Here is a 572,123-nt window from a genome sequence, read left to right as displayed (position 1 = left end):
GGTATGTGAATTAAGAGTAAGTGGGCCTGAGCAAGAAGGACTTATGAGTAAAACAAATGAACTTGAAGGTAGGCTATCTGCGGCAGCTGCTTCCTCACTCCTGACCTTGGTTATGAACCCAAGAGACATGGGGCCAGAGCCTGTGGTCTTCACCACGTCCTCGAGAGCTCATGTGGTCATACCATCTGCTCCATCCCCCGACCCCAGCCTCCCCTTGCAGAATGCCTGGTGCTCTGAGCAGCCCCCTGGCTGGACATCCCACTTACCCATGGTCCCTGACCAGTCCACCCCCCAATACACCTCCAGCCAGTTTCCAGAGGACAAATCTGATCACCTGCCTTCACTCCTTGAAACCTTTAGCTGTCTCTGCAGAGTTTAGATTAAAGCCCAACACGCTAGCTTAATACAGTAAGTCCCCTACATACAAACGAGTTCCATTCGGAGAGCACCTTCCTAAGTTCAATTTATTTAAGTCCAGCAAAGTTATCCTAGGTGCCCTACTAACACAATTGGTTATATGTCGTTGCTTTTATGCTTGCTTCTGTATATCCTGGGCTTGAAATAAAGATACTACACTGCTGCGCTCTATACCGTCCGGCACAGCAAAGCACACAAAAGCGCAACCACTGGTAGAAGACGCACTAACTAATGAGTTAGACGAACTAACTCAAGTGACTGAGCATGCAGACACACGCCCACATCTTTGAAAGCTCGCAACTCGAAGGCTCATAAGCAGGGCACTTGCTGTACAACACTCCCCGAGGTCCCATCTTTTGGGACCCGTCCAACCTCTCCTTCCAACACTTTCCTGCTCTCACCCCCCTTTGCTGTAGCCACAAGGAACCAGCGCAGGATGCCATGTTTCTCTGGCTTCATACGTGTTATTCCCTCTGCTGTTTCCTCACTTCCCCTCAGCTGGGAAAATTCAGCCCAGGTGTCATCTCATCCAGAGATTCTTCACTGCCTCCTTCTAAGCTTAACCAAATTCTCCCGCCTGCCACTACCTCATAGACTGTGGTAGTTAGTGGTTTAAATCACAGATTCTGGAGCCCGACCCCCTGGGTGCAAATCCCAGCTCTGCCTCTTCATCACCTTATCACCTTAGACAAGTCCCCTTACCTGGTTCCCCACCTGTACAGTGGGACTAGGAACAGTACTTGGCTCATTCCCATCACTATGTATCAAGCTCCTGGTGCCATGCCTAGCATATCGTAAGTACTCAGTGTGAGCTGTTTGTAAGCATATTGCTTATCTGTCTTATAATCACTGGTTTCCAGTCTCCGCCACTAGCCCCAAGCTTTTCAAGGACAAGCACCGTCTTTATTCATTTGTAATCTTCCTCCTCGGTATCTGGTGCCGAACCAGGCACACAGCAGCTGTTCAATAACAGCCAAATGCATGAATGGAAGTTAAGTGCAACATTGGCTGGGAGGGTCCTTTTGTAGCATGAGTGAACACCCAGCACCGTGTGAATGGGTTTTCCCTGATGTAAGTCTTCTCCCTGGAACCAGATGGCAGGCTTCCATGGATGTGGGAGCAAGACCGTCCCTTCCGTCGGCCATGGTGCCAGTCACCGTGCCTGGCACTCTAGGCCTGGTGGGTATGTGAAGGCGGATCTGGGGTGCTGTCCATGGTGCTGAAGAGAACTGCCAAATGACTAATTCCTCTGCCTGAGATGGATGTTGGGAAGTGGAGGGACTTGCTTCAGGGAAGCCAGGAATGGATTTCTCATCTCCAGATCTCAGCCAGCACATTTTGTTCTGACATTTCCTTGGCACCTTTGCAAATGACGTGACGTTGCCTATGCAGCTTTCCCCCGTTTTCAGAATTCCTTGGGGAACTGTCATATCTGTCCCTTGCCCATCCCCTACCACCACTGCAGGCACCTCCAAACTTGGATGTATCACCCAGAGACCTGGACTAATAAAGAAGCTGGGATTCAAGCTGTGGGCCCACTTGCCAGCCAGTCAGCTCCATATTCTTTGCAAACTTCTTGTCTTGTCTACGGGTCATCCCAAGCCCTGGCAAACTCCTGACAGCCCTGTCCTCAAAAGCAAAGAAAGCAGGAAAGCCCTGGTCATGAAATGGGGGGTGAAAATAAAATTCAAATCTTGTGCACACAGTGGAGCAAAATGGTTCAAACTTTCAGACAAACACCTGAGTTAGAGTCCCACCAACCCTTGTGGGATCTTGGGTGATTTCTCTCTTTCTTGAGCCTCAGTTTCCTCAGCTGATAAATGGGAATAATAATAATACCTTCCTCAAGGGTTATTGTGAAGACAAAATTAGACAATATAAGTAAAAGGGCTGACAGTTTTCCCTGGCAAATGATAAATGTTCACTAAATGATAGCTATTATCACTCACACTTTTCTTTGATAAAGAAGCCTTAGAATTTTAGAGCTAGAATGGATTCTAGTCCAACCCCTTCAGTTTACATACAAGGAAACTGAGGCTCAGCTAGGGGAAGGGAGTTATTCAAGGCTATGTAACCAGGAAGGGAGAGGACTCAGGATAGAAGGGGATATTTAAACTTGTGAGCTGTTGATGTGCTATAATGTCAAGAAGGCATAGTCAGGGATATGGGGGTTGCCCACAGGTTGGAGGTCAGATGTTTTTATTTAGATGCAGGAAAGGTCCTTGATTTAAACCTTAAAACCAAACCCCCTTGCCCTACCATCATCCCATTTACTCCTCAACCACACTGCTAGATGGGTATCAACATTATCCCCATTTTCCAGATGAGAAAACTGAGGCTTAAAGGGCAGAGGAGATGAGAGCAAGGCCACACAGCTGCCTCTGTGCCAGGGTTGGCAATGAGGATGAGACAGGAGTTCCTGAAGCAGGGCTGGGAGGCAGTGTGCTTTTTTCCCTCTTGAAGGAACCAGTCCTCATCTTTCAGAGTGGAAAGAAGCATCTCTGTGGAATCCAGTGCCTCGGTGATGCCGCAGGCTTAGAGCACAGTCTCCTCGGAAGATAACAGAAAAGATGCTGGAAATCAGAGCCAGTGAAGCGGCTGCCTAGGAGGTGAAGGGGAGATACTTAGCAAGTGGGGCGAGAGGATGGGGTGGGGTGGGGACATTAGGGACCTCTGAGGATCCTGTGCATCCCAGAGCATGTGGCCAGGCCAGAATCATGAAACCCTACTGAGCTCTAGATCCAGGGAACCTGGGCTCAAACCCCAGCACTTGTGTGGAGTTCTGGGACCTGAGAGTGAATCACCGTCATCTCAGAACCTCAGTTTGCAGATCTGAAAAGTGGGGCTAATGAGCAAGTCCTACCTGAGAGTGTTAAAGAATGAGATGATTCACAGGAAGCATCCAGCACAGCGCCTGGCCCATAGCAGGGTCTTGATAAATGCCAGTTCCCTTCTTGGCCTTCCAAGCTTACCTACATGTAGCCTTTGAGTTCTCACTGAGCACTTAATGTATGCAAGACCCTATTTGAGGTCCTGATGATCTAGCAGTTAGCGCGGTGGGCGCTTGCTCTCATGAGTTCACATTTTGCTAAGAAAGTCAGAAACAAGAAGCAAATAATGAACAAGAACATTTCAGGCATCAGTCAGTCCTATAAAGACTTTAAACTTTGCTGTCCTAGGGAGGGAAACATGGCATCGTTAGGTGGGGGAATTGGGATGGACCTTTCTGAGCAGAAGATAATGAGCAGAGGTCTGAATAAAGATCTGGAGGGGAGAACATTCTAGACAGAGGGGACAGCATGTGCAAAGGTCCTGAGGTGCAGGCAAGCTGGGTGCCCTGGAAAGGAGGCCAGTGTAGCTGGGTAGGAGGCAGTATGAGAGGGGATCACAGGGGATGAGGAGGGAGGGGTGGGCAGGGCCCGATTAGCTAAGGCCTGGAGGCCCTAGTGAAGCACTTCCTTGCTTTACCCTCTCAAGTCCTGATGGACCTTCAGCTCTTGGTGACTTTTCTATTTTCTAGAATCTCCTGGTAGCCTGTAACATTAGTTCTTTATAGTGCAAGACTCTCGTTATTCAAATAAGTCAACTGAGACCCAGAGGCAGAAAGTGACTTGCCCAGTGTCATATCACAAGTTAGGAAAAAAGTGAAAGTGATAGTCGCTCAGTCATGTCCAACTCTTTGTGACTCCATGGACTGTAGCCCGCCAGGCTCCTCTATCCATGGGATTTTCCAGGCAAGAATACTGGAATGGGTAGCTGTTTTCTTCCCCAGGGGATCGAACCCAGGTGTCCTTCATTGCAGGCAGACTCTTTACCATCTGACCCACCATGATAGTACATGGCCAGCCACAAATTAAAGGTGGCAATTCGTCAGAAGAAGGGGCGGACAGATAGTGAGGGACAGCTGGCCATCTCTGCCATAATGACAAAGACCAGAGCAGACATGTCCTGACACCCTAGCGCTGTCTGCATGACTCTTCCCCTACCTGCCCCCTCTCTCATTTTGAGCAAACAGGAGCCCAATGTAGGGAACCCTCTGGGAAGAGAGGCCTGGCGGACTTACAGGGTTGGGGAGGGGCATCAAGAGGGAGGAGCCAAGACTGAGGGCAGCCCAGCTGCTGGGCCCTCCCCCACTGGGCTGGCAGCTGGCCCTGAGGCCCAGGACAGGGAGACACTGCCATCATCTCCTCTGGGGGAGGCAGCTGATGACACAGCTCCTGACAGCTCGCTATTGTTCCCAGCGGACAAAATGGTAGGTTGAGAGGATCCCCCTGTGGCAGCAGGTGGAGGGGCGGGGGTTGTTAAGCAGGGGGTCAGGCCAGCCTGCCCAGCCCCACCTCCAGCTTCCCCCTCCCCTCCCTCATGCCCAGGCTGGTGGCTGGACTGGGCAGCCTTTCTCCTCCTGACACTGAGCATCAGGTGCCTCCTGCTCATTCTCCTCCCTCCCTTCCCCCATTTCTCCCGCCTCTCTCCCTCCCCTTCTCCCTTCTCTGACATCTTCTCCACTTCTTTTCTTCTTCCCCTTCACTCCCCTTCCCCTCCCTTCTTCCTGCATTTTCTTTCTTCCTGCCTCTTTCCTTCCTCCCCTTCCAGGGCTCCTCCCCTCTCCTGGCCTCCCCACCCTCTCACTGCCCTCCTCCCTGAGGGTCCTCCCTGACACTGGGCACAGGACAAGATCAGAAGACGCTGAGACGCAGCCTGACTGGGGGCGGGGGCGCATCCGCTGGGCTTTCCTGGAGCCTCCTGTTCCCTGTCCAGCATCAGGAGTCAGGAGAGAGTGTGGCAACTTGTCACAGCTGGGCACAAGGGACTCAAGTTCATTGAGTTCCAACTACATGCTAGCCACTTGCCTGGCACTTGATCCTCACCATAGTCCACTGAGGCTGGTTACTCTTATTCCCATTTTAGAGATAAGAAAACTGAGGTTCACCAAGACAGAGTTGTTAGAAGCCACACAGTAAACTTCTGGGAGCCAGAGTGTGGTGGATTAGAGCCTCACTGTTGGCCTCTTGTCAGTCCCAGCCCTGGTCTGACTCTCAGTCCACACGCCTGTTTGGCAGGCCAGCCCCTCACCTTTACTGAGATTGAAAAATGAAGACAGGAACACAGTTTCTGCTTAGTGAGGAGGATCCCATTCTTTATAGTCAGCTTCTTGACTGTCAGGGCTGCTCAGCCTCAAACTCTTTAAATAGCCTCCCCCACCCCACCCACAACAACCATTCCATCATACACACAGACGCACCCCACACACACATGAAACCTCCAGAACAGATGTGACATCCCACTCAGGCTGCCCGTGTAGATGGGAGGGCTTTTACACAGTGATAGTGATGGGGATGGAGGTGGTGTTTGAGGTGGGGATGGAGGTGGGAATGATGGTGGGGATGGAGGTGGTGATGATGGTGGGGATGGAGGTGGTGATGATGGTGGGGATGGAGGTGGGAATGATGATGGTGATGGAGGTGGTGATGATGGTGGGGATGGAGGTGGTGATGATGGTGATAGAGGTGGTGATGATGGTGGGGATGGAGGTGGTGATGATGGTGATAGAGGTAGTGATGATGGTGGGGATGGAGGTGGTGATGATGGTGATGATGATGGTGATGATGATGGTGATGGTGATGGTGGCGATGATGGTGATGGAGGTGGTGATGATGGTGGGGATGGAGGTGGTGATGATGGTGATAGAGGTGGTGATGATGGTGGGGATGGAGGTGGTGATGATGGTGATGGAGGTGGTGATGATGGTGGGGATGGAGGTGGTGATGATGGTGATGGAGGTGGTGATGATGGTGGGGATGGAGGTGGTGATGATGGTGATGGAGGTGGTGATGATGGTGGGGATGGAGGTGGTGATGATGGTGGGGATGGAGGTGGTGATGATGGTGATGATGCTGGTGATGATGCTGGTGACAGAGGTGGTGACGATAGTAGTGATGAAGGTGGTGATGGAGGTGATGATGGAAGTGGCGATGATGGTGGTGATGATGGTGGTGATGATGGTGGCGATGATGGTGATGGAGGTGGTGATGATGCTGGTGATGATGCTGGTGACGGAGGTGGTGATGATAGTAGTGATGAAGGTGGTAATGGAGGTGATGATAGAGGTGGCGATGATGGTGGTGACAGAGGTGGTGATGGAGGTGGTGATGAAGGTGGTGATGGAGGTGGTGATGGAGGTGGTGATGATGGTGGGGATGATGGTGGTGATGATGGCGGTGATGGAGGTGGTGATGATGGTGGTGATAATGGTGGTGCTGGAGGTGGTGATGGAGGTGAGGATAGAGGTGGCGATGATGGTGGTGACAGAGGTGGTGATGGAGGTGGTGATGGAGGTGGCGATGATGGTGGTGATGGTGGTGATAGAGGTGGTGATGATAGTGGTGACAGAGGTGGTGATGGAGGTGGTGATGATGGTGATGATGGAGGTGGCGATGATGGTGGTGATGATGGCGGTGATGGAGGTGGTGATGGAGGTGGTGATGATGGCGGTGATGGAGGTGGTGATGGAGGTGGCAATGATGGTGATGACAGAGGTGGTTTTGGAGGTGGTGATAGAGGTGGTTTTGGAGGTGGTGATAGAGGTGGTTTTGGAGGTGGTGATAGAGGCGGTTTTGGAGGTGGCAATGATGGTGGTGATGGAGGTGGTGATGATGGTGGTGATGGAGGTGGTGATGATGGTGGTGATAGAGGTGGTGATGGAGGTGGTGATGATGGTGGTGATGATGGTGGTGATGGAGGTGGCGATGATGGTGATGACAGAGGTGGTTTTGGAGGTGGTGATAGAGGTGGTTTTGGAGGTGGCAATGATGGTGGTGATGGAGGTGGTGATGATGGTGGTGATGGAGGTGGTGATGATGGTGGTGATGATGGTGGTGATGGAGGTGGCGGTGATGGTGGTGATGGAGGAGATGATGGCAGTGATGGAGGTGGTTTTGAAGGTGCTGATGATGGTGGTGATGATGTTGCGATGATGGTGGTGACAGAAGTGGGGATGATGGTGGTGATGGAGGTGGTGATGATGTTGGTGCTGGTCATGGTGATTCTTGCGATAAACATCTTGTTTACCCATACACAAAACATAATATACGTATTATACCTTCATGTTACAAGGAAAAGAAAGGACATAATTACCACTAATTGATGAGAAACTCTGCTGACAAATGGATGGCGTTTTTAAGAAACCATAAGCTGCACTCAGGATAAATGTGACAGGGCCACCCACAACCCCACAAATGACACGGTGCTCTCCTCTCCACCACCTTTCTGAGCAAGGGCAGCTCCCTCACCAGTGGCAATCTGGCCCTGCTTTCATCCTCCAGCCTCCTAGATCAGGATGATCAGATGCCAAGTTTTGGAGACTACTCAGTATCCAGACTGGACCAGCTTTCACAGTCCTCTTTGGGACCATCCAATGCCAGGCCAGACCATGAAGAGGCTTTTCCAAACCCCCCTCATCAAGACACTCCTGAGCTCTCCCTAGACTGTGCTCCCTTGCAGCTACAGGCTTAAAGAAACTTAACATTTTCCTACCACAAGTGTGTTCCTGGGTCTTTGGCTGGCTGGCTTCAATAGCACAGCCTTCAGCCCACTGGTAACTAGGGCAAATGAGGTAGGGAGTGGGGGGTGTGCACAGGGGCAGGGAACATGGGGCATTCAGAAGACCTTGGCAATGCCGCCGAGGCTCGTGGTGAATATCAGGCCTCCATTTGTTTATTATTTTATAAGTAAATATATTATTCTCTAAAACAAGCAATGTGTTCACTCTTGCACATGCAAGCACTGCCCAGGAGTGCACCCCCGGGCTCCCCTCCCTCTTTCTGGAGCTGAGAGCTGCTTGACACCAAGTGCAAGGGCCCCCCCTCAAGATGGGCTGGGAGTGGGGAGTGGTGCCGCAGAAGCAGCAGGAACGTACGATTAAAAAAATAATCTGTATGTTATATAAATTATATGTATGTAATGTTTTACAATAAAAAGTACAAATAAAGTTAGTATAAAAGGAAAACAGAAGCCATGCCCCTGTTGAAGGCCCAGAGGATAAACAGACTTATTCAAGGCACTGCTTGGCCTGAGACCAGCAGAACATTCTCAAAGCTGGTTCTCAGGGCCTGAGGGCAAGATACTCTGGAGTGAGGGAGTCTGGACGAGAGCGAACTGCCCGCCCCCTCTCCCCTCATTCAGGACTCTCCCCACCCACTCAGGTCCCTGACCCGGGCCCTGGTGCTACCTCCCTTGGGGAGAAGAAATCTTTGGATGTCTGTTTAAAGACCTGATGTCCTTAAATGGCTGGGTTTGTTTTTATTTTATTTTGTTTTTTAAATCTATGTGTCTGAAGCTAATTTCATCTCCCCAAAGCCAGGGCATCAGCAGCCAGAGGGCAGGCTGGAGAGGAGGTGGGGGTGGTGGGAAGGACGGCAGGGCCCAAACAGGAGGATGCAGCTCCTGGACAGACTTGGGACCCCCATTCCCCGACTTAGGAAGGAAGAGACACTGCCCAGAGAGATGGGAGGGGAGCTTGGGGAGCACAGGAAGGGAAGGCGTTCCCCCCGCCCCCACAGGTCAGTGACATCCTGGAGATTCCAGGCAGCTTATCCGCTCCGTTGTTGCTGTTGTTCAGTCGCTAAGTCGTGTGTGACTCTTTGCGACCCCATGGACTGCAGCATGCCGAACTCCCTGTCCCTCACCATCTCCTGGAGTTTGCCCAAGTTCATGTCCATTGATTCGGTGATGCCATCCAACCATCACATCCTCTGTCGCCCTCTTCTCCTTTTGTCTTCAATCTTTCCCAGCATTGGGGTCTTTTCCAGTGAGTCAACGCTTTGCATCAGGTCTCCTTTAAATCTTTTCCTGCCCCGGGGCCTTGGCACCTGCTATTCCTCCTGCCTGGGCCATCCCTTCTTTGGCACTTCTAATGACAAGCCTCTTTTCCTTCTTCAGGTCTAAAAATGACCTTCTGAACACAGCTTTCCTTACCCATGGTGTCTAAAGGAGGCACCATCCTACACGCCTGGTCCTGGGTGACCACGCTGTCCTGAGTGAGTGGAGTGTGCTGACTACAGGTTAGATGGGTGTTAAGTTTCCTATCGACAGCCACCTACTATATTTTTACACAGTGATTTCTTTTCTGTTTTCTGTTTACCTTTGCAGCTACATCTGAAAATCAACTGCTACTTTTACCATTGTATTTCCCTAAGCTATTTGAAGCAGTCATTTATTTGGATGTGAACTATAGACACACCTCTCAACAGGTTAATCACAGCTATCGTGAACATTTCAGAACGAATAGTTCCTGAAATGAATCCAAGCCAGAAAATGTATTATTTAGCCAAAAGAATGCACTTTGGCATTCCGGTTATTTTTCTTCAATGAAGCTTGATGTTATTTTAACAGACATAAGCTTTAATTTCTGAACTTTTAACCTTTTGGGTTAGAAATATGAAATGAAGTCATTTTTAGATAGAACTTAAATAGAGCAACTGAAGCTTGGTCAATGAGAAATTTCAAATTTGGGGGTAGGAGGTGAATTCTGTTTTTGTTTTCTTGGTTTTCTCATTGCCAAGAAAAGCAGTACAAGATTTCCTGTTTTTTAATTTCCCAGATGATTTATCGATTTAGCGCAATGTTATTTACGAGAAGACATCAGAAGAACATAATCTTTCTGTATCAACAGAAGGAATTTCGAGAGACATTATTCAATTCATAGTCTTCCTGTATCCCTGGTCAGATCTTTCCCTGCTTGGAACTTTTCGGAGGATCCCCCACTCTTAAGACAGATACTGCACTCCTTCGGAATTCGCAGCCCTTCTTTGCTCCTCTGCTGCCCCAGTGCCTGTGCCTCAGTCTGATTGACGTGCTCTAGTTTCCCAAATGAAATCTGCCCTGTACTCTTTCCTTCTGGCCCTTTATACATACTGCTCCCTCTGCAGGCTCGCTTACCCTCCTTACCCACCATTCATCCGTCTTTCCTTGCACAGCTTAGATGTCACTTCTTCCAGGAAGCCTGCCCTGATACTGCTGAATGAGTGAGTGATGCATGCCTCTTCTCTTCGCTTGGACAGCCTCCCACACATTCTCTGCTGCTGCTGCTAAGTCACGTCAGTTGTGTCCGACTCTGTGTGACCCCATAGACGGCAGCCCACCAGGCTCCCCCGTCCCTGGGATTCTCCAGGCAAGAACACTGGAGTGGGTTGCCATTTCCTTCTCCAATGCATGAAAGTGAAAAGTGAAAGTGGAGTCGCTGAGGGTCGGACACGACTGAGCTCAGTCGTGTCCGACCCTCAGCGACTCCATGGACTGCAGCCTTCCAGGCTCCTCCATCCATGGGATTTTCCAGGCAAGAGTGCTGGAGTGGGGTGCCATCGCCTTCTCCGCCCACGCATTCTCTATCATAATGCTTATCCTGCCATGTCCTCTTGGCAATTTCTCTGTCTCCTTTGCTAGACTATCAGCTCTGTGGGGTTAGGCACCATGTTTATTTGACCTCTAGGGTCTCCCATGATCATCGTAGGTGTCTAGTTAGTGCCAGCTGAATAATGTCTAAATGGCTGGAATTTAATCGGTATCCCCCAAATGCTGGTATCACGTCACTTGTAGTTTATCATTCTTAAATGCTTTCTCCTTGGTCATCAATTTGGTTATTCCCTCCATCCAATCATCTGTACATCCATCCAGCCATATATTTCTGTGACTAGGCAGAAACAAGGAGGTTGGAGTTGTAGTAAGTCTTAGAAAAAAAAAGAAAATCAGGATCTCTGATGTTAACATCAGAATATAGGTCAGAGTCAGGAAGTTAGAACCTAGGCTGGGAATGCAAGGCACAGCAGAGAAATGGATCACCCACCAAAAGCTAAAGCAATTCAAGCCTCACACATATGGTGACCCAGTAAATGCCGACTCTCCCCTCCCCTCCCTTATTCCCTCCCTTCCTCCTCCCTTCCTTCATTAAACTTTCACGGAGACCTCTCTCTGGTCCAGGGCCAGTTCTGAGAACTGTTGAATCAGACCCGGACTTCAGTTCTGCTGATGCTCTGAGTTCACAGAGTAGGCGTGTGTGCGCGCGCACACACACACACACACACACACACACACTACAGGATTACAAAGTGGCCTGTGCTGTAAGAGTGGCCTAGATAATGTTTCCTGAGGAGGGAAGGCTGCTTGGAGTAGGAGTCATTTGAACTGAATCTTGATGGATGGACAGGATTTGATTTGTGAGGATGACGGAAGAGCATTCCAGAAGGAAGTAATCAAATGAGCAGAGGTACAGAGCTGGAATAAATCCAGCCAAGTCTAGGGAATCTGATCGGCGGGGTGTGTGTGTGTGCAGGCACTGGGAAGAAGAGGAGAAGCAAGGAGACAGTTAGCGAGGGGTCTTGGGGCCAGACCACAGCCTCAGCCTTGGAGGTCGGCCAAGGAACGAGTGATTCGAGGAACTCACTCACCCAACAAGTTCGCTTAAGCATTTGCAATGCCTGAGGGGCCTGCTGCCCCTCCCGGGGGGTCTGCAGTGCACCCGGCCTGCTCCACTGCCTCCAGCCTCATCCACCTTACTCGCCAGGCAGGCACACGCCACGGTGCCCTTCTCCTGCCTAGAGCCGGTCACAAGTTCGAAGCTCCTTTTCCTGGACTCCAAGCAGCCCCACACCCCATGCCCCGCAGACAGCCTTCCTCCCCCCAGTCTTCTTGGCCTCATGGGGTTTCCTACGTTTCCTGTGATGGTCCTGGGGTTTTCATCTGTCTGAGACGGTCCTCAGCCCCCACCGCCCTCCCTGGGCTGGGCAGATAAGGATTCCTTGGGGACCTCACCGCACTGCCTTGATTGAGTTTATAGAGGAGGCGAGCATACACACACACACACACACACACACACACACACACACACACGCCCACTCCTACATGACCGCACGTGTCATTTGCTGCCTGTTTACCCGGCTCCCCCGCTGACCTGTGAGCCCCTGAGACGACAGACTGTGGTCGTCATTCTACACCCGCTCCGACCCCGGCTTGGCAGCCCCGGGCAGAGCAGGTCCTGCTTTTCCTGGGGATGGAGGGCAGGAGACAGGCCTTAGCCGGGCCTCCGCCTCCCGCCTCCCAGCTCCCGGCATCCCCGAAGGAAGGCCGCGCGGCTGCCACCACCGGGAGGTGTGAAGTGGGACAGTCGCACTTGAGAGGAGGCCCTGGGAGTCTGCCTCCCGGCGGGAGGAAGGTTCCAGCAGCGCTGGAGAAGGAGGCCGGGATGCCAGGCAGGCGGCAGCCTCAGCCCAACCTGCACCCCGGGTTTGGGTGGGAAGCGGCCGCCCCCTCCCACCTCCAGTCTAGCCAAGAATCCTGGGGACTCTGCCTTCATTCTGCCCTTTCTCCCTCTTTCTCTGTTTATCTTTCCAGCTCGGCCCGCCTGGGGCTATTTTTGCTTCCTCCTGGTTCTGCTGCCTGAGCAGCCTTGTGGCTTTAATTGGCCCATTTTCTGCTCGCTGGGAAGACAGCGTCCTCCTGGTCTTGCTGCCCCCCCTTTCCCCCCATGGGGCTTGCGAGTAAAAGCTGGGAGCGAGGCTAATTATGGAGAGAAAGGCAGACAAGACAGGCAGCCTAGGAGAAAGGAAAAGGGAGAGACCCAGAGATAGAGACGGGGTGGGGGGAGGGGAGCAACACAGAAGGGTGGGTGCCTGGAGAAATAAAAGGGGGACGGAAGTCACTGGGGTAAGAGAGAAAGAAACACAGAAAGGCGAAGAGAGATACAGCCTCGGCTGGGCTGATGTTCACACTGAACAAAACACAGGGATGGGCAGCCACCTCAAGGAGGGGGATGGGGCGAGCGGTGGGTCCAGGGAGGTTGGGGGGGGTGGGGGGGTCTCCAGCCAGTGTCTGGGGCCTAATTGTGACGCAGGGAATACAGATGACAGATTCGCGCTATCTGCAGGGGTGCTGGCGAGGATGTCGAAGTGTTTTGTAATGAGGAAGGAAAGGAACGGGCCGAGCTGACTCCATCTTGAAAAAGAAGGAAACTCCATCTTGCACGTTCAGTGAGCTTTGGACTATGTGCCTGGTAGCCATGGGGATAATGTACCTACTGCCGAACTGGCCTCCTGGACTGATAAACACCAGATTCCATACCAAGATTTCCCGTCACCAAAAAGAATGTACTAACGCCCTATGAGGTCAGTCACCTCTGTAATCTGTCTGGTGCCCGTTGGTGTAGACTATAGTGTACACTCAGCTGACCCTTCTGATTATGGATCATGGGTGTAACCTGACTGCATCTCCCTTCAACACTTTTCAGGCTAGGTTTAAGGAATCTGGGGATGCGGGCTTGAGCAGTACACTTAAGGTATATACTGCTACTGCTAAGTCACTTCAGTCGTGTCCAACTCTGTGCGACCCCATAGACGGCAGCCCACGAGGCTCCCCCGTCCCTGGGATTCTCCAGGCAAGAACACCGGAGTGGGTTGCCATTTCCTTCTCCAGTACACGAGAGTGAAAAGTGAAAGTGACGTCCCTCAGCCGTGTCCGACTCTGTGCGGCCCCATGGACTGCAGCCCACCAGGCTCATCCATCCACGGGGTTTTCCAGGCAAGAGTACTGGAGTGGGATGCCATCGCCTTCTCCGTAAGGTACATAAAGCTTCCACAAAAGTCGGTCATGGTCCTTGGCCAAGAGGAGACTCTGCCTTGGGCCCGCCAGTGTAATAAACTGCACTCCACTATCTGCATTGTCCTTCTGAGTGAGTTTCCCAGAACGTGTGGCTACAACAGTAATGAATAGTGAAGTGAAGTGAAGTGAAAGTTGCTCAGTCATGTCCGACTCTTTGTGACCCCATGGACTGTGTAGTCCATGGAATTTTCCAGGCCAGAATGGGTAATTCTGGAGTGGGTAGCTGTTCCCTTCTCCAGGGGGTCTTCCCAACCCAGGGATCGAATCCAGGTCTCCCTCATTGCAGGCGAATTCTTTACAGCTGAGCCACAACGGAAGCCCAAGAATACTGGAGAGGGCAGACTATGCCTTTCCCAGTGGATCTTCCCGAACCGGGGTCTCCTGCATTGCAGGCAGATTCTTTACCAACTGAGCTATTAGGGAAGAGGTCTTTACAAATGAGGGGCGGGAGGGGCTCTTTATTTTGAGATGGGGGCTTTACGAGTGTTTATCTTCATGCCTCTTGCCTTTTATACAAGTTAGGGTTGGGGATGGCAGAGCTGACCACACTGATTTGTTGTTTGTTCCTGAAACAAACACTAGCTGATCACCTTCTGCCCGCTTCCAGCCTCCTTTCTGAGCCTGGGAGATACAGAAAGGGCAGGGCTGCTATCCTCCTGCTGCAGGTGGGGCTGCATTAGTTGATGGGTAGATGTTTACTATTTATTGAAAACAATGTAATAAGTAGGGGCTAATACTAATACTCTCCCCTGGCCTTTGCTCTAAATGAGGGAATGTCTGGAGAGAGCAGTCCCTACCTCCCCCTGAGTGCAGTCAGAACAGCTTCCCAGAGGAGGCAACATGGGAGAAGGCTTTCCCGCATGACAACAAGTGATGAAGGCAGGGAAGGAGTTCCGGGTAGAAAGATCAGACTATGCAAAGTACAGGGATCTGGATGTACGTGGAGGAGGGCACCTAGGCAGTGGAGAGTGAGGGCGGAGGGCAGGGTGATGAGGCTGGGAAGGTAGGCGGGGCTGGATTGTGTGGGCCTGGAATGCCAGGCAAAGAGTTGGGGTGAATTGATGGTGATGTCCAGAAAAAAAAAACAAAAACCAGATGGTCAAGTCTAAGTTTTTCCCAAGCAATGCCACTGACACAAGCCGGGATAGAAGCAGGGTGGTCTCAGGCTGGGAGAGCAGAGTGTGAAGAAGCTAGGGCAGAGATCCGGGACAGAGGAGGAGGGTCTGGATGGGGAAGCAGGGCCCACGGGTGAGCATCCTGCCCTGGATGGCTGGCTGGAAATATTGGGCCTCCCGCACCAGCCCGGGTGTCTCTCCCTGGCCTGCCCCATGAACCCACGGCCACAGAAACCCAGAGAGGGGCTTCAGGACAGCTCTGAGACTGGCTAATCCTGGTGCTCCAACTCGGGTGACTTCGGAGGCCATGGAAGGTGCCCGGGAGTGAGACAAGAAGAGACGGTGGGGCCACCGGCCCCGGCCATCCCCGGAGCGTGGCCCACGACCCGGCCCTGCTGCCACGGCCGGCGAGCCGTCCACCCGTCTTCCGCCGTACACCCTTGAGGTGCAACTTTTGGAAAACGAAGTGTTGGTTAAAAGAAACAGCTGGTCGACTTGGTTCCTGAGGCATCCCTCATTTTCCATCTCTGACTTCACCCCTCCCCCATATTTCATAAGTTGGGGGATACCGAGGCACGGAGTGGGCGAGAGACTTGTCCAAGCGTGAGCCCCTTGTACTTCGTCACCCAGGTAGATGGACACCCCCATTTACAGAGGAGGAGACTGAGTCTCAGAGAGGTCTAGTGGCTTAGCTGAGATCACCCAGCTCTAGGGGGGTGGGGTGGGGTAGGCGTGGCCCACATCCTCAGGCAACATTCATATCAGAAAATGACTCAGCCCCTTCTACCAGCGCAGACTGAGGGGAGGAGAAACCTCAGGGATGCAGGGAACTGCTAATCGCCCCATGAGAAAGAACTAGTGGTGGGAGGGGGTGGTCGGCTTAATGAGAGGGCTGCTGGGGTGGGCACATCCCAGTACAAACCGACACAGGTGTGGGGGGAAAATGAGGGTCCCCGAGCGGGGCGGGGCAGTTTCCGACTCCTGGATGCAGCTGACCGTGGACCAAGGAGGCCCACAGCCGCTAACCAGCTGCCGGGCAGGGGGCTGGGCCCGAGCTGAGGGCAGCTTAGCCTCAAAGGCCCAAATAGCCTCAGGCTGGAGCCTGCTGGGCTGCTAATTATTTGAGGCAGAAACCCTGCCAAGCTGGACTTTAGAGAATAATCATCACAACCAATAATAAAGCCTCCCACCTGCTCTGAGCTTTTAACTTGTGCAGCTACCAGCAAGAACAAGCAGCCTGTCTCATCTGGAGAGAATGGGCAGCGGCTATGGAAGCAGTCCCTAGGGGCAGGAAAGAGTCTAACAGGGGTCCTTGAGCCTTGGCTTCCTCAGCTGTAAAATGGGGATGCTGGTCTTTGTCTCTGTGTATCTTTTCAGTCTCATCTTTTACCTTAGACCTCCCCAATCCCTCTCACCCCATTCTCAAACACACACACTCCTCATTACCATCCAGACCCACAGAGCCGTTGATCGACTCCTCTGAGGTCTCTGCTTTGTTCTGCATCGAATGCCAACCTGCTCCAGGATCATTACAGTGAACTCTTCTTCATCCTACAAAGCCCAGTGCCACCTCCTCTGTGAAGCCCTCCCTGATTCTCTTTCAACAGACGAGTTAATCTCTTCCTTCTGGGCTGCCACTGTTCTGTGTACTTTATAGTGAGATATTATACCTATATCTTTGACCATCTCTTTCTCCTCCAGTCTGGAACTTCCTTTTTTTTTTTTTTAATTTATTTTATTTTTGACCACACCGAATGGTATGTGGGATCTTAGTCTCCCAACCCGGGATGAAACACACACCCCTTGTATTGAAACTGCAGAATCTTAACCACTTGGCCTCCAAGGAAGTCCCTGGAACTTCCTTGTGAGTACTCAAGCAATAGTTCCTGAATCAAATGATCACACCAGTTTGTGCTTGCCTCTGTGTCTGTTTCCTCCACTAGACTGGGAGCCTCCTGAAGGCAGGTCTGAGCCCTGTTCATCTTTACATATAGTACCTGGCACACAACAGGTTCTCAGTAAATGTTGGCAGGTGGCTGAACAAAGGAAAGTACTTTGTTCATTGTAAAGCAAGATCTGTGGGAAAGGAAAGGCAAAGATATCCTTAGATGGAAGAGAAGCTGAGCACATAATTCAGAGCGTGTGTCCTTAAGGGGGTGGGTGTATCAGCATGTCCATGAATACATCTGCATTTTTGTGTTGGGTGTTATTTGCAGGGTATGTGTGCAGACATGTAAGAATGTCGGTGTTGTTTGCTGTGTGCACGTGTGTGTGTTGTGTGTGATGTATGGGTATTATCGAATTACTGTGAGCAAGTATTCTTTGACTACAGCCTATGGATAAGTCTATGTGATACATGTACGTATCTGTGGTTGGTGTGGAGGTGTGTGCCTGTGTGCGTGTGTAGATACACCGTTGCATTAGTTTGAAAGATGAAGTAGGAGGGAGAGGAATAGGCAGAACTTGTGAATGTCAGATGTCAAGTGCAAACAGCAAGAACACAGGGGTGTTCCCAGCAGAGACCCACATGCCCTGTAAGGTCCATCCCCAGGGTCTACTCCAGTCATTCATTCCTTCACTCACGGATGCTAACTCTGCTGGGCCCTTTTGGCTGCCCAGGATCTGACAAGTCTCCTCCCTCCGGGAGTGCCTGACTTTCTCAGGGAAGCTCTGCAATAAAGAGTCCAGGAAGTGTGCAATCAACACCATGACAGAGGGACCCAGCGGATGCGGGAGCGTGAAGGCGGGGAGGCCCTGATGCAGTTGAGGGTCAGAGCAGGCTTCCCAGAGGAGGTGCCACCCCGGCTGAGCCTGGCAACAAGTGTCTTTCCTGGAGGGACTTTCCTGGGCAGCCAAGGTCCTGCGGGCCTCTGCCTGGGGCTCCCTGCCTGGTGGGCCCCACCTCTCCTCCAGGTGCAGCCTGGTTTGCAGGAATCCCCAACTTTGCTGCCTCCTGCCCCCTCCCTCTGTCCACTCTCCCAGCAAGGCCCTGTGGACAAGAGGACTATTTTAACGAGGGAAGAGTGCTAGGAAAATCAGCCATGAGGAAAGGGAGAAGGCTCCTGGCACTTCCTTCCACAGGGGCCCTGGCCACGTGCCCCTCCACCCTCCTGTTGATGGACATGGATTTTGTGTGCCCAGCCTGACTGTTTAGCCTGGCAGTTCCTGGAGGGCAGTGGAGCATTTTCCATAGTCTCTTCCTCACCCCTCACCCAGGGCCAGGGGGGCAGGAAGTTCAGACCTGTATGGCTGCACTGACCTGCCAGTTTTACGGCTGAATGTGGACCAAAAAACCCAAACTAGCTGACAAAAGAAGCCGGTCCACGGACAGACTCTGGGAGAGAAAAGATCAGGTTCTTGTGATTAATGTGACTGTAAATCCTTATTCATGGACAGGCCTAGAATTTTTTTTTTTCTTTTCTATTTAAGAAAAGAGCTTGAGAGAATGAGATGGCAAGCATGCCAGAATTCTGAAGGCTACAGTTCCATTTAGTGTCTCTGTCTCTTATTGAGCATCTATTATGCAGCAGGGATCACGCTGCCAGAGCAGAGCCTGGAAGCAATGGCCCAGGGTGAGTGAGGAGACGGGGTATGACTTAGGTCCCCACCTGGGTCTGCAGACCAAGGGTAGCTTCTTTTTTGATTGGAGGTGAATCTCAAAGAGCTTCAGGGGATAAGGTGATATTTGAGACATGCTCCAAAGAAGGAAAGATGTTTTCGAGGAAGAGCTCAGCATGTGCAACGGCCCAGAGGTGGGAATGGCAAGTAATTTTTCAAAAGATGGCAGCACCCTTTGACTTAGACTTCCCTGGTGGCTCAGATGGTAAAGAATCTGCCTGTAATGCAGGAGACCCGGCTTCGACCCTTGGGTCAGGATGATCCCCTGGAGAAGAGCAATGGCTATCCACCCCAGTATTCTTGCCTGTGAAATCTCATGGACAGAGGAGTCTGGCAGGCTATAGTCCATGGGGTCACAAAGAGTTGAGTGAGTGACTAACATGTTCACACTTTGACTTTGAACCCAAATGCTGGTCGATCTCGGAAGGCGTGGAGAGGTGCAGTGAGCTCAAACGGGAGGACCTGGTGATGGCCCTGGGCCCCAGTTCTCCATGGCCTGCTGTGTGGCGCTGTTTCATTTGCTTCCTGTCTGTGTGTGCTTTTATGGATGACAGACCACAGACAGGAAGTGTGTCTGTAACACCATGCGCTGGTTCTCGCACCCCTGCCGTGCCCAAGGCAGACACCGCCTCCGCCTCCGTGTGTTGTGTTTGAGGAAGCACAGTATGGTACAAAAGGGTAGGAGCTCTAGGATCAGATGACATAGGGTCAAATCCCAGCTCCCAGAAGCTCAGTGAGTCCTGGGCAAGCCCCTAACCTTTCTGTGCCTCAGTTTCCTCATCCGTAAAGTGGGGACAGGAAGGAAACCTCGTTTGTAGTGGCATTGTAGGGGAGTGAGCAAATGGACGCAAAATGCTGAGGACAGTGCCAGGCACACACTCTGGAAGGGTGCGACTGTCTCCCCTCGGCCCCCACACATCCCAGGGTTTCTACAGACCATACTCCAGGCAGCCACTGTCAATCGGTGGTTCCTTTACCTGATTTAACTCAATCTCCTCACTGTCAATGGGAAAAACTGAGTTCAGGTCACGGGAAGTCCCTGCCTGGGGTCTCAGTGACAGACAGCTGGAGTTCATTGTTTCCTAATCTGAGACCAGAACTGGTTGCATCACAATGAGTTATAGGAATGGGCTCGCAGACAGAATCCTGTAAGTGCTCAAGATGGAAACTTCTGGAACCTTAGTTTCCATCTGTGAAGTGGCTAGCTGATCTCCAGGCCCTCCTAGCCCTACTGGCTGTGACCATCACCCCAGGGGAGCAGCACTGGGGCTGGGGGCCGGCCAGTACCCCCTCCTCTCCTGCGCGGTGGCCCCTCTCCATCTGATCGCAGCTCACATCTCAGCACACTCTCCTGGCCCCATTATTGGGACCCTTCTCAGAAGCTCCAGCTCCAGCCAGGGGTCTGGGACTTCTCAGGGAAGAATGTGTGTCCCCTCAGCTGGCCCTTGAGGAGGGGGCCAGGCCCCCATCCGAGGACTCAGAGGGGTCCACTCCAGTGGCTGGCCCCAGCCTTCAGAGACACTCTGGAACCGGGTGACCTGGGCAAGTGAATGGAGCCTCTCACGGTCAGAACCTCTTCTAGATAAGCACAGGGGCTTCCAGCTTTTAGGAAGAAACCCAAAGAAGTGCTTCTCAGGTGGAGTTCAAAGAGCAGTGCACCAGAGTCACCGGGATGGTGGGAGTAAAGGAGGTTCATTGGAAACACTAATCCCTGGACCTCCCCCCAAGACCTTCTCCACCAGATTCTGAGGGCTGGTGCCCAGGAAACTGCCTGTGAACCCGTTCCCCACGTGATCGTGCACACCCAGGCTGGAGAGCCTCGGGCTCCAGGGACAGCAGAGGCGGGGAGCCTCGGTACCGGGGATCCTTGGTACCATCCGTGCCCTATCACCTCCCTCCCCCGGGGGGAAGCCAGGGGCTCCTCTGGTCCCGATGAGCAAGCCTGAGCCTTCTCTCCTTTTTCCCCAGCTGCCCACACTGCTCACACGTTCCCCGCAATTTCTAAATTCAAAGTGGGGCAGTTTTAGCTGTGTATCAACTCCCCTCCCCTGGGCAGCCTGCCTCAGGAGCCGCCCGCTGGGGAGGGGTCTGTGTGCCTCTTCTTCTGGGGCTTGCGGGCAGGGGACGTGGATGGCACCCGAGGGCCCTGCTGCAGGTCAGAGCTGGGGGCGGGGGCGGGGGTGGGCGAGGCTCGAGGCTGTGGGGGTTTCCTGACCCAGAGCATCCTCGGACTTTCTGGACACACTGAAACCCCACCCACCGCCCCTTCCCTCTAGAAGTCTCAGTCTTTCCATGCATCCCCTTGGCAGCTTGGGACCCAAGAGGCTCACCTGCGGAGGGACGCCCAGGCTGGGTGCTGGAGCTGGCGCTGGGTTGGGGCGGGGAGCCCAACACCCACTCTGGCCCCTGCAGATGGTCCGATGTCTCATTCCCTCGGCAAGCGTTCGTGGAACACCTGCTGAGTGTAGCTAGCTGTGCCGGGTGCTGGAGGGCGGGAGGGTGGGGGAAGGGAGACCATTTGGGGGTGTAGAAAGAAATAGAAGACTGGGGGAGTGGAGAAACCCACACACGGCTTTAGAACAATCACCAAGCGGCACGCCCGGCAGAGCGAGACGCGCTCGTCTAAATCCAGGCGGCACACGCTCGGCTCAGCCGGCCCCGGGCTAAACTGTCTCAGAGTGTGGCGTGGGCGCTGGGGTGGAGGGGTCAGGAGGGAGGCAGGGACTCACACAGGACTTGAATTCTAGACCTGAGGCCACTGAGGACGTGCTGTGTGGCCTTGGGTAAGTCGACCCCCCTCTCTGAGCCAGTCTTCCTCCCTGCCCCCAGTTGAGGCTCTCTCCCATAGACACTACCTGGAAAACGGCAGACCCCAGCCAAGTTTGCCTGACACCGAGGAAACACTCTGGCTTCTTGGTCATCTGAATAGATACTCAGCTGGAGGTCTGACATCATCCCAACAGGCAATATCGGATAATGGTTAGAAGCCCTGTGGTTTGGGTCTCAAACTTCCAGGGAAAGACAGCTGCATTACTTTCGTGTTAATGTCCTCATCTACAGAATGGGCAGATCTCAGGCATCACTGGGAGGAAGACTGGGTGCAGTAATCCTGACTCAGGGGAGGGGATGTCCGGGTGGGCACTCAAGGATGGGGTGGGCGATGTGCAGTTCATAAACAGAGCCCTGGTTTTCTCCTTTGCTTTTATTCCTTGTTAAATACAATATTTGCTTTTTGAGGGATTGCATAGAGTACAAAAGCAGAGAGAAGCTTACTTCTATCAAAGATTGCATGCATGAGGTGGAGGAATCCCAGGGATGAAGGGGCCAGTCCAGTGCCCAGAACGTAGGACGCTCCTGTGGCCTTCCCAGGAGCCTCCTGGCTCCTCCCCAGCTCCTCTCCTTAACGTTCCCCTCTGATTCTTTTCACCCTTTTCACTCTCGGCCATATCTACTCCCTGAAGACAGTTGGGGCAGGGAAACTCCATTTTGTTCAGTAGCTAGCTGGCTTCTCCCCCCAAGCAACTTGGTCCTGGTCTAAGCCTGGTCCCTCCCTTAACTGGGCAGCATATAGTTTAAGGGTTCTGTGGTTATGTGTGCAGTGTTTGAAAGTAGAGACCCATGTTCCAATTCTGGTTTGCCATTCGCTGACTGTGTGAACTGTGACAAATCACTTAGCCTCTCTGTGCTTTAGCTCCCTCCTCCATAAAAAGGACTAATGAACTGACTCCATAGGGCTCTTGTGAGGATAGCTGGGGAGTTAGGGATGGACATGTGCACAGTTCAGTTCAGTTCAGTTCAGTCGCTCAGTTGTGTCCGACTCTTTGCGACCCCATGAATCGCAGCACGCCAGGCCTCCCTGTCCATCACCATCTCCGGGAGTTCACTCAGACTCACGTCCATTGAGTCAGTGATGCCATCCAGCCATCTCATCCTCTGTCGTCCCCTTCTCCTCCTGCCCCTAATCCCTCCCAGCATCAGAGTCTTTTCCAATGAGTCAACTCTTCACATGAGGTGGCCAAAGTACTGGAGTTTCAGCTTTAACATCATTCCTTCCAAAGAAATCCCAGGGCTGATCTCCTTCAGAATGGACTGGTTGGATGTCCTTGCAGTCCAAGGGACTCTCAAGAGTCTTCTCCAACACCACAGTTCAAAAGCCTCACTTCTTCAGCACTCAGCCTTCTTCACAGTCCAACTCTCACATCCGTACATGACCACTGGAAAAACCATAGCCTTGACTAGACGGACCTTAGTCGGCAAAGTAATGTCTCTGCTTTTCAACATGCTATCTAGGTTGGTCTTTTCTTCCAAGGAGTAAGCGTCTTTTAATTTCATGGCTGCAGTCACCATCTGCAGTGATTTTGGAGCCCCCCAAAAATAAAGTCTGACACTCTTTCCACTGTTTCCCCATCTATTTCCCATGTGATGGGACTGGATGCCATGATCTTCGTTTTCTGAATGTTGAGCTTTAAGCCAACTTTTTCACTCTCCTCTTTCTCTTTCATCAAGAGGCTTTTCAGCTCCTCTTCACTTTCTGCCATAAGGGTGGTGTCATCTGCATATCTGAGGTTACTGATATTTCTCCCAGCAATCTTGATTCCAGCTTGTGTTTCTTCCAGTCCAGCGTTTCTCATGATGTGCAAGCTACTATGTTAAAATGGATAGCTGACAGGAACCTGCTGTAGAGAACAGGGAGCTCTGCTCAACATTGTATGGGGGCCTGGATGGGAGGGGAGTTTGGGGGAGATTGGGTACATGTGTATTCATAGCTGGGTCCCTTCCCTATTGACCTCAAACTGTCGCAACATTGTTTGTTAATCAGCTATGCGCCAACACAAAATTTAAAAAAGAGAGAGAGAGAGAAAATGAGCAAGTTTATGTAGCACAGCGCTTACTAAACACTCATCAGCCTGTTGGCTGTTCTTCAGACTGAAGCCGCACAGGCTATTGGCTGCCTTCTGTTTGCTTAACTTTAACAGAGCTGTCTCTCTGCCTGTCTTGCTGGAAACTGGAGGAGTGAATAAGGAGAAGGAGCCTTGTGAGCATGTGGTCAAGTCGAAGTTTCCCTGGAAAGGCGAGAGGGGAGGCGTCCAGGGAGAGCCTGTCTGGATGTCTTCAGCTGCCGTGGACCTGCAGGTTCTCATGGAATGAGCAGCCCACTGACGCTTGCTGGGAAATTTGCAGTGTACACGGATCCGGGGCCGCGGGGGCCTGTCTGGTGAGCCTGCCAGGAGCTGGATTCCAGAGGGAAGTTTCCTCTGAGCAGGGCTGGAGCAAGGAAGAGCAGCTCAAGATGGATTCTAGCCAGCAGAGAGGAGGAGCAGAAGCTGTGTGATGGCTGGAGCAGACTGATCTGAGCTGTGGGGCGTTAGGATCCTCCCCCCTCCCCTACTTCCCTCTCCTCTCTCCACCACCCTCAGAAAAGTGATTTTCTCATGCCCAAGCAGAAGAGAAAATTCAATCCAATAGCATTTTATGTAAATATTTGAAGAGTTGTGGCATCCTAAGAAAAAGCAGAAAGAAAGAAAGTGTTCTTGTCTGACTCTTTGCAACTCCATAGACAATAGCCCACCAGGCTCCTGTGTCTATGGGGTTTCCAAGGCAAGAATACTAGAGTGGGTTGCCATTTCCTCCTCCAGTGGATCTTCCTGACCTAGGGATCAAACTCAGGTCTCTTGTATCGCAGGAGGATTCATTACTGTCTGAGCCACCAGGAATGCCTAAGATGGGCAAAAGAAAGAAGATTCCATCCACTTCAGAAATCTTGGTTTAAAAGTGTAAATACATGAATGAATGAATGAAGTTTGCTCAGTCGTGTCAGACTCTTTTTGGCCCTGTAGACTACACAGGCCATGGAATTCTCCAGGCCAGGATACTGGAGTGAGTAGACTTTCCCTTCTCCAGGGGATCTTCCCAACCCAGGGATCAAACCCAGGTCTCCAACATTGCAGGCAGATTCTTTACTGAGCTGAGCCACAAGGGAAGCCCATGTAAATACATGAAGATATAATCAAATCTGTGAAGCCATCAAGCTCCTGTAGGCACAGATAGGTGAATTAAGGAGTGTGGATATTGCCAGAATCTGGAGATTCCGCCAGGGACCTGCAAAGATAACCCTTGGTTTTTTGTATTCTTGAAATCCGTGACAGAGAACTTGGAGACCAGGTTCGGAGAGGCCTTGAGGCAACAAGAACTCAACCAACATTTCAGGAGAAATGTGCTGTCCTAAGCAACCTCAGTTAGCTGGCTCATAACCGCCTGCTTTGGAGTAGACAGTTTCAGTCACTTAGTCGTGTCCGACTCTTTGTGACCCCATGAATCGCAGCACGCCAGGCCTCCCTGTCCATCACCAACTCCCGGTGTTCACTCAGACTCACATCCGTAGAGTCAGTGATGCCATCCAGCCATCTCATCCTCTGTCGTCCCCTTCTCCTCCTGACCCCAATCCCTCCCAGCATCAGAGTCTTTCCCAGTGAGTCAAATCTTCGCATGAGGTGGCCAAAGTACTGGAGTTTCAGCTTTAACATCATTCCTTCCAAAGAAATCCCAGGGCCGATCTCCTTCAGAATGGACTGGTTGGATCTCCTTGCAGTCCAAGGGACTCTCAAGAGTCTTCTCCAACACCACAGTTCAAAAGTAACAATTCTTCGGTGCTCAGCCTTCTTCACAGTCCAGCTCTCACATCCATACATGACCACAGGAAAAATCATAGCCTTGACTAGACAGACCTTAGTCAGCAAAGTAATGTCTCTGCTTTTGAATATGCTATCTAGGTTGGTCATAACTTTTCTTCCAAGGAGTAAGCGTCTTTTAATTTCATGGCTGCAATCACCATCTGCAGTGATTTTGGAGCCCCCCCAAATAAAATCTGACACTGTTTCCCCATCTATTTCCCATGAAGTGATGGGACCAGATGCCATGATCTTCGTTTCCTGAATGTTGAGCTTTAAGCCAACTTTTTCACTCTCCACTTTCACTTTCATCAAGAGGCTTTTGAGTTCCTCTTCACTTTCTGCCATAAGGGTGGTGTCATCTGCATGTCTGAGGTTATTGATATTTCTCCCGGCAATCTTGATTCCAGCTTGTGCTTCTTCCAGCCCAGCATTTCTCATGATGTACTCTGCATAGAAGTTAAAGAAGCAGGGTGACAATATACAGCCTTGACGTACTCCTTTTCCTATTTGGAACCAGTCTGTTGTTCCATGTCCAGTTCTAACTGTTGCTTCCTGACCTGCATACAGATTTCTCAGGAGGCAGGTCAGGTGGTTTGGTATTCCCATCTCTTTCAGAATTTTCCACAGTTTATTGTGATCCACACAGTCAAAGGCTTCAGCATAATCAATAAAGCAGAAATAGATGTTTTTCTGGAACTCTCTTGCTTTTTCCATGACCCAGTAGATGCTGGCAATTTGATCTCTGGTTCCTCTGCATTTTCTAAAACCAGCTTGAACATCTGGAAGTTCACAGTTCATGTATTGCTGAAGCCTGGCTTGGAGAATTTTGAGCATTACTTTACTAGCATGTGAGATGAGTGCAATTGTGCGGTAGTCTGATCATTCTTTGGCATTGCCTTTCTTTGGGATTGGAATGAAAACGGACCTTTTCCAGTCCTGTGGCCACTGCTGAGTTTTCCAAATTTGCTGGCATATTGAGTGCAGCACTTTCACAGCATCATCTTTCAGGATTTGAAATCTCAATAGGAATTCCATCACCTCCACTAGCTTTGTTCGTAGTGATGCTTTCTAAGGCCCACTTGACTTCACATTCCAGAATGTCTAGCTCTAGATGAGTGATCACCCCATCGTGATTATCTGGGTCATGAAGATCTTTTTTGTACAGTTCTTCCGTGTATTCTTGCCACCTCTTCTTAATATCTTCTGCTTCTGTTAGGTCCATACTATTTCTGTCCTTTATCGAGCCCATCTTTGCATGAAATGTTCCCTTGGTATCTCTAATTTTCTTGAAGAGATGTCTAGTCTTTCCCATTCTGTTGTTTTCCTCTATTTCTTTGCATTGATCGCTGAAGAAGGCTTTCTTATCTCTTCTTGCTATTCTTTGGAACTCTGCATTTAGATGCTTACATCTTTCCTTTTCCCCTTTGCTTTTCACCTCTCTTCTTTTCACAGCTATTTGTAAGGCCTCCCCAGACAGCCATTTTGCTTTTTTGCATTTCTTTTCCCTGGTGATGGTCTCGATCCTTGTCTCCTGTACAATGCCACGAACCTTATTCCATAGTTCATCAGGCACTCTATCTATCAGATCTAGGCCCTTAAATCTATTTCTCACTTCCACCGTATAATCATAAGGCATTTGATTTAGGTCATACCTGAATGGTCTAGTGGTTTTCCCTACTTTCTTCAGTTTAAGTCTGAATTTGGCAATAAGGAGTTCATGATCTGAGCCACAGTCAGCTCCTGGTCTTGTTTTTGTTGACTGTATAGAGCTTCTCCATCTTTGGCTGCAAAGAATATAATCAATCTGATTTCAGTGTTGACCATCTGGTGATGTCCATGTGTAGAGTCTTCTCTTGTGTTGTTGGAAGAGGGTGTTTGCTATGACCAGTGCATTTTCTTGGCAAAACTCTATTATCCTTTGCCCTGCTTCATTCCACATTCCAAGGCCAAATTTGCCTGTTACTCCAAGTGTTTCTTGACTTCCTACTTTTGCATTCCAGTCCCCTATAATGAAAAGGACATCTTTTTTGGGTGTTAGTTCTAAAAGGTCTTGTAGGTCTTCATAGACCATTCAACTTCAGCTTCTTCAGCATTACTGGTTGGGACATAGACTTGGATTACTGTGATACTGAATGGTTTGCCTTGGAAATGAACAGAGATCATTCTGTTGTTTTTGAGATTGCATCCAAGTACTGCATTTCGGACTCTTTTGTTGACCATGATGGCTACTCCATTTCTTCTGAGGGATTCCTGCCCGCAGTGGTAGATATAATGGTCATCTGAGTTAAATTCACCCATTCCAGTCCATTTTAGTTCGCGGATTCCTAGAATGTCAACGTTCACTCTTGCCATCTCTTGTTTGACCACTTTCAATTTTCCTTGATTCATGGACCTGACATTCCAGGTTCCTATGCAATATTGCTCTTAACAGCATCAGACCTTGCTTTTATCACCAGTCACATCCACAGCTGGGTATTGTTTTTGCTTTGGCTCCATCCCTTCATTCTTTTTGGAGTTATTTCTCCACTGATCTCCAGTAGCGTGTTGGGCACCTACTGACCTGGGGAGTTCCTCTTTCAGTATCCTATCATTTTGCCTTTCCATACTGTTCATGGGGTTCTCAAGGCAAGAATACTGAAGTGGTGCCATTTCCTTCTCCAGTGGACCACATTCTGTCAGACCTCTCCACCATGACCCACCCGTCTTGGGTTGCCCCGCGGGCATGGCTTAGTTTCATTGTGTTAGACAAGGCTGTGGTCCTAGTGTGATTAGATTGACTAGTTTTCTGTGAGTATGATTTCAGTGTGTCTGCCCTCTGATGCCCTCTTGCAACACCTACCATCTTACTTGGGTTTCTCTTACCTTGGGCGTGGAGTAGGCAACCCCAGTTAACTGGGATAGTGGTTTTTTTTTTTTTTTTCGTGGCTGGACATTTTTGAACTCCAGAAGAATTAGAGTTACATTTAGACAGGCTTATGGGAATCAAAACCATAGTATTTTATTTTTCTGTTATTTGCTTACTACTTGTAATGGAGGAGAAGGGGACGACAGAGGATGAGATGGCTGGATGGCATCACTAACTCGATGGACGTGAGTCTGAGTGAACTCTGGGAGTTGGTGATGGACAGGGAGGCCTGGTGTGCTGTGATTCATGGGGTCGCAAAGAGTCAGACACGACTGAGCGACTGGACTGAACTGAACTAGACTGGACTGGACTGAAATGCTAAGATAAGGAAGGCCTGGGACTTCCCTTGTGGTCCAGTGGCTGAGACTATGTCTTCCAATGCAGAAGGTATGGGTTCAGTCCCTGCTCCAGGAGCTAATATTCCTACATGCCTCATGGCCAAAATACAACAACAACAACAAAAAACCCCAAACATAAAATACAGAAGCAATATTGTAACAAATTCAGTAAAGACTTAAGAAAAGGTCCACACCAATAAAATCTCTGAAAGAAAACAATTTGGCCCATTAAAGCGAGAGTCTAATCATTCCAATTTAAAAATGTAATTGAATAATTAACTTTGATGTGTGAATTTAGGTTGAAATCTTACTAAGCTTAAGCTTAGAAATAAGAGTATTTAAGAGAATTGTAGGTTCACCACACATACACATTTAATTGACTAGCTGTAAATGAATTAATTAGTTGAGTACCTAGGGAGATTTTGCTAAAAACAGACAAATGAATTAAAAAAGAAATCTAACAGATGACTGTAAGAACTCAAAATTTTGAGATAAAGCATACATTCAGAAAAGTCCCTAGATCATAAAGTGAGCCTCAATCAAGTCAAGAAATCTAGCTTTGCTAGAACCCCAGAAGGTCCCCAACCCACCATCCCATATCTCCTTCAGTCACTACCCCCTCCAAGGGAAGCTACTCGCACCAAGTACCCCATTTATAAATACAGTATGAATTGTTTGAGACATGTCTAATTAATTACTTCCATTTATAAACAGGACCAAATATCATTCGAAGACTTCTTAGAAGCGGTCACTAAAATCTGCTCAGTATAAACAAAGCAAGGTTTGTAAGCAGATTTAAAAGCTTAAGACAGAACTGGGGTTAAGAACTTGTCAGTTTAATAAATTGAGCCATAGTTATTTAAACTCAAAGTAAACTTCTCAGGATCTTTTTTGGGCACAACAGCCACTTGTGAAATCGCCACAAAAATTAAATGAACATTCATCAAGCCTGGTTCAGAGTCACAGGCTGAAGGCTTAAAGGAATCTTCTTTAAATTGCACACTGTGCCTCTGTGCCTGCCTTAGGGGAAGGGCACATCCCCTATTCCCAAGGCTTGCTTCCAAAGCCACATCTTTGTAGCCCTCACTTTCCTTTAAATGGCATTTAAGTTGCCTGTAATTTACTTCAAATTGCTTCAGATAGACATTGGGACATATCTTTTAGGCTACTTTTAATCTACACTCAAGGATAGTCAGCTGAAGCAAATAGGAGTACAAGCTCCCAGGGTGAGTGGTTAGTATTTGAAAGACCAGGAGTCCATGATTCACAGGGGCAACTATTACACAAGCATTTCAGTTATCTTTACCGCCAGTCAGCACTAGGGGCTTGCTCATTTGCATAATGGGCATAGAATGACTTTTCATTGGTGAATGCAGTGTGTAAGCAGTGTATTGATTGGCTGGGGATACGATCCAGGCACTGTCACTCTTGTAGAACAAGGACTTAGAATCCAGTGGGTCCTACAGTCTACAGGATGTGCTCTGAAAGAGAAGTGAAGTCGTTCAGTCGTGTCTGATTCTTTGCAACCCCATGGACTGTAGCCCACCAGGCTCCTCTGTTCATGGGATTTTCCAGGCAAGAGTACTGGAGTGGGTTGCCATTTCCTAATCTTCCCGGCCGAGGGATCAAACCCAGGTCTCCTGCATTGCAGGCAGACACTTTTACCATCTGAGCCATCAGGGATGTGCTCTAGGTTCAGAATTTCCATCTGCTCTTGTGCATGACCTGTCCCTAGAATCTCAGCTGAATTCAGCACTAATACTATCACATCTGCCTAGGGTAGATCTTTCATTCAAGAAAGATCTAGCAGGACGAGAGCTAAGACTTTACAGAGTTCTAAAGCAGAAGTTTTGGGGCCCACTTGGTAATATATAATTATGCTTGCTAATAAATGAGTGCCTGCGTGCCAAATTTGGTGTGAGGCTTGCTTTCATTGTAACTGACTGCCTGGTAACCAGGTTGTGGAGGAGAAGAAAGTGAGCCCTCCCCTCCCTCCACCTGTCAAAAACTAATGATGTTTACTGCAGGGAGTCCAATATTTGTGGATGACCCAACTGGTTTAGTAGAGAAGCCTGGCTGTGGGGCTTGGGTGGAAGGGTGGGAGTTGGGACCCCACGGAGCAGGTTGGGGGACTGTCTTTGGGTGAGGTTGTTCCTGGCCTTTCCACTCCCTGGCTGCTCCAGCTCTGGGTAGGGGTATCCGGGGCTCACCTCCCTCAGACTCTGTGAAAGCCTGCCCAGCAAGTCTTGGCCTCCCCTCTTACCAATCCCACGCCAGGACATGGAAGTTCGGGGTTGGGGTGGGTTTACTCAGACTGGAGCCTGGGGTTCTGGTGGGATGCTTTTTCCGCTCTGACACTTGACGGCTAAGTGCCTGCTATGATGACATCGTGCAGCCTTGAAGGGTCCGTGACCTCTCTTGGAAGTGCTCCTTGGAGGTCGTCTGGAAATGGTTCTCTGGAAAAGGAGACCGAAGGTACTTAGCAGATGCCTCCCTGCCCCACTCCGCTTCCTTTCTTCCTTCCTTCTCCCTCCCTCCGTGCCTTTCTTTCATCCTGAGAGTGGCACTCCCTAAGCCCAAGTTCGGCACAAGTCAATCAAGCATACGTTTCATAACTCAGTTCTCTGGGACCCACGTTCAGCCTTAAAGGACACGGATGACTTTTTCCCCCACTTCCTGTTTCCTTCTCAGCTTCTCCCAACAGCAGAGAAGCTCAAACTGGGGCCCTGATTGTTTAAACTCTCAAAGTCACTCCAGGCAATCCCCTGACCACTCCAACAGTAAACACCACCCCCCCCCCCCCGCCCCCGCCCCACCACCACTCCTACCAAAACCTCCAGGCACACAGGGCTCAAGCAGCTTCCAGAACACTCCAGCCTTTCCCAGGGTACCCCTGCCCCCAGGGCTGCCTCCACTCTGACACCATAGGTGTCCTAAAGGTGTCACCCCAGCTGAGCCCTGGTCCCCAGCGGACCGGGAAGCTGTATATTGTCTTCACATCGTCCACCGCTCCCCTTGTCCTCCCAGCTGGCCAATCAAGGTCACAGCCCTAGCCGTGGCTACCTGGAGGAAAATGAGCGGGCACCCCCTCACCCCGTCTGTCATCCAACTCCCATTCTCTTCTCCCACCCAAGGTCCCAGCCACAGCTCACAGGATATGGGGAAGGGTGGGGAGGGAGAAAGAGAACCTAGAGCGGGTGATGTTTGGGGAACAATTTTTAAAGGTAATATGTAAATATGCCCATTGTTAGGGTCCTTGTGGGAAAACACAGAAGGGAATGGTGTCAGATGGCCCTGGTATCAAATGTCTCTGTCGACAACTCTACCTGAGCCAAACAGGGAAGGGGTTAAAAGACAGTTTATTTTGTACTCAAGGCCCTTCCAGCAGAAAAAGCAGGCTCCCCTCTCACCCCACCTGTCGTGTTTCCCATCTCCGCTCCCAGCCATGCTTTCCTCTGTCGGGGACCCTGGCTCTGCCTCTGGGAGGTGACACTGGGCGGCCCCTGCCTTCAGTCTCTTGTGCGTGCAGCCTGGTGTAGAGACAGCCCATCCTGGCAGGCAGTTTCCAACAGCAGAAGTCGCTTTGCCCACAACATCCACACCGTCTGGAGTCTGACTAGGAACTGGGCCGTGTTAACCCATCCAGATGGGGATCAGTGTTCTGCACTTTGACATCCGTTCACGTCAGGCACTATAAGAACTCCTTAACCCAAAACCTTTTTTTTTTTTTTTTTAGAATCCTGGATCTTGAAAAGAACATGGCCAGGACAGCTAATGGCAGCTGGTTCAGAAGGCTGACAGCCTCAGCTTAGAAAGACCTGGGTCTGAAGCTGATCCCTTGAACTCACTAGCTGGGCAACTTTGGGCGAGTCGTGTAACCTCTCTGAGCCTCCATTTCCTCATCTGAAACATGGGGATTTGCAGAGCTGTGCCCTGGCTTAGCATCAATTTCTTGGTCAATTTCTGATCTCTTCCTCCGGCTGCCTGGGTGTAGAGGGGTAGAGAGGCCCCAGGGCTCATGGTGAGTCAGCCCGGCTGGCTGGCTCTGAGGCATGGGCCGCAGGGTGGAGCACAGCTGAGGGTGGACTCTGCCAACCACGCTTCAGGCTGTGTTTCCACAGCTGGAGAGGCCCCAGTCCCAGAGTGCAAAGAGGTCTCCAAGTCTCCACCCCACAGTGGGGAGCAGCCCAACCCAGGGAGCCTTGGGGTGGAAGTGGGGGTAGGGGTGAGCATTGCCGTTGAGCCTGCCACCCTCCTGAACCAGCTGTCATTAGTTGTTCTGGCCCATAATTGGGCTGAATCCACCCTTTGGGACCATGATTATCTGTGATTAGCCTCTTCGTGCCTGGGAATTGCTGATCCTACACTATCCGCTCCTCTGCCTCCCCAGCCCTTCTGGAGGGCTTTGCCAGAAATAATCAGACAAGAGCCTCTTGCTCAGAGAGACCCGTGCAGCTAGCTCCTTGCTGCACTTTGCAATGCCCATGCCAGTCTCACACCAGGAAATAGTCTATACTGAATTGCTCTGTTTCTGAGTAGCGGGTGCCAGCTTCCTTCCTCTTCAGCTAGTGGGGGACGCAGGCTTATAAAAATATCAAATCCAGCCCAGGGCAGCGTGGCCTGATGGTGTAGGGTGCAGAGTGAAGCTAGATGAACCCAGGATCCCACACCTGCTCTCCCACTTATGAACTCTTTGGGCCAGTTAGGAAGCCCTCTGGGACTTTTCTCACCTGTTCAGTGGGGGTGCCTGCCTCTTGAGGCTGCAGCGAGGATTGTGTAGACTGACAGGGCAGTTATTCAGCTGGCCAGCTAGGCACAGCGTGCTTTTCAGTGAGCACCTGTAATGTGTAGGGCATGTACCTGCAGGTACGGGTGAGTGGGACAAAGACCTCAGGCTCAGAACGGTGCATCCTGGGCAGAGAGAACAGACGGGCACGTTAATGAGTCAGTTTCAGGTTTGAATGGTAACCCCAGGGCCCAGCAGGTGTCGCAGCAGATGTGAGTGGGAGGTGCTATCCTCGTAGCAGAGGCAGGTAAGTGTTCTTAGAGGCGGCAGCCTTTGATGGGACCTAAGGCACGAGCAGAGTCCAGCCAGGCAATGGAGGGGCGGCCTGGACAGAGTCCTGAGAGGTGAACCAATTTTGCTTCCCTGAGGTCAGAGGGGCCCTGGACTGTCTGTGTCCTGGCAGAGGGGGCAGGCGACCTCGGATGGGACCTTGCTGGCCCCCGTGGGGCATGTGGATTTCATTCTGATCACAGTGCAGTGGGATGTGGTTGCTCTGGAGGGCTTTCTGCAGGCGTGTCCGATCCGTGTTCGGCTTTATAAGTAGTACTGTGGTGGTCTTTGGGGGGTGAATTCCAGGGGCGCTGGGTGGAGGCAGGGAAGCCAGCTGGAGGGCTGCTGCAGCAATACGGGCCTGAGAGGGTGGGAGCTTAAGCCACGGTGTCCAGTGCGACTGGCAAGGAAAGGTAGGCTTTGAGATTTATTCAGCCAGCAGGACTAGCCTTGTGATTGGATGTTGACACGGAGAAAAAGAGAGAGCTTCTGTTTTAACTTGAGAGCTGGATGGGTGGTGCCATCTTCCACAAAGATGGAAAAGGCCTGGGGGCTGGTAGAGGGTTTTGAGAGAGCTAAGAGTGAGATGCCCATTAGACGTCGACGCAGAGATGCCGAATCCACAGCTTGAGGCATCAGATGAGAAGTCAGGGACGGGGAGGCATGTGCTGAGTTGCCTGCACATAGGAGGCGTGGAAAGACATGTCCAGGTCGAGGTCATCATGGCAGTGAGTGCAGAGGGCTGGACCCAGGGGGCTGGGATGTCCCACAGCCCGCTTTCAGGAGAGGATGGGGAGACTACAGAGCAGAGAAGACTGAGAAGGAGCGGTAGGAGAGCCAGAGAAGGGCCAGGTGAAGGCGGGGCCAGGGAAGGTGGCGGAGGAGGTCAAGCTGACCAATGTGAAGGGGAGAGGACATGCTGGCGTGCAGCCGCTGCACCAGAAATAACAGCTGTCCTTATCATTGATAGCAACCGGTGATTTAATCAGGTTTCTTCCACTGAATTTTGGGGAACACAGGAGAAAGCAGTCTATCAGTGCAGTCAAGGAAGGCTTCTTGAAGGAGGTGGCATTTAACCTAGATTTTGAGGAATGAGTAGACATTTGTCAAAAAAAAGGAAGCGATTTCTTTCCTTCCTCCCTCCATCCCTTCCTCTCTACCTTCCTTCCTTCCTTTTTTCCTACCTTCCTCCAACAAGTACTCCTGAGACCCACTGGGTATAGTAGAGGCCCTGTTTCAGGTTCTGGGGAAACGTCCATGAAGGAATGCGGTTTCCTGGCATCTTGAAGGGTGCGTCTTAGTAGAGGCCAGACAATAAGCAAATGAACGTGTTGTGTCTGGTAGTGAAAGATCCTCACCGGGAAAGTATAGCTGGTGAAAGTGCAAGAGAGCCAGGAAGGGGCTGTATGGACGGGAAAGGCCTCTCTGAGTGGCTGACACTTGAGCAAAGACCTGCATAAAGTGAGGGAGATCAGCCTGTGGTGGTCTTGGGAAAGTATGTTCCAGGCAGAGGGAACAGCGTGGCTTGGGAATGTGTGTGCTGCGAAGGAAGAGGGGAGAAAGTGCATGGTCAGAGAGTCATGGGGCTCTGGCAGGCCAACAAAGGGTGTGCAGTTACTCTTAATGCTGGGAGCCGCAGAAGGGCTGCAGGCATCCATGAAGGAGAGCGCAGCTGAGAGCGCTTGCCTGTGTGCTGGAGCTGGGCGGTGGGAACAGGTCTTTTAAACCTTGCTCCTCTGACCAAAGCTGGTGCTTTCTCAGTGAGAGCCAAGGCTCATAAAGCTCTGAACCCTGGAAGGCTTCGGGTGCCCGGGGAGGGAGCTGGCACTGCCCAGGTCCAAGTGCAGCTGGGCCCAATGCCAATGCCCCCGCTGCCTCCCTGCCCTTCCTCCCCCCTGCTGAGCCATCTTCTGTGGTTTCCCACCTGCAGTGTCTGAAAGCAAGATACTTGATACTTGCCCTTGACCTGGGCTGCCCAGGCTTTGCTCAGAGCATCTGCTGATTTGCTGGCTGAGGAGCTTGGAGGTTGGAGACGTTAGAATGATACTCGAACCTCAGTTCTGGAAAACCACCTAGGCCAACCACTCACCTGATGCTTTATCCCCTCTTCAGCATCTCTGCTAGCATACCTGCAGAGATGGAGAACTCACCACCTTTCAGGGCAGCACATCCCCTAGTCTTTTTATAGTGAATTTTGCCTCCCACTAACTCACACAGAGAACAGTCTAAGCCTTCCCAGCCTTTCAGAGATGCAGAGCGCTCAGCACCTGCTCGGCCTCAGGCTCCCACCATGGAACCCACTAGCAGGTGACTTCACTTCTGCTTCTGGCCACTGTGCTGAGGAGAGCTCCTGACTCCAGAGGAAACATCTGACCGCCACCCCCTCTTCTGAGATCTCGGGGCGCCCATCAACGTCTCTGTTCTGAGCCTCTCTCCCCAGCTCCTCTGAGAGGGCTGAGGACCACTGGACAGAGCTTGGCGACCTCTGAACCCACTGCCTCTGTGGCTGACCTGGGCAACGTGTGTCCACTTTGAGCATCAGCCACTCCTCATCGTCCCCTTCTGCTTCCTCTCTGCACAGCCTTCCTGGAGACTCCAGGACAGTGCTTTCTCAGGAAGCTGCAGGAGTAAGCGTTATTGAGGAGTCAGCCTCAGGGCGGTCTGGGGCCCTGGGGAAGAGAAGGACCAGAGAGTATTTTCTATCACCCTCTTCTCTGCCTGTAGTGGGTGCTTCCCAGGAAGTGAGAGCTCACTTTTATGGAGCGGTGATCTTTTCTCAGGCACTGTGCTAAGCAAGGCTGCCAAGCACAACTGTGGAATTGTACACGGCTCCACTCCCTACGTTTGCGCAGTGCCCAACTTGAACGCCCATACGTGGTGGTCCTAGAAGCACTTTGCCCACTCTTTGTTCCTCACAATAGCGCTACTGAGAGCAGTGTTATTAGGATTCTATCCTATAGATGAGCCAGGTCAGAAATGTGTGGTAAATCCAATGTCAAAACAGGGAGGTAGTGACCGGTTAAAACCCTCAACTCCAAAGTCAAGGGCTTCACTGATGTGCTCTCATTGCAAGGAGTCACATGGCAGAGTGTTCATGGGTACAGACTATTGAACTGACCTTGCTTCAGAGCCTTGCTTCATCATTCCCACCTGCTCTGTCTGACTTTGGGAAAGTTAGTCTGAACTTCTGTCTCCTTTTTTATAAAAGGGAGAAGTGAGCTCCACAGAGCCATCAACCAGTCTCAAAAATACAGTACAAACCAGAGCTGTTGGCACAGCCCAGGACCTTGTAAGAGGGAAATAAATTGGAGAAGGCAATGGCACCCCACTCCAGTACTCTTGCCTGGAAAATCCCATGGAAGGAGGGAAATGAATGGTGGCCTAAAAAAAAATCATACTGTCCAGGGGTCCATGGCAGGGCTGGGGGATACCCAGGAGTGGCACCAGACTCCTCCTACCCACCAGCCTGGGGGATCAAAGCAGCCAGCCTGGCTCTACCCTCTGCAGCTCTGCTCGACTTCCCAGGTCCACCCTCACCAGGGGTCATGAGTGGGTTTATTTTGGAAGTGGCTGGTTTCAGGCCAGCAGCAGGGCACTGCAATCTTCTGTGCAGCAAGTGGCCTCTTGCACAGCGAGATCAAGCCTCTTCCAAGGAAAGATGTTATCATCAGCTGTGTTTAGCACCTGCATTGTGAGAAGAGAAGAGCTCAATCTGCTCCTTGAGGGGCTTGGGAGCTGCGGATACAGTGATGGGTAGCAGGCTGCTGGTTGAGGTTTTTCTGTCACTTTGGAATTGCCACTCAAGGGATGAGGCTGAAAACAATGGGTGCTGTGTGGTCCCACGTTCAGAAGAGCGAGCTATAGGCTGACTGAGAGCAAGCTAGACTGCCCCCCTAATGTGCCTACCCAAATATATGGACCCCACAAAGCATTGGGATTCGGGGAGAACTCAGAAATGAATCACCAGCCAATGGGGGACATGATATGCTGTTTCCATCTCTTTCCACGTGTGGTCCTTCCAGGAAACCAAGTGAGATGGGTCCAGGTGGACATCACAGAAAACAGGGGTGCCTGGAAAAGGCCATTAGCATCTTGACCCCCTCTGGGTGTCTGCGGTGCCTATTACACTCTGGGGAAGGCCAGGAGCCAACAGCTGGAGAAATAACAGGGACAGAGAGGTGTCGTCAGGGGATGGCAGGTGAGGACTGCATTCTGGCCCATAACCTGGTATGGCAAGGATGCAGATGTTTGGGGTGAGCCCTTGGCGTGAGCTATCCTGCTGAACTGTCTGCAAAAGGGCTGATCCCCAGTGAAAGGGTCCCTGAAGCAAGAGGTACCCCAGAGGAGAGGTGAATGGGGTGTCTTGCTTCCACACCAACCCCTCAGGAAAATGGGAAGAGGGAAGAGCTGACCTTGCTATCTCCCTACACACCTCCTCCTGGGGCAGGCCAAGGAGAACTGTTCTTGGGCCAAGCCCAAACTGGACTGTTCTTTAGGAAGACATTGAAGTTCAAACCTGTATCACTCTGGATTGGGTCTTTTTCTTTAAAAAAAATTTTTTTTTGTATTGGAGGGGCCAATTAATAATGCTGTGATAGTTTCAGGTGGACAGCAAATGGACTCAGCCATAAATATACATGAATCCATTTTCCCCCAAACTCCCCTCCCATCCAGGCTGCCATAAAACATTAAGCAGGGTTCCTGGAAGATGTCTCATATCTTCACAAAGTGCCTGGGAGCCTATGAGAGCTGCCCGGATGCCATGAAAACATCAGATGAAGAGTGGGCAGAGCAGGGCTGGGGCAGGGATGGGAGGAAAATGAAATGAGGTCCTGGCTTCACGTACTCGGTTCCGACGCTTCCATCGAGGAAGCTGTGTTTGACTTTTTTTGGTCTGTCTTCTTTAAAAGAGGCCACATGTAAATATATATGAGTTTGTATGTGTGTGAGAGAGACAGAGAACTCGGACCCTAATTCTCCCCGAGGGAATTATAGCCGCTCCGTCCCTTCGTCACCCCCTGCCCCCACCCCACCACATGGGTCATGGAACAGGACTGTGGAAGAAGCTGATTGAGCAAATGTAGGATCCGGTATGATGGGCTGGAGGCCAAATCTGAAAAACGCAGGTGAAAAAAGGAAGAGGGAGGTTGGTTGAGTGCTTCACAACATAGATTTGGGGCTCATGCTCTGCCACCAGCAGGCCGTGTGGCCTTGGCAAGTCACTTAACCTCCTGGGTTACCTGGAGGCCTGCTTTGCAAAAATGTGGGGAAAAAAAGCTTATTCTCTAGAAAAATCACTGTAAGGGTTATAAAATTATCTATGAAAGCCTTTAGCTCAGTGCCCAAACAAGAAAACACAAAGGAGACAAAAATGAAGTAGTGATGAAAGCACTTTATAAAAGTATATATTTAAGAAAAGCCACGCCCACTCTCACAGCCCCTTCTTGGTATATATTCCTCTCGTGCATTTGAAGTCAGGTCGTTCTAAATTTAACTTACAAGCTCCTTTTCAGGAATAACAGAAATAGCGAGCGTGGATTAAACTCTGGTGGAGTGCCAGATGCTGTTTTAAGTGTCCCATTTGTATGAACTCAACAGCCATTGCTGAATGTGAGGGCTACGTGGGTGGCAGAGGTTTCACTCTCCAAGCTGGACCCCTGGCTACCGCCTCATCTGGACCCGAACGCTCCAAGGGTCATAGGGAATGCTGGTGAGCTTGCCAGGTGCCAGGGATATGGGTGCCTGAGCGGCAATGAGGGTGTGCAAGCATGTGGGCACCAACACAGAGGCCACCACCGTGAGAGCAAAGGCGTTTATTACGGCTCCAGGCCCTCTTCCCAGAGCACTGAATTATCCATTGCTCAGGGACCTTGGGTCCTCTGTCTAATGTGGTCAGACCCTAAGGTGACCTCTGTTATTGCCCTGTCTCCTGGCATCCACAGCTTCGTGTGATTCCCCTCTCCCTGGGTGCGGGCAGGACTTACGACTTGCTTCTCACCAACAGAACATGGCAAAGGTGATTGGATGTTGTGTGTGTGTGTATGTGGGTGTGTGTGTGCTCAGTCACTCAGTTGTGTCCAACTCTTTGCGACCCCATGGACTGTACCCCGCCAGGCTCCTCTGTCCGTGGAATTTCCCAGGCAAGAATGCTGGACTGGGTTACCATTTCCCCTTTCCAGGGAATCTTCCTGACCCAGGGATTGAATCTGAGTCTCCTGTGTCTCCTGCATTGGCAGGTGGATTCTTTATCACTGAGCCACCTGGAAGCTCGATTGGATGTTACTCCTGTGATTATATCTTACTGTACGAAACTCTCTTAGCTGGTTGAAGACAGTCAGGAAGAGACTCTTGTTGGCTTTTCAGAAGTAATCTGCCACGTCGTGAGAGGGCTTAAGGAAAGGGCAATATGGCAGAAAATGCTGGTTGGGCTCTAGAGACTGAAGTGGCACCCGGCGGGTAGCCAGTGAGGAAGCGGCACTCTCAGCCTTGGAGCTCCAAAAGAGGTGAACTCCGCCAGCAGACGGAATGAGTGTGAAGCAGGTCCTTCCCCAGCTGAGCCTCTGATGAGACTGCAGCGCCGGCCGACAGCTGGATTGCAGCTAAGCTGTGTCTAGACTTCTGAGCTATAGAAACTGTGAGATAAGAAGTGTGTGTGTCGAGTCTCTCTTTTGGTGGTAACTTGTCATGAAGCAATAGAACATACGGTCTGTGTAAGTTCCACTTTTGGTGAAGTGGGGAAGACTAAGAAACTTGGCTTCTTTCTTTTATGACACCTGCCCACTGGTCTCACAGGACACAATGAGGTGATTTGGATAAACAGCTGTAAATTGTTCTAATATCCTGCAGAAAAGCACTAATACAGAATGTAGTGATTATATCATCAAAGAGCCTTTTAAATTCATCCAAAGAGCAATTCTAATGAATTGTATGACTAGCGATTTGGGGGAGGTTTGCAAAAATAAAGTAAATGGTAAATGCTAGAAATTAGGAAGGCTTCTATTAGAGGTGCACAGTTCTTATGATGGGTAATTATGGAGGCAGAACAGGATCTGCAAAGCAGCCCTTCCTGGGTCTAACAGCAGGCAAAGAAGAATGAGGTTAATAATCCTTAATGAAGAAGACAGCTGACATTGGTGTCTCAAAGAGTAATTGTTATCCCTATGGACAGTGGTGCCTCTTTGCTAATCTTGCCTACTGGGGCCAAAAGTTCAGATGGTGTACCTTTTGAAGGTGGCACAGCATGGGGTAGCCATTCTTATTGCTTGTGGGGAAACCACATCATTAGGCTGGGGTTTTTTCCACTTCACCTCAGAGCTCTGGGTGTGAGCAGAATTTAAATATAATCAGTACAGTGTGGTAGTTAAAAGGTCTTGGGCTTTGGAATCAGGTCTGACAGAATTCAAATCTCATGTGTATCTGTAACACTGTATCAGTTAGCTCTTGCTGCATAACAAATAAGCAGACATTTAATAACTTAAAGCAACAAACTTTTAGTTAGCTCACAAGTCTTCAGATTGCTTGGGAAGTGATACTGTTCTGGACTCAGCTTGGCTGATTTTTGATGGGCTTGCTCATGAGCCTGCCATCAGTGGTTCAGCAGAGGTATCACTGTTCTTGAATGGCTTCTACCCCTCTTGGTCTATCAGCCTCCAATAGGCTAGCTGGGGCTTATCAACAAGGCAGCTGGCAGAGCTCAAGGGAAAAAGCAGAAGCTTGCAAAGCCCCTTGAGGACTAGTTTTAGACTATACATGATTTCCTTTCTATTGCATTATATTGGTTAAAGCAAGTCATAAAGATAACTCAGATTCAAGGGCTGGAGAAATCAACTTCATATTTTGATGAGAGGAGCTTCAAAATCAGATGCATGTGGTGTAGATACAGGGAGCCTACTAGTTGGGGTCCTCAATGCTTTTCCTCAAGGCAGCACTATTCCAAAAGCAGCAAAAATGAGCATGCCTCTGCTTGAGTCATGTTTGTTAAAGTCCCATTGGCCAAAGCAAGGTGCATGGCCAACCAGATCACGGAGTGTAGAAATAAACTCCACTTCTCAATGGGAGGGAAAAAATTTGTGATCATTTTTGCCATTCTAAGGGTTATTTGGGAAAACCTCAACCATCACTAAATAAATGGATCCCCAGATGAGACAAATGTGGCAGAACCTTGATACGTGCTAAACCTGGGAAGGCAGCAGTCAACAAGCTGGTGAACATGGAGTCCAGCATTATCCTAGGTGTCTCTGGACCACATGTCTTCACCCCACCACCTGAGTCTTCTCCAGCTCCTGCACAGGCAAGGCTCCTGCCCTCTGTCCCACACTTTAGGTCAACACCATGCAGTAGAAATCAAGTACAAACCATGTTGTCATTGCTGAGTTGCTCAGTCATGTCTGACTCTTTGCGACCCCATGGACTGCAGCACGCAAGGCCTCCCTGTCCTTCACTATCTCCCGGAGTTGGCCCAAGTTTGTGTCCATTGAGTCAGTGATGCCATCCAACTGTCTCATCCTCTGCCACCCTCTTCTCCTTTTGCCTTCAATCTTTCCCAGCATCAGGCTCTTTTCCAGTGAGTTGGCTGTTGGCATCAGATGGCCAAAATATTGGAGCTTCAGCTTCTGCATGTATGAACCATGTATGTTGTTTTAAATTTTTTAGTGGTCGTGTTAAAAAAAAAGTAAAAGGAGACAGGTGAAATTCATTTTTAAAATAGATTTGATTTAACTTATATCTAAAATATTGCCATTTTAGCAAGTAGTCAATGTAAAAGTGATTATATCTTTTTTCCCCTGCTAAGGCTTCAAAGTCAGGTATATTTCTTGCCCTTACAGCCCATCTTGATTTGGACCAGTCACATCTGAAGGACTCAACGGCCACATGTGGTGTGTGGCTACTGAATTGGACAGTGCAGTGTTTGAGGGTCCTGCTCTGGCTCTGCTCCAGTTGTGTCCCTCTCATGGAGTGAGGAGTCCAGGGGACCAAAAGCACATGCCCCCTTGGAGCTCATACCCCCCGTTTCTAGATCAGACTCCAGGTACACAGGACCCCAGAATACCCTGAACATCAGCCCTAAGCTGATGCTTCTAGGGCTTCTTCTGCAGGTGTGCCCTCCAGGTAGATGTTCTGGTGCTTACCCTTTGGCTCGAGTGGCCACAGGATGACTGTGGCTGGAGGGATGCCTTGGCCGTTGCTTGGACGTTCCTGGGTATGAACCCCTTGCTGTGGGGGATGGAGGCGGAGGTGGGAAGATAACAGGCTGGGAGGCCTTGATGCAGGCCCCCAGAGGTCGGTGGGCTGTCACTGCCTGGAGGGAGGGACAGGAAGACAGGAGTCCCCTCTTCTTCTTCCTTCTCCCTTCACACCTAATTCAGTGGGCAAGTCTTATTGATTCCACCCTCAAATACAATTGTTGCTCATTATTCACAGCAACTGTGTCCTGTGAAGTGAAGTGAAGTGAAAGTCGCTCAGTTGTGTCCAACTCTTTGCAACACCATGGACTATACAGTCCATGGCATTCTCCAGGCCAGAATACTGGGGTGGGCAGCCTTTCCCTTCTCCAGGGGATCTTCCCAACCCAGGGATCAAACCCAGGTCTCCCATATGGCAGGTGGATTCTTTACCAGCTGAGCCACCAGGGAAGCCCAGCTAGGTTGTGTTCTATAAAGGTGGGCAAGTGATGGATGAGGGAATATGGGGCCATTGCTCCTAGGAGAAATATAGGGTTAGGTTCCTGTGAGTCTCTGGCTGCAACATTTTCACCAGCTTCTCATACATAACCTTGTGTTGTGTGTGTTTCTCTTGAAAGACTTCCCGTTTAATATACACTGCTTCATTAACACTGAACTCAAGGCCAACAGCACGATGTCTGAACAAAGCTTATCTAACACAAATATTTTCTCCATAAAGCACATTACAGCCTTCTTGTGCTTAGGAACAGTAGACAGCACCTCCGCACTATAATTGGAGATGGCTTTAAAGAGCAAAATCACCCAAAAAAGCACAAATGTGAAAAAAAAATGCAGTGCTAAATAGCCTGCATAAAAGACGGTTGCTTATAGTAAGAGCTGAAATGGAGAGGCAGACCATTGTTCTGGTCGACCTCTGAGGGGATCAAGCACGTGGGCAACTCAAGCGTTCTGCCGCCCTGTGCGTGTCCGAGGACGATCACAACAACATCAGGAGTATTGATTTGAAGTTATAAAGAAAATTTTAGCAGGAAGGTGAGTTCGCAAGTACAGAGCCTGGGAACAGTGAGGACCGGCCATATATCCTCACTCTGCCAGGGCGACTGCGTCTCTCTCCCAGAGGAAGCCGGGGCCTCCTGGCCTGTCTTCCTGTGTCTACGATTAACCTAACACCTCCATTACACACTTTCCACTTAGCTGCCAGAGTCATCTTTCTGAAGATGTCCTTGTGCTCGCTTTCTGTTGTAGCCACGCGTTCCGGAAAACAAACTCACCCAGAAGGACAATGCGGAGAGTGGAGTGCACTTGATCACAGCGGCGGGCCCACAGCAGAGTCTCCTCTTAGCCAAGGACCCCGACCAGTTTTTGTGAAAACTTTATATACCCTAAGTGTACGCGCCCAAACCCACCTCCCAAATTCCCTGAAACTAGTCTGAACAAAGGAAAAGATAGATACAATCAAAGCTAACCCGTGATTCATATGCCTTAAGCCTAGGTAGCTAACAGTGGACGATTATCAATAGGCCTGTGGTCATACCCCAATAAACATAATAGAACGTATGGTTATATCTGGTTACACAGGTAGTTAGGGCATCATTTCAGGCAATGGGGAGTCTAGGTGTGAGCCCTGGGGCTCTTCCTTCTGGGGGCCTGGTTTTCCAGTTGGTATGTCGTTTCCATAGATACTGGGCGTAGAGCTCAAAGTCCACAATCCGGCCCAAGATGGAGTCCGGCTCTCAAGACGGAGCCTGTTCTGTGTTTTCTCCTTCATTTCCTGTTCACTCAGGACTGAGTCGGAACGCCTCACTGTGGCCTGTGAGGAGTCCTCAGGTGTAGTCTGTCTCCATCCATATTGGTCCCCTAGTTCCTCCAACTCTCCGACCTTTCCCCGGAAGGTCACTGCACTTGCATCTTCTCCTTCAGGCCCCAGTTTAAAAGTCTGCCTCCTGGGAGAGGCCACCCCTGACCACCCTGCTATTATAAGGATACCACCCCTCCATCGGTCCTCCAGCAGGGCCTGTGAGTATCCTTCCTAGTGATCAAGGTTTGCAAGGCAACAATAACTTATTGCGTTACTTGGTAGATGCTGCCTTTAATGCATCCACTGTGGTCTCTTCCAAGGCAAAGCCAGAATGGTTTTATTCATCATGGACCATGAGGTCTGGGACAGTGACACGTGGTACTAGCTCACTGAGTAGGCGTGTGAGCCCCACAGCCGAGTGGCCTGCTAGACTTAACTCCCCCAACTCACTGGAAAGAAAAGTCTGGGTGAACGGTGCAGGTAGAGGGCCAAAGTTCACCCTTGTCCACGTGGCTGCCTGTGTCTCCTCCAGGCCCTGGGAGGCAAGTTTCTGATCAGGATCACTTGACATCCGATATCCAAGGCCTTTGCAGCTGTGGGCTCTCGTGGCCTCGCCTGAGAAGCCGACCTCTCCCTGAGGGAAAACCCACATTCCTAAATTTGGAAACCACAGGGTTTTGTGATCTCAAATAGAACATCCTTTAGAGTTTCACAAATCTCAGCATCTCACGGCCTCCACCCAAGAAACCAATCATGCTCTTGTCTTCCCAAACCATATTTTTATAATTATGACGCAGCAGGATCTCATGGTCCACCCAAGGGTCTGACCACATTTCTAGGACCCAGATTTGAGTAAACAACAGATCCTCATGTTTCTGAGGCCACAGATCCTCAACGACCCCACCTGTGAAGACAGCCTCCTTGTTTTCCTGAGCCGCCCTTTGGATAAACACCACAGGATGGATGGACCCCATGGGGCAGCATAAAGAGATGTTTTTGGCCTTATGCACAATTTGAGATAAAAACACAAAGGAAAATAGAATATCCCCATGGCATAGGCTCTGTGCCAGGAAGACTTGGCCTGTGCTTGGCCAAATATGCAGAAATGAAAACCATCTCAGTGTCAGGACAGGGGATGTTTCATTCTCTCCTTCCTAAATTTTCGGCAATACTGCTGCTTTTATGATAAAAGAGACCAAAAGGGGAAATGCTTTGTCCTCCCCATGGGGTGATGAGGATAATTTATCAGAGTTTAACAGCAGAGTTACCCCTCTGCCTCCAGGCTTCCTGACCTTTGGGAAAATCACTAAGATTTATCATTATCACCAAAATTGATGCCTTGGGTCTGTATGTGGTACATGTTTGTTCTGCACAGTAAATGGATGAGGGTGTCCGGGTGAGGCAGCGCATCTATCTTATCAGGGCACATCACAACCAGACAGATTATGGTCCATCTCCTAGTGGGGACCAGCTCCTCCAGGATGAGGGCTCAGCCTGTCACTGACTGGAAGTGGGGAGGGGGCTGCCCCCTGGGGGTGGATGAACATGCAGATCAGGGGTAGAGGACCCAGGAGGTCTGCATCTGGGCCCCGGGGGAGGAAGGCCCCATTGCAGGGCTCCTCAGCTGGGGGTAATTTTGCCCCCCCAGGGAATATTTAGTTATGGCTAGAGACGCGTTGGGCTTCCCAGGTGGCACAGTGGTAAAGAATCTGCCTACCAACTCAAGAGCCTCAGGTTTAATCCCTGGGTGGGAAAGATCCCTTGGAGAAGGGAATGGCAGCCCACTCCAGTATTCTTGCCTGGAGAATCCCATGGACGGAGGAGTCTGGCGGTCTACAGGCAGAGAGTCGCAAAGAGTCGGACGTGACTGAGCAGCTGAATGAACAATGGATTCAACAGAGACACACTGTGGTTGTCACAACTGGTGAAGGATGCTACCGGCATCGAGGGAGCAGAGACCAGGGATGCTGCTAAACCTCCCAAGTGCACAGGACAGTCCTTCCACAGCCAAGGATTATCCTGCCCTAATGTCAGTAGTGCTGAGGTTGGGAAACCCTGCCCTGAAGTAGAAGAAGGCCTTGTCTCAATGGGACAGGGGCCTCGGGCATCATCAAGGTCCTGATAAGGATGCAGGCCTGGCACTAACAGAGGCGCTGTCAGCGCTTGCTGACGCGGGGCATAGAGAGCACCGGGAAGGCATCTTCTAAGCTGGTTCTATTTAAAGCTTCAGGGGCCAAGTCTTATTAGCATCTCCTAGTTGTTGTTTTTTAAATTTTTATTGAAGTATAGTTGATTTACAATGTTGTGTTAATTTCTGCTGTACAGTAAAGTGATTCAGTTATTATACACAGATGTATTTTTTTTTCTTTTTCATATTCTTTCGAATTTAAATTCTTTCATATTCTTTCCCATTATGATTTATCACAGGATATTGAATGTAGCTCTCTGTGCTATCCAGCAGGACCTTGTTGTTTATCCATGAGATATATAATAGTTCGCATCTGCTAATCCCAAACTCCCAATCCTTCCCTCCCCCAACGCCCCTCCCCCTTGACAATCACAAGTCTCTTCTCTGAATCTGTGCGCCTGTCTCTTTTTCATAGATATGCTCATTTGTGCCATAGTTTAGATTCCACCTGAGGGGCATCCTATGATATTTGTGTTTCCTTTTCTGACTGCTTAGTATGACAGTCTCTAGGCTCATCCATGTTGCTGCAGCTAGCATTCTTTCTTTTTTTATGGCTCAGTGCTGTTCCACTGTATATATTGTATATGCACCATATCTTTATCCACTGATTTGTCAATGGAAGTTTAGTTTGTTTCCGTTTTGGCTATCGTGAACAATGCTGCTATGAACATAGAGAAGTGAACGCAAGTGTCAGTCGCTCAGTCACGTCCAACTCTTTGTGACCCCATGGACTGTAGCTTGCCAGGCTCTTCTGTCCGTGGAATTCTCTGGGCAAGAATACTGGAGTGGGGTATTATTCTCCAGGGGATCTTCCTGACTCAGGGATCGAACCCAGGTCCCCTGCGCTGCAGGCAGATTCTTTACTGTCTGAGCCACCAGGGGAGCGCCTCCTAGTTCTGAGTGACTCCCTTACCCCATCCTGCCCACCACCCCCCACAAGAGAGACCAGGTGGTGCCCTCCAAGCATAGTCTATGCTGGGGTCCTCTGTGCCCTTCCCATGCTGCACCTCTGCTTCTGCCTTCCCTCAAGTGCACCTGATTTAATCAGACCCATCTTTCAAGGCTTAAATGCCACTTCCTTGTAAAGCCCGCTCTGATGATTTCCTCCCCCTATGTCAACATCCGTGACTGCCTTTCCTTCAAGGGGTTGAGAAGGGAATCACCTCCAGACTGGAGGAGGGATGTATAGTAAGGTCCCATGGTTAAATCAGATTTTGGTTTTTCAGCAATTGGGCTGACATCCTGTTTTTGCTGTTTATTCCTTAGTAGGTGTTAGACAAGTCACTTTAACCTTCTGAATTCTTTCACATACCTGAAATGGGGCTCAATCAAGGGCTCTGGGGAAGATGCAGTGCTTTAAATGTTTCTGCAAAGCTGCTACACAGTGGGAGAAGCAGGAAGGGTAACACCTCAGAGCTGACCTTCACCATCATTGCCCCCACTTTCCAGGGAGAAACTGAGGCCCAGAGAGGGTGGGCAGCCTGCCTAGGTCACAGCCAGGAAGCAGGGCTACAGTCCACCCAGGGATGCCAGACCTCCCTGACGTGTGCGGGAATCAGATGTGAGCGCTTCCCTTTGTTGGGCGATTGCAGGCTCAGACTCTTGGCTGAACCAACCTGCTATTTTCTAAATGCGTGGCACCATCTCTCAGCGAGGCTGCCAGGTCCGTGTTCCATTCTGCCATTCCATTCTCCCAACAGGTCTTTTAAGTTGGTGCCACCATCCAGCCATTTTGCAGACGAAAAATGGGAACATCAGGAGGCTACCGGGCACACTCAAGGCAGCAGAGCCCCTAAGAGGTAAGGCCAAGTTCAAACCCAGGTCTGCTGATTACAAAGCTGACGATGCAATGTTTTGATGATAACAACTTAATAACCATCACGAGTGGGTAAACATAGCTCACCTCAGACCACACCGCGTTCCAGGTACTGTGCTCAGTTCTCTGCAAATATAACTTACACCGTAAGTCTTGCAAGTTCCTATTGTCACCAACATACGAGTCAGGACAGGACTTTCAGGGAAAATGGAAAGACTCCCAGCCACGGTGCCTCTTACACTTTCATGCCATGAAAGTGTAAGCTCTCGGTCCTGTCTCAAGAACTCCGTTCACACAGCCAGGACCCCGCCCCAGAGCCCTTCGTGGACAGCTCTGGCCATACCAGGCAGCCCCGCTGGCCTGGTCTTGCCCTTGGAGCCTGGGCTCAGCTGCTCGCTAATGAACGTCTCTGGGGACAAAGGCAGCTGGAGCTCCTCGTGCAGGGCCCTGTTGTGGAGACAAAGGCAGGAATTGATGTGTTCTCTGTTCTTTTGTACTAAAAAAAAATTGGCTTCAATTAAGTGGGCTGGATGGAGTGAGGCACTTGGAGGATCGAGAACGTGAAACGTTTGAAAATGGAGGTGTGGGGTCAGGGGGAGCTGGAGGAGGGGGCTCTGAGCCCTGGCCAGGGAGAAAGTGGAGGAGAACCAGGGGAAGGACTCTGTAGAGGGGAGAGAGGAAGAGAGGACCTCTGGCTGAGCAGGGAGGGGTTTAAATTGCACTTGGCAAAGGCCTGGGGGCTCCACAGAGGTCTGGGGGTGGGCAAGACTCCAGACAGAACCCTCTGAAATTCAGTTAGGACAGTGCCTTCCCTCTGTGCCTGTTTCATATACTGGGCTGTTTCCATCTGCTTTAGTTTGAGCAAAAGACCCCTGGAAAGAAAGAAAAAAAGAGAGAGAGAGGGAAGAAAGAAAGAGAGAAAGGGAGAAAGATGGAGGGAGGGAGAAAGGGAGAAAGGAGTCTGAAATCACCAGACAGAGGATTTTTAGGTCCACCCGAGCCCTCTGTGCGTGCGTGCTAAGTCACTCAGTCATGTCTGACTCTGTGACCCCATGGACTGTAGCCCACCAGGCTTCTCTGTCCGTGGGATTCTCCAGGCAAGGATACTGGAGTGGGTTGCCATGCCCTCCTCCAGGGAGCTTCACCACCCAGGAACCGAGCCTGGGTCTCCTCTATTGGCAGGAGGATTTGTTACCACTGAGCCACCGAGGAAGCACCCACTCCAGCTCTTGAGCTTCCCAAATAGCTCCTTGAGGTCTGGGAATCTTAAAGCATAGGACTGGCACATCTGTCATCAAGGAGGTTTGGTCCAAGTGGTCTGATCTGCGACCTTGAACTGGCCTGACCTCTCTGAGCCCTGCTTTCTGCACTTGAGAGAGAGAAATTAACGGTGATGATAACAAGAGCAGCGACAAGACAGTGCCTGCTCACCTTTCCATGTGAGCCCACGTGCCCACAGGCTGAGCACCAACCAGCAGTCTCACTGAGCCCAAACCCCAGTGAGGCAGGTGCCAAGAGCCCTCATTCACCCACTGGCTCATTAATACGTGTTTATCGAGCGCCAACGACATTCTAGGTGACATGAAAAAAACACCACAATCCCTACGTCATGGCACTTACATTCTAAGGTGGAGACGAACAACAAAATCATTGATAAGTAAAACAGAAGATCAGGCTGAGACAGGGGATGGGGTGGTGGGTTGGGTGAGAGGTTGTAATTTCAAGTCAGGTTCCAGGTGGCTCAGATGGTAAAGAATCTACCTGCAATGCAGGAGACCCGGCTTCAATCCTTGGGTTGGGAAGATGCCCTGGAGAAGGGAATGGCTACCCACTCTAACACTCTTGCCTGGAGAATCCCATGGACAGAGGAGCCTGGCAGCTACAGTCCGTGGGGTTGCAAAGAGTCAGACACAACTGCGCAACTAACACTTCCACTTCCAATCAGGAAAGGCCTCCGGAGAAGGTGGGGTCTGATCACAGAGCTGAAGGAGCCATGCGGGCGTCAGAACGAGGTGCTCCAGACAGAGGGACCAGCCGTCGTGAAGGCTTTAAAGGAGCGGGATTCTCCTTAAGGAGTGTTTGGGGAGCAACTGAGGGTCTGTGACTATAGCTGAGTGAAGAGGAAGGGGAGGAGGGAGGAGAGGAATCTCTGTCTGGGATTTTCACACTGCCCTTGGTAGAGACTTGGAGACACGTGGACATCTGGGACCGGCACACCTAAGGCCTGTGGTCCCGGGCAGGGACCAGGGCTTTTACCTTGAGTGAGACGGAGCATCTTGGAGGGGGTAGTATTTGGGGTGGAGAAGTGACGTGCAGGGACCACGCTGCAAGAAGGAGGGGAGGAAGAGCGACGTGGCCAGGTTAGACATGCATCCCGAGTGTGTAATGGACAGGAAGTGCTGACGGGTGGGAACGGAGATCAGAGGGAAAATGCTGTCCAGGTGTCTGGATGAGTGACTGGAAGGGGGAGACTCCATTTACTGAGATGGGGAAACAGGGAGATTCCGGCTGAGAGCTAGGCAGATGTTAGATGCCTATTGGCCTTGGGGGTGGGGGCGTCCACCAAGCAGATGGGTCAGGGCTCAAGTCTGGGCTGGAAGTTGTTGCTGTGTAAATGGTATTTGGGTCTGTGATCCCCGAGGAAGTGGGTGTAGACGGAAGAGAGAAGCCCATCACGTCCCCGGCCCTGGGTGTTAGTGGAGAATAAGGACACAGGCAGCCAGGAGCCGAGTCCCCAGGAAGAGGGCGCCATCACCGTGTGATGGGAGGTCAGTAAGAGGAGGCCCAAGAAACGGCCTTGGATTTAGGGACACGGAGGCCTCTGGTGACCCTGGCAAAGGTGGTTCTGGTGGAACAGCGGCAACAAAAACCTGTCAGAGATAGGTCCAAGGGAGAACAGAGGAGGAAACGGAGAGGGTCTCTCTCACAGAGGCGGCCTGGCCAGCTCCTCCAGGGGCCCCAGGGGTCATGCGGGGGATAGGACGTGGACAGAGGTTTTACAGTTGCTGGTTTGTTTGAAGATGGGAGAAATCTGAGCATTTGTCTGCTGCTGAGAATGACCCAGGGAAGGAGAAAGCTGATGGCGCAGGAGAGCGACAGGGAGGAAGTGACGGAACCTCACCTGAAGTCGGCTGAAAGGGGCTGGCGGCTAAGGCGTAGGTGGAGGGTCGGTCTTAAGCAGCCTCAAAGACAGAAGCTGAAGCCCGGAAAAGGAGAGTGACTAGTCCAAGGACATACAGCTAAGCAGGGGATTAGCTTGGGATTGAACCCAAACTGTCTGATGCCAGAGCCCCGTCCCGCTACCTCCATGTGCTAAGCAAAACCTTGTCTCCCTAGCTCAGGGATGTCAGTGAAGCCCATGGGGGTCCCCGTGCCCATGGTGGGCTGTGGCTCAGAGGCAGGGCCGCAGTGCCTGTGGCAGCTGGACTGGGGCCCGGGTCTCCCACACCTGGTGTGGCCATGCTTCCTACTGAGCCGGCTTAATCCGCCTGCTAATAGCCTGCTGACATCAGTGTGGGCTAAGAGAATCCCAGAATTCCAGGGCTGGTGGGGCCCCAGTAATCCCCATTGCCCGGAGGAAAAGCACCCAACGGCATGTTGGATCATCAATGTGCTGAGCTCCAGCTGGACATTTGATTGAGCTGGTGTGTTTTGCTCTGAGCTGATTATGTTGTGACTGAGAGGGGAGGACATACCACCCTCACTTTCCCCCAGGTTCCTGCTGGAAGAAAGGTGGGCGCAGGCTCCCAGACTCGGGTGATAATTAAGGTCCAGCGAGGGCTGCAAACACAGCCTGATGACACACTGCCCTGGATCCCCGTCTCCAGCCACGAGGGAGAATGTGTACATGAATTTCAGCTTGTGTTTGTGACATGTATGCGATGCACAATACCCAGGGACGTGGCTGGGCTTGCCTTTGTGTCGTTTGGATACATGTATGTGTATCACTGCGTTTGTCAGCCAAGGCTATGATAATGCCAAAGAACAAACAGCGGCATCTCAATGGCCTGCAGGGACTAGTGTTTCTTTTTCTCCCTTCTGGGTCTGGAGTCGGCTGGGGTTCAGCTGATCTCTGCTGGGTTTGGTCAAAGTAACAGAAGATGGGACCAAATTACATAAGACACTGAAAACCTCACAGGAGGTCCACTCACATTCCATTGACCCAAGAGGGTCACGTGACCAGGTTCTACCTGGATGGCATTGAGAAGTCTATTTTCCCTATAGGAAGGGTCCTGTTGAGTCACATGGCAAAGGGCGTGGGTGTAGATTACAGGGGTGGGATGTTCATTTCTATGAGGAGGGTGGAGAGCATTTGTCAGCAGCTTCCTAACCCAATCTTTGTCCTCACTTACAGCAAGAAAGGCTCATCTTCTAACCCCAGAGAGGCCCCGGAGCCACTAGCCCCACACTAGCTCCATCTCGTAACTGGGCTTGTGTGTGTATGTGTGTGTGTGTGTGTGTGTGTGTGTGTGTGTGTGTCTGTGTCTGTGTCTGTGTCTGTGTGTGTCTGTGTGTCTGTGTGTGACTCTTTTGTGACCCCATGGATTGTAGCCCACCAGGTTCCTCTGTCCCTGGCATTTCCCGGACAAGAATACTGGAGAGTAGGTTGTCATTTCCTCCTCCAGGGGATCTTCCTGACCCAGGGGTTGAATCTGCGTCTCTTGCATCCTCTGCACTGGCAGGCAGATTCGTTACCACGGCACCACCTGGGAAGGCTAGGGAGGTGATCAATTCTAATTTTTAGAGTTTCTGAAGGAGGGAATGTTCTGGATGATCCCGGGTGTGGCAGAATCTCACAGTGTCCAGTTTGCAACCCCTGGTAAACCCGAGCACTGCCAACAGGCTGTGGGTGATTCGTAGGCTGTCCCCTGCCCTCCCTGCCCTGCCCTCCAAGGGCCCAGTCCCTGCACCTGGCTCAGCCTATGCAACTGCCCTGGAGGGTCTGGAAGCCAGAGAGGCCACACTGTCCCAAAGGAATCCTTCTGGGAAGCCTGTCTTTGGGCCCAAAGCACCCACTAGCGATGCCCCTTCCCCCCAGGGTTTCTGCTGGCAGCTCCCCTAAACTGACACTAAGTGTTTAATTTCCTTTCTCCGCAGTCCTGAGCCTTGCCTGATCCCTAGGGGGCGTGGCAACATCACCTTTGCACTGGGGACTTGGCCAAGAGTTTCTGGATTGGCACTTTTCTCTCCCGGTTTCCTGCTCTGCCACCCAAGGATGGACATTTCCTTGGGATGAGAGCTGGCGAGCAGGAGCAATGCCACAGCTCCTGGTTTGGAGTGGGTATCCCCCAGACAGGAGAGGAATTGGAGTCAAGAACCCTCTCTCCCTGCAGAGACACACCAAGTCTTCCCTCTCTTTTCCTCCACGGTGGATACGTATTTCAGAGGGACAGCGGTGCCTGTGGCAACCCTCAGCATGGACCTATCTCCTTGTCTGTGGGAGTCCCCCAACCATCCTGAAATGTCCCCCACTTTCCCTACCCGGCCTGGGCCATGAGGGCAACGGGCAGCCAAGATGCCTATACTAATGGCTGGTGCTCTTGGCAGCAGTAGATTCTAGCCTTGGTTTAAAGATAAGGTAGAATCCCAGGGATGGGGGAGCCTGGTGGGCTGCCGTCTCTAGGGTCACACAGAGTCGGGCACGACCGAAGTGACTTAGCAGCAGCAGCAGCAGACTCCATAGAATGGAATATTAATCAACATTTTTAAAAAAGAAGGAAATTCTGACACATGGTACAACAGGCTGGACTTTGAGGGCACTGTGTTAAGTGAAAAAAGCCAGTCACAAAAGGACAAATACTCTACGATTCCACTTATATGAAGTACCTAGAGTTGTTAAGTTCATCCACACAGGAAACAGGATGATAATTGCCAGGAGCTGAGGGGCAGGAGAGAATGGAGAATTAGTGTTTAAAAGGTGCTAAGAATTTTACAAGATGAAAAGAGGTCTGGAGAGAGATGGTGGTGATGGTTGCCCAAAAATGTTGAGTGTATTAAAATACCTGTACATTTGAAAATGGTTAATTGGTACATTTCCTAATAGGTATATTTTTACTATAATAATGAAAAAAGATAAGTTGAAACCCAGCAGAGTGATTTGCCCAAGGTAAAGCAGCCACTAGGAAAATGAAAGTGAAAGTCGATCAGTTGTGTTCAACTCTTTGCAACCCCATGGACTATACAGTCCATGGAATTCTCCAGGCCAGAATACTAGAGAGGGTAGCTGTTTCCTTCTCCAGGGGTCTTCCCAACCCAGAGATCGAGCCCAGATCTCCCTCATTGCAGGTGGATTATTTACCAGCTGAGCCACAAGCGAAGCCCAAGAACACTGGAGTGGTTAGCCTATCCCTTCTCCAGCGGATCTTCCCGACCCAGGAATTGAACCACTAAAAGGTGGAGCTTGAATCTGAGCCCCTAAGAGGCAAGGCTGGGCTGTTCCTCAAAGGAAAACCAGAGTGATGCTTCCAGGAGGAGGAAAAAATGAATGCTAAGCAAGTTAAAATACCAGATGGCCTCTACAGGTAGCAAGAGCTAAGGTTGTGAAGAGAAGCTCTCCTTTAATTCACACCACTGCGCCCTCCCCCAACTTTCTCAGTGGCCCCCTCCCCCTCCAGTCTCCCCATCCTGTTCCGACAAGATGGACTCATTCGCACCTCCTTGGTTTCTCTCTCCCAGCCTCCTTGGATGCTGGGCGTAATCTGGTCCCCATCAGAGGTGCCAGCAACACCTTCTGGCAACATAGCATCTGCCAGCTGCCAGCCCCACCCTCACCCCAGCTGTGGCGACTTTATTTGCGTTAATGGGGGCCGGGGGCGCGAGTGTCTCAGGCTGACCTCCACCTCGTGTCGGTGAGATCCTCGACCATCCAGGGGTGCACGCGACTGTCTGGCCCAAGCCGACCCTAATCAGATATTTGAGCACGATCCCAGAAGTCTCTTGCTGGCTCTGCTTCTATGCCAGCACCAAATATAGAACAGGCCCAGCCACCCCACCCCTTAATTCTGTAATTTGCTCGAAATCAGAAGATAACGCCAGTCTGGGGAGATTTAATTTGTGATAACTGAGCCCCGCCCCCTGGGTTTGGACCAAGAGGAAGCCCATGTGGAGAAGCACGCCTGTGGTTTCGGCCCCCTTCCCTACATCATCTTCCCTTTTTAGCCCCTGATTCCTGGTTCTGAAAGCTGTCTACTGTGCAGCCTCTCTCCCCTCCACCCAAGTCCCTGGAACGCTCATTCAGTGTGGAGGAAATGGGCCGTTTACTTGCTCATTCACCCTTCAGATGATTCTCTGGGCTCGTACTATGTGTACAGACACGGTAAGGTCCTGGGGACAGACAGGACGGTATCATAGACAGGCCCTGGTGGCCCAGGTCTGCTCAGAGGTTTTAGCCCGGTAAGGGAGGGGAGGCAGTGCCCCGCTCTTGGGAGGATATGGGGTCTTCAGTGACAAGCCTCGCAGTGAAGCAGAGCTGAGAAGGGTGCTGTCGTTATTCGGGAAGCAGCAGAGACTTGGGGAGAAGTAGAGGGTTGCCCGATGTGAGCAGCTGGACGTGCAGGGCTGGAACTCCAGCCCTCAGCCTCCCCCAAGAGCTCGGGCCCCTTGACCATGGCCACGGGCCCCTGTCCTGTCCAGAAAGCTGGGTTTGGATTGGGTTTTTCTCTCAGGGGAGATGTGAATACATGAGTACCTCAGACCTTCCTTATCTGCCTCCTCCCCACTTCCTGGAATAGCTGTTATTCCGTCACACAGTGAAAATGCAGCAACACCTGTTAACACAGGACAAGGCCAGACGCTGGGGGACAGCGGTGAGCCAAAGTGACCGGGCAGAGAGAACCTCCAGGGCTTCTCAGCGAATGTCAGACGATCCCTGCCCACACTGGAGGAAAAGTTCAAGGGCTGTGAGAAGCGGTAACAGAGCAAGCTGACTCCTGTGGGAGGCCAGGGTGAGGACTGAAGTGAGCCCTTGCAGTTTGAATTACTTTGGGGAGGGCGGGGAGCAGGGGTGGGAATGATCTCCCTGCTGGCCAGGGCCCTGCAAGGGTGAGGTCTGGAGGCCTGAGAGTGGGGTCGGAGGAAGAAGGGCCAGTGAGATTGAATGAAGCTGGGAGGTTGATGTGTCTGGCCCTTGGCCCTTGGACTTCACTGGGGAGCAACGGAAGCCCCTTCGAATGGGCAGTTCCTGGGCAGGGGGTCTTGGGCTGCCCTGCCAATCCAGCTCCTCACCTGCACTCAGGAGACCCAATTATACTTGGGTGTTAAGCAAACAAAGAGTAATTTTTTAGGATAAGTAAGTCCTGGCTTCTCCATACTTACTATAAAAAAATGATTTGCAGTTTATCTGAAATTTCAATTTAACTGAGTATCCCATTGGGTGTTTTGTTTCTTTGCTAAACCTAACAGCCCCCAGTGCGAAGATGGAGAAGATTTCTGCTCCTCCTCGGGGCCACACTGTCACCTCTCAAATGGGTGAGCTAGACCTCAGCCCGCCTGAGACCCTCACCTGCCCCTTTGGCTCGGTCTCCCCTACCTTCATCCTGCTTCCGGGGGTTCCCACTGGAGGAGCCCTGGGAAAGGGGAGGAGGCGGGACAGACGGACGGTCTCCTGAGGTCACAGTCAGGAGCAGGGAGAGAGCTAGGACCTGCCGGTTTGTGCCCTGCGGGCCAGTCTCACCTCTGAGCTTTTGCACCTGCTGTTCCCTCTGCCTGGCACACCATCCTCGCCTCCCCTGCTGCCTGAGGTCCAGCCTGTCACCAGCTCAGAAGGATCTTTTCTGACCGCCCCGTCTGTCCTGGCACAGGAGGCTCTGCTGACAACGGTAAGGTCAGTTACCCCTTGCCCAGCACTGACCATTCTCCTGTGTCCTGGGGGGCATGCTCCTCCCACCTTACTACACAGATGAGAAAGCTGAGGCTCAGAGAAGTGAGATGACAAGAGGCAAACCTGAGCTGTGAGGTCTGGGGACCCCTCCTCACTCCCAGGGAACAAGGACACCACGAACTTCAGTAGCAGGGGCTGTTTAGGACAGCGGCATTTTCTGGCCACGGAGACCCCTGGTTGCCCTCCCCACCTTTCTCTTTCCAATTATAAACCTGCTTCCTGCTCAAACCAGCAGGAAGCCAGGTTTCCTGTTTCCTTTTTAAAACCCAGCTAGATTTTTCTTTGACCCCTGATTCCTGAAGCTGGATGAGCAGAAATCCATGAAGAATTCTTGACTGAACAAAACAGCAAGTCTGCCGTCTCCAGAGCCTTCGTCTTTCTTCTGTTGTCATAGAGAGCGATTTCATGATGCTTAGCCTGTGACTCACACGCCTGGCATGGTGAGTGGGGTGCGGGGAGATCTTAGCCCGCCCTCCCCAGCCCATGGCAGCAGCCTAGGGGGTCTCTGCCTTAGCTCACACACTGTCTTGGCCTCTGCTAAATGCCACCTAGAGCGGAACCTCTCGAATTCTCTGGGATTAATCAGGCTGATTAGTTTTTAATCAGTTCCCTGTTGCCAACAATCCACCAGGGAGCAGAGTGGGGTTGGGCTGGGGAAGGAAGTCTGCTTCAGGGACAGGGGCTTGCTGTGTGTGACCTGTGAAATGCCTGCCCCCTCTGAGCCTCATTCATGTAAACTGGAGAGAGAGCATATAGTTCTATGGTAATAGAGGAACTCATTGATGAGGTGTTTCTATGCATATCCCACATGGGCTAGAAAATGTTTTAGGCCCTGGGATCTATCTACAGATGAAAGGGACGAGCCTTCCCCTCACCCCCAAGGACTTGTATTCTTCAGGGGGAGACAGAGATTATACCGGCACTGCCCACTGTGGAGCCACTAGCACGTGTGGCTGTTTAAATGCAGAATAATTAGAATAAAAGAAAATGGCCAATTCCATTCCTGTGTCATCACGATCACATTTCTAGTGCTCAGTTGCCATAGGTGGCCCGTGGCTATGTAATGAGCAGTGCGGATTATAGCACATGTCTACCCAGCAGGAAGTCACTGGGCAACACTTCTAGAGACTAACAGACCACATGGCCTCAGAGAGAGTGATGGCAAGTGAAGCAGAGGAAGAGGGGGGACATGGACAAAGTGATGCTTTGTTTTAGAAAGAAGGAAATATTTGAGCAACTATGAGAGCTGTGAGGGAATGCTCCCTGTAGAAATCTGGAGGACGACTGTTCATGGTAGAGGACACAGCAAGTGCAAAGGCCCTGAGGTAGGGGCACAGTTGGGGCCTTGAGGGAAAGGGAGGCCAGCATGGCTACAGTGGACGAACCTGTCAGCTCCTCCAGCAGTGAGCAGGGCGTGCACGCTGGGTGCTCAGTCGCTTCAGTCGTGTCCGACTCTTTGTGACCCTATGGACTGTAGCCCACCAGGCTCCCCTGTCCACGGGATTCTCTAGGCAAGAATACTGGAGTGGGTTGCCGTGCCCTCCTCCAGGGGCTCTTCCCAACCCAGGGATCGAACCTGAATCTCCTGCGTCTCCTGCCTTGCAGGTGAATTCTTCACCCACTGAGCCACCTGGGAAGCCCAGTGAGCCAGGGCAGCATTGCAATTCCAGGTCAGCCCTGTTGCTCCAGGAAACATCTCTTTCCCGAGACAGTCCTTTTTCTCCTTCCTCTCTGAGTCTGGGAGTGTTGACAACTCTGTTCCCTCTCCCTGTTCTGAATCTGGAGACTCACAGGACCTCAGAGCAGAAAAGGCCTGCAAGATGATTGTTCGGAGCAATCCACTCCCTCACTTGAGGATGGGAAGACTAAGGCCAGAAAGGTGAGTCTGGAATAGAACGCGGCCTCCAGCGGCCTCTTCTGAATCACATGGTCTGGAAGTTGTTCTCTTTCACCATCTCAGAACTGACACTGTGCAGCTCAGCGTTTCCCCAGGGCAGCAGCCTCAGAACCACTCAAGCATGGCAGGAACATGGTCCCTGGGCCTGGGGCCCGGCAATCTGCGCTCCACCAAGCCCGCCAAGTGATTCTGGGGCTGCCAAAGTTTGACATCCAGAAACTCTGGGCTGGCCTTCTTTGTGCGTTCTTCCCTCCAAATCAGCTGAATTGTTCTAAAATACACAATCCACCTACAATCACTACACTTTGCTGCCCCAGATATTCAATAGCGTCTGGAAGCAGATAACTTTGGGCATCCCTTCAAATCCTTTTGGTCTTGTCGCTCACTCCAGCTAGCTACAGCTGTGATGCTCTGCTCCATGCAGATTTTGTTTCTTTGGTTTTCATACAGGTTTTTACCCACTTTGTGCAGGAGCAGTCTGCCTCTCCTCAATCTTACCTGCCTCCTTCTGATCCTTCCTGGGGCCTGGGCCACTGTGACCCCAACAGCCCATAAGTGGGAGTGATTCTGGCCTGTGGGGGACAGAGCCTGAGAATGAATGCATTCTACATTCTTCCTGGGCTGAGAGCTCCTGGAAGCCCCATGGGGCCCAGCAGCTCGGCTTGGGGCCCCTATCCCAGCACCCTGGCCAAGTCCTGGATCACACTTTCTAAGTAATCACACTTAATAAGACTTTGTCGTGGGCTCTGCTTTCTGGAGACTCCAGACTAAGACATGTCCTTTATCTACCCACATTCAGCCAGGAGATGTTCACGTCCTACAAGGCTAGACTCTAGGGTGGAGGTTACACCCTGAATAAGACAACCCCTGCCCTCCAAGGCCCCTAATAACCAGTGTATCATGGGACTGGGGAGGTAGGGCACCTCCAGGAGGCCTCCTTCCTTGCCTTAGAAGTGAAATTACAGTGATACGAAATCACACTCACGCTTTCTGGGAAAGGAGAGTTCCCCTCCTGTGTTCATCTTAGACTTGTTCATTCTTCCTGCTTTAGATGGGCCCCTCCCAGTCCCATCCCACCCCCCAAAACCAGCGATCTCTAGATCCCCCAGAACTTCTGTGTCCTGACACAAATTGTTACCAGCTACTGAGCCTTTCCTTCAGCTGGCCTCTGTGAGTAATGGTTGACAGAGTGGATTTGGGAACAAGACTCCCTGGGTTTGCGTCCTGGCCCCACCACCTATATCACCTATGCAGCTCTGGGCAATCTGTGACCCAGCATCCTTATTTGGAAAGTGAGGGCAAGAGCATCTCCCCATAGAACTGTTACGAAAGCAGCATTACTATCTGAATACACACATATATGCCGAGAGCCACACAGGCGCTCCGGCTGGCTATTATAACTGTTAAGTCTTTACTCTCATCACAACCCTACGATCTAAACATTATCACCTAATTGTTTAGATGGAAAGCTGGAGTTCAGAGAGGTTAAGTGACACTGACGTGCCCACGGTTACACAGCTGCTCAGAGGTGGAGCTGGCAACTTGAACACTGTCTGTCCAAGTCCAGAGTCCTTGGCACCCAGGGGCTGTTTCCTGGTGCTCTGGGGCTGAGCTGCAGCGTTAAACCTTTCTTCCACCTTGAGGGGAGGACTGCCTCCTGCTTGAGCCCCCAACCTGTGGGTGAGCTTTGATTATTTAATGGAGAGAGACCATCCAGGGGGAATAAAGTGTTTCCAGAGGCCCTGGGGGTACCAACCATCCCCTACACCTCGAACCCTTGTTCCCTTTTCTCCTGATTCAATCTTTGTCCCCCAGTATCAGCTGTAACTGTGTGGTGGCTGCTGGGATAAGAGAAAGGATTTTGTTCATAATAGTATTTCCAAGATTGCCTTCCAAGGAAAACTTACGCCTTTGGAGGCCCAGTGGAGTTAAACCAAGAACAGCTCTGGGGTTTAAAACATCTAGAAAATGTTGGATTAAATAAAGTCAAAGATCTTCCAGCCCCTTTCCCACCCCAGATGTCCGAGGACCTTTGACATGTCAGCGTGGGCTAGGACTCTGCAAAGGGGACTGCAGCCTACGTGTTTCCCAGACAGTTACCCGAGGAACCCTCTTTCCTGAAGACAACCTTTCAGATTTGCTAAACTAGCTTTGGGCACAGCTGCTGTAGAGTTTGGCACACTCTACCCTCTTCCAGAAGGACAGATTACCGCAGCCAGATGGGGGCTTCCCTGATCCGGCTGCTCCTGCCTGGGGAGTCTGTTCCCTACTCTTGGGAGAAGGTGTGAGTCACCCATCCTGGGCTTTGGGTGCCAGTGCTGGGGTGCAGGAAGGGCGTGCTCAGCAGGAAGGCAAGGGCTTTCTGTCTCCTAGAAAGTGCATACTGCCTCCAAGGCCAGGCCCAATGGTGGCTACTGTTCTACCATGATGCCTTGTTTCTTACAGCTGTGCTGGTTACTAAAGCGGAAATTCCTCCATGCCTATTAGTTAAAAGCTGCTGCTCTGAGCCCTCGAGTTCCCTCACCCCCACTGCTGTTCCAGCCACTGCAGCCTCTCTTGAGGGACCCTCTGCACCTTCCCATGATCTGGCAGCCAAGGGGTTAATGCTTGGTGCAGCCTGAGGCCCCTTGGGACCCTCCCAGCCTCCAGCAGGCCTGGGTCTACTCCAGCTGGTCACAGCTCTGCCAGAGGTTTGCTCTATTTGTTTGTCCAGTTGCTCAGTCGTGTCCTACTCTTTGTGACCCCATGGACTGCAGCACGCCAGGCTTCCCTGTCCTTCACTATCTCCTGGAGCTTGCTCAAACCCATGTCCATTGAGTCGGTGGTGCCATCCAACCATCTCATCCTCTGTCATCCCTTTCTCCTCCTGCCTTCTATCCTTCCCAGCATCAGGGTCCATACCGGTTGCTATAGCTATAATATCATCCTTGGTGTCAACTGTTAGCACCCATCAGATGCTCTAGTGTCAGAAGACAGGAGCAGATGAAGAACACAAGAGCAATGGTATGCTAGAGGAGAGAGAGCACAGACTTCGGACTGATCCGTCAGCCTCTCTCTCTGCCATCCCCAGCTGTGTACCCTGGGGAGGTTCTTCTCTCTCCCCGATACTGTGTTCTCATCTGCGCGCCAGGTGTTACCAGGGTGAAGGAGACCCGTGGCCGGCACAGAGCCTGGGCCACAAAGGATGTTAGTGGCTTCTTCCTTCCCCATTGCGCCCGGTGCAAGATGCTGGCGGGTGGCGGGTGCCTGGAGTGATGATCCTCCCAAGTGCCTCCTGGAGTGATGATCCTCCCAAGTGCCTCTTGCCCAGAGCACCCTCCTTATTAAGGGAGCTGTTCCATAGTCACATCTAATTACCCTCTAACTGCCTGCTCCCCACTGGGCCCTGCCTGGGCAGGAGCTGGTGTCTAATTGGAGCCACTCCACCATCCTGGCAGGACTCCATTCCTGCTAGGGGAGGCAGTCTAGGTGGGAGGCTGGCTCTGCCTGGATCCTGCAGGCCGCTTCCAGCTGAGGGGTAGGGACAGCAAAGGTGAGTATGGTTTCCCCTGAGTTACTGCTCCCGGTAAGAGCAGGACTCAGGACAGGGAAGACTGTTGGCTGAGCTCACGGTGCTGGAGGCTCTGTGTAGTTTATTTCTCCGTTAAAGCCGCCTGAATAATGTCTAGGGGCGCTTGCTTGGAGCCCAACAGACTTGGGTTGAATCCTTGCTCTCTGTTTACCAGCTTTGACTTTAAAATCTTCATCTGATCCTCAGTTTTGCCATCTGAAGAATGGGAATGTAGGGAGGAAAGCATAGAAGGACATAAAGGCTTCACACTGAGCCCAGGGCATGCATGCTTTTGTTGAGGCTATTGGTACAGCTTCACACTTCTGACTCCATCCCACTCACCAGGACCAAAGGCCTCAGGCTGGACGCTCTCACATCTCACATCTCACTGAATGCTCACAACTCAGTGGGAATAATTTGATTTTTTTCATCGAAAGGGAGACTGAGATTCAGAAAGTTAAAGTGACTTACTCAAGATCACCAAGCTGGTAAGCTGAAGAAGTCTAATTTCAATGTTCTTTCTGCATCCACTCCTGACGTTCATCCATAAATAAACATTTATTGGGTGCTTATTAGATCCAGCAAGGATTGGCCTCCAGACTTTGGGTCACATCCAGAGACCTTCATATCTGTAGCTTCATTCCCTACCCCCTTCTTCCTGCGTGCCTCTACTATAGAGTTGAGATTCAATTTCCCAGTCTCTTTTGCAGCTAGCAATGGCTCATATATGTATCTGACAATCTGGCAGGGGGAGTTAGGGCCAATGTTAGTGGGAGGTGGATTGATCTTTCAAGGAATCCTGGTAAAGATTTCAAAAAGCTTTGAAATCCTGGTGAAAAATTAAAGATACATTAGTACATAAGTTAACTTCTACTCTCTTTCTGCCTTAAATACAGACATGACTTCTGGAGTTGCAGCAGCCATCTTGTGACCATGAGACTTTAAACATAAGAATGAAAACCAATAAGCTAAGAATATTCAAGAAGAAGGATGATAATTCTGGGTTCCTGATAGCATTGCTGAGACCTGAACTACCACTCCAATCACCTACTAAAAGGTGAAAAGAACAAGGCCCTATTTGTTTAGGGGCTCAACTTTAGGCCAGTTGTTCTCAAGGTGTGGTACTTGCTTGAACAGCAGCATGGGCATTACATAAGAACTTATTAGAAAACCAAAATTTTGCCGTCCTTCCATGATTTGGACCTGCTAAAGCGGAAACTGAGCAAACTGAATTTTTACAAGCCCTTTGAGTGATTCTGATGCATACTGAAGTTTAGGAACCATTGACCTAAGCACCTCATGGGTCTGGTACTTGTTACTTGTATCTGAAAGTAAATCTCACTGACACTGTCTCTCTGAGTTTTTGCTCAAAGACTTTTCCCTGCCTAGAATGCCCAATTTGCCCTTCTCTTCTAGGATTTTTCATTAAATGAGTTAATTTTGATAAGAGAAACCCAGAAAGGCAGAAAATTCATTTGTGCAACTTGGCAAGGTGCACGATTATTTTCTGGATTTGGTCTCAGCCGTCTCAGAGGGCTGGATATAAGCACAAAGCTATAAAATTGTGCCATTTAAGAAAATGTCTGGTTCCAGCTGGAAAACCTAGAATTGGAGTTTGTCTCTCTTCCTTTTACATGAGACCAGAAGGAGTGATCAGCATGCTCCAATATCCTTCCTTTCAGCTGCCACAAGTTCCCCCAGGCCTCCTCTCAGTGAGGCCTTGATCTGAGCCCACATGGTCCATGGTGGGCAGCTCAGATGATGGCCTGATGGTCCAAGAAGGCAAAGGCAGAAGCTGAAAGACCTTTTGAGACCTAGGCTCCAAAACTCACACAAACTCACTCTGGCCAGATTCTACACTCGCAGGCCAGGCTGTATTCAAAGGGATGGAGAAACAGGCTTTACATCTGGCCGGGACATTCAGTGCCTCACGTTGCAAAGGGGCCAGTGTCCTGGGATGGGAGGAAGGTAGGGCCATTAAACCACTCACCACAGGCTCTTCCTTGTCTCTCACTCTGCTTTAATCTTACAGACAGCTTCACGTTTCCTCTGAGACATTATTGCAAATCCGTTCTTGGTTCCAATTTTTCTGCGAGTCAGAGATTCTTTAGTTGCAAGGAATAGAAACGACTCAAAATAGCCCAAGGAAGCTGGGAAGAGTACAGATATCGTGGAAATGAAATGGATTTGGACCTGGCAGAACCCGGAGCTGGAAGGAACCAAGAAAGTACCTTTTTCTCAATTACTTTGCTTCCTCTCTTCTTTATCTATGTGGTCTTGCCCTTTTCTGTCTACATACCCTGCATCCTTGTGGCTTCTTTCCTTCCCTGTCATTTTGGTCTCAGCTATGCAAGCTAGAGTCTGCTGGTCTGTGAAGGCAGGAATGCAAAAGGCAGCTGGCAAGTTTGTGGTGTCCAGACTGGCCCCAATTCCACAGTCTGTTATAGACCCAGAACCCCAGTTAACTAGAGGCTTCTTGTCTCTGAGCTCACATTTTTATGGAAAAAGGGCTCCCTGGCCCTGCAGTGGGCTGGCACCCTGGGATGAGTTTCTTACTCCTTGTCCCATCAGGCTGCAACCATCAAGGATGGTGTGACATGAAACGGCTTCCCAGGTACAGCCCTGCCCAGGTGCAGGCTGTGAGTGTGCTGTTCTTGGGGATGGCAAGCTGTCAGAATTTAACTGTGATTTCCGTGGGGTGCTGGGGGCCAGGGAGAACCCTCAGTGTGTCTCTCAGGACCGCAGTAAAAGGCAGCTTTGCTGGCAGCCCTCCCCATGAGGACCTTGTCTTCCAGGCCCTCCCATGGATTGCTCTTTTGCTCCCAGAAGGGTGAGCCCTTACCTGTTTGTGCTGTGGAGGTGCCCGAGGTCCAGCAGGAACCACGGGCTTGCTGGTCCTGCACTGTATGAATTGTGTAACCATCGGTCCATCTTCCCGGGCTTCCGTTTCTCCATCTGCAGGACAGATGTGGGGTCCCTACCTCCCACTTGGAAAGGCCAAAGGTAGCAAATGTTAAGTGTCTACTATATAGACAGTCCCTCTATCTCAGGGAGTGTGGTTCTACCTATGGTTTTTCAACTTTATGACAGTATGAAAGCAATAGCATTCAGTAGAAGCCATACCTCAAATTTTTAATTTTGATCTTTTCCCAGGCTGGTAATACGTGGCACACAATCTCGTGATGCTGGGCAGCCACAGCCACAGCTCCCAATCAGCCACATGGTCAGGAGGGCGAATAATCGATATGGTTACAGCCGTTCTGCACCCAGACAACCATTCTGGTTTTCACTTTCAATACAGCGTTCAATCAATTACATGAGAGAGGCAACACTTCATTATAAAACAGGCTTTGTGTTGGATGATTGTGTCCAACTGTAAGTGTTCTGAGCATGCCTAAGGTAGATTGGGCTAAGCCACGATCTTTGGTAGGTTATCTATAAAACTGCATCTTTGATTTATGACATTCTCAATTTACACTGGGTTTATTGAGATATAATCCAGTTGTAAGATGAGGAAGATATGTAGTGGATGGTATTGGAGATACTAAAAAGTGATGGCTGAGTAACAGTAATGGTACTGATAATAATGAACATACCTTACTAAGAAATGAACTACCTTGGCCTGTTTTTTTAAAGATTTATTCATTTATTGGCTGTGGTTGGTCTTCGTTGCTGCGCACAGGTTTTCTCTAGTTGCAGCGAATGGGGGCCACTCTTCAGCTGTGGCGGCTTCTCTCGTTGGGGAGCACGGCATCTAGGCGTGCGGGCTCGGTAGTTGCAACCCATGGGCTCTAGAGCACAAGCTGTGGCGCAGGCCTTAGTTGCTCCTTGGCATATGGGATCTTCCCGGACCAGAGATCGAGCCAGTGTCCCCTGCATTGGCAGGCAGATTCCTAACCACTGGACCACCGGGGAAGCCCTAGCATGTGAGTTTTAAGGGGATGACTCTCTTACCGCTTGCAGAAGAGTAGGACCGCGTTGGCCCTAGGGACATAATCACTGGGTATGGTACGACTCAGTTAAGCGACACCTTGGGTCTCCTTGATGCCTGGAGCAGGTGTGTGTGTGCGTATGTGTGGATGTGTAGGCGTGTGTGTGTGGACAGTGGGCCTCTGACGACCCGCAGCTCCCAACTTCCCGGCTCTTAAACCTACACAGCTAGGGGTGCGAGCATCTCTGCAGCAGGTTACTGCAGTGTCTCTAAAGCTGGGCTCCTTCAGGGCCTTTCTACTTCCTCCCGAGGTCACTTAGGTCGCTGCGAGATCCAGGGCCCTGCAGCAGGGGCCAAGTCCTGGGACATGCAGGGTGGATTCTGGGACAGGTTGATGAATGTTGCAGACCCTTTTTTCTTATTTTTTCGACCTTCTTCCTGTGGTCACAGCCTGCTTGGAGCACCCCTGTGAGGACATGGGGTCTAGGTCAGGTAAAATTCAGATTTAAGAAATCAGTTCCCAGGCAGCACACAGGGACTGAAGACCCAGGTTGGCTGTTGGCAGGTAGGGGCAGGAAGTAGAGCCCCTCTCGTGCTGGCTTTAGAGTTCAGGTGACTCAGACAACAGCTATTGGCCAGCTTGCCTCTGAAGTCTTCCTGAGATTATCTTTAAGCCCTTTGTCCCAAGACCTAATGAAGTTCAAAGCCTTCTCCACTTCTGCTAATTCCCAGAAATGACTAAGGACAGCAGAAAGGGGAGGGGTTCACCTGTCCTGGATATTCTTCCTTCTGGGCCCATGCTCCCCAGACGTGCTGCCTCTGAACCGTGCCTCACTGATCCTGATGTGAAATTGGCTTAATTTCCAGAAGAGAAGCACCAACTATTTACATAAAATATTCATGAATGCAATATCTTCTACTGGAAAACCTGAGGCAGGGGGGTGGGCCTTATCACAAAATGCACATCCTCATAACTTCAGCTGCTGCTTCTCTTGCCTGCTGCGTCGTACAGTGATTACCAGCTAGGGGGTTGGAGCCAGACTGTCTGGGTCCAAAACCCAGCCTCACTGCTGTTTATTAGCTGTGCCACCCCAGGCACCTTCCCTCCCTCTCTGTGCCTCTGTAAAATCTTTCTGTGAAAGTGAAGTTGCTCAGTCATGTCAGCCTCTTTGTGACCCTGTGAACTGTAGCCCCCCAGGGTCCACCGTCCATGGGGTTTTCCAGGCAAGAATAGTGGAGTGGATGGCCATTTCCTTCTCCAGGGGATCTTCCCGACCCAGGGGTCAAACTTGGGTCTCCTGCATTGCAGGCAGACTCTTTACCGTCTGAGCCACCAGGGAATCCCCTCTATAAAATGGGGATGCTAATAGGATCTGTCCTAAAAGGTTGTTCTGAGGCTCAGGCAAATTACTGTGTGTTAGTCGCTCAGTCATATCCGACTCTGCAGTCCCATGAACTGCAGCCCGCCAGGCTCCTCTGTCTATGGCATTCTCCAGGCAATACTGGAGTGGGTTGCCATTTCCTTCTCCAAGGGAGCTTCCCAACCCAGGGATCGAACCCAGGTCTCCCTCATTGCAGGCAGATTTTTTATTGTCTGAGCTACCAGGGAAGCAGGCAAATTAATGAGTTCATAATTGTAAACTGCTTAGAGAAATGCCTAACTCAGGAGGTGCTCTAGAAGCAACTAGTAAATTTAACCCCTTTCACTTGAAAACTGGGACTTATCATAGTGGTTATGAGGAAGAAATGACATTAAAAGAATTGTGGACTTCTTTTTTTGTTTTTTTTTGTTTTTTTTTTTTGCTCTTTGGTGGGGCCCGTGCAACCAGGAGTCCAACTCCCAGCTTATTTGGGCGAGAATTCTCAGTCCCTGAGGTGTGGGTGGACCTGGAGACCCTCCCCTTCCACCAAAGCTCTTGGCAGCTGAAGTTCAGACCTGTGACCTTGCCTCTGTTGTCTGAACCCCTCCCCTCTGGAATCTGATGCCAAGTTGCAGGAACAGATGGTACGTCCTTCCCAGCGGCAGCACTGGCTACATGCCCCAGCCGGCTTGTCTATTAACATGACTGTGGTTGTGGGTCCTACCCCGTGGCCTCCCTTGGTTCCTACCAGTTTTCTGAGCCTGATTCACCCAATTTTGTAAGCTCCCCAAGCTCTATCTGTGGCAGACTTCTGCCCTACCCCTCAGGAGCATCTCCCCCACTCACATAGGTAACAGACTATTTAACTGGGCTGATGGCTGCTAGGCACACACCTAGACTCCCCTGCCTCCCTCGCCACAGGTGCGGCTGTTGAACAGGCTCCAGCTGATGGTGTGGGGTGAGCAGCAGTAAGGGTACACCCTCCAGGGAGACCTTGCAGGGAGAGACCGTCCCCTCCCCTCCTTATTCCCCTTCCTGCTAGCAAGCAGTGAACCTTCCTGGAGCATATGCTGAAGGCCTGAAAAATTCATGGAGCAGAACCACCATTACATTTCGGCTACTTCCTGAAAAAGAAAGAAATTTCTCTCATTTAAGCCATGTTATTCCAGGCCTCCTTTCTCTGGAGCTCCCTGCCTTTATAGGTAGCTAGTTCAGTTCAGATCAGTCAATCAGTCGTGTCTGACTCTTTGCAGCCCCATGGACTGCAGCATGCCAGGCCTCCCTGTTCATCGCCAACTCCTGGAGTTGACTCAGACTCACGTCCATTGAGTCGGAGATGCCATCCAACCATCTCCAACATGCCTTCTAATAGATTTCCTCCATGGCTTCAGCTACTGGAGGTGGTTCCTTTATCTTTTTCGTTCTTTTCTGCTCTGTGCTTGTCTTTTTCTCTTTCTTCCTCTTTCTTTCCTTTCTGCTCTTCTCCTGTGATTGAGCACCTTGGTTCCTGCAGTGGACAGAGCGTGGAGTGCATGCGTCCCTGAGTGCATTTCCGGGTATGGATGAATGCTAGCGATTGTTTGCACTGTTCCTCGCCCCCGCCATCCTGGATGCCCTGGGAGCTTGCGAAGCCTCCCTTCTCGCAGGGCAGCCTCCTCCCTCACTCTGAGGCTTGGGCACCAGGCCCAAAGTTCTTACCTCTCTCCCCAACACTTGTCAAAATATTTTTTCCAAACAATGTTACATATCTTCCTATGAGGAGCTCTGGCGCCAGCTGTTAAGTTAATAAAATCCCTCCCTTCGGATGGGCTTTTTTTGGTTTTGTTTTGCCCGTGAGCCTGTCTATTGCTTTGATCTCTAAATGGAAAACAAAATTCAAGGAACCTGAGCCCATGGCCCATGGAGAGAGACCTGGAGGGTAGAGATCAACAGGGCCTGAGCCAAAATGCAGCGTCAGGCGGCAACTCAGAGAAGGCCAGACCCGGAAGAGCCTCGAGAGGCCAGATGGGAAAGTGATCACTGGATGTCAACGGTGAGCCAGAGGCCTCAGCTGGACTCCTGCTCCCTCAGTTTACTTATCTGTAAAATGGGTATATTAGTATCTTTCTCACCTGTTGCTGAGGAGAAGTAACACAGGTAAAGTGCCTGGCACATGTTTCCCCGGATGGTATTTGTATTGTTTGTTCTGAATTATTATTTTTTTAATTGGAGGATAATTGCTTGACAGCATTGTGTTGTTTCTGCCGTATATTAACATGAATCAGCCACAGGTATACGTATGTCCTCTGTTGTGAGTTAGGTGTTCCCATACTTGCCTTATCTTCCTACCATACTGGTTCTCAAAGTTAAGCACACATCAGAGTCACCTAGAAGTCTTGTTGAAAAGGGGCACACCCCCAGAGCTGCTGATTCAGTAGGTCTGTAGCGGGACCAGGAACCGGCACTTCCAACAAGGTGCCAGAGGGTGCTGATGCTGCTGGTTCGGGGACCACACTTGAAGAACCCCTGTTCTGCTGCACTAGCGGCCTAATGACGGACCTGAAGTTGATCTGGGAAAGCGAACGCAAAAGAAGAGAGCTGGAAGAGCTCTAGCGAAGCTTCTTACGGGACAACTCAGACCTGGGGGAGAAGTGCCTTTGCACGGGTGGAAGAGAAATTAGGGAAGGTGTCACAAAAGAAGTAATACTTGAGTGGAACTTGAAGAGCCAGGAGAAATTTGCCAGGCTGGCTAGATAAGGAGCATCCCCAGCAGAGGGAAGAGCAGGTGCAGAGGTAAGAAGGCAGGAGAAAATACATCACACCTGAGGCACAGCGCTCCTCTTTCCTAACTCCCGAGGCATCTTTGGAGGGCACAATGGAGCTGACGGGACACACTTAGCAGCCTGTGTGCGCATTTGAAGACACCTAGGAAGGTATGTGCAGAGAAGGCAATGGCACCCCACTCCAGTACTCTTGCCTGGAAAATCCCATGGATGGAGGAGCCTGGTAGGCTGCAGTCCATGGGATCAGGAAGAGTCGGACACGACTGAGCAACTTCACTTTGACTTTTCACTTTCATGCATTGGAGAAGGAAATGGCACCCCACTCCAGTGTTCTTGCCTGGAGAGTCCCAGGGACGGGGGAGCCTGGTGGGCTGCCGTCTATGGGGTCGCACAGAGTCGGACACAACTGAGGCGACTTAGCAGCAGCAGCAGCAGCAGGAAAGTGTGTGAGGATCCATTCCCGGGATGGGCAGTTGAAGCCCTGAAATTGAAAGGCTTGCCTTCACACCCACCAGACACGTCATCTTTGACGATGCTTGTGGACTTCAGTGATACCACGCACAGATAATTCAAAAAGCTTTAATCCCAGTACTGCCCACTGGATGGATATATTTCCATACCTTTATGGGAGATGGAGCATAGAAGCACAAATGCTGGATTTCCAGATGTGTTTGGTGGGAGCAGCAGGACAGATTGTATAAAACGAAGTTTGGATTCAAAAACCCAGGTTGCAAATTCACCCAAGGACCCAGCTTTCCTCCCTGAAGGCTCCTCTCCCCCTGGTCCCCCAGCTTTTTCTCTCTTCCTGTCTCCATCACGCCTGTTGCTCGGCTGTTTCCTGCTCTGCTTGTAAATCTCACCCCAGAGAACACAGCTACTTGCCTGCAACAGCAATTACACATTATTGGAGGGTCAGCGATGATGCACGCAGGCAGCTTCTAGGCATTTGCAGGTGTCCATGGGAAGCTCAGGGTCCCAGGGACCTACTGGGCCCATGCACCCCTCTGGGGGATCAGCAGGCTGGAGACCTCAAATGTCACCACCTGCGTCCACATCCCACATTAGCTCAGCCCTTCCTGTGTGTGAAAGTCAAATCGAGTTGCTGAAGAATGCTTGTGGCTCCGTCGGCTCTGCGCAGTGACCTCTCCTATCAAAGGCCTACTACGCACAGGCCCTGTGCGAGGGCCTGTCCATACGTTTGTGCTCTTGTTTCACCTTCTACTTTTCCAAAAGAGGTAGGCACTAACATGCACCTTTCATAGAGGAGAAAAGTGAATTTCAAGCAGCTTAAGTAACCACAGGAGCTGAGAGGCAGTATGGTGCAGGAGTTAAGAGCAGAGACCCTAAAACCAGCCTACCTGAGTTCAAGTCTCAGCTTAGCATCAATCCGCTATGTGACCTTGGGCAGGTTATTTAACCCCTGTGCACCTGCTTCTTCCTCTGTAAAATGAGGGTCCCTTTGATGGTGATGTAAGTCAATGTATCTTGAACAGTAGCTGCCATATATATGTCAGTTATGCCTATCATTGATTCATGGAACTCAAGTGGGCTGACCCATGCTGGTTCCAATCTCCCCTCTGCCCTGCTGCCACTAAGGCTGGTTTCTAGGAGGAGGGAAGATAAAGACATGAGGAACCATGAAGGTGCCTGCACTCTCTACTATACAGAGTCAGACTGACATGGTTTGAATCCTCAAGTCTCTTGACTCTCTGAGCCAGAGTTTCTACATCTTTACAATGTTGTATCTTCACAGTTAAGAACCAGGTGCTTAGGTTACATCCTCAGTTCCGCCATTTTTCCAGCTGCAGGACTTTGGGTGAAAGGCTTTCTCTCTTTGGGCCTCAGTTTTCTCATCTGTAAAATGGGGATGATATGAGTTCCCACATTGTAGGGCTGATAAGGGGATGACATGAGCTGTCCCATGCAGGGTCCTCTGAGCTGTCCTGGATGCACAGGAAGTGCTACCCAAGTGTGTGCTGAGATCCTAATGTACATAGTACAACACAGGCCTGCCGCAGAGCAGGTGCCCGGTAAGCAACAGCAATGATGAGGCGGCGGCAAGGAGGCTGCAAAGTTCCATCTTTCTTCTCACTAACTGAAAAGCCTCTGGGCCAAGAATTCTCAATCCTGACTGCACACTAGAACTACATGGGGATTTTTTTTTTTTTTTAATGCCAGGACCCAGAGATTCTTACTTAGTTAAGCCTACACAGGGCCTAGCCTCAAATGATTTTTCAAACCCACCCCAGGAGATTCTAACAAGCAGCCAGGATTGAGAACCACTGAATTGGGAAATAATTGAGGGGCCCACTTAGAGGAGATATATTAACTAGGGCAAGGCAGGCCTCTTGGAGGAGGGGGCATTTGACCTGAGATCGGAAAGGTGAGAAGGAGACAGAAGACCTGGATTCGGGTGGGGGTGGGGTTTCATACAATGAATGGAGCAGGTGCAAAGGTCCTGAGGCAAGTGTGAACCTCAGGTGTGTTAGAAAAAGAGCAAAAAGCCCAGGATGGCAGAGACGCCCATGTGAGAGGCAGCAGCTGAGGATCTGAGTCCAGGATGATAAATAAGGGAAATTGAGTCCCCCTCTGTCCAGAGGGACAGGGGTTAGCATTTGAGCTAGGCAGAGAGCAGCTGAGGGCACCCAGCTCTCATGTCTACAGCTGATTTAAGTCCCTCAAGTATCCTCAAGTTCTTGGGAATCTGTTGACCCGGGTCTCAACCTCCCTGGGTCAGTTCTGTCCAGCACCCTCACTGGTAGGCCATCAGCCCCAGAAGGATCCTTTGGGACAGGAAAGTTGGGGGCTATTCCAGTGACCAGAGAGGGAGAAGGGGGACAGAGGCTAGGTCGACTGCCCCCTGGGGCCCATCACAAAGGCCACTTGGGCTGGTGGCTGCTCTGGCAGCGAGGGGCCGCAGGGCTGCCAGGAAAATGCCAGCCTCCTGTGAAGGCTTAATTAGTCTACTGCCACTGCCGGGGGACGGCTCGGTGGGGAGCAGGTGTTTCTATTTTCCGGCACAATTATCTGGGAGGTGAGGTCAGGGGCATCAGGGGATGTGTCTGCGGCTTTGCGTGTGTGCGGAGGAGTGCCTGTGTGGAGGTGTGTGTGTGTCTGCCTTGTGTGGCATTGTGTGACTGTGTGCCACGTTCTCATAGGAGAGTGCCCCGCCGAACGGTGTGCGTCTGTGTGTGCTGCTCACGTCTGCTGTGTGTCGCTGTGTCTTTGTGTTTCCTGTCTTACTATAACAGAGCCTGTTACGTCTGGATCTATCTTCACCACATGCAATTGTGTGTGCGTCTCTGTGTGTGATCTAGACACGTATGCCTCATCGGAGGGTGCAGTCTGGCATGGGAAGCACGTCCCCCCCAGGGCAGCCTGGGCCCACCTCGGAGCCCCGTTTCCTGGGCTGTCCAGCAGGCCCAGTGCTCTCCATCCCCCGGGGCCACAAGAGCACTTGTGCTGATGGTCCGCCCTGGCTGCCGAGTCTAGCCTTGCGAGGAAGGGGTCTGCGTCCAGCTCCTTTGTCTGGGCAGTGGGTGGCCACTCCGCAGGCCTCGCCGGCATGCGCATTTCCTGCTGGAGGCTCCGGTGGGGCCCAGCTGCATCCGGGCTGGGCCTCTGACGCTGGCTTAGATGGCGGCGGGGGCCTGGCCTGGGGCCGCCTGGGCCCCACGTGCTGTCTGTGCGTGCAGGTCGCCTTCCAGAGGAAAAGCCCTCCTGCCCCCAGTCTGCAGCCTCCTTAACAGCTGGGGCCCAGAGAGACGCAGAGGAAGGGGAAGTGACCCCCCCTCCCCAAGAGCTCAGGAAGTGTTATCAGCTCAGGGCCAGCCAGGGCCAGGGGATATGAGACCTTGGGGAGCCTCTGGAGTCATGAGCCGGGAGCGTGATGGGTTTCCATGGAAATACTCCCCAGCGTATGCCTGGACCGTTCCCTCAGCACCGCTCGTCCAGCTTGACTGAGCCTTTGCTCTGCGTCCGGCCCTGAACCCGGGCTGACGTCAACACCAACAACAACAATAACAAAGTGGCCCCGTCTGCTTCTCCCATTAGCACGGGCTCCTCCACTTGGCTCCTCCCAGCACTTTGCGGACCCCCCTCTCCTCCTTGCAAACCCTCTGGATTCCTGGCTCTCACCCACCTCTGTCTCTCCTCAGGGCCTTTGCATATCCTGTTCCTTCTTGTTAGAACACCCCTCAGGACTTGACAGGGAATAATTTATGAGATAAAGACTGTAGGTGGGGGTGGGGTGGGGGGGGAAGCAAGTGCAAAAGGCCCTGAGGTTGTGGAATGGGCTTGACATAGTCAAGACACAGCCCAGCAGCCAGTGTGACTGTGTAGGCCATGGGGAAGAAGGTGGACTTTATCCTAGCGACAGTGGCAAGCTTTTAAGTGTGGGAGAGGTAGGATAGGTCTGTGTTTTTAAGAGTTCACTCTCCAGGCATTGTGAAGAACACATTGGAAGAAGGTAGGAAGTGAAGTCGGGTCGACTGAGAGCAGCTGCTACTTACTGAACACGTGTGTGCGGATGAATCTGATGTATTATCTCATTGAATTGTTCCAACCAGCCTGTGAAGGAGATGCCGTCAGCCTCGCTTTACAAACTTAGCAGGGCTCAGAGAGGTTGAGTGAGTGGCACAAAGTCACTCAGCTATTTTCTTGGAGTCCATGGTCTAAACAGTGAAGAGATGCACTGTCCCTCCCTCCCCACCCCCACCCACAGCCCACACACACACCTTGAATTTCACTGAGCTGGGAGACATTCTGAGAGGGCGACTCTTTCGGCCCCTGCTTCTGGTCTGGGGGCCTGGGTTGCAGGTACCGTGTTGTCTGCTGACCCATAGAGGTCCTTATGGACCCTGTCTCCCAGGCCTTCCTCCTTGGGTCTATTCACTATCCATCTGCTATAACCTACCGTCCCCTAGCCTCACCAATAAGAAAACTCACCTTACTATGCCCCCTCCCCTCTTCCTTCACAGCCATATCCAACTGGTCGTTCGGTCATTGTCGGCTTAACCCGTGTCCCTCCATATGTTCAGAGAAGTGAGGATCCATATCTGTGGCTCAGCCATATCTCAGCACAGAGACATAGCAAAGCTTCCCCTGATTGCTGAATAAATGGATGTTTTCCCAAAATCTTGAGAGCTTAAAGAGTGGCAGCTTAGACCTCATGCAGTCCAACCTCCAAACTGTCCAGGTGAGGAGCTTAAGGCACAGAGAGGGCTGGGAGCTCATCTGAGGTCATACAGCAGGTGGGCAGCAGAATGGGGGCCAGACTCCTGGTCCAGTGACTCCCACTAGGCCGCAAATCAGAGAGTGGAGAGAGGGGTAGCCATCCATGGCACATCAGGAGCTGTGCCCTGTAATCCAAGTGGGGGTCTGGAGAGAAGGGGGCGTTAGTCTCGTGACCACTGTAGCTGTCTTAGTCCATTCAGGCTGCTGGAACAAATTATCACAGTCTGAGGGGCTTGTAAATGATGGAAATTCATTCCTCACAGTTCTGGAGGCTGGAGTCCAAGACAGGCGTGTGGGTATGGTCAGGCTCTGGTGAGATTCCCCTTCTGGATTGCAGACCGCTGACTTCTTGCTGTATCCTCACGTGGGGGAAGGGCAGGGAATCCCTCTGGGGCCCGTTTAATGAGGGCACTAATTCCACTCACGGGGGCACCAACCTCATGACCTAAGGATCTCCCAAAGGCCCTACCTCCTAATACCATCTACTTAGGTTTTCGGTGTTGCAAAGTTTAGGCGGACACAAATACCCAAGCTATAGCAGTAGCCTCCAGCTTACTCATCCTTGAGCTAATCCCCAAGGCTGTGGCCTTGCTGCTCAGTCCTTCCGGGGGGCAGGATGCTAGAATCCAAACCCCACTGTCCCCCAACCCCAGGATCCTCTCCCCTGTCGAGAAACTTGCTCAGGTTCCTGACTGGAGTGTGATGGAACCTCCCTCTGGCAGCAGAGGCTCACAAAGGTCTCTTCATGCCTGTCAGCTGGCTGGCTTATCTCATGTCTGACACCTCCCGCCCTCCTGAGGGTATGGACTGATTTCATTCACAGCAGCACCTTCAGCTCTTAGAATGCTGCCTGGCATGTAGGAGGTGCTCAGTCAGGATCTGGGGATACCCGATTGCACGCCACAGTACCGTGGCAAAGACTGCAAAGGGTTTGCTTTCTGGTGGAGCCATACTTTAAACCCACACCAACAGGGCGCCCTTCCTGGCTGGGCCCCTTCTCTGCTGTGTGATCTTAGGCAAACAGCTTAACATCTCTGGGCCACAGTTCATCAAACGTAAAGAGGCGAAGTGCCGGGGCCCTGTGCCTGGGGACTGGCGGACATTGATTTCCAGCCTTCGAACTGGACATTCATAGTCAGGTGAAGAAGACAATGATCAGAAAGTACAAGGCTCTTGCCCAAGGATTTTAGGCTATAGATAGATACCCATGATCCGGCTGTCCTCATATGTAAACTCAGATCTGTCTAACTCCAAATTCAGTTCTTCCTGCCTCCCTTACCCTATTTGTTCATCTGTCCCATGAAGATTGGACAAGAGAATTTGGCAGGTAGACACCACTCAGCTCCTTGACCCTGGAGTACCCCAGCTCTCTCACTGCCTGCAGCCACAGAGCTGCAACCCAGGGAGAGAGTCAACTGAATGAACCGCCGTTCTTTGCAGACGCTGCCTGGCTGCGTAATGAATCCTCATTTTCCTTCCTCTGCAAAGATTGACTTTGGAGACAGCATAGTCTCCTATTGAAACTGAGGTTGGTTGTTGTTTATGTAACTAATTCGAAACCCTTTGACACACAGAAGTTGCAGAGATATCTCAGGGTTCCCACATACCCTTCACCTGGCTTCCCCTCATGATAACGTCTCAAGTAACTAGTGGTACTAGTGGTAAAGAACCTGTCTGCCAATGCAGGAGACTCAAGAGATGCAGGTTCCATCCCTGGGTCAGGAAGATCCCTTGGAGGAGGGCGTGGCAACCCACTCCAGTATTCTTGCCTGGAGAATCCCCATGGACAGAGGAGCCTGATGGGCTACAGTCCCTGGGGTCACAGAGAGTCAGACACGACTGAGCGACTTAGCACACACATGCAGGCAACCGAAGTGCGGCATCAAAGTCGGGGGACGGGTGTTGGCACAGCATCAGCATCGTCAAAGTTGGGGGACGGGTGTTGGCACAGCATCAGTAGCCCGGATACAGACTTTACTCAGGTTTCACCGTTTCGCATGCACGCCCATGGCATTGTTTTTAATTTCCAGTTTTCGTCAGTTACCAGGCTCCTAGTTAAGAGAATGAAGCTGGCTTAGGAAGTTAGTTAAGACAAGTGGTCATTTCCAGCCCTTCTCCCCTCCCCTCCTTCTTCTCTAGAAATGGCCATGTCACTTCCTTCAGCTGATCCTTCTGTGTTTAGCTCCTGATGTCCCCATGACAAATGTGCATCGCTGTGTGTATTTTTCAGTGTCAGACGTCCTCCACTGCTTCCCTGCCCTGGCACATGCAATGCCCATTCAGGCTCTGTCCTCTGTGCCCTATGCCACTCTTTCCCTCCTCCTATCCTCCCTGGATAGCTGTGCCATCGCTTTGATGACCCTGGCATTCAACGTTACAGCTGTTAGGAGTTCCTCTTTTGCTTAGCTTTCTGCGCCCCGTCACTAATTTCTCCAGCTTCTTTGCCAGCTGTCTGAAGCTTTCTTAGTACTTTGATTCACATCTAACTTTTTATCCATTTCATCATCAAGAGAGAAGTCTCTCCTGGAACTTTCTGGCATTTCTAAACTGGACATGTTGCTCTCTGCCGCTAGCACTCTGGGATTCCCGCCCCCCGTCTCCACGGCCCAGCCCCCCCATGAGTGTGAGGACACCTCCTCCTCTCTCCCGAGCTGGATTTCCTGCTTCCCAGATTCCATGTCTTCCTGTTTCTTGCTTCCCTCCGGCTGTCTGTCGGTGGAGAGCTTCCTCTCTCAGCTTCCGGAGGTGGAGCTGTTGGGAGACACCTTTCTCCTTGTTTGTCTAAGACTGTCTTTACATTTTTGGTGTGACCTAGAATTTTAGGCGGCAGATACTTTTCTTTCAGAATGTAAAGGCTTCATTTCTTTCTTTTTATTTTATTTTATTTTTATTTTTTAGTTTTTTATTTTTTAAATTTTAAAATCTCTAATTCTTACATGCGTTCCCAAACATGAACCCCCCTCCCACCTCCCTCCCCATAACATCTCTCTGGGATCATCTCCCTTCCAGAGTTTCTCACGAGAAGCTTTAAGTGATTGTGACTCCATTTTCACTCTCTGGAAGTCAGTCAGCTCGTCCCTGAGATTTCCTCCTGACCTTCCTTGATGGAAGTCTGGCCTGTGCTCAGCACGTGTGGGGTCTCTCTCATCTTGGGGTTCACACCCTCCACTTGGGGGAGATGTTCCGAAAAGGATTTTATTGATATTTCCTTCCCATCATTTTCCTTCTCTTTCTGGATCTTCTATGATCTGAATATTACAGTCTTTGTCTCAGTCCTCTTATTGTCTCCTGTCTTCAATGACTGATTCTGCTACATGTTCTTGAGAAATTCCCTCCGCTTTGTCTCCCAAAGCTTTAACTGCGAGCTTTATGTTTCTGCTGTCGAATCTTTTCCCAAGAGCTCTTCTTTTCCCCTGAGGTTCTTTTCTATGGTATCATGTTCTTTTTTTCCTGGATGCATTATTGTCTATCTTTCGATCTAGAGATTTTTTATTTTATTATGATTATATTGTCTATGATTTCCTCCGTGCTTCCTGTCTTTCCTGCTCTGGTTCCTGTAGTCTGTGTGTCTGTTTAGGTCTTCCAGTTCACATTAGCGGCTTTCAGCCACGCCCAGTGAGCCTTCGCTGTCTGCTCTTGGTAAAGACCAAATGCAGTAGAGGGTGGGCGTGTTGAGCATCTGTAGGGGATGTCGGGGTCCTTAGATCTTTCCTCCTGATCTGTCAGCTCCACAAAGAAGACCCTTCCATTCTCCCAGCTAGATATTAGAGGTCTGGCTGCCAGTCTTCTTTATGATACATTCACTTAACCCTCTTGGGTCCCTTGTTTTTGCTGTTGTTGTTGTGGCTGCGCCACACAGCATGCAGAGCTTCCCTGGCCAGAAATCGAACCCACGCCTCCTGCAGGGGAAGTGCGGAGTCCTAGCCACTGAACGACAGGGAAGTCCCTCCCCTGTGTTTATAATGTACCCCCAGTCCCTTGTGCCTGGAGCTCTCCAGAACAGATGCCTGCTTCATAATCATCAGAGGATAAACTTGGAGTCCTCTGTCGGGTGGGGAGGGGCAGTCACCCTGCAGCAGGAAACTGGGGAGAGGATCTGGGAGTGTCCTCCTGCTTCTTCAGCAGCTTCCCTGATGGCCTTTCCTCTCCCAGGACACCCCACTGGCTCCTGGTCTCCTCTCCCCCCAGGAGCCCAAGCGGATGTGAGCATTTCCTCTTTTACTAGGTCCCCAGGCCTGGCCTGGGTTGGGTCCCCAAGTAAAATAAAAGTGGCTTTTTAGAATGAATCAGTCCAGAGAGGGAGCTCCAATGTCAATCGGGACAGGGCTCCTTGAGCCCCATCCATGGGTCCCCAAGTCTCAGGGCACTGCAAGATCAGCAAGCACAGGACTTCATGTTACTTTTCCGAGTTTCTGTTCCCCTGTTTGGCCAACAGGAATTACAGTGTCTCCTCTCATTCAATGGGAATCTTAAAGTCCAGATTGAAATCAAAGCTCAAAGAACCCTTCAACACTTCCCACTCCTACTCACCCTGTCTATCCTACAGGGGGGTCTGCAGCACCCTAAGTGGGGTCCTATCTGTCCCGAAAACTCAACACTGGGGAAACAACAGGGCTGATGACCCTGGTTGTTCTGAGAAATAGAGCTGATGACCCTAGGTGCACGGAGGCGGGGGGGGGGGGGGGGCGGGGGGGGGCGCAATAGGGCTGATGACCCTAATTGCTCGGGGAATCTACCTTCGAATAGCCTGTTCTGGGCGCCACTTGCTGGGGTCCAGCCCCGGTGGATCCAGGGTAATTCGAAGGGGAGACGGAATTGGCGTCCTAGGAAAAAACTTATTTAATTACAGATATAAAGAGAGATTAGAAAAGAATAGTGTAGTAGGAAATATTAGTGGAGAAAAAGAGGCTGAATAACTTGGTTTACGTGGGATACCAATAAAATTCCAAGACAAGGAATTTGCACCATCTACGTTGGGCCACTGGCGCCACTGGAATATCAGAAGGTGCCCCTCCTTGGGCTCCTTCTCACGTGGAACTTAAAAGCCCGAGCGAGTAAGTAGACGTGGTGAGCAACCACACTCCAGATGGGAATTCAGCCAGAAAGGGAAAGAAAGAACGACATGGGGGAATCAGTCTTTCCAGAAAGAAAGACTTTCCATTTCTTTACTTTTCAGGTTTGCTTATATACTTTTTGTCATACATAGGGATGAATACAGAGTCACGCGGGGGTCAGCAGACCTGACCCTTGTCACAGTCAGGTGCTTCATATAAAATTATACAAAGGCCTTAGGGGTTTTACATCATCTTCTGGCCATGAGGACTGCTGACATTTTATGGCCCTTTCTGATAACGGTCAGTCAACCAGAAAACTTATTTTTTTCGGGGGTGATTTTTTTCTTAAACCAGGCGCCACCCTCCAAATAAAGTTGCATTCTTATAGGGTGAGGGTGTAGTGGGTTACAATCAAGAAAGGAATTTACTTAGCCTAAGGTTTAACATGATTAATCTTAAAGGTTAATACTTATTTCTCCTATATGCTAGTTATATTCATTATAAGGGCAGGGAATATGGAGATTTAGCAGCAAATATTGGCTCAACAAATGAAAAACCCTTCACCAATATAATTTCTAATCAATCTACCATACTATACTAATAATTTTCTGACTTCTCAAAAGAGCCTGTATATAGAAAGTTTAAAGCATCTCGTGCCTCTCACAGTTGGGAGGCTGTAAACAGTCACATGTGACCGGACGAACCCGCTCAGGCAGGCTAGAGAAACTTCAGAGGAATTTGTAAGTTGAAACACTCTTGTCACACCCAGGAATTTTTATTAACTGGAGTTGCAAGTTAACTCCTTCTCCGAGAGAAATGGTGATGGGGGAGAGCCCCCCGTAAAGTCAGAGGTGTAGGTGAGAGCATAAAACAGACTCTGGTTTTGGGGGTAGATGCTCGGGAACAGGGGGTTTCCTGAGGCTCGATCCCGCCTTTGCGTATGCCGAAGCCTCCTTCCTCATGGCCTTTGCCATGGGCGGAGTTCCTCACGCTGGTTCCCGGCAGAGACCCCACGTGCTCTCACTACCCTCCTCCCACCACTGTGCCAGTCATGGTGATCACTCACGACACTCTTTCCCACTGCACCTAGAGAAAAATTTCTCCCCTTGGCATTACTGCCATTTGGGCTCAATAATTCTTGGTTGTGGGTGGCTGTCCAATGCATTGCAGGAATTCAGCAGCACCCTGGGTTTTACCCATTAACTGTCATTGTCCTATCCACCCCAGGTGTGAAAACTTAAAATGTCTCCAGAAAGTATCAGATATCCCTTAGGGGACAAAATTGCCCCTGGTTGAAAACCAACCCTGAATATTCATTGGAAGGACTAATGCTGAAGTTCCTGTATTTTGGCCACCTGATGCGAAGAGCTGACTCATTGGAAAAGACCCTGATGCTGGGAAAGATTGAGGGTAGGAGGAGAAGCGGGTGATGGAGGATGAGATGGTTGGATGGAATGGACATGAGTTTGAGCAAACTCCAGAAGATGGTGAAGGACAGGGAAGCCTGGCGTGCTGCAGTCCATGGGGTCACAAAGAGTCAGACGCAACTGAGTGACTGAATGACAAGAGCCGCTACTCAGGCTCAGCCCCAGCACCCTTGTGGACACAGCACTCCAAGCAGCCACTGTCAACCTGAGTTGGCCCATGGAATAAAACCTGTTTGACCAGCAGAGCCACCACCTCACATAGGTTAGGAGCCTGGTAGGTTAGCAGCTTAATTTGGCAATTCTGTGAGCCAACTTAAGAGCCTTCTATTTGAGGGTGAGAGCAGCCCCACCTGCCACTTCCTGAGCATAGAAAGAGGGAGGGGCTGGACTTGAGGGTCCCAGTCCTGCTGTGTTAAGTCTCATGCTGACAGTTATGGAATTGATCCCCCAGGACTCCCAGTTCAGTTCAGTTCAGTCACTCAGTCGTGTCCGACTCTGCGACACCATGAATTGCAGCACACCAGGCCTCCCTGTCCATCACCATCTCCCAGAGTTCACTCAGACTCACATCCATCGAGTCAGTGATGCCATCCAGCCATCTCATCCTCGACCATCCCCTTCTCCTTCCGCCCCCAATCCCTCCCAGCATCAGAGTCTTTTCCAATGAGTCAACTCTTCACATGAGGTGGCCAAAGTACTGGAGTTTCAGCTTTAGCATCATTCCTTCCAAAGAAATCCCAGGGTTGATCTCCTTCAGAATGGACTGGTTGGATCTCCTTGCAGTCCAAGGGACTCTCAAGAGTCTTCTCCAACACCACAGTTCAAAAGCATCAGTTCTTCAGTGCTCAGCTTTCTTCACAGTCCGACTCTCACATTCATACATGACTACTGGAAAGACCATAGCCTTGACTAGACAGACCTTAGTCGACAAAGTAATGTCTCTGCTTTTGAACATGCTATCTAGGTTGATCATAACTTTTCTTCCAAGGAGTAAGCGTCTTTTAATTTCATGGCTGCAGTCACCATCTGCAGTGATTTTGGAGCCCCCCCAAAATAAAGTCTGACACTGTTTCTACTGTTTCCCCATCCATTTCCCATGAAGTGATGGGACCAGATGCCATGATATTTGTTTTCTGAATGTTGAGCTTTAGGCCAACTTTTTCACTCTCCACTTTCACTTTCATCAAGAGGCTTTTCAGCTCCTCTTCACTTTCTGCCATAAGGGTGGTATCATCTGCATATCTGAGGTTACTGATATTTCTCCCGGCAATCTTGATTCCAGCTTGTGTTTCTTCCAGTCCAGCGTTTCTCATGATGTACTCTGCATAGAAGTTAAAGAAGCAGGGTGACAATATACAGCCTTGACGTACTCCTTTTCCTATTTGGAACCAGTCTGTTGTTCCATGTCCAGTTCTAACTATTGCTTCCTGACCTGCATACAGATTTCTCAAGAGGCACGTCAGGTGGTCTGGTAGTCCCATCTCTTTCAGAATTTTCCACAGTTTATTGTGATCCATACAGTCAAAGGCATAGTCAAGAAAGCAGAAATAGATGTTTTTCTGGAACTCTCTTGCTCTTTCCATGATCCAGCGGATTGTGGCAATTTGATCTCTGGTTCCTCTGCCTTTTCTGAAACCAGCTTGAACATCAGGGAGTTCACGGTTCATGTATTGCTGAAGCCTGGGTTGGAGAATTTTGAGCATTACTTTACTAGCATGTGAGATGAGTACAATTGTGCGGTAGTTTGAGCATTCTTTTGCATTGCCTTTCTTTGGACTCCCAGAACCAGCCAAATGTACCCATGATGCAGACTAAGGTATTCTTTGTCTGCAGAGCCTGGAAAGAAGATGTGCTGGTGACCAGATGTTATATGGGTCCTCCTCCAGACCCCTGTCTCTGCACAGTGCCTGGCTCCAAGCAGGGAGGTGAAGTAGATCTTTGAGGTATGACTCCAGATCTGTATCCAGATCACCTCAGGTGCTTGTCAACATGTGAGTTCCTGGGCCCTACCTCAGTTCTTCTGAATCAACATATAGAGGATAGGGTCTTGAATCTGCCCTGTTAACCAGCTCTCCGGGTGAAAACTAGTACAATGGGTAACACACACAGACATTGACCTTGATTCAAATCCTGGTCCTGCTTTTCGGTAATATGCAATCCAAATAGTGGATATAACTGCTGCTGCTAAGTTGCTTCAGTTGTGTCTGACTCTGTGCAACCCCATAGATGGCAGCCCACCAGGCTCCTCTGTCCCTGGGATTCTCCAAGCAAGAATACTGGAGTGGGTTGCCATTTCCTTCTCCAATGCATGAAAGTGAAAAATGAAAGTGAAGTCACTCAGTCGTGTCCAACTCTTTGTGACCCCATGGACTGCAGCCTACCAGGCTCCTCCATCCATGGGATTTTCCAGGCAAGAGTACTGGAGTGGGTTGCCATTTCCTTCTCCAAGCTGATATAACTAAGAATGGTTAGTATTTATAGAATATTTATCATGAACCAAGCAAACCTGACTGTGCATTGGGCCAGTTGATCAATCACTCTATATAGTGATTGATCTATACTTAATCAATCACTATTTTTAACCCCCATAGTTTAATGGGAAACTAAGATTCAGGGAGGTTAATTATGTTGCTCAAGTTTGCACACTTGGGTGTAAGTAAAGCTGGGAGTTGAACTGGGTGTTCCTATGCAGCAAACTTTGCAATTATACTCGAATCTAAAATCTGAGTACGGGTTCTAGCAGTGGTAGCTGCTCAACACACAGAGCTGTTCCTTGTTCCCACCCAGAGATGACTTGGCTGGGGCCATTGCCCCCTGGGGTTTAGTAACAGCCTCAGGGTGGGTGGGCCTCGGGTAAGATACCGACCCTTGAAGTCTCCAGTCCTAGTGAAGATGCCACGGGGTCACTTTGGAGCCAGGAACCTAGTAAGCTCCAGGGACAATAGCTGAGAATATGAGACCATTCAGAAACTGAGATTTGTCCTCTCTGTCCCCTTGCTTAATTCCCCAGAGTCTCTGGCTGTCAGAAAAGAAGGAGGAGGCAGCTCAAAAGAGATATGAAAATAGACTTAGTGTTTATGAAAGAACATTCTCAGATCCTTTGAGGCATGAGGCTCTTCTAGGTCAAGAGAGGGTGTGTGTGTGTGTGTGTGTGTGTGTGTGTGTGTACATGCGTATGTGTGCTATAGTGGAGATTTATTCACTCATTCAATAAATATTTGTTGAGAGGACTCTCTGTGCTGTGTCTACAGCCCCTGATTTAGTTAGAGTCAGGCGTTTTACATTCTGCCAGTCACTGAGTATTTACTAATTTACTTCAAGTAAATTAAATGTAAATCCTCATTTTACAGCAGAATGGGTAAAAATGTGGATTCTGGAATTGGATGACTTGACTTTAAATCCTGTTGCTATTCTCCGCCAGAGATAAGACCTTGTGCAAAATACTCAGTTTCTCTTTACCTCATCTGTAAATGGGCATCTTGCCAGAAAATACTCTCACAGAACCATGCCCTCCTGCATCATAGCGCTAATCTTCATTGCAATTATATTCTTTTTTTTGTGTGCTTATTTTAGTCATGATTGTGTCCACTAGTAATAATAACACACAGATTTCCTATTTCCAATAAGGATATAGACCTGCAAAGACCTAAAGACCTTTGTTCCTGTGGTAGCAACAAGAAAAACCCGGAAAAAATAAAAACTAAAGCTTTCTGTGGTTCTAGGGAAGAATAATAGAATCAAAGAACTGAATCCCAGGAGGAAACAAGCTCTTCGTGGGAGAGCAACAGTTGCGACAGCTTCCATACCTGGAGGAGGTTCCGGTCTGTGTATAGATGGAGAGAGGATCATCAGCCATAGATGGAGAAACCTTACAGGGATGAAGAAAAACCATTCCAGACTTGGACCAGAGTATGGGGCGGCAGGTCAGGTTGGGGTCTGCGTGCATCCTGAATGAAATGAGACATCACTCATACCATCAAGGTGGACCAGGCACCTTCTCAAAGAAAGAAAAGATCGTTTGGTCCCACAATTCATCTTCCCCGCCTGTCCTGCCTAATCTTTCCTGAAAGGCAGTGGTGGAGGAAAGGTATGTAAGGAGAGAAAAATGACATAGCCTTGTGCATTCCCAAAGTGACTGGAATGCAGGGAAACCAAAAGTATCTGAGACTGCGGCCAACCCCCTCCTAGCTCAAATCCTGACAAGATGAAAAAGGCAGAGGGTGTTGGTGGTTGGGCTAATTACAGGTAACTAAGAATAACTGAAGCTATTTCTCAGTCCCAGCTCAATTATACTCCAAGAAAAATCTGGATGAGCAGCCTCTTAATCCAGCCATTAGACATAAAAAAAGGTTTAGACTTTCTAGGAAATAAATAAACATAAAATCAAACTTCAATCTCAATTGTCCTTTTATACACACTTTCAAGAATATAATAAAATTGAACTCTAGACAACTAAACACTAGACAAGAGAATAAATAGGAAATTATAACCCATAATTAAGAGAAAGCAGAAGTAGTAGAACCAGACGTGTTATTAGAATTGACAACAAAAAGACCTTAAAAACAAATATAGACATATGAAGAAACTTATAGGGAAAAATAGGATGGATGATGAGATGGGATTTTTCAGGATATCAATGGAAATTCTAAAAAATAACCAGATGGCCATTCTGGAAACAAAAGTTAAAGTATCAGAACTGCAGAACATTGTATAGACAGTGGATCTGACACAGCAGAAGAAAGAAGCAGTAAACCTGAAAAGTGGTCAAAATAAATTCAAACTGACGCATAGAGGGAAAAAATACTGAAAAATGATGAATGGAGCATCAGTAACCTATAGTATAGTATCAACCAGTCTGCAGACGTATAGTTGGAATCCCAGACGGAAAGATGAGTGCTGCAAAAACACAAAGAAAACCACAACTAGACATATTATAATGTTGATAGAAGCCAGTGATAAAGAGAAATATCTCAAGAGCATCCAAAAAAAAAAAAAAAAACAAGAAAGATGCCTGACTTGGAGAGACATGATAATAAGATTGATGGCTGACTTTTTACTGGAAAGACTGCAAGTTGGCAAACAATGGAAAGCATCTTTAAAGTGCTGGTAAAAGTGGTCAATGAAATTATCCTTCAAAAATAAAAGTAAGATAAAAATTTCTTCAGATAAAAAGAAACCGAGAGAACTCATCGCCAGCAAACCCACACTATAAGACGCACTTAGAGAAGATGTTCAGACTGAAGAGAAATGATAATAAATAGAAACTCAAATCTATAGGAAGAAATAAGGAGCACCATAAAAGCTAAATGAGTGAATAAACAGAAAGGAATTTTTCTCTCTTTGCTTCTTTAAAAAGCAATTGATTGCATATTGCAGGCTAAATATACAATATTCCAGCCACTTTGTAATAACAGTTTGGCAGCCTTTAAAAGTTAAACATAAACTTACTATATAACCCAGCAGTTCCACTCCTGAGATATTATCTAGGAGAAATGAAAGCAATTACCCATGCAGAAGCTTTTACAGAAATGTTCATAGCAGCAGTATTCATTATGTCCCCAAAGTGGAAACAATCCAAAATACCCATCCACTGATAACGGCATAAACAAAAAATGTGATATGGTCACACATTGGAATATAATTTAGTGATAAAGAGGAACAAACTAATGGTAAAGGCTACAGCATGGATGAACCTCAAAAATATGATGTTGCGTAAAAGAAATCAGCTTGGAAAGACCACATATTCTATGATTCCATTTACACAAAATGTCCAGAAAGGGCAAAACTATAGCACATTAAGTATATTGGTGGTTGCCTAAGGCTGAAGAGGGGAGGCCAATGGTGACCCACTAAAATGGGCTCAACGGATCTTTTGAAGTGGGGATGGAAATTGTCTGTAATTGCATTGTGGCAATGGTTGCACAACTCTGTAGATCTAATTTTAAAAAAAAAACATTCAGTTGTACACTTAGAATAGCTGCATTTTATGCTATTAACATGTAAAGCAAACCTCTATTGAGCTGATAAAAACTGACTCTGAGGAGCAAAAATAATAGCTATGTAGGTTTTCACATCACATATGGAAGTGAAACACTTGATCAGAGCACAGTAGGTTGAAAGAGGTTAAGACAGAAGCATAATGTTTCAAAATCTTCCATGACACAAGAAAGTGTGCAAAAGTAATTCAAAGTAGAATGTGATAGCTGAGGATGCATATTTTAACCCCTGGAGATGCCCCTCAAAATAAATAAATGAAACAAAAATATATACCTTAAGGGTCAATATAAGAGATAAAATGGAATACTAAAAATTTAATGATACTTGAGTAATTTAAAAGAAGACAAGGAAAGGCAAAACTAAGGGACAAAGAACAGATGATTACAAACAGAAGATAAACAACAGAATGGTAGGCTCAAACTCAATGCATCAAACTTTACAATTATATTAAATAAATGGGCTCAACACTCCAATTAAAGGCAGAGGTTTTTCAAAATGTATTTTTAGCATTTGATTTACCTATTTCGTTTTTGGCTGCACCATGCTTGTGGCTTACAGGATTTTAGTTCCTGACCAGGGATCGGCAATGAAAGCACCGATTCCAAACCACAGGACCACCAGGGAATTCCCTTTAAAATGTATTAAAAAAGCAAAACCCACTCTATGCCATCCACAAGAAACCAATTTTACATACAAATACACTTTCTTTTCCAATAAAAGGCTGAGGAATGATGACCCATGCAAACACAAAGCATAAGAAAGATGACTTGGCCGTATTAAGACCCGACAAAGCAGAATGTTAAGATGAGAAATATTATCAGAGACTTCTTAAGGGTAAAGTGGCCAATTATCAAAACAAAAGCCAATAACTTGAAATGTCTGTGTACCTAGTAACAGGGCTACAAAACATGTGAGGCTGAAACTGACAGCCTCAGTTTCAGAGGAAGAAATAGAAAAACAATTATAATGATCATTGGGAATTTACCAGTCTTCTCTGAGTGATTGAGAAGCAAAGCATCAGTAAGATTAAGAAGATGTAAGCCAGTTGACATTTGTAGAAATTATACTCAAAAACTGCAGAATATACATTTTTTTCCAAGTGCGTGTGGAAATGTACAGATGATACGCTAGGCCAAAAAAGAGCTCTCAAAAAATGTAAAAAAAAAAAAAAGAAACGTCAAATGACTGAAATCATTTCTTATAAACTTAAACATCCACTTATCTTATGACCCAGCAGTTGTTTTTCTAGGTATCCAAGAAAAATGAAAACATGTCCACAAAGAGTAGGATATAAGAACGTTCACTGCAGTTTTATTCCCGTTACCCTCAAGCGTGAACAAACCAACTATTAATCCACAGAAAAATGGATAAACAAAATGTGGCATATTTACATGATGGACTGCTTTTTAACAATAACAAAGAGAAACCACTGGTACACACAACAAAAATGGATAAACCTTAAAAACATTAGGCTGAGCACAGGAAAGCAGATCCAGAAGAGTCCGTTCTGTGTGAGTCCATTCATACGAATTCAGAAGCCCTTTCGAGTGATGGTTGCTGTTCCAGTGTCTGTTATTACAGATTTAGCAGTCTCGGGGAATGGAGATCCTCCGGAATTAACTGGGAAAGGGCACAAAGATCTGTCTGAATGGTGAGAATGTTCCATACCTTGATTTGGGTGTGGTTACGTGGATGGGTTGGGAAGATCCCCTGGAGAAGGAAAGGACTACCCACTCCAGTATTCTTGCCATCCTCCATGGACAGAGGAGCCTGGCGGACTATAGTCCATGGGGCTTCAGGCAGTGGGACACAGCTGAGCGACTAACACCACGTGGGTGGAGATGGTGTCTCTAATCTGTCAAAACTCTTCTCGCTATACTTTTAAGATATGTGCAAATCACATACCTTGATTTTTAGAGTACAAATAAAAATAAAACTTTTGAATATTATAAATGCCAGGCACAGATCCAAATAGTTGGTATGCGTTAACTCACAGAAGCTCTACAAATCTTACAAATGGGGAGACACCTACAAGTAGTGTCACTTGCTCAAGGTCACACAACTCATAGCACCACCCAATGGCAAGGTTTGTGCTTGGCGTGCCCACCATTGTACTGCAATGCTCAAACAATAAAGGTAACTTTTGTTACTTAACAGGGCTTCCCTGGTGGCTCAGATGGTGTAAAGAATATGCCTGCAGTGCAAGAGAAGCAGGTTCGATCCCTGGGTCAGGAAAATCACCTGGAGAAGGGAATGGCAACCCACTCCAGTATTCTTGCCTGGAGAATTTCATGGGTGCAGGAGCCTGGTGGGCTACAGTCCATGGGGTCTCAAAGAGTTGGACACGACTGAGCGATGAACACTGTTATTAACAACCTTTTGAGGTAAGAATCATTAGCTGTGTTGTCTGAAAGCAATTGATCCTCAGAGAGGCTACGTGACTTCTAGAAGGTGGGTTTGAAGTCAGGTCTGCGTGACTTCCAAGCCAGGCTCTCAAGCTTTCTGGGTTGAGCCAGTCCCCTGACCACTTTCAGGGGGCAGGTATGACCCACACACAGCTCTTCGTATACAGCCAGGTGAGTTGACTTTTACACCTCCCCTTTGGGACATAGTTTCATGCTCCATGCAGGAATTAGCCCTGTGTCATTTCTACTGTGACTCAGAAGGCCTCAGACACTCTGCGGTATGGGAGTGGATTTTCAGTGAATATGGTGAACTTTAGGGAACCGGAGTTAAGATTTTCTCGATTTCTCAATACACCCATTCAACAAATTTGGTTACCACGTGACATCACTGGGGATCCAACAAGAAACAAAATAATGGAGCTTTTAACTACTAGTATGAAATAGACAAGCCAGGGCACAAAGCATACATTATACAACTTCTGATGGTGTGATAAAAAAGAAATTAGGGGAAGGAGAGAGAGAGAGTGGGCAGAATGGGGTCAGGACTCCTTCTCACAGGGGAAGTCAATTGAAGGGGTGACCTTTAGGAAGCCAGGGAGTGGGCTTTGTGTCTCTGCAGGTGAGGGACAGACCTCAGGACTGCAGGGGAGAAAGTGTGTGAGAGAGGGTGCAGGGTGGCGGGGTGAATATATGCCATCCCTGTGGAAATGGTCCAGGCCAAATTCACTGGATCCTCCAAGACAATGAGGGGAAAGGGAAGTCACCAGGTCTGGCCAGACCAAAATTAGGTGACAGCTGAGGAGGGACTAGAGCCAAGTTTTCTGCAAGAGGAGCAGAGAGACTTCCTTTCTTGGTGGCTTTGAGCACTTTTGCATGACCGCAGGTCCAGGGGCCCCCTGCTTGCTCCTACTCACGGAGCATTTAGAGGATGTTCTGCCATCAAGCAGGTATTGAAGATCTGCCATGTTGTAGGAACTTCATCAGGGGCTGTACACACTGCCTCCTTAAGTCCCCGTAGCAATCCAGAGGAAGGAAGTGGTGACTACATTTTAGAAATAAGGCAAATGACAGTAAGCTCATGGCTGAAAGGTGGCAGAAGAGGGGCTTGAGCACAAATATGTGCAGAATCTGGGTTCTTTCTATTCCGTGGTGCAAAGAAGACCAAGAGCTTTAGAAGCGATGACCCAGGCTGCAAGGTGAGGTCAGAAGGTCCTAAGCCTTCAGTTCCTGTTGACTGGATAGATGCGTGATGGATGAAGAGATTAAGGGACAGCTGCATGGATGGATGATGACACAGACCCAAATAGGCAGTCAGACCTTTATCTATAACTTACATGCATACGTTTTAAAATACATGTATAACTTCCCTTTCTAACTTTTAGGGTCTCCATCTAGAAAACTAGGTGGCTGGACTTGGCCCAGTTGTTTTCAAGCTTTTGTTTTAGTGGTGAGATTCTGTCTTCAGAGGCTACCTAATGGGCAATGTTGGGCATGATGAGAGAGGAAAGGAGGAGGGGGAGAGAGGTAGAGAGAGCACCAGAATCTCTGCCTCTGGACCTCACCGCTGCTCTCCGGAGAAGCATCAGAGTCAACTTTGCAAAGCCAAGGAAGGCCTTGAACAAAGGCAATCCAGGACATTCTGATTTCAGAAACTAGGTCAGACACTGGGGTAGGGTAGCAGAGGGATGGGAGATCCTAGCCAAACTCGTGGCCTTTCCTCAATTATCACTGCCTGTTGGGTCAGCAAGGGCCCACCTACCTAAGGGTAGCCCAGGGGAACACAGTGATGTCTGCTCCTGGCTCTCTGAGGATTACAAATAGGGGAGCTAGGTGTCATCTGAAACTCTGCCAAGTCATTCACTCAACCCAGGAAGCCACAGAGGAGTCAGTGTGAGCAACCTCTGCCACCTACTGTGTCCTGTTTGAGGATCTGATAGCACAGTGGGAGCTGGTCGACGTGACCAGCCTCACACATTGGGTGATGGGCTTCTTTGGGCTGCCCCCAGAATGTGGGCCTAGCTGGACCAGGCAGGATGCTCACTCATTTTGACCTGGCCCCAGCACAGGACTTGAGACGCAGCTGTAGCTGGGTGGAGGTGATCATTCTGTGTGCTGGCCTGGGCCGGGGGCAGGAGACAACACTCTAGCTGGGTGAGGTCTGGGCCCAGAAAACTGGAGAAGGGATACACATAGGCAGAATTCTCACAGAGTTCTCAGGATGTGATGTCCTGGTTTCTCTGCTGTACAACTTTCTGTTGAAAGCACAGTGCTGAGTGCTTCAGCGCATGGAGGCGACAAGACCTGGGCTGGATTTCAGGGCTGCCATCTACTGTTCAGATGCCCTTCAGGAAGTTACCCATCTTCTCTGAGCCTGAGGGCCGAGAGGGGCAGGCCTAGGGCCACTTGGCCTGGCTACACTCTGCTAACTTAGGGTGAAGTCCTAACTTCTTAGCAAGGCTGACCTGGCCTCAGTCTACCTTCCAGTCTTCCCTGGCAACACTCTTCTCTCCCTCTCTCTCTCTTGATCCCCAGGGCTATAAAAGCTCAAGGTTTCCTCTAAACCAGTCTTCTCCCTTTCCTCCCCATCTCTCTTCATGGGGTGTATTCTTTATTCCCATTAAAGAACATCAGCTACTATAATAAGTGAATTTCAAACATCCACGGCTGAAGGTAACAGGAATACAAGTGAGCGATCCTGCCCATGGGCAGCTCTCCTCCTTGCGGACTTGGGGACCCAGCCTCATTCTGTTTGTAGTTCTGCCATGCCATCAGCATCTGCGTCCAGTTTGGGGAAGGAGATACCAGATAAGACACACCTGCTTCTTAAAAGCTTTAGCCTAGGACTTCCCTGGTGGTGCAGGGCAAAGAATCTGCCTGCCAACGTGGGAGACACGGGTTGGATCCCTGATCTGAGATGATCCCTCTTGGCGCCACCGAGCAACTAAGCCTGTGCGCCGCAACAACTGAGTCTGTGCTCTAGAGCCCAGGGACCACAACTGCTGAGCCAGTGTGCGGCCACTGCTGAAGCCTGTGGGCCCGAGCGCCCGCGCTCCACAACAGGAAGCCTGAGCACCGCAACTAGAGTAGCTCCCGCTCTCCACAGCTAGAGGAAAGCCCATGCCGAAACAGAGACCCGGTGCAACCCAAAATAAATAAATTTTAAAAATTAGTTTTTTAAAAAGGCCTTAGCCCAGCGATGACACAAGTAACTTTCACTCATGTTCCACCAGTGACATCTCATCACCGGCCCCACCAGCAAGGAGCAGGAGAAGACATACCCTTTGCAGTGACAACCCTACACCTTGGAAGGGGAGCCTGAGCTTTAGGAGACAGCCATGGTTGGTTGTCTCCACCGCATCTGGCTAGCTTCCCCGCATCCTCTGGGTGCCAAGTTTGAAGATGCTTCCTCCAGGAAGCCCGCCCTGAGTCTCCAGGCACGGCAGTCAGGTGTTTCTCCTTTGTTAATCCACCACGCTGTCCTTCCCTGAGTTACATTGTACTGTTCTCTTGTTTGCATCTAGAAAGATAATATAAACACTTTAAGGTTAAATTCTGCGTTTCACATGCAACCCTGGGATACAGCCTGATGCCTGGCCCATACTGGGTACAATACATTATTGGATGGATGGATGGGTAGAGAGAAAAAGGAAGGACAGACGTGTCTTCCTCACACAAGCCTTCAAGCTTGCCCATGCCTCAGCTGTTTCTTGCCTCTCTGAAAGCTGGCAGTGGACTGGAGGACTCATGGCTATGTATTCTCATAATAGCGCCATGAAAAAGCTAAAACGGGAGGGTCTTCCTTTATCTTTTTAATTGAAGAGCTCCACAAAGCCCCACCAAGTCCCTCCTTGTTCCTTCATCCCCTGGACAGCTTCTGTGTTCCCTCCTGGCCCACTCATACCGCTCCAGCGCTGTCACAGACTCATTCTAGACAGAAATGGCATCACTTCTTTGTAATAGTGCTCTGTACACGGACCCTGTTGGGGGACTAAAGCCCCACAGCAGGTAGCGGGGCAGGACTCTACCTGATGGGTGAGGTCATTCCTGGGGGCAGTGACCAGTGCAAACACATGGCTCTCCGACCAGGAACCAAGAGGAGGGGACATCAGTGGAGAGCGGAGGGCTTGAGAGCTCTCTTATCTAGTCCAAGATGGTGAACTATCTAGACGGTGGGTGCAAAGATGGCATCCTGCTTATAGGGGATCATCCTCCTTACAGGCTAGGGAGCAGAGAGTCTAAGAGTGGGCGTGCAGGGTGAGACAGGTGGAGCTCGGGCAGAGCTCACTCGGTAAGGTCCAGACCACCCCGGGGAGGTCACATGGAGTTTATTTCCTTCCCTGTCATCTTCCTGGATTGCATGGTCTTTGTGAACATCCAGTGAGTCTCAGATATGCTGCAGGAAGTCTGTGTCCAACCTGGTGCCAGCGTGCTTAAGGGGGGCAGACAGCAGCTGGAAGCCACAGGAACCAAAGAGAGGAGGAGAAGAGCCACAACCGTCATAGCAGCTAAGATTTACCGAGCACGTACTGTGCGTCAGCTCTTCAGTGGATTAACTCAATTCTCAGGCAGGCACTACTGCAACCCACATCTTACAGCTGAGGAAACAGACAGTAAAAGCTGACAACTTGTCCAAAGGCACGCAACTAGTAAACAGCAGGGCTAGGACTTTACCCTGGAGAATCCCATCACCAAGGGCCAGTGAAACTCACACCTTAATATCTGGCTGTACATCCCCTCCCCCACCAGGAGGAATTCCTTCCAGTGAGAGTGTTGGAAACTTCCAGTAATGTTGTATTAACACAAGTGTTTTCTTTTTAGAGTTTTGCTCCATATCCTTTTTAAAATAGAGGTATGATTTATATGTAATAAAATGCTCAAATCTTAAAGTACAGGTCAACAACTTCTAACAAATGTACGCACTGGTGTAAGTATTACTGTAATCAAGATAGTGCAATATTTTAAATCACCTTCTAATCAATCTCCCACCACTAGAAGCTACCACTATTTCTTGTTATTGCTCCTGGAACTGGATGTAAATGAAATTGTACTATGTACCTACCTTCCTCTTTTGCCCTTCCCCTCCCTGGTGGCTCAGATGGTAAAGAATCTGCCTGCAATGTGGGAGACCTGGGTTTGGTCCCTGGGTTGGGAAGATTCCCTGGAGGAAGGGAACCCCACTCTGGTGTTCCTGCCTAGAAAATTCCAAGGACAGGGGAGCCTGGTGGGCTACAGTCCATGGGGTCACAAGCAGTTGGACACAACTGAACGTACACACACACACACACACACACACACACCCTCCCTCTCTCAGGTCAGTGTCTTCCCATTCTTGGGGCCTCGGTTCATTCTGACCAGTCATAAATTGGGCACAGAGACAGCCATGAACCTGGTCCACGCTCACACATGCCATTCCCAGAGACAACACCAGACATCACAAATCAGTTAATACACTCGTTCCCACCAAGCCCAGATACAGCCACGGAATCCTTCATATTGTGGGTTCTGATCCCAGAACACCTATCAACTGGTTGCACAAGAGTTGAAATTCGTTTACCCACTCAGGATTACAGTTGATCCCTATCTCTTGGAGGCTGCAGCATTTAAAACAAAATAAAACAAAGCAAAAAAAAAAACACCCCAAAACCCAAAACCCTGCTTTATTTTGAAATATGGGAAGCTTTGCAAGGAGTTGTAAAGTTGTTACAGAGAGTTCCCATATAGTCTTCTTCCAGCTTCTCACTGATAACATCTTACATAGCCAGAAGTGATTATCAGAATCAGGAAACTAACTTTGGTAAAACGCTGTTAACTAAAGTGCAGACCTCATTTGGACTTCACCAGTGCTGTGCGTGTTCCTTTGGAGAGGAGGTATAAAACAGTATCAAATGGTGTCACACCTGTGGATAGAGAAGTTGCCCTGTACTCACCCTGCGTAGTCACACCGCCTCTCCCAGCCCCAGAAACGCACCTTCCGTTCGTGTCTGGGTCTCTCCCTCTGCCAGGATCTTGATTGCTGTCTTGATTGCTATAGCAGCAGAGTAAAAGAACTGCCTTTTAATAGGAATTCAGAACTTAGGCCATAAGTAAGAAGCTCTGACAGTGAAATGTTGTGAAATCTGGATTCTAGGCTTAACTCTGTCTGATTTGGGACAAGTCACTTCACAATTCTGGGTATTTTTTTCTTTATGAGTAAAGTAGGGATAATAACAATAGCCTTCGCATTGCAGAGCTGAAATGAGGAATCCAGGGAGTTATAAGTAGCCTTTGACCTCTGAAGTGCTAGCAAAGTGCTGTTGCCCAGTCACTAAGTCGTGTCTGACTCTCTTCGATACCACAGACTGCAGCTTCCCTGTCCTTCACTGTCTCCTGGAGTTTGCTCAAGTTCATGTCCATTGAGTCTATCATGCCATCCAACCATCTCATCCACTGTCACTCCCTTCTCCTCCTGTCCTCAATCTTTCCCAGCATCAGGGTCTTTTCCAGTGAGCTGGCTTTTTGCATCAGGTGGCCAAAGTATTGGAGCTTCAGCATCAGTCCTCCCAATAAATATTCAGTATTGATTTCCTTTAGGGCTGACTGGTTTGATCTCCTTTATGTCCAAAGGACTCTCAAGAGTCTTCTCTAGCACCACAGTTCTAAAACCTCAGTTCTCCGGTGCTCAGCCTTGTCTATGGTCCAATCAAGGTGTTAGTGTTGATGTTTTTGAGGGGGACTGATAATTGCCTCTGCTCATCCCTCAGTTCTGAACCAACTGAGAAATAGGAAAATATCAGCGTTATTACTGATGAAGCTGATCCTGGAAATTGGAGCCTATCACCCTGGAGAAATGAGCTGCCTAACTCTGAATGCTGGAATCGGGCAGCACTACTCCCACCCCAGCCTCCACCAAGGAGTTCTATGTACCATTCATCCGCCCTGGGGTGCCTTGGGCTGCGGCATCAGTGCCGAGATGGAGAGAAGTGGGTGATTCTGAGATCTCACATGGAGGCGGAGCTGCTGACACGGTTCGCTGATGGATTAGAGGTGGGTGGTGTGGGAAAGGAGGGAAACCAGGATGGCTCTTCTGTTCATAGCCTGGGGAATTGTGGGGAGGTGGTGCCATTTACAGAGATGGGGAAAAATGGGGATTAGGACAGGTTACCTGGAAGGGAGGGGACCAATTCAGCCACAGACTGTGTGACGGGCCACAGTTGAGCCCTGACCCCTATTAGATTGACCCTTAACCCTGGCCACTCTCTAGGTCCTTTCCCTACTGACGTCCCCAAACTTGTGCCTTTGGTGTCCAAGTGGCACTCATTTGTAGACAAGTGTCAGCTAGAGAGGGCAGGACCTGGGAGCACTGTTCAGTGCCCTTCTAAAAGGTCAGCTATCCCTGGGCATTCCTCTGCCCAAGCCCACGTGGCCCTCACATTCTCAATGCAATGAGCAGGCTGTGGGAACTCCAGATAGATAGGACACTGGTCTTGTTCTGCAGGAGGGCATAGCATGGTGGGAGAGGCATGCTGCAGTTATATCCTCTTATAAGAGGCTGAGTGGTCTAAACTCAGGCCTCATGACCCCTGACCAGCGCTCCTCCTCCTCCATCAGCCTCCCACTCAGAACGATCCTCTCTCTTCCCAGGACACCATCCTCCAGGGACTCCCCTCACCTCCAACAGAGGGGACAGGCGTAATGACAGTTCCTGGGCACCTTTGTGGGTTTCCCTGGTGACTCAAATGGTAAAGAATCTGCCTGCAATGTGGGAGACCTGTGAAGATGCCCTGGAGGAGGGCATGGCAACCTACCCCAGTATTCTTGCCTGGAGAACCCCATGGCCAGAGGAGCCAGGTGGGCTACAGTCCATGGGGTCACAAAGCATCAGACACGACTGGGCACCTAAGCACGCACAGCACAGGGCACCTGTGTGACGCGGCTGGGCTCACAGGACACTGAGGATTTCAGTGTGCTCTCTGCCTCATTCATTCCTCGCAAACATCCCAAGGTCACCCCAGGGAGGGTCACTCCAGGTCACCTACAGACGGTGTTCAGGAAAATATTGTCCCCTCCCTGTAGAGAGCCCAGGAGTATTGAAAGTGGTGGTGGGTGGGGGAGGCGTGGAAAGGGGCCCCCCACTCCGTGCTGCCTGAATTCAGTCCTGCAGGGAGGGGTGCATCTCGGGCACTAACAGCCAAGAGCAGAGGCCCTGCCCCCACAGGGGGAAGTCTGGGAGGCCTTGGCTCCCTGATCTCGGCTTCTGCCAGTCTGACCTGCGAAGGTGACAGAGGATGGCTCTGTGATTCACTATCGGAAAAAAAACCACCGCAAGGAAACCAGAGAAGCACCCGGAAGGCGAGCTGAGGGCAGAGGGGAACAAATCTCAGTTCAATACTACTCAGAGGGGCCCACCTCCCAGCTGCTCAGAACTTGCCCAGCACAGGTTCAAATACGGAAACTGAACCAAGATCCCAGCAAGGACTAAAAAATGCAACCGACTCTTGCTCCGCCCGTAAGATAGATAATGATGTACTTATTCAGTATTATTTTTAGTGAATAAAATAATGTCATCTATTGAGAGTTTACTCCAGGCACCAGTCTAAATCCACTTATGCTTCAGCTTATTGGATTCCCTCATCAACTCCGGGGCCATTATTATCCTTATATTACTGAAATGAACTAGAGAAGATAAGTACACAGCTAGGAAGGGGGAGGTGAGAATTCAACCTGGTTTTCCCATGCAAAACTCACACTGGTTTAATTATTGTCAATTTATACTATATTTTGGTACCAATAAAGTAAAATCTCCTTGTCATCTTTTCATCGCCATTTGTCCATAATTTTTTTGGCTGTTTGCAAGCAATTAGTTTTCCAAATGAAGTTTACATTCCCACTACTCTTTTCCTTGGAATTACCTTATGTTTATTAATTATAGGAGAGACAATCGAGATCTTTACATTTAAGACTTTCTTTCTAGAAATATGATTATGTCTCTACTTATTCAGATATTCTTTCTTTTTCCCTGTTATGAAGTATTAATAGATTTCTTTCTACAGGTCTTGCAATGTTTCTTGTGAAGCAAATTCTTAATGGGTTTTCAGCTTCCTATTATAAGCAAAATCCTTTTTCAAATAACTCTTTGAAATGAAACAACGAAAACAATTTTTACCTAATTTTCATATCTACATCTTTTAACAAACATTTTTTACCAGCATCGCTCATTGCTATCCAGGCACACTTGTTTGGATTTTTCAACTTAGAAAAATCACATCATCAGCAAATTGTTACCATTTTTGCCTTCCTTTCCAATGTTTTTCATCTCTATTTGTGTTTTCTTGTCTTTGGGACCACCTGGAGCAATCCTCTCATGCGCTGAGACTGGAACCAAGTCCTGGCGAGTTAAGAGCCTAAACGCCCTTGTTCATATTCTTTACGTTTCATATTTTGCGAGCGCCGTCACAAACACTAACTCATTTGATATTCACAACAATCATTTTGTCAATGAAAAGCTGTGTGCCAAGCACCTCCTCCGTGCCAGGTGACCCAAGACATGTGTTTCTTGTCTCCATGGGGTGCACAGCATGAACCCAGGAAGTAAACAAGTACACACATTAGTTAAACAATCACAAGTAAAGAAAACACAGGCCAGAGAAAGCAGAAAGCATCATCACCTCCAATTTACAGGTGAGGAATCAAGGCCCAGAATGGGGCTGTGACTTGCACAAGGTCACGTGGCAAATTGGTGGCCTGGCTGAGATGCAAAGGCTTTTTTGCCCCTTGAGGCTAGGGCCAACCTCCCAGCTTTCTCGGCCTGTGCTGGTGGCCCTTCCTGGGCCCAGAGGGCCAGCGGTCCTCCAGGCAGCGCCAGTGTCCAGCTGAGGGCCGAGGAGAGAGCTCTCTGCTTTCTTTGCCAGCCAGCCAGGGAGGTGAGCACTGCCGTTGGGAGAGCTTCCATGGAAAACCTTGAGCCCCACAGCTGTTGCTACTCTCTGGGCACCTCCTGCCCTCAGAGTTTGCCCTGCTGGGGAGTCCCGCTTCCCTTCCTAGAAGGCTCTGCCCTGGGAAATGAGGTCTGGCTGTAGATTGTGACCTGGCTCCAGGACATGTGGCTTCAGGCCCGGCTGAGAACTGAGGACAATGCCAGGTCTTGTAAAGTGGGAATGAGTGTGGCCATTGGCAAGGAGGCTACACTCATCTGCAGGTTTCCAGGGACTCCACAGTGGCTCAGACAGGGCGGATGGAATAGAACCTTCTATGACTCCACCTCCAAGACCAATCCTAAAGCTCCCGCCTTTGACCCTCCTGCATCTGGCCCGGCCACACTTCACCCTTCCTGGCCTTCACGTCCAAGGCCAAAAGGCGCTATTGCGAGTTCTCCATTTGCCCTCCTAGCTCACACCCTCTGTGCGTTTGCTCACTCTCCTGCCTCCGGTACTAACTTTGTCCCCCTCTCGCCCTGCCCCAGCCCTTTGTCCACATGATCAGATCCTCTCCATCCCACGCACCCCAGCCCCGATGTCTCCTCCATCAAGCCTCCTGCACCCACCCACTGCCCTGTTGGAAGTGAACTTGCTTCCTCTGAACGCCCGGTCAGACAACTAGGTATTCTGATCAACGGAGTTGGTAGACCTCTCAGGGCCTCAGCTTCTCTCTCTACAGAACTGGGATGCTAGTCCAGTTACCTGGGAGAATCACAGGCTCAGAGGATACAGTGGAGAGTCACGCAGTGCTTGCTACCTGCCAAGCACCACGAGAGGTGCTTTGCAAAGGTGGCGCTTTTCTTGTTCCTGGCCTACGGAGAGAGAATCAAGGCCCAGGGAAGTGAAGGGACAAGCCCAAGGCCTAATCAGCAGCCAGGGTGAGACTATGCAAGGGTAGTCTGGCTCCAGCTCCCTGCTCTGAATCAGAGTGGGGTAAGCAATTAGCGTGTGTGTGTGTGGGTGTGGGTGTGTGTGTGTATGTGTATATATGTGTGCCTGTGGGTACCATTTACTTTCACTGCTCCTCTCTGCCCCTCTGACTCGGCCCCTCCTACTTTGTTTATATAATTCTTGTGCTCACGGCTTATCTTCTTACCTAACTGTGAGCTCCTGAGTGGGGGGGTAGAAGCTGGCTCTCCCCCAAGTCTGAATCTCCAGGCCCACCCCCAGGAGCCCTGACCACCTCCCCTTGCTTAGATTTTCCTTTCCATCTTCCTGAGATGATCCCATGATATCTATATTTGTCTGTTTCTCTGTCCCTCCCATTGGCATCTAAGCTCTGTGAGTAAAGTGTTCCTGTCCACGGAGGGGTTCAGCGCAGAGCTTTTTACCAACCACGTGCTCCCCAATCACCTGGGGATCTTGCTATAAAGCAGATTCCGATGGAGTAAGACCAGGGCTGGGCCTGAGAATCTGAGTTTCTAACAAGCTCAGGTGATGCTGGCATGACCAATCCCCAAGCCCTGAGCAGCCAGGTCGTAGCACTGTGGTTGTCAGCCATATGGAATCAGAAGCTCTGGGGTGGGGCCCAGTGGCATGCGTATTAATGGGTGATTCGGAGACATGCTCGACTGTGTGAACCTCTGCTCCAGAGCTGTGTTAAGGGAGCCAGCCCTGGAGCCAGGGCTGCCTCGATTCAAACGCTAGGGCAACTCTACTTCCCTGCACCTTTGTTTGTCTTGCTGTGTAACGGGGATGATGGGGCTTCCCTGGTGGCTCAGTGGTACAGAATTCACCTGCCAGTGCAGGAGATGCAGGAGATATGGGCTTGATCCTTGGGTCAGGGAGATCCTCTGGAGAAGGAAATGGCAACCCACTCCAGTATTTTTGCCTAGAGAATCCCATGGACAGAGGAGCCTGGTGGGGCTACAGTCCATGGGGTCATAAAGAGTCAGACACAACTGAGCAACTGAACAACGCAACAATGGGGATGATAACAGTCTCTTTCTCATGGGACTGACTGAAGATGGAGTGAGTTAGCACATGCTTGCTGTCACCACTCTGGTGATTTGTCCAATGAGTGACTGGGTGTCAGCCAGAAGCTGTCAACAGGAGGTGATGGAAGTCGCAGCTGAAGGTCGTGCCAGGCTGGGCATGACTTTCCGGGCCAGCTGTCTCGCTGGCTGACAAGGATTCCTGTTGCACTGACTCCCAGTCTCCAGCAAGATTACAGGGTTGACCTAAGCACCAAGCCACACCGGCTCCATGGCATTTGCTGAAGCGTTGGCCACACAGGAAAGGAGAGGTCCTGGGTTGCCAGGAGTGATCCCTCACCTGGCCTTGTTCCAGGGGTGCTGGCTTGGGGGTTGCCTGGGTACCATGGAGGAGAAGAGGTGGCTCTGTCACCAGCCCAGACGAAAGGCTTGACACCGACACATTTCCCAGGAGACCTCATTAGAGTGTGTCAGTCTGTAAAATGGGCGTTATCCCCATTTTACAGACAAGGAAACCGAGGCTCAGGGGAGCACCTGGAAGGATCCACAAACAAAGCTGCCCCTGATAGGGAAGCTAGAAGGGCTGGTCCTGATCCAGAGGAAGGTAGGTCCAGGACCCCTGCCCTAGGCATCCCCATCCTTCATCCACCAATCCCTAGAGACTAAGGGCAGCACCTCCAAACAAACTCAGGGTCCCAACCTGCCTTGTAACTTAACATACAGCCACAAGCCTGGCCCCTGATGACTGACTGAGGGCCAATAAGAACCAGACAGTGATATGCCTGCTGGGGCAGAAGGTGAGCCAGGCTCTGAGAAGAGGGCACATCCTTGTCTCTGCCATGCACCTTGCTAGCCGCCTGACCTACAGACACTTTCCCAGAGAAATTTTGTATTAATTCATAAAACAAAGTATACATAATTATATAGGAAACCAGTTATGTTAAAATTTGTAAAGCAAACAAAAAATTGCAATACAGTAATATAGAGGCTTTGTTGTTGATTCATTAGATAGCAAGGTCCAGCGGCAGTTCTAATATACTGGTGTGATTTCAAAGCAGTGATGAAAAATGATGAGCACAAATGAGATTTCGAGACGCCTGCCACACCTAGTATGCATTGATAATGTGGAAATACCTGTCATTTCTTGTGGCAACAAAGTCACAGGGGCTGCTCATCACTGTGGTTTGTTGCTTACACACTCTCGAAGGAAGTGGTAAATTTCAAAGAAGAAAGATGGAAGTGTTTTTCTCCATTCAGATCTGCGGATCTCAGTCAGAGCTCTTTAAAAGAGGCTGGAGCCCAGGGGTAGAGCCTGGAGGGGTGATGCCTAAGAGAGCTGCGACTATGGTTGGAGGGAGACAGAACCTCACCAGGGCCCTTTGGCTTTGCCGGTCCACTCTCTGCACCACCCAGTCTGACCATCGGTGCTCCCGTCCCCTGTTTCACCCCACTTCCTCCACTGACTTCTCAACATGATCTGAGCTCCCATTGGGAAGGTCTCTTTGGGGAGAATGGGCTCATGGAGAATGTCCTCTCCCAGAGTCTGTATCCCCTGGGTTTGTACCACTTGCCTCCCCCCAGTGTCAAAGCCAGCAGCACCTGGAGGGAGGTGTGGATAGGTCAGGGAGGGCCTCCCAGAGCTGAGATCCAAAGGATGAACAGGAGGCAACAAGATGGGAGAGGATCAACTGGGGGCGGGGAGCAGCTGTGCAGAGAAGGGGTGAGCTATGCGGGCTCCTGTGGTCATGTATGGATGTGAGTTGGACTGTGACGAAGGCTGAGCACCAAAGAACTGATGCTTTTGAACTGTGGTGTTGGAGAAGACTCTTGAGAGTCCCTTGGACTGCAAGGACATCCAACCAGTCCATTCTGAAGGAGATAAGCCCTGGGATTTCTTTGGAAGGAATGTTGCTGAAGCTGAAACTCCAGTACTTTGGCCACCTCGTGAGAAGGGTTGACTCATTGGAAAACACTCTGATGCTGGGAGAGACTGGGGGCAGGAGGAGAAGGGGACGACAGAGGATGAGATGGCTGGATGGCATCACAGACTCGATGAACGTGAATCTGAGTGAACTCCGGGAGATGGTGATGGACAGGGAGGCCTGGCGTGCTGCGATTCGTGGGGTCACAAAGAGTCGGACACGACTGAGTGACTGAACTGAAGTGAACTGATGTGGGTTCCGGGATCAGGCTGGTTTCAGATCGTGGGGTGTCTCACTGACTAGTTGTACAAGTACGATAAGCCCCTCACACTTTGAGCCTCGATTTCCTGAAAATCAGGGTAATAAACATACCTACTTCACAGGAGTGTCATGAAGATTTAATGGAGTGAAAGGAATAAAACTCAGCATGATGCCTGGCCCCTAGTAAAGGCTCTGCACCCCACTCCAGTACTCTTGCCTGGAAAATCCCATGGGCAGAGGAGCCTGGTAGGCTGCAGTCCATGAGGTCGCTAAAAGTTGAATGTGACTGAGTGACTTCACTTTCACTTTTCACTTTCATGCATTGGAGAAGGAAATGGCAACCCACTCCAGTGTTCTTGCCTGGAGAATCCCAGGGATGGGGGAGCCTGGTGGGCTGCCGTCTGTGGGGTCACACAGAGTCGGACACAACTGAAGCAACTTAGCAGCAGCAGCAGCAGTCGAGGCTCTGATTCAGCCCTTTAGCTTTTTTTTTTTCTTATTTTGGCTGCCCCTTGACCATGCATGGTCTTAGTGCCTCAGCCAGGGATTGAACACACGCCTCCTGCATTGGGAGCACAGAGTCTTAACCACTGAACCACCAGGGAAGTCCCCAGCCCTTCAGCTTTGAGTAAGTGTAGACACAAATAAACACATCCATAAAAGCAGTTCACGAGAAGGTCTGGCCACAGCATAAACTGAAGGGGTGTGTGGAAATTTCTACTGGATCGCCCAGCAGTGGTTCAACCTCAGCCACATATTAGAATCATCCAGGTGCCCGGGGCATACCACATATCCGTTAAGTAACCAGGTTCTCTGAAGGTCCATCACAGCACCCATAGCATTTAAATCTCCCTACTTTATCCCAGTATCCAGACAGGACCCAGAGCTACTGTTTTGGAGGGAGGCTTCTTTACTGTCTGCCGTGGCTGGAGAAGGCTTCTAGAGCTGTTGGTGATTGAAGGTACCCTCCAGGAACAGATCAAAAAACTAAAATCACGGCATCTGGTCCCATCACTTCATGGTGAATAGGTGGGGAAATAATGGAAACAGTGACAGGTTGTTTTTTGGGGGCTCCAAAATCACTGTGGACTATGACTGCAGCCATGAAATTAAAAGAGGCTTGCTCCTTGGAAGAAAAGTTATGACCAATCTAGACGGCATATTAAAAAACAGACACATCACTTTGAGGGTAGAGTCAAAGCTATGATTTTCCCAGTAGCCAGGTAGGGATGTGAGAGTTGGGCCATAAAGAAAGCTGAGCACCGAAGAACTGATGCTTTCAAACTGTGGTATTGGAGAAGACTCTTGAGAGTCCCTTGGACTGTAAGGAGATCCAACCAGTCCACCCTAAAGGAAATCAGTCCTGAATATTCACTGGAGGGACTGATGCTGAAGCTGAAACTCCAATAATTTGGCTACCTGATGTGAAGAACTGACTCTTTGGAAAAGACCCTGATTCTGGGAAAGATTCTGGGGAAGACTGAAGGCAGGAGGAGGAGGAGATGAGAGGGTTGGATGGCATCACCGACTCAATGGACATGAGTTTGAGCAAGTTCTAGGAGTTGGTGAGGGACAGGGAAGCCTGGTGTGCTGCAGTCCATGGGGCTGCAAAGAGTCAGACATGACTGAGCGACTGAGCTACAATAGCAACCAGGAACAGAGAAGCTTTAAATGCACAGAAAAGACCAGGGAAGGAATTCCGGACTTTGGGAAGAGGCTGAGAAAAATCTCAGAGATAGGGGTGTGGGATGGCATTTGGAAAGTAAGCTATTTCCTTCTTTCTTTGGCTGCACTCTGTGGTCGGTCAGGGATGAAGCCGGTGTCCCCTGTCGTGGAAGCACAGAATCCTAACCACCAGACTGCCAGGCAAGACCAGGGAAAATGAGGTAAGTGAAGGAGACTGGACTGGCTGGGGGAGAAGCTCACACAGCTAGGGGGCTGAACACAAAACTGGTATCAATTGCTGAGGAGGCCTGAGGACAGAGACAGGCCTTGGTCTGAGTAGACTGAAAATATTGTTGCAAGTGGATGGATTTGGAAAAACTCATCTGACCTGGGGCTGCCTCATTGGGAAGAACAGAAATTAAAAGGAGTATCACCTTAACATGCCAACTTCTGCTGATTGGAGTAGCTGTTGAGAACACTGTGTTGAGAAGGATTCAGAGCCTGCATCTGAGTGTGGCAATTGATCAGCAATGGTGAGCAAGCATGTGGTGCCCATCACGGGAGCACAGATGCCAGGCACTTCCTAGCCTGGCTGGGTGGGGCTGCGGGCGCAGCAAGGGCAGACAGTAGGGGTTGGTTTCTATTTTCCTTCTGTGGTACCTCCGCTGAAGTTGCTTCAAGAAGAGGACCTTCCTGACATGGTGGAAATTAAGGAGCCAGCCAGGGGAAGGGAGGTGGGTCTGAACTGGGTAAATTACAAAACAGGAAGAGGTAAGGTCAGGAAAAATGGAGGGGTGGGCTTAGAGATTCCTAAGATTGTCCTTCTAGTTCTGATATTCAGTAGAGAAAAATTTCCCAAAATGCCTTTGAGAGATTGTGAGATTTCCGTCACTGGAGGCATTCAAGGAAAAAAAAGCTAGAAGACCAGTGGACTGTACTGCAGAGAGAGCCACATTTCAAACAAGGGCTGGCTGAGAGGACCTCTTAGGGGGTCCCAACGCGGCGGTTCGGCAATACAGCCAACAGCTGACCAGGAGCCTGGAAACTGGCCTGTTCCTGGAGGCAACAGCAAGGATTTCAGAGGACTAGATCTGTGCCTCAGAGTCCCAGGGAGCAGAGATTGGGACCCAGAGGGAGAGGAGTGGGCAAGGAGGGGGCTCAAGGAGCCCAGAGCCTAAAATAAAGAACGCTGACCAAACATTGGGTTCACCTAGCTGCCCCAGGCATGGGACCCAACCGTGAGCCAGTGGCCTTCCTGAGTTTCTTTCCTCTGAGCCAGCCTTGGCCTTGGAGCACTTTGGGACCCGGGCTAGTCTCCCTGGAGTCTCTCTTCTGAACAAGAGGCTTGTAGACTTGTCCCCTCTCCTCTGCTGTTCCGACAGACACCGCCTGGAACAGCCAGCTCTGCTGCGACCAGCCCTGTTTGCAGGGGGCTGGACAGGAGAGGAAGTGCTGTCTTTGGGCCTGGAAGGTCACCATGCCCATCCATTCTGCTGCGGACTTGGAGAGGCCAAGGCGATGACCTAGCATCACCATGTGCTGCTGCGTGCACTTTGAGCCATGGGCTCAGGATGCATCCCCAGGGAGTGGCCTTGCTCTGATTCCCCTGGGACGGTACAGGGCAGCCACTAAGAGCCAGCGTGGATACAGAGCTGTCTCAAGACAGACAAGGCTGCACACGACCAATTCTCCTCCCGTTTGTGGGAAACATGAATCTGAAATACACACATGTGGGTTCAGTGTTGATCTTGATTTCACAAAGCAGCTTGCACTTTCAGTATTTTCTAAAATAAGGTACAGCGTAAGCCACTGCAGTGCATCCGTAACACGGGTAAATGTTCTGATTAAAAAAATAAAATACATGTATATTTATGCACAGATGATCTCTGAAAGGGTGTTTAAATTTCCTCACGCAAATACGCATGGTGGATATTTCTTAGGAGGGGAATCGGGTGGCTGAAGGACAGGGTGAGAAGAGAGACTGGTCTCTCATCAAATAACTTACATAACTTTTTGAGTCTTGGACCATGGGCATGAATGGCTGTTCAAAATTAAATCAAGCATAGGGCACTGTTCTTCGGTCAGACTCTCTGGGGTGAAGACGGAAGCCTTGAGCACATTACTTAGCCTCTGTCTGTGCCTCAGGGTCCTCTTCTGTGAAGAGGAGATGTTGACAGCACCTGGCCAAGAGCAGGTTGTGAGAACTCAGGAGAAAGCGCGGTCAGGGATGCCCCGCAGACAGGACGTCTGCGAAGACGCTGCGCTGTGATCACCATTGGTTAGTGGAACCATTCCCATCCGGGGAAGTTTCTAACAAGGAGACTGAGTCTCAGAAAGGCTAAGTGACCCAGCTGAAGTCCCCGTGTCAGGAGCCCGTTCTGGATGTGAGATCCAATGAGACGCTGTCCCTTCCCGCAGTGGAGGGTGCAGTGGGGACAGCTGTACCCACGGCAGGACATAGGAGGACCGATAACCCCACAAAGGGCTGTGCAAATGCAGAGAGGGGGCCGTGCAGGCATGTGGGAAGATGGGGGCGGGGGTTGCTGAGGGCTGGGTGCATGGATAGGCATGCCAGGTGGAGGGCACAGCATGCACGAAGGCTCAGAGGCGCTGATCAGCAGCAGGTGAAGGAAAGTGGAGAACTTGAGTGTGAAAGAAAACAGTGGGGGGAAAAGAGAGATGACTGGGGAGACGGCAAATTAGCGCAAAGAAGTAGGACAGGAGGAAGCAAACAGGAGTGGGATACTAGCGTGAAGCCAACGGGAGGGGAGGCTGAGCCAGGGCGGAAAGAGAAGATTTTCTCTCATCTCCAATCTTCTCTGCCTTCACCTTCCATCCATGTGATAAGGAGTAGGCGTTTCCTGTTACAGACACACGCAGACATGCCCCCCCACACACACACACACACTCATACATGCACAGAAGCACACTTAGTCTTCATGCTTCCCTTGTCTGGGGTGCAGGAGACCGTCACAATTGGGCACCGATTTTATTGAAGCAAATGTGAGAACATCAACACATGGACGGGTGAAGCAAGATGAAGCTCAGAAACCAACGTCTTCTCGTCTGTGGGGCCGTGTGGACCACCTTGTGTCAACCACAGTACCCCTCTTCCACGGCCCCTTCCTCTTCCATGTCGATCATCTTCTGGCCTTCTGGTAATTTACGTAGTTGTTTCTCATCTGTCTGCACCAAAATGAACACTCCGTGAGGGTGGGGGTTTGTTTTGTACTCCAGTTCCTCCCCAAGACCTGGAACCGCGCCTCGGACACAGTAGATGTTCAGATAGCAACATTTATCATGGTTGGGCAATTACCTGCTTGTCAATTCTCACGCATACTTTATTTTACTAATTGTCTCAATCCCACCCTTTGAGGTGGGGATTTTGATTTCCATTTTATGGAAGAGGAAGTTTAAGAGGGATCCAGTAAGTTACCAAGATTTGAATCCAGCTCCTCGGGTTCCGTCAAACCTTGAAAAACCTCTGAGTGCCTTTTGAGCCCCTCTGAAGCAGGGAGGGGACAGCCAGGCTTCCACCACCCCACCCAAGTTGGGCGCAGAAGCCTGCAACTGGCTGGCCTATGGGCCTGCGGAGCTTAGCCACTTCCACCAGGGACCCCTTCCTTTGGCACCAGCACCCTCTTTCATAGTGGAGGCAGCAGCCCACCAGATTATCACACGGGCTTTGGACCCAGAGTATGGAATGCTACTTCTAACTGTTGGCTGTGTGACCGAAGCCCCGCTCTCCCCTAAAGGGGGAAACAGGTCATTAGGTATAAATAAAATAACTGAGCACAGTGTCTGACACATGTTGGTAGCTGCATTAGTCAGGATCCCACAGGAAGCAGAGGCACAATCAAGGATTTAACTGAAGAGAATTGAAGAGGCTCTTTACAGAAGGGTCACTGCTGCTGTAACAAATTACTGCGTATGCTTATCCCTTAAAGCAATACACAGCTTCCCTGCTGGCTCGGTGGTACAGAATCCACCTGCCAATGCAGAGGACATGGGCTCCATCCCCAATCCAGAAAGATCCCGCATGCCACGGAGCAGCTAAGCCCACATGCCGCAACTACTGATTTTGTGCTCTAGAACCTGGGAGCTGCAACGGCTGAGCCCACTCGCTGCCACAACAGGTGGCCCCGAGTCCTTGAGCCTGTGCTATATTCCAAGAGAAGCTGCCACAGTGAGAAGCCAGCATCCAGAGCTAGAGTGTATCCCCAGCTCGCTGCAACTAGAGCAAAGCCTGTGCAGCCGTGAAGACCCAGCACAGCCAAAGATAACTAATTAACAAACTAAAAGATACATTTTATAAAGTACAAATTTACTCTCCGGTCCTGGTGATTAGGAGTCCAAAATGCTGGTTCCTTCTGGAGGCCCTGCAGAGGTTCAGTTTCTTGTCTCTCCCAGCTTCTAGAGGCTGAGGGCATTTTCCCAGCTCCTGGCCACATCATTCTGATCTCTACTCCCATCATCAAATCACCTTGCCCCTCAGCCTTCTTCTTATGAGAACCCTAATGATGACATCATTGCACCTGCCCGATAACCCAGTAATAATCTCCCCATCTCAAGACCCCTGATTTAATCACACCTGCAAAGTCCTTTTTGCCATAAAAGGTAATATATTCACAGGGTCTGGGGATTAAGGCATGGACATCTTGGGGACCGTGATTCAGCCCATCACATGTAGAAGTGGATGGAGAGGCAGCCAGGGATTAGCATCTATGGGGAGCTCTTACCATCCCTAGGCCGGAAGCAGGGGAGGGAGAAATGAAAACTGACCTTTTCTCCTGCCAGTGCCTCCTGTTGGCTGAAGCCCAGCCAGAGGCAGAGGCGCAGGGCAGGGCAGGGCAGGGCAGGGAAGAGATGGGGGTGAAGAGATGGAAAACCAGCAGCAAAACGTACTGGAGTTGTCTGAGATATGCCTGGTGTTCTGAAGAGGGGCCCAAGGTCTAGGTTGCCTGCCTCTGTGCTCACCTCCCCCTCCAGGAAAAGCAGAGCCTCCCACACCATCCCAGCACCCTGGGTGGAAAGTCTATTCTCCCCAAGCCACACTGTTAGGATTTGGGGCAAAAAAGCTGCTGGGGAAATTCAAAGCAAAACAGCCGGCAAACTCTTCAAAGCCCATCCCTGCAACAAAAGACCGAGGGAAGAAAAAGGCGCAGGCCAGCAGGCGGCCAGTTAAGCAGACACCACGGCTGCCTGAGAAGCAATTAGAGCCTCACAGCCTCTCTGATCTTGCACAGAACCCCTCACAGGCCCTTAAACAAATCCCTCTGGCGAGCTGGAGGCTGAGCAGTGAGGGACGGGGACCCCAGAGCCAGGAATCTGGAGACTATGCTCTTGACTCATTATTTGACCTTGAACATGTGCTCATTATCCTCCGTGCACCTTGGTTTCCTCATCTGTACAATGGGGGAAAGGGACTCAGTAACTCCTGACAGATTCTCTAGAAGCAGAGACTGAGATGAGGATTCTTGTGCAAGTGGTGTACAGGGGGAAACCTGGAGGGGAGTAAAGGAAACAGGACGGGCTGGAGAAGAAGCTAAGCGAAGCCGTGGGTTCAGCTGAAGTCTGGATTTAGTCTGATACCAGAGACGTCTCAAGAACACTACAGGCTTGTTCCCCTTGAGACAGAGGTAGGGCCCTTGTATCCATGTTGGGGGAGGCGCGTGCCTCCATCCTTCCCCTAAAAGAGTAGACTGAACAGTAACCCCAGGGCATGTCCACGTTCTCGTTGTCACAACCTTCTAGGTTGAAAAAAGTAGAGGGGGAAGACTTTGCAATTAAGGACGTTGAGACAGGGAGATTATTCTTGGTTAACTGAGTGGCCCAGTGTTATCACATGGGTCCTTATAAGGGGCCTAAGAGGGTCAGAGTCGGTAGCGGGAGAGGTGACGTTAGGTGTGAGAGATGGCAATGACGTGTGGAAGGGGCCACAAGCCAAGGAACGCAGGCAGCCTCTGGATGCTGCCAGAGGCAAGGAACAGTCTCCTCCAAGGCGGCTGGGGGGAGCTCAGCTCTGATGCCACCTTGATTTTCGACTTCTAACCTCCAAAATGGTATGGTTTCAAGCCGCTTTGGAACAACAGCAGCAGGAAGCGCACACGCCTGCCGTGGCACGGCGGCCACACAGCTTGTCCGGGGCCCAGGGGTCCTGGTCCCAGCCCCGTGCACGGGCTGCCCCTGCCTGCGCTTAATGAGTGGGTGACACGAGAGATCCCCTGGGGTCCTCTTGCCAGGTCCAAGTGCCCCACCTCCCACCCCCAGCCTCTGTGAGCGTTGGCTTCTAGCAGTCCTCAGGCCTGGAGCCCCTTTGACCTCGGTTGCAGAGCGCGGGTTGCTGGGGTGACCCTCAGCCTTGCCTCAAGTCTGACCAGCTCAGAGGCATGATGTACACTGGGCAGCGCCTCAGCGCTGCGCCTTGGCTCCCCTCCCCAACACCGCCCTGCCCACCCTTCCCCTGGTTCACTGGAGCCCGACCCTGATGGACTCATTGCACAGAAGCTCTCCTCTCAGGCTCTGCTTTGGAAGGCCCAGCCCAAGGGGCCCTGTGCCAACAGCTTGCTCTGTCTGGTGGTCCCCATTATACCCCAAGATGGGGAGGATGACGATTCTCATTTTACAAAGAAACTGAGGCTCTGACCGCTCCTGACCACAGAGGTTATTAAGCCAGAATCAGAATCCACACACAGGAGATAATGCTTTCATCCACGGGCCCTACCACTTTGAAAAGGTACCCTTCCCCCTGGGGTCCGTGGGGAGCTCCTCTAGCCCTTGGGAATAATCGTCTGCATTTCCTGGGGGCAGGAGTGAGTGGGAGCAGAACAGCTGGACTCTGTTGGTATCTTACCCTTCTGGCCCCAGCCTGGGTCCCCACAGTGGGACAGTGTGAAAGGAGAAGGTCTAGACCCTGAAACTGGGGTTTCAAAGCCATGGCTGTATGACGCCATGGATTGCTGAAACTCACACAGTCTTCAAATAGATCCTCGGACCAAATCCTAGCAAAGGATTTATCCCTGGCAGATAATTTATCTCCCCTTCCTTTTTCCTCAGTGCAAGAGGCTCACAGTCCTGTGACTTTCATCCTAGTTCAGGATGAAAGAAGTAACAGACGGGAAGTGGCTAGGACAGAGACTGGCATGGTGTTGGGTCGGGGGGGCGAGGGGGCTCCTTCCCTGCTGAGCTAATCTTGCTGAGCCTCAGCTTCTTCACTCGTAAAATGGGGATAACAGCATCTGCAGTGCAGCTGCAGTGGAGAGAGACTCACCATACGGAGAAGTTGCTGTGGGGCTTCAGGAGTATGGCTGCCGGAGCCCCAGTGCTGGGTGACCAGGGACTAGTCACTTCTCTCTCTGTCTCTGCTTATCCTCTGGTTAGTGAGAACCATGTGAGTACGCAGATATGCAGAAGGGCACCCAGCACACAGTAAGTGCCTTTGTAGTTGCCTATATGAAGGGCTCAGCTGGCACCTAGTACGTGATAAGTACTCAGTCTTATTATCAGTGCTGCCTGGCTCCTGGGGTGAATGTCACCTCCCTACACTTCCAACAGCTCTCTGGCTTCAGCCTCCGAGGCCCAGGACCCCAGCAGACTGGTCAGGTCAGTTAGATGGAGATGATTTTGAGAGACCATCAGTACCGTCCACGTCACTGGAACTCCACCAACCAGCCATGCAGGAATCCTCTGCGGGTGGAATTGGAGGGGTTTTGTTTTTCCACTCTGCTAGTGGACACTCCTTGTCCCCTCCACCTTCTCAGGGCCTTTTCGTGCCTCCAGCTATCACCCCAAACACATCCCCTCCACCTTTTTCCCCAACCCAAGGGCTCATCCTTCGCCCTCCGGCTCCCCACCCACCACCAGCTAGTCCACGCTGAGTCACAGCGGAGCTGGGCCGATGCTGTGATGCTGGCGTAGGTGTGCTAGCCTTCCAGAGTCTCTCGCCTTCTCAGAGCTCCTGCGGCATGGGACGAGCCTCCCCTGCAAGTCTGCCCCCCACCCCGGGGCTCTCAGGGGTGCTGCGCTTTCTCCCCAGAGAACCCTCTAACGTGGCAGCGGAGTCCAGGAGGTCCCAGTGAGGTCGGGCGGACACCCCTGCTGCTCCCACAGCGTTTGCACTGGTGCATTCCTGCCTGAATAGGAGAAAAGCAGCTTCGGTATCTATCTGACACCTCTGGTATGGAAAACAAAGCTTCGGGGCTTTTGCTTTTCTTTTTCTGGATGAACAGGCCTGGATTGCAGGACCCACCTTTCTCCCTTCTTGGGGCTCAAAAGCCCAGGACAGACAGGGCAGCCCAGAGAAGGGATCCCCTTTGGCCCTCCGCCTTTTCAGCAGCATGCGGCCTCCCATCAGGAGCTCTAGAAGATTCTAGACCAGAATCCCTGCATCGCCTCCCATCACACCCAGGAACTCAGCTGGGGACTGGGCCAGTCTGAGGGCGCTAGGCCAATCCATGTTCTAGGCAAAACCGAAATAGGGCAGGGGAGGATCTGAGTCTGAACCTGAACTACTTCCCTTGTTAAATGAAACGAACCTAGAAAACGAGCAGAGTGGAAAAACAAAACCCGTCCAATTCCACCCGCAGAGGATTCCTGCATGGCTGGTTGGTGGAGTTCCAGTGACGTAGACGGTACTGATGGTCTTGGCTCCGGCGGTACCTGGGCTCGGGGATGAAGCCACACATTCCCACCCCTGGAACTGTCACAGCCTGGTGGGAAGGAGAGACTGAAGGGGTGCGGTAGAGGCCAAACAACGCCCAGGGTACAAAGAACGCGCTGAGGTCTGGCTGAAGAGGTCAGGGCCTCTGCTCGGAGCAGCGCCCCAACACAGCAACCTGTCCCCACGGGCCTCTCCGCCACTGGGGCCTCTGCTGGCTCTTCTGACGACAGGCAGGGCCTTCTTATCCTTCCCTCTTCTGCCCCCAGAAGCAGCTCCAGCATCACTGGCTTCAGTCTCCCCTCTCCTAGACCCTGCTTCCCCCATCAGGCACCCCCCGCTTCCCTCCTCACACACTCCACATCCCCCCTGGTATCACCTTCTCTTGCTTAAGTGTCCCCTCTGGTCCCCACACTGTCCCACCATCCTCCTCCCCCCGTCCCCTCACCAGCCAAGAGAATCCCTGAAAGGAATGCCGATGACTTAGGGAAAGGCTACCCACTCCAGTATTCTGGCCTGGAGAATTCCATGGACCGTATAGTCCATGGGGTTGCAAAGAGTCAGACACGACTGAGCGGTTTTCACTCACATAGATATCTTAGCCTGATTTCAAATCGGAAGAAGCTTGGCTTTATTAAGGGTTAAACGGCTCAGGAGTTTTTAAGCTCAAACACAAGACTTCAAAGGCATTCCCTGCTAATGGGATTAAATGAGATAATGTGTGGCGCTCAGAGCTCTGAGTGGACAGAGGCTGCTTTGGATAAAGTCCTCGGACCACGACCAACCGACCAACTGAGGTCCTGGCTCTCCTCTGTTGTCAGGGCACTTGGGACGGGGTGTATGATGCTGGGGAACACAGCAGACACGGGAGCCCAGTCGTCCGGCACCTTCAGGCACAAGTGTGTACAGAGGGACGTGCGTGCGTCCGACGGAGAGGTGAGGGAAACAGGGAGGCTGATGTGAGAGCCATCTGACCACGTCCTGCTGAGTCTCATGTCTCCCTTGGCGTCTCACTTAGCTGCTGTCTTGCTGCCACAGTCATTCTGGACGTAGGAGGTCACTGTGGTCAGCAAGGTTCCCTCTGGCTTGGCCAGAGCCCTTTTCCCTTAGACCTGCTGTCATTTCCAAAATGATTTTGTAGGAAGAACAAGGTGAAAGCTGATTATGTCTGTATGCTTGATAGTTATTCCTTAAGGCCAGCTTTCTGGTTCCAAGAGACCCCCAAGGAATCAGCAAAGACACCTTTGAACCTCCAATGCTCCCACTAAGATAACCACAAAGGCACATTTTGGGCACACAAGCATTCTTCTGGACATTGTCTACTAAGAAGAGTCAGCCATAGTCCACGGGCAGCAAGCAGGGGACAGGCACTTCCAAACACTCAGTTCGCACGCTGCCCAGGGCACTGTGCTAGGAGCTCCGGTTCATGAACTCACTCATTCCCCGTAACAACGTCACCACGCAAGGTCCAGCTACACAAGGCCCTGGCCTAAGGGCACGGAGCTGGAAAGAATGACTCCAGCTGTGGAATGTCTTCTGGGTTGAAAGCCAATCCATATTGTATATGTGGTTTGGACCCTCTCAAACCAGCGGTAACAGATTAGGTACTTTCATTGTCCCCATTGAAGCTCAGGGAGGGGAAGGGATCCAGCTAAGATCCCCCAGATGGCCCGAGTCAGCATTCTGGGACTGGAGAAGCTGCTTCCCTTTATCCTCCCGGGCTTCTTGAGGAGGAAATGGGCAAATTTGGCAGCTCCTAACTTTGTGAGAGCTTTGCGTGACTATCGTCACTTCAAAGATTTACAAGAGCTCAAGAAAGAAGCAGGGGGCTTTGTCCGGTGGCCCAGAGCCCAGCTTGGCCAGTGGCCCAGTTGAGTCACGAGTCCTTCCCTTGGACTCAGCTGGAGCAGGGACGTTGGATGCCGAGGTCCTGTAAACCTCTGCAGGTCTCCCTCCCCCGCTTCCCCTCCTCAGCTTCCTGTCTGACCTGGGCCACCCCTGGGTCTTGGGCAGCTCTCCCTGCAGGCTGGCAGGCTCTCTGCTGTCCTCCCAGCAGGGTATCCAGGCAAAATAGGGCCAACACAGCTTCTGGCCCCAGGACCAGAAGCTGATTTTAATCCCAAGTCTACTGCATACAGCCTGTGTGACCTCAGATATGCTAACTCACCTCTCTGAGACCATTTACCCCCACGCGGTGATTAACAGTAGTACTCTACTCCAAAAGATGATGTAAAACTTTCATCACTTCCACCTCTTCTATTTTTTTTTCTCCCATTTTCAGGGAACAGTATTTATATAGCACTTACTTTGTGCCAGGCACTGTTGTAAGTACTTGTATTCCTAATTTAAACCTCATCAAAACCCCGTAAGGAAGTCACTGTTACTATCTTACTTTACAGATGAGGCTTCTGAGGCACAGAGAGGTTAAGAAACTTGGCAAAGGTCACACAGCCTTTGTTGAGGAAATATAACTGACATCTAACATTACATACAGCTTTTAAGAGGCAGAGACGGGACTCAAACCACAGAGTTCACGGTTTTAACTTCCTACTCTATACTGGGGCTTCCCAGGTGGCGCAGCAGGTAAAGAATCTGCCTCTGGCAGAGGCTGACTCCAGCCAGCTGGGGCATCTTAGACGGATCACTTCCCCTCCCTGAGGGGGCAGGGCCCAGCTAGAGTGTGGGTGGGGATTCCCTCCTGACTTCCAGAGAAGGGCAGGGCGTGCTCACTTGCTTCTGCCCACCCAAGCCCCCAGCAGACTTCCCCCAAGTGCCTCTCCTGCGCAATGCGGGAGACACAGAAAACTCAGGTTCGGTCCCAGGTCAGGAAGATCCCCTGGAGGAGGGCTCAACAACCCACCTCAGAATTCTTGCCTGAGAAATCCCATGGACAGAGGAGCCTGGTGGGCTATAAATCCGTGGGGTCAGAAAGAGCTGGACGTGACTGAGTGACTAGCCCAGCACGCCTTTGTGGTTTCTCTCCCGCCGTCGGCAGGGTGAAGAGTCCCACCTGGGTCAAGGTCCAGGCCAGCAGGCCCTGTTTCCTCCGAGGGTCCATCACAAAAAACGGCGAGAGCTCCTTCTGGAGAAGTGTCCTAAACAGGCAGGGGCTGCAGCGGGGCCCTGGGGGGCTGGTGAGGAAGAGGGCTCCAGCTAGGAAGGGGCACGCAGGTGGGGTGAGCAAGCAGCAGGAGGATGCGGGCCGGGGAGGGGGCAGGGCCTGGCTGGAGCCCCCCAGCCGGGGGGGATTCCCTCCTGACTTCCAGAGAAGGGCAGGAGGCTTCTCGCTCGCTTCTGCCCACCCAAGCCCCCCAACAGACTTCTCGTAAGGACATCTCAGAGTTATGGCTATCCGAGCAGCCTCAGCCAGCGGGTGATGGGAGCCCTTTCCGAGGAAGCTGTCTGTTGTCCTCAGAGGCGGGAAAGCCACTTCCTGTGGCCCCAGCTGTATCCTGTAAGAAACCAATCCCTGGCCCAACAGCCTCCCTCCTAACTGTAAACCGGAGGCGGCCTGGGGCGGATTCACCCAGAGCTCTTGCCTCGAGGAGGGTGAATTCCTGTCTTCGCAGCTTTTCCGTTTCCCCCAGTGGCGATGACAGCCCAGTGGCCCCAGAGTAAAGTCACCACGCCAGTCTGACCTCAGTGTTGCCATGGGAACGCTAGGGATGCCACTGCTACCTGCGAGCGGTGGCAGGGAGGGCAAGTGGGAGGGGACAGCGGCTGATGATGCTCCTGGCTGCTGGGGTTGTTTGCTGCCAAACGAATGTTGTCATATCTCAACCAAGCGGGTTGGGCAGTGGACACTGGGCGGGTAGGGGGGCTGCTGCTGGCTCCATGGTGTGTGTCTGCGTGTTCAGGACATGGGAGAGAGGTGTTTATGAGACCTCCCGGGGTGCTTCACTTTCCTCTCCCCCTGGACCCAGCTGACTCCTGTGCTTTTCATGGACCCAGACTTGACCTTCACAGACCTGGTCTCCATGGCAACCAGCTGTGACATCACAAGGAACCTACAGACCCCCCCCCCCCCCCCGTAGCAAGAGCGAGGAAAGCATGAATGCATGTTCAGGGCAAGAAAGAGTGCCTGCTTTCCCTCCTGCAGCCCCTCACAAGATAGGGGAAGTGGGCGGGATAGGGAAAGGGCAAGAGATTCTGGTTAGGAAACCGTTTTCCTGTGAGTTGCAAACCGACACCCCTTTGGAGGTTTGAATGGAGTCTCTACAAAGTGGCTCCCTCCCTCTCATTCTCCTCTCTCGGCATCCCTTAGAAATTACATCTCATTTCCCTCAACTTTAAAATGAGGATAATAATATCGTTCTTTATTAAAGACTTGCTATGTGCTTCTCACTTGTCACCGTTTTTAAGCACCTCTTGTGAATTTCCTCCTTAACCTCATCACGACGCAGTCTGTTAAATAGTATTTCCCTCTTAGTATTCCTCCCTTATGAGCAGAGGAAAATGAAGCACAGCAAAAGAAATTGAATGCAGTCTGGTTGGAGAGCCCGTATTCACAGCCTCCCAGGCGCTCAGCGGCACCTCTATTTTCAGCCACGCTGTGGCAAACAGTTTCATGCAGGCTTCGATTCACTTTGCACTGACAGCATCTCGCCTCATGTGAGCACCAGGCATTTTTCTGTCTCTGCCCTAGAGCTTGTGCAGTGCCCAACACGGGCTGCTGGCCCAGGAGTACGCTCAGCATGAGGATGTGTGGAAGGAAGCTGTCTTTCTCTGGGCCAGCTTCAACCAACGAGGCCCGGAGTTGATGGATGGCTGCTCCTGCCAGCTCGCCATCTGGCTGACAAGCTGGAGGGCCCTTCAATATGCTGCTTTTGGAAGGTCCCAGCAGCGCTGAGCCCCAGTCACCCCCAGCAGTGACCTGGTGATGCTCCCTTACTTTGGACTTTCTGCTTTTCTTTTTTCAGTCGAATTGGTCCCTCATTTCTGCTCCCTGGGATCACCTCCAAAGTAAAGTCTTTGGACACATATCCATTCATTGGGTTCTGTTTTGAGGGGACTCTAGGCTAAGACAGTTGGCCCTGTGGCATGTTGGACTGGATTACTTGGTGAGACGCAGTGAGGATTCCACTGCAGTGGGACTGGGCGGGGGTGGGTATGACAAGCTGCCATACTGAGCATCACAGACTTTAAGACAGTGTGGGGCTGGCTGGCTACTGTTAACTGTGTTGGAAGCCTTAAAATAAGAAAATAACAGGCTCAGGTCAATCAAGTATCAACTCATGGCATATAGCAAACACCCAAAGCTTCAATGGTACTGTTTAAAGACTCTCTCTTTCTGCAGCCAAAGGGAGCCCTGTACTGATGATCAGGCTCAGGGGGGGTTTGGAGAGGAGCAGGGCAGCAAGGGAAACTAGTGCATGGTCTAGACAGGTCTCCAAAGCAAAGCCAGAGCCCTACCCAGGAGAGAGGGTACCCTGACACCTGAAATGGGGACCCTTGGGTGGGTGATTCTGAGAACCTTAGAGGCCCAGACTCCTCTGAAACTTTGAGCACTGAATCCCTACAACTCAGCAAAGCACTTCTTGGCCCGCTGAGGCAGAGGGGCAGGGTTGGGCTGCCTCTGTGAAAGATTGCCATGTCTCCCCACCCTGTCCCCTCTTCTGAGTCAGGCTTGATGGAGAAAGCTCAGTCAGGGACAGGTCATGCATGTTCCCAAACAGAACACCAGGCCCCAAAGCTCGTCTCATTTCAAATGAGCTTGGGATTCAGATTCATCCAGTCTTGAGTGGATACACAACCTGGCAAGGTGGGGACCACACCTGGGCTTGAGCTCAGCTGGGCCTGGGCTCTGTCCCACTTGGGGCCCAGGCAGCACACTGCCTGGTCAATCCCATTGGTGGTTGGGACTCAGGGAATCTTGTGGATCCAAAACCCATTACTGCTGACCGGGCAGGTATTTACGGTATGCCAGGCTCTGTGAAATGGGAGGCTGCAGCCATAAATAGCTCCTGTCTTTTCAAAGCACTTACAATCCAGTGGGGAACACAGACACATATAAACTAACAGTAAAAAAAATGGACTTTTTTGAAATTTCACTAAACACCAGGCTTTGTACTGAGCTCTTCAGGTGTGTGGTATTATAAGATTCTTTAAAGAACTCAGTGGGGGGAGTTTCACCCCAGTTCACAAATGGGAATGAGTGGTAAGGCTCAGAAGCATGTGCTCTGCCTCTGTCCACAGTTTGCTTGCATTCAGGGGTGTGACAGCCACAGCTGATGGATGTCCAAGATAAAAGGGTGGTCTTTCTGACCACGTTGGTCTGATGGGAAGGTCCAGGAACGTCTCCCAGAGGATGAGAAGACAACCCACACACTTAAAGGGCAGAATAAGTGGGAACCATGGTTAGGTTTTTATTCACCATCTGTAGTGGGGGCTCTATCTCAGGATCAAGTTTTCAGAAATAGCTCAATGCCACACAGATCAAAGCAAGAAGGAGTTCGTGCCCCACACATGAATGGTGAGAGGGCAGCCCCTGGCCTTGGCAGCTGCCTGGGTTATTGTTCTTCAGTTGTTAAGTTGTCTTACTCTTTGTGACCCCAGGGACTGCAACACACCAGGCTTCCCTCTCCTCCACTATGTCCCGGAGTTTGCTCAAACTCATGCTCATCGAATTAGTGATGTCATCCAACCATCTCATCCTCTGTCATCCCCTTCTCCTCCTGCCCTCAATTTTTCCCAGCATCAGGGTCTTTTCAAATGAGTCGGCTTTTCGCATCAGGTAGCCAAAGAATTGGAGCTTCAGCGTCAGCATCAGTCCTTTCAGTGAGTGTTCAAGGTTGAATTTCTTTAGGATGGACTGGTTGGATCTCCTTGCAGTCCAAGGAACTCTCAAGAGTCTTCTCCAACACCACAATTCGAAAGTATCACTTCTTTGGCGCTCAGCTTTCTTAATGGTCCAACTCTCAAATCCTTACATGACTACTGGAAAAACCATAGCTTTGACTACACTGACCTTTGTCAGCAAATTGATGTCTTTGCTTTTTAATATGCTATCTGGGTTTGTCATAGCTTTCCTTCCAAGAAGCAAGAGTCTTAATTTCACGGCTGCAGTCAATGTCCACAATGATTTTGGAGCCCAAGAAAATAAAACCTATCACTGCTTCCATTTTTTCCCCTTCTATTTGCCATGAAGTGATGGGACTGGATGCCATGATCTCAGTTTTTTGAATGTTGAATTTTAAGCCAGCTTTTTCACTCTCATCTTTCACTCTCATCAAGAGGCTCTTCAGTTCCTCTTCACTTTCTGCCATAAGGGTGGTGTCATCTGCATATCTGAGGCTGTTGATATTTCTCCTGGCAATCTTGATTCCAGCTTGTGATTCATCCAGCCCAGCATTTTGCATGATGTACTCTGCATATAAGTTAAATAAGCAGGGTGACAATATATAGCCTTGACATACTCCTTTCCCAATTTTGAAGCAGTCTGTTGTTCCATGTAAGGTCTTAACTGTTGCCTCTTGACCTGCATACAGGTTTCTCAGGAGAGAGATAAAGTGATCTAGTATTCCCATCTCTTTAAGAATTTTCCACAGTTTGTTGTGATCCACACAGTCAAAGGCTTTAGCACAGACAATGAAGCAGATGTTTTTCTGGAATTCCCTTGCTTTCTCTATGATCCAATGGATGTTGGCAATTTGATCTCTGGTTCCTCTGCCTTTTCTAAACCCAGCTTTTATATCTGGAAGTTCTCAGTTCACATACTGCTGAAGTCTAGCTTGAAGGATTGTGTGCATAACCTTACTAGTATGTGAAATGAGCACAATTGTTCAGTAGTTTGAATATTCTTTGGGATTGGAATGAAAACTGACCTTTTCCAGCCCTGTGACCACTGCTGAGTTTTCAGAATTTGCTGACATATTGTGTGCAGCACTTTAACAGCATCATCTTTCAGGATTTTAAATAGATCAGATGAAATTCCATCACCTCCACTAGCTTTATTTGTAATAGCGGTTCCTAAGGCCCACTGCCTGGGTTACAGAGTCCCACTTCTGCCCCCAGAGGAGACCAAACACTTCCGTTCCCGTTCTCTTCCAGGTTTTCTGATGAATGAATCCTGGAGATGGGGGCTCCTGGCTTGGGTGTTTTCTGGCCTGGATGGAGGCAAGGACATAGTGGTTGGGCTCCAGAGTTTTGAGATCAAGAAACCAGTTCACGCTGGGTTCAGTGACAAGGGGGACATCTTTATGAAATCCTAATGGTGTTTTCCAGATTGCCCATGCAGGACTGGGTCTGTCTGGGGAGATGAGAGCTGGGCTCAGAACTATGAGGAATATTTCTCCCTCCGCATCTGGGTGCCCCCTGCCAGCTGGCCTTGTTCCTCTCCCTCTTGGCCAAGAGCAGTTTTCATTCCTCAGAGGCCACGGCTGCCTGGAGCAACTGGGGCCCCTCTTCTGGCTCCATCCTAGCCCCCCAGAGAGACCAAACTGCTGTGTCCCTCCCTCTCCTGCCTGTCCCAAATCCCAGTGTTCAAGAGCGGTAACGACTGGCCCAAATGGGGTCACAGGTCCATCTTGAGTCTAATTACCCCCAGCTGGGGTGGAGTCACACAGTACCATCCCGCACCCTCCCTCGGGGAGGTGGACAAAGGAGTTGCTATAGAAAGGAGGGGTTTTCTCCTCCTAGGCTCTGCAGACCTTCCCAGAAGTGGCTGAGGCCAGGGACCTACCTCTGCATCCACCTCCTACCTGCTCCCCTTTCCCCACCACCACCCTGGTCAAATGTCCATAAAGACCCTTTTAAAAAAATATTTCACCAGCTCTAGATCTCAGGCAATGTGTAATTCATCAGCTAAAGCCCTAGCCCATCAATGGAATTAATACTTTCACCCTTCTCTTTATCATTGTTACTGTCTAGCATTATTGAAGTCTTCCTATATTTCAGGCACTGGGTGTAGCCCTTTACACAAATTGCTTCTTTTAACCTTCACAGCAACACCGTGAAGCAGATACCATAATTATCCTTACTTTATGGAATTAGAAGCTGAGGCCCAGAAAGGTGAAGCAACCCGCTGACCATCCCTGTGGGTTGGCAGGGCTGGCATTGAAGCCCTCTGAACCAGCGGGCTCAGCTCTGTGCTGGAGGCTGCCGGGCACAGAGCTGTGGGGTTCTGCTTAGTTGGCGAGGCTTTTCCGGACACAACAAAGTCACGGACAGGACTGACTGACTGCACAGCTGCGGGCTGGCCGGAAGAGATCACAAGTGGAGCTCAGAGAGGTCCTGATCAATGAGGAAAGGTTTCCTGGAAGGTGGAACGTGAGCTTCAGAGGACAACTGAGACTAGGGCAGTGGAACAGAGGCATTTGAGAGAGAGACCTGCATCGGGTGGGCCCGTGTGAGGACGGCTGGGAGGCGGCCAGGCTGGCCGCAGAGCAGCCTCAAGGACAGACACTGGGGCAGGTGGGCAGGCTCCGGGCTCCAGCCAGCTCTGCTTCCAGATGCGCCCCTGCAGCCCAGTGCAGCTAAGCATGCATGGCTGCGACTAGCATTTGTTGAACAGTAAGTAAAGGCAACCCAGAGTGAGAGGAAGGTGGTACAAGCTACGGCTGAGGGAGACCAAGTCCTCTTGCAGGTCCTTTATTTGGGTCATGTACCTGCAGTGTCTCTCCAAGTAGGTCCTCCCAAGTCAGTAATGTCGGCAAGGATTGCTCCTCCTCTTTCCCAGATGATGAAGCCAAAGTGCAGAGAGTGAAGCAAGTTGTCACAGAGCATGTGGGGGCCCAAACTCCGTGCCCTTTATTACACATCCAGGCTTCCAACTAGGAGGATATGGCATCCGGTCCCATCTCTTCATGGCAAATAGATGGGGAGACAAATGACAGACTGTATTTTCTTGGGCTCCAAAATCACTGCAGATGGTGACTGCAGCCATGAAATTAAAAGACGCTTGCTCCTTGGAAGAAAAGCTATGACAAACCTAGACAGTGTACTAAAAAGCAGAGATATTACTTTGCCAGCAAAGGTCCATGTAGTCAAAGCCATGGTTTTTGCATGTATGGATGTGAGAGTTGGACCATGAAGAAGGCTGAGCACTGAAGAATTGATGCTTTTGAACGGTGGTGTTGGAGAAGACTCTTGAGAGTCCCTGGGACTGCAAGGAGATCCAACCAGTCCATTCTAAAGGAGATCAGTCCTGAATATTCATTGGAAGGACTGATGCTGAAGCTGACACTCCAGTACTTTGGCCACCTGATGTGAAGAGCTGACTCAATGGAAAAGACCCTGTTGCTGGGAAAGATTGAGGGCAGGAGAAGGGAATAAGAGGGGGATTAATAATTAATAATTATTAATAATAAGGGATTGAGGGCAGGAGACAGAGAATAAGATGGTTGGATGGCATCATAGACTCAATGAACATGAGTTTGGGCAAACTCCAGGAGATGGTGAAGGACAGGGAAGCCTGGTCTACTGCAGTCCATAGGGTTGCAGAGAGTCGGACAGGACTGAGTGACTCAACAACAGCAACAACAATCAGGAGGGGGTTTGAGAAAACCTGGGGACAGTTTCCCAGTGTCTGCACAAATCATGAAATGCTAAACCACTGGCATTTAGAGACAGGGGGAAGTGTTCTGGACCCGCAGCAAGCAGGGGTTGATGTTAGCTTTGTCACTTCCTAGGTGACCCTGGGCTAGTCGCTATCTTCCCTGTGAGGACAACGGCTGGGCCTCCAAGGGCCCTTGTGAGAATTAAGGGAGTCGATCCATACACACAACGCAGTCAATAACTGTAAACTATTATTTATGACCATCACAAGTTGCTTAAGCTTTGAGCCTTGGTTTTCTCAGCCATGAGATGGGGGTAAACGTTCCAAAGGGATCCTAAACACAACAGGTGGGCAGACAAATGAGACAGCACACCCAGGTCCCATCCCAGCGTCTGGCTGGACGCACATTTCTTCCATCCGCCTGCACCCCTCCGCTGTGTCAGACTTTCTCTTCTAGCATACATGACACGCCACGCGAAGAAAAGCACCGCTTGAGAACTTGAACGTACAAGCCTGAGCTCAGGAGGCTTAACGCATGTTCCCACCCCGACCTGGTGAGAAAGCCTGTGCGGACGTCAGGGTGAAATGGCCTGAGTGGGTGCACGGGTACCAGAGGGATCATGCTGGATTCAGCTTCCAAGATTCCCCTCGGGGCCTGGGACTGGGGCAGAGGTGCCAGGTCTGCCTGCGAATTTGGGTGGTTGGGGTGCTTCTGCCCAGAGAGCTTTTTGGTTGGGGGTGGGTTGACCAGGGGTAGGGCAGAAAATTCTGGGTGTAAGGCAAAGACAATGTCCTCTCCCCAAGACTGAGCCACAGATCTGAGTTCCCTTTTTCTTTTCCTTTTAAATAAACTACCAGTTTACTAAGTTTCAGGCACTGTACCACGCAGTTTACCTGAATCACAGCCACAGCTCTCTGTGCAGCCTTGGGCAGATCTCTTAACCTCTCTGAGCTTCGGTCTCATCTGCTGCTGCCGCTGCTGTTTAGTCACTCAGTCGTGTCCTACTCTCTGCGACCCCATGGACTGCAGCCTGCCAGGCTCCTCTGTCCGTGGCATTTTCCAGGCAAGAATACTCGAGGGCGTTGTCATTTTCTTCCCCAGAGGACCTTCCCAATGCAGCGATCGAACTCACGTCTCCTGGATTGGCAGGCAGGTTTTTTACTTCTGAGCCACCAGGAGAGCCCTCCTCATCCGTGAAATGGGCTTAATATGATGTCTGCCTCCTAGGGTTGTGATGAGGGTTAAATGAGTTATACATATGGTCTTAGTGATTAGATTTTGGTGTTTTTAAGTACATTCCTCAATTTAATCTTCATAATGATCTTGAAAGAGTAAAACAATTGTCTTCTTTCTCACCTTACCCCAGTTTTTTTAATTTGATGTGTTTTGTTTTGTTGGGGAGAGAGAAATGAAAATTGAGAGGTTCAATTTGTGGTTCCTGAGTGTTGACCGGACTGCGGACCAGCACATGGCAGACGTGTGGTAAACAAAGCTCCCCGGGGAGTCCAGGATGGGCCCGAGGACACGAGATGTGTTTGCAGTTGGGTGCAGCATCCCAGGTGGTCTGAAAGTGAGAAGCTGGGCTAGATGATCTGGCAAAGGCCCCACAAGGGAAGGATTTGACTGTTGGCATCATTTTCACAAAGAGCACTTCCACTGGTGGGTGGATTCTAACCCACTCTCCAAGGCTCCTTGGGGCTTGGGAGGGGTGGGGAGTGGGGGTGTGGTTCTAGCCTGGCCCTCTCTCTGAGGAGGAGGGCTGCAAGGGACTGTTTGGAGCAAGATCTTCTAAGCAGCCTTTTGCAGGCCACCCTGCCCCCATCATGGCTTCCTTTCCCAAAGCCACCCAAGCTATTTCATCAGCTCTTGTGCACTCTGGAAGGTCTCACCAAGGATCAGGGACATGGCCCCCTTTGGCTCCACAAAGACTTCCTTTCCAGGACCCTGTCTCTGCCCTCTGCTGCCACTGGGCATTTGGAGAGCCTTGGGCAAACTTCAGGAGCTGCCGAAGCATTGGTTCTTTTGCTCATTTTATTAATAAATGTGCACTGATGCCAACAGCATGGAGACGGATGCCTGGGAACAGGAATGCGAGCTTGCTCTGGGGAGCTTTCTGGCTGGATCACGGTGGCAAGAGTGACAGACAGGGATTGGGGCGGGGTGGGGAGGGGGGAGGCAGGCAGCCTGATAGCCCAATTTAGGGCAACTGGGGGCATCCAAGGACTGCTGGAGTTTGTGAAGACCTTTTTGGGAAAAGGAGAGCTTGGAGGGACCTGATGGGAAGGAGCCTGGTGCCCTGACCCTCCAGCCAGAGGACCTGGAGCTGCTTGGGGCTGGAAGCCTGGCTTAGCCCAGCTGCAGGCAGCTGGACTCATTTTCCCCTGTGTCTGCTGGACTCTGGGTGTGTAATGAGGGGCAGGGGAGATGGCAGCAGTGCTGTACCTGTGGAGGAGCTTAAGCCCCGAAGGCACGAGAAAGGCAGGGAGGCAAATTTCCCAGAGGGGCTACTGGACTGATGCTGGACTCCAAGGGCAGGAGGAAGGGATGTGGAACGAAGGGCGTGGGGCCTGACACACAGCAGACCCTCTGTACTCACAGCGCAGCATCACCAGCACCTTTCCAGGATGCTATAAACAGTCAGCCCTGGCGTGGCTGATAAGGTCAGGCCAGAGAAGTGGGTCTTGGTATAGAGGTAGCCAGCAGGCAAACCTCACAGGGGCAAGCTCCCAGTCTCCAGGGCTCCAGCCCCATGTACAACCATCAGAAGCACCCTCTCCTTCAGCCAGGATATGTGTTCACTTCTATTACTGGCCAGTGAATAAATAAGCAGAAAGACTTGCCAGGATCTGCCGTTTACCCTTTAAGGGAATGAACTTCTATTTCATTTAGGGAGTTAAAAAAAAAATCCCTTCCAGATGAAATCCTCACATCACAGTCCAGGCGTGTCCATCAAGCTTGCTCATGCCCCTGACACAGCAAAAAGTTTTGATCACACCTACTGAATATCTCTCTTCATTTATAAGTAACAATCATGTATTACTATACTCATGTAGGCTGAATGTTATTGAACAGGCACAAAAATATAAATTGAAAGTGCAATTCAATTAAATCAGATTACAATAATATTTTTAATGTTTTAATAAGTGTGACTGGTTTTACGCCACCATTCGCTAAGATCACAAACCAAAAATCGACATTTAAAGTTGGAATCCATGGCTCAGTGGGTAAAGACCCATCCTGCAATGCAGGAGATGAGGAGACGCAGGTTTGATCCCTGGGTGGGGAAGATCCCCTGGAGAAGGAAATGGTAACCCACTCCAGTATTCTTGCCTGGAAAACCCCATGGACAGAGGAGCCTGGCAGGCTGCAGTCCACGGGATTGGACACAACAAAGCCCACAGGCGCAGTCATAGTGCTGGATATAAATTCTTACTGCAAATTGTCTCCCCACTCATATCTGGACTTTGGGGACCACTCTCTTATTAGACCCAGCTGGATCATCACGATGCTTGCTCCTCCGTGCCTGTCAGAGTGGATGCTGGGAGGCAAAGGGCCCACACCAGGCCTCATTCTGGATTCGAGCGCTTGCATTCTATTCAAGGTTTCTTTCATTTTTTGTTCTTCCTTTATGCTTTCAAGTTCTCCTTCCACTTGGTGAAAAATCAGTCGGAGAGTATTCTAATCTAGCGATTTGTTGAACCGGTCTCCAATGAAGAGAAAATTCTTCAAAATGCAGACAGCAAAGAAAAAGGCCGGGCTGCCAGCCCAATCTTTTCTGCAGTAACATTTGACATAGAGACCAAATATGGACATCACCGTGAATCCATAAATACTGGTAAAACGAAATTCTCCTCCCGCCCCTTTTTGGATTAAATGGAAATAGAAATATCAGTTTTGAATATCCCTTTCTCCTCAGTGAACTCCCTTGCACATCTCCCTGGGGTGTTTGCACCCCACTTTGGAGACCTCTGTGTCAGATTCCTAGCCGTCACAAACAGGAGCCGGCGGGAGCTCAGGAATATGCGGGAAATGTGGGTTTGGTCAAGTCACTGCCCTTCCTTGCTTCTCACGGCTTCCCAGGGGTCTTGCGGAGAAAGTAAAACTTAACTGGGTCTGGCTGCTTTTCCCACCTCACCCACAGCCCCACTTCCGGATTCTGCCTCACTTTGCCTCCATCGTGAGGGCCTCCTGGAGTCCCTTCACCCCGTCACCTGCCTCCGCGGAAGACAACAGGTGGCTGGCTCCCTCTCACCCTCAGGTCTCAGTTCTAAGATCACACCTTTAAGAGGCCAGGGTCAGCCCCTCACCTAGAGATTATTAACCATCCCTCCCCTCTGCAAGTATCCTCTGTCTCCACACTCCTTCACAACCTCCAGAGCACCCATCACATTTTGTCACTATGCAAATCCGTTTGCAGACTTTGCTGTCTCTTCTACCAGAGGATAAACTTAGGGGACCACGGGGGAGCCCCCAGGTTTGCCTTTTTCACTGCTGTGTGCTTGGAGCCCACCACGGTCCCTGCCACACTGTAGGGGCTCACTAAGTGAATGAATAATGAAATGAATGAATCTGGTCTGGGTGGATCTACAAAGGTTATCTGGATCAGGCTCGTCTCTTGGCCGCCAGAAGCTCCACAATATGGGAACCAGCTCCCCATCTCTGGCCTCAGGCTTCTCCAGCCTTGCTTATATCAGGGAGGCCAGATGTCCGCGGACCTGTCCATGGGGCTCAGAGAAAGCTTGGAGCGGCTCTCCAGGGCCGGCAGAGGCTTTGAAGAGCGAGATGTCAGCTGCCCTCCTTCGAGGGCCAAGAAACCAGAGTATCAGAGAAGGGGCAGGGTTGTAGCTAAAGACACACAGCAATGTCGGGATGGGGAGCACTTCCAGGTGAAGAGATAGTTGGTGTTTCCTTGGCTCGAAGGACTGTGGCACTCGGGAAGTGTATGGTCACGGAGGACAGTGGCGTCATCGCCTGGGCGGGGCCCTACAAGGGACAGGGTTTGAGGCCTGACATCGCCCTCCCTGGGGACTGGTGTCTGTGCTCACATGACTCTCCTGGGACCCTTGTGGGATATCCCTACCGCCTGGTCAGGGAGGCAGAGAAGAGGTGCAGAGGGGGGTCTAGGCTCACGCAGGCTGTCAACAGTAGAGCCAAGACCACAGCTGGGCTTCTCCGCAGGTGCAAGGTGACGGCCCTTCCCCTCCCCACCTCCAACTCCTCTTTCTGAGCCAGCGCTGTGAGTTGCATTGCCCTGGAGCCTGCTTTTCCTCCGCACACAGGGGAGGGACAGTCGCCAGCCTCATCTGCTTCTCCTACTCACCGCTTGCCTCTGAAAAAGAAGGAAATTTGACCCTCTAGGAAACTTTGGAGAGAAAACAGAAAATTTCTCTTTTCAAGAAAGAGACCCAAAAAGACCCTGTTTCACCAGATTCCTTGTTAGCATCTGGGATAGAGAAGCTCGCATATATTTTAAAGAAAACTTGAAGCCCACAAGGTAGAACCTGGTGGGAACCATTTGTAAACATCGTTCCCTCTTTGGGTATCAATTACTCCTTTACCATGAAGGGAAATGGCCTTTATCACCCAAAGCTAACAGCACAGGCCTCCATGTCAGATATCTAGGCTCCAAGGAACGTTCCTCAAAAGTGGAAGCTGGATTTGCGTCTGGAAAGACCTGCAGGAGGAAAAGTTTGAGCAAACACACAGATGGGCAGGTCAGGGCCAGGTCTGGAGAGGCAGCCAGGGCCTGATCACAGGGTAGGGAGGAGGGCAGAGGGAGGGGGATGAGGAGGCCGTCGGAAGGGAAGAGGGCGGTGTAACAGGAAGAGTCTCAAATCTTGACCCTGGGTTCCACTCCAGGCTCTGCCACTGACTTGCTGGGGGAGGTGGGGTGGGGTCTCTGCCCTTTTCCAGGCCTCAGTTTCCCAACTGGCAAAACCGGTTGGGACAGGTTTAGACTTGTTGTTCAGTTGCCAAGTCCTGTTGGACTCTTCGAGACCCTGTGGACTGCAGCACATCAGGCGTCCCTGTCCTTCACCATCTCCTGGAGTTTGCCCAAATTCATGTCCATTGCATCAGTGATGCCATCCAACCATCTCATCCTCTGTTGCCCCCTTCTCCTTCTGCCCTCAATCTTTCCCAGCATCGGGGTCTTTTCCAGTGAGTTGGCTGGTTGTATCAGGTGGCCAAAGTGTTGGAGCTTCAGCTTCAGCATCAGTCCTTCCAGTGAGCACGCAGGGGGATTTCCTTTAAGATGGACTGGTTGGATCTCACTGAGACGAAGTGAGCCCTAAGCTGCCTGGGCCAGAGGTGGCTCTGACAGCCCCTCCCCTCCCCTCCCGCTCCGTCCTGGCTCCAGCTGAAGCTGCCCACATCACAGGACTTCTCAGGCCCCTCCCAGCAGCAGCTTGCGGTGGCCCCCGCTCATCTCTTTGAACCCACATCTTCCTGGCTGCGGTCGCCATGAATGGCCTGTGGGAGCCTCCTCTCCCTGGAAGAGAGGACTTTGTGACTTGGCAGGAGCGAGGGGGGCAGGTCGGGCCTCTGCCCGCCCCCTCCCCCGCCAGCGGCCCCCTGGCCATCTGTTCTTCAGGCTGGGTCCCAGCAGAAAGGCCATTCAGCGCTCCCTGCCTCCCCCGCCCCGGCCCAGGCCTCAGCAGATGGTCGGCTGTCACCCCTCTCTGGAGGCTGGGGAAGCCTTGAGGCCCAGCTGGAAGCTGGGGGTTGGTGGGATCTGCCCTCTCTTTTAGAAGTGGTCAGGGCCTGCCAGGTCCTGGGCCCCAAACTCACTGGGCCTCTGTGCCAGACTCACGCCCTTTTCACCTCCCACTGCCCAGGCAGCCCCACCTCTGAGCACCCAGAGAGGCACCGTGAGGGTGTGAACACCCTTCAGACACGCCCAGCCCCGGGCCAATCCCCTAGGCTTGCACCACAGACGCCAGCCACCCGCTGAGGCCACACAGTTCCTCAGAATTACAGAACTTGAATCTCTGGCTCCTGGTGAGCGCTCACCGCCTCCCGGCTGTGGTCCTCAGTCTGCGGTCCTCAGTCTGCCTGGGCCTCAGGGTGACTTGGGGTGGGGAGGGGTGGCTGGATTCTGACCCGGAAGGTCCAGGGAGGGCCCTGTGAATCTGCATTCTTTTCATCGGGGGTGCTGGGTCTTCATTGCTGTGTGTGGCCTTTCTCTGGCTGAGGCAAGTGGGGGCTGCTGTGCCTCCGTTAGTTGCAGAGGACAGGCTCTAGGGTGTGAGAGCCTCACTGGTTGTGGTGCACAGGTTTAGCTGCCCTGAAGCACGTGGGAGCTTCCTGGACCAGGGATCGAACCTGTGTCCCCTGCATCGAATTCTTAACCACTGGGCCACCGGGGAGTCCGGAATCTGCACTCTTGGTAAACCTTCCAGGTGATTCCCTGCAGGCCTCACAGGCCTCCTTGCTGCCCTCTCTGTTTATTTTTAGCCTGAATGGCAGTTAAAGTTTTGTGACACAGGCAAGTCACCATTCCCAATTCACAGCGAAAGAAACCTCGGCCCCCAAAGACAGGGGATTTCACAAAGTAAACCTCACACAGGAAGGTCCTGCCAGAGGCTGGTCTGGTACCGACACTGCTGGCTTCTTAGTTAGTGGCTCTTGGACCACAGTCCCCTGCCATCTCCCCAGCAGGGATGGCCCTGAGACCCTCCTGCCACTTCTCCCCTCCCCACACTTAAAACACTTAAAGCAAGTCCTGAAAAGATGATAGCATCTCCCTCTATCCCCAGGGAAACTCTAAATAAAACATGAAACTCTAAAGTAATTGTAAGGAAATCCCATGATGACAATAGTACCTTGCATTTAAAAAAATATTATTAAATCCTCTAAAAACACCTCCCCTCATTTTATGGCCCTCCTTCTATGGTGCCCAGAGCAATATCTCCACTTCTAAGAGATAACTCATTGTCCCAGGGGCCCTTTCCAACCTGGGGGTCTGAGCGAGGGGCCAGCTTGCCACTGAGAGCCGCCCTCTCTTCACTGAGCCTCATCCTCCCCTTTTCTCCTCCAGTTCCACCCAATTTCCTCCCCACAAAGCTGGAATCCACTCGACATCGATATCAGATGGGCCCTGGCAGGGCAGACTCTCATTGGTGGGTTCTTGAAATATCTGCCTCTCATCTCCCTTCATCAGCCTTCTCTTTCTGCGGGGCCTTGAGGGAAGGTCCAGGCTCCCTCCTCACCCCTTTGGAGAAGCAGTTCCTCCTTAATCATCTTCAGAGAGGAGAGAGAGGGCAGCCCTCCCAGGGATGGGAGCCCCTGACACTGCCCTCTTTCGGGACCACTGGTGTTAGCTGGTTGGAGAATGGAGAAACTGAGAGGGACTTTGGGGGGCTAAGAAAGCCATGCTGTGTGCCCTTGAATAGGCTCTCTGAACCTTACTAACCTAGAATAGGAACTATAATCTAATCCTACCTTACACAGTTATCCAAAGGTGGAAGGAGATAGTACACAAAGACACACACACACACACACACACACACACACACACGGCATTGAGCACAGAGCCTGACTCACATTCAGCGTTCAACACACTGTCCTTATCATTGCTGTGAGCTAGAGTGACATCAGAAGGAAGAGCACTGCAGGAGTCAGGCACCTGCATTCTAGCCTGGGCTCCGCCACGAATGGGTAAGCCGTTTTGAGCAATTCCCACAGCCTTCCTGGGCCTCAGTTTGCCCACCTGTAAAATGAGAGAGTGGGGCCAAAGAGGTGTCCAGCCTCTTCCAGGGCTGGCTCTCCATCACTGCACCGCTTTCCATAGCTCCCATTCGCCCTTCCCTGCTCAGTTAAATGTCACCGTTTCTAGGTAGCCTTTCCAAAGTCCTAACTCACAAGCCTTTCCGGCAGCCCCGACCCCAGCACCGCATTCCTCCCGCTGGCCCCGGGTAAGCGGATCACATCCCCTGACCAGTTCCATACCCGGCTATGTGCGCCACCTTGACCTCTGACCTTCAGCCTCAGGGAGAGTCATGAGATGGAGCAACCCCTTGTCCCTTCCTCTGGGCCGGTATTCCCTCCGCTCCACAGACGCAGACACAGAGGTTGGGGTATTAAACAGCCCAAGTGGCACGACTCAGGGAGCCTGGGAGACCCAGCGCCTCCCCCTGATGTGCTGTAGTGACTCAGGGCTCTGGCAATCATTACAGGAGCGATTACTCCTCAAATTGGGTATTTTTCACTGTTGACGCCACCGCTGTCGATTGGGATTTCTTTTTTTTTCTTTTCAGTTTGCATTCTCCAGGGCGGGGGAGGGACTGAGTGTGAAGCAAGGCAGAAGGAAAAGAAAGAGAAAGCTGGACTGAGCAGAGAGGTCAGGGTGGCTGAGGGCTGCCCTGGTCCCTGGTGGGGGGAGGGGGAGAGGAGGGGGAGGGGGAGGGGAGGGCAGGTTGGGGGGAGTCGTTCAAAAGCTCGCTGCACCCACTGGCGGTCAGGCTCCTTGGACTCCAAGGGTTATGCTCTGGGCCAGGGAGCTGGATGTGTATTGGAGGGGGGCTGCCAAGACCAAGACCACCCCTGCTCTCACAGACATCCCCCCGCCCCCGACACATACTCCCTACACTCCTCAGACACCCACTACGTGCCGACCCTGGGCTAGGCACACAGATACGCCAGTCAACTGGACACAGCCCTACCCGGAATTAGCCCTCAGCTGGCCCTGGACACTCCGAACCTAACTCTCAAGTCCACCAGGGTGTCTGGAGAAAGTTGCTGGGGTCACCTGCATTCTAACCTGGGCTCTGCCACTAATGGGTAAGCCGTTTTGAGCAATTCCCACAGCCTTCCTGGGCCTCAGTTTGCCCACCTGTAAAATGAGAGCGTGGGGCCAGAAGAGGTCTCCAGCCCCTTCCTGGGTTGGCTCTCCATCACTGCACCACTTTCCATAGCTCCCATTCGTCCTTCCGGGCTCAGTTAAATGTCACTGGGAAGGCTTCTGGGAAGCGTTTCCCAAGAGCCCTAACTCACGAGCCTTTCCAGCAGCCCCAACCCTGCTTTGGGGAGGGTCATTGGGAGCCCAACCTGGGACTAGAGTATGGGAGATGCAGGTGAGTGGCCAGGAAAGAATTCCAAGAGGAAATGAGCTGAGCTAAGAGCGGCTAAGTGAAGACTGGGCGTGGTGGCGGAAGAGCATTCCCGCGGAGGAACACACACAGGATGGAGCCAGACCGCAGGACCCGGAAGAGGGCAACCGGGAGAAGCATCTGCTCGGATGTCTGTCTCCCCCATCGGATCACAAGCTTCTCTGTGGCAAAAATCACTTGTTTCATGTATGTATATTCTCATATTCTTTTTAGCTCAAACATTAGAAGTTCATCTAACAATCTCGCAAAATGAAGTGACAGGTCTATGACGGCCTTTACCCTCGGGCTGTTGGGTAGTGCTGCATATAGGCTGTGCAACGCAACATTCCCGGCGCAATAGGATAGGATTAATATCTGGCGCTTCTGCTCTACACTATTATTTATTAGTAATTATTCTCAATCCCTCTATCAATCTCCCCACCCCCCTCTCTCTCTCTTATGTAATATGTACAGAATAAGGTGCTAGGAATGCAATGGTGAGTTAAACAAATCAAGTTTCTATTGGCAAGGAGGGTATATTTATTGGAGGCAAATGAAACAGATACATTTAAAAATGGAAAGGTAATCTTAGATGGTGACACCTGCTGTAAGGGTAGAGAACAGATGGACCAGTTGGGTGATAGGGGTCAACTGTGGTATGGTGACTGAGTAGGCTCTCTGAGATGACCTTTCAGTTGACGCCAGGGTTGAAAGAGAGAGAGCGAGGCTGCCATGGGAAGGCCTTATGGGAACAGCATTCCAGGTAGAGGGAACAGCATGTACCAAGGGCCCAAAGTAGAAATAAGTTCAGTGGATACAAGAACTGGGAAGGTGGTTGGGGAATTCCCTGGTGGTCCAGTGGTTAGGACTTTGGCACTTTCACTGCTGAGGGCCCGAGTTCAATCCCTGGTCAGGGAGCTAAGATCTTGCAAGCTGCACTGTATCGCCAAAAAGAAAGACAGAACTGGGAAGGTGAACACCGTGTGGCTGGTGCAAGGGAATGAGAGGAGGAGGGCAGAGGACGGAGGGCCAAGATGCTACAGGGACGAGTCCTGATTTTACCCAAAGCAGCAGGGGGGGCCATGTCTCATCTTCTCCAATCAACTTTTTCAAAGCTCTCCTGGACTGCTGAGTGGATGGCAAGTTGGAGAAGGCAAAGCCACGCGCTGGAGGAGGACAGACAGCAACTGAGGAGAGAGATGACAGTGACTTGGGTTACAGCTGGGGAGACGGGTAGGCGCTGGAGCTGCAGTGAGGCGACATAGAGACAGGCACTCTTTGAGTAATTAACACCACCAGCCACAATAAGGTGGCTCATGAGCACAAAGCACTTTCCCGGCGCCCCTTTTCTCACCTTGGCAGGGACAAGGCCCTCACAATAGGCCCGTTTTCAGCTGTGTAGACTTGAGGCTCAGAGAAATGAAAAGTCCTGCTCTTCAAATCCTCATGGCCTGGAGGGGACCCCCAGGAACTCTCTCCCTGCCCCAGGACCCCACTGATGCCTCCTCTCCCATAGCCCTACCTGGGGCCAGTGTCCTTCCCCACCTCTGGAGTGCAGCAGCAGCCAGGCAGAGTGGGCTACTGTTTACTGCCTTGGGCTGAAAATATATTTTAGCAATTGGCAAAACACAAGGCGCAGCAGCTCAACACGCTTAGATTGGCAAATGCACACTGTGCCCTTCTCTTAATACAAGGATATAAAACAATAATTTATTCTTACTCAGAAACCAGAACACTTCCTTCTGCCAAAGTCTTCCTGCAGCCCCTTCCTTCAGCCACACCCCAACAGAGGGGCTCCCAGAATGCCCCTGGGGTTGGGGGAGTGGGCAAATCTTGGGAGCTAGAGTGGAGGGGCACACATATTATTGAGCACCTGCTGTATGCTGGGCCTTCAGTATTTCTCATCTAATTGCCAAAATAATCCTGTAAAAGGGAGGCTAAGGTTCGAAGCCAGGCTGTGTCCCTTACCAGCTGGTGATTTGGGGGAGTTGACTTATCTGTATGCGCTTCCCAGGTGGCGCTAATAGTAAAGAACCCACCTGCCAATGCAGGAGACGCTGTTCGATTCCTGGGTCAGGAAGATCCCCTGGAGGAGGGCTTGACAGCCCAGTGCAGTATTCTTACCTGAAAAATCCCATGGACAGAGGAGGCTGGCAGGCAGGTGCAGTTACCAGGTGCTGCCAGGGCTGGAAGAGGCAGCCTTGAAGGCTTCCTGGTACGTGTGATGGAGGGAGCACGGGGGAGGTGCTGGGAAGGAACCCTCAGGAATGAGACTGCCAGTTGGGTGGAAGAAGGGTGCTCCTGGAGGAAAGCCCAGCTAGGAGGGCTGGAGGGCTGAAGCACTGGAGTGTTTGGGGGTCTGGCAGGGTGACTTCTCAGGATCTGGGCTGGTGGGGAGTGTGGGGGCTGGGCAGGTGTGCTGATCCCCACTCACCCAACCAGGCAACAGCGCAGCCTTGGCACCATCTGCTCGGTGAACACCAGCGCTTCCCAAGCCAGACCCCTTCCCCAGACCCGAACGGGGAGATCCACACTGTCTCCAGCATCCTGGTGCTCGGACCCTAAATGAGGAAACAGAGGTAACAACTGATCCACGGTGGTTATAAAGACCTCTTGCAGGGTACCAGGGGAAAACCGTGGGTTTGGGAGTTGACAGATCGGCGGGCTGGAATTTCTGGGGCGCGAAGCCGGCCCTCTCTGGGACTGATTCCCATCTGTAAAACGGGCCATGTCACAGACGGTTGATAGGTAAGGCACGGGTTTTGCACCCACAGGTTGCCCAGCGTGTCATCTTTTCTCTCTCTACCTGACTCCAGTGAGGACTGGACAAAGACAGCAGCAGCGGCAGTGAGTGGGGGGACGGGAGACCGTGGTTCAGCCTGCCGGGGTGGGGCGGGGGGCAGGGAGACTGGGGATCTGCTTCTGGGGGCCCCCACCCCAGGAGCGGCAGGCTGCACCCAGCCACGCAGGGGTTAACCCGCCTCGTGGGTGGGCTAATCCGCCTCGTGGCTCGGGCGTGGGAGGAGGAGCGCGTGGGGTGAGGACTCCTCGGCAGGTGCTCCCTCCACCCGCTCGCCGCCGGCCCGGGGTCCCCGCGCCCCTGAGCGGAGCCTCCCAGTCGACCGAGTCCCCCGTCCCCCAAGTACCGGCGGCGGCCGCGGGTGCCCAGAGCCTCGGGCACGCCCAGCCCTGCGCTCCTCCTCCGAGCAATTACATAATGGTGCCTCCGGCGCGGTGCGCGGCGGCTAGGCCGCCTTTGTTATTGCGACCCGCCTCGGCAGCGCCCTGCGAGTATTAATAAACCGATCCCGCAACACGCCAGGCTGGGCTGTATTTATGTGAATTTGGGCGGGAGCACCTCCGAAAGAATAATAAACACGGCCCGCCCCCTCCCCTGGGAAGGAGGGCAGCTGGCTTCCCCGCTCCCACCCCCAGTCCCTCGGCTCTGAGCCCCTCTGCCTCCTCGCCTTGGCCAGCAGTCTATACCCAAGAAAGGAAAGGGAAAAAAAAAAAAAAGCACACACACAGGACCGAAGACTATGGGTCTCAGGCCCATCTTTTCCACTTGCCTGGTGGGTGATAATCTGGCAAGGGGGACTCATTACTCTTACCTGTAGAATGGGCCGAATAATAGCCAAGTGTCCGTTTAAATGAGAGCGTCTAGGAACTTACTCTGCTTTGTAAACTCTGAAGCCAAGTTCTTCAACTTTAGCTTCATCAGAATTGCAGGGAGGACTGGTTGAAATGCAGATTGCTGGCCCAGCAACTCTTGTCTCTTCAGAGTTTCCATTCTGTGTAATCTGAGGTGAGACCAAGACTTTGCATTTCTAACCCGTTTCCTGTAACCATGCTTTGAGAACCACTTCTCAAAAGCCATTTATGAATTACTGTTATAAATGTAAACGTATGCCCTTACTCCAGACTCGCATGACTGCACTGGAGATGTCTGCACCCGTGCTAAGTTGCTTCAGTTGTGTCCAACTCTTCGCAACCCCATGGATGTAGCCCACCAGACCCCTGTGTCCATGGGATTCTCCAAGCAAGAACACTGGAGTGGGCTGCCATTTCCTCCTCCAGGGATTTTCCCCACCCAGGGATCAAACCCTTGTCTCTTATATCTACCTTCATTGGCTGGTTGCTTCTTTACTAGGGCCACCTGGGAAGCCCAACACTGGGGATAGCGCGGGGCCAAGGGTCTGCTCAGCCTTGCAGGAGACTCAACCATCTGTGCCCTGGTCAGCCTCACAGCCAGAGCCATCTGCAGCACTCGGCCTGGGGTTCCAATCCTGACCTCATTGCTTCCTGGGGTGCGGCCTTGGGCAAGTTATGTAACTCAACGGGCCTCAGTTTCCACATCTATAGAATGGGGCTAATACTGGGTACCAACCTCATAACATTTGTTAAGATGTGTGTGTGTGTTAGTTGCTCAGTCATGTCCGACTCTTTGCGATCCCATGGGCTCTAGCCCGCTGGGCTCCTCTGTCCATGGGATTCTCCAGGTAAGAATACTGAAGTGGGTTGCCATTCCCTTCTCTCCAGAGAATCTTCCCAACCCAGGGATCAAACCAGTCTCCCGCATTGCAGGCAGATTCTTTGCCATCTGAGCCACCAGTGATCCTTTGTTATGATGAATACCTGTAAATCACCTAGATAGGCGTCTGAAAGCTATCTACTGAGATGCAGATAGAGCCCTCTGGGGTGTGGTACCCAAGTGGTCTCACAACCTCCTGGGCAGGAGGCAGGTGAGGTGCTGCTCATGGTCCTAGTTGGCTACCCAGGGACCAAGGTCCTGATCTCACAGCCCAGAGTGGCTGCTGTATGCTATCACTGTGAAGGGGTGCTGGGCGTCTCCCAAGCTGAAGATCCACTATCTGCTGTCCTTGACCCCATAGCAATTCTTTTTTCAGTCAGGCAGGGTTCAGAGCTTTCAGAGAGTCTGCACCCATCCTGAGGCTCTAATTTGATTTGCAGAAATATCAGCTGTACCCACAAGGAGTAGTCCTTGCTCCATTCTGTCTGAGTTTTGGAAGCTGCCTTCTTCACACCAGCACAGAAAAACAGGTGTCCTGGGCCCCATACAGCACCCACCCACCCTCTCCAGAAAGGGCTGGCTGGGGCTGGCCAGTCCCAAGGCTGAGCTGTTACCTCCTTCCTTTAGAAGGGCTGAGCCTGCCTGCTCCCACCCCCATCGTAAAGGGCTGCCTCTCCCCTAGGTGAGGAGCTGCTTGACTTTCTGTGGTCCTGGAGCAGCAACCGCAGCGGTGGGGATGATTCATAGGAGGGAGGGCAGCCGTGGAGGAAAGGAGCCTGGGCAGCTCTCTCTGAGCTGGAGGCAGGGGCCAGGCAGTGTGAGGGAGGCCAGTCCCAGGGTCCCTGAGTTCCCAGCGGCTCCTCCCAGTCCCCAAGGCTGCATTCAGCCTGGGCCTGCTGGGACTGGAGAGGAGAGACTCAGAGATCTTCTTACCAGACAGGCTCACAGGGAAGGAAGCAGCTCTGGAGGAAGTGAAGCAAACCAGGGAGGGAAAGCGGCAGGAGTTATGAGAGCCCATCCGGCCTGCTTTATGAAAGCCCTGGGTCCTGGGACAGCAGACTTTCACCTGGGCCAACGTGGTGCTCGTTGTGGCAGTTTCCACCACCCCCTGGCTTGACAGGATTCACCCCAGAGCTAATTTTCCAGTTTCCAAAGCACCAGCCCCTCAGAGGCCCTCTCCCTCCCTCCTCTTATGGCCTTCAAACGAATAACATCAGCCACAACAGTTTGCTATGTGCCTTCTCTTTCTAAGGGCTTACCAAGCATCCTCTCTCTTACATTTCCAATAACCTCTAAGAGACAGGCTCCACTATTACTCCCATTTTACAGATCAGGAAACTGAGATTTAGAGAAATGAAATCACTGGCCCAAACCAAAGATTTGAACCCAGGTCAGTCAGTTCTTGCAAGGAGATCAAAGTAGTCAGTCTAAAAGAAATCAACCCTGAATATTCATTGGAAGGACTGATGCCGAAACTGAAGCTCCAATACTTTTGGCCACCTGATGCGAAGGACTGACTCATTGGAAAAGACCCTGATTCTGGGAAAGAGTGAAGGCAGAAGGAGAAGGGGACGACAGAGGATGAGATGGTTGGATGGCATCACCAACTCAATGGACATGAGTTTGAGTAAAGTCTGGAAGCTGGGGATGGACAGGGAGGCCTGGCATGCTGCAGTCCATGGGGTCACAAAGAGTCAGACACGACTGAGTGAATGAACAACAGTCTGTTCCCAAACCCCTGGGCTCAAGCACCACAGGCCTCTGACATCTTCTTCCTCTACATGTCCTGTCCCCCGCCCCCCTCGCATCCCCGAAGAGGGGATCCTGGTGAGACCTATCCCCAGTCCCTAACACCAAAGACTAGATCAACCCACACCCCCGAAGAGGGGACCCTGGTGAGACCTATCCCCAGTCCCTAACACCAAAGACTAGACCAACCCACACCCCCGAAGCGGGGACCCTGGTGAGACCTATCCCCAGTCCCTAACACCAAAGACTAGACCAACCCACACTCCCCCCAGCCTCTCTCCTCCTCTCTTGGGTGCCAACACTGGTCCCACTGCTGGAATTTTTGAAATCTAATTGCATCTGCATTCTCCCTCAGGGATTCACAATCCACAAGTGATTTCTAACCACAGACACTGGCATTCCCTGTGCCCACGCCACCTTCCAACACCCACCTGCGCGTGCCACACAGACACACGGGCACAAAGGAGGTGCTACCGCCCCGCTGCCGGCTGGGCCCGGGGCAGATGGAGCCCCAGCTGTTTCCAGGCTCCGGTGGGAGGCGGGAGGGAAGTGACTCCAGCCGCTCCACCTGCACCCCACCCCCACCCCCCTGGGGCTTTGAGGGATTCATTTCACAATAATGAGAATCACAGTATGAATGGTAATAATAGGAATCCGCATTTCCAGTTTGCAAACCGTTTGCATCTCATCACCTCTCGTGACTCTCACAAGCACAAGGGGCAGGTGCTTTTCTATTTCCATTTTTCAGGAGCTGTAGAGGGCCTCACGGCTGATTAGAAGCAGAAGCCGGGTCCCAACCCCTTTCTCTCTCCCTGTCAGTTAACGTTCCCTGTCCTGCACTGTAAATCATCATGACATCTCAGGGCTACCATGTGTCAAGCATCTATTCTTGCCTAGATTTGGGCAGCACTTTAAAGTGCTGGTTTTGGGGGTTCGCTGGCAGTCCAGTGCTTAGGACTTTACACTTCTGCTGCAGGGGTGACAAGTTCAAACCATGGTCCAGGATCTAAGATGCCTGAAGCTGTGTGGCATGGCCAAAACAAATAAATAAAATCAATATGTCAGTTTCTATACTCTTTACATTATGTTCATTGTAAAAATGAGGTGCCTCAGAAATGTTAAGGGTAGAATGGCAGTCTAAAGAATGTTCCCGCAATAGAAGCACATCACTCTAGAAAATTGTATAGGAAGGAAAAGAACAGAGCTTCTAATGGGCTCTTTAGGGAAAGTGGACACCAAGGATAATGCAGAATGCCTTTTCCTTCTCCTCTGCATCCCCCCACCACCCCTCAAGCACTTTGACTGTTACTGTCAGCTGTTTCTACTGTTGCTGTTGACTATATGTGAGTATATCTGTCTTCCAGGAGCTGTGAGTTCTTCAAGGACAGGGACTGGGACCTTTGCAGCCAGCACCTTGCCTGGCACACCAGAAGGGCCCAGTCAACAATGCCTCCTTCACAAAGGATGAAGGAGCTTGTGCTCACCCCTCCCATCTGATGGAAACAAGAACACAGAATCGAGTCACCCAGGGCTCAAGGTTTATCCACATCAAACACCACTAAGGCGTGAACCCCTCTGTTAGCACCCTCATCAACTCTTCCCTGGCTTCTGCTTGTATGCCTCTAGTGACAGGGTGCTCGCCTCTATATTGGAGGTCTTGGAGCCATCCCTATAACTTCCTTCTACTGATATAAGGCAGGCCCTTGGGTATATGCAGGAGTCACACCTAGTGGGACACTAGAAGTGTCCCCAAGCCAGTGGAGGCAATCAGGGGTGCCACTGCATACCAGTGAGGCTGGCGCCTGCCCTCGGGCATGCTGCTTGGAGGGCAGGAGGAACTCACCATTCCTGCTTGAGCCAGTTCTGTTTAAGGCAGTGAGCTGAGACTCTTAAGTGGTCACAAAGGCTACTACCAAGCCCTGAGACTCCAGTCAGGTGGATTTTGGATCTGTGCTTCACACAGCACACCTGGGAACAGTCCTGATCTGTATTCATACATTTATTCACTCATTATTGGCTATCACTGGCCAGGCACTTGGTTGGCAGCAGGGATGGTGACGCTGTGGGCCACCGCACTGCCTCAGGATCAGAGTTGTTACCTTGCTAATTAGACAGCTAACCGTCGCTGAGTGCTTCCTGTGAGACAGGCACTTCCTGTTTACTTCCGTGTAAAGGGCATAGCATTTCCCACCCAGTCCTAACTCTCAGGAGGGTGATGCGAGTCTGCTGGGTACCCCAGCTCTGAGCACCTGATACAGTCAGTGCCCAGTAAGTGTGAGTTGCTGCCATTTAAATCTCCACAACAACCACAGCGGCTCCTAGTTTTGGTTGCCCCATTTTGTGCACTGAGAAATTCACACCGCTAGAAGACGGGTAACTCGTCTGGGGCCACACAGTTCCCAAAAGGCTGAGTCAGGATTTGGATCTGGGCCGTCCAAGATCCCGAAACCTGATTAAGGAATGGGTGCAGAAAAAAAGGAAAAAAAAAAAAATCAGAGCTGGAGTCAAAATGCCCACCTAGCTAGAAGCCTGGGGGAACCACTCACCTTTCTCTGCCCCCTTTGTTTATCTTGTGAAGAAGAGGGAGTTTGTCAGCACCTCCTCCCTCACTGAGACCATCAGCCAAGATAGAGAGGGAGGTGTTTTTTCTAGGGAGGAGGTTGGTGGGAGGTGGGGTAGGGAAACACATTACTGGTAACAAAGGATTGAAACGAACCCAGAATCTTGGTGTGTGTCTAGGAAGTTGTTGCTGTAGGAATCTAGTTTTAGGCTGAAAGGGTCCCAGAAAGCCTGAGATCCCCAAACTCCATTCTCACCCCTCTTCCCCACCACAGGATGTGTGGATATAAAAAGACTCACCACAGTGCCCCGCCCTCCCCCCACGGTGCCAACGAGCCCCAGATAAGATCCTTGTCCCCCGGCAGTGCAATTTGCTATTAGGCTGGAGAATGGAGATGTGTGAGTATCCGGGGGGTGGGGTAGGTGGGGGGGTGGGGTAGGTGGGGGGAGGGGGATGGCGGCGGGGGAGGGCGGGTTGGAGGGGTTGATGGTGTCAGGTTATTTGACAAAGTCACACCAAATAAGGGGCGACCAGAAGGGTGAGCCTAGGCTGGAAGCCAGAAGGCTAAATGAAATCAAACATTAATCCCTGCCGTCTATAAAATGGGATCCATCATCCCGGCCCCATAGGTGGTTGTGAGAATTACATGAGTTAATACTTGTTAATTCCTGCAGCACGCGGTGCCTGGCACAGAGCGGGCGTTCAGCAAGACGGGGACCATTGTTGTACAACTGTGTTCTTACACAGTCAAAGCAGAGTCCTTTTCGTTTTAGATACTGGCCTAGGCCCCAGGGGATACCCCAAGGATATTTAAGACAAGGTGGCTTGCCAACCTATGGGGGTGTTGATAGTCTCACCAAAGGAGAACTTGCCACGAAAGTCTTCCCTGGGAGGCGCGGGCCCTCGGTTAGGATTCCCGACTGCCTTCCCCCCGGAGCGTGAGCGCGCCCCCCGCAGGCCATCTCCAGGAACGCCTCTGCTGGGGAGCCCGGGGGGCCCAGTCCCCCCAACCCCTCTCTCCCGCCCTCCCCGGCGGCCACCCTCGGGGGCGAGGCAGCCCGGCGCGTGGGAGGGGACGGCGCGCCATTGGCTTGTGCGCGGAACTGAGAGGAGGGACCAGCTCGGGCCGCCAGACTCGGGCAAACCCCGGCCGCACAGGGCGCCGCGCGCAGTCCAGCCGGCCCTGCCCTGCTCTGCCCCGCGCGGGCGGCGCGATGTGAGGCGCCCGAGGGCCCGAGTCCCCCAGCTCCGCGCAGCGCCGGCGCCAGCAGGCGCTACGAACGTAAGTTCTGCTCCCCGCCGCCGCTTCGGAGCCTCGCACTTTCCCTTCCCGCCGCCAGCCGGCCGGGTGCCTGCGCAGCACAGCCCAGCGGGGCTCTCGCGGCCGCAGGGACCGCCGGGGACAGTGAGGACCCAGTGCGCGCGAGCCGGGCGCCCCAGCGCCTCTCGGCGCCGGCAGGTTCTGCCGGGACCCCGGGGATCTCCGGCCCCACCCCCATCCTCGGCTCTCCCGGGCGCCGTCCCGCAGCCCCTTCTGGTCCTCTCGTTGGCGCTCTCCGCTCGCTGCCCTGTCCTCTGACTCGGTTTCCCTTTCTCCTCCGGCTTCCTCCCTCCTCCGTCTCCTCCCCCCTGGACTGTTGATTCCGCCCTCCGCCTGCCCGTCTCGGGCTCGGGCTCTCTGCTTCGGAGCGAGGGAGAAGCCGAGCGGAAAGCAGTTTCTCCCACTCTGGGGTCTGACTCGGTCCCCGCGCTCGGTTCTCTGTCCCCTCCCCCGCTCCATCCCCGTCCCCATCCTCCTCCTCCCTCCATTGTTCCCAGGTCCGGGGTGCGCGCGGCACAAACTTGCGAGACCCTTTCCTCGCCCCCGCTGGGTCGAGGCTGGAGGTGGCGGAGTTCCCGCTGCCCACAAGTCTGGCCGGATCTTCTGGTTCGGGCGGCCGGGGGCGGGGAGCACCGCGGGCGCCCAACAGCCCAGATCTACCGCCTGGAGCCCCCCGGCTCGCAGGCTCGAGCCTCAGAAAGTGGGTGGGTGTCTGGAGCTGGGAGATAAAGGACCCATGGGAGGGGGGAGGAGCCAGACCGAGAGACCCCAGTCTCCCGGGTTGGGAGCAGCAGAGGCGGCAGCCGCGCCTAAGCCCCAGTTGTTGGGAGGGGGTTAGGGACGCACAGGTGGAAACCGGCGCTCCCCACTCTCCCGAGCCGCGCGCTTAGCGGGACGGGGGCAGAGCGGGGCCATTGTCCTGGCGCTCGGCGGACGGGGGCTGCCAACCCTGGGCCGTGAACTCGCACCCACCCTGGGGGTCCGCAGGGGAGCCGGCAGAACGCCGCGCCCACTCCCCGGCGCCCCCAGCGCGGTGGGGATCTCGCTCGGCGTCCTGTCGCCCCGCCCTCCCCCGCCCGGTCCTGGACTCCCGCCGCCCCCGCGAGGCCCCGGGGGAAGCGGGTTTCTACCCGGGAGCGAAGGGGGCGGGGGCGGGAGCCCGGTAGAGGGTGGAGGCCGAGAGCCCCGAGGCTTCTCCCCGGCTCAGAGCCCAGCGCCGACGCCCAAGGCCGCCTCGCCGCCCCACGGGCCCCGCACTTCCTGCTTGATTTCCTTCGGACAAACTTTTCCTGGTGGGGCCGTCCTGCGGGGAGGGCACCGGGGATGGGGATGCCCGCCCCCACTGAGCAGCCTCTTGGACCTCCAGCCCTGGTGGCCTGTGGGGAGGGGGCTGATAACCTCTTCCTCCAGCCCGCAGATACCAGGGACTCCGTCCTCCGGGCAGGTCCATGGCTCTGAGTTGCCACCTGGAAGGAGGTGGTGAGAGGGTTGTTGCAGAGCCAGGAGGGGGCAAAGTCCATTTTTCAGCCTCGTTCCGTTTAGCCCAGGGGGAAAGACGATTTTTCTTGTTGGGTTGTTAGTCTAATAAATAAGACCAAGTATTCTCCAGGCCTCTGTTCCCCCATCTGTAAAATGGGCCCTCTGGCTTCCAAGGTCCCCTCCAGGCCCCATTGTCTTGGGAACCTGCGGCTCTGACTCCTTTTCTGCCCGCTTGCTGTCAGCTTAATACATCCTTCTAAATTTGGAGTGGAGGGCTGAGGCCCAAAGCCCTCCACCCATGCTTGGCTGGTTAGCACCTGCTGGATCCTCAGCTCAGGCCTGTTCTCTGCAGCTCTGTCAATCCCACCCCCACCCCAGGGCCTGCAGCCCCACTCTCCACTGCCTCCCCTCCGGCAGGATCTGATGGTACTCTCTCCTCTGTCTACTGGAGGAAGGGCTTCCTGGTGCTTGTTGGTCCTAAGGTTGGCATGGGAGGGACAGTGGAGTTAGCAGTGACCTGTGATATTCACACAGCCCAGAACTGTCCTTTCCTTTCCTTCATTTACTGAACAAAACTGTTAGTGAGGGCTAGGCCAATGTGATTGAATGACCAAACTGCCAGATATAGTTCTGGGCACTAAGAGACAGCTGTGAACAAAATTGAAAGATTCTTGCCCTTCTGGAGCTGACATGGAGTAGGGGAGGGACAAACAACTGATAAAGTAAATAAGCAAATTATATAGTATATTGAGAGGTGAGGCAGGGGGAAGTTGAGTGTTGAGGCCAAGAGTGGGGTCACCATTTCAAATAGGGTGGTCAGGGTGGTCTCCCTGAGGAGGTGACTTTTCAGCTAAGGTTTTGAGGGAGAGTGAGCTTTGCGGAGAGTTTCAGGGACTAAAGATCTGACAGAGAACAGCCTGTGCAAAGGCCCTGAGGCTGGAATATGCCTGCTTTTTTTGAGGAACTGTAAGGAGCCAGCGGCTTCTCTGGTGGCTCAGTGGTAAAGAATCTGCCTGCCATTGCAGGAGACCTAAGAACTGTGGGTTCGATCCCTAAGTCAGAAAGATCCCCAGGAGGAGGAAATGGCAACCCACTCCAGTATTCTCGCCTGGGAATCCCAAGGACAGAGGAGTCTGGCGGGCTACTGTCCATGGGGTTGCAAAGAGTCAGACAGGACAGAGTGACTGACCATGCAGTCAGGAGCCAGTGCAGCTAGGGTAGAGTGAGAGGGTGGGGAAGAGGCAGGAGATGAGGCAGGCTGAGAGGGGATACGCTCTCCCATTTCACAGATGAAGGAAGTGATGCTCAGAAGTGACATGTGAGTAACCCCAGGGCCTCAGGAGAGGCAGCTGCAGGGGGGGCTGCCCAGTGTTCTAACTCCAAGCTCATAATATTTTCCTTTCACCCTGCATTGCAACCATTTATTCACAACAGTGGTTGCGCCTCTCGCAGGGCCAGGCCTGGCCAAATGCTGGGGACACGGAGGGGAGCCACCCAGGCTCAGTCCTGGCCCTCCCCAGGTGCTCCCTCCCCACCTGTGGTCAGTACACTCAGGCTGGCATCTTCCTCCTGAGCCAGAGTGACCCGAGTTCCCTCTTGCCACTTCCTTCCTATGGCCCCTCTCCTATAAGCACCCCTGACTCCGTAGCCACATGTGGCCGCTCCAGGGAGGCCTGTTCTGAAGCTGATATGGCCAGGGGAGAAACTGAGCAGGGAAGTTGAATTTCCTTGTCTGAAAATAATAGCAACGTGATTTTTGAGCATTCACCAGAGATCAGCACTGTTTTAGGTGTTTCTGTGCCGCTTCTCATCGGTGGGAGGTGCGTGTCATTATGACAGAGGAGGAAACTGAGGCCGAGATGGTGTCACAGGCCCAAGGCCATGCAACTAGCAAGAGATGGAGCCAGATGTCAGCACAGGTCTTTTGAGTCATGCCAGAGCCCCACATCCTGGGGAAGGTGGTCGGTTCTGGTCTGTGGTTATGGCCCATCCAGGCCCCTGGAGAAGTACCGGGACCTTTCTGCTTCCCTCTCCCAACCCACCCAAAGGGCAAATAGCTTCTTGCTTATGAAAAAGTTGGCTCAAAATAGTGGAGCATTTCTTCAGGGAAACTCCCTTTCTCCTCCCCTCCAAGTTTCTGAGCACCTTCAGGGGCACGGGAGATGGGAGGAGTCGGAGGGGCAAAGGATATGTCCACTACCTTCTCATAAGAACTCGTGGGATCTGGAAGCCAGATTGTCCTGATGACTGGCCCCACAGGGCCTGGAAGCACCAGCTGCCTTTGAGGGCCCTGACGTGGTCACTGGGCCAAGGGGGAGGTTGGCCCATTCCTGGGTTGAAAAGGATGGAAATTCTCCGTGTGTTCTGCCCTTTATGAGGGTAGGGACAGGGATGCCCCTCGCAGTGACTCCTGAGTGGCGCTGGATGGTCATCAAAGGGCTGCCCCCCCCACTGCGGCCCCCGCCTCCCATGTCCCCTCCTTCTTGCCCCTTGCCTGCCCTGCCCTCTCACCCTCTCCACCACAGCAGGGGATGTTTGTTTTTTTTCTGTCCCTAAGGCCTTAGAGATGTTCGTGATGAAAATGTGGGCTTTCCTCTGTCCTGGAAATTCTGTAGCTTCAAAAGAAAGAGAACTAGTGGAAAGGCAGCAAGGATGTGTGTTTCCAGAGCCAATGAGCGAGGTGCTGGTGGGACTTGGGGGCGGGACAACCTGTGCTGGATTCTTTGCTGGAACTGGAGTGTGGCTGGTGACTGACAGGGTCTAGAAACCAAGTCAGGAATATCACAGCCAGGAGGGGCCCTGGAAACCACACTTTCATTTTTGAGATGGAGGAAATCGAGTCCCAAGATCAGGCCCCGGCTTACCCTCTCCCACGGGGGCAGAGTCTGTTGTTGACCTCACTTGTCCTGTCTCCCAGCCCAGTGACTCAGGACTCAGCCTTCCAGCTTCTGTCAAAGCCTCTGCTGCCAGCTCCTGTGTTCCTGGAGGTTCTTGGAAATGGGTCGTGGAATCCCTTTCTTGACTACCGAGCCTTGTCATGGGGGCAGGTTTATGTCCCTGCGGGATTCGAATCGTGTTTTTTCCTCTCCTTGGCCGGTTCTACTCTGTCGTCGTCGCCCTTGACGCATCCTTAGCCCCGATGGTGAAGCTGGTACCTGAGAGGTGGATGAGGCGGCCCCGCCCTCCCCTGACTCACCGGCTACTTGTGAGACGAGGCGGGCTGGCCTTTAGAATAACTGTGCTCTGCTCTCGAGGGACATGCTGCAAGGAAGTCCTGCCGCGGGGTACCCTCACCTCGGCTTCTGCCCTTAGCCTGTGTGCACTGAGAAAACCCCCTACCCCGGTGCAAACCTGCACCCCAGAGGCCACCGTGATCGTGGCCGTGATGCACAGGGTGACCCTGCTGGCAGCCCAGTAAGTCAGGCGTTGCCACCGTGTTAACAGTCAAGGGACAGAGGCTCCAGGAGGTCAATCTGCCCAAAGGCACAGGACTCGTGGGGCAGAGCCCAGAGACTTGGACCCTTGAGACTGGAGACTCACTCTGCCTGAGGGCCTAACCAAGCGGAGGGTTCAGGGCTGGGGGTCTTTAGACCCCCCTCTTGCCCAAGGGGCTGATGGGGTGCCCTAGATGCTTCTTGATGGACTGCAAGAAGGATGATGCTGACTCTGGACCTCCTGGCCCCCGAGGTGCCCTTGCTGGGGCTCTCCCCGCCTCCTTTCCCTCTGCCCAGAGCCGGGAGACTCCGGCTCTCACTTCCCCCGCTCCTCCGCTGCAGGTTCCAGTCCCCATTTCCAGCTATTTTGTACCAACGTGATAACAGAACAATGGGTCTCCCTGCAGCCCTCCCCAGGTCCTGCCAGAGTCACAGGCCTTCATCCAAGGGAGGCTGGACCCCAGGGCGGGGTTCAGATGCTGGCAACCCGCCAGGGACTTTCAAGGGGAGATGTGATGGGGAAGAAAGCTTAGAGCTCGGTTCTTGTTGGATGTCATGTTCACCACACCACACCCCCAGCCCACACACGGGCACGTGCACACACACACACACATGAGCTCCTGTCTGAATATCCATTAGGCACCATTAACTTGGTTGGAATTTCAGCTTTGTCACTTAGCCAGAGACACACATGTGCGTAAGTCAGTTGGGCCTTAGTTTCTTTATATGTAATACAGCCATTCTCATCGGGCTCTGGGGGTGAGCGCGGAGTTCCTGGTCTGGAAGTCCTTGTCCACTGCCTCCTTTCCTGGGGTGGATGATCGGGGGGGCGTTTCTCCTTACAGGTGCGCTGGCCCTCCTGCAGAGGGTCATGTTTGCAAAGGAAGCAGCTCTTGGCTCTGATGCTCAGCAGCAGTGACTCCCCACTGAATCACCAGAGGCTTGGCAGCTGGTGGGTGTTTTGGGCCCCCTCCCCTGCCAGTTAGGTTCCTAAGCCAGCCCTCTTGGGGGCACAGTCTCCACGAAGGGGACTGCTCTGCAGTCCATCTGTTTCTATGGAAACCAGGCTTCCCGGGAAGGCTCTGGGGGGGTGTTGGAAGAGAGGTCCTGCAAGACTGGCACGGGAGTGATGCCCCAGCCCCACGGATCTGCTGTGGGGGCAGGGCCTGGACAGCTGCCCCGTTAGTGTTGTTCATTGCTGTCCTTTGTGGAGCACCAGGGGCCAGGCCCCTCCACTGCCTTTTCTCAGTCTGTCTAATCAAAACCCGGTGAGCTAAGAATTCGTCCTGTGGTTTCACAAATGAGGAGGCTCGGAGAGGTTAGGCAACTTTCCTGACATCACAGAACAATTGAGAGAAAGGGTTGGGGGTTTGAACACACGTTTGCCCAATCATTAAGTATACACCCACCCTCCCATCCCCACCCCCGATCCTTGTAACACCCCCCCCCGCCCCCCGCCCCACAACACTCCCCGCCCCAGTGAGCCCTTCTCTCTTGGCGCAGTCTCTGGGGCATTGCTCAGCCTCTGTCCCATCACAGCCCCTTCCGTCTTTCAGGCTCTGGGAGCTCTTTCGGATAAGGAAGGTGGAAGGGCCTACAGGGGGTCTGATCTTGGCCAGCAGGGGGCCTCAAAACCCTTCCCCGCAACTTTTGTCACAAATTTTTGTTGAGCTCCTCCCACACCCCTGAGCTGTCCAGGCCCCGTGAGCAAAAAACCGTTAGTAAGCTCTGCCCTGTGGCATTCCCCTCCAGATGGCTGCAGCTTTCTGAGGTCCAGGGAGTGGGGTCTCATCCCACGCTCTCATCCAATCTCCACCCATTTCCTGGGCACCCCAGATGCCAGGGAAAACCCTTGCCACTCTCGGGGAGTCTTCAGCACCCCTGACCTGCTTGCCCAAGGCTGCCTGGCCGGAGGAGGTGCCAGATTGAAACCCAGCTCTGCCTGACCACAGAGTCCCTTCCCTGCCCTTTCTGTGTCACCAGCTCAGGCATGGCCCGGGGCAGCGCTTGCCCGCCCTGGGCCTCAGCTCTCTGTCTTGTCCTGCCAGTGTTTGGATCAGAGCCTCCCCTCGGGCCCTGCCAGCTCAGAGAGTGATCCTGAGTCTTCTGGGTGGGGTGAGGGAGGCCTGCTTGCCTTGGCCCCACTGTCTGGTCTTCGTCTGTGCCGTTGAGTATCTCTGTGTCCGGGGGCCCGTGGTTCTCAGGTGGGGAGATTACCAGCTCTACCTTCAGATCGCTGGGTCCTGGGGAGGCCAACTGGCCCTGAAACGCTGAAGGATGGGCCGGAAGTGGCCTGTGGCCACCACTGAGGGTTCAGAGCGGCGAGGGCACTGTGCCCTAAGCAGGTGCCCTGGAGGAGGGGTGCTGCAAAGCCCTGGAGGAGCCGGGGACCTCGGGGTGGGAGGAGCAGAGGGCAGTGGTTCAGAAAGGGGAACAACTGTTGAGGCCCGTGATTTGCTGGTTTATTGGGAATTGAGCTCAGAGAAGCTGGCTGGGGGCAGCATGCAAAAGGTCATGAACGTTGGGTCTGGGGGCTGCAAGCTGAATTTCCCCTTCTCCTCTCCTGGCTGGTGGAGAGGCAGCCCTCCTCCTGCCCCTCTCTCACTTGCCTTGGGCAGCCTGGCACCCCCCGGCGGAGCCCTAGGGGCCCTTCAGGAGGCAGCAGGGCCTGGGAACAGAAGCTTGACAGCTGTGACAGGCAGGCTTTTTCCACTTGCACGGCTGGGTGAGGAAAGAGGAGGTGGAGGAGCTCAGCCTGGCTTGGCCCTGGGCAGGGAGGAAGGGCGCTTTGCTGTTGGCACCTGCCCGTACACACTCCCTCCCTCCCCCGCACTTCGGCAGAGTGCCCCTTCTCATTAGCACAGGGGCAGAAACTGGGAGAGCTGCAGCGCCTTACAGAAGCAGGATTCGAACCCAGGTCTGGCTGTCCCAAAGCCAGTATCCAGCTGGGGTGCAGCGAGGGAGCGGGGGACACTCCCTCCATCCTCTTAGGTTAAAGTCTCCTAAAAAAGACACCTGGAGAGGCCTTGAAAGGGAGGACAGTTCCCGAGCAGATGGGGGTGTGTGGGGTCGTCTCCGGATTGGATGCTTAAGGATTGGTGAGAGCTGCCCACCTGCCCTCCCTGGGGGACAGGGCCTGGTCCTGGGGTCAAAGGGCCCCAGGACTCAGTGCTCAGAGCAGTTAGCTCCATAGGGCCGGCTGGCTGCTGGGGACCCTGCTCCCTGGAGATAAAGTTCAGGATCTCACTTTCCCTGGGAGGCTGCAGGGCCCGTTGTCGGTGGTGAGCTCACTGCCGGGGCTGGGCCCTGGGCTCCAGGGGTGGCGACAGTGGGTCCCCCCTGCCCAGTTGCCTGACAGCAGTGTCTGTGGATAAGGCTTATCCCACCTCAGCGATGCTGGACTTCTGATAGTGCCCAGGACGCTGTGACCACCCCCCCACCCCGCCGTCCATACCAGCCCTGGGCCTGTGGTGCCAAGGGAAGCACTGTGCTGTGTTGATGGGGAGGGCACAGGGGATCAGAGGAAGGCAGCCAACCCTGCCAGCAGGGGTCGCTGACCTGGCCTGGAGCGGCAGCCTTAGGTGATGGGATTGAGCTCTTGGGGCTTTGTCCAGCGGGTGGAGATGTTAGGAAATGCTAGTTCGGCCATTCTCCTGATCCTCCCTGGTCTCCATCTGAGCCCCTGCTGCATAGGGGGGCATGGGGAGGAGGGGGTGTCTGTGTATCAGTGCCCATCTCAGCCGAGCGCTTGGCGTGGACCCGGCACTGCCCTACGCTCTCCCCATGCGTGTTTTCTCACAGCATTCCGGTGAGGGAAGACCTTTGGCTTTCACAGCTGCAGATGGGGCCACTGAGGCCCAGAAAGGTTAAGTGACTTGCCCACAGGCACACAGCTAAGAAGTGGTAGACCTGGGCTTTGAACTCCGGAGAGTATGGCTTTGGCAGCTAAGCTCTTCCGGCTTTAGCAGTTAGCTGACCCTTTACAAATTACTTTCTGGCCATTATTTTGCCTCCTTTGACTAGCCCTAGGGAAGATGTAAGGATTCTTGTTTCCATTTCACAGATGAGAACACTGGGGCTCAGAGAAGCAACTTGCTCTGATTGGTGGCTGACAGATCAGCTTCCCCACCCCCACCCAGGCTGTAAGCTACTTAAGGGCAGAGGCCGGGTGCCACCACCCCGTGCCCGGCTCACAGCTAAACCTCACTAAACGCACTTCTTTCATGTAAACATGCAAGTGGTCTGCTGTGTGCTGGGACCAAGCTTCCCTTTTTGCCCCTGGATCTCTAGGAGCTGAGAATTACAGCTCCATTTCACAGATGGGGAAAACCGAGGCTCAGAGCTACGTGACTTGTCCACACAGCTAGTAACAGGCACAGCAGGACTGAGTCAGGCAGCCTGGCCGGTCTGGGTGAGAAGGGTTAAAATGCCAGGGAGACCTATATGAAGGGCCAAAGTCAAGTTTGAGAACAGCTGATGCTGGGGAGAACGTGAAGGAACAGGAATACGCATGCATTGTGGGGAAACGTAAACGGTTCGCTGCTTTGGAACGCAGTCTGGCACTTTCTCCTAGAGTTGACTGTAGATTTACTGTATGTTGTCATTCAATATAATCCCACGCCCAAGCATTTACCTTAGAGAAATGAAAACTCATGGTCACCCCCGAACCTGCACACGAATGTTTATGGCAGTTCTGTTTCACTCTGGAACAACTCAGGTGTCCGTCAGTGAGTGAGTGACGGGGGAAACGAACTGGTATGTTGGCATCTGGGAATACCACTCTCCTTCCAAGGGGAAGGGACCGTCCATACGCACAGCGTGGATGGGTCTCAAAGGCACGATGCTGGATGAGAGAAGGAAGCGGGTCTCCGAGGTTATATACTGTATGATTCCATTTAGGTAACACGTGTGCACAAACAGAACTATGGCGACAGATGCCAGATAACAGATGGGTGGTTGCCAGGGGTTAGGGCGAGGGGAGGGTCCTGATGTGGACGGGGTGGTTACCTGTCCTCGCGCTACGATTCTTAGCACTACAGACCACAGAGAAGGTCCATTTTGCTGTATGCAAATAAACAAAAGACCAAAGGGGAGGCTGGAAGCGGAAGGGTGGCTGCCAGGTGCTTCCTTGGTGGAGGGCCGGGTGGGGGCCAGGCCTGGGCTGTTCCTCGCAGTGGCTCACTGACTCCTGTGGGCAGCCTCCAGCGGTCCATCTGGCATCAGGAGGGATGCAAGTCTAATTATACCTTCTACCTGGATCTCCAAGAAGGTGGTGGGAAGTGACTGGGCTGTGACAGTGCCTGGGCCGCCTCCCCCCGCCGTCCCGCCCCGACGAGCCCAGTTACACCCTGGCTCCCCAGGCTGGGGTTGGCGGCCACCTCCCCTCTGACTGGCACTGGGCATTGGGCTGCCTTCCAGGTCACCGCCAGTTGCCACCATCCATTCCCCGAGCACATGTATACACGGGAGGGCAGAGCATAGCTACCTTCTTCTTACAGATGAGGCGCTAGGCTGCTGGGCTTAGGAGGGCTGCTGGGTCTGGACATCACTCACAAAAGACTTCTAGTCAAAAGCAGACACATTACTTTGTCAACAAAGGTCCATCTAGTCAAGGCTATGGTTTTTCCAGGGGTCATGTATGGATGTGAGAGTTGGACTGTGAAGAAAGCTGAGCACCAAAGAATTGATGCTTTTGAACTGTGGTGTTGGAGAAGACTCTTGGGAGTCCCTTGGACTGCGGGGAGATACAACCAGTCCATTCTAAAGGAAATCAGTCCTGGGTGTTCATTGGAAGGGCTGATGCTGAAGCTGAAACTCCAATACTTTGGCCACCTAATGAGGAGAGCTGACTCATTGGAAAAGACCCTCATGCTGGGAGGGATTGAGGGCAGGAGGAGAAGGGGATGGCAGAGGATGAGATGGCTGGATGGCATCACCGACTCAATGAACATGGATTTGGGTGGACTCCGGGAGTTGGTGATGGACAGGGAGGTCTGGTGGGCTGCGGTTCATGGGGTCGCAAGAGTCGGAAACGACTGAGCAACTGAACTGAAACTGGATGACCATTATCTCCAGACTCGGGGCTGGTGTGCGCCGTGCCCAGTTCATCCGGTCTAAAGCCACAGTATCTGAATATCCCGCCGTTTGAGTCTTTGTTCCGAGGTTTGTTTTCTGGGTGCTTTATTTTGTTTTGAGACACCGGGAGGCTGGAGGACTGGAGGTGACCTGGGGATATGTCTGTGTCCTCCCACTGGAAGCCCTGGCTGCGGCTTGGAGGCTGAGACGTTTGCTGGGGCCGCACGACAGGAAGACCTGTGTCTGAGGCCTGGTCAAGGGCGACTGGCAAGCCCACCTCGGGTCCCTGGCGGAGACACAGGCAACTTCTGAGCCTTGTCGGTTTTCGGGGGGTGGTTCTCCTGCCCTGCTGGAGTTACTGTGGGTGGGAATGAGGTGCAGGAATGTGGGAGGCACCTGGCATGGGTGGGGCACCTACTCGGGTGGGGGCTGCTTCCATTTTTTTAACCTGGTCTCTGTTGAACTTCATTGAACTTGGCTTCCTCATCTGTAGAATGGGTACAAGTGGTACCCATCTAGCAGGATGGCTGTGGTCACAGGAGGCCAACTTCTGGACACCTTGACCTCATTGTGGCTTACACTGTTGTCTCCGCATAGATTTTGTGCTGACTGAAGGTGAGGACGGCCACTCAACCCATCTCAGTGTCTCCATCGCCCGGCACACAGTAGGTGCTCAAGATCCGGCCGGAGGTGGAGCTGGGGGAGGCTGGCGACTGGGGGCCTTCGCAGCTTATGGGCGGTGGGTGGGGACAGCAGGGAGAGGCAAGGCCGGACTGCTGCCCCTGAGCCCGGCCAGCCCTCCTGGCCAGCCCTCCTCTGGCTTGGCTGGGTCCTGGGGTCCCCCCTCCCCTTCTTTCCAGTGCTGGCAGGCTGAGTGGAGGTTGTCTGGGAGTGTGGGTGGGTGGGTGGGAGGGCTTGCTGGGCAGTAGGAATTGTCTGGGCAAAAATTCAGTGGGGGCCTGGACCCCAGCACTCAGGACCCCTACCCAGGCTTGGGCAGACCCTTCCCTTTTTTGGCAAGGCTGACCCAGGCCCCAGTTAACTCCCTGCATCCAAGAATCTTTGGGTCTGGTCTCCATCTAGGCCTGAATGCCTAGTCCTAGGCCTGCACTTCCCCTAGGACTGTCTGTAAGTCTCCCTCCAGCCTGGTCACTGGGGGTAGGCCACATCCATTTAGGCCAGATGGGCTGATAGAGCTGGAAGGCCTTAAGACCATCTGCTCTAACCCATTTTACAGATGAGGAAGTTGAGGCCAGGACAGGGCAGTGAGTTGCCCGTTTCATCCCACAGCTGGGTGATTAGGGAGCCCAGAACTAAGCCCAGGCCCTCCGAGTCCTCCTCTGGTGACCACCTGCTGCCCCAGGCTGACGGGGAGGCCTCCCCCAGGCCCCAGGCTGGGTCTGGCCGCCTTCTGAGATCTGGATGCTGGTCAAGGTCGGTGGCTGAGACTGGTGTCTCCCTGCAGCTCTGCTGCAGAGGCCGGGCTCCAGGACAAGATGGCAGCCAAGCAGCCCCCGCCTCTCATGAAGAAGCACAGCCAGACGGACCTCGTGAGCCGCCTGAAGACCCGCAAGATCCTCGGCGTGGGTGGGGAGGACGACGATGGGGAGGTCCACCGCTCCAAGGTGGGCTGGGGTCGGAGGAGGGGCCCTGAACCAACCACACATAGGGGTCTGCCTCTGAGCACCAATTGGAGGAGGCGGGTCTGGCCCACTGTTTGGGGAGAAGAGTAGCTGAGACCCATATAGCTGCAGGGGGCCCCCAGATTCAGCTCATACTTTCTGGAAATGTAATGGATATGTCAGAGGAATAGCAGCAATAATGAAAACGGATGGTTGGAATTAGTTGAGTGCTGATTATTTGCTTGTTATGGCACCAGCTGCTCTGTAAGCATTATTTAATCTTCCTGTTAGCCCTCGGAGATGTAGGTTCAGTTATTAACCCATTTTATGGATGAGGAAAACTGAGGCTCAGAGAGATTAAAGACTTGCCCAGGACCACACCAATAAGTGGTAGAGCCAGGCTTCAAGTCCACAGCGGGCAGATGCCTGAACTCACATTTCTCAGCCCCCATATTTTCAGCTTCCACTGGGCCCTGGTATCGAGAGGAGGTAGAGAGTGGCCTCAGTGTGGACCCTCCCAGCCTAGGTGACTCTGGCTAAGCAGAGGCACCCAGGTGGGTTCCTGGGCATCTGGCAGGCTCTGGGAGGTAGGGAGTGAACTGGGCAGACAGTGCTGCCTTCTGACCCCTCTCTGTCCACAGATCAGCCAGGTCTTAGGCAATGAGATCAAGTTTGCTGTTCGAGAGCCTTTGGGGCTCAGGTGAGCATTGACTTGTGAGTGTTGGTTGGGGGCAAGGCTGTGGGGAGGGGCCCTGTGTAGTCTTGTCCTTGGTTCCCTCCTCCAGACCGGTATCTTGCCTGGAGAGGGGAGGGTCTGGGCTGGGGCCTGGGGGTGGCAGCGAGGGCTCTGCCTCTGACCTTCCTCTCCGCGTCTCCCCAGAGTCTGGCAGTTTGTCTCTGCTGTGCTTTTCTCCGGCATTGCCATCATGGTGAGTGGGACCCGGTGCCCTCCCCTGCCCCGGGACCCCCTGCTGCCGCTCCCCACAGGGCCACTGGGCCATCATGCTGGCGCCTCTGCTGTCCAGGCCCTCTGGCCGCCTCCCTGACCTGTGCGGATGCTCATCCCCCTGTGCCCTGCCCTAGAGCATCCGAGGTCCCCTGGTCCATGGTCCCGACTCTGTCCTTGGAACCTGAGATCTCTGCTGCCATGGACGGGGTGGGGGCAGTCAGGGTCCTGGCCCTGGGCTGCTGCTAGGGAAAGAAGGGAGATGACCAAGGGGAAGGTTCCACAGGGAGCCCCTCACCCGGAGCCTCCCGCCCGCTGTCCGCAGGCCCTTGCCTTTCCCGACCAGCTCTACGATGCGGTCTTCGACGGAGCGCAGGTGACCAGCAAGACCCCCATCCGCCTCTATGGCGGTGCCCTCCTCAGTGAGTATTGCTGGGCGGACGCTGGGAAGGTGATGAGCAACTGGGGCGGGGCGTGGAGGGCGAGGGAAACCTGGGGGGCCTTTCTTTTCTTTGTGCTGGCGCTCGCTTCCCTTCAGCTGCCGGGTCTGTCTCTGCTGGGTGTGTGCTGCCATCTTGCGGCCACTGGTGGAACATCGCCCGTGGTTCGGGGCTGTTCTTAACCATCATCTGAGACAAAGCACTTACTGAGCGCTTGCTGTGTGCAGTGCTCCACCAGGGCACTGGGATCGAGAGATGAAGGCAGCCCAAGCTCCGCCCTCCAGGGTCTCACAGCCTAGAAGAGGAGGCGAAATCAGCACAGCGTCTGTAAAACCCTCGCCACTTCTAGCAGTGCCTGTTAGGAAACTGAACGACGTTTAAAACCCAGCGCCTGTGGTGTCCCTCCGCGTCGCCAAAACTTTCTATGGCTCCCTATTACCTGCAGGCTAAAGTCCCAGTCTGATGTTCAGGGTCATCTGTGGGGTGCAATCCAGCCTCCCTTCTAAAATCTCCCTGCCTGTGAGCGGGGGCAGGGGATGCCTGGGGTCCTGGCACCCTGCCTGTGAGCGGGGGCAGGGGATGCCTGGGGTTCTGGCTACTTTGCCGAAGGGAAAAGGAGCAGACCTCTTGCCCCCATCTCAAGGGGCGGGGATCAGGCCGCCCCGCGCCCAGTCCCCTCGTCCTTACCCCCAGGCATCTCCCTGATCATGTGGAATGCTCTCTACACGGCCGAGAAGGTCATCATCCGATGGACTCTGCTCACTGAAGCCTGCTACTTCTCTGTCCAGTTCTTGGGTGAGTCCTGAGCTGGACAGCTGCGGGGTTTGGGGGGGGGGGTGATGGCGGGTTGCTGATGGGATGCCGGTAGCTTGGTCCCTGACCTCCCAGCTCTTGCCACTTGATTTCTGGGAAGTGATGAAAACCTGTGTGAGGGGGAGGGACTAATGTGGCCGCGTTTACCTGTGTGCCCGCACACCTGTGCCCGCACGGCTGACGTGTGCCTGTACCCTCCTGAATGCATGTCCGTGCACCCACCACCCTCTGCTCCCTTGTGTCCCCAGCACAGGGGGGGACAACACACGCCCAGCTGTGCCCACATGCTCGCCCCCGTCCCTGCCACGTGGGGGACTCACAGCAGACGTACCTGCGGGGTTGGGTGGCTGGCCGGACGCCCCAGCTCAGGACGAGGATGAGGTCAGCCAGGCAGCTGCCCCGGGGCCCCTGGCATCCCGTGCTGGGGGGTGAGGAACAGCGCTCCTGACCCCTGTGCCCTCCCGCCTCTCTCCCAGTGGTCACTGCCACGCTAGCCGAGACGGGGCTCGTGTCTGAGGGGATCCTGCTGCTGCTGGCCAGCCGCCTCCTTTTCGTCGCCATCAGCGTTTACTACTATTACCAAGTCGGCCGAAAACCCAAGAAGGTGTAGCCACCCGCCGGGCCAGGGGCCCCTCTGGGGCAGGGAGGCCCTGGGACCGCCCTCGGGTCCCCTTTGGTTCTGGAAGGCAGTAAGCACCCTGCCCTGGGCAGGCAGGGCGGGTGCCTTCCCCTTCCTCCCTGGATGCTGTGATCTCTCGGGCCCTCAGGGCTGGGGAGGGAATGGGGTCCCTCTACCCCGTCCTGCCCCCCGCACGGTGACGCCTCCTTCTTATGGGTCTCCCGGCCTCTGGATCCCCCTGGACAGAAGCTCACGGGAAAGCTTGAGTCACGGGCCTCCGGCCGGGCCAGGCCCCTTCTTCCCCTATCATGAGACCCTTCAAAAAAGACAGGCTGTGGACCGCCTCCCTGTCCGTCCCTCGCACCCCCTGGCCAACGATGCCCAAGCAGCCAGACTTGACTCCCGCCCCTGCTTGGAAAACCCGAGACCTCGACCCTGGGCCCCTTTCCTTCCATGCAGGCCCTCTCCACACACAGGGGCCCCTGTGTCCCCTAAACACCCAGCACAGCTGTGGGCTGGCAGGGAGCCCTGTGGGGGGCTGCCTTTGATCCAGCACCTCCCTTTCTGCCCCCTGGGGGTAGCGGGGCCCTGTTCTCAGCCCCGGCCTCACTCTTGGCTTCTCTGCCTTGGCCCCAGCTCGTGGAGGCCCCTTCCCTGCCCCGGGCCCAGGCCAGCCCTGACAGACGGGCACCCAGGTAACCCCAGATGCAGGCCACCTGTCAGCGATGGGGCTTGGGGATCAGGCAGAGAGAAAAGCATTTCCTCCTCGCTTGGGCATGTCCTTTGGGGTCTGCGGCACGCCTGACTCAGCCCCCTCGTCCACCTTCCCCCCTTCCCCAGCGTGCTGCCCTTTGGCCTTCTGTCCTGGGTTTGCCACCGAGGGCCGGCTGTGTGTGTGACTGGGTAACCTTCAAAGCTCAGCAAGGCAAAAAGAAGCAGTTCAGCAGGCCGCCTCCACTCACACCCATCTCCCCCAGTGCCCCAGGGGGCTGAGCCCCCTGCAGGCCCAGCACCGTTGTGCCCACCGCCCACCACGTGTCCCTCACCTGACGCCTTCCATCGCTCCATCACACGGGGATTGGTGGCCCCGTGTCCTGGGGACGCATGTGCAGGGAAGCAGGCTGGGCCCCAGACTTGCCTCCTGTCTCAGCACTGTGTTGAAGGGGCAGAGCGGTTGGTCCTGAGGTGTAGCCCAGCTCCGCTGCTGCCACACAGGGGGCCCCCCACCCCTGACCCTGGGCCTCACTGCCCTCCCCCACGCCCACAGCTGTCCCAGTGGCCACCCTCATGGCCTTTGCCCAGTGGTGCCATCGCTGTTAACTGAGGCCCGCCCGGCAGGTCAGGAGTCCAAGGCTGCTGACTGCGGCTGAGGGCAGGGGAAGCGGGACCCTGAGGATGGGCCGGTCCCGCTTGGCCTCCGTCTCTTGGGCTGAGGTTCTAGTCTCTCTATAGAATCCTGTCCACCCGCCCCCACCCCTCCACCGAGTCCCAGGCAGACCCAGAGCCAGTGCAGCCTGTGGGAGGAGGTGGTCCCCTGGCCTCACTGTGTCGAAGCTGACCCATGCTTTTTGAGGCCCGGCTAATGCTCCAGCAAGTGATGGACGGTTTGTCCTAAGAACCAGCTGCTGAGCAGGGGAGGGAGGCTGGCATGGAAGGGGGAAGTGTGGGTGCCGGAGCAGGGCCAGGCCGGGCCAGCCAAGCTGGGGTGGGTGGCACGGCCTTGGCTCCAGAGAGGGTGGACGAGGACCCGCAGGGACGGCGCTGTCCGTCCTAAAAGTTCGGAAAGATCAACCAAGATGGCCCTACTCGGTTCACTCCCGCCAAGCTCCTGCCCCGGCCCTGGCCTCCTCCATCCCCACCTCCAATCAAGACCACCGTTCCTCACGGTCACTATTTATTCTTCGTTCCTTTTCCTTTTTGTAAGAAGCAGTCACAAAAACCAGTGCAGAACCATCAGTGTGGGCGTCCTGTTTTATATTACAAAAACTCCGCTTGATGGATAGTATAAAAAAGGGAGGCTCAGGGGGGATAAACATGATAAATTAGCTCTGCTACCTACGGCACGGAACATGGACAGTTTCCAAAATAGACTTATAGGACCCACCAGGGGAGGGACGAGGGTCTTCTAGGGAGGTGGGGGGCTGGGCCCTCAGCTGGCTTGGAGGATCCTGCCTGGGCTTCTTAGGCGTGGAGAGGAGAGGAGGGGCATGGGATGCTGGGCAGGGTCCCAGCACCCGGCCCCTGAGCAGGAAGGTGGCCTCAGTACTGGGCAAGGTATGTGACCAACTGCACAGTCTCCCTGGTTCCTGGTCTATTTTCAGGCTCCGGAAGTCTCAACAAAGAAACTCCATGCCCCGCCCCGCCCCGCCCGGCCCCACGCTAAGTTGCTTCAGTCATGTCCTGATTTTATGACCCTACAGACTGTAGCCATCCAGGCTCCTCTGTCCATGGGATTCTCCAGACAAGAATGCTGGAGTGGGTTGCCATGCCCTCCTCCAGGGAATCTTAACCCAGGGATCAAGCCCGCATCTCATCCCCTGGATTGGCTGGCAGCTGCTTTACCATTAGTGCCACCTAGGGAGCCCCACCCCCACCCCAGCAGCCCCCAAATTGCCATTTGTACCCATTGAGGGCTGTTGGGGCTGGGCTTTGCCTTCTCAGGCCTGTTCAGAATGGTCACAGACAGCCTTGCAAATAGCTGCCGGCCTGCGTTAATGCTGCAGAGCAGAGGCCTGTTTCCCCTTTTCAGCCCTGGAATGTAGTTGGTGGGGGCAGATCCGGGCTCCTTGACCCTTTATGGAAAGCGCTTGGTGAGACTCTCACATCCACCCTCAAACCCATCTTCTCCCCCAGGTGTTCCTCCATGACCAGCCTTTTTATCTCAGGGACCTGAGGGTGGGGGGTGGTGCCTGATGCCTGGTTCTTCTTACCTTGAAGGCCCCAAATTCTCCTGGGCAGTGGGGACTGGATGGGGCCATTATGCCTAGGGCACCCCTAAACTGAAGCCACATAGTTGCCCAAATTGACTAACCCCAGCCTTTTTTTATTTTTTGGCCCACCTCATATCAGCCCTTTGCCTCTGCCAGGAAGTTGGAGCCAAGTGGGTCTAGAGACCTGGCTGGGGTGCCGGCTGCATGGCCTCCGGGGTCCTGGGGATGCAGGGTCTTTAGGGAGTTTATAACATCATTTATGGAGGTGCCAGGGCAGCCAGGTACAGGAGCACTATGGAAAGATTCAGACCAGAGAGGACGGCGGGGAGGGTGCAAGGCGGGAAGGTGGCAATAAGAGGAGGGTCAAACCAAGTCTTTACAGCAGGCACCGAGCTCTGGTGGTATCAGGTGGCAGAGCAGGGGGGCATGAACTGTAGGCCGCTGCTCCGTCTCCTGGAGGCTGGAAGGCTGGAGGGGAGGCTGGAAGCTAGCATAGGGCCTGTGAGACAGAAAGGGTCCTTCCCAGACCCCAAGGAGGGACAATGATAGGAGGAGAGCAAGGCAACATACTGCCCCTTCCACGCCCATGCCTGTGGCAGACATCACCAATCCAGCCCGAGTTGCTTGGCAGACATCACTAATCAAGATCACGCTGTCCTTGCCCACTGAGCCCAGACCAGAGCTCAGATCCACTGCACAGCTGCCACTCCTGACTGGTCAGAGTTGAGACATCTTGCAATGCAGTTGTCAACACTGCTCTAGAATTTGAGACCTGCATAGATAAGGGGCTGATCTGTGGGTGCTGTGTAGGTGTGGGTGAGTCTGTGAGGAAACCTCTGCCTGCCAGATCCTTGAGGAAACACTCAGAAGTGTGTGCTACAGATGGTGAAAGGACCGGAAAACTGCGTCAGAGCAAAACTGACGAGGTGGCCTGGGGTTCTTCAGCCTGAGGGTAAAGGGGCTCGGGGGGGGACCATGTGTGGCCTTCACACTTTGGGACAGAAGGAGAGAGCGAGTGGCATGACATGGACAAAACCACAGAAAAACAGAAACCTCTTGCGTGTATTGAGCTGATGCTAAAGTCAGAGCAGTCCAAAGAGAAGCCTGTCTTGGGAGGTAGTGAGCTCCCTGTCCTTGGAGGTCTGCAAGAAGAAGATGGAGAAGTCTTGGCAGGGGTCTTGTGGAAGGCATCCAAGTGGCAATTCTGAGTGAGGAGAGGCGAGCCAGATGATCCTGGGGGTTCCTTTCAGCCCTCGGAGCCAGGAAGTTGGTGGAGCCCAAGGAGGGCCTTGTGGGGAAAGGTGGGCAGTGTGGAAAAGGGGCTGTGGTGCGTGTGTGCATGTGTGTGTGCGTGTTCCTGGGACTTCGAGAAGAGTGTGGGGAGGTGGGGGTGTGGAGAGCAGGGAGGGTAGAGTCCAGAATGTTCTTAGCTGTGGAGCTGGGAGGAGGCAACTCCTGAGCAGCGTGCCCTTTCTCTTCTGGGGAAACCAGGATGCGGAGGCCAGGGAGCTGGGAGAGCAGATCTGCTGGGACCAGCAGACCCTTGGGAGGGGCGACAGGCAGCCTCGGGGAGACGGGGCTCTTGTTTGGAACGGCCATGCGTGTGCTGTGTGACTGCGGATGAGAAACTGCCCCTCTCTGGGCTTTCCAGATTATTTGGTCCGACACATGGGGAAGTGTGGACCCGACCAGCCGGGACATTCTTCAGTCCAGCGTCTGGATCCTAATGTTGGCCCCAGCCTGAGGCAGGACAACTCCATCTTCGGGGGACCAGGGATTCCGAGGAGGTTTCAAGTCCTCGAGGATGTGGTGACCAGGTCTCCTGGGGGCCCCTGGGCTCCGCCAGCCTTCCTCCACCATCTCCTTTTGCTTCCTTCTTGCCGACATCCTCACTGTTCTTGGCACCCAGTCCTGAAGCCCAGGTCCCAGGCTGCTGGATCTGGTTGGGCCGAGGAGGGGGCCTGGCCCTGCTGTTGCTTTGGTCTCCAGTGCAGACTGCCTCCTGGGTGTGCACGGGTCCACGCAGAGAACCTGCGGCGCCCACTCTGAGTTCAGACGGGCTGTATCAGTCCATAGTTTTGTCTTGTTTTTGTTTTGTTAAAAAAATAGCTATTTTCCTCTGCCCCTTTTCCTGGCCACTCATGATGGCCTCACCTCCTCCCCCGGGGCCAAGAGGGCAGGGGTGCGGGGGAGGGGGTGGCGTTGGGTGCTGGGCAGTGGTGGGCGGGGTGTGTCTTCAAGCTTCAGGCCACACCATCTACTGGATGCCCCGGAAGAGGCACATGGCAAAGATCATGGCAAATAGCTGCAAAGAAAGTAGGATTTGGCTTGTCAGTCTGGGTTCATAACCCTCCAGGGGGCTATCCCACCCCGAGGATACGGGGCTGCCTGCCCTGGCACAGGAAGGGGGCTCACCCATCACTCTTGGGACGCTCTGCTGCAGGCACTCCTGACCCTGCCCTGGGGGGGGGGTGGTGGTAAGCCCCTCTTGCCAGCCACTGTCCCCTCATGTGGTGTGGTCATGAAAAGAAGGGGGTTTTGGCCATAGGTTCAAATCCAGCTCCCTTATTTGCCATCAGCAAACATGGGCCAAACACTTCCCTTCTCTGGGCCTGAGTATATATCTGCTGGGCACAGTTCTAAATGCTTTCTCAGAAGTATTTTCACAGATCAGGAAGTGAGACCCAAGAGGTCAAGGAACCCACCTAAGATCACACAGCGACAATAAGGAATCCAGGGTTGGAGTCCAGGCATTCTGAGCCCAGAGGCCAGTCTCAGAGCCCCTGCACTCCCCTTCTTCTAGCTCACAGGAGGGGGGTGAGGTGGGAAGTCTAAGGTGATTAGAACTTAATGAGGCCTGTTATATAGTAGATGTTAAATTAAAACTTTCTAGGAATGTCATTGACAGGCAAGGAAGATGTAGCCCTTCCCCAAACTAGGAGCACAGCCCACTGAACACCAATCTAAGGGCACTGGGAGGGTGGGATATGCAGAGACCCTGACTCAGCGATGCCTGTTTATTCATGCTGGCTTGTACCCCGATGCCAGAGCTCCTGCAAGTAGCAGAAAGCACAGTCCCCCGACCACAGGCTCCTGACCGAACCTCCGGGAGGGGCTCTGGGTGGGGGAAGCGAGGCATATGGGGACTGTCCCTGCTGAGGTTCTGCCCTCCACCCAACAGAGGCCGCAGCTGGGCTTGTGGGCTGGGCATGAAGGCAGCACAGACACTGGGAGCACAGACACTGGTTAATGAGCCCCTGTCTCAGGGTCCCCCCACCTCTGACGTCCACAGTGCTGTAGGAGCCCGCTTTTAGCATCATTTTGCAAATGAGGAAACTGGCTCGGGCATCTTGTGCGCAGAGAGAGGCAGAGCTGGGAGCCGAACTCCGGAAGCCCATGTTCTTCCGGCAGGGTAGCACGTCTGCGATTTCTCAGGGGGCCTGGTACTGATCTATATTTCTTGATCATGGCTTCCTCCCAGGAGAGGAGTTGTTCACCTAGAACAGTGTTGGGGCACAGCTGGGGCTCAATCTATGCTTGATGAGTGAATAAACGGGTGAATGAATAAATCCATCTCCCCATCCTCGAAAGTCTCCACAAAACTGCTCTAGGACTGCAGGACACAGTACTCAATGGACAGGAGTCTGAGCAAGCTTCGGGAGACGGTGAAGGACAGGGAAGCCTGGCGGGCTGCAGTCCATGGGGTCCCAGAGTCGGACACGACTGAGCGAGTGAACACAGCAAAGGACACAGTAAGGAGCTAAGCAAGTCCAGGTTTATGGTGCTAGGTGGGAGGAGGAGGCTGAGGATTGCGTTCCCTGGTTTCATTTCCCCGCTGGCCAGGGACTGGCCTCCCGTTTCTTCAGATCAACTGGCGTGGGCAAAACTGTGCAACTTTCCAGGACAGGGGATTTGAGATCCCAGACAGGGGTGAATAGAAGGAAGCGGGCAGCTCCACCGTTTGGCCACAGCGCCACCTAGTGGCGGCTCTAAGCGTCTGCAGAGGCCTTCCTTTTCAGGGGGCTCAGCGCCCTTCTGATCTTCACTGCTGGGACTCCATCTGCAACTTATGAGGTTAACAAGGCCCCAGGGCCCTGAACATCCCACAGAGAAAAGGCCTGATCCAGAAGCAAAGGCTGCGGAGAAGGCAATGGCAACCCACTCCAGTACTCTTGCCTGGAGAATCCCATGGACGGAGGAGCCTGGTAGGCTACAGTCCATGGGGTCGCTAAGGGTAAGACACGACTGAGCGACTTCACTTTCACTTTTCACTTTCATGCATTGGAGAAGGAAATGGCAACCCACTCCAGTGTTCTTGCCTGGAGAATCCCAGGGACAGAGGAGCCTGTTGGCCTGCTGTCTATGGGGTCACACAGAGTCGGACACAACTGAAGCAACTTAGCAGCAGCAGCAGCAGCAGCAAAGGCTGTAGCCCCTCCCTCAGATCAGCTGCACTGATCCTTCAGAGTTCACTCTGGACCTTGGGTTGGGGGCGAGTGACTCTCAGGGCCTGGCTATCCCCATTGCCCGGAGACTTGCTCAGATGTGTCCAGAGCCCCATAACAACTCAGGGAGCAGACAGGCACGGCTGGGCTTATCACCCCATAGTTCCTGAAGTGGGGTCCCATTGGGTCCTGAGCTAGGGATCTGGAGGTGGAGGTAGGCTGGGGGTGCAGGCTGTAGGGGAGTGTCTGCCCCAGACCCTGTGAGGGTGTCTTTCTTCTGGGGAACTGCAGGAGTGGGGGCCTTCACTTACCTCGATGGCCAGCACGCCTATCGCCAGGGCTCCGGCAAGGTAGACGTAAGTCTCGAAGGCGTTGAGGATCACCGTGTAACAGCCCTGGGGGGGGGGGGGGGGGAGCGGAGAAGGACCAGAGGTGAGGCCAAAGCCAGGAGGGACAGGGGTCGGGGGCCAGCCTCCCGACTGGGGAGTGAAGCCCAGGCACTGGCATGTGGCCCCAGAGCTCAGGCAGCAGCTGGCCTACCCTGTCCCACTGCTGGTGGGAGAGTTTAGCAGGAAGGGGCTGGGAGGGAGGAAGCCCATAAACCCAGCAATTTGGAAGCAACGCACCAGAGACCTACCTGGCCCTCCAGCCCCTAAGGCAAGGTTGCAAATGGCCAGCTTGACTGCTATTCAATCAGACACAGACCTTTTTTTCTCTTTTGATGGGAATATTGGAAAATTTCCAGTAACTGTCTAGACTCCCGTCTGCTCTCAAAAAGATCAGAAGATCCAGTAAGGTAGGCCATCATTTCTAAGTGGCTCTGCCTGGGGACAGGTGCTCCCTGGGGATTCGCAGTCCCCACCATCTTCTATCATCCCACACCCACCCTTTCTACTCCTCCCCATTACCAGCCCGGCAGCAGGATTTTGGTTTGCAACCTCCACCCTAAGGAAAGCCAGCCCATTCTTCAAGACCTAGCACATACCTCACCACCTCCAGGCAGCCGTCCAGGACCAGCTCAGCTCTCACAGTGCCCCTTCTAAATGGATTGAATCCCTGCGCTACTACTGCTTTCTCAAGCAGTCCTCAGGATATACAGACTGGGACAGAGATGGAGCCAGTGAGAGATGAGCCAGAAAGAGAGGGCCAGCATACCAGCATGTGACGCCACCCCATCTGACCCTGAGTGTCTCACGTCTTGGGTCGTCTTTGTGCCCACGCGCCCTCTCTCTGCACCAGGCTGACCAGAGACTGATGCGTGGTATTTGCTTTGAAAGGAATGTATTTTTAAAGAGAGAGAATTTTCTTTCTTTTAGGAGAATCCACATGTTCCTCGGGCCCAGCCAGAGGACCTGCAAGGGAAGGAGTCGCCAGGGTGGGGGTTAGGGAATCACGCCTGGTCCCTGGGTGACAGTGGCTGTGTCTGGGTCCTGTTGATATTTGGGGGTGCTTCTTAGGTGATTCTTGGGGGCTCACACGCATTGTCAGTCACCCAGCTCTGCCTCATTGGCTGGAAGTGGAAATGATACACCGTGAGGCTGTACTCAGGCAGGCGGACAGCAGGACCTGACCTGGGCAGAGTGGCCAGGCGGATGGCATGGGCCCTCCTGCTGGAGGCTGGTGGGGGCTGGGCAGGGAAGGCCCCCACAGGCCCCTGTCTGAGCACCCCGCAAACATACGGGATGCACCCAGATGAACAGACCCCCCAGCATGGTGAGCTGGATCCACAGTGTTCTTGGGGCTGAAGGTATGTCAGAAACACCTGGGAAGTAGTTAACAATACACACACCAAGGCCGCACCCCCAGGACTCTGGATCGGGGGGATCTGGTGCGGAGCCTAGGAACCTATGTGGCGAGCAGATGCCCCAGGCGATTTCTAAGGCCTGTGCCATGGTCAGGCTGAGACACCCCAGGCCTGGCAAGGACGACAAGGAAAGAAGGCCTTAGCTGACTGGGAGCCCAGCCAAGCGCTGTGTGGTTGAAGTCCTAAGGGCGCCCTCCCACAGGCCAGCTGGTCTGGAACCCAGCGTGGCTGGAGGTGGCTTCAGAGCTGGCAGGGAAGCCCCATGCAGCTGGCCAGGCCTGGGGCCATCCTGGATCTGCCTGCAGACCCGTGTTGGAGCGGAACTCAAATCGCCAACCCCCTTGCTCTGTTTGCCTGTGTTTGTGTTAAGTCAGTTCAGTCAGGTCTGACTCTGCCAGGCTCATCTGTCCATGGGGATTCTCCAGGCAAGAATACTGGAGTGGGTTGCCATGCCCTCCTCCAAGGGATCTTCCTGACCCAGGGATCGAACCTGTATCACTTCGAGTTCAGTTCAATCACTCAGTTGTGTCCAACTCTTTGCGACCCCATGGACTGCAGCATGCCAGGCTTTCCTGTTGATTGCCAACTCCCAGAGTTTACTCAAGCTCATGTCCATCAAATCGGTGATGCCATTCAACCATCTCATCCTCTTTCATCCCCTTCTCCTCCCACCTTCAATTCCTTCCAGCATCAGGGTCTTTTCAAATGAGTCAGTTCTTCACATCAGGTGACCAAAGTATTGGGGTTTCAGCTTCAGCATCTGTCCTTCCAATGAATATTCAGGACTGATCTCCTTTAGGATGGACTGGTTGAATCTCCTTGCAGCCTAAGGGACTCTCAAGAGTCTTCTCCAGCATCACATTCAAAAGCATCAATTCTTTGGTGCTCAGCTTTCTTTATAGTCTAACTCTCACATCCATACATGACCACTGGAAAAACCATAGCTTTGACCAGACAGACCTTTGTTGGCACAGTAAAGTCTCTGTTTTTTAATATGCTGTCTAGGTTGTTCATAACTTTTCTTCCAAGGAGTAAGCGTCTTTTAATTTCATGGCTGCAGTCACCATCTGTAGAGGTTTTGGAGCCCCCCAAAATAAAGTCTCTCACTGTTTCCATTGTTTCCCCATCTATTTGCCATGAAATGATGGGACCAGATGCCATGACCTTAGTTTTCTGAATGTTGAGCTTTAAGCCAACCTTTTCACTCTCCTCTTTCACTTTCATCAAGAGGCTTTTGAGTTCTTCATTTTCTGCCATAAGGGTGGTGTCATTTGCATATCTGAGGTGATTAATATTTCTCCCAGCAATCTTCATTGTGCTTCCTCCAGCCCGTCATTTCATATAATGTACTCTGCATATAAGTTAAATAAGCAGGGTGACAAGATACAGCCTTGACGCACTCCTTTCCTGACTTGAAACCAGTCTGTTGTTCCATGTCCAGTTCTAACTGTTGCTTCCTGACCTGCATACAGATTTCTCAGGAGGCAGGTCAGGTAGTCTGGTATCCCCATCTCTTTAAGAATTTTCCACAGTTTGTTGTGATCCACACAGTCAAAGGCTTTGGTGTAGTCAATACAGTAGAAGTAGATGTTTTTCTGGAACTCTCTTGCTTTTTCCATGATCCAGCGGATGTTGACAATCTCTGTTGATCTCTGGTTCCTCTGCCTTTTCTAAATCCAGCTTGAACATCTGGAAGTTCATGGTTCACATATTGCTGAAGCCTGGCTTGGAGAATTTTGAGCATTACTTTGCTAGCATGTGAGATGATTGCAATTGTGTGATAGTTTGAGCATTCTTTGGCATTGCCTTTCTTTGGGATTGGAATGAAAACTGATCTTTTCCAGTCCTGTGGCTATTGCTGAGTTTTCCAGATTTGCTGGCATATTGAGTGCAACACTTTCATAGCATCATCTTTTAGGATTTGAAATAGCTCAACTGGAATTCCATTACGCCACTAGCTTTGTTTGTAGTGATGCTTCCTAAGGCCCACTTGACTTCACATTCCAAGATGTCTGGGTCTAGGTGAGTGATCACACCATCGTGATTATTTGGGTCATGAAGACTTTTTTGTATAGTTCTTCTGTGTGTTCGTGCCACCTCTTCTTAATATCTTCTGCTTCTGTTAGGCCCATGCCATTTCTGTCCTTGATTGTGCCCATCTTTGCATGAACTATTCCCTTCGTATCTCGAATTTTCTTGAAGAGATCTCTCGTCTTTCCCATTCTATTGTTTTCCTCTATCTCTTTGCATTGATCACTGAAGAAGGCTTTTTTACCTGTCCTTTAGGAGAAGGAAATAGCAACCCACTCCAGTATTCATGCCTGGAAAAATCCCATGGACCGAGGAGCATGCGGGGCTACAGTCCATGGGGTCAACAAAGAGTCGGACACAACTGAGCGACTTCACTTTCACTTTGCTATTCTTTGGAACTCTGCATTCAAATGGGTATATCTTTCCTTTTCTCCTTTGCCTTTCGCTTATCTTCTTTTCTCAGCTCTTTGTATCACCCTTTGTCTCCTGTATTGGCAGGTGAGTTCTTTACCACTAGCGCCACCTGGGGAACCCTTGCTCTGTTTATCTCTTTTTAAAGCGTCAGAACCCCGACATATAGAACAGCAGCAGCAAGCGGGCCTGCTCCAGAGGGAAGGGAAGGAGACTGGGAGAGGCCTGGGAGAGGTGCTCCCAGCCTCCCATCATTCCTTGAGGCTGCCACTCATCTCCTCCCCCCACCCCCGAGTCCACCTCCTGCCACCAATACCCCACCCCCCCACTCCCTCTACCCAACACAGCCTGGACTTATGGTGCTTTGAGGGGCCACCCAGACAAGAAGCACCAGTAACCTGGGGAGAAGTGGTTACGCAGGTAACACCGGCCACTTGCTTACTGGGTGAACTTACAGGCACGTTTCGTCTTATTGCACTTCACGGATATTGTATGTTTTTAGAAATTGGCGGTTTCTGGCAACCCTGCATTGAGCAAGGCTACTGGTGCCATTTTTCCAATAGTGGTTGCTCACTTCACGCCTCTGTGTCTCATCTTGGTAATTCTCACCGTATTTCCAGCATTTTCATTCTTATCAGATGTAACACAGGGGACTGTGATCAGCGATCTTTGATGTGACTGCTACCTCTTGCTTCCCAGGTGGGACTAGGGGAAGCAAGTATCCTGTGTAGGCTAACTACTTCCTAGGACTGGTGTGAGGATAAGATGAGATGCTACGGATAAAGCACTCACCTGTCAACGCAGGAGATGTAAGAGATGTGGGTTAGATCTCTGGGTCGGGAAGATCCCCTGGAGGAGGGCATGGCAACCCACTCCAGTACTCTTGCCTGGCGAATCCCATGGACAGAGGAGTCTGCTGCTGCTGCTGCTGCTAAGTCGCTTCAGTCGTGTCCGACTCTGTGCGACCCCAGAGATGGCAGCCCACCAGGCTCCTCTGTCCATGGGATTTTCCAGGCAAGAAAATGGCACTGGAGTGGGGTGCCATTGCCTTCTCCACAGAGGAGTCTGGTGGGCTGCAATCCATGGGGTTGCAAAGAGTCGGACATGACTGAGCAACTTAGCACACACTGCCTCTTGCTGATGGCTCAGATGACAGTAAGCATTTTTTAGCAATACAACATTTTAAAATTGTGGCATGCATACTGATTTTTTTTCTTTTGATGTAAAGTGATTGCACACATAACAAACTGAGGTGTAGTGTAAAAACCATTTTTTTAAAAAACATTTGCTTATTTCTTTGGCTGTGCGAGGCCTTAGTTGTGGCATGTAGGATCTAGTTCCCCAGTCAGGGATTAAACCTGGGCCCCTGCACTGGGAGGCCAGAGTCTTAGCCACTGGACCTCCAGGGAAATCCGTGAACATAATTTTTATAGACGCTAGGAAACCACAAATTTCCTGTCCCTCGCTCCATTGCAATGGTCTGGAACCGAACCCTCAGTCTCTCCAAGGTGTGCCCGTACTTACTTTTTCTCGGCCTCCTTTGCCCCATCCAAAGACTGGGGCCTGTGTAGGCTAACTACTTCCTAGGACTGGTGTGACGCTAAGATGAGATGCTACGGATAAAGCACGAACAGTGCTGGCAGGGACCCACCCCTCAGTCCCGTTAGGACCATGCGCTTTCTCTCTGGGCCCCTCAGAGCACAGCCTGGGGGTGGGAGATGTCTGAGTGCAGAACTGGGTTTGCCCTCTACAACCGGGGAGCAGCGGGCCCCACGCCACACGCATGCATGCAGCCCTGTGCCATAAGGGGATGGGAGAAGCGTAACCCCCTTCTGAACTTGATGTTGACTTTCACATGCCTCACCTGGGCCTGGAGGGCCTTCTTAGGCCTGGAAGGGGCCTTATTTGGCAGAGGGAAGTTGTCCCTCCACCCTTTGCCTGCTGCAGGTGGGGCACCCGGGGCCTTAACTGCTCATCTGCCCTCTGTCGGGCTCTGACACCAAAGGTTCACCCTGGGCTGAACCAAGCAGATGGCTTGGCTGACGGAGGCCCTGCTACTGAGAAGCCCTCAGGGAGAGCAGCCAGGGCAGAGGGCAGATGGAAGATGCCGCCAGGACTCAGTGAGTGTCCCCTCTGGCCAGGCTCTGCTGGGGCCTCATGTGCTTCTTCTGACTTGGACCCCATTCCAGCCCCTCGAGGAAGAGGAATGGAAGGAGGGCGCAGACGACCACTGGCTCAGGGTCACCGCCAAGGAGACAGGGAAACAGGTTGGTCTTAAGGGGAGTGCAAGCTTCTTCTCTGCTCTATTCTAAAGGGAAGCAGTTGCATCAGGAAGCCTTGATTCCTGCTCATCCGGGCGGGGTCCCTGGCTCAGGGCCCAAACTCCAGCCGGTACCCCTGGGTATCACCTCTTCCTCCCCCGTAGCATGGATGCCACCCCGACCCCTCCCCTGCCCAGTGAGACACCACGGGGACCATCTTCCCCACCCTGCCACCAGACTGTGCGTCCCTGAGCTGTGCTGCTGTTGGCAGCCCCTCCCCTCCATCTCTGCAGGGAGGGAACAGGCCCCCACCCTGACTCCCGGCTGCAGACACCCGCCCCCCGCAACCTCATCTGACAGAGGCCAGAGGGGCCATCACGAAGACGGCCACATTTCTACGTCCAGCACAGACCTTCCCCCGAGCCCTGCAAGTCCAGCTGCCTACTGCCTGCAGGCCCCAAAGGCAGCTGACAGTCCACTCGCCCCAGGGCAGATCCGAGGTCCCCCCCAACCAGAACCTACGGAGTCACTCCCAGCACAGCCTCATCCTCCCTTCCCCAGAGTCAATCTGCCGCCGTTTCACCTCCTGATTCCTTTCTCAGACCCATACACTTCTCTGTGTCTCTTCTGCCGTCATCCTGGTCTAACCCATCCTCATTTCTCACTGGGACCAGTGTTCTAATCCCTCCTGTCTACTCAGGCCCATCTCTAAGCCCTGGCCAGTAGCAGCCAGAGAGCCTACAGGGCCACAACCCCGCGTAGAACTTGGGCTTCTTTGCTTGTCTGGCATCTTTGCCCTGGGCCCACAGGCACTGTATGGTCTGGCCCTGCTGATAGCCTCGCCTGGAGCTAGTCTTGGCGTATTCACTGTCCTCCAGCCATACTGGCCTTCCCTTGGTGCTGGGACACACCACGCTCCCTCCTACCCCAGGGCCTTTGCACAGGCTGATCTCACTGTCTGGCTGGAGCGCCTTTCCCTTGTCAAGAAGATAAGAGTGTGGAAGTTTATGTTTATGAGAGTCACAGCATCGCCCGTACTCACGACCACCCAGGAAGCAGGTGCGGAGCCATGAGGATAAAGCAGAGAATCAGTGATGCTCTGGGGCGAGAAGACTTGAGACCACCCTGACAAGCGGGGGAAATAGATGGTTTCCTCTTGGGTCAGGGTCTAGCTAGGTCACCATCTCCTGGGACAACCCCTGACTTTTTTTTTCCAGCAGGGAGATACATTCTTGACTTGCCCATACGACTATCTTAACCCAGGGAAGGCCAAGGAATGAGCAGGAGAATCTGCCATGGTGGGGTCAGCTGATACCAGTGGAGGAGCCTGATTTTTCATCTTGGATCATGTTCTTTGGGGACGTCCTCATTTCTCTTCATTGGCATTCAGTGATGAACAGGGCTGGTGGACTAACTCAGTACCCATGGACGAGTGCCCTCTGCCTCAGCTCCTGCCAGCCATGTGACAGTCCTGGCCGATGAGAGCTAAGCAGATGTCTTAGGGAGGTTTCTGGGAAAGAAGCTGGCACTGCCTTTTCAGTTTCTTCCCGTCTTCAACAAGTGGAATGTCTGGAGCTATGGCAGCCATTTTGCCACCGTGAGGTACTAAGCACAAGGAAAGGCTGCAAGGATTACAGAGACTAGGCCTTGGCTGACATGATGGAGCCACTGATAAATAAAGAAGCCACCATCTTCCAGAATTCTTACCGTGTGTGAAACACAGAGGCATTTGCCTTAAGTGTAGATTTTCAGTTTCAAATATTTTGCTACTGACTCAACATTGTGAAGAGGAAGCAAGGCAAAGTCAGAAAAGCATCCCGGGCTTCAGGGAGCTCGGCTTTGGAGAAGAAACAGAGTGAGCCCCTCAGCAGAAGCTTTTAAAAGGAAGAGTGCTCGGGGGGATGCCTGTGCCTCAGAAAAGGAATCCCAGAAGTCAGTCTCAGGCAGTCCTGATGAGGAGCAGGGGAAGAGTCACGGAACTAATGCACCTGCCCAGGGATCTCTCTGATAAGCTTCGATTTCAAAGCCACGCCTGGGAGAAGGAGGGAGGCAGTGTAGTGGAGGACGAAGCCAGAAAAGAACAGGGCCCATGAGAAACTTCCCTAAACAATTCTCAAGTGGCTTTAGGAAAGAGCTTTGGCTGCAGGCAGCAAGCAGTCCTATTGGTAGAAGTTTGTTTGTCTTTATCAAACCCTGTATTCATCAAAACCATAGTCAAAGCTACGGTTTTTCCAGTAGTCATGTATGGATGTGAGAGTTGGACTACAAAGAAAGCTGAGCACCAAGGAATTGATTCTTTTGAACTGTGGTGCTGGAGAAGACTCTTGAGGGTCCCTTGGACTGCAAGGAGATCCAACCTGTCAATCCTAAAGGAAATCAGTCCTGAATATTCATTGGAAGGACTGATGTTGAAGCTGAAACTCCAATACTTTGGCCACCTGATGCAAAGAACTGACTCATTGGAAAAGACCCTGTTGCTGGGAAAGATTGAAGGCAGGAGGAGAAGGGGACGACAGAGGATGAGATGGCTGGATGGCATCACCAACTCGATGGACATGAGTTTGAGTAAACTCTGGGAGTTGGTGATGGACAGGGAGGCCTGGCGTGCTGCAGTCCATGGGGTTGCAAAGAGTCAGACATGACTGAGTGACCGAACTGACTGATCAACCCCTGAGTTGCTGGCTGCTCTGCTCCATGTGGTTGTCGGTGGCCCAAGCGCCTTCTCTCTTGATGCTTGGATATTCTAGGGGATCACCCTCCCCTGCAAGGTCTGAGATGGCTTCAACCATGAGCTGGGGGCGGGGGTGGTGAGAGGGAGAAGGGGTGGGCCCAGCACTTTCTCTTCAGGACATGGCTCAGGCGCACAGATCACCTCTACTTTCCTCCCTTTGGCTAGAACGTGCCACGTGGCCTAGCTGCACGGGAGGCTGGAAGAGCGGGTCAACCTGGTGGTCACTGGGTCTATAAACCTCCTCTTTCCAAGGAGGAAGCCGCAACTGAACACGAGGGCAGCCAGCTGTCTCTGCCACTACATGGGGAATCTGAGGTCCAGAGAGTGAGTTTTGGCCAAGGTGACATGGCTGCCGACAGCCCAGGTCTGCCTGCCATCAAAGCCTGAAACTGCCCCCCTCCCCGTGCTCGGCAGCCTCTCCTCAGGGCTGAGACCTAACTCCTGGGGTGGCTGTCCCTGCCCCCAGCTCACAGCAGCTTCATCCCAGGACCTTTGTTTCTGTACTTCAGTCTTTTTCACTCAACGCAGGGACACAGGACCATAAGGGATGGAGGAACGTGACTCTCTGGGCCTGGGAATCCTTTGACATGACGTGGGCAGGTGCAGGAGAAGAGGGTGCTGAGTTTATGAGGCAAAGCTGAAGCTGGAAAGAGTCTCATCAGATGGCCGGGTCAGGCCTCAGCCCAACTCTCCCCTTCCCCAGGGGGATTCCCCTTGCCTTAAGCCCTACCCCCGTCCCACCTTAGTCCCTTCTAGCCCATCATCCGGTTTTATTTTCTTTACAGTGAGATGATTACTTCCTGTGAGATTATGACTTCTTATGTGCTTGCTGCTTGCTTATCATCTGCTTCCTCTAGCCAGACTGTAGGCCCTGCAGGAATAGGGGCTTTGCCTCCTGTCCTCTGCTGCGGTTCCCAGCACCTGGAGCTCTCCCATGGGAGCCTCATCAAAGGCCAAATCAAGCACGGGGTGTGGGGCTCGGTTCACCCTCATTCTCCCTGCACTGCCCCGCCCTCCCCCAGCCTGGCCTCACACATCCCCCTGAGGAGTGTGGGGACTGGTAAGTAGGAAGGGGGATCAAGGTCAAGGGCACTGTGTGTCTCACTGAGGGGACATAGCAGGATGGGAAAGGGCTTCTTCTGAGACTTAGATGAAGTCCTTGGGTTGCAAGAGAAGCCAAGAAGTCTAGGAGCTTCCCTGACTTTGGAGGCTAAGGTCAAGGAAATCTTATTCTCTTGGGGCCTGGGGGTGCTTCCACATGACAAATGAGGGTTCTCCCCAGATAAAGTGCACAGCTGAGGAGGGGCCCTGCTGTGTAACTCTGGTTTTCCTTCTTGAGACCTGCAGTACCAGAAGCTCAGGGAGTGTTCTACTTGGAACACCGGAAAACTCCTAGTTACCCTTGAACCCCAGTCAAAATGCCCACTCCTCTGGTCTGTGCCACTGATGGACTGTCTGCCATTCTCATGCTTTAACTCCTTTGGCTGGATCTCAGGGGCATGAGTGGAGCCTTCCTTAGCCCCCGTTCAGGAGTCCCACACCACAGCCAATGTTTCCACGGGATTCCCTGAGTGCCTTCAGATCTTCTGGGCTCACACTGCCACCCACCCAGCTTGGCCAGCTGCCATTCCTGATGGACAGGTCTCCCCTGCCAGGGGAAGCAGGGCCTGGTACCTGCTTGTTCAGGAACAGGTCCCTTCCCAGGAGGCATTCCTCTCTGCTCAGCAGGACCCCGTCCCGACTCTGGGGTTCTCTCCGGCAGCAGGCCTCCGGCACCTCATCACTGTCCAAAGTCAGGAGTCGGAAAACTGATGCATACTTAAAATCTTCGGGCCCGTTGACCCCACAGCAACCAAACTAGACAGAGCAAAGAGAAGGGCGGGTAGGAGCTGGAGCCGGGCATGAGAGTGAGGAGGCAAATGCAAAGCTTATCCACAGGCCACTGCGAGGCAGCGCGGGTGGGGGGGCAGTCATGATCCGAGTGGGAGCTGGCTCCACCTGCTCCTGTGCAACCCCGGGAAAGCCACTCAGCCTCTCTGAGCCTCCATCGGTAAAATCAGAGAGGTGGTAACAATTCCTACTTCACCGGCGCTGAGCACTGAATAAGTAGTTGCTATGGTTACTATCACTGATGACAGTTAAAACTGCTTGAGGACTCAAGACAGGGAGGGCAAACAGGTTTCACCCTGAGTTCGGACTGTGGCTGATGGGCAACGGCTGCCCAAGATGCTGTGCGGATGGATGCCGGTTCTGAGGCTGGGCCTGGGCCGGGCGGATCAGTGCCTGATTGATCACTGATATCTGCACAGGCGCAGATAGCAAGGCTCTGGAGGCCAGATAATGGCTCCCCTGGGCATCAGGGCTCTGAGGGCTCAGAGCATCCCTGGGGCCACTCACCGTGATCATGACAGAGTTCCAGGTGGCGGAGAAGACGTCCGTGTCGTTGTTGCCCTGGTAGTGCTTGGTGAGCTCCTTGGTGAAGAATTCACGGGTGAGCTGGAGGCAGAGGGAGGGGCTGGACTGAGAGCCATGGCAGCTAGATACGGGCTTCTCCACTGATCTGCTCTGGGGGAGGGTGGGGGAAGGCCTCTGAGCCCTAGTGCCAGGGACCCTCCTCGGGAGCAGCTGACTTGGGGCGGGCCCTTGGAGTCCACCCCCCACCTCTAAGCACTTGTGGCCTCCCTGCATCGTCAGATCCCCAGCATGAACACACAGACTACCCACACAGCCCTCAGCAACCACTGGTGAACCTCCAGCGGTACTGCAGCTCTTTCCAGAGGGTGGCTGGTCCACACTGGGGGCTCACCCCTCCTGCCACTCCCTAACCCTGAGCTGTTCCTCAGACAGAGCCGAGCGGATGCGCTGTGTCCTGGGCCCTGAAGAAGCCGCTGTGTGTGCAGCAAGACATCTCTGCAGAGCCGCAGTTTCCAGAGGCCCTTGGAAGTCATTGCTACCTTCAAAATACTCCCCGGAGGCCTGATCACCCTGCTCCCCTCTGCAGGGAAGGGTGGGGCCCTCGGTGGTTGGAGCCTCTGGGATAAGATGGTCTCTGGAGGTAAGTGGCCCAAAATGCATACTTGCCAGGGCCTCATCCAGGAGGGCTCTGCCCTGTTCTCCTGCTTGGTGCAGATTCTGCGTGGGGGCTGGGGGTCGGTTGGGGGGTGGGAAGCCTCTCTGACTATCCTTGGACTATGAAACGACCGCTGCTGGGCCAGTGCTGGGCAAGGCATAGAATGGAAGATTCTAGAGTTAGGGATGGGGTTGCACAGACGCTTGGAAAGAGCGGAGACCCTTAAGGGCCCTCTGACTCTGACCTTCTGGGAAAGCCCTTGCAGGGACAGGCTCGCAGGTTTCTTTTTGGGCTGTGGGGCTTCACTGGGTGAGGTGGTGGATTGTGATTGGAGCTGGAAACACTGGAGGGGAGGACGCTGACTCTGTGAGACCCTCTGGGGACGGAGGGGCTGGCCACGAATGGGCCAGGGCACACGAGGCCAGGTACGTACATTCCCCCTGAAGATGAAGGCCAGGATGGCTGCTGAGAGCTCTGCCAAGAAGATGATCAGGATGAACAAGAAGAACTGTAGAGAGAAGGGGGCAGCCTTGTGAGTCCCGAGGGCAGGTAGGAAGCGGACAGCTGACCGCTCTCTGAGGCACCCTTCCATCTGTCACACGATGGGGCAATGTACCCATTTCATAAGACTGAGGAACTTACCCGCCATAAACCAGACATTTTTCATAAAAGTCCATCTTTGGAGCCAACAAGATTGTAATACAAATATGGAACAAATAAACATACACATACGTCTTCTGTGCAAATGGCACTCTTTAGAGGGCCCTTGTGCAGTGGGCGTTCTGACCAACCGTACTTGGCAGCCCTTGAAGAAGATCGATGTTGAAACTTGTTTGGACCTCCCCCAGGTGGACTGTCCAAGTAGTGGGAATCCTGAAGTCCCTGGGGATCCCTGGCTGGCTGTCCCCACCCTATCAGGCCCAGGCCACCTCTCCCTGCCTGGCTGCCCCTCATTCCCATGGGTAGTGGGGGAAGTGACTTTACTTTTCAGCTGCAGTAAAGGAGCATGATTGGAGGGAAGGTGGTATGTCTATTAAAATCTGAAAACCCAGGGGCTGGGAGTCTGGAATCTAACAGAGTACCCCACCCCCACCCCCTGCTACTCTCTGCATATCTCCATGTTGCCCAAACTCGCCACGACACCTCTTGCCTCGGGCACCTCACATGCTGAGCTCCCTGGAAGGCCCTGCCCTTGCTTGCCCACCAGCACCCTGCTTTCCAGACTCGGTTCCTGGCTCCCCCACATCCCAGGGCCCTGCGGAAGTGTGTACCACAGCCGCTGCGCCCCGCCGGATCACCACCATCAGCTGGGATCCAGCGGGCAGTGTTCTTGATGCCCGGACAGCACCGGTGCTGGTATACGGCTCTCCGATGAGTAAATGAATCCATGAGTGACCAGCTCACCGTAATGACCTTGCTATCTGCTATCTCCAGGCCCGGGCCATCATGGGCACTGTTGTGGGTGGATGGTTGTGTCCTCATCACTCAGCATTGTCCGCTTGCACTGGGACCATCCTGGAGCTGTCACCCCACGTAGAGACCACCAGCAGGGCCCTGAAGCCCCAGCCGCACACGCGCATGGCGGCCCCAGGACCTGCTCCCTTGCTCAGGCCAAAGTCCTCCGAACTTCCAGTGTGCACCGTGTGTGCCCAGGCTGGAAGGAAGTGAAGGGTCCTGAGCTTGTCCTCAGCACTTCAGCACCCCCTGCCTCGCTTTGAAAGTCTTAAGGCCTGGAGGCTTTCCTGGGCTCCAGGATAACATGGTGTTAGGATCGTGTTCTAGAATCGGAGGTCCCCTGTTTCTTTCCACTGTGCCGCTTGCCAGCTGGGCTGGCTCCGTCAGGTTCTACCATGTCTGGGTTCCGGTTTCTCCATCAATAGAACAAGGGTGTTGATGGTCAGCAGCTGCTTTGCCAGGCTGCCCAGATGATTCAGTGAAATGGCTCATATACGATCCATGCCCAGGTGTTAAGCGCTGGATGCGGAGGGAGTGCGTGAGTGCTAAGTCGCTCCAGTTGTGTCCAACTCTTTGGGACCCTGTGAACTGTAGCCCATCAGGCTCCTCTGTCCATGGGATTGTCTCCAGGCAAGAATACTGGACTGGGTTGTCACACCCTCCTCCAGGGGATCTTCCTGACCCAGGGGTTGAACCTGCATGTCTTGAGTCTCCTGAGTTGGCAAGTGGGTTCTTTAACAGTAGTGCCACCCAGGAAGCGCCAAGCGCTGGACAGGTGATAGTTATCATGCATTTTCCAGAGACCACCCATGCCAGTGCTTGTCTCCAGGAAGGCCATGCTCGCGCTTGGTTCTGAGCCACCACTGAGCCATTCTCACGCTGTGCACGGCGCTCCACTGCATTATCTCACTGATGTGGTGCTAAATCCCCTGGAAAGTGCACGCACACTCCCAGAGTGATGAGCACGCGGAGTTCACGAGCTCCGTCTCATCCATAGTTTATAACTGTCTAAGCTGAGATCGATAGGCAGAGACAGCTCCGTCACATCACTGGGGTGGAAACCATTTCCGAGGCTGCTCTTTATGCCAGCCTGAGGACTGCCAGCAACTGCACTGAGAGGGCAGAGGGCAGGGCGGGGCTCCATGGAGGCCTTGTGAAACAGAATCGGATGACCATCTGTCACCAGCCAAATGGAGGTGCCAGGAGCCCTGCCAGGGCCCTTCATCACTGTCAGAGGGAGGAGAGGCTGCAGAGGCGGGGAACATACCTCTTAACCCAAGGACCAGCTCGTGGAAGTGGAGGGGGATGGGCACTGTGGCCTGGGGCAGGCTGCCCAGGGTACAGGAGGCCTTCTGTCACTCTCCTTTCCGGCTGGGGAGCTCTACCTCCCAACTTCAGTCCTAGGTCAGCCCACACAGCTGACTGCAGTGAGGCTTACTGCAGGTCTGCTTCCTGACCTGTCAGAACCAGAGCCCCACGTTTTAAGACTCAGCTGGCCTGCAGGGTCTCTTGTGGATCAACACCAATCCTTTCGTTTTCAATTTATCAAATGCTTATATGTGCCAGGAACAGAGTTAAGCAAGATATACATTTTCTTATTGAATGCTGATCACAGTATTATGGCGGGTAAGGTGGTATTATCATCTTCAGCTTACATATGAGGAATCTGAAGTTCAGAGAGCTTAAGTGACTGACCCCAGGTCACACAGCCAGGAAGTGGCACGGCAGGGATAAGAACCAGGCTTTTCTGACTGCAGAGGCCATGCTCTGGCCCAGGCCCCCTCTCTACCCCTTCAGTCCAGGCCTGTTTACTGAGCACATGCTCTGTGCCAGGTACTGTGTTAGGTCGTTGTGGTTTAGTTGCTAAGTCGTGTCCAGCTCTTCTGCGATCCCATGGACTGTAGCCTGCCAGGCTCCTCTCTCCCTGGGACTACCCAGGCAAGAATACTGGAGTGAGTTGCCATTTCCTTCTCCAGGGCATCTTCCTGATCCGGGGATCAAACCCTCATCTGCTGCCTTGACAGGTGGATTCCTCATCATTCTGAGCCACCTGGGAAGCCCACTGTGCTAGGTACTGATAAACAAATACACGCAAGGGCGATGTGATCCCCACTCTGATGGAGTTTCCACTGAGCCAAGATTCATGATCCATGAAATGAAATCCACGAGATGAAAAGCATAAGTCATGAGATGAGATGAAAGAATAAACCCGTAACTCATTGATGGGGAAAGCAGGTCTCCCCAGAGGAGGAGGGTCTGCGGATCTCCTGGCCACTGTTCCTGCCTGAAGCAGGGCCCCCCAAAAGCCTGGGCACGGAGCGGGTGACATGAGTGTGTAAGTCACCTGGAGGAAAGTGCAGGGCTGTGGGGCCAACAAGATCACTTCTGCCAGCATCTCCAGCGTGAAACAATTGCCTCCTGCTTGACGAGATTAAGGGGCATCCCGCCTGGACCCAGCCATAGGGCTGATGCTTTCTGGGGCTCCCCCGAACCAGGGCCTTTCCCAGAGTGTGTTTCTCTTGAGTTATCTGACCTCATCCCATTTGTCTGAGGGCACACTTGCCAGTAATTCCTCAACATCAAATTTACAACGCTTTGCATAGGATCAGGCGATTAATAAAAGGGTAAAAGCTGCTATTTTGCCTACTTGTGAGCATTTCCAGACTTTTCTAACCCATCTGCCTACAATACATCTGCTTTTCGCTCTCATTTCTAATAATATTTACCAAATTTACATACTTGTTGTACAATTCAGCTCATTTTATCGCTTTTAAATTATACTCTTCCCTTTTTGCTATTCTCTTTTCCAATTTAGCATGCCTTGGTTATCAAATATTTTGAAAATGTGAGGCTTTCAATAAATGGGTTAGAAACATTCCTTGAACTGTTTATAGGTGAGCAGCTAGGCAAAAAGGGATGCCACGAAATGTCACTAATAGGCTGAAGTTGTCTTGTGGTCCATGAAAATGCTCTAGAATTGATCAACAGGACTGTTTGGAAAAATGTTTTAGAAAAGTAGGTCATTAGGTGACATCAGGACCATTGTTCCTGGGCTAAGGGTCACTGGGACCCCTTAGGGCTTAGCCTCCAAGCAGGGGCAGGGGTCCCCCAGGTGACCTCCATCTCCAGGCCTCCTCTCTCTGTGGGCCTTTGAGCCCCAGTTCCAGAGGGGACTGAAGTCACTCTCTTGGCTTCTCCCAAGACTAGTCTTTGCTTCTTCCCGAAAGGGTGACGAGGCGGCTCAGGTTTCTTTAACAAACAAGGAGGGGTGAGACTCGGTGCTGGAACCACCCTGCATGGCTGAGTCCAGGTTGGGAAAAAAAAGTGTTTCTTCTTACTTTTCAGATTATGAATCAATCTGAAAACCTTCCAGAAGCTGTGGGAGTCCCAGAAACACACAAGCATGCACACCACACACATACAGAACACACATGTATAGCCACACACACAGAGGCCCAGACATAATATTTTGCATATAATTTTGGCTGAGTTTTGAACCGCTTGAGTGCATTCCAGGGGAGGAGCCTCTGGACCAGTCCCTCTGAGACAGCAGACCTGGGTCCAAGCGTCCCCTGCACTGTGACCTCGGGTTGTGTGCCTTAGGCTTGTGACAGAGAGGATAGTGGAGTGGACTGGGCAAGAGGGAAGGGGAGGAGGAGAGGGGAGGCAGGGGAAGTCAAGGAAGTGCGGGGAAGGGAGAGAGGGGCAGACAAGGGGGCGTCCAGGAGAAGGAGAAGGAAGCGCAGCAGGAACAGAAACCAAGGGATCAGGAGGAAGGCAGAGAGAGACAGGGAGACAGAGGCAGAGGAAGAGCGAGAAAAGAAGGGGAGAAGCAGAGGCTGGAGGGAGACCGCAGAGGAGGAGGCGGAGAGAGGGGAGACTCTAAGGTTTGGGGGCAGACCAGCCACAGCCAGGACTTAAGCCTCTCTCCGGGGAGAGCTGCAGCCAGCCCCCTCCTGGGTCTCAGCCTTTTTTCTTAGGCACTGGGGAGAGCGATGCCTCGTCCAGCTGGCAGGCTCTGAAGGAGCCACTTAGCTGGAGAGGGCTTGCGAGGCCCCCAGCTTGCTCCTGGCTCAGAGCGCCAGCGTGGTTTTTGTCTTGGCTTCAGAGATGAGCCCGTTCATGCTGGATGAGCCTGTTCAAGCACCGAGGCGCAGGGTGGGCGGGGGAGGATGGGTTTGGTGTGTCCTGGGACCCCCGTACTCAGATCCTTTCAGAGTCCCAGGCTCCCCAAGCCCAGACCGCCGGCACCATTGGACACTGCACAGAGCTGTCCACCAGGGGGCGCTAGACGCCTTGCGAGGACGCATCGCTGACCGGCCCCCGCCTCCCTATCGCTTAACTCCTGACCCACCCGCCGGCTCGCTCGTGAGGCGAGTCTGCAAGTTGGCCCAGCTGCACAGCCAAGGTGGGCTGTTTTTAACTTTCCTTCCGGCAAGATTGCGCTCAACCCAGTTTTCCTAACCCTGAAGGCACAGGACCTGGGAGGGGAGGAAGCCAGACAAGTGAGGAGAGAAAGGGCCACAGTCCATGTGAATACAGAGGACCCGAGGAACGGGACATCCGCTGCTGGTCTCGTTTGACTCCTGTCTACAGCCGAGCGAGTTAGCCTCTGGCTTCACCAGCAGATGCTAAGGCTCAGAGAGGTTAAGAAACTAAACCAGAGTCACACTGTTTGTTATGAGACACAGCAGGTCACACACACAAACCCAGCTCATCCTCCTGGGCTTGCCTGCCCCCCCAACCCCCCACACGACTATGGATGGTCACTCAGCCCTCGATGCACCTATAGCACCAGCGAATCACGTGGCCTGTGACAGCAGGTCAAAGACCATTCAGCTAATGAATAAAGGACCTACCGAGATCATATCACTTCCATTTTAGAAGGGGAAATGTGAAAGAGCTTCGGTCTTTTATTTGAGTTCTCGGAAGCATGCAAGTCGAAAAGCATCACGACTCAGTGCTCTCAGCTGACCCTGCGGTGGGGAAGCCTGGCCGTTCGGACCTGGAGGCCGAGGCCACTGCGCGCCTGGGGGCGGCTCACCCAGGCGGCAGGCACCAGGCCAGCATGGATGCATATGGCAAGGGTTGGTGGCTCTCCCGCTCCTGGAGGCCAGCCTACCTGGCTCAGACCCCAGTGTGAGTCCCCCTTAGTGTGGGTACAGGGCTCTATCCACCCCCCTCCCCAGGGCACCCATGGGATACTCACGAACAGCAGCAGACACTTGTTCTCCCGGACGGCCCCGCAGCAGCCCAGGAAGCCGAGCAGAAAAAGCAGGCCCCCCATGGCCAGGAGGATGTAGGCGCCCGTGATGAGCAGGGGGTTGGCGGCCACGATCTCCCGGAAGCCGGTGGGGTCCACCATGACCCAGATGCCGATGCCCAGCAAGCAGGCCCCGCCCAGCTGCTCCCCAAGGCCAGGCAGGAGCACGGAGAAGACATGGGGAGACACGGCGGTTAGACACCCCCCCACACACACACCAGCTCCCTGCTCGAGGCCCTGGCGCGGAGGTGCCGAGTGAGCTGGGCAGAAACTGCCTCTGTGTCTTCCTCTGCTTTGAACGTCCCTCCTTAATTCTGACCTAGGGTGCATCACGCATCCTCCAGAGCCCGTCTCTGACCAACACTCTACTTTGGGCCGCCAGGAACCATGTCCTGCAGAGTCTATCTGCCACGTTCCTAGTCTCCTTAAGTGTTAGAGCTGCTGGGCACTGAGGTCGTTCAGTCCAACCCTCTGATTCGATGCTGAGCCCCAAAGGGGGCCAACAAGTTGCCAAAGGTCACACAGTAGGTTCATATCAGAGCCAGGGCTGAGCCCCAGGTCCCCCTGACTCCAGCCCCAAGATGCTCCCCAAGTTCGTGAACGTGCTCTGACGCCTACGCTGGGAAACACAGACCAAAGCCATCCTCGTTGTCCTCACAGGAGCTCTCAGTTGGGGCAGGCTCCCCACTCTCAAATCCGCGCCTAGAAAGCCTTCTTGTTCATGACTTCCTCTCCACGGTCCGCTCTCCAGGCCTTACTTATCTCTGGAAAGAGGCAGCTTAGTCCAGAGAAAGGGCTGTGCCACGCGTGCGCTGTGAGACCTTGGTCAAGTGCCTTAACCTCTCTGAGCCCTAGCTTCCTCGTAGTTAAACGAAGATACTGTTTCCCACCTCCCAAGGACTTGAAGGTGCCTAGCAGGGTTCAATAGACATCCGTTCCATTGGTCTTGGGCACAGACCAGTCTATTGGAAACGGATCTGTTGCAGGAGAACTCATTTGGCATCATGGATTTTAAAGACTGGGAAGGGCTTAAAATCCCCGTGTGGCAGGAAGACCAGAGAAATGACGTAAAACTGCCGGCTGATGGGGTCTGTGAGTGGAGGAAGAGCTGGACAGTTTGGGGCAAAAGATGGTCCTTTCAGGTGCGGTGGGGGGAGGGGTGGGGCGCAGAGGCCTGGGGACCCAGGCGCAGCCAACAGAAGCAACATTTTGCCATCTGCTGAGCCCTGCCTTTCCCCCTGGTTCCCCACAAAACTTCCAGGAAAACCCATGTCCCCTCCTCACAGCTGCTGGAGGTTTGGGAGTTTAACAATTGCGTGCTGAGTTCTGCTTCAAGGGGGGCTCAGGCACAAACTGAGTGGCCCAGGGTCACCCCGCTTGGAAGTCAGGTCTAGAATTCAAGTCTGTGGAGTTGCCTGCTCTTCAAAATTAGGGGCAGGGGAAGGAAATCCAGGAAAGCTGCTGAAGTGTACACAGAATAGATGGAGACAGACAGATGGAGTCAGTCTTGACCGGAAGGGGCCTCTCCTTCCTAGTGACCCTGCCCTGGGGGACTTCAGTGGGTCTTTACTCATCCAGGTCTTGGCTGCACTAAGGTCAAAGGTTGATGTGGGGTCACTTGATGAGTGTGGCTCTGCTCCCAGGAGAGGCCATAGGTCTGAGCAGAGCAGGTGGGCTGTGGCAGGGTGCAGGGCTGGACCCCTGAGCCCTTGGGGATGCTGTCCTTTCATGTATAGAATCCATAAGTTGGATGGGGATGGAGCCGATACATTCCAGGCACATCCTTATCTTGCTTCATTTTCAAAGAATCTGTTGAGGTAGAAGATTAAGGGATGACAATGCCGAGGTTCAGGGAGGCGGTGTGTGCTTTAGATGACACAGCGGGTGAGGTGCAGAGTTGGGCTGTGAACCCAGGTGCCTCAGACCCAGAGAGGTTTCAGACTGCATCAGGTGACTGCGTTGGCTCTGCTCCGGTGTCCACAGCTGCTCAGGGAGTCCCGGCTTGGTGGCAGCCCCTGCTACCCTCTGATCATCTCCACCTTCCCTTTCACCTCAACTCCCTAAGAGGGGTCAGATCCCAGGATAGTAGCTGGGGCTAAAGCCTCTGCCCCCTTTTCTTTTAGAACAGCTGAACTATCCCTGGGCTGTGCAAAACGTCTCTCCTGTGATGGCAGGCTCTCCAAGTGGGGTGGGCACTATTCGGGGTCTCCCCACCACGAACCCCCAGCCAGGCAGGCTGGGCAGCTTCTAGCACTGGCCCCTAGACCTCAGCCCAACATGATTCTTTCCAAGCATCAGTCAGTTCCCCCCACCCCGCAGAGGCCTGGGGGAGAACCCCAGACACGTTCCAGGAATACTCACAAATATGAAGAAATTGAACACAAACATCAGATACTTCATGCAGCTCAGACAGTCGCCTTCCATGGTGATCCCCCTGCAAAACAGCAAGGCCCCTTCAGTCCTCTCGCTGGGGGACTCCATCCAGAAGGAACCCTTGCCCGTCCTCCGTCTCCTCCCCCTTGAGGTGTCCCAGGGGCCAGTCTGCCTCTGGAGCTGATAGGGGGAGAGAACAGTTGGTCACAGTGTCCTCATCACAGAGCTTTGCCCTGGGGGGCTGGAGTTGGGAGCGAGGACTTGTGAGCCAGCCAGCCTGGGTTCTCTACCATTCATGCGCTGCATGGTCTCAGGCAAACGGGGGCTTCCCAGGTGGCACTAGTGGTAGATAACCCACCTGCCAATGCAGGAGACATAAGAGATGCGGGTTCAGTCCCTGGGTCGGGAAGATCCCCTGGAGGAGGGCAGGGCAACCCACTCCAGTGTTCTTGCCTGGAGAGTCCCATGGACAGGGGAGCCTGGCAGACTATGGTGCATAGGGTCGCAAAGAGTCAGACACGCTGGAGCGACTTAGCACGCATGCATGCACTCAGGCAGATGACGCCACCTCTCTCAGTCCTGCTCACTCCAAGCTGAAAAGGGAGATTAAAAACAGAAGCTTCTTCCCCAGCGGTGTTGGGAGGATTAACTGGAATAATGCATAAACATGCTTAGCACCACGGGGCGGACTCTCAGAGGCATGACGTCATGATATTACTTGATTGCAGGCGTGAGCCTTCCGTTTGATAGATGAGAAACTAAGGCTCAGAGCCGAGAAGGACTTGCGGAGGTCACGGAGTAGGAGCGGGACCCAGGCCTGACAAACCTCCTACCACCCCACATGCCCTCTGACCAGAAGGACCTGCCCCCGGGGGAAGCGGTGTTACAGGGAAAGAGCTGCTGGCGCCTCCTGGGGCCTCAAGCCCCCAGACACTCCCCCGACCCTGACCACCTCCATCATGAGATCTATAGCATCCCACCTCCCCCTGGAGCCTCCCTGGTCCCTATGGACTCTTAAGCACATCCATGGCAGCCGGACAGACTGAATACAATTCTATTCTGCCAGCATTTACTCTGCAATGACTTGATGCCAGGCACTGCAGCTTGAAAACCAGGCTTTCCCTGTGCCCGGGGGAAGCAGATGGCATCTGCTGTTACAAGTCAGCCTTCAAGGTGCTCATAAGTCGTGGGCATGTTCAGTACACCATATTCAGTATTCCCAGGCTTTCTTTCTGACAGCCCTGGGGAGAGGATGGCAGGCCCAGGAGGATCCTTGTTCCAGGCCCTGTCCTCCCAGCAGCCAGCAGAAGGCTGAGATGCAGTGGGGACCTGTGGGTATGGCAGGCCTGTGTAGCCAGCATCTCTTGGTCCACGCCATGCCCATCAGTTGTTAAACCATCATCCCTGGCAATTGATCATCCTTGTCTCTTGCATCATCTCCAAGCCCAGGCTCTCTACCTCCAGAGCAGGTCCCCAGACCAAGCCAGTCACCCTCCTCCAACTCCTCCATCTCTGACCTTCTAGAAGCAGCATCTAACCTGCATCGGAACACGACAGCTCCAAGCAGGGTCTCTGAAGCCAGACACACCTGGGCTCCGATCCCGGCTCTTCACACCTCTCTACCTCTGTGTCCGGTAAATGATGTAACCTCTAGAGACTCAGTTTCTTCATCCATGAAAGTGGGTATTTAGGACCTACGTCGTGGCATGTTGTAAGAGTTAAATGAGACATCCTGCATCAGGGCTCCCCACAGAACCTGCTTCAGCGAGGGGCGGACAGCTCTTACTAGGAACACACCTAACTTGATAGTCACAGGTGACTCCCTGGGCTGTTGCGGCCCATGAGATCAGGACCCCAGGATAATGACCTGCACCCCAGGCACTGCATGCTGACCCCTCTCCCTTGGGCACTTGGCTGATGCAGCTCCACACATCTGCTGAGACCCCATGCTCCTTGGACAGGGGGAAGAAGACAGGAAAGAGCAGGCACCGAGGACGGATTCCTTGCCAGCCACACGCCAGCTCCAGGAAGTGACTTCCCTGAATTTTTCAACAGTGTCATAGGCAGGAAGCACCGTGTTCATTTCAGAGGTGAGGACACTGAGGCTCAGGGTGATGAGGTGGACTTAACCTCCTGGAGCTTGTGCATGGGCCCCTCTGCCCACTCCACATCCTGCACTCTCCCTGTCCCAGGGGCTGGTGATCAGGCAGACAGAAGGGCAGAAGGACCCCTGGACTGGGAGCCGGGAGCCCTAAGCTCCAGCTCTGCAAGTCACTTCTGTCCAGCCTCAAGCGTCTCCATCTGCAAAATGATGGAGAGGGATTTAACGGCCTGTGAGCTCCTGCTATCGGGTTCTGACTTGGACGGGCCTTTGGAGGGCAGGAGGGACCGCCCCTGTGAGATGCTGAGAGAGTCTGCAGGAGGCAGGCTCTGGGGCCCCGTCCTCTGCCCACCCAGGCAAAGCCTAGTCCTCAGGGTCGGATCTGGCTTCAGCTGGCTCTGACTGTTTGGCAGTTAAGGGGCATAATAAACATAGCAGCTCATAAACGGGCTACCTGTATTTATTATGTATCACGTTCATTAGAGATTACATCTAATGGGCAGCTTGTGGAGTGCTGGGCTCCCAGACGAATGCAATAAAAGAAGACGTGTCTCGTGGGAAGAGCCTCTGACCAAGGTGAGGAAGGCAGAGGGAGAGACGATGTGAGCTGGAGGGTGGATGGAGGCAGGGGGGCCTGGGCCCAGCTCCAGGGCCGGGAACCGAGTGGACAGAGGGCTTGGGAGCCTGATGGAGGACCACGCCCCAGCTCGGCCAGGCCCAGCTGGTGGCCTCGAGTGAGTTCTTGTTCTGCGAGCGTCTACGTTTCCTCGTCTTTACAATTAGCATAAAAATAATGCCTTCCTCATAATGCATGGAAAATACAGAGCACAGAGCTTGGTGCAAGGTAGACTGTAACAGCGCAGTGAGCAACATCTGGCTCCCCTGGAGCCTTACTGTGTGTCAAGAAACATGCACAGCCTCATTTAGTCTCCCTAAAGCTCCTGGAGGTAGGTAATGTCATTGCCCTTGTTTCAGGTGAGGGAATTAAGCCTCGGAGGAGGCTTGTCTAAGATCATGCAGCATGGAAATGCCTGAACCAGGATTTGAACCAGGTCTGTCTTAATCTAGAGCCTCAACTCTTTTTTTAAATTTAAAGTTAATTTTTATTTATCTGGCTGTGCCAGGTTCTAGTTGCAGCGTGTGGCATCTTTTAGCCTTGGCATGCAGACTCTCAGTTGTGGTGTGTGAGATCCAGTTCCCTGACTTGGGATTGAACCCGGGCCCCCTGCATTGGGAACGTGAAGTCCCAGTTACTGGAAGACCAGGAAAGTCCCTGGAAGCACAGCTCTTAATCCTCATTTTCAGTGAATGCTAATCCCCTTGCCACATTCATCCATTTTTCTCCCAAATTCAGGCCTGTCTTCACACCTCTGCCCAAGGACTCAGTCATGTCCAACTCTTTTGTGACCCCATGGACTTTGGCCTGCCAGGATCCTCCGTCCATGAGATTTCCCAGGCAAAAATACTGGAGCGGGTTGTCATTTTATATGCCAGGCAATCTTCCTGACCCAGGGATCGAACCTGTGTCCCTTGTGGTTCTCACACTGGATTCCTCTAGGCTAGCAATCTCCTAGAGCCATTTTCAGGATTTTAGGTAACGTCTCAGAAATCATCCCCTCAGCACCGGCTAACTCATGGGGCAAGTGTCTTTGGTTTTGGAGCAATTCAACCACCCAGGTTGGGAACCTTATTTCTCAGGTTGGTCAGAAGTCCTATGTACCAGGTACATATGAGGCCTCAGTAAGAAGAAACATACTTGGTAAAGGCAGTGCTGTTTGGCCAAAAAAGTCCTTTAAATCTTGGGGCCCAGAAAGATGAAATGCAAGAGTCAGTATCACAGGCAAACTTCACCTTGTGTGTGCGTGGTCAGTTCGGTGGTATCCAACTCTTCACGACCCCATGGACTGTAGCCCACCAGGCTCCTCCGTCCATGGGATTCTCCAGGCAAGAACACTGGAGTGGGTTGCTACTTCCTTCTCCAGGGCATCTTCCTGACCCAGGGATCCAGCCTGCCTCTCTCACGCCTCCCTCACTGTGTGCTTAGTCGCGCAGTCGTGTCTGACCCTTTGCCACCCCAGGGACTGTAGCCCACCAGGCTCCTCTGTCCGTGGGATTCCCCAGGCAAGAAGCCTGGAGTGGGTTGCCGCTTCCTACTCCAGCCTCCTGCATTGGTCTCCTACGTTGGCAGGCGGATTCTTTACTGCTGCACCATTCATGAGCTCAAATCTCACAGGTGCTGGGAAGGCAGCTGAGGCGCTGTGGACCTGGCTGCCCTTCCACGAGGTGCCTGCCCCAGGGTGAGCCTGAGAGGGGGCTCTGCACTTGCTGCCTCGAGTCTCATGGTCTCAAGTCTCTTGTCCCTGTCACAGCGCCCCCTGCTCCTGGACGCTGAGGCTTCCCGGCTCACGGATGGGTGTTTTATGATTCAATGTGACCCTGGATGCAACTGGCTGTTTCATGTATAACAAAGCCAGAGGTGTTTATGGGCTTTAAGGGGAACTATAATGCGACACTTCTGTCTGTGTAATAACTGATTTAGAGTCCAGCCCTTGCATAACTTACGTCACCAGGGAAATGGGAAAACAGACTGCAAGAGGGAAAGGAGGTGTAGCCAGGTTACAAAACCAATTAGCGAGGGGTCTGGGCCTGGAGACCCGTTTCTTAAAGCCTAGGCCAGTGCCTGTGGCTGTTCTCCAAGTTTCACTTCTTTCTTTCGGCAGCACACACCTTCCTGTTAGAATGTGTGCTGAGAAAGACATGGGCTTATTTTGCTCACTGCCATGTTCCCAGCATCCAGAGCAGTGTCTGGCACGTGTAGGTCCTCAATTTCTCTGTCTGGATGAAGGAATGAATGGAGAGTGGGAAAAGAGAAAGCAGACACCGAGAACAATAGAGACTCAGTAAATCAGAGAGATCAGCAAAGTCGGAAAGAGAGGGGAAGATGGAGAAAGACAAGGTGAGGTACGGGGAAAAAGACGGCAGGAAGGGATCCGGGAAAGGACAGACTGAGAGCTCATGGGAAGACGGGGTGGAGTCAGGGATACGGCTGGTGCAGAGAGGGGGCATGGGGAGCAATTACTGACTTGTCACCTGGACAGTTCTTCCGACGTCAGCAGGACAGTGTCCCCAGGTCAGTCTCCCTTATTGGCCCAGCTTGTCCTATAAGAGAAAATACTCAATTACTCTAGAAATAAGGAGCAGCCACTTTCGGGAAGCGCACATGAACACCTGCCCGCCCTTCGGACACACACGTTCAGGGCAAGTGCCTTGCTGATCTGGGCCCATTAGCGCTGATGAAAAGTGCTCAGCACCTGGGGCACTCCAGCTGGGTGGCCCACACGCCGCGCCCGCCTTCTGCCCGCATGGCAGCTGCCGGGTGCCCTCGTTGGGGCTGCGAGGGGAACCTCATCTCCAAGAGACTCGCGGTTGCTGGCATAGGCTTCATCCCTGCTGACACCCTGCTGCATGCGGCGGGTGAACCAGGAGGAGGGCTGGGGGGCCCATGCCCTGGGATGCCACCTGGCTGCTCCCTGGGCGTCTGCAGTGATGCCCCAGCAGAGAGAGAGAGAGCCAGCGGGGCCCTGGAAATCAAACACCCTCCCCAGAAACCCTGACTCCCAGGGGGCAGAGAAATTTGATGCTGGAAAGGGTTCCTTAGCTTTGCCTAAGAATTTGCCAGAAGGCTCCTTTTGCTTGCCAGCTCCCAGCAGTGGAAATGAGGGTGTGGTTTCAGCAGTCGCAGGGGCCCATCCATACGGAGAAGCCTGGCCAATCACACGTGTGGGGAATTCCACAGCTGCTCCTGCTCAAACACTGGGCTGGAGGACACTGCCAGGAAACCTCGAGGCCTGGGGTGCTTGGGCTTCACAGGCATCCCCGTGGGCAGGAAGCGGGGATTTCTGGGCCTCGGGTACTGTTCAGATTCCTTTCCAGGCTTATCAGTGGTGGCGGGGGTTGGGCTGTAGATGAAAGATTCCTCCCTGTTCATCCATCCATATACTAGGTTGGCCATAAGATGTTATGGAAAAACCTGGATGAACTTTTTTGGGAACACAACACATCCCTTACTCTCTCCTTCCATTTATCCCTCCCTCCTTCCACCTACCCATCTACTCTGCGCTGGGTGCTGTGTTAGGGAACAGAGGTGCAGGTAAGCATGAACTCACAGTTGGGTGGTGGTCGGGGTAGGAGATTGGAAGAGGCAGGGGAAGGGATGACGATAGGGCTGGGGCCACAGGAAGGGGGACAAACTCTCCCCCGGGGTAACTCCACTGGGGGCAGTTGGGGAGCTTTCAGTTGGGAAGGGGATGGTGCAGGGGAGTAGGTTGGGAGGGAGTGTAGAGGTGGGGATGGGCAGATGGGAAGGAAGGCAGGAAAAGGGGCCTCCCTCCTGCGAGCTCTCGGAGGCCCTGGGAGCTGGTACTCTGCCCTAAACATAAACACGTAGGAAGTTCTTCAGCCGCCTTCCTCGGTATCTGCTGTGTGGCTTTGGGCTACACACTTACATGCATGAGCTCATTAGATGCCAAGAACAAGCCTAGGAAGTAGATATCATACCATCACCCTCACTTTACAATGGAAACTGAGACCTGGAGAAGAAAGAGACTTGTCCGGCATCACACAGCTAGCAAGTTACGGACCGGGGATCCACACCCAGGAGTCAGAATCAAAACCGGCCTTCGTGGGCAGGGCTGTGCACCCACCCACGTGATGACGGTGAGTCCTCATGACGGCCTTGGGAGGTGGACTATTGCCCTATTTTATAGAAGGAAGTTGAGCCTTAGAAATTTAAGTGGCAAAGCTGAGCATCCTCCTGAGATTTCTAAGCTCTTTCTCCTAGAAACTCCAGGCAAGATGTTAGAAAAGCTGTGTTGGGGGCAGAAGTGGGGAAGAGGGCAGAAGTCCAGCCCCATCTGAGCAGTGAGGGATCCCCTGAAATTGGCCCTGGGGGGTGTGGGGAAGGGAAGACATTGTCACTACCAGATAGGACCCTGCTACCCAGGTGGACATCTGCGGTGAGAAACCCACGGGTCTAGGCAGGGGCCAAGGACATTTGGGCTGGAACCCTGTCCAAGGGTGGCTTACTGGGTAAGATGAAGCCAACTTCAGTTCCCCTTAAAACTCAGGTATCTGTAGCCTTAGGAAGGGGAGCTCTAAAGTCTAGTTCAGGGGCTGCATCCCATGCCTGACCTCAGGGCTCAGGGAAGCAGGAGGGGGTCATAGTTTTCTCTTATCCCTGTCCTTCCCCTGGCCCATCCCAGCTTGTGCGCCAATATCACCATTTTCTGCCCAGCATCTCAGGCTAGTGGTTGTCCTGGATGTGATGTGACCCACCTTCCTCTGGACACTGAGGCTGGGATGAAGGCCTGGGTGATGCAGAAGGCACCCCTCACCCCAGGGGCATGAATCTCTGATATCTCCTGAACTCCGCATGAATCTCTGATATCTCCTGCCCTCCTCTTTGCCAGGATGCCCCCTCCCCAGCTGTTTTCTGACACAGCAGATATCTGCACTAAGGGGAAAGGATGGCCTGGGAGAGGCCCGGCCCGCTCAGCCATCACCGCTGCCTTGCACAGCCTGGGACGGCCCCTGACTCGGCCAGCTCCCTGGAGGCCTTCGGAAAGTCACTGTTCTCCCTGAGATGCTCGGTTCTCCTCTGAAAACTGTGATTCTCAACGTTGAAGCCGGAGGTGGTTGTACGAATTTGTGCAGTGAGGCACATGAAATGAAGCGATATGATGTGAAAACACTTGGAAAACTGCAAAGCACTGCTCCCAGGAGGAGGTATTATTATCAGCATCCTCAGATACTGAAAATAGGTGGATGCCCAGACCATGTTCACCAGTTATCCATGGAGGTGGGTGTGGGGCAGACCGTGGACATCTGGCTTGGTCAGGAGGGATAGAGATATATATATCTGTCTTTCCTCTTAGTGGCCCCAAAGTCAAATTTGTTGCTCCAATTTTGTGATAACTGAATCTTATTATAACTGGTAGTACTGAGCATTTACCATGTATCAGATTCTGCTAAGCATTTCTCCCACATTCTTTTATTCAGTCTTCATATAGGAGGTGGGTATCATTGTCAACCCATTTTACAGATGAGGAAACTGAGGCTCAGAGAATATAATTAACTGGCCTGGATTTTAATCACATGTTTAGTAAGACTTGGCCATGAATCAAGCCTAAGTCTGCTAGACTCCAAACCAGAGCTTCCGGTAAGGTCCATGGACACAGCTTGCCAGAAAGGAGTGCGATGCCTCGGTCTCCAAAGCTTCTAACCCAGTGCTGTCAGCCCAGAGTCAGGAAACCAGGCGAGTGCGCCCCAGGGACCAGCTAGCATCCTCCCCCGTGCCAGCTGCAGGCCTCTGGGTGATGACCCCGTCCTGCCATCCCGTGACAGATGGGAGCCCCGAGGCCCAGGGAGGGGCAGACGTGGGGCGAGGTCAAGCAGTGCTGCTGCGATCTCCTCTGTAGGCGCCGGCCTGGGCCAGACAGCTTTGTTCATCTCCCCTCTCCCACTGCCCCCAGACGACCGCTCAGTTCCATCTGCACGGAGCAGGCCCAGCAGCGGTTCTGTGATGAAGAAGAACAGCTCAGTTCATAAATCACTCCTTTTACTTTCACCGCCTCTAGCTCCCACCGGGCGTGCTTTCTGGAGAGAGAGAAAAGAAAGCACGTGGACAGACAGGGCAAAATGCCCATCGGAGGAAGCAAAGGTAGGTCTGCTTTGGGCTGGTGGGAGCTAAGAAGCGTCTTGTATTCGCTCCTGCCAGGTGAGGGCCCTGTGGTGCAGGATGGAGCCTCTGGGAGTCCCAGGGGACCAGCCTCACCTGGGTCTCAACCAGCACCCTTGCCTCCAGCAAGCTGGGAGGCCTGGGCCAGCCTCCGCATCACCCGGGCCTCCACGGATGGCTCCACCTCTGAGACGGGCATTCTCACATCTAACTTCCAGGGTCAGCACGTGGATTCAGAGATAGTGTCGGCGAAAGCACTTTAGCGTTGCTTCCTTCCTGTGTGTTTATGCCGGCACTGGGCTGCGTCCAAGGCACGGAGGCCAGCAGCTTCCCTCCCTCAAGGACTCGAGTCTCCTGAGAATTAATAACCTGCTACTCAGAACTGTTAACAGCCGCATGGACCACCTTCCCAACCGCAGGAAGGGAAACTGGCGCTGACTGCCTTAGAGGGTGACGGGGGGGTGGGGGGGGTGGGGGGGAGTGTGGCAGGGGCAGCCTGGAAGCCTGGGGGGCCTGTGTGTGGGGAGCACACACATTTTTGTTGGCAGGGACCAACACTTTTGAGCCTCAGTGATGCTGCAGGGCATTGTGTCCTGGGCATTTACCTATAATGAATGACCTTACTGATCCTCCAAAGAGATCTGCAAATTAGATGAATTGCCATTGTTCCCTTTTACTGAAGAGAAAACTAAGGCCCCAAGGGGCTTGAAAACCCTTAGAGCCAGAGCTGACTCAAGTCGGCCTGACTCTAAGACCCCTGTGCTCCTTCTTCAGGACATGGGACTGAGGCTTAGAGAAAAAAAAAAAAAGCAAGGCAGTATTTCCCTGGCAGTCCAATGGTTAAGACTCTGCCCTTCGGGCCACGGGTTCGATCCCTGGTTTGGGAACGAGAGCCCATATGCTGAGCGGTCTGGCCAAAAAAGGAAAAAAAAAAAAAAGTAAGGACTTGGGGCTGAGACTTGCTGGAATAAGGATGATGCTTCTCACCAGGTTCCAAGCCGAGGGGGAGGATCTTATTTGCTCACTGGTGGTGCTTGCTGTGCTTCATCTCAAGACAGACGGTCTCATAAACAAGCAATTGGCCCCAAATCCTGGCGCACCTGGTGAATGGCACAGACATGGGGACATGGGCACAGCTGATGGGGGAAACATCTAACTTGGCTCCTGGGGGCAGAGCCTGTGGTGGATGTAGCAGATCCCAAGCGACAGCCTTCGCCGGCCCTGCTCTCACCGAATCTTGAATGTCGCGAAGGTAGAGTGGCTGCAGCGTCTTGGAGAGCACAGTCTCTGATCTGGGAGCTGAACCAGCTCTGGGCACTGTGTGCTCCTGCCATGAGCCCTCTCCTCTGCCTTCAGAGGATCTTCAGAGAAGGAAGCCTTAGTGAGGCCTGACTCCAATTCTCTCTTCACACCGGGGGCATGTTGAGGCCCAGAGAGGGGCAGAGTCTGGTCCAAAGTCACACAGCAGGGCCAGAATTAGGAACTCCTGATTTTAAGCCCCCTGCTCTGCCCACCTGGTGCTTCCCAGGTGGCGCTAGTGGTAAAGAAGCCGCCTGCTGATGCAAGAAATGTAAGAGACGCGGGTTTGATCCCTGGGTTGGGAAGATCCCCTGGAGAAGGAAATGGCTACCCACTCCAGTATTCTTGCCTGGAGAATCCCATGGACAGAGGAGCCTGGTGGGCTGCAGTCCATGGGGTTGCAAAGAGTCGGACACCACTGAAGAGGCTTAGCATGCACACACACCCTTCCCATCACTCAGGGCAGCCTCCTGAGACTAACATCTCAATTTATTTTGACTCCAGAGAGCATTTTACACACACAGTTTCTCAATCACCCTGGAGATAGGCACTCCTGCTTTATAGAAGAGGAAGCTGAGGCCCAGAGAGATGAAACCCCTGGCCTGAGGTTGGGGAAATTTCTGGGGCAACAAAGCAGGATCCGCATCCTTCTGCCTGGTCATCCTTCACAGGCGTGGCCCAGGGACTTTGGGCAGTCAGTCCCCAGAGTGGCCCTTGCTACAATCCTTATCCCCTGCCCCACGGACCTGAACTGGACTCAGAACCACAGATGGCGCTCATCTCTGACAGTTCCTGGGACGGGGCCATGGCTGCATCTTCCTGCCTTTGCACTTGGGATGACCCATGTGCAAAGGCCTCTGGGAAGGCTGTGCACCCTCCACCAAAGGCTGGTAGTCAGCCTGGCTGCTTCCATGGAATTCAGACAGCATCTACCCCAGGGCCCGCCTGGGTGGGCAAAGAACAACCTCCCTCCCAGACAAACATTATTCTTGTGGTAATTTACATCAGAAAGCATTTCATTCATGTAGACTTTCATTCATACTCCCTTTAGTGAGCACTGCAGGTCTTTGGAGTGACCCCCAACCCTGTGGGATGAAGTGCTGGGAAGTGTCACAGTGTCCCCAGACTCGGGCAACCATCTTCCCCACGTGGGTTCTCCCTGCCCAGCCTGGCTCAACTGTGGCTTCTGGTAACACCTCTGCTTCTCCTAGTTGAGTCTCCTTATTCTCCAGGGCACCTCCTGGAAGCTTGTGTTAAACTTCATGCTACCCAGAGTTAACTCTTACTGTATATCTGGCCTTGAACTAACAGCATACAGATCCTCACAAGAGTCCTAGGAAGTGTGTCTGCTCCCCCAATGACCTGTGATTGAACCGGGCTCAGAGACAGTGAGCAGCCTGCCTTTTAGGGATTCCCCTGGCCTGATCCTAAAGTTAAGCTCTTTTCCCCCCACCCCTACATAAAATAAGATACACAGGATTAAACCAATTATATTAAATAATGTTATCAAAATATTTTCAAAATGTTTGTTATATGCAAATACTTCTTCATTAACTCATTAAGTTCAAGAACTAGTGATAGATTTGACAGCTATCGTAATTTTGAAAGATCTGCAACAGTTTGGGGGCGGCGTGAAAATATCTGCTTCCACCTACTGATGGCAATATTACGAGTACAGCTAATAATACTACAGCTTGTTGCCTGAGCTCACCGAGGGTGAGATGGTCAGATGGCGTCACTGACTCAATGGACCTGAGTTTGGGCAAACTCCGGGAGATGGTGAAGGACAGGGAAGCCTGGTGTGCTACAGTGCATGGGGTCGGGAAGAGCTGGACACAACTGAGTGTCTGAACAGCAATAACAGTATAAGAGGATATGCTCAATGTCAGTTAATGTTAGTGAAAGTAAAGAGATAATTTTTTCCCCCAAACTCGCCAGTTTCTCGAGTTCCATGTGATCCGTGGACCCTGGGACGGGAACTCCTGCCTTAGACGTAGATCATCCCCGACGGTGACGCCCTCCCCGTCTGTAGCTCATTAACCCAGTTTGTTACTTCTGATCTCCATCTCCCTCACGCCCCTCCTCCCCCCAGACAGAGGCTGCCCTCTCCCCTCAGCCCCTGCCCCCAGCAGAGGGGCAGCGAGTTTACAGCAGGAGCAGATGGGGCTGCAGGGGCAGGGGAGAGGTTGGGGGTGGGATGGAAGGATCAGAATCCTAAACTGACCGTAGCTGAATGTGGCTGCCTTCCCCCTGGGAGCAGACCCCGCCAGCTGGGATGGAAGGGGCGGCCAGGGAGCCAGCCTGTCTGCGAAGCCCCTGGGGAATTTGTTAATAAGCCCTCAAACTTCCAGGCTCCAGCCCTGAGATTTGGATTCTGCTGGATCCAGGAGGGGTCTACCCGTAGGCCTTTCCTTTGGATCCATCCCTGGGGGCATCTACACTGTCAGGTTCAAAGACCTCAAGGTGAGATTCCCTCCTCCCCTCTAGGTCTATCCAGGAGGCTGGGGCCCCCGGCCAGCTGAAAATCATGCTCCTCAAATCTAGAAGGGTATCGGTGCAACCAGCCAATGGCCGTCTGCCGGTTCCATGCCCAGCATTCCTCCTCCATCACCGTGGGCAGCCGCAGCCCAGGTTCCCTGACATAGCCCAGCTTCCAGCACGTGGCTCCTGGCCTCCTCTGGGCCTCCCACTCGGCCCCTCCCCTTCACGGAGAAGCGGACAATGATTCCACACCACTGGCCTCTGACCGGGACGAGCCAGCACGTGTCTGGAGCGTCTGGAGCGGAGATGTTAGTTCTCTGGAAATCCTCCTGCCTTTGGAGGGACCTGGGGCTGGGGTGGGAGGCAGCAGTGGGGTTTCAGAGGGGAGAAAATACAAGGAAGGAGGCACTTTGAGGGCTAGAGAGCAGAGCCCACGTGGAGGTCGCAAGGAGCTTGCAGGGCTGGCCTCATCCTCTCGGGCTCACTTCCTAAAGGGGCATCACAGGATGCGGGGGTGGGGAACGCGCCATCTCTATGGGTGGCTGGTGCCTCCATGCCAGCTGGAGGGGGGGCTGCCGCGGAAAGTGACTCAGAGTCACCCCCATCCCACAGCCGAGGAGACTGGCATCGGAAGCCAAGGGACTGGCCCAAGGCCACACAGCAGAGTCACGGCTGGACGGCACAGCGCAAGCTCCCAGCCTGGGTGCTCCCTGCCGTGTGCTGGGGGCCCGGCTCAAAACGCACGCCAGGCATCTCCCAGGTAGGCTCACACTGGGATTGGAGGGGACAGGGAACACTGGACACGACCTCAGAATTTGCCATCGCTGGCAGACCTTCCCGTCAGATATAACCCTTTGGTGGCCGGGGCTGTGTCTCCCACTTCCTTGGAGTCCCCTTAGCGCAAACAGGGGTGGCTGGTGTTCAGTCGCTAAGTTGTATCCGATTCTTTGCGACCCCATGGACCGTACCTTGCCAGGCCCCTCTGTCCATAAGATTTCCTAGGCAAGAATGCTGGAGTGGGTTGCCATTTCCTCCTCCAGAGGATCTTCCCGACCCGGGGATTGAACCCGCTTCTCCTGCACTGGCAGGCAGATCTTTACTGCTGAGCCACAGGGAAGCCCCGGCATGCAATATCATCAATATAATAACTGCTCCTGCTTCACGTGGGCCAGGAGCCGTGCTGAACAATGTTCCAACATCATCTGAAGTGAGTGAATTATCCCCAGGGGTACATGGAGACCCAGAGAAGGTAAGCTTCCCACGGCGGTCTAGCTGGAGAGGGCAGAACTGGTGTGCAGACCCCAATCCAGACAACACGCCCACAAGGTGGAGACAAGTAAAGAGAACAAGCTGGCAGGCGTGAGGCCTGGATTCAAGTCCAGACTCTGGAAAACCGGGGAGAATCCTGCCCTGTCTCTGACCCTCCAGTCCTCTGGCTGATTCCCACGATGACGGTCTCTGTAAGTCTCAGTGGGGCTCCGAAGCCCCCAGCCCTCCCACCCTCCCTCCAACAGTTCTCTCTTCCCACATTTCATCCCCCTTCGGGCCAGAGCAGCAGGAGACCCTTTGAAAGACTTGGTAATCCATCCCAAAATATGCAGAACTGTTGCTGGGGCAACCTGGCTGCCACATAGCCCAGATTTAAATATTTAATGGCTTCTTGGGTATTAAGGGGTCCTGGGAACTGGGTGGGAAAGGGCACAGGTCTGAGCTGGGGTAAGGGGGTGGGGGAGCCCTGGAAGCTCCTGCCAGAACAGCACCCCCACCACAGGGGGCTTTGAAAAGCCCCTGATGCTGGGAAAGATTGAAGGCGGGAGGAGAAGGGGACGACAGAGGATGAGATGGCTGGATGGCATCACTGATTCGATGGACATGAGTCTGAGTAAACTCCGGGAGTTGGTGATGGACAGGGAGGCCTGGTGTGCTGCAGTCCATGGGGTCAGAGAGAGTCAGACACGACTGAGCGACTGAACTGAACTGAAGTGTCTGATGGGATAAGACAGAAACCCAGACACATAATTCTGCTGCAAGCAGGTGGAGGGGAGCGGGTAACGGAAGGGGAGGGACTCCGAGGGGACGCTCTCTGTCACACGTGGATTTTTTTTTCATAAGTACTGCAGCGCAGCAGATGCTGTGCTGGTCTTACACTCTCCCCTTTGAGGTCACTATAATCCTATGAGACAGGCATGTTATTGGTCCCAACTTACAAGTGAGAACAGGGATCAGAGAGGTGAAGTGACTCCCCCAAGGCCACACAGCTGCCGAGAGGCACACTGGAGCCCAAGGCCAGGTGGCTCCACGGCCAGTGCGCTTTCTGCTGCATCTATCGGGAGCCAGGCTGGAAATCCTGCTGAAAGTTAATGCCTGTAACAGAGGGGGCGGTGCATAAAGCCCTTTCTACAGGCCGGGCACTGTGCTAAGGGCTTTACAGGTTCTAATGCGCTCAACTCGTCATGACAGCCCTGTGAGGGAGGTGTTATTGCCCCCATTGTACAGATGTGGAAACTGAGGGCTTGAGAGGGGAGGTCAGACCCCAAGATCACAGGGACGTGGGGAAGCCTCTATTCCTGCCTCAGCAGGACACTCCTGAGCTGGTGCCCTTCAAAGTCCTTAGCCCAAATTTAGAATGCTGTATAACAGAAACAACAACAAATAAATAAAAATCAAATTCAAAATGCCTTTTCACGCTGGTGCTTTGTCCATGTCCTCCCAAGATGGATAGGATGGCAAGAGGGAATTCTCCCAACCGCTCAGTAATGAAGATGGGTCACCTTGGGGTTTTTTGGCTTCAGTCACTTACTCTACACATAAAACATGGGCACGTAGACAACAGTGTAGACATAGCCTCGGAGACACACAGACGCACGCTAGGTCAACATTACGAGACACAGACCCATAGGCAAATGTGGGTGCACACGCTGGTGCAAACACCGGCGCGCACACACACACAGATGGACTCTGATCACTTTCCTCCTGAGTGAACTAACTAGAGTGTCAGGAAAGGAGAAAGACATCCGAAATCATTTGGCCAGTGCCTCTGCCAACCTCAAGGCTATTTTAAATAGCCAAACTGATCTGATCTTATTTTTAAAGCTCTTCAGGAAGGAGGACAAATCCCATAACCTCATTCTGATGTCTCCTCCTTAAGTAGGGAAGTTCTCCTGACATCTAACCAAATTCCTGCTTTAGATGGTAAAGAATCTGCCTGCGAATGCAAGAGACCCAGGTTTGATCCCTGGGGAAGATCCTCTGGAGGAGGAAATGGCAACCCACTCCAGTGTTCTTGCCTGGAGAATTCCATAGACAGAGGTGCCTGGCAGGCTACAGTCCATGGGGTTGCAGAGTCGGACACGACTGAGCGACTAACACTTCCACTTTTCACTTTTACATTAATCACAATGCAACTTTTACCATCAATACCCTGCTTTACAGCTCCCAAAGCCCTCCTGTATTGTGTTCTTATTTAACCCTCACAGCCATCCAGCGAGGCAAGCAGAGCAGAGATGATTATAGTATTTTATGGCGAGTGTGGTCCAGAGAAGTTAAGGAGCTTGCCTGAGATGACACAGTCCCTGTTGAAGCTGGGCTGCAACCCAGATGCAGGCTGTTGATTTCACGGCTCCTCGAACTATGCCAGGCGCTGTCAGCATCCTACCATTTTCGCTTTGTCTTCCCTCTCAGCCTCTGAGCTTCCTTGGACCTCAGCCTGTCAGTGAGGGGACCAGAGACCACACCGTGCCTGGCTCGCCTCCCTCTTGCCTGAGTGATGCCCGCATGCAGCGTAGGGGTGGGGGGCTCTCAAAGCTGGGTGATCCCAACAAGCTCCTCCAGCCAGAGGCAAACGGCACACTCCCTCCAGAGACAGTGATCTTCCTGTGCTGAAAGCAGGCTGGTGAGGCTGCCTGCTCCTCCTCTGAGCATCCTTCATCCCATGGAAGGCTCCTCCAACTCCCCAGGGACCAGGACTTGTCACCAGAGACAGAGCCAAGCCCCACCCAAGCCTCACATCCACCGGGCACACGGCCGCACTTACATTCACTCGGCAGTAAATACTAGAGACACCCAGTCTTCCTGGGGCAACTGCAATGCTTCTAGTCATCTGGCCTGATTTAGGGAGGGCCACAACCCCTCCCCATCAGAGGAATGGCTACAGGTACTTGGAGCTGAAGTTATGGAGGGAAAGCAACGGAGAAGTAGAGGGCTCATGGCAGAGTCCTGGCTGGCTTGAGAAGATCCTGAGAGGAAATGAATCCAGGGAAGATCGGGGCTGGGGCCCGAGAAGAGGAGGAGGCAGGAGGCAGAGAGATTCTTTCCTCCCCTTAAAAAATCATCCCAGCTGTGCCTAGGAGCCCTTTAGGAAGATGCGGGCGGGATGGGGCAGGGCCTAGATGGACACAGGCGCGGCTTGGGCAAATCCACAGCTCCAGCGGATATAAGGATCAAAAGTCTAGGGTTCTGATATCAAGTCCCGTTTGGGATTTTATGGCCACCAGCTAGCTCTGTGGCTGGACCAGTCCCCTCTCACCCTGTCTTAGGTTCTGTGTACCAGGCTTCCCTCTGTCTCTCCATCTCGAGTCTCATTTCTCTGCTCTGTCTGCGCTCTCTCCCCTCTCTGAATGCACGAGAGCACGCGCATACTCACACACACACACACACACAGACACTGTGACCCCTTCCTGCAGGGGTGGAAGGCTGCCTGCTGATGGTGGCTAGAACCCTTTCCTCTTAAAGCCCACCTCCTCGGGGGCCTGGACAGAAATCCCCTAGCCCTGCCCTGGGACTGTGACCCCCAGCGGGTGGCAGCCACATTTAATTTAGAGGCTCTGCATGTGTGAGCCGTTGCGCGCAAGCCTGCTTGCCCAAAACAGCCTGAGGACTGCCGGGGCCCTGCTGGGAGCGGGGAGCCTGGGGACCCTCCTTGCTGGGAAAAGGAAGAACGTGGCAGGTGTTTCATTTCCCCCCAGCTGCCTGCTAATTAAGAAAGAGGAAGACTCAGCGAGTTCAGGGGGCAAGCTGGGGTTTCCCAGAGACCCTGTGGGGGTGAGGAGGGGGCGGGGGTACAGAACAGGCTTTAGGACAAGGCCGTCCTGGGCTACCCTCTAAGCCTACCCCTAGGTGCTCATGTGACCTTGAACAGGCACCTCTGAGCCCCTGGAAGCTGACTCCAGAGCCCCGAGGGCCCTGACCACTTGTGCAGACATGGGTCACCTCCAGGCAGACGTCAGCGGCAGGGCTCTGCCGGGAGCTAAGGGGCATGTTGGCGAGAAGGGTCTGCATTTTGTCTCAGGCCATTACTCCACCAATTGCCCCCTCCTGGGTGTAATTCTGAACAGGAAATGTTACTAGAGGAGAAACCCTGTGGGGAAGTGGATCTTCTGTGCGCGAGTGCCCAGCCGCTTTAGTCGTATCTGACCCTTCTGTGGCTCATGGACCGTAGCCCACTAGGCTCCTCTGTCCATGGAATTTCCAGGCGAGAATACTGGAGCGGGCTGCCATGCCCTCCTCCAGGGGATCTTCCCAACCAGGGATCAGACTTGAGTCTCTTACATCTCCCGTGTTGGCAGGCGGGTTCTTCTGTAGAAGCCTCATATTGAACTTTCCAAGGTCAGTGTTCCAGTAGGAAGCAAGGAAAACCTGGATCCATAAACCAGGTCAAGCAACAGGGAGGGGATAAACCACCTCCAAGCTCCACCCTGGGGCAACCAAGCACCTCCCGGTGAATTGGGATGAAGGAAATACGGAGGTGCTTAGAATGGGGCCTGGCACAGAGTGGGGCCTCAGGGAAGGCCCACACGCATCGCCTGGCACTGGGTGGAGAATAGATGTTCACAAACATCCCACTGAAGCTTTCTGATGCCTTGCGACTACCCTTAGTTCATGGAGGAGGAAACTAGGATGAAGACCCTGAAGGATTAGAGAGCAGAGAAGAGAGAGGGTTAGGGCTGAACTGCGTGAGTTCTAAAGCCCCGACCTGCGGCTTTCTCTCTGCTGCTTTTCAATCACTTCACACCCTGTTAAGTCATGCGTCCCTCCAAAATATGGATTTGGGGGTCCTTTGTTCAACTTCATCAGTGGTGCCCAAAGAGATCCTTTCTTCCCAGGTTATCTTGTCGCCATGAGGTTACATCTGCCCAGCTGCTCCCGGAAGGGACTGGCCCTCAGGCAGAGGTCCAGAGGGTGGCAAGGGTCTGAGAGGCCAGGGTCTGGGGAGGAGTGTCCCTGCCCTCAGCGGTGGAACCAGTTCACCAGGAGAGAAAGAATAACAAGAACGTGTTGCTCTTCCACAAAGCTGCGTGGGCCAGACGCGGTTCTCATTGGCTTCCGCGGTCCCATGTAGATGCTCTTATTATCCCCAGTTTTCAGCTGGGACAACCGAGGTTCAGAGAGGTTAAGCCACTTGCTCGAGGATGCACAGCGAGAAAGCAGCAGGGCTGACTCCAGAGTCTGGGCCTGTAACAAAGGCCTGACACTGCCATTCTCCCATCTGTGATAGCAGGGGCCCCAGGCCTGCTGCACAAAGGCTGATGGCCAGAGCCTTCAGCCTGCAGGCCCGTCCCTGAAGGGCCCCTGGGCAAATGTGGGACCTGCCGTCTGCTGCCCTCACACGGGGAGGAATGGTGTCCTGGTGGATGGGGTCTCATGGAGGACTCCATCACTTTCCCATCTTAGAGAAGGCCAAGCCTTGAGGGGGCCCCCGAGGTTCTAGAGTCCGTCCTTTTCATCATACAGATGACGGCTCTGTGGACCTGCCCCTGGTCACACAGCATGTCCCGAAGAGCATCAGCATTACTGGTTGGTCTTCAGCTTGTTTCACCCTCTGCCGTTGGCTTCCCAGGTCGCCTGTGGCTGGCTGCTGAGTCTCAGAGGGGACACTCAGGCTGACACCCCACTCCCAAAGGGTCTCGGGGAATGACTACTTCCCATGTTCCATGCGCTTCGATTGCCCTCTCATTTGATCCTCACATCACTATTAGTATCCTCATTTACAGATGAGGAGATGGGATCCCTTCCCCAGGGTCACAGAGCTTGGAGGAAGAGACGCTGTGGGCCTCTGCCCTGGGGCCACTGGCAGGGAGGAAGGGTCTCTGATTACCCACATGCTCGGCACAGAACAGCTTCCAGAGCTCTGCCCACGGGACCTGGAACCTGAGGCTGCTGAGCTGCCACTCTCCCTGGCGTTCACGCCATCCATCTCAGAGTTCATTTGGAGGAAGGGGACAAGGCTTATGAAGCTGCACCACGATGGCTGCCTTGGGGGCACTTCTGGCACATACAGCATCAGGGTGCCTTGGGTTGGCCTGGTTATTTTTTGGGGGGGCATGTTGGCCTTTTGATTGCACAGAGATGGAGCCTCAGAGGCCTGGGGAGGAGGCAGAGATCTAAGGCAGGAGTCATCACCTCTCACCAAACCAGAGGGCCTGCCATGCATCCCTGCCCAGGGACAATGTGTCCCCGAATTTCCAGAGGACAAAGGGACACCTTCATCCTTCCCCCTGCCATTCTGGCCTCCAAGTACTAACTGCAGGGGATGAGGAGCAACCAGCACTGGTGCAGGAATCCTCTACCCCCGGGTAATTTATTGGGTTAGTCAAAAAGTGTGTTCAAGTTTTTTTTAAACATTACACAAATCACTTGAATGAAATTTTGGGCAGCCCCATACTTGGCAAAGAGTCGGACACGACCAAGCGACTGAGCTGAGCTGAATACTTAGCCCCATGACATCCTCACAACAGCTGACAAGGCCCCCCTCCCAGCAGCTCATCTTAGGCTACGTCCTCCCCCCTCCCCCGACTCCAGTCAGCTGCAGTCACCCCGTCTCTTCCACACGGTAAGCACACAGCTGCCTCAGGGCCTTTGCACCTGCTGGTCCTTCTGCCTGGGACTCCTGCCGATACTCTACACATTGTATTCCTTTGCTTCATTCAGGCCTCTGATCAAATTCTGCAAGGAGATCTTCCCTGACCACTCCCAGCCCTGCTCCCCAGCAACCTAAAATAGCACCTCTCCCCAGTCACCATCACCGACTCAGTGGACATGATAAGCAAACTCCGGGAGACGGTGAAGGACACGGGAGCCTGGCGTGCTACAGGCCATGGAGTCACGAAGAGTCAGACGTGACTGAGTGACCGAACAAGAACAACCAGTCACCATCTATCTCCTTGCTGACGCTCATCTCCAACAAAGTTCTCGTGCGGTTATTTGTCTTCTGTCCCTTTCCCTTGAATGCAGGAAGGCAGCAACCTTGTTCGTCGGCTTCATGGCTGAATCCCAGCCTCTGACAGAGTACCTGCCACAGAAGCAGGGCTCATGGACATTTCAAGAAGAAAGGAAAAAAGGGAGAGAGGCAAGCAGGAATAAATCTCTTTCACACGACTCTGATTTGACTCTTGCTAAAACAGTATCGGAAGACGCAGGACCAGTTACGTAATTTGTGAGGCCCAGTGAAAGTGAGGGTGTCTCATTCAAAAGTTGTTATGACTTACAAGATGGCAACAGCGTAGCCTGAAACCAAGTGCGGGGCGCTGGGCCACTGCCCAGGCTGCATACCTTTGAAGCTGGCCCTGAGGTGGTGTTATTACCGGTTCCCTAGTGCTGCTCAGAGATGGGAGGATTAGAGAGGTATAGTGGCTTGTCCAACATCACAGAGCATTGTGCTATGGCTTAGAAACTCGCAAACTCTCCCCTCCTCAGTTCTTTCAGTGGCTATGGAAGGAATCCTGTTATCCCCACACACCTCGAAATCAGGGAACCCAGCCCAGAGAAGAAAGTAGGAGAGCAACATTGCCTGTAAATCTATTTCACCTCACATATTCATGTCATATATATATATATTTTTTTCATTCGACTGCAAAGTATGTCCACAGTTGTTTTAATAAAAAGACACGGTATTATCTTCCAAATCTTTGAGTGCATTGATGTTCCACTAGGACACACAGAGCTAGTCCTGAGATTCTGTGCAAACCCTGGCTTGGGGAGGAATACCCCAAGGGCTGTGGGTACCCATACCTCAGCTGAAAAAGCACCTCCGTAGAAGATGCTCGCACAGGTTCAACAGAGCACTCTGCACAATACATGTTATTTCAGCCCCTCACGCACTGTCTCTCTCCTGCCTGGTCCAGGGAAAACCTCCTCCAGGATGGCCCCAGACCCAGATGGCAAGGAGTCTCACACAGATCTCCTTTTCACAACAGAGAATGGGGGATGGGGGATGGGGGCAATCCTCCCTCCTGGGGAAATACGCCTCAGCCTGTTAACAGAGAGGAGAGCGTTATTACCCTGCTCAGCCAGCCAGCTTCACTCGCCATGCTAATTGGGATGTGTAATGGTTTGTTAATACGGTCTAATCTGGGGAGCCCGGCTCAGAGGGGTCTCTGGGGTGGGGGTTTGGCGCGGGGGTGGGGGCTTCTGAGGGTACTGCCAAGAAGGGCTGGGAGTGTGGCTTTGGTGCCTGCTTTGCAAAATGATGTCTTAATCCGGCATCCAAATCCAGCAGCACAGCTTGGGATCTTGGGCTGCTGCAGCTGTGTGCGTGTGTACCTGTGTGCGTGTGTACCTGTGTGCGTGTGTACCTGTGTGCACCGTGAATACGACGGCTGGCGGGTGAGCACGCTCTGTGTACATTCACGGCGCCGGGTACAGGACTAAGAGGCGGGGGGAGAGAAGAGAACGTAGCCGAATCACATCTAAAGGCAGGACACAGCCCTCTAGTTTCGACAACGCAAACAAAGACATCTATTTTCCCATGACTAGCTCACCCAGCCCCTATTAACACTAATTAGGAGGACTGGGAATTCCCCATAACTTCATAATTACTGTTAACAGATTTCACAGGAGCCGTGAAGGAAATGGAACACTCCATCCTAGACTCATAGCCAAGGTGACGACGGTTCAGGTGGTCACTGCGTCCCCCTGCTCCAGCCTCAAGGCTGCGCGACTCCCCCCAGGGATCCCAGGTGCCCAGACTGCCCGATATGATAGGATACTGGAGGTGGGGGTGGGACCAACATCTCCGTCATGAACTGTTTCAGTCGTGCCAAGTAGATAAGGTGCCTTGGATGAGGCCTCTGGGGAAAATTCTCTGGTGTTGGGTGCTGGGAGAAATGAGGCAGGAGTCCAGGGAAGATGGATGGTACTCGGGAAGAGACTTCAAGTTTGGCCTTGGACCTGGACGTCGAGGAATGAACAGACCAGCCAGCGCTGATGTTGACCCACCACTGCCAGCTCAGGCCACCTGTCCTGAGTACACATCCCCCGCTGCTGCCCCTCTAGGGGCTCCAAGTCCATTAAGATGAACCATATTTTAAAGGTGGCACTGAAGAGTTGGCAAGATCACAGCAGTGACATTACAGTGTCATTAGGCCCCCTCCGCAGGCTGCAGCCAGACAGCTTAGGAAACCACACCTGAGCCATGCCGGGGACCTCTCAGCTGCTTAGCAGTGGGAGGGCCACTTCTGCCAGCCGACAGAGGCAGGGGCATCCCAGGAACAGCAGTTCTGGTCCTCGCCACGAGCCCCATCTGTGCTCACGAGACCCTCGCCTGGCCTCCCCACCTCGGCCCCGGTGGTCCCGCTGCAGGCCCTGCACCACGCGGGGTCGTGGGGGCAGGCACCAGCGCTGTCCCCCTAACCCGAGTGTCTGCCTGGGCGTCCGCCCCCCCCCCCCCCCCAGGCTGTGACCTTCCCAGCCCCCACGCCCAGGAAACGCTGTCCCTCCTTGCAGGGCTCGGGTTCTTGCTCCAGTTCCAGACGACAGGTCTTTGTTCTTTCCCTGTCTGCCCAGACTCTGAGATTCTCCATTTATTAGTGAGTTTAAAGTCCCCTTACTTAACCATATTAAAAAGCGCTGAAACAGTATCGAACATTAACTGCCTCTTAGTGACTTTTTCTTTTATTCTTTATATTCAGTGACTTTTTTTTTTTCTTACTAGGAGCATGTATTATTCATCTAATTAAAACAAATCATTGCAAAGGGGCAATTTCCTCCACACTCTGAAGCTGCTGGGTCTTTGTAAGTATTGCAACCTGGGCCTGGAATAGCTTTTCTTTCCTTGTCTGCCTAGAAAACGTCTTCTCACCCTTCAGTGTCCTGCTTGATGGCTCCTCAGCCATGAAGCCTTCCTTGATTTCTCCAGCATTGGCAGTTTTTTTTTTAAGTTTTAAAAAATTTTTAAGTTTTACATTTTCTTTAAATTTTATTGAAGTATAGTTAATTTACAATGTTGTGTTAATTTCTGCTTTACAGCAAAGTCATCCAGTTATGCATACATATTTGTTGTTCGGCCGCCCAGGTTTATCACAGGACATTGAACGTAGTTCCCTGTGTCAAACAGTAGGGCCTTGCTGTTGGCCCATTCCGTAGACATTAGTTTGGCTTTGCTGGTCGCTCAGCTGGCATAGAATCCGCCTGCAGTGTGGGAGACCTGGGTTTGATCCCTTGGCTAGGAAGATCCCCTGGAGGAGAGAATGGCCACCCACTCCAGTATTCTGGCCTGGAGAACTCCATGGACTGTATAGTCCATGGGGTCGCATAGAGTCGGACGCGGCTGAGTGGCTTTCACTTTCACACATTAGTTTGCATCTGCTAACCTTCTGTTTATTTCTGAGACCCTCGTTTTGGAGATGAGAGGATGAGGCCCAGAGAAGGGCAGGGGTCTCCCCACCAGTCTCACAGCTAGGTCACGGGCGCTGAGGTTACACCAGGACCCAGAAGGGCGTCTCTTATAGCAGGGGTGGGGGAGGGGGGAAGGAGGTCAGTGCAGACCCTGCTTCATTCTCAGTCCCCTGTCCTTCCCTGGAGCCAGAGCCTGCCCCGTCTGAACTGGCCTTGACCTCTGGCTTTGTTCTCCTCGGGAATGAGCCAGGGTGCTCTTCTCCCTGCCTCCAGGGGCACAAATCAGTGAAGCCCGGGATGAGGAGCAGAGAATGGGCTGGTTGTTGTTCCACAAAGGGGATGGGGGACAGGAAGCACTGGGGCCTCTCCTCCTGCTCTGGACCCTGAGGCTGTGTCTGAAAGGCCACCTCTCCCAGGGCCCCCCTGCCCACCCGGCTCCTGCCCTGGGCCCCTCCCTGGCTCAGTGGCTAGAGGCCAGGCTCACACAAGGCCATGCCTTCATTGCCTTAAGCATGCATCTCAGCTTTACCACTGAAAAAAAGCTGGGAGTTCACCTCTCTGAGGTTTCTTGTACCAGTGCTAGGTGCTAAGGTACTTATGTTACGTCTAACTCTTTGGGACCCTATGGACTGTAGCCTGTCAGGCTCCCGTGTCCATGGGATTCTCCAAGCAAGAATACTGGAGCGGGTTGCCATTTCCTCCTCCAGGGGATCTTCCTGACCCAGGGATCAACCCCTCGTCTCTTGCACCTCTTGCATAGGCAGGCGGGGTCTTTACCAGTAGCATCATCTTATTTCTGAAAGCAACCTACCATTTATTAAGCTGCGGGGATCGGGGGCCTTGGTGAGGTGTTTCATAGACACTGTGCCTCATCCTGAGCACACTCTGAAGAAGCTATTAGCACTCCCATTGTACGGGTGAAAAACTGAGATTCACGGGAAATGAAGTCACTCCCCTCGGGTCAAGAGTTAGTAACTGAGCTGGGACTTGAGTCTGGATCTATCTGGGGGTCAGTAAGCCCAACTCCCAAGGTAGTTTCACGGATTGGAGGAGATAATTACACAGGCCAACTGCTCTGCAGATAATAACACACTGAACATAAGAGCTTCTTCTCATTTTCTTTTCATAATGAGTGCAAGCACTGCAGGGAACTGGCTTGTGGAGCCCGCCCAGCGGATGGTGGGTGGGGAGGCGAGACATCTGGGGACCTGGCAGGGCCTGGCAGACCTCCTGGCGACCCCAATCCCTCGAAGCCCCAGGGCCCAGACTCGCCCCGAGACAGAGTGCTGTTTGAGAGTAAATATTATTTTACCCTCCAGCTTAATCCAGACCAAGCTTATCTTTCCCACTCAAAAGCCCGCAGCCCAGAGAAAGTTAAGCCCTTTGCTGCTCTCCTAATTGCAGGCTTGCAGCTCTGCTTGGGGACACTGGTTCCCTGGAAAAGCCCGATGAGTGGTCTGGTATTTGGCTGTGGCATCAGAGAGGCTGGCTCTGGGCTGGGCTGTCTGGCTCTCAGGACCACATTGGGCTGGGGGAGCCCTACGGGGGAGAACGTAGGCTTCAGCACAGCGGCTGGTTCCTGGGGTCCCCCTTTCCCATGGATCCCAGAACCACTGCAGATCTGGCTACAGTGGGGATGAGGAAGTGAATCCTGCCCTTCTGTGTGATGCCAAGTCTCAATTGGCTGGAAAAGGAAAATGGGTCAGTGGGCCACTAGATCCCCTTCTCTTTCAGTTACCATGTCTGTTTCCCTTCTGCCAAGAGGAAGACCTCTGAAGTGTGGATAGAACTGGTTTTTGTTCAGACCAGAAGCTCTGACACCCTCCACCGGCAGTTTCTCTAAAAACAGGCCACTAGAGGGGAGGGGTCCAGTCTACTGAAGGAAGGGACTCTTCAAGGGGTTCAAGGAGCCAGCCTGGGTCCAACCCAGCCAGGTCAACCCACCCAGGCACCAAATGTCCAGTTAGTTCTCCAGCTGCTTCTCATCTCACTGTTTTCCTTTCTCCCCTGCCTGTTTCTAGAAAGATACTTGGGAAGAGAAGTGATTAGTGTCCAGGCTTTGCAGTCAAGACAGACTTGGATACAAAGGTTTGCCCTGTTTCCTTCAGGTTACCTGGGGCAACTTGGCTGCCTTCTCTGTGCCTCTGTTTGCTTGTCTGTATAATGGGCTTACCACACTACCATCCACAGTGTTGCAGGGAGGACTACATGAGGTCATGAGTATACAGCTCTTAGCCCAGGACCTGGCAAAGGCAGCTCTCAGTTGACTCTGCCCAGGATGAGAAAAAGGCAGAGGTACCAAGGCAGCTGACTCTCCTGGGGGCAGACGGGCTCTTCCACTCGAAAAACCACCCTCTTTCCCACACCCGGGGCACCTGGCTCCCATCTCCTCTCGGAGGTGGAGGAGTAGGGGATGGAACTGGCACTGGTTGAGGAACCATTGTGCGTCCTGCACTGAGCTCGTCTCATCCGCTTTCTACAGATGAGGAAACCAAGGAAATCCCGTGGTGTGAAGGAGTTTTCCCCAGAGCTTATGGTGCCTGTGGGGAAGCAGGACCATGTCCTCGTGCTTTTATTCAGGGCTCTCCCCTACCCACTCGGCTCCTCGAGCCCCCCGTGAAATAGAGGGGAGTATCAGTCCTACTCCACAGGCACGAGCCGAGGCCCAGGCAAATCTCCCAGCTGGCCGGGAGCAGTGAATGGGGCTGGGATGGACCCAGCGGTGCCAGTCTGGCAAGGTTCAGCTCATAGGAGCCCCTGGAGGGGCCAGGACTGGTGTCCATGAGTGCAGTGTGCAGCCCCCACCCCTGGACAGCCACAGCCCTGCGCGATGCACCTGCTCGGAGGGCCTGGAGGAGCAGCGCCTGCGTATCCAGGCAACAGGTGCGTCCTTGGTTCTCTCCAAGTCACAGGTCTGCACATCAGGACAGTGCTCCTGCAGACCTCCCAGAGGGCTCATTTTCAGCTTTCCGGAAGGAAATAGACCCTAAAGAATCCAGACTCCTTGAATCCCCCAGGCTTCTGGAGGCAGAGGGCTTCTAGCCACATCTCCTTAGATGTTCCACCCTTTTAACTCTTGTAAAGGGCTCCCTAGGTGGCGGTAGTGTTAAAGAATCCACTTGCCAATGCAGGAGACATAAGAGATACGGGTTCTCTCCCTGGATTGGGAAGATTCCCACTCCAGTATTCTTGCCTGGAGAATCCCATGGACAGAGAACCTGGCGGGCTACAGTCCATAGGGTCGCACAGAGTTGGACACGTCTGAAGTGACTTGGCACAAGTCTTGTAAATGCATATCCAGGTATAGATCTTTCCATGTTTCCTTTCCCCCCCATCAAAAAGTTTGCCTACTCTGAGTCTGCATATTCTTCTTTCTGAAAACATAAAGAGTAAGGCTAGGGGATGCCAGAGACGACACACAATCCTCGGGGTTGTCACAGAATCCCCAAGGTTCAAACCATCTGGAACCCACAGAAGCTGCCACAGTGATTTTGGGAGTGTCCAGATCCCTGGGCTATGACACTGCGCTGACCACACAGGTCCCCTGAGCGCCAGAAAAAATTGAGGGGCTACCATATAGTTCCCTGAACCAGTATGGAACCTCTAGGTTTCAATGGGTGAGGGGATGCAGCTGGACTGCTCCAGGATGCCTAGGCGATATCAGAGACCCTGGGCTACCAAAGAACCTCTGAAATATCTTAGAATGGAAATGCTCAGCTTATGGATCTTCCAACAACCCACAGCTGCACACTCTCATTCCCAGCTCTGTATTCAGGATATGTTCTTTCTGATCTCAGTTTAAATGTTTCTTCTTCCAGGAAGCCCTCCCTGGTGTCTCCCTGGGCCTTGCTAGGTACCACAGCACAGACGTGATGTTATGAGCTCCATGACAGCGCCCTGGGTTTGCCCCAGTAGAGTACTCGGCACACAGCACTGCCACTACCTGGCCTCGGGTCTGTCTCCTCCACCAGCCTGTGAATTCCTGGAGTTCAGCGACTGAGTTCTCGGCATGGTCAGATTACCCTTAACGAATCTGTTGTTATTATTGTTTAGTTGCTAAGTTATGCCCCGACTCTTTTGCGACCCCATGAACTTTAGCCCGCCAGGCTCCTCTGTCCATGGAATTTCCCAGGCAAGAATACTGGAGTGGGTTGCCATTTCCTTCTCCAGGGGATCTTCCCAACCCAGGGATTGAACCTGTGTCTCCTGCGTTGGCAGGCAGATTCTTTACCACTGAGCCACCCAGGAAGCTTAATAAATACTATTCAAATAAATAATGACATCAATTCTATTCACCTACTGGGCACTTGATGGCTGTGTGACCTGGGGCCAGTCACTTCACCTCTCTGTGGCTCCGTCTCTTCACTGCACAATTGGGATACTAAGAATATCTATCTCACAAGGCTGACATGAAGTTTATATCCGCGCTATAAAACACTTCGATGGAGCCTGGTACAGAAGCATGATATAAATAGATGCTGCTTTTTTTTCTCTTTTAAACCTTTTTTATGGTGATAACCACCTACTCCAGTATTCTTGCCTGGAGAATTCCCATGGACAGAGGAGCCTGGCAAGCTATAGTCCACAGAGTCGCAAAGAGTCAGACACGACTGAGTGACTAAGCATAGCACACACAGCACATGGTGATAACATTTAAGATTTACTCTCTTAAAAACTTCCAAGTATACAATAGAGTATGGCTACCTATAGTCACCATGTTGCTCATTACATCTGTTGAGTTCAATAATCTTACAGGAAGTTTGTATCCTTTAATCAACACCTCCTCATTTTCCCGAACCACCACTACCAATCTGATCTCTAGTTCCAGGCGTTCAGCTACACTAGATTCCCCATATCAGTGAGATTGCACAGTATTTGTCTTTCTGACTCATTTCTCTTAGCATAATGCCTTCAAGGTTCATCCATGTTGTTTCAATGTTGAGATTTCCTTCTTTTTATGGCTGAATATAGATATCTATTATTATTGTGTCTACTTATTAGGTTTTCACGGGGTCTAGACTCGCAGCAAGAATAGCAGATTCTCCCATTCCCTGTGTTTAATGCTAACAGCATCAATAGTAGTGTCCACAAACATATCCCTTAACACATGCCAGGTACTGCTCTTAACGCTTTACACACATTTGCCCAATTGATCTCATAGCAACCCTCTGAGGTTGGTGCTTGTTATGGACTGAATTGTGTTCTTTCAAACTCATATGTTGCAGTCTTAATTCCCCCAGTGTGACTCTATTTAGAGATATAGCCCTTAGGGAGGTGATTAAGGTTAAATGAGGTCATAAGGGTGGGGCCCTCATCCAACAGAATTAGTGTCTCCATAAGAAGGGAAGAGACCCCAGAGAACTCTCTCTCTCTTTCTGGGCACACACAGAGCAAAAGGCCACGTGAGGGCACAGTCTATAAGCCAGGAGGGGAGGCCTCAGCATAAATCGAACTTTCTGCCATCTTGATCTTGGACTTCTTGACCCTCTGGGACTGTGAGAAAACAAATATCTTCTGTTTAAGCCCCCAGACTGTTCTATTCTGTTATGGCCACTCTAGCTGACTAATGTAATGTAATGTTATTCTTAATCTCATTTGATGCATGGACAAAGAGGCTTGGTGAACTTAAGGGGCTTGCCCCAAGGTCATACCTGGTGAGTGGCAAAGCTGGGCTGTGAACCAGGCATTGGCTACCAAGTCCACACTCTACCTGAACCTGCCTCCAAGTTCAAGGGCAGGGGCTGGGCATTCCAGAAGTAGGTGGCTAGGCCCGAGCAGCATGGATAGTCTATATCAAGGAGCATGGGTGGAGGAACGGGGCACATTTCGGCCAAGACTTTCAGGCTGTTTCCAAGACCTGCCTGCTATGCCCAGCATCTGAAGGCTGGTGGTAGGGAGAGGGGCTGACCGCATCCTGTATGACTACAAGCTGGCTGTGGCTACAGGAAATCATCTTCAGCCTGGCCTAGAGCCAGAGCAGTTCTACAGTGGAAAAGGTTCCCAGGTCGGGTGGTAAGCTCCCTGTCCCTGAAGGTATTCAAGCACTGCTGTTGGACCTCTATTTACTAGTGATGTTTGGGGAAGAATAAACAGCAAGAAGATATTTTCATACAATATGAACAGCAAGAGTAGATATTTTCAATAGTTCTCTCCAGCCTCAAGCAGCTGTGAAATATTAGAAGGGACAGCAGTTTTAAGAGTCCCTGGAAAAAAAACTTCCTGACCAGCTCTGCCTGTTAATTCTTGCTCATTTTCCAAGTCCCAACTCAGATATCACCTCCTCCAAGAAGTCTTCCTTAACTCCTTCTCCCTCTGACCTCCTCATGTCCAGGTTGGTGGCATGGGAGGGTCCTACTGGGCCTTCATAGGTGGCGCTAGTGGTAAAGAACCTGCCTCCCAATGCAGGAGATGAAAGAGACTTGGCTTCAATCCCTGGGTCGAGAAAGCTTCCTCAAGGAGGGCATGGCAACCCACTCCAGTATTCTTGCCTGAAGACTCTCATGGACAAAATAGCCTGGCAGGCTACAGTCCATGGGGTTGCCAAGAATCAGGCACAACTGAAGTGGCTTAGCACGCCCGCACGCATGAGTCTAACGGGCAAAACTAGAAATGACATGGGACAGTTATAGGGAGACACAGTTCATCTTGATACAGTGATACGCATCTCCCATCTCTGTGAAGTCAGAGAGGCCTAGGGTTTAAATCCTGGTATCTGCCACTTCCTGCCTTTGGGGGAGTGCCTCAATCCCTCTGAACTACAATTTCCTCAGCTGTAAAATGATTTCATCTCAGAGGATGAAACCAAAGATGAAAGATATCAATAATATCTGGCTATACAATATGGTGTATGGGCCACTGGCACTAGGCCTGTGATCAGGATATGCAAATTTCCTTCAGTCTCTGGGAAGGCAGTAAGGTGGCGGAGGTAGTAAGCTGTCTGGCACTGGGTGTATTCAAGCAGATGTCAGAGTCTGAGTGTAGGATCGGGGTCGGAGGATTTCTTGTTTGCACTGAAATAAAGACTGTACTCAGCAGTGTCCTTATGAGTTCTTACAACTCTCTAAAATCACACTTACGACTTGGCCTTGGCCGGCTATGGAAAGAGTGGACATGGTCTCCACCCACCTCCACCAGGCTATGAAAAACAGGAGTCCACACAATGCATGATTGCCTTTATAAAAAATGTCCAGAAAAGGCAAAATTTACAGAGACAGAGGGTAGATTGGTTGTTGCCTGGGGCAGGGGGCGGGAACAGGGACTGACAGAAAATAGGAACCAGGTTTCTTTTGGAGGGTGATGGAAATATTCTAAAATTAGATTGTAGTGATGGCTATAGAACTTCATAAATTTACTACAAATCATTGAATCATACCCTTAACGTGAGAGGATTTTATGGTGCATAAATTTTGGCTCTATAAAGCTGTTAAAAACAAAGCCAAAACAGTCACCAATAACACAGGATTCCAGAGGAACCAGCGGTGTGGTGGACGGTGATGTCCACAGCCCCCAGGAAGCATGGTGGTAGCAGGTTGAGGTCAGAGGTCAGGAGCCCTGAGGTCACCTCCCGTCTCCTCCACCTGTGGCTTCCCTTGAGTACTTCCTTGTTATCTTTTGCTGTGTAAAATGCGAGGAAATGAAACAGACCCACTGGCCAACCTCACTAAAAGCCTGCAGAGACCCTCAGGCGATGTGAGGAGGTGGCTCTGCAGAAGGTTGAGGAATCCAGAGTTCTGTAGGAGACTGGCCTCCCGGAAGACTTCAGAGACCAGTGCTGTGTGGCAGCTCAGAGCATCTTGTGGTTCTGGGTCTCTGAGTTAGGATAAAAGCCAAGGACTTGGCCTGGCCTTGTCTTAAGGCACTGCTGGGTCCACTTGAGGGAGGAGAAGACGCAACCCTTTATCTGCTGAGCACCTACTATATGCTGGGGAGGGTGGGCATTCACCCTGGTGATGTGACTGGCTGGGGACCTGCAGACCCACAGCGAAGTCTTATCTGGGCACCAGACCTATGCACTGTGGACAGATCTGACTTGCTTATGGTTGTAAAGCTGTCTAGTTTAAATATAAGTGAGAAGTCAGTATTTATCAAACCTTGGCTTCCCAGGTGGCTCAGTGGTAAAGAATCTGCCTGCCAATTCAGGAGACACAGGCTCAATCTCCGGGTAGGGAAGATCCCCTGGAGGAGGAAATGGCAACCCACTCCAGTATTCTTGTCTGGGAAATCCCCTGGACAGAGGAGCCTGGTGGGCTACAGTCCATGGGGTTGCAAAAGAGTTGGACACAACTGAGCAACTACGCAGCAATATTTATCAGACCCATTTAACATAAAAGAAAACCAGAGCGATGGAAGCTACGTCACTTGCCTGAGACTGCACAGGAAGTGGCAGAAGCAAGATCTGAACCCAAGATCTTTGTCCAGCAGGAGAATAACTTTCAAAGCAATCTGAATGAAGGCAGATTTCTGGTTATTAGTGAGCTCCCCATCACTAGAGGTATGTAAGCAGAGGCTTAACCTCAAGAAGTCAAAACAGATGACCTTGGAAGCCCTCCTAGTCCACTTAGCTTGGGAGTCCACAAATCCATGCTGGTCAGTTTCCTTGAGAGTTAAAACTGGACTGAGAGGAAAGTAGAAAAGCCTGGGCCATTTCTGAACCCCTGAGGGAGGGGGAGGGGATGTAGAGGGCAGGGCCTGGCTGGTACGTCCTCAGCTGGAACCATAGCTCCTCTGAGCTCCTGCCACACTCCACTGCTGATTGCTGTTTGGGGCTAACATGATGCTCGAATACACTGGCTGGACTGGGGCGAGCGTCACCGGGCTCCAGGCAACAGCACTTCATCCTAAACTAGCCCTGGGAGTGAGGGCAGAAAGAGCAGGAGCTGCCATCCCAAGGCTGCTGCCCAGCTGGGCAAAAGGGCCCTGTCTGGCCCTCTAGCCAGAGACCTACTTCATAGCTGCCCCACCTCTGCCCTACAGGGGCACTCGGATCTGGCCTCCCTGAGGACTCAGCATCCTCCCAGCTCTGGACTCAACACGGGATGAGCTCAGCAGAGGCCCCTTCCCAGTCAGGAGCCCCAGGCCTGGGAGAGGCCCTGGCTCTCTTTCAAGTGCCGGCCTAGCCCTGGAAGACAGCAAGGGAGGCTGGGCCTCAGAGGAGGGGGCTGGGCTGGGGGCTTTCTCTACCTCCTCCTCTTCAGGGGGCTCCCCAAGCCAGCACTGAGGTTGGGAAGGCCAGGGGCCCTCCAGACACACACCGTCATCCATTTCAGGGCCCTCCAGCCTCCTCAGCCTCTACTCTGCTCCACCCTCAGAGGGGATCTCTGTTTGCTCTTCCCTCTCTTGGTGCCTCCCTCTGGACCTAGATCCCAGATGTACAGAAGGCACTTCAGTCTTTTCTGCTCAGTTGTTAAGGAATCCACCTGCAATATAGGTTCGATTTCTGGGTCGGGAAGATCCCCTGGAGAAGGGATAGGCTACCCGCTCCAGTATTCTTGGGCTTCCCTTGTGGCTCAGCTGGTGAAGAATCTGCCTGCAATGTGGGAGACCTGGGTTTGATCCCTGGGTTGGGAAGATCCCTTGGAGAAAGAAGAGGCTACCCACTCCAGTATTCTGGCCTGGAGAATTCCATGGACTGTATAGCCCAAGGGGCCGCAAAGAGTCGGACAAAACTGAGCGCCTTTCACTTTCACTTTCACCCCAGAAACAGTGACTGGAGACGGGATGGGAGGCATGAACGCACAGACTAATCGCAGTCCAAGACAGTTACAGCAGCCTTTCAATGTCCTAAGTCAGACAGGGACAGAGATGGTTACCTGGGCTCTCGTACTCTCCTGAGAGAATGTTCTAGCAATGGAGCCGGGCTCCTCCACGACTCAGGGCAGCCCAGCCCCACACTGGCTCCTTCTCTTCATCCGCTGCAGGCTCAGCCTTGCCCTCCAGAAGACAGCCTGCCCCCTGCTGTGATCCAGGAGCCCCAGGCAACCATCCGTCTTCCTCACCATCCTTCCTCTGCATAAACCCTTCCTTGGCTCCCAGGCACTCCTGGGGAAAAGCCCAAACTCAGAGCACAAGATGCCTATTGATAGGGCCCTCCCCTCCCCCACACCCAGCAGCACCCCTCGTAGCTCCTTGAATGCTGGGCCTCTATCACGCCTCTATCAATGCAAGGGCTGATCCTTCTGCCAGGAATCCACTCCCCTCCCCTAAGTCACACACAGATGTCTTTGTCCACCTTTAAGTCATTCATAATCCAAGCCTTCCCCAGGACCTGCCCCTTCCCCAGCATGGGCTCCTTCACCCCCTCTAAGTGTGACCGCACCACAGTGTATTAGAGCTTGGCTGCCAGCCTATTGTTCTCAAACTTGATCTTGCATCAGAATCCTCTGGAAGGCAGCAGAGAACACACACAAGGGAGAGCAGACTGTCAGAAGGTGGACAGGAAGGAGCAAGTGTCTTGCTAGGAACATGGAAGCATGGGCTGGACCGAGCCCTGGGGCACGGTGACAAAAGAGGGCCTGGCCACATGGCCAGACTTGTGTCTACGAGCCTCCCACCTCAAGCTTGATAGGAATGTGACCCCTCAGGCTACCGCCCCAGGACTCCAGTACACAACACTGGAGACCCTCAAGGCTCAGAGCAAACTGGAGCCAAGGACACGCAGGCTGCCCTGGCTCCAACAGGACCACTGGCACTGACCGCAGCACTTTGGGCCCCGATGGCCATTTGATGCAATGGCCAGCTGTCCACTGTCCCCTTCTGACTGTCTATCTGCCCTTGAGGCAGAAAAAAAAAGGAGAAAATTCCCAGGCTTGGGAAGCTCCGCATTCTAAGAGAATATTGCTGGGGAAGGGGAGGGAAAGAGCTGGAAGGTGGCAGACAGTGGGTGGGGGGTACTGGCTTTTATATTCAAATCTTTTCACTTGAGTTTTTAAGGAGCATGTATTACTTCTAAAGCAATAACCTTCAAAAATAATTTTTGTCTTAACAATGCAAAGCACTCGGCAAAAATGTGTTCAGAAGGGAGAAGTCTATGCCACAATAGCTTCAGGATGAAGCTTACATCATCATCCTCTCTTGAGCATCTACCATGAGCCCAGAGCGCTACTCCACGTTGTAACACCCATTATTTAATCTAATGCTCATCACAGCACTACAAGTTGGAAGCTGTTAATATTATCATTTTCTAGATGAGAAACAGAATTTGATTCAGGCTAAATAACATGCCCGAGATTACCCTCCCCTGCAGCAGGGGTCTGAACTCTCGCGTGTCTGACAGGCAGATGTAAGGTCTGACAGATCTCAGGTTTCGTCCTTAGATCAGGGTACACACCACGCTGCCTCCTGCAACTGAAGCTGAAAGACTGGCAGGCCCCCAAAGCCATTTGTTTTGTGTTTCGTGTTTACTCTGCTACTTGAAAACCACTGGTTTTGCACAGGAACCCAAATCAAATTGTCAAAGAAAAGCAAAGCCAGGACCTGGTATCACCAAATCACCTTGGAAATTTGGGCCGAGGCGAGGAAAGTGTGTGTGAATCCACTGTGATCCACCCATCCGTCCAACCACTCCCCAACCCTTGACTGAAGCCTGGCGTGCCTGGCTGGCTCTGTGCTAGATGCTGGGGACCAGAGAGCGTGAGATGCCTTCAGCTACCAGCAGAGGATCGGGTGAGCACAAGGCAGACAGGAGCCCTTAGCACCCTCCAACTTGCCAGCTTTGTGTCCTCCAGAAGGACCCCGAACCCTGCAATCTGGGACCCAAACAAGCATTACAGGCAGTGAGAGGAGAACACAGCCCTGTAACCCAGGCCCGCTGCCGGCCTTTCTCTCCCAAATGCCTTCCTGTGCCTAATGCCAAGCTTGGTCTTGGCAATCCAGTCCATGCATACACCAGACCAGCTAGATGTGGCGGATTCCGTGGCATTTCATCCATCAGTCATGTAAAGCTCCAGGAACTGCAGGAGGCAGGATGGGATTTCTCCCCAGGTTCCAACCTGCAGACTTGAGTGCATTTATGCTGCCATGAGCTCCTCTGGCCAGTGGTATCGACGGGGCCAGCTGGAGGGCAGAGACTGCCCCAAGCACAGTCTGAGCTGCTGAGAGCAGGCAGCGTGGGTGCCCCATTCAACAAGATCAACAGGATCCTATGCGCCTCTCAGAGACCCCGGAACACGGCATGTTTGATGGATGAATGAATGACTGTGATTTTGAGGAAGGCAGCTATGTCCCCGTTTGGAGATGGGAGAGGTGTGACCGTTGACCCCACCACCCAGTTTTTGGGAACATGGACATAGGCTGCCTTTCAGGCACCTAGACAAAGAGTCTGTTGAGGATTCCTCCCACAGAGTTGTACAACTGAAAATATAAATAATGTTAACGCCAATAGCATCAGTGCTACATCACGAGTACTGAGCTCTGGCAGGTGTGCTATCAAGCACATTATCTCACTTAGCTATTTCATTGCATCTTCACATCAGTCCTGTGAGACACAGAGTATTATTAGCCCTAATTTGTAGATGAGCAAACTGAGGCTCAGAGGGCCAAGCCTGTACCAGTAGCAGAGTTGGGGTCTGCAGCCAGAATATTATTCTGACTCAGAATACAAGCTTAAAGCTGGAAGGGGTCTCACCCCTCATGTTACAAAGCAAAACTACAGCAGCGAGGCTGAGGTCCTCAGTAGCACAGCTGGGCCAAGAACTTGAGAGCGCCCCTACCTTCAGCAGCCACTAGGCTGGCTGCTTGCTGTCCCTGATCATGGTTCCGAAGTTCTGCAAAGAACCTTGTGATGGGAAGATTAATTATTCTTGGTCAGTGTGCAGCACTGTCTCTTCTAAAGGGCCCCTCCAAAACTCCCTCTCCTGGACATGGAAGGGAAAAGGAGAAAATAGAAGAGCCACTCAGCTCCAAACTCAGCCTGTGGTTTAAGGCGGCCTTGCGTGGCCAGGCCTGGAGGACTGTGCAGAAGAAGCTGACTGCCCTCACCTCACTTCCTGCCTGGTACAGTCTTCCCAGCTGCAGAGCTCCTGCCTGCAGGCTTCAGCTCTCCCTGTTCTTTCTCCTAGAAAGCCCTCCCCCCGACGTCTTCGCCTGTCCCATGTCCTACCCAGTTTTCAAAGCCCAGATCAAATACACTGCTTTCCCCTGATTTCCCACCGCTATCACCACCCAGCAGAGTCTGCCTGAACTCGTCTTTGAACCTCCTAGCCTTCCTTCATATTTCTACTCCAAACCCTCCCATTCTCCACCTCAAATGACAGGACTTACTTTCATGTCTATCTCCCTTATTAGCAGGTGGCTCGGAGCAGGGCCCCCAGCGCTGGCTGGGAGTGGAGAGGTTGGCCTACTCTTGACTCAGGCACACCCCTGGCCGTGTTTGCATACAGTTCTCTAACCTTCCTTCCTCTTCAGGGCCCATCGCCAGCTTCATCTTAAACTCTCAGTCCTAGAGGGTGAGGACCAAATCATTCCAGTGCAGCATCAGTCATAAGTGGGGGCTTTAAAAAATAAAGTGGAAGATAATTGTGACAAACATCCGCCAAGTCCCACTACAGTTTGGCATTGAATGAGACACTGTATGAGGGGTTGGGGGCAAAAAACCCAGAGGAAAGATCCTGCCCTCAGTGGATCTCACAGAGGAGATGGAAGGGATCCTTGAGGGCAGGGACCTTTTGACTTTGCCCACTCCTAATCCCCAGCAAATAAACAGTGTCTGGAACCCAGTAGGAGCTCAAAAGAGAACGGCTGTAGAAATGAATTAATACATATTGACCCAAGAGCAGTGAGTATCCCATATAAGGCAGGGTGGTGCTGAACGCTGAGTCGGTCTGTGCGGTGAGTCAGAGCTGCAGAATTCACAGGGGAAAGAGATGGAGAGAGAGAGAGAGAGACACGGGTACAGGGCCAGGAGGTTTGTGGTTGACCGAAATCAAAGAAGGGCAGATCTTAAAAAGCACTTGGCCACAGTTGCCTGGGAGGCAGCATCAAACACTGTGGTTTTCCATCTTTTTTCTGCAGAGCAATCTTTTTTCAAATGAAATCATACACCGTACCATAAATGCATAACAGAGCTTCCACGGTGGACGTCAGCTGGGGCTATGAGGCTGACCTGCAAACCCAGGGACTCCTGGGGCCCCTCCAGCTCAACCAGTGACCTCCTCCTCTCCTCTCCCATCCCTCTGAGAGGCCCCAGGGAGGAGGTGGTTGAGGGGAGGGCTGTCATAGGCCAGGTCTTCTGGGAGGCCATTTAGGGTAAATAAATGCTAAAGTGGGCTTCCTGGTGGCTCAGCCATAAAGAATCTGCCTGCAATGCAGGAGATACGGGTTCGATCCCTGGGTTGGGAAGATCCCTTGGAGGAGGGCATGGCAACCCAGTCCAATATTCTGGCTGGAGAATCCCATGGACACAGGAGCCTGGTGGGCTACAGTTCATAGGGTCACACAGAGTCAGACACGACAGAAGCCACTTAGCCCGCACACACACAAATGCTAAAGTGGCTCAAGAAACTTCCCCCAGCGATGAGGGAGTGGGGGTGGCGAAAAGAAAGCCAAAGTCCCTCCCAGCAAGGGAAGGGCAACCCAAAGCCTCCAGGTAAGTGGTAGCTGTTGTGACTCAGCTGGTCAAGAATCCACTTGGAATGCGGGAGATCTGGGTTCTATCCCTGGGTTGGGAAGATGCCCTGGAGAAGGGAAAGGCTACCCACTCCAGTATTCTGGCCTGGAGAATTCCATGGACTATATGTAGTTCATGGTGTCGCAAAGAGTTGAATAGGACTGAGTGCCTTTCACTTTCAAGTGGTAGCTGAAATAGTATGGTGGTTACTAGGGAACACAAGGACTCAATTTAGGACATGTTTGCTTTCTGGACTATGCTTTCGGAAACTGAAGTGCCACCTGCAGAGTGTGTGTGTGTGTGTGTGTGAGGCTTTCAGATACCAGATCCATTGAAACCGAATGCATTTGTCAGAGAGAAGCTACCTGGGTGCTGTAAGCCACGGGAAGAGTCGATTTATGACAAACCAGCCCCCACCCCCTGCCACAGCACCAGTAGGGAGTACCTGTTGCTGTATCTGCTCAGCATCCCTTCCTCCTTTTTCTGAAAATAGCACCCGGGTTTCCCCTTTGGGGTACCAGCCCTCTCACACTTTCAGGCTGAATCCTTCCACTCACAATACACACACACACACCTCCAAACAGACCACTCAACACTGACCTAGTCTGGTCAATGAGCACATTCTCTCCTTCAGTGATTGGTCAGAGGTGGTCATGTGACCCAAGACCAGCCAATACGCTTTGACTCTGGGACTTTCCTTATTCCCTGCAGCCGACCTTCACTTCTGGCCGGTCACTGGTTCTTCTGACCTGGGCAGCAGCTCTAGCCTTCCCCTCAGACCCAAGGACCACGCACAGGCCAGTAGCCTGTGGGGCTTATCTGTACCCGAGCGTTCCCAGCTGTCTGGCCCCACCTAGAGTTGTGTTTGGCTGATCTAGTGAGATCCCTCCAACCTGGGCTCTAGTTCACTCCTGGAAAATAGAAGCTCTCCTTTCATTGGGTTTGCAGTGAATAGGATGTCAGCCTGGAGCTGCTGGCCGCTGCCCTATGCCACGTGGGGAGTGCTTACTAGGGGCTGAATCCCATAAGGAAGGAAGCAGAAGGCACAGACCTGGGCATCTCTTGAAACTTGGACACCAAAAAACAGGCCCCAGATTGCCACGATATTGGAAAACAAAACAAACAAATGAAAATGAATGCGTTGCATATCTTCCTGCTTTAACAGGTTTGAAATGAGCATTGGCTTCCAGATGATGCAGCCTCTGACCTCAGTTCAGGCTTTGCCTGGCTTCCCTGGTGGCTCAGACGGTAAAGAATCTGTCTGATAACGCAGGACACCTGGATTCAATCTCTGGGTTGGGAAGGTCCCCTGGAGAAGGAAATGGCAACCCACTCCAGTATTCTTGTCTGGAGAGTTCCATGGACAGAGGAGCCTGGGCGGGCTCTAGTCCATGGAGCTGCAAGGAGTCGGACACGACTGAGAAACTAATACTTCACTGATCACCCCACCCCACCCCACCACTGTGTCCGCTGCCCCACCTAGGGGTCTCGTTTGGGTGATCTAATGAGACCCCTCCAACCTGGACTCAGATCCATTCACTCCACCCCATCCCTCCTTGTTCTGTTCACTGAACTTCAGTTCTGCTGCAAGAAACAGATACCGCACAGTCAATGAGGGCCCTCCCGAGCTCGAGGTGGGAGGAGTCACCCCGTGGCTTTGATCTATGCCTCAAAGAGACCCACTGGGGGCAGAGGCAGTGGGGTACGACTGGGCTCAGTTGGTGGGGACAGTTCCTCGATCTTTTACCTGCTGTATCATCTTGGGCAAGCTGCTCTCTCTCTCGCAGGATCCTCAACTTTAAGCTGGGGTCATGAACTACATGCCTGACAGAAGGACAAAAATCTACAAACTGACAGCACCAGTTGGTGGTGATGAGATGACGCAAAAGGAACTCTCACTCGTTGCTGGTGGGCATGCAAAGGGAAACAGCCACTTTGGAAGACAGCTTGGCAGTTCCTTAAACAGCTAGATATACTCTTACCAAATAATTCAGCAAGCATGCTCCTACATATCCACCCAACTGATTGCAAAGTTATGTCCACACAAAAACCTGCACATGAATGTTTATAGTAGCTGTATTCATAATCACCCCAAACTGGTAATAACCAAAATTTCTTTCAACAGATGAATGGATAAACAAATTGTGGTGCCTTCTGTGGAATATTATTTAGTGACAAAAATGAATGAGTCATCAAGTCATGAAAAGCCATGGAGGAATGCGTATTGCAAAGTGAAGGAAGCCAGTCTGATAATGGTACCTACTATACGATTCCATTACATGATGTTCTGGAAACGGCACAAAGAAGGCAGTAAAAGGACCGCTGGTTTCTGGGGGCGAGGAAGAAGGCATGGAGGGTGAAAAAAGGGGGATCATATCATCTGGCAAGGCAGAGGGTCCCTCAGTACCCATTGCCCCTCCTTTCTTTTTATTTATTTTTATTTTTTACTCTATTTTGCTTTACAATACTATATTGGTTTTGCCATATATTGACATGAAACTGCCACGGGTGTACATGAGTTCCCAATCCTGAACCCCCTTCCCGCCTCCCACCCCATATCATCTCTCTGGATCTTCCCCATGCACCAGCCCTAAGCATCCTGTATCCTGTATCAATCACAGACTGGCGATTCGTTTCTTACATGATAGTATACATGTTTCAATGCCATTCTCCCAAATCATCCCACCCTCTCCCTCTCCCACAGAGTCCAAAAGTCCGTTCCCCCTCCTTTCTTTTTAATAGAATTATAACTGGACAGATAATCCCCCAGAATAAAGACTCTAACTCCCAGCCTCCCTTGCAGCTAATTGTGCCGCAGGACTCCATTCCGGCCAATGGGACCTGAGAGGAAGTGATGCGCGCACCCTCTTAAAGGAAGGGGCACCGTCTCGTTTCCCGATCTCTTCCTTCTTGCCAACCAGAATGGAGAGACTGTCACGGGCCCTCGTGGGTCATGTAGACAAGTGATGGATACCACCACAGGACAAAAGGAACTCGGGTCCCTAATGTTTTTGTGTCAAAGGATCTCTTTAGCTTAGAAATTTCCTTAGAGAAAAATCCACCTGTCTCTTGCTTAAGGAACTTTAGTTTGCATTTTTATCACATACAACCAAGTGATTATCCTTATAAATGCAGGAACCCTCAAGAATTGTCCTGAGGATTCTGCATAATATAGGGAAAACAGCTTCACTCACTCAGTCATTCATTCAGCAAATAACAGCCAGTTTACTCTGCCGGCTTCCCCGACGGCTCAGGCGGTAAAGTGTCCGCCCGAAGTGCAGGAGACCTGGGTTCGATCCCTGGGTTGAGAAGACCCCCTGGAGAAGGAAATGGCAACCCATCCAGTACTCTTGCCTGGGAAATCCCATGGATGGAGGAGCCTGGTAGGCTACAGTCCATGGGGTCGCAAAGAGTCGGACACGACTAAGCGACTTCACTTTCACTTTCTTACTCTGCTGGGATCTGGGGGTTCAACTAGGAACGAGACAGACAAACCACCCTGTCCTCTGGAGTCCATATTCTATTGCAGGAGACAGACAAGGACTCAACATGAGAATGAGTTAATTACAGATTGTCACAAGTGCAGTGATGCTATTAGTAACAGCTAATGCTTTCTGTGTTCTAAGCTTACTACATGTCCTGTTCTAAGGGCTTTTCATATATTACTTCATTTTATCTTCACCAGAAACCCAAGAGAGGGGTGCTCTTTCTTTCTCATTTGACTGAGGAGAAGCAGAGTCACAGAAAGGTTGAGAAACCTGCCCAAGGTCACACAGCTAGTAACTGGTGATTCAGGATTGGAACCCAACTCTGTTCGATTTTAAAGCCTTAACCACTGGGCTCTCCTGCTAACGAAGGGAATACAAGATACAGTGATAAAGAATGATTAGGGTGTCCTCCAACGGCTGCTGTTAGCAGCAGCAAAAGCTGCTGAACACCCTGAGCTCCCTTACCTGGGTAGCCGGAGTTGAGAAGTCTGGGAAAAGATTGTGTCCACGTTTTTAGGAGTTCAAATGCAAAGGGTTCACGTTGCTTTGATGACAGTGTCAGAAGTTCTGGTCCCTGCAAGCCCCGGCTGCCAAGGAGATGCCCACCTATGACAGACAAGCAGAACCAGTCATGACTGCTAGTGGGGGACCCCATCAGCTCATACTGCCCAAGGTCTGTTTGTTTAAAATGCACTCCAGGCCCTGAGGAGAAAGTGAGAAGGGTGGCTGGCAGGTGGAAGCCTGGGCCTGGGCCTCAGGACTGGGGATTCACCCTCTAGGTCCCAGCTGAACTTGCCTGCAAACAATTCCAAGACACAAAGATATGCATACGCCTGTGTGTATACGTCCTGAATAGAAATATGCAAGCGTCACGCCCACTGTGTCTAGCACGGCGCCCTTTGCAGAGCGGGAGGCTTGATGAATGTCTCCTGATTTGCTTTGATGTGAAACATCATTTTATATGTCTGAGTGAGTGGGAGGAAACTGAGAGTTCACGCACATTGGTGGAGAGAGTTTTTTTTCCTCGTGTGAAAATACACTCCTGGGATGCTCCATCCAGCCAGACCAATGGCCTCGTTTTACCAATGAGGAGACCACCCCCCCACCGACCCAGAGAGGGGCAGCAACTTGCCCAAAGTCACAGAGCAAGTTGGTGGGAGAGTGAAGCCGAAACTGCAGGTTTCACCTAACCCATGGCTGGGTGCCCTCTCCCGGGCCATGCCCTCCCTTGTGGTTGTCAGACGGGCACCCGCTGGAGCAGCGTGGGCTCTGCTCCCGGCCTGACAGATGAATGCTGCTCACAGGCCTGAATGGAGAGTGGTTCTCTGGCTGCGTCCAAGCCTGGACAAGCTATGGGAGCTAGTGCTCACGGTGGCTGGGAGCTTGGGCTTGCAGGCAAATGGACCTCTGTCACATGTCGGGGCAACCTCTTTCCAGGAGTGAGAGACCCTGCGGGAAGCAGGCATCCTCTCAGAGCATCAGCCTCCTAGTCTGCAGAACAAGAAAACAAGTAGCATCTCTCTTGAAGGATTGCAGGGAGTGAAAACGACTCTCCTAAGTCTGTGGGGCCATGGCAGAGCATCTGGCTCATAGCCATCACCCCAAAAAGCTAGGGAGGCGACCCAGAGCAGGGTCTGTGAGAGTCGGAGCATTGGACTTGGGAGGTGCCTTGTGCCCTTGGCAAGTCTTTAGACAAAAAAATCTCTCGATGTTGCCGGTGATTCATGATCTCAGCTCCCACTGTCCATCCCTGTCTCCCCCTTCACAGCCCAGTGTGGGGCCCGAGCCCAGTGTACCTGCCTCTCCCTGCTGGCTGCAACTCCCCACCTACCCACTGGCTCCCCACAACCCAGCCCACATTTCACCAGCCAGCAAAATGCAAATGTCATTAGCTCGCTGCAAGCTGGTGAGCTAATGTCACCAGACGGCACATGAGAACTGGGGCGGGCTGGAGGGTGGGGGCGAATTCCCCAGGAGGGGTGGTGTTCTCAGCTTTTCCCAATAAGGGTATGATGGAGAGCTAAATGAATGGCTGCAGGAAAGAGGTGACCGTGGAGACCGTTCTGGCAGCCTCTCTGCAGCTGTGGCTTTCTCCAGGTTCACCATGGCCGCCTGTGGCCCCTGCTTCAACCCCCATCTGGATGATGGATGTGTCTCGGCCTCTCTGGGCCTCCACCTCCTCCCCTAACTGATGAAGAAGCTCATAGGCGGGACACTCAACCTCCACCCTCTCATTTCCATCCCAGCCCGCACTCCCTAAAACCTAATGAGAGAAGTAGGCCATCCCCTCAATTAACATGGCAGTGGCGGGGGGCGGGGAGCGTCCTCCCTCCCAGGAGGAGGTGGCAGCATTGGACCCCTTGGATCCACAGGCAGGAGTTCTGGGTTCCAGCCCCAACATGGAGCTAACTTGCCCTGAGCACTCAGGCACATCCTCCCCTTCGTGGGATTCTTAGCTTCTGTAGTTGTGAAAGAGGGTGTCAGACTCACCACCAGTCCCAACAATCTCTCCAGGTCAGCTCTAACCACCACCGCCCACCCCACCTCAAGCAACTCACAGGCAGAGATGCCAATGTAAGTTTCCTTCTCTCTCTCTTTTTGTTTTGGCTGTGCTGCACACTTGCGGAATCTTAATTCCTTGACCAGGGATCAAACTCTTGCCCTCTGCAGGGGAAGTTCAGAGTCTCAAATCTTGGAGCACTGTGGAAGCCCAAGGCTCCTCCTCCTCTAATGCCCTTATCTGGAGGCGAGGGCAGGTGTGTGTGTGTGTGTGTGTGTGTGTGTGTGTGTGTGTATGAGGGCAGGGTATGAGCGAAGGCATGGGGAGACCCAGCAGGGGGGAAGGACTTGGAGCCAAAGCTGCCCGTGAGGTGGAAAATGAGATGGAAGAGTCCTGTGGTCAGTGCTTTCCACACATGTTCCCCTTTAATCCTAACATTGCTAGCTTTCCCAATTTATTGATGAGAAACTGAGGCTCAGAGAGGTTAAATAATGGACAGAGTCACAGCACCAATTGCATTTGAACTTCAGAGCTGATTTAAGAGCAGAAGCTCCTGACTGCTGTGGGAAGCTGCTGTCTAGACTGTTTAAAATAGAAGGACCACTAGAGAAATTCAGAGCCTTTGTGTCATATAACACATGCAAGGTGGGGAGTTGCCTGTGTGAACGTGTGGACATTGTAAATGTGGGTGGGTCACTGCTGAATAAAGTTGCTGCCCGAAGCCAGGGTCCAGAAATGCCAAATGGAGAGGACATGGCCAAGTGGCCAACGGGGCTGGGGAGTGGGCAGGCAGAGGGCCCGGGCCACCCCACGGTGGCCCCCGAAGCCTTGCTCTGCTGGCTACGAGTTGGGCCTGTGCTCACAGGTCCCGCCACGCGGCCTGGCCCGCACCACTTACCCCGGATCCCATGCTCCCCTGACTGCTGCCCAGGAGGGTGGCATGTCTTGCCCTTGGCCTCTTTCTTGCTCACTCTCCTCCATGGCCCCTGGAGTTGCCTGCCCCAACTGGGGACAGGTCCTGCAGACAGAGCCTGGTAGACACCTGGGGCTGCTGCCAGCGAGCGAGGAAGCCAGCAGGTGAGTGGCACCGTGCACCCACTGGGGACTAGCAGGCCTGGACTCCAGCCACCAGCCACTGGCTGTGTGATCGCGGCTGCACACGTGATTTCCCCTGGGGGCCCACGTGATTTCCCCTGGGGCCCACGTGATTTCCCCTGGGGCCCACGTGATTGCCCCGGGGGGCCCACGTGATTGCCCCGGGGCAAGGGACCCCCTCCTGAGCTGCTAAGATGACCGCCTAAGGGCAGAGCTTGCAAACCATAACGTTCCTAGCCCACAAAGAGGTCTGTGGTGGCCCAGGCAACCCAGGAAGTAGTAGAGAGTTCCCGAGGGAGCAATGACTGGGAATCCAGCCAAGGCCTTTATATTAAGGCCCCCTGCCCCTCTCCTGGGCCTCAGTCTCCCCATCCATAAAGCAGAGGGTCTTCAGGCTCGGGTACGGAGTAGTGCTCGGTCCCTCGTGTCTACTGTTCTTCACCATGATTAGCTGTTAAGGTCACGGCGGGATTTCACTTGTCAGAAACCAGCGGGCTCTTCATGCAGCAGTAAGCTGAGTAACTGCGGCCCGAGATGGGGAAGTTTTGATGGGTGGAGAGAGGTTTCATGGTTGCACGTTCAAGTCACTGACCAAGAAGGAATGACTCTGAGCAGACACAAGGGAGCATGCAGGAACAGAGGGGAGCAGAGCTGCTGGAGGCGGACAGAACTGGGACAAACTCTCGCCAAGTCTGCACTGGGCTGGCCCTGAACGAGAAGACACAAGGCGTTCTATTTCCTGGAGACCTCAAGGGACAGGAGCACTAATGGTGAGCATTAATGGAGCACCTGCTGTGTACTGGGACCCTGGGGGTGCCAGGTGAGGTACCCATGAGCGAATCATGGTGAAGAACTCTGCCTTAAAGAGAGCTCCTGTTACAGGGAAGAGTCACCATGCCCAGGTCTCCATACTTCCAAGTGGCTTCAGGGCGCTCATCACTTTGCTTTCAGTTCAGAAGAAGGAGGGGCCCCTTCCTGCTTGGGCCCCAGGGAAGCCTTCCTGGAGGAGGAGGCAGATTTGAATGCATGGAGATGAGGGCACAGTGGACAAAGGGACCTGGGTGAACAAAGGCAGGGAGATGCTCAAGTGTGCAGTGGGTATTCAGGACTAGAGGCAAGGCTGTCCATAGGGGTAGAATGAGAAATGAGACAGGAAGGGGCTGGATGATTTAGGTCCTTGAATGCAGGACCAAGGACGATGAACTCTGTTCAAAGGCAGTGGGGAGCCACTGAAGTCATGAACAGGAACATGCTTTAGGAGATTGAAAAGAGCAAGGAGACCAGGCAAGTGGACACAGACAGTGAGAGGATGGGAGGAGGAAGGGCAGGGCCTGATGGTGGGGAGGGAGGTGGGTGAAGGGTTGATGGAGGCGAGGGGAAGGTGGGGGGATACTGAAACCGGCGGGTTGTGGGGAGGTGACACAAGTGTGTGCAGGGAGATGATGGTTGGATTAGGACATGTTGGGTTTGCATCCCAGCTCTGGAGCTGTCCCCATGCATTCTCTCAGGCAAGTCAGTTTACCTCTCTGGGCCTCAGGTGCCTCCCCTCTAAATTGAAAAAAATAGAGAGATGTGGAATTCAACCAGAGAATCTATGAGAGGTATTCTGAACAAAGTAAGTGACTGTTGTAGGCTTGCTTTCTAAAAAGTAAGCATTTATTGCTTTTATTAATTAGTGGTGACCGTCCCCTATTACAAATGAAGACACTGCAGTTCAAGGTCAAAGGAGTGGCTGGAATTGGCAGTGTTGGGCCTCCAATCACAGGAGAAGCAAATTATGAGCAAATAAATGTGGGATGACTCAGAGAAGAGTCTTGATTTTAAAATATTACTAAAGAAAAGGGCTGTTTTATGACTTTTGTGCCGTGTGCTTATTAAACCCAAGCTATAAATGTGAACTAATAAGTAAAATGAGTCAAGTTAATGAAAAAAATCAACCTTCAGAACGGATCCATATTACCTAATGGCAGTCCATAAACATAAACATAAAATTTTTAAATACAAGAATGAACTGCAATGCCCAGCAGCTCAAGGAATCTGCAGTTTCTCTGCCTTAAAAATAAAAGCTATTGATTTTAGCTTGGGTTCTCATTGCTCATGAGTGAGCCTTTGAGAAGTCATAAAGGAAGGAATTATTTCCAACTGTTTACCCACTAAGGATCATATGTATTGAATTTAAATTGTCTCTGATTCCTAATTAGTACAAACCAAATTAGAATCCGAGTACGGCAGATCTGGAAAGGCCCCTGGAGACATGTAAGCTCAGTGTTCTTTGTGTTATAGGCCTGGAACCAGAGGGACAGAGAAGGAGAACTAGTTGCCCAAGACCACATAGCAGGTCAGGGTAGGAGGGTCCAGGCTAGAACCCCGGGCTCTGGGCACGCGGGTCAGCACCCCTCTCTGGTCTATGCATCGTCTGGGATCAGATTATTAAATCCAGGGTGTGCAAGGCTGTTACCTGGGCCTTCGTCCTGGTGATCCTGTAATAAGAACTTTCTCCTAGCTCTGGGGAAAAGTAATCTGCTCAAGAAAGGACCCTCAAAGCCCAACTCATCCAATACTGATAGCAAAGGGTGTTCTAAGACCCTCTAGCACATTGCTATGTATGGAACCCTTGAGTCCCTGTGCCCACCCTGCTAGCCAGGCAGCTCAGCCACGAAAGAGACACACGGGGGGCCTGGGGTTCTGTTCTGAGAGTGGCTGCAGGTTGGCACAGCCCAGGCCCAGGTCAGTTCCTCCCCGTGTTCCAGTGAGCAGGGGGTACAAAAGCCTATTGTATGGTTAGGAGGGGAGGGGTCGCTTAACTCTGCCAGGCTCTCCCTCCCTTTCTCTCTCTCTCTCACACACACCCACACACACAGCCACAGGGACGAAGGAGCTTTGTCTGTGGCCCGGGCACGCATGCATGTTAAGCTTCAGCCCACACTCGATTATGAAGCAGATGTTTAATTACTACCTGAGTGTTATTAATCAACACGATTAATACACAACCCATACCACATAATTACTTTGCAATTACACCGAAACGAAATATTTTATTGCCGAGGGTTTGATAATTAGCCGGCCTCGCCAAAGGACAGGTATGACGGGCAGCGATTTTTCTTCTCTCCTTCCTTTTCCTTCCTCCCCTGCCCTCTCATTAATATTCCGGGCCGATGTCCCCACCAGGCAGAGCGAGGAGCCCAGGCAGGCTCCCGGCCCCCTCCCTGCAGTGCTGTTTCTGCCCTGACACTGGTTTTAATGTGATCCTCATTCATCCTGTGGAGAAGGAAATGACAACCCACTCCAATACTCTTGCCTAGAGAATCCCGTGGGCAGAGGAGCCTGGTGGGCTGCTGTACATGGGGTCGCACAGAGTCAGACACGACTGAGGCGACTTAGCAGCAGCAGCAGCATTCGTCCTGGTCCTCTCTGCTCAGCTCTCCAGCTTGGAAATCCACGTCTTTTGCAGAAATGAAGCTGGCCTCCCACCGGCCTGTGGATTGAGAGGCAGCGGCCGGCAGGGGTTACATGGGGGTGCTCTGCAGGCAGCTGCCTAGAGCCGAGTCTCAACTCTACCAGTTACTCACTGTGACACCTCTGTCGGGTCAACCATGCCTCAGTTTCCCCAGGTGCAGGATGGAAACGGAACAGTCGTTACTTCAGAGGGGTCTTGTATTGCATATGATAGAAAACATAAAGCATTTAGTACAGAGCCTGGCACAGAGTCACACTCCAGTAATATCTATTATAACTACTGCTGTTATTATTTGGGCTTCCCTGCTGGCTCAGATGGTAAACAATCCACTTGCAATGCAGGAGACAAGGGTTCAAGCCCTGGGTCGGGAAGGTCCCCTGGAGAAGGGACTGGCTAACCATTCCAGTATGCTTGCCTGGAGAATTCCACGGACAGAGGAACCTGGCGGGCTATAATCCATGGGGTCACAAAGAGTTGGACACGATTGAACTACTAACACATAGTTATTATTTACCTAGAAATGGCCTCTCCAGGATTCCTCCCAATCAGAGAGTCTCCCAAACATTCAGATTTTTGGATTTCACTCTTAATCCTTCACTTAGAGCTCGGTCCCATCTATTAGGAAACATCTTCCCACCTTGCCCTTTCCTTCTACCGGCCACCTCCATGGGCCCCACTTCCCAAATCCAAGCCTTTACCCTTTCTCTCCTGGTCCACGGCCATTAACCTCCACGCCATCTCCCTGCTGCCCTCCCCATGTTCCATCCTCCACTGGGCAGGGAGACAGGTCCTCAGGGAGCAGAGCTTAGACCATGCCACTCTCCTGCTCAACAACCATCTGTAACTCACTATTGCCTAAGCCACCTGCCCTCGCTGGATGGTCACCAATGATCCAAATCCCATCATTGCTTGGTTGCATGAGCACCTAAGCTTTTGAGGATGAACGAAGGACTGAATGTCTTGCAAGATTTGACAGGCATTCACACCCACCAAGCTGCGATGCCCCAGAACGTTTTATGAGCCTGCATATCTCCATGGACTTAGGTTTATCTTGGAATCTGGGGTTTATTCCTCACTAGTTATTTCCCCTCCCCTCTCCTCCCACAAAAATCTTCAAACCAGTTGCATTTAAGAAGGATTCAGGACTTCTCTGGAGACCCAGCGGTTAAGACTTTGGGCTTCTACCACAGATGGCACAGGTTCAATCCCTGGTTGGGAAACTAAGATCCTGCACACCACGCAGTGTGGAAAAAGGAAAAACAAGCAAACAAAACCCCCGAAACAAATAAAAACAACCACATCCATAAAGAAAAAATAAATAAAAATAAAAATCCATATTTTCAGACACAGAAACCACAGGTCCAGCTGAGCAAAGAGGCTATATCAGGAAGCTCCGATGCAGGGGCCAGCGTGTGGTCTGCTTGAGAGGTGAGTGCAAGGGACATGGTGGCAAACCCAGCACAGATGGCACAAGAGAGAGCCCAGGGGTGGTGGCGGTGTGCTTGTGTGAGCAGCTGCTTCCGGTGTGCATCAGGCATTCCTTGCTTTGCACAGACAGGGCCAACGGAGCTGCTTCTCATGTGACTTAACTCCTTCAGTTACAAAAATATCAAGAACTGTGAGTCATTCACTTACTTGAAGTGAGACGTGAAGTCACTCAGTCGTGTCTGACTCTTTGCGACCCCGTGAAGAGTGTCGGCTACCAGGTTCCTCCGTCCATGGGATTTTCCAGGCAAGAACACTGGAGTGGGTTGCCATTTCCTTCTCCAGGAGATCTTCCTGACCCAGGGATTGAACCTAGGTCTCCCACATTGTAGGCAGACACTTTACCGTCTGAGCCACCAGGGAGGCTAGAATTCATTTACTTGGTAAACATAAAACTCTGGGCTCCGGAGTCAGCCCACTGGTGAAATTCTGTCTCCACCTCTGGCTAGCTATGTGACTTTGGGAAAATCCCTGAACTTCTCTGAGTTATTAGCCTCAGCTGTTCAGATGCAAAGTTGTGTCCAATTCTTTGCGACCCCATGGGCTGCAGCACGCCAGGCTTCCCTGTCCTTCACTATCTCCCAGAGTTTGCTCAAACTCTGTCCATTGAGTCAGTGACACCATCCAACCATCTCATTCTCTGTTGTCTCCTTCTCTTCCTGCCCTCAATCTTTCCCAGCATCAGGGTCTTTTCCAAACAGTTGGCTTGTCACATCAGGTGGCCAAATTATTGGAGCTTCAGCATCAGTCCTTCCGATGAATATTCAGAATTGATTTCCTCTAGGATTGACTAGTTTGATCTTCTTGCTGTCCAAGGGTTAGCCTCAGTTATTAGCTGCAAAGTGAGGCTAATAATAGCTCCTACCAATAGCATTCTTGTGAGAAGGTCATGCACACTCTGATCACATTGTTTGGCATATGGGATGAGCCAGACAGTGTTAGCTATTTTGTTATTATTAGTAAGAATAATGGGGCTTCCCTGGTAGCTCAGATGGTAAAGAATCTGCCTGCAATGCAGGAGACCCGAGTTCGATCCCTGGATTGGGAAGATCCCCTGGAGAAGGAAATGGCAATCCACTCCAGTATTCTTGACTGGAAAATTCCATGGACAGAGGAGCCTGGTGGGCTATAGTAGTCGATGGGATCACAAGAGTCAGACACGACTTAGTGATTAAACCTCAGTAAGAATAGTAAACCCTGAGAACATATAGAAACTCAGTGTCTAAAGCAGAACACGGCATGTAGTTCTAGACCTTTGGGTGGAGAAGTTCCTGCAGAATCACTACAACAGAAGGCAGGAAAGGGATATTTGTCATTCATTTATTCATCCAGCAAATGCGCCCCGAGTGCCGACTGTATAAATCTCCGCGTTAGGTGCTGCGGGAGGACAGAGGTCACATGGCAGATGTAGTTTACAGAGAGCTGGGGGAGGGCAGAGGCTGGGAAGCGCTTCAAACCTTCATTTTAAGATTACTCACTGCTGTACCTCCAAAGGCTCACATTTCTGGCCATCCCCAGGTGCTGGATGGGACGTATGACAACACGGATGAAGGTGTGGGAGATAGCTCCTAGATGAGTGGGCTCCGGTCCAAGGAGAAGGTGAAAAAGAGGAAAGGCAGAGGGCACAGCCCAGGCAGTGGCTCAGGGGCCTTCCCTTGCATGACAAGTGGACGGAACAGCCAGCAGGCTGTGCTCTGGCGGAGACGTGAAAGGGGAGAGGAGAGGGAGCCAGTGGTCACGGCTGCGGCGGCAAAGCCTGGGCTAGCGGGGAGCCAAAGGGAATTCACAGCGGGGCTGATGGGGGCCATTTCAGGTCCAGGGTTTTCCTTCTTTGTCTGAAGTTCAAGCCTTGTTCTTTGGAGCTCTGAAGCCTCCCTCCCAGGAAGCTGATGGGAACACTTCCAGGGCACGTCAGATCGAATATTTCTCTTGCCTGGAATTTACATAAAGCTCCCCACTCAGCCACAGGGCAAGGCCACGGGGCCAGTGCCCTGGCCACCAGCCTCCACGGATGCAGTACTAACCCAGAGGACACACAGGGAGCATGGCCCCCCAGACAGATGTAGGGAGGGGCGTGCAAAGCCAGGGTGCAATTGTCCTCGCTTAGAGCCAGCCGGGCTCGCTGCTGGCACTCGCTCAGCTATACACGATGAAGGTGGCGGTGGCGGAGCACAGAGGTTTCCTTCCTCGCCCCATGGGCCTCCTGGGCCCCCTCCCTCCCCCGACCCATTCTGGCTTTTCACTCACACATACACATACAGACATGCACACACGCACACATGTAAGCACACGCACACATACAAGCACACGCACATGCCAACACCCAAGGCAAATTCCGGCGTTGGATTAAAATAATAAGGTCAAAAACGTTGAGAATGCTGACCACAAGGCAGAAACCTTTGCTCTAGTCTCAGCTCTGGGACAGCCTTGCTGTGCGCCCTGGGCTTCTGTTTTCTCCTCTACAAAATGAGACGCGTGCGCTAAGTCACTTCAGTCATGTCCGTCTCTTTTCGACCTCATGGACTGTGGTCTGCCAGGCTCCTCTGTCCGTGGGATTCTCAAGGCACGAGTACTGGAGTGGGTTGCCATTTCCTCCTCCAGGGGATCTTCTCAACCCAGGAACTGAATCAGTGTCTCCTAAGTTTCCTGCACTGGCAGGCAGGCTCCTAACCACTAGTACAAGGATCTTCAATGCTCAAGTGAATGGAAGGGGGCCAAGTCCCCGCAGATGGGCAAAAGTGAAATGAGGAAGAATCTGAAGAGCCTGAGTCCCTGGGGTGACATGCCCTGTACCTGGGAGAAAGCCAGCCAGGTGCTGACAGATTCAACAATCTGGGGCTCTTACAGCTTCACTGGGGGTGGGGGGTGAGGTGAAATTCAAAGGCTGAGCCCATGGTTCATTATGAGATTGGAAACCTTATGTGAACCCCTCTAAGCCTCAGTTTCCTCACCTGTAAAATGGGTTCAATGACATTTCTCATTCGTAAAGTTAAACAAGAAGACACAAGGAGATTGCCCAGCATGGTGTCTGGGCCCACTTCGCTTCAGTAAGTGGGAGCTTTTGTTAGTATTACAGTTACAGCTCCAGCCACATCACATCTGGGGGAAACCCCAGCTGCAGCTCCCTTGCTGCTCTGTGCTGCCCTCAGGCCAGCAGGGACTCTGGGAAGTGGCCGGTCTTCACAGGACAGAGCACAGCCCTCCCAAACCCCTGCTAGCCCACTCTGAAGGGGTGCTTGCCTTACAACAACTTGGCCACATGCAAACACGGCTCTGGACTTAACATCAGTTTTCTGGACAAACAGCGCTCACTTCTCAGAGCTCTGGAGAAAGGAACCCACCATTAGGGCTTCTAACCTCCCCTGAAATGTGTCCTTTTTATTCTTGAGGGGAATGTCTCCAAGTATTGTTAAATACCAATGAGAATACCTCAATCATCTGGGGACAAACATCTCTGGGGAAATCCCAGCCTTGGTTGACCTCGATGCTGAAAGCTCCAGCTGTGTTTCTCATTCTTGGAGGAAGGGAGCTAAGAACAATGGCCTTCCCCACTCCTGGCCCTGGGGACAGGGGTTACTAAAGATCACTGGTCCACCTCCAGTCTGGAGGAGGGAAGGAGCTCCCACAAGCGGGGCCAGGCAGGAGAGACTGGTCCTGGGACGGCCTCCACGCAGACGGTGAGAGCAGGAAGCCTGACGCCACCCACCCAAGAGATGCCCGGGGGCTACAATGGAGCTGCCATCCACGTGGCATCTGATGTGTCCTCCTGTGTACCCTATGGGGTATTGTGCTCAGATGCTCAGTTGTGTCTGACTCTGCGACCCCATGGACTGAAGCCCGCCAGGCTCCTTTGTCCATGGGATTTTCCAGGCAAGAATACAGGAGTGGGTTGCCATTTCCTCCTCCGGGGGATCTTTCCGACCCAGGATCAAACCTGCGTCTCTTGCAACTGCTACTTTGGCAGGTGAATTCTTTACCACTAGCACCGCCCGGGAAGCCCACGGAGGGGTCTCTAAATGGAGACCCAGAGACGGGGGTGATTCCTGTAAGTGGTAGAAAGGGGCTTCACACCTAAGTCTGCCAGGCACCACAGTTGGTGTTTTCTAATCCCAGAGGAAGGGACTGTAGGTGTGGGCGTCCTTCCCTGGAGGGCGTGTGAGTGCGTGCATACTCAGTTGCTTCAGTCCTGTCCAGGTCTCTGCGACCCCATGGACTGCAGCCTGCCAGGCTCCTCTGTCCATGTGACTCTCCAGGAAAGAACACTGGAGTGGGTTTCATTGCTCTCCTCCAGGGGATCTTCTCGACACAGAGGTCAAACCTAGATCTCCTCACCGCATGCAGGTTCTTTACGGCTGAACCACGGGGGAGCCCCCTCGAGGACGCACCCCTCCCTTGACTGCGGCTATGATGGAGGCAAAAGTCACCACGTGCCGCTTCTCTGGGGGCACTGCTGGCACTGGCTGTTCGGGTCCACATCACTCGGTGATGCCTGGGAAGCTACAGCCCTGTCCCCACCCCCAGGCACAGCCCGTTGCCCCTGGCAGAGCGTGCTGGCCACAAACTCAATGTCATTCACGCCCTGGAGCTCCCCTGGGGTCCAGCTGAGGCTAGAAAGCTCTTGAACCCCGTCCCTGCTTAGCTTCTTCTCTGCCTTGTCCTGCTCTTCTCCTTGGGCCTGAGTATCCTCCCGCGATAATTCACTTGCACAACAGTCCCTGTTCATGTTCTGCTTTTAGACAACCCAACCTAAGTCACAAGGAAGACAGACACAGCTCCTACCCTCTTGGGAGTCTGCACCCAGCGGGAGTCAAACCCGAGACACAGACTGACCGTAACACGGGCCCTTCAACCACGACCGCCTCTCCCCTACCGGATTGGGCATCAGGCGCTTCAGACATGCTGGGTGACCCCATTCCCTTCCAACATCACTGAACACCAACAACAGCCCAGCCAAGAAGTTTCCTTAGCTCCTACTGGATAGATGGCGCTGAGGCTCAGAGAGGTTATCATTTGCCCAGGGTCACTGGCAACTCCTACGTGGCTGCACTTGGATTTGACCTCAGTTCTGCCTGATTGCTGGACCCCAGGGCTTGCCTCCCACTCACAGAGGGGACCTGAATACATCTGAGATGGAGAGCAGGGATTCCCAGTGGTTAGGGTCATCCCTGGGGCATGACCCAGGGATGCATGAATAGCTGGCTATTCCCTTCTGCCACCTCCGGCTCAAGGACAGCAGCCAGTGGGAGGCAACTCGCCAGCGGAGAGGGAGTGTGACTGCTTCCCTGGTGCCATCCTGGGCCCTTCCCACATCACAAGCCTGGGGGTCTCTCCCTCTCAAACGATTCCCACCCGTCAGGCTCCTCTCCACCCCTCCCCCAATTCTTGTTATGACACAGATCTTGCAGCTCGGCCAGGCAGATAACAGGCAGAGAATGGGAATTTTTACCTGTTAATTCGTTTTCTGAGCCCCTGCTGCTGGCCAAGCCGGAATAGCTCTATGTCAGGCTCTGAAAGGAGTGGAGAGGGGAGGGGGCAGGAGGCAAATGGGGGAAAATTACCCCTGCAGGCAGTGGCGGCTCCCCCGCCCCCAGGCCCCAGGCATGAATCCGACAGCCAGGCCCCTGAGTGAGGGCGGTGCAGTGAGGCCAGGGCAGGTTAGCCTCCTTGGATACAAGAACAGGACGGGGTTCTGCTTCCCAGAGCACCAGCCACCTGCTCACTCTGCCCCATCTTGGAGAGGAAAGGGCAGAATGCCTCAGTCAGCCCACCGCCTGGGGATGCAGCTGAGCCCAGCCCCTCATCCTTCCCATCGACACCGTTCAGTTTTCTGCAACAGGAGCTCTCCCAATGCACCCTGAGCCCTGGCTATCCTGGGCGTCGGGCTTCATTTAATCCTCAAAAACCGTGTTCCATCGACCTCGTATGGGAAAGTATCATTATCATCCCCATTCTACAGATGCAGAAACTGAGGTTTAAAATGATACAGTATCCCCAACAAGTTCAACATAAAATCACCATGTGTGTGTATGCAAGCTCCGTTGCTCAGTTGTGTCTGACCCTTTAAGACCCCATGGACTTGGGCCTGCCAGGCTCCTCTGTCCATGGAATTCTCCAGGCAAGAATACTGGAATGGGTTGCCATCCCCTCCTCCAGGGGATCTTCCCAACCCAGGGATTGAACCTTTATCTCTTGCATTGGTTAAGAGGATTCTTTACCATTGTGCCACCTTATGACCCAGCAATTCCACTCCTCGGTGCCCCAGAGAACTGAAGACAGGACTAAACAGACACTTGGACCCAAATGCTGACGGCGGCACTGTTCACAGTAGTCAAAAGGTGGAAACACCCCAAATGGTCACCAGTATTTACATGGATAAACATAGGAATGTAATAGATCCATTCAATGGAATATTATTCTCTCAGAAAAAGGAGGTGCCAGTACATGCAACAGTATGGATAGACCTCCAAAACATCATGCTAAGGGAAAGAAGTCAGGTTCAAAAGGCCATGTGTTGTATGATTCCGTTTATATAAAATTTCTAGACTAGGTCAGTCCATATACACAGAAAGAAAATTAATGGTTGCCAGAGGCTGCAGGGAGGTACCCTTGATGTGTCTGGGGTTTTCTTTTGGGTGAAGGAAAGGTTCTGGAACTGGATAAAAGCAGTTATTGCATAACACTGTGGACTAAATGCCACTGGGCTGTTACTTTAAAATGGTTAATTTTATGTCATGTGGATTTCACCTCGATTTTCTTTAATGAAATGAAGTTGTAGTTATTATTATTATTTTTGGCCATGCTGTGTGGCTTGCGGGATCTTAATTCCCCAACCAGAGATTAAACCTGGGCACCTGCAGTGAAAGCGCTGAGTCCTAATCACAGGACTGCCAGGGAATTCTCTCACCTCAAGTTTTTTTTAAAAGCTGAGGGAGACTGACAAGGGGGACGGTGACACAATTCACTGAAGATCAAAGAACAGGTGAGCGGGGAGCCAAGGCTCACTCTTGGGTCTTGCAGACTGCAGGGCATGCCCTTGGCCATCATCCTCAGCTGCCTGACCTCACTCTCCCATCTCTGGCCTTTGCCTCTATTGTTGCCTCGGCCAGCACGGCCCCCTTGTCCCATTTCTGCCCTAAAAATCCTACCCATTCTTCAAGGGCCTTGGTTAAAAGTCACCACCTCCATGAAGCCTTCCTGATTTCTCTCCTTTGAGGCCCTGGCCCTGTGCCCTGTCTGGGTCAGCTTTGCCTCCTGCCTCCTGCAGGGTTCGCAGTGCACAGGCCTCTCCCTGGCTCCCCCACAGCCTGAGGGGGTCATCACACTCACAGGTCCTGGTGAGGGGTAGAGGACATGAATGCCCACGGTGTTCTCCACTCTGGGCTTGGCAGGCAGAGAGCGCTCAGTCAATGGTGCTTGTTAACAGGGCCGGGTTCACTGCAAAAGAACTTGAACCTGCTGGCTCATCTCTGCGTCCCTGGCACAGGCCCTGCTCCCAGCGGAACTCCTCAAACAATTGTGGAATGCAAGGGTAGAGACAGAAAACTCCCGGACAAGCAGGCACTTCCCTACCTGTCCTCCCGCTGGGCAGGAAGCCTGTCTTGGTTCACAGTTTATAATAAATGCAACTCCATTTCCTCCCGGCCGCATTGGCCCAGCACGCACACACCCGGAGTCGGCTGTTTCTGCTGAATGCCTGGGGCTCCTGGGACCAGCCAGGCCCCGACTGAGTCCTGATATTTTGTTTCCTGAGGTGTCTCCAGCCCCAGCTTCTGCAGATCAGGACAAATCAGTTCTGGCCTCTGACCGTGAGCTCGCTAATGCCTGCTGCCCTGCTTACTTCACTGGCTCAACTAATGAATATGCAACAAGGCATTCATTGTGGAAGCACTTTCTAAACTAAACGAATTATATGCATTTAAGGTATTGGCATTAAGAATAATCCCAAACACCAGGCTGTGCCAACCTTTTCAAGATGCTTTTGGAAGCTCTTTTGAATCTGCAATGGAATGTGAATTAATTAAAGATGCCAAGAAATTCACTTCAAATAAAACAAGGCGGCCAAATTAGAAAGTCCTCATTCCAGGAAAGGCAAAGAGATATGCACCTCCTTGATCTTTCTCTCCACTTGGCTGTTGATGGCAAGACAGGCTAAGGATAGGGGTGGGGGGTGGGAGGTACAGGGGACGACCACATCTCCAATTGACACTCAAAAGAGAAAGAGACAGCTTGGGACCAGAGAAGTTCAGCCCAGACACTTGCCAACTCTAAGAAGGTGGGAGGTGGGCCAGTTCCTTAAATCCCTTATTGTCAGGTGGTGTGGGGGCCTGGAGAGATGGGATGATGATATTCACCTCCCTGAGTGGTGATGAGCATCAGTGAAGGTGAGACAGATGTGCAGAGCACCTGGATGGGCACAACAGAAGCTCTCCACAGTATTTATTCCCTTCCTTTTCAAACTATCCCCAGACATCATTTAGAGAGTAAGGAAAAAAGAGCCACAGACTGAAAGCTGTGTTTATTATACATATGTTTGACAGAGGCCTTGTATCCAGAATATGTAAAGAATGCCTACAAATCAATAAGAAAATAATCCAGTTGAAATCGGGTGAAAGACTTGAAAAGATCCACCCTAAAGAAGATATCCACATAGCTGATAAGTATATGAAAAGGTGCTCAGCATCATTACTCACCGAGGAAATGCAAATAAAAATCAGAGTGTCTCATTGTGGTACTGAGATACTGACCCATGAGATACTGACCCACTGGTTGACTAAAATTGAACAGAGGGATGACAGCAAGCATGAGTGAGGAGACAGAGAGACTGGATCATTCACACACAGGTGGAAGGACCTTCACATGGCACAACCATCCTCTTGGGTACTGTCTATTGAAGTCAAACCCATGACAATTCAGCATTTCCACTCCCAGTTACACACCCAAGAGAAAAGCCTGCCCGTGCCCACAAAATGACCTGGATCACAAAATATTTGTTGCAGTTCTATTTATAGGCATCCCAAATGGGACACAACTTGATGCCCCCACAGAAAAATAGATGAACCAGTTGTAATGCATGTATAATTTACAAATGTGCTGCGCTAAGTTGCTCATATGTATGGTGGTGGTGGCTTAGTCGCTAAGTCGTGTCCGACTCTTTGCGACCCCATGGACTGTAGCCCACCAGGCTCCTCTGTTCATGGGATTTCCCAGGCAAGAACGTTGGAATGGGTTGTCATTTCCTTCTCCAGAGGATCTTCCCAACCCAGGAATCGAACCCTTATCTCCTACGTTGCATGCAGATTCTCTTACTGACGAGCCGCCGAGGAAACATATGTGTGTGTGTGTGTGTGAGTCTCTCTGTGTGTCTGTGTGTCTGTGTGTGTCTCTGTGTGTGTCTGTGTGTGTGTGTGTCTGTGTGTGTCTTTCTGTGTCTGTGTCTGTGTGTGTGTCTCTGTGTGTGTGTCTTTCTGTGTCTGTGTGTCTGTGTCTGTGTGTCTGTGTGTGTCTCTGTGTGTGTCTGTGTGTGTGTGTCTGTGTGTGTCTTTCTGTGTCTGTGTCTGTGTGTGTGTCTCTGTGTGTGTATGTCTCTGTGTGTGTCTGTGTGTGTGTCTCTGTGTGTGTGTCTTTCTGTGTCTGTGTGTCTGTGTCTGTGTGTCTGTGTCTGTGTGTGTGTCTCTGTATGTATGTGTGTGTGTCTCTCTGTGTCTGTGTGTGTGTGTGTCTGTGTGTGGCTCTGTGTGTGTGTCTGTGTGTGTGTCTGTGTGTGTGTGTCTCTGTGTCTGTGTGTCTCTGTGTGTGTCTATGTGTGTGTGTCTATGTGTGTGTGTGTCTGTGTGTGTGTGTCTGTGTGTGTCTGTGTGTGTGTCTCTGTGTGTGTGTCTCTGTGTGTGTGTGTCTATGTGTGTGTGTCTGTGTGTGTGTGTCTGTGTGTGTGTGTGTGTGTGTGTGTGTCTGTGTGTGATGGGATATTACACAGCAGTTAAAATCAAGAACTACTGTCACGAGCAGCAACATGGAAGGATCATGTTCACCGTGTTGAACGAAAGAAGCCAGGCCTGGAGGAACTCAAGCTGTATGGTTCCATTTATATGAAGTTCAAGAACAAGAGCAACAGCTTGATTGTGCCTGAAGCCAGAGCAGTAGGTACCTGGGGGTAAGCGGGGCTGAGGAAAGGAGAGTGTCAACTGGGACGGGACGCAGGAGCGCCTCTGGGCTGGTGGGATGGGTGCCTGCCAACCTCCCTGGCCTTGCTTGAGCCTCTCCCTCATCTGTCACGAGGCCATACGGTACTCTTCGCTCCATCCTTCCCCACTCAGATCCATCACTGCCCCCGGCCACTGCACGTCTTGCCATCTCAAACAGGAACCCTCATCTCCCCAGTTCTGCATGGCCAGGCTTCACCTCCAGTTTGGTCTGCATGGTGGTTATTCAGTCCATAAAAGAGTCACTGAGCTGTATACTGGAGATGGATCTATTTTACTATATATGTATTATCCCTAAAAGGATTTTTTTTTAAATTCCCAAAAGATGAACTTCCTTGGTGATCCAGTGGCTTAGACTCCACACTCCCAAGGCAGCGAGTCTAAGGCGGGGTTCGATTCCTGGTCAGGGAACTAGATCTCACTTGCTGTAACTAAAGACCCTGCACACCGCAGCAAAGGTGGAAGGTCCCACATGCTGCAAGGGAGACCTAGTGCAGCCAGATAAATAAATAGCCAGAGGACCCACCAGACCCAGCCACCTCTAAGGCACGTCAGCTCCATCATTTTAGGATTCTCAGAGCCTGGAGAATGATTCTTAGAGTCTGATGCTAGCATCTGAAGGTGGTATGTTCATTCTATTCTTTCTCTTCCCTTTCACTTGCCAAGAGAGGCCCGCGCTCTGGCTCGCTCTCCCTCCCTGACTCTGGGTCAGTCAGTCGGCCGCTCCTGGCCTCATCACCCCGTCTGCAAAAGAGAGAGGGTCGTGCTGCCAAGACTCCCCTCCAAGGGGGAGAAACATGGTCATGCACGGGAAATGCTCTGAGCATCACAGAGCAAAAATGCTAAATGCATTCCCAGAATTGCTAGCAGATGTCTCTTTGCATGGGGTCAAGTACATTCAGGCAGAATTGCAATTACTACAGCGAGGGTGTGGTTTAAAACTCAAACTTGGCCCATGTGTGTTTCTTCGGTGTCAAGGGATCTAGAGACGGTGGTCATGGAACAAAAGTCATCATGGGAAACGGACAGCCACTGGTTTGACCCGGGAAAGCACCAGTGCTAGCGTGATCCACAGGCTCTCCGGCCAGGACCAAGCTGGGCTCATCCTTGAAGGAGACAGAGGCAGTTCCTGGGCTGGGGCTTCGGCTAACCTTTCAAGGGAAAGAGAACTGAAGCTGGAGTCTGGGGTCCTGCGTTCCAGGGTTGCTTCTGCCTCCAAATGCTGTATGACATCGCCCACCAACTTCTCACCTCCAGAGCCTCAGTTTCCCCACTGTACTATAAATGGATGGGCTAGATCCTATTTAGAGATCCTTTCAGCTAGAGTTGTTTGTGCTTAATAGCTCAGTTGTGTCTGACTCTTTACAACCCCATAAACTACAGCCCACCAGGCTCCTCTGTCCATGGGATTTTTCAGGCAAGAATACTGGAGTGGGTTGCCATTTCCTTCTCCAGGGATAAATGTTTATGAGCTTGTAAACTGCTTACTTCTTAAAGTCAAAATTAAACTATGTCCCTCCTTGCTTAAAACCTTATCTACTGCTTCTTATTCAACTTAAAAGTCCAAATCCATGATCAGATCCTCATAGTTAGATCCCTGCCAACCTCCCCAGCCTTGGCTTGAACCTCTCTCTCATCTGGCACTAGATCCCAGCTGTAATGCTCTTCCCTCCAGCTTACAACACTCAGATCCATTCCTGCCCCAGGGCCTTTGCACATCCTGCCCTCTTACCTCGGAACCGTCCTCTCCCTAGCTCTGCATGGCCAACCCTTGCCTGTTTCAGGACCCTGACTCAGAGCTCTGCTCCTCAAAGACCTTCCCTGAGCAGAGAAGCAGTCCCTCCCTGTGTTTTCTTTTTCTACCTTCATTCCACTGATTAAACCATGGAATCATTGGAGGAAGTCAGGGTTTTCTTGTTTTCTGTCTCCTGCACTGCGGTGTAAGTTCCATGTGGTCAGCCACGGTGTCTGTCACCATTAAACCCCCTGACATATACAGAGTAGACACTCCGTGTATATCTGCATTTTTTTTTTCCCATCCTCTCAGGCAGCACTCCAGAGCTCCTGCTGCCTTCAGAAGCTCATGTCAGAATTTCCCAAAGAAAGAAAATGTTCAGGTATAGAGGACCCAGCAGGTACTGTGACGATGCCAGTCTCTCTGTATCCTCGTGTCATTTAATTCTCACTAGAGCCTTCAGAGACAGGATTAGTTGGGTAACTGAGGCTCAGAGCAGTGAAGAGATGTGCCCACAGTCACATACCTAAAGCCCTGAGCTTGGACACAGATGGCTCTGTGCCATCTGCGGGCGGGTGATTCCATCTCTCCAGGCTGTGCTTTTCTTGTCTGTAAAGTGGGGCTAAGGCCTCCTGCCCGTGCTGCAAGCTGTGTCCTGATCAAGCAGGATAATTAAGGAGGGACGCTTTGCACACTGGCAACCGCAGGCAGCTGCACTGATGTTGAAACGGAGGCTTGCTTTGCCCGTCAGTCTGCGCCTACCCCTCCCCCAGGCATCCAGTGAGGGGAAAGAGAGCCTTCTGGAGTCAGACTGCCCTGGATTGGAATCCTGCTGCATCTCAGCTCAGAGCTGAGTGCCCTCAGGGGCCATGATACATGTCTTTGAACTTGAGTCTTCTCTGCAAAATGAGAAGAATAATTCCTCCCCGACTCCCCCACCCTGCCCAAGTAGTTAAGAACATTAAGCGAGATCACCTATGAAAAGGGCTGTATTCCTTCCAAAGCACTGTGCAAAAGTTGTTTTTGATGTCCTGTGGCTTCCAGCTCTGAGAGCTTCCAGCTCTCCGCTAAAGAGAGAGAGAGGCCCCTGTAGATGAAACAGGCAAGGATACTCACTCCACCCCCAGGCAACAAGCTGGCTGGGCTTTATGGGCCTTCACGGCATGCCCGGCACTGAGGGACACCCTCTCAAGCAGTCTCCTATGTGCTTAGCGGTGCCCTCTGCATCACCTTCAGCCCCATTTAATAGATGGGTAAACTGAACCAGTCAATCCTAAAGGAAATTAACCCTCAATATTCACTGGAAGGACTGATACTGAAGCTGAAGCTCCAATACCTTGGCCACCTGATGCCAAGAGCTGACTCACTGAAAAAGACCCTGATGCTGGGAACGGTTAAGGGCAGGAGGAGAAGGGGGCGACAGAGGATGAGATAGTAAGATAGCATCATTGACTCAATGGACATGAGTTTGAGCAAACTCCAGGAGACAGTGAAGGACAGGGAAGTCTGACTTGCTGCAGTCCATGGGGTGACAAGGAGTCAGACACGACTGAGTGACTGAACAACAATGATAAACTGAGCCCCAAGTAATCTAGCTCAAGTTTCCCTGGTTGTCATGGGGAAGTTTTATCCCCGTGGAGGACTTGGCCAAGTCGGTGCCTTTGTTTCTTGTAGAGCGAGGTCCAGGGTGACCTGCGACACTGCTCATTCCCGAGTTGGCCCTGCACGCGGGGAGGTGCTGGCCGTGGGCTCCACTCTGCAAGGGAACAAGCACAGTAACCCACCCTGAGTGTGGCATGTAGGACTGTGCACACAGAAAGAGGAGTGTGCCTGGGGTGGGCAGGACCCAGCTCTGGGTCCCAGGAAGACCTTCCTGCGTGGGGATCCCTGGGGACTCAACACATCACGTTCACCTTGGCCTCCTTAGATATTCACTGGCCCAGCCTGCCCCCTGGCTTCTCCCCACTCCCACTCCTAAACGGCCCTTGAGCATCTGGGGGCATCACTCTGTCACCCTTCCCCCCATCACATGCTCACTTCTGATGGTGCCAGTCTTGGCTTCCATAAGCCATTAGACAAGATTCGTGAAGCAGAGAGAAGGCAGGTGGTGGGGGGAAGAGCTGGCAGAAAGGGATCCTGGGGCAGACAGACTCCAGGGGATGGGGAGAGAGGGAGACAGAGGAGGCAGGCTGGAGTAGAGAGGGAGACAGGCAGCGGGATCTGGACTCGAGAGAGGATGTGCAGGGCAGACAGAGGTACCAGGACACCCCGGGAGCCCGTGGGAGGGAGAAGGGCAGACCAGAGGCCCCAGGAAAAGGGGACGGAGAGCCCAAGGGAGAACCTCAGCAGACACAGGCTCATGCAGCTGGCCTTGTCCCAGAGGGTGTCTGGGAAGTGGTTTCCCCTTTCAGGAGGCCAGGGAGGCAGCTTTCATGGAGGGAGGGCAGGGTGGGAGCCGAGAGACCCGAGTCCGGGACACTAACGCTCTGAACCACGGGGACTTGCCCTGGAGGTGAAACGCGTCTGTGTGGCCACCACAACCTTCCCGGCAGCACGGTCCACAACAGCCAAGAGCACTGGAAGCCACCTGTACCTGCCAGTTCTCCAGAGACACAGGACCAAGAGCAGCTTTTTATATATACATGTGTATATATGTATCTCATACAGATGATATCACACACATCATATATGCACAATATTACATATGTGTAATATATCTGTGTGCGTATACACTGAGAGATTTCTCTGAAGGAACTGCTTCATGCTGTTGTCAGGCTGGCAAATCCCAAATCTAAAAGGTGGGTTGGAAGCTCAGATGGGAGTTGATGCATTCTCGAGGCAGAATTCCTTCTTTCCTGGGAAACCTCAGTTTTTGCTCTTAAGGCCTTTTAATTGATTGGATAAGGCCCTTCTACACACCTAAAGTCAACGGATTGCTGATGGTGTAGCCACGTCTACAAAAGACCTTCAGGGCAACGCCTCGAATGGTTTTAGCTCCGGACACCGGGTACGACAGCCCTGCCAAGCTGATACATCACACCACCTTGTGTGGTTTCCTCTGGCTGCTCTGATGAATTACCACAAATGTAGGGGCTTATAGCAAGACACGGTTATTCCCTCACAGTTTGGCAAGTCAGAAGTCCTTTGAAATGGGACTCAGCAAAAATCAAGCTGTTAGCAGGGCTGTGTTCCTTCTGGAAACACGAGGGAGAAGCCTCTTCCAGATTCAAGATGCTGCCTGTGTTTCTTGCCTCACAGTCCCTCTGTCTTCAACGTCAGCCAAGGCCAGCCTGCATCCTCCAACACTCCCCTCTGTAGTCAAACTCCCTTTTGCCTCTTTTAAAGATCCACGTGATTAGACTGACCCCACCCGGATCATCCAGGATAATCTCCCATCTCAAGACCCTTCACTTGCCTACAAAGTCGCTTTAGCCATGTAAGAAAATAAATTCAGAGGTTCCAGGAGGCATTACGATGTGGGCATCTTTGGGGGTTCATTACTCTGCCTGCTACTCCTCTCGGAGGCTCACCACCAGGGGAGGGGATGCGTCTAGGTGCCACCACCCACCCAGGGAAATGGACCCAGTGTGATCAGAGTTGAGCTATAGATAGCTTTCCCAGCAAAATAGGACCCCCAACAGCCGTCCAGACCCCATGGAAGGCCCAGAAGAGCTCTCAGGAAATAAGAGTAAGACCAGCTTAGAACTCCAAAGGACTGTGAGGTCTGACAAAGGATTTACTGACTCCCTGCACGAGTGTGCTGTGTGTCTACAGGTCAAGGTACAAGCCTCTCTGTGACCATTTTGGTGGTTGTGTCGTTGTTCAGTTGCTAAGTCGTATCCGACTCTTTTACAGCCCCATGGACTGTAGCCCTCCTGGCTCCTGTGTCCATGGGGTTTCCCAGGCAGTTCCTTCTCCAGGGGATCTTCCTGACCCAGGGCTTGAACTCCTTGCATTGGCAGGTGGATTTACCCTTACCTTCATTACATGTCCAGCGACTCTGATCCCTGGCACCACAGTCTGCACCCTAAGCACTAGCTAAGAGCTTCACATATGGCAGAAGCTTTGTCAGGGCTCCTCCAAGGTCCCCTTTTTGTGTGTTTCTTCCTCCCAAGGCCTGCACCTGCCACGCTCATGAGAAGACTGCGCTTGGGCTGCCGGAGCCCCTTGTCCCTGTGTTTAGGGAACCAGAAATGTCTGGGAGCTTACCTCCTCCCCCATCCGCTTGGGTGGCCCTCAGCCAGTGTCTGAGGGCATGGGCAGATGTGAGCCCAGCTTTCTTGTCTCAGGTTGAGACAGACTCAGAGATGCAATCTACACCCCAGAGTTGCCGGTGGGGTCGGGGAGCAGCCTCTGCAGGACTCAGCCTGTCTTTGCTCCCTTTCCCGGCTTCTTTTCCTTCCCCATTCTATTCCCATTTCTTACTGGGTTCTTCCTGAATAAATCCCTTATTCACAAATGCTTATCTTGAAGTCTACTTCTGGGGCATCCAGACAAGGATACATATGTGCTCTCATTTAACATCAACCCTTCAGGGTGAATGCTGTGATGATTCCCACGTTTCAGATGAGGAAACTGGGGCCAAAGAAGTTTAACAATATGCCCAAGAGCGGGATGACAGCGGGATGAGATGGTTGGATAGCATCACTGACTCAATGGACATGGGTTTAAACAAGCTCCAGGAGATGGTGAAGGACAGGGAACCCAGGCATGCTGCAGTCCCTGGGGCCGAAGAGTCGGACACGACTGAGCAACTGAAGAGCAACCAAGTTGCAAAGCGAGTAAGTGGCCGAGTGGGATTTGAACAGCCGTCAGTCTGAGACCAGGCATTCCGGCCTCCCCTCTTCTCTGTGTGATGGCTTCCCCAACCCCTTGGAGATGTGAGAACATGGAGGAAGAGGGCTGGGGAGAGACATCTAGTAAAGGACGATGGGTGAAAAGCCCTTGTAGGTCTTGGGCTTCATCGAAGTAAAAAGCAAACACAGACAAACCAGACTCGTCATTCGCCAGCTCAGGCACGCAGGGTGATCCGAAGTCCATCTGCCAGGCCTTCTCTGGGGCTGCTTCTCTCGCTTCCCGAGAAGGAACCCTCTGGACTCTCCCCCTCCCAGCCACCGCAAGGTCCATCTCAGGCAGCGGTTTGCTTTCTTAGCAGAGAAGGGGGGCTCTAAGGGACCGTGGCGGCTGGCAGGTCCTTGCTTGTGTCCGGGGGGCTGAGGTACAAGGCTAGGAAGGGGCTAATGACTTGCTCTTCAGTGCCTTGGTCCCCTCATCTCCCCATGGGGTCCTTTTGAAAGAAAAAAAAAAATCATAGACAGGTCCCTCTTTGCTTCTAGTCTTGGAGACCCGCCTGGGTTTAAACCTTGGAAACAAAGGCTGATCCCTGGGCTGCACGAGGCTGGGTGGGGGGCGGGGGCGGGAGGCGCGCAGCAGTAATTAATGATCTCCCAGCTGCCGTCATAAAATCCTTTTCTGTGTGTTATTTACCTGCCCAGCAGGTTCCATCTGGGCAGGTGATGGGCAAATCAGCCTCCACTGTAGATGAGAGAGAGCACTCAATTACAGATGATCACGAAAGGAGGAGTCTTTATTCTCCGCAAGTCCCCGCATCCCAGAGACCCAGGTGACTTTTAAAGAAGGAAAAATCAAGGCAGAAGTAAGGTGTGGATCAGGGCCGAGGTCTGCACACGGCACCTTCTCTGATGCTTCCAGTTCCTCTTCCCTGCTGGCCACCTTCTGGGTTTACCAGGATCCACAGCAAATGTAGCCACCATAGAAAGGCACTGTGATTTAAGATTATGTCATGCACCCTCATAAGATGAATCTAGCATAAAAGATAAGAGCATTTAACAACTGTTCTAAGGGGGAAAATCGGTCATTAATGAAGTGCTGGGGGGTGTCAGAGGAAAGAAGTACAGGCCAGGGAGGGCTTCCTGGAGGAGGTGGATGGTAACACCCTTGGGGTCAGGGCAGGCAAAAGCAAAGGAGGAGTAATTATCATGCAGCTACCATCTGTGGCATGCCAGGATGGAGGTGGGGGCCTCACTAGCCTCTAATCATTAAATGAACCCAGCAAGGTAATCTTGGTTAATGATTAATGATTTGGCCCAGTTCACAAAGGCGGTGATGGTAGTGGTTTAGTTGTCCAGTCACGTTCAACTCTTTGTGATCCTATAGATTGTAGCCTGCAAGGCTCCTCTGTCCATGGGATTTTCCAGGCAAGAATACTGAAGTGGGTTGCCCTTTCCTTCTCCAGAGGATCTTCCCACCCCAGGGATCGAATCTGGGTCTCTTGCATTGCAGGTGGATTCTTACACTGTGGATTCTTCACCAACCGAGCCACCGGGAAGCCCCAAGGTAATCTTACTAGTTCACTTTATAGAAGAAAGAATGGGATAAGAGAGGTTTGGCTACTTGCCCAAGGTCACTAAGCCAACAGGAAAGAAAGCTAGGATTTAAGCCCAGGTCCACATGTCCTGACCTGTGCCCTAAGTCATGAACAGCTGGGCACAGAAGTCAATAGTAAGGGGCAGACCATGCTGTGGAGCTCCAAGCTAAGAGAGAGTGCTTCTGTTGGAGCAGCATAGGCAGGCCTCCTGGAGGAGGTGTTTTCCAAATGTGGAAGCTTTGGGCCATCAGAGAAGGGAGGACGGGCATTCCTGATGGATGGCATTATGCGGGGAAAGGCATAGGGTGGGAGTGCAGAGATGGGTTAGTGAACAGCCTCACGTAGTAGATGTCAAAGGGGCACTGCTGGAAAAAAGTCCCCAAGACGTTCCACTCAGGCAGTCTGGCTATCTGGGTACTGGTGCTCCCTCTGGTAAGAATCTCTTATCCTGGATCTTTGCTCGGTTCATTCCCTTATTTCACTCACGTCTCTACTCAGATGTTACCTCCTCCAAGAGGCCTTCCTGGACCACTGTGTCTCAGGCAGCTCCCTGCTCCACCAGTTACTCCCTGAAGGAAAGTTCTGGGGGATGCAGACTTTGTTCACTGTTTTCCCAGCATGGAGAATATTGCCCAGCACACAGTGGACATCAACATACCTTTGTGTAGTAGCCAAGATACGGAAGCACCCTAAGTGTCCATCATCAGATGAACGGATAAAGAAGACGTGGTAATACGGAGTATTACTCAGCCACAAAAAGGGTAAGACACTGCCATTTGCATCAACATGGATGGACCCAGAGATGATCACACTAAGTCAGACAGAGAAAGACAAATGTATGATACAACTTAACATGTGGAATCTAAACAAAAAATACAAATCAACTTGTTTACAAAACAGAAACACACTCACAGACATAGAAGAGACATTTATGGTTGCTCCAAAGGAAAGTGGAGAGAGGGGTAGATTAGGAGGATGAGATGAACAGATACAGGTACTGTATATATAAAATGTGACTCCCCAAGTAGCTCAAATGGTAAAGAATCTGCCTGGAATGCCAGAGACCCGGGTGCAATTCCTCGGTCAGGAAGACCCCCTGGAGAAGGGCATGGCAATCCACTCCAGTATTCTTGCCTGGAGAATCCGATGGACAGAGGAGCCTGGCAGGCTACAGTCCATGGGGTCACAAAGAGTCGGACACAACTGAGTGACTAAGACACAGACATATATAAAATAGGTAAACAGCAAGGATTTACTGTGGAGCACAGGGAACTGTATTCAATATCTTATAATAACGTATCACGGAAGCGAATCTGAAGCTGTACACCTGAAACTAACATGATACTGTAAATCAACTCTGCTGCTGCTGCTGCTAAGTCGCTTCGGTCGTGTCCGACTCTGTGCGACCCCACAGACAGCAGCCCATTGGGCTCTGCCGTCCCTGGGATTCCCCAGGCAAGAACACTGGAGTGGGTTGCAATTTCCTTCTCCAATGCATGAAAGTGAAAAGTGAAAGTGAAGTCACTCAGTCGAGTCCTACTCTTAGCGACTCCATGGACTGCAGCCTACCAGGCTCCTCCGTCCATGGGAGTTTCCAGGCAAGAGCACTGGAGTGGGATAAAAAAAAATACAGTTGCGACTGAATGAATGAGTGAGTACATGAATGGCCCCGACACTCTGATTACCAACTTCCCCAGCAGGACCAGGGAGTGGGGAATGGGCTATGTGAAGAAGCACAGTGATGGTCAGGTCTGGATTTGTGGGTTGGCTTGTCCCAAAGCCAAGTTCTCGGGTCCCCGGGGCTGGCGAAGGCAAAGGCCTGGGTGAAGGACCTTGAGAGCGATGAACCAGAAAATGTAACACCACTCATCAGCGCTAGTGTGTCGTGGAGTCCTGACATTTTTTTTTTTTTTTTAAGCTACATCTTTGGAGTCCAGAGCTCTGAGAGCACACCATCTCTTCATCTGTTCCTGAGGCAGGAGAGAGCCGCTTAAGGGTCTGACGGGGCCGGACAGACTGAGATTCCCGAGGAGCTTGGCTGTTCTGTTTCCTGTGCACTAAACCAGAGTGGAAACCCAGTGTCTGGGAAGCCAGAGCTCCGTTGGCCTAGCACAGTGGTAGCACGCGGGCATTTAAAACTAAAAACAGAACTATGAATGAGTCAGCAATATTTAACAGTTGGAAAGTATCTCTTTAAAAATCCAAGTTTTGGAATTCTTTGTTTGTTTGTTTGTTTTGCAGAAGATTTTTAAAATATTGGAACCAAAATGTAGCTTCTCTCCTCGGAGGGAGTGTGTGTTGAAGCTCACCGCAGTCACTCCCAGACAATCGAGTCATGGTTTAAATGCCCATTATCACTGAGCCTGGGCTCCCAGTTTGTTTGTGCGTCACTCAACCTACTCCCTTATTTGCATTAGCTGCTTGGTCCATGTCGGAATTCGAGTGATCCCTGGTTTAAGCACCCTTTGCCTCAGTTTCCTCACTTATAGAGTACAAATGATCTTTCCTCCTAAAATCAAAGAAGAGGAATGAAGGTGGTCAGACTATGGCTGGTACCTAATTGACGCTCCATAAATATTTCTCCGTCCCCTTCCTGTCTGGCTAAACCAGCCCAGCCCTTCATCCTCCAATCAGCAAAGAAATGCCTAGCAACACCTTTATGCCAAGAGCTGGGCATGATCCTGGGATGCGTCTGAACAACAAATGGACATGTCACTGCCTCCGTGGCACTTCCAGACCATTGTTAAATCAAATCACTATTATTAAATCCAAATCAGTCTGAAAATCTGGTTTGAGACATGTGCCACCACGGCAATAAATAGAGTGGAATGCGAGAGAAGACGAGGGAGGGCCTCCTGGGCAGGCTGAACACTGAAGAAAGAGAAGGGCCTGATATGTGCAGAGGCTGGACAAGTGCTCTAAACAGGGAACAGCCTCTGTGGGGCCCCTGAGGCAAGAAAAGGGCTTGCCTGGTTCTAGGAACTGGAATGGGGCTGAGGGGCAGGGGTGGCAGGGGACAGGAAAAGGGAAGGGTGTGGGTGAAAGGACCTGGGGAGGAGGGCAGGGCCAGACCGCCACAGGAGCAGGGGTTTGACTGTGAGTGCAGCGAGGGCGCAGAATGCTAGGAGAGGCACGTGGACCCAAACCACCTCATTGAAAAAGGAGACAGGAGAAATGACCTAGGCAGAGAGTAAAGCCATCCCCTTCACCTGGACTCGCAGGGAGATGCCGCCCCACCCCGCCACGGCTGACTCACACTCCTCTCGGAACACAAGTGCCTGTGTGTGTCCAGCCACAGGCCACCCGGGCGTTAAGAGGCAGACCCATGGGATAAGGGGCTCTGCCTCTATCACCTGCCAGCTGTGTGACCTGGGGCGAGTTACCTAACCACTCTGTGCATCTGTTTCCTCCTCTCTAAACCCAGGGAGAAGTGAGGCAGCTAAAGCCCTGTGCACAGAAGCTGAGGTGCTACTGTTGCTGACATTTGCAGGCGGCAGACACGGGGACAGTCCCCAAACGCCTGCACTCCACGTACTGGTGGACGCAGACTTTTGTTTAGCTTTCTGTTCCAGGAAAGCCTGCTTTCTGCTGTATCCCTCCAACTCTGGAATGTAAAGAGTGATTGATATCCCCTATCTCCTGCCGGCTTTCGTTCAGCCAGTTAAGGGAGCTTTTACCATTGTTCCATTTTACTGATGGGAAACAGAGGAGGGAGGTGTCAGAGCTCCAGGCCCGAGGCCCCACAGCCAGCAAAGGAACAGGATGAGAGCGCAGAGCCTAATTTCCAAGGCCGCCTCGCCCTGCACGCACTGCAAGACATGCTGAGAAATCACTCACCTCGAAACATATTAAAGAAAAAACAAGTCCAGCAGGGGCTCCATGTACAAATGGGGAAGCTGAGAATCCATGAAATGGCCTTGTAAAAGAATACAGGCCCCAGGTGACACGGAAAGCCACAGACAATCCGCCCTGACGCATTTCTATCAGGCTCAAGGGCTGATCCAGAGACCTGCTGGAATCCTTAAACAAGTCAGCAAGACCCTGACTCCTGCTCCCAGCTCATGTCCATCGGGAACCCCCCCCACAGAAGGGGATTCCTCTTGAGTGCATCAGGTCAGGCAAGGTTAGCCTTCTCCGAGGTGGGGCTCCACCTCTGCAGGTACCTGAGAACCCTGCAGAGAGCACCCAGAGAGGGAGAGGTTTGCAACAGGCAGCGAGACCCAGAGAGAAGCGTGAAGGCCCTGGAGTCCACAGACCTGGGTTACCACCCAGCCGCCCACTTCCTCAGTGATGTGAACAGGCCCAGTGACCTCAGTCCTCTCATCTGTGAAATGGGGACAAAAGTCAGCCCCATCTCAGAGGTGTCCTGAAGATTAAACGATCTCTGGGGTAATAATCTGTACAAGCTCCCACAGCAGTTTCTGACACATGGAAGGTGCTGGATAAACCTCTGCCTCCTAATTGGTTGCATTCTAAGAGTCCTTTGGTTTGGAGTTGGAAAGAGATAAAAAAGTGAACTCTTTGACCATTTTTGGTACTCAGCAGGCATCTAGGGTGCTCAGATCAGAACACCCCTGACCTCCCAGCCGGGCCCTGACCAGTGCATACCCCTCAAAGGTAGTGTATTACTTCATTCTCAGCATCACTTCTAAACCTTGGGTTTGTTCTGATTATTCAGCTGGCCACACAGAACCACAAAGATCTGCTTGGTGTCTGTCTCCAGGACCAGAGAAGGGCTTACAAAGGACAGGGATGGGTGTATGTTGATTCTACATTCCCAGCCCCAAGCAAAGCTTCTGGTACCAGCTGGTGCCAAATAAATGTCTGTGGCATGATGGATGAATGAGTGACGGCAATGTCCCCGTGGAAGCATCAGACAGGCAGTCTGTCCTTGCTCAGGCTTCTGAAATGGAACGAAGATCTCCACGATCACTGCATAATAAAGAGGGCGCTGGCCCTGTAAGGGCAGGAAGCCCAGCCGTGTTTACACCGCAGCCTCCTCTCACTGGGCTGAGAGGAGCCGGCCTCCGGAATCCCAGGCACAGACTCCAGGGCCCTGGGCTTTATCTCCCTGCTTTCTCCTTCCTCCCATTGTCCCCGCCTGGCTTCCCACAGCCCCAGGCCAAGAGCCCGGCTCTGTATGGGGGTCACTCAGTGGCCCTGCCGGTCTGAGGTTCTGGGCAGAGCAGAGTGGCCAGTTCCCCTTCTGCGACATTCCTTTCCCAGGGACCCTCCCTGTCACAGCTTGGTTTTCTCAGAAACTGGGAGGCCTCCACTTGCCCTGATCCTGCCCGCAACCTCAGCTGGCTGGTAGTCCACTCCGGAGGCCCCCAGGAAGCCAACTGATTAGCTGAAGTGGGGATTATGCCACAAAGCTCCGGGCCAAATAAGTAACCAGGGCTGGGAACTTCAAATGCTAAATAAGGACCCCTAGGAAGGGCAAGGAATGGGGGGTTGGGGGAGGGGGCACACCCAGCCCTCCCCACGCCCCCAGCAGAGGGGAAAGTCCATGGAGGGAGAAGGCATGTGAAAGCACCAGGGGTCTACGGCTGTCTTAGAACTCAGGCTGCTCAGAGAAACTCAGAGGCCTTAATTCCAAATCCTGGACTGGAGCTGCTGAGGTAGGTTTTCCACTGGGGGAAGACCCAAAAGACAGGAGGCAGGGGTGGCAGCTGGGGCTCAGCACCAAGCCTCATCTTCTAATTGATTTATAGCCGCTGCCACAGAGCAGAGCTCCCGTGCCTGTCAGAGAGGCAGGCAAGAAACACGCCTCATCGAGCCTGGTCTTCCAGTGCGAGTGGGATGTGGACACCCAGCCCCCAGGGGCTGACTTCTTTCCCCCCTGCCCATCTTGCCCAGCTCCAGCTCCTTTGACTCCAAAGACCCTCTCTAATTGTCACAGAGAGGGATGGAAAATGCAGAAGACGAGATCTCCACTCAGTTCAGTTCAGTCGCTCAGTCATGTCCGACTCTTTGCAACCCCATGGACTGCAGCACGCCAGGCCTCCCTGTCCATCACCAACTCCTGGAGTTCACCCATACCCATGTCCATTTAGTTGGTGATGCCATCCTACCATCTCATCCTCTGTCGTCCCCTTCTCCTCCTGCCTTCAGGGTCTTTTCAAATGAGTCAGCTCTTCTCATCAGGTGGCCAAAGTATTGGAGTTTCAGCTTCAACATCAGTCCTTCCAATGAACACCCAGGACTGATCTCCTTTAGAATGGACTGGTTGGATCTCCTTGCAGTCCAAGGGACTCTCAAGGGTCTTCTCCAACACCACAGTTCAAAAGCATCAATTCTTCAGTGCTCAGCTTTCTTTATAGTCCAACTCTCACATCCATACATGACCACTGGAAAAACCATAGCCTTGACTAGACGGACCTTTGTTGACAAAGTAACGTCTTTGCTTTTTAATATGCTGTCTAGGTTGGTCATAATTTTCCTTCCAAGGAGTAAGTATCTTTTAATTTCATGGCTTCAATCACCATCTGAAGTGATTTTGGAGCCCAGAAAAATAAAGTCAGCCACTGTTTCCCCATCCATTTGCCATGAACATGCCATGATCTTAGTTTTCTGAATACTGAGCTTTAAGCCAACTTTTTCACTCTCCTCTTTCACTTTCATCAAGAGGCTCTTTAGTTCTTCTTCACTTTCTGCCATAAAGGTGGTGCCATCTGCATATCTAAGGTTATGATATTTCTCCCGGCAATCTTGATTCCAGCTTGTGCTTCCTCCAGCCCAACGTTTCTCATGATGTACTCTGCATATAAGTTAAATAAGCACGGTGACAATATACAGCCTTGACGTACTCCTTTTCCTATTTGGAACCAGTCTCTTGTTCCATGTCCAGTTCTAACTGTTGCTTCCTGACCTGCATACAGGTTTCTCAAGAGGCAAGTCAGGTGGTCTGGTATTCCCATCTCTTTCAGAATTTTCCAGTTTATTGTGATCCACACAGTCAAAGGCTTTGGCATAGTCAATAAAGCAGAAATAGATGTTTTTCTGGAACTCTCTTGGCTTTTTCCATGATCCAGTGGATGTTGGCAATTTGATCTCTGGTTTCTCTGCCTTTTCTAAAACCAGCTTGAACATCTGGAAGTTCATGGTTCACGTACTGCTGAAGCCTGGCTTGGAGAATTTTGAGCATTATTTTACTAGCATGTGAGATGAGTGTAATTGTGCAGTAGTTTGAGCATTCTTTGGTATTGCCTTTCTTTGGGATTGGAATGAAAACTGACCTTTTCCAGTCCTGTGGCCACTGCTGAGTTTTCCAAATTTGCTGGCATATTGAGTGCAGCACTTTCACAGCATCATCTTTCGGGATTTGAAACAGCTCAACTGGAATTCCAACACCTCCACTAGCTTTGTTCGTAGTGATGCTTCCTAAGGCCCACTTGACTTCACATTCCAGGATGTCTGGCTCTAGATGAGTGATCACACCATCATGATTATCTGGGTCATGAAGATATTTTTTGTACAGTTCTGTGTATTCTTGCCACCTCTTCTCAAGATCCTCTGCTTCTGTTAGGTCCATACCATTTGTCCTTTACTGAGCCCAAGATGCATGAAATATTCCCTTGGTATCTCTAATTTTCTTGAAGAGATCTCTAGTCTTTTCCATTCTGTTGTTTTCCTCTATTTCTTTGCATTGATTGCTGAGGAAAGCTTTCTTATCTCTCCTTGCTATTCTTTGGAACTCTGCATTCAGATGCTTATATCTTTCCTTTTCTCTGTTTTTAGCTTCCCTTCTCTTCACAGCTATTTGTAAGGCCTCCTCAGACAGCCATTTTGCTTTTTTGCATTTCTTTTTCCTGGGGATGGTCTTGCTTCCTGTCTCTTGTACAATGTCATGAACCTCTGTCCATAGTTCATCAGGCACTCTGTCTATCAGATCTAGTCCCTTAAATCTGTTTCTCATTCCACTGTACAGTCATAAAGGATTTGACTTAGGTCATACCTGGATGGTCTAGTGTTAACTGGGACTGGTGGGACTTAATATTATACAAGTGGGTAAACGGAGGCCCAGATCAACTCTCTTTCACCCTCAGGGGCAAGGCCTGAGCTTCATTTGGAATCTAACATTTTCTCAGTTAGTTAGATTTTGTCTTCTCAAGCTGTTGGAAGGTGCTCCTCAGAGAGCTGAAAAGGGTTGCAATTCCAGTACAGAGAGACTGGCTATTCCAAATACCCATGCTCTCCTTCTAGAGTGAAGAACTATGGCTGGAAAAAGCCTGCTCAACCAGGAACTACATTTCCCAGGCTCCCTTGCACCTTTGGGGCCATGTGAGTCATTTCCACCAATGGGAGTGGAAGTGATGTGAACCCTCCTAGTCCAATGTGATGAGGAAGCAGACAGACCCTCTCTACATTTTCTTCTTCTTTCCATGGTGACCTTGGAAGCCACATGTTGAAGAAGAAGGGAAATAGCAGCCCTCAATTCTGTATGGTAAGCTGCTTTCCACTTTCACTGAACTGTTGCTGAGCAAGAAATAATTTTGCATTGTGTTAAACTACTGAAATTCAGGCTTTACCTCTTATAGCACTCAGTACTGCCCTAACCAATACACTAGTCTTAGATTCTCATTTATTACAACCATCTCATCTATAACCATTATTGAGAATGCTGGGAAAGACCCTGGTGACCCCAAGGGTTCAGCTAGAAGTCTGTTTAATTCAGGAAGAGCACTTCCTATGCCTGGCCCTGTCTCACCAACGTGTAAAAAGTTCTCTGGTAAACCCATTACTTTATCTCCACTCCCATGCACAGCGATGATTCTTCCCTCCCTTTCGAAGCCACACCTCTCACTGGAGCTGTCTGTACCTCCTGTCACCATTTCTACATCTTCCACTCACTTCTCAACCCCCTCCAGTCTCGCCTCCATTCCAGCTCTCCTAAGAAAGAGAACCAGCAAACATCCTCTCTCCATACCCGTCAAGGTCTGGAGTACCTTGACTTCTTGAAATCTCAATTCCTGCATCACATGGCCTCCCCTTTCAGAGGCACAGCTGTCCATACAACGTGTCTACGAAGCTGACTCCTGACCCTTGTGACAGCTCAAAAGATCATTCAGCATTTCTAGAAATATATGTTAGGCAACATTCTAGGAAAGCAAGAAGAGGTAAAAAAGAAACCATCCTTGCCCTTGAGAAGCTTTCAGTCCAGGTAGGGTAATATATCCCCACTTTTCAGATGAGGAAACTGAGGCTCAGAAAAGCTAAGTGTCTAAAATAACATAGCTGATTTGTGACATCTTGCCCATTGACCTAACACATAGGAATCACCTGAAAAAAAGATCAACAAAGATGATGTACGTCCTTCAAAAGACTAAAAGCAAAACTTCCAAATGGAGACAAAAAAAAGAAATAGAACAATCCCAGGTTCACCTTCTCTTCTACTTTATTTTAGTAATAAAGTAATATTATTAAAGTATAATAATATGTAATATTCTAATAAAAGTCAAGCACTCTTAAGCAGCCCCAAATGAGATCTAAGGAGATGTTTTAATTTTAGCTCCATGCCAAGTAGCCCAATATTATATTGTTAAAATTATTTAACTAATTGTGAAATCACTAAAAGGTTACATCCCTTCTCTGTGCTTCAGTTTCCCCTTGGGAATGATAAGGAGCTGACCCAACAGTCACTCAGGCTCCCCGCAGTCTTCAGTGTCTGCGACTCTGTAGAGTTGTCTTGCTTGCTGATGGAGGAACTGCCTCCCCTCTCCACCTGCCCCTACTGATAAGTGAACATCTTACTGAGTGTTTATCCAGTGTGACACAGAGTGGCCATATATCTTTTATAACAAACATATGAAGTAAGGGCTATCATTTTATCGATGAGGATACCAAGATGCAGACAAGTTTAAGTAAATGGCCTAGGAGATACCCAGCAAGTAGGTGGTGAAACCAGGATTCAAATCCAGGCAGTCAAGCTCTCAAGGGCTATGTTGGCAAGACCCACAGTCCCATCTATCCACAAAAGGCTTTGCCTATAGCTTCTGAAGAGTGGATGGCAGACCACAGGACCCCACCTCACCGTCCACACCGAGGTGTGGATCAGGAATGATGCCTGGCCTGGGGCAGCCCACTCTTTGACCACTGGCAGTACCAGGCACAGCCTGCTGGGGAAGGCATTCAGGCAGGCTCGCCCAGGGAAGCTCCAACGGCCCTTGGTCATGAGACTGAAATCTAAGAGATCGCAGGGTCCCCTCACCAGGATCAGAGTCCAAGTCAGCAGCCACTGCTGGTCAAAGCCGTGAGAGCATAGAGCCGCCCTGAAGGGCCTGATGGGAGTTTAGAATTCTTCAGATGTTTCTCTGGATCTAGCAGCTTGGAAGTGGCCCACTTTGGCCCCTCAGATTGCCTTGAACTCTGGATATGTCTCAACAGCCACCTCCCTCGAGTGGCTCTGGGGCACGTGGTCCTCTGTACCCCCCGCCACCCCACCCAGCAAGCAGCTTGCTGAAACCAGCACCTCTGAGCAAACCAACTCCCCTTCTGCTTGCCAGACACCTTTGCTGGGTCTGCCGGCACCTTTACAAAACCAACACGCTCCTTATAAGTAAGCCATTGGCTCAGGCGCTGGACTTTTCTGTAACACAGAGATTTGTGCTGTCACAATATTTACTGTAATAGGATTTGACAAATAGAGCAGTGGGGTGAGAGACAGTCTGTATAAAAGGGGGAAAAAAGAGAGAGAGAAAGGAGGTGCTTTTTTTTTTTTTTTAAAATAACCCTTCCTAGCTCAAGAAAATGGAAAAAGCAGAGTGCCTAACAGAGGGGAGAAAAGTCAATTAAATCACGATAATTACTTCCGCTGCCATGCCCGAGAGCAGCATGAGCGTCTATTAATTAGGATTTCCACGTTGACTGTGGCCATTTGACTTCACCGAGACTGCCAGTGGGCTCAGTAATAACGGTTCTCCTGGAGAGCAAATGTGTGAAAATATTTTCACCCTGACAATTAGCAGTTTTAAAGAACCCAAGACACACCCACACATACACACACACACACACACACAGCTGGGTTCCCTGGGCCCCTGTGATTAGCATGAAATGTAACCCCCACCTCCAACTTCAGAAGTCAAGATACCCCAACCCCACTCTTTATAATTAGCAGCTCATCCCTGGTCTCTAATTAGCACTAAGATGCTTCTGAGGGTGCAAATTCCTACACAGGAGCACAGACCAGGAGGCTAAAGGAAGTGGCATGGTTCTCTTGTCCACTGCCTCTGGCAAGACCAGCCCCAACCACTCAGGAGAAGAGCCAGTTTTAAGGCCAGTTTTAAGAGCCAGTTTAAGTTTTAACACTGAAGGAAGGACATTCAGCAAAACTTGACTTCATCCTCAGAACCACATTCACATCTAGAAACCAGAAGCTTCAATAACGGTGGATGTTCTAAACGATCCACAGAACCTGGGTCTGAGATGACGCTCCCTGTTCAGACAGGCAAAGGCCTGCAGCATCTGCTCACGGGGGGCCTCTCCAGCCTGTCTCTAGAATATCAGGGTCAGGACTGCTGTGAGAGATGCTAGACCACTTGGCAAATGGAGAAGCTGAGGTTCAGGGAAGGCAAACCATGTGCTTCCAGGACCAGGACTCAGGCTTAGGCCTCTCGAGTCCCAGCCAGGTCTCAGCCAGATGCAGGACACTGGGCCAACCATGCCTCAGAAGCCTGTGCCACCTCCCCACCTGCCCTGATGAGCTGGAAACAGAGAATCCTGGCTGGGAGCCTGGGTGGGGCGCCCTGCCACGTGCCCCCTGGCCCCCTGGTGGGGCTGAGCCAGGAAATCCTCCAGCTCTGGGGCCCCAGGCTCACCCCAGCCTCAGAGCCCTGGTCAGAGGAAGGTCAGGGTCAGGGCCCAGGAGAGCTGTGTCCTGGAGGATGTATAGAAATAGCGTCCCCTGCTTGGGCAGGGCTCGCGGAGGGAAATGGGCTTTCCTGTCATTCACCATCTGTCCTGCACCGGCCAAGTCAAACAACAGAGACTCGCCCACATCACACACCTAGCCAGAGGCAAAACCTGGATATCCTGACTGGCAGGCTACTGCTTCCAGCCCTCCTAGCCTAAAACATACTCACGGCTAAAAGGAAGAGATATGAGCACTCAGCATGGAAACAACTGGAAGTCTGTGGACAGACTCTCCGGCTTCTTGTATGGATGGATGACCTCACTATGGGACTCCCCTCTCTGGCTTCAGCCAGCCCATGTACAACGCAGGTACCTCTGGGGATCGTCGGCAGGTCGGATATAAGCGACCGGCACCGAGGGAAGTGCCTGGACCACAGTGGCTAAGGGTTTGGACCGAGGGAAGGGTGGCCTAGTGAGACTTCAGGTCCTGAGGCCTTGTTTTCCCGTCTGGGAAGGAGATGGGTGGGGAAGCGCCGCCACCGCCATAGCTGATGTGCCTGAGGCACTTTGCATCCTACCTGGATGATGTGGGTACGTGCTGAGTCTGCACTGGGGATGCTGTGCGAGTCCTTCCGCGTCTTGGTGGTGGCTGGAGTGGAATAAAGAGTTCCCGAGCCTCCCCGCCCCCATAGTAGAATTACTCGTCCACACCCTTGCCACAGCCGCACATGGGCTGTGATCGCCCGCCCTTTGACTTCGGGCCTGAGTGAGTGACTTGCTTTGACCAGTAGGATGTCAGAGCAGAGCATGGCTGTCCCTGCACGGCTGGGAGGGCCCTCTTGGGCACTGGTCAAATGCCATGAAAAGAACATGTCTCAGTAGCCTGGCCTGCAGATAAACACGCATAGAGCAGACCTCAAGCCACAGTAGCTGCTTGTCTAAGGAGGATGAGACACGTGGTACAGACTCAAAGCCCGAGTCCAAGCCAGCCCAACCAAGGTGCAGCTGTCTCACAGCCCACAAACAGGAGAGTAAATGCGGCTTTAAGCCACTGAGCTTTGGGATCTTTTGTTATGCGGCATTATTTTGATAACAAATGCAACTCCCATTTTACTATGAGGAAGAAAGGTTAAGTGACTTGCTTAGCTCATGATGCTGGCAGAGAGCAAAGCTAGGGCTGAAACCCAAGATGGCCCCCTGAGACAGACCCTCGAGCTGCCTCTCCAGCAGGTCAAGGCAGTGATGCCCACCAGGTATCCCCTGAGGGGTTGCTGCCAAGCAGACCCCTACATCCTCCCTTCCAGCCCCACACTTTCCTGAGCAGGGGGTGGGGTGGAGGGTGTTGGTTGGAGTAGCCCCATCAGACTGTATCTAGGCCACTAACCCCAGCTCTGGGACCAGAGCCCAGCTGCCCCCAGGACCAGATCCCCTGCCCTAAAGGTTGCCCTCACCAGGATGGACACTCTGATTTATCACCCTCTCACTCGCCCTTGGCAGGGACAGACCCGGGTGAAAGGGAAGGAGAGGAAGAGCAGACAGCAGTCAGAAGAGGAGGTTGTCAGGTTCTTGCTGGGCCCACCTGCCTCCTGCACCTGGACAGCAGGCAGCCAGGGAGCCGGCTCCTTTGAATAAATCTACATTCACTTAGACTGGCAGGCAGCAGGCTTGAGCGGGAGCAGGAGGGCATAGGAGAAGCAGGCGGTCAGCACCTATTTCCATGGTCTCACTCCCAGCGTGAGTCTCTGTCAGGGCACAGTCTCCAAACGTGTGCAGGGTCCTCCCCTTCTCTGAGAAGGCAGCAGTTACAGCAGAAAGAGCGTGTTGTTCACAGTGAGAGGAGTTCCAATTCAGGCCTCTTCCTAGCTGCAAGGCCAGAAACCAGTTCTCTGGGCCTCAAAACCCAGAATAAGGAGGAAAGACTTGAGACCCGCCCCCAGGGTTGCTATGAAGAGTTCATAGGTTATGAGCACCAGGGTCTGGTGTAAACTCTAAAGCAGTGTCATACATTAGCTAACACTGTTCTCTGATGTTTAAAAGACACTTGGTCCTTGGAAGAAAAGCTATGACAAACCTAGACAGCATCTTAAAAAGCAGAGACATTACTTTGCCAACAAAGGTCCATCTAGTCAAGGCTATGGTTTTTCCAGTAGTCATGTATGGATGTGAAAGTTGGGCTATAAAGAAAGCTGAGCACCGAAGAATTGATGCTTCTGAACTGTGGTATTGGAGAAGACTCTTGAGAGTCCGTTGGACTGCAAGGAGATCCAACCAGTCCATCCTAAAGGAAATTAGTCCTGAATATTCAAGGACTGATGCTGAAGCTGAAACTCCAATACTTTGGTCTCCTGATGCGAAGAGCTGAGTCCTTGGAAAAGACCCTGATACTGGGAAAGATTGAAGGCGGGAGGAAAAGCGGATGATAGAGGATGAGATGGTTGGATGGCATCACTGACTCGATGGACATGAGTTTGAGCAAGCTCCGGGAGTTGGTGATGGACAAGGAAGCCTGGTGTGCTGCAGTCCATGGGGTCACAGAGAGTCAGATGTGACTGAGCAACTGAACTGAACTGAACTGATTCTCTGAGGTTGGTCTGTGCCAAGGGTGGTTACAAAAGCACTTGATTCTGATGAACCAGAGGGGAAAACCCACAGATGCTGAAATGGCTACAAGCACAATCATACCCAAAGCGGCCTCCTGCCAATTCAGTCACAAGCGATGCAGGAAAGGCAGATGTAATGCACATGTAACTATTGTGCCTTCTAATTCCCATGGGGGGCAGACATCACTAATCGTGCCTTCTAATTCCCACGGGGGCAGACATCACTAATTGATGACAATACTCTTTGCTGATCAACACAGAAGAAATCTCAGAGTCATTTCAGGCCAGGGCATTGGCAGCTGCTATCAGTCGTCTGAGTAGGTACTATGAGTAAAACCTACTTCTCCTCCGTGGTCCAGTCCTGCAGTCTTCTTTTACAAAACGGAAGCCCTGGGCGAGTGATTGACTTGCCCCAGGCAGCACAGGGGAGCACAACAACAGCTCAGGTCTCTAGATTCCGCTGCTTCCCCCACCGCACCAGCATTTTCACACTGACACTGGCTTTGTTTTCTGGACATACTGGGGGAAAGGAAGGGACTAGTCTTCCCTGTCTCATCAGTCTCTGACACGTGAGGCTCAGGGAGACCCTCCATCTTCTCGCCCCCTCCCCAGTTATCTCAGCTCCAGCCACCCAGCTATCTGTGTGTTCCTGGATCTCACAGTCCCCACGCAGTGGCCCACATCTGGCCCCTCTGCCTCCCGATGTCCCAGGGCTGGAGGGCTCTCAAGCTCAACTCTCAGCGACCCCTTCTCAGAGAGGCTGCTCTTTCCCTGGCCCCTCGCTCTGAAGTGGCTGCACCCTCAGCCCCCATTATCCTGCTCTACGGTCTCCTTTCCTTTTCTTTAGCTTGTCATTTTTCACTGTAGCATCCTCAGGGCCTAGAACGATCCCCAGCATCAAGTAGGTACTTGATAAATATTTGTCAAATGAACCTTATCTATCCCAGCCACCCAGATCCCAACACACACACACACACACACACACACACACACACACCCCTCTGCAGAGGGGCTGGCCAGCTGTAGGGTTGGGGAATCAAGCTTCTGCCTCTTCATTCTCAGTCAACTTCTGGGACTAGAGCAGGTTTACTGTGATCCCTTGGTTTCAGATGTGAGTTGGACTGAGAAGAACTCTGAGATAATGTGGAACCAGCTCCTTGTTCCTGGCTCACCCACTCTGCACCCAGATCATGTATCACAGAAAGCAGGTCTCAAGTGAGGGCTGGGAAGTTCCCCCAGGAGTGCTGCCTCGCGGGACAGCCCCAGAACCCTGGCGGGCTTCCATCTTCACACCAGCCAAAGCTCGGGCAGACCCCAAGGTGAGGCCCATGGGGGCCCTGGACTCGCACCAGCTGAGTACCCGGTCCCTGGGCTTTCTGCCCCGAGGGTCAGCAGCTGGAGCCTCTGCACCCGTTTTTACTCCTTTCTCCTCTCCCCTCTTGATTCACCAACTCCAGCTGCAACAAAGGTCTGTCTACTCAAGGCTATGGTTTTTTCCAGTAGTCATGTATGGCTGTGAGAGTTGGACTATAAAGAAAGCCGAGCACTGAAGAATTGATGCTTTTGAACTGTGGTGTTGGAGAAGATGCTTGAGAGTCCCTTGGACAGCAAGGAGACCCAACCAGTCCATCCTAAAGGAAATCAGTCCTGAATACTCATTGGAAGGATGGATGCTGAAGCTGAAGCTCCAATACTTTGGCCACCTGATGCGAAGAACTGATTCATTGGAAAAGACCCTGATGCTGGGAAGATTGAAGGCAGGAGGAGAAGGGGACGACAGAGGATGAGATGGTTGGATGGCATCACCAACTCAGTGGACGTGAGTTTGAGTAAACTCCGGGAGTTGGTGATGGACAGAGAGGCCTGGCGTGCTGCGATTCATGGGGTCACAAAGAGTCGGACACGCCTGAGGGACTGAGCTGAGCTGGGCTGAGATGTCACTCTGCAACTTCGTGCTGCTTCTCCCCAACACCGAGCCCACTTCCACGTCAGAACCAGGGCTCTTGCCCCTTCCTCTGCCTGGAACGTTCCTCCACCAACTCTTTGCATGACCAGGTCCTTCTCATGGTTCAGGTCTTCACACAAATATCACCTCATCACCTGACCACCCCATTGTCACTCCGTCCTGTCACTCTGTTCCATCATCAATGTATCATTTTCACCCTGCCCCAGAATCACCTTATTTATTTGCTTCCTTTAGTCTTTCCTTTTATCTGTCTGTCCCACTAGGCTTCAAACCCTGTTAGGCAGTCCCTAACGGCTCTATGTTTGGAGAAGGCGATGGCACCCCACTCCGGTATTCTTGCCTGGAGAATCCCATGGATGGAGGAGCCTGGTGGGCTGCAGTCCATGGGGTTGCGAAGAATCGGACATGACTGAGCGACTTCCCTTTCACTTTTCACTTTCATGCATTGGAGAAGGAAATGGCAACCCACTCCAGTGTTCTTGCCTGGAGGATCCCAGGGACAGGGGAACCTGATGGGCTGCCATCTATAGGGTCACACAGAGTCAGACACGACTGAAGTGACTTAGCAGCAGTAGCAACGATTCTATGTTAGCTGATCTATTGCGGTGGCTCAAAAAGCTATTGACAAATTAAAGAACGAGAGAATGAGTGATTGATTCTTCCTGTGGGATCCAGTCCTCCTCGGTGAAATTTCTCTCCGAAGCCCCAGTACTGACCCGGGACCTGGGGCAGTGCATGAAACATACCCTCAGGAAACATCCAGGGAAGGAGTTGTCTCGTTTTCAGGGTCTTGGTTTCTACATCCGTTCAATGAGGCAGCAAGACAAGTCAACACTCTTCAAACAGTGTGGCTGGAAACCCTCTGGAAACGGCTCCCACGGGTAGTGCTCCTGCTGCGGATTTCAAATCCGCCAACGAGCAAACTCCAGACAGGCAGTGAGGTTTCAGGAAGACGGTGTCCTCCTTGCAAAGCCCTGCCCTTCTTCACTGGGGTGGAGAGGGAGTCAGTCCTTCGTCTGAGAAATAGCGGTGCTGGGAGATGGTCGTTGTCTTGTTTTTTTTTAACATCCTTACTCTGTAACAGGAAGAGGTTGTCAACCAGATGCAGATGTCAGTCCTGAATCTTTTTTTTTTTTTTGGTAATTTTATTGGTAAAGGAAATGAAGTCTGGGCCCCTCCACCCTGGTGCTCTGCTGACATGCCCCAAACAATGAGCCCTTTTCCACCAACAATGAAGAATTAAACTGCCCAAGACTCCCTTGCTTTTGTCTGTTTCCTATTTTGAGCTTCCTTTGAAAAAGTCGTTTTACTGCTTTATAGAGTTCGATGATCTCAGGACTGATCTCCAAGGCCCTGTTCCTTGGCCTCTGTGCCCTTGATTCTTGTCACATCTCAGCCCCTAAGCCTAATCCTAACCCTGTGCTAAGCTGTGCTTAGTCACTCAGTCATGTCTGACTCTGCGACCCCCTAGACTATAGCCCGCCAGGCTCCTCTGTCCATGGGGATTTTCCGGGCAAGAACACTGGAGTGGGTTGCCATACTCTCCCGCAGGGGATCTTCCCAACCCAGGGATCAAACCCAGGTCTCCCGCATGGCAGGCAGATTCTTTACCATCTGAGCCAACAGGGGAAGCCCAAGAATACTGGAGTGGGTAGCCTATCCCTTCTCCAGGGGACCTTCCTGACCCAGGAATCGAACTGGGGTCTCCTGCACTGCAGAAGGATCCTTTACCAGCTGAGCTGCCTGGGAAGCCCAACCCTAAGCCGGACTTTCCTCCAAGCCTAGGTGTGCTTGAGCTCCTGGTGTGCAAGAGCCAGCCTCGGAGAAAGTGCCCTGCTAGCCCAGCTCGGCACTGCGTGCGGCTCTGGCAGTGACCCCTGCCCTCTGCCCCACACACTGCTTCCACGGCCTCTCGGCACTGGACTTTGTGCATCTTGCAAAAAAAAAACACGAAATAACTGCACTTGAGGTGCGGCGGATGCATCTGGGGCCCTGACCCTGGGAGTGGCTGTCCTACCTTCATTTTTAGCCTCATTTAGAGCGACCTGCGGTCTTGCTCAAGGTCACACAGCAAGGGAAGGCACAAAGCCAGTTCTTGGAGGTCTCTCGCCCAGCAGCGTCTGTTGAACGGAAATTTCAAGAGCCCTTTGGCAGCCTGTCCCGGATGTGAGAAACGTTAAACCTGTCTCCAATTTGCTCACCCTGTGTTCCTAACCCTGGGTGTGGAGTGCTGGGGTTGTGCCAGGCACTTCAGGGTATCTTCCCAACCACAGATGCAAGCCTGTGTCAGGAGCCCAACTCACGTCTGTGGACACTGAGGCATGGGAGGTTTCATAAATTGCCCGTGATCACACGAGAAGTCCGAGATGGGGCTGAGCCAGGATCCGGCTTGAATCTGCTCCGCCTTCTTTCTTTGTGTCTTTTCCCCAAGTCATGGTTGCAAGTCCCCGTCCACAGGACACTCAGCTGGCCTTTTTCTGCATAGGGTCGTGTCTCTAAAAACAGCCTGGCTGAGACCCTGTCTTGCAGAAGCAGGAAGCACCAGGCTGCTGAGGCCAGGAGTGGCTGAAGAAAATCTCAGACTTGGAGAAAATCTGAGACTTGGAGACATCAAGGCTTCCGGGCCACTCTGAGCAAGACCAGGAGCAGAGCAGTGAATAACAGCAGGCTCTGGCCATGTGAGGGGTGCGGGAGGGCGGAGGTGGTGTCTGAAAGGGCAGGGCTAGTGCTGGGGAGGGTTGCAGAGAGACACGGCTCTGCTCTGTCATTTCACTAATTAACTCACACACAGAGCATTTATCTCTGTCACAGGGCAAAACAAGTAATTTGGGCCCCTTTGTGGGCTCCACGTACGTGTGTGCGTGCGTGCGTGTATGTGTGCACTAACAGGTCTTGGCATTTCTGCAAACCCAAGAGGCCCCACTAGTGCCAATAGCAGCAGCATCGCTGAAGGAGGGGCTGCCAGCTACATCCCCCCTCCCTTCTGCAGAGACTCGCTTTGGCTAAGAATCCCCCAGCCCCTGCTCCAGCCCAGGGAAGCTATTGCAGGAACCTGGCTTGTGCCTTAATGATCATGGTGCCCCACATCCTTTGGGGTTGGATGGGTGGGGAGGCAGCTGGAGAGGTCATTCCGTCATTTGCTGAGCCCCCATTTCCCACTGGGGTTCCTTCTTTGAGTACCCTCTTTGAGCTGGGATTAGCTAGTTCTGCAGAGAACAAGAACCACACCTTGTTCTCCTAACACACCAAAGACAGACCCTAACTTCCAGCCTTAACTTCTAACTCATCTTAGCCTTCATGTAATAAGGCATTGAGCTTCCCAGGTAGCCCAGGGTTCAAGAATCCACCTACCAATGCAGGACATGCAAGAGATGTGGGTTTGAACCCTGGGTTAGGAAGATCCCTTGGAGGAGGAAATGGGACCCCACTCCAGTATCCTTGCCTGAAATATCCCAAGGACAGGAGAGCCTAGTGGGCTACAGTCCACGGGGTTGCAAAGAGTTGGACACAACTGAGCGACTGCACACGTGTGCAATAAGGTATTATCAGATCTCACCTTAAGCACACACACACACCCGCAGACCTCGACCCACCTAATTACACTGCTCAACTTGTTCTGAAACACCTCCCTGCCTCTGCCCGGGCTAGGCCCTCCTGGGAATGAATGCCAACCCGGCTCTTCCACCAGGCAGACTGCTGGTCAGGAGCCAAGTAGGGAGTCACTTCCAGGAAGATGGGTCCATGGCCCCAGCAGGATTTCTAGCAGTGTACGGTACTTCCTCTGTGATTCCATTTGTTTGTTTGGTTGGTTTTGCTGTTTGTGTTTTTAAGAGTTTTTTAAAATGTAGACCATTATTAAAATGTTTATCAAATCTGTTACAGTCCTGCTTCTGGTTTATGCGTTGCTTTTTTGCCTGAACGGCATGTGGGATCTTGGCTTCCTGACCAGGGATAGAGCCTGCACCCCCTGCGTTGGAAGGCAAAGTCTTAACCACTGGACCCCCGGAGATGTCCTCTTTTTTTGCATATCATCCCCCTGGACTGCCCTTCAGGACAGCAGAGGAATCACAGCTCCCATCACACACCAGAAGCAGAAAGTGTCTGGAGTCTGGAGGGAGGAAGGAAAAGGGCACAGTAAGAACAATCGTAGGACTTGGTGGGTTCCTGATACGCACCAAACACTGAGCACAGAAGCTCAGGCTCATTTCCTGGTTACTATGACCTCTGAGAGGTTGAGTCATTTGTCTGAGGTCACACAGCCAGGAAGTGGCCAGGTTGGGAATCTGAAACCAGGTTTACAGACCTGTAAAGTACATGCTCTTGGCCCTGGTTAGGCCTACCTGGCCTCGGAGGACGGAATGTGCCCAGCCTGGAGGCCCGTCTGGTGGTGACCTGGGAGGCCTGCTTTGATCCACCACGGAGAGGGCCATTTCCAGCAGGCACACCAGGGGAAATGAACGGATGGCTGCACGTGGCGCTGCCCACTCACGGGGTGAACAGTGACAGTGGCCACCCCCAGAAGTGAGTTGACCCTCCTCCGCTCTTCTGGGGGTTCCTCACTTCGCCCACAGCTGTCTTCATTAAGGAGCTTGTCAGCACATCAAAACTGAACAGGGGCAGCGCCCCACATGTGCAGCCAAAGAAAAACAGCATAAAATACTGTATGTGCCGTCAAGCAGTTTATCACTGGAAGATGAATTGTTCTTGCATTTCTGAGTCCGTCCCCAAGGCTAATTGGTGGCTGTGCTTTCTCCCCCCGCCTCTTTTCTCACATCTTTTGAGTGGCTCTGAGTGCCTAATGGAGGCAGTTACAAACCCAAACATCAGATTATGTCAATAAACATCAACAGAGACACAGCCTCCCAGTTGGAGAGCAACCGGTGGAAAAGCAGCGGCTACCGCCTGAGGAGGCTCAGGCGTGTATTTGTATGTGTGTGTACACACGCTTGTGTGTTTAAAACATGAACCAGGGAAGTTGTATTTAAACCGCATTTGTAGGACAGGAAGTCTATTATTTGGGGGGATGAGACAGACACGAACCAAATTCTTTAATTATAAATGCCTGCTGGCTTAGTAACGTTAAGACACGACAATGCAGCACGCATCTGTCTAGTTCTTTAAAATTTAAGGCAAGTATTATAAACCCCAGAGATTTTAAATAGGGAATAAAGCAAGTCTATGTACATGCACGTTCACAGCAGCACTATAGACAGCAGCCAAAGGGTGGAAATAATCCAATGCCCAACAATGGATGAACGGACGACCAACTGCGGTCCATCCAGCCCGTGGAATATCACTCAGCCACAAAAAGGAGCTAGGTACTGGCACGTGTTACAACATGGACGAAACTTTAAAACAACTTGCTAAGTGAAAGAAAGGTTACATCCACAAAGGCTGCATATTGTAGGATTCCACTGATATGAAATGTTCAAAATAGGTAAAGCTATGGGGAGGGAAGGCAGATATGAGGAGCTGGAGGAAGAGAGGAGTGGAGAGAAACTGCATAATGGGAGAGGGGTACTGCTGTGGAACGACATAGATGCTTTAGAATGGGAGGTAATTGCACAAGATAGCCCATGAACCGAATGCCACTGACTGTTGGCCTTAACACGGTTAATTTCATGTTATGTGAATTTCATCTCAATAAATTATCTTTTTTAAAAGAAAAAAATGTTAAGGAAACCCTGAGCTTTCCATGATAAAAAGGAGATGGTTGATGCAGGGTAGTATTGGGTTACGGGTCAGGGGCCCTGGTGGTACTCTTGTTCAACCTTATCTAACCCTGGAACTTAAGGCAATCACTTTTGTGTTCGCTCAGCCTTAGTTTTCCCCTCTATAGAAAGGGGGCTTTCTAGGCTGTGTGAGGGTCCAGCAGGTGCGAGATGGGGAAGTGATTCTGAAAACGTAAGATGTATTAAGCAAACATTTATTAAAGATTGATGGGTCACTTACTGTGTGGAGCATTTATCACCTTTTTTTCTTATTTAGTCTTCATAAGTAAACCCATTTTACAAATGAGGAACTTGAAGTTTAAAGAAAATCAGAGCTGGGAAACCAGAGTTAAGCCCAGGCTGCGCTAACCATGATACCACACTGCCTCGCCCACCTCATACTTGCTACTGTTGTTTAGGAAGGCTGGCTGTTGCTGGCCTCAGAGCATCTCAAGGTCAACACCAAGCACCATCCCCTCCAGACTTTCGAGCCCACCTTGTCTGCACACAAATGTTCAGTGTTGAGCAAGGAGCCAGGTCATCTGCCCCACGTGTCACCAGCCAGCTGCCTCCATGGGCTCTTTCCTCTTCAAATGGCTTTTCCTAATTCTCGGCGCCCACTGTTGTAAATTTTTCTGAAAGTGAACTTCAACTTTGAATCTTTATTTTTTAAAACAAAAACAACATTATCGAACATTCGCCATATGCCAAGTGCCATGCTGGGTTCTGGGATGCAGAACTGAGGAAGCCCAGGCCCCAGCTTCAAGGAACTCGCGGCAGAGAAAAATAGGAAAATAAATGAGTGCTCTCGAGTATCATAAACTCAGTAATCGACTTCTACTCAGAATATGCTGGAACTCCCATGAGTTCCTTGGACATGCATGGATATGCATGGCAAAGTGCTAAGAAGGCAGACTCTAGTTCTAATCTCGTTTCTATCACAGCTGAGCTGTGTGACTTTGGCCAAGTCACCTAACCTCTCTGGGTGTCACGTCTAAAATGAGGCTAACTGTAGCCGCCTCAAAGGGTTGTGCTGAGGATTAAATAACTGAGGACATGAGACATGCTTAGAACAAGGCCCAACAGGTGAAAAGTGAAAGTCCCTCAGTCATGTCCAGGTCTTTGCGACCCCATGGGCAGTCCATGGGATTGTCCAGGCCAGAAAAGTGGGGTGGGTAGTTGTTCCCTTCTCCAGTGGATCTTCCCAACCCAGGGATCAAACCCAGGTCTCCCACATTGCAGGTGGCTGCTTTACCAGCTGAGTCCCCAGGGAAGCCCTGACAGGTGGTAACTGCCACATGATTAGTGTTAAGTCTTGTTATCGTCACCCAGGTCTCTGCCTGTACAGAGTGTAGGCTTGGGGAGAAATTAAGGCGCAAAGTTCAGACAGACATCCCGTGAGCCGCAACAGACCCAAAGGCCAAACGAACTCAGGCCTGTTTTCAAGGGAATGTCCACGTGCCAGTGTGAGCCTCGTAAGAATAAGGGCAATCGGCTATCATGACCGTGGCGAGAGAGACATAGCCCAGGAGACAGTCCACAAATTCAGATCTACTGGGAAGTGAGACTATCCATTTCCAAGAAATGTCAAATTATACCTCCCTCCCTGTGCAACTGCCAGGCCCCGGGAGTAATTTCGTGTTCAAATTGCTTTTTAATCCCAGGAGATTGCATCCCCCCGCCCCTATGGTCTCTAGAGGATGCATCTGGACGATTTTACTGGCTCTTGCGCTGCAGAGAAATGTGAAAGCCTCAGATGAGGTGATGATCCCCTGTGTCTCCTTTCTAGAAAGACAGGGGAAACGAAGAGCATGAGCCTGGGGGGTGCCTTTACTTGGCAGATGCTTAGGGACCAAGCAGTGTAGGATTTTCTGGTCAAGCTCCTGTCTCTTCTCCTATTCCAGGTCCGTCCGTCACCACAGCTGTTCCCTGCATCCAGATGCAGAAACACCCATCCTGAGGGTGTAGGACCAGGGCGTTGGAGCAAGAAGGACGGTGAAGGTTCCTAACCCTCCCTCCGCCTCTTCTAGTTGTAAGACCTTGGTCAAGTTACTTCACTTCTCTGAGCCTCAGTCCCCTCATCAGTAACATGAGAATGATATCACTTTTCCCTGTGGGGTTGTTTTGGAAGTAATAAAACTTCAAGTGAAGTACCTGGCACACAGTAGGAGCTTTAAATATGTCTATATATTAAAAAATCAAATTAAAGCTTCCTGAATCAGTTTCTTCTCCTGATCCCACTCTAGCCTCGAAACTACAGGAGGCTGCCTTCTCAGGATCACTTCCTAGAGTCAAGCATTCTTGGGGAGCTGGAGGGATCCTCTCCAGCCCAGAGCCCTGGAACTCAGCCAGCCCCACACTGCCCCCTCTCTTGGGCAACTGGCAGTTTGGACCTGTCTTCCAATCTGAATGCCACCGGAGGCACCTCTGATTGGACAGCCACTTCCAGCCCACATCAGCTCTCCCTCCGTGCCCAGTGCTCCACAGAGATGATCCTCTCTCTGCCATCAGATGGAGAAACTGATGCCCAAAGGCATAAAGTGACTTACCCGAGGTTCCCAGGCCGGTAAGTGGTACAGCCAAGACCCAAACCCAGGTATGAATGTCAGCCTCTCTAATCCACTTAGCTAGTGTTCCCCGAACTTGAGTCGCTCCTATAACCCCATCACAGTATCTGCAATAATCCATACACATTGCACGCTACCTCCCTTCACTCATCTTATCACATACATATCCCATTTGTTTCTTTACTGAATCTTGCTCTTTCAAATGACTGAAATAAACAACCTAGGTTTTAAAACCTGATCTTAAGCAACACTATCCAGAAAACCATGGGTTGGAGATGTTTAATAGCTATATAACCATTAAGATGAAGAGTGCTCTAATTTACCTGAGTTCCACCTAAAATCATCGAGCATGTCATGGGCCTCTGACTCCTGACGTCCTTCCTCCCTGCGCTGGAAGTGTTGAAGGAACCAGACTCGCAAAGTTCTGTTTGACTTAGATCTGCCAAGACTTCCTAGACTATCCAGTCTATATTCCAACAATTGTTGGATCGAGAGTCTGTGGAATCAGAAAATGTTCTTTCAGCCCCAAGACAAGTGAGACAGAGTTTTATAATGGAAGAAGTGACATAAAAAATGATAGCTCTGACATTTTTCTTTAGACGTCCAAGGAAGTTTGAGGTTGTCTAATGCAAACACCACAGGTGTTGTAGTTAAGCGGCTACATTTCTTGGGAAAAAGCCCTGTCTTCTTGGAACCCATCCAGCCCCCAACAGGCCTAGCTCAAGTTCAGCCGACGTGGACTTGTTATGAATGAAGCAGACAAATCCAGAACGGTGTCTTACTCATCTTTGGAGGCTCCTTCCCCTGCACTCTGAACCCAACAAGCACTCAATAACTGCTTATGAACTACGCATGTTGAACTCCCTAAAATACAACTCTTCAAAGGAGGAGGATATATTGAGTTGAACCGTGTTCCCCCCAAACAAAAGACCATGGGAACCTCAGAACGTGGCCTTATTTGGAAAAAGGGTCTTTACACATGTAATTAGTTAGGATGAGGTCATCCTGACTTAGGGAGGGTCCTAAATCCAATGACTGCGTCCTTGTAAGAGGAGGGGAAGCACAGGAAAACAGACACAGAAGCAAGACAGAGTCAGAGGCTGGAGCGATGCAGTTACAAAGCCAAGAAACACCCCAAAATGCCAGCAACCACCAGAAGCTGGAAGAGGCAGGAAGGATTCTTCCCCAGAACCCTGGATGGAGCTCGGGTCTTGCTGGCCCCTTGATTTCAGACTTTCATCCTTGAGAAATGTGAAAGACTACACTTTTTTCTGTGGCACTTGGCAGCCCTAGGACTAACACAGAAGGCAAGTACAGAGATCCAGAGAGAGCTGAGGCCCCACGATTCCTTAATCTGAGACCTGGGATTGAAACTCAAGCCTCCCAGGCTGGGTCTTAATCTTTCCTTGAAAGAGACAGGAGCACCCTAGAAGCCAGTAGCCAGCACACAAGGTAGGCACATCCTACCTCCAAACTTTCCAAATCCCTGAGACTGTATTTGCCTCAGCAGAAGCAGCTATTTTTTTAAAAAACTTTTTATTTTATATTGGCGTATAGGCGATTAATGATGATGTGATAATTTCAGGTGATCAGCAAAGGTACTCGGCCATACATACACATGTATCCATTTCCCCCCAAACCTCCCTCCTGTCCAGGCAGCCACATGATAGTAAGCAGAGTGCCCTGTGCTCTACAGTAGGTCCTTGCTGGTTATCCGTTTTAAATACAGCAATGTGTACATGTCAACCCCAAACTCCCTAATTTTCCCTTCCCCCCAACTTTCCCCCCTGGTAACCGTACGTTCATTCTCTTAAGTCTTTACTTCTGCATCACAAAGAGCTGTGAAAATTGGCCAGAAATGCCACCTGTCATTAGCCGAGTCTCCCCCATGTGTTCTCACGGGCTGTCTGCACAGATCTGCACATCCACAGCTCCTATTTAGAGCTGGTTTTGTACTCTGCCAAGGGCTTCCCTGGTGGCTCAGATGGTAAAGAATCTGCCTGCAATGCAGGAGACTGGGGTTCGATCCCTGGGTGGGGCAGATTCTTGGGAGGAGGAAATGGCTACTCACTCCAGTATTCTTGCCTGGAGAATTCCATGGACAGAGGAGCCTGGTATACAGTCCATGGGGTTGTAAAGAGGCAGACATGACCGAGCGACTAACAAGGGGCCCCACCCAGGCATCGATCAGACCCAACTTTTGTAAAAAGCAGTAACCAGAGCAGTTTCTTCTGGGTGGACAATGCCAGGCTGCTTCAACAACTCCCACTACCAAGACGCCAGACAGGCACTCCCCCTGGCCTCTCCCAGGGTGCCTGTGGTTTTTGCTGCTAAATGCAGCCAGCCAGGAGAAGGTCTATTACTTCTCCATAAACTGATTTCTCCCCCTTTCCTCTTCCCAGCACCCCTGGGGCTGGGCTGGTGGCTCACCCCACTTAAACACCCCCAGCTGTTTTTATAGCTTTAACCTCTATCCCAGAAATCGGCAGGGGGTTGGGGATGGAGAAGTTTTCTTGTTTTCTCCTCTTCCTCCTTCCCTCCCCCACTCCTCCTCCTCCTCAGAAATGCAGTCCGCTTGTTTTATAGGCTGAGGTTTGTAAATGCCTTTGGACTTGAAAGGAAAAGTTATATCCAAAACTTAAAGATAAATACACCATTGACTGTAAACATGGCAGCTACCAGAGAGGAGCTCTGAAACCTCAGCCTGCAAAGAATCACTCCTCCACTGCACACTGGTCCGTGAATATCAGTTAAGAAGCTTCTGAGAGCTAGGCTCAGTGCTCAACAGAGATGAATAAGGCCTTCCTCCCTCCTTCCCTCCCTTCCAGCCGCCTTGTTGAACTCTTCTGTTACCAAACACAGCGACATGTTCTGTGTCCATAGGAGTAAAAAGAGAACAAACATGGCCCCTGCCTTGTGGCCCCAGATGAATTCAACATCCGCCAGAGTTGAAAGAAACAGAGTCAAAGGCATAGAGTAAAGATAAGTAGCAATGTAGTCTGATAAAGACCACAGAGCCAGGCTCCGGGCTGGCAATTTCTATCCTCCTTTTCAAGCCTTAGTAAATGTTGGTCGAACTTCCATCTCAGGGCTGAGAGTACTGCTGGAATGGAATTCTGATATAGGAACAGCCGTGGAGTAAGAATTATAGCTCTTTGCTCAAAGCTGAGTTTATCATCTCCCTGATGTCTCCAACTTTCTCTTTCCCCATCCTTTGAGCTCCCACTGCTTTTCTTAGCAGCCTCAACAATCTCCCAGCCACCTCATCATTTCTGCTGCTGCTCCTCCCCAATTTGTTCCAAAGTCCTATAGAGTCTTCCCATGGCTTCCTGCGTTTGCCGCCTTTTCTCTACCCCAGCCTCCCTGCTCTACCTGACGTCTGCATATTCTGCTGCTTGGATCTCTGCAGTAGGCAGAGGTCCTGGTCTCTCACCTCTTCTGTCCACCCTCTGTAGCCCTGTCAGAGCAAGTCCCCCTTGACCATTGGCTTGATCCAAAACTTTCAAAGTCTCCCTACCCTCCAAAAGGTGGAACAATTAAGTCCAAACTCAGCATTCAAGGACTTCTATAATCTGATTCCAACTTACTTTTACAATTTAGTATTCCACTATTCCTCTACATGTTGCCAGAACTGTCATCAAAAGAGATGATCCTCCTTTGCTTAAAATATACACCCCATGCTTTCCTATGTCCTAGTGTTGCCAAATGCTACCCCTTCACCTGAAATGCCGTCTTCCCAACCCCAGTCCTTCAAGGCCATCTCAATGAAGGCTTTGCTGACGCCTCTTTCACTTTTATCCTCTTAAAAAGTCTTAACTATCCTTGTGGATGTTGCTTCTGGCACCATTCATACCCTACTTCAGTGTTACAGTCTGTAATTACCCCCTTGCTTTTCTTTTTTAAAAAGACAGTCTGTTATTTTATTGCACAGATTTCATTTTTTTTAATTGAAGTATAGTTGATTTACAATGTTGTGTTGGTCTCAAGTATATAGCAAGGCAGTTCAGTTGTACATATAGTCAGTATTATGAGGCTGATTCCTAGGGGCAAAAACGTGGTCTTATGGACTAGTGAATACCCTTTAATACCTAGTAGGGTCCAGAAGACACCAGGGTCCCAGTGAATGGGTGGCTAATGAAATTACACTGTCCCTCTCTCCATACACTGTCCTCCCTGCTCTCCCCTACCATCCGGAAGCTGGTGTACCAGTCGCCCACAGCGGCTCAATCTCGAAGTAATAGTGTTTTTTTAAAATGTTTTACAAAATAACCCTAAAAATGTTATTTCTTATTAATTAATGTTTGAATAATAAGATGAAATGTATAAACAACAACAATAATTAAATCAATAGGTTCATGCATACTCCGGGTGGGTGGGGGCGCTCCCCTAATAAAATCCTCGGTGCAATTTTCCTCTCTCCATTTCCTCTTCTTTCCCACTATTTCGAGAATCATTCTAAACAAACTGAGGGCCCCTACCTCCCGGCTAGATGCTAGGGTTCTCCCTAACCTGTAGCCCCATCTGTAGACCCCCAGTGGCCTCTCTTCCAGGTTCTTGAACCCACCTGAAAGAAGATGTGTGTGTGCGTGTGTGTGAGCAATGCTCACCCCTAGCAGGTCCTTCCCGGGGGTGCTGGCGGGGGTGGGACAGTCCCGACTTCCGTCTCTGTCCCTCCAGATCCCCGGCTCCTGCTCTGGCCCCTGTAATCCACTCTTCACATAGCAGCCGGAGATGTATTTAAAATGCAGATCAGGGCCTGGCACTCGTGCTTTAACCCCTCTGCAGGTTTCTCATTGTACTTATTTTATTTTTTTAAAAAATTGTTTTGGCCATGCCACGGTGGCATGTGGGATCTTAGTGTCCTGGCTAGGAATGGAACCCACGCCCCCTGCATTGGTAGCACAGAGTCGTAACCACTGGACCACCTCATTGCGTCTCATTGAGCTTAGAATAAACCCAGACTCTTCGAAGACTATGGCCTTCCCACCTGTGACTTTATCCCCTAGTCTTGCTCCCTACTCACCCAGCCACATCAAGCTTTGCTTCTCTGAGTCCCTGAACACATCCCAAGGCCCCTATGTTTACTGTCCCTCTCCAGGAGGTTTCCTAACCCATCAGAGACCCTGGGGGTCTCCCTAGGGTTCCCCCCATCTACTTCTTTCTCCACTCACCAAAGGACCTCCCTCCTTTCTTAATGAGGAAACTCCGAAGACCTACATTTAGTTTGGCTCCGTGCTACCAGACATGGATGCACCGGTCAACAGGTCAATGCAGGAGCACACAGAGAAGACACAGAAAATACTAAAAAGAACTGTGAGTTAGGGGACCTCCCTGGTGGTCCAGTGGTTAAGACTCTGTGCTCCCAATGCAGGGGGCCTGGCTTCAATCTCTGGTCAGGGAACTAGATCCCACACTGTGCAGCTAAGGGTTCGCAGGTCTCAACTAAACAGCCTGCATGCTACAGCTGAAAAAAAAAAAAAAAAAAAAAGGATCCCCACACCGCACCTGAGACCTGGAGCAATCAAATAAATAAAAAGAACTGCGAGTTATCCTAAGTTTTGTGGAAGAAGCAAAGAAGGACTGCAGAGGAGAATAGTAATCTAATATTTTCTTTCGGAGAAGGCCTTTCTGAGGAGGTAATATGTAGTTTAAGATTTTAACTGATGATTGTGGAAATTTTCAAATATATACACAGAGAGAATACCACAGTGAATTCTCATGGACAAATCACTCAGTGTCAACAATCCTGCCATCCTTATTCTGACGCTATTCAAAAAAATAAATAAATAAGCATGTGTAGCTGGAAAAGTATCAGACTGAGGGGGTCAGAAGATCTGAGTTTAGGTCCTGGTGCTGCGCTTGACCAGAGAAGGAAATGGCAACCCACTCCAGTGTTCTTGCCTGGAGAATCCCAGGGACAGAGGAGCCTGGTGGGCTGCCGTCTATGGGGTCGCACAGAGACAGGCACGACTGAAACGACTTAGCAGCAGCAGCTGCCCTTGACCAGCTGTATGGCCTGAGGCTGTTGGTCAGGCCCCGGCAGCCCCCAAAAGTCAGGCGGGGTCCCTACATGGTCGAGAGCCATCGTGGCCTTCTGGAAATCTCCTTTCCCAGGAGACAGCCTTCCCTGAAAACACTCGCTTCTGGCGGGGAAAGCTATGCAGCTGGTCCTGATTTAGGATCTGACAGCAGGCACCCTCTTCCAGTCCTGGGAAGCTGCCCTCTCGGGGAGGGGACCACACGTGGCCTGAGGAATATCTGGTCCAAGTGGGGAAACCAGAAACTTCCACAGGCAGGAGTTTCCCAGAGTCTTGCTGGACAGCCCAGGAAGAGTCCCCCTGGGGAGATCGGTTTCCAACACTGCACACACAGAAGCCCATCAGCCAGTCCAGAAGCGCCCTGGACGAGGCGGCTGGTTCTCTCACAGGTTAGAGGGGCTGGTCCAGACCCATGCGCTGATCTCCTGCATTAACCTGGTTTTCATTCACAGGTTGACCCTGCCCCAAGGACTCGGGTGAAAATCAGTTGAGCTAGAGAGGCTGGTTCCAATGCTGGATCCACAGGCTCTGGCGCTTCTGGCAATTCTGGTCACCCCTTGGGACCTCAATGTCTCCATCATCAAAACGGGCTTTGTAATTCCCAGGTGGTCAGCCTGAAGACTGTAACTGGAAAGAGAATCCTGAAGCGTGTGCGCTCGAGAAAGGCTGCTTTGGTGGCAGAGACAGTGCGCGGCCCACGAACGCTCACCAGGCCTTCTGATAAATGCAGGGGATGTCGAAGAGCTCGAAGGGCAGGTCTGAAAGCAGCCTGCCGGGGTTCGAAGCCTGACTGCCGTGCGCTGCCCATGGTCTGAGCAAGGAGCATCACCCCCGCGGCCTGTTTCCTCTCCAGCTGCCTCACGGGGTGTTGTGACCGCCTGGATCATAGCCGGCACATCATGAGGACACAGTAACGCTCCTCCCCATGCGAGTCTGCAGAGTCACCGGCCCTGCCTCCCCCCACTGCCTCCCCCAACTCGCGAGTCACTGCTCGCTCACGGTTGTTGTTCTCCCACGCGGAGAGAGGCTAATAGATGTTTCTGGAACTAGAATACAATTGAATGGGGGTTGGGAAAACCTAAGGGAAGAATGAACTGGCTGATCTACTGAAACGACTAAATCCGAGCCTGGCGCTGTGTTGAGGTTGTTATGTGGACCACGGGTGTGGACCGTGCAAGCACAGTGGGGCGGGGTAGGGGGGCAAAGAAACCCATCTGCCGCACCCCCACCCCACCCCGACTGGTTTAGTCTGGTTTTCCAAGCGGACGAGGTTCAGGGGGGTCTTGGGCAAGGCTGAGGAATGTTCCACAGGCCCCGTGGGGAGGGGCAGGAGGGGTCTACAGCCTCACAAGGGTCCCATTGTGTCCTCTCCGCACCGGCAGGTCCCACAGTGGCCCGGGCTCTGGGGAGCTCTCAGAAGAACAAAAACCAAGGGAGGGGAAGGACAGGGGGCTACACTGGTTGGGACGGAGCCTGGGAGAGGGGGCAGGGAGGGGGCGCCATGTGCCAAGTCACAGGGGCCAGGGTGGGAGGGGGGCGTCCCCGCACTGGGGTCCCCTGGTCGACCCCAGTCTCCCTCAATTCAGCGAGGGATGGGAGAGCCTAGAAAAGCAGGAGACGGCCAAGCCCGGACGGGGCTGAATAAAAGTCCTTTATTTGTCTTAATATCCCTTAAATGCACAAACTTGAAACCCTAAACCCTCCCTCTCTATTTCTTTTGGACGTGGCTGTGCCTGGCAGAATTCTCCCTCTTGCCTGAGCTCCTGACCAAAATTATACCAGCTTCCTGTTTAAAACTCTCCGATTCCACAGGCTTCTGAGATGCTCCGCATTAGCTCCGGGATGGCTGGGGGCAGGGCAGGGCAGGGTGGGCTTCCCAGCCAGCTAACAATCTAGACACCAAACTGGGGGCTCCCCTCCCCCTCCCCCAAAGCCTACTACCATCACTGTGGTTTGGCCAGGGCCTGGGATGGATGGGGGAGGGTACCAGCCCCTAGCAGGATAGGGTAGTGGTCAGGCTGGGGGAGGGGCGTGCTCTGAGACCTTCCAGTGACTACCTGCTGATTCGACTACTTTCCAACCTTGGGACCTGAATCCTCCCAAGTTTTGCATTTGAAAAACCCTGATGCTGGGAAAGATAGAAGGCAGGAGAAGGGGATGACAGAGGATGAGATGGTAGGATGGCATCACCAACTCAATGGACATGAGTTTGAGTAAACTCCAGGAGTTGGGGATGGACAGGGAGGCCTGGTGTGCTGCAGTCCATGGGGTCACAAAGAGTCGGACACAACTGAGCGACTGCACTGAACTGAACTAAAAATGAGGATGGCGGTGATAGTATCCAAGTCCCAGGGCTATTCCGAGCTTTCAATGAAAGATGCCTGGGAACTACTCACAGGCGCCTGGTCCAGGGTGTGACTGAGTAAGGAATGGCCATTATTATGATGCTAATGATGGCACCATCTTCAGAATAATCCTCAGCCTCAGGGAGTGATTTCCCAAGAGCCAAGTGTGGGAGAGCACCGTGCCCCTTGACCCTCTTCAGCGACAGCCAGCGATTGAGCAGATACGAGGGGGGGCCTTGGCCAGCAGAGCCTTTCTTGAAGTGTGTTCAGATGTTAAGTGCATCAGCAATAAAAGGCCCTGTGATCGGTGAAGTCTGAGAAATGCTGGCTTAACCCAAGTTAAATAGGATCTTTTGTGAGGGACTCATCAAAGTCTTTGTTGGGCCCAATCTGCATCTCGAATCTCCAGAAAGGGAGAGCAGAATACACACTCTGCTTCACGATCCTTTAGAGACGAGAGTGAGTGTTCTGTGTCACCCACTTGCGGGGAAGGCCGGATGCTGCCACACCCTTTCCTGCCTTCACGAGCTCTTTCTCCTCCCTCGTTCACATCCGCGCTCCATGAACCAATCATGGGAACCTCATCCCACGAGGCCCTGCCCAAGAATCTCTCTGTCTTATTAGGGAGACCTGCAGCTATGTCTATCTGCTCCCCTATTTTTGATAATGGCAGGACTCTTCTCCTGGAGGCTCAGGTCCAAACTCCCAGCCACTCTGCATCCCCCCTGCCCCTCATCCCTCACACCCCTCCATCAGCAAGCCCTACTGGATCTACCCCAAGATATGTCCCAACTTTAATCATGGCTCGCCTTTTCTAACTACTACTGCACTCGTCCCAGTCCCCATCATCTCTCGCCTGGACGTTATTGTTGCCTCCTCACTGACCTTCCAGATTCCCTCTAGCCCCACCGGCCTTTTCCCTACAGTGGTGGTGTAGTTGCTAAGTCGTGTCCAATTCTTGCGACCCCACACACTGTAGCCCACCAAGCTCCTCTGTCCGTGGGATTCTCCAGGCAAAAATACCCTGGAGTGGGTTGCCGTTTCCTTCTCCAGGGGATCTTCCTGACCCAGGAATTGAACCCGCATCTCCTGTATTGCAGGCAGATGAGTTAAATGCAATCAGACCATGCCACCCGCCTGCTGCAAACTGTCGAATGGCTTTCATACTAAACCAAAACCTTTGCCTTCTAAAGCTCCCCATGATCCTGCCTTACCCACCAACTTGCATGCAATTCACCCTGCCACTCATTGTCCTGTGGCCTGGTTGGTTTCCTTTCAGATCTCACCCCAGGGCCTTTGCACTTGCTGGTCCCTCTTCCTGCAACGCGCATCCTCTGGAACTTCGCGCGGATGTCAGGAGTCTGCCTAACCATCCACCTTCGTCGCGAGGAGACCCTCCCTGACCACTCCATCCCAAGTAGCCCCTCCCATCCCGATGGTCATAGGTGCTGCCACATTTCCCTGTCTCCTTCCCAGCACTACCTCCATTTGAAACGTTTGTGTTTAATTTGTTTCCATGTTTCTTTTCTCTCTCCTTGAACTAGAAGGTAGGAAACTCCGAGGGCAGGAGATTGCCTTACGCGTTGCTCTAGCCTCAGTATCTAGCATAAGACCTCGCCACTGGAGGTGTCCCAGCAATATTCGCTGATAGCATGAGTGAAGGAGAACGCTCAGCAGACAGCGGCGAGAACAGTCACTGGCTCGCGGCACTGCCAAGGATGATCCCGGTCCTGGTCCAGCTGAGAAAGTACTCCTCTCCTGCACGTCATCACCCACAGGCCTGATGACAGGGACTCAGGCTCTAAGTCCTGGGCAAACAGCCAGAAGCCTGCCCCACTTGGACAGTTGTAGCTGAGGCCAGGTATGGCGACAAGCACTGAGTTAGGCACTGTTACATACTGGAAGTAAGTTTAAAACCCTTCACATCGACACTTGAGAAGTAGGTTTCATCTCTCTAATTATAGCTGAGGTCACACAGCCAGTCTGTAAAGCAGGGGATCAGTAACAGATCTTTCAGTCTAAAACAGGGTGCCGTCGGAGGAATGGATGAATGAATGGAACTTCTAACTGCCAAAATGCGGAGGGAAAAGTGGTGGCCAAAGCCTCTCCTCCTCTCCCTTCTTACCCCTCAACCACCCCTCAGCCCCTTCTCCCCTATTCCCTAACACCCACCCCCCATCAGGGTACAGCAGGGCTCAAATGTCCAGGGTCTAGTTTGTGAGCCTCACGAGGAGTCAGCTTCTTGGAGCCTCCGGGTTCTCCTTGGTAAAATGGGCAGAGTGAGCCTTGCTTTGTCTGCTTTCCTGGGCAGTCGTGAGAAATCAGATGAGCCAATCGTGCAATGCGCTCGAAAGACATGGGCATTATTAGAGCCCTCCTCGTGGCCGTAGGGAGCAGCGTCTCCCAAGGGCATCCTTGTTAGAAGGAATACCAAGGGTAAAGCTTATCCCTAAAGACAGATCCTCCCATGGCAGAATGTCAGGTCTGGTGACACCTGGAATGAGATAAGGGTATTACTCGGGGGCCAGGGGTGTATCCTTGGCACCCCCAAAGCCGGTAACAGAAGAAACCCACCTGGTGGCTCTGATGAAACCCCAGTGATGACCACACCAAGCCTGTATCTCAAGAGGGACTATGTGCCCTGTAGACTCGGGCCTGGGACCTAGGGATACACATGTCAATGAATTACGTGCTCTCGCTTTCATCTGCAGCTGGGGCAGGAGCGCAGGGGCAGACAGAGGAGGGAAGGTGGGCTTGAGCTCACCCGGGGTGCGCAGGTCTGGGGATACGCCTGCCCTCTCTGGTCATTATTTCCTCTGTGCACAAACACGAGGGCAAGGCCCATCATCATGAACATTCTGCTTATTCTAATATTCCAGGTTGCACTGTAGGCACCATGAACGAGCCACTCCTGCAAGAGGGCCAGCAATACAATCCAAGAAGGCGCAGCCCAGCCTAAAACAGGGGGCTCAGACCCCTATAGTACACTGAAACCTGAGATTTTGCTTTATACCTCCTGGTATGAACGCAGAATACTTCTCCAGGGATGGTGGAGGAACCCATGGGGTGAAAGTGGGGAACAAGAGAGGACTCTGACCTCTTTTTCCTGTGAATCAGCAGAAAACCTAAAAACTAAATCTCCCATTGGTGCTTTCTCCACCGTGAGAAACGCGCACCTCCAGCCATTTGCTGGTGAACTCTGAAGCACGAGCATAAATAATTAAAATGAAATTACAGTTGTCAAAATAAATGAGCAGAGAACCAGGAGCTTCCTCCTTGCCATCCCGTGAGTCCTTAGCTGGCTATTTTACAAAAGCTGATGATCAAAGGCAAAGGGTGCCCTGGACACTGAAACAATGAGAGGTGGCTGCGATGAGGAAAGGGCCCAAGGGCGGTGGGCTGGGGCACGGAAAAGGACTGGCAGGTGTATATGCAGCTGTGGCAGAACCTCGCAGTTTGGGGTGGTCAGCGGCAGTGACAGTTTGGGTCTGTGGGCCGGGAGTCCACATTCAGCAGGCCCAAGGGCAAGGGTTCTGGCCAGTCCTCATTCACCCCAGAGCCCCAGAACACCCTTGGAGCAAGTCTGCTGTGGGCTCTGGGCCCGGAGGCGGTCCCACATGCCTCCACTAAGGAAGCAGATGCATCCTTAGGCTCCAACCACGTGGGCACTAATCAGATTCTGAGACTGATTCATCCAGGGGTCTGGTGAGAGAGCTCACCTTTCTCCCTGCTCTTAGAGCAGGGGCCTGGCCCACTAGAAGTGGCAGGCCTTAGAAGGTGGCAGTTCCTGTGTGTGAACTCACTGGAGGCTTGGTGCATGTCTGATCCTGGCCACCACCCTTTGTCTGCTTGAACTAATGCCTCCTACCCAGTCTCCGGGGCCTCTGCCCTACTGTTTGGTAGAATGAATGAATGAGGAGAGGTAAGGTTATCATTATGCCCATTTTACAGATGAGGAAGCTGAGGTTTAAAGAAATGATCTGGCTCATGCTCACTGGGAGAGGTGAAGTGGGACTGTGGGTTTCCTTCAGATAGGAAGACTAAAGGGCAAGCATCTTAAACGTACCTGATGCCAATATCAGGACTAGGGGACTGGGCGGTGGTGTCTGCTGGATGATGCCAAACATCTCCCGCAGTGAGGGAAGAGGTCCCAGCAGAGAAGCAGGTGGTACGAAGACAAGAATGACTTGGTATGCTGAAGGAACCCAGGGAAACCAATATGGCTGGAGTAGAAACAGCAAAGGGGAAGGAGTAAGGTAAGTTGGCAGGAGCCCGCCCACAGGATGGGCTTAGATCTTACCTTAAGTGTGATGGGAGGATCCCAGGGGGCTTCCAATGGCAGATGGGGCAGCAGCTCTTAGGGGGCAGGCCTGGATAATAACAATTTCTGCCCCAAGCCAGTTAATGACCCATCTTTCATGCATCAACCAAAGCGGCACCACTGACTTCCATTGGTTCAGCTAATAAATATAAATGATCACAGCTAGCATCTGAGTCACGATGAGATGGAAGGATGGCATCACCGGTGCCATGGATATGTACTTGGGCAAACTCTGGGAGACGGTGAGGGACAGGGAGGCCTGGCATGCTGCTGTCCATGGGGTCGTGAAGAGCCGGACACGACCGGATGACTGAACAACAACTAGCATGTACTAAGCTTCTACTCTGTGCCAGGTACTGTGCTGAGCACTGTTCCATATGAACACATTCATTCTCTCACTAAACCCTCATGCCTATCCCATGACACAGTTTTGCGTACAACATGATTTACTTTACAATAATACACAGGTGACTTTTGGTACTTTCTCATCTGACAGATGGAGAAACTGAGGCTCCAATGGTTAAGTAGCTTGTCCAATAAATACCCCAGCCACTGGCAAAGCCAGAACCTGAACCCATGTCTGTGTGAGCACAGAGAATGAGTCCTTAATACTAACCAGCACCGCCTCCCCGCCCCGGAGACACACACACACACACACAGACACACACACACAGACACACACACAGACACACACAGACACACACACACACACTGGGTTTTAACTCTCTGGGAACTAGGAACACTGTTGAGGGGTGGAGTTCGTAGTGGGTTACAGTTTCTCAAACAGAACTTGACTGGGGCTCTTTCTCTTTCGTCCTCTTGCTGCTCTGGCCCATGAGATGGGGCGCCAGGGGAAGGAGGCCCACTTCTCCCTCCTGGAATAGCTCACGTTCATTGCTGGATAACGCAATCAGAGCACAGGGATTAATGGACTTGGCTCTGGCTTTCAAGTCCCACCCGCTGACAGATCGCCTAGTTCCCCCCTGTTCCTGAACCTTTCAGAAAAAAATGCAGGCTGCTTGCTTATCTTAGTGTGGGGTTGCCGTGGAAACTGCATCCCTTGTGAGATGCACTGTCATAACATTTCAGTCCTGTTCTGAACACTTAAAGACACAGCCTCCTCCTCTTCGGGGCCTTAGTCCACGGGCACTCATCAAGTGGCTGGGGAGCGGGTAGGGGGTGAGTATGGCAGGAGGTGAAGAAGGAGGAGGACCCCTGGCTTTGGAAATGTTGGCTCCCATCCATCTAAGGCTTGGGGTCACCTAGTGCCCGGCAAGGTGGGTTCAGAGAACATTCTTCAAGTGGCTTCTAGTCTGGGCAACGGGCTCTACTTGGGTTATCTGTGATGAATCCCACATCTGCCCCATGAAGTTGCCAGAATTATGAACCCCATTTTACAGAAGAGGAAACTGAGGCTTGAGGAGGTGAGGTCATTGTAGAGGCCACTGTGGCAATGCTCTGGGTGACCGAACATCCTGGTTTTAGCATTCAAATTCCCGTGTCCCAGGAAACCCCCGGTCTCTGGCAAACTGGGATGATGGGTTCACCTCCCGGGCATTTGTTTCTAATGCCTATACCTGTGACTCTCCTTCACATCCCAGAGATGCTCTGCTCACCCCGCAGACAGTCAGAAGTGCTCTGAGCCACCCTCCTCTGCGCTGGGGGCAGGAGGGCGGTGGGGTGGGGTGTGCTGAGCCAACAGCCAACAGGAAAGCCCGGTTCCCTGGCCTCAGCCTAGGACAAGTTCTGAGCTCCCCTCAGGCTCAAATGGAAGCCACCGTCTGCCGGAGGGTGTCTGGGATCCCCCTGGGTTGACGCCCTCCCCTCCTCTCCCTCATCAGTTCCCCAGGGGGCAGATCCTTAACAAATGGCACAGGCCCCTCCCCTCAGGCTCTGCTCCGGGGCAACCTGGCCTCAGGCACCCAGGGGGTCACGTGGGAGCCGGTCCCATATCCAGAGCTTGGCTCTCAGCCCTTCCCATCCCTCGTGCTCCCTGGACTTCCAGGCACACTGAAAGAGGGCCATTCCCCACAGCCGCGCTCCTCCGAACTTCAGGGCCTCGGCACGTGCCGTGCCGTTGGTCTGTGCACTCGGCTTGGCGTCTCCTTCCCAGGCTGCTCCCCCGGGGCTGAGGTCCACGCACCCTACAAAGGCTGGCTGAGGCATCCCCTCGCCCAGGAGGCCTTCCCTGGGCCTGAGCCACCGCTGAAGGGGCTCAGAGGGGCACGGGGCCCACCTTGTGGCTATATCACTTCCACCAAAGCCCCAACTTGAAGGAGCTGTCCTTGGTGTCCCCAGGGCAGTCACTGAGACATCCTCTCCACATCTTCAAGCCCCGCTCAGGGGTTCATCACTGAGGAAGTGCTAACACCAAATGAGCGAATGCAGGCACACTTAGGTACCACCTAGTCTGTGCCAAGCCGCCGGTCAGACAAGCCGCACGGTCCTCACAACATGTGCAAGACCCTGTATGACGCCCCGGCTGCCTTCCCAGCCTCCTCGCACTCGCTCCCCCATGCATCACTCCAGTCCTAGAAAGCCAAGCCCCTGATGCCTGTGGTTCCCCTGACTGCAGCCGTCTGTACCACAGAGGCCCTGGGCATGTTCCCTCACTTCCTCTGGTCTCTGCTTAAGCATCCCTGTCAGAGGGCTCTCCCCGACCCCTCTAGCCCCTCTATGGCAAACAGCATCTCCCATCATTGCTCACTGATTTTCTTACTACCTTAAGCATATATTTGTTTATGTATAATATATGAGCCTACATTAAGTATATATTTAATCACAGGCATACAGTTAAATGAATACTATGTGTATAACCTATAAATTGATTCACATTGACCATATATTTAGTTGTCTGTCTCTCCCACTAGAGTATAATGTCCAGAAAAGAAGGACCTTTGTTCACTGCTATAATCCCAATACCCACAGCAGTGGCTGCAGCACACTGTAAATGCTTAACAAATATTTTTGAAGGAATGAACACAGTCTTAGCCCCTAATCGAATGCTGAGAAACAGTCCTTCGATGGAAGTGCCGTGACACACTGAAGCTCACCGGGTGAGATGACTTGCCCAAGGCCACACAGACCAAGGACACCCTGACTCTCCAGCCCTGGGGCCCAGGCTGACCATGAGCCCTCACCAGTACCACCGCACCCCGCATACTGTCCCCAGAGCCTGTCTACTCTTTCCAGAGCAGACGCCCAGAGCCTGGTGATGGCTCCTCCGTGGCAGGAGTCACAGCGGGGGCCTGGAGGAGGAGATGGGCCAGATAAGGTGTGGCTGGGCCACCTCTGAGCATCTCTCGGTGGCCCTGAGGAGGTGCGGCCAGTGAAGGCAGGGGCAGGTATTCCTCAGAACAGAAAGTTGCCTCCATCAGCTCTTCAATCACGGCCCAGGCTTCCAGCCTCCTCACGTTGGGGGTCCAGATGCAAACTCTGAAACCTCTTTGGGGGACCCAATATGTTGTTATTAATTGAACATGTGAGCCCATTACCTCAAACGTTTGAATGTGTATCATTATGAACATGTTTCAGGGATCCCTTTGTTGGGGGATCCCTTCCCCCACCAAAGCAGGAGAAGCAGGGGTCCAATGACACTGGTCCCTTTGCTCACCCCCCAGACCAGGGCTAGAGTCGGCCAATGGCAGAGCATTGCCAGGGGCAACTCCGCTGACCTCGCCTTCAGTAGTGAGTCTCTCAGGGGGCAGGACAGACTACCCCAGACCCAGTTTCCAAAAGTTCATGGGGCATGGATTCACTCAGAAGGCGTCGTACCCAGCTTGGGGCTGCTGCTTGCCTCCACACAGGGACCAGAGTAGCTTTCATTTCCTGAGGGCCTGGAGAAGGGGCTCAGGACAGACCTTGCCCTAGATGCCTAGAGAACTCCCATTCCAACACAAAGTGCCCTTTCCTAAGGGGATCCACGAGAGGAAGCCACTTTAGGATGACTCCGTCACCGGGCCACCCTGTCCTGGCTCCCGCTGTGCACCTGGCCCCGCACCGACCTGTCCTCTCGCCCTGAGAGGTAGCTTTCCTCGGTCCCACTTCCCAGATGAGGATGTCGAGGCTTGGGGGGAAGTGCAGGGCTCTACACCTCGTGGTGTCCCTGTTTGGGGTACTTCATTCTGCTTGACCAGGTTCTGGGTATCCGTAGATGTCTGCTATCCCATCACCTTTTCTGTTCTCTGAGAGCTCAGAGCAAGCATTCACACAGGTGTGCGTGAACACACACACACGCGTGTAGCCAGGCACCTTCTTGGCCCCCAATAGCCCAGCAGTGAAGTTATTGCCCACGTGATAGCTGTGAGTCTATGATGCCTGAGGTCCTGGACTCAGGGGCAGGATAAGGACATTCTCATGATGGGTGTCCTTCTGACACCTCATAAAATCCCAAGAGACCTTGCTCCCTGGAATACCAGCCAGCATCACCCCAGGCCCCCAAAGCACTCACCAAGGGGCTGTGGCATGGGGTGAGGGCTCCTAAAAGGGTCTTTCTGGTCCATGCACAGGCCCACAAAGAGTGGGCAGAGGGAGCCAGAGCTACATTTAAACACGGACTATTACTGTTTTTCCTTTTCCGATGCTTGCAGTGTCCTGCTGACAGACTATGAAAATAAAGATTCATTTCCTACTGATCTGGGGTATTTTTTTTTTTCATTCCACAAATACCATATTTTTGGGTTTCTGGCACACACTCCACCCCTGGCTTGCTCCTGAACCAGCATCACTAACCTTGAAGGCTCCTTGTGAGCACACCTCCCTCTGCCGTATGACAGCCCCACTTTTTGTCTCAGCAAATTCCTAAAAGCCCCCTGCAAGGTACTATTGCCCATCTGTGTCAGATGGCAAGACTGAGGTCCAGAGAGGTTAAGTAACTTGTCTTAGGCCACACAGCAAGTTCACAAAGGAACAGACAAATCGTGGAAAGCTTTTTCCTTAGTAGATATAAAAGCCAACAGAGCTATTTTCCTTCCCAAGGCTCCAAATTGGACAATTTAATTCTGGCGGCGATGGCTAAAGAGGGGAAGAATCCTGTAAGCCCTGTAACTGGGTGATTTTTTTTTAAATTTCCCCGCCCGTGACTTATTTTTGTCGGGAAGTGAGAACCTCAGCTTTTCTGCTGAACCCAGCCCTGCCTCATGTAAACATTCATAAGCTGTGAAAATAATTCATTGATGAAATTATATAGCACTCCCTTCTCGCCGGGTGAATGAAACCCAGCCACTGACACGAGGGTGGTGGGGCAAGGTTGTCACACACTGAATACCCACACATCTCTCTCCTTTTGCTGTTCTCATCGCTCTCTGGATGCCGAGGTGCTCTGCACAGCCTCGTCTGCAGAAAGGCAAAAGTGGCTGGATGCCTGGGTTCTTCCTTCCTCTTACTCTCTTCTCTGCTTGGAGCAGAGGGGAGGGAATTCGTGTAGAAATCAACTCTGACACATGACTTCCTCGACCCTGGCCAGCTTCTCCAGGTACAGGAAAAATAAAGCCAGGGGCGAGACGCCACCAGCTCTTGTTGAACACCTCCCTTCGGAGGAAACCCCTCCTCCAAACTGCACGGGCCACTGTGGCTGCCACTGGCCACACATGGCTATTAAATTTAAATCAATAGAACGTAAATAGAATTAAAGGGCCCGGGAGCAAAGTTCTGCTTTGCCAGGTCCAGTCAATGACCCGATGCATACAGAGTGGAGCAGAGCCGGGGAACCTCTGGACAAAGGGAGCACTATTAATGGTATAAACCACCTTGCCAAAGCCACAAATATTTTGTGGAAAAATACTCACAGAGGGCTACAGTGTGTGCCAAAACGCAAAGGAGGCATTTGAGAGGACAAGCTGGCTTCACGGAGTGGTTGGGGGTGGGAGACACATACCACCAGGAGGAATTTTTTTTTTCTTTGGTCAGAGGAAAAAAAAATCATCTGTCTTTCTTCCTTTTTGAAAACTGCAGGAGTGGGACTGGGAGACTCTGTAAGGCTCCCCTTAAGAGTAGAGCTCTACCAGCATTTGCTGGACGAATGTATCAATGAAGAGAAAATATTAAAGTAACGGATGTGGTAAAGTCATAAAAAAAAGAAAAGGCTAGAGGGGGATAAATACAAAATCCAGGCTGGGAAGAGACTGGCTCAGGTCGGGTGAAGCCTCTGCTGTTTCTGGGTTGGGGCAATGGGTATTCACATGTTCAGTGTGTTGTTATAACTGATCCCCTGCACTTATTTGACAAATATCCTTTGCATCCCAATGTTCAACAGAAGCATTCACACGTGAGATATACCAAGACCCTAAAAAACATCTAAATTTTAGCCCTAATCCTGCTCATGTTTCAAAAGATGCTTTGTCTCATTATTGTAGTTGGGGATGATTAAAATCAACATAGATATTTTTGATGATACCTTTTATTTATATAGCATTGCACATTTTTATAGCATTCACCACTTTCTTCCATTATTGGGTTTAAACTTAGAAGGAAGTAATGTAGCCATTGTAGGGCAGAAAATGCCAGAAACCAGATCTGCCTTTTCAGTGACTCTGCCTCTCATTAGCTGTGAGACTCTGAACAAGCCACTGAGTTTCCTGGAGCCTCTGTTTCCCAACTGAGAAAATGGAGGAATGTATTCAGTTGTCTGGGCTTCCCAGATGGCTCAGTGGTAAAGAGTCTGCCTGTAGTGCAGAAGACTCAGGTTCAGTTCCTGGGTCAGGAAGATCCCCTGGAGAAGGAAATGGCAACCCACTCCAGTATTCTTGCCTGGGGAAATCCCATGGACAGAGAAGCCTGGTGGGCTACAGTCCACGGGATCCCGTAGAGCTAGACATGACTTCGGGACAGAACAAGAATAACTTAGCTGTCTAGCATGGCGGGTGGTTGTTAGTTAACCTTCACTGATTCGTGACAAATTCATTGAGCAAGTCCTGCATCCCAGGCTCAGCTCCCAGTGCTGGGGACAGGACAGGGTGTGTGCAGAAGACTTCTCAGCAGCTGCTGTCCCGGGATGCAGACAGTGGGCAAAGAACATTATAAAGTGCCTCATTTCATTGAGAGAAATATGCAAAGTGATAGCACGCTGTCCACAGAGAGCTATGGCAAAGGGTTCAACAGGTCTGATGGGGGCACTGATGCCTGAACAGTCCCATCATCTGAAGGCTTATTGGAAAGATAACGGGTTGACATGAATAAAAAGTCTTTAGAGAAAACAGGGTAAAGGCAAGACCATGAGCCAGGACCAGAAGGCCAACCAGACAGGCCAAGAGCTCGCCTGTACACCGGATCTGACGAGAGTCCTGCCACAGGCTGGCACCGGTTGGTATTAATAATTAACTGTTGCTCTGGGCTCCAAAGTCTCCCCACAGCCCCCAGCCCCTGCCCAGCAGCTGAAGGAGGGGTGTCTGCTCCCCGCAAGGACCTCTGTGACTCAGCACTCTGACCAGGGTCTACCTTGGCCGGTCAGTACCAGCACCCACCTGTCATTAAATGCTGGCGTTTTGCCCTTGAGTCAAAGGATGGGGGTGGGTTCCTAAATCGCCCCTCAATCTCTCCCCGCAATGCGGGCTGAGTCCTGACCCCTTCCTTTCCATCCAAGCCCCGTGATGAGGCAGCCTCCACCTCTCGGGTCCAGGGAAGTTCCACTCAAGAAGGCTCACCTCATGCGAGTCCTGAGGAGGGAGGCGAGGCCGCTGTGTGAACCTCCAGGAAAAGTGTGTTCTTCCAGAACAGCCTATGTGAAGCGAGCTCTCGGGTGAGAGCTTAGAGCCTCGCGAGACTTCGGGACCAGCGCGCGAACACAAGCTCTTGAGTGACAGGGGGCGGAGTCTTGAGGCCGTCTCCAGGGTGCTGGGACTTACCCTGTGGGTGCTGCAAGTTCAACATGGTTAGACTTGCGTTTCAACAGAGAGCACCCTGGCTTCTAGGCGAGTGGGATCTGTAGGACCTCATAGGGTGGGGCAAGTGCCAGGTAGAAGCAAGTCCTCATAAAACGGCTGTGGTACATCCTGGGCACATGTGCTGTGATTCTCTTCTGGTCTGTGGATTTCCGATTCACTTTTCTTAATAGAAACAAGTTTTAAATTTTGGTGACGTCCAATTCATCTATTTTTCCTTTCACGGTTCCTATTTTTTCTGTCCTGTCTCAGACGTCTCTGCCGACTACAAGACTGTGAAGCTATTCGGTCAGGCTGTCTTCCAAAAGTTAAATAATTCCTTTAACTCAGTAATAAAAAGACAATCCAATAAAAAATGGGCAAAAGACTTGAATGGATCGTCCATAAAATAAGACATTCAGATGAAAGATGCTCAACTTCACTAGCCAAACAGGGAAGTACACATGAAAACGCTAATGAAATCATGTCACACAACTACACAATGCCTAAAATCGAAAAGCTCTGTTGACCACACGAAGTGTTGATCAGGCTGTGGAGGAATTGGAAGCCCCAGACACAGCTGGTGGAGGTGTGAATGATGCAAGAATTTTAGAAAACAGCTTGGCACTTTCTCTTAAGTCAAACATACACTTGCCCTCTAATGCAACCATTCTACTCCTAAGTGTTTACACATGAGAACAGAAAGCAGGAGTCCCCACAAAGACTTGCACTCAAATGTTCATAGGAGCTTGATTACATAGTAGCCCGAAACTGGGAACATGCAAACGCCTATCAAAGGATGAATGTATAAACACGATATTGTGTAGACATAAGATAAAACATTGTGCAGCAGTACAAAATAATGAGCTCCCACACAGCTCCCAACAACAGGGATGAATTTCAGAAGCATCAAGATGGTTAGATGACTCAACGAGCTCAATGAACTTGAGCACACTCCAGAAGATGGTGAAGGACAGGGAAGCTGAGCATGCTGTAGTCAGTGGGGTCGCAAAGAGTCGGACACAACTTGGCAACTGAGCGACAACAACAAGCTGAGGGAAGGAAGCCAGACACAAGAGAGCAAATTGTGTGATTCCATTTCTAGGAAGCTCTAGAACAAAGCTAACCTACAGTGATACAAGGCAGAGCCATGGTTAACTGGAAGGGGGCCTGAGGAAACTCCCCGGGCTGATGGAAAGCTTCCTGTCTTGCTGGGAATTCGGATTACAGGGGTGTAAACAAGGTCGGCATGTATGGAACACTTTAGATCTGAATGTAAATTGTACCCCAATAAAGTTTCTCATTCTTTGTGGCTGGGGTGGGGAGGAAGAAGTTGCTGGATGAAAGTATATATAATTCCTTCAACTACTGATATTTCATTTATTTTTAAAATAAGTTTACTTATTTATTTATTGAAATGTATTGACATATTTGTTGTTGTTGTTCAGCTGCTCAGTCACGTTTGATTCTTTGTGATCCCGAGGACTACAGCACACCAGGCTCCCCTGTCCTTCACCATCTCCTGAAGCTTGTTCAAACTCATGTCTGTTGAGTTGGTGATGCCATCCAACCATCTTGTCTCTGTCGTCCCCTTCTTCTCCTGCCTTCTTATCTTTCCCAGCATCAGGGTCTTTTCTAATGAGTCGGCTCTTTGTATCAGGTGGCCAAAGTATTTGACATATAACATTGTATAAATTCAAGGTGTCCAGCAAGTTGATTTGATGTATGTATAGTGCCATTATAGTGATAGCACCTTTATTATATTACATGATTATCATTTCTTTTTTTTTAACGTGGGCCATTTTTAAAGTCTTTACTGAATTTGGTACAATATTGCTTCTGTTTTATGCTTTGGATTTTGGCAGAAAGGCATGTGGGATCGTAGGTCCCCAACCAGGGATGGAACCACATCCCCTGCATTGGAAGGCAAAGTCTTAACCACTGAACCACCAGGGAAGTCCCATCATTTCTTTTTTGAGCTGGGAATAATTAAGATCTAGTCTCCTAGCAACTTCAGTGACTTTAATGCAATAGTGTTGTCCCTACTCACTACTCTGCATTAGCTCTCCAGGACTTGTCTCCTAGTTGCAGGTTTGGACACTTATCTGACATCTCTTTTATTCTCCCATTTTCCAGAGGCTCCGTTAGTCTGACATTGTTACTAAGCGTGCCAGGGATGGGGAAGAGACAGAGGCAAGTACAGGCAAGTTGCTGCAACATCCCATTCCTTCCTCATCCAACAGAGATCTGCTACCCCTACTGCGTGCTATTAGGACCTCTGGAGCAAGAAAGGCCGATAGGCCAGCGTCCCATCCATCAAGGAGCTCACAGTCGTTGTGTGTGTGTGTGTGTGCGCGCGCACGTGTGTGTGTGTGTGTGTGTGTGTGTGTATCTCACTTCTCAAGAAGTTAGCCAGGGACTTCCCTGGGGGCTAGGTGGTAAAGAATCCACTTGCCAGTGCAAGAGACATGGGTTTGGTCCCTCATCCGGGAAGATCCCACGTGCAGGAAGTCCATGTGGTGCAACTGCTGAACGTGTGGCCCCAGAGCCACAGCTCCTGAGCCTGCGTGCCAAGCTCCTGAAGACTGCACGCCCTAGAAACCGTGCCCTGCAGCAAGCGGGGCTGCCACAGTGAGAAGCCCGCGCATCGCAACTAGAGTAGCCCCTACTCGCCACTGCTAGGGAAAAGCCTTCACAGCAACGAAGACCCAGCACTGCCATGAGTAAAGAAATAGTATTTTTAAAAAGGAAGTTAGCCATCATATTTTCCAATAACCATTTAAAAGTGTAATAATGTTGAAAAAAACAAAAAACAAAACACAGCCAGTAGCCACCTCTTCATTCCCCCAGGCCCTAGGCAGCTCTAACTTCTGGACCTACATTAAGAAGGCCCAGGGTTGGGGAGGGGCAGGTGGGTCTCTCTGGGGATCTGGAGACTGTGGGCTGCCCTCCAGCAAGGCCCAGCCTTCCACCATCAGCGACACTTCCCGAGCCCCCAACAGGCTTCTCTGTCTGCTCTCTAGAGACAGCTAGACTGCCGGGGCCCCTCCAGTGCAGCCTCCTGATGGCTAAGCCACCAGTTTCTGGCTGCTCCTCCTGCCCTTTGCAGAAACCTCTACAGCAGCACATTTCCTTAATGTGTGTGACAGCTAGTCCTTTCTCAATGTCTTTCTCTTAAAGGGACAGAAAAATAGAAACTGACCAACCATGGCTGAAGTGTAGGCATTCCGGACACAGACCCAAAGATCCACCAGGACCCACATCCCCGCTTCTCATTCCAACCCTAGGAAGCTGCAGGTTGCAGGGAGTTTATTTTGCCTCATTTCATCCCTATTTTAAGGAGGGTTTTGACTTTTATTGAAGTATAATTGATTTACAATATTAAGTTAGTTTCTGATGTACAGCAAAGTGATTCAGTTATACATATGTATATATTTTTTATTTTTTTCCATTATGTTTTATTACAGAACATTTAATGTGTTTCCCTGTACTGTATAGTAGGACCTTGTTTATCTATTTTCTATATGGTAGTTTGTATCTGTTAATCCAAACTCCTAACTTATCCCTCCTGCCCTTTTCCCTTTGGTAACCTTGTTTTCTGTGTTTGTGAGTCTGTTCTGTTTTGTAAATAAGTTTGTTTCTGTCATAGTTTAGATCTACATACAAGTGATATCATATGATATTCGTCTTTCTCTGTCTGACTCGTTAATGCTTCTCTTAGTATGATCATCTCAGGTCCATCCACACTGTCGCAAATGGCATTCTTTCTTTATGAGTGAATAGTATTCCACTGTATGTATATATATGACATCTTCCATATCCATTCATCTATTAATGGACATTTAGGTTGCTTCCATGGTTGGCTATTGGAAATAGTGCTGCTGTGAACATCGGGGTGCATGTATCTTTTTGAATCAGAGTTTTCAAGGAGGGTTTTGATGATGGACACAGAAGTCCCCAGGTTAGTGCTCATGGCTACCATCCCCAGGGCCCAGGACTCTTCCTGGGATGAGGCACTATGATTCCCATTTTACAGGTGGGGAAACTGAGGCCTAAGGATGACAGGACATGACCAAGGTCACAAAGCTAGCAAGAGGCAGAAACTAGATTCCAAGGTTTCTGGTTTCAAAAACAAGTATCAAGGCCCTATGTTATTTCCTCCTTAACAAATCTCAGAACCATGAAAGAAATGCCTGGTTCACTACTATGAGTATGCTCTGGAATAAATGATGGGTAGATTAATAAGCGAATGGATGGATGGATAGATGGCTGGACTGGTGAATGGCTAGATGAAGGATGAATGGATGGATGGATAGAAGGGTAGATGATGGATGGATGGATGGATAGATGGGTGGATGGGTAGATGGATGGGTGGATGGATGGATAGACTGATGGACGTGTGAAACAGGAGGAGTCAGGACACTTGCTCACAGGGCAGTTGCACTGGGTCCAGGCTTATTCTCTGACTCAGCCTTCCCACTCTCCCTGGAGCCCTTGCTGGGCTCAGCATCTGAGTGAAAAGGGTCCCAGATAATCCAGAGTTCTGCAGGCTGAGAAACAAGCAAGATCATCGAAAAGTCTGGACGCAGGCTGTGCATGTGCGTGTGTGCTCAGGAATGGTGGGGTCGGCTGGGGGGGGGCCCTATGGAAAGGACAGGGTGTGTATAGGAAGGCTGTGGGTAGGAAGTGGGAGCTGGGGTGAGCGTGGAGCAGAGGCACGGGCCAGGATGTGAAGGCGTTTGCATGAGTGGGTGCGTGCGGGGGTGAGTAGGTATATACAGGCGTGTTGGAGGTGTGCACAGGCATGCGATCAGCACGTGCCCAGGATGGTGAGCATGAAGGCATGGGGCTGGCAGGTGCGTGTGCCCATTAGAAGCAGTTGAAGGCAGTCTGTGTCTTAACAAGGCCACGGCGCAGGCTCCCAGGGTGATCAATTTCAACCACAGCCATGATCCCAAAGCCTCCCAGCCTGGGAACCTCGCTGCCTCCCACTACCCCTCCCCAGGATCTGAACCGGCTGGCCTGCCCCACTCCCTCCTGCCTGTCACAGGTCAAGGAGGGCCCCTCACTGAATACAAAAAACACACAGGGCTTTTATTAGCATCTGAGGGTAGCCAGGCCAGGGGAGGGCCTAGACAGTTCTGAAATCTGTGCTCCCGTCTGGTCTTGTTTCAGAATCCTGAGGGCAAAGGGTTGGTCTTACTGCCCCCGATCTCAGGTAAACTGAGGACACAGCCAGCTGGGCACCCCAGGAGGGGCGGGCTGGGGAAGAATGAGCAAATCTGCGAAGCAAGTGAGCACGATGGAAGGTTCTTCCTACTGAGAAGAGTCCAGAGTCAGTTCCACGGCAGTCTCCCAGGACCGACACACTGGAGCCTGCCTGAGCTCCCCACAAAGTCCCTGGTGGGCAGCCCAGCTCCTCCCTCAGCTCAGCAGGACCCAGAGCCTAAGCTGAGGTTCTCACTGCCCAGGCTGGATGTGGTGGGCATCTGACCAGCCGCCGTGGGGAGGCCTCACGAGTGGGCCAGGGACCAAGCCCAATGTCCCAAGGGACCTCCACACCCTCTGGCCATTGGACAGGTGGCTGCACAGACTGCCATCTGTCTGGAACAATCTGGGCCAGCCGTGCCCTTGGTCAAAGCTGACCCCAACACTTTAGATTCTGAGAACCACAGACCACAGGACTGTCAGCTCAGATCAGGGGGAGGGGGAGGGGGAGGGGAGGTGAAGGGGGAATGGGAGGGAGAAGGGGAAGGGAGGGGACAGGGAGTGGGGAGGGACAGGAAACTCCCTCTTTCAATAGAGGCCATTATTCACCAACTTAGTCCTTAGCCACAGGACAAGTGCTCCGCCTGGCTATCTCTGGAAACTGGGCAACCCTGGTCCCTGTCTTCCCTTCTAGGTCCCCTCCCTCCCCAGCTCAGAACCAGAAACAACCCAGCCCACTCACATTTCCACCTCCTCTTCCTCCTGCTTCCTTCCACAGGTGCCATGTCTAACCCACCAGAAGGTTCCCTGCCATCCCACCCCCAGGAAGTGCCGTCCTTCACACCTCCAAGGCTCTGCCCAAGAGACCCTTTCCACTGGGAAAAAGTCCTTCCAGGCCCAGGACAAGCAGCCTTGCTACTGCCCAGCCTTCCCCGGTGTCATACAGACAGATCCCATCTTGCCCACCCCACCCCACCCCACCCGCACACACACAGCCACAGGTCTCAAAACAACTGTTTCCTCCAACAGACACTGCTGTTCTTGTCCACAGGCTCCCTTGAGGGGAAGAGCCAGGATAACAGGCGCGATGCTGACCTCAGTACCCCCAGCACCCGAACTGGGGGATGGAATACAGTAGGCGCTCAGTAAGTGCATGGGGGAATCACACTGACGCATCTTCCGGGCTGCCCCTTCTGGAGCTGGTGTAAAAACTTACACGGGGGACTTCCTTGTCAGTCCAGTGGTTAAGACTCTGAGCTTCCAATGCAGGGACCGCAGGTTCAATCCCCACATGCCGCCAGGGCACGGCCAAAAGACAAAACAAACAAAAAAGACTACACAGAATTACAAGCACAGGGAGGGCTGTGGCAGGCAGGCGGTGGGGAACCGCAGAGTGATCTGTTAACAGCGGGAGAGGAGACGGAATGAATTCATTTCCTCCCTGTAGTAATTTGCCTGTAAATATTCACAAACCTCGCAGTTTCTCTCAGCCTTCCCATTAAAGATAAACGCATAAATAAACCAGCCTACCCAGGGCTTTGCACACAGGCTGCTGTTCCTGTACCCAAGTACCAGGGTGACTATTCAGCTGCTGCAAAGAATCCCAGAAGGTGTCCAGAGTGGGTGACTCGGAGAGCAAGGAGGTGGCTAGGCAGGACTTGGCGCCGGTCACTCCAGAGCTGGAGGAGATTTGCCTGCAAGACCCATGGAGGTGTGGACCCAGCAGGCCAAAACCCAGAACAGGTGGCCTTATTGGCCTAGGTTTGGTTTGATAAAGTATCCTCCCCACCCTCCAGCCTGGACCCCAGGGGGAGCTCAGAGGTCACACACAGAGAGCCCTCTGTGCTCCAGGTGGATCCCTTGATAAGGAGAAAAACAAACGCCTTCTTGAAATGCTAGGGATCCATGACATACAGAGAGGGAGCACCAACGTCGCAGACAGACCAACTATTGGAGGGTGATGACCTCTGGGCAAGGGGCCCTGTCAGGGCCAAAGTAGGGCCCCTCATAACCTACCCATGGCTCCCTCTTGGTGTACTTCCCTGAGCACTCAAGGAGTGGTAAACACCCGTCAGACAATGGCAGGAAGAAAGAGCAGCTCTTTCCTTCTCCCTAGACTGATGGTGAAAACTCCTGGGGCGCTTAACCTGGACGCACTTAATCAAGTCCTAGAATGACAATGGCAAATCCTTGCATAACACTGGCCTGGACAAGCTCTTTTGCTTTAAATTCTCACGACAACCCTAGGAGGCAGGTCACTACTATCCCCATTTTATAGATGGGAAAACTGAGGCCCATAAATAGAACCACACAAAAGTCAGGATTCAAACCCGGACATTCTGGTCCTGCAGTCTTGCAAAAGGATTAAGGCACAAAGGAGGCAGGACAGCAAAGTAGAAAGAAGCTGGAGGCAGGGTCCCAGGAAAAGAGCATGTGGGACATTTGGGGATAAGAAGGTGTATGTGCTATTTAAAAAATATATATATATATGAAGACCCAGGTGTGCAGCCCACCCACAATTACCTCATTTCATCTCATCAGCAGCTCTGTAAGGAAAGGTTATTATGCCCAATTCAGAGATGGAGAAACTGAGGTTCATGAAGCTTAATGGTCTTCTTCCAGCCAGGAAGTGGGGGCCAGGATTTGAATCCAGACCAACTCACCACCACCATTTCTATTGGCTTCAGATTCATTTCCTCTACCAGCCAGAGTGACTTGAAGCGAGTCCTTCACATCATGGACCTCAGTTTCCATATCTGTAAGTGGGTCCCTTCCTTAGCCCCAGTCCAGGGCGGCTGGGAAGACCAAATGAGGTGGCGGCAGATGTGAAGCAAGGGCCACTGCATGGCACATAGCCTACGGCACAGGCTCCAAAGCCCAGGTCCTGACTGTACCTAGAAGACTGCCATTTACAACAGCATGCCCTGACGCCCCACAGGATGCTCTGCCAGCAAAGAGATTCAATTATGGTCATTATGGTGCACTTAGGAAAACCAGGGAGCAGGCTAATACATTTCAGAAAGATTTGCAAGAGCAGAGGATGAATCAAAATGAGTTTTCTACTTAACCCTCAGTTAAACAGAAAATCCATTTAACCACAAGGCATCACTCTGTCTTCCCACTCTCTAGTCAATCATTTTTTTTTTCCTTTACTGTCTGCCACTTCGATTTATATTTTTATTCCCTGAAGCTGCCTTAGAATGAAAAATAAGTTCACTGATGGGGAGAAAGATGTCATAAACCTCTCGGGGTCTGCAGCCCTGGACCAGCATCCTCAAACCTTTGCTCCTTCCAGCAGGGCAAAGGTGGGCACACTGCTTATATCTGTGGCAGCCAGAGAAGCTGATGGGCTCTGGAGGAAGCAGCTCCATGGACCCAAGGGGGAATGCTAATATACACCTCCCACCAGCCCTTCCTTATCCCTCCGTAAAGCAAACCAAATATCTGCAGTCATTGGCAGCCTCCAGAAAGAGGCTGAGGGAAAGATGTACTCAGAGGGACCACAGGGGATGAATTCATTGACCTCCAAGTGTGCTAAGCCACAGAGCCCTGGATATCAGAGCTGTCGGGGAGACACAATAAAAAAGCAGGGATAGATTAAAGTTAGGGAGACTGTTCCCCACAAAACGGGAAAGGAAATGTATCACCAGCTGGTTTTCTGTAGCATTTAATAAAGCAGCCTTGACTACATATGCAACAAGACTCTCCAGGTACACAACTTCCAGGTAAAATCCATGATGCTCAGTGAAGTCTGAATTTCAGACAAATACCCAAGAATGTTTTAGTTTTTGTTCCAAATAGTCCATGGGACTGCTACTGATGGAACATAAGAGCGTAAAGCATTAGTTGGTCAGTCATGTCCGACTCTTCGCAACCCCGCGGACAATAGCCCGCCAGGCTCCTCTGTGCATGGGATTCTCCAGGCAAGAATACTGGAGTGGGTAGCCATTCCCTTCTCCAGGGGGGTTTTCCTGACCCAGGGATTGAACCCAGGTCTCCTGCATTGCAAGTGGATTCTTTACCATCTGAGCCACCTGGGGACTCCTACTGATGGGAAACGCATTTGCACTAAAAAAAGATTTGCTGGCTATACGAAGTTCAAGTTCGAGTTAACCTGGGCACCCTGTAGTGCGATCTGCTAACCTAGCAACCCTTTTCAGGAGGCACGCATTTAGCATCGAGCACTAGCAGACATCGGAAGCACGCTGCCGGAATGGGGGCCCCCAGCCAGGTACTGCCCAGGAAGGAGTCCCACATGGCTATTTTGCAGCGGGACCTGGTGCGCAAAGAAAAGCAGGAAGCCGAACTCGGCGAACTTTCTGGAGGCATCTCTGCTGTATGTGTGCCTGAGTGGGAACAAAAGCAGGAAGCGAGTGGGCCTCTTGTCCTGAGAGGGGCACTGCCCGAGTTCTCTTCCCTCCATTTCCCAAGCTCTCTCTAATGTTGTTTCACGGCCTGAACAATAACAGTGTGTGCTGGCACGCCCGCCCAGGCACACAAAGCGCTCGAATTTCTTATCTTGGAGAGCAATCAGGTTGTTCTACCAGATTTCAAGCTCGTTGAAGTTATGGACCGGGGATTTTTAATTCCTGTATCCCAGAGGATGCTCAGCGAATGATGAAGGGAAAAAGGAAAGAAGAAAGGGGGTGGGGGGAGAGAGAGAGAGGATTTGTTGGTATAAATGCCAAGAGCTGGGATATCTGGGCTTGGAAAGGGGCTCCCAGGGCCCAGAGGACCGCCCAGGCTGCAGAAGCTGCTCTGTCACCCAGGTCTCCTTGCTCCCTCCCCTGGGTGTGGAGGCCTTGGCAGTCATGGGCTGGGGGGCTATTTGGGGAACAGGCAAAAGAAAGCCCAGTCTCAGGTCTGAGACCCTTGTAGCCTCCGCCCCCTCAGAGCTCTGCATTTACCCAGAGCCACCCCCAGCAGGAGGATGCACTGCAAGAAGGAGGAACAGGCCTGGGGAGCTTTTCCTAGGCCAGAGAGCAGATTCCGCACCCTCCTGCTCCACCCTGTCCCCCTCCTGTGGGAGACACGCCTGCTTCCCGGTTCAAGTTCAGTTTAAACAGATGTTGTATCCCTAAGAAGCCAGCACTGTTTTTGAAGCCCGGGAGAAAAATCTCAGCTCTGAAGGGATATTTCCTACCAAGGAGGCTCTCCGGGGAGTCTTGGCAGAAATAAAAACCCAAGGTCCTGGATGCTTATCTCCTGGTATTTATGAGATTTTTCATTAGAACGGCTGTCTTCATGGACTGCTCTGCAGAAAAAGGAAAGGGAAGGAGAGAGAGGGAGGGGAGGAGGAGAGCAGGGATCCCACTGAGCAGGGCTGGGTGCAACTCCAGAGGGGATGTCGGCTCATATCCACCAGAGCAAACTGTCACTCCATGCAGGCAGCTTTCTGTGTCCGGCTCTCTGTTATGCTAGACTGTACATAGATGTCCTCAGACCCAGGGTGGCCTTCAGGAATTAGCGCCTGGGGTCGCATGGAGTCAGACATGACTGAAGCGACTTAGCAGCAGCAGCAGCAGCAGCAGCCAACCTACTCAGGGTCCTCCTCAGTGTATACAGGACACCTGCAAGGCCTTTCTGCACCTATTTCCACCTGGAAACTAGCTGGTCACACAGCAGAGCCCGTCCACAGCATCACCTCTTCAGAGTCCTCCGCCGGCCTCCCCTCCACTGCCCAGGACAAGAGGCCCATTCGTTTCCTGCAATATCTCCCAAGGGCCGGGTTGTAGGGGCAGTCTGCACAAGGTGTAGGCAATAGGGGATGAATTGTCTGCAGGAAAATTTAAAACAAACATAAAACCAGCTAAAACCTGACAGTGCTAAACAACGTCAATGATGAAACGTACTGCCTTGAAAAAAAAACAATCTTGTTGTTCCAAGTTCTAAACAACTGCTGTAATCACGACTGAGTTTTAATAATATGTGTGGAAGCTCCACATAAGCACATTTTTATTACTTGACCTTTCATAAATATTGTGCTTACATGGATGTGAGCTCAGAGGACAACCTCTGGTACAGCGGACGCCAACACGAGCCGATTCTGCTGCACAAGCTCGTTGTGAGAAAAAGGATTCAGAGCCGAGCGAGTTCTGTCCGTACGGGGTGGTTCCAAGACTAGTGCTCTGTACTAGTTCTCTTTGTACCAGCTCCTTTGATACTAGACATTCTCACAGATGCCAGATCTTCAAGTCTTCAATAGCAGACTTGAACGAGGCAATGACAGGGCGGTGGCTGCAAGGACATTGAAACAGAGTATTGCCAAGGCAGCCACCTCTGTTCATTCTCCCAGCCTTGCGGGGTTCACACTTTTGGAACTTCCTTTGTGCAATTTCTTCTCTTTTTTCAAAAAAAACCATTAATTTAATTAAAAAGTATGAACTCATTCCTTCCCCCCCCGCCCCCCCCCGCTATTTTTTGCTGCTGTAACATTTGTTGACTGGCATGGTTCTGTATATAAAGTCCATTGAAAGGAACATTTCGCTTTTTCTGGCCATTATTGGAATTGGCTTTATTTCATCACTATTACTGAAAATAATTTTGTTGTACAGAGATGACAGGGCTTAAAAGCCATCTTCCCCGGGTGTTGCATATCCTAGGTACCTCATCCGGCTGCCCCATTCTAGCTTCTGTCGAGCACCGATAGTTGAACAGCACTCACCTTCAGGGCAAGCTAAGCCTGGGCTTGCTCTTGCAGCTGGCTTCTCTTCCGCAACAGTTCCCTGGACAATGCAAAACTAAGATCTGTTCACCCTGGGGTCCCAGCCGGGCCGCCCTCTGGGCAGCTCTGGGTAGCCGCAGCGGGTACCTTCTACAGGTTCTCCAAGACCCTGCACTGCTCCATCATCTTCTTCATCTACACTCACCCCGAGGGGGTCTCATTAGGGATGAAGGCTGGAAATACTCGTCAGCTGATGGGTCCCAGACTTGTCTCTTCAGCACAGGCCTCGCCCCTGAACTCCAGGTATATACCTTCATTCGTGTTTTTGCCACCTCCATTTGGATGGATCCATGTCCCACCTTAAAATGGCTCAAAAGAGAGCTCGGTATGCACGTGTCCCTCATCCCTCACTGAAGCCCAGCCACCCAGGCGTCTCCACTTACAGGCACAAAACTCTAGTCATCCATGACGCCTCTGTTCCTCTTCCTCCTCATCAGTTAGTCTGTCAGCTCTACTTTCCAAACAGATGATGAATGATTTGGCTTCAAAGCACCTCCACCACCCTTTTGTCCTTCCAAATCACCTCATCTCTGGCCTGGATCAGTCTCTACCCCAGTCTCCTTGTCCCCTATAATCTGTCCTCTATTCCGCAGTCAGAGTGATCTTGGTAAAATGTATTATTTTACTGGGTCCTGTCTCCTCCTTGTACACTGGCTTCCCATCACACTTAGAATCCAAATCCACAGTCCTCACCTGACTGGCAGCTCCCTCCTGGCCTCCCCCCTCTCCTTACTTCCCTCGCTCTATCACTGCGGCCTCCTTGCTGATCCTCCAACGTGCCAGCTGCCATTGTGGCCCTTACTCTTGCTGTTCCCTTCACCAGGAAGCTCTTCCCACAGATGAAGTCCAGGCTCACTCCCTGCAAGTCTCTGTTCAAATGACATCTGATCGGGATGCCTTATCCGAAAGAGCACATCCCTGGCCCCTCCCTTTCTCTTCCTGCCTGTAATACTGTCTGACACTCAGTTCATTTGTCTGATCTCTGTCTCCTCCAACTTGAGTCCAAGCTCCACGAGGGCAGGGACTTTGCTGTTTTGTTCACAATACTACATTCCTAGCATATAAAGCAGAACCTGGTACATACATACCAGAGGCTCAACAGTATTTACAGAATCAACACAGTGGACTTACATTTAACATCTTCCCTCAGACTAACTCTGGGCAAAGCATTGCTGTCATCACACCCATTTTGCAGATGTGGAAACTGAGACTCAAAGAATGGGAGGGACTTAGCCTCAAGACCCCTCAGATCCATGTCAGTTAGTGACACATCCATGATTAAAACACAGGCTTCAAAGAAGAGAAAATCAATACAGAAAATCAACAAAATCAAAAGCTGGTTCTTCGAGAAAACTGGCAAAAATGAAAAAACCTCTAGCCAGGCTAAGAAAAAAAGAGAGAAAATACAAATTATTAATATCAGAAATGAAAGAGAGGACATCACTATAGTTTCTACAAACATGAAAAGGGAAATCAAAGAATACTGTGAATGATTCTATGCCCATAAATTTGATAACCTAGATGAAACAGACCAATTTCTTGAAAGACACAATCTGCCAAAAATCCTACAAAAAGAAATATGCAATCTGAATAGGCCTGTACCTATTAAACATTTTGAATCAATAATTAATAACCTGTCAAAACAAGAAAACATTAGGCACACATGGGTTCACTGGTGAATTCTACCAAACATTTAAGGAGGAATATATCAATTCACAACAATCTCTTCCAAAAAATACTAGCAGAGAAAATACGTTCTGACTCATTCGATGAGACCAGTATTAACCTAATACCAAAAGTGAAAACAGGGCTTCCCTGATAGCTCAGTAGGTAAAGAATCTGCCCGCAATGCAGGAGACCCTGGTTCGATTCCTGGGTCAGGAAGATCTGCTGGAGAAGGGATAGGCTACCCACTCCAGTATTCTTGGACTTCCCTTGTGGCTCAGCTGGTATAGAATCTGCCTGCAATGTGGGAGACCTGGGTTCGATCCCTGTGTTGGGAAGATCCCCTGGAGAAGGGAAAGGTTATCCACTCCAGTATTCTGGCCTGGAGAATTCTTTGGACTGTATAGTCCATGGGGTTGCAGAGTCAGATATGACTGAGTGACTTTTGAGTTTCTCTGGTGGCTCAAATGGTAAAGAATCTGCCTGCAATGAGGGACTCGGGTTTGATCCCTGCGTTGGGAAGAACCCCTGGAGAAGGAAGTGGTAACCGACTTCAGTATTCTTGCTAGAGAATCCCCATAGACAGAGGAGCTGGTGGACTACAGTCCATGAGGTCGCAAAGAGCTGGACGTGACTGAAGCGACTTGGCATGGCAAAACTGAAAAAGACACTACAAGAAAACTAGAGACAAATATCTCACAAACATACACGTAAAAATCGTCAACAAAATATGAACAAATAGAATTGAAAAAAGTATAAAAAGAATTATACGATATGGCCAAGTGGGATTTATCCCAGATATACAAGGCTGGTTCAATATTCAAAAACCAGCTAAAGTAATCCATTTTATCAATTGGCTAAAGAAGAAACATCACATGATCACATTAATAGATATAAAAACAGCATGACAAAATCCCATATCCATTCATAATAAAACTCTCAGAAGACTAGAGAAATAGAGGGAAATTTTATCAACTTGATAAGGAATGCCTATAAAACTCCATATCTAACATCATCCTTAATGGTGAAAAGCTAGAAATGCTCCCATTGAGAAACGAGGAAAGTACATCCCTTCTCACCATTGCTTTTCAATATTGTACTGGAAGTCCTAGCTAGTGCAATAAGACATAGACTTTTTTATTTTCATGTATTAGGAAGGAAACTTTTCCACTTTCTATGGGTATTTTAATCTTACAGATTGGGAAGGAAAGAATAAAATTGTCTTTGTTCACATATGACATGATTGTCTATCTTTAAAATTTGAAAAAACTGACCGAAAACTGCTTGGAACTCATAAGTATTTATAGTAAAGTGAGGTTGCAGGATACAAGCTTAGCAGATAAAAGTCCATTGCTCCCCTATACACAAGCAGTGAACAAGTGGAACTTGAAATTTTTAAAAAAGTATACATTTCCATTGGCACCCAAAGAAATGAAATACTTAGGTATAGTTCCAACAAAATATGTAAAGGATCTATATGAGGAAAACTGCAAAACTATGATGAGAGACATCAGAGAAGAAACTAAATGATTAGAGAGATAGTCCATGCTCATGGACAGAAAAGACTCAGCATCGTCAAGATGTCAGTTCTTCCCAATTTGATCTATAGATTCAATACAACCTCAGAGAAAACTCCAGAAAGTTGTTTTGTGGATACCTGCAAACTGATTTTAAAGTCTCATAAAGAAGCAAAAGACCCAGACTAGCCAACATTACAATGAAGAAGAAGAACAAAGTCATAAGACGGGCACTACTGCCTTCAAGACTTATAAGCTACAGTAATCAAAACAGTGTGGTCCTGGCAAAACAGTGAACACATAAATCAATGGAAAAGAATAAAGAGCAGAAACAGACCCACATAAATACAGCAAACGGATCTCTGACAAAGAAGCAAAAGGAATGTAGTGGAGAAGTTGTCTTTTCCACAAATGGTGCTGGAACAACTGAATATCCACAAGCAAAATATATATATATACATACACGTACACACACATATAGACACAGATCTTATAACTATCCCCCAAATTAACTCAAAATGGATCACAGACCTAAACATAAAATACAAAACTATGAGACTCCTAAAAGATAACACAGGAGAAAGATCTACATGACTTTGGGTAGAGCAATGACTTTTCAGATACAGCATCATAATCCATGAAAGAAATAATTGATCAGCTAGACTTGATTAAAAGTTTAAAATTCTGTTCTCTGAAGGACATTGTCAAGAAAACAAGAAGTCACAGACTGGAAGAAAATGTTTACAAAAGATGCATAGATAAAGAATTATTACTGAAAATATACAAGGAACTTGTAAATTCGTAAACTTGCTTTGTTGTAAAACCAAACAATAAGTAAACAAACAACTCAATTTAAAAATGGCAAAAGACCTGAACAGACAACTCACCAAAGATCCACAGATGGAAAATGAGCATATAAAAAGATGCTTTACACCATATGTGATCAGAGAAGTACAAACTGAAACAAAATTGGATACTGCTAAACACCTGTAAAAATGGCCAAAATCCAAAACACTGACACCAAATGCTGAGAAAGAAGTGAAACAACAACTCTCATCCACTGATGTTTGGAAGGCAAACTAGTACAGCCACTTTGGAAGAGAGCTTGGCAGTTTCCCACAAACTTAAGCAAACTTTTACTGTATAATCCAGCAGTTGTGCTTCTTAGCATTTACTCAAATGAGCTGAAAATTTACGTCCACACCAGAACCTGCAGAAGTTTTACAGTAGCTTTACCCATAATTGCCAAAACTCGAAAGCAGACAACATATCTTCCAGTTGTGCTGTGCTTAGTCACATAGTCATATTCGACTCTTTGCGACCCAATGGACTGCAGCCCGCCAGGCTCTTCTGTTCATGGGGATTCTCCAGGCAAGAATACTGGAGTGGGTTGCCATACCCTCCTCCAAGGGATCTTCCTCACCCAGGGATCGAATCCAGGTCTCCTGCATTGCAGGCAGATTCTTTACTGTCTGAGCCACCAGGGAAGCCCGATATCCTTCAGTAGATGATGGATAAATAAACTGTAGTACAACCAGACAATGGAATACTATTCAGTGCTAAAAAGAAATGAGCTTAGCAGAATTACTGGCAATGGCTAAAGTGTGGATGCACTCCAAGGGTCCATCAGCAGATGAATGGATTAGCAAGATGTGGTTCACACATACAGAGGAATATTGCTCAGCTTTAAAAAGGCAGGAAATTCTGTCATACACTACAACATGGACAAACCTTGGGGACATTACACTAAGTGAAATAAGCTGTTACAAAAATAATAATAATGGATGATTCCACTTCTATAAGGCACTTAAAGAAGTTAAAATCATGGCAGCAGGAAAGACGAATGGGGTTTGCCAGAGGCTGGGAGGAGAAGGGAATAGGAAATTATTGTTTAATGTTTATTTTTACAAGATGAAAGGCATTCTGGAGATGGATGGTGGGGATGGTTGCACAGCAATTTTAAATGCACTTAATATCACTGAACTGTGCACTTCAAATGGTTAAAACATTAAATTCTGTTATATATATTTCACCACAATAAAAAATAGGGGAAAAAAAGAAGCTGAACTATCCAAACATGAAAAGACATGGAAGAACCTTAAACGCACATTACTAAGTGAAAGAAGTCAATCTGAAAAGGCTCCATACGTATGATTCCAACTCTATGACATGCAGGAAAAAGGCAAAACTACAGAGATGGTAGAAAGATCAGAGGTTTCCAGGGTTCAGTAGTGGGGGGAGGATGAATTGGTGGAGCACAGAGGATTTTTAGGGCAGTGAAACTACTCTGTATGATACTGTGATGGCGGATACATCATTATCCATTTGTCAAAACCCATAAAATGAATATGCAATACCAGCAGAGAACCACAGCATAAACTATGGGCTTTGGGTGATAACAATGTGTCAGCGTAGGTTCCTCGACTGTAATGTATGTACCGCTGGGTGTGGGATGTCAGTAGTGGGGGTGGCTGCATGTGTGTGTAGGAATGCACAGAGACAGAGAGAATATGAGAAGTCTCTGCACTTTCCCCTCCATTTTGCTATGAATCTGAAACTGCTCTAGAAAACAAAGTGTACTTTAAAAGAGAAAACAGCTTCAGAGTCCAGACCCCACTCTCCTGCCTCCATCCCACAACACAGCCCTGCCTGTGGCCCAGAAAAGGAAGGCGTCGTGGCAAACCCTAAAGCACAGTTAGCGTCTCCATTCACATCTCACATCAACAGCTCTGGGCAGACAATACACTGCCACGGCCACCAAAGGCGCACTGCCGGCTGATTTGGGCTTTTTTCTTTATTTGTAGGCTATTAATGAACATACATTAGTTTACACGTGTTTTTTTAAATTATTTTTGGTAGTGCTGGGTCTTCTTTGCCGTGCACAGGCTTTCTCTAGTTGCGAGTGGGGGCTGCTCTCTGCTGTGGTGCGTGGGCTTCTGATGGCGGTAGCTTCTCTTGCTGTGGAGCACCGGCTCTAGCGTGTGCAGGCTTCAGCAGCTGCCGCATGTTGAGCTCAGTGGTTGCAACTCCTGGGTTCTAGAGCTCAGTAGCTGTGGGGCGCGGGCTTAGTTGTTCCGCGCCATGTGGGATCTTCCCGGATCAGGGATGGAGCCCGTGTCTCCTGCGTTGGCAGGTGTACTCTTTACCGCTGAGCCACCCAGGGAAGCCCTAGTTTACACTGTTAACCAATGAAAACGGTGGCTGGGTGCAGCAGGATGATCACCAGTCCAGGTCAGAAGACCTGCACACTAAGGCCATCTCCTTCCAAAGCTCTGCGGCTTTGGGCAAGGCATTTCCCCTCTGTGATGCTGAAACGCATCTGAAAATGAATACTCCCTCCCTCTTTGCCACATCTTGCTATTTGAAAGTTCTTCAGCTGTGATTCATAGTGTGGATATATGTCATTTCTTAAAAAAAAAAAATAAAACCTTTTAAGGGCATGTTATGCTCATTTTTGCTACATGAACAGAAAAGTAATACTTTGCTTATTTTTAGATGAGGAAGTTTAGACTTATTATTAACTATCCATGATGTGAAGGAGTGGTCACCCCACCGAGTGAAGGGTCGGTCTGGCCTTGTTCTCACAGCCAACCAGGTCAGGGAGAGAGGACATTTCAGAGGGAAAAACACAGGGACAATGTGTGTGTGGTCCTGGGATGAACTTGTTGCAAATTTTAAACAACTTGAAAAAGAAAAGAAAGGAAAGGTTTGGTATGGGCAATACCCTGGAGGGCAGAGAAGGACCAGGTTACTGTCATGAGTCACAGGCAGATGAGCTGGATTGGGACTCAGGTCTTCCTCCAAATCACACTAGGGTTGGGTAAGAGGTTAGTCAGACTCACCTGGACCACTGTCTTTTGTTTGGCATCTCTGAAGCCTTTCCAGAATCAAGGAAAATCAGGATATCTCCCCCATTAACCTCTTTCAACCTTATCATGGCCTCTTCACCTTAGTGACTGAAGCTTTAGTTCAGGGTTACATCTTCTCTGCCCTGGATCATCCTGGCAGGCTCCCAACCAGCCTCCCTGACTGTGCTTTATCTTCCTTAAAACACCAGCAGTGCACAATCATGGTTGTACATTGGAATTACCTGGGGAGTTTTAAAATATACTAATACTCTTCTTAAAATTTACACATAAAGCTCCAGTGATCAAAACAGCTGGTAACAGCATAAGGATAGACATACAGACCAGAGGACAGCAAGGAGACCAAACGAGTCCATCCGAAATGAAATCAACCCTGAATATTCATTGGAAGGACTGATGCTGAAGCTGAAGCTCCAATATTCTGGCCACCTGATGTGAAGAGCCGACTCACTGGAAAAGACTCTGATGCTGGGAGGGATTAGGGGCAGGAGGAGAAGGGGACAACAGAGGATGAGATGGCTGGATGGAATCACTGACTCAATGGACATGAGTTTGAGCAAATTCCAGGAGACAGTGAAGGACAGGGAAGCCTGGTGAATTGCAGTCCATGGGGTCACAAAGAGTTGGACAAGACTTATACACTAAACAACAACAAATAGATCAGTGGGATGGAATTGAGAATTCAGAAACAAACCTATACACCTATGGCCAATGAACTTTCAACAAGGGTGCCAAGACTATGCAATGGGGGAAAACGGTCTCTTCAATGGTAGTCCAAGGATATTCAAGTGCCAAAGAATGAAGTTGGACTCCTACCTCAAACCATATAGAAAAATTAACTCAAAATGAATCGATGGCCTAAATTTAAGAGCTAAGGTCTTAAAACTCTCAGCAGAAAACACGAGGTGAATCTTTATTAGTTTGGATTTGGCAACGGAGTCTTAGACGTGACACCGAAAGCACAAGCAACAGAAGGGAGAATAGGTAAGTGGGTAGAGGCTCTAGGCGGTGGCAGCCAGGCCTTCTTCACCACCACCCACCACCCGCCAGCCACCTGCTTCCTGCTGGGAGATCTCAGCAGGAGGATGACCTGGAGGCTTCCAGGAAGCTGCCATCACTCATTTGCGCAGCCTGCTGTAAAGGGCTGGCTGGGGAGATAAAAACATCAAGGGACTCCCCATTCTTCCTGGGTGGAGAACACAGGAGCAGTGCCACTGTGGGTGCCTGCCACGGTGCGTCACTGCAGGCATGCAGGGCGCTCTTAAGCCACGTGGGGACCACCATGAACGCCATGGGATGACGTGAGTCCGGGGGCTGCTTCATGAACGTCTTAGGTGCCTCTGTGGGCACAACGGGGAATCACTGTAGCGCTATGTGGCGTCCCTAAGGACATACACAGTGTGCCTCTGGAAATGTGAACAAGTGCCTGTGAGGGGGCTGTGGGTGCTGTGGGGTGCTATGGCAAACACGCTCTCTTTAGGGCAGGAACCCTGGGTTTGGGTCCTAACCTTGCTGCTTTTCAGAGGTGAATCCTAGAATAATTTACCACTTTCCAAAATCCCAACTGTCCTTAAAAAGAGCTTACTAATCGCTGCCTCTCGGGAGGTGGGGAGGATCCGTGATTATCTCCAGAAAGGGTCCAGGAAAGATCACTGGGAGTCAAACGTAAACCATGGAATTAAGGCTCAGGAAGAACTGTTCACACCCGACATGGCCTCACGCCCCAGGAGTGTCAGAACAGAGAGCTGATACAATCCAGGCGCTTCCTCTTGGGCCATTTTTAGATCACGTCCAGAAAGAGGTATGTGTCTCCAGGGTGACCCCACTGTGTGCTCACAAACACCCAGCTTTCTCATGTCAAGAGCCCAAGCCTCTTCACAGAGGTCACCTCGGAAGGCCACCCACATCATTCCAGGGAGCGACCCTCGTTCAAAGCAAACAGGAGCATCGCGCTGGCTATTTCCTGGCCCTTACGACCACCCAGTGAGGGTGCGTGCTATTTGCCCACTTAATAGATAAGAAAACTGAGATCATTCTGGGTGATCAAAGCACTCGTCTGGAGTCAAACGGCTACTGAAGGGCGGAGCTGGGACTCAGCCTCCGTCAGTCTGGCTACGAGAGGCCGGCAAACATTCCCCACAACAGTGCACGCCTGTCTGCCCGTAGCTGATGGTCATCTTTACGTGCTCCCTGTGACTATAACATTTCTGTTTCCTGATTAACAACAGAGGCCAGACGAGATCACTGCTGTCTCAGCAGCCTTGCTGATGGTAAACCAAGATCAAGAGCCTCCTTACTGTTTTTCTTTCTGTACTTCAAGAGACTCTTTCCTCCCATCCAAGCCCCAAGGCTTCCCCTGATGGAGAAACATCCCTTAAAGAAAGATCCTAAGGAAGTTAAGCTACTTCTGACTCACTTCAGCGCCTTCCCCTGATTAAGAAAATCAGGCAGGAATCCAGGCTCTGATAAGGTGATTGCTTCCTGTGGGGATCAGGAGGTTTACACAGAATATTATGGCCGAGGTGGCTGGTGGAACCCGGGGAGCTGCAGGACAGATGCTGTGGGGGCTCCAGAGAAGCCCCCCACCCCCGATTCCTGGCCTCAGTGCCCCCTCTGCCTTGTCCACTTGGGTGGCCCTTGACCTGGTCCTGCTTTATCTGCTGCTAGGACCTGGCCACCCTGCCTCGGATTTCAACCTAAAATAACCCCAGCCAGCCAGGAGGCACACTCCACCGTTGACAGGACAAGCTTGGAAACTGGTGGAATATCGGATTAGTGACTCAGAAAATGACCAAGTACAAACCCAATCACGGGCACCAGAAATCCAAGACCCACAGAGATTTTAACAAGAACCCAAACTTAAAAAAAAAAAAAATTGTTTAAAAGACGTTCATGTCTTTTTCAAGAAATGAAGTTCAGAGATGTGATTTAGTTTCAAGGAATTTTTTGACCTTAAGATTCAAGTCATAGAACCAGTAAGCAAAATGCACAAGAATGGTCGGGTAGTTCAGGGAGGTGCTTCAAATTCAGCCACACAGTGCTGTGTGACCTTGAGTGAGTCACTTAACTTCTCTGAGACCTGGTTTTCTCTTCCCTAAGATGGAGGTGACAGTAGGGCTGTTGGTACAGGAACTGCAACTTAACCTTGCACTTGGCATGGAGAAGCTTCAGTCAAGGTTAGTAAATCTGACTCTTCTGATTAGCAGGGACTCAAACACAGTTCCGTCTACATCTCTGTGGTCTGCACCTGTGCTCTTTCCCCTGAGGGTCTGCGTCATCCTTTACTCAAGACAGGCCATCAGATCCCTCAGAGCTTTCCAATCCCCTCTCCTCGCCACAGACTTGACCAAACCTCTGCCTCCCTGCCACTCCCCCCACCCCGACACTACCACCTGTCCCTTCCTCTAGCTCAGCCCTGGTCTTGGGACCTCAGCAACCGGGGACGTGTGGTTGGAACAGAGATTTGAGTCACTGCTGCCCCATTTTTACAGATGAGGAAATAAGGCACAGACTGAGAACCAGAAGCCAAACATCCTGGCTTCTCATTCAGGAACCTTCAGGGAAAAAATGAGGCGAGCCGGCCTCTCACCACACCTGGGATGGTGAGCAGCCAAGAAGCTTCCAGAACCCAAGAAGCAGACCAAGGCTTTTCCATTCCCAATTCCATCGTGGTATGTGATGACTGATCCTAGTACTTGTGGATTTAAACTTTATCCAAAAAGAGAGTCTTGGGATGGGGGAGAGGAGGAGGGGAGAGACGGGTGGAAATCACCCTAGGAAGGTATTTCCTTCCCACAATCCCAAGATTATGGTGGGTGCGGGGGAGGGGTGGGGTAGGGGGGTGTAGGGGAGAGGTGTGGAGGAGGTGTTGGGGAGGGGCATGTGGGGGAGGGGAGGGAGGGGTCCTTGACAGAGGGGAGACCCTCTGTGAGCCTCCAGGAACTCTGCTTCCCCCAGACGGCTCACTTCCTCCAGCCCTTCAACCCTCAACCTCCTGGGCTGTCTCAGGACCAACCCTGACCTTCCGCCCCGCAGTGGGGTAGCACCCAGTCTGGTGAGATTCCCTCTTCAGCGTCAGCCTCCTCCTCATCCCTCACCCCTCACCTTTGCTCCCAGCAGGGAGCAAATATCTGGGGGTGAGGACAAGAGGAAAGCCGCCCTTCGCCTGCCCTGCAGCCTCCAGCATGAACTGAGAGCTTTCTCACTCAGCCACAGAGGGTCTGAGAGCAGGGAGAGGAGAGAAGATTCGACCCTCCTATTTGAATAAGTTGAGATCCACGCCTCCAGGGCACCAACCGTACCTTTTTCAATTGGTGTCTTCTGCCTGGAGTGTCAAGATTCTCCTGAGGTCTCTTTCTGATAGTGGCTTCAGGATAAACTCTAGAAGGAGGATAGAGAAAAATACATTTTAAAAGGCTAAGGGGGGCTTCCCTGGTGGCTCAGGGGTAAAATCCGCCTGTCAACGCAGGAGGCACGGGTTCGATCCCTGATTTGGGAAGATCCTACACACCTCGACTACTGAGCCCGTGTGTCCTGGACCCCGTGGTCCACACCAGACAAGCCGCCGCAATGAGAAGCTTGCACACCACAATCAGACAGTGGCCTCCACTCGCCCCACCTGGAGAAGACGCCCATGCAGCAACGAAGACCCAGCACCGCCAAAAATAAACAAATAAGGCAAGGGATGGGGGGCATGCGGCTTCTGGGGGCCACGTCGCTTAGATGTTCACCTACTCTCTCCTCCCATCTCTGCGAGAGGTGATACAGAAGCCAGACAGGGCCCAGCAAGACAGAAGCAAGCACCCAGCCCCACCGAGGGTCCCAGGATGGTGTCCCCATTGCCTAGGGCTCAGGGTGTATTTTCAGTCTGGGAGCCTGTACAACGGCCCTGTGATAACACGGAGCAGGCTGATTGCAGCACCACACTGCATCTCTTTGCTTCTAGCTAGAATGTTATCAACTTGGTGTGGGGACTCCACTTTCCTCAGGCGAAGTAAAGCCTCTCTGAGTCATTTTGAAAATGCGAAAGCGAATTAATCATTGCTTAATGAATGCAGGCTCTGGGGCAGACCCACACTTTCAAGATCTGGTCTTCAGACACAGGTAAGTAGTAAGCGGAGAACACTCTGATGGTGAGAAAAACAACTCAGCTCCAGAGCCCAGGACCCAGAAATCCAGCCTCTCCCCACACGCCCCACCTCCTCTCTGTCAGTTTCACGAAGAGTTCGAAGGTCACTGGAGAAGGATCAAATTCACTGCGTGCAGGCGGCATACCTGTCAGCCAAGGCTTAGGCCGGTTCCAGGGGACCAGCTCGTTCACATGCCCAGCTGAGCAAAAGACACAGCTGAGCAGAAACAGGGAGGGCCGGGGGCCCCCATCCCTGCCTTCCAATGACCCGTCCGCGCAGAAGCCCCGATTAAATTTCATGTTGCCTCAAATAATAATGACAATAATCCCAACACCCTCAACAATCTCATGAGAAAGTATGGCCCCGTTAGGAATGAGGACCACGATGAATTCCGAGGCGTTAACTTGCCCATATGGCCATACTGCTGAAAAGGGACAGACCCGGGACAACACTCAGGGAAGTCAAGCCCTTGAAACTGCCCTGTCCATGGTGGGGGAGGCCTAGTTCAAGGAGAGCAATGAGTTCAAGGTCTGCCCTGTAGGTCCCAGCACCAGCGCACCCTATGCATAAAAGAAGTTCTCAGAACTCTCTGCTAACTGATGGGGAACAAGGCTTGGCTGGAGGACATGACCTCGTTTTATTTGGCTACCTAATTTGGCTATTTATTTGGATGCCTCAGACATCCACCCAAGTGGTGTCAGCCCAGGGGGCCTCGAGTGTCATGGGCCAGACTAAAGCTACAGAGGAATTCATGATACATATACATGTACAGATACACCTACAGTCATATCCGTCTCCATATGCATCCATACACATATGGATAAGGATGTATATGTACATAATTTTCATTTTTAACTACAAAAGTGCAAGTATTTCCATACTCATTTATCCTGTTTAACAGATAGACTCACTGTGCAATCTCTGTGATATGACCTTCCAGGCTACAGGCCATGTAATCACATATGTGTGTGTGTGCATGCTAAGCCGGTTCAGTCATGTCTGACTCTTTGTGATCCCATGGCCTGTAGCCCACCAGGCTCCTCTGTCCATGGGATTCTCCAGGCAAGAATACTGGAGTGGGCTGCCATACCCTCATCCAGGGGACCTTCCCCACCCAGGGATCGAACCTGCGTCTCTTATGTCTCCTGCACTGGCAGGCAGGTTCTTCACCACTAGCACCGTATTTGTGTACATGTGTGATAAGCATGTACCCACAGTGGCCCACAGGCAGACCGCGAAATCTCCACGTGTTATACCACCCCAGCTCTCCGTGAGACCATGTCCACCGCTGCAAGTGAGCACACAGGCATCTTCTGGAGTCTTCTTCACAGTCGCACAGTATCCACGGTAGGTGTGGACCACAATCCCTCCCCTCGCCCACCATGCATAGTGAGTATTTCCATTTCTGGCTGTTACCACCGTGTGGCCATGGTCCCGCTGATGCACTCATTTCTGTGTGGATGGTTTCAAGCACTTTCAAAGCCTGGATGCCTCGAAGGTGGACGGCCAGGCAGAGGCTCTGCAAACATCACATTTGACAAACTGCCTTCTCCCTATTGTTGTTGTTGTTTAGTCACTTAAGTCGTGTCTGACTCTTTTGCGACCCCATGGACTGTAGCCCACCAGGCTCCTCTGTCCACAGGATTTCCCAGGCAAGAATACTGGAGTGAGTTGCCATTTCCTTCTCCAGGGGATCTTCCCAACCCAGGGATCAAACCCAAGTCTCCTGCATTGGCGGGTGAATTCTTTAGTGCTGAGCCACCAGGGAAGCCCCACAATACTGGATTAACTCCCTTCAAATAGCAGGGCAGGAGCCCCTTTGCTTGAATGCAAACTTGAACTCAGAGTTGCTTTTCTGCTCACCTCCCGGTGGCCTGGGAGGTCGTGTTCCCTGGATGAGGCAGGAGTTTATTTCTTGGCTTACGTAGCTGTCCACTGTTCCACTTTCCCGGAGCATCTCTGTGTTCCTGGCCCACCTGAGCCCAGGAACTACATTTACAGGCTCAGAACTGATAATGAGCTTCTATGAGCTCTAGGGACCGCGAGGAACACGTATTAATGTCAAGTGTGCCCGTCAGCCACACAGCCTGGGTGAATGTCACACATTAACAAAATTAAAGGCTGCAGCCACGCTGGGAAGGAGCCGCAGGCTGTGTGTCAGGAGGTGCGAGCAAGGCCCGTCAACAACAAAATTACTTTTCGGGTTTTGCACTCCTGAGCCCGAAGCTGTCTTCAGTCTTCGATGGAATTCTGTCTTCCTGCAGCCTGAGAGGAGATTAGTTTATTACCAGCCTGCCAGGAGAGGTGAAATCCGGCACTAATCCTAATTCCCATTTAAGCAAATCTGCATTGTGTGAGGGAAACCAGCTGGGCTCGGAATTTCTTCCCCTCTCCCCTGAGATCTCCTCCCAGCCCCATCCTCTCTGTGGGGGAGGGAAGTCACTACAGATGTTAGACCCAGAGCCCTCCAAGGAGGGGAAAAGAATCCTAGGGTTTGGGGCCAAGACGGCAACGTGGGGGCCAGGGCGGGGGGCTGGTGACAAGAGGCAGCATCGAAAGGTGGCCGGCAGGGTGATGGCGGCTGTGGTTGACTAGGCAGTCTCATGCCCTGGACTTGTTCTTGCTTTTATCCAAAAATCCGCCTCCCCCCCCTCCACCTGCAGTTTTTAAGTGAAACAGGTTGGAATCCTGTTGTTGTTCAGTTGCTCAGTTGCTCATTCGCTCTTTGCGAACCCATGGACTGCAGCACACCAGGCTTGCCTGTCCTTCACCATCTCCCAAAGCTTGCTCAAACTCATGTGCATTGAGTCAGCCATGCCATCTAGCCATCTCGTCCTCTGTCGCCCCCTTCTCCTCCTGCCTTCAGTCTTTCCCAGCATCAGGGGCTTTTCCAATGAGTGGGCTCTTCACATCAGGTGGCTAAATTATTGGAGCTTTCAGCTGCAGCATCACTGACCACGCTAAAGCCTTTGACTATGTGGATCACAACAAACTGTAGAATCCTGAGTCCACCTCTGACAAGCTCGGTGACCTTGAGCAAATGAACTTCCTGCTCCACGCCTCAGCTCCTCATCTGGGAAACAGGGTTAACAACAGCTGATGACTCATACAATGTGAGGATGACACGACGAATGTACATACAGGACTCAGCTAAGAGCCCAGCACGTAATACCCTGTTTCTTGAATGTAAGACGCCATGGGTTATAATTGCACCATTAGTTTATGGGTTTCTGATGAAGAGAAAACAGTGCCTATGAAGCTATTTGATTGAGACATCACTTTTTGTATGATGCACCCCCATTTCAGAGACCTTAAAATATTTCTTAACAAGGGTGTCTTCAGTTCAGTTCATTCGCTCAGTTGTCTCCAGCTCTTTGCAGCCCCACGGACTGCAGCACGCCAGGCCTCCCTGTCCATCACCAACTCCCGGAACTTGCTCAAACTCATGTCCATTGAGTCAGTGATGCCATCCAACCATCTGTCGTCCCCTTCTCCTCCTGCCTTCAATCTTTCCCAGCATCAAGTCTTTTCCAAGGAGTCAGTTCTTCACATCAGGTGGCCAAAGTATTGAATTTTCAGCTTCAGCATCAGTCCTTCCAGTGAATATTCAGGACTGATTTACATTAGGACGGACTTGGTTGGATCTCCTTGCAGTCCAACGGACTCTCAGGAGTCTTCTCCAACACCACAGTTCAAAAACATCAGTTCCTCAGTGCTCAGCTTTCTTTATATTCCAACTCTCATATCCATACATGACCACTGGAAAAACCATTGCTTTGACTAGATGGACCTTTGTTGGCAATGTAATATCTCTGCTTTTTAATATGCTAAGTTGGTCATAGCTTTTCTTCCAAAGAGCAAGCATCTTTTAATTTCATGGCTGCAATGATTTCACCATCTGCAGTGATTTTGGAGCCCCCAAAATAAAGTCTGTCACTGTTTCCACTGTTTCCCTATCTATTTGCCATGAAATGATGGGACCAGATGCCATGATCTTCGTTTTCTGAATGTTGAGCTTTAAGCCACCTTTTTTACTGTCCTCTTTCACTGTCATCAAGAGGCTCTTTAGTTCTTCTTCACTTTCTTCCATAAGGGTGGTGTCATCTGCATATCTGAGGTTATTGATATTTCTCCCGGCAATCTTGATTCCAGCTTGTGCTTCTTCCAGCCCAGCATTTCTCATGATGCACTCTGCATATAAGTTAAATAAGCAGGGTGACAATATACAACCTTGACGTACTCCTTTTCCTATTTGGAACCAGTCTATTGTTCCATGTCCAGTTCTAACTGTTGCTTCTTGACCTGCATACAGATTTCTCAGGAGGCAGGTCAGATGGTCTGGTATTCCTATCTCTTTAAGAGTTACTGTGGGCAAGAATCCCTTAGAAGAAATGGAGTAGCCCTCATCGGAGAAGACAATGGCAACCCACTCCAGTACTCTTGCCTGGAAAATCCCATGGACAGATGAGCCTGGTAGGCTACAGTCCATGGAGCCGCAAAGTGTTGGACACGACTGAGCGACTTCACTTTCACTTTCCTGCACTGGAGAAGGAAATGGCAACACACTCCAGTGTTCTTGCCTGGAGAATTCCAGGGACGGTGAAGCCTGGTGGGCTGCCGTCTATGGGGTCCCACAGAGTCGGACACGACTGAAGCAACTTAGCAGCAGCAGCAGCCCTCACAGTCAACAAAAGAGTTCAAAATGCAGTACTTGGGTACAGTCTCAAAAACAACAAAATGATCTCTGTTCGTTTTCAAGGCAAACCATTCAATATCACAATAATCTAAGTCTATGCTCCAACTGATAATGCTGAAGAAGCTGAAGTTGAATGGTTCAAAGAAGACCTACAAGACCTTCTAGAACTAACACCCAAAAAAGGTGTCCTTTTCATTATAAGGGGCTGGAACGCAAAAGTAGGAAGTCAAGAGGTACCTGGAGGAACAGGCAAGTTTGTCCTTGGAGTACAAAATGAAGAAGGGCAAAGGCTAACAGAATTTTGCCAAGAGAACACACTGGTCATAGCAAACACCCTCTTTCTTCCAACAAAACAAGAGAAGACTCTACACACGGACATCACCAGATGGTCAATACTGAAATCAGATTGATTATATTCTTTGCAGCCAAAGATGGAGAAGCTGTAAACAGTCAGCAAAAATAAGACCAGGAGCTGACTGTGGCTCAGATCATGAACTCCTTGTTGCCAAATTCAGACCTAAATTGAAGAAAGTAGGGAAAACCACTAGACCATTCAGGTATGATTTAAATCAAATCTCTTATTCAGTGGAAGTGACAAATAGATTCAAGCGATTAGATCTGATAGACAGAGTGCCTGAAAAACTACGGACAGAGGTTCATGACAATGTACAGCAGGCAGTGATCAAGACCATCCCCAAGAAAAAGAAATGCAAAAAGGCAAAATGGTTGTCTGAGGAGGCCTTACAAACAGCTATGAAAAGAAGAGAAATGAAAGGCAAAGGAGAAAAGGAAAGATATACCCATTTGAATGCAGAGTTCCAAAGAATAGCAAGGAGAGAGCCTTCCTCAGTGATCAGTGCAAAGAAATAGAGGAAAACAATAGAATGGGAAAGACTAGAGATCTCTTCAAGAAAATTAGAGATACCAAGGGAACATTTCATGCAAAGATGGGCACAATAAAGGACAGAAATGGTATGGACCTAACAGAAGCAGAAGATATAAAGAAGGGTGCCTTGGAATCCGTGAAATATACAATAAGAGGTTAGTCAATGCTAGTTAGTGATGATACTAGCCAGGTACTCCCATTTTGCAAGGTCTGGTTCAATACTTAATTTTCTTCCTCTTCTTTCCTCCAAGCAAAGCAAATCTGCATTTTAAAATAAATATATAGGAAAAAAATCTGACAGCCACTTCAGTATCCTGGATAAGACCCAGATGAGAGACTTAACTATCTACCCTGACGTTTTCTACTTTATATTAAATTGAAATAATATAAACACACACACACATATTTATATATTCAGTGGTGTACACACTAGGAGTATACAGCCTACTGGCTTTTCAAAAGCAGAGCACCCTGTGGAATGGGACACCCAGATCAGACTTCCCTCTTTTCCCAGTCGTTGCTTCTCTTCCACCCCACATCCCCCCAGTCATCCCTGTTTCTCTATCCTCACCGCAGCTCCCTGCTGGTCCCCGCCTGGGCACAGCCCAAGGTCGCCTGTCTGCTTACTGCAAGTAGGCTCCCTCTTGTCTACCAGCCTGCTGCCTCTTTTCCTTCCAACATGCCCTCTCCTTTGCTGTCAGACAGAGCCCATTTCTTTCTCTCCTGCTTCAATGGGTTACCTGGCCTCCCTTTGCCTATACCCAGGACCTTTTATCATCTGACCCCTGGCTGACTTTCCAGCCCATCTTCAGGTCCTTGCAATATGCACAGACCCCATAGTCAAACTGAACTGACCTGGACCCTCATGCCACACCACCACACTCAGTCGGATCTGGCTGGTTTTCATTCTGCCTGGAAGTCCGTTCTGCCTTTCCTAATCCTGAACTTCAGCCCCACCCCCATATCCCCAAATCACTAGGAAAACTAGTGTTTTGGAAAACTCATCTTGCAAAAACCCTTCTTCAGTATCCACTCTGAGAAACCTTCCCAGATGTACACAGGCATGATTCATCACTATTCTCTGGGCTCTTGTGACAACTTGCGTAGATAGGTAGTAAAGTCAGCATCGAAGCACAGTCTATTTTGTTGTTCATGTGATGTTTCTCATCCATCAGACTGAAGGATGTGGGTGATGTCTTCCCCACTCTGTGGTCTCAATTCCTGACTCAGCACATAATAGTTGGGTGAATGGATAGTCGCTATGACAGATGAATATATGGATGGGTAGAGAGGGGATCTACACAAGAACTGAATGGTAGAAGAGAAAAAGGAACTAGATTGTAGTTGGTTGCAGAGATGGATGAATAATTAAAGACATGGAAAGATGAACGATGGATACATGCATGAGGAAATGTGCAGATGAATTAATGCAAGCGTGCATGGGTGCATGGAGACAGAATGGACGACAGATGATGCACATAGCTGGATGGATGGATGACGGGCAGATGGACAGGTAAACGGAGAAATGAATAGGAGCACAGGTGGAAGTGAATGTACCTACAAAAGAACGGGTTTTATATGAAAAGTAGGAAGGCAGAACTTGGTTAATGGAGATAAGAGAAGGAATGAAAGACTCTTAACTATTTGTGTAACTTCCTGTGGCCCCCAAGAGGCTATGTTTTTTCCAGTAGCCATGTACAGATGTGAGAGTTGGATCATAAAGAAGGCTGAATGCCAAAGAATTAATGCTTTCAAACTGTGATGCTGGAGAAGACTCCTGAGAGTCCCTTGGACAACAAGGAAATCAAACCAGTCAATCCTGATGGAAATCAACCCTAAATATGCATTGGCAGGACTGATGCTGAAGCTGAAGCTCCAATACTTTGGCCACCTGTTGTGAAGAGCTGACTCATTGGAAAAGACCCTGATGCTGGGAAAGATTGAAGGCAGTAAGAGAAGGGGCTGACAGAGGATGAAATGGTTGGATGGCATCCCCAACTCAATGGACATGAGTTTGAGTAGACTCTGGGAGATAGTGAAGGACAGGGAGTCTGGTGAGCTGCAGTCCATGGGGTCACAAAGAGTCGGACACAACTTAGTGAATGAACAACAACGAAATGGCTGAAAGGTCAGGCTCAGCGGACAGTGTAGAACCATTTGGATGGTTACCTGTGAGCAGGCTTTAAGGGGGCAAATCCCCACTAGAGCCTGCTGCCCCTCTGCAATGTGGAATAGGGTGGGTGGTAGGTGGAGTGCCCTCAGCATCGAATGGCAGTAAGTACCATGGTCAAGAGACCAGGCTTTCCTCTCCCACAGGCCTAGGTATGAGTCTCAACCAGGCCACCTGCCACCCTTGGGGCCTTGAGAAAGTTCCTTATCCCACTAAACCTCACATTGGTCAAATGCAAATTCTGGACCACCACAATCCTACCTCAGTGCCCTGAGCTGTAGATTAGATGAGCTGCTGCTGCTGCTAAGTCGCTTCGGTCGTGTCCAACTCTGTGCGACCCCATAGACGGCACCCACCAGGCTCCCCCGTCCCTGGCATTCTCCAGGCAAGAACCCTGGAATGGGTTGCCATTTCCTTCTCCAATGCATGAAAGTGAAAAGTGAAAGTGAAGTTGCTCAGTTGTGTCCATGGGGCTGTCCCAGGCAAGAGTACTGGAGTGGGTTGCCATTGCCTTCTCCAATTAGATGAGCTAAGGGGTTATAAGTGATTCCCACGGTGCTCAGCACAGAATAAGCCCTCAGAGGCCATAGAAATTACATGAAAGAACTTGTTGCTACTTTCTATAAAGAGGGTAGTGGCCACGATCAGTGGTTCCAAGCATAGTCCTCAGACCCTGCCCTCTCTCCCTCAGGGGTCTACACTCAGAACAGGTGGCATCTATACCCTGTATATACAGCTTACCACTTTAATTCCCAGTAGATGGACTTTCTAACTGATTACATATTAAGTTTCCAGATAATGTTGAAGATGACTGATTGAGAGCCTCTTGATATCCTAGAATCCCAAGTCAGTAGGATTTCAGAGTGGAGGGCTGGGAAGTCTTCCTGGAAGAGGCAGCAAGAAAAGGAGAGACGGAAGAAGGTGATCAGTTCAATGATGAGCCTTTTCCTGGCTAGCTCCTGCTGGAAATCTCTCTCTTTCTCTCTCTCTCTCTCTCTGTTTTTCTCCCTCCCTATCTACTAGCCATCCTAGGTGGACCAGCCTTCCTTCTGAGTTCTGTGATCACCGGGACTGTGGGTCTTGAGCCCCAAGAAAGGACAGCATCCTCGGTGAGTCCTGGAAGCCAGCTCAGCCTTGGGCCCCCTCACCCCACACCGATGCCAGGCCACGGGATCCAGGCTGGGCTGCTGCCAGCCAGATGCATCGCTTGTTGACGGATAAAAGCTCTGCAGTTTACAGCTCCAAAGCAAAGCTGGGGCTTTGTTTGGCTTTGTTTTAAATTAGCAACGCAGGGGGTTGGCGTGGGGGTGGGGGAGAGGGAGAAGAGCCAAAGCTTGTTCAGGACGAGTTCCTGCTGCGTCCTGCATCTCAAAGATCCCCCGGGCAGCCCTAATGAAGCCGCCTGAGCTCATCACGCCTCTGCCTCGCCTCTCCACCTGCACTTGTCTCGCTGGGGGAGGGAGAGCGCTTCCCAGGGCCGCCCGCCCTGTCACTCAGCCCCATCACCCTTTTCTGTTCCCATGATGCGTCCCTGAATGAGCCTGTTAATTGTGTCCCAGGGTCTCGATGGGGCTAAAGTGGGAGCCGTGACATCCTCAGAAAGACTGGGAGGTATGATTTATCTTTGCTCAGGGAGGGGAGGGCTGCACCTGCCATCGGGCACAGTGCAGGGGGCGCTGGCACTGCTAGTCAGGGCCCAGGAGGATTTGCCTGGTCAGCGAGGGACTCCCGATCTGAGCCCATTAGCTCTTGGTGGCTTGGGGAGGGTGGAAGGGCCCCGAAGGGAGAGGTACCTTCCCCACAAATTAACATGTGAAGCTGTTAATTCTCACTGCAGCTGTCATTAGTGATCATCTCCCCTTCTCGGCACCTGCTGTCAGGTCTGGAGTTTTTTCGCACATGCCAGTCAGGGTCTCCGGTGCCCTCTGCATAGCACCGGGATCCATCGGACAGTTGCCACCCCTACGATGCTTGGCAGAACAGGAAGGAGAACTGGTGAGACTGCCCTGTCATCAGCGGGCAATGCTCTGCGTCTGCTCCCCCTCTTTTCCGACTGGAAGCACTTTTTGGTACCTGAGGGGGTGGGCGGACAAAGGCTGTGCCTCCCCTGGAGCAGACTGTGCTCCTGATCTTCATTCCTCTTCCTCCCACACTGCAAGGAGAGAATCACCACTCCTCCCATTTCACAGGTAAGGAAAGTGATCTGAGCCACAGGGTTTTTATGTAAGTAAACATTGGTTTGTGAGCATGCTAAGTCGCTACAATCATGTCCCACTCTTTGCAACCCCATGGACTGTAGCCCGCCAGGCTCTTCTGTCTATGGGGATTCTCCAAGCAAGAATACTGGAGTGGGTTGCCATGCCCTCCTCCAGGGGAACTTCCTGACCCAGGGATTGAACCCACATCTCTTATGTCTCCTGCACTGGCAGGTGGGTTCCTTACCACTAGTGCTACCGGGGAAGCCCAAACATTGGTTTAGTTCTTAGAGAAAGGGAAAACGAATCAATAAGGCTGTCTGCTAAGTAAGGCTCACTCATTCTCACAAGGAGATTGGGGCTCCCGCAGACCTGTCAGACAAGCTCCCAGAGGGACCCAGGAGCCCTAAGGGTTTAAGGGACTTTTCTCTGAAGATGGAGCCTGACTTGCTTGGCCCTGGCTTCACTGTGTCATCTGAAGCACAGAGAAGGGAAAGATCTGACCCCAGTACTCTTGTACTAAGTGGTCAGCATCCTCCTCTTCACTGACAAAGGAAGGAAGTGATGCTCAGAGAGGTCACCTGTCTGCCGTGACAGAGCTGGACCAGGCAGAGGGAGGACCAGCACTCACGGTGCTGTCTGTGGCCAAAGTTCTGGAGCCACTTCTCCGGAGTCCAGTGTGCATTAGGCTAACCCTGTGAGTATCCTGTCTCCAGAGGATGCATCTGAGATGTTCTCAGGCCATTGGGCTGTTTGGACAAAGACGCCTGGTGTTTCAAATGCTTCAAGAACAATCCAGCATTTCCCAGCATAGGGTTCAAGAAAAGCTGAGACCGTCTCAGTGCTGAAGCTGACTTTGGCACAAAATGAGTCTCAACACGCTGCAGACCCTGAACTCACTGGGGACCCACTGTGCAGCCAGCTTTACACCTACGGGAACGCCTGTCTGAGGCTAGTCTGCCTCTGAGAGAATCAGTATTAAAAAGCCACACGACAGTAATAGAGATGTTCCCAAACCAGCCGCCCTGCCGTTAGCCAGGAAGCCGAAAGCTGAGAACTCATAACTGAAGGGCCAAGCCTGCAGCCCACCACAGCTCTCCTCTGCAACGTGGGGCTATTAATTCAGCCTTTACAACCCACAGGGCTGTGGTGGAATCGGGGAAAAAGGCACCCCAACTCCTTGTAATTCTTCCCTGCTCAATATATTTCCCTGTAAATATATTCCAATGCAGAAAAGGGTCTGCGGGAGGTGAGACAGCAGGTCTATTAGCATTTTGATGGGTTTTTCCCAACACGTGGAACAAGAGGGCTTTAAAATTCATCGCTCAGAGATTAATCCTTCCATCACCCCTCTCCCGCCACAGCTGGAGGTGGCCAAGAACTTTTTACCCCTTTAAGACCTTGATTAGGAAAAAGAAAGGAACTCAGCTCAGTCTCAAGAGTGCTACAGAGAAGAGAGAGCCGCGTTATCTAGACTGAGTGTGTAGAGCCCTCCAAACACAATTAAATGGCAGAATCAGGCAAGAGGGGTGGGGGTGGGGGTCGGTCAGAAGGCTGAGATACTAAGTGGGGGTTGGGAGCTTCTCTGACTCAACAGAAGCACACAGCCAGTCCTGGGAGGAGCCCCGCTAGTTCCGCACAGCACGGTTCATCTTTCATGACTGCCGAAGGCCAGGCCTCTTAACATGCCTGTTCGCTCACTCGACAAGCATGGCAGAAGAATCACTATGTGTCCTCTATTAGGTGCTTGGGAAAGAAGGATCAGGAAGGTGGTTCGGCTCAACAAGTCTCTGATCTCAGGAAACTCAGTCTAGATGGGGAGACAGAGAGAAGGAAATTGACAAATACAAGAAAATGCAGCAGGCGACTGAGGCCAGTGCAGTTGCCCTGGGACCCCAAGGTGGGGGGATTCGGTTCAGTTCAGTTCAGTCGCTCAGTCGTGTCCGACTCTTTGCGACCCCATGAACTGCAGCACGCCAGGCCTCCCTGGTTGGGGGGGGGGCACCTCAATCAAGCTGGGCTGAAGGACAAGTCACACCCTTGGGGGACTCCTGGTCCTTCCTCAAAACTTGCTTTTGAAAAAAAAAATGAATGTGAGGGAATATTAAGTATAGAAGGTGAAGCATGCAGTTAGCTAGGATATGATCAGGAAGAATATATAGACACTGGTGGGATAAATGATAACTGAACTTTCATCATCACATTGGAGCACTGTTAAGCAGACTCACCCAAGGAGCGATTCTCTAGGGCAGGGGTCCCAGACCCCCAGGATCTAATGCCTGATGATCTGAGGTGGAGCTGATGTAATAATAATAGCAATAAAGTACACAATAAATGTAATGAGATTGAATCATCCTGAAACCATCCTCCCCTCCCCAGTCAGGTCTGCGGAAAAACTGTCTTCCATAAAACAGGTCCCTGGTGACAAAAAGGGGGGGGGGGGCTGCTGATCTAGAGGATTCTAGAGAAATGTGATTTTGACTCATGGGAGGTTACAGGTGAATTTGTAGATGATTTTTAGCCTGGTAGAAAAGATAACCCAAAGGTGCGGATTAAACTGTGTGCATCCAATCCAGCCGTCTTTTCCCAGTATTCTTTCTCCCATGCCTACATAACTGCTGACTCTCCAGTTCTCCTGAGAACCAGCTTTACCCACGAGCTTCTCCTGTTGGCTCCCCCACTTACAAGTTAAATCAGCCTTTGATCCTTGTTCAGTCTAGATTTACATGTGATTGAGGATTTATAATTTTTTGAAAAGTATCCTTCGACAGTACACACCCAGTTACACACACATACATACTTGCACTCAATGCACGGGGTCAAAGTGGAAAAAAACTACAGCAAAATGTTACCAGTGGGTATCTTTAGGGAACTGGTGTGTGTGTATGAGTGATTTTTACAATCAGAAAAGAAGCGATAAACATTATTTTTTAAACGGAGAAATACACACCCATGTAAGATCCCCAGGCTAACAACTAATACAAGCTGCTTGCTCATCCCATCTGTGAGGCCACGTGGGGCTCTAAGCACCTAAGTGGACCACCTCATTAAGGCCTCACCATCACACCATCCATGCCAAAACTACCATTACTCTCCCCATTCTACAGATGAAGAAATGGAAGCATACGAGTTAGCCTCAGATCCCAGATCTCAACAGTAAGAGCCAGGATCTGAACCCCAGGCAGCCTGGCCGCCAAAGCCTGCCTGCCTAACCACCCTGCCAGACGCCTGCCTCCCAAGTGGAAAAGGAAGAAATAAACACATCTGCTGGGCTGCCAGGGTCAGGCTTGGAGAAGACCGTGTTCCCACCCACTCCCAGAGCACCATGTGCTGGGAAGTCAAGCGCAAACCTCGCCAGCCTTGAATTGAATTCATATGTGTCTCTCCCACACTTGCAGGCTGGGAGTGCTCTTCTCCATTCTTGGAACCTCCCATCAGGACTCAGTGGATGCTCAGCACATGTCTCAGAACACCCCTCTCCCTGCTCTGATGGCAACTCTTCTAGCTAACCCCGTTCAGGGACTCTAAAAGGTAGCCTCTAATTAATAGCACACTCCATCTCTCTCCTTGCCCACATAGGCACTACAGGCTGGTTTACTACCTGTACAAAGAGGGGATTCAGCACGTTGGAAAGGGACCTGGCCTTGGAATCCTGGAGGACGTGGGCTCCTGCCTCCAAATCACTGTGTGACCTTGGGCAAGCCACCAAGCATCTCTGGGCCGTGGCCTTGCCCTTAAAATGGGCAAGGGGGACCTGCTATGCTGTGATGCCCCCGATGTTTTGCCAGCATCAATCTTGCTGCCGCTGCTGGGGTGTTTTATATGCAGCAGACGTGGAGCACACACCAGAGACCCACGCCTACTGATTCTTAGTAATGCTCTTCACGTGGCAGGTCACTGCTGGTTAAATCTGTGCAGAAATTAGGTGTTGAGGGAAGAACACCTTGTGACCTGGAAAACCAAATTGGGGTGGAGGGCTGCAGAAGGGGGAGTGGGGAAAATACTTCATCTCAATAGGGCTCTTAAGAGCCCCGACAAACTACCATATCTGTGGGTTCGTTCTGCTCACAGTTTATTTATTTATTATTTATTTTGGCCAAATATGTTCACAGAGTTGAGCAGGATTGTTTGGATAAATATCCTGTTTCAAAAGATTCCAAGCCAAAAGCCCCATTTTCCTTGATTTAACAATAAATATCCATCCACCTCTACCTATGACTTTGAGGAAGGCAGAAGAGAATAATTCAGAAATGTCAGCCGCTAAGGAAGTGTCAATATTGAAAGACACATCTCTAGGTGATTAATTAAGATCAATGGCCAAAAGAAACACAGGAGAACCCTCTTCTTAAAATGGGAAATGATACTGCTAATGAAAATGATTCTAGTAGACGTGTCGGCCTCTGATTCCTGGGTGAGTTCATGCCCCTTGCAGGATCTCAGTTTCATTAACTGTCACCTAATGGCCTGTGATTCTCAGAATGGGTTTCCCAGGGGTTCCTCAGGAGACACCCACGTGGACAGGGAGAGGGGAGGGGGGACCCACTGCCTATGCCTGCTTCACCAGGGCAGCTCCTCTCTGAGTTGTTTCAGAGGCTTCATGGTGAACTTTCTTTGAGGTCTGTGACCACAGGTAAGTTGAATGCCACTGGACCAAGTTGTCCCAGACCCTCTTCACTTTGGCGTCTGGAATCTGGGATGCTGAAGATGGTACCTTGGGTTAAGAAACTCCAAGGTCATCTGACGGGCAAATGGTTTTTCATCCAAAGACATCGTGGTGATCCGTGTGTAAGAGCACTTGGGGACAGAATGCCTCTGACTCTGGGATGGCCTCTCTGAGTGTGCATGCACGCACGCTCAGCCGCTTCAGTCGCGTCTGACTCTTTGTGACCCCATGGACTGTAGCCAGCCAGGCTCTTCTGTTCATGGGATTCTCCAGGCAAGAATACTGGAGTGGGTTACCATGCCCGCCTCCAGGGGATCTTCCTGACCCAGGGATCAAGCTTGTGCATTGCAGGCAGATTCTTCACCCAGTGAGCCCCCTAAGAATCCTTTACAATAAGTGACTGAGCCCCAAAGAGGGTAAGAGATTTACCCAAGGTTCATAATGAGCTTGACCTAGAGGAGGATTAACTTTCAGACTCCCGTCTTGAAATCCCATTTCTTCCCCCTCAACATTGGCACCACTGGGCCACTCAGGACAGTGTGCTTTGGGGGTCAAAGCTTAGCACAAGTGCAGGTCGCTGTCCTGTCAGAGACCCAGCTATGCCTCCCAGGCTCCTGTCTCACCATCCTTAAAATGGGGATGATTTTCGTACATAAGCTGTAGGGCTGTTGCAAGTATTCATGAGGACACTATATGCCATTATTTGCCATAACCTGGGGCAGAGACAGGGACACAAAGTAAAACGGATCCTTCCACTGGGTTCGGTGCAGGAACCATAGTATCTTTCTCCTGATTTCCACCCCCTTCCCGCATCAGCAGTGGCAAGCTGACCACCATCCCTGTTTCCCTAGTCACCTTCCTGCAGACACCAAGAAGAAGAGGAATGGGATCCAGTGAGATGCTATGATGTTGTGTCTCTCCAAAGCCAAGCACGAATCACCATCTTGAACTTTCTGATTTCTCCTGACCTCATTTCGAGTTCTAGGCTCCAAATAAAACGCATTTCCTCAGCGCTGGGAAATGGCTAAAGAGCAACTTCAGGTTGGCGCACAGTCTGCCTAATGAGATGGAATCCACTCATTTGCAGCATCAGGGAAATTAAGATGCAGAAAGGACTTTACCTCTGAGCCTCTGAGATACTGCGGAAGAAAGTGACGATCCCTCTAAATGCAAACTGGTCGCTTTGCCTCTGGTATGAGAGAGGAGACCAAGGCCCAGAGAGGCTGAGTGATTCTGCCTGCGTCACACAGCCATAGAGTCTTTGGGTTAAAGAAACTGGGTGAGAACCAGATCTCCTGACCTGAAGGCTCTGCTGGGACTTGGAGGGGCGGGGGGTGAAGGGGATGAGGGGGAGCAAGGGTCAGGAGGGAAGTCTGAGTGTGAAAATGAGCACGAGCCTCTGAGGGAGAAGGAGAAACCTCTGGGGCATCTGACCTCCCCCCTGCACTTCGACTGTGAGCAGGGAAGTGTGAACAAGAGTGAGCAAGAGGGCTCTGAGCGGGGAGTGAATGAACGGGCGAGTGAGGGGAAATCCGAGTGGCGGAGAGAGAGAACAAGAGGAGGAAAAGCATTTGGGCCGTTTTCAAATTCCCACAGTCAAATAAATCAAAACAGATTGTTCTGAGACAAAAAGCCCATTTCAAACCACATCCTTTACCCCAAAGTCCACCCTCAATGGCCCACCTGATGCATTCTCACGGCCGACAGTAAGAGCAACGGTAACATTCACAGTCATAGTTAAGATTCCTGAACAGTCCTGAGGAGCAGGTGTGATCAACACCCACTTTCCAGATCAGGTCACTGAGGCTTGAAGAGGGGAAGTCACTTGGTCCCTACATCTCCTCACCCGGGTGATTCCTGGGATAAGGAAGCCTGGTGAGCAGCGGAGATGCAGCCAGCAAGCATCTTCGGGAAGCACTCTGTTCCTGAGGTCCCTCCCCTTAAGGAGGGCTGCTCTGCCCTCAAGCAAGATGGAGAAGCAGGCACCAGGAGCAAGAAGGGAGTGAAGATGGCAGGTTCCCAGCTGTCCACAGGGCAAAGCAGATGCCCGCCTCTGCAGGAGTGCCTGGCACCGTGATGGGCAGTATTAGCTATTAGGAGCTGTGGGCATCACTTTGCCTGGGCGCCTGGCCCTGACCAGGCAGAGGAAGGCCCTGCCCTTCCATGCAACTCAGGCCCTGGTGCACAGGACTGGACCAGAGAGAAGGTCTCCCATCTCCCTCATCGACCTCAGCAAAGGGACGTGGGTCCAGGTGGCCACATCTCAGTGATCATAGCGTCTCGTGCCCCCAGTGGACATGAAGGGACAGCACCAGGCAAATGTCGCTCTGCCAGGCAGACCCAGCCACGACGCACACCACGCATTTTCTCATCTTAATCTTGTCCCAACCCCTGAACAATCCTTTGAAGTGGGTGTTACTCTTCTGGCTTTGCAAACAGGTTAACCGAGGCTCAGAGAGACTAAATAACTCCCCCAACGTCTACAAAATTTTAAGTGTCCACATGGTCAGGACCGAAGCCAGCCTGACCTAGAGACTTTGCCCGTTCTACATCACCCATCACTCACCCCCAAAGCCTTTCTCTCTGAAGGAGGCTGGGAGTCCGTCCCCAAGGGCAGCGTTTCAAAGGCAAATCCCAACAAACAACCTGAAACAGACAACCTTCCCCGAGGGGGCAGCCCCTGCTCACCCCCAGCCTGCTCTTGCCCTGAAGGCACCCCTTTGTCAAGGAAAGCAGAAACCTAGAGTTCTATGCTACGTCTTTTTCAACTGGCTAGAATTCTGTTTTCTGTTTTGTTAACAATGCAATATATTGAAATACAACCTATAAGCAGAAAAGTACTTGGATCTGAAATGCACAGCTCCATGAACAGTCCCAAACTGGACACACCTGTAAAACCAGCAGGCAGAACACGAAAAGAAACAAACCAGCTCCCAGAAGGCCCCGGTTCCCTCTTCCAGGCTCTCCCCGACTTATGCCCACATGGAACCACTATCACAGCTTGACTTAACACAGCAGCTTCATTTTGCTGACTTTGAACTTTATATAAATAGAATCCTTCTGTGTATTCGTTTTCACCTCTGGGGTCTTTTGCTCAATATCAGTTTTCCGAGATGTCCCCCCAAATTGCCATCAGCGGCAAGAGTTCATTCATCCTCTGCTGTGTAGTACTCCTAGATCCATTCTAGAACTGATGAAAATTGAGTTGTTTCCAGGTATCACATCTCATGGAGAATGAGGCCACGGACATCCTTATACATGCCTTTTAGGAGCACATGTACGCCTTCCTATTGGAAGTATACTTAAGAGTGGAATTGGTGGGTCATATGATCTATGCATGCATGGTCTAGGCATGCTTCAGCTGGGCTTCCTAGGTGGCTCAGTGGGTAAAGAATTGACCTGCAATGCAGGAGATGAAGGCAGACACAGGTTCGATCCCCAGGTCCGGAAGATCTCCTGGAGAAGGAAATGGCAACCCACTCCAATATTCTTGCCTGGAGAATCCCATGGACAGAGGATTCTGGTGGACTACGGTCCATTGGGTCACAAAGAGTCGGACATGACCGAAGCGACTAAGCACGCACGCACACCCAATATTTTCATGTGGAGTCGGTTTTAGGTCTTAAACATTGTGCGCCTTAAACAAAATACATCTCCAGCTAGGATCTGGCCTGCAGGCCACCATGTTCACGTTGCACCTTTGGCCTCTGCTCTTCGTTCATTGTAGCCACCAGCCAAACCATCTTCTGCCGTGCCTCACAAGTTCATGTGATACAGTAGGGAAGATTCTAACATTCCCCCTCACTCACTCACACTGATGAGTGATTGAGACCTCAGTTAGCCGTCAAAGGCTGTCCTTCAGTGAGTATTTCTCTCATTTCAGCTCAGTTCATTTTACTCGCTCAGTCATGTCCGACTTTGCGACCCCATGAACCGCAGCACACCTGGCCTCCCTGTCCATCACCAACTCCCGGAGTTCACCCAAACCCATGTCCATTGAGTCGGTGATGCCATCCAGCCATCTCATCCTTTGTCATCCCCTTCTCCTCGTGCCCTCAATCTTTCCCAGCATCAGGGTCTTTTCAAATGAGTCAGCTCTTTGCATCAGGTGGCCAAAGTATTGGAGTTTCAGCTTCAACATCAGTCCTTCCAATGAACACCCAGGACTGATCGCCTTTAGGATGGACTGGTTGGACCTCCTTGCAGTCCAAGGGACTCTCAAGGGTCTTCTCTAACACCACAGTTCAAAAGCATCAATTCTTCAGCACTCAGCTTTCTTTATAGCCCAACTCTCACATCTATATATGACAACTGAAAAAACCATAGCCTTGACTAGATGGACCTTTGTTGGCAACGTAATGTCTCTGCTTTTTAATATGCTATCTAGGTTAGTCATAACTTTCCTTCCAAGGAGTAAGCATCTCTTTATTTCATGGCTGTGATCACCATCTGCAGTGATTTTGGAGCCCAGGAAAATAAAGTCTGTCACTGTTTCCCCATCTATTTGCCATGAAGTGATGGGACCAGGTGCCATGATCTTAGTTTCCTGAATGTTGAGCTGTAAGCCAACTTTTTCACTCTCTTCTTTCACTTTCATCAAGAGGCTCTTTAGTTCTTCTTCACTTTCTGCCATAAGGGAGGTGTCATCTGCATATCTGAAGTTATTGATATTTCTCCCGGCAATCCTGATTCCAGCTTGTGCTTCTTCCAGCCCAGCGTTTCTCATGATGTACTCTGCATGGAAGTTAAATAAGCAGGGTGACAATATATAGCCTTGATGTACTCCTTTTCCTATTTGGAACCAGTCTCTTGTTCCATGTCCAGTTCTAACTGTTGCTTCCTGACCTGCATATAGGTTTCGCAAGAGGCAGGTCAGGTGGTCTGGTATTCCCATCTCTTTCATTTTCCACAGTTTATTGTGATCCACACAAAGGCTTTGGCATAGTCAATAAAACAGAAATAGATTTTTTCTGGAACTCTCTTCCTTTTTCCGTGATGTTGGCAATTTGATCTCTGGTTCCTCTGTCTTTTCTAAAACCAGCTTGAACATCTGGAAGTTCACGGTTCATGTATTGCTGAAGCCTGGCTTGGAGAATTTTGAGCATTACTTTACTAGCATGTGAGATGAGTGCAATTGTGTGGTAGTTTGAGCATTCTTTGGCATAGCCTTTCTTTGGGATTGGAATGAAAACTGACCTTTTCCAGTCCTGTGGCCACTGCTGAGTTTTCCAAATTTGTTAGTGTACTGAGTGCAGCACTTTGACAGCATCATCTTTCAGGATTTGAAATAGCTCAACTGGAATTCCATCACCTCCACTAGCTTTGTTTGTAGTGATGCTTCCTAAGGCCCACTTGACTTCACATTCCAGGATGTCTGGCTCTAGGTGAGTGATCACACCATCGTGATTATCTTGGTCGTGAAGCTCTTTTTTGTACAGTTCTTCTGCGTATTCTTGCCACCTCTTCTTAATATCTTCTGCTTGTTAGGTCCATACCATTTCTGTCCTTTATTGTGCCCATCTTTGCATGAAATGTTCCCTTGGTATCGCTAATTTTCTTGAAGAGATCTCTAGTCTTTCCCATTCTATTGTTTTCCTCTATTTCTTTGCATTGATCGCTGAGGAAGGCTTTCTTATCTCTGCTTGCTCTTCTTTGGACATCTGCATTCAAATGGGTATATCTTTCCTTTTCTCCTTTGCTTTTCGCTTCCCTTCTTTTCACAGCTATTTGTAAGGCCTCCTCAGACAGCCATTTTGCTTTTTTGCATTTCTTTTTCTTGGGGATGATCTTGATCCCTGTCTCCTGTACAATGTCACGAACCTCCACCCATAGTTCTCTATGAGGATAAAATTTTGGGGTTGGCCTAAAAATTTGTTTGGGTGTTTCTGTAACATCTTATAGAAAAACCCGAAAGAATTTTTGGCCAGCCCAACACATTGCAATCATTTGAGCAATCTTTTCAAACTACACGTGCCCAGCACTGCACTAGTACCGATCAGACTTCCTGAGACCACAGATACCCAGGCATGATTATTTTGGAATGTATCCTAATTAAGAACCTTTGTGTGAGGACATAGAGCACGAAGCCAGAGCGCCCAGCTTCCCAGCAGCTCGTCTCTAGCACCCTGGAGGTGCTACGTCACTTCAGTCTTGTCCAACTCTGTGTGACCCTCTGGACTGTAGCCCGCCAGGCTGCTCTGTCCATGGGATTCTCCAGGCAAGAATACTGGAGTGGCTTGCCATGCCCTCCTCCAGGGGATCTTCCCGACCCAGGCATTGAACCCACATCTCTTGTGTCTCCTGCATTGGCAGGCGGGTTCTTTACCACTAGCGCCACCTGGGAAGCCCACCCAGCACCCTAGGGTTCCTAAATCTACCCTGTCGGCTAGCGCTCCACCTTCCTCCAACCATAGCAGACATCAATAATTGATCTCGGCCCTCCTTCCTGCTGAGCCCAAGTAACCCAGCCTGATCTACCCTTCAGCAGGCCCTACTAATCGATCAGACTTGGCATTTGAGATTAAATGTATTTGCCACTGGGCCTTCCCAGTTGACACTAGTGGTTAAGAACCCGTCTCCTAGTACAGGAGACTTCGGAGACATGGGTTAGACGCCTAGGTGGGGAAGATCCCCTGGATGAGGGTATGGCAACCCACTCAGGATTCTTGTCTGTAGAATCCCATGGACAGAAGAGCCGGGCAGGCTATGGTCCATAGGTTTGCAAAGAGTCGGACACGACTGGAGCGACTTAGCACGCACACGCTCCCGCTCTTCAGTGTTGGCCTCTGGAAATGCTTGCTCCTTACTTAAGTGGCTCAGCTTTTTTTACATCAGGACCAAACCCAAGCCTGGCCCCATTCTTCAACTGCTTTGATTCTGATTCCCACGCCAACCCAAGAAGCTTGCCATGAAGATAATTTATCTCTGCCCCGGGATTTTTGTTTGTTTGGGGTTTTGGCTACGGGTTCTATGGGTGGCAAACAAGCCCAGAGGGGGCTAGTGCCTTGCCCAAGGGGAACTTGAACCATCTTCCCATTGCTAATCCAGGGCTCTTTCACTCTCTCCAGGGGACCTCTCAGAACCAATTAGGAACTACTGGAAAAGCCAGAAAAACAATGGTAACCTCATTCATCCCGCACCAGTCACATCTGGTTCACTTCTTCCCACTAAGCAGTAAACAGTGGAGACAGCGTCCAGGCTGGCCGCGGGCTGGGATCTCAGCTCAGAGACAAGGCCTCGGCCCAGAGCCGGTGAGAAGTCATTCTCACGCTGATCCCTGGGCTCCAAGAAAGAGATTTTCCCTAATGCAGCTGAGTTCGGTGACCCAACATGGCTGAAAACTGTCCTTTTCCAATGCGATAATCCACACAAACCCAGGGAGGGACTCCAAGATGGAGAAGCTTCCAGCAGCAGCCGGGGGGGGGGGGGGGGGGGGGGGGGGGGGGCGGGGGGACCTCTGTGGTCCCACCGCTTTCTGTCTTTATTAACATTTGCAGAAAAACTCACAGTGTGCTTTGCTGCAAATGAAAACCAAGCAATTTCATTTTCTCCCCTCAACCAGGCCAGATGGCTCCTTCTCACTCTTCTCCCCTTGCTCATGCTAGAATTTTTTTTTTTTAAGCTCAAAAATACTAAAAGATCCCTCACATCTGCAGATCTGCCTTTCCAGGTCATTTTTAGCCAAAGGTGCCAAAAACTGAGTCCTTGGATTGTCTCAAAACAGCATCTCCCCCCTTGGGAACAGCTGTACCTTCACCTGCAAAGTCTTCACCTTCTATAGAGCTTTGGGGCTCCCGGGGCGGAGGCAGGCACCCAGCATGCCCGTCCACGCCCACATCTGCATCGGAGACTGAAGGCGAGACCCGGAATGCCTGCAGCGCTTGGGAGACATCCAGCTCAAAGTGTGGGGAATTCCTGCCCTTGCCCACACCTCTCCCCAAACTTCTGAGGACTCGTGTTCATGGCAGGACCTGATGGAGTTACTCAGCTTCCCACCAACCTGCACTGCTGTTATCTAGTCTCACATGGAATGAAAAGAAACCAACTCGAGGTTGCTCTCTCTCTCTCTCTCTCTCTCTCTCTCTCTCTCACACACACACACACACACACACACACACACACACACACACCAGAAAGTGACAGGGTCAGAATCTACCCATGATGACCTGACCCCAGGCCCAAGCTCTGACCGCTGCCCCACAAAGTTCTCATCCCATTACTAATGAACTGGCTGGAGTGGACCTTGCCCTAATCCTGTCCCCATCCCAAAGGCACAGTCATCTGCTGCCTTCATCATCGCACTGATTTCCAACGTGGCCCTTGGTGACGCCTTAAGGCCCAGGTTCTTGTGTGTGTGCTAAGTGTCTTCAGGCATATCCGACTGCTTGTGACCCCGTGGATTGTAGCCCTCCAGGCTCCTCTGTCCATGCAATTCTCCAGGCAAGAATATTGGAGTGGGTTACCGTGCCCTCCTTCAGGGGGTCTCCCTGATCCAGGGATTGAACCTCCATGTCTTACGTCTCCTGCATTGGCAGACAGGTTCTTTACCACTAGCACCACCTGGGAAGCCCAAGGCCCAGGTTCAGGGCCCAGAAAAACCCACCCAAGTGCACACATGTGTACGTACTGGTGTGACATCAGCTCCTTAATTCTCCTTTGGGGGAATAAATACTACCTCTGTTCACACCATCCTGTTAACTGGCAGGAGAGACAAGACTTCAGATGCGAGCTAGGGAGATGACCTGCCGCTCCCCATGGGAGGACACTTAAGAAAAATATTCTCTCAAGAACCTTTAGGTACCAAGGCACAGATAGTCTCAGAAAATCAAGAGCATCAGGAGCCCAGCCAGGACTGGTTAAAAAAAAAATCTCTGACAAAGGGCAACTTTGTGCAGGAGGGAAGGAGGATGAGGTGGGTGCTGGAGAGGCTGAGTTCCCATCATTCTCCAAGTGAAAGCAGTACCAAGCCTGAGTCACCCACGTAAGCAACAGGGGATCTTCCAGGAGACCAGAAACTCCATGTCCTCAGAGGGAGGGACAGAGGGGACCTGAGACAGGGGAGAGGGGTAGGCAAGAGGGTGCAGCCTGAGTCAGGGACCCAGGAGAGAATTCCTCACAGTGGGTGTGGTTCAGGGGCTTCAAGACCAGTGTTGGACTGGGTGATTATATACCTTCTGGATGTAGCCCCCTCCACCTCAAATCTTCAGTAAAAGTCTAGTACGGTCATCCCTCGAGACTGGTTGCAGGGCCTCCATGGATAGCAAAATCCACTGATCATGCATATAAATGGTGCAGCATTTACATACAACCTACACCATCCTTCTGTATCCTGGACATCAGCTTGTTGCTTATAATACCCGAAGGGAAAAGTGAAAGTATCAGTTGCTCAGGCATGTTCGAGTTTTTGCATCTCCATAGACCCACAGGTTCCTTTGTCCACGGAATTCTTTAGGCAAGAATACTGGAGTGGGTTGCCAGGGAATCTTCCCGACCCAGGGATGGAATCTCAGTGTCCTGCACTATAGGCAGATTCTTTACCATCTGAACCACCAAATGTAAATGCTATGTAAATAGTTGCTCTTTCTCTCTCTCTCTCAGTTGCTCAGTCCTGTCCGACTCTTTGCCATCCCGTGGAGTAGTCCACTGGGCTCCAAGTTCCATGGAATTTTCCAAGCAAGAATAGTGAAGTGGGTTACCACCTCCTACTCCAGGGGATCTTCCCAACCCAGGGATTGAAACCACGTCTCTTGCATCTTCCGCATTTGCAGGTGGATTCTTTACCACTGAGCCACTGGGGCAGCCCAGATAGTTGCTGGAGTGTGGCAAATTCAAGTTTTGCTTGTTGTGGAACTTTCTGAAATTTTTACTTTTGAATATTTTCAATCCACAGTTGGTTGAATCCACGGATGCAAAATCTGCGGATGCGGAGAGCTGACTGGACACACAGTAGAAGAAAGAAAGAAAGAAAGAATGTCTAGACCAGGCAACACCAGGAACCCTTTTCTGCATTCAACAGACCTCCCAGGCAAGGATCCTCTTGCAATGGAAAAGGCTGGGCCTGGCAACGGTTCAGAGAAACCCTTCCAGTTTCTCATACCACTCCAAACAACTGGGTGATCTATGGAATTCCATTATCTTAGCACCTCCAGTTTCCCTTCCATAAAACAAGGATTAAAAATCTCACCCCAATCGGACTGTTGGGCATCAAATGAGATCATATACATGGGTGTCTACTGGAAACATGGAAAAGTTCTGCTGTGCTTCTGGGATGGAAAGGGGAGGAAAGAGGACCAGTGTAGAAGGTCATGCCACACGCAGCAGCAGGTGGATCCAGCTTGTACTGTCCCCTTTTTTTCCAGATGAGGAAACTGAGGTTCAGTTAGGATTAAAAACTTGCCAAGGCCATGTAGCTGGTGAGGATTTGAACTGTCAGGATCTGCAGTGTGGAATTCAGAAGCCGGAACTCCCCCTTACTTATTTTACGTCCCCACTCAAATACCACCTGGGTTCTACAGCTGCCTTCGGAACTCTTCCTTCCTGAAAAGCATTTAATTTTAATCCTGTACGTTTCTCCCCAGCAGACATGCACAGAACCTTATTTAAATATATTGTTAGCATTATTATTGCTTCGCCTAAAGATTCCTTAACAGAGATCTTTATTTTTCTTTGCCCACAAATACACACACATGCACCTCTCCAACAGGTTTGAATAGAGCTTTGTGAGTGGTAGGGCTACTCAGAAACAAAAATTGCCTATTATTTCAATTCAATTACATAGCAACCACTTTTTTTTTAAAAGACTATATTTATTTGAGCTTATTGTGTGGCGAATCATCAGACATTTTCTTTCTCCAAACTATTTTGAGAAGAGAAAATGATCAAATGAAAGGGAGGAAATGTTAGGCATATCATCCCTGCTATTCAGAATATTGCTGATGGATTTTCCTCTTGCACTTTTAATTTATTTAAACAACACCCCCGCTTCCATCAACAACCACGCCTTGGCTTCCTGAGCGCTTTCCTCCAGGGGATTCGAGGCCTTTCGGTTGTAGTCCCTGATGGAGACACTGAGGGGCGGTTCTGGAGTCAGAGGAGACGTGGAGGAGGAGCAGTCGCGCTCCCCAGGCTGTGGGTGTGATGTCAGAGGTCCGCAGCAGACTCGAGCGCTGGTTGCAGCCCAAACAGGGTTAGGTCTAGGTTCTGACTGTCTGGACTCCCAGTCCAGCGCTCGCCCCACTTCTTCAGTTGGGGACAACGGTAAGGACGGCAATTCAGGGGCTGGATCTAGTCCAGCCCTCTTGGTGCGTGCATGTTAAGTCGCTCAGTCGTGTCTGACTCCGCGACCCCGTGGACTGTAGCCCACCAGGCTCCTCTGTCCATGGTGATTCTCCAGGCAAGAATACTGGAGTGGGTTGCCATGCGTCCTCAGTCCTCTTGGTGCCCCCACCCAATTCCCAGGCTTTCGTGAGCCCATCCCAGGCTCTGACCCTGGCCCCCGTAGTCCCCATTTGGTCTCTGGGATCAGAAGAGGGAAGGGCCCCTCACCCGGGGAGAGACACCACCTGTGGCCCCCACTCTAACCCCTCCGCAGCCCCTGCAACCTGACCTCTGTCTCCTCAGCCTCATAGAACCAGCAGCAGCAGCCTCAGAGGTCGCTCTGTTTGCCTTGGCTCCTCAGCCTGCTTCCCCAGCAAGAAGCCGCTGGAAAGGAAAATAAAACAACAACAAAAAGCCTTTTGATCTGCCAGCGGACGTCCTCGTCCAACCCTGGGGGAAGGTGGAAACCACTCTCTGGAGTGACCTGCTAACCCCTCTCTCACAAATGCTCTCCAAAGGGCCCCAGGGTCTTTCAGAGACCCCACCAGGGCAGGCTCCCAGCCCCATGAGATGAAAGGGTCAAAATGACATCTGTAGGGACTAAGTGGGGATGGGCAGGGGCCAGGAAGAGGCCAGAGAGGATCCAGGAACCATGGAAAGAGAAGATGGCCACTGACCCAGGCTGGCCACTCCACAGGAGGAGGTCACCACAGACTGTCTGCATGGAGGAGCAGCGAGAAAGAGGTGTGTCCCAGAAAAGCAATTCAGTTCAGCAGGAGGGAATCCAGCAAAGGCATCACGCTGTCCACACAGGGGTATCCAGGCACCCATCCCGAGACGACGCGGCAAATCACTGACATGGGAGCTGTGCCTCTTCGCTACCCCGCAGTCCACTCTGGAGGCTCCTACCCTTGCCTGGAAAATGCCATGGGTGGAGGAGCCTGGTGGGCTACAGTCCATGGGGCCGCAGAGCTGGACACGACTGAACGACTTCACTTCACTATACTGTATATAGGACATATATACATACAGTTGGGTACCTAGGCTGTTAGACTTACAAACTGGACTTACGAACGTGTTCTTGGAAATGGAACTCCTTCATACACGAGGGACCTACTGTATATAGGAATAATGGGCACCATATACACAGCTGGGCTCATTTACTGGGCAAACAATTCAGCAGGATTGGGGGCTGCTCACAACAGGTCTGGGTAAGGAGATGGGCTTAAAACTCGGTTTCCATTGAATCTGCTTTTGTTCTATTTCTATACTCTCTTACTGTGTTTATTCTGATTTTTTTTTTTTTTGGTCTTTTACCAATAAAAAGTGATTCATTTCAAAGAGCTTCTGGAAAGTAAAAAAAAAAAAAAAGAAAGAAAGAAAGAAAGAAAAGAAAAAGAACTATGCTGAGGCTGCTGCTGCTGCTGCTAAGTCGCTTCAGTCATGTCCGACTCTGTGCGACCCCATAGACAGCAGCCCACCAGGCTCCCCCATCCCTGGGATTCTCCAGGCAAGAACACTGGAGTGGGTTGCCATTTCCTTCTCCAATGCATGAAAGTGAAGAGTGAAAGTGAAGTCGCTCATCGTGTCCGACCCTCAGCAACCCCATGGACTGCAGCCTTCCAGGTTCCTCTGTCCATGGGATTTTCCAGGCAAGAGTACTGGAGTGGGGTGCTATTGCCTTCTCCGAACTATAGAGAGCGAGGAAAAACCCAGAATCAATGATCCCCCTGTCTTCCTAGGACCCTCCCACTTCCTTCTCACCTCCCTCTCAGCCCACCTGCAGTACCATGGGCCCCAGTTCCCTTAGAGGTTTGGCAGCTGCTGTCAAACAAAGGAATTAAGGAATGGAGGGGAGCAAAGGGCCAGGGTGAGAGGCCTCCTAGACCCCTGGATCCTGATTTCCTCCCACTCTGGCTGATAAGACACGAACTGGCTCCAAAAGAGAAGACCTCGGTGTCCCACAGAGGAGCAGAGCCAGGGAACAGACCATGTACTGCTGTAATTAAAACGAGGTTTTTAGGGTGGGTCGTAATCCAATCCAACTAATTCCCTTATAAAAAGAGATTTGGACCCCCAGGGGACACCAGATTGGACCCCCAGGGGACACCAGAGGTACATGAGCACAGAGGATCCAGGGAGAAGACAGCCTGCTGCAAGCCTAGGAGAGAGACGTCAGAAGAAACTGAATCTGCCAACACCTTGACCATGAACTTCTATCCTTCTACCTAAAACTGTGAAAAAGTAAATTAGATAGGAATTAACTTACTTCGTGCTCACAACAACCCAATAAATTAGGCATTATTTTTAGTCCCATTTTATGGACAAGAAAGTGACGAACAAAGAGGTTGAGTAACTTGCCCAGCCCTGCAGAGCTGGTGAGTGACAGAGTTGGGACTGTTAACCATCCCTTTGGATGAGATAGGGGCTCGTAAGTGCCTGGCACACTGAAACTGATCAATACATGCTAGCTACACTCATTACCCGAAACCACCTGAAAAAGACCAGTCTGCAAAGGGTAGGAATGGAGGAAGGTGTTTTGTGGGCACCTGCCAGGTGCCTGGAACCCAGGGATGGGCCAAGGCTGACAGGGTCCCTGCCCTCCAGGGGTTACACTAGAATGGGGAGATGGAAGTTAAATAATTACACACACACAAGTCAACAATCACCCAGTTTTGACCAACTTCCTGTTAAGAAGAGGATAGTGGAGCCATCGGGCTTCCCCGGTAGCCCAGCTGGTGAAGAATCCACCTGCAATGCAGGAGACCCTGGTTCGATCCCTGGGTCAGGAATATCCCCTGGAGAAGGGATAGGCTACCCACCCCAGTATTCATGGGCTTCCCTGGTGGCTCAGATGGTAAATGATCTGCCTGCAGTGAGGAATACCTGGGTTCAATCCCTAGGTTGGGAAGATTCCCTGGAGGAAGCATGGCAACCCACTCCAATATACTTGCCTAGAGAATTCCCCGGGACAGAGGAGCCTGCTGGGTTATATAGTCCATGGGGTCGTAAAGAACTGGACACAACTGAGGGACTAAAGCAGGTAAGGTCAAGAGAAGGAAGCCAGGTGGTTGTAGGCTGGAGCAGAGGGTGGTAGGCTTGGGTGGCAGAAGGGGCAAAAGTTGCCAGAAAGTCTTAGAAACGCAAGTGAGGTGCTCGCTTCGGCAGCACATACGCTAAAATAAACGCAAGTGAGAATCTATGGAAAGGGTTTCCAAAAGAGTTCAACACGGCTAGCACGATCACATTACACAACAGATGTTTCCTCTAACAAAGCAAGCAGGTTGAACGTCAGTAAATTGAATTTTATTTTTAAGGCGGTAGGGAGGAACGAGAATCTGAGAGTTAACGGTCTGTAAATGGGATGAGGAGCCTCTGATCCAGCTGGCATTTCATAGATCCGGCCACCTCGAGTGAGGCACCCGTGCTAGGTAACAATACTGGAGGAGGACTGGCCGTCCGTGTGGCAGCGTGTGGGCCAGTGTCTCTGCTGGGGGTGGCCGTCTGCTCCCCCATGGGTCTCAGGGCACCGGAAGCTTGTGAGCATGGCTCTCCCCAGCGGCCACCACACAGCCTGCTTTCTGGCACCCGCAACCTTCCAGGCTCCTCTTCCCCAGCTCCTCCTCGTCCCCCAAGCTTTAACTTGTACTTACTTCCATGGGGAGGCCTTTGCTGCCCAAGCCCCCAGGTGTATCTGTCTTTCATGAGTTTTTCCTGGCACCCCTGACACCCCCCTGGGTTTGTCCCCATACTATCCTCAGTGCCCCCACCTAAGGGGGTTACCGGTAGAGGCCTCGGTACACAGCAAAGAAAGATGAGATCCCAAACAGCTCTAAGAATTTCATTCATTCATTCAGCATGTATGAACACCTATGAACATCCATTTATTCTGTCCCGGGCACTGAGTTACACATGCTGTGGGCACCATGGAGAATGAGACAGACAAGTCTCTGCCCTCATCCCCCTGAGGAAAACACATCATAAATAAAGTAATTAGAATAATTCCAACATTCATTGAACACTTTTGAGGTGCCACGTTCAATCCTGCAAGATACATTTATGCATTTTAATCTTATTTTATCTTCATAAAAGATAAAATGACAATGATCATTTCACAAAACATACAAAAACTGGGTAATTATGTTGTACATCTGAAACGAATATAATGTTTTATGTCAATTAGACCTCAATTTAAAAAAAAAAATCCTTATGGTGGTACAGAGAACTTAAGTATTTGGTTAAAGGCCACTGAAAGTCACGAACTGTGGCTGAACTGGGACTTGAACCAGGGCCCTTACGCTCAGAACGCCTAACCCTGCATGGCATGTTGCCTCTTCTGCTTTCAAAGCACAGGATAGAGCTGTGTATCTGAACTTTGGCCTCCGCAGCTGAGCCTTCAAACCCTCCAGGGTCCCTGTGGGATGGGCTCGGGGGATGGGAGCCTCAGCTAGTCCGTCCTAGGCCCCCTTCTCATGCAGAGAAGTTGGGACACCACCCCAAGGGGAGAGGAACCCAACTTGCCAACATCATAGTGATCTCTGGTGCTGAAGGTGAACCTAGGATAAACAGCAAGGATAATTCATCAGGACCAGACATTCTTAGCCTGAGAGGAGATGGAGACAACAGGCACCCCACCCCCGAGAAAGACAACCAAAAAAAAAAAAAAAGTAAAGGGTGCCTTTCTTGCAGTCCTTTCAAATCATTCTTTGTAGAAAACATCCTTTCTTGCAATTAGTTCCAATCCACAGGCATTGATGCTTCTTAAGCCCATATTGAACACCTAACACACTTCCAAGCCTATTGTGTGCTGTGTGCTAAGTTGCTTCAGTCGCCTCCAACTCTTTGTGACCCCATGAACTGTAGCCCACCAGGCTCCTCTGTCCATGGGATTCTCCAAGCAAGAATACTGGAGTGGGTTGCCATTTCCTTGTCTAGGGGATCTTCCCAACCCAGGGACTGAAACCATGTCTGTTACATCTCCTGCACTGGCGGGCAGCGTCTTTACCAATAGTGCCACCTGGGAAGCCCCTCCAAGATTGTTGGGAGGGAACAAATATGGAAAGCAGCATCTGACAAATGTCAGTGGTGGAAAGAGTGTGTCTGATGCAGACACTGATTCTTCCGATGCTTTTAACTAGGCCAAGTGGGTGCAAATCCTCACTTTATTGATAAGGAGACTGAAATGTACAGAGATTACCCACTATTAATTGTATAGTTGAATGACCTTGAGTGATAACATACCCACCTGTTATGGAGTGAATTGTGTGCCCCCCAAAGCTGAGTTGCCATCCTAACCCGGTGCTCCATGACCTTAGTTGAAAACAAGGTCTTTGCCGATGTCATCAAGTTCAGATGAGGCCCTTAGGCTCTAATCCAATGTGACTGGAGTCCTCATAAGAAGAGGAAGGACAGACCCAGGGAGGACATCTCGTGATGACAGAAGAGGAGACTGGAGCGACACATCTACAAACCAACGAAGAGCAAGAGCCGCCAACAGCCCAGGAGCAAGGGACCCTCCCCTGGAGCCCTGCTGACACCTTGACATTGGCCTTCCAGCCCCCAGAACTGGGAGAGCATGAATGTCTGTGGTCTGAAGCTCCCAGTTTAGGGTATTTATCACTGCAGCCCTGGGAAACCAATACAGCCTCATCGGGCTCTTAAAGCTGGTCCAAAGCTCTGCCCCAGGGTTTAGTGGGGAGGGGCTGCAGCAGCTGACCTCTGGGGGCAGGAGTGAATGAGATGTGTTTTAGGGACCTCACAGTGCCTGACTCATAACCTAACTGGCTTGCTCCCCCCCCCCACCCCACTGCTTCTCAGAGAAGCTGCGGGCATCTTGGTGGCAGCCGCAGTGGAAAGCCAGTCTCTCTGTGCCCCCAGAACAATTGTCTCCTCTACTCAGGGGTACACAGGCCACCTCTGAATCCTGTCTTGAGGAGCCAAACCTTCCCAAAGACCCTTCCACCCCAGTGTCCAGTCCACCAGCTATTCCTGGGATGTCTTCTGCAAGGGAGGGGACAGTAAATCCCCATTATCCTAGGGGTGTTTATATTTTGGCTAGAGGAGCCCATCATCACCCTGGGGGCTAAAACTGCAGACAAAGTGAGTACCCTGGGCTCGCCCTGGGGAGGGAGCCCTGTGTGCCAGGAACCAGCTGGTGGCGGGCTACCGCACCCCCGGGAGGCTGAGGCACTCTTGGCCAGCGAGAACGCGGCAATCTGTCCCAACCGGAGAGGCAGCACCAAGGAAGGGGGCCTCTCTCAGCAGTACCCCCAGGCCCTGCGCCCACAGTGGTAATTAGACATGAAAAGATGGGCCTACATCCAAGGGCTGGGGCTCCAAATTCTTCTCCCATTTCAAATGGAAGCTGTATTAGTTCAACACAAGAGCCCAGCCCGAGGCCACCCAGGATGGGAGCCCAGAGCCTCTCCATCCAAGAGACGGGCGTGAAAGATGGGTGCGTTGGGGGGTGGGGGGGACGTTGGGGAGGGGTGAGCACTTGGAGCCTCGCCTCAGACGCTGGCCCCTGGCCAGAGGCTTCGCTCCCTTCTAACTCAAGTGGGTGAGAAGCAAAGCGCAAACATCCTGACACCTACTAAGTGCCAGGCGCTTAATTAGCTTTATAGCTTTCTACATTCTTTCCATTTTACAGAGAAGAAAACTGAGCCTTAGAAAGATGCACTCATGCTAAAGCAGAGGAGTCAGGATTCGAATCTAAGTTTGACCATCTTACTGTTCTCAGAAAAACAGGGCTGGGAAAGCCTCATTAGACTCCCTCTCTTTACTTGCTCAGTCCCACAAGGAGTGAAAGGGAAAGCAGGAGGCTGCAGAGATGGGACAGGAAGCCCAGGTAACTTTCTGTGTCATTCGGGGGGCACCCCAAAGCTTGAATGCACAGCAGTTCCCAAAGCAATGTATGCAGGGCCCAAATGCCTAAGGCTTTCACTATGAGTATTTACAACCAAGCCTTCTCAAGCCCCAGCACTATTGCCTCAGCTTCCAGATAGTTCCTGCAGTCTCCCCCAGCCTCCTCTCCCCCTGCCCCTGCACACACAGAAGATGAACACAGAGCTCTTCCCCATTAGGGAGTGGGAAGAGGAAACAGAAGAAGAAGTAGGTTCTGGAGGGTCTTGGAAGAAGTCCTCAGAGCAGCAAATTTTAGCAGGGCAAAGGAGGTCATGGGCGCTCTGGGGCTGAGGTCAAGGGCCTGGCTCCGCGCCCGTGCTGTGTGGTCACGGGCCAGTCCCTGGGCCTATCTGAGCCCTGCCTCTCTGCCGTGTACTATGGGCACTACATCATCTGCCCAGAGATCGTTTCCAGGTACACGGTCTGTAATCTCCTAAGAGCAAGGCACTGCTGCTGCCAAGTCGCTTCAGTCGTGTCCGACTCCGTGCGACCCCATAGATGGCAGCCCACCAGGCTCCCCCATCCCTGGGATTCTCCAGGCAAGAACACTGGAGTGGGTTGCCATTTCCTTCTCCAATGCATGAAAGCAAAGAGTGAAAGTTAAGTCACTCGGTAGTGTCCGAATCTTAGCAACCCCATGGACTGCAACCCACCAGGCTCCTCCGTCCATGGGAGTTTCCAGGCAAGAGTACTGCAGTGGGTCGCCAGTGCCTTCTCCGAGAGCAATGCACATCAAGGATCAGTAAGGAAAGGAAGCGTCCGTGTTTTAAGGACTGACTATGTGCCAGGTCTATGTAGAAGCTTCAAATGCATCATCTCAGTGTATCCTCGAAGTATTCTATCCAGGAAATAGAAACGCAAGGAGTTAGTGCCTGGTAAATAGCAGCCCCCCTTGCAGCTGGTTTGGGGCCAGGTGACAGTTTTGCCCCGTGCCCCAGAGCTGAGGTGACTGTGTCTCCTCCAGCTGAGGCCGTGGAGTCTTCCCGGGCCTCTTCCTTCTCCATCAGTCTCCTCTCCTCCTGCAGTAACTGCAGATGCCGCATCACCCAGGATGTGCAGCTACAACGACGGTGGAGCCACCATCCGCCTGGGTCCCTAAGCGACCGTGTGGAGCAGAGATCCATGCTAGACGAGTAGCATGAGTGAGAATTGCTCCCACGGGTTAAGCCACTGGGAGTTTGGAGTCATCTGCTGTGGTTGCTGGTGTTACTTCGCTTGATAGTGGAAACCAAGGCCACATAGCCCGTAAACGGCAGGCAGAAGAAGCAAGTTCACGTCGGTGACTCCAACACGCATCCTCTGTCAGCTACAGCTTTCTGCGGCTGAATGAGATCATCCCCTTCCTATAAGCAACCTTGTCCCAAAAAACTCCTACCTCTCAGCGTCCCCAGGATGGCTGAGTAATCAACACAGGGTGAAAAAAGAGCATCTCATAAAGCACTCTGAGCCTGTAAGATGAGCAAAAGCAGGGAGAAAGGGGCCTGATTATATCTCAGGGAAATCTTTCCTGGGCTTTGGGGCTCCACAGGTGGTTTTGATGGGAGAGAAACATCACAGAATGGTTTCAAGCACAAAAGGGAGAAACAGATCGACCTAGGATCTAATTCCAGCGCCCCCCTCAACAACTTACTGACTTGCTTTTTCTGAGCCCTACATTCTAATATGTGAAATGGGTGCAATATCTGAACCAGCTTTCAGGGTTGGCGGTGAGATGAAGCATTGTCTAGGTCCTGGCCGACGGTAACATCTCCCCAAACATCTGCCATCTGATCATCTCTGGAATGGCTCAGAGAACAGCCTCTGCTGGAGGGAGATGAGGCCGCAGTGCCGCTAGAGGCTGCCCTGCCAGGATGGCTGACATAGCCCAGACCACGGGTCTGGCCCGGCCCACGTCCCTGCAACAGACCGAGGGGCAGAACGCTGAGAGGGAAACAGGGCCAGCCAGACATAGTGCAATGCAGCCGAGGAGCCAGATTATTTATTTTAAAGTCGAAAGTGTCTTCTAGGAGGATGGCCTTTTATTTGGGTGAATCTGGGAGTTGTTTATCAGCTTAAACTCATTATCTGCACATATGGTCGTCATACTATGGTTAAGGGTGGGAGACAAAGGATGGGCATCTACTAGCTGATGAAATATCATCCCTCAAGTGCCAGAAAGAAGGATATTTTCAGTGACGTCACATTGGGCTTCCTGCCACAAGGATGGGGCTATCATGAGAACATGCACAAGATTTTAACTCAGGAGTCCCTCCAGTGAGGCAGGGAAAGGAAGGAAAAGAAAACAAGCAACAAGAATATTCACCCTAGTCTTCCATCTCAAAAGCAGACACACACACACACACGTATTTCATGCCCCAAAATATCAGAGCTGGAAAGGATCAATGTTGATCCTCGCCCCCATTTCACAATAACAGTAATAGTAGAAGTAATAATAATGACAGTGATGATACTGGAGGTTTGTTGAGCATTTACTACCTGCCTGGCACGGTGCTGTTTCACATGTTTTATCTTGTTGACGTTTCACAACAATCTGAGGGAGTATTATTAGTCCCATTTTACAGATCAGGAAACTGAGGCATCAGAAGTTGAATGCCCTAAGGTCACACAGCTAATAAGTAGAAGAAAGCTGACATTCAAACCCAAGCAGCCTAACTGCCTCACCATGCTGCATCTAGAAAGATGGGGAAACTGAGGCTCAGAGACGGGCAGTGACTCATTCAAGGTCCCACAGCTCCAGCTGTAACAGAATTGGGGCTAGAACACAGGTCTCCTTACTTCTGATTCAGCTGGTCCAGTGCCCTTTCCACTGCATCCTGTTGCCAATCAGTAAGTACACACACGCATACGACTAGCGCACGTGATTTTGCTCATCTCCAAGTGGTTTAATTACTAATTAAACCAGTAGTCTTGGGTACCAACAAGGGGCAAGGGCTGGACCTTAAGATAACAAGTGCCGAGATGAAAGATCTGCTTTGCCAGCTGCAAACACTGGGGCTCATGTCTCTCTCCCTCTCTTCTTAATCAGCGTTTCATTATCTGCACACTCTATCCCCCAACCACCCAGGGCAGAGCACTGATGCCAGTCCAAGGTGGCAGCCCGTGCAGCAGGAGGAGCCCGGGCTGGTGGGTTACTTAACAGCATCAGATTGCAAAAATACCCATCAACCCATCATCTGCTCTGGGGGACCAAAGTGCTGTCTTCTAAAGGGCCCCCTCCCTTTGCTGTGTCCCAGCTGAGCATGAACAAATGTTCCTGGTTTTCCTTCTCAATGGCTGATGAAATAGACCAGGAAAGCAGCCCTCTGGAAAGAGGGGTCCCTAACAGGGGCCACCATTTGCTCTTCCCAGGAAAACGGAGACTGAAAGCTGGACAGACATCCAGAGAAAGGTAGTGTACAAGCTTGCAGGCAGAAATGTGGAGCCCGGCAGGAACTGGTCACCAACACCACCCTCTCTGTCCCCAAGCCACAGTCTGATGGCTGACAGGCTCCTGGTTCACGTTGCTTTGCAGGGGCAGAGCAGAGCAAGACATGGCCAGAAGAGGTGCCCCCCACTGGATGGAAGACAGACAGTTGCCTAGCACCCTGAAATGTCAGTTGCAAAGGCCCCCTTGGAATCTCCTGGGCCGACACCCTCATCTTACAGGTTTACCCTGTGCTCTATCTCCATTCTGCCTCCTCCAACCCCAGCCCAGCCCCAGACCATTAAAAATTCATTCCGTAATTCAGGGAGCTGTTTCCCAGCTGACGAGGCAGTTTTGAAAGGAGGTGGGGGGCAGTTTTTGCTGGACCAACCCAAGATGTCCTAATTCCTATTCCAGATGAACTGATGCCTCTAAAAAGTGGTCTGGAACTTTCGTCCATATACTGCCATTTCAGCCTTGGGCTGGGTAAAGACACCCCAGAGGTCTGCCATCTGAATGCATCTGGGGCCTGTTGGACCAGGAGACCTGAAATTCTACTGGATCAGAGATCTTAGGGTTTCCCAGGGAGCACACTGAGCCCACACATGGTACTCAAACATGGACGTCCGCTGCCCTCAGAGTCTCAGTCCCCTCCTCTTTCCGGGGCAGGTTGGGTGTGAAGCGGGTGGGCAGGGAAGACGGGTAGAACGCAGACCTGCCAGCCCTCTGGGGGCCCCCTGCTCACTCCCAGGTTCCAAGGAGGGCTATTCTGGGCAGGCTTCCCTCCACCGAAAAACGAGTCATAAAAAACAAAACTGAACACAAACAAAACAACTCCTTTTGTTTTCTGGCCCCGTGGAATGTCTTGAAGACAAACCCAGAGACAGCAGGCCTCTCCACCCTTTCCCCTGTCTCCTCCATTCATGTCCTTTTCTATTCAAAATAAAAACCATGCTGCTCTTTCTTCAGGGCAACTTTGTCCTACAGCAATTTGAGAGCATCCAATTAAAAAAAACCATTTGCTACACCGAAAGCAAGAACCTCAGCTCTCTTTCAAGGACCACCCCGTTTTCGTCACCTTTGCAAGGGACTCTGGGGACATGAGAGGAAGGAGGCGGGGGGCTGGGGGTGGGTGGGTGGAGGGCTGCCACATGAGCCACTGTTTGGAGCCGAGAGAAAGATGAAAACTTGCACCGGCCGCTACGAGGCCACTGCACATTCTTAGGTTTGCTCAGTTGTACTCACTCGGGGTGCTGGGAGGAGGGAGAGGATTAGAAAAAGATGAGACCACAGTCCCTTTAGTGTCCCTTCAATGTCGAACAGCCCCACCCGTGACAAAGATGATGCTCTTCATAGAAGCCAGCAGTTTTCTTCTTTCCAAGGCCTTAGCACAGACTCACAGGTTCAACACACAGGGGCCCTAAATTTAGTCCCACAGTGGGACACACAGCAGGTTTCCACCAATAATTGTGAAATGAGCGGATGAATATGGCCTGTGGACTCCAGACCCCAAGAGGAGGGGCTCTTGTTTGAGAAATTTACCACTGGACTGCTGAAGTCTTTTAGGCGCCCCCATCAACCCCACCCTGTGCCCAGAGAAAGAATCCACCCCAAGACTCTCAACCCACCCACACCAGAAAAGGCTCTGGCCAGATCCCTGGAACAAAGGTACAACTTTCACAAAAAGGATGCATTCAGCCATTTAGGTTTCAGGCTTCATAGAAACCTCAGAAAGTTAATTCTCCCATCCAATCATTTCACACCGATTTGCTGTTAATGTAAAGTTCTCCTCCTTTTTGTTTTTCTGGGGGTAAAATTTTTTTTATTCACCCAGACATCCTGCCAGGTCGCCCAAGAAAAACCAGCTTTTGAAAGCCAAGCTTTCCTATGCACAGTTATAACTGAGGGCACCCCAGCTTCACACTCCGACCCTCTCCCCCTTTCCGCCGGGGTGCGGTGCTCCTCAGGGGGGGGTCCCTCGTGCGTTGAGGGGTGGTCTGTGGTTGCGGTCTGTCGCTCCTGGATTTCCGTGCGTTTGTCTCGCTGAAACCAGAACTCGCCTTTCTAGGGGTGAAAGGGCCAGAGAGGGGCGCCCCCTGGCGGGAGCCAACTCCCCTCAATACGGCCGGGACGCCAAGCCGGCGCGAACCCACCCGTGCCCGCCAACCCTCCAAGCGTTCTTCCGCTGCGCCCCTAAATCTGGATGTGCTCGAGTTTCGGATCCACCGAGCACCTCGGAGTCTCGGCTTCCCCAAACCGCACACACCGCGTTCGGAATAAAGGGGGAACCACCCCCCTCCCCGAAGGAAAGCGTGGCGCCCCCGCCCCGGCCCGCTCCCAGGGACCCCGAAGGCGGCCGGCCCTCAGTGGCCCCGCTGGGCCGGGCAATCCCCACAGCCCTGATCGTAGCTCCTAATCCCTAGTCCCTACCTGCGCCCCCTCCCCATCCCCTTACAGAGCGGCGTGGCGCGCACCCCCTCCCCTCCGGACTCAGCCCTCGCCGAGCCCCTAGACCCCGTAACCACACCTGCCCCCCTCCCCGCGCCGTTCTGCAGGCGCCCCCCACTCACCCGGCCCGGAGCGCGGGGCCGTGGTGCACCTGTCCCCGGGGGGACGCCGCCGGCCCTCGGCGGGTTCGGAGCGCGGATGCGGGCGAGCACGTCTTCCCCGCCCCTTCCCCAGCCTATAGCCGAAGTAGAACTCGGTTCCCGGGCTTCCCCAGGCCATCCTGGGAGGGCCCCCCCATTCCACCCTCCACCCCCACCACGCCGGGGTGGGGGGGGCGCGCGTGGGTCCCCAAGTCCCCTGGGGGGCGCGGCGGCGGGGCGCGCGGAGGGCACAGAGGTGCGGGGCCCCTACCTTCCAGCCGCAGGGGCCGGACCCCGTGCCAACTCGCGTCGGCGGCCGCGGGGGAAACTTTCCCCCGGGCGGAGAGGCGCGCTCGCAACTTGCTCGGCGCCCGCTGCCTTCCCGGCGGTGGCGGCGGCGGCAGCGCGTCCAGGGACAGACTGGCGCGAGGCGGCCGCGGCGGCCGCGGCGCTCGCTCGGGGCTCGGGGCTCGGGGCTCGGGCGGCCTCGCGCGGCTCCGCGGTGGATCGCTCGGCGCTGCGTCCGCCCCGCAGCCTGGAGCCCCGGAGTCGCCGGCGGCAGCTGCAGCCGCCCGCCCGCCCGCCGGCCCCACCTCCCCGCCGCCGCTCGGTCCCTCCCTCGCTCTCGCCCGCGCGCCCTCCCCTCCCCGAACCTCCTCCCCTTCAGTCTCCAGCCGCCGCCGCCGCCGCAGCCGCCGCCACCGCCGCCGCGAAGGCACGTCTCCGCCGGCGGCCCGGCCCCCCTCACTCCCTCCCGGCCTCGGTCCCTGCCTTCTGGACGGCATCCCGGCCTCGCCCCGGGGGCCCCTGGGGCCTCTCCCTGCTCTTCTCCCCTTCCTTCCCTCTTGCCCGCCTCCCCGCCCTTGGTTCGTCTGAATTCAGGAGATTCGCTGGGAGTGTGCAGAGAGGGGTACCCTAGACAGGGGATGTGTTCCAGGGAAACGTCCACGCTGCCCCCTCCACGTCCCTGACCGGACCTCAGGGCTGGGGGTGGGCTGATCCTCCGTGAGGACCTCGCTCCTCGGCTTCCCGCTGCCCTGGAAGGACCTGTTGAAAGCCAGGGGGATTCACTGTCCCTGGGCTGCTTTGGACTACTGTCCTTAACAGAGACACCTGGAGGGAGTGCGGCAGGAAGGAGGGGTTGGTCCAGGGGGGCTGGGGGGTGCGGCCCCCAGACGAGAGGCAAATGACTTGATTTCAAGAGGCCAGACCTGTGTCTCCATCTCAGGGCTTATCTGTTCATCTTTGTACAACTGCCTCAGCCACAGCCCCCGCTCCAGCCACTGACATGTGACTTTACCGAGACATTTAACCTCTGAACCTTTTCTGTGAAGTAGCTAATGCCCCGCCTGCCGGGACAAAATGGGCAAGCAAGCCGACCAAAGCAGACAGCCCAAGTGAAAGTGCCCCCTAACCCCCTAGAGGAGAGGGGGCCTGGGTTGCCCAACTCTTTTTCCCTGGGCAACAATTTTTTGAGTCCCAGTTCAGAAGCGTCCACACCCAGTGCCTGGCTGCCTGGACATTCAAACGGGCTCAAGCTCTGCGGGAGGCCCCTTGGTCAACTGATTCGCACTAAGGAGTGAGTGACTGCTAGGAGTTGAACCTACTCCAGTCTTGGACAGGAATGTCCAAGATGATGTCAGGCCACCGGGCAATGTTTGCAAGGGGCAGGAAGTCACTGCCTTTCCTTGCCCACATTCCAGGAAAAGGATACATCCTTCTAAGGACTTCGAAGATGTCTGGTCCTTAAAACTGTTTCACTGAGTAAATCGTGGGGAGGGTAATACCTTAGAGGAATGACTGGGGGGAAAAAAATAAACAAACCTAGATCCACAGTTTTTAAATGGACCCAGAGTGAGCAACGCCTAACCCAAGGGAAGAAAAATCTTTAGTGCAGTTTCTGTAAAACAAGGACAAAGAACACTTGAAAGGGCTTCAGGCTCCACATTTACCCCTTCAGCTGCCAAAACAGGGTTGGGGGAGAGGCTGACCCTTTGCACTGAGAAACCCCATAGGCTCTGTGTTTCTGGAATGCTCTTGGAAGAGGCCGGCTGTGTGGGCCTCCTTGGATGCGAGGCGCCACATAAATTTAAAGAGGAAGAAAGCGTGAACCTACCATGAGGGTGCTGGGGGCCTGGGAGGTGGGGGCCAGAGGCACCAGGAGGGAGGGATGGAGTTTCTGAGGGTCCGGGGGGATTGGCAGAAGCAGGCAGGGCTAAGCAGGAGAAGGGAGGGGTGAGAGGAGGACCAAGCAGGCCATTTGGACATTCGGACACCCAGCTGGGAGGAGAGCTCTGGTTCCAAGTCAGAGTTTCCCAGACCTCAGCCCTTCTCCTGCCTCCATGGATAATCTGGCCATATCTGCACACTAGACAGAACCATTTGCTTAATAGCTTTCTTTAAATCAACTCTTGGGTTTTTTGTTTGTTTGTTTTATCACTCTCTCCCTTTTTTTAAAAACTTAAATGTGCTTGTTTTTACAAAGAAATGTTATATCATTACCATAAATGGAAAATGGGCATCATGCTACTATAAATAGGAGGTAACCATAAAAATGAATACAGTGAAAATAAAATAGTGTTATTAAATTCTAGCAATGTATATTTAACCACAGTAAAAAAAAAAAAAATTCCAACAAGATACTGATGCCTAGGGAAGGTGTGGAGCCAGAGGCCCCTCTGTCTCTGAAAAAGAAAGCTTAACAAGGGAAAAAAAAAAAGTGTTAAGGACACAGCAGCAATAAACCAAGACTCCAGATCAAAAGGACTGAGAGTTGGAAAGGGACGTCCACCCCTCCTCCCCGGGAGGTCCATTGGGGTATTAAAGGCCCCCGTAAAGTTTCCTTGAGAATCTCTGATGTCCCATAATCAGGAAACCCAATTCTAAATGTATTAGGCAAAAAGTACTTTTTGGCAAAAGTCAGGAACCTCAAGAGTTTAGTCCTGGACAAGAGAAAGTGATCTGGGTTCCAGAGAGCCGGGCTCGCTCCTTCTCACAGGATGGCCTTGGGAAGTCCTGCTTTGTCTGGCCTCAGGGTCGCCACCTGCACCCCAAGGGGCCAGGGCAAATGGCTTCTAGGATCCCTTTTGAGATCATCCTTTGATGAAAGCAAGGGAGGAGCTGAGATTGTGGCTTGTTGGAAGACAGAGGGAGATGGCTTCACCAAGAAGAGGGGGTGGGTTGGGGTGAGGCCAGTAAGGGAGAAAATGTGTGTGGGGTGGGGGGTTGTGAAGAAGGGTTAGTAGTCCCCAGGAAGGAGTGAAGGTGGTGTTAAGGCCACTGCAGACCGACTGGAGCCTGTTGTTATTCAGTTACTAAGTTCGGTTTGACTCTCACACCGCGGATTGCAGCACACCAGGCTTCCCTGCCCTTCACTGTCTCCCAGAGTTTCCTCAAATTCACATCCACTGAGTCAGTGATACTATCTAACCATCTCATCCTCTGCTGTCCCCTTCTCCTGGCCTCAATCTTTCCCAGCATCAGCGTCTTTTCTAATGGGCCGGCTGTTCACATCAAGTGGCCAAAGTATTGGAGCTTCAGCTTCAGCATCAGTCCTTCCAAAGGATATTCAGGGTTGATTTCCTTTAGGATTGATGGGTTTGATCTTGCAGTCCAAGGGACTCTCAAGAGTCTTCTCCAGCATCACAGTTCAAAAGCATCAATTCTTCGGCTCTCAGCCTTCTTTATGGTCCATTCTCACATCTGTGCTTGTTATAAACCCAGAAGTGGCCTGGCCCCAAAGGTTCTAGATTTCTCGTTTGCCCACCCTGGCAGCAATCTTGTGGAGAATTCCCTGTAATCTAACCACTCATTTTATAGATGGGAAAAGTGAGGAGGAACCACAGACCAGCTGCCACTCGTGGTCAGAGAACTGGGCACTGAACGAAACCTCCTGACTTCGAGGTCAGGGCCCTTTCTACTCTCCTGGTGTTTGAGGGTCTAGTACAAATGGTTCTTCTGAAAATACTCACCTCTCCTCCAAAGGGTTCTTAGATGTTCTTTTTCTCTGTCATTGTAAACAATGTTGAATTGGCATGAAAGCCCCAAACTCACTGAGTGTCGCCAGTTGGGCAACCTGGGTATTGTGCTCCAGTCACTGGGCATGGGACACCTGGAGTGAGCAGCCACACATTGACATCCTGGGAGCACTCAGGCAGAGCCAGGAGCCCCAGAACATGAGTTCATGGAGCCAAGTTCCAGTCCTGCCCATCTTGACAGTTCCCTTCCCTCTCTAGGCCTTAGTGTTCCCATCTGTAACATGAGCTGTTTAGGGGGACTCAGCGGGCTTCAGTTCAGGCTAGCAGTTCCTGCTCCTAAAGACCGTGGAAGAGGGAAGGACATCTCCCTCTAGGCTTTATCTCCCTCCAGGCTTTAGCCAGAAGCAAGGTCCCTTTTCCTCTGTTTTGTACGTTGGTGTCTCACATTAAGATTTCAAGGAGAAAGTGTCCTTCACTTGAAAAGAATTAGAAATCACTAGAAGAGATGACCTTTTGCTCCTGACACTTGTAAATTTATGGCTGATTAGACTGTGAGCTTCTCAAGTACTGGGGCCCTGCCTTGTTCATCTGCGGGCCCTTGGCATCTGGCAGCATCAGTGCTCAGGGGACATGAATGCCACTTTCTACCTGTGCCACCTAAACTGGCCACTTCAGGACTCTCTGAGCCTCAGTGAACTGATGCATTTCTAGATGGGAATTGTAAGTACAATTCACAGTTGTAAATTGGGGTAGCTGTGGGAGTCTCCTGGAAAACCCTTGGCATATAACGAATGCTCAGTCAAGGTGTATAACTGGCTGAGCCAACGCTAGTCAGGTTAGATCCTTTTCCCAGAAGACATCTTGACCTTCCAACCCAGCCTTTCCAAGGCAGTCTGCATTATAAATATTTAATTATTGCCTCCCTGATTTTTTTTTCCTGAATTGTCTCTTTTTATATGTAATTTGCAATCATTTCCCCCAAAATGACAGTTCATTAAATGTACAACTGAGTCTGATTGAATTTGTTTATCTTTGCAATGATCTTCATAGAAATAAATTTACAAATCCTTGGAACACTGTTTAGAGCTTTGATGAATATGATTTTGACCCTCCAGAGCCTGGACCAGTTACAGGATCACCCCACCCCCATCCCTTCTCTCTTTTTCTGCCTACAACTAGCTTACCCACAAGACTGGCCAGTCTTTCTAAGAGTTTTCAGCACCAGGCCCGAGAGCCTGCCTGCCAAGGTCTTCCTCCACCCCTAGGAATGCTGCTGGCTGGGAGCTGGGAGAAAGGGGATGGCCTGTGCCCCCTCCCCCACCCTCTGCAGGGAAAGAGGTGGATTCTTAGCAGCTGGGCTTCCCTGGTGGCTCAGATGGTAAAGAATCTGCCTGCAACTCAGGAGACCGGGGTTCGGTCCCTGGGTCAGGAGGATCCCCTGGAGAAGGGAACGGCTACCCACTGAATTGCCTGGGCAACTTCAAGGACGGAGGAGGCTGGCGGGTTACAGCCCATGGAGTCTCAAAGAGTCTGGACACAACTTAGAGACTAACACTCACACTGGATAGTTGCACTGGGAAGGGCCCAGGGCTGAGTTTCCTTTGGGTATTTTGTAGCCCAATTTTCCAGAAAGCAGCTCCTTGACTAGATCCTGCCAGATAAGGATACTTCTGAACCTTCATCATTACCTGCATTTTCTTTATCAACTGATAGTAAGTAATACAAGACTACTGGGTCGGCCTAAAAGTTGGCTCAGGCTTTTCCAGAAGATCTCAGGGTAAAAAACCTGAAATAACTTTTTGGCCAGCCCAATAGTAGCTACCATTCATGAGTGCTTACTTGAGTAGAAGCTCGGGTTTTAAGGTTGGATAAACCCAGGTTCGAAAGCTGGCTCTTTTGTGTACCAGCTGTGTAGCTTTGAGCAAGTTACTTTCCCTCTCTTTAGAGTAGACTAAAGAGAGATGGGAAACTGCTTTAGACTCCTAATCTTTAACAGGAGGAATGTACACCGTATGACAGGCATTGTGATAAGGCTGTTAAAGCACCAGCTCACTGAAGCCTCCAAACAATTCCATTAGATGGGGACAGCTAGAGAGAAAAGCTCAAAGACTTCCCATAAGTTGCCCAGCAAAAAATGCACAAGAATTCAAACCTTTCTCTTTTCACCACCTTTGGGGGCATATACTCAGAAGACAGGGAGAGAGTGGTAGGCAGGGAAGAGGTCAGAAAGAGGGTCATCCTGGCGCTGAATATTCTGGCTGTGTGACCTTGGTCAAGTGGCCTAACTTCTCTGAGCCTCCCTGTGGTTTTGTAAAGGAAGATGATAGGCTCTGCACCACAGGGCAGTTGTGAATATGGAAGAAGATGACATCTGCAAAGCGGCTTTGAAAATCCGAAAGCACATAACAACTCCAAGTTTTGGTTTTTTTAAATCATCTTTATCATCCATGTTTAGGACTCAGAGTCCTCCTGGTACAATTCAGTCAATCCAATAAATATTCCTGAAGATGCAACTATGAACAAGGAAGTGACTCCATACGTGGACATCCAAACCTGAGTAAGAACAGAGAATGTATATGGTCCCTACCTCTCCGTAGATGATTGAACCATCAGTGCAATCAGAAAAGTTTTAAAGTTAAGACTCACCCGTAAAAAAGACTTCTCGCTTCACAGATGAAAACAATGACGTTAAGCCCAGGGTGGGTAGCAACCATTTATCCATCTGCCAGCAAGTTGATTTCAGAGTTTAGGCGAATTTGAGTCCTGTTTCCAAATCGGTGTTCTTTTGACCAAACCACCTGCCTCATTTTCTGCTCTCAGCGCCTAAGTTGCTAGTGGCTACCGTGTTCCCATTCTGACCTAATAGCAGACCCCCACACCTCTACCCCCTAAACTAAGAGCCTATGTCCACCCTTTCTGCCCGCTGATGGAAACAACTTCTGAAGAAGGATGTGGCCATGCTCATTCTTAGTCAATTGGGGGCCTGAGGCAATATCCAGGAATTGACTGCAGACTTTGGCCAAGGGCAGTTCTGCCCATGGGCCCTGGACCTCTCATCTGGGACACTCAAGCCAACAGGAAAGTCATGGGGATTAAGGTCAATTTCCTTGCAGTGACAGCATGTCTTGGACTCCGAGACAGATTAGAAGGGGGCTGTGACTTAACCTCCCCGAAGCTCAGTTTCCTCCTCTGCAAGATTCATTGAAATAGTACATGGAAAGTGTTTCTAGAAGGCACAGGGTAAGTATTCAAGACTGTTCTACTTATTTTCCTTGCAGACCAAGTCTCATTGATACACTAAGTGTTGTGAGCCTACTATGTGCTTAGAAGGAGGGCAAGCTACAAAGGCCACAGACAAGAACTTTATTGAGCTCTTACTGAAGCCCAGGAATCTCGCTTAGCACTGCAACTCTGTTCCTCCCCAAATCCTACAGTTCAGTTCAGTTCAGTCGCTCAGCCGTGTCCGACTCTTTGCGACCCCATGAATCGCAGCACACCAGGCCTCCCTGTCCATCACCATCTCCCGGAGTTCACTCAGACTCACTTCCATCGAGTCTGTGATGCCATCCAGCCATCTCATCCTCAGTCGTCCCCTTCTCCTCCTGCCCCCAATCCCTCTCAGCATCAGAATCTTTTCCAAACAGTCAACTCTTCGCATGAGGTGTCCAAAGTACTGGAGCTTCAACCTTAGCATCATTCCTTCCAAAGAACACCGAGGACTGATCTCCTTCAGAATGGACTGGTTGGATCTCCTTGCAGTCCAAGAGACTCTCAAGAGTCTTCTCCAACACCACAGTTCAAAAGCATCAATTCTTCGGTGCTCAGCCTTCTTCACAGTCCAACTGTCCAACTTCACATCCATACATGACCACTGGAAAAACCATAGCCTTGACTAGACGGACCTTAGTCGGCAAAGTAATGTTTCTGCTTTTGAATATGCTATCTAGGTTGGTCATAACTTTTCTTCCAAGGAGTAAGCGTCTTTTAATTTCATGGCTGCAGTCACCATCTGCAGTGATTTTGGAGCCCAAAAAAATAAAGTCTGACACTGTTTCCACTGTTTCCCCATCTATTTCCCATGAAGTGATGGAACCAGGTGCCATGATCTTCGTTTTCTGAATGCTGAGCTTTAAGCCAACTTTTTTGCCCTCCTTTTTCACTTTGATCAAGAGGCTTTTTAGCGCCTCTTCACTTTCTGCCATAAGGGTGGTGTCATCTGCATATCTGAAGTTATTGATATTTCTCCCGGCAATCTTGATTCCAGCTTGTGTTTCTTCCAGTCCAGCATTTCTCATGATGTACTCTGCATATCAGTTAAATTAGCAGGGTGACAATATACAGCCTTGACGTACTCCTTTTCCTATTTGGAACCAGTCTGTTGTTCTATGTCCAGTTCTAACTGTTGCTTCCTGACCTGCATACGAGAGTCTATTAGTATCCCCCTTTTACAGAGGGGAAAGCTAAGGCTTACAGGGATTAAGTTGCCTGTCCTTGATGACCTAGCTGGTGAGCTGGAATTTGAACCCAGGCAGTCAGCCGTATTCCAGAGTCCAGTTTCTATATCCTGACTCACTCCTTCACACGCATTGTCTCTCTGTTCTTCTGATAACCCTGTGGTTATTAGAATCATCCCCATTTTACAGATGAGCAAAGTGAAAGTTAGGGAGGTAGGGTAACTCACTGAGCAGAGCAGCAGCCCAACTAGAAAGAATCCTCGATGTTCTGACTGCAGTGGCCTTGACTTCTGTAACACAGGCCGGTGACTGGCCTACAAGTTCCATCTACCCAGGAAGGGCTGCCTGTGTGAAGCTAAGTGACCCTTCAGGGGTCATGCAGGGCTCCCAGGCCTCCGGGTTGTGTACTGGGTGTGATGACAAGAAGGTGAGGCCACCTGGTGGTCCTTGATTTTGATGTTCATTCCATGTGCTCAGGTGCCAGATAGCTACAGAGAGTAGGGCTCAGAAACCTGGCTCCCTGCCGGGCCAGCTCCAAGGACAGATCCACACGTGGCTGTCACAGTGACAGGACTTGTGAGCTCCCAGGACCTCAGAGATGGAAGGAACTGGGATGGTTGGCTAGCCTTCCGCTTGAGTGTGTGTGTGTGTGTGTGTCTATCTGTCTGTGCTTGTGTGTGTACATGCCCATGCTTGTGTGTGTGTGTGTGTGTATAGGGGGAGACGTCTATGCTTACGGTGTATATATATGTTACATGTAATGGTATATATCTGTGTATGTGTGTGTGATAGTACATGTTTGTGCTTATGTAAGTGTGTGTGTTGGTGCACATCCACACTGCTTAATGGCATCTTTTTTCTTTCTCGGAGAGAGGCTGATTCATTTACTCAAATTAATGTTCACATGGTGACTGACTCATTTAATGGGAACAGCTAGTCCATGTGCCAATAAGCGAACTGACCTTCGAGACCCTTCCACCAACAAAATATGGAGTGGCTCTCATTCCTGAGTTAACAAGCATTAGGCAACCGTCAGCTTTTCTCTGACTTTGTCTTGTTTTGCACAGCGATGTCTACTGACCTCCGTCTAGCATTCTGACAAAAGAGGAAGTTTGAGAGGCTTGCAAAGGAAGATAGGGAATAAAAACTCCCGGAGGAGAGGTAAAGGGGAGTATTTCCTGGTTTATCAAAAGAGATTTTAGCCAGCTGACTTGCTGTGCAGCTGTGGAACCTCACAGAACGCAGCAGGTCCATGGAAGCCAAGTTCATCTGCTGACTTGCAGATGAGGGTCAACCCTATTGGTCCAGCTTCTCTCCTGTTTTTTCCTTCTACCCAGGTTTTTCTCTTTCTCTGCTACTGCCTGCCAGATCCCTTACTTTTTATTCCAAATATGTAAACTTCTAATAAACTTAGAGACAGGCTTATGTCTGATTTATCCCCAGTTACAGAGGAGCCCGAGCCAATTATAAGGTGGATAAAAGGCTCCATGTGCAGTTTATAGAAATGCTTCCCCAGCATAAACAGCTTCACTCCATAAAGTGCCCCCAGAATGTCTGCATTCTGGCTCCCTCTTTTCGAGGCCAGCCTTTGCGACAAGACCCTGGGTCCACTCCGACAATTACCCCAGAGCAGATCACAGAGGCTCACGACCGAGGATTTGCGAACCATTCACTTCCACTGTCTAATTCTCAGCATCTGGCACCTGGTAAGGATTCGATAAATACCTAGTGAATGAAGGAGTGAATCAAATAAATCAATAAGTGTTAGATTTAGCAAAGCAGAATTAGAAGATAAATTCCTCTAAAGGGAAAATAACAAATAGCATATTCATCCTGGCAAAAAAAAAAAAAATCTTGTTCTGATAATCTCTGCCTTTGAGCTCCGTGTATTTAGAGAGAGTGTGCTGCATTCTGGGGAAAGATCCTTCAGTTCAGAGGTTTCCTTTATCCGGTCAGTATTTTAGAGTCCTGCCCGTGGGCCAGCAGCTGGCTAAACACTGGGCGTTTAAAGGTGAGCCTGACAGAGGCAGCCCCTGCTTTTGAGATGCTCCCAGACCATAGCAAAAGCTATCCACCTTGGGACTCACTAGACATGAGACTGCCCAGTGAAGGCAGAAGTGGCCCAGTTCCCCCTCATGGTCCACGGCAGGGAAAGACCCCAAGGCCACTTCTGGGAATAGGGGGTGACCCTCCCACACTTCCTATGAGGCCAAGCTGAGCCTTGCTACTGCTGCTGCTAAGTCGCTTCAGTCGTGTCCGACTCTGTGCGACCCCGTAGACGGCAGGCAGCCCACCAGGCTCTGCCGTCCCTGGGACTCTCCAGGCAAGAACACTGCAGTAGGCTGCCATTTCCTTCTCCAATGCATGAAAGTAAAAAGTGAAAGTGAATTTGCTCAGTCGTGTCCAACCCTTAGCTGAGCCTTACCACTTTATTAATAGAGATAAAACTCACTGTACAATTCATACTTCACTTTCTAGAGCCCAGAACCACTACCCTCTAAAACAAACTGACAGCTCAAGGGAATAATTAAGCCCAAAGAGGGCTCCATGGAGCCCTGAATACGCTCAGAACTTGGAGGCAACGGGAGTGGGGGTGGAGGGGTCTGGCCACCCTAGTCATCAGTGGATGAAGATTCCAGCTGGAATTGGTGATAGGCTTGTGAGCTGGAGACGGCCTTGCCCTCTCTGACTTGTACAGGTTGGATAAAATGGGCTGTGAATTCCCTTCCAGCTCAGACCTTGGTGTCTGTATAAATACCTCTAGTTCCCTGCCCTGTCCACGCCTTTTACCTGTCTTCCCCTGACTCAGGATCCTGCTTTTGCCCGGATTGTCCTGTGTCTCTCTCTGTCATGTACTCTCACTCTCAAAAGCAAGCTCCCCAGGGAACCACTGGCCGCAACAGCCAGCCCCAAAGACTCAGCCAACCTCGGTTCTGGGAGGAAGCTCCAGCCTTCACCGTTGGGTTCAGAAATCAAAGGCCGAAGATGCCCATGCAAGTGGTTCAGGGACACAGGGACTATCTGGGCTTGGGGCTCTGCACACATGGCCTTCCTGTGGCTTACCAGAGACCGTGATCCAGGCCTTTCTCTCATCCACAGGGGCGTTCACTTCTGCTAGGGGTTTTCCCCCAGATCATCCCCAGCCCAGTGCAGACCTCTGAGAACCAAGGTGGAGGACAGATCAAAGGGCAGCCTGGCATGTCCACGCTGCTTCTCAGAGTAAGAGCTGAAGTTCTGACAATGAAACAGCAGGCTTACCCATTCTCCCCACTACAGCCTTATCTCCTCTCCTTCCATCTCGTACCTCACTTATCCTGCCCCAGTCATACTGGCTCCAACAGCGGCATGCCAGACATATTCCCACCCCAGGGCCTTTGCACCGGCTGTTTCCTCTACCTGGGAAAGGGACGCTGCTAAGCACTAGTGCGTCTGCCTCTCTTGTCTTCATCATTTGCTCTGGTGCTTCCGGCAGAAGGAGGCAGCCCTCTGGGAGCCTCTTCTCCCCACCTGGGCTCAAGTCCCCCCAGCACAGTTAATGCAAAGACAGAAAAGACAGGACAGGTGAGCTTGCTTGGCCTAAATGGGAGTAGGGGAAGGGGAGAGTCCTTTTGTGAGAGGGGCCTGGACAGAAACAGGGTTTATTTTCCTTTTTATTTTTTCCACATAGCATGTAGCATCCTAGCTCACCAACAGGGACTGAACCTGCACCCCCTGGACAGCTAGAGAAGGGACTGAACCTGCGCCCCCTGGACAGCTAGAGAAGCCTCAGAAACAGGGTTTATTGCAAGTCTTCTGACACACGCCCTTGCTTCTCAGATCCCTCCAGTTCAGGCCACATTTACAGCGGCCCAGTAGAGGCACTAGGGACACTGAGAAGCTCAGATAGCAAATTAGGCAGGCAGGTACGTGTTTATTGAGTGCCTGCTGTATACAAGGCACCATGCTCAAAGTCACACCAGCGGGTAACTTGGTAAAACAATCGGGACAACAAACCGTGATCAAATCCTGCTATCGGCTCTACCCCAGGCTGTGTGTGTGTCAGCTGGCTTCATCCTCATGACAGCAATTATCAGCTACTCCCACCATGTTGCCCCCACCTCACAGAAGGTGTGGCTTCAAAGAAAGGGTTAGTTAGCCAAGGGATGGTATAAGCTGAACCCTGACTGCCCCCTTCCTTTTTTTTTTCTTTTGGCCACGCCTTGCAGCATGCGCCATTTTAGTTTCCCAACCAGGGATCGAACCCATGCCCTCTGCAGTGAAAGCACAGAGTCTCAATCACTGGACCACCAGGCTAGTCCCTGCTGCCTTTTCCTTAACCCTTTAAAGGTCATGAACAGCTTTGAGAATGTTGAGAAGCTGAAAATTCCTCCACAGAAAAATGTACATTAGTGGAATCAGTATAGATTGAACATGTCCCCCCAGCTTCACATGTGGAATTCCTACCCACAATGTGACGGTATTTGGAGGTAGGGTCTTTGGGAGATTATTAGGCTTGTTATGTAGACCTCCATGATGGGATCAGTGCCCTGGTAAGAGGAAGAAACACCAGAGCCTCCCTTCTTTGTCATATGAGGATACAGAAGAAAAAAAAATCTATATCTATCTATCTACATATATATATAGAGAGAGAGCACCATCTGTAAGCCTGAAAGAGGGTCTTCACCAGTCACTGAATCTGCTGGCACCTTGATCTTAAATTTCCCAGCCTCCAAAACTATGAAAAATATATGTTTGTGGTTAAAGCCATCCAACCTATGGTGCTTTGTGATGGAGCAGACGAAATCATTTCACGCACAGTACCAGGGGCTGTAGAAAGCCTTGGTGATCCAAAGGAGTCAAGAATCACCAACTTGGAAACTGGTTATACATGCATGAATTATGACCATTTAGATTCGAGCTTCCCAGCAGCCAAGGCAAAAACGTGATAACCAGGTTCTGTAGCTCTCATTTATCTTCAGAGGGGAAAAGGCGTCTTAAGTTCTTTGAAAGAGAAAAATCTCCTTGCTGGCACCACTGTCTGGGAGGAATTTATCTCTTGGCGGCAACACAGTAGCTCTTATTTTTCCACTAGGCAAGAGCTGCAGGTTGCCGGGGAATCCCAACCTGCAGAGATGGCAGTAACACCTTGAAATGTAAAACACTGCCAGCTTCCTTTCTCCGACAATAGACTGTCACCTGCCCTGGGCATAAATACAGCTCCCAGTTTGGAGGCAGGTTGCTAAACATATGCGCGGGACATATGGAGACTGGGGAACGCAGCCTCCACCAGGAAACACTTCAGCAGCCAGCCTCCTGCGGCATCGTCACCGCCGCTGTTCCCAGTGGTCCCCACTGAGCAGCCGGGCCCCTTGTGTCTGAGCCTGGGGGCACTGATGGGACATTGGCTGTTCTCCTGGGGAAGCAAGGGGCACAGCGCTTGTGACCTTTCCTAGGGCAGATCGAGGTTCTCCCAGGTCCCTCCCATGGCTGGGGCTCAGATCCCAGTGGGGCGGGGCTGGACACCCACTGCCAATCTGATCATCTTTCAGCCTCTATCTCCTGCCCCCTTTCCTGTTCATCTCTCTATTTCTGGTTCCTTTTTCTTTTCCTCATAAGCCACTCTCTCTTTCTTCCAAGTCCCTTTCTTTCCTCTGCTGGTCTCTCTCACCTACCTTCTCTGTTACCCTCTTGTTGGTTCTGATTTCGTGCCCCAGTGTTCTCCAGCCTCCCTCTGCTTCTCTCTGTTTAATCCTTCCTCTAGCTCTGTCTCACCTTTTATTTTTTTTCCCCTTTCATTCTCCATCTCTTATTCGCTTTATTCCTTCATCTCTCCGTGCGTCTCTGCAGCTCTGTGTCTCTCAGCCTCCGTGTCCCTTTCTGTCTGTCTGTCCTCTGTTGGTACTTTATGTGGGAATCTGCCCTGTTCCTCTTTCTCTCTCCTCCTAATAATCTCTTTCTCCCTCCCTCTCTGCCTCCTGCCTCTCTCTTCCCAGTATCAGTTTCTCCCCCCATATTCCTCACTCCATCTTTCTTTCCTGTTCTCAGAGAAGGGGGCTGGGACCCAGGGAACTGTGTACCATATGATGCATAATGATGGTTAACCAACTCAGAGCCCTGAATCTCTGCCTTATGGTTGCCCCTTTCCCACAGCCAGTCCTGGAGCACCCTTCATTTCCTCCTGTACCTCACACACACACATACACACACACACACACACACACACACACACACACACACACACACATGGTGACCCTGGAGCCCAGCCTGGCCCGCAGGCCTCTCCATGGACCTGGCTCCATCCATTCCTGGCTCCGGTGCCTGGTTGCCATGGTTACCTCAGCTCTCCTCAGAGGCCACAGGGGACAGCTGGCGCTGGTGGCTTGAACTAGCTGGGACCAGAAACACCTCCCTGGCTCCCGTGCGCCTCCTCAACAGACCTCTCTCCTCCAGTCCAGGAGACTCCAGGCTGGAGAACCCTCCATAATTCTCTAGGAGGCCATACCGTTCTCCAGAGAAAACTGCTGACAGTTCATTTGCAAAGAGATGTTAGACCCACGGCCAGCTCATCTCAGCTGAGCTCATGACCAGTTACCATTAGCCAAGGGTGGGCCAACTTTAATCAAAGCTGGGGAATCCTTACTAACCCGTGTTCATTCAGTCATTCAGTTATTCAAATACTTGGAGATAGAGGGATGAATAAAGACAGGTCCCTGCCTTTGAGGAAACCCTGCAGATAACAGGGTAGAAGGCTCTGGAAGCACCCATCTCTTTGAGTCTGGGGCATCGGAAAAGTCACCAGAGGAGAGGAAAATGGCTGGGCCTTGGGGAAAAGAGGTGAATAGGGGTAGGAGAAAGGTGACTGGATTTGAGGCAAATGACACAGCTTGAGTGTGTAAAATGTGGTCGTGGCAGTGACTGCGAGCTCCACGAGGGCTGCAGCCTTGATGTCTAATTCACTGCCCCGCATAGTGGGTGCTCATGCTGAGTGAGTGCGTGAATGAGCTGAATGAATGAATGAGCTGCTAGAAGCTCAGTGGGGCTGAAGACATAAGGAGCGTGGCGGAGGTTGAGGAAGAAGAGCTGGAAAGCTAGGTTTGGCAGGTTTTATGAATGGCAGCCCACTCCAGCGTTCTTGCCTGGAGAATTCCATGGCCAGAGGGGCTTGGCGGGCTGTAGTCCATGGGGTCACAAAGAGTCAGACATCAGTGAGGATATAGCATTACACTATTAATGACTTTTCCGTCCACGCTAGAGGTAGGACTTCACGCTTTAACCACGTAGAGTTTGTTTTCTCGCTTGTTCGCTAGTTTGCTCGTTTGCTCGTTTGCTTGTTTATTTATCTGGGTCTGAGCTGGGTCTTTGCTGCCGCAAGTGCTTCCTCTCACTGCGGCGAGCAGGGGCTGTCTCTAGCTGTGGCCTGCAGGCTTCTCTTTGCAGGTTTCTCTCGTTGCAGCACAGACTGCGTGATGTGTGGGCTTCAGTGGTTGCGACTTGCGGGCTCGGTTGCTCTGTGGCGTTAAAATCTTCCCAGACCAGGGATCGAGTCCGTATCCCCTGCATTAACAGGCAGATTCTTAACCACTGAACCCCTGGAGAAGTCCTGTTTTTTGGCTTTTTAAAGAGCCATCACTTTGGCAGCTGTTTTGAAGATGAACCAGGGTTGGGACTTGTAAACTTGACAGATCCAGAACCAAACTCGTGATTTTCCCCATCCCAGCTTCTTGCAAACCTGCAGGAAGCAGGAAGTATACCATGGTTTTCTCTACCCCCCGTTGATGGCAACTCCACCCTTCCAGTTGCTCTGGCTAAAACCTGGCGTCATCCATGACTCAGCTCCTTCTCTGCCCCCTTACATCTGATCATTCAGGAAATCCTGTCTGTTGCACTTTCAAAAAAGTACCTGGACTCCATCCCCTTCTCCCCGCCTCCACTACCACCATCCCTTTTCCAGACACCATCATCTCTTCCCTGGGTTGTTGCAATGCCCACTAGCTTTCTGTCTCCCCTCCCCTCTTCTCTTCCATCTCCCCCTTCCCCCTACCAAGTCCCTTCTTACACAGGAGCCAGAGTGATTCTATTATAATGTAAGTCAGATTGCATCACTCTTTGGCTGAGAATTCCGCTGTGGTTCCATCTCATGCTGAGTAAAGACCATAGTCTGTGCAATGGCCTCAGGGCCCTGCAGGATTGACCCTTTATCTCATCTCCTCTCCTGCAACACTGCACTCCTCACTCACTACTTTCTGGTCTCCTTACTTTTCTTCAAAGACTTCGGGTAAGTGCTTGCCTCAGGGTCTTTGCACTGGCTGTTCCCTCTGCCTGTGTGCCGTTCCCCCAGACACTCACTATCTTCCCACCCACATCCTTCACATCTTCATTCAGAGGTCATCTTCTTCATGAGGTCTACATGACCACTGTATTGGCTTTCTAGGGCTGCATAACAGAGCAGTGCAATCTAGAAATTCATTGTCTCACGGCTCCGAAGGCTGGAAGTTTAGCATCGAGGTGTTAGCAGGCTTGATCGTTTTCGAGGGAGAATCCCGTCTACGGTCTCCTCTAGCCTGGGTGGTTGGATGACAGTCTTTCATATTCCTGGACTTGTAGATCTCAGCCTCCCTCTTTATGGGGTGTTCTCCATATCTTCATTGTTGTTGTTGTTCAGTAACTAAGTTGTGTCCGGCTCTTTGTGACCCCATGGACTGCAGCACACCAGGCCCCTCCGCCCTTCACTATCCCCCGGAGTTTGCTCAGATTCCTGTCTTTTGAGTCAGGGATGCCATCTAACCATCTCATCCACTGCTACACCCTTCTCCTTTTGCCTTCAATACCTTATGAGCATGCGTGTGTGCAAATTTCTTCTTTTTATAAGGACCTGATAGGAGCCTGTTCTACCCAGCCTGACTTCACTTTAACTAAACTAATTACATGGGCAACAAAGTCACATTCTGAGGTACTGAGGAAGATATGTACTTCAACAAATTGAACTAGGGGGACACAGTTCAATCCATAACAGTCACCAAAAAAAATTTTTTTTTTAACCGTGTCTCATGGCTTGTGGTATCTTAGTTCCCCGATCAGGTACTTAACGCTGGCCCTTGGCAGTGAGAGCTCAGAGTTCCAACCACTGAACCGCTAGGCAATTCCCAGCAGTCCACAGATTTAAAATTGCAGCCCTGCCTCTGAGCTTTCTCGTCGGGATCTACATTTGTTTTATCCTGTATGGTCCCTGTCCCTCCTACTTGTTTGTTGTGAATGTTGCTGGCTTCCCTGGTGGCTCAGACGGTAAAGAATCTGCCTGCAATTCAAGAGACCTGGATTCAATTCCTGGGTTGGGAAGATCCCCCGGAAAAGGAAATGGCAAGCCACTCCAATATTCTTGCTTGGGGAAATCCCATGGAGCCTGGTGGGCTACTCTCCATGGTGTCGTAAAAGAGTCAGACATGCCTGAAGGTTTAACACTTTCAACACTTTCTCTGCCTGTAAGGATGTAAGCTCCATGAGGGCAGGAATTGTTTGTTTTGTTCACTGAAATACCCCAAATGCCTAGATCAGTGCCTGACACATTGCAGGTATGAGATGAATTTTGTTGTATGAAGGGGAATGGGCAGGAACCTGAGAGACTGCTTTGGAGCTGGTGTGGTTCCCAGGCCTTTGCAGCCCCAAGTCCACACAGAAGGGAGGACAAGAAGGGAACAAACTAAGAGGACATGATGGAGTTAAAATGGACAGGAGTTTGCAGCTCTTTGATGATTATTAATTTAAAGAAGCTGCTGAAGGTAAAGATAGAAGACGTTCCCAAATTTCCTAATCTCTGACTCCTGAGTGTCTTATGGCAGACACTGCTGGTTCACTTTCCCAAGTCATGCCCAGCCCCTGTCTCACAGAGAGCTGGCAGCTCTGAGATTGCTGTGACAATCACTTAACACCAGCCATCCCTTCCCCCAGACGTTTCCCTGAATCCCAAATGCCTGTGGAGCTCAATATACAACATCACAGAGCGGCTCTGCTGCCTGAGACAGATTCAGTGTGCCTCAGATCTGCCCAGGGTCCTCTGCAATCGCTATGGTGCTACATCAATGTACATGCAAATAATACAAAACCCAACTCAAAGTAGCCTAAAGAGGAAGGACATGTCATTTTCTCAGATAAACAGAAGTCTAGAACGAGAGTACATAATTTATGCTCTGTGATGGCATCAAAGACCCATTTTCCTCCATTTTTCTGCTCAGCCATTCATGCCTGCCTCATGATGCAAAATGGCTGCAGCGGCTCCAGGAATAACATGCTCGAACAACATCTACAGACCTGTAGACAGTGGGCTCCTTCCTCCTCCCGTTCCTTTTTTAAGAAGGAGGAAAGCCTTCTAGAAGCACATGATCAGACTTCCCTTTGCATCCTATTGGCCAGAATTACATGTATGTTCTAACTCCAGGCCTGGTGGCTTAGATTGCTGGGGCTGCCATAATAAAGCACCGTAGACTGGGTGACTTAAACAACAGAGATATGTTTTCTCATAATTCTAGAGGCTACAAGTCCAAGAGCAAGGTGCTGGCAGGGTTTCCTCTGACGCCTCTCTCCTTGGCGTGGAGATGGCCATCTTCTCCCTGAGTCCTTACCTGCTATTCTCTTTGTGCATGTTTGTGTCCTAACCAACCTTTTTTTTTTTCCCTTTGGATTCTTAAAAACTTTTTATTTTGTATTGGTGTATAGCTGGTGAACAATGTTGTGATAGTCTCAGGTGAATAGCAAAGGGACTCAGCCATACATATACATGTACCCAATCTCCCCCAAACCCCCTCCCAGTCAGGATGCCACATAACACTGAGCAGAGTTTCACGTGTTATACAGTAGGCCTTTGTTGGCTATCCGTTTTAAATATAGCAGTTAATCACCTCTTATAAGGACACCAGTCATGTTGGGTTAGGACCCATCCTAATGGCCTAATTCTGCTCCTTAAGATGAGAAAGATCACAGTTTGAGAGGGCTTCCCTGGTGGCTCAGATGGTAAAGCGTCTGCCCGCAATGCGGGAGACCAGGGTTCGTTTCCTGGGTCGGGAAGATCCCCTGGAGAAGGAAATGGCAATCCACTCCAGCACTCTTGCCTGGAAAATCCCATGGATGGAGGAGCCTGGTAGGCTACAGTCCATGGGACCCACAAAGAGTCGGACACAACTGAGCGACTTTACTTTTACTTTACAGTTTGAGGTACTGGATATGTTAGGGTTTCAGTGTAAATTTTGAGAAAACACATGACAGCTCATAACACCTGGTAATAGTTCAGAAAATAAGAGCTATTCGTGCGTGTATTTGCATCTGCATTCACACTTGTTTGGGTTTTTGTTTTTGTTTTTTTTCAATCACATTCTGCATCTCTGTAATGCAAAGTGAAGGCTACTCTGACTGAATTGTTCAAAACCAAACATCCGTAAGAGACGTTATAGATGTTGGACTTCCCAGGTGGCGCTGGTGGTAAAGAATCCACCTGCCAATGCAGGAGACGTAAGAGATGTGGGTTCAATCCCTGGCTGGGGAAGATCCTCTGGAGGAGGGCATGGCAACGCACTCTGGTATTCTTGCCTGGAGAACCCCAATGGACAAAGAGGCCTGGTGGGCTACAGTCCATAAGGTTGCAAAGAATCAGACACGACTGAAGCGCCTTAGCACACAGGCATAAGAAATAATACGTTGCAGACAAAATCCTAACTCAGGGAGGAATCACTGCTAGTAGGATTCAGGGCTAGTACCCTCGAGGGGACAGGGAATGCGTTCTTGGCCCCTGGCTCCTGCCCGATTTGCTCCTGAGGACCACCTCGTGGTGATGTCCTGTCGTCCTTGGCCTTCTGGTTTTGCCTGGAGTGGTCATAGCTGAGTGGGACCACTTGACAGCAAGGGAATCAGCAGTCCTGGCGGTGGGATAGACCAGATTCTGGGCAGGGCATCAGGCATGGCAGCTAATGGCTGATGAGTGGAAGGTCCCTGAGCAGTCTTGGCCCTCTGGGGACGGACTGCATCCCTACTCCGAGCTGCTTTTCAGCTTTTTCCAGAGGATTCCTTCTCAGAGGCTGGTTTCTGGGAGGGAGAAGGCAAAGAGTGGAGGAGGGATGACAGCCAGGATGAACAGAGGGTCAGAGGCGCCTCCGTGGCCATGCCCTTCAAGGCCGAATGCTTTCATTCAGCCAGCCACCCTTCACTCATCCACTCAACAAACATGTATCAAGCGCCTTTAGGCAGGGCAGGAGATATTCTGGGCTCCAGTGATACAGTGGTTCCTGGCCACAGGGAGCTTATAATCTAGGGAGGAAGAATGACAATAAAGAAACCAACCCGTACTTCTAGGAATGTCATGTCAGGTGCTGTGATGAAAAGAGAAGCAGGGCAGGGGATGGACTTTGAGACAGAGTGGTACTGAAAACAGGGTTCCTGGAGGGCCTTCTGAGAGGTGACGCTCAGGTGAGGAGCTGCACGCCGCAGGGGAGGGGCCGTGTCCTCGGGAACAGGACTCCAGCCTGACAGAACTGTGCCTGCAGGAAGCCCTGGAGAAGAACGTGCTTGGCTGGTTTGAGAAGCAGCCAGAAGCCAGTGCGGCTGGAGGTGGGTGAGCGAGGATCCTGTGGGCCCTCGGAGGCCATGGAGAGGATGTTGGCTTTCGCTTCAGGTGGAAAGGGAAACCACTGACGAGTGTGAGTGGCGGGAAGACACGGTGTGATTTGCCGTGGGCAGACAGGAGGGCTCATGCTGCACAGTGCTTGCAAGAATGCTGCTGCTGCTGCAGCCGTGTCCGACTCTGTGCGACCCCATGGACTGTAGCGCCAGACTCCTCTGTCCATGGGGATTCTCCAGGCAAGAGTACTGGAGTGGGCTGCCATGCCCTCCTCCAGGGGATCTTCCCCACTCAGGGATCAAACCCGGGTGTCCTGCGCTGCAGGCAGATTCTTTACCACTGATCCACCAGGGAAGCCTGCTTGCAAGAATAAGGTACCTTAATTCCCCAGAAGTCTTCATACACCTCGTAGGAGTGCTACATATTTTCTATTACAAGGATTGTTGCTTTTCCATTTTACAGAAGAAGAAACTGAGACTTGGGTGGTAACTCACTTGTGCAAGAAACCTGCTAGCAAGTGGTGGAGCCAGGCTTTTACCAGAGACTGGGCTTGGACTCCCTGTAGACTGGAGGTCCACAGACCCACACCCCAGCCTCGGCCCTGCCACTTGTTAGCTATGACCCTGGGTGACTACATTCCCATGGCCCCATTTCTGCCTCTATAACACGAAGGGGCGGCAGATGGGCTCAGACCCGGCATCCGGGGTCCTGCCTCCCGGTGTTCACAGCCTTGTGTGATCCTCTTCACCCAGCAGATTGCTTCTCACCGACAGAATGCAGCAGTGCTGAGGCTGCTGCGTCCCCGATTTGGTGAGAAGAGATCACGAGTTCCATCTCGCTGCGAGGCTCTCTCTACTGCTTTCTGGGGCTTCCCCGGTGGCTCAGCGGTGAAGAATCCACCTGCAATGCAGGAGATGTGGGTCTGATCCCTGGCTTGGGAAGATCCTCTGGAGGAGGAAATGGCTACCCACTTCAGTATTCTTGCCTGGAAAGTCCTACAGACAGAGGATCCCGGCAGGCTAGAGTCCGTGGGGTTGCAAAGAGTCGGACATGACTGAGCCCACACACACAGACTCCGATGAAGAGAGGTCCGTGTGTAAGGAGGCAGTCCCTGTGCAGCCCACAAGGAGCTGAATTGTGCCAGCAACCTCCGAGTGAGCTGGGAAGTGGGCCCTCTCCCAGCTGAGCCTTCAGATAAGACTGAGGCCATGGCAGATGGCTCGACTGAAGCCTAGGAGAGACCCTGAAGCAGAGTCCAGCTAAGTCCTGCCCAGCTTCCTGACCCACAGAAACCTCAAGATATAAGTGTGTCTAATCTTGAGAGGTTGAGATTTGGGGTAATTAATTACCCACAAGCAGATAACTAATACAGGAGAGAATACTTGTCGTACCACTGATAGGCATTTCCGAGGATCAAACACAATGTTTCCTAGAAAGTATGTAGCCTGGAGCCTGGCACAAAGTGAGTTCTCAATAAAGAGCAGTAGCTGTTTTCACTTTAATAATTAAGCCCTCCCAGAGGGCAAATGAGAAAGCTGTATTCCCTGGACTTTGAGCACGAAGGACACATGGGTTTGCTAAGATCTAGGTCTTGAAAGACCGGGATTGGCCTTCCTGCTCGGAGGACAGGAATATCCCTGGCTGATTCACTTTGCCCCTTCCGGGGCCTGCTGGTCATGTTGATGCTCACGATGTGGCTGATCGCACGCTGGGTCCTGGACCGGTCTGCACCCAGAGTGACCCCAGGATTCTTGCTCCTGCCTCCCCACCCCAGAAACCCACCCTTCTTGGGGAAAGGACCTCCCTCCTCCATCCCAGAGCTGAAGGGGTTGGGGCATGGGAGGAGGGCACAGCCCAGCCAGAGGCTCAGACATGGGCTCAGCCTGGCCTCTCTTTGGGGGGCCAGCTTGTCCCCACCAGGGATGCCCAGACAGTAAGCAGGCCTTGGGGGACCTGGCCTTGGCTCCAGCATTCCATCCTTGGAGCTGTCCTGACGTCCTCTGCATGGGCCGAATCCCACACCGCGGGCAGACACGGCTGCAGTCTCTAGCTGTGAGTCATCGGCTCCATCGAGGCCTTTTGCCCATGACCACTTCTCTAGAACAGATTAGGAGCCAGCTGTCTGTCCACTCTCTCAGAGGCATCAGCAGGACACACCACATCCAGGCACCTGGACCATCCTCCGGCCTCCCTCTCAGCACATCCCCTGGCATGTTAGGGGGTCCTGGTACAGCTCTCGTTCTGCCTCTGTGTCTCTCCAAAATGTCTTGTCCCCCAAATCCCCCCCTGCCCCCCACCTCTTTTCTGCTTCATCACTCCCCTTCTGCCCCGCTTGCTTCAGGCAGACGCCCTCCAGACACCTCCCACTCCCTTCACTACCTTGCACTCTCCTGCCTGTGTGTCTCCTGAGCCAGCAGAGCCTACCCTTCATCCCGCCGCCATGTCTGCACGGTCAAGTCCCGGCTCAAGGGCCACCTCCTCCTTGAAGCCCACCTTCATTACCTCCTCATCCGCTGCCCCCAACTGATAGCTCACCCCCGTGATGTCTAAGAAGTCCATCTCTCTTTCTACCTGGGTCATGTTATTTGTGAACGGGCCTCACTCCCCTCTCCTCTGCTTCCTCTACTCCCACCAGGCTCAACTATCCTCAGGGGCAGTGACAACCATCAGACCTGACTCAGATTAGAGCTCCAGAAGCCTTCAAGGGAGGAAGGAGGGAGGGAAGAGAGAGGGGACAGATATGGGCATAAATGCACCCAGTGAATTTCTTGAGCGTCTACTATGTGCCAGGCATCATCCTAGATGCTGCGGAACTGCAAGCCCCCTCAGAGAGCTGAGGAGCCGGAGGCAAGAATGAAATAATTGTGATGAGCGCCGTACGAAACAGAAGACCAGAACTGTAGGAGTCGATGGGATACATACCTAACCTTGAACTTGGAGATCTGAGAAGACTTCATGAGGGGTGTTGTGTCTCAGCTGGGACCTAAGGGACAAGTTAGGGAAGTCAAAAGGGAAGGAAGAGTGTGTGGATAGAAGGAACAGCTAGTAGGAAGCTTAGAGACAGGGAGGGGGGCAGGATGCGTAGACAGACAGATGAGCAGGTGGGGTGAATGGGTGGCTGATTGAACGGGTGGGTGGATGCGCCAATCAGGAATACAAGGAAGATGCAACAATACAGGACGTGCTTGGCCAACTATAGGGTCAGAGCACCGACCTCTAGCAGGAGGCGAGGGGGAGGGTCCTGAGTCCAGCCTCTTATCTGCCGCTTGGCTCTTTGATCTGAATCCCAGGCAGCCGCTAATGACCACTGCCCCCACCGCCAGCCACAGAGACCAGACCCTCTGGTCTCGACCCCTTCCCTCTGCTCCTGGGGAGCCTAGAGAAAGGGCTATTTATAGCTGATAACCTCCAGGCCGACTTTTGCCTCTCTGGTCATTTCCTTCCATTCTTCTGCCCTGATCACGGGGAGGCAGTGGCGCCCTCGCCCCCATCCCTGCTCCTTTCAGAGGCCTCTCCCCTCCTCTCTTTTCTTCTTATCTCTCCTGACACATTTCCTGCCCCAGGAGATAGAGAGAGAGAGAGAGAGAGAGAGAGAGAGAGAGAGAGGCAGAAGCATGTCCCCCACCCATCGTGAGTATTTGTGTATGAGAGAGAGAGCTAGGCTCTCAGAGGCTCCAGGGACAGGTGGAATGCTCAGGGCCAGAGGGCCCCACACCCCTGATCAGTTCCCCCCTGACAGCACAGGGCACCCAGATGCGTGGGGCCCCTGATCAGGTCCCCCCTGCCAGCACAGGGCACCCAGATGTGTGGGCCTCCCGCCCGTGGGGCTGCGGGGGCTAACAGCACGTGGTTTGGCCTCTGCCCAGCTCTGTGCTTGCTGAGTCACAGCCACCCTCTGTCTCAGGTTCCCTGTCTGTTGAGATGGAGCTGGTGACGGCTCGTCTCCAGGGCCGGCTGGGACTCAAGGCAGAGAGCGGACATCACAGGGCGACTGAGGGTGTTTAACTTCTATCATGAAGACAGAGAACCTTCTGAGGAGCTCTGTCGGGAGGGGAAAGGGAGTGCAGGACCTCGGGCATCTAGGATGGTCACAAACCTGGGGATGGGGAGGGAGCACCGTTCTAATTGGTAGGTGGGTAAGGCAGGTTATGAGCAAAAAGCAGGACAGCCGGGCCCCGTGAGAACGGTCTCAGGATCCACATGGCTTTCACGTGTCCTGCTGGACCTTCCTGTAGGGAGGAAAGATGTTTATGATTTTACGAGTCTAGACTTTAACTTTGCTTTACATATAAATATAAAGCATTTTTTTGCAGTGTGAATACGCACTGAATTCTCCACTGGTGCAACTAACTAAAGACAACGACAAGAGAAGTCTATATTTCGTTTTATTCAGAACTTGCCAGGAGCGGCTCGCGGCTTCAGACGGTGACCCTTCTGAAGGGTTGGAATCTCTGCTCTGAACCCCACATCTGGACCAGCCACTGTCTCGGTGGTTCTGCAGGGACCTCGAGCTCCTGACAACTTCATTACATCTTCTTGAGCAGCTGTGGATTTTTGCACAACGTTCTTTGTATTTCCACTTTGCATTACAGTGGGGACCTTATAGATGGATACTTTAAAAAAAAAGGAGTGTGTAGGTAGGTTACAGGATATATGAGGTTCATTTCAGAATATTAAAGAGGATGTTACCTATCTGAACATAATGAGGTGTCGAGTGTGAGAAGGTTGAGGCTCAGTGACACAGAGACTTACGAAGCCGTCAGAATTCAGACAGTATTGTCAGAACGCAGCGCCTGTCTGGTGGGAGAAGGAATAGGTGACTGGAGGCCTGTGGCTGAAGGAGGCTCTCTGACGCTCCTTACGTTACCGCCTGCTTGGGCTGCCTGCTCTCCGAAGCTTCTCTTTTGTATAATTCTATTTGATGTGCTTATTTTTAATTTTCGGCTGCTCTGTGTCTTTGTTCCTGCGTGGGCTTCCATCAGCTGTGGAGAGCAGGGGCTCCTCTTTAGTGTGGGGCGCCAGCTTCTCATTGTGGTGGCTTCTCTTTTTGCAGAGCATGGACCCCAGGGGGTGAGGGCTTGAGTTCTGACTCCTGGTTTCCAGAGCCCAGTCTCAATTGCTGTGGCTCATGAGTTGCTCTGAGGCAAGTGGGATCCTCCTGGATCAGGGATTGAACCTGTGTCTCCTGTTTGGCAAGTGGATCCTTAATCACTGAACCACCAGGAAGCCCCCGGAACCTTCTGTGAGGGCAGCTAAGCACAGACGTTCTTGGTCCTGGTGGCCAGCTACTCGCTGGGTCAGGAAGTTGCTCAGTAGGCATTTAGTCCTGCCTACAGGGTCCCTGAGCAGAGGCCACCTGGGTTTGAAGGCCCAGCCAGAAAACCAGGCACATTGTCCAACCTTCCGGACCTTTTCGATGTCCAGCGATGCTAGTGGGGCTTCCTGGGTCTGGCCAGAGGTGAGGGGAAGCGAGAGTCGTGGTTCTGAGTATCACGCTCTTTCCTCCAACAACAAAAATCGTCACATTTGCCTCAATTGTCTTCGTTTACACATTTCTCTCTTTACAGGTAATTCATGCTTGCTGACAGAGTAATTCAAATGGTATGGGAGTATGGGATTCTTTCTTGCATCTACTCTCCGTTACCAACCAGAGGAAGGCTGAGCGATTCAAGTGGTATGGGAGTGTGGGATTCTTTCTGGCATCTACTCTCTGTTGCCAACCAGAGGCAGGCTGGCATCATTAATAACTGAGCGTGTGCCCTGCTCCACATTTTTGCTGAACACCCAATACACTCATGTAAATTTTGTGTTTCCTCTACAAAACCCAGATCCCCTTGACTCAGATCTTCTGCAGTTTGTTTTTCCACTAAATATTGTCTGGAGGACTCTTTCCAAGACAGCACATGCAGAGAGACTGCTTGTCATTTTGTGGATGTATTTAATTTATATGGCCCTGAAATTTTGTTAAACTATTTTTCTCTCATGGAAGGAATACATGATATGGTTTAAAAATAATTAAAAAATGAATTTCTCTACCTTCCTAAACATTCTACATTTGCTTTTTGTTTGTCCAAACTAAACTTTAAAAAATACACTCCCCTGGGACTTCCCTGGTGGTCCAGTGGTTAAGAATTTGCCTTCCAGCGCAGGGGACGTGGGTTCAATCCCTGGTTGGGGAACTAACACCCTGGATGCGGCGGGGCAACTAAACCTTGGCACCACAACTAGAGAAGGAGGCTGTGTGCCACGCTGAAGGCCCAGGACAGCCTAAATAAAGTTAAGATACACTCGCACTTCGTCCTCTGTCCATTTTACGGACTATCTACTGATGACCTTTCAAGGACAGTGAGGAAACAAATGAGTAATCCCTCATCTGTGTTGGTGGTGTGATTTCGTTTTTACATTGGCAAGGTGGATAGCATTCACATTCTATTTTAACACTGTAATTGCAATTGACTGGAAAGATTGAAGGCTAATAACCACATGTTTAGTAACAGTTAACACATATAAGGCAATGGCGACCCACTCCAGTATTCTTGCCTGGAAAATCCCATGGGTGGAGGAGCCTGATAGGCTGCAGTCCATGGGGTCGCTAAGAGTCGGACACGACTGAGCGTCTTCACTTTCACTCTTCACTTTCATGCATTGGAGAAGGACATGGCAACACACTCCAGTGTTCTTGCCTGGAGAATCCCAGGGACAGAGGAGCCTGGTGGGCTGCCGTCTATGGGGTCACACAGAGTCAGACACGACTGAAGCGACTTAGCAGCAGCAACACATATAAAATCCTTAACCTGCTTCTGACACCATTCAAAGCCTTTCACATAGACGTGAACTTGCTAAATCCTCACGACAACTATAGGAGATGTCAACTTTATTGCACCCATTTTACAGATGAGGGAATTGAGGCACAGAAAAGTTGAGGGATTCACCCTAGAGGCTACTGTGTGACAGAATGGGGAGTGGAGCCCCAGCTGGTCTGTGTCCCTAACACTGGTTTGCGGCAAGCCCCTTTTTGTGACTCTTTCAATCTTAGGATTTCCAGAGCATGAATATACACCTTAGCTCATCTGAGCTTCACTTCTTCTCATGTCACAGATGGAGAAACACACCCCTAGATTATAATCTTTAAAAAAGAGAATCTTCATTTGCGGAGGGCTTTACCAGATGTTCCCTGCGCCAGTCTCTGTGTTCAGCATCGGCCAGTGAGACCTCATCTGCCTCATCACATGCTCCTAAGCGGATCCTATGTCTGTCTACACGTGAGATGAGGACATGAAGGGAAAGAGGTAAAGAAACTGGAGGAGGAGGGGCTTCGGTCTGCCTGAGTGTGCAGGGCAGGCATCCTGGAGCCGGTCCTGGGCTGTTACCTGGGGGAGGGAATCTAACCTCCTTGGGCTTCGAATTCCCCAACGTAATGTCAACATGTCAGTCAAGCTGACTCTTAGTGGCCCTGGTTCTAGAATCCTGCAGCCCTCCTGCCTGACCCCACTTAATGTGACCTTGGGAAGATCTCTTCTCTTGCCTGAGCCTTCGGCCGTCTTGGCTGTAAGAGAGGGCAGTAGCCAGCTTCCCACACAAAGCCGATGCAAGGATTAAATCAGATGATGTGGGCAATGCCCGGAACACACGAAAAGGAGGGAGGGGAGGAGGAGTCAGAACTGGAACCCAGGACCCCTGAACACCCAGCCTGCAAGCCCTCCCCTCTACAAGTTCCTCTGGGGGTATCCTCCTTTTCCCATTCCATTGGCTGAGGTGGGGACAAGAGGCTGGAGGCTGCGCCTGTGTGCTAAATCATTTCAGTTTGTCTGACTCTTTGTGACCCCGTGGACTGAAGCCCGCCAGGCTCCTCTGTCCGTGGGATTTCCCAGGTAAGAATATTGGAGTGGGTTGCCATTCCCTTCTCCAGGGGATCTTGTCGACCCAAGGATCAAACCCAGGTGTCTCCTGCATTGCAGGCAGTCTCCTGCATTGCACATGGATTCTTTACCAACTGAGCCACCAGGGAAATATAGTTCCTAGAGGCTGTGGGAGTAAAGCAATTGCCAGGACTGTTCAGACCTGCCCGCCTGCAACTATCCTTCCCAAGGAAATCCTATTGAGATGAGAAGTTGGTGGAGGCAATGCTTCTGTGGACCCAGACTGAACTGTGGAGCCAGCAAAGACATCTGGTTTTCGGATCTTCAGACCCCACACACTCAGGCTGAGCGAAAGAGAGGCAGGCCCATGTGGGACTCCTTAGACACCCCCCATCTTGCTCCTCTCCACTCAGGCAACTCTTCCCAACCTCCATACCACCCAGGTGAGAGTCTGGGACTCAGCGCTGGCCCAGAACGAAGGGCAGACCCTGAACTGGAGACCATCCAGGCAGACCCCTACTCACCCACATACTCTCTGCCCCGCCCACATCCCCTCCCCAGCCCCCAGCAGGAGCCTGCAGCAGCTCTCCACTCATCACCTGAAGTGGGTCTGACTTCCCTTCACCCCCAAGGGCACAGCCTGGGGGGGCAGTCTTGATGGGAGAAGCAGGCGGGCTGCCTGATGGGGCTCCAGGGAGGGGAGGTGTTGAGTGTGGCAGGAGGGAGTGTGGCCAGAGAGCTGATGGTATTAACAGACCCTACGGGCAGGCAGGGCTGAGTCTCATCCTGGAGCCCTGGGAAGGGACAAAACACAGGAGTAGATGCTGGTACAGGTGCCCTCTGGGCCCTCACCCCCTTCACTTAAGGATCACAAAGGCCTAGCGCAGGCCGGGGTTAGCAATAAAATAACAAAAAGAATAATGGTCACTACCAATGGCTGATGCTTACCAAGCAGATCCTGAGAGGTCTCTGCTTGGTCTCAGGCTTCACAGTGCTCCCCCGAGGCAGGTACTCTGTTGTTTCCTTTTTGTCTCAGATGGAACCAGAGAGGTTAGGTCATTTGTCAGATGGGGAAACAGTGGAAACAGTGTCAGACTTTATTTTTTTGGGCTCCAAAATCACTGCAGATGGTGACTGCAGCCATGAAATTAAAAGATCTTACTCCTTGGAAGGAAAGTTATGACCAACCTAGATAGTATATTCAAAAGCAGAGACATTACTTTACCAACTAAGGTCCGTCTAGTCAAGGCTATGGTTTTTCCTGTGGTCATGTATGGATGTGAGAGTTGGACTGTGAAGAAGGCTGAGCTCCGAAGAATTGATGCTTTTGAACTGTGGTGCTGGAGAAGACTCTTGAGAGTCCCTTGGACTGCAAGGAGATCCAACCTGTCCATTCTGAAGGAGATCAGCCCTGGGATTTCTTTGGAGGGAATGATGCTAAAGCTGAAACTCCAGTACTTTGGCCACCTCATTGGAAGAGTTGACTCACTGGAAAAGACTCTGATGCTGGGAGGGATTGGGGGCAGGAGGAGAAGGGGACAACAGAGGATGAGATGGCTGGATGGCATCACTGACTCGATGGACGTGAGTCTGAGTGAACTCCGGGAGTCGGTGATGGACAGGGAGGCCTGGTATGCTGCGATTCATGGGGTCGCAGAGTCGGACACGACTGAGCGACTGAACTGAACTGAGCTGAAACTTACACAGCATCTAACCCAGGTCAGAAGGGATCCATAGCCTGACATGGGACTGGCCCTCTTATTCTTGATGGTTATGTGGCTCTCCAACTTTGTTGCTGGTAAAATGCAGATTCTTGAGCCTTGCCTTGACTCACTAAGTCAGAATGCCCGAGGAGTGAGGCCCTGGAAGCTGCAATTTTGACAAGCGCCCCAGGTGATTCTTCTTTGTAAAATCCTGCACTAGGCTGTCAAAGGAACCTGCTCAGAGAAAGCTAGAAAGTACCCAGATGGCAATGTCAGGTTTCTGAGGCTGCAGCTTGTGGAGGAGAGAAGCGGGGCCTCCCCGTGACCCATGTCATCTCAGAGGGGAGGACGGGTGGCTGCAGAGGCTGGTGGAGGTCTGGGCCCATCCTAGCCCTGTTTCCCTTTCCTGCGCCCTCCTTGTCTGGCAGCCTGGACAGAATGCGAGGTCAAAGGCCTCATCTAAAAGGCTCTGACAGGTGGGGCTTGGGGCCCAGTCAATGAATGGGGTCTGTAGGCCCCGGGGTGAGGCCTGAAGGGAGGGTGGCAGATGGACAGCTCCTTGTCTCTCCCAGGGGTCAGGCAAGAGACCTTTCTAGCGGCTCTTCCCCAAGAATGAAAATGCTCATCCATTGTTTTGTCTGACCCTTCTTTCTGGTGGTACTGCCCTCTCCCGACTCCTTCTGTCCTTGGAGAAGGGGCGGTCCTATTCTTAAAGGACCTCATCCCAAGATCACAGCTGATTGGTGGGGATTTGATCTCTGTTGGGCCAATCAGAGTGCCTCCACTCTGGAATGAAGGAAGTGGTTCTGCCTGGTGCGAGGACTCCAGGATATGATTCCAGAGATCTAATTGACCACGTCGTCTACCCATGGAGGGCTCTGTCTGCAAGGAGAGGGGAGAAGCATAGCCTGCAGAGAAGACAGAGAGCCCCTTGGCATTTGATTTTCTGCTTTCTGTCCCTGAGAACCAGGGACATCTCTGCCTTCTCACTGTTTGCTTATTCATCCGTACTTATGTTTATTGGCCTAGCTAAGGGGAACCAGTTTCTGCTGCTGGCCACGAAGAGGAAGAAAAAGAAGGAGTAAAAGGGAAAAGAGGAGGATAGGGGGAGGAGGGGAGAAGAATATGAGAACGAAGCTGCTTTTCAGCCATTCTTGCCCTTCTTTCATCCTGGCAGAATCTGTATCTTGGTCAGGCTTCTTTAAAGACAGGGGATTGATCCAGTATGAAACTTTGCCAGTGAAATGGAGGGAGAGGTTGATGGCAGTGGCAGAGGGTACCTGGGAAGATTTTCCTTATTATTCAAAGGGGACAAAGGACAGAGCCTGTGAAGAGATAGTTTGTAGTATGCAACTATTTTATCCCTTTTCCATATAGGAGGAGTTTTTAGCTGACTCATGGTTGTCCAGCCAAAGACTGTATTTCTCAGACTCCCTTGCAGCTGGATGTGGCCATGTAGCCAAGTTCTGATGTGAAGAGCCGGCTCATTGGAAAAGACCCTGATGCTGGCAAAGACTGAGGGAAAGAGGGGAAGAGGATGAGATGGTTGGATGGCCATCACTGACTCAATGGACATGAGTCTGAGCACTGGAAGATAGTGCAGGACAAGAAAGCCTGGCATGCTGCAGTCTATGGGGTCACAAAGAGTCAGATCCGAATGAGCAACCGAACAACAGCCTCAAAGCAAAGTTCTAACCAGTGATATAAGTACAAGCGATGGGTGTGACTTCTGTGGTTGTGCCCAGAGGAGGTATATGGTCTCTCCTCCCTCGTCTCTTCTTTCCTGAGACTAGAATACTTACATGATGATGAACCATTTTCATCCGTGCAGGTAAGGACTGTAAGATAGAGAAATCTATTCCTCAATTCCACTGGTTGCCATGTCAACGATGAACTGGTGTTGGGCCATAAAGAGGCAAGAAAATAGAACTCCATGTTGTTTAATACACTGCTATTTGGGGTCTTGTAATGGCACTGACCTGCCTGACTCAGGATTTTCTTGTTTTAGATCCTGTTGTGCTGTTGGGAGCTGTGGCAGCCATATTGTGACCATGAGGAAAAACAAAGAAGGTAATTGAGAAAGCAAGTGAGAGTCCTACTTCCATTGAGTTGCTGAACTTTCCACCTCTGCAGCCACTCGTTCCAGACACCTTATTCAGTAAGACAACACATTTCTTATTATTCGTGCTATTTTCGTTGGTCTTTCTATCACTTGCAGGCAAAGCATGCCTATTGAGGTACTCCGAGAGACCTGTGGTGGAGCTGCCTAAAGTCACACACTGGCCAGGGACAGTGGAAGGCCACAGAAAATTGGGGCTTTGTGACCCAAGCCCACTGCACTCTCAGGAGGTTCTGCCCTTTCCATCTAGGATGTGCAAATCCAGCCTCCAGACGTGCCTAGCCAAAGCAGCTATCAAAAGAGCATTGAGAAAACAGAAACTTTCCATTTATCCACCATGAAGAAAGAGAGAGAAAGGGGTGAAGACATTCCACCTGAGATATGTGGTGGGGGTGCATAACTCGTGTCCTCCAACTGGGAGTAAACGTGAGTCTCTCCTGGGTCCCTGGAAGCTTTACCCTGAAAGCTTTTATTTCTGTCTACAATTCCCATTTTGTGGAGCCAAGAACTCTGTGGATCACTTAGGATGTTGGAAGGAAACAGAAGTCACATCAAAGAGGATTTGGAGGAGGATTTAATGAAGGGACTTTACAGAGGTGTGTGCAGGGCTGAGGGAATTCTGACCCACCCACCAGTGCCTGGCAAGGGCTGCAATTGGGAGGCACCCTCCACAGGAGCTTCCCCTGATGAGGGGTGCAGCCAAGACCACGAGGGAAATATCCCCCTCTCTCCCCACTCTCTGATCTCCCATCAGTATCTCCTAGTACCTGAGGCCAACCGTGATGGAGCGAATAAGGGAACCTGGGGGATGCAAACCTTAGAGATCGACTCCCTGGGGCAGGCAGGGAAGGGCAGAGTGTGGAGTGGGAGTAGGGGCAGGTATGTGAGAGGAGGGCAGGGGGACTTTGGATCAGATCCGCTTGCTCTAGAGCTTCCCAGCTTCATGTTGTCAGGAGGTGCAGGTGAGGAAACGGGGGAGACAAAGACCCTTAGGTCAGACAGTTCTGGTGGCAGAGGAGCCAAGCCCAGAGGCCACTGAGCAGGCAGCTGGTGCTGCGCTGTTTTACAGGAAATGGGGAGAAGCCCAGGGGTGAGGGAGGAAAAGAGCCAGCTGCCCTGCCAGGCAGACACCAGAGGGGCTCTCGGGAAGGGCCCTTGCAAATCAATGGCAAATGATGAAAAATGCAGGCAGATAAATAACTTAAAAGACCCAAGCTTGCTGGAAATGTTTTCTGATCTCGGATGGCTGCTGGGCAGCCAGGCTGGCAGACTCTATTTTTATTCAGGGCCAGTTGGGTGGAGACAACTGGTTGCTTTGGGTGGCTTTGAAAGGAGGCTCTGCCTCGGTCTTCCCTGTGGGGCTGCCTTTGCCTTGCCATCCACTGCAGCCGCAGCATGAGAAAGGTCACCGGAAGCCCTTCCCGCGTAGACAGGGGAGGTGGAGGCCTCAGAAAACAGCAGGTCCAAGCTACAGCTCTGCCACTTAAATTGTATATTTAATTTAATCTTGACATATGACATAAAGTCACTTCAGTTGTGTCTGACTCTTTGTGACCCTATGGACTACAGCCAGCCAGGCTCCTCGCTCCACAGGATTCTCCAGGTAAGAATACTGGAGTGGGTTGCCATTTCCTTCGCCAGGGGATCTTCCCCACCTAGGGATCGAACCGGTGTTTCTTAAGGCTCCTGCATTGGCAAACCAGTTCTTTACCACTAGCGCTACCTGGGAAGGCCTAATTTAATCTTGTAGAACCTCAAATGCCTCATCTGTGAAATGGGATAACAATAATACCACCTGGCAGGGACATTTTGAGGATTCAGTGCAACCGTGTGTGTGCAAAGCTTAACACATGTGACACTTGAAGACGTGTTTGATGAGCATTAAAGGGGATGGAGGTGAACTCCCGGGGAAAGGCTGCCTGGATTCCGGTTCAGGCTCACTTAGCCTCTCTAAGCTTCAGCTTTCACATCTATAGGAGAGACATCTACCTCCTATGGTTAATGTGATGGTTAGCAGAGTGACGGCGCCAGAGGAAATAGTAAGCATGGCAACCCACTCCAGTGTTCTTGCCTGGAGAATCCCAGGGGTGGGGGAGCCTGGTGGGCTGCCGTCTATGGGGTCGCACAGAGTCGGACACGACTGACGCGACTTAGCAGCAGCAGCAGCAGCTAGATGGCGGCTGTTGTGATGATTGCTGTTGTTATTTCATGAGAAGATTGGGATGAAAGAACAAATAACCCAAAGTCACTGCTATAGGATGGAGTCTAGACTATATAGCTGGGGAGGGGGCTCTTGTAGGCTGAAGGCCTTCCAAGTTGGTCCTTTATCTCTCATCATCAGAGTAAGAAATGGCATGGAAAGATGCCCCTTACGGTCACAAAGTGCATCCTTGGGGTAGAGAAGGGGTGCTGGTCAGTTCAGCATCGTGAGAAAGAGCTGGAGCCCCAGCATCACACAGGCTGTGCCAACAGGCTGTGAAAACTGGAACAAGTCATATCCCCTCTCTGAGCCTCAGTTTCTTCATCCGTAAGAATCCTCCCAGCACAGCTGTTACAGTTGAATGTAAACATGTAGGGCTCGGTTCGTAGTAAAGGGTGATTGCTTTCAGGAAAGTTATTCCTTAGACAGGATTAGGGTCCTTAGCATCCCGGAGGGAAGGCAACCTAGCTGTTCCCTGGAATGTGGAGGGGGACACAATCAACATCACCAATTGTCAAGGGCTGCAGCCTCAACCATGAGGAGTTACCACCTCACACCTGTTAGGGCGGGCATTACAAGGATAGCAGGTGGTGGGGAGCTTATACACTGCTGGTGGGAATGTAAACGGATACAGCCGCCATGGGGAACAGTATGGAGGTTCCTCAAGAAATTAAACATAGAACTCCCATATGACCCAGCAATTCGACTTCCGGGTATTTATACAAAGGAGACGAAACTATTATCGCAAAACATGCCTGTACTCCCGTACTCTCTGCAGCATTAGCCACAATAGCCAAGATGTGGAGACAACCTCAGTGTCTGCCATGGATGATGAATCAAGAAAATATGACGTATAATAAAACAGATACACATATGCATGCAATAGAATATTATTTAGCCTTTAAAAAGAAAGAAATCATGTTATCTGTGACAACATGGGTAAACATGGAGGGCATTAGGCTACACAAAATAAGCCAGACAGGGAAAGACACATACCACCTGGTATCACTTATGTATGCTATGTGAAGAAGAAAGCAAAAGTTCAACTCAGAGAAGCAGAGGATGGAAAGGTGGTTGCTAGGGTCTGGGGTGGGAGGTTGGGGGAAATATGCAGAGGTTGGTAAGCGGGTACAAGTGTGTGTGTTAGTCACTCAGTCGTGTCCGACTCCTTGCAACCCATGGACTGTAGCTGGCCAGGTCCGTGGAGTTCTCCAGGGAAGAACACTGGAGTGGGTTTTCATTTCCTACTCTAAACTTGCAGCTATAAGATGAATAGAGCCAGAGGATCTAATGTACAGCACGGTGACTGCAGTTGATAACACTGTGGTGAATGATTGAAATTTGCTAAGCGAGTAGAACTTAAATGTTCTCATACAAAAAAGTACAATGTGGGGTGAAAAAAGACACAGGAGAGGTCATGCTCACACCCAGTGGACAGACTGCACCCAGAAATGCTGCAGGTGGGACATCCCTTCCAAGGGCCTGTGTGTTCAGTTGATATCACAGATAAGGGTACCACACCCCACACATGTGTGAGTTGTCATGATGCCTCCCACTACCACCTGGGTATCGCCGGAGAGCAGGGAGACTTGGTCTCCCTCCCTCTGGCCCCCATATCCGCATTCTACGCTGGTATACAGTGGGTGCTCAACAAGGAGAAATACACAGCTGTGCATCATGTTACCATCTGGGCTTCCCTGGTGGCTCAGATGGTAAAGGATCCGCCGGCCATGCACAAGACCCAGGTTCAGTCCCTGGGTGGGGAAGATCCCCTGGAGGAGGGAATGGCTACCCATTCCAGGATTCTTGCCTGGAGAATCTCATGGACAGAGGAGCATGGCAGGCTACAGTTCATGGGGGTTGCAAAGAGTCAGACCTGACTGAGTGATTAATATGCACATACAGTACTGTCTACAGAACACATTCACCCCTGTTTTACCAGCTCAAGTGGACCAGGGGACTTGCCTAAGTCACACAGCTGGTGGAAGTCTAAGGATGCTCCCTTCACACCCCAGTAGTCCTCTAAAATGGTAACCAAAGTGCTTGTTTTCCCTTTAATCCGTATGGTGCCTCAGAGCAGGCACTCTACGCTTCACATCTGTCACCTCGTTCAGTCCTCCTCATAGCTGGCAAGGCAAGTGCTGCTATTGTGCCCATTTTACAGGTGTAGAAACTGAGATTCCTAATGCAGGACTAGCCTTGGGGTCACACAGCCATTGGAACAGAGCTGTGATTGGGAAACAGATCCATTCTTCAGAGGCTTCCAGACCCTTCAGAGCCTGTACCCTCAACCCCCACACTCTACTGGCCAAAATTTCCTTCCCCAGCTCCAATGCTGTAAACACTATGCAAACCTCTTCCTGTGTCAATATTCCTGTACGAGGTCAATGTTGCTTGTCCTTCCACCTCATCCCCCATACCCAGGATGAGGCAAGGCAGAAGGAACAGGCAGGGGTGAACCCAGAGAGCTGAAATAGCACGATCAGGCTCAATGCAGCAGTTAAGCCACCAATCCAGGGTTAGATTTGAGGTCTGTCAGATTCCAGAGACTCTCCTCCTAACCATGAGACAGATCACCTCCAATCATATCTAGTTAATTTAGTATTTAATTTTATACACTTACAGTGGAATACATAGAGTTCATGAGTCTCTCTGGCCACAGTTTCTACATATTGTACTATAATTTGCTCTCAGCTCCTCTGGAGCAAGACGAGATGTCACTCACCTTTTCAATGGTGGCATGAACGCAGTGCCCATCATAGCATTGAAACTGAAATAATGAATAAAATAGGTGGAAACTTTGAGCCGTGAATAAAATAAGCAAATTCTGGCCACAATTTGCTGCTTTCCTTTGTTGATTTTCAGGGCTCCTTCCTTTACATCACAGCCTCAGAGACCTGGAGCTGCCGGAACACCAAGTGTGCAATGCCACAACCCAGGATAGGAGTGAGCTGCCAAGGCCTGGACTGTGTACGGCAGGTTGGCTAAGCCTGTGGGCTCTGGATCTAGCTTGCCTGTGTTCAAATTGTGACCCCAGCACACTGTAGATCTGGGACCGCAAGCAAGTTGCTTCATCTCTCCCATTGGCAGGAGGGGTTGCCACAGCCAAGGCTTTGGGAGTAGGAATCACCTGTGTCTGGGTGAAGGCATTTGGGCTCCACTGATGGGCCAGGCAGACGGCGAGCTTGCCGTCAGTGCCTCAGTGCTTGTCTGTCAGACCTGCCCCTTGGCTTTGCAGTCCTGCCTGGCCGAACGCATCAAGCCTTGTTAATAATGAATAGGCCCCCGTCCGCCTTACTTAACACTGAGCTCCAAGCAGATGTACAGCCCTTTATAAATGATCCAGTCCAGCTGATTAGGCCCCACGGGGCACGTTCCTGCAGCCAGCCTCTTGTTCCCTGTAATGGAATCATAACGTTAATATGATTTCAATTAGGGCTACGTTACAAAACACAGGTGCTGGAGTGCGCCCGTGGGCCAGGAGGTCTCCCTGGGGACTCATTTTCCTGGGAAAGGTATGAGTGTTTCCAAGGTCTCCGCCAGCCTCTGGAAAAGGCAAGTCATACAGACTGTGAGGAAGCGGTGAGAGGAGGGATGAGAGATACCCTGAGCCCACAGTCCCAGCTCCCCGGGGCCCTGGAATCTGTGTTTCTCATTCCAACTAGACTCGCATGTAGGCCCTGTGATGGGAAAAAAACATGTCTTGGGGACTGTAAAGTCCACAGATCCTGATTTGACATATACTGGCCCAAGAACCAAAGTGTCCGCCTAGGAAAATGTCTTTCTGTTGCAAACTATCATTTAGAAAGAGAGGTATTACCTTGATAAAAGGCAATAGCCTTTTTTTTTTTTTTCTTAAAAGTAACTCCCATGAAAGGAGGGTTTACTATGCATCAGCCATAATTCTTAATATTTTATGTGTAGGAACTCATTTCTTAGATTTTATCATCAAAATGATTTCATACATTTTTTTTGAAAATTATCATAGAATGCCTTTCTACAGTACAGTGTCTGAAACTATAATATATAGTATAATATATATGTATATAATATATATCTTATTTTTTTATTTATTTTATTTTTGGCTGCACTGGATTTTCATTGCTTTGCATGGGTTTTCTCTATTGTGGCGAGCCAGATGGTGAAAGTGTCAGTCACTAAGTCATGTCTGACTCTTTGTGACCCCATGGACTATAGCCCACCAGGCTCCTCTGTCCATGGAATTCTCCAGGCAAGAATACTGGAGTGGGTTGCCATTCCCTTCTCCAGAGGCGCTTCCTGACCCAGGGGTGGAACCTGGGTCTCCTGCATTATAGGCAGATTCTTTATCATCTGAGCCACCAGGGAACCGGGGCTGCTCTTTCGTGGCGGTGCACAGGCTTCTCATTTTGGCGGCTTCTCTTGTTGGAGAGCACGGGCTCTAGGCGCGCAGGGCTCATTAGCTGTGGTACACGAGCTTATTTGCCCTGTTGCTGCTGCTGCTAAGTCGCTTCAGTCGTGTCCGACTCTGTGCGATCCCATAGACTGCAGCCCACCAGGGTATATGGAATCTTCCAGGACCAGGGATCCAACCGGTGTTCCTGGCATTGTAAGGCAGATTCTTAACCACTGGACCACCAGATGGAAGCCCTAATATATATCTTACTATATGTAAGATTGTCAAGGACATCTTCAATATATAAAGCACACATATATGTATAAATATATAATTACTACCTATGTAAATTTATGATTTTATTCATTTAAATTTAGTAACTAATTTAAATTTATTGATTTAAAATTTATTGATTTAAAATTATTCATTAATTTAAATTTATTGGTTTTAATACACAATTTATAAATTTATTAATTTTAAATTAAATTTATTAATTTTAAATTATAATTTTATAAATGTATATTTTTATCTTCTAGACATTATGGAGACCCTGTATTTTCACAGATCAGTCTCCTTCATGCCACAGTGAGAACTGGAAGTTAGAGATCTGGCATCTTCATCCTCGTATCCTCCGGGAGTACTTAGTTGATTATTTATCTTATTTTCCTCAGTGTAACATTGGGTGCATTAGTAGACTGAATGTGGATACTAGATAGGCATAGATTAAATGAGATCATTCAGTGGTCACAGTATCTAACACATTGTCAGCTCTCAATAGATGGGGACCATTACTGTCCACAGCAATACTGCTGTTGCCCTTGTCATTAAGCCTATGGTTTCTTGAACAAGGAGTTTTCAGAGTGAGGGAGGAGAGGCTGAATCAATAGATGATGGATGGATGGGTAAAGACTGAAAAGATGAGAAGACGGAGAATGATGGGTGATATACAGAGAATGGACAGATGGCCTTCGGATGGACGGATGGATGCTGAATGGATGGATGGATAGGAGGATGGATGGAAGGTCTATCCTCTCCTTTCATAACCTGAGGCTAGAAGAAAGGAAACGACAGGACGGCAGGAAGATCAAAAGGTCTTAGCAACTGGAAACAAGACTCAAAGTCCACTTGTCACCCAACCTTTGACCCCAGCCCAGTTCTCAACTATGCCCTCTAATGTAGCCTCCCCCAGAACTTGAGACCGTGTCCCTGGAGTAAGTAGAGACTTCCTTTGGAGTGTAGAGGGCCAAATCTGAACCAGAAAACTGCCCTTGGTCAGAAAGTTTCCCTCAGAGCCCTGGCAACCTCCAGTTCACCAGCTCCCTGGGTCCAGCGGAATCCCGCCCGACCAGCCATGAAGTTGCTCCTTGGGGAAGAGAAGCCCTGAGCTCCCCTTCCACTGACAAGAAAGAGTGAATATCGTGGTGCCCCGAGGACCTCAGAAACAAGCATCCCAGTGCTGCCCCACTGGCCCTAGTCTCAGATACACCCTGGAGAAGTCTCAGAGAAGGATCTCCACTCAGCTGGCATCACCGACTCAACAGACATGAGTTTGAGTAAACTCCAGGAGTTGCTGATGGACAGGGAGGCCTGGCGTGCTGCAGTCCATGGGGTTGAAAGAGTTGGACACGACTGAACGACTGAACTGACGGACTGACAGGGGCCCAAGCTGAATTGCAGGAGGAATGAGGAGCAAGATGAGCCCCTGGGAGATGGCTTGGAGGGGGTCCAAAATCCAGGAGCCTCAGCGGCGGCAAAGACACAGAAATCCTCCAGACCACCACACCCACTGGACAAATGGAGACTCAGAGGTAAAAGAGGGGGGCCATTCTCAAGGTGCTCCCTAAATCAGTCAATGGTAGAGTCTAGGGTTCACCCCCATCCTCACTGCTGAGAGGCCCTACTATCCATTGCTTAGCCCAATACATGACACCAGGTGGCTGGGGACAGCTTCTGAGGGCTTGTTTATAGTTGGAAACTGCTGTTCCTGTCACTACAATCTCCATGACGTTTCAGGTGAGTCCGTATCCAGGATTCTCAGACGCTGATAGACCCCTCTCCCAGACCTGTGGCTGATGCAAGGAGGTGGGAAAAATCCCTCTTCCAGTGAGTGCCTCTGGTTGTTTTTTCGGGGACTCTGGCCTGAGAAGGGAGCAAGGATGGCACAGCGGTTCCTCAGGAGCTACAGGGTAGACCGTGCCCAGTGGCCATGAGCTCACACCCAAGAAGCCCTGCCCTGTAGTGGTGGAGGGGTGCCTGACACTGGAACCCCAGCTCCTCCCCTTACCAGTGGTGTGGCCTGCAGAGGCACCTCCATCCTGCCCACATCGCATGGATACAGGAGGATGGAGCAAGGCCCACAAAGAAGGAGTGGTCTGCAAGAAAAGAGGAATATTAGGCATGTATTTCAGGTCCTGGAAGCTAAGGGAAGGGTTTTCAAAGAATGCAGGAGCTTAAAATGGCAGATCGAGGGCTGATTGACTCTTGTTTCGTGTACCCAAAACCACTAAAAGCAACAGTTAATTTGGAGAAGGGGGGTGGAAAAAGCAAGCGTGCTCTCTCTCTCTCTTTTTTTTAACAATTTAAAAAATGAGATGTAATTGACATATTATTTTACTTTCAGGTATACAATATGATTTAATATTTGTACACTGTGAAATGAACTTTTAAGATTTGCTCTTGCTGCTGCTGCTAAGTCACTTCAGTCGTGTCCGACTCTGTGCGACCCTATACGACCCTATAGACAGCAGCCCACCAGGCTCCCCCGTCCCTGGGATTCTCCAGGCAAGAATATTGGAGTGGAGTGCCACTGAGATTTGCTTTTCAATTCAGTTCAGTCGCTCAGTCGTGTCCGACTCTTTGTGACCCTATGAATTGCAGCATGCCAGGCCTCCCTGTCCATCACAAATTCCCGGAGTTCACTCAAACTCATGTCCATCGAGTCGGTGATGCCATCCAGCCATCTCATCCTCTGTCTTCCCCTTCTCCTCCTGCCCTCAATCTTTCCCAGCATCAGGGTCTTTTCCAATGAGTCAACTCTTTGCATGAGGTGGCCAAAGTATTGGAGTTTCAGCTTCAGCATCAGTCCTTCTGATGAACACCCAGAACAGATTTGCTCTTGCTGCTGCTAAGTCGCCTCAGTCGTGCCCAACTCTTAGCGACCCCATGGACTGCAGCCTACCAGGCTCTTCCGTCCATGGGATTTTCCAGGCAAGAGTACTGGAGTGGGGTGCCATTGCCTTCTCTGAGATTTGCTGTTAGCCACTTTCAAATATGTGATACAATACTATTGACTATAGTCACCATGCTTTACTTTGTATTCCCATGAGTATTTTATCAGATAAGTAATTTATCAGATAGCTTGTACCTCTTAATTCCCTTAACCCATTTCACCCACTCCCCCAGCCCCTTCACCTCTGAAACCACCACTCTGTATCTTTGAGTTTTGTTTTGTTTGTTTTTTAGATTCCACATATAAGTGAAGTCATGTAGTCTTTGTCTTTCTCTCTGATTTATTTCACTTAGCATAATACCTTCAGGGCTTCCCTTGTGGCTCAGCTGGTAAACAGTCCTCCTGCATTGCAGGAGATCTAGGTTCGATCCTGGGTTGGGAAGGTCCCCTGGGGAAGGGACAGGCTACCCAGTCCAGTATTCTGGACTGGAGAATTTCATAGACCATACAGTCCATGGAGTTGCAAAGAGTCGGACATGACTGAGAGACTTTCACTTTCAATACCTTCAAGTTCCATCCATGTTGTTGAAAATAGGAAGATTCCATTTTTTTTTTTAATGGCTGAGTAGCTTTCCATTGTATGTGTATTTATTGACTGATGCCTAAGTAGCTTCCATATCTTGGCTGTTGTAAATAACGCTGCAATGAACATAAAGGTGCTTATGTATCTTCAAACTAGTATTTTCCTTTTCTTCAGATAAACATCCAGAAGTGGAATAGCTGGATCAAATGATAACTCTATTTTAAATTTCTTGAAGAATCTCCATACTGTTTTCCATAGTGGCTGAACCAATCAATTCACATTTCCATCAACAGTGCACAAGGATTCTCTTTTCTCTACATCCTTGCCAACACTTATCATTATTTTTTTTTGATAATACACATTCTAACAGGTGTGAGGTGATAAATCACTGTGGTTTTAATTTGCATTTTCCTAATAGTCAGTGGCCTGGAGAAGGAAATGGCAACCCACTCCAGTATTCTTGCTTGGGAAATCTCATGGATAGAAGAGCCTGGTGGGCTACAGTCCATGGGGTTGCACAGAGTCAGGCATGACTGAGTGATTGGCACTAATAATTAGTGATGTTGAGCATCTTTTCATGTGTCCATTGGCCATCTGTATAGACGTTTTCTTTGGAAAAATGTCTATTCAGATCATCTGCTCATTTTTCAACTGGATTTTTTTTGTGGGACGGTCTGGGTTTTGTCTTTTTTTTGTTTGTTTTTGCTATTGAGTTGTATTTGTTTATAGATTTTGGACATTCAGTTCAGTTCAGTTCAGTTGCTCAGCCATGTCCAACTCTTTTCGACCCCATGAATCGCAGCACGCCAGGCCTCTCTGTCCATCACCAACTCCCAGAGTTCATTAATTCAAACTAATTAATAAAAATAATAATGCTAATTATTAATCCCTTATCTGATAGGTTTTCTTTCATTTTGTTGATGGTTTCCTTTGCTGTGCACCTCTTTCTTTTACTAAACAGAAAGTACATCGCTGAATGCTACAAAAGATGACCTCAAACAAGAGGGGAGACAGAGGTCTGAGGAGGTAGTGGTTGTCTCTCCAGCTGGCACAGTTGTGAGGTCTGCTCAGCGGATGACAAGGTCTGGGCTGAGTACAGAGCATGGAGGCACCGGACACTTCTGGTTCAGATCCAGCTCAATATCACAGGACGGTGTGGGGTGGGCAGGCAGCTTGCAGACCCAGCACCTCTCCCTGCCCAGCACCCAACGCCTCCCAGCACAAGGAGGCTGCTAGGCTGAGATGGGGAAGGAGGGAGACAGCGGAAACTGCAGATTGTAACTCTGAAGCTTGGCAGCCTGGAGGCTTTTCCTGAGAGTCAGCAAGTCCTGAGGTCTGAGACTGAAGGCCTGTGAGCTCCCAGACAAGGAAATGAAGGATTTAGTAAGAACAAGTCGGAAAACACAAACCCTCATCACTCCCGGATTACCTACGCTGTTTCTTTCAACATCCTCCTTTGACAAACGGCCAGCCTGTTCCAAGATGAATGATAATCACAAAGAAACATCCTGGGACTGGCGGTGGAAAAGAGGAAATGGAAGTAAGCAAAAAGCACAAGAGCTTACAGCTCAGGAGGAATTATTTAACAGACAAAAACAGAGGGAGTGTTCAGGCCCAGCTCTCCACCGACTCGGGCTACAGGCGGTCGGACCTCTCTGAATGAGCTAAGAGGTCAAGGTTTTTAAGGGATTGTAAGGCAGCAGACAGACAGAGAGTGAGTTGGCAGCCCTCAGGAGAGAATGGAAGCCACAAGGACAAACGTTTAGAAATGAAAAAGACATTGGAAAGAAGGAAATCAACTGAGAATGAACAGAAGCCTGGAGTCGAGAAAAGGCACGGAATGAAGCACCTGAACAAAAACACACAAAAGTAAATAGGAAAGAACGAACAAGCATACAGATGGAGCGTGTTGCTTCCTTAGGGCTGCTGTGTCAAACACACACCAATGGGGTGCCTCAACAGAAATGTATTCTCCCACACGGGGTCGCAGGGTCGGACATGCCTGAGCGACTTTCACTGCTACCGCAGTGCTGCAGACCAGAAGTCTGAAATCCAGGTGTCAGCAGAGTTGGCTCTTTCTGTGGACTCTGGGGGGCGGGGGGAAGTCTGTGTCACAGCTGTCCCCTAACTCCTGGGGACCGCAGGCCATGCTGGCATTCTCTGGTTTGTGGCTGTAACTCACTCCCATCTCAGCCTCCATCATCACAAATAACATGGTCTTCTTATAAGAGCACCAGTCCTGCTGAACGGAAAGTGCAAGTGAGAGCGTTAGTCGCTCAGTCGTGTCCAACTCTTTGCGACCCCATGGACTGCAGCCCACCAGGCTCCTCTGTCCTTGGAATTCTCCAGGCGAGAATCTTGGAGAAGTTGCCATTCCCTTCTCCAGGGGATCCTCCCAACCCAGGGATCAAACCTGGTTCTTCTGCACTGCAGGGAGGTCCTTTACCATCTGAGTCACCTGGACAAAGGGCCCACTCTAATCCAGTCCCACCTCATCTTAATTCATTATATCAACAATTCTGTTTCTCAACAAGGTCACCTTCTGGGGTACTGGCTGCGAGGACTTCATTATATCTTTTTGAGGGGATACAACTCAGCCCAGAACAAATAGTTATTTGTTGTCATTTAGTTGTCATAAGTTTTGTCCGACTCTTTAGTGACCCTATGGACTGTAGCCTGCCAGGCTCCTCTGTCCATGGGATTTTCCATGCAGGAATATTGGAGTGGGTTGCCATTTCCTTCTCCTGGGGATCTTCCCCACCCAGCTATTGAATCCAAGTCTCCTGCACTGGCAGACAGATTCTTTACCACTGAGCCACCTGGTAAGCCCAACAAATAATTATCAGAAAGACTACAAATGTGGAGGACAAACCCAAGAGATAAAACATTTGCACAGTTTAGGGTTCCTGAAAAGAAAAATAGAAGAAATGGAACAATGATGAGAAATATTCAGACAACAGGCCCAAACTTTCCTGAAAAAAAAAAAAAAAAGAATGTGGAGATAAAACACTGATTCAGGATCATCAGCATCAAGTACGATATTCTAATGAAGCTACTGAACATCAAGGCTAAAGAATCTTATGGGCATCAAGGTGCAAACCTCAAGTCACACGAGTAGGGGAAATCCGACTGGCTGCAGACATCTCTCTATAGCTGTTCTGTGCCAGGGTCAGGCGATACCATTGACAAGGGGCTGAAGAACAGAAACTGTGACCCAAGGAATTATACCCAGATAAATTTCCTTCAAAGAAAGCCCTCAGACAGACATTCCCAAACATCCAAGAACATAGGAATGACAATTCCCTCCTAGTCCTTCTTGAAAACCACAAACTACTGTGCAGTGAGATGTAGTCAACAAAGGGATTTATCAAAATAAATGGCTCAGAGTGGAGAAGCCAGAGAAAGCACACTGGTCATCGACACTGAACCCATTTAAATAGAAAAATAAAAATTCATCCACAATTCAATAAAAAAAGAAAAATCTTTGGGAATTTGGAATATAGGACACAGTATAATGTTGTAAATATCAGCAACCATAGGACACTGAAATACATAGGACCTAGTACTGACATTGAAGCAGTACTAGGCTTCCCTGGTGGCTCAGCGGGAAAAGAATCCACCTGCAATGCTGGAGACCCTGGTTGGATTTCTAGGTAGGGAAGATCTGCTGGAGAAGGCACAGGCTACCCACTCCCGTATTCTTGGGTTTCCCTGGTAGCTCAGCTGGTTAAGAATTTGCCGTCTATGGGGTCGCACAGAGTCGGATACGACTGAGGTGACTTAGCAGCAGTAGCAGCAGCAGCAATGCCGGAGACCTGGGTTTGATCCCTGGTCTTCTCTGTGTTGGGAAGATCCCCTGGAGAACGGAGAGGCTACCCACTCCAGTATTCTGGCCTGGAGAATTCCATGGACTGTATCATCCATGGGGTCATAAAGAGTCGGACATGACTGAGTGACTTTCACTTTCATTCACTAAAGTACAGATTTTACACAGATTTCATCCGTGTTCTGTTCCAGGATCCAGTCCAGGGCAGCATATTGCGTTTAGTTGACTTGCCTCCTTCATCTCCTCCTATCTGTGACAATTTCTCAGTCTTTCTGTCTTTCACGAGTGACGCTTTTGGAAAGTCCTGGTTGGGCATTTGGAGAACGTGCCTCAGTTTGAGTTTGTCTGATGTTCCCTCATGGCTAGACTGAGAGTTTAGTTTTTGGAGAAGGATATCAAAAAAGTGGAAATCCCCTTCTCATATCATATCATGAAGTACATGAAATCAACATGACTTATTACTGATCCCTGCCCACTTGGTTTCACTCGGTTATGGTGGTGTCTCCCAGGTTCTTCTGTGAAAAGAAACTCTGTCCCCTCCCATACTCTATTAGACAGATTGCTGTTGCCGTTCAGTTGCTAAGTCATGTCTGACTCTGCGGTTCCATGGACTGCAACACACCAGGCTCCCCTGTCCTTCACTATTTCCCGGAGTTTGCTCAAATTCATGTCCGTTGGACAGAAGTGAGTCAGTAAGTCCAGCCTTACTCAAGGGGAAAAGAATTAATCCCCACTTCCTAGAGGGAGGAGTATGAAAGAATTTGTGACTATTTATTAAAACCACCGCAGCAATGAATAGACATATTTGGAGAGAGACTTTGAGGACATCATTCAGTGCATCTTGCCAGTAGTAATTATTGCTCTTGTGTTCAAATAAATGATTTTCTACTGCCCCCATTCCCTCTTCATTTATTATTTGGAATTCCCTCTAAGGAAGATGTGTCCCTTTCATTTATTTATTTAGTTAATCATTTGTTTATAGCAGTATGGACTCATGAATATTCATTTTTATTCTTTGGGTTATAACCAATGCTCTCATTATTTGTTTTGTTATCTAAATTATTCCAGCATTGGCCATTGAGAGCTTCATCAGGTTGGGAACAGTGTACTCCCCTCCCCGACTTTTTTTTAAATTTTCACTGAATAGACTTTATGTTTTGGAGCAGTTTGGGGTTCATATAAAAATTGAGTGGAAAATACAAAAAGTTCCCCTTCTTCACTGCTCCACACATACTTTTCTCCATTACTAATATCTTGCATGATTTGTTACAACTGATGAGCCAATACTGACACATTATTACTAACTGAAGTCCATAGTTCATAGCTCACAGAAGGGTTCACTCTTAACAAATTTTTTTTTCTATTTATTTATTTTTATTTATTTGGCTACGCATGGTCTCAGCTGTGGCATGCAGGATCTAGTTCCTTGAGCAGAGATCATACCCAGGCCTCCTGCACTGGGAGTGCAAAGTTTAGCCCCTGGACTACCAGGGAAGTCCTAGGGTTCCCTCTTTATTTTGTACATTTTATGGGCTTTGACCAGTGTATAGTGACATGTATCCACCAGTGTAGTAACATGCAGAGTAGTTTCACTGCTCTAAAAGTCCCTTCTGTACTATCTCTTCATCCTTCCTCCCACTAACCCCAGGCAATTGATATTTTTAACCATTGGTCTTTTTATTGTCTGCATGGTTTTGCCTCTTTCAGAATGCCACATAGCTGGAATTAGAGTGCATAGCCTTTTCAGCTTGGCTTCTCTTATATGCATTTAATATTCCTGCATCTCTTTGTGGCTTGAGAGCTCATCTCTTTTTATTGCTACATAATATTCCACTGTATGAATGTTCCGCAGTTTGTTTATCCATCCACTTATCTATTCACCTATTGGAACATCTTCTTTGCTTCCAAGTTTTGGCAATTGTCAGTAAAGCTGCCATGAACATTCATGTATAAGCTTTGTGTGGACACAGCTTTCAAATAAATTGCACACATGCTTAGGAGCGCAATTGCTGGATAAACTATGTTTAGGTCTGTAAGAAATTGCCAAATTGTCTTCCAAAACGGTTGTAACATTTTGCACGTTCACTAGAGGGAGTGGATGCTCCTGATATTCCACATCCTCACTAGCGCTTGGTGGTGCTGATGTTGCAGATTTTCGCTCTTCTAAGGAGAAGGCAATGGCACCCACTCCAGTGTTCTTGCCTGGAGAATCCCAGGGACGGTGGAGCCTGATGGGCTGCCGTCTGTGGGGTCGCACAGAGTTGGACACGACTGAAGCGACTTAGCAGCAGCAGCAGCAGCAGTCCCTCTCTGTGGAGAAGGCAATGGCACCCCACTCCAGTACTCTTGCCTGGAAAATCCCACAGATGGAGGAGCCTGGTGGGCTGCAGTCCATGGGGTCGCAAAGAGTCGAACATGACTGAGCGACTTCACTTTCACTTTTCACTTTGTTGCATTGGAGAAGGAAATGGCAACCCACTCCAGTGTTCTTGCCTGGAGAATCCCAGGGACGGGGGAGCCTGGTGGGCTGCCGTCTATGGGGTTGCACAGAGTCAGACATGACTGAAGTGACTTAGCAGCAGCAGCAACAGCAGCAACAGGTGTGTAGTGGTGTCTCCATGTTGCTTTAACTTGAATTTCCCTAATGACTTATGATGTATATCCTCCTGTGTCACTGATATATCTCCATCCTTTTTTTTTTTTTTCTTTGTAAGTTACGAGATCCAATCAGTCCATCCTAAAGGAGATCAGTCCTGGGTGTTCATTGGAAGGACTGGTGTTGAAGCTGAAGCTCCGATACTTTGGCCACCTGATGCAAAGAGCTGACTCATTTGAAAAGACCCTGATGCTGGGAAAGATTGAGGGCAGGAGGAGAAGGGGACAACAGAGGATGAGATGGTTGGATGGCATCACCGACTCGGTGGACATGAGTTTGAGTGAACTCCGGGAGTTGGTGATGGACAGGGAGGCCTGGCGCGCTGCAGTCCATGTGGTTGCAAAGAGTCAGACACGACTGAGCGGCTGAACTGAACTGAAGCACTTCCTTACTTCTTTCTGACAGTACAAGATGCTCCAGGCTCATCTTATATATGTGTGTATTTTTTTTTTTTTAGGACTCAGTCCCAGAATCAGCCACTTCTTCAGGGAGTCCTAGTTCCCTTTATTAGAAATCAAGATCTGAGTGCTAAATGTGCTTGCTGTTATGGGAGTGTTACTGGCTTCCAGATCCTCTCAGCAGACAGAGCTAGGAAATGTGTGTATACACACAAAACTATATTCGTGTCTGCGTTTACTTGGGTATGTATGTCGCAGTAAGCATGGTGTCTTGGTCGTAATCCAGTGTTACAGCATTCATTCTAGCCTCTCCTTACTTGTTTGTAATACCTTTCTTTGACAGTGAGAAACCTGGCCCTCATTATCTAGTGTATATGTATATATGTGCATAGCTTTAGTACAGAGAATGACTACCCTGGATCCCTGGGAACAGATCAGTGACAGTATAGTGTTTGATCACTGTCTCCTTTTTCTAGTATTGAGTAAAAAAAGAAAAAAAAAGCAAAACTGTTTTCATAGTTAATTAGGTCAGCTCCTTTTCCCCACTAAATTTGCTTTCATACTTTTAGAGTCAAGTAAAATTACAGGCAATACTTTTTATTTTAAAACAGGATTTTTGTCATCCCGTATGATTGCAATACACCTCTCTATTTTTCTATTATCTGTGTGTCCATCTTTCTCTCCATAAGAACACATAAAGCAATGTCTGGAATTGTATTAAATGTTAATAACAGTTGCTTCTAGGTGATGGGATTTGGGGTGATTTTTAACATTATTCAGGTCTATATTCTGTACCTCACTTTTACAATACGAATTTTGTTATTTTTACAGAAAACAAGGAGTTGTTCTGTAAAATCAAAGAGGAAATGGTCAACCCATGGAACACTGCTGAGGAATAAAATCCTTAGGATTTAGCAGCTAGGAGACCATTTGGGGGCCGTCACTTTGGAAGAATGAGGGGCAGGAGCCAGATTGGATGGGCAGAGGAATAAATGGAAGGCGTGGACAAGGGGCTTGCCCAGTGGCTCAGCTGGTAAAGAACCCAGCTGACAATGCAGGAGATGCAAGAGAGGCAAGCCTGATCCCTGGGTCTAGAAGGTGAGTCTGGAGGCCAGCATGGAACCCACTCCACTATTCTTCCCTTGACTGAGCACACGTGCATTCACCCCACGTGGACACGGGGAGCGATGATGCTGAATGCTTCCCGAGGTGTAACATGCCTGGGAACCAGCCGGAGCTTGTCCAGACATATTTCTGGGCCCCACCCCCAGGGGGTTGATTCAGCGGATCTTGGCTGGATCAGAGAACTTGCTTCTCCATCAGACTCCCAGGTGATGCAAATGCGGATGGTCTTCGGACTACACTGAGCTGCAGGGAAGTAGGTAAGTCTTTTGAGATGATTGGCTGTGAGGAAGGCAGGAGAGGACACTGGTGGGAGGTTGCTTTGTTTGGATTATTTTTGATGTTGATATCGGTTTGTTTTTTAACATGTACCTAGTCATAGATAAGCTTATTAACTGCTTATTAACTTATATATAGAGTACATCATGTGAAATGCCAGACTGGATGAAGCACAAACTGCAATCAAGATTGCCAGGAGAAATATCAATAACCTAAGATATCCAAATGACACCACCCTAACGGGAGAAAGTGAAGAGGAAACTAAAGCGCCTCTTGATGAAGGTGAAGGAAGAGAGTGAAAAAGCTGGCTTAAAACTCAATAATCAGAAAACTAAGATCATGGCATCCAGTCCCATCTCTTCATGGCAAATAGATGGTGAAACAATGGAAACAGTGACAGACTATATTTTGGAGGGCTCCAGAATCACTGCAGATGGTGACTGGAGCCATGAAATTAAAATAAGAAAAGCTATGACAAACCTAGACAGCATATTCAAAAGCAGAGACATTACTTTGCCAACAAGGGTCCGTCTAGTCAAAGCTATGGTTTTTCCAGTAGTCATGTATGGATGTGAGAGTTAAAGAAAGCTGAGTGCTGAAAAATTGATCCTTTTGAACTGTGGCATTGGTGAAGGCTCCTGAGAGTCTCTTGGACTGCAGGGAGATCAAACCAGTCAATCCTAAAGGAAATCAGTCCTGAATATTCATTGGAAGGACTGATGCTGAAGTTGAAGCTCTAATACTTAGGCCACCTGATGCGAAGAATGGACTCACTGGAAAAGACCCTGATGCTGGGAAAGACTGAGGTAAGAGGAGAAGGGATGACAGAGGATAGCATCACCATCCAACATGAGTTTGAGCAAGCTCTGGGAGTTGGTGATAGACAGGGAAGCCTGGCATGCTGCAGTTCATGGGGCTGCAAATAGGCAGACACAACTGAGCGACTGAACTGAACTGAACTGAACTGAATCATAGATAAAACACATAGAGAATTACAAACAGAAACTGACAAATCAATAACCTTAGTGGGAGATTCTAACACATCTCCCTCAGTAACTTTAGAGCAAGGTGGCAAAAAATCAAGTATATAGATGATATGAATAACTTAATTAACAAGCAATGCCTGACGTATATATCAAATAATGGCAGAATTATTTTCAAGGCACATGGAATTTGCCAAAAGCATTCTGCTGGGGCCATAAAATAAGTTTCAGAAAATTTCCAAAGATTGAAATAATACAGAGTACAGGCTGGTCTTTGACCATTGTGAAATCAATTATGATAATAACCACAAAATTTTTAACTGTTTAGAAGTTATGTAATACACTTCTATTTTCTCAACCTTTTATTTAGAAGTAATGTCAAATTTACAAAAAATAAAAATAGTACAAAGAACATTTAAATATTCTTCACCCAAACCTGGGCTTCCAGGTGGTGCTAATGGTAAAGAACCCTCCTGCTAATGCAGGAGACCCAAGAGAAGCCGGTTCAATCCCTGGGTGAGGAAGATCCTCTGGAGGAGGGCATGGCAACCTGCTCCAGTATTCTTGCCTGGAGAATCCCATGGACAGAGGAGTCTGGGTCACAAAAAGTCGAACACAACCAAAACAACTTAGCATGCACGCACTTCCCTCCCACAACCTCCTGACCCCAACACGTACACACACAATTTTTCCCAAGTTCTCAACTGAGAACAGTACCAACTTAGCAGCCTTAGAAGTATGTTTCCCAATCTCCACTGAGCTGCCCCATCTGAGGCCAGATGGAGTTGGAGTCAAGCCTTGCCCCAAGTCACAGACTTGTGAATTAAATAACTGTTGTTGTTTTAAACCAATGAGTTTTGGGGTGTTTCATTATGCAGCAACAGGAACTGAGCTAGCTGCTGCAGAGCTCGGGAGATGAGCGGGCCGGAGATACCTAAGCACTGTGGGTATTAGGATGCTCTTGCATTTTCACGGGCATAGCCCATCCTAGTCAGGGGCTGGGGCATGGTGGCGATTTTCTCCTTCTGTCCTAGTGCGGGTAAAGAGAAAGATGAGCGTCAACTTGTCTAGGGTTGGAGTTTTGTAGGTGGGTGCATAATGTAGATGGAAAAGGGGGATTCAGTAGCTGGCCGGAGGATCATTGACATGGTAGATCACCATGGATCCCACGCTGGATACTGAAGAAAGGGAGGGGAGAAGGTGCTTGACAGAAAGGAAGTACATACCAGGGTATAATGGTTCATTTCATGTGTCAACTTGACTGGATCACAGGGTTCCCAAATATTTGGCTAAACATTATGTCTGAGTGTGTCTGTGAGGGTGTTCCTGGATGGAATAAACATTTAAATCAGGAGATTCAGTAAAGCAGTTTGCCCTCCCCTATGTGAGTGGCAGCATCCAGTTCACTGGGCCTGAATGGAGCAAAAAGGCAAAGGAAGGATTAATTCAGCCTTTCCTACCTGATTGCTCAGATGGAATGCCCATCCTTTCCTGACTTTGGTGCTTCCGGTGCTCAGGCCCTCAAACCTGGACTGAATGAACATTGACATCCTTGGGTCTCCAGGTTGCTGATGACATATCGTGGGACTTCTCAGCCCCGCACAAACCAATTTCTTATAATACATCTAACATCTATCTATCTGTGTGTCTTTTACTAGTTCTGTTTCTCCAGAGAACCCCGACTAACACTAGGAGTCAGGACACTCAAGACCCCAGTGAAGCTGACAGATGGTTGTCACGGAAGTACAACCATTATCCAGCAAAATGGAGACCAGGAAGCCTGGGCCCCTGCTGAGAGGTGCAGGAGCAGTGCTGGCGGGAGGACAGGGCAGCTTTCAGTCTGATGAGGACTTTCTCCTCCTGGCTACTGCTGGTTGTCTTTCAGCCTTCCCTGGTCTCAGCACCAGGAGCAGATACCCTTCTCTGTGTCCCATGGGGCTCTGCCTCCCCTTTGTCAGGAGCTCTGATCACCCTGAATTCTCTTTGTTTTCTCCCCCTCTGCCTCCCTGAAGACTGGCTCTGTGTTTTATTCACCCCTGCATCCCCAGCACCTGGCCTGCCACACGCTGAAGCCCAGAAAATGTTTGCCAAGTGAATCAATGCCCGAAGGCAGGACTGATGGATGGGGCTCAGAGTCCAAAGGGACTTTGACAATGGAGGAAGTCCAACACCCTCTCAGCCTCATTATTTCTGCCCCACCTTCCAGAAGGTAAATGGGAAGCCAGAGAGGTTAGAGGTCTGCTCAGGTCACCCAGCAGAACAGCCCCGGGGCGGTTGAAACTGCAGCAGAAACAAGATCAAGGGCGAGGTGGTGGTGGGAAACAGCTGGAAGGAAGCCCCCAAATCCCTGCTCTGCGGTGTTTCAGCACTTCTCTGGACAGGGGGAGACCGCGCCCCCCTCACATCTCCCTCCCTTCACCAGCTGGCTGCAGGAAGCACCCCAGCCCAGGGGTCAGGGGTGGCTGCCCCAGAACATTTGGCAGCCTGTTAACCTAATCCTTGCCTGCCTGCAGGGGGTGGGGGGTGGGGGTGGGCTGGCTGTCACCTCATTTCAAGCTGCTGGGGAAACAGCTGGAATGGCCCAGCTGTAACTCCACCCTCAACAGCCCTCAGCAAGTAAAGGGGAAAGGACAATTAGAAGGAAACCCAGAGAGGGGAAACCAGCTTTCCAAGCCCAGGATTGGGGCTTCCCTGGGAGGAGGAGGTGCAGGAAAGGAAAGGAAAGGACGGTGAAGGAAATCCCGTCAAATGGATGTTTATTTTAATGAAGCTGAAGGGAGAAGGGCTGAAACCCACCCTGACGGGTGCAGAGGAGGGAGGGAGGGGAGAAGATGCAGGGTCTGTGCTCACACAGGGGCCTATCTGAGCTTCCTGAAGGCTGCGCATCAAGTGAGTAAGTGGCCGAGATACTAGAGGCGGACGGCATGGCACCGGTGTGGAGGCAGCCATCTTGGTTGGGGGACGGGTGGGGACCGGAAGTGGGAATAAGTCCCACCCTCCTTCACTCACACCTTCCACGTCCCTTGGGTACTGACGACATCTTGACTCCATGCTGTCTGTGTGTGTTAGTCAGTCGTGTCCAACTCTTTGCGACCCCGTGAACCGCAGCCCGCCAGGCACCCCTGTCCATGCGCCTCTCCAAGCAAGAATACTGGAGTGGGTTGCCGTTTCCTTCTCCAGGGGACCTTCTTGACCCAGGGATCGAACTCGGGTCTACCACATTGCAGGCAGCCTCTTTACCACCTGAGCCACCAGGGAAGCCCAGCTCCACGCTAAGGGCTGGATAAACAAGAGCCAAACATCCCGGGACCCTGCCCTCAGGCAATGGGGGAGACCTGGAGCTAGGTGCTCTGCAGTGATCTTGGTGGCTCAAGCGCTGAGGCAGCGGGAAGCACAGGAGGTTTGGGAGCACAAGGAGGCGCAGGGGCACAGGGCCCAAAGCCTTCCCAGGGAAGCCCCACCATTTGGGAGCCAGGGTCCTGCCTCAGGGGCACACTGGGGCTTGTCCTCACCTCCTGGCAGTGACCTGGGGGCTGCTACCTTCTCAGTGCCTGGAAACCTAACTGGACACCGGGAGGCCCTCCCCCAGCTCCTCCGCTCAGGTAGGTCCCTGTCATCCTTGATGGACCCAGACAGCTTCCTGATGAGCGGTTGGACCCTGACCTTCTCAGCGTCTCAGGGATAGCTCACTCTCCTCCCTCCTGCTCACTCCCTCGTTCAGTGCACAGCTCTTTTTCAGTTTCGGCATACAGGACTTTTAGTTGAGGAAGGCAAACTCTTAGCTGCAGCATTTGGGATCTAGTTCCCTCCCTGGGGATCAAACCCAGGCCCCCCGCACTGTGAGCGGGGAGTCTTAGCCTCTGGACCACCAGGGGAGTCCCCTCACAACTCTTCACGGAGCCGTGATGGGGTGTTCACGTTCTGAACCGAAAGACTTCATTCCTTGGCTCATTCACTCATTGTTTCATTCACTCCACAATCTCTATGGGACAGCTCCTCTGTGCCGGGCCACCCCTGGGTGCTGGAATTTGCAGGGAACAAAAACAATTAAAAATCTCTCTCCTTGTGCACATCTTGTGGATGGAAATGATAAAGAAATGAGTAAACTACACCGACCGTCAGATTCCGACGGTGCTGTGGAGAAAACACGGCCCAGGTGTAGGTGTGTAACTGCTGTAGGGGCCATGCTGTTCCTCCTCCTTTTAATGCTGAGAGGAGCATCTGGGCCCAGCTCCAGGTCTGTGAGTCAGTTCTGCGATTATCCTGATATCGGAAGTGACCACAGAGAGGCTCCCAGAGAGGGTGCCGCACTGGCCAGCATTGACGAGCCAGTTGGAACAGGGCTGCGCCCCAGTCTCCACCCTCAAGGAGGACTGACTGGGGGCCCCAGCCATCAGCTCCTGCTTTGGCTCAGACTCAGGCCTTCAGGGATCAGAGGCCTTGCTAAGTGTGTGGCTCATGTGGTCAGTCCTCCTGGGAGTCCCACCTGCCCCTGGTCACAGCTGGGGAAGCAGCGGGGTCAGAGAAAGAGTGCTGGATGGAAGTAACAGGAGTCCAGGCCTGCCCTGGCCTCACCTGCCTTGTGAATTTGAGGTGACTTTCCCACTCTCTGTGTCTCTCTCCTCGTCAGTGAAAGCAAGGAGTTGGGTTGCGATGACCCCTGTGGCTCTGCAGGGTCCACAACACAGTTTCCTCTGGATGGGATGCTCTTACTGGACCACATTCAGGGGGAGCCCGTGACTCTAGCAGCTGGGGAGGTTGGGAGGCTAGTTCAACATCCTTTCAAAGCATCTCAATTTTCAAAATGAGATTGGTGCCTGTATTACCAATTAAAAGAGCAACAACAACAAAACAACTGAACTTTAAATGTAAGCCATTCTAGCAATCCATTTCCTCCTCTTCCAGGAGCCAGAGTCTGTTTAGGAAAGTACAGCCTCCTGACTTGACCTTGGGGCCACTTGGCTGGTGACAACATCTCAGGACCCGTTGCAGCAGGAGCTTCAACCAACACCCTCTACACTTGTCCCTGCGAATGTGGGTACACTGCCCTCCCCAGGGGCACACCTGCTAGAGTAGGGCCCCTGGGCACCGAAGCCCAGTTGGTTCATCTGGGAAATCCCCTCTCCACCCATCTCCTACCCTGCCACCCCGACACATAGACAGACACGCAGACACACACAGATATACACGCAGACACATACACGACCAGCGCCCTCTGGGGTGCTTTACCCATCCCTTAGTGATTAAGACGTATTTGCTAAATAATAAATGAGCACAAGCTCTCAGATCCAGGAAACCAGAGAGCCAGCTGGGCCCTGCCTGTCTGCAGCTCCGCTGGCTTCCAAGCTGCCTGCAGTCAGCTCAGAGGGAGAAACCGCTGAGCTGGCCTGTCCCACGGAGGCTGGTCCGAATGCTTCTTTCGTGATTCTTGAGACTGGGAAAGCTGGCACTGGTGGGGGCACCTCGGGAGGAAGAGAAGATGAAAGGGGCTCTGTGTCCTAGGAAGGGCTTTTGGAAGCGAGGCTCTGGCCTGGCCTGGGAATGTTCCTGAATCCCGCACTCCCAATGTGGATGCCTCTGATGAATTCCCCACCCCCACGTCTGGCAGGGCCCGTGAGCACGGAGGGTGCGGACCAGCCAGTCCACATGTGCTGAGGCTCACAAGCCCTCAAGTATGTCTCCTGTGGTCTGGTCCACCCAGCCTAACTGGCTGCTCCCCTGCTGAACTTGAACTTGACTCTTTCCGGATGCAGTGCGGTTCACAGGGAGGCTTGGTCAGCCCACATGTGTCCTGTCTGGAGTTGTCCTGGGGTGCCTCTAGGGAGTCTGCCCTCAGGATCACCGGAGGAATGGACTGGTCCCAGTTCAGCTGGGTGTCTGGTGTAGAGTGGGGGGTGGGTGGTGGCCAGTGAACTGAGCATCCAACGGAGCTGAGCTGGCTTGTTGAAAGTGAGGCCCTGTTCTGGCCCCAGAGAGCATCCCTTTCCTACATCAGAACCCCAAGGACACTGCTGCCCCCAGGGGCAGGTGGAAGGTTCAGGAAGGAAACTGTAGGCATTGAGGTTCCAAACTCAGGCCCTGGTGGGAGAAGGAAGCAGGAGGCAGGGCAGGGGGGCGGCACGTGCGGGGAGAGGGCACATCTGAGACAGAATCTGCTCCACTCTGGACGGCCCTTTAGGGATGATCTTGTCCAGTGGTTCACAATCTGGGATCTTTGTGTACTCTGTTAAAAATTACAAAAATAAATGAGAGTTGTCTGACAAAATTACCATTACCAGCCCTTATTTTATAAAAGAAATGGCAATACTTAACCTCCAAAATGTAGGAGGAAGGGCAGGTGTGATTTCAAGATGATGGACGGTCCTTCATACAGAAAACGCTGGGCTTCTTGGAAATCTCAATATGCAGTGTTTTTATTTCTTCCTTGGGGATAAAAACCTTCTCACTGACTCGCTGCTGTGAGCAGGATGGTGTTTGGAACAAAGTGGACGCCGAGGGCCAGAAAGAAGGATGTGTTTGGGATCCCACGGTGAGTGAGGGGCAGAGCAGACCCCGAGTTCGGGGCTCATTCCACAGCACAGGTTCCTGGGAGCAGCGGGGGCTCTGATGGCCTGCACCCCACTGGAGGCCTGGCAGGACGACTGTCCTCAGAGCCCCAGGGGATAAGCAGCCCGGAGCCCACCCCTCCCAACCTCCCACGGTCCCCCGGGGCCCACTCCAGCGCCCGCTCCAGGCTGTAGCTTCAAGTTTTGCTTCCTGCCCGGCTGCCAGCATTTCCCTCTGGGAACGCTCCGTGCCCTTGGCTGCCAGCTCTCCTGGCATGACGCGTCTCCGGTGCCAGGAGGGAGGGGGGCCACATGTTCCCCATATGCCACCAGGATGGGTCGTTTCCACTGAACAGCTGAGCTACCCTCTCCTCCTCCTCCTCCTCCTCCTCCCTGCAGCAGACTTCCCTGCCTCTCTTCCCTTTTCCTTCCTCGAAGGACCTCCCACTGCTGACTATGGAGGAGACAAAATGGGAAGTTTCAGTGTTTACAGGGTCTGCGTACTTTCCAAAGCACGGTCAGCTGCATTGGTTTCAGCTACAAATCTACAGAGCCTGAAATCAAACAGGTGCCTAGCTAGTGTCAGGATCTGCAGAGACAGGTAAATGGGAGCTCCTTAGGGGATGACCAGCCCTCCATCTCTCCATCCATTCTCCACGCCATCGTCCATCCACACATCCATCTCTTCATTTCTCCATTCATTCCCTCCCTCCCTTTAGCCATCCTTCCCTCCATTCACTTTTCTCTCTACCTCTCGATTCCTTCCTCAGTCCCTTTCTACTGTTCTGTCTCTCCATCTGTCATTTCCCTCTTTCTGCATCCTTCTCTTCACCCCTCCCAGATTCCTCCACACAGACTTCCATCGCTTCTTCCAGCCAATCAACCATCTTTCCCTCTCTCTCTCTCTCCATCCTATCAACCGTCCATCCATCCAAGCATCCGCCCACCCACCCATCAAGTCACCCATCCATCCATTGACCTCTCAATCCCTCCCTCTCCAGCCCTCCGTTCTTCCATCCACTGCCCACCCTTCCATCCCTTCATCGCTTCCTCCAGCCCGCCACTCATCCCTTTACCCCTCTCCTTCTAGTCTTCCCTCCTCCCCCCACCCATCCCTGCCCCTCTTGACCCTTTTTCTAACCATCAGCCCTCTCTCCATCCCCCTTCTTCCTCTCCAGCCCTCCTCCACCCCTCCTTCCATTTGTCCTTTTCTCCATCCATCTCTCCGGCTTTGGAGAGCTCTCCATGAACCAGGCATTACTGCCATGTTCCCTCAGGGGGCCAGCATGCTGCATGCCCTAGTCTTTCAAGAAATGTTTGCTCCCTGGTGGTCTAGGTTAGGATTTGACACTCTCTCAGTGTTTGTTGACAGGACCTGATGGTGCTCCTGCCTTTGGAGCTTACCCTAGCCTGAGAATGAACTCCATAACTAACTCTGAGTCTCCTAAGTTGGTGGTCAGGACTAATTCTGTGCTTGCAGAGAAGGTGGACAGAAGAGAAACCTTGGAAGGACTCAGCTTTCCTGCATACCTACGGTGAGCCAGGAGCCTTACTTATTCTCTCTCTTTTTAGCTCCTAGCAGCAGTGCTGTGAGGAAAATGTGATTTACCCCCATTTTATGCATGAGTGAGGAACTGGGCCAGAGGCCCTGGCATGGGAAGGAAATGAGTCTCTGCCCTGCCGTTAGCTCCACTCGGGGGATCAGATGGTGGTGCCTTTTCTGGCTTGCCTATAAATTCCTCCTCCGGCACACCCAGCATGCCACCAAACACAGCCTCCACCTCAAGGCTGATTTACTTACTCCTGTTTGTTCCCCCAGTCTGGAATACCCCTGGTCTTCTTCTCCACCAGAAGAAATCCTACCTACTTGCCAACACCAATCTCCATGAATGCCTCCCTCTGGAGGTCTTCTGAGATTGCCTCCACCTCTACCACCTTCTGCAAGAGGAAACTATTTCCTTTGTTCCCACACAACTGTGTTTGCTCCCCGTTTACATATCACATACTCTGCCTTGTCTGAAGATGTGTTGAGGGAGAGGGTTGCAAGTCTGTCTGTCCTCTCGTCTTCCTCTAGGCTCCTCAAGTGGGGTGAGGGGCCTGCTTTCTCAGTTACCTTGGTTGTTACCCCTGCCTCTTATCCCCACACATAACCTAACACCCGAACACACACAATGGGAAAGCAATATACGTAGCTGGACCAGATTTATTACCAGGGCTGATACAAAGAATATTTGCCAGCCACTGGCTTGTGGACACCGACCCACCAGAAAGCTGAGAACCAACAGGGCATCGTCCTTGTCTATCGTTTCCAAAGAGCTTCAGGCTTTCACTCAGCCCCTCCTGGCCTGATCTCTACTTCAGAACAGGAGAGAGGCCGAGAGGTGGTCAGCCTCTGGGAAGGCTGGAGGACCCCAGCTGTGAGCTTGGGAAGCCCAGGCCCAAGGAGGCCACACTGGACGCCTCCTTCTTTTGCCTTCCCAGCCCTAGACCAGCCCTGTCCAGGCCATAGAGCATCTGGGAAGGGAGGAGGAGATTCTGGGAATCAGATAATCAGAGCGAACATGTAAAATGCTCTGGGGGCTGAAACTTGACATGCCCCATCTCATTTAACCCCAACCACTCTCTCAGGGGCGCACCTTGCTTATCCTCATTTTGCAGACGGAAAAGTGAAGCTCAAGAAGATGAGATGAGAGACTTCCCTGGTGGTCCAGTGGTTAAAAACCTTCCCTGCAAAGCAGAGGACATGGGTTTGATTCCTGGTTGGGGAACGAAGATCCCACAAGTTGCAGAGCAACTGAGCCTGCCGGCTGCCAACTGCTGAAGCTGCATGCCGCAACTAGTGAGTCCAACTAGAGGGGCCATGCACCCCAACAAAAGACCCTTCGTGATGCCATGAAGCTCTCAGGTGCTGCAACTAAGACCCGATGCAGCCAAACAAACATCAAGAAGATGAGATGATTTCCCCCAAGACGTCCCAGCTAGTAAGCACGTGGCCAGGGGAGGAATTCAAGCAGTGGGACACCCAGGACTCAGAGCCATCCAAATGACCTGCTCCCCTATCCTGGCATGGAGTGAGCCAAGAGGGAGCCTGGGAATAGGTGGCAGGTGGGGCCCTTTTGGACAAGAAGACGGTTGGAGCTGGGTTACCAGGTCTGTGCCATTCACCCCCGGTTGTCTCATTTGTGGGAGCTGAGCCTGCAAGGACCATCTGGAAAAGAGGCTGCTGTGTGCTGGCAGGGCCTCCTGCACCAGCTCTGATGCAAGCCCAGCTTTGCCACCAGCATGGCAAGGCAATCTGCGGGACCGAGGAGGTGTCATTGAACTCTTAGCTTTTATCCATAAAATAGGTGCCATAATATTTACATCGCAGGCTGATTGGGAGGACGTGACAGGCACTTGCCTGGTCTGTTGCAGGCAGTCACCTTCGTCCCCTCATTCCTCTGGCCGCTGGCCTGTACCTCGGTATCCAGGCTGGGCGCGGATGGGGGTGGGAGTGTGGGAGGGCTTCTGCCACAGCCGAGGTCCCCTCTTTGGCTCACATGGCCCGTCAGTGCAGCTGTCTTGGCCAAGCATACTGCAGGTCCCTTGTTGGCCAAAAGACGGGCCACAAATAAGCAGCAGCCGGGACCAACCATAGCCCGGCCAGCCTGGGGCGCTCTCCCTGGGGGATGGCAGTGCTTTCTCAGATGCCCTTCCCCAGTGCCTGGGACACCCAGGATGAGGGCTGAGGCCGTGACAATAGGGTCGCTTCCTCGGTGCCAGGCTGTGAGGCTCACTGCCCAAATACCTGCGCTCTCACTTCACAAGCTATTTTCAGGGCCGTTTGACAAATGGAACAGCTGAGGCCCAGACAGGCTAACCACTTTGTCCCAGATGGTACACCCGGGGCAGTGGTCGGGCCGAGGCCAGCTCCAGCCGTGCGGCTCCCCTCACTGTCCCGCTCAGGTTCTTGCATGAGTGGCAGTGCCCGGCATCCACAGGCACAGTTCAACCGTCACGGGACGAGGTCTGGGCCCCAGGGCGCTGGCCAGGAGGGCCGTGTGGGTCAGACAGAGTAGGGGAGAAACAGAGGGCTTCCGTAGAGATGAGGACCACCACCTCTTTGGCCTTAAAGGCCCCCAGGAGAGACCCTGGCTTCACGGGAGCCCCTGCCCTGGGACCTCCTTATCCAGGCTTCCAAGTGGGAGTCCCTCCCCAGCTTTGGATCCCAACTTGCCTGATGAGAGGGACACCTACTTCAGTGGCGCCTTCAGCGGGAGGGCATAAGGGAGTCGGGAACCCCCCAGCCTCACCAGCATCATGTGCCCAGGACCTGTGCAGAGTGGGTGCGGGAAAGTAGGCCCCCCTCCCCGTGGTGGTGCCCCTCTGCAGAGTGAACGGGGAAGAGGGGAGCGAAGGGGGACAGGGTGATGGGACGGGAAGCAGCCACAGAGAGAAACAATTCAGAGCCCAGCTTTTTTAAGCTTCTTCTTTGGGGGCCCAGAAACTTGATCTGGGTGGGAGGGGTGCCACCCGCCTGCTCCTGTATCTCCAGTTTCACGGCCTCCACCTCTGAGCCGTTTTCTGTCCCTGGGATCCCGCAGCCTCTGGCAGGTGAAGAGAGAGGAAGCTAGACCGGCTGGGAACCAGGCCCTTTTCCTTCCTCTGGAGCCTCCTCCCACTGTGATCCCTTCCCGGCTGGCTGGAGGAGAAAGGCAAAGTCAGCGAAATCCACCCCCTCACCCACCCGCCTGGGCCCCCAGCCACCCTTCCCTTCCCCATGCCCCAGGGCAGTTACCAAGCTGGAAAGCCCTGGAAAAATAGTGGCAAGGATGCCATTGACTGGGAGGCAGTAAAACCCAGCTCCTGGGCCAGGACCAAGCTTTGGAATCCCCAAAGCTGCTTCTTCACTGAAAGCTGTGCAGGGGGTCAGGGTGGGGGGGCAGGGGCGAAAGGGAACTGGTCATTCAGTGGGACCCTTTCGTCTCCCGCGATTGTCACAGCAACCTCGTGGGTGGGAGTCGCTACCCCCCGCTTTGCAGATGGAAGCACAGAGGTTCTGAGAGCTTGCAGCTGGGGAGAACCGTGGTTGGGATCTGAGCTTAAACTCGTATTCCTTCCTAGTCTGCCCACCCAGCCAGGGGTGGCTGCAAGGTTTTCTGTCACTACTTCCTTTTTGAATGACTCACCTTTTAAGTGGTTTTTTAAAAATTGTTTTATCTGTGGCTGCGCTGGGTCTTCGTCGCTGCTCATGGGCTTTCCCTCTCTAGCGGCAGCAGGCCAGTGCTACGCTCTCGTTGCGGTGTGCAGACTTCCCATTGCAGTGGCTTCTCTCATTGCAGAGCACAGGCTCATTAGTTGTGGTGCGTGGGCTTAGGGCTTAATTGCTCTGCAGCATGTGGGATCTTCCTGGGCTGGGGATCGACCCTGGGTCTCCTGCATTGGCAGGCAGATTCTTCACCACTGAGCCACCAGGGAAGCCCCTGTCACAACCTTCTAAGTGATCCTGCTGCTTTGCTCTGGGCCACCTTGGAGGCAAGCTCTTTGCCCCCAGGGGAGGCCTGAGTGGATCTGCTGGACCCCCTCTGAGGTTTCCTGGAGAATTCCATCTCAGCTCCTGGAGGGCTCTCAGCCCGAGTGACTGGTCACCGCAGGGGATTCAGTGTCCATGGGTTGAACACAGAACTTCACAGGTCAGCCCTCCCAGGCTTGGTCACATGGGAGAGAACTCAGGGCCTGTGGTCACTGACCGTGGCTGCAGAGTGACCCTCCATGGGGATGCCCAGTCCTGATGATACACCCTGCGAAGGACGTGCAAGGTGAAAAGTGCCAGGCGGTAGATGTCAGAGTCCAGAGATCTGCCTGGTAGAAGTCTGTCCTTGCAGCTGTACAAGGGATTCATGCCGGCTTTGGGGGGAAGTATGAAAGGAGATCAGAGAGGGCTGGGGAAGCTCTTTCCAGGGCGCCCCACAAGCTCCAGCCCCATCATCACACTTTCAGGGCCGTCTCCATGAGGAACTGGCAAGCTAGGGGGCCTGATAGCTCCCGTATACTTTCCTGAGAGGTCTCGTCCATGGAGCCCAGGTTTGCTGTAACCCCTGACGAATTTACATATCTGTGTGATTGCTTTGGATTGGGTCTCCAACCCAAGCTCCGTGGAACCCCACAAACAATTCCACCTGTGTGTTGGTGAGTCCTGGGGTCACGAAGAGTTGGACACGACTGAGCCACTTCACTTTTTTTTTTTTTCACTACCTACCCACTACCCAAGCACAAACTCCTTTCCCCCAGTAGCCTGTCTCTTTGAGGGCAGAGAGCACCTTCCAGCCACAAAGCCTCATTAGTGGACTGTGCCAGCCAGACCCCAGCTAGGAAGGGACCTGAGCCTGGGAAACTGGTGGAGGGAGGGGCGGCCAGGGGTGGCAGCCCTTGATCTGCCCCAGCTGTTCAAACATCCAAGCCCCCTTCCCTCTTCCTTCCAGTGTCCCTGGTCAGCACTCGACCTGACTTGCGGTCACCCTGGGTCCCTGCAGTAAACACCTGGCGGAGATTTCCTCCTGGGGCCAGAAGGCCACCAGCTCTGGACAACTGCCCTGGGAATGGGACAGAGGGCCATGCTGAGCTCGGCAGTGGGTGCAGGAAAGGGCAGGGGAGGAGGCGAGTGACCCCAAGGGTTGGCTGCATCCAGGTCTTCTTGCCTTTTGCCCGTTCTCCCACGGACATTCACATGACACCACAGTTTCCACCATTGGTGATGGATCCATCTCAGTGCACAGAATTCCTCTCCACCCATCCTTTGCTGCAGCCCACACTGACCCCGTGTCTCTTCCCATGTTCCCACCTCTAGCTATTGACCACACCGTCCTCTCCTTCGGGTTCCTCTCTGAGTATCTAAATTCTGTCCACTTTCAAGTCCCCTAATAAAGTGCTTCCCAGGTAGAAAGCACCTCTCTCCATCCTCTGACCCCACGGCACCTTGCCTCTGTGGCTCTGGTCATTTTCTGTCATACCTGATAGATATTTGGGTGAAGGTCATCCCTGTCTTTCTGCAATTCTTGAGACCAAATGTGAGCTGAGTCCTGCCATGGAGTCCCCAAAGGGTGCCTAATCCACTGCCTTGGAGATGAACAGGAGGAGCTGACATTTATTAACCTAGTAATTTTTCACTTGCTGGTACTTCTTACTTTTCTCAATAATCCCCACACAGACATGGTGAGGTGGATACTACCATCCACATTTTACAGGTGTGGCAACTATTGTAAAAAATATTTTTTTATTATTTACATTTTCCAATGTACTGAGACACACAAGCAGGATAGATTCTTTTCTGTGTTGATTTTGTATCTGGCAGCCTTGCTAAATTTTCTTAAGTAAAGTTGCTCAGTCGTGTCCGACTCTTTGTGACCCCATGGACTGTAGCCTAACAGGCTTCTCAGTCCGTGGAATTTTCCAGGCAAGAGTACTGGAGTGGGTTGCCATTTCGTTCTCCAGGGGATCTTCCCAACCCAGGGATCAAACTCGGGTCTCCCGCACTGCAGGTAGACGCTTTACCAAACCTAATACTATATCCACGCATTCTTTTGGGTTGTCCATGAAATAATCACATTGTTTGCAAGGAGTTATTATTTTTTCTTTCTAATATTTATATCCTTTAATCTTTGAGAAGCTTAACTTTATCTTTTTGTCTGTCTTACTGGGCTGAGTGGAACTTCCAATACAATACTAACTAGAAGTGGCATTGTGTGCTGAGTTGTTCAGTTGTATCCAATTCTTTGCAACCCTTTGGCCTATAGCCTGCCAGGCTTCTATGTCCATGGGATTTTTCAGGCAAGAATACCGGAATGGGTTGCCATTTCCTCCTCCAGGGGATCTTCCCGACCCAGGGCTTGAACCCACATCTCTTATGTCTCCTGCATTGCAGGCAGATTCTTTACCTGCTGAGCCCTCAGGGAAGCGCTAGAAGTGGCATTAGCAGGTATGTTTGTCTTATACCCCATTTTAAAGGGGATGTTTTCCATCACTTCTCATGTTTTATGAAATCTGCACTAGAGTTTCTGAGATACTACTTATTAGGCTAAAGAAATATTTCTTCTCTTTCCAGGTTTCTAAGAGTTTTTGTCATGAAGAGATGTTTACTGCAGTTTTTCTGCATCTGTTGAGATTATTATATAGCATCTGTCCTTTGACTTGTCTGATGCAGCAAATTACATTAACCTATTTTCCAAAGTCAAGCCAACTTTGCATTCCTGGGGTAAATTGACAAGGCATGATGTGTTGCCATGTTTATTCTTTAGAAGACTCAGTTTGCTAACGTTTGGTCCAGGATTTTATCTCTGTGTTCACAAATGAAGTAGCTTCCTTTTCCACTGTGCTGTGTCTGGCCTGGGTATCATGCTTTAACTTGCCTTATAAAGACAAATTGGAGATTATCTTCTTTCTTCCTGTCCCCTGGAATATTTTGTCTGGAATTAGAATTATCTGAAACTTGATTGTTTGGTAGAGCTTGCCTATAAAGTTGCCTTAGCATGGTGTCTCCCATTTGGAAAGTCTGAAACTTCAGATTCCATGTCTTCTGTGGTTCTAAAACTATTCTGATAGGAGGAGGGGGTGGGGATCCTATGTTTACAGTTTTTGAGATATCATTTTACCTTGCATTTCTGCCAGTTCCAATTTTTTAAGTTTTGTTTTTCTAAGAATTCATTCATGTCTCAAAATTTTAAAAATGTATTTGAAGAAAGTTCATAATATCTTCTGATTATTTGGGCAACTTAATTGAGGTATAACCTCCATTAACTTTTACACATACAAAGCATACAATTGGATGAGTTTTTACAGAGATATATATTTGTGAAACCATCACTGCTTTCAAAATGGTGAATATATCTCTTGTCCCCTCAAATTTGCTCATGCCCCTTGGTAATTCCTAGGTCTGCCACACTGCAAGGGGATTCTTTACCATCTGAACCACCAGGAAAGCCCAAATATAGAGTTTGATACTATCAGTTCAGTCTCAGTCGTGTCTGATTCTGCAGCCCCATGGACTGCAGCACGCCTGGCCTCCCTGTCCATCACCAACTCCCAGAGTTCACTCAATCTCATGTCCATTGAGTCAGTGATTCCATCCAGCCATCTCATCCTCTGTCATCCCCTTCTCCTCCTGCCTTCAATCTTTCCCAGCACCAGGGTCTTTTCTAATGAGTCAGTTTTTCACATTAGGTGGTCAAAGTATTGTAGTTTCAGCTTCAGCATCAGTCCTTCCAATGAATATTCAGGACTGATTTCCTTTAGGATGGACTGGTTTGATAGCCATGCAGTCCAAGGAACTCTCAAGAGTCTTCTCCAACACCACAGTTCAAAACCATCAATTCTTCAGTGCTCAGCTTTCTTTACGGTCCAACTCTCACATCCATACATGACTACTGGAAAAACCATAGCTTTGACTATATGGACCTTTGTCAATAAAGTAATGTCTCTACTTTTTAATAAATATTGTCTAGATTGGAAGTGGTCAAACAGGAGATGGCAAGAGTGAATATCAACATTCTAGGAATCAGCGAACTAAAATGGACTGGAATGGGTGAATTTAACTCAGATGACCATTATATCTACTACTGTGGGCAGGAATCCCTTAGAAGAAATGGAGTAGCCATCATGGTCAACAAAAGAATCCAAAATGCAGTACTTGGATGCAATCTCAAAAATGACAGAATGATCTCTGTTCATTTCCAAGGCAAACCATTCAATATCACAGTAATCCAAGTCTATGCCCCAACAAATAATGCTGAAGAAGCTGAAGTTGAACGGTTCTATGAAGACCTACAAGACCTTTTATAACTAACACACAAAAAAGATGTCCTTTTCATTATAGGGGACTGGAATGCAAAAGTAAGAAGTCAAGAAACACCTGGAGTAACAGGCAAATTTGGCCTTGGATACAGAATGAAGCAGGGCAAGGGCTAATAGAGTTTTGCCAAGAGAATGCACTGGTCATAGCAAACACCATCTTCCAACAACGCAAGAGAAGACTCTACACATGGACATCACCAGATGGTCAACACTGAAATCAGATTGATTATATTCTTTGCAGCCAAAGATGGAGAAGCTCTATACAGTCAGCAAAACCAACACCAGGAGCTGACTGTGGCTCAGATCAGGAACTCCTTATTGCCAAACTCAGACTTAAATTGAAGAAAGTAGGGAAAACCACTAGATCATTCAGGTATGACCAAAATCAAATTCCTTATGACTATACAGTGGAAGTGAGAAATAGATTTAAGGGCTTAGATCTGATAGATAGAGTGCCTAATGAACTATGGAATGAGGTTCGTGACATTGTACAGGAGACAGGGATCAAGACCATCCCCATGGAAAAGAAATGCAAAAAAGCAAAATGGCTGTCTGGGGAGGCCTTACAAATAGCTGTAAAAAGAAGAGAAGCAAAAAGCAAAGGGGAAAAGGAAAGATATAAGCATCTGAATGCAGAGTTCCAAAGAATAGCAAGAAGAGATAAGAAAGCCTTCCTCAGCAATCAATGCAAAAAAATAGAGGAAAAGAACAGAATGGGAAAGACTAGAGATCTCTTCAAGAAAATTAGAGATACCAAGGGAACATTTCATGCAAAGATGGGCACAATAAAGGACAGAAATGGTATGGACCTAACAGAAGCAGAAGATATTAAGAAGAGGTGGCAAGAATACACAGAAAAACTGTACAAAAAAGAGCTTCACGACCAAGATAATCATGATGGTGTGATCACTCACCTAGAGCCAGACATCCTGGAATGTGAAGTCAATTGGGCCTTAGGAAGCATCACTATGAACAAAGCTAGTGGAGGTGATGGAATTCCAGTTGAGCTATTTCAAATTCTGAAAGATGATGCTGTCAAAGTGCTGCACGCAATATGCTAGCAAATTTGGAAAACTCAGCAGTGGCCACAGGACTGGAAAAGGTCAGTTTTCATTCCAATCCCAAAGAAAGGCAATGCCAAAGAATACTCAAACAACCACACAATTGCACTCATCTCACATGCTAGTAAAGTAATGCTCAAAATTCTCCAAGCCAGGCTTCAGCAGTACGTGAACTGTGAACTCCCTGATATTCAAGCTGGTTTTAGAAAAGGCAGAGGAACCAGAGATCAAATTGCCAACATCCACTGGATCATGGAAAAAGCAAGAGAGTTCCAGAAAAACATCTATTTCTGCTTTATTGACTATGCCAAAGCTTTGACTGTGTGGATCACAATAAACTGTGGAAAATTCTGAAAGAGATGGGAATACCAGACCACCTGACCTGCCTCTTGCAAAACCTATATGCAGGTCAGGAAGCAACAATTAGAGCTGGACATGGAACAAGAGACTGGTTCTAAATAGGAAAAGGGGTACGTCAAGGCTGTATATTGTCACCGTGCTTATTTAACTTATATGCAGAGTACATCATGAGAAACGCTGGACTGGAAGAAGCACAAGCAGCTGGAATCAAGATTGCCGGGAGAAATATCAGTAACCTCAGATATGCAGATGACACCACCCTTATGCAGAAAGTGAAGAGGAACTAAAGAGCCTCTTGATGAAAGTGAAAGAGGAGAGTGAAAAAGTTGGCTTAAAACTCAACATTCAGAAAATGAAGATCATGGCATCTGGTCCCATCATTTCATGGGAAATAGATGAAGAAACAGTGGAAACAGTGTCAGACTTTATTTTGGGGGGCTCCAAAATCACTGCAGATGGTGATTGCAGCCATGAAATTAACAAATGCTTACTCCTTGGAAGCAACAGTTAGAACTGTTGCTTCCTGACCTGCATACAGGTTTCTCAAGAGGCAGGTCAGGTGGTCTGGCATTCCCATCTCTTTCAGAATTTTCCACAGTTTATTGTGATCCACACAGTCAAAGGCTTTGGCATAGTCAAAAAGCAGAAATAGACTTCCCTGGTGGCTCAGCTGGTAAATCGTCTGACTACAATGCGGGAGACCCGGGTTCAACCCCTGGGTTGGGAGGATCTCCTGGAGAAAGAAATGGCAACCCACTCTAGTATTCTTGGCTTGAAAATCCCATGCAGAGGAGCCTAGTAGGCTACAGACCATGGGTCACAAAGAGTCAGACACGACTGAGTGACTTTACATTCACTCCTTGGAAGGAAAATTATGACCAATCTAGATAGCATATTGAAAAGCAGAGATACTACTTTGCCAACAAAGGTCCGTCTAGTCAAGGCTATGGTTTTTCCAGTGGTCATGAACAGATGTGAGAGTTGGACTATGAAGAAAGCTGAGTGCTGAAGAACTGATGCTTTTGAGCTGTGGTGTTGGAGTAGACTCTTGAGAGTCCCTTGGACTTCAAGGAGATCCAACCAGTCCATTCTAAAGGAGATCAAACCTGGGCGTTCTTCGGAAGGACTGATGCTGAAGCTGAAACTCTAGTACTTTGGCCACCTCACAGGAAGAGATGACTCATTGGAAAAGACTCTGATGCTGGGAGGGATTGGGGGCAGGAGGAGAAGCGGATGACAGAGGATGAGATGGCTGGATGGCATCGCTGACTCGATGGACGTGAGTTTCAGTGAACTCCGGGAGATGAACTCAGGGAGGCCTGGCGTGCTGCGGTTCATGGGCTCTCAAAGAGTCAGACATGACAGAGTGACTGAACTGAACCTGAGGTTGGTCATAGCTTTCCTTCTAAGGAACAAGCATCTTTTAATTTCATGGCTATAGTCACCATCTGCAGTGATTTCGGAGCCCAAGAAAATAAAATCTGTCACTGTTTCCATTGTTTCCCCATCTATATGCCATTAAGTGATAGGACCAGATACCATGATCTTAGTTTTTTGAATGTTGAGTTTTAAGCCTACTTTTTCACTCTCCTTTTTCACTTTCGTCAAGAGGCTCTTTAGTTCCTCTTTGCTTTCTGCTGTAAGGGTAGTGTCATCTGCGTATCTGAGGTTATTGGTATTTCTCCCGGCAATCTTGATTCCAGCATGTGCTTCATCCAGCCCGGCATTTCACATGATGTACTCTGCATATAAGTTAAATAAGCAGGGTGACAGTATACAGCCTTGATGTACTGCTTTCCCAATTTGGAACCACTCCCTTGTTCCATGTCCAGTTCTGCTGCGCCTTGACCTGCATACAGATTTCTCGGGAGGCAGGTAAGGTGGTCTGGTATTCCCATCTCTTGAAGAATTTCCCACAGTTCATTGTGACCCACACAGTCAAAGACTTTAGCAGAGGCCATGAAGTAGAGGTAGATGTTTTTCTGGAACTCTCTTGCTTTTTCTATGGTCCACCGGATGATGGCAATTTGATCTCTGGTTCCTCTGTCTTTTCTAAGTCAGTCCCTTTGCCAGATTCGCAGGCTGGGGAATCTATTGTGGGTCTTAGAACTTTTGCAACAGTGCGAGAATGTCTTTGATATAATTGTTGTCCAGTTTGTGGGTCATCTGCTTGGTGGCTCTGTGGATTTATGCCACACGCTGAGCCTCCCAGGTCTGCTGCGGCCACAGCCCCTGTCCCCGTGGCAGACCGCTGCTGACCCAGCCTCTGCAGGAGACAAACACTCAAAGGCAGGTCTGGCTCAGTCTCTGTGAGGTCTCTGCATCCTGGTGTGCACAAGGTTTTGTTCGAGCCCTCTGAGCATCTCTGGCAGATACGGGGTTTGTTTCTAAATGTGATTTCGCCCCTTCTACCATCTTGTAGGGGTTTCTCCTGTGCCCTTGGATGTGGGGTACCTTTTTTTGGTGGGATCCAACATTCTCCTATCAGTGGTTGTTCAGGAGTGAGTTGTGATTTTGGAGTTCTCGCAGAAGATGAGCACATGTCCCTCTACTCCGCCACCTTGAGAAAGAGGAGAGTTACTATACGACCCAGCAAGCCCAGTCCTAGTAAACAAATGTCCACACAAAAGCTTGTACACAAATGTTCATAGTAGCTTCATTCATACTAGACAAAAAGTAGAAACAACTCAAAAGTCCTTTGGCTAATGAATGGATGGATAAAATGGCTATCAGACAATGGGATATTATTTGGCAATAAAAAGGCATAAAGTATTGGGTTGACCAAAAAGTTTGTTTGGGTTTTCTGTAAGATGTTGCAAAAATCCAAAGGAACTTTTTGGCCAATCCAATACTGAGACACGCTACAACATGGGTAAACCTTAGAAGGGTTATGCTAAGTGGAAGAACTCAGTCACAAAATACCGCATAGTGTGTGGTTCCATCCAGCACACTCCTGACATCTGAAAAGTCCAGAACAGACAGATCTATAGAGACCAGAAGAGCCCAGAAGTAGAACACAGTGGCAACTTAGGGCTGGGGATTAGAGAGAAGTGGGGAATGACTGCTAATGGGCATGGCGAATCTCTTTAGTGTGATGAAAATATTCTAAGATGGATGGTTGCACAACCCTGTGAACATACTAAAAACCATTAAATTTCACATTTTAAACTGGTGAATTGTGTGGCATATGAATTATATCTTAATAAAGCTGCTATTTAAAAGCAGAAAGACAGAAGCATACAAGCAAACATTCGCTCAGATTGAAAAATAACTAGCTTAGAGCTAGAATTTAACTTTTAATTGAGTCTGAAAAGTTTGTCTTTTAATGAGAACATTTAGTTCACTTGTATTGATTGGGATTACTGGAATATTGGGCTTATTCCCACCGCCTTATTTTGTGCTTTTTATTTGTACAGCTTTTTCTGTTTCTTTTCTTTTATGCCTCGCTTTGAATTAAACAGATGTAGTCCTCACTGAAGAACTCATTAACTGGAGAAAAACTAACAGGAGGGACAGAAAGTAATGATATCCGCCAGTGCCCCCAGATCCACCCCCAGAAAGGTCAGTCTATTTTGAGGTGAGCTTTAGCTTCCCTGTGGCATTCTGCCCATAGGGCCAGCTGCTCTGTGATCTGCTTATATACCCAGTAATAAGACGAGGTCCAGATTTTCATGCATATTGAATTCCATTCCCCCAGCTAGTTCGGCAGTTTTATTTTTCATCTATTCTTTTAGTTGTTACCTTTAGTAGTTTCACATTCTTACTTAGCAAAACAAAGCTCAGTTCCACTTTGTTATGTTGGACTCCGCCCAGTTAGACATTATTTGCTTTGTATGATACCGACATTGTGTTTTGAATTTAACCACATGTTTACCATCATTTGCTCACCATTCTTTCTTGCACCGTTAGTCCTATCAACGCTGAGATATTTCCTTTTCTGCCTAGAGTGTACATTAAAAAAAAAAAAACTGTTTCATCGAGCTACAATTCACATACCATATAATTTATCCATTTAGTACAATTCAGTGATTTTTAATATATTCACAATTGTTCAACCACCACCACAGTCAACTTTGGAACATTTTCATCACCCAGTATGGCTCTCCATAACCGTAACACTTACAGTCATTCCACACTTTCCTCACAAATCCTGCGGCCCTAGGAAACCACTGAACTATGTTCTGTCCCTGGTGTTGCTGTTCATCACTAAGTCATGTCTGACTCTCTGCAACCCCACGGACTGTAGCATGCCAGGCTCCTCCTTCCTCCACTATCTCTTGGTGTTTGCTAAAATTCATGTCCACTGAATGGTGATGCTATCTAGCCATCTCATCCTCTGCCACCGCCTTCTCTTTTTGCCTTCAATCTTTCCCAGCATCAGGGTCTTTTCCAGTGAGTCAGCTCTTCACATCACATGACCAAAGTATTGGAGCTTTAGCTTCAGCATCAGTCCTTCCAATGAATATTCAAGGTTGATTTCCTTTAGAATTGACTGGTTTGATCTCCTTCCAGTCCAAGGGACTCTCAAGAGTCTTTTTCTCCAGCACCGTAATTCAAAAGTATCAATTCTTCAGCTTTCAGCCTTCATTATGGTTCAACTCTCACATCCGTACATGACTAGTGGAAAAAACATAGCTTTGACTATAGCTTTCCATATAGTGAAAGTGAAGTGACATCTCATCTCTGCTTTCTAAAGTGCTGTCTAGGTTTGTCATAGCTTTCCTTCCAAGGAGCAAGCGACTTTTAATTTCATGGCTACAGTCACCATCCGCAGTGATGCTGGAGCCCATACAAATAAAGTCTGTCACTGTTTCCACTTTTCCCTCATCTATTTGCCATGAAGTGAGGGGACCAGATGCCATGCTCTTAGTTTTTTGAATGTTGAGTTTCAAGCCAGCTTTTTCACTCTCTTCTTTCAGCTTCATCAAGAGGCTCTCTAGTTCTTCACTTTCTGCCATTAGACTGGTATCATCTGCGTATCTGAGGCTGTTGATATTTCTCCCAGCAGTCTTGATTCCAGCTTGTGATTCATCCAACCTGACCTTTCACAAGATGTATTCTGTTAAATAAGTTAAACAACCACGGTGACAGTATACAGCCTGGTTGCACTCCTTTCCCCTTTTTGAACCAGCCAGTTGTAGATTTGCCTACTCTGGACATTCCATGAATGGAGCCGTGCAATATGTGGTTTTTTGTGATTGGCTTCTTGCGCTTAGCATAGCGCTTTCAAAATGTTTCAAACTGAGGCTTGCATCAGTACTTCATTCCTCTTTATTGCCAGATAATGTTCCACTGCATGACTATATCACACTTCCTTTATCTAGTATCAGCCAAAGGATATTGGGGCTGCTTCTGCTTTTTTATTGAGTTGTTTCCAATAACACTGCTTTGAACATTTTTTGGTATGGATGTATGTTTTCATTTCCATTAGGTATATATCTAGGAGTGAAATTTCTCATTCATATGGTAACCCTATGCTTAATATTTTGAGGAACTGCCAAACTGTTTTTCAAAATGACTGCACTATTTTACATTTTCATCGGCAACATATGAGGGTTTTAATTTCCCCACGTCCTCACCAATATACTTGATATTTTATTTTGTGAGTATAAAGTGATATTCATTGTAGCTTTGATTGGCATTTCTGGGATGACTAATAATGTTCAGCCTGTACTTCTGTTTCAATGCACTTATTGTCCATTTGCAAGTATTCTTTGGAGAGATGTCTATTATTAAATCTTGTGCCTATTTTCAACTGAGTAGTTTGTCTTCTTACTATTGAGTTGTAAGTGTTCTTTATATATTACAGATAGCTCTTTACCAAATATATGATTTGCAAATATATTCTCCCATTTTTCGTTTGTCTTTTCATTTCCTTGGTGGTATTCTTTGAAGCATGAAAGGTTTCCATTTTGATGAAGCCGAATGTATCTATTTTTTCTCTTCTTGCTTGTGTTTTTGGTGTTGTATCCAAAAAGGATCTAAGATTTACACCAAAGTCACTAATATTTACACAAATGTTTCCTTCTAAGAATTTTACAGTTTAAGTGTTTGCATTTTGGTTTATGATGCATTTTAAGTTAATTTTCGTGTGTGATGTAAGGAAGGCTCCAACTTCATTCTTTTGTATGTGGATATCTAGTTGTCCTAGCACATTTGTTGAAAAGACTATTCTTTCCCCATTGAATTGTCTTGGCACCCATTTCCATAAATGCACTAGCTTATTTCTGTATTCTCAGTGTGGTTCCATTGATCTTTAAGTCTATCCTCATGCCAGTACCACACTGTCTTGATTACTACCGTTTTATAAGTTTTAAAATTAGTAAGTATGAGTCTTCCACCTTTGTTCCTTTCCAAGTTTTAGCTATTCTTGGTCTCTTGAATTTCCATATGAATTTTAGGATCTGCTTGTCATTTTGGGGGGCGGGGTGGGGAGGGAAATAGCCAGCTGAGATTTTGAAAGAGCTTGCATTGAATTTATAAATCAATTTGCAGCCGTCTCAACAATATTAAATCTCCAAATCCGTGAACAGGATATCTCTTCCCATTTACTTAGGTCTTCTTGATTTATTTCACTTGGGTCCAGCAGGTGAAAGCTGGCATTGTATTGATTTACATCCCAGATATCCTGAATTGAAAATCATTTTTGGCCTCTGCAAGTTTTTGTCTTTTAATATTTTATCTGGCTTGTTTTAGTTGATGTATTTAGGAGGGAAAGTCAGAGCAGCTCAGTCATCATACGACTTCAAGAGTCTGAGCATTTTACGTGTACAGACTCACTTAATATTCTAATCAGCCCTGTATGTAGGTACTATTATTTCCCCCATTTACAGAAGAGGGAACTGAAGTGGAGGGAAACTGAGTCATTTCGGCTCTACACGGCCAGTGGTGCTGAAGTGGAGATTCTAGCCCAGGGACTCTGACTCCAGAACCATGTACTCAGCCACTATGGGCCAGCTGCCTCTAAGGGAAATGGAAGGATCCATTGGAAAAGGATCCAATGGAAATGATTTGAGTCATAGTGAAGGTCACCCACACTGGCTGCCACCGGGTGACATTTTCTTTGCTAATATCCACAAGCCGCAATCCAACTTCTCAGTGACCCACAGTTGATCAGGTTCATGGAAGCTGATTCACACTTAGTGTGAATGATTCACATCATTCCCAAAGGATGCTGCATAAACCAGAGTGCCAGCTGATAATGTACATAAACGCCACTGCCTGCGTACCACCTCCTCACTAGGAAAGCCAAGGCTCCGGATGTTTGCATGGGGAGAGGGGAGTGGATGAGGGGTTTGAGTGTGCACCGGTTCCCAGAGTATACTCGGAAACTCACCCCTTCTACAAGATTAGTATTGTGGATGTCAGAGAAGTCTGACAAATACCAGAGTAGAATGAAAAAAAGGTAAGCCCATTTTTAAAATAAAAATCCAAGTACAGTTGATTTAGAATGATGTGCCATTTTTAATACCATTTTAGGCACTGGGGACACAGTGAAGAAGAGCAAAGCAGATGGAAATCCTTGCCCTCCTGGAGCTGCCAGTCTAGCGAAGCACAGAGGACCGCCGTTATGCTACAGAGCCCGCAGCACAGTGTCGGACGGCGCTGTGTGCTGGGAAGGGAAAGGGGGCTGGGCGAGGCGAGCAGAGCATCACGAGGGGATGGGAGAGATCTAATTAGGGCAGCCAGGGAGGGCGTCAGAAGAGGGAACATGAGCTGAGCCCCGAATGAGTGGAGGAACTTTATCTTCAGTTTCTATTTGCCTCCACGGTGTGACCTTTTAACTGTCACCGCGTGTTATTTTATAATAGAAACGTGAAGGGTTCACGAGAAGCTAAGATGAGGTTGGGTAGGTGGGAGGTAGGTGAGGTTTCTGGATGAAACCTCTTCCTAAACTGACTCGGCCACACTACTTACCGGTGGAGGTGGCGGCGGCGGCGGGTGTAGGTGGTCTCTGATGAAGCCCCGTGCAGGACTGGCAGCCTGGGGGACACAGCTGGGAGGTGCCTCCTGGGGCAGCCTCGGGGACCTCCTCCCTGTGGACCTCAGGGGCAGGCAGGTGATGCTGTTGATGCTGTTGTTCGGTGGCTCAGCCGTGTCCGACTCTGTGACCCCATGGGCTGCGGCACGCTAGTCTTCCCCGTCCTTCAGTATCTCCCAGAGCTTTTTCAAACTCATGTCCATCAAGTTGATGATGCCATTCAACCATCTCACCCTGTGTCATCCCCTTCTCCTCTCACTTTCAGTCTCTCCCAGCATCAGAGTCTTTTCCAATGAGTCAGCTCTTCACATCAAGTGGCCAAAGGATTGGAACTTCAGCTGCAGCATCACTCCTTCCAGTGAACATTCAGAGTTGATTTCCTTTAGGATGGACTGGTTTGATCTCCTTCCAGTCCAAGGGACCCTGAAGAGTCTTCTCCAGACAGAGGATACGGGGAGAGCAGTCTCCCAGGTGGAGGGTCTGGGAAGCTTTCCTATCTCCCAACACCAAGACAGCTGCCCTCTATATTTCAGATTGTGGGTCCCAGGTGGCAGGAGGTGGGGATTAACGGCCTCATGGTGTGAGGTTGTTTCTGAATAAAACCTCCATCTGGGTATTTGCTTGGGCGGCACGAGGCCCTTGGCAGGAAGGATGACGAGCTAGTGCCGGGCCCTGGGGCTGCAGCCTTGGCTCTGACGGAGGGGCAGGAGTTCGTGCAGAGAGAGAAGGATCTGAGCTGGGAGCGTGCACACACAACGGCAGGGCCTCGCGCTCGGGACAGCCGCCGTGGTGCCAGGAGGTGGGTGCTGAGAGCACGGGTGGGAGGTCCTTGCTCCCAGCTGGCCACAGTAGCAAAGGACCAGGCATCTGACTTTGAAACAGACTTAGGACTTAGTCATGAGCATCCCACTGGCCAGCAAGATGGCCTGACATTCCCTTTCCCCAGGGCAGGGCCCCGAGGAACATGATCTCATGTAAGCCTCACACTCACCCTGTGAAGCAAATCTGGTTACTATCCTTGTTTTACAGATGAGGCTTAAGGGGCTAAAGTTATTCGTCCAGGGCCACCCAGCTGGTGGATGGAGAAACCTGGGGTGTATTTGGATCCCTTGACATAGCCTCTAGGACGATATTGCTCCAACAAGACAGAGCAGCCTCCAGCCTGGGGCGGGGGGCAGTGGCGGGGAACAGGGCAGCCTGAGCCCCCTGAGCTTGGTTGGGGCTGAGGACCCCAGAGGATGACTCCCTCCTCCACCCAGGATGTGTCATATTCTCAGGAGCAGCCAAGGGTAAAGGGTAAACTGGCCGGGGGCAGGGTGGGACTCAGGAGGGTGACGTCACCTCCCTCTTAGTAATGCTTTGGCAGAGCCCGAAGCTCCCACCTTGGGAGGGAGAGGGGGGAGGAGGGGCGGGCCTGGAGCCCATGGCAAGGAGGCTGCCAAGTCGGAGATCAGGAATGGGCACCCTGCCAGGAGCAGCCGGGACCAGGCCTCCTGGGCAGGGGGTCTCTGGGAAAGGAGATTCATCCCCAGAGTCCTGGGAGGGGACTCCAGAAGGAGTATGCACGTCAGCGGGAGTGTGGAGCGTTGGTCTGTCTGTCTGGCACGGCTGGCAGCCAGACGTCCGCTGATCGATGCTCTGCTATCTGACAGCCTGAGCGTTCATCCTCCGCAGTGTGGGATGGCCTGTCTGACTTTCGTGACTGGCCCTTGGAGACAGCAGAAAGGATGGGCTGAACCTCCATCCACTTCTATGAAGCCTGGGGCTGGCCTCTCAGGGGCCACGTGTCACCCTCTCTGAGCACCCAGGGTCAGGTGGAAGGAAGGGAGGAAATTAACATCCAAGGGTGGCCAGGTGCCAGAGCTGAATCCAACAAGGACCTGCCCAGGAGGGCTTGCATTCTGGGAGGGGAGAACAATTCATATGCATGAAGACAGACCCCAGCCGGCGCTTTGGACAAGCCCCACTCATGGAGTGGAGTGGACAGCCTCTTTACTCTGGTCTTCTCGTGTCTCTTTATGAGCCATTTGGGGGAGACGGTTCATCCCCCGTTTCTGGATGAAAACCCGGGCACTTCCACTAGTTTTCTGTCTTCGGCGAGGGGACAAAAATTCTTAGGTCACTTTAAGTGGCAAACGTGAAGTCAAGCTAATAACTCAAAGCGTCTGGTCCCCGGTAAGAGTCACCTTTGAACTTGGTTTAGAGTTACTTCTGCCCTTGCTGTCCCCCACAGCCTGTGAGCTGGAGAAGGCCAGATCTTCCTTCACCCTGTACGTGCCCTTGCTGCCCCGCCCTCTTCCCTCATCTTGTGTTGAGTTTCAGAGGCTGCCAGAGCCGAGAGAGGAAGAAGCCGAAGTCTAGGAAAGGAAAGGTTCTGTTTCACTTGTTCCTCCCTGAGCTGGCTTCTGCTCCTGGGACCCTGCAGAGGATAGCACTGACTCTAGCAGTCCTCAGGACCGCTTCCCGCCTCCCACGGTGTGGGCATGTGCCTTCTCCACGGGGCTGCTCCCCAGTCAACCTCAGGCTCTCCAGGGCCACACAGACTCTGTTTATCGTTTCTCGAATTTACTAGACCACAAGATGGTGATGATGATGGCGATGATGGTGTTGATGTCCTGTGTCTTGTAAAACACCTCAGCAGACCAGGCCCATGTCTGGACCACAGAAAACACACAGGTGTCCTGTGCATGCTCTGGGGTCCTGGCCTGTCCCACCCCAGACACCCCTCTTTTGGCTCATCCCTTTTCTGGCCCTTTTAGACTTCCCTGGTGGGAGCCAGCTGCATCTGGGCCACTGTGTGCCTGACCCACTGGACACACGTGTGACCAAGTGAAGCTTCTCACCAAGCCCGAGGGAGGGGGCGGGTAGCCCCATCTCCCCCGCTTCACAGGGGCCAAAATCCAAGCACCCCTAGGTGTCCCTCCAGAGAAGTCCTTCCGACAACATCTCTCTCCTCTTTAGGCACCTGACCCGTTTACACCCTCAACACGGCATACTGTGAACCTGTTTTCTGCCCAAGCTCCTGCCCCACTACAGCCCCTTGTCTGTTCCCGGTCACGTTCCCCCTCCAGGCTCCCAAGCTTGTAAATGGCCCTTCATCATACTCAGTCATTCATGTTGGAATCTGGGAACTTTCTTTGACCCTTCCTCTCTTACCCAAGTCAGCCCCCTTGCTCTGAGGCCTCACCCATCCTGAAGTGAGTGACCAACCCATCGCATTTGCCTGGAACTTCCCAGACTTTAGCCTTGACGACCCCACATCCCAGAGATTCCCTCAGCCCCAAGCAGACCAAGATGGCTGGTCACCCTCCTCCAGCTCCCCTGCTCCAAGTGATCCAGGCTGCAGGCACCTCTTGTTCAGACGACTAGTCTCCCTGCCCCAGTTCAAGCCCTTCCAAACCGCTCTCCACACAGCAACCAGAGTTATTCTTCAAGAGGCCAACGTGATTATGTCCCCCTCCTGTAATACCCCCCACCCAAATCCTCACTCACCTCTCCTCCCTCCTCTCTCCTCTCTCACCAGCTCTGTACCTTCTGCCCCAAGCCATGGAACCTGGGAATTTCCACTGCTAAGGAGAGGCTCAAGCGATGGTTAAATCAGGCAAGCACGGGGCAATGCTCCAAGGACTGTTGCCTGACTTCTCTGCATCACCTTATTTCTTTCTGGCATGGAAATCACATTCATTCATTTAGCAAAGAAAGAAAGTGAAAGTGTTAGTCACTCAGTGTCTCCGACTCTTTGCAACCCAAGGACTGTAACCTGCCAGGCTCCTCTCCATGGCATTTTCCAGACAAGAATACGGGAGTGGGTAGCCCTTCCCTTCTCCAGGGGATCTTGCTGACCCAGGGATCAAAACGGGGTCTTCTGCATTATAGGCGGATTCTTTACTGTCTGAGCCACCAGGGAAGCCCAAGAATGATGGCATGGGTAGCCATGGGATCTGGAGCCATAGGCTCCAGGGGATCTTTCCAACCCAGGGACTGAACTCACATCTCTTACGTGTCTGTCTCCTGTACTGGCAAGCGAGTTCTTTACCATTAGCACCACCTGGGAAGCCCATTCATTCAACAAGTATGTATCAAATGCCAGTGTGTGCTAGGCATTGTGTTCCAAGCAGGAGGTGTGACAAAGAAGCCCTCCCTGCCCTCAGGGAACCTGGAGTTCAACAGAAGATACAAACCTTAACCAACAATTACAGTTACTGTCTCCAGAGCCCCAGTAGGAAAACAGTGCCGGTATCAGGCATTGAGAGCCTGCTCTGCGTCTGCTGGCAGTTTTACACAAGCGCTCACTCATTCAGTCCATCCATCAGCCCTACCCGGTAGGACGACGATCACGCCCTTTTCTCAAAGGAAGAACTAGAAGGTTAACCCATTTGCTGAGGGCCATACAGCTTGGGAGGGCAGAGTCTGGATTTGAACCCACGGCCCGTGTGTGGGCAGGCAGGCGTCAGTGCTATCTTGCCTTGGGAGAAGGCCACGGGAGAGCACAGCAAGGCCACCAGCATCACTTGGGGGTGTGGTCAGGGATCTCCCTGATGGCTGATCTGAAGGAGGAGCAGGGTTAGACAGGGGACCAGAGGGAGATGGTTCCAGACCCGAGCGGAGGACGTTTCTGAGCGTGCTAGCACAACAGAAGTGTTCAGGGCTGTCCTGGAGTGCAGGGCTGGCAGCTTAGCCCAGAACACCAGGCAGGCAAGTATGGGAGGCCCAGCAGCTGGTGAGTCTGGCAGCGTGTCCACGCGTGTGCAAACGGTACCTCCCCCAGAAAGGAGGCCGAGCCCCTGGGCTGGGAGTCGGGGTGGCTCGGTTCAAATGACCTGTGGCCACCACCCACCTGCCAGCTGTGTTAGTCTGGGTGAGCCACTTAACCTTGCCAAGCCCCCTCAACTTTCCCACCTGTAAATGGGGTGATGCTAAAAGTTCTTAGGTCTTCTGGTTGGTTGGAAAAATAACAGAGAGAATGTGTATGAAGTTCTGAGCATTTATTAAGCGCTGTTTGTTAGCATCTGTGCATATGTGTCTCTGAGCATTTTCCATCCAGTTTAAAGATGAAGAGACAGAGGTCCAGAGACTTAGAGTAACTTGTCAAAGGTCAGTGAGGGTGCCCAGTGCAGGGGTCTTCCCAGTCCAGCCAGGGGAAGAGAGCCATGCGTGGTTGCGGGATATGAAATTCCCGCATTGCCAAGAAGACTCTCAGGCCTCCTAACCTAGTACCTCCTTACTCTCCCGCTCCCCTCTCACAACCCCTGGCACTCCTGGACCACAGGGGGGCTCCTTGCAGTTAGACTCTGATCGGCCAGGACACCTGGGTGGGGCCTGATGCCAGCCCAAAGGAGGCAGCCTTGGAGGGAACGGGACTCTAGGAACATTCGAAGGCCTGCGGCTCAGCCCCCAGCCCAGAAGTATAATCACCCTGGGAGAAGGAGACAGCCGAGACCATCCCTGAGTTCCCCATTAGTAAACAGTTCAGCCAGGAGGGGCAGGGCTCTGTGCCTGGTGCCTGGTGCTGGAAGATGGCTGTGGTCCAGCAGCTAAGTGGAGGGGCGGGGCCGGCGGGTGGGGATGAAGGATGGGCAGGACTTGTTGGCTCTGGGGGCACATACTCCCTCCTCCCTTACCTGCCGCTGCTTGCAGCATTACCTGAGCACCATGCCAGAGAACCCAACGGTTCTTGGAGTTGGGGAACATCTTCCAACATCCCACTACACTTTCTTTCTCTTCTCAACCTCCCAGTCTCCTATCTGCCATACTGAAAGCCCAGGGGAAATTTCAGAAAGCTATGGTGATAGAGTAAGAAGAGGCTCGACCTGAATTCAATCAAACCTGGAATAAACTCATGTCCCGGCCACTCACTTGTGAGGTGGCCTCAGGGTGGCCACGCCACATCTCTGGAACCTCAGTCTTCCCATCTGTAAAGTGGGGGTGGCCTTCGCTCCCCCAGTGTTGCTGTTAGGGTTACACATGCGGACTGAGGGCCTGCCACTCCGTCGGGGGTCCAGGAAATGTCAGCAAAGAAAGAATGCTGTGGGAATAGGCACATGGCAGACCCTCGACAAATATTTTCTGATTAAATAGGAGACTGAATAAAAAGGAAATAAATAATCCAGACATCTGTGCTTTTGTCATCTTAAAAGCACATGGGACTTAGAGGCATTGGACGGGGTGAGAGAGGAGCAGGGTGAGATACGGCATAATTCTTGGGGAACGGGAGGCTGAGAACATTCTTAATGACGTCAGCTCCCGTGTGCAGAATACATTATGATCTCAAGTGCTGCTGGCTTGCTCTGACATTGAAGCTTATCTGGGAAGGAGATTCAGAACCGAGTCCACAGAGATAGATTTTAGGTTCCCATCTTGCTTCTGCCTCCAGCCATTCAGGGAATTTTGGACAAGACCTGTGCCTTCCCCCTGGCCTCAGTTTTCTTGTCTGTAAAGTTAAGATCCAGACACCAATGTTCAGAGCTGCCAGGAGAATTAAATGGGCTTTCCTGGTGGTTCAGAAGGTAAAGCGTCTACCTACAATGTGGGAGACCTGGGTTCGATCCCTGGGTCAGGAAGATCCCCTGGAGAAGGGAAATGGCAACCCACTCCAGTATTCTTTAGACAGAGGAGCCTGGTAGGATACAGTCCATGGGGTCACAGAGTCGGTTTCGACTGAGCAACTTCACTTTCACTACTTTCATGCTGAGGGTTTGGTCCAGTAGGCTCAGCAAACGGTAACCATCATTGTTATTACCTAAGTTCATCACTGTATCAGTTAGCTGTTGCTGTGTAACACCTATCCCTAAATTTACGGGCCTAAAACAATCACCGTTTAGTTAGCTCACGATTCTGTTTAGCAAGTTGACAGTTCAGGCTGGGCTCAGCTAGGTGGTCCTTTGGCTCTCCTCTTGTGTCTGAGGTTGGCCACAGTCAAGAGGACAGGAACCCGGTCCCTCGATTCGCAGTGCAGTGACTCCCCCTCAGCTGCCCACTCTGCCCCGTGACAGCATCAGCAAAGCCCGTGGCTTTCTCAGATGGCTTCACAGCGCCATGCTCCAACTGCAGTCAGAGCCGGGTTGCCCTCTTCAAATCCCTGTACCATTAGGAGATGGAGACCAGACCCCACACAAGCCAGCTGCGTGCATCCCATTCACAGAGCCATAGGAACCCAGTGACCTGCATCCACCAAGGAAGCCCCATGGAGTCCCCGCCCCCTCAGTCCTCACAGGAAGGGAATGTGCACAGCACCCCTGGACACGTGGGGGTCCTCTGCCCCCCCCGTAGGATCGCCCCAGCGGTCTGCCAGGTGAGCTCACTGAGTGTCCCTGAGGAGCTGCTTTGGACCATCACGAGCTAGCGCTAGCCTCTGCTGCCCACGTCCAGTGATCAGGAGGCCGTGTCAGTTCCCCTTGGTGGGGGCGCCTGGTTCTCATTTGTGTCCGCATTCTGACTGGTTCCTGTGCCTCTTCTTGGGTCACCAGCCTCTTGGTGGCGGGGTGAGGGGGGGTGTCAACTCCCACAGTGCTCCAGGCAATGAGGACGTCAGCTGACAGTGACCAGTCTAGGGACAGGCTTATTCCGTCCGCTGTGCCTTTATTGGCCGGGAGAGACAGGGTCTTGGTCACGTGTCCCCAACACGGGGCACATTTTCCAGTTTATGTTTCTGTTTATGGCCTGAACCCCACCATAGACTGCGAGCTCCATGATGTCAGGGACCGTGGCGAACCCCAGTGCCTTCTACAGAGCCTGGCACATAGTGGGTGCCCAATAGCTACTGCACAGATGGACAGATGAAAAGTCGGATTTGACTGTGTTGAGCTTCCCCACAAAGGGCTTACTTCCTCTCTCCTTTTCTGAACCAGGAGTCTTTATTCTTATTGGCCTTGAAAGTGAAAATGGCTCAGGCGTGTTCGACTCTTTGCGACCCCATGGGTTATATGGGGTCCATGGAATTCTCCAGGCCAGAATCCTGGAGTGGGTAGTCTTTCCCTTCTCCAGGGGATCTTCCCAACCCAGGGATCGAACCCAGGTCTCCCACACTGCAGGCAGATTCTTTACCAGCTGAGCCACAAGGGAAGCCCAAGAATACTGGAGTGGGTTGCCTATCCCTTCTCCAGGTGGATCTTCCTGATGCAGGAATCAAACTGGGTCTCCTGCATTGCAGGCTGATTCTTTACCAACAGAGCCATCAGGGGAGCCCCTTGGCTTTGAGGTCTAGCAGAAAGGGCCTGAGTACAGAGCCACTGGCCTGCGGGCCAGTGTGACCGTCACAGGAGGCACGCACGTGCCGCGGTACAGGTTGCCCACTGCCACCTCCAGGGGGAGTCGTTTCTTTAGGCCACAGTGTGAATGACTCCTGGGTAGTGTAGTGGGGCAGTCACAGCACGTGCCTTAGCTTTTCCAAGTCTCAGGTTCCACAACCACAGGGGGCATCCAAGGTGCTAGGGTATGAGGGGCAAAGGCTGACGCTCAGTGCACGGCGGCCGCTGCGATGGTGATGACAAGGGGGGTGATGACAGGGAAGGAGCCAGGTGCCAGGGAGACGCGCCCAGCCTGCGTGACTGCTGGCTGCCTGCCCTCGCTCTTCTTACTCCCGGCACGGGGGAGTCGTGCCTCGTGCCTCGCGCTGCAGAGCTGGCCCAGCCCTGTTCCCAGCTCCTCCTCCAGCCGCGGTCCTGTTCAGAGCCTCCTTCCCACACTTGCCCTCCCTCTCCTCTCTGCAGCTCGGCAGGTGAGCCTGAGCCTCTCCCTTCATCTTATCAGACCCAGGCCTGGGACCCCTTCCAGTCCCCCGAGACCCCGAGTCCTCTGTGAACCGGCAGGAAGAGGGGGTCACCCTGAAAGCCCCAAAGTGGGCTCTCCCAGGTGTGTGATGCAGGGCAGGGGGCAGACCCCTCCACGCTGGTCAACCTGCATCCGGCCCTCACTGCAACCCCACCCCGAGGTTGCTGGGCCTCTCTGGTTCCCACCTTCCATCCTCCCCTCCCCCCAGCCCCCCTTGTACTTCCGGCTCTTCCTGCCAGTGTCCCATACCCCCAGCATTCTTCAGGAAGCCCATTCCTGTTCCCAGAGGTGCTGCTGGAGGCATCTGGGATAACATTAGGGTGTGAGGGGGGAGCTTGGCTCTGGGCCTGACATTCCCCTGGCCCAGAAGGCAGGTGCTGGGGAAATGACTTCAGAGGGGGCTGCTGGGGGGATGGGGGGGGACGGTGTGCACGTCTCACTGGCTTCTAGTGGCCCCTCCTACCCATTGGGCAGGGGGCTGGACACAGATTCCTTCCTGCCCGGCTGCAGCCTCATAGACCAACCAGCAGTTCCTGGTCTGGAGGCACCAGAGTTCTCCAACCTCCACGTTCAGGTCCAGGGAGGCCCACCCCAAGGGGATGGGGAATCCCCCTGAGGCCTAGGACCACCCTGGGAATTCACTAACAGGAAGTAGCTCAGGAAGTGCTTTAGGTCATTTGATTCCCACAATAACCCTGGGAGTCAGGAACTGTAGTCCCCATTTCACAGATGAGACTAACAGAGGTGAAGTCATTGGGCCTGTTGCTACCCGCCCCCCACAACCAGCAGGTGTTCTGAATCTATTTGGTTTGGCCAGGAAGGGGGGTGCCGTCGTGGGGGGGGAGGATTGAGTCCTGCAGAGTGTGGCTGGAGGGGCGGGGGCTGAGTGATGAGCCTCCCACCCCCTTTCCTGTTTGTTCCACTGGCTGTTCATTATGCTACTTCCTTCCACAGGATGCCAGAGGCCTTGGATGGGCCCCAGGGGTCCCCAGCAACACTCAGCATGGACCGTGCTGTCGGCAGCTGGCGGTTGTGTGTGTGTGCGCGTGTAGTTGTGTACAGGTGAGTGTGCAAGACTCCCTTGCATTCACCAGAATACAAGTGCCATGGAGGTGTCTGCAGCTGTGTTCTCAAGGGTCTAGAACCAGGCTTGGCTCGTAACAGGTGCCCATTAAATGTTCATGGGATGACTGAATGAATGAATGAGCCCACAGGTTCCCAGGGAGCAGCAAGTCTTCACCCAGAGGCAGGGTGACAACTTAGGTCTCAGTCCCTCTGCAGGGGGCGGAGGTGGTGGCAGTCCTGGCCCAGGAGATGCGCTGGGGATGGCCACGCCAGCATCACGATGACCCCCCTTTGCTGGCGGCTCCTCAGCCTGGGGAACTTGCTCACCTAGAAGACCCCAGAGCAGGGGCTGGAGGAGTCTCTGCCCTGGAACAGGCACGATTGGGGTTGGTGGAGGGAGGCTCTGCTACACAGGCCTGGAACATTCCAGGCTGGCAGCACTAGGCCTTTCCTGCTACCATCGGCCACCTGCAGCTGAGAGGAGAGCTGGAAGTCCTGCCATCCGGGAATGGACTCAGCTCAGGAGGTTCAGGGCCCGTGTGTGCACGCGTGCATGTGTGTGTGTGTGTGTGTGTGTGTGCACAGGGCTGACATTCAGAGGAACTCACCTATACAACCACGCTAGTTACTAGAACACTGAAGTATTTCTCTTCCGGTGGAGGCGGTCAGGCCCCCAGGCCTGCTCCCAGAAGACCCTGCACCGCCTGCCAGTCCACACAGAAGGGCCCTATTCTGACCCCGGTGATGGCCATGTCACACAGCATCCAGCCTCCTGGACACTTCCTGGGCATCACTGTTGGCTCCCCCAAAATCCAGAGAGCAAACTGGTGCCCACCTGGGCCTCCTACCTGGCCCCCGGGAGCCGTGAGCAGGCACTGCCCAGGGGCGTAGCACCCAGGCACTGTGGGGGCCCTTTGTGGCCAGTTCCCCGCATAGCATGCCCCCCAGCCCGGGCATCAGTGGGGGTGATGGCAGCCTGGGGGTGGCCCTGCCCCCACAGAAGGTCTGGCAGCCCCTCAGCTGGCCCAGCTTCTGGGGCGGGAGGCAGGAGGCCAGAGCCCAGGGTCCCTGCACACAGATGACCGGCTCTCGGGGCCAGCTGGGCATTAGAGAAGCCGGTTTATAGTCCCTCCTCATGGAACTTCATGGGCCTGGGGGCAGCAGGGTGGAGCAGGAGGTGGAGAAACTGGGTCCTGCCAGGAGGCAGGAGTGAGGCTCAGTGCTATGGTGACTGGGCTTTGCAACACCACCCTGGGGTCGTCCCGGGAAATCGGGGAATGGGGGCGGGGGTGGAGAACGGCTGTGGAGGCAGGGGGATGTCCTCAGAGTCCAGCTCCAGGCCGGTCCAGGCCTGGCTCTGGCGCCCTCCAGCTGCCAGGCTCGCACATGCCTCACGAGGTGGGCACGCCCCAGGAAGTGGCCCAGCCCACATCTCTCTGCCCTCATCTCTGTCCTCTCTACGGTATTCACAGACGTGGTTTTGAGCCCGCCCCGACTCCCTATGGCACAGGGCCTGTGAGGACAGGCCTGGCAGAACCTTCAACACCCCACCTCCCATCCCCTTCACCCGCCTTGGGAGGAGGCCGAGGTCCCGTTGAAGTCACTGATCAGGAGCTGCCTCAGGGCTCCCTTGCACCCCCACACCAGCCTCTCGAGACTCCCAGCCTCAGCCCCAGAGCCCGGCCCACCCAGATTTCCCATCGTGTTCTCAGCCAGAGAACGCTGCTCTGCCGCCGTTCTGTGGGGATGGCGCTCTGGGCTTTCTGGGCCGTTCTGGCTCTCCTCTTTTTGCCACCCAGGCCTAGGGGATTGAGGAGGAGAGAGGCGCCTGTGGAAGAAAGGAGTTGGAGGCTTCCTAGTGCTCCCGACTGCTGGCCTCACACTGGTGTCATCCCCAACTCCGGGGCCTGAGGGTCCTGAGACAGACCCCAGGCAGAGATCCCCGGGGTCTGACACCCTCCTGCCTACTTGTCCCAGGCATCCCGCTTCCCCCAGCCCCACTGGCATTACTGAAGGGCAGGAAAGTTCTGCCCTATGACCACCTAGACTCTCCCCCCACCTGCTCACAGGGCCCCGGGCTCCTCTGGCCCCGCCTCCTGCAGCCCCTCAGCCTCCATATGGGCCCCACACCCTCTGCCGCCCTGGTCTCAGACAGACAGTACGGATGTCTGCTCAGCTGGGCGCACTAGGAGATGGGCAAAGCCCAGGGAGACAGTTGTCCGCTCTGGTTCAGGGTTCCTGGGGGCCCAGGTGCCTACAGGTTCCGCATCCTTCCTGTGATCTGTGCCTGGCGTGACCCTGTCATCCTCCCGACATTCAGATGAGATAAGAGAGGCACCAAGCGGTGAGGAGGTCTGCTGGGGCTCGCGTGGCTCCTGAGCACCTGAGCGTCCTGTTTGAGCCCAGATCTGCCTGACTCATGGACTGAGCCCTTCTCAGGCCAGGGGATGGGTGTCCCCAACCCCCAACCTTGTGTGGTGGAATTGCTGTCTGGGTGCCGAGGGACCGCTAAGTTGAACCAGACCCCATCCCTGCCCCCTTGCGGCTCTGAGTCCAGCTGAAGTACCAGATTTTCCTTATCTGGCCAGGAACCGCAGCCCTCAGCCAAACACCAAGCCTTGTCTCTTTTCTTAGCCTCTCTCCTCCTGTAAGCCCGCCATGGGAGAGGGGTAGCTCATGGGTCCCTTTGCAGGGCAGAGTGATGGTGGTTTAGCCGCTAAGTCGTGTCTGACTCCTTTGCAACTCCAGATGCTTTTGAACTGTGGTGCTGGGGAAGACTCTTGATAGTCTCTTGGACTGTAAGCAGATCCAACCAGTCCATCCTAAAGGAAATCGGGTTCTTAATATTCATTGGAAGGACTGATGTTGAAGCTGAAGCTCCAATACTTTGGCCACCTGATGCAAAGAACTGACTCATTTGAAAAGACCCTGATGCTGGGAAAGATTGAAGGCAGGAGAAGATGGGGATGACAGAGGATGAGATGGTTTGGATGGCATCACCGACTCAATGGACATGAGTTTGAGTAAACTCCAGGAGTTGGCGATGAACAGGAAGGCCTGGTGTGCCGCAGTCCATGGGGTCACAAAGAGTCGGACATGACTGAGAGACTGAACTGACTGAATTGAGCCGTCTTGAATTCTAGATTCTGGCCAGTTGCAGTCTTCCTAGTGGCTAAGCTAAGGAAATCTTGAGAAATTAAAGCTATATATCTGAAAAATTTCCCTGTATTGCTTTGACCACCAGGAAGCTCAAGGTAAAATTATATAGGGTTCAACTGAACAACTAGAGCTCAAGGTTGGCAACTGCTTTCTCTCTGCACTCCAGCCAGACTGATCAAATGTGCTGAGCTGAGAAGGATTCAGAGGCTGCACTGAGGGAGATCAGCTGGAAGCATAGCCCGAGCACATCTGGGCTCAGAGAATGAGACCCGTGATCAGTTAGTGACGTCTGCTGTGAGCGCAGCCATGGGGAACACACTCTGGGCACACCATGCACTTGCCATCACCAGGCTGGGCAACTCACACTCGTGTTTATTTCATTCAAGTCTATGCTTCTTCACTGCAGTGCTTGTTGCTCAGTCACTCAGTCGCGTCTGCCTCTGCGGCCCCATGGACTGCAGCACACCAGGCTTCCTGACCTTCACTGTCTCGCAGGATTTGCTCAAACTCATGTCCACTGAGTTGATGATGCCGTGCAACGATGCCATCCTCTGTCTCTCCCTTCTCCTCCCCTCAACCTTTCCCAGCATCAGGGTCTTTTCTAATGAGTTGGCTCTTCGCATCAGTTGGCCAAGGCATTGGAGCTTTTTCATAAATTTATTATTTTCTCTATTGTTTTATATTTTATTATATGTACTTCCTTTGTAGAATGAGGCAGATTATAAAAAAAAAACAAAATAAAATCAGCTGTAACGGCTTCACTGGGAGCCCTCAGCCCTCTGAGCTGATTAAGAGCTCCAGGGGAATCCTTGATTATGGTAAACAGCACCTTGGAGTTAAAGGTTTCTTCAGCCCAGGGCTGTGTTTGATAACCCCTGACAGGCCCCAACTTGGGTTTGCCTAGGGTTTTAGCCACAGCAAGCCTCTGGCAAGAATTTAATTAGCTTCAGATCAAGTGTTAGACTGCTCCTAAGGTGTGTCTCCGCCCTCCTTCCTGGATAGACAAGCACTGTCTGCCCCAAGCCCACCCTCCAGCCTGGCTCTCTCTGGGGAGGGAGCATCTCTAAGCTACATCTTGTCAGGGCCTGAGAAATGAAAGCAATTTGATTCAGGAATCACCTTGGAGGGCTGTCCAAGATGCCGGTTCATTCTCCCTGGCCCAGATCTGCTGCCTCCGATCTGCTGAGCCCTGGAATCTGCACTTTCGCCAGCTGCACCCCAGGGAGAGACCCATGGGCCCGGGAACCACTCTGCGTCTCCCCAGGCTCCTGGGATGGGGCAGCAATGCCACCTGGTGGCTCCTGCTAAAACACCCTACCCACTGCTCTTCCTGCCCCCCTTTAGGGAGGTGAGTCCCCTCACCCACCCCCTCCTCTGCCTCCAGGGCCTCAGAGAAGGCAGAGAGGAGATGGTGGAGCAAGTGACCTCCTAGATGGGCCTTTCCCCCAGCCTTCCAGACCCACCCCACTTCCAGACCCACCCAGGGGACTCCCCGTGCTCATATCGCTAAAGCAGCCGCCAGAGCAGAGCGTCTGCACGGCCCCCCTGAGCTTCGTGGGTGTGTGCTGGGGTTCAACTTCCTTACTTGAGTAAGTACAACTGAGAGCTTCCTTTAAAGATGCTTCTTGCGTCTTTCAAAACCTCCTGAATTCTGCGCATCGTACTCCATCACATTTCTTCAATATGAAAATATTTCCTTCTTTTGTAAAAAAAAAAAAAGATGCTCTAGAAAGAGGCAGACTTTATTCTGTGGCTTCACTGACCCACCTCCGCAGTTAGCCCACTTTGGGTTATTTCTGGGGGCACATGTACCCTAGGGGTACAATCGACACCTGTTTGAATACACACATCAAACCCCAGCCACGCCGGGAGCCAGGCAAATGGATCAGAGCCAGGCGTCACACCGCTCCTGTGCCAGCTTGAACGGGGGGCCAGAGGTGCCCCTAAAGGAGCCCCTGTCCTGGGGACAGCAGGGAGGCGCTTGCCACTCTTTCCCACAGGCCCGGCCACCCCGTCCACATCAGCTCGCCCCTTTGGTCCTTCCCCCCTGGCCTCGGAAGCAGCATCTCCACCACGGCAGGCTGGATTGTTACAAATCCTCTTTAATAATCTGTCATGTGTGTTTTACAGAGCTGTGCCCTGGGCCCCTCCCCACTCGCCTTCAAGGCACAGCCTTACCCACCCATTCCCTGGGGAACAGAGCACAGGAGAAAGCATCCTCACTTCCCTGGACCGCTCAGGGTCCTGGTGAATGCAGGGCCAGCTCTGTGCCACAGTGGGAGTGTTCACCCCCTGCTTCCCTAAGCGGCCCAGGGCCAGTCCAGACCTTCATGCCCAGGCCACCCCCCACTTCAGCCCAGCTCACGCGGGCCCTGCCCCCACAGCATGGCCCAGACTGGCCTGAGCTGCTGGGTGGGGCTGGGTCAGGCTGAAGAAGGGGTGCCGCTTCTTAGGTCAAGTCAAGCCCACCCTCTCCCACTACCTCAAGGAAAATGGAAAAACCAAAGACAGAAGCATCAGAGTGGAAACAAAGCTGACCCACGTAGTGGGCAGAGAACCCAGGGCGCCTTATCCAACCCCCCTCCCAACCCCCCACCCGGTTTTTAACACACTTTCTCCCACACAATATATACAGCCCCCAAGGCAGGTAGAAACCCAGCCCACCTGTGCAGGGAGCATTTTCTTTGGGTTGCTAAGACAACCCTGGCAGACAGGGAGCGCGTGGAGGAGCCACAGAATAGCTGGGGCTTAAGGCTGATGGCAGAAAGGCAAGGAGAGGGGTTCAAGTCCCCAGGAAGCACCCCCCACTTCCAGCCAGCACGGGACGGACAAGGGGTCTTGGCAGTGAGGTGGGAGGCGGGCCTGGAGTGGGGGAGCCCAGGAGAGATCCCTGGGAGCCCTGAGGTTGGGGGTCAGGCAGGGAGGTGGGGACAGCAGCCGCCTCAGTACTTGGGCACCTTGCTGTAGTCTTCAGAATGGACGCGCCGGCATAGGAACATGGACAGGAACATCCCCAGGAGCTGGTGAGGGAGAGGGTGACAGTCAGAGGCGGGACCCCAGAGGAGCATCCTGCAGTCCAGGCCAGCACACAGGGCCCGACCTGGATGAAGCCGATCCTCAGCTACAGCCTCAGGACCAACCTGTGGCTCAGGTGGCAGAGGGCCCTGTGAGGGGTGGGGGTCAGGCCAGGCTTGCCACGGGGCCTCTAGAAGCCGATGGGCCTCAACTAACCCCTCCCTCCACCCCGGACATCTGCAGAGCAGGTTGAATCTGGTGGGGGGCAGCACGGGGTGGGTGGTTGGAGGGGAGGGGACCCAGACCTCGATGACAGCGACGCCCACACACACGCCGAGGATGACGCCCAGATTCTCCTGCAGCCAGCCCTGCACCTTCTCCATGCAGCCCTATGAGCAGAGAACACAGCCACGTCACCCCACGATGGGCCGCGTCACCCTGACACGCAGGATCACCGGGGGCGGGGCCGCCCCAGCCCGGAGGTCCAGCAGAGCGGGGTCTGGGCGGTCCTCGAATGGATCCACTGATGAACACAAAGATGAAGGTGCAAATGACGAGCAAACAGATGAATCAAAGGAAGGCAGGAACAGCTCCGTGAAGAAAGGTCGATGGAGCAATAGCCCAGGTGAGGCTGGGGGCCAGAGGGTCTGAACCCACTGTGCCCTGAGCCCAGCCCCCGCCCCCCGACAACCATCCACGCACCTCCTGGTACACCGGCCAGTCCTCGGGGTTGTTGCCGCTCTGGGTTCCGTTGCCAAAGGGGGCCTCGCAGAAGCCCTTCTGCGGCATCATGAGGGTGTCATCCTCATCACTCTTCTTGCAGGAACAGGGGAAGGTGATGTTGGCGCGATTCATGAGCTCGGTGTTTTCCGTCCAGTTGAGGAAGCTGACCCAGCCGCAGCACTTCACCTAGCGGGGGGAAGGGACAGGGTGCTCGAGCCCACCGCCTGCTCAGCTGGGGGCTTCCTGGACAGGAGCTCACATCTGCTCCATCCAGGTCTGCCCGCCGACTCCCACCCCTCACCCCAGTCTTAGCCAAACCCCCAGGATTAGAGTTTAGGTTTCACTTTGGGCTTTGTGAGCCACAAGGAATTGAAAGAGGCTCTCAGGAAACACCACAAACTCTGAAAACAGCAGGGGACAAAATCAGAAGCAGCAAAAATAGAAAAAAACAGAAGGGACGGCCACGCTGGAAGGACACGGGCGTGCAGGACATGAGGAGGGCAGTGGCGTCCGATGGGGGTGCGGGGCTGGAGTCAGGCCACCGCGCTCCAATCCAGTTCTTTCACCTACCAGCTACTCAACTCTGGTCAAAGCACTGACCTCAACTTTCCCATCTGGAAAACGGGGGAAGCTCACTCACTCCCTAACTCGATCTGTTACGAGGATGAAATGGGACGAGGCAGCCAAGGTGTCCAGCCCAGGTCAGGAGGGCGCAGCGGTTGCCCAGGAGAGGCCGGTTCCACCTGCAGGCTCTGAGCACATGCTGGAGCTGCGGTTTGGCTCTGAGCTTCCTGGCTGCCAGAGTGAAGAGGGAGACACGGTGCCTCTGCCTTTATAGAGGAGAAAATGCTCAGGATGATCCTGACCCAAAGAAAGCTCGTGAAGAGGACCCCAAGAGGCTTCAAATCACAGGCGGCTTGAATTGCCGTCGGGACCGGGATCTCAGGGGCGAGGCCTGTGTCCAGAAAATGCCCCTGAAGGCAGAGCGGAGTCAGGGGTGGGCCTGTCCAATGTTGGGGTGGGCCTGTCCAATGTTGGCCTGGCCCTGTGCACAGGCAACTTGCTGCACTTCTCTGAGCCCCAGTTTCCTCATCTGGAGAATGGGGTGATGACAGCCACTCTGCTAGGGCTGAAGGGCTAGTACGGGTGAGCTGCGTGCCACCATGCCCAGCACGTGGTCACTTCCCCGCAGGCCTCCTTCCCGTCTGAAGTGACGAGTTCCTGCACAGCAGCCCGGTGGCCAGCAGGGGGCGTGCCAGGCACACCCAGGCATTCACTTGCTCTGGTCAGTTTCTAGTTGAGGGCTTATCTTCTACCTTGCTCCTTTCTTGCTGGCTGCCTCCTCTCCATCAAGAAAGGCTGGCACCTCTGAGGGGCACCCACAGCCCCTCACACACCCAAGCAAAGTGAAGCAGCTTCTCTTGGTCGTTCAACTGCACCAGGCAGAGCCCTGCTCACCAGGGCCCCCTGCAAGGACACCCCCCGTGTCTCAGGGCCCCTGCATCGTAACAAAATATCACCACTCACAGGCCACATGATAAGTGCCTCGGGCTTTACAAACTCATTGCACTTGAGCGTGGATCAATAGTCCCATTTCAGAGATGAGGAGACTGAGTCAGAGAAGGCCTGGCCAGGAAGTAGCTGAGTCTTGTATTTCAGCCCCTGGGAGCCTGACTCACTGCCTGTTTTCTTAGCACCGTCCCAAGCAGCTCTGATAGACATCAAGTCACCGAGAGGTCCTGCCTGCTGCAGGAGATCCCCCAGTCAGCCCACCTCCTCCCCTGACACTTGTTTATCCTGGGACCCCCTAACCCCGATCTCAGCAAAGGGTCTCAGCAAATGTGGGATCAAACCGAAGGTGGGATGACAATGTCTTCCTGTGCGCCTGGAGCCTCGCAGGTGACACAGGCCCCCCGTGTCACCAAACCTCAGTGACGCATGTAGGCCAGGAAATGTCTCCCTCCCTTCCTTCACTGCTCGGAGAACAGATGTGCCCACGTGGCCAGGGCAGAGATCTGCCTCTAGTCTCCGGGGGCTCCTGCTCTCAGGCTTTCCTGCGCTGCCTCTTCCCTGCCCCTCACACCCACAGGCCTCCCTGAAGGCAGCGGGCGGGCAGGGCCAGCAGGTCCTCTTGTGACAGAGGGGGTGGCTACGGCCCGGGGAGGGCAGGTCCGGGCCGAGAGCGCACAACGTCCGGGACCACCCAAGGGGGGCGTCTGGGGCCTTATCCCCGAGGGTGTTTGCTGTGTGTGGTGACTGGTTTGACATCAAGGCAGGAACACGGACATCAAGGCAGGCTGGGAACCCAGTCAGTTAGTCAGCCCGTCTCTCTCTTCCACTTTAATTGAGGTGAAATACGCTAAAGTGTATAGGGCTTCCCTGGTGGCTCAGACAGGAAAGCGTCTGCCTGCAATGTGGGAGACCTGGGTTCGATCCCTGGATCGGGAAGATCCCCTGGAGAAGGGAATGGCAACCCACTCCAGTGTTCTTCCTGGATAATCCCCATGGACAGAGAAGCCTGGTGGGCTATAGTTCATGCGATCACAAAGAGTTGGAAATAACTGAGCAACTTCACTTCACACTGAAGTGAACAAATGCGTCTTGATGAACTTTTCTACCCTTGTTGACATAACCGCCACCTGGGTCAAAATTTGAATAGAACATTCCTTTCACCCTGGAAGGTTCCCATGCCATCTCCCCAGAGGCGGCCTGTGTAGCCTCTCAGCTTGGACACGCAGTCTTGTAACCTCCAGGGGGAGCACCCAGCCTGGCTGGAGAGGAGCGGGTGGAGGACTGCCCTCACCTCTCTGGCCAGGGGTGGGGAGAGCGCTGTGAATCCTGGATCAGCCTCCAGGCCTGGGGCCCCTGGGCAAAGACTTGTGGGGGTCACTGAGGGTTGGGCAGGAAGAGGGGCTGCTCAGGAGCTCCTGACCCCAGCAGACACACACTCACACTCACACCACCAGCTTCTGTCTATCGGGCGCGCAGGCCCACAGGCACCCAGAGGCCTGTCCGCGGGCCCCTTACCTGAGCCTGCACGTAGTCCCAGGCCTCCTGCAGGCCGTCCCCGGAGCCGTCCGTGTAGTTGTGAATGAGCTTGGTCACGATGCTGCCCATCTCCTGCTTCAGCTGCAGAGGAGAGAGCACGGACCACGGTCAGCATGCTCGAAACCCGCGACCCCATCCCTGGTCACACGTGCTTAAGCTGCCTCTCCGCCATGCCCCGAAACGCTGGGGCTATGCTCACTGCTCAGAAGCATGTTGTCACCCATTCCAACCACTTTCCTGGTCCTCCCTGGGCGCCAGCCCCCCCGACCCTAGTGCAGTCAGAGTCAGCCACCCCCGCCCAACCATCTCCTCAGCACTGAACAGTGCGTGAGCCTGCAGACGAGAATCTGTCCACGTCCAGTGGCGGGCGTCTCACCAAGCTCGGGAGAAACACTGCCGTCTTCTCAACAGCCCACAAGGCCCTACACCTTTTGGCCAGCTCTTTTTGTTTCTTTGTTTTTAATTAATTTACTTTTTTAATTGAAGGATAATTCTTTACAGAATTGGCCCTGCTGCTTCCAGACCTCTTTTCCCTGCTTTTCTGCCTTCCTTTTTAGTTACGGGGTCTTTGGGCAAGGCGCACTCCTGCCTGGGGCCTTTGCACTTGCTGTCCCCTCGGCCTAAAATCTTCTTCCCCCAAATATGAATGTGGCTCATTCTCCTACTCTCTTTAGAGCTCTCCTCAAATGGCTCCTCCTCAGAACAGCCTTCCTGAACCCCCCAGGAAAATCTCAGCCCTGCCCTATCCCCTGCCAGCCCCCCCTTATCCTACAAGGGGAGGCCCGCTGCAGGTTTTTCCCCGTAGCCTCGTCATAGCATGCTCATCTGCTTCCAGGATTTACGGTCTCTCTCGCCCACTAGAACAGGAGCTCCGTGTGGGGGGCAGCGACTGAGTCTGAGACAGCCTGGCCAGGGGAAGTGTGCGGCGAGCATGGAGAATGAACACACGAGGAACCCTGCCACCTGCCCAGCTCCAGGGCCCTCCCAAAGCTCACATCTGCCTTGGCTGGCTGGGAATGTAGGGTCCCTGTGGGAGGAGAGGGAAGCACCTGCTTTTCACTAACCCTGCAGAGGAAACACTCGTTTATAAAGAAGGTGGGTGTGAGGTGCTGGGATCAAAAGGCTCCGGCCCCCGAGGCCTCTTTCTGGGGTTTGAACAGAGGATCTCACTATGGCAGCTTTTCAGGAACCAGCCCACTGTGCAGCGGGAGGTGAGACCCAAACCGGCCCCACCTGCAGACCTTGCTCAAGGGCCTCCCCAGGCGCCCCAGCTGCAACAGGCTGCTAACGGTCACCTCTTGTCCCCACAAAACCTCAGGGCAAGGGGCCTGAGAGGAGCGGGAACACCGAGGGGACGGTCCCATGCCTGCCCCTCAGTTCCTGAGGAAGAGGAATCGGGGAGGTGGGACAGGGACCTCCAGATGGGGGCTTTCAGAGCAAGCTGGCTCAGAACTCCATGAGCGGGGGCTTCCTCCAGCTCCCCATGAACGCAGCACTCAAAGAACCCACATCCTGCAGACCGCCCTGCAGGCCCGGCCCCCTCCGTTCACCTGCCCCAGAATCGCTCTCTGTCCCTCACTTACCATAAATTTCTTAGTCAAATATTTCTCTGGTTTTACTGGCAGAGATCTACAACTTGCAAAAGCTAGCCTGTCAATAATCACAACAGTAGCGGCCAACTTTAATCAAGCTTGTTATTACCAGTACCGTGCGAAGGACTTTTAATGCATTATTTGACTATCCCTCCAGGCAGATCGAAGGCCTAGGTATTATGGAGAGGCAGAAAACAAGGCCCAAAGAGGTTAATTAACTTGCCCAAGGTCTCACAGCCAAGATGTGAAGAGCTGGGATTTGGACCCATGTCTGACTGATTCCAGAACCCAAGTTTTTATCTGTTGAGCTCTATCAGCATTTAAACCACATGGCCATCACTTGCAATAGGTCAGACCAGTTTCTTTCTTTCTTTCTTTCTTTTTTTTCTTTAGCACTTAATCTTTAATATGTTTAATTTGGTCAAAATCTATGGAAGTCTACAAAAATCTACAGACCATATGGCTGTGTAACGCAATGCATGATGTATTATAACAGTACCATACGGAGAATGTAAAATGTAAAGTTAGACATTAGGTTAACTCACAGATGTGAATATAGTCTTTTCTCCAGTGCTGACAAGGACCACTTACTTTAAAATTCTCTTAACAAATAATTAAAAGCTGCCTAGGTATCATTTTGAACTGCGGTGTTGGAGAAGACTCTTGAGAGTCCCTTGGACTGCAAGGAGACCCAACCAGTCCATCCTAAAGGAGATCAGTCCTGGGTCTTCATTGGAAGGGCTGATACTAAAGCTAAAACTCCAATACTTTGGCCACCTCATGCAAAGAGTAGACTCTGGAAAAGACCCTGATGCTGAGAGGGATTGGGGGCAGGAGGAGAAGGGGACGACAGAGGATAAGAGGGCTGGATGGCATCACCGACTCAATGGACATGAGTTTGGGTGAACTCCGGGAGTAAGTGATGGACAGGGAGGCCTGGTGTGCTGTGGTTCACGGGGTCGCAAAGAGTAGTGAACTGAACTGAACTGAGGTATCATTTTAAGCTCCCCTAGTTCTCTTGTTTGGAATGAAACCCCCTGAGGTCACTGCAACGAGCAGTTTTAAACCAGAGCCGCTTGGTGGTTTGCCCAAGTTACACAGTGAGGGCTGTCTGCTGCAGAATCTGAGCCTCTCTGCCCCGACCCTCTCTGCTCCACCTCTGCTCTGCAGTGAGCAGGTGACCCCTGAGGCGCGGAAAGAAGGCGGTCCCCAGGGGCATTTGCAGAGAGAGCGGTCTCCCCCCACATCCTCCCACCGGACCTCCCCCCACCGACCTGGGCTCTATTTATACCCGGCATGGTTGCCACAACAGCCCAGACTTCCCTGTTTCAGGCCCCAGAAATGAGAAGGCGATGGAAGCTGGGTGGTTTCCACTGAGGCTGGGTGGTTTCCATGGAAACACCACATCCATCCTCCGGCCCAGAATGGGGCCGAGGGACACAACTGGGCCAGGGGGGCCACGGCAGCAGGGCCTGATTCAGCTCGGCGTTGATGCCTTGGGACCCCAATGCCCGGGAGGCAGTGTCGGGAGCCCGGGGAAGTTACCCTGGCAACCAGGCTGTTCCTGAGACAGGGAGGAGCAGGGAGAAGCAGCTCCCCATCTCACTTCACCCCTGCAGGGGCCACTCTGTGGGTTCTGCCTGCCCCATGCCCACTCTCCCTCCTTCAAACAGCAACTCTCTTCCTTAGCAGTAAGCACCCCTCAAACCCTCCATGTGGCCGAGGAGTCCTGCCCCCTCACTGCCAGGGGCAAGCAAAAACCCAGGCTGCCACTTAGCGCCTTCTACACCCTGGTACAGTGAGTGGTTCAGGGATGGGCAAGTGACCCAAGGTCACACCCGAGGGCCCTCGCTTTCGGCTAATTTGGTGGGATGAGGGCCTGAGTGGCCACTCCAAACGCCCCAGGAGGAAGCCAGCGAAGGTGAGCAGAGCTGAGGATGAAGACAGTCAGTGCTGGTGGCTGAGCCTGGATCCAGCTGAGCCTGCAGCCAGGGCGGGCCAGTTTCAGTTGGGTTACTGTTACATGTAATAAAGAGGCTTGCCTAGGAATGGCTGCATAATTTACAGCCCAGTGTAAAGTGAAAATGCAGGGCTCCTTACTTCAAAATGATAAGGAATTTCAAGACACCAGCCCCAGCACAGAAAGCTTCGAAGTGTGGGATGCTGTGTGGCTGGCTGCTCAGTGTACACGCCTAGGAAGCTGGTCCTGCTCTTGCCCAATACCATCCTCCCCTCTTCCCCAAAGAGAAAACCAAGGTGCAGACAGTGAGAAGAACTGCACAAGACCAGACAGCTGGCAGGCTGGGGAGGTACACCCATCACCAGCTACATGCACCTCCAGGACCCCGAGATCCTGTCGCAGCAAGCCGCCCAGCATCTCCACCCGACCCCGACCCTGCCGCCCTCTGGGACACCTCTCCCCCGACCCCCACCCCATGCTACGCTTCTACGTTGCTTTGTGGTGCGACTTTTCTGAGAGAGGTACAATCAGAAGACAGCATATCATCCAAAACTAAGAATCCTTTTCTAGGCTCTGCTTAAATGCTCCCTGTGATGGGGAACTCAGTGCCATACAAAATAGCACATTGCAGGGAGGCTCTTGGTACAATCAGTTCATTTTAAGTTGCACCCAAATGGCTTCTATCCATTAGTTTCCATCCTCCCTCTGCCTCCCAAGTCCCAGCTGGGACCACACAGAACAAATCGAATCGTTCTCTCCCAGGACAAACGTCATTCAGATGTTTGAGACCCAACCGCACCTCCCTATGCCCCTCCTCCCCAGGGTAAACCTCCAGGCTCCTCTGCAGCCTCTTTGGGATGGTGTTCAGCCCTCTCTCCATGCTATTATGTGCCAAACTGCCTCTCACAATGAGGGGTCCCCATGCAATGAGAGGGACCCACACCTTCTCACCTCCTCCCCCTGTACCCACAGAAGAGGTTGCCAAGCGCTTTGAGGCTTCATCCTGTGAACCTGGTAAGAAATGAGGACCCTTTGCCCTGGAAGATGTGGAGGGGGTAGCATTTTCACTCTTAGTGGCCACCTAGGTCTTTCCTGAAAGTCTGGCTGCAATCTACATAACCAGCTACCGAAGAATTCAGCAGGGGGCCGCATCATATACGTCATATACGTCTGTCCCACGCCACGATAGGCTCCCTGAGGGCGGGCCCGAGTTAGGCGCTGGAGCCAGACATGCAGGTGCTTGACTCTCTGCCCACTGGTCTCCACAATCCCTTTCCAGAAGGACAGTCTGGGTGCCTTCTTCCCCTTTCCCGAAAGGGAAGAGAAAGGTCCCCACCACCCCCACCTCCACCCCCATCCCGACTCCAGCCACCTCCCTGTGGCCGTGGAAACCCAAGCTAATGAATCAGGAAGTTTCCATGGCAGGGAGAGCTGTCTCACAGAACACGCTGTCCTCAAGGAACTCGTTTAATCACCTGTGTGTTCCCTCCTATAGGCGCTGGCTGGTTGGCTACTGTGGGCCCCTGGCGTGGGAGAGGGAAGGAGGAGAAAGGGAATAATGGCTTTCCTGGCCGGCCACCCTCTCTGCAGAGCACACAGCAGTCCAGCTGAGCCCCCGTCACCACCAGCAGCCCCCTGCCTCGGCGCCGGCGACCACCCAGATCACGCGAGTCCCTCCCCTCACGCTCTCAGCCCTCAGGCCTTCTGCTCAAGCTGAAAGTGAAAGTGTTAGCCGCTCAGTCGTGTCTGACTCTCTGCGACCATATGGACTGTCGCCTGCCAGGCTTCCCTGTCCGTGGAATTCTCCAGGCAGGAATACCGGCGGGGGTTGCCATACCCTTCCCCAGAGGACCTTCCCGACCTAGAGACTGAACCCGGGTCACCTGCATTGCAGGCAGATTCTTTACCATCAGAGCCACCCAGGGAAGCCCCCCTGATACAAACTGTCAGAGCCTCAGTGGCCTCACACGTACAGGTCAGTGGGACGGCCTGTGTGAGCGCACCCAGCCCAGCACCCAGCACGTTCTGGGAACCGGTTACTAGTTCACCCTCTCCTGCACTGACCCCTGCCCACCCTCCACCACCCAGAAAGAACAAACCAGCATTCCAGAGTGACAGAGCTGGGAATGGCCTGAGAGGTCACCAGGGGCTCGGGGAGGCTGAGTAACACGTCCAAGGCCACATAGCAGGCAACGGCAGAACCCAGACCTGAGTTTTTCCCACTAAATGGGGGCTGGGTAATGATCAGACAAGGAAACAGCCAGAGGAATCTTAACTCCATACCTAAACCCCGGTTCCCACGGGGCTAATATGAGCATTGATACTGGTGACAATAGGAACAGCTGCCCATCCACTGAGCCCGTGCGAGGCATTAGTGAAGTCAGCAACGGTGACGATAATAGCAAACTCTTGCAGTGATGCCAGCACGCCTCTGCTCTGGGCCAGGCAGACACGAGGCCCTTCCCACCTGTCAACGCCTCCACCCTTGGTGCGCTACTTATAAGGTGGCCTTCGGGGTCACTGAGAAATGGTGGGATTTGAGGCAGGGCTGGAGGGCTGCGTGTCACCCCCACAATCTCTTCCATTCTGTACTTCCCAGGGGGCACCTGAAGGGGGTAAGCCAAGGCCATCAACAAGCTCATTTCCATCCGGGTTCAATTTTGCCACCAAATGAGTTGTGAGTGGTATGTTGGGTTTCTGAAGTGTTTTTTGGACTTTGGAATTATGGCTAAGGGAGAGTGGACCTGTAGGATTGCTGCCATTTGACAAAGGAGGAAACTGAGGCACAGAGGGGCTGAGTAACTTGCCGAGAGTCTCAGAGTGGGGCTCAGGCATGGGCAGCTAGGTTCTGGGGTCCAGGCCCTGGGCCAATATATCTGTGTTTTCTACAAGCCTTGAAGTCTGGGCTCCCAGCAAGCCTGGGGCTGGGGGGTAGCCAGCCAGGTGTATTCTCCTCCGTTGACAGCAGCAGACCCCACAGCTTGGAAGGCCCGTGCTTTGCCCAAGGCGCCCAGCCTCCCCTGCTGCTGCCCTGGAAACAGTGGCTGCTGGGAGGAGGGACACTGGAGACCACTTCAGGAGGGCCCCAGGGTCTCAGTCCCTCCCACCTGCTCAGGAGGCCTGGAGAGGGGGGAGACGGGGCCCGTCGCCTTCCAAAACAGCCTTTTTCCTTCAGGCTCACCCAGGTCCCACCTCCCCAGCTGGGCCTCATCTGCAGGAATAAACACCACCAAGGGCATGTTTAGTCTTCCACTGGGATTTACAATGTGCTGGGAAAGAAAAAATAAATCATTCATTCCAACTCGGGCGAGCGGGTGGCGCCAGAACTTCCCCAGCGAAGCCAGGAAATTTCCCCCTGCTTTCCAGAGAAGGAAGTGGGCCAAGGGGAGGTGGGCTGGGGCTGGGGGCTGGGGGGCATGAAGTGTGGAGTCTGGGAGCTTGGGGGAGGCAGAGAAGGGGACAGTAGGGCACCGTGACACACACAGCCTGGACTAGAGTCAGGAGAGCTGATTCTCCAAACCAGCCTGGCTCCAGGGCTGGGCGTCGCCTCTGGGGCATGGCTCCTGGTTGGCAGCCAAGCAGATTATGCCAGCTAGAGGGGAGGCAGCGTGGAAGTAGAGGGAAGCACAGGCCTCGGGTTGGAGTGGATGGGAATCTCCACCCTGTCGCATTTGAACTGCATATGACCAGGGCCAAAATTCACTGCCTTCCTGGGCCTCAGGTTCTTAAACTTGAAGATGCCAATAAAACTGAAATGAGTGTCAAGCGACCAGCTCAGCCCCTGGGACGAGACTGGTGCTCATAGATGGACACTGTCTTTATTACTGTGAGATGGGACAACACGGGGGTGAAGAGGCGGTCTGCCTAACGCCGTTTGACTAGCTTCTGAGTCACAGGAACCACTCACTGTGGCCCTGTTCTCACCCACTCTCTTGGTACTGTGCCACTGATGGGGGCCCAGAGAAGCCCCAAGGGCCATACAGTGGAAATGAAGACCCAATCCTGCAACCCTTGCACTGGGAGAGTAGCTTCCCTTCCCTCAACATCAGCTTTCTGTCTGGTAACCAAGCCAACTTCCTTTCATCTACTAAACTGCTATTTTCCCTTTCACCTTGGCTGCCAGGGAGCTCAGTGTTCAAGTTAGCTCTAAGCTCCCACGACAAGAGCTCTAAGCTCTTGTCCCCCAGCTCAGGAATAACGTTTTTCTTCTCTCTTGGTGTGTCTTCTGATAGTCCACATATTTATTTTAGCTGCTCTATGCCTATGTTGGAAGCTAGCTCCAATGTTCCTAGGAAACAGTAGGAACCACTGTAATGAAAATTTCACCAGCGTGAACCAGGAAGCCAGGTGGCCTGGGTTCAAACCCTGGCTCTGCCACTTACTAGCTGTGTGGCCTTTGGCCCAGTGACTTAGACTCTCTGTGCCTGGGGTTCCACATCTGAAACTGAGGGTACTCATACCCATGACCTCAAAGGCTTGCTATGAGGAACAAATAAACGCAATATATACAAAGCGTTTAGTGCCAGGCTTGCTCTAGATTCTATGAAGTATTACTTGATGATGTTGCTGTAATGTTTTCTCAACTTCCTTCCAAGAAGGATCTGTGGCAACTTGACTTGCAAAGTGGTAAAATGTAGGAGTCCACATGGCCACTGGCTCTGCCAGCCCCGTGGGTGGATGGGAACTGTGGTCCTGGAGGGAAGGCAGGATCCAGCCTCAGCTGGGCCCAGGGTGAACTCCGACCAGCCGTGTGGCGCCTGGGCCCTCACCTGGCCTGGCTGCTGGCACTGTATGCCCTCAGCCCTCACCTGGAGCATGAATGGAGGTGAGGCTCAGGAAGAGAAGGCAGGGAAAGTGGCTAACACTGAGCCCAGTATCTGGTGTGTGCTCAGTAGGGATCAGGGATAAGGGGCTAGCGTTACTACTACTGATGCTGTCGTTGTTAATCATCTCTCTGAGCATCTGCTTCCTGGCCCATCAACATAAGACTTACACAGCAGAGCTGCTGGGAGGGCGAGACGAGATAATGTGCGTAAAGCTTCTAGAGAATACCAGGTGCACACAGCAGGTGCTCCACAATGCTAACTGTGACAGTCACGATCAACTGGCACACCCGGTGGCCAACAGACAGCCCCCTTCTCTCTTGCGTCTCTGTCTTTAGAGGCTGAAAGCTGGATACTCACTTTCTCAGCCTCCCTTGAAGCTAGGAGTGCCTTTAAAACTCAGTCTGGAGGAGACTGGTCGGGGGCTTGCTTTTTGGATAAAAGTGATGGCCGTCACTGGCACTGCCCCAGACTTGCTTGCTTGGTCGGGGGCTTGCTTTTCAGATAAAAGGGATGGCTGTGGCTGGCACTGCCCCACTCCCTTTCTCCTGGCCAGAGCAGCACAGATGTCGGGCCTGGTGCTGTGGCAGCCGTCTTGTGACCACGAGGCAAGTGGCATGATAGAGGAAAGATGTCAGGATGAGGATGCTGAACAGACAGCCGGAACCAGGGCCTCTTGAGCTTCCAAACCTGACTTCTGGTTAAATCAACAACATACGTCCTTAGAGTTTAAGCCCCAGTATGTCTGATTTTCTATTCCTTAACACTGAAGGTCTTCCCTCTGACATGGGAATAACATTTTCATGGACCGTCTGCTCCCTGGGCCTCATCTGCGGACGAGATGCTGAGAATTATGCTAAGTGTTTCGCTAAGATAATCTCACTGAATCATTGCAGCAACCCTGAGAGTTAAATTATTCATGACCCCCGGTTACAGAAGGTGAAACAGGAACAGAGAGGCAAGCAGCTTGCCAGTGGCCACACAGCTAGGAAGTGGTGGGGTCCAGTCAATATTGGGCCCAGCAGCGACTCCACCCCCCTGTATGGCCTCCGCCCACCTCTAGCATTCTGCCATGTGACCCCAGGGAACCAGAGGCCCTGGAGGCTGACCTGGCACCTGCGAGATTCCTTTTTTCTTGGGGGATCCTAGTTCCCCGACCAGGGATTGAACCCACACCCTTGGCCGTGAAAGCATGCAGTCCTAACCACCAAACTGCCAGGGAATTCCCCACCTTTGGGTTTCTCCATGACAACCACGAGGCCTCTTGTCTGTCCCCCACCCCCAGGCCACCCCCACCCCCACTCCCTACCCACATGGCTAGTCCAGCCCAGGTCGGGGTGGGGACAGGGTCGGGGGGTGCTCACCTGGCCCATGTTGAAGTAGAAGAAGACCCCTGCAGTCACCTGGGCGATGAGGATCAGCAGGAGGAAGGCAAAGTACTGGGGATGCAGAGCACACAGTCAGCAGGGTCCCCACCACGCCCTCCTCACCACAGATGCCCCCACCCAGACTGGGCCAGGGCCCCCTGGGCAGGACGAGGTGGGGGCGCTGGGCGGACAGTGCTGGGGGGGACTGTACTCACCATCCCCAGCAGGCAGCGGACCTCGTTGACGGCACCCAGGCAGCCCAGGAAGCCCATGAGCATGGTGAGGGCCCCCACGCTGATGAAGACGTAGGCCGCCACCTTGAACGAGCTGGAGGAGGTCTCTGCCAGGGGAGAAGACATTGGATTCAGCCTGCCTGTCTCACCCTTGCTGAGTGCAAAATCGGGGCAGGGCTGCAGCCACATCCCTGCCGTGGGGTCGGGACACGGGTCAGCCATCCAGCCAGGCACCTGCTCCCTCCCCCGCTTTGGAGGTGGCCTCCCCTAGATGTGTGCCCCGCCCCTTCCCTGCTTTACTTTTTCTCCTTAGCACTTAAGGGACTGAAAAGACTCTAGTTTTACTGACTTCTCTTGCTCATCATCTGCAACTCGCAGGAGCCTGTAAGCTGCATGAGGGCAGGGGCCAGTCCGTGCTGAAACCCCGCCCCTGGGACAGCGTCCAGCACAGCAAAGTGCTATATGAGTCACTTGCTGAATTAACGAAACAGACTGGCAGGTTCCGCTGTGGTACAGACACAGAGGCCCACCTTCCTCCGTGTCCATAAACAACAAACATGGCCCATCTTGCCCATTCACTATGCCTCAGGGCTTCACACGTCTGCCAGAACTCTGCCCGGCAGGCACTAGCATGCCCATTTCACAGATGAGGAAACTGAGGCTCAGAAAGGCACATCAGCAAGGGCCAGAGCTGGGATTTGCGAAGAGGCAGACCCAATCTTTTGTCCACCTGATGCAAAGAGAGACTCACTGGAAAAGACTCTGATGCTGGGAAAGATTGAAGGCAAAAGGAGAAGAGGACGACAGAGGATGAGATGGTTGGATGGCATCACTGACCCAATGGACATGAGTTTGAGCAACCTCCAGGAGAGAGTGAAGGAGAGGGAAGCCTGGTGTGCTGCAGTCCATGGGGTTGCAAAGAGTCGGACACGACTGAGCGACTCAACAGACTCCCAACGCCAGGCTCTTTCCACTTCTGCACGGGCCGTCCGCACTGACGCAGGTGTTTCTCTCCTTTATTTGTTCGGCCCACAGAGATTTACCAGGAACCACTGCATGCCAGGCGCTATGCCAACTGCTAGGTATGCAGCAGTCAGTCAACCTGCTGAGGTCCCCACCCCACGAAGGTGACGTGCGGTGGGGTGAGGGGTGTGAAAGGCCATGAAGACGCTGAGGCTGGCCAAGGTCAAGAGAGCACGGCAGACGCCTGAGGCGGGAGGAAGCTTGGGGCACGGGAAGGCAAGATGGAAAAGAAGGTGAGAGAGAGAGGAGTCTGACAGGGGATACGCGGGGTGGGGGAAGGGGGGGCTGTGCCTAATGGCAATGACGGAGCCCCCCGCCGCCAGGTGGATGGAGGTCAGAAATCTCGGCCAGCATTTCCCAAGAATCCCAACAGATCACGCAGGGAAGAGCTCACATCCTCCTCCAGCTCCTAGGTATTGGGTGTGTGGAGCCCACTCCAAACCCTGAGGCTGTGACGTGCCAGGAGGGCCCGGGGGATTGCACCTCCCGTGGGCAGGGGGCTTCGGGCGCTGTCCTCTGACAGCCCCGGGCGCTGCAGTGAAGCTGGTGAAGCACCCTCAGGGCGTGGGGGGCGCGGGCAAAGCTTCCAGACGGCAGCAGAACGACCCTGAGAGCCTGAGCGGATCAGGACTACTCTCGGGGATGCAGACTCCTGGGCCCACCGCGGCTGGGCAGACTTTGCAGGAGATGACCCAGAATCCGCCTGTTCGTTGTGCCTTCCCAGTGACAGACACGGCCAGGGCTGCCAACGGGCTGACTGACCGCAACTCCCGGTGGAGAGGGCTGCCAATGGGCTGACTGACCGCGACTCCCGGTGGAGAGGGCAACCCTCAGAGGGGCTGAGGTCCCCACCTCGGCCATGGAGGGTGCATGGGGCCCTTAAGGAATTACCACAAAGCTGGCGCATAGGTGGGTAGGAGGGGGTGATCCAGACACACTTCCTGGGCACAGACAGAAGGTTCTGGAGCTGAGGAAATGCCCTGGCCAGCCCACCTCACTCTCAGGCATCAGGGCAGGGTGGCCTCCCCGCCCAGCTCCTTAAAGGAGACCCGGAGAAGTTGAGCAGAGGCCCGAAGGGGGTGAGTGAGGAGACTTCCCTCTTACTCCAGGCCCTTACTGCCCGGGCTCTCACCCGCCAACAAGAGCAGGGGAAGGCGGTCAAATTTTGCTTTATCTTAAACTTCCTGGGTTTGGGTTTCAGCAAGCCCTCCCAGTGAATCCTCCTCCTCCCAACATCAACCGGCACTGCCTGGAAATCCACGGTGTGCCAGCCCCAAAGAAGGCCCTTTATCCAAACCAGCCTGCTGAATTTCCGCCACGGCCCAGTGAAGGTGGCGCCACACCCTGATCCCTCTGTTGGGGCCTGGAGCAGCTAGGAGACTGCAGACGGGGCCCAAGGGGCAAGGCTGGGGGCTGAGAGCCCGCCACCACCACCGCCACTCGGGGCCTTCTGCTGGGAGGCCAGCCGAGGTGCGGGCTCTCTGTTTCCCAGAACATTGTGTCAGTCCCTGTCCTCCTCCAGGGCCTCAGGCTGCTCCTGATCTGAGCAACCTGATACAGGAAGGGGGCACGTATATAGCCCAGGTTCTATGCACCAAGACTGGCATCCTTTGGCCTTGTTGGGTCTCAGAGGTACCAATGAAGTGGGCAGGAAGTAGCCCAAACCTCCCAAAGTGCCCAAGGACCAGGCAAAGTCGGTTGCTACCTAACCCAAACTGCTGCCCATAGCCTCTGACCCCTGCGGGATGTGGGCAGGCCACTTTCTGGGCTTCTGGGTTTTAGTGTGTTTTTTCTCTCTGTGAAATAAAACTAGTAATTCCAGCTTCTTAAAGATGTTCTAAGGATCAGATGGTATTATAAACTGATTTAACAATCATTTATGTAGGGTTTACGATTTATTAGAAACCCTTCTAAACTCGTTCAGACATTAACTTGCCTAATTTCTCACGATGGACTTTATGACGTGGTCTGTTATTACCTTCATATTACAGGTAAGGAGGCACAGAGGGTGGAGTAACTTGCCCAGGATCGCACAACCAGTAGATAGCAGAGCCAGGACTGGAACCTTGGCATCGGGCTTGGTGTTCTGCATCCTGACCCGGCGTGCTGGTTTCTGCTCCTGACAGTGTGAATGCGGGGTGTTCTGTGGGGCCGGTGGTAGGGGGCCGGGGGGTGTTCAGGAGCCATGCCCCCTGGTTTCCATTCCTGTTCCCCCACCCTCTAGCTGTGCCCTTGGACAAGTTACTACCTTTCCCCTCAATTTCCTCCATTGTAAGATGGGGCTGGTAATGCCCAGCCCCAGGGACTCCCAGTGAGGATTCAGCAAGGTAAGGGGAGAGCCGTGTCACGCAGGCTCTGGGCTCACGCACACAGTAGGCCCTGGGCTCCCGGTTCTGACTCTCACTTGTGGCGAGACTCTTAGCAAGTATTTTCCTCCCTTTCTCTGAGCCTCAGTTTACTCAAGGGTATAGTGACTGGGCTAACAAATTAGTGCTTCTGAACTTTGGCTGCCTGGGGAACCCCCTGGGAAGATTTTTAAAAGCCTCGGTGCTCCGGAGCTCCACCCAGACCCCTGGAGTCAGATCCCTTGGGGGTGGGGTCAGGCCTTGGTATCTGCAAAATCACTCGGGTGCATCCAGGGGGCTTCCAAAGCCTGGCCAGTTTGAGATTCTCAGCCCTGAACAGTGAGGACCCTGGGAGCGCCGAGCAGGCGGGGAGCTGAGGGCAGAAACGCGGTGGGCCGGCTGGGCCCAGAGACTTTGCTCCGAGGCACAGTGCCCACTGAGTGTGCACCACAGCCCAGGAAGCGGGCAGCCTGGGCCGAGCAAGCGGGGCCGGGGAGAATGTGTCCCACCCTCCTTGCAGGGAGGGCATGGGGGGTGTGGGCACCCGACTGTGCCAGGAAACCCACACCTTAGCCCCTGGATGGGGAGCAGTCCACGCCCTGCCCCCAGGAGAAGTCAGGACTGACAGTCCCAGACAGCAGCGGATATGGTGGAGGGGGAATCACCCTTGCTTCCCTCCCTTCACGTCCAAGGGGAGGCACAGCCCCCCGGGGCCCCCTCCATCACCCATCCTAGCCTGGTTCCGTTTCATTCAAATCAAGCAGCTGTCATGGGCCTGAGTCCAAACCTGCTGCCTCGGGCAGCTGCTGGGTGGGGAAGTGAGCCAAGGACCCGCTTGCTGAGGGGCGTGGCATCGCTGGACTCTGCTCTCTGCCTCCGTCCCACCTCAGGACGTCCACTGGAGGCTAGCTCAGCAAGCCTGGCAGGCTTCCTGGAGGAGGCAGCGAGAAGACCAGAAAGGCCTCCTATCATCCTGGCAGGGCAGCCTTGGGCTTCTTCCCCTCCAGCTTCAAGAGGGAGACAAGGGGCTTCCTTTACCACCTGGACCAAAGCTCTGGGGGTTCGAGTCCCACACCCGTCACTCCGAGGTTGGGTGAACTTGAGCCAGGGACATTACTTCTTTGAGGCTCACGTCTTCATTTGAAAGGCAGGAAGTTCCTATTGCCCGAGGCTGCTGCGAGGTTAAGGCAGTTTATCTATGCCAAACGCTTGGCTCCATGCCTGGCTTACTGTGACCACAAACGGTAGACGCTGGCCTGACGCCTCCTCATCACTGCATTTGCCTGGCCCACCTGGCCGGGGCCAGGCACATAGTAGGTGCTTCATGCATGCCTGATGATCTGCCCCTCCTGGCTTTTCTTCTGAACTGGGAAGGGGAGGCACTACTGCCCACGTGTTGCTGAGCAGGCAAGTGGAGACACGGAGGAGGTAAGAGGCTTTCTCAAGGTCAGGGCAGAGGGAAGGGGCCAGGATGGAGAACAAGCCTCTCTCATCCCCCAGCCTTCTCCAGACAAATCAGCTTTGTTTGGAGAGGGAGAGAAAATTCCTTCTGAAAACCCCTGCGGAGAGGCCCAGGGGCAGAGCGGTCAGCATCAGGACCTGGGCAAGGCAGGCCCCGAGGGCAGCTGAAAAAGGGCGGGGCGGGCTTTGAGGGTCCAGGACTTGTGGGAGCAGCCCCGCCTGCTGCCTCACCCCTCGTTCAGAGACAGCTGGGCCAGGGGGGAGCAGAGGGCTCCTTACGTAAGATGGAGATGAAACTGTTCTTGTCGACCAGGATCCATATCCCAAAGCCCAGGATCACCGCGCCCAGGACCTGGAAGAAGAAAGGGGCAGTTAATGGGGTCCCCTCCCAGCTGCCCTGGGGAGGAGGGGCCACATCCATCTTTGCCCAGCCCAGGATGTCAGGGTGGCCTCAGGCCCTGAACCCCAACTGCAACCAACTCCAGCAATCCAGAGAGCAGGCCAGGAGTGGGAAGTCCCTACTCTCTCTGCTCTCCCCTACCCTACACTGTGTGCGGTCAAACTGAGGGTGCCGACTCCTGCCAGGGGGACCCTCCTACTTATCTCCTGGCTCTTCCCCAGCTTGGGGGCTGGGAGCTTCCCAAACAAGCCAGGCTCCAGGGCACTTGGAGCCCTCCACGGACTTGATCATCGAAGCCCAATCTGTCCTCAGATCTCTCGGCTCTGAGACCACTTTTCACGGGAGACTTCCTGACCCCCAGCCAACTAAGGGGGCCTCAACTGTGGGGCAAGCACCATCGGACCCTTCTTAAACCCACTAAACCCACTGGGTTTAACTCCGCCACATGTCTCTCTGGCTGGACTGTGAGCTCCCTGAGGGCAGGGGTGGGTTGCATGCAGCCTGTGGACCTGGGCACCTACTGTACCAGGGGCAGAGGACTCAGTGAGGGACTAAGTTCATGAACCAGACTGTGTACATACAAGATTAGAAAAGGAAAGGAATGGGGTGTGTAGTGGGGCGTGGTTGTGTAGGCCCAGGCCCAGGGATTTCCTGCCTCCCTTCCCTGCACCAGTAGGCAGACCCACAACCTGAGCCTACCTCCCCAGGTGGAACCCCCACCAAGATCCACCCTCCCATCAAGCCAGCTAAGCGTGGGGAGGGGCCCACAGTCTGGCCAAAGCACAGATTCCCGTAAGGGGATGGAGGTGGGGAGGCCTGCATCACCCTGCAAGACTGGCCTTCCCCTGGGGCCTGTCCTGGGTCCAGCTTGGGGATAACACAGTGCACCACCATGCCCCTTTACCACCAGCCCTGGGCTCCGGCCTTAGCCATCATCCCATAATCTCAGGGGCTAGGCCAGCAGCTGCTGATAGAGCCCTCAGCCTGGGATGAGCCCCTTGGTCCCAGGGGCTTCGTCAGTCTTGCTCTACAGTTATTAAAAACCAGAGCTGGGGCCCTGGGTAAGGTGAATGGGGCATTTGCTTCACATGTAAAAACTCAGGGGACACCAAAACCACTCAGTAACCAAGATAAATGAGTTTATAGCAATCATTTTTAAGAAACAAAGCCTCATGGGGAAAAAAAATTCATGATGAACAAAATATCAATCTTTTAAATAAAGACAGGCTTGGTGTTAACTGCTTTTGCCTTTTGAAATGGCGCAGGGCCCCAATGTGGTGGGCTATTGCTAACCCCGAAGCAAGTACCTTTCTCGCCTCACCCTTAGAGACAACACCCCTTAAAGACAGCAGCAGCTGAGGCCAGGAAGGGAAAGAACAATGACCCCCCGACATCTGTCCCCAGCAGCTCACTTGTCACCTCCTCTCTCCCTGTCAGATGGGCTGTTATTGTCCTCACTTTACAGACGGGGAGACTGGGCTCCTTGCCTGAGGTCACCCAATTCACCCATCAGGGGCTCAACGGCAGGTCTTATTGTACAGCTTGGTCACGTGGTGGCAAACCAGGGTCAGGGATTCTGGGGGTCTGTCCTGGGCCTCGGCCTAGAAAGCCAGTCCCTGAAAACAGGGAAACTGGGACCCTTGGGGTGGGCCCACCCGTAAGTGGTGTGCCCACACAGCTCGCTGGGAGGAAGGTGGGCTTGACAGGGCCTGGCAGTTAGGTTTTCAAAGACTCCTGAACCCCTCCCCACCCCAGCCAAGCACCCCAGCACGGCTGGCCCAGGGTCTGCCCTGCACTCACAGCCATGTGAAGGAGCCCCGGTCTGCTCACCTGCATTCATGGGGCAGGGCTGCAGGAAGAACTGCCCTCCCAAACAGAGAATGCAAGACAGGGCGGAAAATTCCCTCTGGGCAAATATTTTACCCCCAGTAGAGTAAAATCCCAGACTGCCCAGCTGGGCTCCTCAGCTCGCCTCCAGGAGCCCAGCAAGCGAAGCGCCTGGCACGATCTTTTCGGTTCCTCTGCAGGTCTGGGGGGAGAAGGCAATGGCACCCCACTCCAGTACTCTTATCTGGAAAATCCCATGGACGGAGGAGCCTGGTGGGCTGCAGTCCATGGGGTCGCTAAGAGTCGAACAAGACCGAGCGACTTCACTTTCACTTTTCATTTTCATGCATTGGAGAAGGAAATGGCAACCCACTCCAGTGTTCTTGCCTGAAGAATCCCAGGGACGGGAGCCTGGTGGGCTTCTGTCTGTGGGGTTGCATAGAGTCAGACACGACTGAAGCGACTTAGCAGCAGCCGCAGCAGCAGGTCTGGGGACTACGGCCTGACCGCTTGCCAGGTGCTGCTGGATCCGTGCCAGGCCATGGGACAGCCAGGAGCGAGGCCAGGTCGGGGGGCCGAGCACTAGGACACCCCCTTTCTCTGTGAACCCATACTTGGGCTACGGGGCACATCCCACATGAACACCTCTCCCCAGACTCCCCAGAGCCTCCTGACAGGGGTCAGGCGCCTCACAGGCCAGCATCCTACCTGCAGAAAGGCCACGGCACCCGCGGCCTCACTGTTTCTTTAGATCTGAGAAAAGCTGATGACTGGGTAATTTTCTGGGGAGTTTGGGGTCACGAAGGAGGGTAGGTCTGAGTGTACACGTGGACCCATGTGCATACGTGAGAACACACGGCAGCCAAAGCGATTTTGAACCACAAGTTCAATCACGTAACCGCTTCCCGCTGTGCAGGAAACACAGACCCAGATCCTTCCTGGAAGGGCTGTTCGCCCAGCTGAGAGAGGCTTGCTGGGACCCACTCCCCCGGTGCTGGACTTCCGGTCCTGCGGTGGATCCGCACACCCCAGCCACATATGTAACTGCAGGGCGCTCTTGCTGACTGCCCTGATGAGGTCAGCTGCCTTGTTATCTGCTCTGTTAGGGACCATGTCCTTCATTCCCAGCACCTCCCACAACTGCAGTACTATTGTCCACTTGAGCCAGTATTTGATGGAAGCCCATCACCCCGCAGACCACCGGCCCCAGGAGCGCAAAAGCCATGGCTCTTCCACCAAGTGAATGTCTACCTGGCACCCAGCACGGGGTCTGAATACACAGGGCTGTCAAGCATACTCTTGGCGGATGAGTGACGAGTGACGGGTAAATGGACAAACACACACACGCTGTCTCCTTTCATTCTCTCATTTCTCTCTCCCCCTCTCTCCCACTACAGCCCCCCCTCCATGTCCTTATGAGCCCTCCTGGGCCACGGCACCCGGGGAGGGAACACCTGCTCCCTGCCAGTGTCCTGGAGCAGCTGGGAGGAGATGAAGTGAGCCCAACCCTCAGAGTGCGGCCCGAGGGAAGCTCGTCTAGGCTCTGGTTCCATGGGGAACCTGGGAGTGGAAGGGACACCCTGGCCCCAAACCCTCAACCCCTCTCACTTCCTCCATGAAGCCTCCATCTCCGTCCCTCCTGCTGCGTGGGGGGAGAGGGGATGTCTGTGTCCCTGCATCCCCAGGCCCTGCCACCTCTGAGGCTGAAGCCCAGACTCCCAACTTGGGCCCTGAGAGCCCCAGGGACAGAACCACCTTGCTCCCACATTCCACCCCTCATCCTGGCTGGCTGGCCCTTAAAGCTGGGCCTCAGCCGGGAGCACAGTGCCTGCCAGGGAAGGAGTGGTTCAGGCTGTACGGACAGCTGATTTCCAGAAGCCTGGCCCTGCCGGGAGCGCCCTGACCGCCAACCTGGGAAACTCAGGTGCCCAGGCCCTTTGTGGCCATCAGTGGAAGGCCGGAGCGGCAGGGCGGCCTCAGCAGCATCCTTGAGGCGGGGAAGGTGGGCCAGAGCCAGGGTGGACCCGCTGCAGGGCAGGCAGCACCAGAGCTGTCCATGTCCACACAAGTGTGTGCATGCATGTGTGGGCACATGCACGTGCGTGCGTACATGCTTGCACATGTGTGTACACACATGTGGGTACATGACCGTGTGTGGGTACATCCGTGTGCACACATGTGGGTGCATGGATGTGTGTGCACGTGTGCGTGTGTGCGAATGTAGGTGCATGTGTACATGTGTGTGTGTGTGCGTGCATGCAAGTGGGTACGTGTGTGTGCATGTATGCCAGCAACACACCTGTAAACATCTATGTGTTGGGTTAAAGCTATGAGAGGGAGTTTAGCATGATGCTTTGTTTTCCAAACTTTCTATACTCCTGTGTAACTTGTAATGTAAAAAAAACTTTTTTTCCACAAGGAATTCATTGTAGAAAATTTGAAAAATGCAGAGAACCAAAAAGGATGAAACCAAAAATCTCAGGAATCCCAACAAGACTATTCAGAGGTATTTTCTGTTCCTCTTAAAAATATGCATGCATATTATATACCTTTAAAAAAATAAAATTGAGTCATAATAAACATCCTATAAACATTTTGATTTTTTTTAATAGTGTCGGGTGAACCAATAGCATGAGAGGCCACAGCCCCCAGCAGCACTCCTTTAATGGTCTCTCTAGTCCACTCTTCACCCACCCCAACCCCCATCACACACTCACACTCTCACACACTACTCACACACACACACATGCACACCCCTGTATGCTCACACAAACATACATACCCCACACACACTCACACATAATCTCACATACACACACACACACATACTCACCCATAAGCGTGTGCACATATGCACACACACACTCACACATAATCTCACATACACTCACACACATATATACTCACCCATAAGTGTGTACACATATGCACGCACACACACACATCTCACATACTCACACACACTCACCCATAAGTGTGTACACATATGCACACATACACTCACACATAATCTCACATACATTCACACACATATATACTCACCCATAAGCGTGTACACATATGCGCGCACACACACTCACACATCTCACATACACACACACATACTCACCCATAAGTGTGTACACATATGCACACACACACTCACACATAATCTCACACACACACACATACTCACCCATAAGCGTGTGCACATATGCACACACTCACACATAATCTCACTCACACACACACATACTCACCCATAAGCATGTACATGCATGCACACACACACACACTCATTCCATCATCCTGGCGACTCCGAGGCAGGAGGAGTCCTCCTGTGCCAGACCAGAGAGGAAAATCAAGGCCCCGGGAAAAGCAGCTCCAGATGGGCACGGAGCAAACAGCTGGGCGGCTCCAGGCCCAAGAGGCCTGCAGGGTGGGTCTGGGGAGGGGCGACGGTGTCCTCACTCTGCCCAGAGCCCCGCCTCCTCTTGCCCACCCTCTGGGAGCTCGGAGCAGCAGGGGACACCCCTCATCATGTGGGTGGGAGTGTGGTGGGGCAGCTGGGGCGGGCAGAGGAGGATGGGGAGTCAGGACCGGACAAGGAAGATGCCGTTCTCCCCACGCCCACCTCCCACCCGGACCACCCCCATGGCCTCGGAGCTCGGGAGAGGGAAGGGCTGGGGCACGGGCCCAGTGTTCTGCCTCCGCACCAGCTGGGAACGCTGGGAATCTCCTTCCACCCCCTCCTGCTTGCATTTCCAACAGTCTGCCTGAGGCCCCAGCCCCGCCGCACCCCCACCATCAGCCGCAGGCTGGAAGGTCTTGGACTGGGATGCCCCCAGGAAGAGAGTCTCTTTCCTAGGCAGTTGGATGGTGCCAGTCATACTTACAAAGAAGAGCAAGTTGAAGAGGAAGAGGAAGTACTTGGTAACTTTGATGCAGGCTGACCCCATCCTGTCGGTCCTGGAGCTCCCTGGGCAGAAAAGACAAGGCAGGTGGGTCAGTGCTGCGCAGGACGTGGGCTGGGGGGAGGAGAGGGAACTGATGCTGACGGACACCCCAGACCCACTGACCCTCGATCACCCCAGCTCACCCTCGCCACAACCTCACGAGGTAGGTGCTAACGACGTCAGGTCCTATCACAGGGGACCCTGAGGCCAAGAGGTTAGATGACCGACCCAGAGCCACACTGCAGAGGGGCAAGGGTGTGGGTGGCAGCTAGGGTCTGGCTTAGACGCTCCACCAGGGCTGGGCCTACAGGAAAGTTACTAACGATAACCCTCAGGCTCCCTGAGGTCAGACACAATCAGGAATGCCTAACGGCCAGCCTTCAGGCCCCACGGGGCCAAGGGAGCCAGCAAAGGCAGCTGGGGCTGAGACAGCTGGCCTGGGACAGCTGCAGGGGCCGAGCTGGCCTGGGGGTGGGGAAGTAGGCACCAGACGCTGTTCCCACCGCCCGGTGGAGGGTGGGGAGAAGCAGCTACGGAGCAGAGGGATTAGAGGGCCCAAGGCGTGGGCTTCATCCCTTCTTCCTCCTGAGCCGGTGGCTCCCCCTGTCCACGTGGAGGTACCCTCACCCAGGTCTAATCCATCATTTTTGCCAAATGGGAGCTCAGCTTCAATTTTCTACACCTCCAGGGACCGGGGTAGGGGAGTTAAGGGGGAACATGTGCCCATGTTCGGGCACAACATGGAACAAAGCCGTCCAAGGAAGGAAACGATGACCTGGGTGGTAGTGAGTGCCCTATCCCAAGTGGTGTGCAAGCAACAGCTGAATAAAGACTTATGGGAATTCAAGCGCTACAGGGGGAGATTAGACTGAACACTCCTCCAGGCTACCAGGGTCCAAGGCCTGGGTCTGAGAAATGTGGGAACAGCAGCGACTCAGAGCCAGGGAAGTCCAGCCTCGGTAACTCCACCTGGGGCCTCCCCCAGGCCCAGAGTGGGGAGAGAACACGGGTTCCCCTCTTGTCAAGAGATCCAGAGATCTGCGATCTGAAGCCAGGCCTGGCCCTAGGAAGGCCTGCTGGGGGTGTCCCCATGAAGGAGAGCTATTGTCTTCTGTCTCCCTCCCAGTGCAGCGCCTGACAACCACAGGCACTTGGTAAACTGGCACAGAACAAAACAGCAAGAGAAGAAAGAGCCTCTCGCCGAAGGAGGCATGCTTTTCTTGCCGACCACGGCCCTGCTTGAGTTTCCTCCCCGTGAAGGCAGAGGGGCTGCCCCAGGCTCAGCCCCAAGCCGCCTGTGGCTAAGTCATCCCTTCCCGAGAAGAACCCCACGACCTCGGGGAGCGGGGATGCTGGCTGCATTCTTGTGAAACTGGAGAAGTGTGGAACGGTCGTTCCTTTGTGCCGGCCGGGGCTGTTGCACAGAAAAAGGCGTTTCTACCCTTTCTGGCTTCACGTCCTCCATTCAGGCCGGGTCTCCAGGGCAGCCTTGCAAGGTTGCAGGTGTTCAGAAAGGGGCTGGCCGGCGCTTCCTCAGGGGCTCAGCAGTAAAGAACCCACCTGCCAGTGCAGGAGACTCAGGTTTGATCCCTGGGTCAGGAAGATCCCTTTGGAGAAGGAAAGGGCAATCTACTCCAGTATTCTTGCCCCGGGAATTCCATGGACAGTCCATGGGGTTGCCAAGTAGTCAGACATGACTGAGCGACTAAACAGAAACAGCCACCTGGCCTCCCCCATGAGCGGCACCGACTCCGGGCAGCTGTTGGTGCGTGTCATCCCTTTAGTCCTCACGACCTGCCCAAAGGTGTGGAGGGTCTTCCTCTCCGGCGGGGGTCAGGGGTGGGGGAGGCAAGTGAAGTAACTTGCCCGAGTCACAGAGATCCTTAAGCAGTGGTGTGGTATTTGAGCCATAGAACCACCACATTCCACTCTATTTCATGGGCATGGTATTGCTTTTTATTGATTTTTACAAGGTGGCACTAGTGGTAAAGAAGGGCTTCCCTGGGGGCTCAGCTCGTAAAGAATCTGCCTGCAATGCAGGAGACCCCGGTTCAATTCCTCGGTTGGGAAGATCCACTGAGGAAGGGTTAGGCTACCCACTCCAGTATTCTTGGGCTTCCCTGGGGCCTCAGCTGGTAAAGAACCCGGCTGCAATGTGGGAAACTTGGGTTTGATCCCTAGGTTGAGAAGATCCCCTCGAGAAGGGAAAGGCTACTCACTCCAGTATTCTGGCCTGGAAAATTCCATGGACTATACAGTCCATGGGGTCACAAAGAGTCGGACAGACTGAGCGACTTTCACTTTCACTTTTGGTCTTCCCTGTAGCTCAGATGGTAAAGAATTCGCCTCTAGTTCAGAAGACCCAGGTTCAATCCCTGGGTCGGGAAGATCCTCTGGAGAAGGAAATGGCAACCCACTCCAGTATTCTTGCCTAGAGAATCCCATAGGCAGAGGAGACCAGTGGGCTACAGTCCATGGGGTCGCAAAGAGTCGGACACGACTGAGCAACTAACGCTAGTGGTAAAGAATCCGCCTGCCAATACCAGAGACATAAGAGATGCAGGTTCGATCCTAGGGTCAGGAGGATCCCCTGGAGGAGGGCATGGCAAGCCACTCCAGTATTCTTGCCCGGAGAATCCCATGGACAGAGGAGCCTGGTGGGCTACGGTCCATGGGGCTGCAGAGTCGGACACAACTGAAGCGCCTTAGCACACATGATAGCTCCAGACCCAAGGACTGTGGAATGCTGCCTTCCAGGAGTGGCCGACTGCAGAAAGGGGCCTCTGGGAATGGCTGGGATTCCATTAAGTAGGTGGTGAGCACCAAGGCCACTGTTCAAAGGAGCTCTGGTTTGCAGGTAAGGAGGAGGCAGAGGCTGCTCAGCTGGGATTCCCTGATACTATAGGCAACCTCGCTGGTCTCTTTTATGCCCTCAAATTATACTAGGAGTTCTGCAAAGTAAGCCCTTCAGCACCCTGCGAGCAAACTGGAGCTCAGAGGGGTGAGGAAGCTTGCCCAAGGTCAAGGGTGCATGGACCAGCAAGGACAGAACCCAGGCCTCCTGGCCCCTGAGGCCACCTCCTCCTCTCCAGGAGGCAACTGGGTGGATTCAGATGCTGAAACAGGCAGCCCCATGATTGACAGGTAGGTTGGCCAATCAGGGAAAGCCCAAAGACTACCTGAGACTCATCTGAGGGAAGAGAAGGGGCTGAGCCTGGGGTGATGGGTGGTTCCTGGACCTGTCGGCCGAGATCCGGGATACAGAATGTTTCTGCTCCGTGAGTGCTGACACTACCCCTTACAGAAACAGCAGATGAACACGTCTTCCATACTGGGCAGAAGATGGGTGGCCCCACAAAGGGCAGGAAGTCAGCTCAGGCTGGGGACACGCCCAGGTTGCCCCTGATGCAGAGTGACATCAACCTCAGTGAGATCACAATGACCACCAAGCCCCGAGGAGACCCCAAAGTTGGAATCCGAGGGTCTGGGGTCACACTCTAGTGGTCTCAACTTCAGTCTCTCCACCCACGAGGCAAGAGTAAGGGTTGGTGTAAGGCAGGGACTGGCCAGTTAGGCCTGTGGATCAAATCCAACCCACCCTCTAGATGCTGCACGGCTCACAAGAACAGATTTTACATTTGTAAGTAGTTAGAAAGGTAGAAAAGTCTCTCAGTCATGTCTGACTCTTTGTGACCCCTGGAATTCTCCAAGCCAGAATACTGGAGTGGGTAGCCCTTCCCTTCTCCAGGGGATCTTCCCAACCCAGGGATCAAACCCAGGTCTCCCGCATTGCAGGCGGATTCTTTACCAGCTGAGCCACAAGGGGAGCCCCAAATGATACCTTCCCTGACCAGGAACCATTTTAAGTAGGTGGGAAAAAATAAAAAGAGTATCTTGTAACACACGAAATTCAAATAAATAAAGCTGTCCTGGCACCCAGCCATGCCCACCCTTTTATGTATTTGCCCATGGTGGCTATCTCAAGAAATGGCAAAGTGGACTGGCTGTGACTCAGACCACTGGCCTGCAGAGCCCGAAACATCCCCTGCCTGGCCTTTTATGGAAGAAGGCTGCAGGCTCCTGGCACAGGGGAGCAGACGGTACAGGCACATGTGTCTGGAAGAGATGGCAAGAACCAGGACTGCTGATAGCTTGGGATTTTGGCGGAGAGCAAGCTGGGTGGCAGAAAGTGAATAATCAGGAAGGAGAAGATGCAGGATCCCCAGATAAGGGTTCAAATCCTCGTTCTGCCAATGCACGGCCATAGAAGGGACTCCCGGGGTCTCGTTGCCCAGTGGAAGCCCGTGTTATAAAGAAAAGTGAGGTCAGAGCCTGGCACAGTCAGGGCTGGATGAGCAGGGGCTGGGGAAGCGTCTTCATCAGTGCTTTCCCGAGAAGCGATGGGTGAGCATTTCACTTGCACATGAAATGAGACAAAGAGGGAGGCTCCCGATGTTAGCCTTTCCTGTATACACTTTCTGTAGACACGAGAAGGTCGGCCCATGCTTTCCTGCGAGGATGTCTTAACAGCCACAAAAAAAGGGAAGGAGATGCAAACCCATCTCCTCTGGAAAATTCCGGAACAGTCACTGACGGCTCTGTGAGCAGCAGCAAGGAGCTGCTGATTTCATGGAATACTCTAGAGCAGGAAAACGGACTGTTTCTAAGCAACTTCAATTTAAATTGACCAAAATACAGAAATTCTACGCCAAATCAGTTTGTACAATGAAATTATTATACTACTGGTATTTTACTAACTCCGGCTCATCCTTCAATACTCACTTCAGACATCCACCTCCTCCAGGAAACCCACTCTGGCCATCCTTGTCCACCCGCTCCCTACTAACACACAGGCTGGTTAGGAGCCCTCCCCCTCTGCTTCCTTCCAGCAGCACTGGGCACTAGAGCAGTTCCCACAACAGGCCCTGGCATCAGACTGCCTGGGTTTGAACGCTGTTCTATCACCTCCTGGCTGTGTGACCTCGGACAAGTGACTTAGCCTCTCTGAACCTCACCTTGCTCATCTGTGAGAAGAAGAAACATATAACCTGCTTGGCAGATTTGCCCAGAGATTAAACTAGATAATGTGGGTCAAATGCCTGGCACGAAGGAGGCTTTCAATAAATGGAGATTACCATTATAACTCATGAAGCTGTACAGTAATTTTCTACTTATTTGTCCATCTCCCCTATGGACTGTGATATCTTGAGGGGAAAGGTGATATATTCTTTACGAGGTCAAAGTGGGCTCATCCAAAATTTGCTGAACGAGAGACTAGATGGATGCAGGGAGGGAGGGAGGGATGAGTACAGATGAAGGTATAGGTGGGTGATGGACAGATGAGTGGATGGAGGGAGGGGTGAGTGGAGAGGGGGCAGGTGGATGGATAGAGAGGTGGACAGAGAGGTGGAGGGGAGGGGAAGGAACTTCCACACGGAAAACCAGGACATTTCAGATGTGCAGTCACTCGAAGGGGGCCTGAGATCTGTTGCCCCTAAGTCAGCTGAGACTCCCTTTTCAGACTTCTTCTGTCTCGTGCCAAGGGGTGGGGTGAGGGATGCGTAGGGCCGGCACTCAGGGCCAGCTCTGCGTGCCAGGACCCACAGTCACGGCTCCCTCACCTTCCCCGGGGTGGGGGGAAGCCTGTGGGGAAGAGCCCCTGCTTTAAGAGAACCCCTTGTCCGTGCCGGGCCCCTGTGAGTTCACCCTGGTAGAGGGGAAGGTAGGTTTATCCTGCATCTGATGAAGGAGGAACCCCCTGGCCTGACCCTGGAACCCAGATGTCCCTGAACAGCCCTGCAGAGACCAAGTGGCCAGGGCGGGGGAGTGCTGTGGTCCCTCCAGGCCTCAAGCTCGGCGCCTACTCTGAAGGGACGCCCTGCTCTGCCCTGCTTGAGACCCAGCACTGTCCTTCCCACCCTAACCCCAGACCTGCCTCTTCAACCATCAAGTGACAGGCTGGGACCAGAGCAGAGGCAGTTTCCAAGGTAGTTCTTCAGAATACAAGTCCTAGAAGACACGCCGTTCGGAACTAGAGACTCCCCTGTCACCAAGTCTATGGAGCGCCAGTTTTTCCCGAGGGTCACATTAGGCTATTAGCGTCTCCAAGACACCCAGCAGTAAACACCGGGGACCGAAAACCATCTATCACTCAACAGCCTAACATCGCACGGAATACATCTTAGGAAACGGCAAGCCCAAGGCTCCTGAAGGTCCCCTGGGACGGGGCTCCTGAGCTCCAAGTGCTGCAGGATTCAGAGACGGGGAGATGAACGGCCCTTCGACCCACCAGCTGGCTCAGACACGACACCCGAGAGCCACGCTCGGGTCTCCTCCTCCTTCCTTCATCCCACAGTGGGAATGGGTCTCCAACCCTTGACCCTCCCAGCTCCCCGTCCCACCTCCGACCTGGACTAGTGCAGCTCCCTGGCTGCTCACGGGATCCCCTCCTGCCCTCGTCAGGCCATCATGCCCACTGCAGGGAGGACTCTGGGAAAATGCAAACTAGATCTTGTCACTCCCTGGCCTGCAACCCTTCAATGGAGACGGAGCCGAGGCGTTCGCGGTAAGATCCAGACTCTTACGTGGCCGGTGAGGCCCCGCCCGGTTGGCCCCGCCCCTCCTCCGTCCTCTCGATCACGCGTTTAATCCTAACACGGCTCCTTCCTGTTGTTCTGTACACCAGGCCCCTGCCCACCGGAGCGCCTTTGCCCTCTCAGTTCCTCCGCCAGGAGCACTCTGCCCACAAAGAGCCGGGCTGGCTCCCTCCCTTCCCCTGGGCAGGCAGAGGTATTCCCCCCCAGAGGCCTTCTCTGAACACCTGATCTACACGGCCGGCTGGCTGGCCACAACTCCAGCTGCGTGTGGGAATCAAAATATGCTAATACGCAGCCCCTGGCCCCTGCCCCAATCAAATCATCGGACTCTTGGGTGCGGGGTCGGGGAGTCCCCTGATGCAGCTTGGACACCTGGGCCCGTCACATGGCCCTGCTAGCCGCAGTCACCTTACTGCTCCACTACCGTGACCGGAGCCCCCATTAGAATAGCATATGGTCCTGTTAGTTCTATGCTTCTAATAGAATATGGTTCCTTCAGGGGAGGGGCAGCATCCGTCTCATTTACCCAGTAACCCACAGTCCAGGACAGCGCCTGGAACACCGTAAGCCTTCTGTGTGTATCTGCAGGAAGAAGGACAGGAAAGGAAGGTCTGGAGAAGTCAGGACCAGCGCCTTAGAGAGGATGAGGCAAACCAACTTTGATCCTGCAGCTGCGGGCCTCTTGCTGTTGTTCCGCCACTCAGTCGTGTCTGACTCTGCGACCCCATGGCCTGCAGCACGCCAGGTCTCCCTGTCCACCACCAACTCCCGGAGCTTGCTCAAACTCATGTCCATCCAGTCGATGATGCCATCCAACCACCTCATTCTCTATCACTCCCTTCTCCTCCTGCCCTCAGTCTTCGCAGCATCAGGGCCTTTTCCAGTGAGTTGGCTCTTTGCATCAAATGGCTAGGGCTTCCCTGGTGGCTCAGACAGTAAAGAATCCGCCTGCAGTGCAGGAGACCTGGGTTTCTTCCCTGGGTTGGGATGATCCTTTGGAGGAGGGGGTGGCAACACACTCCAGTATTCTTGCCTGGAGAATCCCCCTGGACAGAGGAGCCTGGCGGGCTACAGTCCTTAGGGTCACAAAGAGTGGGACGCTACTGAGCAACTGAGCTTATCAGGTGGCTAAAGTATTAGAGCCTCAGCATCAGTCTTTCCAATGAAAGTTCAGGGTTGGTTTCCTTTAGGATGGACTGGTTGGATCTCCTTGCTGTCCAAGGGATGCTCAAGAGTCTTCTCTAGCAACACAGTTCAAAAACATCAATTCTGTGGCAGTCAGCCTTTTCTTGGTCCAACTCCCACATCCATACGTGACTACTGGAATGAACAGTATGAAAAGGCAAGTCTCTGGAGCTTAAAAATAACATCATTGGCTTGTGGGGAGGGGGTTACTTCCCTTCCCAAGAGATTGAATTTTAATCTCTGCTGGGTCAGAAAAGGCTGACAGAAGCCATGAACCCTCTCTCTAGAAAGATGCATGAGGACACGCTTTCTTCTGGTTTCATGGGGTCACTAACTCTAGAAAGCCAGGGCCTTACTTCCTCCATCTCCCGATTGCTAAAGCAGTGGCCCCCAATCTTGGCTGAACCTTAGAATTAGCTCTAAACCGTGCTGGTGCCTACCCTGCTAACCCCGCCCCCAAACCCCTGAAATCCTGATTTAATTGGTCTGGGGTGCAGCCTGGGCACTCAGTTCAGTTCAGTCACTCAGTCGTGTCCGACTCTTTGCAACCCCATGGACTGCAGCATGCCAGGCTTCCCTGTCCAACACCAACTCCCGGAGCTTGCTCAAACTCAAGTCCATCAAGTCAGCAGTGCCATCCAACCATGTCACCCTCTGTCCCCCTCTTCTCCTGGACACTAGGGTTTTATTTTTTAAGCTTCCCAGAGGATTATCATACATCGAGACCCAGCGTGGCCTGGTCCCTCTGCTCTGAGTGGGGGTGTCTCGGGCCTGGGAACCCCGGGGCAGCAGGTCTTGGCCAGGGAGAATCTCACGTGAAGCTCCCTGCACCTCTGCTCTGTCCTCCACTTCCTGGAGGCACATTCCCGGGGTGATTCATCCCAGAGCAGTATCCACTGTGCAGGAGGAGACTTTTGAGATCATTGCTTTGCTCAGAGGGGCTGGAGAACGCAGGAGACTACAGATCCCACAGCAAACTCAGGGCTGAGCACGCCATGGAGGACTTGGAGATTCTCGGTCCAGAGCTTTTCTCTCTCCACCTGCTGCCCTGCCCCGACTCCTCAGGCCTTCCTCATAGAGATTTAAGGAGAACTGACTCTGCATCACAGTCATTCTTGGTTCTCACCCCTGCATCTGCTACCTCCAGGCCACACAATCTGCAGAGCTGCCTCCTTATCACTGAATGGAGAGACTAAACCCACCCACCACTCACAGGTGTGAAGATGAACTGGACTCAGGCTCCACATAGTAGGGCTCGATCCATGCAGGTCCCCTGGCCCCCTCCTCCCACTATCCCTGCCCAAAGATGCCAAATCTGCCGTATCTTACCAACTGTGCGGGCTTGGGCAATCACTTCAGCCCCATGCCTCAACTTTCCCACCTGTATAATGGACTTAATAATGGGCCTGGTGAGGTTTACATGATTTCGTATCTGTAAAGTGCCTGGCACCCAGTATGTGTCTAATAAATGCCACCAATTACGATGATGATGATGGTTATCCGGAAGTTGTTGATTTCCTGACCAACAGTCCAAAACCCTCTGCAGGGCCTCGAGCCAGCCTCTAGATACATGCAGGGGAGTGCCAGAGAGTGACTACCCCTGCTCTCAGGCGAGGGGGGCAGGGTGAAGCAGGGCGGGGCTGGGCCACCTGAGGAAGGAGGCCTCTGCCCTCCGTGGGGGTAGGGCCCCTGTCTCTGAGCCTCTGGGCTGTCTCTCAGCGGCCTGCCTGAGATTTGGGTGTCCAGCCAGTTGGGTGAGTTGGACAACTGATCCCGTGGGAGCCCAGGCAGCTTGGACAGAAAAGAGGAGAGAGCACACCTGGCTGGCTGCTCAGCTCTGGAAGCCTGCCTGTCGACTGATAACGCCACCTGCAAGCTGGTTCTCAGCCACTCAGCTCTGCAGTTCTCTGGACTTTGTCCCGATTGCCCGAGAAAAGAGACGGGTCACAGGTTGCTGTGTTTGTTTTCGTCTGTGACAGGTGATGTGTTTCCAGAAACCCATGCTGACTCCCTGGAGGGGGCTGGCTTTTTGGCCTCCCTATATCCTACTTTTCAATCTCTGGTCATACCTTTCCCGTTGTTAGAACAGAAAAATGGAAAGCTATTACCCTGGGCAACTGGAAAATAAGGAGGCCCTCGGAGTGGGTTGCCATTTCCAAGTATTCATTCCAAGTTGCCATTTCGAGTATTCTGGCCTGGGAATTCCATGGATACAGGAGCCTGGTGGGCTACAGTCTATGGGGTCCCGAAGAGCTGGACATGGCTGAGTGACTAAACAGCAGCGTGATTAGGATCTCGGCTTCCTTTAGGACTTCGGTGTGAATCCCAGCTCTGCTTCCTACTGTGTGACCGCCAGCGAGGAAGCTACTCACCCTCTCTGAGCCCAACGTCTCAGCTCTAACATGAGGATACTAGCAGGACCTCCCATCTTATAGGGTTGTTGAAGGACCAAGATGAGGCATGTAAAGAGCTCTGGGGACACTATCAGCTCCTCACAACGCAAGTGAGCAAACCCCACAACCACCACCATGGGGTGGAAGAAACACGTCCAGATCAGACCTTCCCAGGAATCCCAGGATTTTAGAGCCCAAGTTCAGTTCAGTCACTCAGTCATGTCCAAACTCTTTGCAGCCCTATGAACTGCAGCATGCCAGGCTTCCCTGTCCCTTCCCTGTCCCCAACTCCCAGAGCTCGCTCAAACTCATGTCCATTGAGTCAGTGATGCCATCCAACCATCTCATCCTCTGATGTCCCCCTCTCCTACTGCCTTCAATCTTTCCCAGCATCACAGTCTTTTCCAGTGAGTCAGTTCTTTGCATCAGGTGGCCAAAGTATTGAAGCTTCAGCATCAGTCCTTCCAGTGAACATTCAGGACTGATTTCCTTTAGGATGGACTGGTTTGATTTCCTAGAGCCCAAACCAGAGCTCAAAGCCTTCTGCTTGTCTTACCCGGCCAGACTGCAGTAGCAGAGGGACGGCACCATGTCTTTGCATCAGCCCATACCCACCATCCCTCATTTCATCTGCAATGATTCTTGAGATATCATCACCCCCATTTAACAGATAAAGAGACTGAGACCCGGGTTCAGTGACTTGCCTTGGGCCACACAAGTCAATGGCTAAGCCCTGACGCAACTCCAGGTCTGCCTTGAGACTGGAGCTCCTCTCTCTCCACCTGCTGCCAAAGCGAAAGAGGTCAATGGTGGAGCCCGCCAACCCCACCCTTCCGAACCTCGGTCTGTTTGCCTGACCTCCCATCCCACCCCAGCTCCAAAACATGACTCTTGGCTTCCTTTCAGGAAGGAAAAGATCAGCCCCACCAATCCTGGCCATGCTGTTCCTTCAGGGGCTGATGAGGCCACCAGATGTGGCCCTTCCTTGCTTTTCTCTGAAGCCCAAGCGGTGAGACCAGAGGGCCTTCGGCATGAAGAAGGGGCCGCTCTGACAGAGGGTGCAGCTTGGGGAAGAGCAGACCCCCTCAAATCTTGCAACCTCCCCACCAGGCCTGATGCAGCCAAAGACTCAAGCTGAGGCTGAACCATAGCCTCTGATCTTTCTCTGTCCATGACTCCCTTCCTGATGTTTTTTGCAGGCTGCTTGGGCCCCATGCAAACCCTGCTCCCTCCTAACCCTGGGAGCTAAGGCTCACACACTCAGATTCACAGTGCTAGGAAGGCCTTTGACGTCACCTACTTGAGTCTTTATTTCTACGATGAAGTGACCGAGACACAAAGAGGACCACAACTCCCCCGCTTCTGGGGAGTATATGTGTACAAGGCATGGGGCGGGGGGGGGGGGGATTGGTTAGAGCCGTCGGTACTTCCCAACCTGTTTCCCATCATGACACATGTGGAGCAGTGCACATGTTTGCTCAGCACCCTGAGGCAGACAGACAGGACAGAGCCAGGGCTCTGCTCCCAGGGGCTGAGGAGATAATCAGCCATTTGGGAACATCACTTGGGAAATGCTAAGTTAAAGGGATCAGTTCAGTCCAATCGCTCAGTCGTGTCTGATTCTTTGCAGCCCCATGGACTGCAGCACACCAGGCTTCCCTGTCCATCACCAACTCCCAGAATGTGCTCAGACTCATGTCCATTGAGTCGGTGATGCCATCCAACCATCTTTAGGAGTATATGAGAGGATGCCCAGGAGCCCCAGAGTCTAGGGGCCCTGACAAGAAGACCCAGCTTCCCAAGTGGGTTCTCAGGGAGTCAACCAGCTTCTGAGGACCCTTACCCAGCCCCAGGTATGGAGGCAGAATAATAAATCAGTTCACAGTATGAACTCTGAATTGAGAGAGACTTAAATTCCAATTCCATTTCACAGTGACATGTAACCTTTGGCAATTGGCCTACCCACCCTGAGCCTCAGTGTCCTTGTCTATAAAATGGGGATATCAAAGCTTGTTCAGGAAGATGGTGGAATCAACTCTCCAAACCCTAGGAAGCAAGCATGGCAGAGGCAGAAGTCTCTGGGAAGAGGTCGTGTTAAGCAGAGTCCCCTCCTCACACGGCAGGAGGAGGGTATGCATAAAGATTGTCCTTTGAGATGTGGGGCGCCAAGAGATTCCTACAAACTGCCCCTGGAAAGTTACCATCACCCAAGAATTTGAAACAGATCCCAGGCAGGGGGATGGCTGATGAAACGAACATTTATGAAAGCATCCTCACGTGAGTGGTGCTTCACTGATCTTATCTCCTTTAGCCCCACAAGCCCCTGCCATGTGCAGAGCACGGCTTCTGTTCTCTGAGCGGGTGTCTGGGGCGCGGGAAGGCAGGGGTGCCTTCTCGTCATGTGGAGGACAGCAGCCCAGCTGAACTTTGTGTCCCAGACCCTGCAACTCTGGAGTCCAGTGTCCCACCTGCTTTGTAACACCACTCCCCGCCCCCCCGCGATGCCAAGCATTCTCACATGGGGTCACAACAGCCCAACATCAAAGCCCATGGGGTCAGAATATCCAGGAGCCGGGCCAGGTGTCTGCAGGTCTGACAAGCACACAGGCGCTGTGGAATTCTCACCTTACACCCGGCAACTGTGGCAGCTGTGGGCGCAGAGGGCCGGGTAGAACCTCCAGGACATAAGTAAACCCAGGACTAATCCTCAGAGGTGACCTCAAAGAGGGCAGCAAACCCAGGACGAGAGGGGACTTCCAGAATGGCTCATGGGGACTTCCCTGACGGTCCAGAGTTTAAGAATCCGCCTGACAATGCAGGGAACGTCGGTCGATCCCTGGTCCAGGAAGATTCCCCGGGTTCTGGGGTAACGAAGTCCATGCACCACAACTCCTGAGCCTGCTTGTCTTAGAAGCTGTGCCCTGCAGCAAGAGAAACCACCCCTGTGAGGAGCACCACAAGTAGATAAAGTCCACGAGCAGCAACGAAGACCCAGGACAGCCAAAAAAAAAAAAGGGAAAGAACGGCTCATGGGTCAGAAAGCCTGAGTGGCTGCCCTCCCAGAGGGCCCCCCAAGTGGCCATGCCTGTTAGGTTTCCATCCTGAGTCCATGTAGTTCATTGAACCCCCAGCTCCGGCCCCAGACTGGACACAGGAAATGAATGGATGAAACCTACCCTGCCCTCGGGGAGTGCTCAGTCTGGAGAGGGGACAGACAGGAAAGTGAGCAATTAGACACTAGCAACGTCATAAAGCTGGGCCCCGTGATTCCACCCAGCCTCCCACTCTCCCTCGATGGGGCTCTTTAGAACACAGCCCCCAGGAATCCAGAATCACAAAAGCTAGCGCCCTTGCAGTTACCAACTGCCAGAGATTGTGCCCAGTCCTTCACATGGCTCAGTGTATCCTTGCAACGACCCTATGGGGCAAGCACTGCTTTGAACCCCATTTTACAGTTGAGGAAACTGAGACTCGGGGTGGCAAAGGGACTTGCCCATGGTTTACACAGACCACACGGCTGGGAGTTGAACCCTGAAGCCTGACCAGAGGCCCTGAGCATAATCGTACTACCTGCAGAAATGAAGTGATTCATGATACAAAACTAACCTCACCAAGGCCCAACCTACGTTCATTGGGTTTCACAGCTGAGCCTCTGAACCCAGGCAATTGAAGATACTCCACGGAGGCACCAGGTCCCAGCTTGCATACCCTACCCGCCCAGGGGCCTGGGCAGCTGGGGGCAGGTGCCTAAAGAGGGGTTAACCTCTGAGCCAGGGCTGCAGAAATGGAGACTGGGAGCTGGGTGTGGGCCCTCAGCAAGGTGATTAGGGAGAAGGAGGGGAAACGCTAATCAGGGACCTCACATGGCAGCAGACACAGCACCCTTCCCGCCCTGGGCTCAGTAAGGAAGGGATGGGGCCCCTGGGACGCCACCTCCTCTGAGCAGCCTCCCCAGAACATTCTCCTACACAGACGCACACAGGGCACTATCTGGCAGCCCTGATCATCTCAGCCTGAGTCACTGGGGTGGGCATTGGGCGGACAGAGGTTCAAACCTTGGCTCTGCCCACCCCTCAGTGTCACCTAACTTTTCTGAGCCTCAGTTTCCTCATCTGAAAAGTGAACTAATACTTCCTACTTCCCAAGCTGTAGTTCTCAGCACCTTCCTAGGCCTAAGAGCTATTCTGGCCTTGGGGATATCTGATGGACAGAGAGACACAGACAGAGAGAGAGGTGAGTGAGACACAGTAATGGCAAAGAGCTGCACACACAGCTATAGGGGCGCTGTCTCTCATGAGTCCTGGGGGAAACGCAGAAAAGATGGGGAAGAGGAAGGAGGGTAAGGGCAGGTCGGTGACTCTAAGATTTTGGAGGAGGAGGGCGGGATGGAGCGGGGGTCTTCCACCCCTTTCAGCCAGGGGAGGAGGGGCCAGGGAGGGGCCTCTGGGGCCTCCCCACTCTGTCCTGCCGCCCTTCCTCCTCACCTGTCTCTTCCCATCTGTATCTGTCCGTCTGTTTGTCGGGGGCTTCCTCCAGCCTTCCTCTCTTCCTATTTCTGAGACCAGATCTCAAGTCTCTCTTCTCACATCCTGAGGGCCTCTGAACGCCCAGAGTGTCCATGGCACTCACCCCAGATTCCAGCACAGACAGTCCTCCCTGTGGTGGGCATGGGCTCCAGGGAGGAACAGCCCAGGGGACCCATTTCCACAGTCAGCTGCAGGGGTCCAGGCCCCCCAAGGCTGAGGGGCAGGGCTGCACCTCCACACGGCGGGTAGAACCCGGTCCCCAGTTCCCAGGCAGAGCAGTGGGCTTGTAACCGGCCCAGACACATGGCAGTTGGGGCGGGAAAGCGGGTCACAGGGGAGACCAGTGCAGCCTTTGGGGGCTCCCTTACCCAGGGCCCCCCAGGACTGCAGAGGGGCAGGGCCGGGACAGCTCCCCTATGCTGGGCTCGGCCCCTCAGTCCCTGCTAGGCCCTCCAGAGATGCCCTGGCTTCAGAGGCACAGGAGACTGATGGGGTGCTGGTGGCAGGGGAGGTAAAAAGAGAGGCGGGGAGAGGGAGACAGGCAGGGATACGGAAAGAGAGAGAGAATGATAAGCGGAGGACAGCCAGACCCCCGGTGAAGCGGGCCTCCAGGGCAGCCAGGGCTCCGGGCTCCAGACCTCAGGCCCTGCGGTCTCCATGCGAAGAGCCCAGGGGGGCCCTGAGGCAACCCCTGACCAGGACTGCAGGCCTTACTGGTCCAGGCAGGACGGCACCCTGGGAGCCAGCTCAGCTCTGCCCCCTGACCAGCCCTCTGCCCTCACCTGCCTCTGTAGCCGAGAGCCCTGCCACCCCCTGTGGCCTCCTGGATGGACCAGCCAGCACCACCCTTCTCCCACCAGCCTTCAACCAAGGTCCATTCCCTCCTCAGCCCATTCTTCTCAGCCTCAGCCTCCCCCAGATTCAGGGAGTGCCAAGCAGTGCCTGGACAAGCACCCCCTCTTCCTACATACACACACACACACACACACACACACACACCACACACATACAGACACACCACACACATACACAGACAGAGGCACACACACACAGAAATATACACACACATAGAAACACATGCACACACACACAAACACAACACAGAAACAAACATGCACACACACAGAGACACAGACACACACATACACACAGACACACACACACAGAGACACAGGCACATGCACACACACAGACACACACATACACACAGACACACACACACAGAGACACAGGCACATGCACACACACAAACACAACACAGAGACTCACACAGAAACAAATGCACACACACAGACACACACATAAAGACACAGGCACACACATGCACACAGACACACACACACAGAGACACAGGCGCACCCACACACACACGCTGATTCCTGAGGAGCCTGGGTCTTTATCACCAGCTAGGTGCTAGAGTCGCTCCCAGGCCTAAAGGAGCTGAAGCCGGATGAGGGACTTGACCTCAGGCAGCAGCACCTAAGCCACCAAAACGAGCACCCAGGTCCCAAACAGCCCCCGGGACCTCCCCAGCTCAGGCCCTGGGGAAGAGAGATGAAAGCCCAGGCAGCCCCACGCTCTCATTCCTCGTCCATCACCCTCAGCTGCCCTGCCTCAGCCGTGGGGGGTAGGCCCTCTACTGGCCCCTAAAGCGGGGAACCTGCCACCCTGACCCTGGAAACCTAGAGCTCTGCCACCCTTACCTTCTCACTGCCCACTTCCCACTCCTGACTCCAGGGGCACGCCTGCGGCAAAATGCAGCCAAGATACGAACGGCCACTGAGGGCTGGGGAATGGGGCTGGGGGGACAGGTCATGAGGCCCCCACTGCGGGCTTTGAAAAGTCCCCTCCCCTGTCTCAGATAACCGCAGTTCACTCCTACCTTACAGGGAGGAGACAGGCTTGGAGAATAAAAATGCTGTCGCACAATCAAGGGAAGTATGGCGATTATTATCACTGTGAGAAGGTTCCGGGCCACATGCAGTTGGGAGGAGGAGGGTATACAGACAGATAAAGTGGAAAGCAAAGGGGCTTGCTGCTAAGATCTGTGCCCCCTGTGAGCCCCAGGGACCAGGCATGGGGTTCCGAGAGTTCTCAGCACAGGGACCCTCCTTCCATCAGGTAGGGCTTCGGGCCTGGGCCGGCTCTCTGGGCTGCACAGGAAGAGAGGAGCCCGGAGGGCTGGCAACCCCGCACACCAGGCCCAGAGCCAGGAACACAGCAGTCTCCTGGGGGCCAGAGGGAACGGGGACTGTTTGTGTCGCAGGAGGAAAGTGGACATGGAAATGAACTGTGACTGGCCAGACTCCAGGCTCCTGGGAGGGAGAACACAGTGCTTCAGGCCACCTGAATTCCCACCCCTATTACTCCAGCTCTCCCAGGAGGCCCCGTGTGACCCTAGGAACACAGGTCAGGCATGCGCCCCTTCCACAGACCTGGAAACTGAGGCTCAGGAGGCCCCGTGCCCAGGGCCACAATGTGGGGCTGGCAGGGCCTGTTGGGAGCTGATTCTGTCTGTTTGCCCAATCTTCCCGTTATCTGCCTAGAACACCCCCCAACCTGAGCAGATAGAGTTCAGGCCTGACACCAAGGCCCAACCAGACACCCAGCCCCTGGACTGGGTGGTGGAAGAGGAATGAACCCTAAGCTGAGTGCAGGGAAAGGGGAGTGGCCAGCGTTTCCCGAGAGCCTCAAACCCACTGGACACCAGCGGTTGGTGTTTTATCCATTGCATCTCACGCCAGCCTCACAGTGACTGGTGAGGAAGATGGCGTTCTAATTTTTAGAAAGAAGCCGGTGGTTAGAGAGGAGAAGTGACTTGCTCATGGTCTGAGGCTGACCATAGGTAGCTCAGCTGTCCCCAGCCCACACAGACCCCCGGGGGCTCGGGCCCACAGCAGCCAGTCGCTGCCCTCCTTGCCACCTTGGAGTATTAACTAATCCTGTGAGACAGCTCACCCGCAGGACAGAACCTGAGACAGCTAAGCTGGCTTGGCCACAGGGAAGAAGGTGGTTGGAGTTGGGTCTGGAGGGAAGGAGGAAGACCCAGATCAGGAGAGGAGGAGCTGAAGGCATTCAGGCAGAACCAGAGGGCAGGGGAGCTGAGTCCTGAGATCTGGAAAATTCTGCATGGTATATCTGGAGGGCAGGTACAGTCCTCAGGGGGACCAGGGGCTGAAATGTGAGGAGGACCTTGGCCAGACCACACTCTGTCCACCAGGGACCTTACATGCCTGGGCCTGGGGAGGAACTGGTAACAGGGGCAGCCTGGACCACCCTATCTTCCTTCTCCATGGCTCCCAGCCCAGAGCGAGGACCTCTGGCCAGCATTTCCTGGAGTCCTGGCCCCTGGCACCCAAGAGCCAACAGCCCAACTAAGAGCCCTGGGGTCCCCAATCCTGAGCTGAGAGCAAAAGGAGCCCAGAGTTCTCCCTTCTTACTTAGGAGGCAGCTGGGGTGCTGGACCAGGCTCAAGATGGGAAGCAAAGACAACACGGGTTCAAGTCCTGGCTCGAGGCCCTCCTTAGCTGTAGGATCCTGGACATCTCGCTTACAGCCTCTGTCATGATCGGTGAAGTGGGCCCAGTAACCACCACCCCCTCCTATTTCATAAGGGGCTGGGAGGCTTGCAGGAGTAAGCACATGAGAAAACGTCCACAGCTAAAAGCTATAAAGCATAAGGTGTCATTATGAGAAATGAAGACTTGGGCACCCCAAGGCACAGGGTGACTTGCCATCGTCACGCAGCCAGGGGGCAACTGAGCGTGATTTGAAGTACGGCTCCTGGTGGCCAGGCCAGAGTCCTCCCACTGCAAGACCCCGAGTTGCCGGGGAGCCCTGTAGCTTGGGCTGACCTTCTTTGCATGGGTGGTGGGTGGGGCACAGGCTGTGTCCCCTACAGCCCAGCTCCTTCCACTACTTGCTACCACTCCGGACCAGGGGTCCAACCTTGGGGTATAGAAATGAAAGCCCAGCTCTGCTGCCTTCAGCTGTGACCTTGGACAAGTCGTTCCAGCCTTGGGAGCTTCAGTTTCCTCATCTGTAAATAGGTGTGTGTGTGTGCGTGTGTGTGTGTGTGTGTATGTGTGTGTATGATAACCTCTACTGGGGGAAGGGGGCTGGTGGGAGGATGACCAGACACCACAGCTGCAAAGTGTCCAGGGCCAGGCCTGGCACACATCAGATGGGGCTCTCTCCACTTCCACTGCTGTGCCTGCCAGACAGCGCCTGGGCTCAACCAGAGAAAAGTTGCCAGCCTCCCAGGAAAGCGGCCCAGAACCATAACTGGGAACGTAAACTGGCTGAAGGACACGAGATCTCGGCAGGAGATCACATTACTGGATGGTCAGTGGGGGTGAGATGTAGAGCAAGACACTGGCTCAGAGGCGATGTGGGGGAACCTGGCTTCCCGTCCCCTTATGTGGAGTCAGTCCCCCAGGGCAGGCACAGGGCTCAGGGACTGCATCTCTGCTCCTGCATGACCCCTGCGTGGGGGAAGCCCGAGACAGCATGCACATTTGGTGGGGGGAGGGTATTCGGGAGGAGCATGGAAAGGTGACAACGTCAGGGGTCCTACATTAGAGCTCCTGGTGGCTCTCCTTGGATGTATCAGGTCACCTGTCAGAGCCTCAGTTTTCCTTTCCATAAAGTGGAAATGGTGGTGATTGTCTTCTCCTCTTGCACACGGTTATATAATAGTGCATCCTGGAGAAGGGTGATGAGCTGGGGGCAGGGGCAAGCTGAGTTCAGATCTCACACCAGCCTTTGTTAAAGAAGCCAAGATTCCTACGGGCAGCAACCCCAGGAGCTGAAATTCACTGCAGAGCCTCCTCTGCCCTAACCCACTACTCCATTGCTCTCAGACTGGGATCCCACACCAAGACCAGCAGCACGTCCCGGGAACACATTGGCGACACACATTCCTAGGCTGCACCCCAGACGGACGGAACCAGAAACTGTACGATCTGCATTTTAACAAACCTTCCATGAGACTCTGATGTATGTCAGGGTTTGAGAACCATTGCAACACCCCATGAGCCGCCTCCTATTCCAGAGAAACTCCCTCCCACAGACTCATCTCCCATTCCCTGGCTCCCAGCAGGCTGCTGGGAAGGCATCACCATGGAGAGAGGGCATTAAATAGTAAAGATCCCATAATTAGTTAATGACATGCCAGACTCCCCGACAGGAGGGTCAAAAGTCAGACTGCAGTCGTAGAGGAAAATCTCCTTCATATCTGTCTTTCTGTTTGTCTCTGACTGACTGTTCCACATGCATGCCCCAAGAGCCTGCCTGCTTCCCTCCGTGAGCCTGCTCGGCACAGAGGGACAGACGGTGCCCCTCCTCCCCTCAGGAGGTGGCGGTTTAGTCACTAAGTTGTGTCCAACTCCTGCAACCCCATGGATTGAAGCCTGCCAGGCCCCTCTGTCCATGGGATTCTCCAGGCAGGAATACTGGGGTAGCTTACCATTTCCTTCTCCAGGGGATCTTCCCGACGCAGGGATTGAACCTGGGTCTCCTGCATTGCAGGCGGATTCTTTATCGACTGAGCTACGAGGGAAGCCTCCCCTCAGGAGACCTGGAGCTAAATGTAGGGGAGGGGGGCACATACACTCTGGTATGTATCACAGAGAGGGGTTTCCCTGAGAATCTGGTCCTCAGACCTTGAGTTTAAAAATCATCTGTCAGGAAAGCCACTTTGAAGAATTCAGCCTGTGGAGATCACTCAAGTTGAGAACCAAACAGACATATGGACAAGGTGGTCACTATGGCAACGTGGGCACAAATGAAAACTTCAGAACGGCCTAAATGTGCAATGGCAGGGGTGTGTTTAACTGGGTCACAGCAGATCCATGTGGTGTGATGCTATGGACCTGGGAAACACGCTGTGGAAGAATATTGAACAACATGGAAAACCCTCCTCATAGTGTTAACCTAAAAGCAACAGCAAGGAAGTGGTTCATATGTGAGATTCCAACCGCGCGCGCGTGTGTGTGTGTGTGTGTGTGAACACCAAACCCTTCTCAGGACTTATCTCTGAGCAGTTATTTCCTCCTCTGCATCTGGTTCTTCACCCTCAAACTTCTTCCACAAAACTATTTCTTCAGTAATTAGAAAGTCTTTTTTTTTTTAAAGGGCCCATTAGTTCAGGCAGAGATGAAGGTTTTTTTTTAATTGACATAAATGGATTGGTACTGACATACACACATTACTATATATAAAATAGATAACTAATAAGAACCTACTGGGTAGCATGGGGAACTCTACTCAATACTCTGTAATGACCTATATGGGAAAAGAATCTAAAAAGAATGGATATTTGATTATATCTACAACTGATTCACTTTGCTGTACATCAGAAATTAACATTGTAAATCAACAACACTCCAATAAAAATTAGTAAAAAATAAACAAAAACAAAAACGATGATAGAAATGTCTCTTTCCTACATCAGAATCATTGACCTGAGGGCAGAGGGGGAGGGTGCCATTAGGGAGGCTTGGTTGCCACCCCCGACGCACACACTCAGGGAGTTATCATATTCTGCATGGTCTCCAAGAGGTCCCCACGACCATGATCAGGACCAACAGATGGAAGGGAGGATATATTCGTTCAAATTCTACACGATATTTTTTAAGAGTCCAATCCATCCGGAGATGAAAGGCAGTGAGTTCTCCAAGCCTTGAGGTGTGCAAGCAAAGGCTGAATGTTGGGATCAGACAGGGCAGATAGGTTGACTCAGGGAACTATAACACTGCTCACAGGACGGCATTATATGATCTTGTGAATTTAGTCACAAGCCCCCAGCTTTGCCCTCGCTCTCGGCCAAAAGCACACGCGGGTGGAGGCTGGGCTTGGACAGTCTCATGGAGGACTGAGCCCATAGAGGCCCAAGGTCCTCCTGACCCCAGATTTCCAAATAGCCCCAGAAAAGTCCTTCACTCCAGATAAGTGACCTCGGTCTCTGGGGAAGAAGGACTCTGTTATTTCCCCAAAGGGGAGGCAGGGGCAGCCTTCATTCATCACTATCACCCATCCTCTGGCTTGAATGGAGGGTGTACTCTGCTGGGCCCACCACTGTTTCACCCAGAACTATGATCTCATCTAATCCTCACCAAAAGTTGTGAGAGAAGGGATCAGAGGGGCATTGGAGAGCCTCCGACACGGCCTCCTGAGGCTGTGAGTTCAGAGAGGCCAGGGGTCAGGCCACAGAGGCCTCTCTGCCTAGGTGCCCAACAGTGACCCAGAGCCTGGCTACCCACTCACTTGCGGCGAGATCTCAGACAAACCAGTCATATCCACCCCCACTGAGTTTTTATCTCCTTTATACATAAGGGTGTCTCACCGTGTCCCATTGCAACAGCATTCTCATATTCCATCTCCTAAGACAGTGTGTGGGAGAGTGATTTTCCAGCCTCAGTAGTAGAATTACTCATTGCTAACATTATCGTCAGCAACGTCAAATGAACATTAATCAGTGTTTGCCTACCAGGTATCATTAGAAGCGCCCTGTAGGCATGAGGCGGAACACATATTCTTCTCTCCACCTGTTTCCCTGAACACTCATGCGGGCCGAACACCTGAGGCCTGGCTCCACCCACGTCTTCGCTTCTTGCCAGGACCCCCAGCAACGGCTTGTCTGATTGGTTCATCTGGGAGATGTACTCGGTACTCTCAGTGGGAGTCTCCCCTTCTCAGTGAACCAGGCTGTCTGCTGGAAGCATTCCACCTGGGCTACTCCCCTACATGCTCCCAGCTCTTGTGGAGCGGCTGGCTCCTGTTCAGAGCCGCCTGTGACCGGACGCGTAACTCTGCCAGTTCCAGGGAAGAGTGAGCCAGCCCTCCGGGCACCAGATCTCAAGCCACGTTTTCCTGCCTTCCTTTGCAACTGCGCTTTTTGCTTGGTTCCAAACTCAGGAGAGGGCTTGCCTCTAAACTTAAAGTGTGAAGCCCCTGTAACCTTCACAGCATCCCTCTGAATTGTTTGTTATTATTATCATTCCTATTTGACAAGTGAGGAAAGTCAGCCTTCTGGAGTGAAAGACTTTTGAAATGCTTTCTCAACACCAGGCAGCACGCGGGGCGTGTCCACCATGATGCAGGCTGGAGTGGGCTCCCATACATGTCTGACTCTTGGCTTCCTCCACAGACACTCCCTCAGTCTTTTGAGGCTTGACAAATTGACATTCATTTCAAACCAACACCCCACCCCCTTTTGAAATAAATATGATTTATTAACAACAACAAAACCCTCAATGTGATCCCCAAGTTCACATAATGCATTTCTGTTTAAATATGTATAGTACGTTTTTTGATAGCTTTATCATGTCTGTTCTTTCTTTCTTGAGCATAAAAATAATGCGGGTTTATTGCAGAAGATTCAGAAAATGGGGAAAAGTTTAAAAAAAAAGCCTGTAATTTGATCTAGATAATCCCATTATTATGTTGTATATAAATGTATTCATCTGGTTTTAAGCCTTGTTGAATGCAATCATGGGGGAGCGCTCGCTCATTCTGTTTCTGAGGTGTCTCTACGACACTGTGGGGACCTGCGCACCTCCAGTGACTATTTTGGGGCAGGAGAACAGGGTGGGCACCCACAAGCCCTTTCCCTAAATAAAACCCTGCAGCTCCCCAATGTGATTTCGCATGGGCTTCTCTTACAAAAGCCAAGTGCAGCCAAATGTACGATAATAAGAGTTTTGCAGCCAGAGAAGGGCTATCTCTTGCCCAAGGTCACATGGCAAGAAAAGGATGAGCTGGGATCAGAACTCAGGTCTCCAGATTCCCAGACTCAAGCCATTCACCAAAGACTGCCCCCAAAGACTTAACTCCTGCTCCCTATGGGCTTACCAGGTGGCAGAGTAGTAAAAGAGCCACTTGCCTAGGCAGGAGACACAAGAGACGTGGGTTCAATCCCTGGGTCAGGAAGATTCCCCAGAGTAGGACATGGCAACTCACTCCAGTATCCTTGCCTGGAAAATTCCACGGACAGAGGAGCCTAGTGGGCTACAGCGACTGAGCACAAGCACATTAATAATAGCAACATTACCCAAAACAACTGGCACATAGTAATAGGAAGCACTCACTGTGTGCCAGGTACGTATCACACAGGCTTCACATCCATTGATTCATATCATTCTCAAACAACCCCATGAGAGACATACTATAACTGTCTACATTTTAGATGCTGAAACGGATGGGCAGAGGGGTTAAGACCCTTAGGGTGTGCCCAAGGTCACAGCCAGCAGGTAAATAGCAGAAGCAGAAATGATAGTCCGACTCCGGAGTCCTTGACGCGGTCTGTGGCTCCTTCTCCACTGTCCTGGGCCGAGGCCAGCTGGACCTCCGGCGGGCTTCTGGAGCGCTTACTGCCTGAGAAGCAAGAGAACTGGCCTAGGGGACCAGCCCCCTGGACCAGCTCACACTGCCACTTCACAGCGGAGCCAGCAACCGAACCAGGCTTCCTAGTGCCCCGTTTACAGCACTTCATCCACTTTCCTGCATGGGTCCTACGGGCCCAGGTCTGGAATCCTCAGCAGTTCCCATCCTGGATCACCCCTCAACCCAGCAGGGCAAGTCAGGGGTGGGGCCCAGAGAAAGCCAAAGAAAGAAGCCAGGAAAGAAGCCAGAGGGGAGAGCGGACAGGCCTTCCAGAGCGCCTCACCAGGTGGTCTCCAGGGATAACGCTGGAGGAAGCGGGGGTCTGGGAGGGCATCTTCCCATCTCCCAGCCCTGAGCCTGTGCCTCACAGGACAGGGGCACCTGGCACAAATAACTGCTGACTTGAAGGTAGCTTTTCTGGCTGAGTCAGGGTTCACTAAAGGCCGGAGATGCCCCCACCAGGCTGGGGCTGGAGGAAGTTGGGCTCTTCCCCTCTCAGGAGGGGAAAGGCCAGGCCTCACATGGGAAGCCGAAACCCAGGCTGAAGCAATCCAGGCGCCCTGTTCCCACCTCCCTGGACCCCAGTTCCAGGCCCAGGGTGGGCAGTCCTGAAGGGCAAGGCAGGGGCGTGAGACCCTGCGTCCTGGCCCCACCCTTGCCCAGGAGTCACCGAGGATCTGGCTCAAACTGGGTCCCACTGGGCCACCCTGAGGAGAATCACTCACTCGTTCCAACTCCATTTCCCGAGTGCCCGCTGTGGGCCAGACTTTGTGCCTGGAGTGGGGACACAGAGATGGACGGGGCCGCCCCTGACTGGGAGGGTTCCCAGGGACACACTCCGTGTGCCGCAAGACAGCAGCGGGGAGGCAAGGGCTCCGTGTGGACAAGCACAGAGGGAAGAAGGGAAGGGAAAGGAAGGGTTTTGAAGGAAGTCTGCCACTGACGTTTAGACCCACTTCCCCTCAGGAAGCTTCGAGTCACGCTGGGGAAACCCAGTGACCCCCAGGAAGGACACCACGCAGGCGGAAATGACTGGTGTCTTGGGGCACGCGCGCACAAACGCTGGCGAGGCACGGAGGGCCTGTACGGAAGGCTGCGGCTCTGGGGAATGTTTCTGGGGGCCTGAGGAGCAGCCCGGTACAGCCTGGAAAGACTAGCCAGATGCAGAAAGCAAGGACAACGGCAGCTCTCATTGAAGGAGGGCTCACCATGTGCAGGCAGAAAACTGCTAAGCGCTTCACATGCAGTTTTTTTTGTTTTATTCTCACGTCACCCTACGAAGTATTAAACATTATTATCCCCAATGTACAGATTCAGAAACTGAGGCTCAGAAAGGGTCACCTAGCTAGGGATGGGCAGGGCCAAAACTGCAGCTCCAGTTCTTCACCACCATGCTAGTCTATATTCCTAATCTGTGTCAGTTCAGTTCAGTTCAGTCGCTCAATCGTGTCCAACTCTTTGTGACCCCATGAATCGCAGCACGCCAGGCCTCCCTGTCCATCCCCAAATCTGTGTGGACAGGCAGAAAGAAGCAAGGGTGCTTCAGGTAAGAGGCAGGCAAGGCTAGGAAGGGGGATCGATTACCATGTGTTTGAGAGGAGTTGCCCAGTTCCACTCTGTGCGGACCCTGTGTTCTGTGTGTGTGTGTGTGTGCACACACACACTCACATGTGCCCTCCTCTGCAAGTGTCCGGTGTTACAGAACTTCCTGAGAGCCAAGTAAAGAATAAGTCATTAGCAGAGCAGGGAAGGACCGCCCAGAGAGGAGAAGGAACTTCTGAAAAGTCACACAGAGCAACCAGGACAAAGTCTAAGACGCAGACTGCAGGCCTCTTCCCTCCCCTCAACTGCCTCTCCAGGACAGCCCAGAGTGAATCTGTTGCTCACAGGAAACCCACAGTGTCAGGGGAACCCCGGGGATGAGTCAGGAACCAAGCAGCCCTCAGACACCCAGTGGGCCCATCATAGAGGCCCTGGGCCTGCGGTCCACCTCCTCCCAGGCAGCATCAGGGGGTGACGGGAAGAGGGAAGCCGGCGTAGCAGGACACTCAGCCCATGTTTACCTCTGGGCTTCCCTCCTGGCTCCTCAGACCCAGGCTTACGGGAGGGGAAGCCGGTGGGCAGGACAATTCCTGCTGAGATTAAACCGGCATCCCCTCCACCCCTGGCCCTGGTCTGTCCCAGAGAGGGGCCGAGGCTTTCCCTCCTGCCTGCCTCTCACACAGCCAACTTCTGACCGTTTGATGCTCTCGGTGAAATCGTAACCGCCCCGAGTTCCCCGTGGGGTAGAGGAAGTGGGTTTAAAGATTTGGAGCGAGGGGTCAAGGCCAAGCCAAAACCACGGGGTGCCAGCAGGCCCCAGATGCTACAACTCAAAAGAAATGCTTGGGGCTTGGGGCTGCCACCCTCTGCGGGAGGGGCTGTCTGGGTCTCAGAGTGGGACAGGGGGCTGCGTCCCCAGGGTTGGGGGGTGAGAAGGTGGGGAGGAGCTTCCAGACAGTGGTTCAAAACTCTGAGGCCTCAAGAGAGAGGGGACTGCCCCACACTGCCGAAACTTCAAAGGAGCCCTGGAGGAACCAAAAAAAATCCCCCCACCATGTGAGAAATGTGTGCTCCCACTGGCTAACCTTCCACCCCGGCCCTCCCTGGGCTGGATGAGGAGGGGAGGGGCTGCAGGCACGTCTTTCCAAACACCCAGCTCTCCAGCCCCCGCCCCCTGACGACTGGCTCACATTCCCTCCACTCGCCCAGACGCCTGTCCTGCATGGGCAAACACAGAGCCTTCTTGGGCGACTCCCTCTCTATCACTTTGTAGCACTCATCACCCTCCCCAGCGTCCATACCCACCCAGCCCAGCCACCTTCCTGAGTGTCTGCTGTGCTCCTCGGTCTAGGCTGGGGGGGGGGGGGTGGATAGAAAGACACACAGGGCACATTAGACACTCTGGGACACTCGCTCTTCCCTCCCCTCTGACAGTGCCTTCCCCCCAACCCCAGCCCCAGACCTTCCCAAAGCCCCTGTGGGCCCTCCTTTCCTATCACTACAGCCATTGGCTCATTCTCCCTTGACGGCTGGGTCTTGAACCCCAGCACATTTGGCAGACCGTCCATCCTAAAGTGCCACTCTGACGGGGTCACTCCCCTGCTCGAAAACCTTCAGCAGCCCGCAAGGTCTATAACGCAAATCCAAACATTTCATCTTGGCATTCAAAGTCCTCCATGAGTTGATGCAACCTACCATTCTCCCTTCCCATTCCTGTCAAGTCTCAACTTTTCAGCCAGACTGATTAATCGAGCTGCTTCTTCAAAATTCCCTGACCCCCCTGTTCCCTTTTCCATCAAATCTGAACCCTGGTCTTGGTGGTCATAAAAGGAGGCAGAGTAGTACTGAAGCTGTGCTTATAGTATCTGCTGTATAGCATATGGGCTACTTTCAAACAAGGCTGAAAAAAATTTCCCCTGAACACGCTGACCCCCTTACCTTCCTCTAGGCATCCGTATCTACCCAAAACACTGCCTTGGCTGTGGATGCTGAAACCTTCGAAATGCTTAAGGCCCACCCAAGACTCCACTTGCTCCAGAAACTTTCCTGAAGATCCCTTTGACTCTTCGTCTATCTCCTGTCAGAGTCCCCTTGTCCAAGTTCCTTACCAGATTGTAAGCAACTAAGGATGGGGTCAATGTGTCATCATCCGCCAGTCATCACATGGGGTGGAGGGGTGGTGGGAGGACTTTCCACTAGATGTTTACTAAGCACTGTTGGAAAGGAACATCTCTTCCCTGTGCCCCACACAGGCAACACCTACTGACCCCTCTCCCTCCCCACCATACCAAACTCTTAATCTTATGCCACTCAAAAGCTTAGAGAGGGAGTCTGGGGCCCCAAGTTGATCTAAGCCCAAGCAGGACTTGGAATCGCAGGCAAAGTCCTGTTCAAGTCTCGACAACTCCAGGAAGCCCCTTCACCCCCTGCCCTGGTTTCCCTAGTGTCTCACCTCTCTTGGGCACCACCCCTCCCATACCTACACATGCTGTCCCCTTCACATATTAATAGTACGGCCCTCAACCAAACTCTGTCCTATGGTGGTGTAAGTCGTGTCCAACTCTTGTGGCCTCATGGACTGTAGCCTGTAAGGCTCCTCTGTCCATGAGATTCTCTGGGCTGCAATACTGCAGTGGGCTGCCAGTTCCTTCTCCTGTAGTGCTTTCCAGCTGGTTCCAAAGTATAGGGCTCATCTTGCCAGGAGATTCGAGGAGTCAGTCACCTTCAGTGCCCAACCCTGATCAAACAGATAAGAGGTGCACACACTGCCCCTCACCTCCACCCTGAGCCCAGCATGCAATGGAAGAGCTGGATTCTGGCCGCCAGAGCAGTTCCATATCCATGACATCTCATCTGGCCTTGAGCTCTGGGTGTGAGTTATCTTCTCCAGCAGAGGCATGGTGGGGATAGGGACCCCACTGGGAGCAACTCAAAATGAGTGCAGAACCCGAAGGCTAGTTCATTTCTACCTCACATCACCTAGCTCCATCTGATATATAATAGATGTTAAGTAAACATCTGGGGGGTTATTTAGCCAGATACCTAACGACTGCAAGAGTATTACCCAAAACTCAGCTAGTCTTTGGTCTAGATGACATGCCCCCCCCAACCCCAAAATGGACAAAGTGTTGCTGGTGGCAGGTGGCGAGTTTTGGCTCTCACAAGGTCAGGAGCTTCAGCCAGCCCTCCAAAAACAGTTTCATTCCCAGGCAGGAAGCCAGTCTATCACCTGCCCATCCACATCAGAGCAGATGTCACACAGGGAGGGCTCACTGGGTGCCTGGCGCCTTGCTAAGCACTGTATACACATTATTGTATTATGTCCTCCCTACCAGGTGGCTCAGTGGTAAGGAATCCGCCTGCCAATGCAGGAGTTGCAAGTTCAATTCCTGGGTCGTTGGGAAGATCCCCTGGAGAAGGAAATGGCAACCTATTCCAGTATTCTTGCCTGGGAAATTCCTTGGACAGAGGAGCCTGGCAGGCTACAGTCCACAGGGTCACAAAAGAGAGGGACACAACTTAGCAGCTGAACAACAACCACCACCACTACTATTGATTACCATCACTATGCCCATTTTACAAACGAGGAAACTGAAGCATGAAAAGTGACTGGAACCCGAATCAATGTGGTCCCAACGCCTTGACCACCGAACTAGCTACTAGGGCCCAGCACAGAACACCCACCGCCACAGGGACAGAAACCTCCAGCCCAAGAAGGAACTTGGCATGCAGCAAGCGCCCTAGGCTCTGAGCTTGACTTTGGGCCTAACGTTTGGTGGGGTTTTCCCTTGTCTTCCCCACTCACCCAGATAAGAATTTGTCCCCTAGCTTCCGCCAGGGGCCTCCCAAGCCTCCTCACCTGGAAAAGCCCTGGGACGGGGAGGGGCGGGGGTGGGGGGGGGTGCGGTGGGCAAAGTCCCCGCTGAGTTTCCCACCCCACGTCTTACTGGGCTCTCACAGGTGTGGGGAAGGGAAGGCTGAGCCCTCCCAGACTTGGGTCACCACGCCCCCTCCACTCTCCAGCTTTCCCAGGCCTGTGAGTTCAAGTCCCATCGGAGGAACGAGTGAGACCCTTAGAGCAATGCGCTTCAAGCTCACAGAGAGCCCGCTTTGCTCAGTGCCACTCTGCAGGGAAACAGACTAGTCTGGGTGACGCGATCTGAAATACCTGTTGCAGTCCGCTCTCGCTTTCACTTGCCGGCCTCACCTTCCGAGGGTTCCTAGCGAGAAAGGGCAGTGGAAGCACGGAGTCCACCTGGGTCCAGCCCCTCCTTGTACTGGAACCCGAGAGGTCCAAAGCCGGTTAATCGGGGGGCGAGGGGGACGCGCCTGGGGTCACACAGCTGGTGCGCGGCGGAGGCAGAGAACTGGGAGGCGGGTGGCGGTCAGGACTTGGAACTTAAGCTCCTTCTCAATCAACCACCAGCTTGCCTGCGCGGCCCGACCTGTCACTTGTTCCGAGAAAGCTGCCCCGAGCGGGCTCTGGAAACTGGGGGCGAAGACTAACCTTGCTCCTGGTTTGCCGGAGGGCCTCCCCCACCCACTTCTCACCTGCCGCCTCTGCTCTTTTTTTTTTTTAGCTCGGCGCTGCAAGCTCAAGAGTCGCCCGCTTGCGCCCCAGTGCTCCGCGTCCGACTGCGCAGCGCAGGGTTCAGTCGCTCGACCGTCCGTTCCCCTCCCAGCGGTCTTCGGGGAACTCAACGGCCTCGGCCTGGCCCCGCCCCCTCCAGAGGACACGCCCCCCCGAGCACGCCCCTCGGCCTCCGGACGCGGCCCAAGCCGCGCCTCCAGCTCAGCCTCCAGGCTCTACTGGAACGTGGCTGGGCTCCCAGCCCGACCCGGCTCTGCTCGCCTCGGCCTTCCCCCCGCCTCGGGCCCTGTGGCGAGTGGAGCTGCGCCCCTTGCCCCGCCCCGCTTACGGCTCCCCCCCAAAACACTCCCGGTCGGCCCCGCCCCCACGGTCACCCTGGGGATGGGGCCCTCCCTAGGCCTACCCCACTCCACCTCCAGCGGGCCTTGCCTGGATAAAAAGCTCTCTCTGGCCCAGGCCCCGAGCTCCAGCCCAGGCTGGGTGGGAAGCGCCCCGTCTCAGCGCTACCTAACGGTCCCGCCCCCTCCTCAGCCTTCCTCAACATTCCCAGGCTCCTCCCAGGCCGCTGGAAGGTCCTCCCAGCATCCCTGCCTCTGCCTCCCTCCGCTCCGGGGCTATATCCCCCCGCCACCAGCCCTCCTAGGAAGAGGCCACTCCCTAGGAACGCCCCTTCCCTCGCTTCACCGCCTGTCTAATCCTGCCCTGCCTTGGCAACCCTAGCCCGGGCAGGCACGCCTCCGGGCGAGGGGGTGGGGGGCCCACACTTGGCATTCCAGGGCGGGTATATCCGGGTGCAACGGGGAACGGCGGCGTGGGAGCGGCTTGCGTTCCAAGTCCGGGCCTCTATCAAGACGTAGCTTGGACCCAGACACGATTTGAAAATACTAACAGCCACCACGGATTGAAATCTCGCCATGGGCCAGGCTCTATGCCAAACTCTGGCTTAAGAAGAGTACTTTACAAGGACTGGCCGTTGAATTCACAAGACTCTGGCCAAGTGTTGCATCCGTTTTACCGATGAGCAACCTGAGGCTCAGAGAAGGGAAGTCAGGGGCCTCCCGAGTCTCACACGGGTGGTGAGCAGGACCCAGCCCCAGGGCCGTGAATCATAAGGCTTGATGCTGCACCAGCTTGTCTGGACTGGCCCCTGGAGAAGTAGCCCAGGCCAGCCAGCTGCTGAGACAGTTCTAGCAGGCTGCCGGAGGTAAGGGAAGGAGGCGTGGGGTGATGAGCTGGGTGGCAGGGAAGGGTTGCTGGTCCATCCCTGTGAAGGTGGCTTTCTCTCTTGAGAAGTGGCTCAGAGTTAAGATGGGTGGCAAAAGATCTTCAGATGGCTGTGGTACCCCCACTTGCATCCCATCGCCCTCCTCGGGTCCCTGTGTAATGACTAGAGCCATTGACCTGTCTTGCTGACAAAGCTCTTTCTCTCCCATTATCTCACTGACATCTCACAAGAACTTGATTATGCTGGTGTTGCATGGGTGGAGTAGGCTGGGGAGCTGGATCCCTGCCCAACAAGGTGGTTCCCGAAGCACAGTCCTCAGATCAGCAGCAGCAGCAGCAGTAGCATCTGGGAACTTTTTAGGAACATGTGTTTGGGGGCCCCATCTCAGATCTACTGATTAAGAAACTCTGAGGTGTGAGCCTGGCAAATTTGCTTTAACAAGGCTTCAGAGTGATTCTAAGTCACACTCAAGAAACACTGTTCAGCATAAAGGTGAAGTTAGTGTGATGTAAGAATCACAAAGACCAGGGAGGCTCCTGGGAGCCTTGTGACCCAAGGCAAATAAGGAAGGTACTTAATTAACCTCTCTAGACCGAGCCCTTGAAAGGGAAATCATGGGAACAATCTTGAGGGTGGCTCTTGAGGATTAAATGTGGTAATGCCCATGAAGTGTTTGGCCACTCTTAGACACCCTGCCTACTCAATAAATAACTGTTCTCTTTCTAGTAAAAAGTCTCCTTCATAGAATCTCCACATGAAGCTAGAGGAGTGGGTTTGGGGAGTCCTCTAAGCCTAGAAATGCCCCATAGCGTTGTCCTTCCTAGAAGGACCCCGTCTTTCCTGCAGGGGGCCAAGAGCCTAAAAAGCCCTGGGTGATATTGATTCTGCTGGTCCACGGACCACACTTGGAGAATGATGGTGCTATTCTGCCTTGGGCTGGATTCCCACTCCCCACCCTAGCCAATCCGTGCAAAATGGGCATAAACTACCTTCCTTTCCTACCCTGCTCCAGATCCCCTTCCCTCAAGCCGGGAGTGTTGGTGATGGTGATTGGCAGGTGGCTAAACACCTGGATTCCATCATCCCTCCCTACCCCCTTCCTCAACTGAACTGAACTGAAAATAAAACATGTCTGTTCTTCTGCCTTGAGAAATATTCTTTACAATGACCAAGAAGGCCATGCTGAAATTTAGAATTCTTGTACTCTGGAATTCTGTGCGGGAACGTGGCGGTGTGGAGTAAGTCGGCCCTGACCCCAGCCCTCCATGCCACCCACCCTAGTTCTCTTCCTAGCTCCATCTCTGCCCTGTGTCACAAGTAGCCTAGGATGCTGGCCTGTGAACACCCCAGCCCACAGGCCCAAACTCTGTCTACACAACTTGCCTGCAGCTACCACTAGTCACATCTCTAGGGGTGCATAGGAGGGCATGTTGTCCCCCTGGATGGACCTGGAGAAGTTGCTCATATAAATCCTAAAACTATGCTTGGGCCATTTAGGCAGCAATATCTAGGTTTTTAGATACCTGAAGCATAATAGAGGAGGGGTTGGGGTGCAGGCTCTGGGTAGACACAGGTGGCCTCCTGTCCAGGGCGATGAGTGGCCCTGCCGTTCAGCCTGGTCTTTAAAGCACCTAGCATAATGCCAGGCACACACTAGAAGCTTAAGGTACTGCTGCTGATGATGCTAAGTCGCTTCAGTCGTGTCCGACTCTGTGCGACCCCATAGTCGGCAGCCCACCAGGCTCCCCCGTCCCTGGGATTCTCCAGGCAAGAACACTGGAGTGGGTTGCCATTTCCTTCTCCAATGAATGAAAGTGAAAAGTGAAAGTGAAGTCGCTCAGTCGTGTCCGACTCTTATCGACCCCATGGACTGCAGCCTTCCAGGCTCCCCCGTCCATGGGATTTGCCAGGCAAGAACACTGGAGTGGGGTGATATTGCCTTCAGGGTACAGTCATTGAGTATATGCGTGTCTCAGTTATTTAATGAAATATCAAGTTGGGTTGGTTTTCCAGCATTTCCTTCCAGCTGGAGTCAGCCTTTGTCATAACTTGCCTCGGGCTTTTTCCTGGCAGAGAGCTGAGCCACCTCTAGTGAGAGATTACAGACAGAAATCTTTTGGGAAACCTCCAATCCATTTCAGAGGTGAATCCGGGAGTTCTGGAGGCAGGAAAAGGAGCAAGAAGAACTACTCTAGAAAGACTTGAGGCAAGCCTTCAGATGACCAACTTGGAGACAGCGGAGACCGTGATTATGGCAAGACCTCCAAAGGGTGTGGTTGTGTGGAGAAGGAAATGGCAACCCACTCCAGTGTTCTTGCCTGGAGAATCCCAGGGACGGGGGAGCCTGGTGGGCTGCCGACTACAGGGTCGCACAGAGTCGGACACGACTGAAGCGACTTAGCAGCAGCAGCAGCAGCCTCTCAAAAGATTCTCCACTCCAGAGGCGGCTCAGGAGCTGCCGAGCAGGAGACCTGAAGGTCCTTGTGTGGTGCAAGAGCATGGGTGTCAGGCTCTCACTGATGCATGGGCCAAGGTAAGTGGCCAAGACATTTTACAGCTCTAGGGGGAAGAATGGAGGGCAAGAGGTGCATCTGCTTCTGATTGCTGTGTAACAAACCACTGATCATTTATTCAGCCCACGAATCTGCCATTTGGGGTTGGTTCCATAGGGAAGGCTTCTCGCTGCTCTACGTGATATCAACCTATTCAGCTGGAAGTCAAGGATCCATTTCCAAGATGGCACACTCACCCAGCTGGCTAGCAAGTTGGCGCCAGCTGTTGGCTGGGAGCTCAGCTAGAGCTGAGGAACTGTTCCTCCCCATGAGGCCCGGCAGGCTGCTGGGGCCCCCTCACAGCAAGATGGCTGGGTTTCAAGAGCTAACAGAGATCAAGATAGAAACTTAAAGCTATGTTATGTCTAAAACATGTCACAAAACATGTTTAAAACTATGTTATGTGACACTTTATGATGTTTAACAACCTAGACTCAGAAATCATGTTGCCTCCCTTCCTTTGTGTTCTAGTAGTGGCGTGTGCATGCTAAGTTGCTTCAGTCATGTCTAACTCTTTCAGACCCTATGGACTGTAGCCCACTGGCCTCCTCCGTCCATGGGATTCTCCAGGCAAGAATACTAGAGTGGGTTGCCATGCCCCCTCCAGGAGATCTTCCCAATCCATGAATTGAAAATTGAACCCACGTCTCTTGTGTCTCCTGCGTTGGCAGGCGAGTTCTTTACCATTAGCGCCACCTGGGAAGCCCTCCTGTCAGTAGAGACAATCACAAAGTTCCACTTGGTTCAAGGGAGGGGGCATAGTCCCCTTCTCTCTATGAGGGGTTGCAGTGTCCTAAAAGTGCTTGCAGGACAGAAAGTATTGTTTCAGATATTCCTGTTGGCGGGAGAATCAATCTGAAAAATACAATCTGTTTTGAGCAGGACCTCAGAATGACTGTAGTAGAAAGTCTTCTGGTGGGAACTGAGAATCCAAATTAAGCTGCTTTAAAGAAAAAGGTGCCCAATATTTGCTCACACAACCATTTGTGCACAAATAAATCAGAACCCTGGTAATGGACACATAGTCTTGAGAGTTTGGGTTGTTTAGGATTGTCCTTCTTCAGAGTCCTCAGAACTTCGACCTGTACTGTGTCTTTAAAGTTCTAAACTCAAATAGCAACCGTTGGATCCTCGTAACAACAATCCTGGGAGGCACACACTATTATGATTCCCATTTCTAAGATAGGGGAACGGAGGCCCTGAGGAGGCAAGTGACCAGCTCAGGGTCATATAATTAGTAACTGACAAAGGGAAGAGAAGTGAGAGTTTATAGCCAACCCAGTTTTCAGTCGCAAGAAACTGACTCCAATGGGAAAGGCCCAAGTTGGGCAGGGCACAGACACCCAGAGTTTGACCACCAAACCACCAAGCCACCAGGTCTATCTCTGAAGGCTCACACTGAATCAAAGCTCCCCCGGGGCCTTGAAAACACCCGCCTTCTTGCCTGAGACGCAGGAAAAATGCTGGTCTCCGGGGAGCTGGGCTCCACCCTTGCTGGGCACACACCTGCTCCTTGCTGTGTCCTCTTTCTGAGCCTCGGGCCAAGAAATGGTCAATAGCAATTTCTCAAGCCTGAGTCTATGGTTGAGCACGGTAATGCCTGCATTTGAATAGGCTCAGCACAGCCAAGGTCTTTACTTTCTTCTCCGAAGGACTGGATGAGGATCTAAACTCTAAGCCCCTCATAGCTGGGTTGGAGCTGGGACAGGACGCAAAGTGAAAGTGAAAGTCACTCAGTCGTGTCTGACTCTTTGCAACCCCATAGCCTATACAGTTCATGGAATTCTCCAGGCCAGAATACTAGAGTGGGTAGCCTTTCCCTTCTTTGGGGGATCGTCCCAACCCAGGTATCGAACTCAGGTCTCCCCCATTGCAGGCAGATTCTTTACCAGCTGAGCCACAAGGGAAGCCCCAAGTTCCCACCAAAGGGACTGAGCCGTTGGTTGCTTTCTTTTCTTTTTTTAATTTTCTGTCTCAGCCATTTAACAAAGATCATTTAGACCACTGCTTGGATCCCACCCTGCCCTCTACTACATCTGAAGGTCTGAGGGTTAATCCCATACAGCCCTGGCCTCATGGGGCTTTCGGCATGTTTGGGAAGCTGACCCAGAACCTGGGCAGGGGCACCCTGCAGCGTGGCAGCACCAAGCACGACAGCAACAGTAATGGCAGAGTCTCCATCCTTAAAGCCAGCTCTTACCATGCGCCAGACGATTTAAAAACGGCTATGAGTATATTCAACTAATTGGATAACTAGCGTTTGTGTAGTGCTTTACATATTATGAAGCTTTTTTAAAAACACGTTGGGCAACTGTTTGTTAAAAGATGTCTCCCCATCCTCAGTTCCCTGTTAACATCTGTTGCTTTCCGCTTTTGGGCATCCTGTCAACCCCATGGCAGGGGTTGGGCACCCCAAACAGTCATGAGCCCACATGCCAATGAATGTTAGTTTATTTATTTATAATTGAGATGTATGCGTCTTGATTATAAATAAATGTGGAGATGTATGCTTCCTGATTACATATGTTATAGATAAATGGCAACATTTCTTTATAAATAAAAGTCGAGATGTAGGCATCTCGATTATATATAAGTAAATGAATGGTAGCACCTTGCTTCCATTTGGCATAGTTTGAACTGTATGCAATTCAAAATTTTAAAAAACAAGATAAAAAATCATTTAAAATATTCAAGATACATAAAACATGCACAAACATAAAGATCAGTAGGCAGCCTTATTATTTTCTCCTTGAACCACAGTAAATCCTATTGGAGGCCATCTCTTATGGCCTTGGTGCCCACAGGGAAGAGCAGAAGAGAAGAAAACAGAGAAGGCTCCTCTGGGCAACATATTTCAGTGTCTTTAAATACACCTATATCCCTGAGATGGATGGGGAACTACTACCAAAAGGGGACCAGAAATGGCAGCTCTCACGCCCGCCATTGGGTGGCGCTGCACAAGACCAGTGTGAGATCCTTCTCTAAAGTAGGTGCAAGGCCAAAAAGAACACTCCCGTGACCCCAAAAGCTAGGGGTGTAGACAGTGTCCTCCATTGTAAAGCTGAGGGTGCCAAAGCTCAGAGAATTGAAATGAAAAAAATTTTTTTGCTTTTATCATGAGCATTTCATCATTGGGGATTTCACAATATTTAGATGTACACCTTCTGAGAAAGAAACAGAAAAGTCCAAAACACCCCGATGTGCCTTCTGATAGGGCAATAGCTAGTGGACCTGAGTATGACACCCGCTTTGATTGTAATCTACACCCCCCAGCTGACCACAGTCTCCACCTCTCCCTATTGCCTACCTGACTTGCACTCCTCATTTCTGTGGGACCTGCCGGCTTGCAGTGGGCAACTGAGCTTGCAAGTCCTGGGCTCAACACAGGCTGGTTGAACTGGCTTTCGTACTGAGAGCTCTCTGAGTAGCAGCACTGCCTCACAGACCTCTGCCAGAAGACACCACAGACCCTTCTCTCCACGACCCTCCCTAAGAAAGCTGCAGTGTTAGCACAGTTCTCCTCTGTGAGGGATGGTTTAAGCTCAAGTCCCTGCCCTGGTAACTTTCTGGCCAGATGACCTTAAGCTTACATCTTCACTTGTCTGGGTCTGTTCCCTCGTCTGTAAGCTGCAGACAACATACCTGCAACGTTTGCGACAGTAGGGTGTTAAGATGGACTAATTAGTCGTCTCCAAGTCATTGCTTTCACTAGCAGACATGTAGAAACTAAAATGAAAACAAAACATTAAAAAAACTTTTCACAGGCTTCCCTCTGAAATGAGCACTGAGCGCCGTCTGGTGTCTGTAGCTGTCAGTGCAACCAATCAAGAGAAGCTTAGAGAGGAAAGGCTGGGGGGAGAGGCAAGGGTCCCCAGCCTCCACCCTGGGCCTCGGGTCAGTTCAGGCTCCCAGCAGCAAAGTACGGGCCCAACATGAGGGCCAGGTAAGGGTGGATGTGGAATGAGGTCTCCTTACGAGGTTCCAGCTGCAGACTCCTCACCCAGCGTGGACACAGAAACTTGGTATGGGATGTGGGAGCCAGTGTTAGTTGGCCTGCAGTACCTTTGGGTGTCTGAAGGCCTTGAAGATTGATGACCCTTGTTTAATAATGGTGATGAAAAAATATTTAGTAGGCATTGAGATGATATTAAGTAGGCAATGAAATAATATTACAGTAGGCATTGTATGGAGGAGATACCCCACGTCCAAGGGCAGAGGAATCCCAGCAAGACAATAGGAGGGGTGAAATAGCATTTAGAATCAAACCCCATACCCGCCAGAGAGGCTCAGAGGGCTCAAACAAACCTTATGCACACCAGGACCCAGGGACCCCACAGAGACTGAGGCAGAACTGTCTTTGAGTGTCTCCTGTGGAAGAAAATTCTGAAAGAGATGGGAATACCAGACCACCTTACCTGCCTCTTGAGAAACCTGTATGCAGGTCAGGAAGCAACAGTTAGAACTGGACATGGAACACAGACTGGTTCCAAATAGGAAAAGGAGTACGTCAAGGCTGTATATTGTCACCCTGCTTATTTAACTTACATGCAGAGTACATCATGAGAAACGCTGGGCTGGAGGAAGCACAAGTTGGAATCAAGATTGCCGGGAGAAATATCAATAACCTCACATATGTAGATGACACCACTCTTATGGCAGAAAGTGAAGAAGAATTCAAGAGCCTCTTGATGAAAGTGAAAGAGGAGAGTGAAAAAGTTGGCTTAAAGCTCATCATTCAGAAAACTGAGATCATGGCATCTGGTCCCATCACTTCATGGAAAATAGATGGGGAAACAGTGGAAACAGTGAGACTTTATTTTTTATGGCTCCAAAATCACTGCAGATGGTGACTGCAGCCATGAAATTAAAAGACGCTTACTCCTTGGAAGGAAAGTTATGACCAACCTAGACAGCATATTAAAAAGCAGAGACATTACTTTGCCAATAAAGGTCCATCTAGTCAAGGCTATGGTTTTTCCAGTGGTAATGTATGGATGTGAGAGTTGGACTATAAAGAAAGCTGAGCGCTGAAGAACTGATGCTTTTGAACTGTGGTGTCGGAGAATACTCTTGAGAGTCCCTTGGACTGCAAAGAGATCCAACCAGTCCATCCTAAAGGAGATCAGTCCTGGGTGTTCATTGGAAGGTCTGGTGTTGAAGCTGAAACTCCAATACTTTGGTCTCCTGATGCAAAGAGCTGACTCATTTGAAAAGACCCTGATGCTGGGAAAGATTGAGGGCAGGAGGAGAAGGGGACGACAGAGGATGAGACGGTTGGATGGCATCACTGACTCAATGGATGTGAGTTTGAGCAAGCTCTGAGAGTTGGTGAGGGACAGGGAGGCCTGGTGTGCTACAGTCCATGGGGATGCAAAGAGTCGGACACAACTGAGCGACTGAACTGACTGACTGAGGCATTGAAAGCACAGGAAGTCGAGTCTAGCTGTTTATGCAGAAAAATTTACTAAACAGCACTTGCAAAGCCCCCTGAATTGTTGAGTGGAGTTGGGGTTGGCTAGAGATTCAGGCAACCCACTCCAGTACTCTTGCCTGAAAAATCCCATGGACGGAGGAGCCTGGTAGGCTGCAGTCCATGGGGTCGCTAAGAGTCGGATACGACTGAGCGTCTTCACTTTCACTTTTCACTTTCATGCATTGGAGAAGGAAATGGCACCCCACTCCAGTGTTCTCGCCTGGAGAATCCCAGGGACGGGGGAGCCTGGTGGGCTGCCGTCTATGGGGTCACACAGAGTCGGACACGACTGACAGCAGCAGCAGCAGCAGCAGCAGAGATCCAGGCTTAAGCTCAGTTTCCAGGAATAAGGCCCCAAACTACACTACGTGCTTCTGCGTGATTTGTCGCTCAGCCGTGTCTGACTCTTTGTGACCCTGGGGGCCATAGCCCGACAGGCTCTTCTGTCCACTGATATTTTTTCAGGTAAGAGTTACTGGAGCGGATTGCCATGTGCCCCTCCAGGAGGTCTTCCCAATCCAGGGACCTAACGCGCATTTCCTGTGTCTCCTGCACTGCAGGCAAATTCTTTACCCACCCAGCCGTCAGGGAAGCGCAGACCGTGCTGCAGCACTGGCCTGGTAAGACAGCTGTCCCCATCGCACCCTCCTCCTGATTCCTCTCTGCCCCAGGAACTGCCCACCACCTCCGTCACAACAGTGAAATACAGAAGCTCCTCACAGAGCCTGTTCCCTCCGAATGAGTGTCAGACCCGAGGCCCCGAGGCCGCTGGCCTGCAGGCACCAGGGAGGCTGGGAATTAAGAGTTCTGATGCTCACTCCGGGAGGCAGAACTTGTAATGTGGGGATTTCTTCCAGTATAGAAAGATTATCCAACAGATGCAGGGGCTGTCAGTATGACAAGTGTCCACTGCAGCTCCTGCTGATGGAGGGTGTACCACACACCAGGCTCCAGACACTATCCCATCTTATCCTCACACTCACCCTCAGAGGTAGGGACAATTACCACCTCTGTTTTGTGGAGACGGAAACTAAGGCTCGTGTGTTTAACTAAATGTAATGAATAAGGTCTCGAAGCTGGGAAGTGGCAAAGCCAGGAACAAGTCAAGATCAGTTGAGCTCAGTTCAGTCCCTCAGTTATGTCTGACCCTTTGCGACCCCGTAGACTGCAGCACACCAGGCCTCCCTGTCCCTCACCAACTCTCAGAGCTTGCTCAAACTCACGTCCACTGAGTCGGTGATGCCATCCAACCATCTCATCCTCTGTCGTCCCCTTCTCCTCCCGCCTTCAATCTTGCCCAGTATCAGGGTCTTTTCCAATGAGTCAGTTCTTCGCATTAGGTGGCCAAAGTATTGGAATTTCAGCTTCAGCATCAGTCCTTCCAATGAATATTCAGGACTGATTTCCTTTAGGATGGACTGGTTTAATCTCCTTGCAGTCTAAGGGACTCTCAAGTGTCCTCTCCAACACCATGGTTCAAAAGCATCAATTCTTCAGCACTCAGCTTTCTTTATAGTTCGACTCTCACATCCAAACTTGACCACTGGAAAAACGATACCTTTCACTGTATGAATCTTTGTCTGCAAAGTAATGTCTCTGCTTTTTAATACACTGTCTAGTCTGCAGTCACCATCTGCAGTGATTTTGGAGCCCAAGAAAATAAAGTCTCTCACTGTTTCCGTTGTTTCCCCATCTATTTGCCATGAAATGATGGGACCAGATGCCATGATCTTAGTTTTCTGAATGTTCAATTTTAAGCCAGTTTTTTTCACTCTCCTCTTTCACCTTCATCAAGAGGCTGTTTAGTTCCTCTTCGCTTTCTGCCATAAGGATAGTGTCATCTGCATATCTGAGGTTATTGAGATTTCTCCCGGCAATCTTGATTCCAACTTGTGCTTCATCCAGTCCAGTGTTTCTCATGATGTACTCTGCATAGAAGTTAAATAAGCAGGGTGACAATATACAGCCTTGACGTACTCCTTTCCCAATTTTGAACCAGCCCATTGTTTCATGTCCAGTTCTAACTGTTGCTTCTTGACCTGCATACAGATTTTGCAGGAGGCAGGTAAGGTGGTCTGGTATTCCCATCTCTTTCAGAATTTTCCACAGTTTGTTGTGATCCACACAGTCAGTCTTTAGCATAGTCATTGAAGCAGAAGTAGATGTTTTTCTGGAATTTTCTTACTTTTTCTGTGATCCAATGGATATCGACAATTTAATCTCTGGTTCCTCTGCCTTTTCTAAATCCAGCTTGAACATCTGGAAGTTTTTGGTTCACGTACTGCTGAAACCTGGCTTGGAGAATTTTGAGCATTACTTTTCTGGCATGTGAGATGAGTGCAATTGTGTGGTAAATCGAGCATTCTTTGGCATTGTCTTTCTTTGGGATTAGAATGAAAATTGATCTTTTCCAGTCCTGCGGCCACTGCTGAGTTTTACAAATTTTCTGGCATATTGAGTGCAGCACTTTCATAGAATCATCTTTTAGGATTTGAAATAGCTTAACTGGAACGCCATCACCTCCACTAGCTTTGTTCGTAGTGATGCTTCCTAAGGCCCGCTTGACTTCTCACTGTAGGATGTCTGGCTCTAGGTGAGTGATCACACCATCATGATTATCTGGGTCGTGAATATCTTTTTTTGTGCAGTTCTTCTGTATATTCTTGCCACCTCTTCTTAATATTTTCTACTTCTGTGAGGTCCATACCATTTCTGTCTTTTACTGAGCCTATCTGTGCATGAACTGTTCCCTTGATATCTCTAATTTTCTTGAAGAGATCTCTAGTCTTTCCCATTCTGTCGTTTTCCTCTATTTCTTTGCAGTGATCGCTGAGGAAGGCTTTTTTTTTTTTTTATCTCTCCTTGCTATTCTTTGAAACTCTGCATTCTGATGGATATATCTTTCCTTTTCTCCTTTGCCTTTCACTTCTCTTCTTTCCTCACCTATTTGTAAAGCCTCCTCGGACAACCATGTTGCCTTTTTCCGTTTCTTTCTTTGGGGGATGGTTTTGATCCCTGCCTCCTGAACAGTGTCACCAACCTCCATCCATAGTTTTTCAGGCACAATGTCTATCATATCTAAACCCTTGAATCTATTTGTCACTTCCATTGTATAATCGTAAGGGATGTGATTTAGGTCTTGCCTAAATGGCCTAATGGTTTTCCCTACTTTCTTCAATTTAAGCCTGAATTTTGCAGTAAGGATAATTGGGAACAAAAGTACCCTCTACCACCAGCTCTCCTAGCACTGAGAGCTGCATTCTAGGCAGCAGAGTTAACATATGAACCAGTAGCAAAGCAACCGAATGCCAAAAATCCCACCTAACACTAACTGACATTTAATTATCATTCATTCCTTCATTCCATACAAGTTTGAGTGTAGACAGTTCTAGCACTGAGAGGACAGTCATGGGTCCTGCCTTCTTGGAGCATCTTCCCATCCATTGACAGATAGACAATAATATATGCAATATGGCAGGTGGTGGGTATGGAGTGAGTTGCCCAGCCTGCTCCAGTGTTCTTGCCTAGAGAATCCCATGGACAGAGGAGCCTGGTGGGCTACAGTCCGTAGGGTCACAAAGACGTGACTTAGCACACATACACATACAGATGTGTGTGTGTGTGTGTGTGTGTGTGTGTGTGTGTGTATTAGACACTCCTGAAGCAGGGAAAGGGGTAGGGAGTTTCTGGAAGAAGGAAGGTATTTCATGTAACAGGTCAAGGAAGCCCATGTGAGGAGGTAACATGTGGGCAGAGCCCTGAATGAAGTTTGGGAGGAAGAGCATCCCAGACGGAGCAGGTGCCTGTGCGAAGGCCCCGGGGCTGAGGCTAGGCTGAATAGGATGCATGTGGGGCCAGCAATAGAAAATGAGGCCAGAGAGGCGGCAGAGCCCGATGCTGGACGGTCTTCCTGGCCCAGGCTTTCCTCTGAGCCGGGACATGGCACGATCTGACTCCTGTTTTAATGGGATCCCTCAAGCTGCTGGATTGAAAGCAGACCTTGGGAGGCAAGGCTAGAAGAGGGGAAACCAGAGGGGGTGCTCCTGAATAATCCTGGTGGGAGATGACCTGGACTGACCACGGTGGCCCAGCAGGCATTCAGTAGCACATTCATCGGCTTAGATACATCCCCAAGAGCAGCTGGCAGTCACAATGAGAGGAGCCCAGAAAACATTACCAACACATGCAAAAAGATGGAAGTCACAAAGAGAAAGGGAACGTATACCTGTAGAAAGCCCAGTTGAGAATAGCTCAGACAATTGAGCCCCAACCCGAGCCGCCGCAATGCTGGAAAAGTGGAAATATCCGGTTCAAGTCTCTTCAAAGCAAGTTTTACGGTGATGAGCATCTTCATAGCTTTGTGGATGTGCCTGGGGTCCCCTAGGGTGGTGCCATGAGTTCGCACCCCATCACTCGCTTCCTCGGATAGCTCTGCGCTCAACTGTTTAATATATATATCAGGTTAAGATTTCTTTTGAAGGGCCACACACACACACACATGCTCCAAATGACCTAACAAAAATACTTACCCAAACTTCACTCTCTAATGAACCAACTCCTGATTCTGTGGACGACGGCATGAGAACGTTTGCACTGCCGGTAGGTACAGGGCAAAGACCGTGTGAGCAGGGGCATCAGCTCAGTGATTCTCCCCAGAGAGCTACATCCGGAGTCTACACCGTGTGATGGACCACGAGCCACCACTGTCATCGTATTATTAATAATAATACACATTGTTAAGTGCACTCATTTCCCTTCTACGAAAGGAAAAAAGCCTGGGAAGAAAGCAGGTGAGTCCAGACCCTGGAATGTCTAATCTACTAGTAGGAAAGCTCAGTAAGGGAGGAAATGAGACTTCATGTGCCCACACGTGGGCCTCCACCCACTGAACATGCTCTTTTTTCATATGTGAGAAAGTAAAGATATTTATAAAGGGCGTTTGGGCGTTTGATTTTGACATTGTCCTTGTAGCAGACACATGCTCATATACACTTGCTCCATTCTCGATTTCACCATAAATAAAAGAAGATAAAAGCAGAAGGGCTAATTCCTAACTCACTCTATGAGGCTAGGATTACCTTAACACCAAAACCGGACAATGGCGTTATGAGAAAAGAAGACTACAGACCAGTATCTCTCATGAACAATGACGCAAAAATTATCCACAAAAATCTTAGAACACAAATGCAAAACTAGCAATGCCTTCTGGTTTCCCACTGTATCCTCAGCAACCAGAACAATGGCTGACACATAGCAGTTATTTATAAATACTTTTCAGTGAATCGATTGGCTCCCAAGGCAAATTAGAATCACATCCCATCCCCAACCTCCAAGTAAATTACAGGCTAGGCTCTGGGCCATATGATCTTCATGGCGAAGGCCAGTCACTTTTCCCCCTCTGCCTTTCTGTCCTCTACTAGCCCAGTTCAGCCCCTTCACTCTGATCACAGCCTCTAGTCTTGAGCCTCTGGGTCCCAACAACTGAAGAAAAACGCACAGCCTAAGTGGCAGGTTATGTTTTATCAGGGACCTTACCGAGAACTGTAGCCTGGGAGACAGCTTCTCAGGTAGCCTTGAGAAACTGCTCTGAAGAGGTAAGGGAGGATCCAGTGTTTGTAGTTTTTGCTGAAAAAAAAAAATGTAGTCAAACATTAAAAGATTACTAATCGCTAATCATAAGATATCTCAAGTTAATAATCTTAGTGATTTTCTATGTATGGGAAGATGCAACAGTCTGAGTTCACTGAAATTATTGCTTAGTTATACATCTTAACTATCGAGAACCAGTATCCTGTTTTTCTTCACCCTGAATGCCCCTGAGGATGCGCCACGGGGCACAGCTGCAGTGGCCAACGGCTTGCTGGCAGGCGACATTTGTCGTTTCACGGAATGGTAGGTAGTACTTTTTGTCCACAGCCCACCTCGGAATAACCATTGCAACGTGCAAATTTAATTTTCCTCTTCTGTGTAAAATCTGTCACCATCTCCACGGCAGGTGTTCACTGTGAGGTCAACAGCTGTTGATGACTCCTTGGGTGTCCAGAGGCGGTGAAGGAGGGGCTGAACAAGCATGACTCCTAAGACAACCCCCTTCTTTTCAGCCAGAGAAGCCTCACTTGTATAAGCTGTCTCCAGAGGCAGCGTGACACAAGATGAAGGGCAAGGCTTATAAAGCCAACCTGTGCGTGTATGTGCCTGCTCAGTCGTGTCCGACTCTGCGACCCCAGGGACTGTAGCCCTCCAGGCTCCTCTGTCCATGGGATTTTCCCAGCAAGAATCCTGGAGTGGGTTACCATTTCCTTCTCCAGGGGACCTTCCCAACCTTGGGACAGAACCTGTGTCTCTTGCATTACAGGCAGATTCTTTACCTCTGAGCCACTGAGGAAGTCCTGAGCTCAAATCCTGACTCTGCATCTCTCAAGCTGTGTGACCTTGGCCAGGTTGCTCAACTTCTCTGGACACCCATTTCACAAATGAAGCTAATAGTATTACCGTGTACTTGATATCACAGGGTCTTCCCAGATGGTGAAGAAGCCACCCGGCAATGCAGAAGATGTGGGTTTGATAAGATCCCCTGGAGGAGGAAATGACAACCCACTCCAGTATTCTAGCCTGGAGAATCCCATGGACAGAGGAGCCTGGCGGGCTACAGTCCATAAGGCTACAAAGAGTCGGACACGACTGAGTGATAGCGTGTGCATGGTATCACATGTTGCTAGAAATATACATACTACCTGAAAATGGAGCTAATGACAGTGCCTGTTTGGGAAGCTTCAGTGAGTTTCTTCAGATAAAGCACTTTGGACAGTGTCTGGCCTGTCGTAAGTGTTCAGGAAGTGTCAGATATTACTGTAAATTGCACTTCCGTATTGGGTTAGTTTGCCCTGACTAAAAGGAAACGCTGTGAAAATTTGGTTTTCGTACTTTACATTGCAATTATTCTTATATAAGAATATTATATGCTTGACGTTTCTTGAGGGAAGCTTCTCTCTTATGCTTGAGGTTTCTTGAGGGCGAAGATCACATTTAGCTTTGTGTCCCTGACACCTTGAACTGTGCTTGGCAAAGTATAGGCCTTCCATAAATGCACACTGAGAGAGGGTGGAGAGGAGAGAAACTGCCCTGGTTTTTTCCAGTGCTACGCTCAGAGCATTTAGCAGAATGTCATACTTATGAGCTGCCACCAGGTGTCGCCCTTGTCTCTGAAATGGGGGTACTTCATGGCCTTGTGCACTGGTCCAGGCTCAGGCAAGGGCACAGGAAGGGGACACGGGAAGATGCTGCTGGCTCAGTGGATGGGCAGGAGGGAAGTTTTTCAATATCCAGGGGAAAGCACCAGGAGAAGCATGAAAAATCTCACCATAGCAAGCCTCATGCACTGTGGAGTCCTCAGGCCTGGGCTCTGGTCCTTGCAGGGAACAACATCAGGAGGGTCCCTTCAACCCTTTAAGCCTCAGTTTTCCTCATCTGCCAAGTGGGGGCAATAATGCTACCACTGGACATAGGCAGGCCCTACTGGATAATCGATAAGGATTTGATCTGCTTTCTAGTTTCCTTGTTCGTCTTTAAGTTGACCGTTCCCCTACATTTGGAGGGATGCCGGGGGCATTTGCAGACACACTGGAAACATTTTTGGGTGCCTCTTTTGAGCCCACTTGGTTGGAATGAAGATCTTTCTCGGGAGGCAACCATGCTAGGGCTAAGGGGCTAAAGGCATGGAGTGGATGGTCCTCTCTCACCTCTGTCCCCTCAGCCTCTTTGGCTGTGTGACTCAAGCAAATCCCTTCTCCTCTCTGGGTCATTCTCTCCTGAAATGGGATGGGCGAAGGTCAGGAGTTCGCAAGCTGATCTTTAGCAGTAGATACTGCATTGAGCCACATCCCCTGTGGGGTCAGATGTGGGAGCAGATAAAGCAAGACTGTCAGGGTCTGGAGGGGCCAGGAGAGAAGCTATGAGCCCTCTGACCACCCCGTCCCTGCAGTGACCCTGAGCATCCCCAAGGTCCCCTCCAAGTGCAGTTCGATGACTCTGCAGGTCCTCCTCTCCCGGTCATGTTGCTGTCCTCACCCACCCCCGGGGCCTCCCATCCCCTGAACTTTCCTCACAGTCTCAGGCCCAGGGCACATGAGGCTTGGAAGGAAGCCCCTGGCAGGGGCCACCAGCTTCATCCATCACTTTCTGTAGATGGGAAAGTGACGGAGAGGTGATCAGGGACTAGTCCAAGGTCTCCAGAGCCTGGGAGGAGGCTGAGCTGGGGCTGGAAGCCAGGTCTATGGACGTCCTGTCCTGAGCTGTGTCCTCCCCACCAAACTGCACCCACCTCTGTCCCTCACCCTAGAGCCTCTTCCAGGCTGCTGGAGAAGGGGCTGGATGTCCATAGGTGCCAAGCTTGGTGCTGGGGCCAGCAGGACGCCAGCCGGTCTCTGAAGGTCACCACCTTCACGGTCCCCTCCCGGTGGCTAATCAGCTCCAGGCCCGGCCCGCCGTAGCTCCCAGGATGCTCTCGAGCTGGGACCTCACTCCAGCCAGCTCCCGACTCCCAGGAGCTGGGATGAGCCCTGCCTCCGAGCGTGCGACAGTCACTGCCCAGCCCCATCCAGCCCTTGCTTCTCCCGATGCTTTCTTTAGCCATACTCTGCCCTCTTGAGGACATGTGAGGAATTACCCAGGCCCTTCAGGGCTCACAAGCTGGTTGCTTACCGCACTCACTAGACCTGGCCCTTGCAGGGAGTTGCCCCCCAAGTCATCTACCCACAGAGCACAGAGACAGGTCCACTCAGAACTTCTGTCAGCCCTCCCTCCAAACAGATTCCTGACGAGAGCCTCCACGCCATCTGCCCCACCTCCAGCCCAGACACCAGGCCGTCTCACTCAGACAACCTTGGTTGCACGCCTGCTTTCTCTAGCTCTCCTTCAGGTCCGTTCTCAGCCAGCATCTGGAGCCGTCTGTTGAAGCTGAAGATGCTACCCTGCTCCAGCCTGCCGAACTCCTTACCCAGCCTCAGCCTGCACGCCCTAGGCCCTGTTCTCCTCACCCCCTGTCAACTGCTCCTTCCCTCATAACTCACCAAGTTCCAGCTGCACTGGCCTTCACTCTAGTGAGAGATTTGTACCCACCCCAGGACACTTGCCCTGGCTGTTCCCCTTGCCTGGACTCCCCTTCCTCCAGAGAGCCACATCATCCAGGGCTCAGCTGAAACGTCGCTTCTCAAAGAGGCGTCTTTAAGGACCCTAAGGTGGCCCTGCCCCTCCCCAAGGCTCATTCCACTGTCTTTTCCTCACAGCTCTTACCAGCTAAAATCATTTGGCCCTGTCTCTCACCTCCCCACCCACATGTATGTCCCTGAGGCAGGACTGTGTCTGCCTCCTTGCACTGATCTGAACCTAGAGCAGTTCTAACCACTGAAGGGATGTGTGTGGCTTAGTTGGATGAATGAATGCGTGCCTCGTGTGTGCAGACTGTCCGGGAAGGTGGTTGTTGTTTTCAGCCGCTCAGTCGTGTCCAGTTCTTTGCGACCCCCTGGACTGCAGCACTCCAGGCTTCCCTGTCCGCCACCATCTCCCAGAGTTTGCTCAGATTCATGTCCATTGAGTTGGTGATGCTGTCTAACCATCTCATCCTCTGCTACCCTCTTCTCCTTTAGCCTTCAATCTTTCCCAGCATCAGGGTCTTTTCTAATGAGTCAGCTCTTCGCATGAGGTGGCCTAAGTATTGGAGCTTCAGCTTCAGCATCAGTCCTTCCAATGAATATTCCAGGTTTAGCGGGAAGGCAGGACATATAATGTGCAGATACAGAAACACTAGGTGGAAGGGAAGCCTGCTGGGCGTCTGTAGGCCGCTTCAGATGACCTCCTGAGCTTGGTGTCCAGCCTGGAAACACAAGAAATCATGGACCAGGTGAGGAGTAAAGAACCCCAGTTGCCCCGAGGTGAGCTCCATGGGCAGGCAGTGAGGATGTGTGCCCCTGTAGTTCCAGAAGATGACTTTAAAAGGCCACAAAGACCCAGCAGCACGCAGCGCTCAGTCACAGGGCCAGGGAGCTGTCAGCCCCTCACTACTTTCCCTCTTTCTGATCAAGCCCAGGAGGAGGCCTCAGTTTGCTGCTCCTCCACCTGTAACCCCCCTTGGACATTCCCAACCTCCCCTGCTAACTGCAGCCTCGTACGATTCGCACCTTGCTGGCCCCTCCCCCAGCTCACAGAAAAACACTCCTGCCTCAAGGCCTTTGCACTTGCTCTTCTCTCTAACCGGAATGCTCTTGTCTTAAAAAGAAAAAAAAAAAAAAAAAAGATCCGCGTGGCTCTGTCCTCATTCCCTTCAAAGCTTTGCTCCAGTTCACATTGAGACCCTCCCCCCACCACTCCCAATGCTCACTTCATCTGCAATTGGGATTCCCCTTCCTTCATCGGCTATTTCTTTCTAATTGCTTTATTCTAGCACCAGAACAGTGGCTGGCACATGGAAGGAACTCCCAGAACAGTTGCCAGTTGAATGGGCAGAAGAGAGAGGTGGGCAATGCGACCGCAGCCTTGGGCAGGAGAGTTTCCAGCGAGACTAACAACACTATGTTATCTTCATGGTATTTATTTTTCTGGTTACCTTTTATTTCTTCTGGCAAACGATACTGCAATTTTCAATTTGTAGAAGTGATTCAAAATTCCCTTTTAAAATAAATTTGCCGCGTCAGAAAGCATACATTGATCTCAAGAGTAATATTCAGTTAACAGAGTTACAGGTGGTAGGCACACGTGGCAGAAGCTGGGAGGGGGGACCAGGAGTGAGGGAGGCTCACGAATGCTGGAGTCCAGGCCTCCCATTTGACAGATGGGGAAGTTGAGGCCCAGAGTCTGAGTTACTCGTTCAAGGTCACAGAGGAAGTTAACAGCAAGGTGAACATGTATAGCCTGGTCTTCCCATTTCAGGCGTGGCTTTTTGTATTTCCCTTCTAAATTCTTTGTTCCATCTTTCAGTGGACATTTAAGGGGTGCCCAGGGCTATTAGTAGCTTGTTCTGAAGATAGCAGAACCGAGGACCATTTTAAATGACTGTATCTCCATCACCAAAACAGTGTCTGACAGGAGGCACATTTTAGACGCATGAATAGAGAGGAGAGAACACACTGAACCCCAAATCCTTCCCTGATGAGCACCCAGTTCTGCTGGGGAGAGGGACTGGATCCCGGGTGGCAGGGGCAGGCTGTGGACAACGCCTGTGGGCATAAATCTCGGGTGGGAGGTGCCCCAGCCCACCCCGGAGGAGCAGCGGGGAGGCAGGCGCTCCTTTGGGATCCGGAGCCGACGTGGGCTGCGTGGGGCAGGCCAGGCTGCAGGGAGCAGCAGAGCACAGAGCTTGGGTGGATTCCTTCCTCCCAAGGACATCCGTGGCCGTGGGCTCTAGCGTGGGAGTGAAAGCTCAGGCCCCGCGTCTGACAGCTCTGGCCTGGAATCTGGCCCTTGCCACTCACCAGCACCACCTTCTTTATCATCTTCATCATCTTCCTCCCTCTCTAAAAGGCCGACATCAGGATTGAATGAGAAAGTCCTCCCAGAGCGCTCGCTGTAGCATCAGATCCATAGAAGGAGCTCAGAAGATGCTAATGCCTGCTACTTTGGGACAGCGGGGTCAGGTTCATTGATGGGTTAGGAGTACCAAGAGGTCTACTCTGCATATTTCTTGGTAAAAACTTTGCAAAGCTGTCTGTTCCTATTTCTTTGAGGAGAATCAGTGACGCTCAAAGGTCCTGCCCCTTTGAGTTTGGGGCTGGAGAGTCTGGGGAGGCTGCATCAGGAGGCTGGAGAGAGCTCAGGATTAAATGGGTGATGGAAAGAATCTCAGAGGGCCCGAGCCCATTGCCATGACTACAGAACTGAGTGGGGACTAGAGGCCAAGTGCATGGGCCCCCTGCTGTGTGTTCCCATAGTTCCTAGCAGCTTCCAGACTTAAGAAATGGAAGTTTACTTGCACTGGCCAGGCCTTTGAGAAATGACATGTCACCCTGGCATTGTCGCTGAGCTGGCCCCGAATGACTGAGGACAGAACTAGAGCCTCAGTTTACCTCTCTGCAGAATAGGGAGAAAAGTACTGCCCAGTCCACCTCACTCGGTGACCTGAAAGTCAAATGAAACCATTCTTTCTCTTTGATTCCTCCTCCGATCATTTCAGTTATTCCGATTTCCGAGCTGTGTGGCTCAGCCTCTGGGGGCCAGAGGACACCTAAGGACTGAGCAGATGCCCCTCAGGGCCTGAAGACTCAGAGGAGTGGGGTCTCAGAGGTCAGGGCTCGGGGCTCTGTGGAAACGTGGGGACTCTTTCCCAGGGTCCCGCCAGAGAAGGATTTATGGTTTGGCCTGCAACGTGGTGAACTGCTAAATATGCAGATTATGGGTACAAATCCGGGGGTGGCTGGAAAGGCAGAGGGAGGGGCGGAGAGGGGGACTGGAGGTCTGGCTGCCGGACCGTGTGTGGGGGCGGGGCCCGGCTGTTCCAGATGGGGCTGCAGATGTGCGTATGGTGGGCGTTCTGGGGTGGGGGGAGCTCGGACCCTGCGGCCTCACCCCACCTCCTCACCCTCCCCAGGCCTCCAGACCAGGTCCACTGAGCTGTTCCCCTCGGGGCTCCGGCCACTGAGACCCTCCGGGCACTGGCTCCTTGAGCAGCTAGACGATGGGAGAAGTGGGAAGAATGAGGAAGAGAGGCAAGTTCATTGCTCAGATGGGGAAATCAAGGCACAGAGGAGTGGTAGGGTCATGTCCCCGAGGCCACAGGGTAAAGTGACGACCAGGTCTGAAAGCCAAGGCTGGTCTCTGGACTCTTGGTTGGCCCCAGGCACGCCCAGGCGGGGAGAGGGGTGACTCAGCCCATGGGAGCTAGGGTTCATATTCCAAACAACCCAGGGCACAAGGCGGGGTCTGGAGGGGTCATCGCCATCTGACCCGTGAGGAACAGGAGACAGCTGTCCGAGGCGCCCCGGCTGGAGGCGTAGAGCTGGGTCTGTCCCAGGGCCGGGGAGGGAGGAAGAGGCCTCCGCACTAAACATGGGCCGGTGTCCTTAGACCAGCTGGAAGTTTCTGGAAAACAAACCTGGAGAGGAGTCGGGATGTAGCCGTAGTTTCGGTTGAAGTTTAGGAGCGTGAAGCTGCAGAGGATCTGACAGGGTGGTGTCGATGGGGCCACAGGGTGCAGAGGGGGCCAGTCATCCTTTCATGGGACCCCGCCTTCAGGGGACCTCATAGCACACAGACCTGAGGTCCTGGGTCCCCGCCCAGGGTGCCCGGCACGAGAGAAGCAGTGCTGACCGCTGAGGGTGCAACCTTCCCTCGACCTTGGACAAGGTCCCTCAGCCTGACCCACAGCTGGCCCTGAGGATTAGGCGGGCTCCCCCGGTGGCTCAGCTGGTAAAGAATCTGCCCCCAGTGCAGGATACCTGGGTTCGATCCCTGGGTTGGGAAGATCCTCTGGAGAAGAGAAAGGCTACCCACTCTAGTATTCTGGCCTGGAGAATTCCATGGACTGTATAGCCCATGGGGTCACAAAGAGTCCGACACGACTGAGGGCCTTTCACTTCCGAGGATTAGGCAGACCGGGGGTGCCTGGGGTCCCACCCCATCCAGCTGTTGCCTCCTCCCCAGCTGGGGTACCAAACTGCAGGAGCCGCACCCGTGCAGAGGAGATGGCCCGCTGTCCCGAGCGTCCTGTTCCTGGGTCCTGAGCCCCCTCCCACTTGGCCTGATGGGGACCAAGATGGCAGCCGGGAAGCAGGACATCAGAGACTCAAAGTGGCAGGCGCTGGGATGGAAGGGCAAACCCGCCGGCAGGAAACGAGAGTGAAACTGGAAGCGCCGGGCCCTGGGAGACGGAGCCCACTCAGGTGTCTGAGTCAGCAAAATACTCCCAGGACCACGGGGCGTTTTCTCAAGGCAGAGGGGCACCGCCCGGGACATGACCGGCATAGGTGGGCGCAGACCCCCTCATCACCCACAGCAAGGGCTGCCAGAGGGAGGGGACAGCTGGCCCGGCCACTCCCTCCTTCACAGCAGGATTCGGCCCCCAAGGACTCTACTCCACCCACTTGCGGGTCCCCCGTTGTACCTTTGAAGGCACACGTGGCCTTGGGGGAGGTATTCTCAAGGACAGAGTAAGCTAAGCGTGAACTGGAAGTCTGAAAGACCCAGGGACGAATCTGAGTCTCTTGTTTGCTGTGTGACCTTAGTCGAATGAACTAACCTCTCTGAGCCTTGTAGAGTAAGGGTTGCTGTATGCCAGACCACGATAGACGCTCATTAAAAAGGTCATCCCCCTTCTTCTGTCTCCCCTTGAGAGGAGGCTTCCTATTGCCCTCCTATTGCCAACATACTATCTAACAGGCGCCTTCTCCCCCAGCGTACTTCTTCCTCAGCGATAACAAGATTACAGGCAAGTGAATACGTAGCAGTCTTAGTTACCAGACCCTGTACTGGGTGTTTCCATCACTGCAGGGGAAACTGAAGCACAGAGTGGTCAGGTCACTCGCTCAAGGTCACACAGCAGCGAAGAGGCCAAGGAGACACAAGTCTAGACCTGTGGGAACCCAAGGCTTTGCTTTTCAAGTCTGCCTCTTCTAATGACTCGTAGGCAGACTTCAGACTGGAAAGATCAGCAAGGCAGTGGGGTCTTGGGACAGAGGGCATAGCCTGGCAGGGTCTGGAAAAAGAAGGGCGTTCAAGAGCAGAGCTTGTCTCCTTCCAGTTCTGCAGAGGGGAGGATCTGCCCCACGCTGCTGTGTGGCTCATGGTACTGGGGGCCTGGGGGAGGGTCAGGTCGGAGCTGTCAGGGGGCCTGGAAGGCCAGGAGACTGTCAGAGACAGGCCCGGACCTCGGACACACATGGGCCCTGCTCACTGCTCCTGGAAGGGCAGGGATTTCTCCTCTGCCTTTGGGAGAAGCCGAGTTATTGGAAGAACCTTCAGGCGAAGCTCCAAGCTTCCGAACGTGGCCTCCCCATGCTCGCCCCCCCACCCCGAGCCAGCCGTAGCAGAAGGGCTCTCATGCTGGGAAAGAATGTTTTCTCCCCCATGTCATTTTATTGACTTCAGCAGGACCTTTTATTTCTAATTCAGGAAGTGTCCTGACAATAAAGACATCATCGATATATTAACTCACTTCTTCAAAATCTCAAGCACGTTCTGCAGAGAGAGAGCTTCCAAATGGAAAACAACACGGCAATAAAGCGAACAGCGTGGGCTGGGCTGGCGCTGCGTTTATGGCTGGGCTCTGAGCGGGGAGGGAGTGCGGAGCGGGAGGGAAAAACCCGACAAACCCACCAGGAAAGGCAAACTCCCACCATCCCATCGAGGCACTCATCCCACGGTCGGCCTCCGTGGCTGGGCATGGCTTCACTTCACTTCCATCTGCTGCAGCAAAGAAATTACAAGAAGCCATGGCTCCGTGTTAGCACCCTTGGCCACGTGATTAATGCTGTTGACACACTCACAGGGGGCATTCGAGCTCATTCTCTGACTTTCAATGGCCTCCGTGTTTGTGAAGTTTTTTAATTGCACCCAGAGGCCTGCGATAGGATTTGTTTTCAGGGACTCATTCAATTCAGGCCTCTCAGCATGCTCAGGGGGCTTCCCAGGTGGTGCTGGTGGTAAAGCGCCTGCCTGCCAAAGCAAGAGCTGCAGGAGACGCGGGTTCGATCCCTGGGTTGGGAAGATCCCCTGACGGAGATAATGGCAACCCACTCCAGTATTCTCGACTGGGAAATCCCATGGACAGAAGAGCCTAGCCGGTTATGGTCCACGGGGTCGCAAAGGTCGGACATGACCGAAGCAACTTCGCACATCACACTCTCAGGAGCAGAGGACATCTCTGCCCATTTTACAGGTGCAGAAAACTGAGGCTTCTTCCATATCACACAGCTCAAAGGTGAGAGTCAAGATGGTGTCCAAGAGCTTGGACCCAAATGCCCTTGCTGAGTGGAAGACTTTGGTTCTTGGAGGTCAGTGGCAGTGTGTGTGTATGTAGGGGGGCCCTCCAACCTGACAGCCTACTTTACCTTCAGCTTCGAAGTTGAGCCAACTTCTCGTTAGTGAGAATCCACTCATCCGTTCATTCATGTGACAGATGCTTGCAGAGAATCTTCTAGAAGCCAAGGCTTGTGCTAGTGTAGGCATAGACTCATTAAGGAAAACAGCAAGCTTCCTTGAATTTCAGGGTCTGGCCCCCTCTTGCCTACCACCCCTTTCCTTACTAAAGAAGAGGCAGTTTTCACCGCCCCTCCCCAACCCCAATCCTGCTCCGATCCCTTCCCCCTCCATGCGGGCATGAGACAGAGGCTGGTGCCCCCTACTCACTCCCCACAGCCCACCCCCACCTCTGCCCCAATCCTTCTGGTTTCAGCTCTGCCTGGGACAGGCCAGGGGCAAGGGAGCCCCCGGGGAGCCTTGAGCCACAGCCCAGGAGGGGGCGGGAAGGGAAGCGGGGCAAGCAGAGGTGTGTTTTGAAATCTGCTTCCTTTTGGCCACGCTTGAACTTCCAAGCAGCCGGCTTTGACTGACAGGCGCGGAAAGGGAGCGCCGGCTCCCCGTGGAGACCCGGGCAGAGATGGAGGGACTCCGCGGGGCTCGGGGCTCCAGGGCCCGCATCCTCTGCCCTTCCTCCCTGCTTTCAGCCAAGCAGAGCCTGGGGGCCTGGGTCTCTGCTGTCTGGGCCCAGGAAGTCCAGGCTCGGGGGTGGAGGTCTTGGTGTCCCAGACAGAAAAATCCCAGAGTCGCTGCAAGCCTGAGCCCTTTCAAGCAGTCTGGTCAACAAGGGCAGGCAGCATTTACTGAGGGCATGTTGTTTATTCTTAACCCAAACGCTTATTAAAGGAGTTCGTCGTTGTAACACCCTTCCACTAGTGCCCAGTGTATACACAAGCATTGTGCCATGCTGTGCGTAGTCGCTCAGTCGTGTCCAGCTCTTTGTGACCACTTGGACTGTAGCCCGTCGGGCTCCTCTGTCCATGGGATTCTCCAGGCAAGGATACTGGAGTGGGTTGCCATTCCCTTCTCCAGGGGATCTTCCCCACCCAGGGATCAAACCCAGGTCTCCCGCATTGCAGGCGGATTCTTGACCAGCTGAGCCTCCCACATGTATACACGCACGTGGGCTTCCCAGGTCTTGCGAGTGGTAAAGAACCTGCCTGCAAATACAGGAGACACAAGAGATGGGTGTTTAATCCCTGGGTCAGGAAGAACCCCTGGAGAAGGGAATGGCAACCCACTCCAGTATTCTTTCCTGGAGAATCAGACAGAGGAGCCTGGCTGGCTAGCCTCCGTAGGATCACAAAGAGTTGGACACGGTTGAAACGACTTAGCACACGCACACACGTATATGCATGTGTATGATCAACTATATGCATTCCTGAATGAACAAAAAAGTTGAGGCTTGACTCTGCTATCTGTTCAACTCAGATCTGCCCCCTGCTCTTTATCCTCTGTATCTCAGGGTTGATTCCTGCCGAAGGACGTCTCCAAAGCTCCCTTGCTGACTGGCTTCCTGTTATCCTTGACCAGTGGGATGAGCCAGTAAGAGATTAGAGGACAGGAGGCAGGGTTCCTTCAGCTGTCATCTCGGGTAGTGTCTGTGCCTATGCTCCCGGGTCCTGGGGACAGGAGGAGCCCCCTCTGTGCGCCAGTTCCTATGGGCAGCCCGTGCCTAACTGTGATTCCAGCATCCTGCCCTGATCCTGGCTCCTGGGCACTTACTCCTCGGTCCCTCTAGTCCCAGGGATGTTGCAGCTTCCTGCTGCTACTTGTCCTCGAGTTACCCCTCATTCCATAAAGTTTTTCAGCTCGGCTCTTCCAACCCCTTCAAAATGAGTGCCCTATATTAAATTCCTTCTGTGGAAAGAACTGCAGGAGCTCTGGTGTCCTGACTGGATCTGATAAAAGCCCTAACTATGTGCCAGGCTCAGGTTCTTGCCTTCAAGAAGTGTATAACCTAGTAGAGAATAAAGGTGTTCATCCAATCATTACATAAATACATACTACAGAAAGCAGTCAGGGCTGTCAAGGACAGAGGCTATAAAGAAAGGTCCTGTCAATGAGGCTGGATCTCACCTTGGGGTCAGGCTCCCCCGGAGGAATGGGTGTGTTTTCAGGCACTGAGTGAGATGCTTTCCATACATCAGTTAACCTCACAGCAGCACAGGAAGGTAAGGGTTGTTTTCTGCATTTTGTGGATGAAGGGGTGAAGGTCCAGCAAGATGCAACCTTCCGTTACAGCCCCACAGTCCTGGGGGGCCTGGTCTGTGATAGGGACCCGGGCCTGCCTAATCTTTGCCTGGCTCCATGTGGCCCACTGTCTGGAAATGACATTTTGCAGAGGAGGGAACAGGCCTAGAGAGGAAGAGTGACTTCCCCAGGGTCCCCACACCAGGAGAAGCCAGGTCACCCTGTCCTGGTACCGATTCCGGGGGCCACCTCTGCCTGGCGAACTTCTCCAGACATGCTCAGCTATAGACTCAGCACTTCCTCCCGCCCCCACCCTCTGCTTCCCTCCAAGCCCCAGGCTGAGGCCGCTCCAGAAACCACAGCTCTGGGCCCAGTGCCAGAGCCTGCCCCCTCGGCGACCCCTCTCTTACTGTCCCGAGTTTCTGAAACTCACTCTCTGTCTCGGGGTGGGGGGGGCGGGGGGCGGGGGGGGGGGGAAGCTTTTGCAGCCCTCCTGAAGCCGTGTGTGCGTGTGTGTGTGTGTGTGTGCACACGTGCACGAGTGCACGCTTGCGCTTACCTGGGGCACATCTCTCCTGCAGGAGGAGGTGGGGGACCCTTCCAACCAAGCCTCACTGTGACTCAACCCCCGAAGAGTAATTCCCATAGGTGTGAGCACAACTTCCTGCTGCATGGATGGGAGGAAGTGAGGGATTGCGGGATGCTGGGGGTCCGGTGGGCTTTCCTGGGCTGAGCGAGCCCCTGCAACAGGCACTTGGGGCATGGGGAGGGGCCAGGGACTTTCTGGCGGGGAGGCGGTGGGGACAGAGAGCAGCCCCAGGGAGAGTGGGGGAGGCAAGACTCCAGGACATCTGGGCTGGGGGAAGGTGCAAAATATTCATGCAGGAGGTGAAGGCCCAGCTCTGCATGGCCCTGAGGGCTCTGACAGGAAGTTAAGGCCTCAGGGAACAGGGAGTTTGGCTGGGAAAGGGCTGGCAGCAGAGGGAAGCTGGCTGACGCCCCCTGGAGTTGACGGGGACACTGAGGCTGAGAGACGGATGATTTGTTCAAGGCAGAGACTGGAAATGACCTAACTCTCGGTGCTTCCAACTTTCCACCCCATCATTCCTATATCCGTGCCAACCGGGAACGGCTTCTTTAAAAGAGCAAGCATCTTAGCCTAAGTTTCTGTGGGAGATGGGAGGCAGCACTGGGCCACAATAGGCAGCGTTTATTAAGCTCTCACTGTGGGTCTAAATATGAAGCTAGAGCCTATTACACAGAGTGAAGCAAGTCAGAAAGAGTAAACAAATATCATAAATATATATTTATATGGAGTCCAGAAAGATGGAACTGTTGAACCTATTTGCAGGGCAGCAGTGGAGATGCAGACACAGAGAACAGGCTTATGGACACAGCGGGGTGGGCAGGAAGGAGAGGGTGGGAGGAACAGAAACACAGGTAACATAGATAACCAGTGGGAATTTGCTGCATGACTCAGGGAACTCAACCTGGGGCTCTGTGACGACCTGGCGGGGGTGGAGCGGGGAGATGGGAGGGAGGCTCAGGGAGAAGGGACATATGTGTACCTAAGGCTGATGCATGTTGATGTATGGCAGAAGCCAACACAATCTTCCAACTAAAAGTAAATAAATTAAGAGAAAATAGTACAGTCACAGCTGTCATCCCATGTGTCTCCATAGTAACCGGACCAGGTAGATGGTATACTCATCCCCATTCTACAGGTGAGGAAATGGAGGATAAGGAAGGTTAATTCTTGCCCGAGATCACTCACAAAGGCAGATGGAGGATTTTAATCCAAGGACCCAGAGCCCCCTGTGGTGCCAACAAAGGCTTGTGGGAAAATGTCATGGCAGCTGCCCATGACTGTCCTCTAGGGGAGCATCAGCAGGGACCTTGTTGGTCCTCGAGGCATCCTGGGCTCAACACAAGCTGTGGCTCCTCGGCCTTCATCCATCCATCCGCTGCTCATCCTACAGGAGTTCATTCAGCATCTACCACTTGCCGGGGGCTGGAGCCGGAGCACAAAACCATCCACTTCCACGGTGTTTACATTCTGGGGGAAAGATGGAAAATATAGAAAGAAATACATAACGCCAAATACTCCTACTGCTATTAAATAGTCAAGAAAGGGGATGAAGATTGACAGGGTGGTATTTCAAAACAGGGATCAGGGAAAGTCTCACTGGGGAGGTGATACCAAAGCAGAGCTGTAGGGAAACGATTTCTCACAGCATGAACGCATTCTTCTCTGCAGGTCTATCTAATGTCTGTCTTTTTCACCTGACTGTCACTCCATGAAAAAAAAAACACACACACACATTTTCCTGTCTTGTCCATGATGTCCTGTCTTGTCCAATGCTTAGAGTGGGACCTGGCATATAGTAGCTGCTCAATGATCAGTGCCTTGCACACAGAGGTGAGTGGATGAATGAATGAATGAGAGGCAGAAAATCTCTGCACACTGGAATTCTAATCGCACTCCTGCCCCAGAGAGGATGCAGAATTGTCAGTTTCCTCCTCAAAGCCTCCCTTCTGTAATCATCAGTGATGCTGAGCGTCACATAACCTGATGAAAACCATGATTCGGAAAGACACACATACCCCAGTGTTCACTGTAGCACTATTTGCAACAGTCAGAACGTGGAAGCAACCTACACGGCATTGACATGCCGAATGGATAAAGAAGATGTGATACATTTACACAATGGAATATTACCCGGCCATTAAATGTAACGAAACGGGGTCATTTGCAGAGACGAGGATGGACCTAGAGACCGTCATACAAAGTGAAGTAATTCAGAAAGTGAAAAACAGCTATCATACATTAAGACATATGGGTGGGATCTAAAAAAACGGTACTGATGAACCTACTTGTAGGGCAGGAGTAGAGATGCAGACGTAAAGAAGAGATGTGTAGGTGTGGGGACGGGGAAAGGGGGGCACGGGGTGAACTGCAGGGTTGGCGTTGACATAATACATAGGGGCTTCCCTGGTGGCTCAGACAGTAAAGCGTCTGCCTGCAATGCGGGAGACCTGGGTTCAATCCCTGGGTCAGGAAGATCCCCTGGAGAAGGAAATGGCAACCCACTCTAGTATTCTTGCCTGGAAAATTCCATGGATGGAGGAGCCTAGTGGGCTACAGTCCATGGTGTCATTAAGAGTCGGACATGACTGAGCAACTTCACTTTCTTTCTTTCTTTTCACATACATACATAACCATGTGTGAAATAGCTAGCTAGTGGGAACCCGCTATATGGCGCAGGGAGCTCAGCTCTATGCGCTGTGATGACCTAGGTGGGTGGGATGTGGGGAGTGGGGTGGGAGGGACGGGTAGACATATAGCTGGTTCACGTCATTGTACAGCGGAGGCTAACAGCATTGTAAAGCAACTATACCACCAGTTGAATAATCTAAGAAAAAAGGCCCTCTTCCTGCCCCAAAAGCAAGTGAGCAGGGAGCTTGAGGGATCCTTTGGGACAGGTGCTGAGAATCCCCACTTGTTAACCACCTGGGCCCAGAATAGATGACTGGGGGAGCCAGCATCAAGGCTGCGGGGATATGAAGGGGGAGGAAGGAGAGCTAGAGACGGGACCAGCTCACGGCGCTCCAGACAGCCCCGATGGGCCATCACCCACACCCCTGCGGGAAGCGGAGCCCCCGCCAGGGCGGCCGAAGTGGTGACAGAGGGCGGCTTCCTCACAGCTCACTGGCTCTGGAGCAGCAGGCCCAGATAGGAAGGGGTGGGGGGCACCTGCAAGCTCAGCAAGGGGTGGGCATGGGGCTGTAGGCGGGCAGGCGGGCAGGGCCTTCTGGAGTGTCCCGGGCTCAGGAGAGTCCAGCTGGCTGGCTGTCAGGGACTCTACTCTACCAGAGGGAGCACTCTCTCCTGGGTGGGAGGTGTTAGGGAGGGCCTGGGCTTTGGGGAGGCTCCTCTGTGGCCCAGTGCAAGGGCCAAGGGTCCACTTGCAGCCTCAGCATCCCCCAGCCCTGCCTTTCTGAGCTGAGATGGGCCTGAGAGGCAGAAGGTGTGGGAAAAGCCAAGGGGCTGTGGGGAGGGCATGGGATGTCCACGTCAAAAGGGCTGGCTCAGCCACCTACTGGCTGTGACCCTAGCAGACGTGTCCCTTCTCCGGACCTCAGTTTTTTCACTCTGTATAATGGGATGATCACCATAATGCTGACCCCCAGGGTTGCTATGGGGATCAATGGGGGAAGCCCCATTGCTCGGCAAATGGCAAAGTGTAGGCATTGGGTCAGTGCTTTCCTGGTGGCTTGGTTGGTAAAGAATCCGCCTGCACGCAGGAGATGCGGGTTCGATCCCTAGGTCGGGAGGTTCCCCTGGAGAAGCAAATGGCAGCGCACTCCAGTATTCTTGCCTGGGAAATCCTGTGGACAGAGGAGCCTGGCAGGCTATAGTCAATAGGGCTACAAAGAGTCCAACACGACTGAGCAACTAAACCACCACCGCCGCCACCAGGGGTTGGGTCAGGGGTGGGGAGGAAAAAGGAAACATTCCCTGCTTGCCAACTTATCCCCCAGACTGGTGCTTAGCTCAGCAGGCCACCGCTTGTGTTTTGGAATCAGATAAACTTGGTTTGAATCCTGGCTAACGATTCTCTGAGCCTCAGTTTCCAAGCCTGTAAAGCAGATGAATATGATAGATAGTAAAATAGAAAAACACTTCACTTAGCTCCTGGCACACAGCAAGAGCTTGGTGAACAGTGGTTTATATAATGGAGTAAATGCCAGGGGGTCAAGATGAAGAAAGGCAGGCTCGTGGTCATCTGGGGGCAAATACCAGATGATTGAGGAAGAGGTTGGTAAGGACGAGGAGTGGGCCTGGTGGAGGAGGGTTGCCAAAGCGAGCCTCCCAACGGCAGGTGGCACAGATGCCAAGGCTACAAGGACGGCTGGGGCTTCTCCAGGGCACCCAGTCCCCCGGGCTGAGGGGCTGTCTTGGGTAAAGGTAAGGAGGCTGGAAATGCTTGGAGGCTGGAGGTGGCTGAGGTCAGGAGGCTCCCAGGTGACTTAAGGAAGGGGGCCAGGCCCCATGCCCCTCTCTGCGTGACCCTGAGTCACTGCTGCCCCGTGGGGCTGGGCCTGTTTTCCCCGGCATTGCTCGGGGCGGAAATCCAACAGGGGCTGCCAGACTGACATCAAACCCTCCCACCTCGGGCCTGGCCTCAGCCCCTCTCCAGGCCTTTCCGAAGCCATAAATCCCTGGGCCGGGCGGCGGGAGGGGCAGGCCCCCGCACACGTCCTGGCGGCTGGACAGGGGCCGGCATCTCTGGCTAGCGGTGACTGAGCGCCCCAACACCTCATTGCTCATTCCCCACGCCCAGCCGCCCCCAGCTCGGCCGCAGCCCATCTGTCTCAGCCGGACGCTTTCAAGTCCAGCCCCAGGCCTCTCTGCTTAGTGTTAAGATGAGCCCGGGCTCACGCGGACTATTCTTATTTATCTTCAGGTTCGTCCCCCAGCGGCCATCACTCTGCGGGGCAGCCCCGGTTCTTGGGACAGGCCCCCAGAACGCGATCCTCCTCCAGCTTCCTTTCCAGCCCCCACCTGGCAACGCTCGGAGAAAGCCTGAAGCCTGGGGCCAATTTGTCTTAGTCATCGGCCATGCTGGCTGGGCGTCTGGGCCTCTGTTGTCTCTTGGCAGCCTCACAGCAGCCCTTGGGAGCATTAGCGCCTGTGCGCTCCGCCTGGGGAAACTGAGGCACAGAGTGAGGAGCAGCAGTTCACGGGTCGCCTGGGCTGCCTGGCTCTGCTGCAGGCACCATCTTTGGCCAAATCATGCAGGGGCTCCTGAGGCCTTTGTGCTGCTGCTCTGCAAGTTTGGGCACATTCATTCATGTCTGGTATCCTCAGCTAGACTGGGAAGTCCTTCAGGCAAGGCCCACGCTGTCCTCCAACCCTCACTCCAATCACAGGATTCTAGACTCAGGCAAGAAGATCACACCAGTCAATCCCAAAGCAAATCAACCCTGACTTTCTTCGAAAGGACTGATGCTGAAACTCCAATACTTCGGCCACCTGATGTGAAGAGCCAGCTCATTGGGAAAGACTCTGATGCTGGGAAAGATAAAAGGCAGAGGATGACCTGGTAAGACAGCATCAGCCGCTCAATGGACATGAATTTGAGCAAACTCTGGGAGAGAGTGGAGGACAGAGGAGCCTGGCATGGGGCAGCCCTGGGGGTAACAAAGAGTTAGCCACGACTTAGCAACTGACAAACCACAACAGACTCAGGCAAGGGAAGGAAAACGAGAGCTGTGATTCAGAAACGTGGCTCGGGAATCACACAGGACAGGAGAACTGACTGTATCCCAGCTCATGACCTTGGGAGTCAGTTAAGTCTCTGGGCCTTTACCAGGCTTCCTCCATGCAGAATGAGAGCAAGAAACAGCATCTGTGAGGTAACACATGGGAACTTCCTGGAACCATGCAGGCATGGGACGGGAACTCCGTGAAGGCCTGTGACTGCGTTTCCTGCCACCATCACCCTCCCAGGGGCTCGTGACCTGGGGTCCTCAGAGAGGTAACAGAATGGGTACCATCCCTTTATCCTGGCATTTCCAAGCCCCTTACAGGCCCTGCTCAGGGAATTCTGCCGGGCAGAGAATGTTCTGTCTTGGGGGTGATTAGAATTCTGACAGCCCAATGTGGGTGGACACAGCGGTCATCTCAGAAGACGGCCATGGGCGTGTCTGAGGACTAAGAAGGGCAGAGGGGAATTAAGCACTGTTGTTGCTGTTTAGCAGCTCAGTCGTGCGACCCCATGGACTGCAGCACGCCAGGCTTCCCTGTCCTTCACTCTCTCCCGGAGTTTGCTCACACTCATGTCTGTTGAGTTGATGATGTCATCCAACCAGCTCATCCTCTGTCTCCCTCTTCTCCTGTCCTCAATCTTTCCCAGCATCAGGGTCTTTCCCGATTAAGTATTACTTTAAAACAAAATGTGTTTGAGAAATAAGATCTCTCAAAACACAAGTTAAGGGCTGCCTTTCTTGGAAAAAAGACTGGGAAGTTCTGATTTGGTCCAGCCCCATCTCCACCCTCCTGCCCCAGATCCTGGCTTGATGGTACTGTGATGACCTCCTCCTGTCGGCCCTCTGAGAGTGGGCCCATTCTCCGGGTGAGAACACTGAGTGTTAGGGAGGTGACCTGACTTGCCCACAGTCACTGGCAGAGCCCAGGCCAGGCCTCCAGGCTGCAGAGGAAGAGACCTTGGGGAAAAAGACAGCACAGACTCTGGAGACAGGCTGACCTGGATCCCAGCCTAGCTCCACCACCTACTTGTGCTCCATCACCCACTTGGCTGGAGAGAGGATATGAAACCACGTGAGGAAGTTAAGGACGAGATCTCTAGGTGATCTGGCTCGCGAGCACATTGAGATGGAGCCTCACAGTTCCTGACAGCCAAGGGTCTGGTGGCCCAGGCCCCCAGTGCCCACACCCCCCAGCAGCTCCAAGGTCTGCTGCTGGAGCCACAGCCTGGTTGCTAGGGTGACAGGGAACTTCCCCAAACACAAGCTCTTCTCCTCTGCTGCTGCCCAGATGTGGAGATGTCCTTGGTCACAGAAGCTTGGGTCTTTGGGTGGCTATGATCCCCTTTGACCTTGGGATGAGGAGGAGGGGAGAAAAGAGATGGAAGAGAACTGGAGAGTTCAACATTAGGCAGCACGGACATCCAGGCCTCTGTTTCCACACCTGTGAAATGGGTGAGCAGGAAGGAGACTCCTTTCAGCTGCGCACTGCGTGTGGACCTTCCCAACGCTGCTGCAGGAGACAGGTGTCTCTGTGTCCTTCCCATCAGAGATCTGTAGCTCCCATGAAGCCAGAGCTGGGAGAGACTTGAATGATTGCCTCCTTCTACAAATGAACACAGAGAAGGAGAGAAACTCATCCAAGGCCATATAGGCAGGAAGTTCATGGCAAATCCCAGGGAGCAATACAGGTGTTCTGACCTCAGCCCAGGCCTCACCTGCTATACCACGCTGTGCACAATAGAAAGACCCTGGTTGCTGAATGAATGAAAGTTCAGTGAGAAGCCCTAAACTCCTCCTTCCCTTCCTCCTTACTTCCTTCAACCTTGCCTCTCTCTTTTCCTTCCTTGCCCTCCTACATACTCCTCAGTTCAGTTCAGTTCAGTTCAGTCGTTCAGTCATGTCCAACTCTTTGAGACCCCATGAACTGCAGCACGCCAGGCCTCCCTGTCCATCACCAACTCCCGGAGCTTACTCAAACTCATGTCCATTGAGTCAGTGATGCCCTCCAACCATCTCATCCTCTGTTGTCCCCTTCTCCTCCCGCCTTCAATCTTTCCCAGCATCAGGGTCTTTTCCAATGAGTCAGTTCTTCGCATCAGGTGGCCAAAGTATAGGAGTTTCAGCTTCAGCATCAGTCCTTCCAATGAATATTCAGGACTGATTTCCTTTAGGATGGACTGGTTTGATCTCCTTGCAATTCAAGGGACTCTCAGGAGTCTTCTCCAACACCACAGTTCAAAAGCATCAATTCTTTTGTGTTCAGCTTTCTTTATAGCCCAACTCTCACATCCATACATGACCACTGGAAAAACCATAGCCTTGACCAGACGGACCTTTCACACTCCAAATGTCTGCTCTGGACCAGGCTTTGTCCCAGATACTGAGGCCTTTAAGCTGAGCTGACCAATCACATCCCAGTCCTCTGATGGCTTCTTAGACAAGTGGGCAAGAAGGACCCACCTGGGAGCCCCAAGACCCTGCCTGTCCCCCAGGAGTCGCTGTCTCCCCAGCACCTCACCCAGGATGTGAGAGGGTTAAAAAGCCCTGGGCAGCACAGGCCCACGCCCGGCCCACGCCTGGGTCAACCAGCCAGGCCACCACTGGGGGGCTTGCCGTCTTCCTTTTCCTCCTCCTCCTCGCTCCTTTTCTTCCTTCAAGAAACATATGTCACTCGCCATAACTCATGTGCTTATTATAATCATGACCAGATGCTTAATGGCATGTAATAAAACCACCACTAACCTGGCCCTGCTCACAAATCTCTCCCCTTACCCCCACCCTGCGGCCAGCCTGCCTGCCCCTCAGCTACTCTTGACAGTTTCTCCTGGCAAGGCTGACTTGAGGAAAAGGGACAAAAGGGGAGTGGACTCTGTCATTCACTTCTGGTTCATTCATTCACCCATCACCCGTCTCTCGCCCATTCACTTTTTTATTAACTGTGTACTATATGCCAGGTGCTGAAGATGCAGCCGTGAAAGAGGACAGGCTGACCTCTGTCCTCCTCAGTCCTCTGGGAGGAAAGATCGATGTCTTGTAAACAGGTAATTAAACCCTTAATTAATTGCACTTAATTACAGGGGAGATTACCTAACAGGACAGTCTATCCAGACTTCAAGAGCAGAACCGTCTCTTATCCGATGCGTCCACATACATCGGGTCCCCAGAAGGTCCTTTATGGGTATTTGTCCAGGGAATGAATGAATAAAGGAGTGAGCTGTAGATCAAAACAAGGGTTTCTGAAGGACAGAGGTTGAGTTCTAAAATAATGTCTCCCAAATGGCGAGTCCTGAGCGACTCTCACTTGACTGGATTACATGAAGAAAAGAGTAGAAATTCTATTTGATTTTGTTTCTCAGTTTTAAAAATAAGAAACTAACGCCTGCTGGAGAGGGAAATGGCAACCCACTCCAGTAATTTTGCCTGGAAAATCCCACAGACAGAGGAGCTTGGCAGGCTACAAGCTCCAGGGTCACAACAGAGTCGGACACGACTTAGCAACAAATGACAAACAACAGCCTAACACAACTCTGTAAAGCGACCACACTCCAGTGTAAAAAGACCCTGAGTTACTGTCACTGGGTACATCCCAGATTGGGTGATTAACACTGGTTACATTAATGAATAAATAGATGTATGGCAATCAAGACTTTCCTTTGCCCTTAAAATGCATTGGTACTATTGTCAAAAATCAATAAACCATAAACAGAAAAAAGAAAAGAAGTGAACATTTTTTCTGACGTTGAATACATGCATGATGGTAGGATATGTGGTATACACATGAAATCATAAATAGCTCTCCACGCAGCGGTGGGTGCTCTCTGTGTTTTTACTGCTGGGCGAGAGGAACGTTATCAGAAGAGTTGGAAAACCCCTTCTCTTGCTCCGCGGTGGCTCAGCGGTAAAGAATTCACCGACAGCGCAGGAGATGCAGGAGACCCAGGTTTGATCCCTGGGTCAGGAAGATGCTCTGGAGGAGGAAATGGCAACCCACTCCAGTATTTTTGCACATGGGTGGGGAGAGAGTCCCCGTTTTCTCCCTCTTCTTCTAAGGCCGCCTAGGCTATCAGACTAGGCTCCTATCCCACAGCTTCACGGAACCTTGTGTGTGTCCTGTATCACTTCAGTCATATCTGACTCTTCGGGACCCTATGGCTGCAGCCTGCCAGGCTCCTCAGCGAACCTTAATTACCTCCTAAAAGCCTTATCTCCAAACACTTTGGAGGTGAGGCCTTCAACCTATGAGTCTGGGGGCACACACCTCTGCTCTAAAGGATGGATGGATGAGGACCTGGAGGAAGTGGGAAGGTGCAGGGGAGAGGGGACCGCATTCTGGTAGCAGTGGCTGCTTTAAAGGCTCAGATGTGCGGATGAGTTTGGGAATACGAGGAATAAAATTCCCACCTTTCTACTCAGCATTCTTAGAAAAGCATTTCTTCCCTCTAGACCCATGTCATGCTGGCTCAAACCTAGCACTTTTTCAGATGCGCAAAACAATGTGGGAGGTGGAATCAGCAGACGATCTGAGTTTCCAAGCCCATGGAGGCTTTTGGACAGCAGGATGGCTCAGCAGAAATGGTCATGATATAAAGGCATAGTGCGGGTGTGATGGCACGGTGTGTGCCCCCGGCCAACACCTAAGGCTTAAAGCTTCATTCTCCTCTGTACTGACGTCAAAGCCCCTGCTCCGCCCACTCTCCCTCTCCAGTCTCTGCTTGCCCCACTTCAGGCCCCCACCTGGATTGCTTCCAGCACCCACTCAGACCTTCCCGAGGTCTATCCCATGCAAAGATAAAAGGATGCAGAGTGATCCTTTTAAAGCAGAGGAGTTTGCCACTGATAGGCTTAAACCTTCAGAGCTTCCAGCACACTTGGAATACATCCGAGTCCCTGCTGTGGCTCCCCGGCATGCGCTGTGTGAGCTGGCTTCTGGTCACCTCTTCCAGATGCCCGCCCATCCCACCGTTTGGCTGCCGTGTGTGCCACCTGGCACTTGCTTGATGCACATGGCACACTCCCACCCCAGGGCCTTTGCATCACCCTTCTCTCTCCCTGGACCACTCTCTCTCCTTTCACCCCAGTGACCCACTCCCTCACCTCACTCAGGTCTCTGCCCAAATGACATGGCCTCAGAGAGGTCCTCTGGGCCTCCCCACCCTTATTCCACTTCCTTTTGTGAATAACACTTATCACAGTCTGACATATTATGTGTTTGTTTGTTTATTTGTGATATTGTCCCTCTCCCACCAAAATGGAAGCTCTAGGAGAACAAGGAGGTGAGTCTGTTCCTGACTGCATTTTGAGGGCTTATGAAAGCATCTGGGCCCCGTCAGGTGCTTATGAAACATTTGTTGAATGATTGCATTCATGAGCAAATGAACGAAAAGGGTTTTTGCAACTTATCAAGTGGAGGGAGATGGGAGAGAAGGAAGGAGAGAGACCACGGGGAACTAGGAGACCCTGGTAGGAGGTTTGGGGCTTGTACTAATTGAAACAGGGAGGGGTGGAAGAATTTAACATGATTTGGTTGGTTTTTTGTAAAGATAGCTCCTCTAGGCATGCCATGGTGGAATAAAAAAGGAGAGCTTTCAACTACGGAACTGGGGTGGAGTTAGGGGCAATCTGATAAAATTATAGGGAAAGCAACACTTTTAGCCTCAATCTCCCCCAAAGCTTTCGACTATGGAACTGGGGTGGAGTTAGGGGCAATCTGATAAAATTATGGGGAAAGCAACACTTTTAGCCTCAATCTCCCCCAAAGCTTTCGACTATGGAACTGGGGTGGAGTTAGGGGCAATCTGATAAAATTACGGGGAAAGCAACACTTTTAGCCTCAGTCTCCCCCATCTAGCCTCTCCCTCTCCCTGGTATCCCCAGTGATCTCTCTAAGATCCCTTTCTGGCTAAAACAACAAAGGAATAAATATGGGGATGGGAAAGCCACTGTCCAGCGCATCCAGCCCTCGGCGCATTTTCTCTCTGTTCTCTGCGTGTCTTCCTCATTCCCGAGTGTGTGAGAAGATGGTCCGGCCCTGATTTATGCTGCTGACAGAGAATCTAATGAATTGAAGACATAAAAGCATGACAAGGTTCCCCTTGGGATAAATCCATTCTGGATCCGGGCCTTTGAGAGGGGCACGTGGCCACGCTGACAGCCCAGTGTCCGTGATGGATGTGGCTCTGGACACCGCACTCTGGGGCACTGAGGAGCTCATTGGGGGTGGTAATGGGAGGGGCTGATGTAGACTTAGGAAGCTCTAAAACATCCCAACCTTGTAGCAAAAGGAGCTTAAGGCAAATCCAAAGCGGAGATTCCAAGCACGTGTGGGGTGCGTGCGGGCTGGTCCCAGTGTACGGGGAAGGACGTATGGGGACCCTGAGCCAGGCAGAAGAGTGTAGGCAGGACCCAGGGACCTCGGTCCCAGCCTTGGCCCAAACTTTGTGGCTAAATGAAATTCTGGACAACCCCCTAGCCGCGCATCTATGTCCCCCTGCAAAATAAGGTTTTAAACAAATCAGAGGCCGAAAATGTCAGTGCTTACAGGAGTCTAGGACAGATTTTGTGTAAATGGTAGAAGTGACAGGGGAAGAAGCTTCAGGAAAAAAGGAGAACATTTGCTTTGTTTGTAAGGGGCCACCCTTCAGCTTTAACCAAAGGGCTTTTTGTCAGAGCTAGGTCCCAGAAAGGAGGCGGTGGCAACCCTTCTGCTTATCGAAGAGAAAGCGGGGTTCATTCTTCCATGGAACCTAACTTTTAAAAAATGCTCAAAGCTAGTTACATAGAATTTTAAAAGATGCGGGCTGAATCCTCCATGGGGGCCACCGTGTTTGAAACCTCCCAATGAGGGGAACACTCAAGAGTCCTGTCTAACTTTAATTCAGTCAATTCAACAACCATTTGGGGGAATTCTATGTATGCCAGGCAGCGAGCTAGACACTAGGGAGGCTCACAGACCAACACGGGGCTCAACATTCAACAGCTCTTCACTGGATAGAACAATGTGAATCAAGGTTCTGCGAACAGCCCAGAGGTGGCCAAGAGAAGGCAGGACTGGAGCTGAGGCCCAGGGCAGGCAGTGGAAGATTCTGAAGGGCCCGGACGCCCTGGGGGAAGAGGAACTCTTTGCCCTGAGCTCACCCCACTTTGAAGGTGGGGGTGTGAGGCTCAGACTTCCACATTAGAAGGAAAGCACCCTCTGGTGGCTGTGTGGATGATGTGGAGCACAATCACGAGGATCACCCTGGCAACTGTCTTAAGGATGCAGGGAGAGTTGAGGTGGCCTTGGACCCAGGCAGAGGCAAGGAAAAGAGGGCACCTTTGAGGGACTGACGAATTTCTCTCCCATTTTCTGGGGCATTTCCCAGCTGATTGATGTCAACAACACAGAACTCCTAGTGGCAAGTGACCAAAACCAATGGCGGCTACTTTGCACAGACACAGGTGGAAAACCAGGCTCAGATATTATGCCCTCAAGAGGAGCAAAGCCCTGAGTTGCTCTACGGAACGGGCCCAGGAATAAGCCACCATCATTCCCGAGCAGACCTCAGTTAACTTGACAGTCACCAGATACCATCACTGGCTTGGGGACACTGAATTACTGAGCAAGTGAGGATAGTAATTCCTGCTTCTATGGGATTGCTTTGCAGCTCAAAGACAACCCTATCTGTTAGGCACTCAGCAGGGCACCACAGGGCCTGGTGACACAGCCACTCAGGACACAGCCGCTGTCACCATCGTCTTCAGCATCCTTGGCGTGATGGTAAAGCCAGTTAGACTGGCCGCCAAGGCAAGGCCCCTGCATGGTCCTCCTGTGTGCTCAACAATACTCTGCACATTTGAGGGGCTTCATATTCTAAAGCCATATTCAAGCTTGCTACTTGGAAGGAAAGCTATGGGAAACATTGACAGCATATTAAAAAGCAAAGACATCACAATTTGCCGACCAAGATCCACCTAGTCAAAACTATGGTTTTTTCCAGTAGTCATGTATGGATGAGACAGCTGGATGATAAAGAAGGCTGATCCCCGAAGAATGGATGCCTTCAAATTGTAGTGTTGGAGAAGACTCTTGAGGGTCCCTTGGACTGCAAGGAGATCAAACCAGTCCATCCTAAAGGAAATCAGTCCTGAATATTCATTGGAAGGACTGATGCTGAAGCTGAAACTCCTATACTTTGGCCACCTGATGCAAAGATGCGACTTATTGGAAGAGACCCTGATGCTGGGAAAGATTGAAGGCAGGAGGAGAAGGGGGCAACAGAGGATGAGATGGTTAGATAGCATCACCAACTCAATGGCCATGAATCTGAGCAAACTCCAGGAGATAGTGAAGGACAGGGAAGCCTGGCGTGCTGCAGTCCATGAGGTCTCAAAGAGTTGGACACAGCTTAGCAACTGAGCTAAAACAAAATTCTAAACTCATCCGGGGTCGGTGTGAAATGACTGAGTAGCTAAATGGAAAGGTGGATGGAGGGTGTGGCAGGAGAAAGAACAACAGACGTAGCCAGATCAATAAAACGAATGTTTTCTTCAGTTGAACGACCACTCTCGTCTTTCTTTCGCTTTAACCATACTCCAGACAGAGAACAGATGTCCTCTTTGTCATACTGAGGATGCCCCAGAATTGGCGAGACACCATCTGTGGTCAGTTCCGTGTCTCCCACTGGGAAGGAGGGATTCCAGATGTTTCTGAGGAGCTGGTTGCCCAGCCAATGGAGGGGGTGGGGGCTGTGTTGTAGAAGAGAGATCAGGGTCTCTATGTGTCAGCTGAGATGAGTGTGAGCCAAGGGGAGGGCGTAGATGAAGCCCAGCTCCGGGACACAAACCAGGAAGGTGCTCGATGCTCACGTGTTGCAACACAGGCTTAAGAGTACAGAGGTTTTTCTCACCCCTGATGTCACATCACAGAGGGTGTCAGAAACGGTGGGAATCCACCAAATATTCCAAGTGGTCCCTCCATCTCCCAGAATCCCTTACAGCTGGGGCGGGCCCCCCAGATTCCCTGGGCCAGTGGACTCTGAACAAAGATTCTGGGCATCCCTGCCAGACAGAGGCAGTTAGAGCCAGCATTACTTCCTCATCTTTCTCTCCTCCGCCTTGGGACCTAGGAGACCACCTGTTCCAGAGGCCGCTGCTAACACACGGCAAAGTTTTGGGGAGTGAGGGCGACAAGGGTATTGCACCAAGCTGCTGAGCTGGGTGGGCCTGTCGGTTACCATAACATAACCTGGTCCATCCTGACTAGTAGTTGGATTCACATCTAAATATGTCCCTACCTGTTTCAGAGATAGGCAAGAGCTCACAGCTTTATCAACACGAGAGTTGACTGTAAGGGCTCTCAGAGTCTTCTGGTTCAGCCACCCCCTTTTCACAGATGGATAAACTGAGACAGGCCCAGAGAGGAGGAGCAACAGCCTCAGAGAGGCGTTAAAGTGCCCCATGGGTGAGTCCTCAGCGGGGATCTCCTGGTCCGCAGCCTATCAGCCCAGCTGGTCAAACCAAAGCTTCAGTGAAAAATAACTTAAAAGTTCAAGAGACTTGCTTCTTCTCCCTGGCTTCCTTCAGACTCTGCGGAGACCCCTTCTCCTTAGTCCCCAGTTCCTCCCCTTCCCTCCCTTTCTCCCCTGCTGGAATTCTGCCTGCTGGAGTTCTTGAGTTAGGTTTAAGCCCATTGCTGACACCCAGAGACGGGCTCCACCATGTGTGTGTGGCTGAGAACCCAGCACTTTGTTAAACTATTAGGGCCTCTTCAAGGAGCCACAGGCTTTGCTTTGCAATGAGCAGGCCGTATGAGTCCTACCATTAACATGAACTGTCTCTCAGTTCCCAGATGTCTGTGCATCCCTCTTCAGGGTTGAGAGGCATCCATTAGTGCACAGTGGGGTGCAGGGAATTGACGGAGAAGTTCAATGTAGGCATCGAACCATTTACTACACACCCTTTTTTTGAGCCTGATACATTTCCCCCCATGCAGGAGTGGATGTTCTGGCAGGAGAACAGACATGGAACAATTAATTGCAGTTGTGATAAATGTCATGTGTGAGATACACAGGGCAAGGAGGGAGCAAATAAGACCGGGTAGATGGAAAGCCCTCTTCCACAGGATCGAATCAGGTGCGAAAAGAGGTGGGGGAAGCATTCCTGGCAGGGGGACCTGCATGTGCAAAGGCCCTGTGACAGGAAGGAGCCTGGAATATTTGATGAGTTCAGAGAAGGCCAGTGTGACAGGAGGAGACAGAAAGACAGACAGACAAACAGATGGACAGAAGAAGGGAGAGAGCCGGGGGTGGGGGGGGGGGGATGAAACAAGGTAAGATAAAAGCCTGGTCATAGATCGGGAATTCATTATTTTTATCCTGAAGGACTTTAGACAGAGCAGTGACGTTTAGACTGATGATGGTGGCTGCTCTGTGCGGACCTGATCGTGTGGAAGAAGAAAAACCAGTTTCGAGGCTACCCCAGTGGACCAAGGAAGAGACGGGCCGTTAATTAAGATAGTGACTTGGGGAGATAGAGAGGGAGGAGAGATTCAGGAATATTTGGGGGGTCGAATCGGCAGACTTTGGTGATATGTTGTGTGTGGCTCTTTGCTGGAGATGAGGGAAGAGTTGTCAGAGGCATAGCATGGGCAGCTCACTGGACAGTGATGCCAGTTCTTGAGATGGGGAAGACTAGGTATATAAGGTAAGTGACTAGTTTACAACTGTTGGTGGCTTTGAGTGGTGGGACCAGGAGGTAGGTTCTGAATGAGAACTCCCTGCCTTGTAGGCAGTGGCAGAGGTGCCAGGTGTCCACCTCAATAGTTACTCTCTCTTTCCTCTTTAGTAATATAACCCTTGATTCTTAGCTGGGCATATAACTACCTGGAATAAAGAGGTACTTCCTACTATCAAGATGAGAGCAGAAATGCTGTGTTCAATAACAGGAAGTGTCCCAAACAGGAGAAAGGCTACCTTCCTTTGTTTCCTTCCTTCTTCTGGATAACTAAAAAGCAGACTTGCTGTCTGGAGCTCAGGCAGTCATCTTGTATCATGAGGAGTAAGTCACATCCTGAGAATGTGATGAAGCACCATGGAAGGAGTGGGGCTGTGACACTGTAGAGTGTCACGCCAGCCCCAGGCTACATTCCTCTGGACATCTTTGCCATGCACCTGACCTGATCCTATTTAATACTAGGAAATCTGTCCCTATCAGACAGCCCTCACCAGCCCTCTCTCCCTCACGAGCTCCATGCCAGCTGCAATGGCCTTCCTGTTCCTGCAGCGCTCCGAGCTTGCTCCCCCCGGAGACTTTGCACTTGCTGTTCCGTCTTCCTGGAATGCTTTTCCTCTTTATCTTCCCGTTTCAGTTCAGTTCAGTTCAGTTCTGTTGCTCAGGCATGTCCAACTCTTTGCAACCCCATGAATCACAGCACGCCAGGCCTCCTTGTCCATCCCCATCTCCCAGAGTTCACTCAGACTCACGTCCATCGAGTCTGTGATGCCATCCAGCCATCTCATCCTCTGGCGTCCCCTTCTCCTCCTGCCCCCAATCCTCCCAGCATCAGAGTCTTTTCCAATGAGTCAGCTCTTCACATCAGGTGGCCAAAGTACTGGAGTTTCAGCTTTAGCATCAGTCCTTCCAAAGAACACCCAGGATTGATCTCCTTCAGAATGGACTGGTTGGATCTCCTTGCAGTCCAAGGGACTCTCAAGAGTCTTCTCCAACACCACAGTTCAAAAGCATCAATTCTTCAGCCCTCAGCCTTCTTCACAGTCCAACTCTCACATCCATACATGACCACTGGAAAAACCATAGCCTTGACTAGACGGACCTTAGTCGGCAAAGTAATGTCTCTGCTTTTGAATATACTATCTAGGTTGGTCATAACTTTTCTTCCAAGGAGTAAGCGTCTTTTAATTTCATGGCTGCAATCACCATCTGCAGTGATTTTGGAGCCCCCCCCCCCCCCGCAAAAAATTAAGTCTGACACTGTTTCCACTGTTTCCACATCTATTTCCCATGAAGTGATGGGACCAGATGCCATGATCTTTGTTTTCTGAATGTTGAGCTTTAAGCCAACTTTTTCACTCTCCTCTTTCACTTTCATCAAGAGGCTCTTTTGTTCCTCTTCACTTTCTGCCATAAGGGGTGGTGTCATCTGCATGTCTGATGTTATTGATATTTCTCCCGGCAATCTTGATTCCAGCTTGTGTTTCTTCCAGTCCAGCGTTTCTCATGATGTACACTGCAAATAAGTTAAACAAGCAGGGTGACAAAATACAGCCTTGACGTACTCCTTTTCCTATTTGGAACCAGTCTGTTGTTCCATATCCAGTTCTAACTGTTGCTTCCTGACCTGCATACAGATTTCTCAAGAGGCAGGTCAGGTGGTCTGGTATTCCCATCTCTTTCAGAATTTTCCACAGTTTATTGTGATCCACACAGTCAAAGGCTTTGGCATAGTCAATAAAGCAGAAATAGATGTTTTTCTGGAACTCTTGCTTTTTTGATGATCCAGCGGATGTTGGCAATTTGATCTCTAGTTCCTCTGCCTTTTCTAAAACCAGCTTGAACATCTGGAAGTTCACAGTTCATGTATTGCTGAAGCCTGACTTAGAGAATTTTGAGCATTACTTTACTAGCATGTGAGATGAGTGCAATTGTACAGTAGTTTAAGCATTCTTTGGCATTGCCTTTCTTTGGGATTGGAATGAAAACTGACCTTTTCCAGTCTTGCGGCCACTGCTGAGTTTTCCAAATTTGCTGGCATATTGAGTGCAGCACCTTCACAGCACTATCTTCCAGGATTTGAAAGAGCTGCACTGGAGTTCCACCCCCTCCCCTAGCTTTGTCGGCAGTGAGGCTTTCTAGGGCCCGCCTGACTCCACATCTTCCCATTCAGCTTCACTCAACATCTGCTCTCCAGGAAGGCAGCCCATTGCCTTCCCAGCAGAGGTCCTGCGCGTAAAATTTCCTCTGGCTTAGCATCCTATTTCCTTTCTTACTCAGCATTTTTCACAGTCCGGGTATTTCACCCCTGCGTTTGTTTACTTGGGATTTACTGCTTCCTCCCACAAGAATGGGTGCTTTACAAGAACAGGAGCCCTTCTCTCTGTCTACCCCGCATTTCCCAAGATTAAACAGAAGCCAGCATGCACACTGGGCTTAATACATACTTGTTGACTGGTTAACAAAAGAAACTAGAGTAACTGCCTCATTTTACCAAACTACTAAAACCAAAAAAGGGAAACCAACTTGCCCAAGGTTACTGCTCAGGTCAAGGCCAGGCCAGGGGTCCAGGCGTCCCAACACTTGGGGCACGGTGTGCCCATCACACGTCTCAGCAGGGACAGGCAGCCCCTCGGTAGGCACCACCATCCCCTCTCTGTCTCAGGAGCGGGCAGCTCCATGTGCATGACCTTCCGCCAGCCTGGACGGCTAGCCTGACTCCTGCCCCCCAGACTGGGGTCCCGAAAGGCCTGTTGTCCCTCTCCCTTCCCCAGAGCAGCATCACCCCGAGGGGCCTCTGTGGGAAGAGGGTGGGGTCGGGAGGGAAGAAGCCTGCTGGGGATGGGCCTTGGGCCACATCTGGAATTAAGAGCCGAAAACCCAGCTCAGCGCTGATAATGCTTTATTGACAGGAGATGAAAGTCGGGCTGGCTGTCCCTCTCCGCACTCCAGCTCGCGCTGCTTTACGAGGTGTGATGCTCTCTGGGAACTTCGGGGGCCCTCCCCACCCCCTTTTCCTGCTCCCAGCCCACATTAGAGCCTTCACAGGCAGGAGCCCCTGGCTTGCACTCCCCACCCTTGGCCAGGGGGTGGAGGTGGGGGATCGGTCCCACCTTGGAAAAGACTGAAGAGGCCCAGGAAAGTGAGGGCTTGTTCCTGCCCTGCCCCATGGGACCTGCCTGCCCCTAGCAGCCTCAGCTGAGATGAACTTTCCTTTGCCCATCATGTAACATATCACCAGTTCTGGGAATTAGGACAGGGACATATTGGAGGAGGGCATTTTCTGCCAGTCACACGAGCTAAGAAAGAGACCCTACTCGGTGTGTGTGTGTGTGTGTGTGTGTGTGTGTGTGTGTGTGTATGCGAGCGCGTACGTGCAAAGGGTGGGTGGGTGTGCATAGAACTGAACGTTCTAGCAGGAACCCACTCGTAGTGTGAGGCGGGGCAATAAGGCAGGTATATGCTTTACATATATTCAGGATGAGATGGCTGGATGGCATCACGGACTCGATGGACATGAGTCTGTGTGAACTCCGGGAGTTGGTGATGGACAGGGAGGCCTGGCGTGCTGCGATTCATGGGGTCACAAAGAGTCGGACACGACTGAACTGAACTGAACTGATGCTTTACAGGCTGTAAACTCAAGTGTGTCAACAAATGTAACCTCTTTGTTTTTCGAGGACCAATCTTGATTTCTCTCCGGAGCCCTCTTGGTGCTGATGCAGTGGAGCTTTGTCCCATCCAGGCGGACACACTGACGGCCATGAATGTCTCGGGCTTTTCCCAGGCTGACGTGGAGGCAGGCGTTACTCGGTCTGGGACCGCTGCCTCCTCCTTCATCCTTCGGATGCAGTTCTCAGCTGCCGGCGCCCCAGGCTGATACCCATGGAGAGAGCTCAGCATCCTCTGGGCCGCTCCTTGACTCAGGCTTCTCCTCCATGTTGGGTCCCTCCCTTTCCATCATCTAGCCAAACTATAGGCATTCCCTTGCTCCACGTCCTTCTTTCTCACGGACATGTGTGATCATTGCCATTCCTTGAGGGGACAGAGGGCTGAACTCCAGGCTTCCTTGGGCTCTCCCTGAGCCATGAGATGCCGTTTCCTTCAGCCTCCTCACCTCCCAGAGTAAAGAAGGTGGTCCTTCCCGCTTTTCTGATCTGCTCCAGTGCTAGCAGATCCCCCATTCTGACACAAAGCCTCCCACTGCCTCCCCCAAACTCTGCCGTTCCTGAAATAAACCCTTTCCCCAAATTGCTTAGCTCTTCACCTAAATCTGTTGGAACAACAGACTGGTTCCAAATAGGGAAAGGAGTCCGTCAAGGTTGTATTTTGTCACCCTGCTTGTTTAACTTATATGCAGAGTACATCATGAGAAATGCTGGGCTGGATGAAGCACAAGCTGGAATCAAGATTGCCGGGAGAAATATCAATAACCTCAGATACGCAGATGACACCACCCTTATGGCAGAAAGTGAAGAGGAACTAAAAAGCCTCTTGATGAAAGTGAAAGAGGAGAGTGAAAAAGTTGGCTTAAAGCTCAATATTCAGAAAACAAAGATCATGGCATCTGGTCCCATCACTTCATGGGAAATAGATGTGGAAACAGTGGAGACAGTGTCAGACTTTATTTTGGGGGGGCTCCAAAATCACTGCAGATAGTGATTGCAGCCATGAAATTAAAAGATGCTTGGTCCTTGGAAGAAAAATTATGACCAGCCTAGACATCATATTAAAAAACAGAGACATTGCTTTGCCAACAAAAGTCCATCTAGTCAAAGCTACGGTTTTTCCAGTAGTCATGTATGGATGTAAGAGTTGGACTATAAAGAAAGCTGAGCACCGAAGAATTGATGCTTTTGAACTGTGGTGTTGGAGAAGGCTCTTGAGAGTCCCTTGGACAGCAAGAAGATCCAACCAGTTCATCCTAAAGGAAATAAGTCCTGAATATTCATTGGAAGGACTGATGCTGAAGCTGAAACTCCAATACTTTGGGCACTTGATGTGAAGAACTGACTCATTGGAAAAGACCCTGATGCTGGGCAAGATTGAAGGCAGGAGGAGAAGGGGATGACAGAGGATGAGATGGTTGGATGGCATCACTGACTCGATGGACATGAGTCTGGGTAAGCTCTGGGGGTTGGTGATGGGCAGGGAGGCCTGGCGTGCTGCAGTCCATGGTGTCGCAACGAGTTGGACACGACTGAGCGACTGAACTGAGCTCACCTAAATCAGAGTGAATTAGAATGTTGGAATCGTTGATCTTTCTCAGTTGCTTGTGACACCTCCCTGGGACCACAGCTAAAGCCTGCTGCTGCTGCTGCTAAGTCGCGTCAGTCATGTCCGACTCTGTGCAACCCCATAGACGGCAGCCCAACAGGCTCCTCTGTCCCTGAGATTCTCCAGGCAAGGATACTGGAGTGGGTTGACATTTCCTTTTCCAATGCATGAAAGTGAAAAGTGAAAGTCACTCAGTCATATCCAGCTCTTAGCGACCCCATGGACTGCAGCCTACCAGGCTCCTCCATCCATGGGATCCTCCAGGCAAGAATACTGGAGTGGGTTGCCATTGCCTTCTCCGCAGCTAAAGCCTACTTAAAACTAAAAGGATCAGTACACAAAGGTGAGAGGTGTGGAGCATCAAAGGGTTAAGAAAGTTGTAGAAAAACATATGAATTGAGATGTTGCGTATCAGCCTGCTGTGATCCCAGCATGATAGGCCATCATTGCTGAAGCTGTTTCCTTGTCTGTAAAATGGGTACAGGGAGGCTGCTCCCCACCTCAGAAGTTTGTTGGAGAGCTTCATGGGCGTGCATGTGAGGGTGTTAGCCTGGAGACTTGCACTCAAGCCTGACATCCCTGACCCGCTCTTTTCAGGTGGTGGGTAAGCTCTACTGATTTCCCATGAATGATACGCAATCAGCAAAGGCAACGTTTAAAAGTAGTTTGTTTACAGTGGATTCAAACCTTATTCCAGTCATAGTGATCCTGTAATCTTCCATCCATCTCTTGGTCTTAAACTCAGCACTGGTGTTAAGTTGGAGAAATGGGGCCTTGTGTCCACTGGAAACATCTCCACTGCGGCAAAGTCTCAGAGGTTTCTCCAGCTGTTTCTCCCTCTCTCCAACACCAGTGACCTCTGACTCTGAGGGGAGACCCCGCCGAGTCTGGCCCATGGGTTTGGACATTTCTCTCCTGCTTAAGCCACAGAGTGGCAGGCACACGGGGTGTATACACCACTACCACGTGTGTATCTGTGGAGTACTTCTCATCTGGCTTCGTATATTGATGGACTGCTCCTTTTAGAAAGGTGTCATAGACTCACTCCGAGTGAATTTACCCAGTGCCTTGTAACCTCACCTCCACAGACACCTGCCCATTTTGCGGGTGGGGGCAGTCACAGGCCCAGTTTCTTGGACACACGTCAGCACAGTGGTCAAGGATGTGAATTCTGGAGCCAGAGAGATTCAGGTTTAAACGTCTGCTCTGCCATCCCTCATGCTGGGTGATCCAGGTAAATGACTTCATTGACCACCCCGTCTCAGTTTCCCCCTCTAACGAATGAAGGCATTAACAGACGTGACTGATGAGATGACACCTACTTGTTCTCAGGAGAACTGAGTGAGGTCATGTACAGATCCATTTTACGGACAGGTAAACTGAGGCCCACATTGCTATCCCGAAGACTCATCCAAGGTTACGCACGATATTAGATAAGAATCGGTTGAAAGAGTCTGGGTCTTCACATCAAAACATAAAAACCCCTGACAGGCAAACCTCTCCTCTCAGAGGCTGTGAGCTGGGCACAGGCCCCTCAGTCTTGCATCAGCATCCCTCTCTCCCCTCCCCTTTCTCCAGCGACATCCTCCTCCCGGTCCTAGCCATGTCATTGGTGTCCGTGTCGCTCTGGCTCTCCAGACACGATGACTATGCCAAGACTTGGCAGAGGGCTGAAGGTACAGCGTGTGCAAAGGCGTTTGGCTGGAAGAAGCTTGGCATGTTCGAGACTGACATGGAGGGGAATTCTCTGGTGGTCCAGCAGCTAGGACTTGGCATTCTCATTGCCAGGCCCTGGGTTTGATCCCTAGTCAGGAAAGTAAGAGCTTGCAAGCCATGCGGTATGGCCAAAAAAACCACAAAGACTGACATGGTGTGAGTGGTGTGTAGGGGTCCTGGGAGGAAGGGGAAGAGGGGACGCTGGCGAACTCAGCAAGACCAAGTCTCCCAGGGCTTTGCAGACCACGGGTGGCAAGTGCAGGGGAATTACGTGATCCCAGTTGGAATTCTAAAATACCCACTTTCTGCGGAGTATAACATGCATATGGGTTAGAGGAAGAGAAGAGAGGAAGCAGAGACTGCAGTTCGAGGTGTGTTCCTTTACAAGAGTTGCACAACCAAGAACCACTGGCTGGGCAGCTTAAACAACAGAACTGTGTTGTCTCATAATTCTGGAGGCTGGAAGTCTGAGATCCAGGTGTTGGCAGGGTCGCTTCCTTCTGAAAGCTGGAAGGGAGTATCGATTCGGGCCTCTCCCCGAGCTTCTGAAGTTTTGCGGACAATGTTTGGCATTGCTTAGCTTATGGAGGCATCACCCTCATCTCTGCCTCCATCATCACGCGGCATTCTCCCTATCTATGCGTCTGTGTCTGAATTTCCCCTTTTAATAAGGACACCAGTCATGTTGAATTAGTGCCCATCCTACTCCAGTATGACCTCATCATAACGAATTACATCTATAAGGACCCTACTCCCCAGTCAGGTCATATTCTGAGGTTTGAGGCTCTAGGATTTCAACATATGCATTCAACATTTTTGAATTTTTTCAATCCATCCCAGGAGGCTAGTGCAATCGTCCAGGAGAGATATAACCCATGGCCCGGATCAGTGATGTCGGTGGAGACGGAGAGAGTGGTCAGACAGAGACATTCCCAAAGCGGCGCTGATGGGATCTGCTGATGGATTGGATATGTACGGGTGGGGGGGAGTGGCGGGGGTGGGGAGCAAGACCCGTTCTGGCTTGAGCAGCCAGGGGGCTGTTCGGTGGGGGCAGGGAAGTAGATCTGGGGGTGAGAAGCCAAGAGCAAGGTTTTGCAGCCAGCTGTGGCGGACACATCTGGTGTTTGCCCTGGCTTACCTCGCGGCCCACCTTGTCCTGGGCTGAAGGAAGCGGGCCCTAATGAGAGGCAGCTGCGGCCGGGCGGCCGACTCACATTTGTTCTGCTTTCAGCATCAAAGGCCTAAGAAGAGGTTGTCCGGCCCTGAAGGCCGTGGCCATCCATCTTGGAGGCTACACAGCCAAGAAGCCAGGTCCCCATGGCCAGTGGCTGCTCACTCCGTGAGGAGGATCCCTCCTCCCCTTTCCAGCACAATTTCCTAGCTGCAGCTTTAGAAACTGCCCCTCCTCCACCCAACGTCCTCCCACCTCTACCCAGAACCTGTTCATCCCTGTGAGGAGACTGATCCCATGGGATAAAGAGGGAAAGCCTCGTGGTACATACCTGACCATACCCAACGTGGCCCCCAAGATATTAAATTCTACTTAATAACAAAGGAAGGGAGCCATCGTGCTCTGGCTCCATCCCATCTGTTTCAGCACCCAGAGCTGCCTCCAACCAGCATCCATAAAACAGAGGGAGAAATAATACTTACATCATTATGATTATAATCAGTTACGAGACCTACGTGCTTATCATACGGTAAGTTCCTGTTGCTACTACTCTTGCTGTTCTCCTTGTTATCTGGGAATAATCATCTTAGATGTTCACCTAACAAACCAACAAAACCTTGATCAAATCTTCTAGACTGATCTTCAGCTTAAGGTAAAAATTTAAGCAGTTATGGTATGATAAAGCTTCAAAGTTTGTAATAAAAATATTTAGATCCAAGCTGTGTGATGGCAAGAACACCTACTGCAGCAGGACTAGAAAGCGAATCTCGACTCTGCGGTTTCCTAGCTGTGTGACCCTGGACAAGCTACTGCACCTCTGAGGTCGAAATCAGGGACAGGATGATAATAGCTGTGAGTATTAAAGACGATATTTGCAGGATCTGGTCCAGAACCTGGCTCACGGTAGATACACAATAAACGATAAGTTTCATGGTAGATCAACAGTGTTAACACCTCCACCCCATCCCGGCCTCCCCACCCTTTGTCTAATTCTTTACGCCTTCACATGTCTGCATTCTCTGTTACGTACTTTTTAGTGTCATATCTGTCTGACTATGGCTCAGACATGTGAGTTGCTTTAACCAATGAAATGATAGTAGGTGCTGAACAACATGGAGTTTAAGGGTGCTGACCTTCTGTGCAGTTGAAAAATCCAAGTATAACTTAAGGTTGGCCCTTCTTATGCACAGGTCCCTTCTGTCTGTAGATCCCCCATATCCGTGGCTCCGTATTCAACCAACCAACCCACCCATAGTAAATACTAAAGTACCCACAGTTCTGTGGTATTTACTATTGAACATAACATGTATAAGCGGACCCCGCACAGTTCAAACCCCATGTTTTTCAAGGGTCACCTGTACTTCAGGAGCTTGCACATTTCCACTTCGTCAGTCTCGCTTCTCTGCACCTGCCGTGAGAATAAGTCTGGGCTAGTCTACTGGAGGATGCTACCTCTGCAGGAGCACTAAGTCAGCCCAGTCATCGCAGATGAGGCCAGCCCAGATCAGCCGGGAGCCAGCCAACTCCAGACATGTGCACAGACTTGGCCAAGATAGAGCTGCCCAGACATCCCACAGCTGGCAGCAAGTCCACATGAGCAAGTCCACTGGGGGTCAGCCAAGCCCACACCAGATCAGTGGAAACTTACAGATTCTTGAGCCAAAGACATGTTTATTGATGTAGGCATCCAAGTCCTTGTGGCTATAAATCAGCATTATTGTGGCAACAGATAATAGATTCAGATCTTAGTATGCCATATTAGTGATGCTTGTTTATGAAATCCAGACTCCCTTAGATGGCTCTTACAGCATTTAGGACCCAAAGATGTTGACATTTGTAAAGAGAGTTCACCCTACTCTAATCCCCATAAGCTTATTTAACTGTGAGCCCATGAATCTCCAGATCTGAGATATAATAAATAAGCTTCATTATTTTGTTTTGCTTTGTTCCGTTTGAGGTAAAGAACCAAGAATAAAAAATGCCAGAAACATTAATGATGTCACCAGACAGAGGAAGCGAGAGGAGAAAATAGGCCAGGCCACTTTCTCCTTCTATATCTTCTAACCCAAATCTTTTAGCCACCTTGGCTCCAGAATCAGAAATTAGAGCACTCTTTTTAGGACCTTCCCTGTTAATTATACAAATCTGATTCTAAGCATCTTAATAGGATGGCTTTAGCCATTCACTGTTGAAACAAAAAATCTCCTTATGAGTCTGGCAATCTATTTAGTTCCCACCAGCCTAGGAAGAAAGGCCAGCACAGGGCTTGAGAGTATGGCTTGGCTTCAGGAGTCCTGGCCCTGAGTCTAACTCCCCTGCCCTCCAGCTGTGCAATCATAAAACTTTTTTGTGAGGTTTTTACAGAGGCTTCTTCTCTGTTAAATGGACATAAACTTGGTAGCTGTTTCATAGAGTTCAGAGAGATAATGCTTTTTCACTCTCCAAATCTAGACAGCGCATTAAAAAGCAGAAACATAACATTGCCGACAAATGTCCGTCTAGTCAAAGCCATGGTTTTTCTAGTAGACATGTACGGTTGTGAGAGTTGAAAGGCTGAGCACCAAAGAATTGA

At 51.7% G+C, this 572,123-nt stretch overlaps 3 protein-coding genes, 3 long non-coding RNA genes and 1 other non-coding gene across 31 annotated transcripts; 4 read left to right on the top strand and 3 right to left on the bottom strand.

The window, feature by feature from the left end:
* The first annotated feature begins 57,922 nt into the window (after positions 1-57,922).
* LOC138420364 (uncharacterized) lies at positions 57,923-64,529 on the top strand. Its single transcript, XR_011249225.1, has 3 exons — positions 57,923-58,069; positions 59,235-59,508; positions 63,973-64,529. It is a non-coding gene; the product is annotated as an uncharacterized lncRNA (long non-coding RNA).
* A 72,210-nt stretch (positions 64,530-136,739) lies between these two features.
* On the bottom strand, positions 136,740-140,842 carry LOC138420652 (uncharacterized). 3 transcript variants are annotated; one of them, XR_011249261.1, is made up of 5 exons: positions 139,896-140,842; positions 138,658-138,784; positions 138,263-138,347; positions 137,286-137,410; positions 136,740-137,161 (listed from the first exon to the last, which is right to left on the bottom strand). It is a non-coding gene; the product is annotated as an uncharacterized lncRNA (long non-coding RNA). The 3 variants fall into 3 exon arrangements; XR_011249263.1 differs by lacking the exon at positions 139,896-140,842 and adding an exon at positions 139,370-139,427; XR_011249262.1 differs by lacking the exon at positions 139,896-140,842 and adding an exon at positions 139,030-139,380.
* A 5,284-nt stretch (positions 140,843-146,126) lies between these two features.
* Positions 146,127-163,768, top strand: TP53I11 (tumor protein p53 inducible protein 11). Of its 3 annotated transcripts, XM_069555526.1 has the most exons (8): positions 146,127-146,345; positions 157,970-158,037; positions 158,838-158,997; positions 159,636-159,694; positions 159,875-159,923; positions 160,266-160,362; positions 161,074-161,175; positions 161,670-163,768. In XM_069555526.1, the coding sequence occupies exons 3-8, from the start codon at positions 158,869-158,871 to the stop codon at positions 161,801-161,803; spliced, it is 570 nt and encodes a 189-aa protein (XP_069411627.1). In that variant the 5' UTR covers positions 146,127-146,345; positions 157,970-158,037; positions 158,838-158,868; the 3' UTR covers positions 161,804-163,768. The 3 variants fall into 3 exon arrangements, with proteins under 3 accessions (XP_069411627.1, XP_069411629.1, XP_069411628.1); XM_069555528.1 differs by lacking the exon at positions 157,970-158,037 and having other exon boundaries at positions 146,192-146,345; XM_069555527.1 differs by lacking the exon at positions 146,127-146,345 and having other exon boundaries at positions 157,955-158,037.
* Positions 163,769-165,786: 2,018 nt separating this feature from the next.
* On the bottom strand, positions 165,787-368,599 carry TSPAN18 (tetraspanin 18). 12 transcript variants are annotated; one of them, XM_069555516.1, is made up of 12 exons: positions 368,217-368,599; positions 328,298-328,376; positions 304,801-305,011; positions 233,369-233,509; positions 195,771-195,846; positions 190,575-190,647; positions 188,160-188,354; positions 181,929-182,003; positions 180,823-180,921; positions 180,100-180,282; positions 169,499-169,582; positions 165,787-167,047 (listed from the first exon to the last, which is right to left on the bottom strand). In XM_069555516.1, exons 6-12 carry the CDS (start codon positions 190,635-190,637, stop codon positions 167,000-167,002), a joined length of 747 nt encoding a protein of 248 aa, XP_069411617.1. In that variant the 5' UTR covers positions 190,638-190,647; positions 195,771-195,846; positions 233,369-233,509; positions 304,801-305,011; positions 328,298-328,376; positions 368,217-368,599; the 3' UTR covers positions 165,787-166,999. The 12 variants fall into 12 exon arrangements, with proteins under 12 accessions (XP_069411617.1, XP_069411622.1, XP_069411616.1 ...); XM_069555521.1 differs by having other exon boundaries at positions 195,778-195,846; XM_069555515.1 differs by lacking the exon at positions 233,369-233,509.
* On the top strand, positions 259,489-262,123 carry LOC138421346 (uncharacterized). The gene is made up of 3 exons (XR_011249466.1): positions 259,489-259,731; positions 260,380-260,523; positions 261,681-262,123. It is a non-coding gene; the product is annotated as an uncharacterized lncRNA (long non-coding RNA).
* A 92,476-nt stretch (positions 368,600-461,075) lies between the features above and the next one.
* Positions 461,076-517,666, bottom strand: CD82 (CD82 molecule). 10 transcript variants are annotated; one of them, XM_069555504.1, is made up of 10 exons: positions 517,392-517,666; positions 516,540-516,591; positions 486,686-486,768; positions 480,863-480,935; positions 475,737-475,861; positions 475,519-475,593; positions 465,759-465,860; positions 462,711-462,917; positions 462,314-462,397; positions 461,076-462,013 (listed from the first exon to the last, which is right to left on the bottom strand). In XM_069555504.1, the coding sequence occupies exons 3-10, from the start codon at positions 486,746-486,748 to the stop codon at positions 461,936-461,938; spliced, it is 807 nt and encodes a 268-aa protein (XP_069411605.1). In that variant the 5' UTR covers positions 486,749-486,768; positions 516,540-516,591; positions 517,392-517,666; the 3' UTR covers positions 461,076-461,935. The 10 variants fall into 10 exon arrangements, with proteins under 10 accessions (XP_069411605.1, XP_069411606.1, XP_069411607.1 ...); XM_069555505.1 differs by having other exon boundaries at positions 517,366-517,655; XM_069555506.1 differs by having other exon boundaries at positions 516,540-516,648; positions 517,392-517,655.
* LOC138421446 (small nucleolar RNA SNORA61) lies at positions 514,146-514,271 on the top strand. Its single transcript, XR_011249522.1, has one exon. It is a non-coding gene; the product is annotated as a small nucleolar RNA SNORA61 (small nucleolar RNA).
* Positions 517,667-572,123: the final 54,457 nt, after the last annotated feature.

This window comes from Ovis canadensis, chromosome 15, assembly GCF_042477335.2.
Source record: "Ovis canadensis isolate MfBH-ARS-UI-01 breed Bighorn chromosome 15, ARS-UI_OviCan_v2, whole genome shotgun sequence".
Lineage (NCBI taxonomy): Eukaryota > Metazoa > Chordata > Mammalia > Artiodactyla > Bovidae > Ovis > Ovis canadensis.
The sequence above is the reverse complement of the archived record's forward strand: the minus strand, read 5'-3'. Positions and strand labels throughout refer to the sequence as shown.

What these genes read in the sequence shown, in the direction of transcription:
- TSPAN18 (XM_069555516.1), bottom strand. Translation starts at nt 190,637, where the DNA reads ATGGAAGGCGACTGTCTGAGCTGCATGAAGTATCTGATGTTTGTGTTC. An exon ending in ACCTGTTCCTGAACAAGCAG is followed by an intron (nt 169,583 to 180,099) that starts GTACCAGGCCCT and finishes CCCCCCCCCCAG; the next exon opens with GGCTGTTACACGGTGATCCT. An exon ending in TAGGCGTGCTGGCCATCGAG is followed by an intron (nt 167,048 to 169,498) that starts GTAAGTGAAGGC and finishes CTTTCTTTGCAG; the next exon opens with CTATTTGCCATGATCTTTGC.
- TP53I11 (XM_069555526.1), top strand. Translation starts at nt 158,869, where the DNA reads ATGGCAGCCAAGCAGCCCCCGCCTCTCATGAAGAAGCACAGCCAGACG. An exon ending in GGGAGGTCCACCGCTCCAAG is followed by an intron (nt 158,998 to 159,635) that starts GTGGGCTGGGGT and finishes CTCTGTCCACAG; the next exon opens with ATCAGCCAGGTCTTAGGCAA. An exon ending in TCTCCGGCATTGCCATCATG is followed by an intron (nt 159,924 to 160,265) that starts GTGAGTGGGACC and finishes CGCTGTCCGCAG; the next exon opens with GCCCTTGCCTTTCCCGACCA.
- CD82 (XM_069555508.1), bottom strand. Translation starts at nt 517,506, where the DNA reads ATGTTGAGGAAGGCTGAGGAGGGGGCGGGACCGTTAGGTAGCGCTGAG. An exon ending in TCTTCAACTTGCTCTTCTTT is followed by an intron (nt 480,936 to 486,685) that starts GTAAGTATGACT and finishes TTCTTCTTCCAG; the next exon opens with GTCCTGGGCGCGGTGATCCT. An exon ending in TCCGCTGCCTGCTGGGGATG is followed by an intron (nt 475,594 to 475,736) that starts GTGAGTACAGTC and finishes CTGCATCCCCAG; the next exon opens with TACTTTGCCTTCCTCCTGCT.